Source organism: Nymphaea colorata, chromosome 3 (genome assembly GCF_008831285.2).
Source record: "Nymphaea colorata isolate Beijing-Zhang1983 chromosome 3, ASM883128v2, whole genome shotgun sequence".
Classification (NCBI taxonomy): domain Eukaryota; kingdom Viridiplantae; phylum Streptophyta; class Magnoliopsida; order Nymphaeales; family Nymphaeaceae; genus Nymphaea; species Nymphaea colorata.
The window spans coordinates 22,882,525-23,448,685 of record NC_045140.1 but is presented as its reverse complement, the minus strand read 5'-3'; the positions used below and the strand labels follow the sequence as shown (position 1 = coordinate 23,448,685).

The following is a 566,161-nucleotide window of genomic DNA, read 5'->3' as shown; positions in this document are numbered from 1 at the left end:
TATGTTAAAGAGTACAACGTAATCTAATCAATCCACAAAAGTCATGTTATACTGTGAAATTATGTAGTTCTTAATATCCTGGAACATCCAGCGTGACATACATGATAATAATACGAGTTAATATAATTCCAATTGCCATTACAAAAGTGATTAGTATATCCAAAACAAAAGACTTATGAATCTCTGAAACAAGAACAACTGATGCTCCAGCCAAGAACCCACCACAATGATTAGCTTACAGGGCTCCTGGTTCAGTGACTCATCTAGGTATCTGGTGGTTCAAACACCTTGACCATAACCCCATGAAAGAAAAGAACTCCAAACTTAATTTCTTCCAACCAACTCAAGTGCCTTTTCATCAAGATTATTGGAGAAGCCACTCTCCCCACACAAGATTTCCTAAACCAAATTGAACATTAAGCTTGAAAGAGGAAACATGACCATTACAAGTATTAGAATTCACATCAAGGAATATTTGTTGCAAAGTAATATGCTTCATTATTATGTTCATGGATGAAAATTGTTGCATGGGTGCCAGTGTGGCCCTGACATGTTTTTAGAGAATTTGAGAACAGGAGTCAACACACACACACACACACATATATATATACATGCATATATGTATATTTGTATACATATATATGTATATATGGTTTACATGCATATGTGTACTTTTGTATACATTAAATTGCAAAAGAAGTTTTCATAAATTGTAAACAGCCTTTTTTGTAAATTATCAAAAAGGAGAAGGGTTAAAATCAAAGGAAGAAAAGAAACTCTGGTATAAAGATTTCTTGTTCTTTTTTCTTCCTCTCAAATTTCTTCCAATTGATGATAAATAACTAATGACAAATAATATAAGTGGAATTACCAAGACTATAAATACTGACATGAAAACTCATCCATGACTTATGGATACGAAGATTCAAGCTAAATTATTATTTTTCACACTTTCATTTTCAGGAAAGAAGACTGTATAAGACTAAAAAGGGAAAAAAAAGTGTTTGCTTCCAATTCACCATTTTTCCATATCTATTAAAAGATAAGGCAGTGGGCAACACTGCCAAAGAAATATAAAAGTCGCTGCCATGGGTAAAGAAGGCAAGATGCTCCAAAACAAATAAACTGCATGCATGCCTCTCTAGAAGGAATAGAAGACACAGCTGCTAAACATATGTCACAGGCACATCTGCAAGGTAGAAGCAATGTTGTAAAAAAGCATATCCTAATGCATATCAGTCAGGTGAGCCAATAGATATGCCACATCGTAATGTATCATAAAATAAACATATCCTAAAACATTATTTAATTATAAAAAGCACAAAATTACAAAAAATAAAGAAAACTTCAGCAAAAAATAAGGAACAAAACAAGAAAAATATGTTCTCTATAAAGAAAACACAACACACATATAACGAACATTCATGATTCATAACTGATACGCCATAATAAGTTCATAACACATCGAGAAACAATAGTTTAAAGCAATGTTATCCGTATTGTACGATACGCATGTATAGGATTAGAAATCTATACAATACACTTACAATACACATACACTTGTGTACACTCGTATCGTACGATACATGGAAAAAAGCAAAAAAAGGGGCCGTATGTTTTAAATGCTCCTATCTCTCTCTCTCTCTTCTTGTTTCTAAAGACTCCAAGAGATGTGGGAGGGAGAAATTTTGCTCATTTTCATAAAAAATCACTAAGGAATCATCGATTTGGGAGAACCTACTAGCCGGTGAAGAAGCTTTCACGTAGTGGAAACGGTGGGAAGCTTGGAGAAAGAAGGTTTTTTGGTTTCTAACACCAAGAACTTAAAAAATTACTCATTTTCACCATTGAATTATTCATTTCTCTTATTTCCTACAATTAATCATAGTCTCATAGGTTTTCACTTGTTTTGTGAAGATATAATGTCAGACCCTACATGGCAGTGGTGTATAAGGAGGGATCCCAAAGATAGGTTAAAAGTTGCGTTAATTTTTGTAAGCAAATCATAACAAGAGGGATCTCTCGCTTTAAACACCATATGCTGGTACACACAACGATGTGGCTCAATGCACTGGCTCTCAAGAGAACCCATTGCCACCCTATGTCAAGCACCAATGTTTGGAGCTTATAAAGGTCGTGAAAGCAAATAGGATTGAAAAGAAAATGCATGAGACAGATGTAGGATATGGAGACCCATATGAAGAGGAAGGAAGTGAAGGTGAAGATGTTGAGCTCGAAGAAAAAGATGTTGGTGTCAGTTTGGGAAAAGATAAAGGGAAAAACATCATGCATAGAGGTGGTTCTTCAACTGCAACCAAAAAAGAAGAAGTGCAAGTACAATTTCACAATGACGTGGCAACTTCCTTGTATATTGCCCCTTAGGTACAATGTTCTTAAAAATCTATCAATTTGTCTGATACTCCTAAGACTTCTGATGTTGTGCGTGAGATTTTTTATAAAGTTATACAAGAAGTTGGGCCTGAGAATGTCATGCAATTTATCACAAATAATGCGGGCAAATTATAAAGTTGTAGGTGAAATGTCAGCAACACGATATAGGACATTTTGTTGGAGCCCATGTGAATGCTATTATGTTATTTTGAATCTCTAATTTCAAATTTTTTAATGTGTTGTTGATATACATGAATGTTCCTTATGTATGATGATTTTTTCATAATGAATACATTTTTCTTGATTTTTTGTTTATTTTTTCGGATTTATAATGATTTTTTCTCTATTTTTTCAGATTTTTAAATTCAAAATTAATTTTACGATGCGTTATGGTACGTTTGCGATATGTTACGATACGGCGTATAGATCAGCCCGACCGATACGCGTTACGCTAAGCCTTTTACAACATCAGTTTAAAGTTTGAAGTGTTCTGCATTGCAATAAGAAATTCTTCAATGGTAAATGACAATTGAAAATATGTCTAGAGTTAATATCGTAAGTCAATATGATACTCTTCATCACCTTCACTTCATCTTCATCTTTATTCTCATTGTCATTCCTTTCATTTTCTTAAAATTGGAGCCCTCCCCCACATATATAGACAAAACAACTGGGCTATGCCAACCAAATCGACGATTCCTCTCAAAAACCAGCAAAAACTCCCCCTCTCAAAGCTCTTATAAGCAATGTTGTAAAAAACGTATCGTAAGCCGTATCGGTCTGGTTTTAAGATACGTTGTATCGTAAAATATTGTAACGTATCGTAACCGTATCGTTTTTTTAATAAATCAGAAAAAATAGGAAAAAAATTCATAAATAATCAGTAAAAAATAAAATAATATGTTTTTCATAAAAAACACATAGATTTATAAGTCATAAGGTCCATAAGTCTATGAGATACCACATCAAAAAACAAGTTTTAGATGTTATGTATTACATCACAAGATGATAATAAAATTGTGAAAATGTTCAATGTCAATACATATAAAATGAAAGTACTATCGACTCTCATTCATAATCATAATCATATTCATTCTCATCCTCATCTCCATCTTCTTCTTCATTTTCATCTTCACGATTTTAAAAAAACCTCTTTCCTCCCAACGAGAATCAGCCACCCACGCACAAATCCATGGTTTAATCGATGAGATTTCATTTTGAAAATCGATGATTTAACGATGAAAATCGATAATTTCCCTCCACAGCGGCACAATCTCTAGGTTCAAAATGAAGAAGGGCCGGGTTTATATAAAAAAAAAAAACTCAAAAAGAGGGGTTCCTACCCCCATTTTTTGAAATCAGCCCGTATCGTACGATACAGGGCGTGTATCGTATCGTATTTTGTAAAAAATATGTATCGTATTGACCCCGTATCGTACGTATAGTACAATACTGCTTATAAGTGTTCAAAGTCTTCAGACTAAAGGGGGAGAAGCAGTCTTAAAAAGAAAATTGAAAAAAAGGGGCATCAAGCCTTTTTTTACAACTTAGCCCCATATCATATGATACATAAGGACAGCATCAGCTGTATCATATAATATGGCAAATACACCTACGACACAAATGAAAAATGTGAATCATAGGTGTATCATATAGGTCATGCCGACCTATACAATACTTACTGTAAGATAAATAACATTGACTAGAAATATAGTCACAAGTATCGTTTTCATGTTTTAAACAGCAGTGAGGTTTTTCTCGGGTATAATACAGCGAGTCTGAAAAATATGCAGAAAATACAATAATTTTTAAAAAATTTAAAAATTAAAATAAATGAGAAACTAAAACAACATCAAAAAAATAGATAAGCAACAAATAAAAATTAGAAAATGGAAACAAGCAGTTTGGCATTAGAAAAACATGAAGAAAATGTGTAAAATGAAGAAAATCGAAAAAAAAGTGTTTCCTCGTTATGGCGTCTCTTTTTGTTATTTTCTTCGGCTGACTTATTTTCCACATTTTTAACGTGTTTTTTATAACCATGGGTAGAAGTACCTGTGCAGATCTCTCTCTCTCTCTCTCTCTCTCTCTCTCTCTATATATATATATATATATATATATATATATTACTGCACCCAGGTTTTTTGAACATGTTTTGCATCGGTGTGCACCCAAATCGGCACCCATATCCTTTCTTCACATCTTGAACTTATTCAACTTTAAGTTCATTACACATTGTCACTTGAATGATGAAGATAGAAGATGCAAACAAAATCTGGTCACCAAGGCCCCATATCATCCTTAGAATCCTTAAATACAAAGATGAAAACCTTGTTGAAAATGATGTGCATCATGATACAAAGTGAAGACAACAACCTGTTCTCATAAGGAGGAATTTTCCATCTCCTAGATGGATGAGATACAGGAAATGGCCGCCCAAGGAGCATTATTATTACAGCAGTCACATAGGCTAGATCAACTTTAAAGCACCTATACTAGAACTTCATAAGCAATCTGACCAAACAAGAAACGGTTGAAAAGCAATAGACTTTACCTGATATAGCCCTTTTTTTTCTAGTTCTAGTTAATATCTGTGGGCAAGTCCATGTGCATTTTGTTATATTTGAATTTCTTAAAGAAAATTTATATCTGCCAATACATAAACCACAAGCAATGAAACAGTAGAAAACGAGTGTTTTCCCCATCAAGGGGAGCGGGAAGAGATGAGCTGATAAGTGACAAAGCAGTTTAAGTAGGTGTATGCATGCAAAACTTACATCCCATCCACATACCTCCATCACTATTTTTTAAAATGATTGTACAGAACCAGCTGTAAAAATATTATATTGGAAAACAATCCCCTGCTTACAACTGAAGCTTATAACCAAGTTTGACCAAAAAAACCTAGCCAAAATGATGTGTAGGGGCATGGAAAAGTAATAGTATTACCACTATTGCAAAAAGCAACTACTGCTAGGTAGTCAGGTATGAAGACATACTGCTCAAATTGAGAAAGAAAAAGAATGATGACAAGGTTCAACCATATGGAAGTCAAATACCAGAATGACATTTCCTCACTGATACCAGACAATGCCTAGTCCTTTGATAATGAAGAAGAACTTCACAGTAAGAATTTCAATGTGGAACAAACTTATGAAAAAATATCTAGTAGCATCTAAAAGTAGACAAAAGAAAACTTACGGCAGCTTTTGATGCATCATGACAAGCCAAGGCAATGTCTAGTATGAGAAGGCAAATGTGGAGAGCTGTTGTCTGCACAAACAATATCCAATCGGTTGGGGACGAGAATAAAATAAATATCATGTGCATTATAAAGATAAGGTTAGAACATAAGTTAGACACAAGAAGACATGCACACCTCTTCTATAGGTTCTATATTTTGATATAATGGTTCCAGGACAGATAAAGCCTGTGCATATTCTTGCAAGTTGTACAATACAACTCCCTGTGAATTTCCAAAGCAAGAGATTAATCAAACCCAGCAGCTTATACCTTAAAAAAAACGTGTAAAAATATTTCAAATATTTTGCTACCATAAAAACATAGACAACATACAATATTAAGTGTCGCTATTGAAGTGTCAAAGTCATCTGCATACAAAAAATCGATGGAATTGGAATTTGTAGATTGGTGCGACGCATTGTTCATACTTCCTTTAGATCCAGAATTGCTAACTGCTTCTGTTTGTTCTCCAGATGCACGAGCAAGATCTTCACTTCTTTTCTGCACAATTAATTAACAATGAAAGAAAAGGGTAACTATAGCTTGAAAATTAAGTGAATCAAAAAATGGAGTTATAAACATGTAACTTCTTGGGAATGGGAAGAAGAAAAAGAGTGAGAAACATGGGATAAGTACAGCTGAGCGCTAAAAAATTTAACATATAACAGTACACATCTCATTCTATATGCACATAATGTAATGCAACTGTTTTCTATGCAATAGCAAGAATCCAGAAAAAGAAACAACGAAATTGCAAGCCATCTGGAAAAAGAAGACAAGAAATTGCAAACCACATTTGACATGCAATAGTAACGTCTGAAAGACTACTGAATAACAAAGGAGGCACTATCATTGCAATGTGTGTGCTTGTGCGCATGCACACTTGAAATATATCATATGAACCAAATCAAATATTTAAAAATGAAAAATAAAAAAATTTGAAATCAGCAAACAGACCACCCAGATAATATAATGAACATGGAGAGGAGAAGGAAGAAGATGAACAACAATGACATGAATGTAGCACAAGAACTGACATTTCTCTACAGGGATATGCAGTCGAAAGATACTGAAGGTTTCCCAATAATATCTTTCATACTTATCTTTATCCATGTTAGAAGATCATCTATCCTTTCTGAAACTATTGTTAAAATTCTCTTCCGTTTTCTGTCTTGCCTTTTCAAAAGTGTTAGTGTTGCTGACATTTTGGAAAGACATTTTCTTTCACAAGCATTCAAATAACAACCTGATATACAAAAAAAATTAAAAGCCAACAGGTTCCAAATTTTAGTTTCTTATTCGAGCTATAGGAGATACTGTAATCAAACCAAAATATACTCATAGTTTTCTACAGAAATAATGAACTAGCCATAGAAGCATGTTTTACTCCAAAAAGCGACAAAACAATTTTGAAAGAAGTGCTCCATATGCCTATAAATATTGGAAATTTAAAGCATCTAAAGGTAATAAAATTAGAAACCCAAGGATAAAAGACTGGAGTTACACGCTTAAGTATCCACGAAATTATGAATATGTCAATGTCCAGGCATACGCAGCTCACTGGTACACATAATCTAGGTAATATAGTCACTAGTGGAATAAAAAGTTAGTGGCAAATGAAAAATACTAACTGGAGATATTTTCCTTCCACCAAGGAGACTTTCATCCCCATTGATTAAACATTCTGTTGGCATTGAAGAATATAATAAAAACTGTATAAGATGAAAACACAGAAATGTGCTCTGAAACTGCTACGCAGACTAAGAGCACATATTGGTTCTTGAAGAGGACCCACACAAAGAAAAAGAATTGCATTCCCGAAATGGGCTTGATGGCAATTAGGTCAATATTAACTCTCTTCATGCAATCTTCCTGGAGGAACTGTTTCTCTTCAAAGAGTTTCACGTCTTGACTTTGCCCTTCATTCAGAAATCAACATAGACGCACAAGTTACCCAGTCACGTTATGTTGGATACAAGTTGGCCTGCACCCACATGTAATGTAGCAGGCCAATTTTTTGGTAAGCACTCAGCATATTTCAATGTGGCTTAAGTTATCTCGTTCTTGCCTTAGGTGATGAACTACAGTAAATTGATTCACCCATTAAACTTAATATCACAAAAGAAGCATGAAAGAACCCATTAAATACAATTTATGAGAAGCCCAATGCCACCTGTTCAAAAATTACTCCCAAACAACTGCAAGAAACCACTAATCAAATGCAAAGTTCCACACCGAGCTACAGAACAGAGTGAAATCATGAACCAAAGCAAAGTCCGCGCTGATACTCACTCCAAAAACATTTTCCACTTACTTTGACTTTATTAAGCACTTCAACAAGCTTCTTGGGATCAGAACAGCCATCCCTGTAGTATTCTGCGACCGCAATATTGTGAACAACCTGCAAAGCCAGCTATCAGACGAACTCCCACATAATAGGCTCCAAACAATCATAAAGATGTAGAGAACGTATGAACCCCAACTCCTCAACAAAGATCAATCTGAGCATAAATTAACCTTTTCGAAATGTTGCCATCCGCTAATACGAATCTGATCCGTAATAGCAAAGAAGGTCAACACAAAACATGAAAAATACGACCTTGGTCCCTCCACAAGCACCCAATGATACATCATCCATTACGCACATAACTGTTCCAACCAAAAAACCCCCGAAATCAAACAGAACCACCGAACCAACAGAGGAATCAACGAACTCATCCCTTCCATGATAAACCCTAATCCTCACGCGAATAAAGAACGAAAAGCAGGTTCAAGCTTCAGACTAGTAAACCAAGTAGAACAGGACGAGAGATAAATCGATGAAATGGGAAGGCAAAGGAAGGAGTGGCGTTCACCTTGGGATCGTCTTCCTTCTTCTGGAAGATTTGGTTCAAGACGTCAACACATTCCTGGTAACGATGAGACTGGAAGAGGAGGGCAGCTTCCTTGGCCATGCCGGACGCGGTGGATAGGATGCCATCTTCCTCCGGCGGAGACTGAGAGGGCGTTACCGGTGAGGACGACGATGGCTCTCTGGTAGAGTCCATCAGCAGATCGACGGCACAATAGATGGGAGGGAACGAAGGATGCCCGTAAATCGCCTGCTTCGATTGTCAGCAACTGGCCCCAAAATGGGTATCTAATGAAAGCGGATTTTGGGGGAAAAAAGGGAGCTGGAAGAAGAGGAAGAAAACCCTAAACCCTAACTTAAGACGAAGAAGAGGGAGCGGTCGGAGAGAGCCATTGACTGATCCTTTCGGACAAGGAGAGCCGGAGAGGAAGAAGCCCCGCAGAGAGAGAGAGAGAGAGAGCAAAACCTCGAATGAGATATGACTCGGGAGGGGAAACGAGTCTCTCTTTTTCCTTCCCTTTTCTTTTTCTTTGTTATCGTTTTCGCCTTTCATCCTCTTCCTTCCCTGCTTTATGTAATTTTCTTCATCCTCTCTGAGTTATTGACCTTTTTCGTTCTTAATTGCAATCTTCGTACTCTCCCTCAAGTCTCTGCGTTACGTCGTGTTGTGAAAATTTTACTGCCAACCTTTTGATACCAATGTGTTCAAAAGAAGTACCTAAACTTCTGAACAAGTTTTTAAACTTACATAATCGAATTAAGCGGAGTCACACCAGGTTAACCTACGTATTTGCACTTTATGTTAGTTAATTAACTTAATTTAATATTTGAAATTTTTATTTTCTCATATTATAAATATGTTAGTACCATTTTGAAAAGGCCTTTTAATCTGATAAAAATATTCGAGTTGCAAGTCTTTCCCGTCAGTCGTTTTAGTATGTCATCGATTCATGTATGCTAAACTAAGTCGGGTACTCGGTGTCCGACTTAGTTTAGCAAAAAAAATTAATATTATTTTATTAATTTTATATGTAATTATTATATTTTATTACAATTAATTATATTTATATATTGGTTTATATTAAAAATATTTTTTAATTTTAACTGAACTAATGAGCTTGGGTTTTAGGTGTCAGGCGAACAGAGTCCACTCCTCATCGAACCAAGTGGAGTCTATATAGTGAGTACCACAATTATTATTAGCTAAGCGAACCAAGCGATGTGGATACTGAAACGGCGAGATCCAATTAAAGGCGATTAACTAACCTTCCTTGTCTCGTTTTCAGATCCATGACGAGCAAAGTCACGGGTCACGGCTTTAATCTGGATCGGCAGCTAAGCTCACACACGAGTTAAATATTGCATGACCTCGCCGTTTTTTACTGTACCACTTACAATTTCAATCAAACGTTTGAATGTAACCTTCTGACGCGACCCATTCGCATTCTTGTTGCTTAATCGCATCTCCCCAATAGAAAACAGCTTTCCCAAGGAAATTAGCATTTTCAAAAGCAGCACTAGGAAATGCCCGAATTTTAAGTTGCTAACCGACTACTTACGCTAAGTTAGAACGTATACGCTGAACATTAATGGGCAAAATGTTAGGCTCAACAACCGACCAAGCCCCTATAAAAGAAATTTCCATCGGGCATTGCCTAAATAGTAATTTCATATTTTATTACATAAAAATATATACAGACCTCTACACGACAAGAATTTTTCCGTTCCTATCCCAGGAGGTACTTTGCGCGTAAGAGCCAGTGACCAGATTCTCAAATGAAATTGGATGGCAGAAAAGGTTCGCCACCCAACCAGCGATGAGTAGTCACCTGGGGCTTCGGAGTATGGCAACTCGAGCGAATCCCAACTAGAAGACTCCATGGCTCAAATCTTAATCTACACGCTAGTCTCCCACTCCAAGTCCATGGAAGGCAACTTTCTAACTGATGGTGTAACTAAAGCGAATCCGAAGATGGAGGCTCCACGAGTCAAATTTTAACCTGCATGCTAACTTCCCATTCTGAGTTTCTTTAAGATCGCATCTGCATCTAGAGGTTCCTCTGTGTCTTGTGAGTGCTCGTTCCCTTGGCTGAAGTCCATGCTTGTGTAAGTTTTTAACCCAGGACCATGACCCATGCAATCCCTACCTCTTCCTTGCTGCAGCCTCTTCACCTCCCTCTGGTGTTCAGTCAGTTCCATCTTCTTTCTCTTCAAGCCCAAAGCAGGGACCTTGACGAACTCCACGTTCTTATCATCTTTCATGAATGACACTCTCTTAGAATTCTTCTTCTGTGTCGCAGTCACTGTCAACCACTTAGGTCCACTCGAGGTTTCAGCAGCTTCAAACTCATCAGGGATCTTTCGGAGATGCAGCTTTCCACCACGAGAAAGCTTATCTAGTACCGGAAGCAAACAGCTAGGATAAGAAAGTGAAATTCCTTTAGCATACGTTCTGTTCCAAAATGAAATGGTGGCATTGGCAATGGTAGCATGAGAATGATCAAGGCCAGCGAACAGCAGAGGTGCTTGCAAGTGCAGAAGGGAAGAGTCGTAAATAAGAGGGGGGTGACTCCTCTCCATGCAATCTAGCAGCTGGATCCACATGTTCTCTATCTGTGATGCAAGGCTTTGAACCTGAGCGTTTGTTGACAGCATACTGAAAGAAGATAGTGATTGAACTAATGCCTCAGAAAAGACCTGTTCAAAAAGATGTATTACTAATTAAAGCACCCACTATCCGTTGAAAAAAAACCAAGTCCAGAAATGGAAATATAGTTAGATATGAACATTAGCAATTACCTCCATGAACAAAAGAATATCATCTTTTGTCTCAAGATGGATCAGAAGATTACATACAGCAGTACAAACCCTGTTAAGCATGAACAATCATAGTCTAGTCAGAAAAAATACTATTCCTAATCAAGGGATGACCCAAAGATGAGAACTTATGTTGTATTGAGCATAACAAAATAGAGAAAGGAACAGCAAAATTTGAATTGCAGGCCGTGGTTTTTAACAACAACCATAAGGGGCCATTTGGAGACAGGAACAACTTGTTACTATTCCACAAATCTGCCACAAAGATTGGGCAGGTTCATGGAACACCCTGTTACAGTGTACAATGAATCTGCTCAAATTTTTGGAGAAGATTTGTGGAGCAGTAGTAAAATGTTACTATTGCCAAACAGCCCCTAAAGGTGTACATTGGCCTTTGTCAAGTACAGCCACATGTATTGTTTTTTCTTTAGAAAATGGCGATATGAACAGTAAAAATGAAAAAATAAAGAAAAACATGCACTTTTTGGAAAAAAAATGTGAGCATAAATTTACCACATTTTTTCATGTTTTTTTTTTTTTAACATTAAGATCATCACAAAACAACCTTTAACTTACATTAATATTTTTTCCCTATTTTTATATTATCTCATTATTTTATCTAGTTGTTGCTTATTAGCAATCTGCCGCTTTAGTCCTCTCAGCCATTTATTGACAAAACACATACCATGACAAGAGCATGCCATTAGAAGTCCCACATGCTTTAGTGCCGTAAACTCAAAGATCATCAAAAATAGATAGCAATCGGGATAGGGAAGGCTGTTTTGCTGCTATGGCTGTGCTTTTGTGGTTCAGCCTTAGAACTAAAGACTGCACATGCTCACCAGAATAAGGCCTGTTTGATGCACAGGAGAAATCCTGTGCACCGGTTGAAAACAGTATGGCTGGGTGAAGTTTCACCCGCTGAGTTCACGACGATTCAAACGTCGTGAAATTTCACCCGAAAAAATCGTACAAACGGGTGAAATTTCATGCGGAAAAAAGTCCGACCTGTGCAGGTCGGACTTTTTTGCGCATACAATTTTGAGAGCCGTTAGGGCTCTCATTTTTTCCCCTCTTTTCCACGTTGATGCCCTTCTTCCCCTCTCTCGCTGCGTCTCCTCCTCTCTCGCTGCACAGGTCTCTCCTCTATCGCTGTGTCTCCTCCTCTCTCGCTGCGTCTCCCCTCTCTCGCTCTCTCGTTCCTCCCCTCTTTTCCCAACGTCCCTGCTTGCAGCCCTCTGTCGCTCTCTCGTTCCTCCCATCTTTTCCCAACGTTGCCCGCTTGCAGCCCTTTCTCAATCTCTCGTTCCTCCCCACGGTAAACCCAAGATCGCCCGCTTGCAACCCCAAGTGAGCCCCATGCGTCTCTTTGTCACTCTCTCACACGCTTGTTTGGTGAAAACCCATTTCTCTTTACTATTTTATCCTGCAAAAAATTACCTTGTACATCAAACAGAATTAATTTTACCCTGCAAAAAACTACCATGTGCATCAAAGATGATTAATTTTACCATGCAAAAAACTACCCAGTCATAAAAAAGGGCCTCAAATTAGAAGAAGGAAAATTTTCATCTTGTATTTTTTTCATCATTTTTTTCTATGGTAAATTTACCACGTTAAATTCTTCCTTGCCATCAAACGGGGCCTAAATGTTAAACAAATATATTCTGTCATGAACACCAACCAACCCTCTAGACAAAGGACTTAGAATAAGATAGTTATGAGTTTGTAAGCTTAAATCGTACTGTTTGACAGATCTAGCAACAATCCTTATGATGAAAAAGAAAAAGCTATGCTTATCAAAGTAGAATTGATACCAAGGCACTCAAATTATCAACTACCAAAGTACGTTTTGTTAGTCTTTTATGAAGACCAAAGCACATCCATGACCACGACTGTAAAAAACAGTAAAGCACTTTTAGTGGATGCATTATCAGAAAGCTGCAACAGCTCAACATCCATAGGTTAGCAAAGGGCTCCACAAGTATTTAAATGAAATTCTGCATGTTCTTTGACATTATTTGAAACTGCTTGTTTTTATGAAATTAAGCCAACTAGATCAAATAAATCAGTGTAGCAAGCTGCAAGCATATTTGATGAATTGTCCTTTGAAAGATTTTAATGAGTGCTAACAAGATAACCAGACCTTTTCATCTTTAGGGTGATTTTGCATACCTATGTATAATTTTGCAGTGAATAAAGGCAGGGCACCTTTGTCCCAGCAGCTATTTTATCATAAGATCACCGTCCTTTTAAACTTAATAGATCTTGAATATCATCCTTGTGTGTGAGTGTGTGAGTGTGTGTGTGTTTGTGTGCAAGAAAGAGAGAGTTACCTGGAAACTGTGGAACAATCAACCCTTTGAATTGTCTCGACAAATGTCAGAGAAAACTGAAGAAATCTACACGAACATAATGAATGACATGATTGGATGAGATAAGAAAACCAAATGCAGCTGAAATGAAAAATTTGAGTGTCATTACCTTGCAACAAATTCTAAAGAATTCCGTTTATCCCCCTTTTGCTGTCTGCGCTGTTGGCTCAGAGCCCCAGGCATCCGGACCTGGTTCAGCACATGAATAGCCATCTCGCCATAGAACCAAAGGAAAGTGAAACTCTGAAGTACAGCATTCATTTTATCTCTTCCATTAACAATGGCAAGCAATCTCTGACACAAACCTTCAGAAAAGTGAATCTTGGTGCACCTGTCCTTTATGACATGATTCACAGAATCGTAAAGGGATTTCCATGTGTCCATAATAAGCTCAAGTTCATGCTTGTTTTCACTCGTGAACACATGTTTGCCAGTGCTTTCATCATCATCTGCCGTCATCAATAAACATGTTGAAGAAGACATCTCCAAAGGGAAGCATAAGTAATACACCAGTAGATGCAAATGAGTTTCTGTTATCACAAAGGGGGAGGAGATTACTTTATCAAACCGTTCCTTCAGAGACTTTGCAAATACCTTCCAGACCTTTAGCCAGTATAATCCATTAGTTACGGATTTGAACATGTAAATATATTGCATTTCAACAACAGCATGCAAATTTTGTATAGGATCGACTACAGAGAATGCAATCTGTGAAAACTTTTCCATCTTAGTAAACAGTATCTCGCCTGTAATGCTTGAACTATAGGTAGCACCAACAATGAGATAAAGCAGGACACAAAATGAAATCGGAGAAACAGCATCCATGCATAGCATCATGCTGATACCACTTAAATGGCCTCTCACATTTTGAATTACATCAGCAGACCACAAGTTGTTAATCATCTTGATGTCTAAACGAAATTCATATAGAGGAGAGGACAATATTGAATCTGGCAATTCCTCTATTGCAGTTTGCAACAACTGGAGTGTAGCATAATGCAATTCCTGGTGGAAACAATTTGCAAATTTCCCTGTGACATCCTCGTACCAATCCTTTATGAACGTTAAAATCATATTCAGTGACAGAAGGATGGAGCTGAATGGCTGTGAGAGCTGCTGGAACTCAATCTTTACTCCCTTAAGTACAGAACAGAAAAGCTGTAGAACAGCTGCTGAAGCCATTTTTGCAACTTCAGATGATGTATTCTGTTTCAAAACACTTGGTACAATGGACTGAATCATTCTCAGGTTGAAATTTAACATCTTCAGATCCCAAGACATCCATTTGATTGAATAATTCTTCCACATGTTTGCATCACCAGAGGTGATGTTAACCGGGGTTAAATCAACTCCAACATTTTCATCATTATGGACCTTTACCTTGGACGAGATAAAGTCATCAAACAGATCTATGCATGACTTCCATATGCAATAGCTTTTGTTATCGGGTCCCTTCTGGAAGACTACAAGAAGCATCGGCTCCAGCACTAGCGGGATAAGGGAGGCACAGTTCACTAAAAGAACAAGTTTATGTAACAAGTAGCACCATGTTTTTAGACATGATAAATGAACAGTTATGCTGCACCTACTTGACATAATTCCAACTAAGGGTTTCATTAGGAGCTTTATGATCTTCTGAAACCTTGAAAATTGACTTTGACAATCGCTAGTTGACCCTTCAGTTGATGAATGTTTCCCTCCCCGAGGATCAGTAAGTTGATGAGAAAGTTTGAGTGATACCCCTTTCTCTTGTAGATCATCATCAAATTTACCAGTTTGCTCTTGTATCATTGGCAAATGAAATTGCACAAATACATCAATCAAAGCTTCCCAAGCAACCTGTTTGCATTAAGGTAAGTAAATTAAATGTCCACTCAATACTTTGCCGTTGACTCATGCAGCCAACTTATAGCATAGATAGTAACCCCTGTAGTTTGAAATCAGTTCTTTACGACTTCAATCAAGTAACAGCAAAATAGCCACGGCAGTATACCTGTGAAGCAATTTGAACCTGTGGATCATTATCAGAAAATGTTTTCTCAGGAACCTTGAGTAGCTGGTTAAGTAGACGCCTGTGTTTTATCGTATAAAATCCCAGGAGTCTGATTAGCCATCCCCAAGCTTGGATTGCATGGACCTTGCATCCTGACTGCTGCAACAATGCATCCAACTGATAAAGCAATTTTTGTTGGATATCTGCACTAACGACCTGTTCAATCAAATGTTGGGAGAAGTGAGGATCAAAACTGAAATGAAAAATAATGCAATGACCAATCTAACATGGGACATATAAGCCTGTGCTCATGACAGATTGCCAAAGTGAAAAAAATGTCAAAGTTCTTGTAGATAATAAGGTTGCCACTTGTCACGTAATCATTTAAATCACTTGTTACTTGTAAAGTCAGATTCAGTAATTTATAAACAGGGGTGTAAAATTTTTGTGCACAGACAGCCAGTCAGCGTCAGCATCTTTGTTGCTTTAGATTTTTGAACTCAATTGCACTAACATGCTTAACAAAAAGGCAACCCTTCCTGACTTTATGCTTTTGGGTCAGTCAGACGTCAGAAAATCCGTTGCTAGAAAACCATCTACTGAAATGTCCTTCATGCATTATGGGAGGGAAGCAATGTTATCAATATTGCTTTGTGCCAGAGGCGCATTGGCTGATAAAAACAACCCCATCAAAATACTTTTTTTCTTCATACATGAAAATAGGGCAATGAGGGCCTATACATAAATATGTATCAGCCAATACGTTACAAAGTACCACTTTTTACAACATGGAATGGAAAAAAATTATAAAGAGTAACGATGATTCAATCTACACGCCTTGGTTAAGGCTATGCATTGCCTGACTAGGGCCAGAACTTGGGTTTGGTCCAACCCATCATGGCTGGACCTAAGCTTGGTATCTCAATTTTAAAGGCCAAATCTACCCATATGTCCAAAAAGACATGGGCTACCAGGTCAGACACTTTGACCTCAACCCCAACTGCACAATTAAAATATATTTATTAAAATTATATATATATATATATATATATATATGGCATTACCATAACAAACTTAATTTGTTACATGTTTCCATACTCTTCCATAATATGACTCACTGGAAACATATTCAAATTTTAAGTACAATTTTTCTCTACATGATTAAGTTCTAAAAGAAGTTTTAAAAAAAAAAATCAAATTCAACCTGGCCGGGTTGGGTAACCAGCATATTCCTTCACAATCCAGATTAGGCTTGGTGCTGTAGGACCCACTCAAGTACACTTCAGCTCTATCAAGGTCGTTCTGGCTCCGGATAGGCCAGGCCCATGTGCAGATCTAGTCTTGGTGTCACATCTATACAGGAAATGAACCCAAGTGCTCTTGTCCTTGCCAAATATCCAGAAAAATGTAGAAACATTTTATAGCCCTCCCTGCTTCCATTAAGATTTTATTTAAACCTATACTTACTCCAAATCAGACAAACTATTCATCCTATGATCTTGCAAATCCAATTTCGCCTTGTTCCATCAAATGTTTTATACTTTTATATTCATGTTTCCACCAAACCAAATGATCGTAAGAAATTACTTAGTGGAAGTCAATAAATAAATTCAAGTATGCAGAAACTAAGTAGCAAGGCAGCATCTGTAGAATTAAAGAAGGTGAAGGTGCAGAAATAAAGTAGGGAACAACCATGGATTATCAATGGCAGGCTACATGGCATTAATATATATGACCATAGCAGACAAAACATGATAAGCTTGCCACAGTGACCCAGCACCTCCAGAAAAGAAGTTGATACTTCCATTTCACATATCACATGCAACATAAGGGACATCTCTATTTTCTCATAGAGCCTTTTCTCTTGCAGATAACACAACCTATCATTAAATTTGCCTCTAGTTATCAAATGGAACATGAACAATTTCATCCTCCTCTTTTTTGAAACTAAGATGCCCCTGGTTTTACTCATGCATCAATTTTCTGTCAACACTTACAAGGGAATTGGTCAAGCCCAGCTCTTATTTTCTGTTACTTTTAGTGTTTTAGAAAACAAAAAATAGATGTAGACAGTTTTGGTTGTCTTTAATCACGTTGTTTTTTGAAGTCCTTGCTAAGGTCTTCTAGAGTCTCAACTAGGTGTCAGCTAGACCTTTTTGAATCCTGGCACTGATGCATTGGCCAGTACTACTGAAAAGGACTCAACAAGAAGAACCCCTATTCCAACATACATATTGTTTGTCTGCTTTGGGTCAATTTAAATTTCTTCTGGTTAAGCTTAGCTGGCGCCCTGACTATTATAAGGCTCACCTGTAAATTACAGCCCACATGCAGGCCAATTACCCAATATCTGGTTGAGTTCCAGACCTGATGATCACCCTTGAATGGATAGTGTTGGCTCCAAGCTGAGTAAATTGGCTTATCTCCAAGACTATATTCTTAAAGGAGGATCTTAACCATGGAGTCATGCTTAGGAGAGTTATGGTGATGAAGGCTTTGTGAAAACAGTAAGAAAGTTGCTGATATGAATTGAAATACTGCTGATATTCTTTCCCTCATTTATAGCCCAAAAAATACAGACGATATGTAAGAGATTTGAGGTAAAAAACAGGAAACCAACTTGGATGACCATTTATAGAACCACTAACATAGAAACAGAACTTTCAGCAGGAAATCCTAGCTTCCCTTGTCCATAAAATACTAAACATTACTTGTACGGCTCCAAAATTGAAGCCAAAACAGTTGACAATGAATAAAATAGATAACAAGTGATTAGCAGATATAGAACAGATTTATGTAATGGCAAGTCACATCTTATTGGAAAATGAGACTTGGTTATATAAAAATTGTAGAATGGTTAGAACCCATTGCAACTTGGAGATCACACCAAGAATCTTTACCTTTGAAAGAGTAGGAAGAGGGGGCAATATGCATGACTTGACCTTTTGAAGACATCTGATTGACATATCTCTCTCCTTTTTGTCCAAGCTCAAAAGTCTCCTATATATTGGTGGAGCCCACATGCTGGACAGAGTTCTCATATTGTCACTCATTTGAGATACCAACTTTACCAAGGCCTACAAAAAGTTCAAACTTCAAACACCGTGTGTTATCCTGCCTTACTACTAATGCCATAACATGTACCATCAATCGTAAAATAATTTCAGTGAAATGCTAATCAAAATTAATCTTAAGTACAAGCATAGTAGCATAAATAAGAGATGTCACATTGAATTTCCAGAGTTCCACCTTCAGTCATGCCGAATAGCAAATTTTTGTAACAATAAATTGGAAAAAATCCATTTTAGGTATTTCCAAAATGATTGCCATGGTTACATTATTTCCTCACTTGATTACCTTTGGTTTTTATGTCAGGTTTTTAGTGACTGAAATATCAGTTCATCAGCTATATGACAGTTTACGATATTACCAGCCACAATTCTTCCTAAAAGTTCCACAATAATGCCACACTCTGAAATCTTAACTGCAAGAGATATAAGCATCAAAAGATTCTTCCTAAAAATTCCATGACAATGCAAAACACTGAAATCTTAACTGCAAGACATATGAGCATCAGTTGGTGCTTTCTTTTCCCCCTTTTTATTTTAATAAAGCAAAAGGTCAACATTTCTCCTTATCTTTACATGCCTGTGTTCATAGCTATTGTGCAACAAGGACATTTGGTCCACTATAAACTATGAATGCCATGTGTGAGTGCATCTTAACAGTGAAACAGATAATCAGCAAGCTGGATTTTTTTAAAATTACAGCCAACAAACAAAATCCACTCACTGACAAGGCATTATAATAGCCAAAGTCACAAATAACATTTTTGGGCTCTTATCGGTGAGGTTTCTCTCTGATATTTTTAGGCATAGTCGTTTCTCTTGGGAAAATCTCAGGAAATAAAAAATAATAATTAAAATAATTCCATATGAAATTAACAGTTATCTACTGATTTTCTTACAAACACTTTGATAAAGATTAGAAATGCTTCAAAATAATTGAAGTTCAAAAAAGCATAACCTAAAAATTCATTTAAAAGCAATTATAGAAAAGGATAATACTGTGAACTTATTGCAGAAATTCTTTTGCCATTGTTTTTAAAATATTGCAATATTTCTGATAAAATAGTTTTGCCACGTTTTGGCAACAAAGCACGACATTTCATATATTTGTGATTATGCTAACAACTACTGGGACAACTGAAACTAGCATGATCAACAAGAAAAGGCAGTATAACAATTAGAACCTGGGTTGCTTCAAACGTCGTTGATAGAGACCCCATTGGATTGTCGAGGGCATAAATTACAGCCCCTAACAAAGGGTTTGACTGTGCTATCACAAAAGAAGAGTGGAATTGTTGCATTGATATACACCAGACTCCCAGGTTACAAATGGCCTGCAAGCCTAAACACATCAGTAGGCAACTTGACTAAAAGAGAGAAAACACGTAAACTGGAAAGTTCTGTAGACTTCAGCAACCTTCATCTTAGTGTTTGTTATGAGTTTGACTATGGATTCCACAATAGCACAGGTATCACCATCTACAACAACCAATAAGCATCGCATCAGAAGACTTCTTACCAGTGAACATGTAACACAATTAAACAACAATAAATACTAACATAAACCGATACTGTACGAAACTTCTGTTTGGGATTAATGGCGTTAGATAACTGTTCTCAATTTCTTCATAGAAGGATAAAAAAACAATAATATTTTGGAATAACAAGTACAAGAGAAACAGTGAGAAGCTTATGTTAAATACAAAGAGGTGCCCTGAAATGTTCAACAAGTCCGCTCAAGAAACTAAAAGAAAAAAAAAATGCAGAAAAGAACGCCTACCGGTGAAAAGAAAAAAGGAAGTTCGAAGTGAGGTTCATACTTCATATCTTGTAATTAGCAAACGTTCATGTTTCCTACTAGAATACAACGATTGTGCAATCAACGCAAGTAACATGAAAGATATCAGACAGACAAACGTCCAAATCATTATCTCAGGTCCCAAACCAGTCTCCTATTGCAATATGCAAAGCCATGCTAAGAGCCACGAGCCCGTTCGATCAACAGAAAAAACAGATTCTACCGAAGAACAGAGGTTCCTTCCTCAACGATGCGAGCCAGGCTCGAGCGACAGCAATGACTTTATCCACTTTAACTGTGATATGAATCACACGGTCAACAAGCCATCACAAAATGTAGTTTCGAATAAACAATGGCATCATAAAACTGGCAGTACATCACACACCTGACAAAAGGATCTCTATAGTCCTAGCGAACTCAGCGCATACGCCTAACAGCGAAGAAAGCAACAAAAAAGAAAACTGAATACGAACACCACGCATGCACACACGCGGATACATGCGCAAGGACAAAGGAATTTTTATAAACAAGGGAATTCTTCGAAATAAGCAGCTTCTCACCGGGTATCGCGATAACCAGATCCGGGTGATAAATTACAAACCCCAAGCACTTCAGCGCCTGCGAGGCACTATGAACAGAAGTCCAAAACATCAGCCTAAATAGGAAACGGTCATGGACAGCGAGAAAAAGAGAGATGCGTGTGAAAACCCGATTGACGAGGAGACGAAACTCACACTTCTTCGTCTTCGACGAATATATCAGCTCGGATCGGACGAAGGAGACGCGGCAGCCGCTCACGGAGCGCGCCGATCATAGACGAGCCGCCGCATAAGCGCTCTTGGAAGAGCAAAAGGTTTCCGTAACCAAGGGCTTTCTCCTGGTTCGATCTCGAATGAAGAAGGAGACTCTCGATTTCTTCCAATTCGGTAACAGTTTCCGCCATCTTTCGGGAAATTCTTGGGTGAGATGAAACCCTCGCTTTTTCAAATTTCTCCTTCTTGAGAGGGAAGGGAGGGGAAACTGGAAAGGAGAGGGAAGGGAGGTCGGCGGTGGCGAATAAAGGCGCCAATTTCATTCCCGCGATTTCTGGCGCACGCCAAACGGGAAAGGGTCTGCGTTAGAATGATCACTTCTCATAATACAGCCCTCTCGATTTAACTGCCACGTAAAACGTAAGTCGAGATTTCTTCCTCTTCCTTCTAATCGGATGGCAAACAAACGTGGCTTGTTTTATATAAAGTTACAGGAATCGACCTACCTATTAGTTTCCGCAAGAACTTAATAAAAGAACCTGGTAGCGGGTCGAGCATGGATCGACCTGAACCGGATTTTACCCGATAAAGTCCCGTTTTGACAGGTGAGGTTCCCCAATCGGATCCCAATCACAATAACCCTTTATTTTTATAAGCTTCGTTGTTGCCCCAATCTGATCTACCTTATCGATAGCATAATCGGATTGATTCTTGTGAGTGTTATTTTTTCATAACTATAAATGATAGATGTGTGATGCTTATACGACAGGTGTTCTGCTTTCTACTCAGGTGTCAAAGCTCCCAAGACAAAGAAATGACTAAGGGCTTCAACCAAGTACTGTTTTATATTATATATTGAAAATAATAATGGGTGTTTGGTGGCATCCTCAAAAGGCTTGATTAAAAAAAAAACAATTTCCCAGTAGCTTTATTAAAACCATATTTTTTTTTAAATGTGGATGCTTAGAATACAATGCATATAAAACACAAGGGACAAGGATCATTTTTGCCTGAAAACCTATGAGCGATGCAGTTTTCTTTAGGTATTTCATGAAAACCAATGTTTTAGCAAAACTTATCCTTGATTGGAGACCAAGGTGGAATTGGTTCTTATTATTGGATCTTATGTGTGTCACGCATTCCTCTATGACATAAATTCGTATAGATTCCAATTTTGGTGCATGTATATTGTTGACTATATCGATAATGCATGTGGAACTTTTCATACGCTTAATGTGGCCATGATGCATGTAACACGTTGTATTAGCATGCCACGTGATATTAACACCATATGAGATGCACGATTAAATGCAGAGGTGATATGAACGAGAAAGTTGACATAAAACTTGTGTTTGTGAAAAATTATGTGAGATGTGAGGTGACATTACAAAAAATCCAACACTTACTGCGTCAGTAAAACACTGCTATTATCGACATGGTAACGAAAATGCTGTAAAAAACATTGTAGTTATTAACGGAATCGGTAAACCGTCGTTAAAGCGTGATTGGCATTATTGTCGATGTGTAGTGAATCCGTTGAACATTTACCTACGGTAAAGAGGCATCAGTAAAACAGGTTTTACCGTCGGCAGTAATACTTTCCATATTACTAACGGTATTTGTCATTAATATCGATGAAAGTAGGTTGTCAGCAAAATTTCAAAATTTTATTGACGTGCTTTTGCCGTCACTAAAACTATAAAAATACACCGACGAATAAATCCGTCCATATAACTACACATATCCGCCAAATACAACTCAACAGTCCGAGGAATAATGTATGTATAAATGTAAAGCTGGTCAAGAGGGTACTATCGACCAACAAGAAAAATAAAATATAGACATTCTAATTGTTAGAAGATATTATGGTATTTTGTCCATATATGCTAAGTCTTAAAACAGTCACGTCTGTCGAAAACATACAAGTGTTAATTACTATTGCCGCATATATGCGGCTGAAAACGAAGCAGCACCATCCGAATATATACGCACGTATGCTCATCATAGAAATCCATAAGATTACATATCAAAAAGCGTAAGCCGTCATATTCAAGCAACATAAGAAAGGATATCAATCAAATCTCAATATATTATATGAGTTTGGCATTTATTAGTGCATAATGCATTGCTGAAGTTAGGGTTCACTGTTTATGTAGGTATCATATTATATCTCATATTACATTCTTTAAAAAAAAAAACATTTAATGTATTGTTCCCTTATGATTCCTGATACGAATTTTGTGGTTAAATTTAATAAAAACAAAGTCGATAGTTAAAGTATCGTGTAAACAAGATCCGAGTGTTCTCCGTAATATGGACGGAATCGGTGGGGATTCGACAAGTGTGTGGCAGAAACAGAAGCGATTCTCCTTATAATCTGTTTAAATTCACGCGTTTCCTGCTTTCATTGGTTAACTCTGGTTGCCTAGGTGACCACTTTGGTCAGAGATTTTTTTTCAATGGTGAAATGACAAAATTACCATGCATGTTGTGAACAATTAAATCGGATATAAGTGCTCGACCCAATTTCCGATTGTTCAGATTATTATATCGGATTTCTTTGGTCTCCTTATCATCTTTAATAGTGTGGGGAAAATGAGTCGGATCTTTCATTGTGCCGAAAACTCCGGATCTAATCCCCAATGTTGGATCCACGGCAGATTGAAGCCCTGAGTTAAAAGCCGTAGATCCATCACTAAAGTGTCATGCAAGTATCCGATCCACCGGAAAAGGGCAATGGTATTTGAGTCATTTGACAAGACGACAGATTGCGTTGGAGTGACGTGGAGCTAACTCCGAAGAATATGACTCGACACTATGAAATGACGTGGCGCCGGCGTGGCACACTCATCTGTCTGTCTAGAGGTTAGAGAGAGAAAGAAACAGACAGAAGATACAGAAGAAGCAGAGGTAGAAGAAGAGGGGAAGGGGAGAGGGCGATGAGGACGGTGATGGGTTGCAGGCAGTATTGGCTCTCCTCCTCTTTAAATTCATCCTCTCCTCCATCTCTTCTCCTGCCATCGAGTTCCGCTTTTCCGCTTTTCACTCGTTCATCTGTCCACGCGACGGTCTCTCCTTCTGGTACTCCGTTTTCTCCTTCGCCAATTTTTCTTCTCTGATTGGCTTGCAGGATTTTAGGCTTGTATCTGCCAATAAAAGCATGGCATGCCCTTTTCTCTGATTGGCGATAAGGGTTTAAGCTTATATCTGCCAATGAGAGAATGAATGCTCGAATCTTCTAGTTAAAACGAGGGGATCGAGCTATTACGATGCTCGGAGTAATTTCTAGCAGCACGATCTGTTATTGAAGAATGATGCATCTTATACTTTTTTGGTCGATTTTCCAACGGTTTTTATTGTTTTGTTTTCTTCATGTTTCAAGCAACGGGTTTTACTGCGTGTCCGGGCGTTATCTACGCGACAGGCTTCTGCGTTTGTGGGGAAGGGCAAGAAGGAAAGCAAGGAAGGTGATCGGAAGGAGATGACTATCACGCCGACGGTTCGTGTTTCGGAGCGGAAACTATTTGTTGGGGATCGTGCGATACTCTCCGACGTGCAGGAGAATGTGATATCGTCTTCGGCTTCCGATTCCGGCCCGGTCGATGGCATCTTCGTTGGCGCCAACTTAAAGGAGAGCAATAGTCGCCATGTCGTCCCCCTTGGGACTCTTAGGTAGTAGGATTAGATATTGTGTTTTTGTTGAGCGACCGAGGCGTGATGATAATGGCGATTTTGGGTTGTGGGTATTTTTGCAGAAACGTACGATTCATGGCGAGTTTCAGGTTCAAGCTATGGTGGATGGCCCAGAAGATGGGTGACCGCGGGCAAGACGTCCCAACGGAGACCCAGTTCCTCCTCGTTGAGTCCAGGGATGACTCTTCAGCCGACGAGTTCCCCGGCCTCGCTGGACACAGTCAGACGTTCTACACCGTCTTCCTGCCCCTTTTGGAGGGCCCTTTCCGTGCCTCCTTGCAGGGCAACCCCCTCGACCAGCTTGAGATCTGCATAGAGTCCGGCGATCCCGCCGTCCGCGAGTCTGCATTCTCCCACTCTCTCTACGTCGCCGCCGGCTCCGATCCCTTTTCGACGATTTCCGACGCGGTCCGCGCCGTTAAAAACCACCTCAAGTCATTCCGGCTGCGGTCGGAGAAGCGGCTGCCAGGCATTGTCGACTGGTTTGGCTGGTGCACCTGGGACGCCTTCTACCAGGAGGTCACCGCCGAGGGGGTCGAGGCCGGGCTCGCCAGTCTTGCCGCCGGCGGTGCTCCGGCTAAATTCGTCATCATCGACGACGGATGGCAGTCTGTTGGGTCCGACCCAGGCGCCGCCAAGGAGAGCGAGCTCTTCCGGCTAACCGGGATCAAGGAGAACCACAAGTTCCAGAGAAAGTCGGGCGCCGGCGATGGATCCATCGAGGGAATCAACCACATTGTTGACATCGCGAAGGCGAAGCACGGCCTGAAATACGTCTACGTATGGCACGCCATTACCGGATACTGGGGCGGAGTTCAGCCCGGTGTCGCCGGAATGGAGCAGTACAACTCTGCAATGAAGTACCCGTCGCACTCGCCGGGGGTGGTGAGCAACGATCCGGCAATGAAGACAGACATATTGACGAAGCAGGGGCTCGGGGTAGTTCATCCCCAGAGCGTCTACCGGTTCTACGACGAGCTCCATAGCTACCTCGCCTCTGCCGGTGTAGACGGCGTCAAAGTCGACGTCCAGTGCATCCTGGAGACCCTGGGCGCGGCCTCGGAGGCCGGGTGGATCTCACGAGCAAGTATCACCGTGCTCTGGATGCCAGCATCGCCCGAAACTTTCCAGACAATGGCTGCATCGCGTGCATGAGCCACAACACTGACGCCCTTTATTGGTATGTTCTGTTCCTCTCTGTTATCGATCCTGTCTTCGTTTTGCTCTGACTCTGTCCTTTCATGAGGATGAATCTGAATTGGTCACGATGGCGATACAGCTCCAAACAGACGGCTGTAGTGAGGGCGTCTGACGATTTCTACCCAGGGATCCCGTTTCGCATACGATCCATATAGCGTCTGTGGCCTACAACAGCATCTTCTTAGGAGAGTTCATGCAGCCGGACTGGGACATGTTCCACTCTCTGCACCCTGCAGCGGAGTACCATGCAGCGGCTAGAGCCATCAGCGGTGGCCCCATCTATGTCAGGTGAGCGATTAGCTCAAAGAGCTCGACGATAGAAAGATAGAGAAGACGGCGTTCTTTTTCCTGTTCTCACCTTTTCCATTTCGCTTTATTTTTGAACTTTGTGAACTTATGCACTTGTGGTCTCATTTCTTTAATTTGCGGCTTGCAAGTTAGTTTTCAGGTGAACGACAATGCTAATGTTTCATTATGTGAACAGAAATATTAGTGCTTATTTCCCTTATCCTGGCTTGTCTTTTAGTAAATGAGATGCCTTCTGTGCTAGTTTTTAAAATCAAAGATGAGATTGAGTTGCCTGTTTTTAAAGCCCTTGAAATAATAGTGCAACATGAGCATGGTAATTTGTTCGCTTGAGTGCTTTACATTTGTCTAGTTTTCCATTCTCAATTGTACGGGTACTGGTGAATTTATTGTTTCTCTAGCGGATAAATTTTAGTAGAAATATGATGCTAATCCTTCTTGCTTCCATGTAACAGTGATGCTCCGGGGAAGCACAATTTTGAGCTGTTGAGGAAGCTGGTCTTGCCTGATGGCTCCATACTCCGGGCTCGCCTTCCTGGCCGTCCCACTTGTGATTGCTTGTTTGCCGACCCTGCTCGAGATGGCATCAGCTTGCTCAAGATCTGGAACATGAACAAGTTCACTGGTGTCTTGGGGGCGTTCAACTGCCAAGGTGCAGCTTGGAGCAGCACAAAGAAAAAGAACGTCTTCCATGAAAACAGTACCAAGACACTGACCGGAAGCCTGAGAGGGCGTGATGTGCACTTGATTCGTGAGGCTGCTATAGATGCCGACTGGAATGGTGATTGTGTTGTTTACAGTCACAAAGGTACAAGCCCAATTTAATGCAGTTTCCCTTGTGCACTTAGAGTTGAGCTTGACTAAATGGCCCTTGTAGACAAAACATTATAAATAGCCCTGAAAGGAGGTGCTTTGAAAGGAGGTGTTTGATGGCCTGGATAAAATCACCCTGGTGTACTATTTGTACAAGGGTCTACAGAGCAAATGAGGACAAGTCTGCGTTTTTATGGCCTGTTGTACTTTAAAGATAACTTCTCTGGAGAAGAGAAGTTGTCTAGGCCGTTAAGCCCATCAGAACTTTGATTGCCCAAGGCAAATCGAGTCCACTTGGCTAGTAGTCTGTCCAAGCAGGATAAGCATGCATGTGCTTGCAGCTCTGTCAGTCTCTGTTTCACAGAGAATTGTTCTTATTTCAGATGGAAAAAAGAAGATAAGAAAGTTTCCATCCGAATGTCATAAAACTATACAATTATTCCTTTCATATCTAACACTGCCATAATCTGAATATGATGGTTTTAGAACTTTCTCTTTTTGCAGTGCACAAATTCTTTCTATATTCAGATCACAAGCACATTTGTCCGTGAATCTGAGAGATTTGATGCACTGCTAGACTTCACTAGGACTTACAAATTGTTGGTTTATTTTCTCTGCAATAGGTGAACTGGTCCGTCTTCCCAACAATGCATCCTTGCCCCTAACTCTCGGTGTCCTAGAGCATGAGATCTTCACCATTACACCCGTCAAGGTTCTCCTCCTTCCCTCCCTACCTCTCTCTTCCTCCCTCCCCCTCTCTGTTTCTTTCTCTCAGTATATAAAGCATTTCTTGGTTCTCCTTTGCAGGTTCTGGGACCTGGGTTTGGGTTTGCGCCACTTGGCCTTATCGACATGATCAATGCAGGAGGTGCAATCGAATCATATGAAGTTCAAAGCACGAGGAAGGAAATTCCAGATGCTGTCGACGAGATGGATTCACTGCTGTCCAGAGCGACTCTGGAAAACTGCAGTCGAGAGGCAATTGCCTGCGTGAAAATGGAGGTGAAGGGCTGTGGGAGATTTGGTGCTTACTCTTCTTCAAAGCCCCGGAGATGTTTAGTAAATAATACTGAAGTGGAGTTCTCTTATGACTCAGCAACAGGGTTGGTCACCCTGCAGTTGCGGATGGCACATTCTTCTCCCCTGCGGCTGTAACCATTGAGGTATAGAAGAATTCTTTTTACGTGTAGCCCATTATGGAAGAGAGATGTAATTTCAAGTTATTCAAATAAAGTGATGTTATCAAGATGAACTTTATCAGCCACAATGACTTCGATTTTGAGACCAAATACACAAGCACAGATGACTGCTCGCCAGGGCAATCTGTTCTTCATTCTCCTTAACGCCTTGGTCTCCCAAAGTGCTTGTGGCGACTGGTGTACACACGGACCAATCCTGAACAAATTGATGCACGATATTCTGCTACGTTATGAAAGACATGAGCAAGCCACTTCAAATTAGCTGCTGGAAACGATGTTCGGTCTTGAGAGCGAATGAAAGAAAAAAATGGCTTAGGAATTCTGTTAATATTTGGTGCTTTCTCTTTTACAGGTTGAATGGTGTAATGGAGCTCATTTTCCTGCCTTTCATCAGGCCTTAAAACTTATGTCGTCTCTATGAGTGGATCATGGCAGGAAATGTAAAGTTGTAAACTAAATAAATTGCCTTGGCTTCTGCTAGCTGTAAGCATGCACAACACTGGCACGCAGGAGCCGATGGCTGGAACAAGATTTCAGAGTGTATACCTGAAAACCTTCATATTAATGAGATGTTCATTACGAAATGCATTCAGCATTTCACATTCCAGGATTGTATCCGAGCAATCTTGATCTTTTCTCTATGAGTTTGAAGAGAAGCCCAAACACTTGAATGCTCTTCTAGTGCATAAGAAAAAGCCGTTGGATTTCTATCCACAGCACGGACTTTTACAAGGAATGAAACTCATGAGATTTGAACGATGACGCCACCTGCACCACACCTAAGGCTCCCCAAGCTGATCGATTTTAAGAAATCAATCGTACAGTTTCGGGTTACTAATCTGCCTTCCCGAAACACCTTTCTCATGGAAAAATGAGAAGAAACGATACCTGGGGCTTCTTTCTCAATGCTCCCTACTGGTGGTTATGCCGCCTACTTTTATTCAATCAAGAACCAAGAACACAGCAAATATGTATAAAAAGAATACAAGAAAATGAGATCAATAACAAGACAAAGTACAAAGAAGTTATAGCGGGACGGACCTCTGTGGCCACTGTAACGTCCTCAACATCAATGTTGGGACCCAAAACAATCAGCGGGTTGCATCCTGCAGACCATTCATGTCTGCTTCTAGGCAAAGCACATGCCCATTTCAGACCGGAGCAGGTTATATATGCTGTGTCGTGTATGAAATTTTTGTGCTTAATTTTAATCATGACAAAAAATGCCCATGATCAATAAAAAAAAAAAACTTTTGTACTGACAAGGAAAAAAAACCTAAAAGGAAAGAATTTGGGATTCGATAAAGGTCAAACATGTAAGTCCATATGTGTATATTGTTATAACCAATATACCCCTTTTGAACGGTCACTCATGTGAACCCTTGTCATTGTCTCATATTCCTATTGTTATCTCAGCCCCATCATTATATCATACCCTAATCGTTATCTCCTACTATTATTTCTCATTATCTCAAATACTATGAGTGTGAGATAATGATATACGCTCGAGAATGAGATAACAACACAAATATGATAATGACAGAGATATGAGATAGTGTGTATGAGGAACTATAGGTTTATGAAATTGACAGAAGGCAAGAGATAACGACACAACTACGATAATGACAGAAATATGAGATAATGACGAAGGTAAGAGATAATAATAGAAGTACTTGTTCAACAAACAATCCATTTCCTTTTTTTTATCCCATTCTTAGGAATGAGGAGTAGATATGAACTCCCCCCATCAGCTACCATAAGTTACTTTCCTTCATCCCACTTGTTTTGCACACACCAATACGAGGGGCTTCTTTCATATATGTCACTTTTAGTACGTTTTAAGGTAGAAGATGTCCATTTGATGCATGTAGGGGAAATTTACTAAGAAACTTATTTTAAGTTTGAGGCGTGATTTTGTTGTCTTCTCAGATATATAAAGACATACTTATCTTATATGTATGCCTAATATCATAGTACATTTATGGTGATGGTGGTATGCGAGAGGCAAAGCCACCCTCCACCCCTAATCCAAGGTCCAGTGGTTGCTTCAGGACCTAAGTGTTTCTACTGTACACCATTCAACTCAAGTGTCACAAATGCACTTGTAGTCTAGAGGAGTAGCATAAAGAAGCATCAAACTAAGGACATGTAGCCTCTACAACTCTCAATCAACCATCTATGCTATGCTACCCCTAAAGACATACCATAGTATATAACGATTATTATTATTATTTTTATGTCAGAAAATGAGAAAAAAGATAATAAGGCGGCAACAGTAAAAGCAAAACCAAAGGGTGTAGTGTACTACCAAAATATAGTTTTGCAAACTACATTGTACATTTGTTGTAGTGTATAGAAGTTGGCTCCACGGGAAACTTAAAAGGTGCATTTTGGTAACAAGAAACACCCCCTAAATTTCAAGGGTTTTACCCGGTAGGAGTTGGTACAACGGACAAGATGGGGGATCAAATTTTTGTGCTACAAAGAAGGGACCATCAATGTGCAAGTTGAAGCACAACATGTGCAACACTCCGAGACATCAAAAGTAAGCCCTGTACTTTAAAAGATGAGAGGTTGGGTGGAGGAGGCTTCAGCCTTCGGCTTGGTGGTGGATCACCCCTGCTCACTCAAAAATTCCGATTGTTCTTGAGAATTATAGACCACATAAAAAAAAAAAAACAGGTCTAACACCAGTGGTAACAAAAGAGGGTGGAATTTGGAGATTTGATCCACGTATCACCTGCCATAATTTCGGATGTGCATCCGGTTTGTTGGCTTGAGCGGTGACTCCGTAATCTTTGTGTCTTATTATTCTTTCTGTTATTTGGTTTTCTCTTCTCTTGGTGTGTTAAAGAGAGTGTGAAAGAGCTCCAAGATGTGAGAAGCGAAAGAAGAAGTTTAAGTCTTGCCAGGAGCTTTTGCAGGGCGTCGTCCTTTTGAAGGTTGACACGAATCCCCGAGACATCCCTGAGGAGTCGAATGACAATAGCATCATACACAACTGATTCTCGAAGCCAAGGGATCAGATTTCATTTCAAAATCCTCACCACATCCAATTTTCGAAACCGAACTCCTTATCAGATTACACATAATTGGCCGAGTCTTTATTAAATTTGAAAATTGATCAGTAATGAGATCCAAATTTCTTCACCAGATTCAAACTAAAAGGGACCCAAAACCAAATGAGTTAACAAGAATGCCTGATGATCTATAATGAAACTCCCCCTCACAAAAGGACAATTAGGTGGGTTGGCTGTATACCAACAGCATCGGCCTCAACTTGCAGAAGGAATGATGGCCATGGGCCGTGAGAATGAAACTACGACTGTCCTGTCTGGAACCTCCATTGTTTCACCGACCCGACGGCTGCCAATGTGCTCCAGATGATTGGAGGAATTGAAATTTGCCTTTGTTTACCCTCCAGAAAATGCACACGCATATCACTTCTTTGTAATTGGCTAAAAGGAAACAGCAAATGCCTGCACTTTCATGTTCATAAACCATTTGCTTCATAGAAAACAGTGATACAAAGAAAAAAGATAAAACGGAAACTATTTTGTTACTTTTAGCTTAAGAAATTCTTTCTGCTGAATCCCAAAGCTCCTTTAATGGAGTCTTAGTTAGCTCTGACAAGAGAGCTCCATCCACTTGTTATGTCTTTAAGTTGTAGACGAGTGAGAAGTTCATTTCTTTTGCTTTAAATGAGACTTGAAGGCAGGCTCGGTCGTCATCAGCTGCGTTGGTGTCAGCAATGGTGCACCTTTTAACTTAGATGTATTACCCCTACCACCTTTAAGACATAAGAACATAGCACTTACAAGAATCTAAATTGAGACCTGCCTTCCTACAAACTCCTAACCAGACCCGCAATGCTATGTCTTTTGAGGCGGCTATATATTATGTTAAAAAAAAACATCACCCATGCACTTGTATTATCAAGCTTATCTATCAGGGAGAGAAAAGTATGTATAATTTCATGTGGGCAGTCTTATTAAAGTCAGAAATCGAATCAAACCGGTCATGCTGCCGATTCAGTGCATTGGCTCATTCAATCATATATGAATTGGCAGACACATTATTTCCTATATATAACTTTAAATGTAAAAAAGAAAAACAATAAAAAAAATTAAAATATTAACACAATGCACCCTTGGACCAGCAATTGTTTTGCCACAGATTTGATTCAAATTAGCCTATATCAACAAATTTTGATGCTGACAAACACACAGTGGAGATTTACATAGCAAACATTTATTCTCCTCAATGAAGTAGCTTGAAAAGCGGAAGGCCTGTCAACAATTTCAGGCTACAAACACAGAGGGATAAATGGGCAGGTCAGACGTGCAACTCTTTTGCAGGCATGAGTTCATCAGCATACCTGTAAAATTTTCATGGCTGCTTTTGATCAGATTTGCCTTTTCAGCCTGCAACAGTCTTTCAATATTGAAAGCGATGAACGCTTCAGAATCTTTTATTTTTGATCAGAAACCCATCTGAGGTTGATCTGTGGAATTGAGTGCCGATACTCATTTTTACATTGGAAGCACCAGCAGTGCACAGTGCGGAGGCCATTTTACCAGGACCGGGAAGAAGATTGGCACGAACAAAAGGCTGCACTCACATGGGCTTTCTTTGCTGCTCTATTTTAAAATTCCAACAGGAGAAAACAGAAACTAGAAAACAAATTACAACTAAGAAACATGACATGGTGATGGAAGGTGAACACCAAACAACTGGTTGTATTTTTCCTTTTTTACTGTAGAAAAGGATGAAACGAAAACAGACTGCGATATGAAGAAACTATTAAATAATACTCTGGGAGAAGTGTTGGAGTGTGGAGCTCTAATCCCCATGTTGAAGAAGGGGGCGGTTTCTTGTATTCTTTGATTCTTCTGTGACGGTGAAAAACTCTGTGCAGTTGTGGACATAGGATAACCTTATCTTTAAACCACATAAAATCCTTGTATTTTCTTCTTTCTCTTCTTCTTTTTTCTTCTCTTGGTGTTGTAAGAGAGAGAGAGAGAGAGAGAGAGAGAGAGAGAGGAGAGAGAGAGGGGTCTCATTCCTAACAGGCAGGTAATCTACCAACATGGCAAAATCTGCTTGACGTTTAATTATTGTGAAATTTAAAAAAGAAAAAGAAAAGTAAAGGCACTGGAGTGGAAGCTTAAGATAAACAAAGCAATGCCCACTAATACTTGTGATGAATTGTTTTTTTTTTTTTTTCTCAAACTTTTATTGGCACCGGCAAGAACCTAAGTGTTAGGATATCAGAATGAAACATTGGCATACATGTTGGTGTGTTACAGCATCATGTTCCAGAGATCTTCTTTTATTCATGGAGGCATTAATGGTATATATATTCACTTGCTTTTTAACCTCACATGGAGTTGGTGTGGTCCATTAGGTATACAGATGGTTAGGAGTATCAACTGGGTTGGGCCCAGATCCAGGGCATAAATCTGGATCCACCTTGTACAGTACAAGGTGCCTTATGTGAGGGGCCACATGACAAGGGAAAGCAACAGAGAAAGTTAACACTCATAAGCATCATCTTTCCAGACTGACTTTCAATTCAAGAGTCCAATTGGTTCAACTAAAAATAGGCAGGCTTGGAATTCAGACCCAAAATGGGCTTGGTTCTGCCCTGATCCAACTGCAATGTGTTGGTCCCAGCTTAGATGGGACAAAAATTGATGACCATGATGTGTTGGATCCAGCTCAGGCTTCGTCGGATCCGGCCAGAACTGGGCCCAGGTCCAGGCAGGAAAGAGTGAGCCTAACATGGGCCCAGCCTGGGTCCATCAACTTTTTTGCACACAAAAGGTTGCTTAAAGCAAGGGCTTCTTCTGGTTCATCACTTTGTGTGGGCCGGGCTGGGCCTGAGCCAGGACAAGGTCCAGTTAGGTATGATTGGACACGAACTGAGCTTGGCATATAAATAACTCAGCAAGAGTTCTAAGTGGCCCATGTTAATGCTTTCCATACATGTAAATTTCAGTCATCAAGTTTTCAATCTTATGGACCATTTAAATTACTAATTAAAACTATTCAAGTTATAAACAAATCATACTGATTACAGAGAGAAAGAGGCTGAGAGTGGGTGCTTTCCCCTAAGGTGAAAAAAACTCTTTTGCTCCATTGATTGTGAAAAACAATGTAAACTGAACATATTTTCCATAACATAATTACTTGTTTCTAACTTATGAAAATATTTTCATGCACTGAGAGCTATTTAATCTCTGTCTTAACGTAACACTGATGCAAATCCAATATTATTTTTCTTAAACAAAAAATATGTGAGAACTGTGAGTTTTTTTTCACAATCTGATTAAATGTACCACACACCATGCATTCAATTCCTCCCCCTTTCCTATATATATATATATATATATATATATATATATATATATATATATATCAGGCTAAAATATTCATATAGGAACTTTAGAAAGGACTTTCTTTCATTTCATAAGAAAAGAAGTCTTACTAAATGACAATGTATGATCTTGGTAGTCTGGTGGACCATTCTCATCATGTTCAGGCTTCTTCAACCACCCTCCCATTGATATCCTCCGATTATGATGAGGATAGCTCAAAAATTTATTACGCCGACTTGTGAGCTCTAATGCACCTCTTACTGCTTCTCTTTTTCCAATGAACCTCTTACTACTTTCACTTTCTCTCTGCACCTGCTCGTAAGTTATACTCAAAATATAAATGTGCTCAATTCGCTAGAGCACATAAACCCTTTGTTCTTTTATACGTCCTTCACCACAAAACAACTGGTTTAACAAAAACTAATGCAATTGCTATCTTCACATCTAAATATGTGAGAAAGTAGAACTTTGTTGATTGAAGATATATATATATATATATATATATATATATATATGGAATTGATAAAATAACTTAGTTCATATAGTTTGATATTTGCATAAAGCCTCTCTTTATGCACCATATATGAGGCAAACGATAAAAGACATAGATGCCTTAGCTTTCGACAGAACAAAGGCAGCATATTTGCTGTACCTGCGCCCAGACCAAGGTGGCCCTTCCTATTCACTTAGATGGACGCTCACAGGGTGCCCACTAGCCAGCTCACTGGCCAATAAGGAGCGACGCACATGATCTCCTTTCTAGCTTTAAATTCCAAGCATAGTTTTTATTTCCTTTGTTCAGAAAATCAATGTAGGACAGTATGACAAGTTAGACTTCTCTTGGAAATAAACAGTGTTTTTAAAAGGCCACAAGCAACGCTGTTCACCTTATAATATGATCTCAATAATATTTTCTACGCTACTTATATGACTTTAGTCATTCTTTATTATTTCAACTTCAACAAGTATTTGGTGTCCATTGTTTACAATACATAGAGATCACAATTCATTTTTTGGCCCATTTTCTATTTTTTTTTTTAATTTTTCAATATTAAGGTCGGATTCGGGTGGGCAGAACTCTTGTTGGCTTCTCCAAAGATAAATGTTGTGGACGTATATCAAGAAACTAAATTGCTTAGTTCATGCCATAAAGCGTTCTACTTAGACTCCGACACAAGCAAAACTGTAAAAATTGACCTACACAGGTTGGCGTGCTTTCTTCACATGGGGGTGTTTGTGAAGTCCCACAAATAAATTTGGTTAATTAAAAGCTAATTGTCAGATGAATTTAATTATCAAGGGTGAGTAGGGAGATCCACCACCCGACAGGGAGCCGAAGCTTTCACCTAACTCCTTGTCCCCTTCAGGGTTGTTGTTAATATGTTCAATGATTTTATTTCAAAATTTAGGTAGATTCATGAAACAATATCTTACAAGGTTTCATGAATCTGCTTGAGATAGTTTCACTAGATAATAACAATTTGTTAATCATGCTAAACAGTCTTTAGGGACCTTTTGGCAACAGTGACAAGGTGTTACTATTCTATGTATTTGTGCAAAAAATTGGGGCATGTTCATAGTACATTTAAAAAGGTGGTCCATAAACAATTTGAGATAGTTTCACTAGATAATAACAATTTGTTAATCATGCTAAACAGTCTTTAGGGACCTTTTGGCAACAGTGACAAGGTGTTACTATTCTATGTATTTGCGCAAAAAATTGGGGCATGTTCATAGTACATTTAAAAAGGTGGTCCATAAACAACAATATTCTGCTACTGTTGTCAAAGAGTCTCTAGCGCATAAGGTCTGCTTTCGGTGCTTATAATTATTGTTCCCTACTACGCTTCAACTTGCACATCAGTGATCTTCCTTTTGCAGTACATGAGTTTGATGTCCATGGCACAGTCGAAATGAAAACTGACCGCCTACAAACTCCCAACCCCCTTAGAGACAAATAAGTTTAGTAATCAGTTTAATTATCATTTAGTTTCGATTCAATTAATATTCTTGAAAATATTTTTTCGTCTACTTGATGCTCTAGATAATCTGTGTAAACTGCACTGCTGCTCTGATGCTGAGATGGTCTGAGAGAGCAGTGGAAAAATAAAGCCTAAAGACTTGAGGGTTTTTAAATTTTTGTTATATTATTCGTATCCGTTGAATACTTAGTAGTAAATGACAACAAATTGCATCATTTGGATCAATTAGCAATTCAAAAGCATTTGCTAACATTAGGGCGTTTATACTGCTAACTCTACAATCTGTCAAAAGTTTAATAAGTAGTAAATTAAATTTACTTTTGCTTTTGAAGAGAAAATGTAGAAAACCTTGTTTTCACTTCTTTAGCTAGTAGATGCTCGAGAGGAGATTAATTTTACTGTGCCGCTGCATAATCTCAACAAGGAAGTTTTCACTTCTCCAAAAGAGATTTTCAATCCTAAGATTTGTTCAAAACTTTAAAGCAGGAAAATTACCATGAAGTCTCATGATAGATATTCTGTTTCAAGAGATACAACTGCTTATCACGTACAAGCCTCATGACTCAATCCAGCTAGCCCTATATGGTATTAACATGACTAAAATTTTCTTTTGTTACGATTAGGCAGAACCCTAGCTACCACATTATCCTAATTGAAATGCACGAAAGATATTAAACTCTTGACCTTCATTTAACTTGAACATTTTAAATCCACCATCTTAATGCCCAAGCGCAACGGATGTGTTGGGGGTTGGTAGGAAGTCAATGTCTTTTACAAGCTAGCTCCCATGTCATCAAGTCATTATGCTACAAAAGAGAGACATTAATATGAAAGTTGAAGCATAGAAGGGGCGTCACCTTGAAGTTCAACAAATAGGCCTGACAGTATGGGAGATGGGAGGAACAGTGGAGCCTCAAACTCTTAGCTGGACAGTAATATGAAATACTTCTCTTGCTCACCCAAAGATCCACCTCTTATATTAACCTTGTAGTTGGGCCGACTAAACTCTTAGAGTTTGTTTGATAGAGAGAAGCACATGAATGACACAATAAGAGCATTTGACATGTACAAATAGATGCCTTTGCCGAGAGAAACATTTTGTTCCTTTGTAGAGGGTGTTAGGGACATTCTATTTCTTTTATGCAGGGGTCGAGCAAGGAATTTTTCATGAGCGCGGGCCAAATTATAATTTCAAAATTTTGATAAGGATCAAAATATAATTTTTTAAAATCCGTATATAAGATATACATATATATATATATATATTAAAATTTACATGTAAATTTAAACAAAAAAAAAAGATTTTTAGCGGGGGACTCCTGCCAGCCTCCCCTGGGCTCATCCCTTGTTTTTATGAACGGTGTCTGATAAGATAAGATAAGAAGAATATTGTATTCTCGAACACATATCTTATCATGTTCTTACTCTAGAAAATATGGAGTGATGACGTCCTGCGTTTGCTTGCCAGATTAAAAAGCAGTACCTATAATCGCAGAATACTTCCTGCAAAAAACATTATAATTTAAAAAATCATGCACTTTAAGAACGTACATTCCAACAATACAAAACTTCGCAGTTTTCTTTTCATCGCACGTACGAGAACACCGAAAGTGCAATAAATTGATAGCAGAACCGACGATGTTCTCCCTTCATCGTTTGGGTGCACCTGAGAACACCGCGTTCCGTTCTATCCACTCTGCTAGAGTTAAGCAAAAAGAAAACCAAGTTCGATCCATGATATGAAGAGAAGATTCACTAATTTTTTTCACCTACTGCAGATGCAAGCATCCTTATCCAACCCTACCCTCCCATCTTGCTCGACACTCGGAGTCCCACCAGTGGCCACATAAAACAAAACAGGGCAGATTACGTCGTTGTCAAGACAAAACGGGCTGTTTCACCACGGAGTTGTGATTATTTCCAATTTGATCTCCCAACTTCGATTCCTTGAATGCTTTTGATTCCAACTATTAATGAATAATGATAATGCCGAGCGTTAATGGCAGAAAACTTTAAGCTGCTTTACTGTTCTCTTTGGGGAGTTCTTCATAGTGAAGTAAAATGAACAATCTGTTTCTTTTGGGTTTTCTCTTCCAGGACAAAGTTCTTGAGAGCATTCAAATTTGGACTGTCAACAGAAACTTCCGCTCGAGGTTTATCTGCTGATCAGACTCGTGTTTTGGCTTTGGATTGAAACTAGCTAACAAATAATCGACGATTTATATAACGTGCATGAACCTTACAAAGCTTTTTTTTTTCTACTAAAATAGTTTAGCTGCTAAACAAAGTACAGTCGGTGTATTTTTTCAAAGCAGGACTTGGAAGTTTTCTCGTGCAAAGGACAGAAAAAGGGTTTCATTACTGTCCGTTAAATCCGCACCCGGGGGGAGAGAGAGAGAGAGAGAGAGAGAGAGAGAGAGAGTTTTGCCGGTTATGCTTAGGAAGATCTATATTTCCAACGAGTGAACAGTGAATTTTGGCATTGACTCCCATGAAATTCATTTAACTGCGAGTGGGGAGGAGGTGAAGACAAGGTACACAGACAAGTTCATTGCAGTATCATGCCATGCACGAACTCATCCTCGCACCTCTCATTGTCCCTCACATTTTATGACACCACCATTAATTCCAACATAAATGAGGGTCCTTTTTGTCACAACCAAACATGCTAGAATCTGTATTCATCTTGGTCCCAGTAACCAGTCAGACCACCATAGTAATTCCAATCACTGTTCTCTCTCTCTCTCTCTCTCTAGCAGTCTGTCTCTAACTCTCTGTAAAACTAAGAATGATGCTTAAGAGATCAGATCATGGTTAATTAATGGCGGTGGTGGCCCCCCTCCACCGCCCATTACAGATGTGAAGATGTACCAGAGAGCAAGAATTGGGGACCATCAATATCTCGGCTCTCTCACTCACACCTTTAGTTTTAATAAACAAAAGGTTTGCTTCTGGACAGATTTCAGCTAGGTGACTTCCCATCAGATAGCTTTTGGCAGCTGTTTTGCTTCTTACTGCTATGATTAGGTTTTGCTTCTGGACTTTTATGGTAAAGAAAAAGAGTGAAATTTGCATCTGTCCAAGCTCCCCTAAAAAAAAAAAAAAAGGGAAAGAAAGAACAAGAAGTTGGGTTCACATGGGTGGCATGTCATGAAGGCAGAGATATAGAGTTTTGAATTTCCTCTCCTTCCCCTTTTAACCTTTTCTTCTACCATTCTGCTTAGAGTCTTCTGCCCCACCCCCACTACAAAAGTGGCACCAGAACCATACTACCAAAAAGTATTGTGCAGTATTATACTGGCCACAGAGAGAGAGAGAGAGAGAGAGAGAGAGAGAGAGAGAGAGAAAGAGAGAGAGAGTCCGGGATTGGGCTTTTCTAGGGTTTCTCATCTTTATTCACAACTAGATTATTATCAACTCCAGTTTGTCCCCACCAAATAGCAAGGATGAAGTCGGGGGTTTGGGTAGCTTGGACGGCCAACTGCTATATGTTTACACAACAGTCCCAAAGGCCAAAGGGGGCAAAGCCTCGAGGAAGAAGGCTGGGAGGAAGAGGATGAAGGAAAAAACGAGTCCTGCCATGGCTTTCCACAGCTTTCTTGAACTTCTCTTTTTGTTATTTAAGATCAAGAAGTTCAAAAAAGCTGTGGGAATCGATGGCGATTTAGGACTTTCTCACTTTTTTGGCTGATCGATGGTGCAATTCTCCTATCTTCACTGGTGTAGTTTCCTGCCCTTTTTCCTTCCTTCTCCTGTGTTTACAATTAGCGAAGGCCTTCTGAGCCTCTAATCTCTGACTGTAATTGCAGATCTGCTTATGCATATGCAGTGCTGACTCTTGTGAGCATGAAAGATGTGCATGCAAGACAGAGATCCTTAACTTTTATGCAGTGCATTGGCGAAGACTCTAAACTTCTGTGCAGTGCAGTATGTTATTTGGCTTCAACATTGAAAAATTGCTCCAATCCATCCATGGGGCTCAGCTTACATGTTATGGGGGAAATAAAGAAAATGGTGTTAATTCTTCCTGTTTTTCTGTTGTTCATCTTGAAGACGGACCATGAGCATCAGAGGAAGGGTGAAGGATAGAGGTGCTTTTGTTTGAAGAACATCTCTCCCATCTTCAATATATGGATATCAGGGCGTTAATTAAGGGGTAAATGCTTTTATTTCCCCTTTTTTTTCTAATTACAGCGAACACTGTTGGATTTGTGTTGTGAAATGCAATTCAAGTAGGGGCTTCTCCATCTTTAGGGGGATATTGGATGAGAGGGTGCAACCTGATGTTCTCTAGGGTTGTCCGCAATCTTGGTTTCACACGATAATTAGCTCTATTTCTGCAACCAACTTCATATGAAAAAAAATTTATAGGTGCCATTTCCAGAACAAGCTTACCTGTTTGCAAACTGTCCCTGCAGAAGCCGTTTGTTCTTGCAGACTTACGATATTCTTTCTGAGGAACGAAGTTGAGCGATTATCTACTTGTGTGTGTGAGAGAGAGAGGTGTATAGGAGAAAAAGGGGAAGAGGGGATGCTTCTGCAATTGATAATAGTAATTTAATTCTCTCTACCTGGGCTAGGTGGGCTAGTATAGAGATATAACTGGGCTGGGATGAGAGGACCACAGGTTTAATCTCTCTCTCTCTCTCTCTCTTAAAGTGTACAAAAACTGCTGTTAATTTTCCAAAGGTAAATTGTACTGGCTGTTGGGCAGCTCAAATTTGAACACCATTCTCCTCTCTACACCTCCATCTCTCTACATTTTAGGCTATACTCTCCATTGCATAGAAAGATTGGTCTACATACAGCAGTTTCAATGCATGTAGAGATCTCTGTAACAACTTGGCAGGGCTAATTACCTCAGTACATGCTTCAGTATTCGCTCTCGAGTGCTGCATGTTTACTCCAGGAGATCTCTTGCTCGAAAAATAATCTTCAAAATCTAAATACTTATCATCTCATCAGTGGGCGCAACCTTTTGTCACTTCAATGTCGATCATAACCTCCTCCCTTTTGCTTTTTCTGCTTTCTTTTCAAGGATTATGACAGCAAAAACTCGATACCCTACCTTTCAGTGGGCACTTTACCAAAATAAGCTACACTGGCTATTTCAAAGTGACAATTTTTTTTTATGAAAATTCACAAGATCTTGGCCTCTGCCGCTTAATTTCCATCCATGGCCTCGACCATGTCATGTGATTGTGGCCCTCCGCCTGTTAAGTCAATTCGGACGCTACCTTTTACACATCATTAATCATGAATGCTGGTGAAACCTCATCGGCTGTAGTTGTTTTTACGTCACAGTCGAAAATGATGACATTCTCTTGAAAATGTCGTGGTTTTGCTGCAGGGCTTTCAAAAGGCCAGCACAGGCTTCTGGATACATGTATGTATGTCTGTATTCTTAAAGAGTGCTTGTTCCAGAACTACTATGTTACCATGACAGTAATACCTTACTGAAATTTTATGAATCCCAATAAAAGTGAGTGTAAATCTCTTCTACTTATGCTGCAGTATCATATATACCTCATTAACTTGCTAATATATACATATTTTCTTTGTTATATTATAAAATCTTCATAGATCTCCAGATCTTCCAAGAACTATCTAGGTTTATCTAAGACTTCAGAGAGAGAGAGAGAGAGAGAGAGAGGAGTCTCTCTCAATTGCTTACCAATTAATAATGCATCAGAGGGGCCATGCTCTTACATGAAGAGGAGGTCTGTAGGTCCACTTTCTCCGCAGCCTTGCATGCGCCAACATGGGACGTTATGCATAGGGACAAGAAGTAGCAGTGATTTTTTCTTTTTTTCTGTAAGAGAGAGAGAGAGAGACAAGTGGGGAGGAACACAAGGAGGAGATGGGTGTTCATTTCCTTTCACCGTTTCAGAGAAGACGGCATCTCCGCCATTTATTTTGTCTTCGCAGTCGATTGATGTGAAATCTCTGGCTTCACCAAATACCCGTTTGCCGTCCCAACGTGGAAGTCATTTTCTCAACCCTAGTGAGAGAGAGAGAGAGAGCTCTGGTAACTTTTCTTTTATGTCAACTCCAGCGGATCTCTTTTGTTTTTACTCCTCTGTGTCCAAAAGAGAACAAGATAGTGGTGAAAGTGCAACTATGCAGTTCCGTGGGAAAGAAGAAGAAGAAGAAAACATGATTTCATCACGAAATTATGTTCATATTTTTCTAAAAAATTTATATTCATCACATCACTTTCAATTTCCTGTTTTCTTGCTTGTAAAAAAATCTCTCTAATCTTTTGCATCACTCATGCTATATCCTGGCCTACCCATATTCTACAGTCTACGTATGCTGACATTTTCATATTGTAAATTACCATGACTAGTTCATATTGTAAACAGAAAAAAAGAAAGCAAAAGAAAACGAAAAGAAAAGGACGTTGGAAGACACCAGTAAAAGTGAACAGTGTCCTTTTACTCATGAAATGTAAGGCACTCAACGCAGGTGGTGAAAATGTATTTAATGCAGCCGTAGAATCAAGATGCAGCAAAAAAAGAAAAAAAATTCAAGCCTCATAGTTTTTTATTTCAAATGTAAATTCGAAATTTAAAATTCCACAAGCTGCTCTTTCACTTGGGTAGATTCTGAAACTTCTGATGTGGAGGCATTTTGGCAGGTGAAAAAAAAAATCCAGAAATGGAAGCTATTCGAAATTCGATATCTTACGGGGACTGGCTTGTTATTATTATATATGACCATATATGGACATATGGTTACACGAATCATGCTTATACTTTTGAGAATGCCGTAAACTGAAGAGGTGGGTCCCACTTCGGCTACAAAAGAATCTTATGATGCTCTGCAACCGAATCACTCTTTTTATTTTTACTTTTTCTGAGAACTTCAATTAATTTTTTTTTGGTCTAAAAATAAAGGGATGGCGTGATAAATTCCCTGTACTTTCTCCTTAACCCTTCGCACACGTGCGTCTTAAGCGTTACTTTTGTTTCATCTAGAAATCAAGTCCCCACTTTGCTATTGCCAGGTGTTTAGAAAAAATACAATTCTCAAAAAGGATACGGCTGCCCCAGTAAGAAATTTCTGGGAATACCACTAAAATGAAAATCTAATTAAATGAGGGGTTTGGCCAGAAACATATTTAATATTATAGAATTAATGTAAAAATAAAAAATTTTATAAGCTTCCGAACGAGCGATTTACTTTAGAACGAAATGGTCGAGAACCAAAAAAATTATAAAACACGGGTTTGAGCGCAGTTGTCCCTCCAATTCCATGGCTCTCTGTCTTTCGCTCTCTCCCTCTGTCTCTCTCGGATGAATGTTCCGCGGTTCCATGTTTTTGAAGAAGACCAACATAAGGAAGAAGGTGCAAGAGGAAGAGGTTGAGGCTTGAGTGGATCGACTTCCGAAATCCTGGCTCGCTCGACCCGTCTTCTTTGAACCAACCCTTCTGGTCAGAAGCTTTTTTGTGATATGAATCGCTTGTAGTTTAGATGACGAGTATTGCTTTAGAAAATTAGAAGCTCAGTGGAGTTCGGTCTTCTGCATTTTCTGTTTTGGTTATTGTTGTTCGTGTATTGCTCGTGAGAGGTTTTCAACTTTCTTCGTTATTATATGTGCGTCGTCTTCTCCGATTTTTGATTCCCAGTCCGATGTTCGTGGTATCCTTTTTATTCGGTTTGGTCAAGTGTAATCTATTTGCACTGACCCTTGTGTTGATAAAGGAGATTGAGTGTCAGCTGAAAATGTTTTTCCATGTTCATTTGTTAAATTGAGAACTGTGGGAATAGCTCTAATGCACATTCAGGTCCTTAAAATGTGCTCCATCGGTAACTGAACCTGGTTCGTGGTGTAAGAATTTATAAATGTACGTGATGTTTTGGCAGATTGAACTTCAGGTGTGTGATCTCTAAAATGTGTTTAGGAGGATAACTTGCAGCATACTAAAGGTGTTTTATGTTTTTATTTGTTTTTCTTTTGGAGAAAAGGCATCTATAAGTTATGTGGATTCATTGCACTGCGAATATGTGATAAGAGGTTATGATTTATTTAAGATGATTTTATGTGAAGCGTGTTTTCAACAGACAAACATGGTTAACGTTTCCATAGCTTGAAAGTTAGCAGAGAAAATGGGCAGTTAGATTGGAGTCGGATACATATTGGACCAGTTTGATCTGCTTGAGTTTTTTTGTTCTCCTCTCCCTCTCTTCAGTTTATTGTTTAATAGGCTTTTGGGCAATCCAATTATAACTTCCTTTTTTTTTTAAAAAAAAAAAGGGTGAGTGGTTCATCTCCACCCTCCCCCGAAGAGACCAACTGCCTCCCCCCTGTGCCCATCACCCCCAGGGTTCAATTATAACTTAGTCACTTGTTTGAGTCTGCCTGGGACATTGCCAAGAAAGGATTCTTGAGGAACTTTTGAAATATGTCCTTTGAGTTTTCAGTATATTCTGCATATTGGTGTAGTACAAAATAGATCACGTGGATCACAGCATAGGTCTGGACCTGCATGTAGTATTCGCGTCATAGATAAGCCAATTAACTCAGTGTTTCGTGTCAAGCTAGTTCCCTGCTTAAAGCTGGTTCCCTGAAGGCATACTCATTGAAACTGTCCTTTTTCTACCGAGCAATGTTCTACATAGCTACTGGTGGAGAATACTGCATGAGTCGATAATCTTCTTGGAGATGCCTTCCTGTCAATAGGCATTAAAAATAAGCAGAACATCCTTTTAAAGCCCTGCTTAAGTGCTCAGACAAGGTGGTTTGTCGGGGGTCAACAGAGGTCATAGGTTGGCAGCTTTCAGTTCATTGATTTAACATGGTAATTAGGTACATGTTGACTTCGAGTGTCAAACTAGGTTTTGCTAGATAAATGCTGTTCAGCTATTGCAATGAAGAAAAAGAAGAGCCAATATGGTAGCTTTTTGGAGGAGAGACTAATCTAGTATTGGGATAACTGGCTGTCAGTCACAGATGTCTTGAATGCATTGCTGGGATAGAGCTTGGGAACAAATGAGTCGTTTAATTTTCGACCGTGTTTAATCTGTTCATGACACTCAGCAAATTTGTTTCTGGTCATACGGTTGTTGCCTAAGTGACTTAGACCAATTTCATAATCTTATTTTTGCAAGAACTTTGAGGGTGTGTTTGGGTGATACCTTAAACGGCACTCTCTCTCTGGATGACACCCTTAAATTTTGGAGGCAAAATGCTGTTTAAGGTGTGTTTGGGTGATGACTGAAACTGGGTTTGTGAAAAACCCAGTTTTGACAAAAGAACATTGTTAACCTGGCCCTTCTAGCCAGGTTTTTCAAAACAAACATTGTTTTGGGTGTGTTGCCCAAACACATAAATCTGGTTTTAGAAACTGATTAAAAAACCAAGTTTTAGCAAAACATCATTTTTACAAAATGATGTTTGAGGATGTAATCTAAATGCTGCCTAAGAATTCAATGATTTGCGTGAACTGTTGAACTTTCTGCCAATGAAGCCTGATGAGAAGAACATCCAATGAACATAGTCATGCAGTTGTTGTAACAGTTGCTAGGTATCATGCGAACTGAAACCTGAACCAGCATGATTCTAAACATGTATTTTGGAGTTGTGGCCCTGCATTATTTATATGAACCTTCACCGACCATCTAATTGGACAAGATATTGTTCACTTAATAGCCTTGTCTTTGGGTAGCAAGTAGCAACCGCATTTTGTCTGGAAAAGAGAAATCCACAACCTATATTTTCTGGATCCACCCATTGTTCCAAGGGCTAATTGCTCTATGTTGGCCAGACCTTAAATCCCTAACCAGTTCATGCATAGGAAGCTAAAGTCATATTTTGGTGAACTCTGATCATGCATGAGGAAAGTTTGGTACCGAATTGAAGGCACAAAGTACTACAGTAATTCAAACATCACAGTAACCTTTAGAAATTTAGACTGAAATTAGTATGAAAAGGTTCACGTACATGTTCTGTCTCCACTAGCCCATATGCTATATGTGTTCTGTTCAAGTCTGTAGCCTAAGGTAGACATTTATTGAGGGGTTCCCAGCTGAATTAGGCTTTATTGTTTCTGGGTGCATGACTGCAGGAATTACATTGTATATTAAAGGGTTGCGTGAAGATTGTAAGCTAGTTGACTACTTTTCCATTCAAGCTTCACTAATCCTGGTAGTTTCAGCTTTTATTGTTGTGAAGTTGACCCCACCTTACATTTGCAGGCTTACCAAAAACTACCTGATGATACGACTTTAAATTTCATGTAAAACATATCTGCATTGTGGATGTTGAATTTAATACGGTTGCAGAAACTGGTTACTTTAGCACACCGTCTATCTGATCCCTAAATTTTGTTTCAGAATGAAAATGTGAAATTTCCAATTTTTTTTGAAGCGAGAGAAAGATGCGGCTTTCAACTTTAATCCATACTTTGGTTACTTTTTGCCTGGCATTCCTTGCAGACCTTGCTTTCACTTTTCCCTTGAGATACTATTGTGATCCAGAGCAAATTGACAAAGGAGCTACTTCCTGTTGCACTGGAACTGCAGGACTGATGTCATGAATATTCCTTTAAAGTTTGGAAAAATGCGTAAATAGTAACTACAAATTGGGTTATATTACATGTCTAACTTGAATATGACCTTAAAAGCTTCAATTTCTATTGCATTAACTTTTCTTTTTCTGGGTTTCTCATATTTCATATGTGGTTCATTGATATTGTCCTGCTTATTTCAGGTTTGGCCAAGCTATCTGCTTCATGAGATAACCTAAATTCTTAGAATTGATATATTTGTAACCATGGAACTTGTCCTAAAAATGATGTCATGCATGAAATGGCTATGACAATGGAGCACCAGACCTTCATCCAGGATTATGCTTTACATCGCACAGTCGTGCTCTAATTCAGTATATTTTTCAGTGAGAAGAAATCATCAATATCTGAATGGGGTCCATTCATGCATTGCGAAAACCATGCATACTAAAAAAGTAGAAACTTATTCTCTAGTACTGTATAGGTAGTGGATCCACTATTTGCACATATTTGGTTGTTTGTCTTTGCTAATAGAAATAGATATGCCTTTCTGGTACCATATAGAAGTTCGTTTTCAATCTTTTAGAAGGTTGATTTTGTTTCCAATATCAAGATTGCCATTGGTTGTGCAGTTTTTATAATTGCACTGGCTATTTATATTTCATATTCAGTTTGTAGTTTTGTTTGTTAATCTATTGTCTATATGAAATATTGCACGGAATTTAATATGAGTAGTGGATGAGACGTATGCATGACAGTACCTATTCTTAGTGTCACCCATGACAGTGATCAGTAACTTTTCTTACCATTACTTAGACAGCTTTATGTACAAAAAATGCTCTGCATGTTTGTCAGGCCTATGAAACAGTACCTATAGACCTATAATTTTGAGTAATTTTGATTCAGATTTGTAGCTTTTGGACTATGAGATTTGACACTTACATGATGCCTGCCTGCCACAATAACCCAATAATTCTTCTGATAGCATTGGACCAACTCCACAAGTGTACAATTTTCTTCTGAGAAACTTTTCTTTCACTTCACGTCCAAAGTGAAATCTGGATGAGGTTTTGATTTTGGTTGGTTCGTGAGTCTCAGTCATGTTGTCCGATCTTCAGTAGAAATGGACCAGATAGCCCTTGAGATTTTCCGAAAGGCAGAAATCTTGCTTACAGCATTATGCTGCATTTCACACTCATTCTGAAGATGTTCATCATTCTCACTGCCCCTGCTTTGGATTCTAACTTGAGTCTTACTGCTGTCCACCTGGAGCAGCGATTTCCACTACTTTATGGTTCAGCAACCATTTCCTAGAGGAGACTTGACGTAATCAGGCAAGCATCTTGCAGAATTCTATGACAGGTCATTTGTTTGTTTCCTGGAATTTACATTCTCCTCAAGCTGGACAAATAGTTGATATTCCTTTGATTTGCCAACCATATAGAGAGAGGCTAATAAACAGCTGGATGAAACAATTAGTGAAAATAAAATTTGATACCTACGCTGTTATGTCAACCAAGTTCCGTGCAGGCACAGTGTCTATTGATCATGAAATTGCATGATAAAGAAATTGTGGATCCACTGATACAAAAAATACAGAGATAAGCATGCCTCGCTGTGCCGTTGTGATCCTCATATCATGTTCAAGATCCTCTCCCTCTCCATCAAGAACAAAACCAATTCAGATGAGTGTAGTCATATCCAACGTGTCATTTTTTCTTCTGTTTGCTACCTTTTTGATAATTTCATCATTTTTCTCATGACCGGCCTAGGAGCACATTAACCATGCCAGTTGGTTAAAATATTCGAGTTCATGATCACTGTCCTTACAACTCACAATGTCTCCCACAGTGAACAAATCTGAAAAGACCTCTGAGTAGCTGCCATGGTCCCTCCCCTTTTCGCTGTTTACTGCCCCATCTATTCTTTTGGATGGTCGGTCGAACTAGTTGACACATTAATTTTTGTATGTTTCTAAAGCACGGCCGCTGTCACTGAAGGCACGCTGCTTGAAGACAGCAATCGTGCCTTTTGTTTTTTGTTGCACTATGAATTACAAATTAGACGCAGTTTGGTCATAATTGAACTGAACCTGATGGTTAGGACCTTCTGCTGGATCCACGATATAGTGCTTTATCTTCTTGCATGATTTCCTCTGACCACTTATTCTTTTGCTTTTGTTTTCTTCAACCCTTTCAGCCATTTCTTTTAAGACACGTTAAGTTCTGATGGTAACAAAAACTGCAACTGGTTAATCATTTTCTTTTCTTTTCATTGAAATCAGCAACTGGATGTGCAGAAGTTGCTGATTTGCTCTAGAAACATCTGAAAAACCATACTTTTTAATATCCATAAATATGTACTTTCAAATCACATCTTGCTTTTGGTGCCACTTTTATAAAGAGCCTCTTCACTATTGACAAAAAACTGTAACGTCTTTTTTCTACCATTACTAGCTAAACTAACCAGTTTAGATACAGTTAAATCTGCACTAAAAGTTGTTGGCCGCAATTAAAGAGATTTAGAGAAAAATAGCGGGGCATAAAAAGCTGATCGAGGGTGTTCTTTGCCTTTTTGGTCATCTTAACTCATGAAATCAACTTGGGCTGGTCTGGCAGGATTAGTTGAAAGAAATCTGTTTCTTTATTGATGGTGCAAAAAAGTTTGGTGCGTTCTTTATTTTATTTTATTTTGTGTTTGCTTTGGTGCCTTTTTTCTTCAAATCATTTACCTTTGTCCGATTTCATTCTTTGATATTATCATATTGTGCCCTCTCCTTTGATTACCCTGGATCGCAGATCTGTCTGTTCTTATGTGGGACCCTAACTTAAACCTACGGGTCCAGCAAACCTTCGATTTGGAAATCATGAAATAAAAATTAGCATTGTCTCTCAGCTCTATGTATGTGACACTGTTCGACAAAAAATTGGGCTGCACCAGATGAAAAGATGCACAGGAATACAAAGAATTAAAGAAAAAACTCAATCAACAGCCTTCGGCTACAGGCACCTCCTGCGCTAGCAGAAGGGAGACTACCTGAACAGGCTTCACCTTTCTACAAACCCCAATTATTTGGAAGTCTGTCCACTCCCAGTTGGGTACAATCCTTCCTCAACCCAGCCACATTCCAACCCTGGCGACTCCACTTGTTTTTTTAAGTGAGATCATGTCTTAATTCTTACTCGACTCATTTAATAAACGAGTTGAGCTAGAGTCGAACTTAGCAGAGAGAGAGTTCAAGTTGAGTCTGAGTTGGCTTGACTCATTTAACATCCTTAGCTTCAGAAATTTTCTCTAATGAACACAAAGTTAGTCCTTACTATTACCTGCTCACCGTCCGGTAATCTGGTGAGCATATACTCCAACATATGAATCTCCATTTTCCAAGCTATCAAATGAGAGACCTTGAGAGAGAGACAAAGAGGGTTAAGATGCAGGGGTTACAAATTCATAACAACGTAATCGGCACATACTCCAAACAACAGATTTGAAATCCTTGTTAGAAATCAAGAATTTAAAATCTTGAAATAAAAAATAGACAGACCTGATCACAGCTCTCTCTCTCTCTCTCTATATATATATATATATATATATATATATATATAAAATAACAGAATAAGACATTTCTCTTTTCTCAAAGTGGGATAAAAATATGGAATAACCACGTGATGTCCTCCACCGTATTGGAGTGGGGGGAACGTTGGTCACATTTGTTCTCCTTCGTTATTCAAGCATCCCCCCATCTACTAAAACCCTGTCTACGAACAACTAGTCACTATATTAGATATCCTTCCTCCCCTTCTTCAATCTATCAATCGAACTAAGAAGAAAAGAAAAGTAAAGGAACAAACATGATCCACACAATCTCTCTCTCTCTCTCTCTCTGGGCACTTTGCACCCCGTGAAGGGCATTATGCTGCTGTGGCTTTTGGAGAGGTGACCCCATCCCCTTGCTAAAAGCTGCCTTTCTCTTTGTTCCACTTATTTTTATTTTTTAATATACTTATTTATAGGTTCACAGACCTGGGTTATATATATAAAGGCAGTTGTCATTATATAGTATGATGAAATATGTCTTCCAAAAGGGCTACCAACTTGAAGTGGCTGCAGAAAAACTTGAAGACTTTTTAAAAAGGAGACTGACGGCTACTAGACGCTCAAATACTGGGTATAATGGAAATCATCTGAGGCCATCGACTCTAACATATCAAATAATGGCTGAAAATGTAAATAAAAAAATTGTTTTTTCAAGTGACCAATGTACCTCTCAATGAAAGCGACAGACAGAAAGCAGATAAAATGGGATTGTATACCAAAATTTGGGGACAAAAAGTCCCCTAATTACAAAAATTGAGAACAAGAATCAAAGAGAAAAAGGAAAACAAATGAGTTTTTCCTTAATGAGACCCCTTTGCTTACTTTGAGGGTATTTCAGTTTTTAAAAAGGACAGGTTTAGTTTTTATATTTTCAACTTAAGCTCCACTGTTTTATCTAATTAAAATCGATATATGTCTTATATGATTCTCTTTATGTTTGGTATATAAGGGTTTGATGGCTACCAGTTCCTCTTTTAACACATACACACATGCATGCACAAAGTGGACAGAACTTGGTCTCCGATTTCATCCAAACACCTCTTCATTGCGTAGATAAACAACTATGAAATTGTTAATTCAAGGTATCAATTTTTTCGGTTTTCAAAACCCATTTTACACGTGGATTAGTGTTATTGTTATGCCGGATGGTATGTTTTCAAACTTGCAAATTAATAACACTACGTACACACACGCACTTTTGCCCACGCGGCAGATACTTTCAGATCAGATCAGATTTCATGCACGAACTCGAACGTCAAAGTCTGTATATCTGACACATAAAAAAAAAAGGTTCAGAGCTGGATATCTGAATTTAATGGTTTTAGATTGTTTTGAATTTAGTTATCAAAAATTGGAAGATGGGGGGGGCCTTATAAAATTCAATCAGCTCATCGGAGTTCGATGATTTTTCTGGTTCAAACTTACTGATTTTATCTGCGTGAAGCAGTCGGATTTTAAAAATCTGCCAAGTGATCCCGAACCGTCGTATGATACCAACTGATTAGAAATACTTTACTTTTGAATTCATTTCTCTTGATTGGTATAGGTGTAGACGGCAAAGTGTTTGGATTTGATTGGTATGACTGTCACTCGAGAAACAAGAGAAGTGAAAGACCTTCAAAGCAGTTTCAAATGGTAGATCGTTAACCGCTCACCCAAAAGCCACTTCTTTGGATATGTTATAAACGATTAATGTGGCAACTCAGCTGATTACTGGGGAATCAACAAATTATTATTATATTATTTTCTAAAAAAATAATAAAGAAAATAATTTAAAAATACAGAAATGTAAAAACAGAAAGAAGGTGACGGATTTCTGCCGATATCGGAGAATATATTGCTGAGCGAGTCAGGCAGCCTTGGCCATTTCATCCATTCAGAAACAGTTCTTTATTCTTTCATTTTAATATTTAAATGGTGAAAGGTATGCTGGTAGATGCCATGCCTTCATCCACGGTTTCCATCTGTTTGAGTTTCTGCTTCTTCTTCTCCTGTTTCTCTGGCTCATTCAGTCCGTTCTCTCTTTCTCTCTAATGAAAATGAACGAAGAAATAGGTTTTATCCATCGTAGTTAAAAGAAATTTCCTTTCTCAGACTTGTGACTGAAAAAGAGGCAGATGTGCCAGAAGAGAGAGAAAGAGAGAGAGAGTTATGCGGCTCACTCACGGAAGGAGCCGAAGTGACAGAAGTCATGGCAGCAGAAGGAGAAAAATAGAGAAATTTGAAACGAAAAAGAAAGAAGAGGAAGACAAAGGAGCTCTATGATGCGGTCATGATTAGTGATAAGAAAAGACCACTCACTATGCAACGACGTGATGCACATCCTCTGAAACGCTCAGCGCTCTTAATCAGAAGAACACGTACTCACCGTTTTACGTCATGAAGCGACCACCAAAAGCCCCTTTCATTTTATATGATCAGCATAACAAGGGTTAATGCGGATTCCCTCGGAAGAAAACAACTTTATTTTTTGCACCACTTTGTTGATGGCTCCTGCTGATATTTGAGATCGAGTTGAAGATACAAATTAAAGCTTCTTCAAAGGAAAGAAGAAGAAGAAGAAGAAGAAGAAGATGATGATGATGAAGATGAAGAAGAAGAAAACTGCCATCAGCTAGATGGTGTTTCACACTAATCAATCCCATATATGTGGTATCGTTTTCACATGTTGGGGATGGAAAATTTCAGGCTTTTAAAGCTTAACTCAAACATGCATAAGATTTGCACATGTGGGGAGCGCACGAATGATTCAGAAATCAAGAAAGGAACATCAATGGTTTCAAAAATACATAAAATTTACATCTTTTCAGAGTTGCAGGACATTAAAAAAGACGTCCGCCTTTACCTCTCTTTGAAAAAAAAAGGCTGAAATAATAGTGTTAAATAGGCGGTTTCTACTGCTGCCAACCTCTGATCAAATTGCCAAAAAGAAAAAAAAGCATGATTGTGGTCTAGAAATGGGATGAAAATGTTCACTTTAATCTGCCCAAAATTTTTTACCACTCCAAAAACGGAGGTAAAAAACCAAGACCCAGGGGTTTTTAGTACAGACAGTTTACTTGTAGGGTTGCAGGGCTTGCATGCATGAGCACTAGAAATTGTGGGGTACGGCCATTTTTTGAAAACTTGAGTAGGAAATGGACATATCATGCCTTGAAAAGGTCCCATATACGGAAAGCCACTATCAGGCAACTCCAAATATTTCACACGAGACAAGGAGAAAGGGGAATGTGAATGTACAAACAGATGGCAGAGACCTAACAGTACGAAAAACTAGCAGAGAGAAGAGGGGGAAAAATTTTTATAAACAGAAACGGGAGAAAGCTCCCCAACCATAAGAACATTATCATAAGGGAAAAAGAAAAGTTGCAGTCTGGAAAAATGTATGAGGAAAAAGAGAAACAGTGATTTGCTTTGAGTGATTATGCTCCCATCTGGTCCCTCTCCACATGGTTCTTTTGCTTTCTCATGTCATGATCAGTATAAGCAGGAAAACCCATTTTTCCCCATCAACTTTGGCTTTCTCTGCTTCGCTTTACTTTCCCGCTCCTTCACTGATGATTCATACCAGTCGAGACCCAAAACCTTCAGTTATTCTTCCCTGCTTTAGGTTCTACTACACTTATATATATCTTTTTCATTTACTGATGATAACCATTTTCTGTGCTGTGCTTTTTCTTTTCGGTGCTTCTGCGGAAGCACATATTAATGAATTCATCATGCGTATATATTCATTGTTTTCTACTTAACTATTAGAGTTAGAGTGATAAATTTAAAGTACGCCTGCTTTTTCATTTTTTTCTTCCATAAAAGGTATATGCTCTTCCTAAAAAGCCTGATTTTTTTGCTTAAGAAGACAACAGTAAATCCAACGGGAGGCTTTGCATGTTAGGCCGTCCTTGAAACCCAAGAACGCGTAGTACTTTTTTTCTCTTTCAATTGCTTCGATCTATCATGTCTTAAAGATTAATATCTAGGAAAAGGTTAACGTTAACGTTTAAAATTTCTCAAAGCATCTATCTCTTCAGTCAAATCATTCTACACGGCACCTTGCCCACCATTTTCTCTCCCATGGCTATCTGCTGCATCAATCTTAGGTAGTGGGGGGTAGGGGCCTTTCATCAGCTAGAGAAAATGGATGTCGTTGGCATCGCAAATTCCTTCACATTTTTTGCAAAAGCCAAACAGGCAAAACATAATACAGGGCTAGAGAGAGAGAGAGAGAGAGAGTAAAAGTACTACCCTCCCCAACAAGGCGTTAGGAAGGAAGAGAGAGAGAGAGAGGGAGCACCAGTCTTACATGGTAGTCTGGCATTTTACCCACAAGTGCAGGAACAAGGTATCCACTGTCAAAATAGAGGAATACGAAGAAAATCTCAAACGTATATAACCCTCAGAAAGAATAACAAGAATGCTTCGAAATTTCTCAGTTCCACAAAGAGTGAAGGCCCTTTCTTTGGAAGCAAGAAAACCCTAGTGACGTTGTCTCCTCTTGAGGTTTCTTCAGATTTAGAATTACTGGAACAGGCCCGGCGGTGGATTGAGACATAAAAGCATGTTTTACCATTGGAGAATAAAAGGGCGATATTATTATACGAAGAAAAGTTAGGCATTTAAATGTCGGAGCCCAACAAATCCATTAGTTAGTGAACGCAATTCCATCAGAAGCATGGCATGGGCAGTTTCGTAATTACATTCTAGCTTACTCCATGAATATTTGGACATAAATATTTGTACATTGGTACATATTCCAAGCCTAATATAGGTATATATTCCTCAAAAGTTATGCTAGTAATCTATATTTCATGACTAAAAAAAAAATGCTAGCCTTCGCCTTCAAATGGAAACAAATTGAGGGCTGTAACTTGGTAGGCTGCTACTGCTCATGGATTAGAAGTAAGAATGCTTTGGGACAAACATACTGATTGATGCTGTGTATTCACTTTACTTTGTCACGGGTCCTATGGCTGTAGGGACTTACAGTAAATGAGAGCTCACTTTTTCCTTGTAGTTGCAAAACTTTGCAGTTCTGAGCTGATTTCCCATCACAACTGTCTTCAAGTTCTGCCTTCTCTCCTTTATTCTTACCAATCTTTCATTGCCTAAAAAGTCATTAACATGACATTTTTGCTTTCAATATCATGCAGAAGAAGGGTGTAGGAGAAACCTTTGTTACAGGAAGGGAAGCGAGAAAGAATTAAAGGAGCCGCCGTAAGGTACCGATTTTGAATGTTCTCCAGCTATTATCACTTAAAGAATGGTACCTGCTATTTCTTATTTTCTCTTGTGGTTGTGATACATCACCATCTGTAGATATTTGCTGATTTTTTTCTATTGAAGCACACAACATATAATCTCAACTAGCAGCACCGAAAGTAAGAAATTTTTACGTCTATATATTATATATGGAAGATCTATGTATATATATATATATATATATATAGAGAGAGAGAGAGAGAGAGAGAGATTCCACAATCTTGAGTTCAGGTAATGCACGTGTGGCAAGAAATACTTTGGATTGCTGGAGATGCTGGAGATAAGGAACTGGAATAAAGATTTTGATGTCCTCTTAAAGTAACACCTTCGGATCGGAGAAGAGGTGGGCGATCTGCCCAATGCTCCTCTGAATATCTGAGGACTCTGGCAGCCAATCCCACGAATCCTTTATCTAGATCTCCCCCATGTTGACCTTCACCACTGTGAAATTTTATATCCTTCCAACAAGTTAATGTTTCTTTATCGCTTTTCTTTTTCCTAGGGTCGGTGTACAATGATTTCGTTCATAAAAGAAGTTTTTGATATGCCACCGATCGTAGACGAGTTAGGATTTGCTGACAATTGTAAGGGCCAGAAGAGTTTGCATCTTGATCAACCCATTAACAGTTTCCCTTCCTTTCTCCCTTTCACCTTCTTCTTCCCCAAATAGGTTGTTGCAGAACCCATCATTTTTCTGTTCCTTGGCCTTCAGATGCAGCTCTAAATGAGACGCTCTTACCTGTAAAGTATGATAGTCGCTTCACATAAAATATAAACAACTAGAAAGAAAAGACAGACGACAACAAAGCTTTCTCTTTTGGCCGAACAAGGGGAAAGGGAAAACGATTTCCTCTTTCCCTTCCAATACCAGTACACACAGTAGAGAGATAAAGAGATAGAAAGCACCAAAAAAAAGCCTCTCGACCTGCAAGTGGACGCAACCCACAGCCTTTTTTCTCTACTGTTTCCTGTTGTTGCCTTTTCTAGATCTCATACAACCCACGATCCCAAACTGAAAAAGGAACTCAACCAAAGAAAATCTCACCAATTTTAATGATTAATGCATCGAAGTTGGCGGAAATAGCTGCAGATCAAAAAAACTGAAGATTTTGGAGCCTACCCATGTTTTCCCACAGCATTCTTGAGCTTGCACGTATGAGAAGATCAACGTATAAAGAAGAATCTCTACCTCAAGACACTGAAGTTCAAGAAAGCTGTGGAAAAGCATGAATTGGTCCTCTTCCAAAAAGAGAAGCACCACCAACTTGGACACTGCAATAAACAAGTGAGAAAAAGGGAAAACCAGAGGGAGGAAAGAACGAAAACTGTGCACTCGATCTCCTCCCCTTCCAAACCCTCTTATTTATTTAGAAAATGGAGCCCCACCTCGTTTTTTTCATACAGCCTTTTCAGGACCAAAGAGAGAATATCAATTATTTATCACCGTGTGGTGCTGGTGATATCGGAGAGAAAAAGTAAAAGAAATGCAGGGAAATTGTTAAAAAAAGATAAGCCAACATGTCATTTCATCAGAAGTTGAGGTAAATATGCATCGCTTGCATCCACGCCTTCTCATTTCGAGAATAATTGAGAAAAAATTACGTTGCCATTTCATCTCTTCGAATTGCCCAATGTCATGCGCTTCTTGAAAAGTAATGACATCACCGGAGATTCTTCTGGCGTTATACGGTGCAATTTACAGATTGATGCACAGGATTTGGCCAATTTACTCTTCATCCCCTTGATTTTATCGATAATTGCTCAACGGCTCGCTGAGTCACTGTTTAGCTATTCACTTTCTTGACTGAAAACAACAGCCATTTTAAGAAACAATCGAAATAAAAGTTGAAAAAGTTAAAAAATGGAGCACCAAAAACTGAAAAACCCTCCAAAATTTATGGGCACCTCCTAAAACTATTGTGCATGATCTCCTTTAATCAAACATTCTCAAAACTTGAAATCCATGTCTGTAAGGTCTGACATTTTCTCTTAACATAAAAAATGGTGATACAATGACAAGGAAAAGGGTGACAAGCTGTCACATTAAAAAAAAAAAAGGAAGAATCTCAAGTGTGAATTTTAAGTCTGACCTAAATCCTTACAGAAAAACCTTCCATGTGTTTTTTCCTGATGACTAATTAATATGGAAGGAAATGAATGAAGGACTGTGTTTGGATGAAAGGGAAACGAAAGGAAATTGAGGGAAAAAAATTGAGTTTTTAATGTAATTCCAATCCTTCCGAAAATGGAGAGATTGAAAGAGAAATGAATGAATGATCATTTCCTTTTCTTTTTTCTCCTTTTCATCTTCATTCTCTTCCCTTTCCTTGCTCTTCCATTCATTCCTTTCCCTCTCTTTCCCTCCATCCAAACATAGCATTAGTTTGATCAACTATAAATTTTAGTTTGATGTTTTGCATTATAAGCAAAAAACATGCCATACGTTTAGATCCATAGATCCAAAATCTGAAGTGATCAAACACCTTTTAAAGTAAAAGTTATTTAAACCTGAAGGACCTATGCCCTAGCAAACATGATGAAGTTAGATTGACCGATGAGATTTGAAGTCCTGACCAGCCTCGCACTTCTAACTTTTCCTTTGAAGGCTGGTGATTAGGAGTGCCAACTAAATCGACTATGCCTTTCCTTGCATTTATTTGTTCCAAATTTAATCCATTTCACATTCGTTATGGTGAACATTACTCGGAAGACTCATCCAGCAGGCTCGAAATGCTTTCTTTGTGAATGATGTGAACCTAAGGGGTTTTTGAAGTTCTCTATCAGCCAAACACTGTTTTTACACAGGACTAAACATAATGTCTGGTTCGAGCTAACCCAACTTAATTTGAATCTGGTACAAGGGCTTACCTAAAGTATCGCACACATCTCTGGGCCTCGGGGGGAGGGGAGGGTATTGTGTGTTGTGTTCGGAGGGCTTTGGCTCTCACTCAGGTGATGGGCTTAATCCTTCTGCGCACTCAAAAGAGCTTAACTAAAGTGGTTTCAAAGTTTTTGCTTTCCTTGCACATACCACTTCTACAATTCCAATCCAGTTTCTCATGTATGTAGTTGATGGAATGCTGAACTCCATAATTCCTAAGTAAGATACTTAATTTCCTTTCAATAAAGACAACACGTTTTGGGTGTCTCTATTTACAATATCTAATGTCCACAAGTATATTTTCTCACAAGCCAGTCAAACTTTTTTTTTTTTTTTTTTTTGGGTTTCCATAGACATCAAAGTCTTTGGTCTGCTTCTCACGTTTTAGGTGCTTGGCATTTCTAAAAAGAAAATATGTTCGGCCAGAAACATGAAGAGAGCCAGCACATCCATTTAAATTAAAAATATCGTTACCTCCGGTTAATAACTTCATTATTGAACCAAAAAGGCTCCACCAGATTGATTAGGGAGTGTGTCTTGTCATGACCTAACTACTAAGTTTCTGCCTAACTCCAGCTTGCCTATGAAAGAAAAGGTAAGTTACCTATGAAAGAAAAGATAACGTCACAATGAAATTATGACATGTTTGGAGATTCATGAAAGTATTATCACCTTCCTAAGATTGTTTCGCAAGTTATAATGTTCTCAGAAGAAGAATGTCAATTTATGCCATTATATTGTTGGGTACAAAGACAAACAAGTTTGAAGAATGTTTTATATGAAAAATGAGTAGATACTAGACCCTTAGGTGGTGTTTGCGACAGTCTTTGCAGAAAAGGCAGGGCAACACCAGAGGTATTTTAAAGCCGAAACTTTTCTTTCATTGCTTTCCGAAGTGAAAAATGGAAATATTGTCGCAAGTGATCCTGCAACAACCTGTTTCCGAAGCTTCATTGCCTAAGAGGTCAGAAGGCTGCTAAGGTTGTGAACCTTAGGCTGCATTCAGATCTACGAAGGAAAAAAAAAAAAAAAAAAGCCGCCGTGTGACCGTTGGATCAACCTTAGGCAGTAGGTCGGTAATGAATAATCTTGGTCATTCATCTTGTTGAGAAAAAAGTATAGGGAAATAGTCAGTAATTGACGCTAAATGACTAAAATATTTTAGTTTCTTTTTCTCATTCATTTCTTTCAACCATACGTCTTGTATATATGAAGGACCAAGATTATTATTCATTATGGTATAAGCCGAAATCCTCTAACCTTCTAAACTTCCTTTAAGCATAGCCACTCGATGCAATGCATCAAGTACGCCACCCAATGCAATGCAATGCATCAGTGTACTGTGAGAAGCCGAAAGATTTCTCTGTCACTTGAATTATAGTCATAAGGTGTCCTAAATATTCATCGGTGCAGATGAATGATACTCAAACAGTGACTGCAATAGTCTTCAGTCTCGGCTACCTGTCCTTGATGTTCTAGTTACCGCTCATCAAAGGTGTTCTCAAAATTATTGTCCTGACTTTTACATACAGAATCCGGTATTTGCCACACTCTAAAAGCCAGACCGCATGCACACAGTGGATGCCAAAAATTCGACTTCTTACACCATATATATATATATATGAATTATCTGATCGAACATTTGATGTCTTACTCAGACATGCACTGTCGTGCGAGTTATCTCTAGCTACTCGCGTTAGTTATTCTAACAAAAACCTTTCACTCTCTTTCTCTTCGTCTTCTTTCTCTCTCTCTCTCTTTCTCTATACACATACACAATGGGAAGGAGGAGTGTAAGTTATAAAAGAGAAACATTATAGACAGAGTATGCATGTTCACCAAAGATTCAGATCCATTTTCTTTTGACTAAATGAATGTTGGTAGTGGGATCTTACTAAAAGGAAAAAGTAAAAGTGTAGAGAGAGAGGAGGGAACATCTGCGACCGTTGGATCTAGGGGGACTGGCAGTTGTTGATCGCTCTCCCTCTCTCTCTCTCTCATAATGTGCCCGTAGACATGAACAGGCTGTTAACGGACCCATGACAGAGACTTTAGGCGGGGAGAGACGATATCCGACAAAAACGGCCTCTGCAAGAGAAGAGAAGAGAAGAGAAAGAAAGAGAAGAGGCGTCCCGCTCCTCCCACTGCTCCCAAACAGTCCCAGACGCACACGCACGCACCTCTCCCTCTCTATACAAACGGCGTCTCAGTAATCCTCCACGCCTTCGTACTCGCACCCCCCGTGATGCCTCTTGTCACGTCCCCTTCACACACCAGTCATACGGGTCCCATCCTTTTCTTATATATATATATATATAAAAAGATAATTTATATATATATATATATATATACATGTATACAAAAAAAGATAATTTGAAGTTTGATGAGTATATATTCCAATTCAAATGCATCCAATGTTAAGAAAAAAAGGGAAATGATTAAATACACAAAACATAAAGATTTATATGGCTTATAAAAAAACAAAAGGAGCCTTCCTACGGCCATGGTTGCTTATACTTTTTGGGAGAACTAAAAAACAACATGAAAATAAAAAATTATCCTGAAATATCGATATGAAAACAAGGGAATCCCCAGGTACTGCCCACACCAGCCTTTGAAAATTAGAAGACAAATACAAAAGATGTTGTTGATCTTCTTTTAAGTAATAGTAGTTTGCTAGCTTTACACAACTAAATCACTTGAACATGCTTTGGCTTATGAAGGGGACGGGGGTTGAGACTTGGATCGCCGGCCTAAGTGGTCGTAGCCGGCCGGCCTCAGCCTCTCCGGCTCAACCTTTTGCTCTGAAGTCGTTGGGACGAACAAATTTCAGGTGATTTTACGGCCAGCAGTTCTTCCTCTTTCTTCTCTTCTTCCCAAATTTTACCTGAAGGAGGTGCAAAACTAAAGGCAGCTGTCGCCAGATCAGCTGAGTCTTCATTCTTTGGGGTGAGGCCACAACACTTTCGAATGCCATTATTCAATTGGTAGCTGCGCATCTTCTTGCTTCTACCTTTCCCAACACTAGCCTACACTAGGCTACCCTCTTTCTCTCTCTAGATATATCTCTCTCTTTCCCATATGGTGATTGGGTTTGAGTGCAGATCCATTTGAATTACCTGGCTTCAGTTTGATCATGCTGTATCTGAAACTATCGAGCTTTATCTGTCAGTTAAAGGAAAAAAGAATAAAGAAAACTTGATGTCAGTTTTTTTTTTTTTTTTTTGTTCTAATATTGAATGCAAAAGAAGGTGGTTTCGGATATTCTTGAATTTGCTTTTTCTCCAGTAATAACTATTATGGTACATCCATGCCACTTAGGTCAGAGATAAAAAAAAATCAGACAGCTTAAATTATTGTTAAAATATATATTAAAATAAAATATGAATACTGTAAAATGCTTATAAGCACTAATTTAACATAAAACAAGTCTCAATTTAAGTTCTTCTTATAAAAAATATTGATTTTCAACTAGTAATGTATTGATGTTATATTAGCCGTTCATTTTTCTATTAGTGTAGAAAAAATTATTTGAGTAAAAAAAGGATCAACATTTACGTGTGTTTCATAAAAACATTGTCAAGTTCTTGGAATGTGTCACACAGTTGTTGTTTTACTGAAGTCGTCAAAATTTGGACAATTCGACAATTTTTTGGTTCATAATAATAATATCTTTTTAACATAAAAAATTGGTTAACATATGATTTTTAAGGTCAATTTATAATTTTGTCACTTCGATTAATTTTCGTATATCCCTAATTACTTTATGAGCAATTGGTCATACATGCATTCATATTAGCAGAAAATGTGAATTAAGGAAATGAAGTCAAAGACCACTTCTGCCACTTTATAACTGGTTTGAAGGAAACTTTTGTCATTTGACTGAAATTAAGAAAAACAATTTAATTTATAATTTAACTTATTTTGATTATTAAGGGTGTGTTTGATATATAGTCTCCCATCTCAGATCCGAGGCCAATTTAAGATCTGTTTTATGTGGAACACATGACATAAGCAAACACCGGATTTTACCATTATGTGAAAAAGAGGATTTGAGGTCCAAAGTTTGGCTGAAACCTCAGGTTAGATGTGAGGGGAGTCTGACCTTGAATCCGTGGATTTGTAATTTTCAATGATCCCAAATCACCTCGGATCTTAAATCTGAGTATATCAAATGCACCTACAGAAAGAAGATAAAGAGAGATGTATCAATAACAATGCAGAGAAATGGATTTGTCAATTGCCTATAAGCAAGAAACTAATTCTAAAAGAAAAACAAGATATAGTTCTATAATGAACAAACCAAATTGAAGAATTCATGTACGTGATCCGTATTAAAGAAATCATTTCCCGTGTTCACCTGTTTGTACATCCTAAAACCAAACAGCCCGAAGATCTCTTGGAAAAACAAATCCCCAGTTTGATGTTATAAATTGAGGCAAGAAAAGGGGAAGAAGAACTTGGCATTAGTGGGGTCGAATACTTTTTTCTCGTCAAATATTCTTACTGCACCCTGAAACCAAAAAATACTCGATCAAGTTCACCAATTCGTGTTATTTAAGGCAGTAATAATTTCCAACATTAAAGCACAAACGTGGATTTTCGATCGTATAGCTATTCATCTACTTGGTTGAGAGACTATCTGGGATATTTTTGATTGGTCATACTGTCTAGGTGTATTCAATTATCATGATTCCGAATACATAATATTTTTAGCATCAAAATTCAGGCTTGAAGTGATTCTAACAGTCTATTTTAGTTATTAATTTTGCCAATGGGATTTGAAAGGATAATATAGGCTGGATTTGATTGCGATGGCTGGACCAGTTGCATTCGGACCAGGTGCAGCATGCCACCGGCTGGGACCAACCGAAATGAAATTTGACAACGATCGAGAGCCAATACAATTTATCAGTCCCATATATATTGGAAGTTGTCGATAAGCAGACATGTTAGAATTTTTTCTTGATCGAACTCGAGCAATGGTCCCTCCAAGCTCACTTGACCTAGTTAGTCCTGAGTCTAGTCCTTAGAAGTTGGCCTAGTAAGCTGGCTCGCGATGGCTGCATGCTCCTGCAATTGGACCAATCCAAAGCACAGCATATCGATAGGCTCAACAGGTTGAGCCAATTAAGGATTGACAGATAACAAATAGGGACTATGTCTCTTACTGTGTAGTAATGATCTTATCCAATGGTATTCCGGCCCAAGGTGTAGCTCTCCATTCAATTCAATAGCTCTCTCTCTCTCTCTCTCCAACCTCTTTGGGTATAAGTTTGACGTATACTTTACTTGAGTACTTCTTTTCTTCTTCTTCTTCTTTCCTTCATTTTTTCTTTTGCTTCAAGGTTGTGTTTGTTTCACAATGGATCCGAAATCTGTAGTGATCTGAGATCCTCGATCTCATATCCATGAATTATCTGTGGTGATCTGAGATCCTACGATCTCATATCCATGGATTTAAGGTCGGACCTCCTTCCCCTAATCCGACTTTAAATCTATGGTTTTTAACATGTTTCATAGATTTAAAATCCATGCTATTGAGATCCTCATTTTGTTTAAACTAAGGATCTCCCAAAACACACTTTCTTATGCAGGCTCGGATCTATAAGACCTGAGGCTATCAATCGCAACCCACCAAGAACGAGTAACTAACTAGCAATAAGCCTTATGAAGGTAAACATCATGTGGCAAACAAAATGACAAAGTTAGGACATAATGCGGGGTCCCCAATTTGGTACCTTTGGCTTTCTTCTCCAAAAACAAGTTTACAGTCTTTGAAAATGTCTTGGGGATTTACATTTGGAACCAATTCAGAGCAAAATTATCATCATTTGACTAATTAAGCTGGATGGTCTGTAAAGCCCAGATCAGAGCTAAGAGGGAGAGAAAGAGAGAGAGAGAGAGAGAGAAGGAGAGAAAAATTTTCACCTCGCCAAGCCTAGTGAGCTAGAGGGAACACTATAAACAAACAAAACGTTAGTGAACAACTTTCATCGTTGGAAACTTTTGTAGGTTTGTTCCAGAGGCCCCTTTCCGACCCCGGTAGTACCCCTACCCCTTTTATTCTGTCTATTCCATGTGCACAGTCACCTACCCTACACTACCTTTGTTTCTTCCTCTGTATCATAGCGCTTCATTTGCAGAACTTATGTTCCCCCCACCTACTTTCTCCTCCACGAAAAAAAAGCCGCAAATTCACTTCCCCCCGCCCTTCTGGATAGGTTAAATTTTTTACGTTCTAGTTGTTTCTGTCATGTACATATTCTAAACCTTGGAGAACACTTCTGATACGGATGCGATATAAAAAGGGACACTGTGTTCTTTACTGCACCATAAGTAAGGTTATTTTGAGATGGCGAAGCTCGCTCTAAGCTGCCATCTAGTTCATTTGCTTAGTTTTTGGACTGCAAATGGTAGTCGATGTTATATTGAAGTTGAAGGGAGTTCCGCTTTATATACTGCTTTTAAGTTATAATTCTCAGGAACTCACCTCTGTGATTAACTGAACATATGATATGTTTGGCCAAAAATGAGAAGGGAATCATGCAATTTCTTGTGGCTTTCGGGTAGCCTCCCACATTTGTTGCTCTTAATGTGCAAATTGGATGCCAGTTAGAGATGGTGCATTTAGTGCCATGTGAACCAAGACATCGATATAACATGGCGACTGCTCGTTGGATTAACCAACAATGCGGCCCATATTTATGCCCCAGCTGCTAGAGGCCTTAACGCCCTGTCCTTTTGTTTTCTGCTCGAATCAAACTTTAAAAACCCGCTTGGTAGCAGCAGTAAAACCTCCAAATCTACCTCAGCTTGTACACTTACAGCATCAGCCTACTAAAGGAATGATGCCCACAAAAATCAAACTGTGATGTCTGAACTATTGCACGGCCAAGCCGCTAGAGTTTTTTTTACAAGTACCTTGCTTAGTCATTTTCTGCATTTACATTATATATATATATATATATATATATATATATATATATATATATATATTGTCGTCATGTTAACGTGATAAATTCACCAAGAGGGGGGGACCAGCCACTTCGTATCTGCGATAGATTTGATGTAAAAGGCATCAAACTCATTTTTAAAGTGCTCGGGGCCACCGGCATCAAGATGCCGGCCCTAGCCAAATGGAGGAATAGATGGCATGCAGTTGCTTGCTTGCTTGTCGATCTTTGATCATCTTCGTCTACAATCTCATTGTTATTTAGAGGATCGACTGTAAGTAACCGTGTTCAAGTGGCTGTGCGTTTTCTCCGGTTACCGATCAGCATTTCACAATCTTCATCTTTATATGTTTGTCATTTAATGGCGGCGTATACACGCAAGTGGCAAACTCATGAGTCAGCTGCTGCTGTGTTACATGACCTCAGACTCAGGGGAGTTAGCCGAGTGGTTGTGATGGGTCGCTCGTGGTGACGTTTTCATGGAGGTCAGAACCCTTTTCACGGGCTGAAGCCAAGGATTCACAGAGTACAGATGTCTGTCACCCTTCAACAACATTCTCGGATCTCAAAGAAGAAGGAACAGAAGGAGATAGTTATCGAAGGCTATAAATGAGGACGAATGAGCAGGCGTTTTCAAGACTTTTCGTGGCCTCTTTGACAGTTAGCAAATGGTAGAAACACGCACACACGCACGCACGCATGCATGCACACGCACTTCCCTTTGATTCCACTAATTAGTGGGTCAGAAACGGCTAAAATTGCATCAAGATAAGGTTTTGCTCATGGTAATGTATCATATCGAACAATAATAATGCAGTTCAACTAGTCAGACGCACTGTCTATCATATCTTAATCAGTTTGGTGCACTTTTTTCTAACAATGTTAGAAAATTAGGTGTGGATTTGGGATTACTGCCGAAAGTTTAGGTATACTTTATTTCAGAACTTAGACGAGAATTATTCAAAAAAGTTAGGTGTGCTTCTTACGTGCTTTTCGGAGTGCAACTTAGTAACAATATAGAAACTTCGTCACTTTCTCTTAATACTTTTTAAAGGGCGCTTTATTAATTCTTTATTTCTCAACAAGAGTGCTGCGTTCGGTGGAGCTTTCCACTTGTTACATGTGATCTTGGGTTTGCAAAAATAAATTCCTCCCTCGGCTTAAATTAAGTAAAATCTTGATTGTATATCAAATGTGAACTCATATTAAGATTTATAATACCAGGTAGCAATATCCTTCTTCCTTCCCCACTTCTCCATCTAAACATGGATGCAGTTTAGCTGTATATTTCGTCTGAATTTGAACCAAATTTGTCAGATGCATCCAATTAATTTAACGAAGTACTACCCACATCTGATCCTAATCTGCCCAGCTAAGAATTCACATTTCCCCGGGCTATTGTGACCAGAAATTGTTCCCCAAGATAGATGAAATCCATCTGTTGAAGTTGCCAGGAACCATCCTTGTAAAGTGATACCACATTGAAAACTAGATGATTATCTTAACCAACGGATCCATGGCAGGTCGTCTAAAGCAGGCGGTATGATTGTTTTAAAATTATCACTTGCTTTTCACTGTACAGATTTGAAATCTAGATCTACAAATTTTTTACATTCGCCATTCATCATCCTACCTCCCTCTAGATTATTTTAAATGGAATAAACGCGGTTGCATAAAGCGTCGATGGAGATCAAAGCATGGACGACACATTCATGTCAATTACGTAACATTGAAAATGAAGCAAAAAATTTCATCACAACCCGATCTATGGGTGCATTCCAATACTGCTTTGTGAAAGAATTGAATGAAAACTTCTCAAAAGATAATAAACAAGAAGTGTGACGCTTCAATGTCAATTATTCTCGCTTCTTTGCCCTAGCATAAATGGCGAACATCAAGGGAGAGCCCAAGTCTTTTCTTCAGTCGGTGCTTCTCGGCAGGGTACTGCTCTCTGAAAAAGGTTGGGTTACTTTTGAGGCAAGCTCGATCATTTTTTCAGACTTTTGAGGCAAGCTCGATCATTTTTTCAGGCCGCCGCACAGTTTTCTTCATCTGGAAACAAAAGATTCAAATTTATGTTTGTTTCCTCTCAGAGAAGATCTAATTCCCACTGGCCACAAGACTTTTCTCAGAAGAAAAAGAGCATAAAATAAACGGAAAGAACAAAGATCTGCATACCCAAAGGAGACAACAATAGAACTCTCTGAACAGAAATACTGGGGAGAGAGAGAGAGAGAGAGAGTCAAACCAACTTCAGGTTTCGTGCCTCGAAAAAACTGTTGGCCGCTCAACCCATGAAACATGTAGAAATTTCTTTCTGAGAAGACAGCAGTCGTTGCCTTCTCTTCTGACTGTGCATCATCTTCCCAAGAGAAGACTACCCAACAAAACATGCTGGAATTCACATAAAGCCAACCAACTATCTGTGCGCCTGCGTCTGCGTGTGTGTGCGTGTTTGTGAAAAAGAGAAAAAAAGAGAGAGAGATGGACTTCTTGTTTCCTCTTCTGTCACCCGAGGATTTTGTACAGAATACAATCGAAGCACCACCAGGTTGGGAGAGAAACAGGCGCCGATGTCGCCTTCTGACTCTCTCTGCATCTTCCCACAGCTTTATTGAACCGCAATCGACCAAACAACTCGTGCTTCGCCACAACAGCACGCAATCCGCCGTCCCTTTGCAGTTCAAGAAAGCTGTGGAAAAGCACAAAGAGAGTCACATGTTCTCCGCTACTTAGCACCCACTTCCCCCCTTCCCTTTCCCCAAAAGGCCCAACCAAGGAAAAGGAAAGCAAGAACACGAAAAGAAACCATCCACCATGAACAGCAGAGAAGCAAAAGAAAGAAAGGACAGAGAAAGGAAGGAGAGCAATGGTGGTGGTGGTGGAGATGATGGTCGGTATTTATAGGGAAGGAAGGCAAGATTGGTGCCAATCCCGAGAAGAATATTAAAGAGCCAAGAAGCAAGAAAGGGGGGAAAAATACGTAACCCCCTCCTGCCTCCTCCCCTCTTCCTTCCTCCTCTCTCGCCAGTTAAGCGTGGAAAGTGGTAACAAACTAGAGAGAGAAAGATCCCACACAGTGGTGGTAGTTCTTTTCTGAGGAAGCCGAAGATGGTGGTGGAGTAGTTTTAGGGAGAGAGAGAGCGAGTAGAGAGGACGTGGGGGTGGCGGTGAGAGCACGGGGAGAGGAAAAAGGCAGTAAATTAAAAGGGGGCGGTTACCGAGCACCACCCTCATCCCCTCAACCGCATCCGACGGTGACCGTTAACGGAGACCGCCGGATGGCCCCACTCCTCGATCTCGACCGTTTTGGTTTAATGCCGGCCCTGTTTGGGTCACCCATCCCCCCGTGATTTTTCTAGTTCTGGAATTTACTTCCTTGTACCTCTGGACTTGACTTGGACAAACTTTTTGTTTCACCTTCTCTTCTGCCCAGTACTTGCAAAAGATACTGGATATGGATCGGGTCCGTGATTTTTCCGCTCAAATTTCGACTATCATATCAAGAGATTTCATATCTGGATCCATATTCGGTTGGATCCGAAACCATTTTCAGCCACCATCTGATGCCCTTTTCATAATTTCACAACACATTGTTAATTTCCCTCAACCATTCATATAAACTTAAGACTGCCATGTTCAAGGAATCCAAAGGATAACGTATACAAATTTTTTCAAACAAAAGCCTTAGTTGGTCAGGATAATCTTTTTCATCTCCTCTAACTTATATTTTTTTATGTTGGTTATGCATGTATATATATATATACATATACATAGTTTGTTAGATTTTCCAGGAAATTTTTCTAAAGAAGCCAAAATCTGATTGGCGAAAGTATTGAAGTATGATTGAGGATGGTTTTTTTATTTATACGGTGACTTGAGAAAACACAAAGGGAGATCGGAAGGCCCAAAAGAAAGAAGAGTCACACATGGGGGGCATGTGCAGGGTAGGGTGGGTCCCTTCGTCCACTTGGATCGAATCGGGGGCAGCAAACATTTTACCCGGTTTAACGGGACGAGGCCTTCCCACTGTCGGTGAAACGCGGGAGACATCTTCCCTTGTACGATGCGCCCCTCTCTCCCTCTCTCTACATGAGTCTTGATTGTGGTCATTAATAATGCGATGATGAACGGTTCAAAATGCGTCATGCTAAACTTGTGATATTGTTAACATTTCTCATGAATAGGTTTGTCAGTAACAAAATTACATACTTGTTGATCTAGTTAATGCTTCCTAGAATGTCACGTATAAAATAATTACAACACTAACTCTACCTGCAGCAATTTTATGAACTACCATATAGTTGTTAAAACGGCTTTTATTTAAATCACACTGATTTGGATTAAAATAATTGAATTACCTTGCAAATCGAATTTGGTAATTGTGTTCGTTGAAATCTTAAAAATTCAATATCTCAACACCATGTCCATAACTATTTACATGTTTTGGACATGGCCGAAGTGTCCCATATACAATAATTCATGATTGCCCTAACTTAATCAATATTTGATGGACTAGATTTGCTGAATTGTTTTCTTGACTTGTATTTATGAAAGAACATTGTGTTTGCCTTAAGGGCGGCAGCATAATTGGTTAGGCAGACAGCGCATAGATAGCGCATAGATAGCAATGTTGTTGGTTCGATTCTAGTGGGTGCTACTCCCTTGGGACCGGAAACCAAATCATGTTACTCATTGAAGGATGTAGGTACTCCACTCAGGGAGACAAGAGGAGACCTTCAGGCTTCTAGTTGGGCCGTGAGTTGTTAACTTCCTATTCATTGAAAAGGAACATTCACAACATGCTTCAATAAGACCTTCACATAGGAAATATGACAAGTTTGTAGCTACTGCTTTATATTTAATAATAATCAAATGCTCGATGTATCATACCAGATTTTTTGAAACAGGAAGATGGTGTTTATAGAACAAACTTTTGCATTTTGAGTATAAAATGTTCTGATTACCAGATGCGCCTCACTAAAGGATTCGAACTTGATTACACCTATTATTGTTCTTCCAGATCCAGAAAAAGTTGGATCAAGTATCTTCCCTAATGATACAACTCTCGCTAGCTAGTACACAACTCAGCATAATTCTCATAAGTGTAATTCGTGCCAAGACGTGCTAACTAGGTAGGGCAAGCCCGAATGCGAATTATATATATATAATACATATTGAATGCATCCCCTACATAATATGACATACCGATGGTATGTACAATACACACTCTCATTTGTATGCATGCTCTATAGCATGACCTAACACATAATATCTTTAAATTCGATTGAGAAAAAAAAAATCGATCTCCATAAAAAGCATGCAGGATGTTTTTAAAAATGATCTACACTATATATATATATATATATATATAATCTGAAATCCTTATTGAGTTTTATGTGTGAAAAGATGTTTGGTTTGGACAGCGACAGAAATTCACATACACAGACACACACATAGAGGAATTGAAATCAATTGACTGCCAATTGACGTTGCCAGATGACAAAATATTCGAAATCATCGGTGTGATTAGAAGCACTAAAATGATTTATGATATAGCGACGGTTTATGGTACATTTAGGTAAGGTTTTAAATATTTAACCATCCAACAACATCTGACAGCCAGCAGAATTCAATTTTTTTGCATATATGTATGTGTGTATGTGCGTGTGCGGGGTAGAGAAACATGGAAGCTGGCAGAGCCAAAGGAGAAAACATTTTTGTGAGATTCATCTGTTATTTTAGAGAAACATGCCCAACATAATGAAGGTTGGTAGATAAGTTTAACTCACGACTTTGTCGTCTTCGCTTTCTCCCATCTTTCTTTTTCTGCATTTCATATTCTCCCTGCGTGCAATGATGAATCACTCTAATGCCCATGGAAATAATATATATGGTGCACTTGGGCCAGTTGATTTGTCATTAACACAACCACCAAGATAATTATAATTATGTGAAGCTAAACAAGTCCTGCATGTGAAAATAATATATGGTACCCCCCCTCTCTCTCTCTCTACAGCTCTCTATCTCTCTCTCTAGATATGTACATATATATAATTATTTTTTTTCAAAGAAGCGTTCATATGTTTGGCATGTAGGCGGAGATTGAGACCAGTGGCTCTTCCTTCGATAAGATTGCTCATGTTCATACCTTAAATTGGATTTTGAAATAGTTTCTCTGTTCTGTATGAGAGAAAAAGAAGGGGAGGACTTGATCTTCTTCTGTTTGTCCTTACTGTAGTTGCTAAGCAAATTACTGTGTACATATTGAAAGTTGTATATAGAAAAGGGTTCGAGTGGTACGACATCCTTCTAGCTTCATTCCAGGAAGCCTTTCCCATCTTTCTATGTAACTCGTGTTCTGCAATTTCCTTGGTAAAGACGCATGGTTAGGTCTTCCAGCCACCACCATCTGCTGTATAATATGACAGAAGTCTCTATAGTATTGCACAGAGCCTTAGGATTAATTTATTAAAAAAGAAAGTATTTTCCTCGACAAGAAATGAATGAGATCAAGAGATCCGTGTTCCACTGAGTTTCTTGGCTTACCAATGGTTTTATAAATCTTCTGTTTCTGAATTTAAATTTTCCATTTGTTTCTTGCAAAACAGTAAAAGTTTTGTTTAGCCCTTCTTGTTCTTTTGTGGGTAATGCATGAGGAGAAGGTTGAAACCAAAATTTTAGTTTATGATGTATCAATTAACAAACCAAAATTTAAAGGAAATTTTCAAAAACTGGTCCATAGAATTGGCAATAATAAAAAAAAATATTGCAATGTTTTTTTATATTAATTATCAGAAGCGCAACTGAATTTTTTGGCTATCAGCTTTGAGTTGAAGTTAATAAAAAAAAAATCCACAATTAGTTTTTCATTAATGTAGGAAACAGCTGTATGAATCTTCCCTTTACTAATGCTATAAAAGGTTATTCAAGATCTTAATCGAATTACGACCTTATGCATATTTTGCATGATATATTTGGGAAAATAGTCCTAGACATAAGATATCTTTTATTAGGTAGCCGTGAAAAAAATTTTGTGATTCCAAAAGTAATCAGAAATTAAATGTCTTTCCTATTACTGCCAAACTGTTAACTGCATTTTTTAAAATTTCCCAAAAAAATTGTAAACTTCTCTCTCCATTTGTCTTACCCATATGGCATCCATTGACGCAAAATAGAAATTGACAACCAGCACCCTTCTCTCTCTCTCTCTCTCTCTCTCTCTCTCTCTCTATATATATATATATATATATATATATATATATATATATATATATAGCCCCTCCCTCTCTCCCCCCTTGTACAGTGATATAATCAAAAAATTTTGAACAAGTTAACATGATATACAAGACAGTGAGTTGTGATTTTATGCTTTATGAGACATGACAGCATGGTGAGACATGTGTTGGCTTGTATTTGGTCATGGACAAAGTGCCTTTCTTTTTTTATATATTAAGCATGGGAATATGAACACATGATACGCTGTGTTCAAACAGATTATTTTTGTAAAATTATGGGTACTGGTTGGTGCCAGTTTGAAGTGTACACATGAGCCCTAATTTATGTGGGCATGCTTTTGAGTATACAATAATATCAAGATCAGGACCCCATATAATTAACTTCATATTCTCTGCCTTTATGTAGGTGGTAAGGCTCACTTAAGCCTCATTTTATAAGTTTAGTTAGCATCATGTCATGTGAGATGATCGCCAGCGAATCTGATGATGTAATCTCAATCCCTGGTATATATATATATATATATGTGTGTGTATAAAGACGAAGCCACCCTCGCTCCTTTTTACCCTGTTCCGAGGGCTCAAAGCTGCGACCGCAGTACTTCAACTTGCACATAGGACCTACCTTCCCTATGGTCCAAGGAGCACAGCCGGGATTTGAACTGGAGATGCACCTTCAGCGTGGCCCCAAACCTGCCCATTTGCACTATCTGTCTCGGGGCAGAAGTGCTGGACTCACGAAACAACAGTAGGAAAGGGAGACATTGTCTTCTGTTGATCAAACTGGATGTGGTCCCTTTCAATATAAAGATTAAGAATATCATTGACAGAAGGAATCAGTAACAGTGGGTGCCTGTCAAGAGGGGTTCTTGTCCTTCCATTACAATTTATGCTACCAGGCCAATGACAAAGTGGTTTCGTAGAAGCAGCGGCGGTGTGAAGGTGGGGGCGGCAGGGGCCTTGGCCTTCCTTTAGATTTTCAAAACTTTAAAAATTTATATGTAAATTGAAAAAATTTAGATTCATATATATGAAAATTTTGAAAATTTCTATTTCGGCCTCTTTTAAAATTTTGAAACTATAGTTTAGCACCTGCGACTAAAAATTCCTAGCTCCTCTCCTACGTAGAAGGTCCGGTCGAGTAGCCGATTAATCAGACGACATGGCCTTGGAGTATGTGGTTCGTCCCCATGAAATGAAGCTGATGTCAATGGGTGCGATACGGATGAGTTCATATCAAATCTGTTCAACTCGATGGTTGCTAATAAGACTTACAAGTGGGTTGGAATCAGTAGGTCAAAATTGCAAAACGGATTCAAATTTTTACCTACATGCAATTGCATTAAAATCTCCATATATATATATATATATAAGCTTCAAGCTTTGGCAGTGGAGAAAGCAATATGTTTCATGAAAATAACTTGAACTGAAACCTATTTTGTAGCAATTAAGCAATTATAAGCATGTTGGCCTGTGCAGCTTTTGTTTGCAGAAGACACCCCAGGTTGATTGCTAAATAAAGCAAGATTGAACAAAATCATATATCTTTATAGATTGACAACATGTACCCAGCTAGTGCCACAGATGGTTTTTTTTTCTTGGTTGATGAAGGTAACCATTTTCACGAGTGGAAGGACTTTTCAATGAATTGAGATGTTGTTGCTGATGCAAATGTTTAATGATCTTCATCCTTTTCTTGAGATCCTATAATTTTTTTACGTAAATATTTCATTTCTTATCAATAAAGGTTGAGGGCCTAACCCTCCGCAGGGGTTTTCCGAAAGGTGGATGTGGTAAAAAACGTCTATTGTACAGAAATAATGAGGGGGCCGGAGTAAAGAAATTGGGGTGCGGTCCATAATGCAAACACCAACTTTGTGGAATGGGGAACAGCTTCCTCTAATTATTGGTCAAATATCTAGGTTTTATCAAAAGCTTGTCAGATGATTCAAATATGATGTCCACCGACTCTTTTTTCTTGCATAATAGATCAGTCTTCTAAAATAGTTAAAGGAGAGTGGGTGCAGCCAATGGCGGAGATAGGATATATTGGTCGTTGGGCACTCGAGTCACTAGCTATGATTTTTCGGCAGTCAGGAGGATAAAGTGTTTTATGAATCGGCCGAAAGATTAAGATAGATTCATAGAATAGTAAAACTAATATTTGCTCAATCTTTGAGGTGGTGTTTCATAGAAAATATGGTTTTGAGTTTGTCATCCAAACATATAAACCAAGTTTTAAAACCTATCATCCATAGTTAGTTCAAGCTCTCTAGATACAAAACATGGTGCTTTTGAATCATGTGTTTTAAAAACGTGTTGTCCAAGAACACAATATTCTCATTGTCAAACGCTCTCTGACTCATCACAATCAATGCATGAATAGCAATGCTTCACATTTATATATGCATTCGCGTTTTCTTTAATTATATTTTGTCTATGAAATTGTGAGTTTACTTTAGCAAGTGGATATTCCGTTGCAAGATAGAAACCTTTCATTTATTTATTTATTTATTTGTCTATCTATCCCCATCAAGTCTACAAAGAAAGAAATGATGCTAAGTAAAATAACTAATGTGAATGAATCCTGGGGTAGAGCTACGATTTTTTTCAGGAGCGGGCCAAACAGTTCGCAGGTCGGGCCAAACTAAAAAAAATTGAGATTTTTTCAATATAATTTTTTTTTCTTAGATTCACATAGGTCAATGCATTGGATCCAGTACCTAGGTAGAGACTTGACCTGCTCGGACTTACACAAAGTTCAGATATTCCACACATCTAAAGCACAGAAAGTTTTCTTTTCTATTTTACTTGGGGAAAGATTTAAACGAAAAACAAAACTTTCTGATTTGGTTGGGATCCAAATTTGTTAGTCTACAGATACCCAAAGAGAATAAAGTTCATCTTCCTTTCCCTTAGAAGCTGTTTGATGCATTAGAAATATGAAATTGAAAAGAAGTTTCCAAAAGCTTATTTCAGGAATTCAATAAATAAAAACAAATTTCAGATTTTCAAAACCCCTTTTGTGTTTGCTGGACATAGGTTTATGTTGCAGGAAATAAATTTCTCGGTTTGACAAGAACGTAAGATGAAAAAATAGAATTGTTAGATTAGAAATGTTTTGAGAGTCCAGTGGTTACTTTTTTCATCTTAGAATAGAATGAAATTTCTGAAAACGAATCCAATGGTTACTTTTTTCATCCCAACTTTGATGGGCAAAATTTTTATTTTCAGTGCGATAGGAAATATTATGTCCATCAAATGGGACCTTAATCTTTAGGGTCGATGTCTGGAGCTGCTTAGAGACTTAGTGGAGTCGTATGTCTGTCGATTAGAGTGTGACATATCCACCATTTATAGTTTGAAAGAGTAACGCCTACAGAAATCGAACTGGCAACTAGTCTTTTACCAACCCATCAGTTCGATCAACGGCTTTACACCTCCCTCGCGGCGGGCAGGTTTGGCTTAGTAGAATCAGGCTTATGCAGTTACATGATGAACCAGTTCCTTAGCAAGTTGGCCATCACCAGGAGAGATCCAAACAAAAGATTTATGCTTGTGAAAACCGTATCTGGAGTTACCATGCTTCCTTCAAATCTAAAATTTCCTTGAAATTGGGAAAGGGAGCATCGCTTAGAGCACCGGTTACTTGCTTCTAACTCTATATCAACACATGCATGATGACAATAGCTCCTTACCATCTGAAATTGGACCGCAAATTCAGGAAAAAAAAATCATTAAAATCCAAATTCACCGAAACTATGAGCGTTTTCAAATGGGTTACGAGAAGAGAAGAGGGGTAGGCGAATGAGGGAGAGTAATTTCCCAGGGAAATACTATAACATATTATATATGTCAAATTCCATTTGTTTATAAACCAAACTGACGATGGATGATATCATTAGCTAAAGCCTAGAACAGTTTACCACAGAAATCCAAAGCTCTAAATAGATTATTAGAACCATACGTTCGCCAGTAGAATTGCACATAAAAGATAATATAAACTCTCCGGCAACTCCTACTCATTTATGTCCCTTTTAATGCCGCTGTATCGTTCCAGTCGAATGTCATTGTAAACAAGGCTCTTTCCTTTGGGACGAAGATCAAATCTAGCCACACAATGAATTCACCCCAAAAGAAAAGAAAAAAAAAAAAAACAATTATGTTTGAGATCGCGTTTGAGATCCTCGTATGGGGGTGTCGCAGACACTCTGTCTCTAATGTCCTCAGCCAAAGAATTTTTAGCTCCGCCATTTGTCATGTCCATCCATCATCGAAGAACCCGAACAAAGATCGAAAATTTAGTTTACCAGTTTGATCAAATAACCATGCACAGTTTCCATGCTGCCAGCGTTTGGATGTCAACTTTACAAAAACTTTTAGGCTGTTGTTTTCTAATTTTTGGATTCTTTTCGCGTGTTGTTCATGATATTCAAATCCAATCTTCTGATTGTTCCTGCAATCATATAAACATGTAAACATACATATAAAAGATCACCCGAGAGGCTACCAACCACCCTTTGATTGGCAGTAATATGTGCCGTAATGCACGCATCTTGAGTGAGAAGCTCTGCTAGGGCTTCGAGGGTTAGGAGGTCTCTTCGGTCCGCTTTCCGTGGGACCGCCGGAGCTCCGGCGGTCCACTAGAGGCACAGAGGGTCTGAAGGCTGAAACTGACGGAGGGGTCGGTCGATCGGATGGAGGAGGAGTTGGGTGCTCTGCAGCATGGCGATAGTGATTTGGGGCATTGCGGCACCTCGGAGAACTCTCGAGTGATGAAGTCTTGGGCGTCTGTTGTGGATAGAAGGTCCGAGCACTGGGATGGTCGACATCCTCCTTCTGGAATGCAAGTGCAAGATGGTTTGGGAAGGCCGGAGGAGCCGTCGTGCCGGCTGGACCCCTCTACGTAGGCATTAGAGGACGTCTTCGTCTTCCCTTGGATAAGTCGGCGCAAAACAGAAGTGTTTAGCAGATGGCCTCCAGGTGCTGTATCTGTCACGCTGCTCCTGAAAATGAAAAGCATCCCTTCTTCGCTTGTTCGGCCGCCCAGGAGAGGAAGTGTGGCGCTCTATTCTGTGACGTTCTGGTAGATTCAAGAACCTTGTTCTTGGCCTCAAGTGGTGACCAAACAGAAGGAAATTTAAGGACAAAGATCTTGTTCAATCTTGGAAGGACTGCTTTCACTTAGCAATTTGGTTTCTGTGGAAGCTCCGCAACAGCAGCAAACATCAAGGGAGAAGCAAGCCACCTAACATCATCTCTTGTGATCTTTGAGTTAGAAATTGGCTAACTACAGGCATCCTGTGGGGAGACAGGCGTTAGGAGTTCTTGCTAGTGAAATCCGTGTCATGGAGCATGGTCGCCTTCGATCCGACTCATTCCCCATTAATCAGGGTAGTGCAAGAGGTGATGGACTATATCTATATCCAAGCACATGTATATGTGCCTTTGGCTTGGGAATCTGCTTTCTGCATATGGCTACTGATAGGAACAGAAGGAATCCAAATTTGGGTTTGGATCATGGATATATTATTGAATCCAAAGAAAAGCAGATCCAGGCTGGATCCATTTAGGAGCTATATTTGGAGGTTTGTTATACTTGTGGGTTCTTTGCCTCATAAATAGAAGGACATTCCCTTGAAACTTATCTAATAAACTTCAAAGAATACATACAATATCTTAAATTTGATTTTGCGTGACAAAAAAAATGTATAGATTGTTGTTATCGTAGTAGCAGTAATGCTGGATCCTCCAACTGGTTGAATCCAGTATTCGGTTTTGTTGTTGGTGGTGCCCAGACTTCCAGTCCAAGTCTGATTACGTTGGACTTCACTAATCCGTTCAGATCCATTTAAGTCTGGGTTAGGCTTCGGATTACGAGCCGGAGATGTCATGATCCGGACCATATAAAGAAGGGAGTTGAGGATGCCCACGACGGCAACAAGAAGACGGTTAGGTGGAGGGGGAGACCGGGTGAGGGTTCGCCTCTGAAACTTCCGGGATCAAGGACCGGCGCCAGCAGCAGAAGAGAGAGAAGAAGAGAGAGAACTGGAGAAATTCTTCTTCCTACTTCGTAGTACGATTCCGATCGATCCGTCTCCCTGTGGATCGATCGGCGGAAGACCCAATTCGCCCCTGTGACGCTCCCATTCTCCCAATAACCCGATGCTCGATTCCCGACCAAGATCAGGCACCCATCGTCGTTTCTCATGAGCATTGTTGGTCGAGTCTTAGGGTTATTGGCAGCTTCGTGGACGCTTGCCGATAGATTTCTCTAGGGCAAGTGTGAGAGAGTTCCCCTCTAAAGTCAAAGATGCTCAGGAAGAGCCCTCCGAAGCATCGGCACGATGGTACGTCGCCTTTGCCCCTCGGCATGGATTGGAGCCCGGCCCCTAAGAAGTGGGTATGATTCGAAAATTCTCTTCTTCCGATTCACGTTTCGATTTTCTTAATCTGGAAGTTGGCTTCTGCTGAGATTCGATCATTCAATTTAACTATGCACTTTCATGGCGTGAAATCATTGATGTCGATCAACAGTCGTCTGGTTTCCTTTCTTAGTTATGATTTTCAAGGAACTGATCTGATTGGTGGAATTTGATTACGCCTTTGATGAATGAAACTGGCCGGTTTGATTCGCATTGTTCTGCTATTTGTTCATCACATTCTTTAATGTCTTTGTGCGTAGGATGGACGAGACACTGTTTGGCCGCATGACCATCGAACGGGCTGGAGTTATTGTGTAACCATCCCTTCTTGGATGGCGTCACCTGATTCAAAAGCTTTTGATGGAAACTTGGTTAATCCCATCGTGGTGAGCATTCAATTTTTCTTTTGCAAATTCTTCTGTTAAATTGAAGTGCTTGTGAGTATATTCACATTTGTTTAGTCTTAAATTTGTATTATATTGCAACTGCCTACCATGCAGTCTTGCCCACTCCTTCGAGCAGTTGCTAGTGTCTGTAGAAACCGTTTCTAATTTTTTATTGCAACTTGATATGGTGCTTAGTTTGTCCAAATGGTTATTTTTAAGTTACCATTTCTGCAACAAATATTAGTTCTAGTGTATCTTGATGATAGTTGGACTATGAATCTTTGTTTCAAATTAAACTAAAGCTAAAAGTGCACCCTTAGTTTTTGTAGCAACTACCAAGCTCTATATATGAGTATGACGTACCAATCCATTCTGTTGATGTTTCAAATGCTGCATGTCTTGGGCGTTAAACTGATTACGTTGTATTTGCATTACACCCAAACCTGAAGATGGACCAGCTCATTTCTACTTGCCAGAATTTTTATATATGGACCTTCCATTCAGAAGTGTGAACTCATGCAGAAGTTTATGCATATTCAATCATTTATTAAGTTGGTGTTACTTTCTTTGGCCAAAATTTATTTCTTTAACAATGATATCCAAATTCAGTTTATGCCTTTTCTAGTTGATATGATGTTTACAGGAGGACTGGTTGTTAATGAATATGCAACTTTATAAATTTATTCTTTTTTTTTTTTTTGGTTAAGTGTTATGTTGGTGTTCTTTCTTTTATGCTGGAAGAAACGTGGACAAAACAAAATCTTTTCCCGCTCTTTCGATCTTTAATTTTGTTAACCGGCTTTCTCCTGCACATGTGTATAAGTTGATTCATAGTTGTTGCTTTGGTGGAAGCTTCATCGCTGTTGTTTTGACAACCTAAAAATTACAGTTCTACAGGGTTCAGATCGGTATTCAATCACCTGAGGGAGTTACATCTGTTCGAACAATACTTAGAAGGTTCAGTGACTTCTTAAAGTTATTCACTACGGTAAGTGGCCTGGTCATGTTTTTTATGTCAAATCTAGTTTCTACTGTCAAAAATTGTACAAATCAGTAGTAAAATGACTGTACATGGATTTATTTTTGGACATTACAAATCAAGCAAATTCACTCACCCAAGCAGAACTGCAAATAGCTGGAAGGTTTATGCTGCTTTAGGTCGATATCAGTGTAATACAGAAACATTTTGCAGCTGTTTTTTATTTGCACCATTCTTTCATGTCTTGCAAAATGACTCATGATTTTACAGAAAATTTTCCAGTATGATGAGGAAGGCTTGCATTTACATGAGGAAGGCTTGTTTTAGGACTTAAAGGACTTAAAGGATGATATAATCATGTACACGAGTACAATATACCAACTCATCATTCACTATCCAGAAATTTCTAATGGGAAAGATAATTGAATAAAGCCTAATGGAAAAGATGACTGAATAAAGTCGTAATTATCTGTTAGTTGGACCAGAGCAGACTATATTCTTGTAAACCATGTGAATGAAAAATCTATTTTATGTATACAAGTATGGAAACACTCATTATCATGTGCTCTGATGAAATCATTTAAAATTGATGCAAAGAGTTAATTTGGTGATCATACTTTGTGAATGGAAAGTTACTTAAACATCAAAAGTACCATTGCTAAAATAACACCTGAGTTAATTAATCAAAATTATGTGTATCAAGTTTAATCCATGAGCTAAATATTGGTGAAGATTTTCATGCTAGTTACATTTTGGATGCCGAATTTTCGGCCATGCCCAAACTTGTCATGGCATTTCATGACCGGGCTTCATATAATAGTTCTTTTCTCTTACAATGCTTTGAGAGTGGCAAACTTTTATTTCACATTATACAAAAAAAAAAAAAGTTTAGTGAGAACATGTGCCACAAAAGTTCCTCCACATTGTTAGATTAAGCCTTTCTTATTTGTTTATTTACAGTATTTTAGTTTGTAAATGTAATGCCATTTTCATTCTTAAAAGGGAAGTGGTAATGCCAGCCAACTGGAGGCCTTAAGTTGCAGTATTGCCTTCTTGCTGTCTGAAAAGTGATCGTTGAACGTTTTCATGTTGATGTAGCATTTGGTTGTCTTTTGCAGCTTAAGCGGGTTTTCCCTAGGAAGAATCTCCCATCACCTCCACCAAAGCATGCTTTCCTGCGGGTCAATTCTAGTAGAGTGCAGCTGGAAGAGGCAAAGTCTTTGCTATCTTAACTTCATAAGTTGAAAATATTTTCTGTCGTGATAATGGACTTTATTTACTTTGGTTATGCATTTTGCTATTAAGCTAACCTAGAATGGCGAAGAATGTCCTATAGCATGTTTATTGTTTGCTCATGAAGACACTGGAAAATTTTAGCAGAGGGTTGCTGTCCTAAGTTGATCCTTCACTATTTCTTTATTTTTTGTTTATTGTGTTCCTTTCACCTTTCCTTTCAGAGAAGATCTGCTTTGGAGGAATGGATGGGAAAGCTACTTTCTGACATCGATTTGTCTAGAAGCGTGCCAGTGGCTTCTTTTCTTGATCTGGAAGCTGCAGCTAGGTCATGTAGGTAGCCTTTGCTATTGGTCTATTTCCATCTAAATGGGCTTTGCAGTTCATTTTTCATTAGGAACTTAAGCCAGTAACTATGGCAGGTACTTGATCATTGACAATGGTCATGTTTATATGCATATGCCTCATAGTTCTTATTACCTTTTATATGACTTCTTTAATCAGGCTGTGTCTATAATTGGTGTTATATGTATTGCTCGGCCATTTCCTCAGGAATTGTTTTATCATTCTTATCAGTCAAAATTAAGGTCTCAAAATGTTGCCTCTTTCTTCAAGTCTGAATATATTCAGGTGTTTCAGTTTTTTCAGGAAGCTCATTGGTTAAACCTCAGACTTCATCAGCGATGCTGGATTATGGGAGTGACAATACTTATGAGGCTTCTGATTTGGGAACACCAAGACAAATTGCTCATAATGGATCTGAAGCTGGAGCAGAAGATCCTTTATCTGATCAAGACTTGACTGTCCCTGCTGGAGCTCTAGCAAAACTTGGAATTCTTAACCATGAAAATGGCCTTCTTTTAGGAGATTCTACTGCAGATCAGCAAGAAGAAATGCAGAATCAATTGGGGAAGGAACTTAATGCCACAAACAGGAGTAGTTCATATGTAGATTCTCAAAATAACGTGCCTTATTTTAGTGATAGAATGGATCTATTACTAGAAAGGGAGGAGCGTACTGGGCATACTCGAAAACTTTCTTCTGAAAGTATTACAAGTGATGTGAGTTCAGTAAGAGGCAGTGAAATTTCAAATATTGGGTCATCCTATTTAGCTGGTGATGGTGCTCTTGAACTTGGTGGAGGTGCAGGAGGTCCATCTACCTCTGGTTCTTCTTTTACCAATGAGTTTCAGTTAGGTGATGTACAGATAGTCCTTCCCCTTGATCAGCGTCAGAAATTGAATAGGGTTTTAATAACCTTACAGAGGAGGCTAACATCAGCAAAAACAGACATGGAAGATATGATTGCTAGGTTAAATCAAGAAGCGGCTGTAAAAGAGTACCTTACAACTAAGGTGTATATCTGTGGTGTTGTTATGTATTTCCTCTCTTTTGTTTTGATGGTTCATGAATGTTATTATTTGTCTTTAAAATTTAAAACCATACTTATGTGCCTTCTCCAAGTATGTGATTCATGATTATCATGTAACTGAAATTTCAAGGTGAATATATTACAGATTCTGATCTTGTTTCATGGTCAGAAAACGAACTTAATGTCCATGATGATAAACAAGGATCATGTGTATTAAAGGATGTGGCTTTTGGAATTTTCCGTCTCATGTCTAGATATGATATCTGATGATGCCATGATGGTACAATATTGATTAGCATGATAAACCCTTTTCTAGTAAGAAAAGGACTGACGAGTATTGGTTGGCTCCTGCTGAATGCTTGATGGTGGATCTTGCTGAAGTAGCCTTTTTATGCAAACCTCCAAGAAGAGGGAAGCTTATCACAATTACATTTATCTTGCTATTCAATTGCTCATCATAGAGTATTTTGCTTGCAGCTTAAATGTCTGTGGCATTTCTGGGCTAGGTTTCATTGTTAGAAGGAGAAAACATTTGACTATAGAAAAAAATTATCAAGTATGCTGACCATGTATTTTATGTAGTCTGAGTATCTGTAAGTCCTTTTGGGCAGTCAAATCATGTACACTTGATTTATCCCTTTTGAGGGACATAAAGCATTAGAATTTATAGGTTTTTGTTGTTTCTTATTGAAAGGGTCGACACAGATGTTTATATTCCCTATGTTGTTCTTGAGAAGTGCTAAAACAGTGTTGCTGCTGTGTCATGATTTTGATGCTAGACTACCACAAGCTTCACTAAATTTTCTTCTGATTTCTATGGGCTATAACATTGAACGGTGGTATTTTTAGAGGTTCTTTGGTAGGAAGAACACTCAGAAAGTGTCCAATGAATCTGCCCTATTAATTGGGGTGATTCATGGAACACTAGAACTATTGTTTCATTAACCTGCCCCAATATGTGGGTCAGATTCATTGGACACTATGTGAGTGTCCTTGCTGCCAAACGAGCCCTTAAGGAACTTGTGTAGCATAAAACTAGTCACATTTACCATTAGATGAACTCTTAACTTGAAATGATCACCTTAAAAATTAATGATGTTTATGCATATGCTATCTTTTGGCCTAAAATTGTTACTTTTTCTTATCAAATTTAAATATGTAAATTAGATTATTTTATTTTTCAGAAAACTGTGATTGATATCTTATAAAACTCAGCTGTCTAAAAGATAATTATGTACCTCAGTTGCATTGTTTTTAAAACTGTTTATGGTCAATTTCGTCAGCCAGAGAATTTCAAATGCCATTGACTTAATGTAGATCACCTAAAAAAAAAGAGGCTTTGCAACGCATGGACAGTCTTTTGCATCTTATAATTTTTGCATAGCCATTCACCTACCCTTAAGAGTGGAATATGTTGGCGTTGCATTTTTTGTATCATTTCATGACAACCCTAAGACTAACTATTTTGCCCCGTCTCTGGTACAAAGTTTCTGGTCTTCATTTTTGTTGTATCTGTATGTCCTCAACATTCTTCACATTTTCTGCTCAATCTTGCATTGCAGGTCAAAGATTTGAACGTAGAACTTGAGACCACTAGGCAGAAGAGCAAGGAAAATTTACAACAGGCAATTTTAGTTGAAAGAGAGAGAATTACTCAACTACAGTGGGACATGGAGGAACTTCGCAGGCAGTCCTTGGAGATGGAAGCCAAGCTCAGATCCGAGCAGGTCTTGCAGCAGTTGTTGTTTTTCCTTTTCCTCTGTTCTTTTTTTCTGCATATCCATACATGTAAGTATTATTTCAGGCTGAAAAGAATCGAGCAGAAGCTACTAAAAAGGCTGCAACATCTGAGAGGGAACTTTTGCAACATGAATTGGATTCAACGAGAGAACAGCTTCAAAACTTGCAAAAAGCTCATGAAGAACAGGAGATGAAAATGAAGGCAGATGTAAAAGTTCTTGTAAAAGAAGTCAAATCTCTGAGAAAGTCTCAAACTGAACTTAAGCAAGAGTTACAACAGTCTCTAAAGGCAAAATCTGAACTAGAGGTATATGATCTACTGACCAAACTGCACTTTTAAAAGAGAAGGAAATTCCAACTTCTTGAATGAATTTTAAACTGAACCTTCATGCCTGGAGTTACAAGTAACGGAAACAGATAGGATATTATTATTATTTCCGCTATGTGGTTGTAGTTTGGTTGTAGTATTTAATACTTTGAGTACTGACGTAAATGTTTCTTCTTTTATTGGTTCTTTTGAACTCCAGTACTTTCAGCATGGCAAAAGGTCAACAGGCTGGGATCCTGTAGTTATACCTTAAACTTTATCTTCTTATTAACATTCATGCAGTTTGACTCTGGCAGTTCCATGATGTATGTATGTAACTAATGCCCTCAGTCCTCTCTACATAAAAACCCCATAGCTGTCCTTGCTTTATGTCCGTTTGCTTGCCCTTTGCCTACTTTTATTGCTTGCATGTCTTTGGTTTTTTCATGTGCACAGTTGCTTGGTAGTACAATTCATTTGCATTTTGCAATGTCCCTCTCAAATTGATTGTGCTCGACTACTTGGTATGGTGGATACCTTTTATTTTTTATATTTTATTAGTTTGTCTTGATTCTCTTTTAATAGTCATAGAAACTATGAAATCAGTTGACTGGAACTAGCTTGGTTCAATCTTCCAGAGGATACTTTACAAGGAGCAGCAACGGCGTGAGCATTCAAGTACTTCAAGAGTTAAGCTATTACATGAATGTGAAGTTCTTTGCAACAGACTTCAAGAATGTAGTGTCAATTTTCTTGCTGAAGAGGAAGATAAGTTCACCGTTGATTCATCTTCACTCTCAGATGCATTAGATCTTTTGGCAACATCAGATAATCGAATTGGACTCTTGCTTGCAGAAGTATGTTTCCTTATCTTTTTTAGCTTCTGTTGGCTATATAAGCATTTTGTTTGTGCATATTATAGATGCCAGCGTGTTGCAGTTGTCCCTCTGAACATCCGTAACTAGTAAGTTTTTCTTTATGGCGACATCATCACATCCATCCTTTTCATAAACGGTGCTTAACAGTTTACCAAATTAGGCTGCAGTGAGATGGGTTTATGTTATTTAAAATTACTTGTACGTCAAAACAGTTCTTATCGGCAAGTTTAACCTCACATACAAATTTGGAGTGGTTTAACTGAAGGGTTATAGATTGATTTAATCAGTTATGGATTTAACAGTGACCACCATCTAGAGACGACATGGTTCATGTGGTAGGGATGAATTTTCAAAATTAAAAAGATATACGAAATCAACCTTGTGGCTGTTTGCTGCTTCTTGAATGGCGAACATATGTTGCACTTTTTTAGTTTGTTGCACTATTGTTAATCATCCAGATTTCTATATTAAATTCATGGAAGCAAATGATCAGTATCCACCTGCATAAAAGTATCCTTATTTCAGCTTTCTCATTTAAAGGTCTGTTCATTTCCGATTCTGTCATATGATTTTATCACTATACTTCATTTCCAGGCACAGCTGTTAGCCCAGGAAAATGATGGTTCTGTTGGCGCTGCAAATGAGAGGCAGGGCAGTGAATCTCAAAGCAGCTTCCAAGTTGATGGTGATGATACAGCTGCCGATGAGGCTGCATTGCGCAAAGTACTGGCTGATATTCTCATCGACAATGCTAGACTACGGAAGCTTGTGAATTCTGTAATTCGTTGTGCACTTAAAACAGCACCACAATTTGAGGATGTGGATGGTGATGAAGCACCAACAAGGAAGACCGTGCTCTACAAGTTTCTTGAAAGATGATTGTGAGCCTTCAGAACTACAGATTCTTAACGTCCATCAGTGTTCTTCCATTCTGTGCATAAAAGAAGCCCCCGTACACCAACCTCTTCTTTATCTATACGGAAATATATAATATTATATTATAGGAAAAGAATCCGGAAATCTTTTCTCAGATAGCCTAGTGCTTCTGCCTTCCTGCGAAAAAAAAAAAGAAAAAGAAAAGGTAGAAACTCTGTTTTTTTTTCCTGGACCGTCCTTGTACAGTCTGGGACTTTGGACTCTGGTGTCGAGGCAAAAATGAGATTCAGAATTTGCTGTACTACGTGTATCTTGGAAATTCTTCCCTTATTGGACGTCCGTTTTGTTATTGCCCGTCCAATTGAGTTGAGATATTCACCATTTAGTTAGAATTTTGTTTGAGCTTTTGGCCACCGTCGACCTCGTGGTTCCAGTAAATGATTCGTTGCAAGCATTTATCTTTTTTTTTCACGGATGAATATGTTGTCTTGAAAGATTCCGTGTTCTGATGGTTCAGTCATAAAAGTGAACGGAGAAATTAAGTCGGTCCTACTTCTCCCCCCCTAAAAAGGTCAAGAAGATCCCGGGTTTCTTCTTCTTGCTTTATTAGCATTTGTAAGATGTGGGTAACCTCTGGTAAATCAAGGGTCGGCCACCTCCAGTTCTATGATCGAGTTACCGCAATATGAATTTTAAGTATCGTATCATTTTTCATTTTTGTAAACCGTACATACCCACGAATACAAGCTGAGCATTTTTGGCTCATATAAAAAAAATCTTAAATGCTATTTTATTTTGTATATGGGCAGATTTAGGGCCATGTCAGCTAGTTATTTATTGCTTCTAAGCATATATTTGAAGCTTCAAAGTCTGGTCATTAGTTTGATTTTAACGTATATTTGAAGCGGGAAAGTTTGGTGATTTTAACGGGTATTGCTTCTGCGAACGATGGCAGATGCTATTTTTTAGTTAAAGGAAATGACTGTAAATTAAGGAGCTCTTAGGATGGGGAAAGGCAAAAAGGGTTCGGCATCTTGGAGGTATCTCCCCACATTAACCTAACGAATCAATGTGTAAGGGACGATTTGGACCGATATGCATTTAATAATGCTCAACCACATTGACAGCGTTGGTACCGATTGAGAAGAAAATAGTGCCTCTCAATGGCCGTAGAGCCCTACTACTGCCGCTGACAAACTGCTGTTTGAGCGTTGTCTATAGAGGGGGAGTACTCTGACTGGAGACATGGAATTCATCATCCCCAATATCATCTTCCCTTGACTTCTTTTTTGACTTTGGTGATTGACCAAGTGATAGCCAACTCCAGCCGATTTCCACAACTTACACCTTACTTCCACAAAAAGGAAGTCTCAATCATTTGACTGCAGGCTTAAGAGAAAGCAACCCATTGGCATCTTCACTCACCATGAACAACTTGGGTGCTTTTCTCATAAAATTTTGACCTTCCTTGTGTTATCTTGTCATTGTTTTTAGATATATATTATAATGAGGGCCAAAATGAGGCTGACCCATGAACAATCAGCACTAGATCTACAACATAAGAAGAGCACCACTTAATGGACTAAGTCAACCATGGTCCTCGAACTCGACTCAAGCTGGGACCAAGTTCGTCGTGGGATCTCCCTCCATGGCCTTTCCTTTCGATGATATATTATTTCACCAAGCCTAGTAGAAGAGATGAGATTTGATAACCATTTGGATCTTGATTCAGGGTGGCGCAGGTAGTTTTGAATCTTAGAATGTTGTGCTTCTGGACTTAAATGCATTTAAGCAGTAGATTCTTTAACTACATCGATCCAGAATCAATTTTAGATTTTCCCGTGTCTATTCCGCGTATGCATTATGCAACATGTCATTGTCAACTGCCTCTTGGGATGTGAGTGGCTTTCGATCTAAGAACTACCAAAATCCAACTTTATTGAATGCGACATGGTTTTTATTTGGATCAGGCTTAAGATTGAACCCGCTAAACCAGCAATCTCAATGAACTAACTGGCATATAAAACCCAAATTTTACATTCAGTTACATTTGGATTTTGAACTTGTTCTCCTTCAGTTCGGCGACTAATATGTTAATAGCCAGATTTGCTTTTAGACACCAAATTCAGCTAAATCTTTCGAGATCCAACCACAACCAGTTTGATCCTCATCTGATCAATATCAAGATGTGTTTTTAGTAAACGAATTCTGATCCTCATCTGATGAATATCAAGATGTGTTTTTAGTAAACGAATTCTGATCCTCATCTGATCAATATCAAGATGTGTTTTTAGTAAACGAATTCTGATCCTCATCTGATCAATATCAAGATGTGTTCTAAGTAAACGAATTCTGTTCCTCATCTGATCAATATGAAGACGTGTTTTTAGTAAACGAATTCTACCAAATGTGTCAGGTCCCATATCAAATCCAATTCCATTCGAAACATTTATGTTTAAGAGGTGGGGGCCCCACTGCCGAGCAATTACGCTCAACGCGGCAATGGTTGTAGGGCAAGAGGATTCGTTTTCCAGCACAGCAAGAAAGGAATATTCACAATCGGCTGCCATTTATTTTTGTAATTTCGAAAGACTGCCCATTGTTCTTGTTTAATTGTTACAGGCTCCTTGTTAGCTGAAAACTGTGAGAGTAAAGTTTCTCCTCACCGTTATGAATGAGTTCAAAAACCCAATCAAGTGAAATGAGACTTTTTTTTTAATTATTATTATTAAGGTTGAAAGAATGATGATAAGAGTTATTAAATTTGTGCATCTTCCAAGATGGGCACTAAGAAAACCATCTGACCGGGAGGATCCCTAACGGCAAAAAGGTGAATTAATGGATCTTAAAGGAGGAGAAACGGTTGTCTTCCGCGTGAGTCTCTTTTAAATCTCCCCTCGGGGCCATCGAGAAGACAATCTCTCTCTCTCTCTCTCTCTCTCTCTCTCTCAGGGGGTCTTCGAGGAAGGGAGGAGGAAGATGGTGATGGCCTTTGTGTTGGCGGCCATTATAATTGCCTGCAGCCTCCTCAACTTCGTCCTTCACTTCTCCGCAACGAAGCCCTCCATCGCTTGGCTCTCCTCCCTCTTCACCATTCAATCCCTCCCTTCCCCGCCCCCAACCAAGGTTCCGCATCGCCAGTGCCACAGTCTCCGGAAGGTTACCGAAGGGACGCGGACCTCCGGCGGGTGTTCGCGATTTTCGACCACAACAATGACGGGTTCATCACCCGAGAAGAGCTGAAGGAGTCGATGGAGAATGTCGGCCTCTTTTTATCCGACGAGGAACTGGAGTCCATGGTCCGGAATTTGGACGCCGATGGAGACGGCTGCCTCGACCTCGAAGAGTTCTGCGTGCTCTACGAGTCGATGACCGGCGGCGGCAAGGGAGGAACCGGGGATGAGGAGAGCAAGGGAGTTGGAGAGGCGACGATGGTGGTGGGAGATGACGAGTTGAAGGAGGCATTTGATGTTTTTGATGTGAATGGAGATGGGTTTATCTCTGTGGAGGAGTTGTCTTTGGTGTTGGGGTCCCTGAGGCTGAAAAATGGGTGGAGAGAATGCAAGGAGATGATCCAGAAGGTGGATTTGGACGGAGATGGGAGGGTCAATTTCCAGGAGTTTCAGAAGATGATGAAGGCAGGCGGCTTCACGTCTCTCTGTTAATCATAGTTGAACCATGGTGCTCTGTTTTTCCCTTTCCCAATCTTCTCCTGTAAATATAGGTGCATGACAGGCTCTTCGACTGAAAGAAAAGTTTACATTTGAGAGATAGACATACTCTTTTGGAACTCGAGAGATTCTTCTATTACTTTTTTTCTTTGGGTTTTTTAATGCTTTGTCACAAATCTGAACGTGGTATGATTCTCATTGTTTTCTTTCTTCTTCTTCTTCTTCTTTGACGTTTGCCATAACCAATTTCTTCTAACCTTATTTCATGAATCTTCCCTTCTAAACTCATCCATTTCCTGGTAGTAGTGAACCATTTTCACAAGAAATCGAAGCGTTATGACCATGATGTGCAAGCTTGTCATGGGAGATCATTGGTGTTCGTTCAAATGTCCTCCTGTGAATGGAATCCCAGGAGAAAAAAAGAAACCCTTCTTGATGCGTATCAGTAATATAATACTGACACCAAAGCATTGAATAGAGAAGATTATTCAACAGCTTCTTTGGGCTGTCAGAGGCATTGAAGGGAGGCCCATGAGTAAAGGAGTCGTTGTGTTGGAGAAGTTAAGTGCCACAATCTCATTCGGAGTTGGCAAACGCGGGACCCACCGGGGTAACGACATTAGGTGCTTGAGAAAACCAACTAACCGTGTGAGGCCCACTTCCCTCCCCACGTTGGAATCTTACGTGGTTTCTACTCTCACTCAAACCGGTCCACCCTCCCTCTCTCTCTTTTGCTTTCTTTTATTAGGTGTGCAGATTTCCGGCGGATTGAGTGCAAAAACTACGCGGTTACAGCTTGCACTTTCCCGACAGCAAAAATGCCTGTATGTGTCTTTATTTTAGTTCGTATTGTATTCGTTTGAAGGGAAAACACTTTCCCAGGTCTATATCTTGGAGAAGCGGTGGCCCCCCATTTGCCATGTATGGATGGAGGAAAAGTTTTCCAACTCGTATAGCACTGTTATCTGGCCTTGCGTTTGAAAAGAATTTTATTTCTTCGATGAAACATCATGATGCCTATGATGGCACTTCCGATATGGAGCTGTTTACTTTCTTGAACTTGCCTTGAACTGCCATTGTAAGTATGGAGATCTAAAAGGTTGTGGGCAAACGTGTTTAGACCTGCTTTGAAGGGGTTAACTTTGTTCAAGTTAGAAACCAGATTTGACCGAACTGCGTTATTCATCGATCACCACTATCTAAGCTGTCGGTTTCCTGAGCTTTTTCATGGTGTTTTTCTGGTTGTTGGGGCTTGCCCTCGTCATGGAAGAACATTATATGTGAATTCCGGAAGATTGGCAGTTTGAGCGAACAAGCATTTATGATTTCGCGAGACTGAGAAGTTGCAATCTCCAAATAACAAAATTTTTGCGACACCTCTTGAAATTGAAGGAGTTCACCATCCTCCTCATCTGTTTGAATAGCCTCATGATCTAAAGAACAAATTTGTACGTTGGTAGTCTCGTTGTGGAACCAATTTTTCTTCGTTATGTGAGTGCGAGGCCAATCATATTAAATGGGCACTGGGTTTTATGTCCCAGTAGGTCATTCTGTCAGAAACCTTCTGCAACTCAGACTGAAATTTTTAATTTTTTTTTTTATCTTCTTAGACTCCAGACAAAATTCTTCACAAAGAACAATATAAATTATTCAACTTTCTTCGAAATGTAAAAACATTTTGAGAAGTTCATGGAAGTGACTCACATTTTTAGTCACGAACCTTACACCAACATTTGCCAAAGCAGAATGAGTTTAATTATCGGTATTACCAGTGAATCATTCTGCAGATCATTAAAAACTTGGCGAATTAGTTGGTTTGGAATTCCTAATTATCTAGAATAGATACATTTTTTACCATATTTTTACAACAATAAGGTTGTGGAGTGAAGCTGAAGTTAAGGCTTCAGGGCATTGCTTTTCAACGAGAATGTATAAATGGCCTTTGAGGTCTCTTTTTACATGAGCAGAACCATTTAATAATTAGGAAGAGATTTCAAACAACTTGTGCAGTCTGCAACTCTAAGTGTGATAGTCATGTTTTGCTACTACAAAAAGGTCCAAATTTATATGGGAATGTTTTTTCCCTGCAGCCCGGTTTTTCCTTTCTGAACAAATTACAGAAACAGAGACCTGAATCTTATTCAAAGCGGCCGTCCTTTCATGAACTGCCTCAGCCTTTCTAGACCTGAAAAAGTGCATCAACTTCGGCCCACGCGAGAGGTAAATCAGGCCCTGCGCGCCATAGCACTCATGACCCTCACTGAGATAGAGTGCAAGAGCAGAAAACTATTGTTCAACGTGTAAGAACAGAAACCCCACAGCAACAATCATAACCCACACTACGTACCTTTAAAGATCAGAAACTCTGGTTCAGACTATAATTTCATATTTGATTTGAATCCGTCCGAGCTTAACTAGTCAAATACGATAAGAAAATCCATACCTAATTAGTAGTAAAATACAGGTTTCGATGTAAGACTTTTCTTACCAAATGGCGTGGATATCCAGTTCTATAACAATCTGAGCCCTCAGCCCATCATACCCAGAACAAACTTCCGACTTTTCTCTTTATTATAGAAAGAGGATTTCGGAATACAATCTTTTGAAGCAATTTAATATAGCAAATGTAGCATTTCACAGATGGCCAACTAGATGGAGGCGAGCCTCACACATGCCAGCTCACGTCACATGTTAGTTTGCCTTCAGAGGTGATACGTGAGCCGAAGCCACCCAGTTCCCCCATCCTTTCACATTCTTAGGTGAATGATCTTCAACTCAAGTATGTGCATGTCAAGAGAGAGCCTAGATTGGGAAACTCTCTCCGGTTTGCCTCAATGCTGATTTGCAGAATTTCTCTACTTTGTTCTTCTTGATCTGCAATTCCTTTTGTACACTTGTTTGTAGTCTTTTTTTTTTTTTTTTTGCATGAGGCATGTCAATAAAATTTAGAAGGATCCTCCAGTAGGCTTGATGCTACAGTATCATGCATGTGACCATCTACACCCACAGGAATCAAGCCGATAACATATCATCTGCACCGACCCTCACGCTAACCAGCCATACTACACCTCTTCATGAGGATTTGTGTTCAGAGGATAGTTTGAAGTGCTGTGCATTGGTGTGGACATTAGTTTGCACATGAAGTCGGCAAGACTGATTGGCAGTGTCGGATAAAGTGAGCCGCGCTAGTACCCTCTCTGCATGTTCACGATTTTGCTCACGTAACCTCTTCTACAACAGAAGTTAACAAGGTAAAGTAAACAAATTAAACATCCCGCTCTGATCACTGCAGGAAAAAAATTGTGGTCAACTAAGAAAAACGATGCTGCGATAACATGAATTCGAACCAACGGAACCCCAACAACAGAAACCAAAAACAAGGATAGGAAAGCCCATGTTCCTACCAAGGCCTAACCTAAAATATTTTAATATTGAACTTTAGATTTAAAATTTCTAGAAATTCCTTTCACCGTTTGACTTGCCAAATTAGGTTAAACTACAAAATATAGTCCAGAGAAAGCTCTGTTTCTACCGTACAACCCTCGACTCCCACGCCGTCAGCAGCAGCGACGGACACAACGCCCTTGCTTAGAGGTGAGTAGAAATTGCTGCATTTTAAGTTTTTGATTTCTCACTGCTCTTATTTAACGTGTTAAAAAAAACGTCTGTGACTGGAGGTACAAGCTGTACCCCTGACAGGGCAATAAAATCCACAACAGATTCTTTGTTCGGTTCCGAACAAAACGCTCAAAATGTCTTGAAAGACTCCCATAAAACAATATGAAAAGGAAGCAGGAACCGAAAACTCGCTCCCCGAGGAGAAAAATTAAAAGAAAAAAGACCAAGAAATGAGCATGTACAACCCGATCCATAAAATTAAAGAGAGAGAATGGGAGCGAGAGACATGCATATGAGGAAAAGGCTCCGCATGCATCTAAATGCTGGAGCATTGTAACCCGGGGATCGTTTTTTGCTGCTGCCGAGCCCCCAACCAAATATATGGAATAGTTATTCTAGGAATTATGAGTTACAATCGGTTTTTTTTTTATGAGATTACAAAACAGGAACCTCTGTCATGCCCATCATGTATCTCCTTTTTATGCAACCAAGAATGGACGCAGTTATCAATGAAATCATAGAGAAACCATTCGCCAAATTACTCCCTTCCTCCTCCTTTATGGGCAGAGACGTCCGTTACGAAATCTAGAACACATCTGGGTGAAAGCGCCCGGGAATGGAGCTACTCTGCTGTGCTTGCTGTAGATAAACTGTCAGTGCATAATTGTTTACCTGCAAAACCAACCAAGCAACAAACTTCTGTAAGCATACAAATCCATACAACTCTTTCTCTCACTCTCTTTCCACGAGATAAGAGTACGAACCTCAAGCGTCCTAACTTGCTCCTGGTACTGCGCTACAAGCTGTTTTAGGTGCTCCAGCTCACGGCCTCTCTCATCATACTCCTTTTGCCGCTCATGCTGGATGGCCACCGCTCGCTTAAGGATTTGGTTTTCTCGGACAAGCACTTCCACCTGTTCCTTGAGCGCCAAATTCTCCTGACCAAACATAACCAGAGTACCGTTTTCAGAAAAACAAGATCTATAGCTCATATCTTGAGCACGGTTAAAGTTATCTGGTGTGAGGACGTCACCAGAAAACTTGCGCCCCAAAAAAATATAGCTGCAAGTTTGCAGGTCAAGTTGACGACCACAAATGTCAAAAGTAAGAGACAGAGGCTGGCTTCCAAAAAATCACAGGATAAATAGAGAGACAACCACCAAGTTAAAAAAAAGGATGTGGGGTGATTCGGCAGGTAGAAGCATGGACGTCCTTGAAAATTTTACCTGACTGGCTGAATAATGCCTGTGGATGGTCTCAACAAATATTGAGTAATTCATATCATGCAGGGTCCAAGGACAGTTGAGTTTGATAAATAATAGGCAAGGAGGTGGAGAAATACCTTGTGAAGGTCTTTTGATACAACTTCCCCAGCTCTCGACATGATCGATTTTTCCAACACCTCTAAAATTTTTGAAGCACGCAATCTAGCATCATTTACATCCGTGGCATTCATCATCTCTCTCACAAACAACTCCACCCACTCTGAACCATCTGATGGAAGATCGGTAGGAGGAGCCGGGCAATTGGAGGACTCGTCGATATTGGTTGCCAGAACTGCAAAGTTAAATAGTGATTTCCATGATAAAAAGACAGGCAATAGCATTCCTTCATAATATAAGCTTAACAATAATATAAGCTTAACAAAAGCAAAAGCTTCTTGGCTGACAAAGCATGCTGTAGACAGACATGCTAATGCATAACTAGAAGATCTTAAATATTGGTTTCACGTCTGCCATAACATGTCTAGTCTGCTATGAGTACCACAGTCTTGTACTTACATTAAAGAGCAAAAAGTGAAGTCATGAACAATAACGACCTTGAACAGGATCTATTATATTGGCTCTACAACTGGAACCTCAAGTCTTAAGGAAGTCATGAAAAATACATTCGACTGTACAAAGAGAACAACAACATCTGGCCACGAGAATCACGAACGCAAGGTATCACCTTGAAAGCCAAGATGTATTTGCATATATCATGATTAGTGAAAGTCACATACATGTGCCGTGTTTGCACTTGACACGCACATTTCAGATCAAACATATAAGGTCAGACGTCAAAAGAGAAGAAAACATGAAAAGAAAAAAAAAGCTGTGACATATAAAAATCAAACCTTTTTCACTAATTAAGGCATAACTTCTAATAAACAAATCACAAGCACGTCTCTTAGTTCAGCTTAGAGGAAAAAAAGTGCATCTAAAGAATCAAATTAGGTAAGCAGCACAGACAACATGCCTCTCAAGTCTCAAGGTGTTAAAGTCTTTGTGATTTATCAAGTCTTTCAAAAGATACATATTATTTAATAGAATGGTCTCCATTTATAAATTGTAACCACATGCCTATCCAAAGTATAGACATCTTTGGTGAACCAATTTTGACTCTCTCCTTATCTATAACCACAAGAACGTTAGGTCTTGACAATCTACTAGAACGCAATCTAATAAAAAATAATTCAACCTTTAACATTAACAACCCGGGTCCAATAACAAAAATAGCTATTGAGGAGATATTATCCAAATCCACTTAATATGCTAACTTACAAAATACACAATGAAATGAGGAACTGCACCCCGTTTTCTTACTTTTAGTAAACCAAGTACCTAAACTTGATTGCATTTTGCTACTCACGAAAATCAGATTCAAACTTGCATCTCCTTTACAAGGTCCGTTGATTAGACAACCTTGACTAATGCTCCAAAAAAGACAACAAAGCAAAGAAAAGGAAAGAATTTATTCTTGCCAAGAAAATGCTTTTTCCACACGACTTTAAATAGAATTAGTGTAAGTAGTACAACAGCAATTAAAACATATATTACCATTACCTAAATAATAACCATCTTCACTCTCAAATTATGCACTCATAAAACGTTCCTGAACATATAAGGAAGAAATTAATAGTTTAAATTTTCAAAATAACTCCAGGGAGATGCCCTTCTTCGCCAGGCTTTTAAATTTTGAAAACATGGCTACAGATTGCAAAACGAATGAAAAGAACCACGAAACAAGAATTAACTTGACACCAAAAAGTTATAGAAACAAATCATAAGAAGAATGAGGATGAGTACCTTCCGAAGATTGCTGAGCAATTTCCCCTAATTTATTTTCAGATTTGCTCCCAATAGAGGCCATACTACGTTCCCCTAAGCGGAGCTCATTCAAACTCTTGATTGCAGAATCCAGATCATTTCCACAAGCTTCAAGTGCTCGCTCAAGAAGCTGAAGCAGAAGATAAGCCCAAACCGGTTAACAAACTCTATTTTCTAGATGCGAAATCTCATAAGAGAAGATCAACTACATAAACTTTCAAGAACTTGCGTAGTACCACTTCCTAGGCTGAAGTAGCAACAGAGTTTATCAAAATGCATATCGCAAATGTCTCATATTGACGCTTAAAAGTAGCTTGAATAAGAATATTTTAGCGTTTTCTATTTTTTAGAAGACCAATGGAACAATCGTGTGGGCCATAACGTAAGTTCTGTAACTCAAAAAGCCAGTCAATCCACTAACCCTTATAAACATACATCGATGTTGAACGTTCTAAAATGTAAAATAATCCATCCAGATCCAACGACAGCTTTCATGTCTTGCCGCATCATATTTTAAGACCGAGATGCCGTCCAGATGCTGAACAAACAGCTGCATGAAAATTTCTATCTATATAGATTCATCATCAATCCAGCAAAAGAAATTGTCCTTATTTTTTGCAAAAGAATTTTTCTAATTAGCACAGGATATGTTCGCAAATCATTTCTGACCAGACTCAGACGATCATCAGATTCTGAATCCGACATCTTCCAATTAAGCTCGTCAAAACCATTCATATCAAAGAACCTGGAATCAGATCAGATAAAAGTGCAGAAAGCCACAGAACAAATCAAGGTGAAAATGAACCTGCTCATCCATGTCAGGAAAAATCTGCCGGAGTTGCGACAGTGGCGAGTCAACGGCGCTCGGTACAACCCTAGTCGGCGAGAACCGGATCGGTGAGGTGCTGCCGGAGCAGCGCAATCTCTTCGAAACTGGCGGAGGCGTATGGAGCTCTTCGAAGATTGATCTCTTTCCGCAGACTATCGCAGACATGGTTTCCGGCACGGATCGACGGAATCTCGACACCGCCCGTTCCTACTCCACGCCCATGCAACTCCCCAGAACCCCACAATCCCGAAACCCTGGCCGGGATAGGGACCGAACCCGGCCCTAAATCTTGTCGAACACGAAGCCACTCGATCCCTCTCTTCAGAAGCAGGGTATCAGAAAGCGTCCGGCGACGGAGAAACCGTCGATCCTCCCATATGGGTGCGACGGCAACAGATTCTGCGTCGAAAATTGCAAGGGTGGTAATCGTCAGATTTATCTATTCGTTTAGGGTTTCGGCGATTGAAGGGATTTCCAGGTGGGCGGGGGTAGGAATCCGGCCCGCGACGGTGTTTGGAGAACGAGAAGAAGGGGTTTCATATTATATAAAAAGCTTTTGAGGGGCTGCGTGGATGCATGAAAGCCGTCCATCTTGCTTGATGAATGATGAGATTAATTATTATTTAAAAATATCGATGACGAATTCTTCTTCTTCTTTTCCCTTTTACCTTTTGTTGCCACGTATTTGACGAAACTATTCTGTGCAATATTGAGAGAGTATCCCAGGCTTTTTAGGAGATTTTAGAGGGCTTAGAAGTTCCGTTACATTGCATAATTGATTCAAGGTCGTCAAAAAATTTCCGGATCAATTTTCTGTGGAGATAAATCCTTTTCTCGGTTCAATTTTGTTCTTATGATAAATTTTAGCTCTACGGTAGATGTTAAGATTCTTAGGTGACGTGAAGGGTATTTTGTTTAGTAAGAGAACCGAAGTCTTCATTCTTTCTTTTATATATACCAAGGTACAGTACCAGGCTTCTTTTTAGTACTTCCATAGAAGCTTTTTCTCACTATTTTCAAAGATATCAGTCTTTTTTTGGTGTTTTGAGAAAATGAACTATTTTTAACTTGTATATTTTGATGTTTCTATTCTACCAACCCCTACTCGATTCATTGATAAATTTCAAGATTCGCTTCATTATTTTTACTAAGAATTGCAATAATTGAAGGCCACAAGTCTCCTTTCCGTCTCTTTCATAAATGTGGTACGTGTGGGAGCTGGATCACATATTACATACATTCCATTGGATAAGTATGCAACATATGCCGCCCGTCTTGGTTTAGTCCTGCGCCATAAAGAGACTATCGTTCTTCCTTTACAATTTTGGAGTTTTTCGACACCAAACAGTTGAACTCTTGGCCACATTCAATTTAAAGATCGATTTTGTTTGGTTGAGGAAATTTGGGGCACCGACGCGTGGTAGATATTTTTAATATACAGTGAATCGTCGCAACGATGCATCTCTTGGAGTTTTTACGTGGCCAACGCAGGCACAAGGATCTGCTACAAGAATGACCCACATCTCTTATCGGCTGCATGGGGTCGAGCTTGATTATTTTTCCTTTTTAAGGCATGAGAAAGCCTGCTAATATTCGAATGATTTTTCACTTCAAATCATAACAAAAGATAAGGTAAATGAAAAAAATTAACAGGCGCCGTTTACAAAATTTTCTACTCAAGATGGAAGTTTAAAGATTAAAACCCAAATTTATGAGAATAGCTTGGCTTATGTTTGGTAACTAGGAGACTTTATGTCAAATATTTCGAGCTTCAATTTATCTGCCATTGACATTGGTATCCGAAACATGTTCAAATTACATTTATTCGCAGTTAACTAGATTTTACGGGTGTACTTGGACACTGTCGTCTACAATTTGTGTTTTGACAGCATTATAAATTGATCAAATCTAGCAGGAGAGTTCTTTCATGTGCATAGCTCTATGTAGTATTCATTTTTTTCCATTTACTTTGATTGTGAAAGCTCTCCCTCTCTCTCAAAAGCAGGCGACTTCGTGCCAAAGCAACGAACAAAGTTGAGACTGCGGGCTCGTGTTACTTTGCGTATGTTTGTGACCGAAGCTTGGTCGGACCCAAATGGAAGTAAATTCAAATCTTGATTTATAATCCATTTTCACATTCACATTTCTCTTTCCTCTTGAAGGTGAGCCTATGAACCTTACCACAAAGCATTACAAGAGTGACATTAGAGAGCTCTACCAACAAAAAGACAAGGCGGAAACTTGATCCAACGCCAGCAAGTTAATGCCATTCACGTTACCTTTTAAAAACTTATTGACTAATTTATTTAGTCATATATGAAAACCCCTCCTACGTCTGCCTTCTCTTTTCATATGAGCGTTTCGTATGTTTCTGTAAAGACAACAAAAGCGAAAACCAGAGAGAGAGATGTCGTGTAACTTTTGTCATCATTCTTCACCACATCAGATCCAACTCTGTCCTGTCTCCATCGTATTTTATCCATTTGACGTCGCAAATACAATGTTCTTCACAAAATGAAGAAGCGGGAGAGATAGCTCAAAGAGGTCACAAGAAAAGCTCAAAGCGGTCACAAGAAAACATGGTGTGAATACTATCACCTATTTTTGAGTCCCTCAATTCCCATGCGATTTTGTCACTGCGAGAAAAAAATAATAATAAAGGAAACCAAGAAAGCGAAAACTTCATCATAATTCAGCAACTTCCGTCCAGCTATAAATCCAAAACCCTGGAAGCGGTTCCGGAAAAAGGCAAGACAGAAGACCAAAGACGATATATCTCCACAGGTTTATTACGAGTATCGAAATGGTTACGTTTGCTAGCTTCATAAAGCGTTCAACAACAGGTTATCCTGCCGCATCGAATGGTGCAGGAGTACAGGATGGTTCGTGATAAAGCAGTAATTGGTAACTCAGAGAACATTAAGATACATAAAGTATAGTCCTTAAGAACTCAACTGAAACAGTCTATACCTATGGAAATAGGAAAAATAGGCGTGCCATCCTAAACCGACGGCTGAAATCCCCATCCTCATCAACTAATTTTATAGTTCTCGTTGCCTGTAGGAGTACATAAATTAATATTTCACAAAAGCATAGTTGATAGAACCACAACAAATCAGACAATTGTGAACACTGCACCGCCAGACAGATTCACCTGCCCTTCTGAGATCTCTCATGGCACAAACCTTTAGGAAGCTGCTCTCGCTCTTCAGTCCTCTCTTTTCAGTCGTAAGCCACAGAACAAGCTCAAGAAGAATCACAGACAACCTGAAACAGGTACAACCTGTTCATGAAACTACATTTGTGTAAAAAGGCACCAAATGAGCTTTCTTCATTAGAAGGATCCACATACAAAACAAATAAAAATAACAACCAATCAGCTGAAGATAACTTGTAAGTTGCTGACAACAAATGAAGAGTTTACAGCGAAAGGGCACCAAACTTGTAGGCGCCGACAACAAATGAAGATTACCCTTCAACAAATCAACTGGTGTGCTAAAAGTCATTCAGCCATCACAGACCAACGAATAGCCTGATAGAGTGCTACTACCATCACACCAAACAACTTTTAGAACACCATCTTTTATGTGTCGTAGGCTAAATGAGAGTATACATTTCCACACAGGGCAGTGCATAGAACCTTTCCATAGTTCTTAAAAGGCATCTGATTTCATAATCTGCTTGCAGCATATGAAAACAGAATCAGTTCCCTTTATAATACAAGTAAAAATTCTCCTGTATGGTCCTTCTGTGGCTACTCTAATTCCAACCAAGTTTTTTTTACTACAGATCCTAATATCTTCAAGAACATCAGCTTAAATTCAGTTCTGATTATGCTATGAGAAAGTAGACTCACTGCCCTTTTCAACAAGTACTCATTCGCATGATATTGATCATGAATGACCGAGACATGTCAAGGTTCTTGGTTCAGTTTGAACCTAGCAGTCATGATCCAACACCCAAGTAGATTTGTTTTGATTATTTTTACGATCCTTTGCAACAATTTTTATCAACTTGGATCAGGACTAAGCTACTTCTCAGTCAACTGTCATACCACTCAAGCCCCTATATGATGACAAAAGAACTCGTAAGCAAGCATACTACAAGGATCAAGGCATACTACACCTAACGAACTGTATCACTAGTGACCTGATGTTCATGGTTTTTGAACCGTTCAGACTTTAAATATACACACTCATCCATTGACATATGAGATTGATCAGCAAGAATTTTATCAAGTATTATTATTACAGGTAAACCAGCAAGACCGCAATCAGCAAGTACATATACACATGGTATACCACCACCTGTAGAGCATCTAGCATTGTTGAGAATTGGGTTCATGATCTTCATAAGCCAAAATTTCCAGCATGTTAACTCAATTGCAGAGCTAACTCAGAGTCAGTCGGCTCTTCATTGATTTCATAGTCAAGAAGCAGAATAATCAAACATCCATAAATATATATAGTCACTTGCTACCCACAGAATATGGTTTAACATATCTGCATTTTGCTCCTCAGACATGCAGATCAGCTGCTTCATTGACTATGTTTCTACCCTGGAAAATATCGATACGCAATGTACGAAACATGATCACGTGAAGAGGAGGGTGGTGTTTGTATCCATATTGTCAAAGGCTAGCCTAGGCTTGCACCTAGATCCCTAAGCATCGCTGATCACCAGGCACCTAGGCAATCTGTTCCTAGGTGACCTGCAATTTGAAAAGACCTTTTTCTTTACAGCCTAAATAGTAATTTTTTTCCTTATCCTTTTCTTCTTTAGACACGGATTCATTCTTTTCATTGATCGCTCACAAATATGTTACCTACAAGATACAGCGTTAATCAACATCAACCACTCAAATTACTCCCAAAATCGAAACTAATATCAAACTAAATAAGTTTTCATTATCCATGACTTTACTACTTGAAGAATTTAAGCAACTTGTCATGAAATTTAAATCTTTAACTTTAATTTTCAAGAATAAACATACGCACTTGTAAATGAAAAAAAACCATGAAAGTTTTTTGCATCGCATCCAATCAACCCTAAATGTTATATTCTTCACTTTGAATGTGTAAGAATGCCTTTCAGATCGAACATCATATTCAATCTTAAGAAATTTATGTAACTGTAAACCCCAAAAGGAAAATCTTTTTTCTGACACTTTCTTATGTTCTCAAGGTGTAATGTAAGTTAGACCTCATATGTCATACAATAACATACAAAACAGGGTTACAGGAGCATATCACAAGTTAAACCCTATAATGTACAGTTACACTGCTGAAATTAGTTCCAGGGATGTGTCATATCATTTTTCTCTACGTTTACGTCACCAATCCATTGTCTCAGACTCAACCTAGATCAATTATTTTGATTAACACTTACCTAGCCATCTAATTTTGCATGTCTCATATCATTGCATTGTCCATCAGCTTGGTGCACCTGGCATATATAAATTCTTTTGTGAAAGCCAAGAAAATGCAATAACAAATATTGCTGAAGTCTTTACTCTTTAATGCATGGTCAAGGCCAAGCCCCTTCCCAGGATGATAAAGATGCATAGAGATGCAAGCCCACAAATTAGGGTATGCCAGATCTTGCAAACAAGTGCCTAAAGAAGGATGTCAACTATTACAGGACCATAAAAAATGTTCACCAAGGTATATTTGAGAGGGCCAACCCATCCAGGCATACTTTGAACCTTCACATATAACTTTTGAACCTTCGCCACGCCAAGTGCAACATTCCCATGTTAGTTTGCCTTTTGTAAGAAAAAAAAAATTAAAAAAAAAATCCTGCTAATAGCTTGTTATTGACTGAAGATATGCCATAACAGCACCCTATATCTGTGGTTGTTCAAACAACAAAATTCTACATGGTTGTCAACATTCCACTGTGAAGATGCAGTTGTTTACAATAAAACAGAGTTCTGAACCAAAGTACCAAACTAATGTGCTGGAGATTCAAATACATGCAGCAAGATGTGACAAAGTAAATGTAATAAGCAACCTCAATTTTCAAGTAACAAACTAAGAAGTGAAAGCTTGTTTCAGCAAAAAATATGACAGCTCTCCAAAAGAGGAATGAACATAAAAATTCTTGTAACCTGGCCTTATAGGTGAGGCTCCACAAGAATATACAACGGCTTTCCATTTAGACTGCCCTGCCCCTGTGTCAACAACATCATAATAAAATTGTTGGAACATTGGCAAAAAAATTGCTGAGATCATTATAAACATATAACCTTATGAATGAAGAATATCAAGGAATCAAAGTTCCAAGACTACACAAGTTATGATATCCAACTAGACAATGGTAAAAAATTTTTAATTGTGTTCAATGGAGAGGAAGGGAGCAAAGCAAGTAAAATGGCTACAAGTCAAAGACAAAAGAGAAGAAAGAATGTGCTACCAGAGAAGTTAGTATTGCTTGAACTGCACAGTATCAGTTCACCTGATATGCCTACAGGTAGGGAACTGGGGATATTTTAGGGATTAAGAGATATAAGGTATTTAGTAATATCTTGCTAAGTAGCTTTGCACAGAAAGACAGGTTTCCAGATTATCAAAACCAAAACAACGTCCTAAAGACCCGAAGAGTTTAAGGCTATTGAAGCTTTTATTCAATTGTAAACTGATTAATAATATGAACCGAAGCATAAACAACTGTATAGAGAAGAGTTCAGATCTTGAATTCAAAAATAAAAAATAAAATAGAGACAGGAAAATAATGAAAAAAATCGCATTGCAAACAAATGACAATTTTAAAGACCAATCACAGTGAATCCTAGACAAGGAAACTTGTCACAAAAACAAGACTCTAACTCGTCTTTGTAAAATATTGAAAAAAAAAAAGACAGGTTACATTCAACAACAGATTAATCAACCTCCCTAAGCAAAACATCATAAACAATGACACAGAATTCTCGCATAGTCAGGATTACATATTGTCAGGATCTAAATAGCTGACATTTTTGTCCCAAGACTCCTCGCCCATGATGTAGAAAGAACAGAAAGACTAACAGTTGCCTTTATTGAAATCTTTTGGGACATAACCATGGAAAATCTTTAGCTTTTACATGTTTTGCACCTGATGCATCTAACATTGCCTCAAGCAAGTCCTACACCTCAATAAGAACACGGTTTTGTCCCTCACCAAATTTTAAACTGAAAACTTGGTCAGAGTAAACTATCACAAATCTGAACCTATATTTTTTATATATTGGCTCCACTTTATCATGGGGCCACAGAAGCAGACAGGCACTGCGTCAACTTGATGGATACAATCTAAAAGAAATTCCCCACAAACAGCTAAGTAGATAATAAAATGTTAATACAAAGGAAGTGGATTATTGGGCATACCTTTGGCTCAGGTAACCCAATGACACATGCACATTCAACAACTTCAGCCCCTACACGCTCTGCACAAGTGGAAGCGGTAAAGAAAAGATTGATAAGCCAACAAAAGACTGATATCTAATGCACAAAGTCCTAGAACAGAACTAACATAGTCACATGGCCAACTTAAATACAGTACATATGCACTTAGATAGATTTCTTCGCTAAGAAGACAACCACACATAAACATTAAAAGCTTTAAAGACATGGAAAAGTTTGTAGCAAATTGTTGCCTAGAAAATGATAGCAGCAATAAATATAAAATGAAAAATCTACAAAATTCTCAGAAGAACATATGTTGTAATTTGCAAAAAAGAAAGGGAAAGATTAGTTTCTATCACCTCTACAAGATATATAACTTCAAGACAAAAGAACAATCGTATCCCAAATTTTTAAGCAAAAAACCAGAATAAGCATTTGCTAATATAAGATAAAACTAGGAATGAGGAGAAGAAGAGCCAGAAAAGAAGAAAGTTTAGAAGTCTTTAACTGAATCACATAACGAAAACCAACATATTTGACAAACATGTAAGAACCGCAAGGTTTGAAAAGGAGGACAAACCAAAAGTTGACAAACGTATGCATAGAATTAGGTCAACAGAACCAAATATAATAGCTTAGTGCAAGTAAATTGCAGATATACTTGATGATTGAATCATTGAGTAATTCCACTCCGTAGCTTAGTCATAGATTCCAGGCATAGTTTACCAGTTATACTAATATATGTCTACTTGCATGGTTACAAGTCAAGAGATGCCTGCCTAGTAGTCTTATAGCTGCACCAAGTGTCCCACCAGTTGCCACCAAATCATCAATCACCAATACACGTTCACCTGGCTGAACAGCGCCAACATGCATCTCAAGACAATCATTTCCGTATTCAAGAACATATTCCTCTGAAATGACTTCACCTAATCATTTGGTTTCAAGTAAGTTAGAAAACAATCTGCATGCAGAGATAAGCAATTCAATCAGCAATTTAATGGGATCAAATGAAAACAAGTGCAAAAATATTCCCATGAAGAAAAGTATATTCTCAGAGCTCAATCTTTGTTAGGAAATTTCAAGAAGCCATATAAAGGTACATGTTGAACTTGTAAGAAACAACTTCCACCGACTAACGACTCTTTGTTCATATTTTCAGCAAAGAGAAGTTGACCCAAATAACTTGCCGAATGACAAGGTACCAATAATATATGGGAAGAGGCAAAGCAGCACTTTTCTAGCAGCAGTAATGGGAAACTAAGCGAAAGGATAAATCCATTTAATAAATGTCTAATATGCTTTTCAGGTTTATAAATAATACTTCATTACAGGCAACACAAAGCAGGAAATGAATGTAAATTTAGTTAAAAGGTAAAAATAATCTGTAGACTACCATGTCAATCACAATACTGTTTAAGTTGCGACTGTGACTTGATTTATAACACTAGTCCAATTGCAACTATCATGGATTTGCCTTCAAACATACATAGTCCAGATCTAAAACTAGTGCACCAAATTATGCATCGCATCAGAAGATAGTTACCTGGCAATTTCTTCGGTTTTCGCAATGGTACAAACTTAGCACCCAGAGCTAAAGCAATTGAAGGGCCAAAGATAAACCCCCTAGCTTCAATGCCTGCAAGTAAAAAATGTCAATAATCAACTAGCATCATTTTTGTACAATAATTATTTCACTCCAAAGTCCAAACAAAACAAAGAGCACAATCACCATGAATGGATGGGCTCACGGCAAAATACCACTACACATTAATAACATGCTTACAGAAAAACCCTATAATGTAATTCAAATTTTTAACTAAATTAAGAGCAGAAGTTGCTATCAACACAGTAAAATACGTGTTTTCCTATTAGAATGTCATTTGGTAATTGGTATATCACTCAAGAAACTTCTCAAGGCAAATGATGGGATTCGTACGATGCATAAGTTCCAACAAGGTCACTAAATTGCTTAAGAAAAAAGTGTATCCTCAGGCATGCAGATGCATGCAAATAGGCAACACATACTAGATGCAGCTATTATAGCCACTCTTCCATTTATACATGTATGTGCATGTGACCAATTGGAGCTATTTATAGCGCAATATTTTCAGCTTCCCTATGGATTTTTCCAGCAGTTGGACTGGATAATTTGTGAATATGTCTACAAAGATATAGAGGCTGTCTTGTGGACTGGATAATTTGTGAATATGTCTATAAAGATATAGAGGCAGTCTTTGGCCTTTTGCGCCCATCCTCTTCAAACCTTTTTCATGAGTCTGGCATTTGATGTCATTCATCATACTCTAAGGCAAGCCTGAACGATGTTCAAAGCAAATGTTTCCAATTCCATCGGAGGTTGCATAGCACCTATTGCTTGCCCTTCTCTTCTTGTAGTCAGAGGCATTACTGCTTCAATGTTCATACTACAAGCTTACTTCTCACTGTCAAGTGGAAGTTAAAAGGTGGGATCTAAGGATCAGAATGTCCCTGTTCTGGCCCCTTTGACACACTTTTCCTGACATAAACCAGACCCGGAGACTTGTTTGTCTTAATTTACAAATTAATATAACTCCGCATGAGGAACTTTTTTTCGAGTTTAATCCACTCTCAGTATTCGGAACGACTATAGCGCACTCGCAAATGGTTCAATGCAAAAGTCGGCCCGTTTAGCCAACGCATGCAAACACACCGTCCCACAAACAACGCAGATTACTGAATGTTAAACTTATCAGTCTCCGACTGCTCAAAGATGAAAGCCAGGATGCATTTCATGCATCCATGCAAGTCCGTTTTATTTGAAAATAATTATCAAAGACAGTGAGATCATTCGAGTGCCGTCTAGTAACGAACTTCTCGGCAACAAAACTAAGCATGCAAATTGATCCACCATTCATTCTTCCAGTTAAGATATATACAGGCACATATTCGAGCTGCCATTCTGAAAACCCGATGACTTTCACTGTTTCGCACTTTATCGGAAGGTAAGGACGTCGACGACACACAGTCATCTTTGACGGGAAAGGAAAAGCTAAGCCAGGAAGCGGGAGAAAGAACAGCATTTTCAGCAAGGAACTTCAGAGAAAAGGAAAGCGAGATACCAGCAACGACAGAGATGTTCATGTCTTTATACCGGTCGACAAAGAGATCGACAGCGTTCCTGAAAGCTTTCGGCCGGAGGAGCAGCGTAGTGATATCCTGAAACATGATTCCTGTCAAAGAGACACCAAAAAAACGCACAAGATCCATGAGAGAGCAAAAATGAAGCACGGTGAACTGGCCGCAAGCAGAAGGAGACAAGCGGAAAGAAAGAACCGAAGAAGACTAATCGAAGAGAAGCAGAGGACCTGGCTTGGGGAAGTGAGGAATGACTCTGATCGCATCGGAGATGGTCTGAAGACGAGGATCGCCATCGGCCAACATTTAGGAGCTCGGGTAGCAACCTGGAAGAAGGAAAGCCTCGATCTCGCGCTCTCTGTCTATTCCTCTCCGGAGAGGCCGATGGAGGGAAGGGGTTCCTGAAAAAGGAATTCCCTCGCAAAAATAGAACGAAATGAATCCCCTGGAAATTCTCTCCGACTGGCGGGTTCCGTGCAGGGGTTTCTTTATGTATATATTCAGATAATTATTTCTCTGACACCCCCAATGTGTCCCCATATTTTTTATTAAGGGTTACAATATTACTAATTTCCCGTAAATGGTCAAGGTCTTTCAAACTTTGCTCCTAGCCTCCTAGGACGCAGACGGGTCGGATTTGGTTCTGGTTTCGCGCATCGATTCAATCCTAATTGATCGGCTCTGGATTAAGAAAACCAAACGAATCCTTTTGCCTTCCGAATGTGTGTTTTATCTGGATCCAAACCTCGGGTTTGGATGTTTGCTCTCGGGCAAATTCCCAATTGGGTATGTGATAATACTAAATGAAATCGGATTTAAGATGGATCCAGATTTGATGCACATTTTTCTGAATCCAGACTTGTTGGGATCGTTTTATCAATCGACTTCATCGTTTGAGAAAAAAATATATGGATAGAGGCTTATAAGACTCGGTTCAGACGCAGCGGATTCCAAAATAATGAATATTGTGGGGTAGGGTTCCTATTTGGATCTGGACTTTTTGACATTGGATTCAGATTTTGAATTCGGGTCTTTGAGGTAATTCTACTGGATTTGCAGTCAAATGCAGTCGTATATTTTATCCGTTTTTATTAAAGCGTTTACGTTGGATTTATTGGAACTTGTAGTCTCTCCTGACCCGGATCTCTCGGAACTTGTGGTGTTTTCCTTGGCATGATCTCTCGGTACTTGTGGTGTTCCTTTCTGGGATTGCTCGTTGAACTCAAACAGACATTCGAAAGTGAATTTGAACGTTGAAACTCATTGAAGCTCGCAGACAAAACCGAGAGAACAGAATCATAAATTGATGAACAGTTTAGATCTAGAGACGAATCTTCAGCGCCACTTCTTTTCCTTTTGTTTCTGCATTAAATAAATACAATGGCGTAGCAGTCACACGTTGAAAGTGTGAAAGCTTATTGTCAGTTCCATTCTTGTGGATGTTATTTTTTTGAAACAATGTTATTTTTATATAAATATATCATACTCACTCGAAATATATAGTTCATCACAAATTTGAATTAGATGACAAAATCTCAGCAAATGCTGCAATATTTAGAAAAGTAGTACTATTAATATAATTTGAAAGGAAAGAAAAAACACTGTTCAATTTATTTATATAATTTGAAGTCGGAGATTATAAAAATAACTTGACTTGACTTGGGAACTGAGAATCATCAGTTTGGTGCAAATGACCAAGTAGCGAATATGTCTATTTTATTCGACTTTAAGCAGTTTTCAACATAAAAAATCATGAGAAAGGAAGGAATCAATGTGAGTTATCCAAATCGACTAGCAGAGTCACGAATCAAAGACTCAACGATTTTTTTATGTAGAGTCTTAGATGGGCCAACTGTGCCTAGAACTTGCCAAACTGACCAAAAACATCATAAACAAAAATCTTTGAACTGCCTGAACCTCAATGTAGCACGCCTTTTCAAGAAAGAGCTTAGAATTTAGTTAATTTTCTACCCGTCATATCCATACATCTTTTTCTTTTTTCAACAGCTTCAATTAAAAGATGAGCTTTGACAGAATCAGATTTCTTTCCCCTTCTTCTTTTTTCCCCCTCTTCTTTCTTTATTTCTTTCTTTTTCGCCATGCACAAGGTGTTCTTTGTTTGGATCTTAATGGTGGTCCAGATCCAGTTTGGAGAAGCAGGAATGAAGGTTTGGCTTCTAATTTGGTGACCAATTATCGATTGAGAATTATGTGCATGTTTGGATAATGAAGGTGCCTCTACAACTAGTCATAGTCTAAAAAGATGGGGCATACACATTTACCTCATTACTGCATTCCACTCATTTGGATCCAATAGTATCTAGTGGGAGTCAAACAGATAGTTGTGTTCTTACCATCTTGTTTGCCCGACTACCTACATTATGTCCCTTGAAACAAGCTATGTGTATGTTTGATATTCCTTCTATAATTTCATAAATAAAACGTGTCATTTTTTACAATATGCGAACCGTATTTCATTCTCCTTTGCATATAACGAAAACAAACATCTATATTTAGCCAAACTATGCATCTTTCAATAACATAGAAGCGGCTAATGAACCTTTAAGGATGATATGTTGTGCCTCCCTATTGTTAGGCATTGTATTGGAGAAAACGTTGTGTGCATTGTGCGCACAGTACGTAGTAAAAGAGGGAAGAACATTTTGGTAATTTGTTAAAAATGAATGCCCTTTGTAGTCTTTTTATTGTCTTTTCATTTTCATTTTTTTCTATACAACAAATTTTTTAGTGTAAATTAAGAGTATTTTAGTCATTAATCATATCAGAACACGAAAATTCATGCACTAGCATGGTGCATAGGAGCTAGGTTACCTAAAATAGAGTGTTTACACACAATCAAACGTGCTTTTAGGTATTTTTGTTTTTGTGCATGATAATTGTGGTTTTGATTAAGCATGTAGTGTAAATGTTGCATTTCCTTAACGGTTAAATGATATCCAGAACTCTAGTGTGAATGTTTTCCTTTTAAATGTTGTTGAGTATAGTGTAGTTGGTTAGGCTAGGAGCTTGTAAAGAGGCAGGTCCCTAGTTCGATTACTGTAAGTAATATACCTCAACATTTTAAGTGGTGGAGTGCAATACCTAAGTTAAAAATGCATTGTTGGCAGCAACGTATTTCAGAATTATGAAGGCAAGATAGCTTGATCGTTTTTTAATTTAAAACAAAAAACAAAAAACTAAACCAATGCATAAGGGTGGGCGAAGGCCCCCATGTGTACTTGGGGGCTTAATTTAACTTGGGCTGGTGTGGCTCGGCTCAATCAAAGGCCAATAGGGCTTGCAAGGCCTCTACAAGTTGGTTGGTGGCCCAGCTCGGCCTAGCCCAATGCCATCCCTAGCAATACAAACCAATAAGCGACAATATAAGGCTAAGTAGGAATAGTCCTTACCCCACACACACAAAGTGGCCAAACTAGATATTTCTTACCATTATGATGCATTAACACCACTTCATTCCAAACTTTCCTGCTATGCGAAAGTGACTGTTTGAGATTGGTTGAGCAACTACAGTCGATCATGGTGGCAACACTTCCCTCTATAGTTGGAGAAGCGCCCAAAGATTTGCTATTGAAGGGCACTTGAAATCAATTAATGGAAGGTGGAAAACGTTTTGTAGCCTCTTTAGGGAAAAATATGTCTTTTAGAGCACAACCCCTGTCATTGAAGCTTGTACCATCGCTATGGAGGTGCAAGGGCAGAGCTAGAAATGTTGCATGAGGGTGGGCTAAAATTATAGTTTCAAAATTTTAACAAGGGTTAAAATATAATTATTCAAAAAAATTATGTAAGATAAATATTTTTTTTTAATTTACATGTAAGAAAAATGTTTTTCAGGGAGGAGGGCAAGGCCCTTGGCTCCGCCCTGTGCTGCCTGCTTGCACAGTGGTCGTATTGTGTGAATGATCTTGTAGTACATAGATCTAGTTTTTCGGTCTTATATAGTTATTGTTATGTATACTTGGCATTTTTAAGAGAGGCGCTTCGGGTGTGCACCATAAAACATGGAAAGAGTCGCCCTCCATCCATGTATCTCACGCAGTGCTGCGCGTGGATTGGGGGCGCTCTTTTTTTCATGCTCTTTTATTGAAGAACATAACAAACAACCTGCTCTCATTTTAAGCCTAGAAAAAGAACATCGATATGCAAACAATGCATAGCGGTGGTACCTACCTGAGACTCAAAGCAGCCAGACCTTAGGGGGATGAGCCGAGAGGGGGGAGGCTTCAACCTTCACTCAAGCGATAGGATTAACCTCTTTCTCTCTCGAAAAGGTAGGAACCAGACTTTCTTCCCCGCTGCCGAATTGGACTAATGACTTTCTTTGGATTTTATGTCGAGTGTTGGACACAACCATTATTTTTATTGGACCGAACACCAATCCACTTCTTGATGTCAAATCATGAAATTCATTACATTCTAACTTGAAAGGCATCCAAACTTGGCCGAATGAATACAACTAGGGATGTCAATTTCCAAAGGGGTATGAATAGGAAGTACCTAAAACTTACTATTCGAATATTGCCCAATTCGATCCATTGCCAGATCCATATGCCAACAGAAGGATCCAAAACCACATTGGAAAGTTTGCACACCCCGTTCTGGTAAGAAAAATCTTATGCTGTAATTGATTTGTGTGTTTTGTTTTTTAAAAATGGAATTTAACTGCTTCAATTCATTCAAGTTGGAATCGAATATCCAATTACAAGAACCATTGTAGTATTTCAGCTTTAGAATTATTTTGCATATCAATTCAACCTGAGTTCCAAATGTTTCAATTTTTTTTTATATTTTAAGAAACCGTTGTATAAGAATAATAAATTTTTATTTATTTAATTTATGGAGTAAAAATACCGTTAAGTAAATTATGCTTTTCTAAAAATATGTTGTTTAGGTTTCTTATCAAAGGCCTTCATGTCCACCACCATGTCGCCGTGGGACGCAACACGTGGGAGAAATGAGCGGTTCGGACAAACGGAAGAACCCAAAAATAAAAGAAAAGAAATCTACGAGAAAAAAGGACGAGAAGGGGAAACCATCCCCAACTCGCTCACTCTCACATCACTTTCCCTCTTCCTTCCAGAAGACGGATCCCGTCCCCTCTTCTCTCTCTCTATATCATGTGATTTCTTTAGTTGCAGACGCGATTGATCTGCTCCAATTCGTCGACCTTTCGAACTTGCGAGATCGTCCGTTGTTTGGTCGCTGTAGCTGCGGCAGGTAAGCTTCTTGAAGAGTCGTTTAGTTTCTACTTTTCATTAAGTTATCGTCTGTTTCTTTTTCTGAGATTGCTGCTACTCCCCGTGGTGGTACTTGAGAGCGATGAGAGCTTAGCAAAAAAGATGATAGAGAATCAAAATGGGGAACCATCGGGGTACTGTCGCGGGAATATGGATTTCGATATTCTCTCTTAGTGGAAGAAGTTGGTGTTTGACGCAGTGGAGGATGTGGTGTTCTGTAAGAGCACGAATGGGCTATTTTACTGCGTGAAAAATATGATTTTTGGTTGCTTCTGATAGATTTACTGTCATGTTTATGATATTGGGACTTGGATTTGTCCAGGAGCGCTAATCTTAGGATTCAGTAAGTTGTGAGAATTTATAATAATTTTCCCTCCAACTTTTCTTCCTCACCTTGTTCATCTTTTATCAATGGCCTTCTCTCTCTCTCTCGCACACACACACACACACACACACTAAGGAGAACTAAGTCCTTTAAAGGATATAAATTAATGGGAGAGCACCGCCTCTGTGTTTTTCTTAATTTTACTGCTAAACGGTCTCATATTTCAGGGAGGTTTCTTAGCTAAAGTTTCACATCTTTCCTGCCCTTCTTGTGGAGGTTGTAGGTTTGGGAAAAGCTTTCTGATAATTTCAATCAGCAGCTGTCGAATTCTCTAACCTCTTTACTTATACCCGGGTTTATCTTTCGAGTACATAACTGATGATGTAACTGTTCTCTCTCTCTCTCTCTCTCTTTTCTCTCCCTCATTCTCTTCGTTTCCCTCTTTAGCATGCTTTACGGGTGGTAGCTGCAACATGCAATCTTTCTTGGTGGAATATTTGGCGTCCATTTTGTTCATTCATTCTATTATTGCTGTCTTATGTTTGAAACATGTTAGTTTTCAGTATTGTTTAACTTTGGTAGAAATGATGTTGAAATCCGTTACCCAATTCCCTCAGGTGCAAAGGATGGCTGAACAAGTTGGTTCATCTCCATCCACGGACTCCTTTGAGTATGTTCTTTTTGAAGGAGATCCTGACAACATGAGAACTGTTGTGTCCACGTCCAATGAAACTGGCCCTTGGGTTGATCCTGGTGTACTTAAGCTCACCCACAGGATTGGGCGAGGACCTCTTGGTGATGTCTGGATAGCTACACTTCATCAATCTACCGATGATTATGATAATTATCATGAGGTAGCTGTGAAAATGTTGAATTCCATCAAAGAAGATCAAATGCAGGCTTTCATGATTAAATTTGAAGATATTTTCTCCAAACTTCAAGGACTGAGCGATGTCTGTTTTCTGCATGGCGTCTCTATCAAAAGTGGAAAGGTGATAGCTTGTTTGACACATTTGTGGTTCAGAGTGGTCGATTTTTCACACTTCATAATTGGAAAACATTTGCTTTTTCCACTGCAAGTTTGATATGTTGATGTTGGATTTCAATACCTTTATTGACAGATTTGCATCATCATGAAGTTCTATGAAGGTTCACTAGCAGACAAAATGGCTCAACTCGAAGGAGACAAGCTTTCTCTTGCAGATGTGTTGAGGTGATGTGGTTTCTGGGTGCCTGTAATGAACATTAATTCCGCAGGACTAAAATAGAAGTCGTACTTGACATATAGACCCTAAATTAGGAACAGATGCTTTTGATTACTGCTCTTTCACCTTTTCTGTCTCTATAATACATGGTTGCACTTTAATACCTGTCCATTTTAAGTAAGTATTGTTAGAGTCTAAGCAAGAATCTCAGATGCATATTTTTGTCAAGGAATTACTTGAACTTTCCTGATGGTTATAGTTGACAAGGACCTTATAGGCTTATACAAACCCTTCTCATCATGCACTAGGGAATTTTAACAGTTGTCATTGGAGCAAACAGGATTCTTTTGTATAGATTGAGCAGCATCTAAATCAGGAATTCAAACGTATCTAGTTTAGGAAACCAAGCATCTCACATGCTGTAGTGTATTCTGAAAAAAACTGATCTTTGTGTTGCAGTTTACTGTTCATCTGCAGTTTCCCATATATTTTACTGGAGAATGACATTCCTTATTTATCCCTATCTTGTAAACTGATGAATCTGCACCTCTCTTAAGGAGATCTCTGAAATCATACTTTGGTTAGGACTGTCATGGCTGCAAGAGGGTCTCAAGTAACAAATATACATGTAGTGGTGAAAAGTACTTATGCTGCTTACATCTAATTTCTTGAAGTAATATTGTTGCATTTTCATCTGAGATGCCCTTTCATTCTCAGACATTGGGCTCCCAGATCATACTTCAATACCTTTTCTCCATAAGCATTTCCTACTTACACAAAGCGGGGGCCTCACTCACTATAGTGCTTGGTCACCTGGCAGCAGCTATGGTTAGCACCTTCTTGTGAGGGAGCTGCATTGTAGCCAACGGCTCACTGGGAGGGGTAAAATGCCTCCTCAAAAAGCAAATTCTCAATCATTCAAAAGAAAAAAAAGAAGTGTAAAATTTTGGTTTTTTCGTAATAACTGACAATATACTGGTTGTGCATCCTTGTTTTTACCTTTTAATCTTGATATCTTTTACCTACTTCTAGTGTGAGCTGTTCCCGCTTCCCCTTCTAATATACAGACAATTGCCTCAGGTATGGGATTGATTTAGCTCAGGGAGTTCTAGAGATGCATTCAAGAGGTATCTTGATACTTAATCTCAAGCCTTCCAATTTTCTTCTCAATGGAAACGACCAAGCAATTATTGGGGATATTGGGCTTCCTCTGCTACTTTATGGAATTCCACGTCCTAGCTCAGACATGACTGTAAGGCTTGGAACAGCAAACTACATGGCTCCTGAACAATGGGAGCCTGGTGTAGGGGGTCCCATATCCTTTGAGACCGATTCATGGGGATTTGGTTGCAGTGTTGTAGAGATGCTGACTGGAGTGAGACCTTGGTCAGGGAAATCTTCTGAAGAGATCCATGATCTGGTTGTGAATACTCAAGAAAAACCAAGCATCCCTAGTGGCTTGCCTGCTGCAATTGAAAATGTCATCATTGGATGCTTTAACTATGACCTGCGTAAAAGGCCACTAATCCGGGATATTTTGCATGCCTTCAAAAAGTAAGTGACATTGCTTTTTCTTCTTTTCTTTTAATAGTTTTATCTGTGAGTTCTGTTCTCTGTGGAAAGTTCACTTTACTAGGGAATCTTTTTTCCACTGAAAATGTTCTAGCATGTCTAATGATGAGTGTTCAAGGTATCTACGTACCTCATTCAAGAAACACCCTGCTGTTTCTGTTTCTGTTACCAACTTAACTAAGTGCACATTCCCTAAAACCATTTCATCTTAGGGAAACAATACATGACCTGACATAAAGGAATGATGAGAAGGAACACGTGTCTATTATTCTAATACTATAAAATGCAATAGATCAAGTCATCTGCTATTCCTTAAGAAATTGAGTATTGCTGGTCAGTAGGTTATGATTTTATATTGTCTTTCATCCGGTCAGTGAAGCATTAACAATTGCGATTTACGTTTCCATCTGTTTATATTATCAAACTCATCAGATAAAATGAAATAGTTTGCGGCAATCCTGGTCAAGTGATTTTCATGTCAAAAGCTGGAGAGTAATTAGAGAACTCACTGATGGAGATATTTATAATTATAATTCCCTAGCACGCCACTTTCCCCAGTGTGTATGTTGATCAAGTTTTAGTTCAATCGTGTATGCGCACTACTGTCTCTCACCACCTGTTTTCCTTGCACTGAAATCTGGACCAGCCCAAATGCAGTATATGGTGACTGTGGGTGGATTAGCCCTGGACATAGACCACCATCATGGGCAGACCAGCTACTGCATATTCCACTAATTGGTTACTAGGAAAAGATAAACTTCAAGTTGGTGATATTGTCCGCTCCAGAAAGTCAAGTTCATTTAAACAGGAAAGCATGGATATTCCAGAGGGAATGGTAGTTGGAATGGAAACAGATGGTGATGCTGACCGTTTCATACTTGTAAGAGTTCATGGGCTTCATGATCCGTTGAAGTTGCATCCCTCAACATTGGAGAGGGTGACCTTTGGTTTTGCAGCTGGGGATTGGGTGCGGATTCGTGAAGAAGACAGGAAGAAACACTCTCCTGTAGGTATACTTCATTCAATTGAACGAGATGGCAGAGTGACTGTCGGTTTTATTGGCATGGAGACACTTTGGCATGGAAATTCTGCAGACCTTCAGATGTCCGAGACATTTTATGTGGGGCAGTTTGTGAGAGTGAAAGCAAACGTGTCTTCTCCAAGGTTTGAATGGCCACAGAAAAAGGGTGGTAAATGGGAAGCAGGAAGAATATTGCGCATACTACCCAATGGCTGTCTTGTTGTTGGGTTTCCTGGTCGCCCGTTCTTTAGGAAAATGCCAAGCTTCTTAGCAGATCCAGCTGAGGTTGAAGTTGTGTCATTTGACAAGTGTGTGGGAATGGTGAAGAAATACCAGCATCTCGAGGACTATCACTGGGTAATAAGACCTGTGCTGATAGCTTTGGGCTTGCTTACAGCTCTTAAGCTTGGATTCACTATAGGAAAGAGTATCAAGGGTTCAAGGAAGAAAGGTGCAAAAGTTTCAGCCCAGGGTGAAGGCTTCCAGGATGGCCAGAGTGGTGCAAATCCTGCTTGGCTTCCATCGCCGGTGGCTAACATTCTTTTCAGAGATGGTGTGGCCATCGCAAGATAGCTTTTCTGATCGCACTCTGTCATACATGTTGGTTTCAAAACTTTTTATAGCTTTCCCTGTACATGCATAGCTGTGGTGTCAATCGTGCGTACTTCATTTGCTGCTTCTGTAAATATGTTGAACCTATGTAATAGATGCTCACGTTTCAACCTCCGAGCGATTCAAGTTTCATTACTGAATATTAATGTACATCAACATGTTTTTATTTTTCTTTCTTTACTCAGCATATTAACTCAGGTCAAACTTGGAATGGCTAAGAATGCAGTTAGCCTGTAGCTTGGCCACATTGGACAAGGTGGTCCGACTCTGGTTGGCCAAACTTTCCAAATGTTTGAAAAGCTACAGGCGATCTGCTTGTAGTTCTTCTTTGACCCTTGCTTCGAAAACTTTGTGAATCTGTGAGGTTTCTGTTGTTGTCCTTCTTCTTGTTAGTCCATATTTTCATTTGTCATGGCTGGATCTTGTGTCTCGTGACTCGCTGTTGCAAATTCTTAATATATGCATGTTTTATTTTGATGTAGAATTATTTCTTGGTCAGCTGTCATCCCCTCTCAAGTGAGCCGACTTAGATGCCTAAGTTATGCAATAAATAATCGATAATGAACATGATGGAATTCTTTTTTTTAGCAGGAGTTTGAGCAATGTTGAACTTAGTTGTTTTTTTGTCCCAGCTCCTCACCAGGGGTTTGTCTTTTTCCTTTCAGCAAGAAATTGGCCAGCCTAAGGTCCCGAACTAAAATTTTTATTGGTTGACTATTTTGTGATGCCACCAAAATGGCAGCCCTAGAAAGTGATCAGGAACTTATTCTACAAACTGTCTTTATTCCGGGTCCTAGGATGATAAAAAAATTATATTTTAAAACACCAAAGTTTGGTTTGCAGCTTATTATTACTCTCCAAAATGTCCCCTAGTGTAGAGCTTTGCAATTGTTTTGGAAACACTGAAATTGATCATCTTATGTTCTTGCTTCACGAAACATGAGTTCCGGCGATCCAACGGCCTTCACATTAAGGGCTTTTTCAATTAAGTTGGCTTCGCTGCATTCAATACATATCAAAAGCATGTTAAATAAAGGCAATATTCCCACAATATCAATCAATCAATCAAATCAAAAGCACAAAAAAAAAAAAAATCACGAATAAAGGCAATGGTGCCACAACATCAATCAACGAGAGCGAAAGCCATCGGTTAATCGTGAACGATGGATGAACAAACTCGTGCTAGTAAAATGTTTGCCTCGCTAATTTGGTCCAGTGGAACACCCAAGGAAATTTCCATTCAAAAGGCTACCTTTTATCTGGAATCTCAAGATATGAGCCTCATATTTCTTGTCTTTGTGATATCTATACCATTTTCCGACAACTCTCGTTGAAGTCTGTCGGAATAGAAAATTTCACGTCAATTTTTAAAATAAAAACAATTTACAAACTAAACAGACAACGTTAGGAAACCCATTTTTGCCAGTTCCAACATGAAACTTAAGGTCCCTTTTCAATAATTGCCAGCAAAAGTAAAACCGGAATGAGAAGAACTACCGGCTTAAGTGAGAACTTGCGCAAAGGAAATCCAAGCGATCGGCATCTATGCAGATAAGTGGAAGACAATTCACATAAACACACGAGCATCGTCTGGGCTTTGAAGGAGTGGAAGGAAAAAATGGGTTTGGCGGTTCGGGCGGATTCATGACGTCAGGAGTCAACAAAGCTGCCATCTCAATAACAACCCGACCGGTGCTTTCATCTTGCTCTTGGGCCACCTTCTTAGTTCTTCCCTTTCTCCTGGTTTTGTTTGCTCGAGGAGCTGACCGCTCTCACTTTGCCTTCGGTCTCCGTCTCTCCCTGGGCTGCCAACTCCAAACTACCATGTGTTGGAACCATGAAGAATTAATGCATTTGTTTTGTCCTGGCGCCGTTTTTCGTCAAGAGGGTGACCTATCAGGTGAACTGATCTGCTCTCATGATTGGTCGTGTTTTACATGAACAGAGTTCCCAGCAGGTGGTCTGACCCCACTCCAGGAGCGGACCGGTATGCAGCAAGAACGTAAACAGTCGAGTTGCTTTCGTAATGAATGCCAACACCCTCCTCCATTGCCAGATCAGTGCCAAACCCACCTTGCTTTTCTGTTTTACGAATTTCTTATTTGAAAAGAGAGAACCTCGCTCTTTGAAACTAGGTTATCTTTTTCTCGGTCTCGAGTGCTGATGGATTCTTGTCTTACTTGCCTTTATAATGGGGGACGCGACTGAACAATACCGCTTCATAAAGTGAGTTCTTCAGTGAGCGAGATCTTGTCATGGTCGATGTATCAAGGGCAGCCATGACTAAATCAAAGAAGAACATATGACGAACAAACTGAAGGGATGATCGAATTAGTTCATAGATGATCGAATTAGTTCATAAGAAAACTGCCCACATAGCTAAAATGGAGGTGGAAGCATTTGCTTGAGCTCCCATGAACATTTGATTCCCCGTCCTTTCTGAGCCAGGGTCCTCCTCCGTGTTTTTGTCTTCAAAAAGACACCCCGCTTGAAGGGCTTGACAACCTGGGAACAATGATCAATTCGAGAAACGCAAAATATTTTATCTATTGGTATTGGAAAGACTGAGTAAATATAAAACTTCAGCAATCAAGCTTCCTTCAACAGCACCAGCATCTTAACTGTGACATCAGTTGGAACGTGAAAGAGTTCTAAAACTCAAGATATACAATTTGATTTCAAACATGGGAAAGGGAAACAACATCTGAGGTACCTCAAACCAGTCAATATTTCTTGACAGGCTTTAGGGGTAACTAAATTTTACAGTTTTATCAAATTTTATGTTTCAGTTGCTACTTGGTTGCCCACGAATGTGGATGAGCTCCTGGTTGTTCAGTCCAAAATCATAACCAAGAACTTGAACACTGCGTCACACCACACAAGCAGCTTCGGACTCATCTCGTCTGTGACAAATATACAGTTATCTAACTCCCTTTGTGCTTGCCAGTGTGGACAACAGGACTTCTCATATCTCTTGCTTGCATGTAAGAGGCCTGTTGGCTGCCATTTGATTTCTGCTTGCAATAATTCTGTTGAGATGGCTGGGTGCGGAATGACAAGCATGCCAGATCATTGAGATCTTGCAATGGGATTAAGAACTTTACAACCTCATCCATTGACGGTCTGGACTTTGGATCCCTGTTCAGGCAATGGCAAGCTAGCTGAGCGACTTTTTGCACACCTTTTACAGAATAGTTAAGCTCCAAACGTGGGTCGACTAACAGGTGCAGCTTCCTTTTATCACTCAAATATGGACGAGCCCATGCGACTAAATTCTGCTCCCTACTTGGCCGTTTCTTGTCCACCGACCTTCGACCAGTGAGGATCTCCAGCAACACAACACCAAAACTATAAACATCACTCTTTGATGTCAAATGCCCTGAACAAGGAAAATATTTTCCACAGTTTGCATTAGCTTGACCATTATACAGATTCAACTTGGACCAGGAGAATTCTCACAAACATGATTGACAATAGATCACTGACAAATGAAATTTGAGCATCAAATGAGAAAAGCAACAAGCATTTTAGATGTTTTGTGAAACATACAAGTCATTACTAGAAGAGTAAAAATTTTATTTGATTCAAAATTCCTTTCTAAAAATTTTATTTGATTCAAAATTCCTTTCTCCAGGGCTTGCATAGATCAGGGTATTAGCTCAGTCTGAACCTAATAGAGCACATGTAACAGTTACTTGGTGTAATGTTTCTGAAAGGGGCTTGCTTAAGAATAAGAAAGAGGAATCTCTTTTCAATTTCTTACGAAACATAAAGCTACTGCAATAAAGTAGAGGCCATCTACATCAACTATGCCCTTGATCTCATGTCATATGACAGGCGCTATTGATCCTTTAATAAGGCTCAGGCCTTTGCAAGGATAAGGCATAGGACACCATGCCAGTCAACACTTTCAGAAGCCCAAGAGACCTCCAGTTGAAACCATGACAAAATGTATGTTTTGCTTCTATATAAAATTACAAACCAACCGTTAGAATTCATGCAGCTACACTTCAAAATCATACTACTAAAAGAGGTTCAATATATTAATCTAAATGACCAGTTTATCCAATTTTTGCCTTCTATTCTTAGAAATTGGAGCTTACCTGTCATCACATATTCAGGTGCAGCATAACCATATGTACCAACAACTCTGGTAGAAACATGTGTTTTGTCACCCTGGGGCCCAGCTTTTGCCAGTCCAAAGTCTGATAGCTTTGCATTATACTCCTGAGCAGAATTGTTCCCACGTGTTAGTTAACAGAACCATGTCTAATAGTGTGTTTTTCATTTTCATGTTTTAAGATGAAGAGACATACCGAATCTAGCAGAATGTTGGATGTCTTGAAATCCCTGTATATGACAGGCTCTGCGCCCCCATGGAGGAAGGCAAGGCCTTTAGCTGCACCAATGGACACTTTTAACCTGCTGGACCATGAAAGAGGCAGAGATCCTGCAAAAGTTTCATGAATATTAAAAGACCTATCATCAGGCATGGGAAATCCATGTCATTTTCAGAGTATCTCAATAACACCTCGTGTACAACACATCTACAATGTCTCAGTATCTGCTGCATTGAAAAATGGTCTTCTAAAATGAATCATAAAACATATAACATCGATTTCATAATATTACTGCTAAGATATCGCTGTACTGTACATTAATTTTTATATGTCAATTTTTTGGTTATTCTTGATCTATTTTTATTTTAATATTTAAACAAAAGATCAAGTTCTGTCTCTGAAAACATGAAGAGCTGGAAGTGTGGTGATTTACTCAATGCGTGATTTACTCAATGCGTATTCCAGATGACAAGTCCTCGGTTGCTCTTCAAATAAACTGTAGATGAACCAGTAGATTCTCTTAGAACCTACAGCTACAGGAGAGAAGCAATTCCGTAAATGCAATCAAAGTGAGAAAAACTGATATTTCTGTAAAATGCATGGAGCAGTTGCACACACTGAAAAGACAAACTAGGATCCAAGGGCCTGAGAAGCCAATAATATAACAACAGAGGACATGGGAATTAAGTTTAGTCCGGTGAAGGGTGATATATATTGAAAAAATGTCGGACAGCAGGTGCAAGAAACAAGGGGGAGATGCCTGCTGTGATTAAAGAATGCAAATAGCAGTCCTGGAAACCAGAACTTCTTAAATGCACTAAATTGAGTTCAGAGATGCCATCTTCACAAAATTATATATGAATCCATAGTTGTTCTCTACAGTGCCTATCATACCTCAGCCTTGCCTTCTTCCATAACCTTCAATTGCGCATGTTACATGGATTTAACCTTCAACTGTTTGTGTGAAGGATACATGTACAAGTCCATTTGTTTTATTTTGCTTTCCTCAAAAGGCTATGCTATCCAGTATCTGGAGGTTGAAAAAGTTTTCCATATGCTTATCCAACATCCACAAATTTGGACTCTCTTGATCTCTTCCTTTACACCCAAAGATTACAATACCAGCTAGAAGCTGATAGCTTCAGAGGATGTTGTGAGGCAGGGTTATAGAGAGCAAACTCATGCTACCACGATACATATGGATGACTTAAATTGCAACTGTGAGCTCAAAATAAAATGTCCTGCACAATCACTCTTCCTATTTGTGAACCTCTTGGCTTCATATGTCTGTCATTCCATGGACGCTCTCAAACGATTGCAAAAATCCTTAAAAAAATGGAGCACGTCTGTTTCATTAAGTTGACTTAGATCCGTTAGTAGACTTCATTCATGAAGATAAAACCACCTTTTCTCCATCATCAAGATGATCCAATATTCAAACAGAAATATTAAAACCTAAATGCACATAGAAGGCATGATTTATCAGCATCAGTGGCTCATGTAGCACCGTTCAGTAAAATAGTTTAGGGAATCCAATATAGATCTGTTTATTTGAGAAAAGCAGAAAGAATTGTCAAAAAGCAAACAGTTCTTTAAGTAATGTACTTGAGCAGCTACTAAGATCACGTACAATAAATGGGAATCATCTTCTTACTTCGAAATAGATGGTTTTCAAGGCTTCCACGCGCCATAAATTCATAGACAAGCAGCCGTTGATCATCTTCGATACAGTACCCGATAAGTTTAACAAGATTTGTGTGGTGCAACTGTCCCAGGAAGTTGACTTCAGCCTGCATTATGAACAGGAAACACCGGTGTCGCTCAATAAAAGAGCAGAAAATGGTCACAAAACAATATCATTCATAGCATGAGCTTGATCAAAAGAAGGAAAAGTGTGACCCACCACCCATTCTCTGTGTCCTTGTAATCCATCTGGTTTCAGGCTTTTGACTGCTACTGCAATACCTGAACCTGGTTTTGCAGGGCCTGTACCATTTTCTTCAATCCATCCTTTAAAGACAAACCCAAACCCTCCCTCCCCAAGAATGCTATCAGGCCTGAAGTTGCCAGTAGCAGATTTGAGTTCTTGAAACGTAAACTGAAGCAGCCGACCTGAAGCTCGCTTTTCCTGACATATGTCGGCGGCATCTGCTAGAGCTTCAGGAGGTACAGAGAGCTCTCTATTGCTGGCATTCAGGTATCTGGTCTCAGTAGCTGCATAAGAGGTCCAAAAAGAGACTCATGAATCAACATATATAAGAATTCAACTTGTTTAACGAGAAGCGTAAACAATAAAAATTGATCGTTCGTTCTCCTTAAACTTGCTCTTCTTCATCTTAGAAGCACAAGTTAGCAGGTAGGCAAACACTGCACAACGCCATACTATTTCGAACGATGTAAATCATTCGCACCAAAAAAGAAAAGAAAAGAAAAAAAGAGATCTTTAATACAAAAATAACTAAAACTAAGGAACCAAAATCTTTCAAGTTAGAAAACATGTAACACTAAACATAACATCCATAACAAAACTACAGAAAATTCCATAGGTCTTTTTCAGAACGGCCAATTATAGCTGTTATATATCCCGGTTGTTCAAACAAGAAACATATCTCCATTCTGAGAGAGAGATGGGGGGAGAGAGAGAGAGAAAGAGAGAAACAGAGCTCTACCTGCATCATAAACCAGGCTTGTTCTAGGAAGAGTGTGCGGAGAATCTTTGGAAGTAGTAGGTTTGCAAGCTTCTTTTATGTGATGCTTCAGCCCAGCCCAACAGCCACACCCCTCCATCTTCTCCCACCACCTCTTCCTTTCAAATTCATTCACAACCTACTTTGACTACCTCAAAGAAGAAGCCCCCAATTAAAAGTAAATTAACCAGAAAAGGCAGAGCTAAAGATTGAGAGAGTCTTCCTGGAAGGGAGAGAAAGCATTCTGAAAGATTTCCTTCCTTCCTTTCTTTCCTCTTTCTTCCTTTTTCTTTCTTTTTGCCCTTCTTTTGTCTTTCCTTTTCCTTTATTCCTTAGTGAGATAACAGGCACCATCATCACCTTCATTGATTATCATCATCAGTGACATGATCACCACAGATTATACACATAAAGGAATAAGGCCGGAGAATCCCTCCCATCATTTTACCTCATGTGGACCTATCTCCACTAACGGTCACTTTTCCTCTCTCTCTCTCTCTCTCTCTCTGCTTTTATCAAAGATGGTTTTGGCTTATGTTGCCCATGCTTTTCATTGCTTTCACCGAGAGACAACGTTGAAAGCGAGTCGTCAATGAAGTTTCTACCCACTTAAATGGATAGTTACAGTTTCCCAAACATGGAAAAAGGAATTGAATGACAGCAGAAGATGGGTATATCCTATTTATATGCTTTTCGTTTTCCTTTTTCACAACCTTCGAAGATGCTTGATAAATGATGGCACACAGAAAATTTTCCTTGGAATTGAATACTTAAAGTCTTGAAGGATTTTGATTTCCTTTTAATTCTGTTTTGTGAATATTACTTTTTGGTATTTAAGTTGAATTTTGTGCCGACAAACAAACAAGTGAAAAATCAATTTTCATGAAATGGATGCAGGAAAAGTTTGTTTTAGTCAGTAAAAATTAAGTCAACAGATAAAATGTGTGAAAAAATAAACTTTAGCTGTTAATTTTCCTAATTTAATTCAGAGTCTGAATTGGAGCCCCTTCCAGTTACTGATTTACTGATCCTTCACCGAGTCGAATTTTACCAATTCAGTAACTTCAATATCTGACCAAACGCACATAATTCTCTCTCTCTCTCTAAATAGAAATCACATCAGTAGGCTATTAGAATATATATATATATATATATATTCTAATAGCCTACTGATTTGATTTCTATTTTCTATTTGGTGAAGGATATATTTGTATTACTCCGGTTAGCTGCTTAGGTTATCATAAACAAGTCTTTTGGACAGGCCAAGTTATAATAAACAATTAAAGACGTGCCATGCACTAATATATATACATTTTTCTCGATTCCTGATTTCAATCTCCATGTCAAGACAGTTTGAGCAAGCGGATGTTTTGCCAACAGAGAGAACCGTGATAAATATTTAGTAGAGCTGCAGGGTCTGATTCAAGTAAAAATTACAGGTAGTAAAATTTTCTGAGTAGCACAATAGTGTCATAAGTAGTAGATATTCTTCTTCACACAGGCGCGCGACCGAGTTTTTGTATTTCCTACTGTCTTTAGTACCGTACTGTCTAGTAAAAGATTTGAAGTTACTACACTGCGTCCATATGAGAAAGAGATGCCCATGTAAATTAGTATGTCACAGTGTTGCATGAGATGCATGTGCATGTATGACAAAACATGTCAATATCTGTACTACTGCAAAGACTATCGGCACATTGGCATCGCGTGTGTGGTGCGTGCACGTGTGTAGGAGAAGAAATGTTAACTGGGGATACAAATAAATTTAGATACATCCAATTCTTGAATCAATATTGAATTGGTTTCGCCAGATCTGCTCAAGAATTCAGTTTGATTAAAATTTCACTGTGCAGAATAACCAAATCTAACATCGAGCTTGATATCAGACTTAGATCTGACATGGATCCGGTTAATATTTTTTTGAATATTTAAGAGGGTTTTTTAATATATTGTGCAGCTTCTAAATCTTGGATCATATACCAGTCGGATCCGAGTTCAGTCTTTCATGCACACTAAATCACATGAACCGTATTGCATTTGATTCGGATCAGGATCTGATAATACCCGATCCACTCCACCTCCCAGATGCGAGACGGATGAAGGCTCTGCATGGGGAGGCAGGGTTCTTGCTTTGTCACATAAAGCAAGTCATTTAAAAAAATCGCATTCTACCTTTTCAAATTTTTAATAATTAAATTTGCCATGATTGTTATTCTGAACATGCCAAAAAAGGTCTTGTCCAAAGCATGCCTTTGTTCCCGTAAAATCACGTCAAAAGTAACGTCTTGTTTTTTGTATTTGACTAAGTTGATTAGAATTTAGGGTTGTTCAAAAGTGGATCGGGTTCGGGCAGGATTTTCCTGATCCAAATTCGACTTGTGTAGAACGAGACTCTTGGCAAAATCAATTATCTGAAATTTGGTAGTTTTATTACCTATGTGTTTGGTATGAGAAATTAAACTGGCATGTGTGCCCCAAAAGAATTGTTTATTTATTTTTTACCAAAAACTGCAAATAAATCAAATAATTGAACAAACAACTGAATTTGAGATAAGTATCAACTTTGTTTTTTCCATTTCTTTTGTTTGTGACACGTTAAAATTGCGCTTAACAGCATAAAATCTCGAAACTTTTACCCTTCAACTTACCAGTTATGTTCATTGAAATGTATTAACTCTCTTGTTTTTAAGAACCATGGAACGTTCTACCTTCTTTTAGCTATTGCAAGTAATGCACAACTGGAAACATATTTATTGATCTACTTATCAATTTCATATTTTATGGCGTACAGTGTTATTATATCATTATTTATGATAGGATGCCTTTGTTTATATTAATAAGATTATTTGAGGAGTCATTTTCAGCCATAATTAATATGATTCGTTTACTGTTTTCTTATAGCTAGGGAAGTTGAATCCGACGTCTCTGGCCCTGTTTGATACTGTTGCCACTTGTAGACTTCGGTTTTTTCATTATTGCCAGAGTTAACTCAAATGATTAACCAAATCAAATAAACTGCAAATTAGTTAAGTTGTTCTTCATTTATTTAATCAGGTTTCTGGTGCAACTGCAGCTGTCAGTCTTTTTCTTTTTTGCTGCCCTTGAGAAGCCGTCCATGTTAGCGTCAGCCATTAATGCTTCTTCACTACGAAACACGCATTGAGTCGATCAGATTTTTTACGGATCTCTCTCTCTTTTTCTCTCTAATATGTAATCAGTCAGTGAGACCTTATATCTGATGCATCGTGGACTGCTTTTTCCTGCAAAAATGTATCTGAAGACTGAAGCAGAAGAGAATTCTGTTTCACAAGGAGAGAAAGAAAGAGAAAGAGGTTGGCTCATGAAAGTGGAAAGTCAGGCAGCCTTGGCCAGAAATGACCAAACACCAGGGACAGTAGGACTCCATCATCTATTGTAAGGAGGAAGAAGAAGAAGAAGAAAGAAAGGGAGAAAAAGCAAAGAGAGGAAGAAGACTGCGGCTACCACCACCACCCATTGTGGCACAGCAAGAGAGAGAGAGAGAGAATGGCACCATTGAGAAAGTGGGAGACCTGATCTCCAATCTGCTGCTTTGGTTCCCTCTGTGAAAGATAAGGCCAAGAACCAAAGTGAACATCACCATCCAACTCACAAAGCAATATTTCTAATGCCATTCACAGTGGGGGGCCCTTCTACCCATGATGGAGACAACCAGGGACCAACTCATTACATTGTTTAGCCAGACAAGATCTAGGGAATAATATCCTTTGTTAAGTTAGGTTAAAATTTGATCATCTCCCATATGGTTTGACAACCACATTTTCCTCAAAATTCCCTTTCAATAGTCACCTTTTCACCTAGCAAGTAACAATGCAAACAGGGTGAAAGTTTTTCTCAACAAAAACTTTTCCCAAAGTTTTTCTCATCAAAAACTTTTCCCCTTCCCAAAGTTTGCCCATGAGAAAATTTGGCTTGCTTTTCTAAAATGGACCCAAATGTCTTTGCTTGACTGAGATTACCTTCTACCCCTAGGGTTCAAGGCCTACTTCCAAACATAAGTAGCAGTAACACCACCATTTGCAATTCAAAGAAGTAACACCTACAAAAATCAAAGTGACATCATGTCGATCGCTCGATCAGCTACACTATGCCCCTTCAAACATTTCAATCGAGCATTGGATGACAGCTATTTTCAAGGTGCTCTTTTGGAATCTCCCCTCAAAACATTGAAAGTTGAAAAACTTGGAAGTGAATCAAGCTTTTCCTTGTCATTCAGATGCAGCTGGAGTTGAGAATATGTCAAGCTTTGGAAGCATTCGTTTGTCAATGGAGTAAAAATATGAAAAATACAATTTGAAGTCCAATCCTTCACACTTCTCCAAGTTGAACAAAAGTCCACGAGTCCTCTGCTCTAACATATATATATATATATATATTCCGTTGTTTGGCTTGTGATTCAAAGAACGGCAAACTAGGGTCAGGCAGGCGCCCACCTGCAGATGGTTATAATTGAATAAATTGGACTTAAAGGTAAGTCAATATGGTGGCTTATCCTTTTCATATACTATATGTTTTCCTGTGTGTAAGTTAAATAGAAGATGCGATTTGCATTCAGCGTAAAAGCAAGTTCGGCGCACAAAAGATTGACCAATAAAATCCAACTTGTGGCCGAAAGTGGCTAGATTCCAGACCTAATTCAGTGTGCGAGCCGGCGATCGGATCTAATCGAATCGGCTTGCGACCGATTCATGCCGATTCTGATAACATTGCATGAGCATTTGAGCCGGATCTGTTCTAATCATTTTGGGTCACTGACTTGGATTTAGCCAATGGGAATTTTGTTAGCATCATTTATATATTTAGTTATGTGATGAAATTGCACAAATCCTTGCTTATTAAAGATGTTTTTTGTTTTTTAATTGGTAAGTTGAGATTAGGCAGATTGCTAGATTTTATCAACAAAGAGGTACCTTAGGTATTTAATGCGTGATTTTCTTCAACTTGGTCTTAAGTCAAGAGCAAAAAAAAAAAAAAAAACTCTTGGAGCCACCAGAGTTTTTGCATATAATAAAGCAGGAGTTACCAATTTTTTATATTTGATAACTACCACTTGCAAATTATGAAATAAATTTTTAAGTGCAAATATTAAGTAGGACGTCCATGTCACCCTTTTCTCATTTTTATAAGCAAGTCTTCCGTTGGTTTACTTCTCCCCAACAAACACCAACTATCAGCAAAACTATTAATGCAGCACAAAGATATTAATAAAATGTGAAAACATGAAGGGGTTGACTTAATTAATCTATTGAGGGGCATATCTTCTTCCAGCATTGAGTTCTTTTTCCTTGGGATGTTATCCGGCCATTTAATGCAAAATAAATGATGAATGGGATGTGAAAAGGTTGGGCATCATTTTCATAAAGAAATTTATACAAAAGACAACTTTTAAATTGAAATAACAAAGAAGGAAGTCAAATTTCAACATTTCTATTTAACTGACTATGTGGTATACAACTTATTTCAAATCTTAAAAAAATTAAATGTCAATTATTCAGAAAGGGATATGCTTTTGTTATTCCCTCAAAAAGTGAAGTGGGAACTTTTGTGAAATGTTCCTCTCATAAATATTTCTAACTAGTTGATTGAACTATAATACCCAAATTTATCAAGTGAGAAATATGCCACAACCACACCTTCACAACCATTACCAATAACATTTTTTTCCTAGGGCTATGTTTTCGAGTGAGTATAGGGCACTATGTTTTTGAGTGAGTATAAGGCTAATCCCACTCTGAGTGAAGGCAGAAGTATGATTCCCTTCCGGTATCCTTTAGGTTGCTTCAAGTGTCTTCGGGTGATGTCCTTACTATATTTCAACTTGCATATTGGTACCTTCCTCTTTTGCAGCAATGAGAGTTTGATGTCATGGGAGTTCAAAACGAATATTGCCCATCTACGAGTTCCCACCCCATCTATTATGTCAGCCCTTAAAGATTCTTGGACCGGCAAAATCTATTGCGAAAGCAACCGGTGGATTTCATAATTGCAGATTTTGAGATCCGGCTTACATTATAAAAAAACCAGGGATCTGTAATTCGAAAAAAAGGAAAAGGAAGGGGATGGATGAGCAGGGGTTCGGCTACATTTCAATGGTTTATGATCTTATAAATCCGTGATAGCCTCATATCTCAGATCAGAAATTATCCAAAAGGTTCAGCTTCAAAATTTCACTTGGAGAGTCATAGTTACTGTGCTTCTTCCTTGGCCTTGATTTTTGCCTAATTTTCTTTTAAGGTCTCACCTTCTAGCTCTGTCCGAAAAGCAGGCCTCACATCTTATGAATTTCCTGATACTGTGCGTACTTTTGCTAACAGTTCACGAAATCGAGACCCAGATTAAGCCTGCCCGTTTTGATAAAAGAACTGAAATTTTGCTCTTTGCCGTATTGTTCTTTTCAGTCACAATTGGTTAGTTTTTTTATTATATAAAAGGAGTAAAGGTAAGCTTTTATCGAATGGTTGTCAGCAGCAGTGTAAAGCTTACCAAAAATTTAAAATTGCAGGAAACATTTTCTAGATTACAACCATTACCAACATGTGTATTTCGGAAGTCTTCCGTTCTTTTTCCCATTCTTGCAGTTACAGAATATTGATTTTTGCTAGTTTTGTAGGCGCTTCTTCATTCGTGCTGCTAGGCTAATTGATGTTGCCATATATGCTGGAAGGTGCAGGATAGTTTTCAGATTAACAAGATTAACATTCTGTTTCTGAAATAAGCATTTAGGCAAGCGGGGCTCGAGAATAATTTTTCCTTATTCTTCCACTGATGATGATGTACAGTGGAAAAATTCTAAACAGATTTGTTCATATTTATTTACAAGGTAAATGACATGGATCAAATTAAGTAGTTTCATCTATTAGGTATGTTTCTGTGAAGTAATAAAGAAACCATCAATGGCATTATGGCACCTCACTGAATGAAAAAATTTGCTTTAAAAAACCAACGATTGTTATTGACCCAAAACAGGAGAAGTCCATGTTTGCATTGAGTAGGAAAAAGAACAAATCCAAGCATGTTTCTTAGGCGAGCATTGAGTGGGCTGGATACATCATCTATCTGGCAGTCACCAGTAACTCCAACTTGACATTTTTCATCAACTGTATTTCATTAACTCATTGATCAGCTTTTCCAATGTAACAACTAGGAGAAATGGAACAATCACTTAGAGAATGGCTCCTTGTAGATAACATTGATGTTTGGAAATATCAAAATCGCTCAACCGTTCAGATGATTTCGTGGAGAGCAACTTTTTTCGTGCTGCAAACTAACATCTCTAGAAGCTAGGCTAATATCTACTTAGTGTTAATTCAGATAGAAAAAACCAAGAACCTGCACTAGCAACTGCTGTGGGATCTTGTCAGTCTACATTTTGGCTTTTCATCAGTTGAATAATCGTCGCTGGCCAACCTTTGAAAGCTTTCTGCTCGCCCCACAAAACACAATCTTGAACATTGAAGCCATCCTCTCAAAAAATGAGCTAGCTTAAATTCTTTTTGATTGATCATTTCTTTATGTTTATCTTCATCATCATCAATGTCATCATCTTCTTGTTTTGGTTGTCGTGGTGACCTGATAGCAAAAACATGGATTTACCAAATCAATAGCATGTTGGTCACAATCACTTATTCAAATACAAGTCAGTAAATATACGTACGTGCATTGCCCATGAGCTGCAGTGTGATTTTTAAGCCGCGCTGCTGGAAGATAATGAATAGATAAATACCTTATGAAACGAAGCTGCATATATATGAGAAGAAAATCTAGGGTCAGTTATAAATCCTGAAAATATTCAAAGATCATAAGCTAGCAGAGGTAACAGAGGTGTAACATTTTATTTCCATCTTGTAAGGCCTAATATCTTTAAGCGATGGTATGACCAATTGTGACAGCTATATTTCCAACTTACGAGACTGTCCACAACTTGTCCTCAAATAGCTTGTTTGTGAAGAGAGAGCTTGCCCCTTCTTAGAAGCTAGCTCCAACAGATTGTCCGATTTTTCACCCACACTGATAAGGTGCTAAAAGATCCACCACTTTAATGGCCATTTTATAATTTGGTATCCAAGTCTATAAAAGCAGGTAGTAGTCTGAATAGCAAATTTTGTGAATAACTACAGGACCTAATTTGTCAATAGGTTCTCCAAGAACAGTGAAATTCTTCATAGAGTGCCTCCAACTACTGGAAACTTAGATGGTTAGATGAGCTAAAACTGCAAACTGCTACTCTAAAGTGTGGAATACTTCATCTCTTTGGGTCATTCAACTCTCCTTGAAAATCCTTCTGAGGTTATTTTTAAAGTGAAACCTACCAAACATCTGTCTCAATTCAACATCGCAAATTTCTTACAGATTTTTTACAAAATAACTGCCAGTGCATAATCAGGAAACAGACTAGGCCTTGACTGAAATGAAAAGCAACTACTTTTCTAGTTAAACAGGTGAACTTCACCAAACGATTCCACCCTTCCAATGCATGATCTTGTTTATACTTAAACAGGTGATACGTACTCGTCTTGATTGATTGCTGACCTAGAGCTTCTAAAACATAGACCACTTAATTGGAACACAAAGCAGCCAAGCAAAAGATATCACCTAAATCAACTGCATAAAACCAAATGGAGACATGTTTCTTTCCATAAGCAGGTAGAGGGACATCAGCTTATGCTACATCCATAATCACAAATGGAAGCAAATCCTACCACAAAACATTTGCTCGTCAAAATTTCCCTGAGAATGCCATGAAAAGAGAAAGTATCTTCCAAAGGATGCTTGCTTAAACAAACAGCGCCTCTAAATAAAAAAATTACTGCAATGTTTATACAAGAAAAAAATACAGACAGCTAAATCCTCAATTTCTCTTGGATGATGACACCAAGAAGGGAAAATGTAGACAACCAATTGTTTTCTCCATTGAATCCTTGGTCTCTGTCTTGAGAAGAGACATCATTTTACAAGATATTTGCGCTCATCACCAGGTAGATATACGAGAAGAAGAAAAGAATGTCAGAAATGAAGTAAGAATGGGAACTCAAAAGCCAGGAAATCGAAGTTCTATTCCTTTGAGTAAGTAACTCTACGAAATCCAACCTGACGGAGGGACGTGGAAGTTACGGTCCGTTTGAAATGAAATACTTTTAGCGGTAGTTTTTTCTAGCTATGACTTCACATAAATGTAAGAGAAAATTTAAGTGTTCAGAGCCTTAAATTGGCTGGCATAGTCATGTTCTCAGATAACATAGCTGCCCACTTCCCTGAATTTTATCTTCTTCTATGAAGACAAAGATAACTAAGGGAAGCAACCATAGTTGGTATGAAAACATGCTCCAGCCTATGTTGTTCCTTTACTGTAAGAATTATGATCAATGATATTACTAATAAAGAAAAATGATTTGGCAGAAGTAATTACTGGAAGTGGACACTATAACATATCTAGGAGTTTCCTGCCTTAAATGCGTGCAAGGATGAATGCTAGTTATTAGCAACCTACAAAAATCTCCAAATCGCATTTCCTCTTAGATTAAAAAGGGACAAAGTAAATTATGTTCTCAGTCTAATAAAAACATTAAATATACGATCAGCCAAACCAAGATTTTCCACAACCCCTTGTGCATAAAAACCGTCAACTAGCACAACAAAAGCTCCAAGATGACTGAGGCATACCTGAGCTCCATCGTTGATTCCAAAGTTACGGAGAAGCTCTTTATCATTGATTAGCTTGAAACCCTCATAGCATAGGCAGAAATATCCCCACACGTGAGACCTATAACCATCAACAGGAATTCAAGAGGAAACAATACAAAGCAAAGAATCTACTTTTTCCTCGTCTCATCTTCAACTTTAAAGAAATGCGAACGCCAAAAAGCAAAGAATCTTCTTTCATTGGCACTTCTTTCTGCCACGGGCATTGTTTTATTTGGACAATAATTTTTCATCACCTAATATCGGAGGACACACCGACGGTTCATCAAGTTACTATTTAAATACACAGACCTAGCAGGAAAACTATCTTCGGAGCTCGTTATGCCATAAAGTTTGCCGATGCCAACGCAAAACAAAGGATCTAGTTTTCTGGACGTAACTGTGCCGCTTTTTTTTTGTTTTTCTGGTGTTATTTCAGAATATATATTTCACAAACCTATGAGGGAAATTCCTCTGCCACAACCCATTATGCCACAAATTTTATATAGTAAAGCAGGAACCAAAAGCAATGGGGTGTCTTTATTAGAGAACTTATAGCTATTGAAGAAGCTACAAGAAAAAACAACAACAGTCAGATTATTTTCCGTTAGGTTTTGCCTCTTTCGTAGATGTTTCTCCAGAAATGTCAACTACAAGTTCCAGACTACAATATCAACATTAGAATCTAAATTTCACAAACCTATGAGGGATAAACTCCTTTTTCCGCAAATTCGTTATGCCATAAGCTTTTATTTTGGCAATGCAGGAACTCACGTAAATAGGGTATCTTACGCAAAATTTATTGCTCTATAATCGAAGAAAGTACTGGAAAATTAGCCATAATTGGGCTTGTTTTCTTTATTTTTTTATTTTTTTTTTTGGTAAAGTTTTCGCATAAATGTGAATTAAGAGTTCGGACGATAACAAAAACCGGTTCCGCTTGAAAAGAAATTATTAATCAGAATAAAATATCAGTAAATTCACCGCCACCAAGACCACAATCCACAAGAAAAAAATGTCCATACCACGAAATCTTTCCTCTGCCTTCTTCAGGCGCTTGATCGAACACATCTTCCACACGTCGCTTGAGTTCCGCAACCGAAGCCGTCCTAGCAACTTGCACATCTGAAAAGATCCCACAAGACTTTCAAAGACTACAGAAAACAGAAAGCCCAACCAGAATCATACACAAGGAAAACCGAGAAGTCCGTGGCACTTGGCAGGCTCTTACCGAAGCGGCTTCCGTCCAATTTCACCACCGATAGTTTCAGGAGCTTCTGCGGAAGCCTGTAATACGAAAAACTCTTGTGCCGGACGACACCAACGACGTCCTGCGCAGGCGGGCACTCCTTGTCGAAGATTTCCCCGTTGAATGAAGAATGCTGCAAGATGCAAGGCATAATCCCTGAACTCCAAGACTCCAAATCTCCCTTGGGTGTCCTCAGAAACCGATAGAGAAGAAATGGGTCGCCATCCTTCCCCACCTCCTACAAACTTTACATAAAAAAGGCATGCCCATGAAGAAAGGAATCATATCACCGGTAAGGCATGGGAAGGACTGGGAGAATCTCAGCAGATCCCCCTCAAGAAGGGGCGGAATCCTTCTTCTCCAAATGCTATATATGAGGAGGAAAAAGCTTCGGTGAGATTGATTCTTACTAGGTCAGAGGCTTGACGGGCAGCATTGTGTTGGGTGTGGGGAAGAAGGAGAGGTTGGGTTTGTTGGGGGGAGAAGGAGATATGGGAGGTCGTGAGGCCTTCCTTCGGAATCGGTTGTCGGTGGCGTAGACTTCAAATTTCTAACGGCTACGTGTACGGTCAAGTTGTCGCTATTCTCCTGGAGCCTTTGTTGGTATCCTGCTTGTGAACTCTCTCTCTCTCTCTCTCTCTTCGGTCCTGAATGCTCGGCTGAAAGCACCAAGATGGCAAAGTTATCACACAGAGAACAGTAGACATGAAATCGGTCCAAAGGACCCAGATGCAAGAATGAACAACGTTAAGGTTGAGATGATGAGAGACGGCTGCACCAACTGCCGTAACCATCAAGAGCAATAAATGACTTAGAATTTCAGGAAGTCGTTTGGTGTACAGATCGCTTCGAGATACTGATGAATGACATGAAGCGTGGGGGATGTTTAAGCACTATTTCTGCCAAACTTTATGGAGAGCACTTTCGTTTTCACTTGGATGATGATGAGGTTGGCAGCAACGGAATCAATCGTTTGTTGTACCTACCAATAAATAATTCACCCCCGTGACCTCCTCAACAAGTGTAAAACTTTGAAAAGGAACTGTTCATCTGATAGGAGACTTAGCCGCACTGAACTAAATTCTCCCTGTGCTTACCTCCACAAGAGTACGTAAAACTTAAAAAAAGCCTCGGGCCCGCAAAGGCCAGAACGATGTTCTCTGCCTTTCTGCCTTTTTTAGAACATTGGTCTTCAATACGGATATTCTGTCTACCAAGAATTATATTTATTTGGATACTACAATAAGAAAAACAGCCACATGAAGCGATGCACTGGTTGTGTTAAGGATCTCTGCTTTATTTGCTTAGGGGTACATGGAGTTGGTGATGAGGGATGTAGCATGCTATTGCTCACGAAGGCTGCCAGCCAAATGAAGCGGGATCCACTGGTTGTGGAAAAGGATTTTCTCAAGGCAAAGAACAATGGCATCGATTTTTAGATTTCCAATAAACCAAAAAGTTAGATCTTTAACACAAAAAATTATTTATTGCGGTTATTATTAAGAAAACATAAATTTAGTGATCTCCCACCTCTTTTCCTGGATCGAGTTCTGCCATGTCTATCAGCTATGGCCCAATTTATTGTTCGGAAGAAATGTTGTCCATTTTACCGTTCATATTTAGATTTTGATCGAAGGAATCTTTAATGTTTTTTTACTTCAAATATTGCATAAGGTATGTTTACTAAAACTATTACCATGCATTTGTATTCACAAATTGTATGATACACAATATATAACTCTTTGGCACAATCAATTAGCAAAGCAGGTCCAGGTAGAGGATATTGAGATCTCCAACTTAAGCACGCTGGCTTACTGGGAAGCTTCTTTAATTATTATGGGTTATAGATGAACACTTAAGTCAAAAGTCAATTACAATAATATCTTCCACGATGAGCGGAATTTTTGAGGTTATATTATGACCCTAAACTAAAGAAGGTTTAGAATTCAACAACCGGCTCTTCTGTTCTGCCATTATATGAGGCACAAATTTAGCGCTGGATATACTTTGTACTCTCTCTCGCTCTCTATTGTGTGTTCGCACGTAGATATAGGTACATGCACTCTCTTACAGCTGATTGACATGAGAACAAAAATATTATTAAAAATGTGAGAACTAAAATTTGTACAATTTTAATATGTTTACAAACTTACTACAGACATAAGCTTGATGACAATATCCCCGTACACCCAGCTGGTCGTTGGAGTTGAAGACCTTCAAGATGAAAAGCATACAAGGGATGCATCTCCATGGCCGGTGTCTATTAAAGCTCTTTCCACCAACAGTTTTTATTTGGATCAAAGCCTCAAATTCTGCAAGCTAGTTACATACGAGAGAAAATTTCGTTACATGTGAAAAGCAATCACAATCTATGGTAAAAAATCTCAATAACAAAAATAAACAACAGTAAAAGCTACAACATAATAAATGGACCAAACCTTTTAGTTGTTTAATTTGATTTCAACATCGTCGAACGAACAGAAGTCAAGTTTGAGAAACTGAAGCAGCAAACTTTATTAATTACCAAAAGTACTTCCAAAATTTGGATACAAAGTTTTTTCAGACGATGACATGGAGCCTGCTCATACGAAATTATCAAAATTGGGTTCCAGCATTTTCCAAGTGGAAAGAGTCTAGCATTTCAGTTACAGCAAGCACCTCTCTGTCAACTGAGGATCGAGAGTCCCTCAGAGAAGGTAAAAATGAAGATCGAGTTCGATTTAAAATGATCAACGCATGAAGTAATCCTGCTAGAAGTACTTGTGAGTCTGTGACAACGTCTAACTTTCTTGCGCCATCTGCTATGAAGTTCATTGCTTTATATTTTATGTATTTCTAAGAATTCTAAGTCATGAATATAGATCCAATCAAGGTATTTATTTCCTGTATGTGAATCTTAGTCAGAGGTTCTAAGTACTAGTATTGGAAGATGACACAAAAGCGCAGTAGTAGGCCAACGATCGTCTAAAACATATGCCGAAATGAAAACAAGTAATTGTCTGAGAATATTACGTACACAAAATATCATGAACATCGTAAATTGTTCTCGAAGTAAAATGCCTCAAAATCAAGAGGAAGCAAAAATGTATTCTCCCTCCCTTTCTCTCTCTGCTCGCTCTATCTCTTTCTCTATCGACCTGAAAATTAATACGGAAGAAGTTCGTATACTTAAATCTTGAAGCATGTGTCAGGTGCAACTTTTATTTGAAACGGTTCCACAGCAACAAGAACCAAAGGTACCAACAATTGCTTTAGTGATTGAGCATCGTTTCTACCAAAGGTCACCACCATTTGCTTCAAATGTGATGCACCATTGGCATACTTGTTTCTCATACCATTAATTGCGGTGCCCGTAACGGGAGGAACAGAAAAGAATCATTTGGAATGCCTCCGACGATGTACATGCACTATCATAAGAACTTTGCTATATCCAATGGTAGTAGTAGTAGTAATAGTATTAGTATTAGCATTAGTATTTCTTCATCTTGTTCTTATATCATCATCTCGATCATTATCATCAGCATCTTCATCATCCCCAATCCAATGCATCATATGTATATAAAGATTTTTGACTGACATGCCGCATAGAAGTAAAGCATTTGAATTTGCGCGTGCATCAGAAATCCTGTTTATAAATGTGTGCATCTGCAAATCCGTTCTACAAAGTATCTGCATGTCTGCACTCACCTTTGCACGTATGTGTACCGTGCCTATTTTCATGCTCGATTGTTTGGTAACCACAGTGTGTCATTCTCGCAGAACGCTAGTAGAGCGATCTGCAAGAACTGCCACCGTTCTAATGGTTCAAGTTTTCTTCTTCTTTCTTATGCCTTTGCTGACAAGATTTCTCTTCATCTATCACGTGAAGTAAATTATGCCGTTGCCATGTCTGCAGCCAAAGAAAACTGTCAACGATGAAATCTGGAAGGATTGTCTACGCCCATAATAATGAGAATATTAAACAATATATGACTAGATCTAAAATAATATCTCATACCTCGTCCTATTAGCTGGATTGAACTCCTTCTTGTAGCGCAATGCTCCCATTTCGCCTGATACTTTTTCAAGGGGAGGGGACAATTTAACCTGGGAGAGAAGAAGACGCTGGATGGCAGGAAGTAGTGATATTGGCGCGGCTCAATCTGAGATCGTTTCTACGAGCCACAGTAACGTAAAATCCGTCTTCGGATTGAACCGAACCAATATCGCTCTCTTTACTTCCGAGAGTTTCTTTCCTGTTAACCAGATTAAAAATATATATATATAGAGAGAGAGAGAGAGAGGAAGGCCGGCCGGTAGAGGGTGATAAATTGCTATTTATACGAGGATATATTGCCTACCAAAGAACCAACCGACGGAGATTTTGTGATCAGAAGACAAATTAGAGAAAGGAGGAGGAAATGAGAGAGAGAGATGGAAAGAGAGAGAATGAGGGAGAGATATATATTGATCCTGCCGATCGACGGAGGTCTGATCAAAATCGAACAAATTGGTGAGAGACCTCCGGGAAGAAAAATAGAAGTGCAGCGGTTGCGGAAGATGGCCAATCGAGACGATGGATAAGATTGCGAATACAGTAAGCAGACAATGAACTTGATGAAAATATACTGGAAAAGATTTGGCAAATCGTCATAGAATAACCATGAGATATGCCATTTGTATGCCATATACGATAATAATTTATGATTTGGTAAAGAGTAGGCATCAATTATATCAACATGCGTACAGAATTGTACAAAAAAAACTTTATTTCCCAGTTAAGGACAACCTACCAACTACCTTCCAGCTTGGAGTTCAAGAACAACTGAGAAAATAACTTGGCTAATGAGGTTGGTAGTTGTTCAACATACAAGAGAAACAAAATATAGCATCTACCCCGTACAAATATGGTGGAATATAGATAACTTCTTAATTTTGGGAACAAGAAATTGGTCACCTACTCGCCTGAATAATCAAACTGACACTATTTTTTCACAAAAGAAGCAAAATGGGCTTCTGCCAAGGGATTGACATGCACCTGGCTTGCTTTTAGGGACGGCTGTGAGGAGTTTGACTGTGTTGATTCACCACAACCCGCAAGGACTCCGAAGTAGATCAGTAGGGAGCCTGCAAGAAGACGAACTGCATCTTGCAGGGGTTAGAGAGATTTAAAGGGAAGGAGAGAGAGGTTTGCGTGAAGGAAGGGGAGATGGTCAGCGGAGGAGGTGAGTAGAATGATGGCTAGTTGCCAACTTTTTTTCATGCTTGGGCATGCACACACAAACATACATATACACACGTACACATTATTATTTCTCTAAATTAAAGCGCACATGCATCATATATGCATGTTGCAGGTACACATGTTCATAAACTTACATGTATACATATGTATGAGAATGTTTGCTTCTGCTCTTCATATACACATGTGTGTTGTGCGCGCGCGTGCGCACATGCATTTACATGCATATATGTGCATGTATGCATTCTTCAGTAGTGTAAGAGTACTAATGACCACGGACCGCGTCTAAGTGTAAATGGCATTCTGCAAACTCTATTTCGTATAAATATACTGTTGGATCATCCAATATTTCTATGAATAAGCAAAATTTGTAAAGTATATGGAAAGCAAGATAGAAAAATTTTGAAAGTTTCGGACAGTAAAAACTAGGTGGTTTTCTCTTCCCATTTGATTGATCAACCAACGACAAGTTCCTTTATGTGCCAGAACTTGGTTAAAAGTCATTGTTACATATCTATACACCGATGCATACATACATAAGTATACATAAATGCCCAACAAAGGCTATAATTATCTCCTTCATGCAACCCCACATTCCTATGAGCTTAGCCCGTTTATCTCGCCTTACTTGGAGAAAGAGACGGTTATAGGGGACACCGCCGCAGAATGTCAGCAAGTTAACCAAATAAAGAAGGAAAATGCGAACAAATATCTATACCAAAGAAGGTGGCATACATCAAGAATAACTAAAAAATCGGTAAGTTTCCAAAACGGAGTACGTGCACATACAAGTAATGGCAATGGCAATAATAAAGTAATGGAAGGGTTGAGGAGACACCGGCGATGGCGGTCCATGGGAGGGCGTGTGAGAGGGGACAACATTGGGGGCCTCCCCTCTTCCCCTCCCCAACTCTCACATGTTGTTTCCTTACTTTTCTTAATGCCTTTTCTCCGACGTCTCATGATTTTAGTGGCTCATTCGCGTGCCGTTTTCCCCCATTCACACAGATTCTCTTCCCCTCTCTCTCTCTCTCTCTCAATGGTGCAGTTGATCCCACCTTTATTTTTCTTTTTGTTTTTGATCTCTAAACCCACTTAGAATTGGCAGCAATATCTTGGCATCTTCAGAGAGAGATGCCTCCTTCCAAAAGGGCCTCTCTCTCTCCACCACCAGCACCACCATCAGATCCTAGGCCAGCACCCATTATACAAAGTCAATAGGAGGCAACGAATTTATGGGTCCTGAGGGTCGACAGTGGGACATGCATGTTCTCATTCCCACCTACATTTCCTTCTTGTTATCTGGGTGTGTGTGCATGCATGTGTGCTTGCCTATCCGTTCATGTGTGTATGCGTGTGCGCGTGAGAGAGGGAGAGTGAAAGGATATCCTTCATTTCCGGTGAGGAAAGCATTCTTCAACTGCTTGAATCTTACCTTGGTCTGAAAAATGAACTTTAGTTATCAAGACCAATCAATGAACAGAACAATCATAGAAGCAGTATGTGGTTACGTTTAATAAACGAAGGTACATCTGAACTTCGTGGACTTACAGTATGTTTGTGCTCGTAGTCCTTTCGTAATCTCTTTCTCTCTCTCTCTCTCTCTCTCTCTCTCTCTCTTGCACACGGAGACACGCACATACACAGATCGAACACTTGTCACAAGAACTATCATCATGTGGCAAGTTTTTCGATTTGGAAACAGGTAAAGCAGAGACTGACAAACCAGCCCGGGAATTAGTTCTAAGCAAGCCAAAAAGAGAATGGTCAAAAGCCAACATAGTCATCCCGCTGTTCTCCAATTCAGTGACATCAAAAAAGAACAAACAAGATGCAAGTCTGAACTTTAGAAAAAGAATCATGTTGGTGTTTCTCGCTTTTGCTCAGTGAAACTAACGCTTGAAGTGGATTTAGAGCCTGACAAAAGGAAAAAGTCAGTTCAGACAAGTCGTTTTTGCTCCAACCCACTTCATAAATTTCCTTTTTCTCACAGCCAAAAAACTTTTTCCAACAATATGCTGCAAAAAAATAAAGTAAATGCAAAAGCAAAACGTTCATGACTTAACAACCCCTGGCATCCTGCTTACAAAGGGGAGTGCTCAACATGCTTTTGATGATCTTTTTTGAGTAGTTTTTAGGGCAAGGGTACTACTTATTAGCATATGCACTTTTCGCTTTAAATGAGAGATATGAAGGCAACCAGAATGCCTTCCTTTTAGGAATTGAATAGTGGTGAGTGTTCCTTTCCTCCCAAGAACCAGTGGCAGCATGCTGTGTGCTCAAGAAAAGTGTCCCAAATTCCAAAAGGAAAGCATTAAAATACTGCCCATTCAATCATGCATGCTAATTTCACTAAAGTAGTTTTTGTCCGCGTGTGTTGACAACAGAGAAGGACATACAAATGAATAAATTTATTAAGATTTGGGAGTAAGGAAAGGGGAACCTCGCCTGCATTAATATCCTAGTGGCAACGAATTTGTGTTTTGTTGGCCACAATGTATAAGCCATCTCCATCCCACTCTCAAAGAGAAACCTCACTATCTGCTCGCCTTGCAGAATCTCAAAGCTTTGAAACTAGATGGCTCGGGACTTGGTGTATGGCTCAAAGGCCGAGTTACTTTTCTGAAGTTGGTCCAAACCAACTTCCACTGTTCATGCCAAAACACGTCGTCGAGCTCGTATTCAAACTCCATTTCCTATGCAGTCCGTCTTTTTTACAGCACCCAAATGACCTCCTCCGACGCTTAAACCTCTTCCTATGCACTTCATTGGCATGATTTTTTGTTTAAAGACTCGAACCTAAATCTGAATAGTTAGATCCGGCTAAAAATTTGATCAGATTAATAGGTGGACTTGAATTTGGTTCTTAACTTGCCATGTCCCATGAATATCCAGCTCTAAAACATCCAAGTCCACCTGCGCTCATGCACTTGAACCAACCTAAAATCAGACTACGGAATGCCGGGGTGGATGGATATGCTAATATCCAGACCATTGACTGACAAGCGCACTGCTCTTCATGGGTGGCGGATTAGCATGGGGAAATTCCAGGATCACTATCCTGAACTAAATTAGTCAATGTCGAAAAATACATGGCAAAAGCCGTCACACTTAAAAATACAATCCTTGAAAATGCTCTCGTTGTTCTCTTTCTACCTCTCCAAGCAAACACATAATAAACTTGGGGGTTCTTGACCACAGCATTGGACTTAATAAAGAGGTTGGATTCCGACTTCATAAAGGCGTTCGAACAATCCAAGTTCAAAATGTTTGGCTTAGTCTAATAGATGCAATAGGCGCTTACGCCTACACTCAACTTGAAGAGATCACCTAGTCCCCAAGCAGTGCTGAACTTGAAGGACAAGGGAAAGAAAAAGAGATTTGCGGACAGTACACGTCCACCACAAGGGCAGCTTAGCCTCGACGGGTCGGAATTAAAAGCCAAACGCTTGACCGGCTTGATTTGGTCCCCGTTTTGTTTTCCCCGTCGCAATAGGTACCGGAGTCAAGGAGTTTCAATAAAAGCCGCATCTCGAAAAGTTGATCCGTGCGCTACCAACATGAAGTGCAGGCAGCTCTGACCTGGTATGAGGAACAGCGTTTCCATTGTCCAACGGCAAATTCTTTGACTAATTTGAAATTTCGGAGGGTACAAAATAATTAACCTCGCCTGTACGACTAAATTTTACAATAGCTCAACATCTTAAAAATATGTACATGCTGGGAAATTCCTCTTTGTGAAGCTGCAATCTTGCGCAGCAGAATTACAAAAATACGTGTCATTAGAACTACAATACACGCAATTGTTAAAAACTCCTCAATTTCTAGCCGAACGTGTCTTCCCTTTCTCCCTCAGCTGGTTCACCCTCTTCCAGATTGCTGAACTCAAGGTAATGAGTTGGCCTGTGATCTTCATGGTAGAACTCTCTAGGCGTTCCTAGTTTGATGCCGTACTTCATGCTCACAGTATGTTTTACACCCATGAAATTGTAATTCCATGGGCCATTATCAGGTACCTGTAAAACCATCAAAAGTTTGATCAGTTACTGAAAAATCAGGGTACACAAAAAATAACAGCAAACGTCCCAAACAAGTGTTTACCATGTAGAATCCGAGGAACCGATCACTGAGAAGTAGCTGGACTTTTTCATAATGGGTTGGCAAATAACCGTGTGGATTGCTGCCTGTATCCTTGTTGAGCCTTCCCCACTCATAACCAGTTGGCGTAAGCTTGTAGGCAGTCAAGGAACAAGAGCCTGGCGTAAAACTGCAAGTCAGAATGATGCTTTTTTCACCATCCCACTGCTTGTTGTTCTCTAAAATCCGAGCATGAGACGTGAGATCCTGTACAAAACGACCAAGGATCAATAATCCTGAAAAACTCTGGAGTTGAAGCCCAATGAGTATGGGCAGAGACCAAGGAGACAAACCTGAGGTGACAGCTGCGGCAGCTCATTTGGTTGGGTATGCATCCAACCTAGAGGTTCAAGATCATTCAAGAAGTCATGCTCAGGAAGTGCAGATGGCAGATGCACTTGTTGATGAGTCCCCCACTGAGGCGGCATTGCTATGCATCGAATTTCTTTAACCTGAGGATTATCTGGAGGACTCACACCATATAGATAACCAGCAATTTGAGTGCGGAGATCTGCAATGCATATGAATTTCTTCAAAATATTCTTTGGCATGATGTATGTGTAGCCCGTCTCCTGCAAGGCACAGTACATCCAACGTTCAGAAAACATAATATGCTGGAAATGCCCAAACCAACTTTTTTAGTTGAAATAATTTCTTTCAGCGTCTTTAACGTCACCTTAATATCATCTGAATTGACATAAATATGATTGACTCGAAGATAAAGATTGGTTGCAGAAATTGCCCTAACACGCCAATCAGTTTTTGATCCAAAGGCTGCTTGCTCATACGGACTTGTAGTGGTAACAATGAGCTCATCACCATGCACATTTGTAGTCCTTGTTGTCACTGCAGTAAGTTGGCTAGCTTCCTTTGCCTGTAGAAATCACATGTAAGAATTCATCCAAAATACTGCCACGAAGAAAGTAAATTCTGGAACCATAATATTACTATTAAGAAAAGAAAATTAACCTGTTTCTCAATTTCAGCGATTTGTTGCCTCTGTTGTGAGGGTGGAGTAATTTCTGCACCAAGAATTATGTCTCTAATTTCAGATTGAGTGAGTGCCGAGGTGTTCACGTTATTCTTCTTTGCATAGTCAGATAGAATGAGATCCCTCAAAGCAACCTCAACCTGCAACAAATGAAATTTTAGCGAACGACCAGCATAAATTACACAAGGCCAGCAAGAAAAGAGCCACAATTTACCTTCATCCACTGATCGTCTGTTAGGGATGGCCAGATGTGATGAGGTTTTGTGACAATGGTTTTATCAGGTTTTAGCAGCATTTTTGCCTTCTCATTGTTCACATGCAGAGCTCGCAATATCAAGATAAGACGAGAGAATGCGGTATATGATGAAATTGTCTTCAGCCAATCATCATATATATTGAAAAGAACCATCTGCGGCTCTGTAGCCTTCAGAATTAAATCACCAAATTTCTCAATCTTCAAGCAAGCCTGGAAAGGCAACTGCAACTCACTACCCTTGATCACAATATTTGGAAAATCAAGCAAATGAACCTCCAATGGATCAAGCATGCCCTTGCGAGTAACAATAATTTGTTTTGGCTGCTCTTCCACAGGCAAGGACCGTACTAATGCAGCAACTTCTTCAGCAGTTTTCCATTTTGCCAACTGTCCAAGACGTTTTTGACCTGCCCATACACTTGTATGGATTACCTGGAACAGGAAAAAGACTCATTTATGCTACCGTGCTTTCTCAAGACAAAGAAACAAACCAAAAAAAAAACCTCAAAATTAACAACCTACCTTCAGAAACAGATGCCCAGTCCTCGGGTTGAATATGAAAATGGCACCGTTGATAGGCTTAGTGGTCAGATTTCCTTCAAATGTTTTATGGATGGTAACACGGTACACATTTGTATCATCCACAAACCATATAATTTGATTGCTGAAGATCTCTCCATAGTTTTGAGATGACAAGTAGGGTTCTGTAGGCTCAGAAGAATAAAGCTGGAGACCTTTCCTTATTCTTTCACGCAGGACATACAAAGCAGGATTAGACTGCAATATCAGTAAAGAGGTCATTAGTTACTTTGCATCCATGTAAACAAGAGAAATAAGAATTCACAAATGCTCATGTATGTGCAATGTCAAAAACGAAAGAGTCGGACAGATGAATGAGAGGCACAATAGCATAGGCTCATGAAAGCAATATCAGCACCCTCGTGACCCACATAAATCAAGACACTAAGCTCTCTACCCTCCTTCCTACATCAATGTGAGAGAATGGAAAACCATAGAGTATCACGATATTTAAAAACATGCACACAGCACAAGCTTACTTCATATTCTGTTTATTCAAGGATAAAATCTCCCCAAATTTCCAACATTGCCCCAACAAAGACATTCAAAAAGGAACAGTAAAACATTCGGGAAAGATGCCTCATTTATGTTCATTTATGTCTGTTTTCCGTTCATGGTGTACTGTACATTTTTTTTCCCTTTAATCACCTAAAAGGATTTTTTCCTGAAAGGCATAATTTTGACTCCATGTCAATCATAAAGAATCAAAAATACCATTTTGTCGCCGACTCATGTGCAACAAAGTTAAAGACTGTATGCAAAACCCTGCACCCACAGAGAGAGAGAGAGAGAGAGAGAGAGAGAGAGACCTTCATGATCTTATTCATGGCTTGAGCAAGCAGCGGCTTTGATCCAGGAAACCAATTACCAAATGCCGAGTGCAAATTATAAGCAAGATCAATGCCAATCATTACCCCTGAGCATATAAAAAAAGAAAGCATCAACACATATATTTAATATGATAGGAACAATTAAAAAATGGATTTAAGAAAAACAAATGCTTACCAGTTGGAGATGGGTAAATGGACATGTTATCAGTTGTGTAGTCCATAAACTTTGCTCTAGTGTACCGCTCAATGTCATGCGAATCATAATCTCCCCAACGAAGCTGTACATCTATCCAATACTTATTGCTAGCTTTCTGATCAAAGACATCTTTTGACTCAGCCACGAGACTAGGTTTAGACATCGGCCATCTGTAAGCAGCAAAAAGAAGGACGTCTGCACAAGAGCTGTTCATTTTATAACTCTTTCTGGGATGTATTGTCTCCTTTTGCACAGTTTCGATTTCCAGCGCATCTAACTCCTGATCTAACACCTGACAAAGATCCATCACAACACTCTCGTGTATCTTCTGCCAAAGATGGGCACGGAATATTTGAATCAAAGATATCTTCAAGGTTGGGATTTTTCCATGCATAAATATCCCTGTCAGATCCAGTTGGACTTGAAAACCAACATATACATTGGCACGATTAATAGTTGGAGACCACCAAAGCGTAAAGCGACGATTAGGAATTTGGTTAAGACCAGATCGTTGTGCATTTGTCAACTTTTTATATTTCATTGATTCTTCAAAACCAGAAGCCTTCTCCCAGAAAAGACCTTCCCAAGTTGGGAAACTGTGAATCACAAAAGATTGAGTCAATTATCTGTAGAAAAATATGAGATAAGATACTAAGATAAAGCAAAATATATCTGCTAGACTGCTACTCAATTTAGCAGAAAGGTTCAACAGTGCTGGACAGTGCAAGAGCCAACAAGATGGCTGTTTATATGTACAACAGTTACAAAGTGAATAGAAAAGCATAACAGATATCACACAATCCACAAATCAGAGTTCTATTCAATGGACTATAAGAACAATAAGTTACTGTGAGATATCACACCATAATACTTGACAGTACAAGAGTGCTGGGCAGTACCAGAATCAACAACATGGCTGTTTATATGTAAAATAGTTACAAAGTGAATAGAAAAGCATAAACAGATATCAAGCAATACACCAATCAGAGCTCTATGCAATGCGCCGTAAGAACAAGAAGAAAGTTACTGTGACTGTAAGAACAACAAGAAAGTTACTGTGAATATCACACTATAATACTTGATGCCAAAGGTTCCTAAGAACATGATCTGATTAAATAAAAAAAAGCAAAGTACATAAGCCAATGGCACACTCAATACTGTGGAGCAAAGGATCGAGCCTGACTTCGCAATGCACATTTTAATTTTAAGAGGGACATAAGGGTGTAAATCTCACCCTCATGATATTATCTGATTTAAGTGGAAAAACCACATAAGATGATGCACACAATTGATAACGATGGAGCAAAGGCTGTGGCCTGACTTTGTAATGCACATTTCTAGAGATATAAGGGTTTAAATCTCACACACACATGAAGCATGTCTCTAAATTTTTTATGAGAAAGTGAAAAAGCACTAAATAATCCACTCCTTATGACTATTAAAGGCATTTAGTGGTGTCAAATACAGGATTACTATTGCTGAAATTGTGGCAGCATTTTCTTTTCAATACCAACAATCAGAGAAGACAACAAAGACTGGAAGCTTACTATGTTCCTTTAAATAGTGTATGCTCCAGAATTCCTTCTACACCACCAAGTGCCTGAATGACATCCGTTCTATAGTTGTTCAAGTTCCATAACTTCCCATCATGGCGCTGATGGGTCCACCAAAAGGGATTTTGCTTTAGAACCTGATACTGTTTAAAATCAGTTCGCACTCTCCAACCTTTGTCATAAGCTAGTGTATGCCGATCCTTTTGGAAAAGGGTATTAATTCGTGGTATACCTCTATCCCAAGAGTCCTGCACAATTGTACACAGAAAGGTAAGTCCAAATTAGACTCGCTAAGTTGGCAAACTTCGCAACAGCCAAGAGATGCATTTCTAAGGATTTTAAAAGCATATTCTGCTCCATCACAAACATGGCATTTATTCCAATAAGCCAGAGACCTGTAATAAAATAATAACTCCAAAAACATGGAAAGGACAAAGTATGACAATCCTTTGACCTATGAATATCTAGGTTCCAGTTATTTAGCACTTGATGTTTTATTACCTGCCTAAGATTTGTAAATGCTACATACAAGATGATGCTATTTAGATATTAACATCAGGGACAATAGCATTAACATAAACAAGAAAATAAGGGCTGGGCGCCTACCTCAAGATCTTCTAGTGTCAAGCGCCTATTTTGAGACTGTGCCTCCTGTCTTTTCAGAGCATATTCAGCCCACACACGCTGGGAATCTTTGAACTCACTTTCCCATGGCTGTCAGAGAGACTAGAGTCAGAAAATAGAATTCAACAAAATGGAAAAGAATCATCATATAGGAAAAAGAAAAGTGCACTCTTTTGACCTGAATATAACGGTACAGATTTGGAATGAGCTGATCCTCTTCATGGCTCATACCACTTCGAAAATGAGTAACACCAACATCTGTTTGTTGACTATACCGGACATCACTTTGTGGAATTAGAATGTGACCCATCGACAACATACCAAGTCCACCAATTTCTTTTGGAGTATAAAATATGACAGGAGGAAATCTGCCAAACAGAAGAAGAATTAAAACCTATATAATAGCATATTCTGAGAATCCATAACATACTAGATAATTACCTGCTTGGCATTTTTGAATTCAATCCAATCTTGATACGTGTTTGAATCTTATTTTCACATTTAACAAGCAAATCAAGCAACTCCTGAGTATGCACAGTTGCTTCTCGGAAGTACGTCATCAAACCTGAGAAAGCCTATATTAGCAGGAAAGTTTTTATGCAACAGCAGGTATTTTAGGACCATGGTGCAACAAAAAAGATTACCTATAAGTGCTGTATTCCATTTGTTCACAATTTTTGTGAATGTTGTTGAACCTGATGACATAAGAATCTGCCTGACACGATTTTCAAACACCTTCATGTGCTCATCATCAACACGTAAGAAGGCAATTGCTGTTTCCTCCTTGGTTTGCTCATTCTGTAACTTCCACACCCCATCTTTTGTGTTGCTAAAAGCTTCTTGTGTAATTCGAATTTTTGGCAAAATCCGTACTTCAAAGCCACACCTGGAGATGAAAAACCAGTTCAAATTGATAAGGACAACTACAAATGCAATTGTCTGCCCTATATATAAGCTCATGCAGATGTACTTAATTTCAGAAGCATAAACCTACATGCTGAACAGCAGGTTGGGGTTGTCCTTGCTATATACAGAAACAAAGCTGTTTTCCCACTCAAATGTTGTAATGCTCCGAGGAAGTCTGTTCTTCATATCCCAGAAGACACTTCTCCCAAGATTAACTATAAAACAACAGACACATTTTCAGATATTTTCAAGTAACCCTGCTGAAGAAAAAAGCACACGCCCCCTCCAAACAACAACATATGACAATTTAAGCAACTCTAACATAAACAACTAACCATCATGTTTCATGAGCCTCATACGTGCATCTCTTGGCCAACATTTCTTATTGTTATAACCAACCATGTTTTCATTGTTTGGATCTGGATGCTCTGTCAGGAACCGCTGAATCAAGTCCCTTGCTTCTTCATGAGTGAAGCGGAAAAGAATGTGAACTTTGTCAATGTACCTTGAATACAACCTTATGGGATGACGTGTTTCAACCTTCGTATCCCAGTATGTTATAAATTCGTTAGGCATCTGAGGAGGACCAGCAATCTCACTTGCACGGGTCAAACCAAGAAGCAAGAGATCGACGACCAAACCATAATACTGCACTACAAAAGATGCAAACTGAAGACCACGGATAAGACCATACGAGTTTGTATGGCTCATGTCTTTGTAGGACAGGACAACATTGTTTTTCGCAGTTACATAATCAGCAATATTGTGGTCAAGAATCAAGCGCAGAAGCCTGAAAACAACCAAAACCAAGAAAAATCAGAAATCAGTGCAAAGCAAGAAAAAGAAACTGTACTGAAGAAATTTTGAGAATTTTGAATACATATATGCTTACCTGTTCAGCAGAGTTAAATCTATTTTCTCAAAAAACTTCTCAAACTTCGTCTGAAGCATCACAACACATTGTCCCTCACTAGTGTCCCATACATCCTGCAGATTGTTTATACCTTGACACCATTTATAGACCAAAAGAGGAGGTGGCTCTGAATCTGCAGGCTTAATCCAATTGGGAAAGAGATGACGCTTGTCACCTTCATACCATAAATACTGATCAAGGTATGCATCTGTGATCTTCTCAAGAGGTTCAATCTCATATACAGGAATTAGGTAACTGTACAAATCCATGAACTCAATTCCAACCTGGAACAATTATTTTGCAAATTCAATGCTTAGATTGGAACAGGTGACTTCAAATCCACATGTAATAGAAATAAAAGGTTGTAAAGAAATTAAACCAAATATGAGATAACCTCTTTGAAAGCACGCTGTGTAAGCAGATGACGCTTTATACGTGACAATGCCTCATGTGGGTTGTCGTATGCCTGCTCAATAAGACCAAGCTCTTCCCTCTGCTGTTGATTCAATCTCACTGCCACACTGTAAGACTCCTTCAACCTCTCTAGAGCAAGAATAAGAAGCTTTGTATCATGCTTGTATGACAATGGAGGGAAAGGAATGGGGGAGAACTTCCTCGACTCTAACCAGTGAACGGTAGTTGTATAGATAGCAACAGCTTCTTCAGGAGTAACATAAGGGCCATCTTTCAAGTAATTATGTTGTCTCTCCTACATATAGAAAAAGAAAATCATTTTCATCCCAAAACCAAACGCCACAAATCTAAGAACAAGCAACACCTATATCTTATTTAGCCCACAGCAAAAGTAAATAAATATCTGCTGTAACCAAATGAAGAGAGAGAGAAAGAAAAAAAGGGAAATTTCTAATTGTAGGCAATCCTAGCATTTCCAGTTGAATACTGTTAGTCGTGTAGTTAGTGGGTTTCAGAAAGTTTGCATGGATACCGAGCTCTCAATGTGATAACGATTAAAAGTCGCTATCCCATTCCTATCATTGGGGACCTGCTAGATGAATTGCATGGTGTTGTCTACTTTTCAAGATTGGATTTGAGAGCAAGGTACCACCAAATCCGAGTGATGACTACCGACGTGCCCAAAACAATATTCCGAACTCAAGGGGCTATATGAGTTCAAAGTCATGTTGTTTGCCTTGACAAACGCACCAACCACCTTCCAACCATTGATGCACAATGTATTTAGACCATTTCCTCGTCGGTTCGTTTTTAGACTTTTAGTTTTTTTATGACATGCTTGTCTATAGTGTAATAGTCACAGAAATCCCGTTCTTTTTCAAAAAAAACTTGAAAAAAAAACGCGATAAATTAAACGGCCATTTAAAACTTAAAAAAACGAGTTTTTTTTTAAAGGTTTAAAATGCTTCACTTTTTTCTTTTTTTTCAGTTTTTTTAATGCCAAACATTTTTTTTTCATTTTCTATTTTTTATTTGTTGCAAATCTACTTATCATTTGATGTTTGTATTATTAGTTTCTCACTTATTTTATTTTCTCCTCATTTTTAGTTTTTTAAAATTTTTAAAAATTTACCATATTTTTTCTTTTTTTTCCTGTTTTTTTCAAGCTCGCCGTATTATACTCAAGAGAAACCTTGCCGTTTAAAATTCTATTCTGAGACGTTATTTGTGACTAATGACAAAGAGGAGCACCTACAACACTTGAGGCTTGTTCTATCCACCCTGCAGCAGCGCCAACTGCACGCGAGGTTATCTAAATGTGTCTTTGAAACAAAACAGCTCTCATACCAGGGCACGCGATCAGCCAGAGTGTGTTCAAAATGAGGGCAGACAAAGTGAAGGCTGTGAGAGGATGGCGACCTCCAAGGATGATCAAGCAGTTACATTCCTTTTAGGGACTGGCGGGATATTACTGCAAGTTCGTGCAGGGTTACGCGCTGATTGCAGCACCATTGGTGGAGCTAACGAAGAAAGACATATTCAGCTGGGGTGAATCACAGGAGCAAGCCTTTGAAAAACTAAAACATGTGATTACATTGGCTCTAGTTCCAAGGATGTCGAACTTCCAAACTCTTATTGTAGTAGAGGCTAACGCTTCAAACCATGGCGTGGGTGCAGTCCTGAGTCAAGAGGGCCTCCCTATTGCATTTTTCAGCAAGACATTAGGACCCACATTCAAGACCAAGTCCGCCTACGAACGGGAACTAATAGCTATTGTGCTGGCAGTAGTGAAATGGAAGCAATATCTGATGGGGCAGAGTTTAAGGTGATGACTGATCAAAATCTCCATCTCCTTCCTTACAGTGCTGGATTATGAAACCCATGGCCTTCGATTTCGAAATACAGTTCATGAAAGGGAAGGAAAACCCAGTGGCCAACGGGCTGCCTCGAGCAGGGAATTAGCTAACTGAATCTTTAATGGCCTTATCTCAGGTGCAGGTTGAACTCTGGGACAGAATTCGACAACTGCATCAGAACTCAGCCTCAATACAAACTATGAAGGAGCAGCTTGACAGCAGCCCAACAAGGAGGTATGGTTATTCATGGCGTGAGCCATACTTGTATTACCAGGGTAGAGTATTTATACCCCCCAAATCCGACCTGATTCCAATATTACTAGAGCACTTCCATAACTCTTCCACAGCTAGCCATAAGGGCATCGAGAGGACGGACAGAAGGGTGAGGTCTTCTTTTTATTGGTTGGGCAAGAAGAGGACGATCACACATATCAAGAGCTGTGAAACATGCCAACGGAACAAATCCGAAACTAGAAAGCCAGCAGGCCTCTAACAGCCATCACCCATTCCGAACTGAATTTGGGAAGGTATTTCGATAGAAAGCTTACCTAAGTCCCATGGAAAATCAGCCATACTAATGGAGGTGGATCATTTTTTCGGAACATGCTCACTTTATAGCTTTGGCTCATCCCTTCACCGCCAAAGTGGTTGCTAAAGCATTCCATGACTGCATGGGAAAACTTCATGGAATGCCTCGGTCGATAGTCAATGATAGACTCTTTATTTCTCAGCTCATTTTGGAAGGAATACTTCCAAACACAGGGCACCAACCTTCAGATGTCCACAGCCTGTCACCCTCAGTTGGATAGCCAGACTGAGATAGTGAACAAGAGTCTTAAAATGTACCTCCACTGCTTCACGGGACAGCGCCCCAAATTATAGGAAGAATACTTGAGTTGCACTGAATATGCATACAATATGGGTTGTCACTCTTCAATGGGGTTCACACCCTTCGAAGCTGTGTCCTTCGAAGCTGTGTATGGACGCCCCCCACCTGACCTAAGGAGATATAAGCCAGCCACAGTGAGAGATGAACAAGTTGATGTGCAACTCAGATGCAGGGATGCAGTCCTCAAAGATTTGAAACAGCATCTAGCAGCAGCCAGAAATAGGATGGTGATCCAATACAATGGGAAGCACAGGGATTTATAGCTGCAAATAGGGGACTGGGTCTTCCTTTGATGCCCTTACCATGGATTGGGTCCACCACTTTAAAAGGAAACTGCTAAACTAGCACCAAGGTTCATTGGCCCCTACCAAATTAAGAGGCGAATAGGGACATTGGCTCCGGAAGGAAGTTTGATTGACATTGTATTCCACGCTTCGAAGTTAAACCTTGCTTCAATCATCCCACTATAGAAGAAAGGAATGTAGCCCCATATTAGCTGAGCCAGCAAAGATGTATCCTTACCAAAGGCTGGGCACGCGCAAGGTGCGACAGGAAAAAAATCTTCAAACGAAATGGCTCATTGAATGGAAAACTTATGAAGATCCACCAGCTACTTCAGAGCCCGCAGAGAAGATACAAACTTGATTCCCTGATTTCACACCTTGAGGACAAGGTGTAAACTGTAATTGTAAGGGGGGAGTGTTGTTAGGCGTGGAGAAAGTGGGGGTCCATAGCATCGGGTCAGAAGAGACAGGATTGGCCCTGCGTGGAGTCAGTTTAGGAACTTGGGTCAGGTGGATGGTATGTCTCAATCTATGTCACACGGACGCTGCATCTTCAGCAGCACACCTGAGTCGTGTTCGGGTGCGGTTCCGACACGCACCCAAAGCCGGTCAATGAGAATCGAACCCAAGATTGTCCGACTTTGGTGTGCACCTGACTCAGGTCAAACGAGAGTCAAATGCAGTCAACCATGTCGAGTCCACATTTGTCTGTTTTTTTAATTTTTTTATCATTTGCTAAAACGCAAAACAAAAGGGAATTAGCGCTTTGACTTGGTCCAAAGCCCTTCGTTCGCCCTTGACGTGTCTTGCCCTTGTGTGTGTGTCCTGACAATCCTCATAGTTTTACCATCTATTGATTTAGATTTTAGTATTTTACTTGGCACCGAATGTAGATGGTGTAAATTTGTAATTTTTTTTTGTTTATAGACAATTTTGTTATATGTGTGTGTGTATATATGTATAATATATATATATATTGTAGTAATAATAAAATAATAATAATAATAATAATAATAAATTACCCTCACCGAAATTTTTGGGAATGTGCTGCTCCAGCACCGCACCTATGCGACATAGATCTCAATAACCCATCCCATGTTATGGGATCGTAGTATATAAATTATAAGGTGTTAAGGGGAGTTGGCCCTAATCATCAATAGAATTACCAATCTTAAGGTGTGAAGGCTGGGCTTTCGCAAGAGTAGTGTGTGTGAGTAATTACCCTTTGTTAGCTTAAGGCTAACAAATACAGCATGACATGTAAATTCCAAAAATAATCGATCAGCTGCCAAATCGCTTGAGAAGGATGTAAATTTATCAACTACAAAAGACAAAACATTTTCAAAAATTTAATAAATTAAACAAAAAATTTGTATCAACAGACAAAATTTGACTTGAACTGTATTGGATACCAAGTAATTTGCAGCAGTACCAAGCCCCAAATATGAATAAAAAGGAACAGACTTTACATAATTCAACTATCCAAGCAAGTGACTATATCCAATTCTTCGTGAATAAGCTAATTGACAATGGCCCTCTAACCAAAGAAAACCAGTAACCTTTTCTCTAATTTTAAGCAGAAGGAAATCAGCAAAAAACCAGCTCAGATGCAAGTCCTTGATAATATAATAGTTACACAAGGAAAAGGGAGTAATACCTGTTCAGCTTTAAGCCATAAGCGAGTTAATCGACCTAAATTTTTTCTGCAAACTGTTTTATCAACTGTTGCACCTCTTCTGATACGTTCACGGTTATAATGAGCAACATTTGTCCACCAATCAGCCTTCGACTTCACAAACCGAAGAATCATGTTCTCAACAGGCACTGGAAGTCCAGGGACCTGAAATGTAGGGGGACGTGAATTGTGAGGAAACCGAGAAAAAATGCACTCTCATCAGCTACAAAATACCAGGTAAATCTCACTGACCTTCCAAGGAATGTTTGCCTTCCAACAGCGCCAAGCTTCACTAAGATGTTGTAATATAGTTCTCACCTTGTTCTGCTTGATCCCCTCTGAACACAATATGTTTAGTGAGTATCATAATACCATAATTGGAAAGCAGAACAGAACTTCAAGAAAGTAGCAAAGATCCCCATACTGGCAGTTTGAAAAAAAAAAATGATCCTATTTTTGGAAAATGAATGCAAAAATAAACAAAAAATTATTAACATTTGCATAAAACAAATTATAACCTGGCATTGCATCAATAAGATCGTGCATAACAGCAGCTCGAAGCTCCAAGTCAAAATGGCTTTCAACTCGTTGCTTTGTGACTGTCTTTGCTACTCCCTTTGAATGCCGGCCCTCAAACTGACGTGCAAGTAGATTGCCAAGCCATCTTTCCAGCAAAGGAACAATTCCCCGAAGGAAGAAGAGCCAAACTCTCCACATTGGCGCCCAGAAACCACATCCAGGCCCCTTTCCAACAGGCCCAGTGTTAAAACGGTAGTAAATCAAGTGCTTCAGGTCCTTACACATCCTGATTTGCCTCATGAGTCTGTATTTGTAACGATACATACCAGTTAGCTGCCCAACATGTGAGAAAATATACTGCAAACCATCAGCCAATTGAAATGCATCTACATTCCCCAAACGGAACTGTATGTTGGCATCAACCACAAGTTTTGTTAACCGCAGAATTTCACGGCACAAGTGAAAAGCATTTCCAAAACGTGACTTCTTACGCTCCTTGGTGGTAAGTGTCTTCACAGGCTTCAAATTAAAATTGTAATCAAGATGAAGATAGTTAAGATTCTTCCGATGTATCAAAAGATTCAACATGTTGTAGCCTTGTTTGCAAACTTGGAGACCTGCCTCAGCCCAATCTAGCTCTGTCGACTGGAAGAATTTAGTAGCTGCAAGGGACCGGAACAGGTGCTTCTTTTTCTGAGCCTTCGGAGGCCTATGATGCAGCTCATTTAACACAAAGCACTTCAACAGCTTTTGGTAGCTCACCCTTACCTTGACAGGATATGACGGAGGGCTGTAAAAATAGAACAATTCATGTAAGAAGTTCAAAATTTTAAAACAAAAAAAAAAAACTAACTAAGAACACATTTATGCTGCATAAGCAAACCAGAAACAATCATACCAGTGTTCCTTGTACCACTCTGACACAAGAGGAATATCTTCCGCTCTCCGCATTCGACCAGACCTCATATTAAAGGGACGTGGAGCAAACAAAAGGGATATGCCAGCAGCTGTAGTATCGGTATACAGCTGAGTGCTTTGCAGTAAAGGTTCCACTCCCTCAGGGATCTCAAAATCATCATCTTCACCTTCTTCATAGACTTTCTTATCTCGACGGTCTTTATTTATTGAAGTAATGGGGTGAATCAAAGGATCATAATAGAATGCTGGCAAATCAGGATCTTCTGTTTTGATATACATTACCATTGGAGTATGATATACTCCAAGCTTCACTTTCCTAGGCCGATTGTTATAAAGATGCGGAAATGCTATTCTGTACTCAGTCCTCAATGGAGAGCGGATTATTAGCTTATTAATGTCATTGAATTCATTCCAATCCTCATCCCCTTTCTCCATGTCACGATATAAAGGTTCAAACTTGGGACCACCTGCAGGAAATTTATAAGTTAAGAGAAGTGATGAAAAGAAACAGAGGATACAATCTGGGGGGAGGGAGGGATGGGGCGAGAGAGGATGTCCAAGCCTTAAAATTCAAAAATTACCTGGTATGCACATGTTCAAAGCTTTAGCAGTAAAAAAAGACTCCATATCAAATAGATAAAAGTAGTTCCTGTCTATCAAGTCAGAAAGAAGCTGTCCTGCAAGCCGATGAAGAGTTGCCATTATTGGCAGAGATAGATGCCACTTTCTATAACTAGGACCATTTATAAGCTTTGTCTTCACCAGCGGCTTGTGATCATAAAACCAATTATATACTGCAGAATCTTCTTCTTTATCAAGCTCAAGCTGTATGGGCTCCAGGGGATCCACATCTAACAAGTTGTCAGCATAATCTAGGGGCGGCTCCTCATCATCAAATGGAGGAAAGCGCATCCTCTTGAAATGACGTCGATCCCTCTTCTCTCTTCTCATCATGATCCACATTGTGCCCCACTATAAAGAATTACATGTAAATTTCAACTGGACCATATCAATGAAATTTTTTATGTAGAAAAAAACAACTGATAAAAGAGAAAGTCACCTGTGCAAGGTAGATTGGTTCAACTACCCATGGAATTTCATTGACAAAGGTGATCGCTCCGGTTATGTGGTACAAAACTTTCACATCTCGAACCTGCAATCAAATGAGACAAAGGTTCAGTATCTCAGAGATTCTACCAACAGAATTGAATAGAAATATAAGCACACATATACAGTTGACAGATAAAAACAATTCCAAACTAAAAACAAACCTGCTCCCAGGGCATTGGCATGTTCTCAAGAAGCTTGTAGACAGCATGTGGAACAAATTTTAGTGCCCCTAGATAAACACGTTTATCATGGCGATATTTTTTGGAAGACATATCCCCATGATCTCTGCAAAAACACAGAGAAAAAAAAAACCATCATAAGCAAACAAAGATCGCATGTGTGCATACACAGCAGCAGTAGATCCAACCATTTGGGAATTAATGGAATCGATATAACTGAACCTTTACCATTGCATAATCCTATAGGCAGTTGTCCAGAAAACTGATCCTTAAAATCATAGTTATCAAAAGATTCAAAGGATTGAATGACAACTTTTGGTCGTCAGCATGCAATCCCTACATCTAAACATTAAATCCATTTTTTCTTATTATTTTATCCACAAATTACTTGCAGGCACAGTCATAACTCATGACGTTGATCCAACCTGAAAATCTCAAACACGGACAGATAAATAAAGCACAATAGTTTGCTTTGGCATGTCATCAAGACGTTTACATTTAAGAGACAAGATAATCTGTTTACATGACACGTCATACATATCAGATATAGACTTCATACTAAGTCACATAAGTTCAGGCACGGTACAACGCAGTTCACTTAGCCTTCATATTCACTCAGTCCACACTCAATGTAGAGTTTAACGAACAACAATTTTGTAAATCTGTGTCATTATAGTTCATTCTACTCACTTACAACTTACAAGATCTAAACCTAAAATTAGATTTGACTGCATCAACTAAACCAGCAACGGACTAACCAATAGTAAATTAAACAAATGATAATTTTTTTATTTATAGTTGAATAATATTTTCTAGCTTTTTCAGAATGTAAGACTTTCATAGTCAATAAGCTTCCTTGAGCTGCACCTGCTAACCACCTATTATTTCATTTCTATGATCTCGAGAATAAAACACCACTGGTGTGGTAAATTCACTACAAGCAAACCCTTTCTCCAGTAGCACAACTGGGCCACTGGCAGTTTCCGAGACAAAAAAATGTTCTCTAAACTAAATATCTGGCACCCAATTTGTTGTCCATTCTAAATTATGTAGAGTTTTTCCCCAGTTCAGAACAACAGAAGGAAAGAAATGATAGCATGTCTCCAGAGAAATATACTGCATGGTAATCAATACAAAAAATATTTGTCTCATCCAACCATAATACAACGTTAACATACCTACTAAAGCATAAAACTAATGGTTCTCACCAAGGTTCCAAAGGAAAGAAATGAGACATCCCTTTCAGAATCTACCTACTAAATTTAGAGAAGCATGCACCAACCTTATCAATCACAGATTAACTCTTGTATAATTTATTCTAACATTTAAAAGTAAGAATCACAAACCTTATCAACTCATAAAAAATGTTCACTCACTTCTGAAACAGATGGACTCGTGGTTAAAACCTAAGCATCTTCAGAAATACATAGAAAGTGATCTTGACGCAGAAGTTTTCATAGACACCAAAAAATAGTGTGAACAAAATCAATAAGAAAGTATAACCATCCTACTTTGCAGTTATACCCAAACCATCAAGCTGTGATGTAAACAGGATTCAGAAGGTTTGCTAAGGAACAATAGAAGTACTATCTATCGGTATCGGAGCATAATTAATATTAACAAAATTCATGGTACGAACTAGTTCATAGTCCAGAGGAGTTGCCAACTTTCACATCACATATCAAACCATGCCATATGTACAGACGCCAGGGAAACCGAAAACAATGGCAAAAAACAGCAAATTTTGTCAGTGGTAAATGGGAATGGACCAAAAATTACCACCTCCCACATAAGGCAGTAAGACGGAATTCTGTCGATCGCTAAATAATCAGAAAACCAAGATAGTTTCATACTACCAGACTAAGGGCGACGGAAAGAAATAAAACGGAAACAAACCCTAATGGAAAATCAAAAACAAAAATTGACGAATCCTCCAAAAAACGAAAAACCTTGATAATACTTACTCCTCGAGACACCCGAATAAAAGAACAACCCTATCCTAGTGTGAAGAACGATTACTAACCTGATGATCTTCCGGACGTGCTCGGGGGGCATGTCCTCCTTCTGAGTCTCGACGAACCCAAACTTCCTTTTGTCCCCATATCTCTTCGAGTTCAGCTGCATCCACTTCCGCGCCTTCTCCTCGAGCGCGGCCTCCGTCTCCGCAGCCGATGGCGGGACACTGTAGGAAGGTTGCATTGCAGGCGGTGGAACCACCGGTCCAGTTCCCGGAGGGGCCATCTGAGACCCCATCCCGCCGTTCCACATCTTTGCAAGGAAAAAAAAAAAAAAAAAAGAAGGCCCCCTACTACGAGCTCAAGAACCGCCTCCGCCTCCCGAAATTCACAGAGGAGGTTTAACACGACGACTGAAACTAAGAGAAAAGAGAGTGATCCGGAGACACACCCGGTGCAGGAAGCTCTATGGTTCGGATCTCTAAGTGCCCCTAGGGTTTTAGTTTCAGGAGTGACAGTGGAGACGATGAGGGTTTCTTTCGTCCACGGAGGGACGGAAGCCAAACAGGCCCGATCAAAAATGGTAAAAGCATTATATAGGAGGAAAGAGGCGGCAACGGAAGCACATATAGTCGGCACGTGAAACAACTTAGGCCTTGTCGTCCCGAATTATCAGACTAAGATTATACAAAAAACGCGTGAAAATGGCCGCTAAAATCACGATATTTTACATTTTTTTTTCTCTCGTCTTCTTCTACCATGAACAAACTATAGCATAAAACGGTCAAAAAAGTGAATAAGAATATAGAAAACTGCATCACATATACACATGATAACTTTTATGAACTTGTAGAAGATTACCATGGCCCCCTCAGATATTCAGGACAAAAAAAAAAAAAAAAAAACAAAGATTTATTTGACATGGATTCATTCAATCAACTTCGATGCAACATTACTACTGTCATTGTCATTGTCAAGTAATATGAAATGCCTCCATTTTTCCACAGTGCCTCTACTCCGCTAATATTCAAAGGCTTCTCCCATGTATAATTCTTGACATCTAGCTTGCCTAAGTTAAAGGACCAAATAAGAGTGTTGGTGAATCGCTAGCAAGCTGAGGAATAGATAAACCATGTCCCACTTTAGAGAGGCGATCGAGAACTGTTGGAAATTGGATTTGGATTCGATGAGGATGAACATATTCAAACTTGTTTTTTTCCTAAATTTAATGTTTTGGACGGTTAAAATGTCTGAGTTGAGAGACACTGAAACAGTGAGGGTTGATTGATCTCTATCTTCGGCAAAGCAATATGAGAAAGAGTGTGCATTGCCTTCCTTTTTACAAATAAAACCATGAAAGTATATATTTCTCTATTATGTGATAATTGTTACCCCGTCGCATTCATCCTAGCATCACAATTTTCGGAGGACATTGAGGGTTAGCAAAAGTAACATGCATGACCAAAACGAGTCCAAGAGAGAACCTTATGCTTTCAAGAAGCGGGTTTGTTCCTTCATGAATACTTACGAGAAGAATGCTCCTTAGATGCTATGAAGGGGCACATGCTGTTCCAGGGACGGTGTCGCGGGCAGCAAACATGCATCTTTTCTCTTGAATCCATGCGTTTTGGGATGCAGTCTTCCTTGTGGCGGAACACAGTGTTCTATGTTATTTGTTTGCACGGACCATCCACACATTCGTCACAGGAGGTTCATCACATAATGCAACATTGTGCGACCAAACAACCTTTAGGAGCGCGTTTGGTTCACCGTCAGCAAACAACTCAAATGTGGGATTCATCAAACATCATTCGACGGTGTCTTCTCTTTTAGTTTTTCGTATGCTTAGAACGCGACATCTCGTTCTTCGCGTCCTTAAAAGCGAAACTGAATGTTCATATATATATATATATATATATATATTTGAAAGCAGTTGTCCATGGTTAGGTAGTTATTTTTTTATTTTGTGTTGCTAAAAACATCACAAAAGGTACATTCTGCTGCTTAAAATCATGGTTAAACAACGAGTCACAAATACACCGTTCACGACAGTTTTTAGCAATGTAAAATAAAAAAAACATCTACCCACAAAGATAGCCGGCTAATTTTAATTCACATACACACACATTTATAGATACATATATGTACACTATTTTGTACTCTTACTTTTGGAGAGAGCTATGAAATTTCAACCAACCATTCACACCCTAGACTAAAGGCTCCTATGGAGATGAAAGACGAAGACACTAACACAGACACAAAGTGTTCTATGTCCGCAGGTGTGCACTAACATCAGTTGTCCTCCAAGCCCACGCCGGAATTGTACTGTATTGCTATGGCCGTACAGGTTTTTGTTTAATAAAGATGGGAGGCTGTTTTTGATTTCTTTCCGAGAAAGTGCTTTTAACAAGACATGTTTTTCGTTAATTGCTGGCACAACCGAATCAGAAAGATTTTGACGACTCAAAGGTCAATCCACTTTAGATTTCCAGATACAGAAAAGGGAAAGTTCTCATCGCAACGGCACTAGAAAAGAAAAAAAATCTCTCTCAAAGGCACATGTACGCCCAGTAAAAATAAAAAATAAGCAGAATTGACATAATGTAATGTATAGAGATGGACACACCAAGAATCTGGTTAGAAAAGCCAAATATAGATCAAAACATGAAGAGGCTTGGACTTGGTGAGATGAGAGCTTATCTTCAAATGAGCAGATAAGTATGAAACTTTTCTAAACAAATTAAAATACATTTAGCCAATAAAGGACAGAGATCATATCATTACTTTGGACATTGTTTCTAAAATGCTGTATATAATTCCTCTTTGCCTCAGAGACATTTTATTATTGCAAATCATGTTCCGACCTTACAAAGATACGATAGTCAACTTCCCCGATAGCAATCCACACAATTTACTACACCACAAAATAGACAATAAATGTATTCACACCAATTTAAGTTGATTCATTTCTTCTTTGCTCACAACCTTCCTCAAAAGAACAAGCATCTGGTAAATGGCATACCCGGCTCCTCGAACAAAGCCTCTTAAATATTTCAATGGGCCCTCAACAGCAAGGGAAACAAGAAGCAACCAAGCCTGGTCACAACAGATACTTTAAGTAAAACGGATAGATTTACCGCTCATATCAAGATTGCTCTCTAAGCATAGTGCCTCCTTTCACCAGATCTGTAGATCTGGTTTCATCTGATATAGAATCTGTGCTCATATCCATATCTGGTATTCCTGATTTGTCTGGATTAAACAGGTCGTTTTTTTCCAGTTTTGAAACCTTTTCTTTATGGTCACCTTTCAGCAACTCTACAACCTCAGGCATCGTAGGTCTCTTCTCTGGTTTTTCCTGTGCACATAGTAATCCAACAAGCACAACCCTTTTGAGTTCTTCAACATTGTATTTTCCGCCCAACTTTGGGTCAGCCACTTCCTTATACCTCCTTTCGCAAACCAAAGGTAATGCCCACTGTACAATTGAGCGTTTCACTGTGATGGTGATCTTCTCTATGGGCTTCTTACCGCTAACAATTTCAACCAGGAGAATGCCAAAGCTATATACATCACAGCTCTCAGATGCCTTGCCAAACATGGCATACTCTGGAGCAAGGTAGCCAAGCGTGCCTTTCACCCGGGTTGTAACATGAGATGCACCATCTGGAATAAGTTTTGCAAACCCAAAATCAGCTACCCGAGAATGGAAATCTGAATCCAAAAGTACGTTGCTCGCTTTGATATCTCTGTGAATGATATGAGGCGTAAAATGGTGAAGATATCTGCTCAACAGGAAGTTTCCATACTCATTCAGCAATTGCTCTTATTAATCTCATGCATGAGAGAAAGGTGAGAGGGAGAGGGAGAGAGGCATAGAAAATTGAAACTTACGCAATTCCTTCAGCTGATCCAATTGCAATCTTCATCCGCTTATCCCAATCGAGGAGGCATTCCGCTGAGTTTTGCCCATGAAGGTGGGACATCAAACTCAAATTTGGCATGAAATCATAGACGATTAAACGCTCCTGTCCTTCAGCACAGTAGCCCCGTAAACTCAGCAAATTTGTATGCTTCACCCTACCAAGAACCTCAACCTCAACAGCGAATTCCAATTCTGCCTTGGCACTCCAAATCTTCAGTCTTTTAACTGCAATCTGCAAACAAAAAATTTGGTTAAAAGTCACCATTTAGTAACAAAATAGCAATGAAGACCTGTAATCCAACATAAATTCCTAACGAGAAAAGGGAGATAAATAACAAAAGCCAAGCCTCTGCAGAGTTGCGCAACTTCCATCACTGCATGAACTGGAAGGCAATTCCAACTCAAATCCATCACGGACAAAAAATTATTTTTCGGAATATGTGAAATAAAAGTAGCAATGGGACAATAATTTGTGGAACATTCAGTTCATGGCACTGCCAGATCAATATCGCCTCTGAAAGAAACAAAAAATTGGCTTTCAAAAGACAGTTTTGAGATCAAACAACCAGATCAAAAGTAAAGTTCGTCATAGGACTATGTATCTCACTGTGACATCATACATTGCCCTTAATTTACTCATGTGTGAACCATCTGCTCCTAGTCTTCATGAACCTCATCTTGTACATTGGCTGCCTAATTATGTCACTTTGGTTAGCACAGCGTCAAATACACTAGACAAAAGTCCCAATTGCACGATAATCGTAACACAGACTCAAACCAATAAACAATCATATGCATATCAGAACGACAGTACATCAGGTAAATTAAAAAGGGATAGCAGATAATAAGGTGGTTATACATGCCAAGGCCCTCGTCCCATAAAGGAGGCATGCTGATGAAATATTTTTTTCATCTCAAGAAATGATGACCATAGAAGCACCAGGAGGAGTCCATGCCTCATCTCCTAAAGGAATGTCTGATAAATAGTCCAACTATCTCTCTCTTTCTCTCTCTCTGCATATATATATATATATATATATATATATATATATATATATATATATATATATATATATATATACACACACACACACACACACTTGTTGCAAACCACATCAAGTTTTGATCTAGGATAGGTAACAAACATTTGACATATTCTTCAAACATGCAAAATGACATCCTTCAAGAATATCATGCTGCGGATACACCAAGTAATCCTCTTAATGCAAGAATTAATTGATTCTTTTTTCAGTAAGTATACACGGATCATACCCTTATCCTAATGTATCCAGACTGTTGTATGGCTAGACATAGGATGTTGAGTGTTGACACCACAAACCAACGATGGAAAAAAATTGATAATCAATTCCACATGAGCAAGTTAAACGCAGGAAGGATGGATACTAGTAGGAAAAGTTTGAAGCAAGAACAGGGAAAAGGATGCAATCCAGAACTTCGTGATCCCAAGACGAGAAGTCTGCTCTTACCATGGCAGAACTGGGGAAGCAGTTTCATGATTCACCCGAAAAAAAAGGCCCCACACAGTTAATAACTTGAAACATAAAAGCTAAAGATTCAAGGGCTTAAGCCTTAAATGAGTGTCAAAACACTACTCACTGTGATATGATGTAACGGGTGTTACATAGGAACCTGTAAAAAGTAAAAACTAATGATACATGTAATCAACAATGCATCCAAAGAATGACATTGTAATATGTCTCTACGACTAACATCAATATATGACTTGCTTCTCCTCATCTGGAGTCCAGCTTCTGTGGAGAGCGTCAACATCACTAAGAGAAACGAGAAAGAGTAATTTCAGACAAGAAAGTCAGAAACGCATGGAGATCATGTCATCGTGAACAAGCTGTATTTAACACACATAAAATTAGCAATAAGATAACATAAGGTTCCCGACGCAGGCCAATATCATCAGTTTAACTGCGGTAGCAATTTAAGAGCAACAATGTACCGTATAATAACCTACAGAAATGTGATTTCTTTATAATAATTAAAAAATGGAATGAGCACTCGACTCAAGGTACAAAAGCACTACATTCAAGTGCTTGGCTTTCAATAGGTGCAGCATTCCGTTGCCTTTGTCAATATGATAGACTTCCATATATGCCTTTCAACCAGCCGGAAGCAACGGTTCCCCAAATTGCACAGTTCTATGGAACTAATTCGAGATCAAACGTTGAAGAAAGACACCAAATACTGGGACCAAATTCTTCTAATAATCACAATAATCACTGTAAAATTTTATCTTCAACTGATTCATTCGAGCATAATTTCATTCTAACGCTACTACTACCAAGATGAAACGGCTGAGACACCACATTACCTGACTTAGTATATGAAATTAAGCAAACAATTTTCTGCTTACAAAAGACAAATATTAAAATTACTCAGTTCCGTTTTATTACAATACATTGTTTAATTTCGTTCATTTCCTTCCATGAACAATATCATTGGAGTAACAACTATTTTGGCTCCACAGATAATACCAGTTTCACTTGAATTTCGATTCTTTCCTGTCCCAGTTCCCCACCTCATTTTCCACTTTTGCTATGTTGCCCAACGTGCATTGCAGCTCCAAGTCCAAAACAAACAGTCTAAACCAAGTTCCCATGGCCATCACCATAACAAACTGCAAGTCAGACATGTCAGCTTTCTTCCACAAATATCACAACCCTGAGTCCTCCCCAAATCGGCGAAACGTGAAGAAGAAAAATAGAAGATGAATACATATCAAGGAAGAACTATCGAGTATACCGTTCCCAATAAAGATCAGAGACTTGATAGCAAGAATCGGCACAATAATTAATCTGGTACAAATCAGAAAGGTGAAAAAATCAGATTCCCCAAGGAGGTTCCTATATGACAGGTGATACTTGTGCACGGACAATTAACTTATTGAAAAAAAAAAAAGAGGAACTGATAACTATGACGTCCAGTCAACAAATCACTAAACTCCGTATCAAACACCAGAGCGAGCGCGACACAGAGAGAGAGGGAGAGAGATCACCTGCGATCCATCCCACAGCTGTCCCCAATAGACGCTCCCGAACCCGCCCTCACCAAGCTTGTTGTCGTAATTGAAGTTGTTTGTCGCAGCGTGCAACTCCTCCAAAGAGAAGACCCTCCACGCCGTATTCTTCTTTTTCTTCTTATCCCCACCTTCTCTGCAGCCTTCCAAATTCAATACCCAAAACAAGAAAACCCCCTCCCGACACGCACCCACCAGCCAAAGATCCCCAAAGAAAGAACACACACCAAAATATACAAAAACCAAACTCCCCGACACCAAAAAGAAGATTACCTCGAAGAAGACTTCCCTCCACAAAATTTGAGGCAAAACGCCATTTCCTTCACCTGAAAACACCGGTTCCCGGACGATCAAGCATCTGGAGGACGGTTTCCCAACGACATAGCAGAACTGAGCGACTCCCTCTCCCTCTCTCTCTCTCTCTTCTGTGCAGAGGGGATCGACGACGGCGGTGGTTGGGCTGCTCCCTCTTTCTTCTATCGTTTCACTGATCGCTGTCTTGGGCACAGCAAGAGTCAAAGCAAACAGCAACTGCGGTGAATTTCTCGGCAATCGCCAGGTAGACGTAGTCAATTTGTCAGCTGGTCTCTTTTTTAACTGCCTCTTTCTCACGATTCCCTTAAAAATGTTTCCGGACATATTTTCGCCTTCGCCGGCTTTTCACGTTTGGCACTTTTTCTAATAAAAACCTCAGTTCTTCTCTACAAACTTTTAAATAATGATCTAAAGTAATAAGTAAAAGAAAAAAAAAATAAGCTGCCTTTTTTTTTCAACAATTACAAATAATTCTTTCTCTTCAAATTATCAGCAAAAGGCAAATCACAAAAAATGAAATTTTAACTTTTCCCAACTTGTCCTAAAAGTTGCATTTAAACTAGGAAATTACCATTATAAACGTGGATCCAGAAGGGGTCCAGAACCGGGTCCGACCTGTTTGGCTCCTAATGCTGTTATGGGCCCTAAGCCATGTGATGAAGAGAAACAGCAAATCAGACTTGAGTTCCTATTTCCGAGCTTGCAGTTCTTCTGGAGATCCTGGAATTGTATTGAAACACAAGTTTAAATATACCAGAACTAGAGGTCCAGATCCAAATTCACTCTGTTATGAACTTAGAGAACGTTAGAATCATATGAACGGATTGGACCTTACCGAGTGGGTTCTTGTGGGTCAGACATCGAATCCAGATCCATATCACTGGCGACCAATAATGACACATACGCAACTGGCTTTGGATGCGCATCGGCTTTTTCTATGCCTCTATTCAACTAACATCATTCTTTTCTCTGTATGATTAATTAAAAAATGATAAAAGAATGCCAATAAGTATTAAAAATAAACCTGTGTTGTCGGCAAAATATTAATCTATTAAGTTTGGGGATAACAAGAAATTTGCCTCTTGACTAGGAGTCTGAGAATGAAGACCTTTAAATTAGCAGATGATAACACTTTCAAAAAAGTTTCATTTTTTGGGCTTTTTATCTATTGCTCACAACTAAAAAATAAATAATAACTTCTTTCATTTTCGTCCAAAATATCACATTCTTCAGAAGAAAAAAAAATATATATATATATATATATAACAAGGAATGGTCTATTAACGTGAAGAGAAAAAAAACAACGTGGACTGTATTATTTCTCCTAATATTTCTCTTTGTTAATATCTTAACGTTTTGATTAATGTTTTTTTGTTTCTCAGGTTAACAGAAGTCTATTTCCCGCCGTGACTCTTTTGGGAAAAATTGTAAAAGATGTTCTTTTAATTATTAGTAAAAATGGGCCTGAAAATGAAATTTGTCACGGAATTGACAGACTATTTTTTTTGGCGGTTTTCGTTGTTAGGTGGCTAACGCGGGAACCTTGTTCTACATTTTTACAATAGGGCATTTCTGTCATTTTACATAGTGTATTTTTTCCAAAATTCCACTTTTGCCCTTGTAAGGGGTCTTCGTCATTCCTCCAACAAGAGTAATTTCATCATTTTCGCGTCCTATCTCATGCTAAGGCCAAACCTGTAACTTGCTCTTAGTTTCTTTACTATCTTGCCCGTAAAACATCTTTCTTGACGCACGCTAGACGGCTTGTCTTTTATTTATATATATATATTATATATATATATATATATATATATATATATATATTATGACTTCCAAACTAGCAGTAGCTGATGTAATATGAGAAGCAAATCACATTTTCAACTCAACACTTATTCTGAAATTATTACATTTCTCCGTGATATTAGCCCAATAAAATAAAGTTTTTTAGGATTTTATGTTATTCGTGCTTTTATTTGTATTTTTATGTATTTGGGTTTTTTCAAAATTCATCCATTTATGTAGCCAATTGACAGTCGCCTAATTGAGTTTGAAAAACCCATTTTCAACGATCCCAACTTTCCATATTTATTTTGCCAGTTAACTTCATTTATTTGTTTTCATACAAATACATAGATATCTTGTTCCACGGGATGGGAAAAAAGTTGTAGATAGTTAAACTTTAGCGTCCAATTTGAGATGAAAAGTTGGGTTTATTTTTTATTCCTTTTTTAAAAAAAGAAAAAGGCAGCAAAAGAGTCAATTTCTTTGTCACTGTACTTATATTCTTAAAAAATATATTTAAAGGGGCCACTAAAAAATTATTTTAAATTATCGATATGTGAATAATAATGCTTGTCCTAAACACCTTCATGTTGAAGAAAATTAACGGTTCAAAAGCTGCATTCTTTGCCTCAACATATTGTAGTAACGATCTACTTAATCTGCGACTTACACTATATAAAGGCCTCTATCAAATTACTGATATGAAAGTTTCATTGGGAACTTTGTGTGTAGCTGATGCGCACGAAATATGGTATGGTTACATCATTTGCTTGTCAAATTGAAGTCACGTTATATTTGTTGAAAAAAAAAAAGCTTTTGGGACATATATTCAAAAAGCATTTTTTTTTTTCGATCAAACACATATATGATATTCTTAACCTTATGCACAACAAGTCGTGCACAGAGATGTACAATGACCAAAATACTCACAAAAAGTGGTTCAAAAAAAAATAAAAAGTTTATAACGTATAATATTTCATAAAAAAGTTCGAAAATACCTTAATCTCCCTTCATTTTTTTTTTGTGCATATTTGTGCACACAACTCAATTTCATTAAATTGAAACAAATCACTTTTTCAGGTGAGTTAATGGTTCATCCATACAATTTGGAGCAAGGCTCGAAAGAGCTTTTTTCTTCTATTCGTTTGCTTAGGGTCTTGAGCTGTATCGGCATCAGCGACAACAGTGGTGTATCATTTAGAACCCTACCATAATGGCTACAACAATCGAACTAGATACCTGTTTTTTTATATGCTTTTAACACAACCAACTATGTTAAACCTGTTTTTTTATATGCTTTTAACACAACCAACTATGTTAAAGCGCATGAGCAAGTGACAATGAATGTTTCGTTAGCTGGACCTGTCTGAACATGACCGACTTGACCTCGTCCGGGTCTCAGGTCGGCCCATTGACACAAGGCATTTAAATTTTAACAACTAATTCTGGAGTCGGTCCGGTCCAATACCCGGGCTTGGCATTTAATTGGATCGCGATCATCTCCCTCCAAATTTTTAACAATTTCGTCTTCATGCACAAAATTTTTGGAAAAAGGTCGTGTGGCCCCATCACGGAGTGAGTTATGCAAAGAAACCCCCACGAAGCAGCTCATGACAAGCAGCGGTTAATGTTTTCCACCGACGTCCATGAACCACGCTTGATTACCGAGAGAAGTTACTGACGGGAAAACTTTCAGCTGGTTTGCGTCGTTTGGCACCCAATCAAACACCGGAGCAGTTCACGGAAGATAACTTCTCCTGATTCACGTGCAAGAGGTTTTTGAAATTATCCGTGAGGATAAAAGGGCCCCGACCTTTCCATTCTGAAAAAACCTTTTCCAAGATTAAGAATCCGCCGTCAAAAAGATTTCCAGTGCAATCGTGTACGCGTTCGAGACGGTGGAGACGTTCACGCTTTACCAGCAAGGGGCATGGCCCGCAGAGGAGAAAAGTGGTACAGACCGTCATTATGTTGATGATGGCGACTGTGGATCTTCATGATGAAGGTACTATAACTACTCAACATCAATAAAGAGAGAGAAAAAGAGGGAGAATTTTACGTTTTTTTTTTTACCTGAGATCAACATCCCTTCCATCTTTCGCCGAGAACAGCATCGACAATGCCTTCCTCATCACCTCTCTCTCTTTGCCGATGAAGGGTTCCAACCAGGAAACCATCTGTCATGGCAAGAGTTCTCCGTGCAGATTTGAGATCCGCAAAAGAAATCCAACCCCTCCTCCCCACTCCAAGTTGAAATCTCAGGCATTTTACAGATCTTGAATCTGTAAATCTCATATTTGTTGTTTGACGGAACCTTAGATTCCAAGAGAGATCCATGGCAGGATTGAGATGTGGGGCTATCAAAGGCCCCTTAAAGCCTTTTCAAATTATTCCAATTTCCCTCGACCATGATCTCTTATCAATTTTCTTGAAGGCGAAAATTGTTCCTTAAAATTTTTTTAGTTCGACAAAGTAAACACAAATACCCAAGAAATTAGTAAGGAGTGAGTTGACAGACTTTCACATATTATTACAATAACAAATAATATAAAACAGCCTAGAAGGAGAAGGAAACACTTACAATAAACTGAAAAAAGTAGCAAGTGATTGCTAGCATTTCTTGTACCAAAACTTCGCCAACCTCGCTGGAGTGTCAACGTCTCACAGCTACCAACGTGAACAGCTAACACCCATGCTTCACAACTAAGAAACCTTTTTGGTGTACTCAATTTGGGCAACCACCTGCTACAAGCAAGAACCAAAGGGAAAAAGAAGAAGATAAAAGCTGATTTTTCATTGAAAAGATTATTTCTATATTTTTGAAATTCGTCCTCTAAAGTCTGTAAAGCAGTCTTAATTATGAAAGATGAAAAGAGACATTCTCCACTTTGATTATGGGTCACATACTTGTTTCGAGAGCTGAAGACAGGAGTTAAAGAGTGAGTGAGACCCTGAAATCAAGAGAAGCAGTAAGAGGGAAATAAAAAATTTGGCATATCCAGAAGGATGATGCATGTCGGCCTCCAAGCAGCTCAGATATCAGGACAGGCAATGGTGCTCCGTCTTCCCGCTACAGCACGTTGGGGGAGCAAAGGAAGGAGCAACTATGAACTTAAAGAGCCAGTTCGACATTGGAGCTGGCTGAGTTTCGTTGCTTGGATCGAGTGCATGGCATCCGCCATGCACCTTAAATGCAGAAGGCGCATGACCTCCCCGGCCACCATGGTGACGTTACTTTCCTCTTCTCCGCCTTTAAAATCCAACAAACCCAAAGACGCAGGGAGAGAGAGAATGGGTTCGACTGGCCCGACCAAAGTAACCATGATTGTCGTAATCCTGGCCGTCGCAGGGCTGGTAAGTCCCATCACCGGCCAGAAGGAGCCTGTCCAGGAGGAGGAGGCCGGGTTTTTGGAGTGCATGGAAGCGCTGGGCGAGCTGCAGATTGCACGTCGGAGGTCATCCTCATTCCTCTCCTTTCTTAACGGCAAGTCCCACACAACCTGGGTTCGAGTGCTGCCGAGCGGTCTGGGTCATGACCCACCATTGTTGGGCTTCCCAGCTGCTCGTAACGCTGGGCTTCACTTCCCAGTTCCCAGGAGAGCGGCACTCTCAGTGGATACTGCGACGCCATCGTCGCCTCTCCGCCGCTCTCTGGCGGTGCCTCGCCGGCCCTAGCCACTCCCCTGGAGGCCGTCGAGCCCTAGCTTCCCCTGCTCCTCTTCCTTTCGTGCGTGGCGATGTTTTTCTTTCTCCTTTATGGTCCTTGTCATGCATCTTCCTAGGTACGATCGTTTTATTTTGGCTCACGCAACTGGAAGTCCGTATCTAGGATGCGATATCAAGTGTTAAAGCGAAAGAAGCTCGAACCGTGCTACAATTTGGATCAACTTTGTCCCAGAGAGAAAGTCATTTTTTTTGAAAAGCTTGCGGGGGAACCTTCAAATCTTCGAGAAGCGAATATTCAAGAAAGCCTTGCTACACAAAACGAGACGAAGAACTGAAGTAGACAAAAATGGACGTCTAATTTGTTAAGTAGCTAAGCCTAAAATATTCAATCATGCGAGCGTTTTTATTGTTCTTTTCAAAAACTCAAATGTGCTTGTGTAGATAATGAAGAATAAACCACATAGATGGGACTACAACCAGTATAGATGTATAGTAGATGCAGATCCATACTCCTTGGAGACTGATTTCCATGGCACCAAAAAGGAGAACAAAAGAACAGTTGCCACCCAACAACATATATTAGATCGGATCAATGTTACAATGGAAGAATAAAAAGCTCATAAGCACAGTCCAATTGCATTTTTCCCAACCCTCTTTCACGTTAGTTCTCATCCACACGAGATCCTGAGCTAAATTAAGTCCCTCGAGGGAATAGCAGGAAACACAAGTCATCGTAATGAAAAACAGCTCACCACCTAAAAGCTGCTAGTAAGGGTTCAGATATTTACAATTGCACTCCTCCTCAGCATAAGCAGCGACCAGAAGGTTGCGTAATGGTTCCGCAACAATGGGTCCATTACCGAAACCATGGGACCCTCGAAACGGGCAGCAAAAACCAGTCCCAGGCTCCATATCTGACCATCGCGTGAATTGAAAATACACAAAGGGACATCAGTGAAAACAAAGAAGTAATACTTGTGCACAACATCAACAAACTTTTCCTTTCGGTGTGCGACTTACAATAATGATGACGGCAAATAAACAAAAAATGCACAAGGTTTCACTTGATATTGAGTGTGTCCGAAGTCACTAGTTCAAGCATTATCATAAGACATATGCTGAGTACAAAATTTTAGCCCATAGGAAAATGTTCTTTTCGACAAGTTAAAATCCAATGAGACAGAAAGTAATCAGCAGTGCCTATCCGTTTGTTGACAAATACAACATTCGATCTGCCTCACCCTATTCTCCATTTCCATATAAATCTGATTAAACGATACTTTAAAATTTAAAATATTCACAAAACCAAAAAATGCTTAAACATTCAGATCATATCGGCCAATATCCTTCAAGTTTGTGTGCCAATGTAAACATACCAGCCGATACAGCTGTACAAGACCAATACTGAAAACAAGCGGTTACCGGGGTGCCCTTGATCCAAGGAAAAGAAAGGGGACCAATCCACCATGTCCTACTTTTCACATGGCCAACACTCTTCATGGAGATGCAGGCATGCTTGGTAACTGGAGGAAACCTTGGAAGAGGCTGAAATTTTATAGCCTCCCTTTTGCCAGTATTAAAGTTTTTTTGATGCTAGAACTAGAGAACTGAGCTTATAAGGTTAGGCGAAAAAAATCCAAGGGAGGTAATTGTTTTCCTTGTAAAGATGTAGATTAAAAAGATCTAATTATCTAACTGCATACAGGGCAACTGATTTGAAGCCATATCTTTTCCCAGAAAAGTTTGCAACTTCAAAACTGTTTCCTGGAGTAAAAAATCCTCTGGAATGGATGAAAGAGAACATTTTTATCAAAGGCCTCACCAAACTTGTTCCACATGCTCAATTCTCATAGTAAAGCTTGATGCAAGAGATAACATACCACTGTTGGACTTTTCTGAACTCTGTCAGCACTGGGTAGATATTCTCAAAGGCCATATATGTTTCATCTCTCACCTGTTCAAACAAATTGACAGGACTATATCAATACGCAAAATCCCATAAAACAAACAAAATGCATGAAGCATCCACCACTCAGGATCACCTTAGCACCAGTTAGAACAATTTTGCCGGAAACAAATATGAGCAGGACAATCTTAGGCTGTTTCATCCGATAAATCAACCCAGGGAATAACTCTGGCTCATACTGTTAGATCAACAAAGATTGATATAAGCAGCGGCAGATGAAAGAAAGAGAGAGAGAGAGCGAGAGAGAGAGAGAGCATAGGGCATACACTGGAGAAGGCACCATGAGAATACGCAAGACCTTCCAATCTGATAGGGAATTTGACATCACAAGAACCTACAATGTTCTGGATCTTGAAATCCTATGAAACAGAAGATTTTTTTTTTCAGTTCTTGGTGACACAATGTGATTGAGACTAGTTATCATGATAGATAAAAGGGTAGATCCATACCTTGAATCTGGCAGGAAACCCAAGTTTCTGGATGATGCGAGCATACTAAATGCAAGATGAGATGTCAGCAAATTAAGACAGATAAATAACATCAGGAAAAGGGCCTTTATCTTATAGAATTACTAGAACTAAGCACACTTAACAGACAATGCAGTATCTACCTTTCTTGCTGCCAGTTTAGATTGTTGCTCACTTTTTGCTCCAGTGCATACCTACAAACATATCAGAGACCAAAAAATGAACAAGCAAAAAGAATTCAGAAATAAAATACTTAAATAGATAAATAAATTAAAGGATCAATGGGAACTTGTGCAACACAAAACAGTAATAGAAACTTCTGTCTTCCCAGCAACATTTGGTTCAGCATACAGCTGTTGAAGAGGGAGTATGATGGAATCTGATAAGTGAGCTTCTGAGAACCCTAAACCGCCAGAAGCTCAATTATGCATCTACCGATCTAAAATATTCTTTCATGCCATTTAATTTATACATTGACAATTTCCAACAGGGAACGAGTTGTACACCATAAGAAAAAAAAAACCTTGAACATATGTGAAGAACTCTAATCTTAGTGATGGAGGAACTGAGGTCTCAGCTCCCATGGATATTCAAGTTCAAGAACTAAATATGCCAACCACAAAAATTTTGTTCACAAAACAAGCAAATGAACCTCTTTGTTATAGACCAGGTAGTCTGATGAGATGTACCTATCCACCAAGAATAAACTAGCATGGCCTTTCTGGCCAAATTTTTCCTTTTCTTCTTTTTAATCTTTAAGAAGTGTCCTTGACATTGCAGACATCTTCGAAATCCAAGTACATCTTTTCTGTTTTCCCGTTTTCCTTCTTAAAGTAACTTCAACATTATGGAAGAAATAAACAGAACACAGCTGACTTTGTAGCATGAGGATCCGTTTGGATAGCAACGAGGATCTCAGTTTTTAAGATAGTTATTTCTCCTTTTTCTAACAAAATTTTCCATTTCAGAAGCATATCCACATACACACTATACATTATACAGTGCATTGATATTTGCAGTCAAACTCCATACTTGTTAGTGGTCAAGTGACCTGCATTACCAGCCTAGTGACTAGTTGGTCAGACTAGTCAGCTGACTAATCATGGACGTATACATACACTATATAGCCAAGTTGCTAACCGGCTTGGACAGACTTAGACCAACAAGTCCTGACTAGTCCTCGTAGGGCCATGAATAGTCCGTGCCAGACTACCAATATTGACAAGATATTGATCAAGATTCAAAATCCTCGAGAGTGTTTGGTCAAAAAGCCTTAAGAAACTTGCAGATAGAATAATTTCTCTCCACTAGAATAATTTCTCTCCACTTGAACGAAGGTGCTAACACCAGAAATTCTTTCTCCAAATGAAACAAAAGTGCAAAAAAGTCCCTATTTTCTTTCTCTAAGAAAAACAAAAAAAATCAGATCCCATATGGAACTAGCATAGGAAGCTCTTTTTTCTGAGTATTTTTTTTAGCAAAACAGGTAGCAACTTGGATTATAAACAAGACTGTCTAGCCTAGAAAATCATATAAAGTTACTGGTCTGGCTTGTTCCTAAAGACAGTTGGAAAGCATCACAATTTTCTTTACATGCTACAGGGCCACAAGCTCAGTTTTCAGCCAATAATTTCGTAGAGCCACTACTAGGATAGAACAAAATCGCTGGCAACATGCAATATACGCAACAATGAAGCACAATCATCAACATAACGACCTACCAAAAGGTAAAACATTGTTCACAAGATCAAAGATAATGGAGGTCATCTGCAAATAAGTTCTATATCAGATCCAAGCACATGACAAATTTACTAAATGACTGAAAACGTTCAACACTAGCCAATAAAAAGGAGAATTTTTATAAGCAAATCTCACCATCTTCCCGGAAGCAAATATCAAGGCAGTTGTCTTAGGTTCTCTTATTCTCATTATAACAGCAGCAAAACGCTGTCCACACAATTTACAAAATGAAATTAAAACTCGATAGCATAAGTTTTAGAAAGTTATGTGCACATACAGAATAACTCTAGAATCAAGAATGTCAAATGTTTACCTTTGGATTATATTCAGCATTTCGAGCTTGCAAAGCTATTGCCTTAAGATCCAGCTTGCAGTCCAAATTGACGGTTGAAACAATATTTCTGCATATTCATCCAATAATCAGCCACTGAAAAATGTATGCACAACCTTACATTAAAAATTAACACTATTGTAATCATTCAAAAACAATGATCGTGACAGCAAGTGCAACCACAACAAAAGAAGAGACAATTTCTAAAGCAAAAGTAAAACTTCATGAAAGGTATACATAGATCTGAAAGATAAGATGTATAGCCACCTGCCTGCCTTATATCAAATTCACACCATGTAGATATTTTTAGTTATCAATATTCATACAAGAAGCCCAAAAGCTTTTCTCATCTGAGAACCTAGACAACTTAGTGATATTGATACCACGGTTCCTCAATGGCCCTCTACCATTGGATAAGAAGCAGAAGGCATCAAAATATGAAATTTACCATCATGACAAGTAGATGTTCATGATTTCATGTGGAAGCATTAGCATGAAAGTGGTCTAGAAACAGTAAATATTTAGAAGTGCATGCAAATACATACACAATGACCAGAGAGGAGTACAAGTTCCTGACTGAAAAGGACTGACAGTCTGCCACAAGCAGGAAGTGTGGTGTATGTTTCAATTACACATCAGGAATCAATTCAGTTACAGACCATTTGCAAATATTCTTAACAACAGAAAAAGCAATATAACCAAACAACAAGGAGTTACACCAAATTTAACAGGCAATCACACTAATGATTAGAAAGATATTACAATGTCAACACTACATTCACCTTAAGAGTTTAATTACAAGGAAAAGAATCCTCCAAGCACTATAGCTAAAGCTCTACCTCCCATGTGAATGACAGAGATACAGAAGAAACTCAATAGTTCAGACTGGTTATGTCCTTTTTTTCAATTGTTGACACATATTGTCATGCAACCTAAAAGAATTACATTTTACATTACACGCCTTTCAGCACATCCTGCACAATTTTTATTAAAATCAATTCGTTGACAGTTGGATTCAATGCCTTCCCAAGTAGTATCTGACCAGTATTCTGTTTTTTCTGGTCTTCCACCCTTACTGTTTTGGTATATCACATTAGATACCTCACTGACAGTTAAAGTACCAGGTTACCATTTACTCATTTTATGCGCACCATTCGTATAAATATTAGTGTTTTGATTGCCCACTTTATTTCCACAAAATCTATAGAAAAAGGTTTTCAATGTTCACTTCCCGGAAAATGTGTCACTAACCAATAGGTAAGTGAAGGGCACATGAAACGATAACAAAATGGGGAAATATCACTACCACACCAGTTAAGCTTGATTAAGTTCAACTGTAGAAGGCATAAGACATTAGAATTTTGCAACTTTAACTAGACAATACCAACTAGTATTTCCTCCTCTTTTCCCGAACTCCATCCAACTCAGCCTTTTTTAGAACAAAATTGAACTCTCCCCGGCTGAACCGGTCAAAATGAAGATAAGCGAATGCATGGATACAAAATGTCCCAAGTTCTGGCATACCGTCCTCAAACCACATACCCAATAGTAGAGTTTGCTGCAACCTACAACTTACAAGACCTGGCATCTGTAAACAAAAAAGACTTGGCCCACACGAACTATCCTTTTAATGATAACTAGGACAAATGACAAGGTAACTGAATACACATTTCAGAAATTTCACATTTTTCACATAAGCATTTCTCCTCCACATCAAGGGAAGAACCATGCGGTTTCCAAAATTTTTTTAAATGTGCACCAATTAAACGCCAGCTCATCCTATCTGTACAAATCAATCACATGCAACAAAATGCGGCTGATTCTAGCATAGATGATTCATGGAATTACTTATTACACCAAATTTGTACTCGTTGGAAGCCATAAACTTTAATATTCCTGCCCCAATTACCCGTCAATATCTGCAGTTTATATTTTAGCAAACTTTTTCCCCTCTAACTTATTACTACCGTCATGCACACGAACAGGGGAAAATCTACCTACAGACAATGGGAAAGAATCGCCAAAATTGTAAGCCTGTACTCCAGCAAGCACCAAGGAGAAGTTTAACTTGAAACACCGAAAGAGGAGTTTAACTTGCTAACAATTAGAAATACAAAATAAAGAAAACCACGAAGTTTCCAGCACACTCACGTCGGATTATTGGGTAACACTAAGAAAATTCAACCTTACGAACGCCAAATATTTACGTACCCTGAAATTGCTAAACGGATGCCAATGTTACTTTAAAAAATGAACAATCATAGAATCAACAAATTCACCAGCTTTAAAAAACGACCGATTCTCCAACCACACATGTCTTCAGAAAAAGAACAAGATGAGGAGCAGAACGTAGTCCAAATTTCTAGTAGCACCAGCTTAAAGGGAAGGGGGTAAGCGAATTTCTTCCCTTACTACAACCCACGAGCAGAAGCAAAGGCAACAGAAAGGAACCCCGCCCCAAAACGTTGGTAGAGTACACTAGGTGAGGAGACCCGCTTCCAACACCCAAACTCAGGCAAACAGAACCTCACGAGATCGCAAAGAGACTCACTGTAAGGTAGGCACTATGCCAGAGGGATGCTTAGATAGATCAACGGGCTGACTTCCTTCTAAACCTTGATCCGTCATCTTCCCCGACGTCAGATCGCTCTCTCTACGCTCATCAACCAAAGATCTGCCACAACGGCAACCGCCACAATAGAACCCCCAACCTTCCTTTGATTCCCAACAATAAAAAACACCTCGACTTGAAATCAACGTCCACAATTCAGGAGGGAAAAAATTGAATTCGATGGCTTTTATACAGGAACGACGAGAGAAGTCTATGGATGGTATATATACAGACAGGGCGTCCAGTCGGCTCAATATAAGGAGGGAGATGAGAGGGAATATAAGAGAGAGAGAGAGATGGGGAGAAGACGATGAGAGAGGGGAGAAAAGAGAAGGCTGGGGGCACAGGGCGATCCCCTTTTCTATCCCATCCCTCTCTATTTGTACTAGCTAACCGGCTCGACCCGTAACCCTAACCGGATGGCCACTGGCTGTGGCCGGTTGTCGGTCAACAGCGCCAACATGGGATCACGGCCTCCTATATATACATGTCTAGAACGTTCCACTTCCACCGAGTAAGCGGCCATTGCGTCTTCGCGGGAGAATCCGGTGCCCTTTGGGCCTTGGCTGCTTAGGAGTAGGCGTATCTGGATCTCGTCTCGTTTGCACGCTGTCTATAACCTTTTGTCCCGAACCAGAGTGTTCCTTTGGACAGGGTCGAACGGAAAACCGGCATTTTAGCACCCTTTTGCAGATAATGCGCTTGATGTGTTCCCATTAATCCGAGTCGATCAATTTGCCAGACTCAGAGCCAACGAAACGGAACTCTCCCGATTGCGTCGTCGAGCTCCCGCCAGCACCGGCTTCCCGCCCCAGCGGTGGGTTGCAGAGAGCCCTCACGATGTTCGCCCTCCGCGTCCACTCCATCGACCTACCGAGAGATGGAGGCGAGGGACGAAACCCTAGGGCCGAAGGTAGAAGCTCGGCCAGCCAGAGCTTCATCGGCGGCTGCTCGCCTTCTACTGCCGCTTCCGCCTTCCCTTTCTCCTCCGGTAGCCCCAAGATCGAGGAGACAAGAGGCATTCTCCACATTTTTCGCAACGTCTCGGAGCCACCGGCCTCCGTCCGATCGCTTCCTGTAAGTGTCGGATCCTCCCGTCTTCCTGCCTCTTCTGTTCTTATCGAGGATTGTTTCGGGAAGGAACTTGCGATTTTTTTTTTGGAAAGGATGGAACTAGAGAGTTCCAGCAATCGTGATATCTGGGACTCTTGAGATAACAAGATGCGCTAGCCTTCTTTCGAAGGGAGGTTTCGGCTTCTTGCCTCTACTCATGGTTTTCTCTTTTCAGGTTGGGCGCGGCACGGTCATATGCGTCCTGGCGGTCCCGAATTATATGAGCTATGCGGATTTCTGCGATTTCTGTGGTTCTCACGTCGAGCACATGGTAGAGATGCGTGTCATTAGGTATATTTTTTTGGTGCCGATGTTGATTCTAATTTATCTCGTTATCCTCTTATCTGGATTGAGTAATTTTATCGGTGTCGGTTTGGACGCAAGGTTCCGAATCAAAATCGGAGCATGCCTAAAGGCATTGAAATGGATGTATTTGCGTTGTGAATTGGGTTTTTGGTTGAATTTGGACACAGGGACGATGGAATGGAAGATCGATATAGCATTTTGGTTACTTTTGATGATCAGAACAACACGGACAATTTTTATCGCCGGTTCAACGGCAAGAAATTCCCATCAGCTGAGGTTTGTGTTCGTGTCTCTGTGTTTTTTTTTTTTTTGGGAAGGGGGGGGGGTGGGATGTTTATGGAGGAGTTGGTTTCGAGGTGTCAGACTTTCCTGGTGAGTTACAGGCATAATTTTTTGCAGGCCGAAGTGTGTCACATTCTTTTTTCGGTTGATGTGCAATATACTGATTCAACCGAGCTTGCGGGAACTCCTCCACGGGGATTAACAGAATTACCTTCATGTCCGGCTTGCCTTGGTGAGTGACAAATTCGTGTCCATGTTATTTCCTCTTTTCGGTTCGGAAAGTGCATGTACCGACACGTTTATATTAAATGAATCATACATGCATGTTATTCATTTTGATGCTCTGATGATGCAATCATGCAAGAATCGTCTGTACAATAAAAAAGTATTCTAAATTCGGAAGAGGTTTCTGTCTTAGCTTGAGGCATCTCGCCTTGCAGCTACACCTGCAGGATACTGCTTTCAAAACCACTATCATCGTATGTTTCCTATCAGTGTCCAGGGAGTCAGCGACACCTTCCCTGCTATGTTCTCACTTCATTCTTGTTTGCCACTGGGTGTTTGTTACTTTTTGCAAGTATCTAGATGGTTGTTTATGCTGTTGGATATGGTGGTGGTTTTATTCCGATCTTATAGCTCTTTACCACTTGCTTAAGTCACATAGTATCTAATAAACTGCTCCTGCTAAGTTTTTGTTGGGTGTAATCAATAAACATTTTCTTTTCTATCTGCATAGAAGAAGCCTGAAGTGAAAAAAGAGAGAAAAAAAAGGAGCTAGTAGTGAGTGTCTGAGGAAGCTTCTTGCATTATGTTTTTATTTTATGGTTTTGCATTTGCCATTTGTTTATACATTTAAACTATTACATGATTTCCTGGGGAACACTTTTAAGCAGAAGCAAACATGGATATGTCACTTTTACTGGACATGCAGATACTTGACCATTACTGTATCATGGACTGATCGTAGCTAGAGCACGTGAAAGTTTCTATATGCTGTTAGATGTGCTTGTAAGAGCTCTATAAATATCAGTTGCAGCTTTTTATGCGGATGAGGCTACTTTATTTCCTTATTTGCTTTCAAAAGTTGAATTTATGGCTCACTAAGTTGCTATAGTAGATACGCATCCGTTTACTGAGCTTGTTTCTTATTTTGGCAACCTGAATATTGCTTGAATTAATGCAATTGGCTTCCTCTTCCATGAGTACTTGGAAGAGATAACTAGAATCTGATTAGCCTGCCTTCTCTTGTTGAGCTGTGGATTGAAATATTACAGTTGCCCTGGGGATACACTTTTCTAAAGTAACTTACACGAAGAGATTGCCTGTGTGTCTACGTGTTATTCAACCAACTGAATATGTGGATAAAATCAACAAGCAGTTTCAGAAGAAACTAGAAAAATTGATTATTCTGGAGAAAAAACTGGGATGCTTATACATGAAGACATTTGCAAGTTACAACTGCTGTGCTATATGGCATTTAATATAATGTAGGAGAATATCATGGTATACAGTGACATTTTCAGGACATTGGAAAAATTTATGATAGTATGAACCTTGTTTCCTGATTAAAATTAAATTGAAGTTGAAGGCCATCTTAATTCTCAATCTGAGACACCTGAAATTAGCTGCCATATCATGGCAATTTGTTAGTCTTGGCTACTTATTCGTCTATGTGCCTTATTTGGACTTCAAATTCCTGATTTGGTAGTTGCTACTTGTTTGTCTATAGGTCCTTTTTGGACTTCAAGTTATTGATGTATAACGAGCTGCTTAATTCTATGGGAGACTAGATTGTCTATTGCTTTCTTCCAAGGATGTGCTACTATTAACTTTTTTTGTATTTTTCACCTGAAAGTAAATGCTTAACTAAAGAATATTTCAATGTTTCAGCCTTTCAGGAATTCTTTTGTACCAACTCTATCTTGCTGCCCTCCAAATCATGCTGAAAATAACTTTATCTGTTTATGTTCTTTCATGTGTTTGGTTTCTTGCAATGTCCTGACTTATTCTGGATCAACCATATCACATGAAAAGGAACCAGTTGAATATATGCTTGTTCTAAAGCTTCTAGGGAAAAACAAAAAAAAGAGTTTCATCATCACTAGATAGATGGGAACATCTCTCTTTTACTGCTGAAACCAGATCAGTTGTATCTATATTGGCTTCTTCTTGACACTGCTCTATGCTGATTCTTATGAGTTTCTTATCTCATGAACCTTCACAAAATTATGCTGTTTGTGACTTTGTTTGCTGGTTGTGATTTTTCCTATTTTCTCTTTTGTTTTGCCCATGGCTGGTGATAAATCTTTTAGAGAGACTGGATCAAGACATAAGTGGGATTCCTTCTACTCTCTGTAATCATTCATTTCATTGCTCATGCGTTTCCAAGTGGCTGAATTCTTCTTGCATGGTAAGCATATTCTTGTATCTAGGCAGACATTCTTCTTAATTATGTTTATTCTAATGATGTATAATTTTGGTTTTAGGAACATGCCCTTCATCCATTAACTGATGTTAGTGTGTTAAAAATCATATACTCTTGATTTTTGGGTAGTCTTATGTAGTTAAGAAAAATTACGTATACCTTACTGTTATTTTTGTTTTAACCCTAATCTCTATTTGAGACAGGATTAGGAGTCTCATGAGAACAGGATTCTCCGTCCAACTTTTTCTCTTTCTCTCCTCTGTCTCTCTCAGCCACTCTCTCATGTCCTTTCTCTCATATCTCTTCTTTCTTTTCTCTTCCTCTCTTTCTTATCTTCTGTCTTAATGTAAACCACAGCGTAGACAATATAGAACTATTTTCCCTTTTCAACTGATAGAAGAATTCATGAGGATACCCTCCATAGCTTTGAAGGCTCATGACAACGAATGAACTTTTTAAGCATCTATGCAACCATTTTCTTTCTTGGCTTGACCTGTATCAGCTTTCTGTTTGTGTGAGAACAAAGCAGCCTGATCACAATTTGTAGCTATGGAGTAAGCTGTTCCCCTTGTAGTCTATGCTAATTGGATCATTTAGTTTTTTTCAGGCCTATGCTAATTGGATCATTTAGTTTTTTTCAGGCTGTACTCATGGTAGAATAACATTCATTTTTTGCTTTACTTGGATTTTTGATCAGCTCATTCACTTAGTTTTCCTGAATTAAGAGGGTCTTCCTGTAATTGTTTTCTCCTGCAATGCTTTGTATTGAAAATTGAAGAAGGACATGACTTCTTGGTCAACTTGTAGTTGATAGGTTCCAGAAACAGTCGGATGGTTGTGGCGATTCTTGCTCTTGACTGTACCCTTAGGCTCTTATTAGTGATCATTGATAAGCAGAATGCCAGAATCTATTTTTTGTGAAATTTCAAGTTGTATATTTCTGAAGTTTATGCTTCTCATTTGAGAAGATGAATATTGTCATGTCCATTGGCAGTACACCTTTGTGGAGGTACTGTATTTGATGAATATTGTCATGTCCATTGGCAGTACACCTTTGTGGAGGTACTGTATTTGATGAATATTGGCAGTACAACTTTGTCATTTAGTGTACTTAAAATCCTTTGAGGCACTTAAAATTCTATCTTAAGTTGTTTTTATCATTTTTTGCTTCTCATTTGGGAAGATGAATACAGCAGTACAATTTTGTCATGATAGTGTATTAAATTACCCTGCATCACTCCAGTTCTTGTCTAAATTGGATTTGTAACTTGTGGTTTGTTCATCTTATTTTTACAAGGTTGGTTTGGTTGTGGTGTTCTCTAGCTTACTCTGTCTGGAATAATTGGTATTTCCTGTTCCTGTGTGAAACCATTTGTAGATAATGAAGATCTTGCAACCATTTACAGATAGTGGAGGCTTTCAATCATTTTTCTTCTGATTTTTGTTAGCTTTAGTTTGTATCTTTTTTTTTTTATTTTTAAATGCTCTCTCTCTCTCACACACACACACACACAGACACTCTCTCTCCCTCCCTCCCTCCCTTCCTCCCTCTTTTCCCACTTCACTCCCAATTGTACAGTTGGATGCTATCATACTTGGCTTATTTTTTTCCAAGTTTTTGTTATGTCTATGACTCCTAGTTGCTTCATGCTTGTTCATTATTTTCATAGTGTTTTCTCAATTGCAGTGACATGTCTTTGTTTGCCTATTTCTTGACAATGAAGCAGCTGGTGAAATTGGAATATGTTGACCTTCTGAGAAATGTCTGGAGGACACTAATGTGTTATTGAGAAACGTCTGGAGGACACTAATGTGTTCTTTTTAGTCTTTGTTAAAGCATTGCCTGTTTAGTGATTCAGACTGACAGCAACGTCAACTTGCAAAGCAAATATTCACAGCATAAATAGTTAAATAAGTCACTTGGTTGTCTTTTCAGGTCTGCCATTTTTGTCAAGTAGAGAATGAAAGGTCCACATGTTCTGTCTGTGAAACGTCAGAGAACTTATGGATTTGTGTTATATGTGGCTTTGTTGGCTGTGGAAGGTAGGTGAAAATTTCATACTACTTCTTAAAGTGTTAATGTGATGCAGTGATTGGAGGTCCTCACTCTAATTCCAGCAGAAGAACAATAAAACAAAAAATAAAACACAACTTGCACAAAAGAAAAATAAGATCTGTAACAGGAAGAAATTAACCAAAAGGAAATTAGGGTTTTCTTAATCAACTTCACTCATCTCAAAATAAACAAACTTGCCCTTTAAATAGGGCTGCTGCCACAAAAAAAAGGATCTCGGATTCATAATTAAAAAACAATATTCAAAGCTGATAACAAAAAAGTCCATATCTAATAGGTAAATGGAAATAACTAAATGGATCCAATCTATTTGTTTTGAATATCTCTGCTTGAAAATGTAGTGGTTTTTTAGGTTCTGGCTTCCCCATTCAGATAGTGGTCTTTTTACCAATGTTGCAATTTTCTTTCAGGTATAAAGAAGGTCATGCCATTAGGCATTGGAAGGATACACACCACAGCTACTCACTTGATTTGGAGAATCAACGTGTTTGGGATTATGTTGGCGACAGCTATGTTCACCGACTCATTCAGTCAAAAAGTGATGGCAAATTGGTTGAGCTTAATTCCTCTTGTGGAGCTGTTAATGATGATTGGGGAGATTGTGCTTGCACTGAAGATTCTGGAATTAGCAGAGCACTTTTTATCAGTAAAGTTGAAGCAGTAATGATTTTTTTTGTTTTTCAGGCTCTAATTGCTATACTATTAAGTGGTGTACTTTCGTTTTGACCAAGTCTCTTTAATTAACTGTTTGATGGATGATGGCCTCTATGTTTCACAACTGCAGATTGTCGATGAGTACAACCGCTTATTGGCAAGCCAACTTGAGAATCAAAGACAAGTATAATTCTTTATTCGATACCAACCTAATGAACATGTGATGTGGTCTTATTATTCTTTTATTAAACTGCTGCAGCCATATATGTTTGAAATATTATTTTTTGTAATTTGAATTTGTTTCAAGGAATAAGGGATGTCAATCATGTCATATTTTTGAGGCAGCATACTACTTTGGTATAACCAATCACATGTTATATTTTTAATGAAAAGCGCTTTCTGACTGAATCATGAAGCTTATCATGGAGGGACCACTAATCCATCGTTGTTTTCGATGAGTCATTTTCTGTTTAATCGGCAATGGATTTACTGGTTACTTTTGTATGTGCACATGTGTCTGTTGCTGGAAGCTCTGGTTTGGTTGGAAAATTCAGGACGCTTTTTCTGGACTGAGTATCAAATCTTTCTGTTTCTTCGCTTAGAAACAAAGGGAACTTATTAGAGTAGGGAATAACCAGCCCTATATCATCCTATTCTAAGGTTGATAGTCATATAAAACACTGTGTTTGTACTTTGTACACAGGGAGAACAAGTATACTTTCTGTCAACTGTGAAACCTCATTAGATCAGGACTTTTAGCTTCTCATGTAGTTCTTTTATGTACCATGAGAAAGATCTGTTTGGTATTTATTCATGTGGGTTATTCTGTTTCTGGATTAGTAGTACTATGAGTCACTAGTTGCGGAGGCTAAGGAGCACAGAGAGAAGACCATTTCTGAAGCAGTAGAGAAAGCTGTGAGTTTGGAATTGCAAAGAGTACAACTTGAATATGAAAAATGTCTTGAGGATAAAAAGGCTGTTTCAGATGTAAGTGTTGTCATGGTGACAGGCTCAGATTAAGTTCTCTACTTGTGTTTTGTGAATGTACACTCGTCTCTTCTAGATGCTTTAGCCATTCGTTCACATCCTGTATGCGTTTTCTGCCCTCAGGTTAATGAGAACCTTATGAAAAATCAAGAGCTTTGGAAAAAGAAAATTCAGGAAGCTGAAGAAAGGTAATGTGCTGCTGAATTCGTTGTTCTGTTTCTACGTTTCTGCTAGATAAGTGGAACTGTATCCGAGTAATTAGTTCCAACTAGTTCCTGATAAATGTCGGTCTTTATCAGATTGAGATTAGTAATTAATCCCAACATATTGGTATTTAAAGGACAAACTCTTATAGGCAAAAATCTCAAATATCCTGTGTCAGGAGATATAATTGTTACTATAGATAAAAGCCATGATTCCGAGGGTAGTGATTAATATTGGCATAATTGAATCAGGTGGCTCAATCAATACCTCATCCCTTAATGAAAATCACAAATGATGCTCCATAACTGCCTAACAACTCCAAACTCCTTTAGTTCTGAAGTTTCTTTGGTGTCGTAATTTTCTTGTTTGAACTTTTTTTTTTGCCTTTTCGGTAGCTTTTTTGGTTAAGTAGCCTATAGTTAATCAAGTTTAGTTCAGTTGATGAACTGCTTTCAGCTGCACAACCATCCTCATCCATAGCGACTTGATGAGTATTCTTGAATAATTATGCAGAGAGAAATTGTCAATAAGGTCAAGAGATGAGAAGATAATGGATTTGGAAGAACAGGCAAGTCCCTAGTCTATACAATTGTGTCTAAATGCTCCAGGTGCTGTATCTTAAGGAGGAATTATCTCTAATGTTTTTACTGGTGTGGTGGCAGGTCCGCGATATCGTGGTTTATATTGAGGCTCAAAAAACACTGGAGAAGATGCCCAACTCAGATGACATAAAAGGTGGCACGGTTCTAGCAGTTCAACGACATTCATCATCAGCTACTACTAAGCGCTCAACCAAGATGAACAAAAGGCGGTCTTAATTACTGCTTCATACTAAAATTGCGCTTTTGTATATAAACATCTCTGTAGATGTTGGGACTGAAGCTGGCTGTTACGTAACCATCCCTGTAAAATGATATGGCTCCCAAACATGAATGCTGGGTGATATGAATTGAGACAGCAGATGTATCATCAAACACTTGCTTACGAAGAAAGCCACAGAAATTTCAGGGAATTAAGGAGAGTCTGAATCACCGGTTGGCTATGAAGACATTGCAGCCGAATTCCAGGAGGCTAAATCCATGATTGAGAGTTTGACCGTGAATAGGGATGAAGAGAGTGCTGGTTTGAGGGACCTTGTTTCGGCTAAGGAAACTCTTAAATGGAGGTGGAACATAAATTAGTTCATTTTGAACAAAGAAAACGAGGAATTTCAGGGGATGGTAAATGAACTCCAAAAGTCCCAAATAGCCTAAGCTACGATGTCTGGTTCAGTATCAAAACTGCAACAGAAATTTAAAGCATTGGAGTAGGTACACAAGGACTGTCAAAAAATGATGGGCAAAAAGAATCTGAATGGTTTTCGAAGGTAGATAAACTGATAACAAATTTGAAGGAATGTCAAGCTTAATTTAAATGGTGGGGGGTCGATCAGGTATTTGATTTGCCTACGAGAGATGAAAAAACGAGATAGGGGCTGTAGGCAGCCCGTGTGCATCGGCCTGCAGTTGCCGGCCGATGTGAGAAATGAAATCCCCCAAAAGAGGAGGGAAACAGAAACCTCCTTCACGGAGCTACCCGATATAAAGGTAACCGAGTTCCAACCTTCAATGGTCACCGCGTCTCAGAGAGAGAGAGAAGGGGAGAGTCGGAGAGAGAGAGAGAGAGAGAAGGGGAGAGTCGGAGAGAGAGAGAGAGAGAGAGAAGGGGAGAGTCGGGGAGAGAGAGAGAGAGAGAGAGAGAGAGAGAGAGAGAGATTAGAAAGAAGGCGTTCTGAATTGCTGCATAGTTTATGGCAGGCATACATCGGGAAATTGTGGAGTTCATGGCATTTGCACAATATTTTAAGTATCATTTCTCATTCCGTGTCAAAAAGTTTAACTTCCAATATACATACTGCCGGTGTGCATTTGGACTGTATTGGGTCGTATTAGTAATAAGATTAAAATTTAATTTTGAAAAGTTAAAATATTTTCTAATAATCAGGCTGAATCGATTAGTACAAATGCCTAAATCGACCCCATATTAAGCGACATTAGGACTGTTAGTTTTTGCATTTTTCGTTGAAGGGCTGATGTACCCTCGTATTGGTAGCATGGACACTGGCAATTCACATGTATTATTGACGTTCCAATGGGTGTTAGTTGCTCCAAAATCAATTGCTGCGACTGCAATTATTTTTGGACGTTTGATTTTGGTTACGAACGAACTTGTTATTGCCATGGTTGTCAGCAGATGAAAAGGATGGGAGAAGTGCTAACAGAAGCCGGAAACAAACGATTTCTAGCGATCACTTTAGAGAGAGAGAGGAATCGGCCGCTTCCCGCGCTCTCCACCGTTTCAGCGAAGGAATATGCCAACCCCCTGCGTGGCCGTTGTGGGACCAACACAAGTATATGTGACGGGCGTCAAGGCCCAGAGTCACAGGAGAGTGTGGAGGAGAGAGAGGGACGGGAGGAAGATGCAGAAGGCAACGAAGGAGGTGAGGAGCGCGACGGTGAGGGACCTCGTGGCGGTGAAGCGGCGGCTGGTGGAGGTCCCCTACACGGCGTCGCTCACGGACACTGTTAACGCCATGGTGGCCAACGGCGTCGTGGCCGTCCCCGTCGCGGCGCCGCCTGGGCAGTGGATCGGCGCCGGGGGGTCGATGATTATCGAGCACGACCGAGCCACCGGGGAGGCGCGTAAGCAATACATCGGGATGGTGAGCATGCTGGACGTCCTCGCCTATGTCGCTGACCAGCACGACGGGGAGCATCTCGCCGATCTGATGTCCGTCCCGGTGTCGACCGTCATCGGCCACTGCCTGGAGGGACTCAGCCTCTGGACATTCAACCCCAATACCAGGTTAGGGTTTTGATTCGTTTTTTCGAATGCTGGCAGTTTTGCTGGATTACGGGAGCGGGAGTTCTGTGGGATTACATTTGGATGCAAGAAATTTATGACAATTTTGCATCCAGTGAGAACAGAGTTGTTTAGTCATTTACTTTCATGTGTTGGACGTCTACCTTTCATGCTGTTCGCCTCCGTTAGATATAAACCGTGATTATGGGAGTCTGTCCTCGATGAGGTAGTCATCTACCTTCACCCTTCTGTGTTTATATTCTTCGCGAACATAATGTCAATAAATTTAAGTTTCTGTTTCAGTTTTTCCCACCCTTATGAAATTACTTGTCAAAGATGAAGGGCAGCGCGGAGGCGATTTTCTTGCCATTCGCTTTTCTTTGTGGTAGTGGGACTGCGGAAATCAAGTTCTTTGTTCTTGTCTACTTCTTTTCGGTTCACTATAAGAATTGGAGGCCTTTGTGGTTTTTTTAAGAAGTGCTAATCGTCGAGTTGTTAAAGGAGGTGATTTCTGATTCACATCCAAATTTCGGCCTGTGAGCAACTATTTTGATGTTTATACTCCGGAAGTTTTTAGCATATTACGTATATTAGGGGCTAATGGACAACCTTATGATGCATTTTCCTTGTTCAGCGTTATGGACTGCATGGAAGCGTTCAGTAAAGGCATTCATAGGGCATTGGTTCCACTAACTAGTTGCACAGACGAAGTAATTGGAGTAGAACTGTCAGAGTCATCAGCTGGTTATCAGATGCTAACTCAAATGGACGTGCTTAGTTTCTTGGACAATCATAGAACTGAAATTGATGGTATCATGTCACTTAGCATCACGGAATTGGGGGCCATCCAGGAAAGTGTGTTTGCTGTACCAGGTCATATGAAGGTCATGGAAGCTGTTAAGTGCATGAGGAGTGCTTCTTTAAACGCCGTTCCTATCATTGAAGCTCCAAAGACTACTTATACTGCACCCGATCTAATAAATGTATGTTTTCTGCTTTCGCATCCTACCATTTTTCTCATCTTGGAAGAAGTTGGATCCGAGTCCTGAGCTATTATTGTTAAGTTGTTTACTGATACTTTCATTGTTCACTTAGTTGATTCCGTCGTCCAATTATTGCCTGTTTGGGTGACTTTTTGCCTTTACATGGAATAGAGAGCCATTCATCCCAAAAACCTGGGATTATCCCGTGGTCAATTGACAATCTCTAAATAATTTAACGTCTCTTAATTTGCTAATGTCCGTTTTTCTGAATATTTTGTTCCTATCTAGAAATAAGAAACTTAACAACCGTAGCAAGTTTACTAGTCTAAATTAATCCTGTCTTTTCTCTTGATAGTACCAATTGCTGCATAGTTTTTTTTAGGATGGGATAGATTATTTTTGCTCGCTAGGTCATAAATTCAAGTCGTCAGTTTCCAATATTTGAACGAGTAAGAGATTAAAGCCTTTGTTCGAAATATAAGGGAATAAATCTTTGTTCTGAACTTCTAATCTAATTTTTGCAACTCTGGTTCCAAACTTGTTTAAGATAGACATATACATTTGTTGTTTGTAATCTGATCCTAGTAGCTATGCTTCGAACTTTTGTTCAGGGTAAAGGGATGAAACTCATTGGAACATTCTCTGCAACTGATCTCCGGGGATGCCCTGTCTCACTGCTCCAGTCATGGTTATCTTTATCAGTGATTGAATTTACTGCAAAGGTACCAATGGGTACGAGAGTTGGGTGCGGTGCTGAAACTGTTTCAAGCCCAAAATGGAGGCCGCTTGTGACCTGCTATGCTGAGTCTAGCCTCAAGGAAGTTATAAGCTTGGCAGTTGACCACCATGTTCATAGAGTTTGGGTTGTGGATAAGCTGGGGTTGCTGGTTGGGCTGGTGGCACTCACTGACATGCTGAGAGTGATTCGTTCCTTTCTTCTGTCTGCTGATTCTTAACCAATCCGAGCTGTTAAGGGAAGCTATTCAAGGTGAAAGCCCACTCATTCTGTTCTCAAATAGACTACGCTAGGTTGACTTAGATGAATGGTTTCGTCTTGTGGACTGGCCACCATTTTTGTTTGTTTTTAACAAGAACCACATCACTATATGAATTCTGCGTAGGCACTTGCACACTTCTTTTCTTGTAAATTTCCTCAAGTCACTAGTGGTGCTTCTCAAGCCATGCGGTATGTGTCTGTCGGGTGACTTGGGTCTCATGGTCATCTGTCAAATACTTTTGGTTCTCTACTGCACAGGTGTGGCCTCCTTTGTACTCTGCTGGATCCAAGGGTAGTCTTGAATGTCTGTTTTTAACGAGAAACCCATCTTTTAATGAGTTCTGCGTGGGCACTGGGCACTTGCACACTTCTTTTCTTGTAAGTTTCCTGAAGGCAGTAGCGGTGCTTCTCAAACACATGCGGTATGTGTCTGTCGGGTGACTTGGGTCTCGTGGTCATCTGTCAAATACTATTGGATTTCTGCTGCACAGGTATGCCTCGTTAGTACTCTGCTGGATCCCAAGGTAATCTTCAAGATTTGTACCGTAATATTTCACTTGCTTCTAATGTTCAATGAATCTAGCTCAATCTTTTGGGATAGACTGACAGTGTCCTTACTGCCAAATGACCTCGAAAGGATCGCTTGACACAAGAATATTTCATGAGTGTTTCATAAAACTGTAGAACACTATTCTAGTATTCAGAACGATTTTATGATGTCTTTACTGCCAAATAACCCATAAAATACTCCTGCTCATCTGAAACTGATAAGTTTCAGAACGGCTGCTACTTTTCCTGGTGTCTAGGCAGATCCATCCAGATTGATCTATTCTTTTATGCATATGTGATTTGTCACAAGTAGGTCATTAGTGTAAAAGATATATGAAAAATCTCGCGCACAAGTAGCTTCTGTGAAGAGGAGCGATTTTAAAAATGTGGGAGTCTATTGGATTTCTACTCAGTGTAAATCCATTTTTACCCCTCACGTAAACAATCCGGTTGGACGCCTTGCCAGCCATGCTTGAGCTTCAGCATGTGAAAGTTCTACGTCTTATTAGTTTCGCTTGATACTGGAAATTATTATGGGTCACTAAGAGTGCGTGTTGCTAGTACAGTATTATTTTTATTGCTACAAATGGTCCAGATGTAAATAGCAAGTTTCGTCCATAATTGTAGGAACAACCATGTATGGCGAGATGTGAAAAGTAGTCAACTTCATAATCACATGCTTTAACTCAAAAAGGAAACAGGGAAAAAGATCTGTTCCGAGGATTCCTAGGCAACAGGTCGATCCACTGACTCTTGTGTTTGCAGTTAATGTTTGAACATAAAACTAAGAACGCCCTTTCAAACTTGAAGGCACACACTCTCTGTCTCACCAAAAGAGGAGTAACATAGCTGATTGGTCGGTAGGCGTGTATCAGATGCATTGCGATTCTTGTAGTTGCTATTCTTTTAGTGATGTTGAGAGTTGATCCGAAAGGTGTTTTTCAATGGTTTTAGGACGCGGTTGTCAGTTGCCCTCCTCTTTCCCCCTTCGCTCTCTCTCACTCAGGTCAAATACACGAATTGAAACTGTACATTCATCACATACAAAGTTGGTGGAAGATATCATGTTTCTACATTGACAATCACAAATGTGAAACAATTTATTCAAATTAATTGCAACCAAAAGAACAATGATGTATGATATGATACAAATGGTTCGAGAAAGAGGCGACTCTCTCAAGCAGCTGGAACAAGAGGAAGCGTAGCGGTGTTGAGGCGTAACCTCCCAGCTTTTATTTGCAGAGTAGGGCTGATGGAGAGTAAACTGAGGTAGCAGTCCACTGAAACACTTACTCCCCAAATGTTTATAGATTCGAGTTCATGACATTTGTTTACAAGCGCAATGAGGCCATTTTCGGTAACATGTCGACAACCCCAAAGAATGATAACCTGAAAAATGCATGCGGTTTACCTTAAAATACTCATTTTCATCGATCAAATTCTCGGAAAAAAGAGAAACTAAATATCAATCAGAGACTTCATGAGGAGTGTGGCAGATCAGTATTATATATGCACAGTACATATGTGGCGCAAAATTGTTTATTACACTAAATCCTGTGTGACGCGACCTGAATTTTGTACCTGCTAGAAGTATTCATTCCATGACACCAGCAATTTTTTAGAGTTTATATGATATAACAATTGGGCTATAGGTCCCTTCCCTGCAACAGTGATCTGCAGTGACATAGAAATGGTGGTTAAACTACCAACGGTCTTTGAACTCTTAAGGTGAACAACCCCGACCTCCAGAACCCTTAAACAAAATGCCACAAAGAGGTTTGAAATTGTGCTAACCCGGGTTCCTCTCATGCAGAATACATGTAGCTTACGATTACAAAAATGATTTGCGTGTACTAAAACTATAAAACTGTATGGCGTGCAATACATTGCAATCTGGCCGTCTTCTCTTTTCCCCTTATTCACATGAAACTAATGAATATCAGATGTTATACACAATCTTAGTTGAACTAACAAATTCCCTACTGATTTACCTTCAAATGTGGGCAACTAGCTGCAATTGCAAACAAAGATTCATCTGTGATAAATGTGCCACCGATATTAAGGTGGCGCAAAGCAACAGCCCTCAACACCTGCAACCCCATGATAGAACAACCGCTAAGAATCAAAGATACCAGAAAGAATTCAAAACTATTGGAGAAAGAGAAGTATTAGAACTTGATAAAGAGACAACAGATTTAACAGAAGATGATTAGGACAAGAGGATAAATCTAAGGTGAGGCCTCCGCCAAAAAGAATTTCTAGCAACACAGAACGAGGCCAAGCAAGTGGCACAAGGACACACGAGAAATTAATGAAGTTGAAAAAAAAAAAAAACTTTTCTCTAAGAATTGAAGTATACCAATATATAAATCATATCATCCATAGCTCTTAGTCTGGACTTGCTTTGGTATGCACGTTTAGTATGTGCCAATTAATAGCTCTTTCACTTGTAGAACGTACACGTAAGCTCATATAAATCTCTATTTTGTTAACATGGGAGACAAAACAGCTCACTAGTTTTCCGCTGGAAATGGTTGAAGATTATATTGAAAAGCATATTCTTTTGGGTTACGGGCATACTGTATATAGGAAGCCTGTCCAAGTCAGAAACTGATATGCAGAATCCTGAATTTAAAAGCAGGATCATAAAACAGATAAGACGTGGAAAATCTGAACGATCCTATCTGCAAGTCGTTTGCTTGCAAGATAACTGGTTTAAATGGTCATTGAATAACGGGCCAGTTTCCTCTCACTAAATACTGATAAAAACAAGAAATCATGATGGGGACTTCTTACCAGCTGAACCACACCTCTGTCTGTGATTGCCACCATGCCCCACAAGGAAATTGACGTCAGGCTGCTACAACATTTTGCCAACGATATTTTGTACAGACCATTATCCGTTATTTGACTACCCCAACAGCTTCGTGAACTACAAAATGAAGTAGAGTTAACACGGCTAAAGCATTGCAATCTATACATGTCAGACAGGTTTACTTAATAATGAAGTACATGAGATTGCACTAAATTATTGATGAAAACAAAAAGCACCCTCAAGAAAAGTCAGCAAACTATTGTTACTGAAGAAAAGGAATTACGATTAGGCTAGGCGGTTATTCCAGTGATGCCATATGAGTTTTGGCAGTCCTCAACCACGAACATCCACTCTTTTATGCAGTTCTGAGTACAAGATGGGGCTACAGTTTGACCAAATACAGTTCTCCTATCTCGATACCTCTCGGTAAGTGTTTAATTATTGTACATATGGATAATAAGTAGTAGATATACATCTAAACTCTGATATCGATATCATAAGCATGATACATATGAATAAAATGAGACTAGCAAGCTATCAAGGGTTAACTTCCTTTGGCCCAAATTTTAAGCCCTAGCAGCAAGTTTCTGCTTGTAAAATTCACACACTTCCCTGAAGTTGCATGAGCGGTGAATCTGACATCTAATGTTTACAAAGGATATAACATACGACAGCATGAGCGATTAAGTTGACATCTAGTTTTTCATAAGAAAAGTCAGCCCACTTATCTGTGGTGTCCATGTCTATGACAGGCATCATAACACTTGTGGGGAACATTTTAGTGAGGTCATGATGAAGCAATGACATGTATTTGAAGAGTAAAACAGAACGCAAATGGAAGGTGACGGCGTCCCCTGAAATTTTAGCTCCAGGCAGAAGCGTCGAATTTTTTAACCCAGCATTTTGGAGGAAGAGAGTACACGGTTCCACGATTCACTTTCCAAATTCCCCGTCCTCTTATAGTTTCAGCTAATGCCAATTTCAGTTCCATGAAACAGCGCAGAAAAAGTTGTCGTTCTTCTGCACACACACACAGATATATATATATATATATATATATATATATATATATATTATATATATATATATACCGATGCTTTTTGTCAAGTTCTCCTGTCGAAAAGTTGCAGGTTGATAGAGGGACACGGAGATTAGTGGGCAGAGCTTCTTCCACAGAATTTGTGGGACTGGACAGAGCTTCTTGATTAGGTGAATGCTTTTTCGCTTACAAAATTTTTCTATTCAGACCAGCAGATTGGCTCCTACAGGAACCGAGAGTCGGATAAAACGTTTGGTCATTAAGATTTCTGAGAAATTTGCCTAGTTGACCAAGATTTATGCTCCAAATTATGCATTGCTGTGATTTAAATGAGGTATGAACGATTCAAACTCTGAAAGGGAACCATCATAGCAACTTAACATCGGTTTAATTGTTTCTCTTGTTTTGATGGAACTCTGAATTTGACGAAGTAGTTGAAAAGGAAACAACGGAGAGAGAGAGGGAGATAGTCCTCACATGTCGAGCTCCTTGAGATTGATGGCAGACTGGACCATCCTGGCGGTGGACTCGTCATCCATCTTCCAACCAGCAAGGCTCAGCTTTTCCTTCCTCGCCAGGCTCCTCTTCACTCCCTCCCTCCATTTCCTACAAACCCCGCTAACCCTAGACCAACAAGATGGACAAGAATCCCAACAAAGGAAGAAGAATAAGAAGAAGAAACATATACAAACTAAAATAAGCTCAGAACTCAGTACCGAACGTCAAAGCTCAATTGCAGGAAACACCAACTAAGAAATTGGAGAGAATTCACCTACCGAATAAACAAATCAACAGAAAAGAAAGAACAAACAAACAAAACAAACGACGCCAACCAAGAAAAGAACAAAAGGCAAGAAACACGTTTCACCAAAAGAAGCGATGGAGCAGAAGGAAGATTACAAGGCCAAGTCCTTGAAGGACTGAATGAAGCCGAAGCAGTGGGAAAGAATGTCGACCGGAAGACGATCAATTTCCGAAACGTCCGCCATTGCCGATTTGCGCCACCGATTCCTTAGGCCTCAATCATTTTCCAAGAACAGGACCAAGTCAAGAGGGAAGAAGGAGGAGGAGAGAAAGCAAAGCTTCACGCTTTCTCTCTGTTGCTCGGCGTCATCCGCATCGTCATCCATAGTCTGATGACGACGATGAGTTTAAATCGGCGTGGGCTGGAGGGACGAGAAGAAGGAGAAGAAAGAGAGAGGATCTTTTGCCCCGCAAGCAAAATCCTCAGGATGTGGTCATCCTCTCGTCACCTGTTGCTTTCTTTCGAACTCTTCCCTCTCTTTCCTCTGCGCTAAAAGAGACAACCAAAGCAAAACGTTTATTTGTGTTAAGAAACCTATTACATTTTGACACGTATAAAATCAGGAAACGTGTCAAGATGCTAGAGGAGCCTGTTTTTTCAGAAAGAACATTATAATCCAAACACGTTTCCGGCGAGCGTATCTTGGACCATCACAACCTCGTCAATCTGGAAACGTGGAGATATCGAACGGATCCGAATCCGAATCTAAGATGAATCCTAATATAAAGAAACTGAATATTTAACACGTCGTAAGATTGGAATGTCCGTATATATCGGATTGCGCAAGGAAAAACATTATCCAAATGCCTCTTGCCATCCTAATCCAAAGGGTTAGGGTTTGACCCCTCACTAGCAGACTAGTCATTTAATACCTTTAATTTTTTTAACACTTATATATATAAAATAAATATATAAAACATTAACATATATATTAAACTAATTTTGTAAAGTTCTGTAAGCAACTGACAACTGCTACACCAGTCACCATGTGGCTACCCATTGGTGGACCTTCCACTTTTGTCTTGGGTGGTTTTTTCTCCATGATTAATCAATTTCATTATGTATATTTGTATTTTAACTTGTCTTAGTTTATATATATATATATTATATATATTATATATAAGATTTTAATTTATCTTTCTACATATATATTACATATATATATTAGATGCTTAATTGACGATGACTAAGTGGTTGGTAATGAAGCAAGCCATCAAAGTGACGATAAAAGGATGAAGCATACCAAAATTGAACATGAACGGTGTTTCTTTCTTTCTTTTCTTTTGGGCCGTGGCTTCCTTGTAGCTCTAACGATGCCATGCTGATACGAGTCTGGTTGGGATACCAAAACATCTTAAGTTGGAGTTTGATCCGTGAGATTTGATAAAGGAGACGGTCTTTAGAATATCCGGGTTCGGGTACCTACTAATCGGGTCCAGTTCGTGAAGCCCAAATCGGGGGTGTGCATCGACTGTCGACAGTCACCTGCAGATATGTCGACATTACGCTCATAATTTCCACCATTAAATTGGTTCTAGTTTCCAACTCTGTCCACATTGAAAAGAAGCGGATTTGGAAACTGCAGATTTTAGATCTCGGATCCAGTCCCCCTTTGATCAATTTCCAGATCCAAACTAGTAATGTAAAATAGATTTGAGAACCGCGAGCATCTCTACTGTTTGGGACCCATGTTAGCCTAGAAGAATAGATCCGGTGCTATCAAAGGCTCGGCTTGCATGAGACGTGACACCCATGGAATTCGAACTATTGATGCGATGCTTAGCAGTCAGATCCTGACACTCTTTTCTTCTCCCTTTTATTTAATGGTGAATGGTGAGCATTTGAATGCTAGAGAAATAGCAAAAGATGAGTTATTTTCATATTGGAGTGATTTATGTGGTAGGTGGTCACAGTAGGCCTCACTCAGTTGACAGGCCTGCAGGCTTGAACTTGAGTCCGGCTTGAGTTCATTGACTCATCTTGCCTAAGCACGAGTGAGCTTCGAAAACTTTTGTTTGGAAGTGACTAATAAAAGGTTTGAAGTTGAGACCTACTTTTAAACAAAAATTAAAGAGAAAAACCAGTCATGTTTTCATTGAGTTTACCTGAACCTAAACTAGATTTGAAGTTGAGACCTGCTTTTAAAAAATTTAAAGGAAAACAACCAGTCATGTTTTCATTTAGTGTCAAGAGATACACTAAAAGTATTAAACTTTTGACCTCCTTGAAATTATGGGGAGCCCAAGATCTTTTGAATCTTTGATAACTAGGGATGGGTGTAAGCCTGCAACCATGCTTTAACAGCCAGTAAAAAAGTTACCAAACTAAATTGGTTTTCAAGTCTTGGACAGAGTAAAAAAGCCCTTGAACATGATAAGCTCCCGCTGCTTTCATATAAATTTGAGCCAGAAGACAAGGGCATAGAAGTTTTCGAAAAGAAAATTAAATGCGTAGAGGTTTGTTTTTGGGCATTTGAAGCTCTTAATCTATTACTTCACTGCTGTTGGCACTAGTGCCACGCACCGCATTTTAATTTTAATTGAGTTGTCTTGATGTTCAAAAAAATGAAGAGCTTATAAGAAAAGCAGCACATTGTTCATAATCTTGCTCTCATTATGTTTTTAACTCATTAACAGTAAACTGTTTGCTTAGCAAATTTACAGTTTCAGAAGTGGACCACTGTTCTCAATAATAGCCACATACGCCAATATCCGCTTATACGAGACATGTCACCAAGAAAGTGATCTAAGAATGGGCACAGAATGGCCTGTCCCAAGTATCAGCAGATATGGGACCTATGCAGCCCCTCAGGGGCCATATATTGGTGAAATAATAGTAAGAAATTAATTTTTTTTGATGGCCAAATAAGCGTATCGGCACTACTAATAAAGTATCGGCCAATTTACTTTCATTCAATATGGATCAAGAGGTGTCCGCTCATGATCTTGGCAATCTGGTTGTTAAACCAGTTATTGAATCAAGAACTTGAACAGAACCTCTTACTCCACCCACTGATCCACAATATGTAAGGGGAAAAAAACTCAAATATATCACCCTGGCTTTCATATGAATCTTCCTGCATTAAGTTTAAGAATTCTTATGGAATAAGATAGACCACCAACTCAAAGTAGTTATTTGCAGCCATTGCCGCAAAAACCATATACTAGGAGCAAGGGAACAAGGATACGATAATAATACAACAACGATAGAGAAGGGTTTCAATTGATGGAGGTCGCCTGTCGCTTAGTAGACGCGACGGCAGAGGGTGATGCCATCTCCCACAGGAAGTTGGCAGATCTCAATGCGAGGGTCGGCAGCCAATGCCTTGTTGAGCTCCAACACAAAGTCTCTGTAATATCTCACGTACTTCCTCATCGGCGCATCTGGAGGAGCCACCACTGATCCGTTCCACAGAGTGTTGTCGTAGCCAATTACTCCTCCCACCTTCACCAAATCAATCAACCTCTTGTGGTAATTGAGGTAATTGTCCTTGTCCGCGTCCACGAAGATGAAATCATATGTTCCATGGTTGCTCTTCTGCAGTAGCCACAGTAACATGCTCGATGAGATGAGGCTAATTAAGAAGCGGGGAACACCGTTGCTTAGATTGCAGTTGATGATTTAAAATCGGAAAGAAGGCCTAAGTTTGTGTTAGTCATAGATGGTAATCTCAGTTTTGGAAGCATTTTGATGTTATGAGACCGACAAAATAAGTTTCTATCGTTAAGCGGAAAACGATGAATGCCACTGATACCTATATTGTCATGCTTTGGTGTTAATTTTTAGGCGTGCAGCTTTTTCGAGAGATGTGAACCGGAAGATATATCTGGCTCTTACTTGGCTTACACTACAGTCTTATCTGGTCATTTTTTAATGCCAAAACAGCCTAAATTAAATTTTGGTATCATCATCAATGTAAACATTAAAACTTGCTTTTTAGGTGAACTTATTTCTTATCGAATCTTTGACTGTGTCGCTCCACTACAAGATATTCATTTAATATTCAAAGTTAGTTAACATTTATGTTGTTATTAAATAGATTACAAGATATATGTTTGTTAAATATATATACCGTCATAAGACGTATTTATTGTTACAGGAAACATATGTTTCTACGAAAACTATTTGTTGTTACAAGAAATATATATTGTTACGCAAAAGTTTTCCAAACAATTCATTTTAGTATTTATTAGTGCCTGGAACCTAAATTTGACCAGGCGGGGAATGTTTGAAGATTAACCAAAAAATGACATCTCAAATCCAGAACCCAATTGTAGTTCAGTAAGTGGAAATAGAAGGCTGTTAAGAGCTCGTCGACAGTGAACATACATCTTCGATCAATTGATCGAGAAGCGGCAGCGCAGGGCCTTCGCGGAAATCGATCTTGTGTGCAACGCCGGCCTTTTGAATGACTGGCAAACCAAGCTCGTAATTCTCACGGTTGATGTCCATGGCCAAAATCTGTAGCAACGTTCTTCACAATTTAGCACAGGGTAGAAAAGCATGAACTAAAGCCAAGGAGCGCACGGAAAATTGTTTAGGAAATAGAAATCGACTCTTTCTACAAATTGAACCAGATTAGAAAATCCAAGGCAGGAAAAGGAAGAGGAAAATAAGTACATCATTGACCACATGTGGACTAGTGAACATCCAAAGGAAAGAGAAGAGAGGTATCTGGTTCAGAGATTTCAAAAGACAGACGAACAAAAAATCCAAAACATAGGAAGAGAAGGAAACAGAAGAGCGACCTTGCCGTCATCCGGGAGAGCGAGTGCGGTTGCGAGAAGAGAGTAGCCGGTGTAAACACCGATCTCCATGGTGTTCTTGGCGTTCATAAGCTTCAACAGCATGCTTAGGAATTGCCCCTCATCCGCCGACGTCGTCATAATGTTCCTAGAGTAATGAAACAACCAAATAAGATTTCCTCTACCCCGCAAAAAGGAAAACCACGTCTTCAATGAAAGTATAAGTCTCAGAACGAAAGGAGATTCGGGAGGAAATTGACCATGGGTGATTGGCGGTAATCTCACGGAGCTCTTTCATGGCTTCATGCTCTCCTGGGTACACGCTTGTCTCCAAGATGTACTGCAAAAGAAAACACATAACCATTTACAAAAAGAAAGGAAAAGATCGAACCCAAGAAAGAACGGGAGCTCATGAACGACAGGGTGGAGATGGGGATGGGAAAGGATCTTCACCTGGTAGAGCGCATCACTCTGCAAGAGACTCTTGTGGCCAACCTCCTGGTGGCGCCCCGCCTGTGTTTGCTGCTCCTCTTGCTTGGTTGCCATTTCCTCCTCCTTTTTCTTCTTCTCTTCTTTCTGCGCACTGGCTCCTGGTTCCATGCCGGTAGAGAGCTCCATATTTATGGAAGTGGAAGTCCAGAGGGAGAGAAGGAGACCTGCCCCCACCGAACGGAGAGGGGACTGTGGGCCCCGCCACCAGATGCATCGTTCCTACGCCGTCCACCAACCGCGACCCGCTGGTGAAGCAGCGTTCCATTCCATTCCATTTGCACCGTGGTGGTGGTGGGCCCACCGGCGCACCTAAACCATTCAGCTTTGGCGGGGGCATCTTCATGTGGGGCCCGCCCCCACCAACCTTCCCCCCAAGGGCTCCATCGACATTTCGTCCACCATGTGACGCTTCCCAATGAAGCGTTGCCACGTTGGAACGTAGACGCAGACTTTGACCATTGACCCTTCGCCACGTAGACAGAGGAACTTTTCCTTGTTTGATAGAAGACGGAGCATACGAACAAGAGATGGGTTTTCAATGATTCTGTGAAGAGAGAAATGTGGAGACTGTCGGAAGAAAAATTTATCTTGAATGTGGTTCATTTTTTTTTTTTTTTTTTTACCTTCTACAATTTATGAAGCAATACCATATGCTTTTCGTCAAGATTTTTTTTTTTTTTTTTTATAACTCAAAATAAGTTCAATGGCACATATTGAAAACTTGTAACTTCTAAACTTATATATTTATCTGTTTGATTCTGTATACTTCGCTTAACAAGAAATGAAATATAAAAAAATGATGCCTCCTTCTCTACAACGTGAGCTAATAGCCTTCTCATTTCATCTATCCACTGACATAAATAAGAATAAATATGTAAAATCATTTTTCTAAGCAACACTTCTCATATGGCCAAATATCAGAACAAAAACAAAACTTTTCAATGGCCTGGGGTTATCCAAGGCGCTTTCCAGTTTAAAAACCAAGCTATGCTCTTTGCACTATAGTAGAGTGGGTTTTATATATAAGTCGAAGTTGGTACTGTCGTAACTCTGGACCCTGAAGGCAAAGAAAAGGAAGGAAACTTTGATTCCGACTCGGGCAATTGGATGATTCTTTCTTTCACCGGAAATTCCCGACTTTTACCGAAAACTTAAACTTAAAGGACTGTTACACCTATCCTTTCAGGTATGCGGGGACTAGGCAGCAACTAAATTACAACCACCACCGCCACCAGTAATGGTGAGTCTTAAAGATATATTCATAAGCTTAACTGGTCCAGAGTATTTATCTTAGGTTCAAAATCAGTGAAATCTAAACATGCTATGTTATCACTGCCACTACCGCCACCATAAACAACGGTAACCACACATTAGACTCGTCAAATGTTACATGCATATATTATAGATTAACATACCAACCTTCAATGTGGGTCGACGTCCATTTTTTTGCATACTTTCAAAGTTTGTAGAATAAGATATTAGTGCAAGAGTTCTTCTGACCAAACGCCATGACCCTCTAGTCTTCATTCCTAAACTCCTGATTCTTAGGCCTCATTTCCATTATTTTTTCCTTTCTTTCTTAGCATAGTTTTGTTGACCTGCTCCATGGTGATAAAAAAATGCATAAACAAATCATGAATGAAAAATATGAAAGTATTGTTTGGTAAGAAAGTCCAAGATAGTTAGGTTAATGGTGCCAACGAGAGTCTCCCCCTCACTACCAATTATTGTGGCAGCTCAAACTTCATGTCATTGGTTTAAATTCGTTAAAAGACATTGTCATGAATAAGCTACGATGGGACAGAAAAGAAACTGTTTATAGGTAACGAATTATGGGTTAAAAACTTGTTCGTTCATTATGATAACACGATGTCTGGCATTATGAAGTGAGATTATATTTTCGCTACTCTCGTTGCAATTAAGATCAAATTGAGCCGAAGAATAAAAGGTGTTGAAAAAAAAAAAACAAAATTAAAGTGGGCGTGACCATTGAATCATAACGATATCGGCTATCTGAGACTAATTGAGACAGCTGGTAGCAAGTTTAGACTTTAGATATAAATAAAACTGCAAAAGCAAATTTTATATTTTTCTTGAACAGTTCATTTCCGTCCTTTGGATGTAATTTAATAGGTTGGGTAGGTAGATATGGAAGGATTGGGAGTTGTTCAGGATTAATTTTCTTGAATATATGTTATCAGTACCACCAAGTGATGGGTAAAAAAAACTGAACGGAACAGGAAACAAGATGAGTTCCTTTTTGTGATCGTTTATCGCACTACAGGACAGCCGTGCCCCGCGTTTTACATGTTATTGGTAGCCAACATCTCTTCCACGAATTAAGTCAAGCATACGGAGATGTCACCTACGAAGTTTGGTCTTACATCTAAAATTGTAAAATTTTTTTGTGAGACTTATAAAGGAAGTTGTTAAGTGATTAGCGTTCTAGTTTTTAATCCTTTTGAGGCTTAAACTGGTGGTAGATGGTGAGTTGGAATCCGGACCAAGTTGTTACAGTAGTATCATATCCTAGTTTAACATTTAGAAACTCTTAGATGGCGAGTTGGAATCCATTATATCAAGAGTTTGATGTCAATGTAAGAATGGGCCAAGTTGGTATGAGATCACAGTTTAACATTTAGATTTAAGGTCTCACACATGCAGATGAGTGTGCCTTAACGAAGCTAGATTGTAACTCTAAAAGCTTAGTCCAGTCTGTAGCATTGTAAAGAATTTGAGAACTTATAAAATGAAGTTTTTAAGTGATTGACAATCTTAATTCTTAGCATTCTTGGGGTTTGAACAGAAACTATTAGGAAGCCAATGGAGGTTGTCAAATCAAAAGCCTGACCTCAGCATAGGAGTTGGTTCTATCGTCACACTATTCACGACAATTATCATCTGCTGCAAGCAGAAAGTCATTTTTCCTTGACAAATTCGTTTTGCCTTTGCATTTGTTTGGTGCAGTTGACGTGACTCTCTCTCTTGGCCGGCAGACGAGTGGAGCATAATTGTGTGCAGCAATTTTGACTAATACCCCACAATGCTAGAGCCTTTGTCCTCTTCCTCACCAGACAGAGACCTTATCCCTTAAGGTCTTCTATGTTGTTGTTTTATTTACGCTCAAAGATATAAGTGGATCTTGGCAATTGTGGAAGTTCTGCCTGTAGTCAAAGATAGCTTTTAGATGTACCAGGTACTTATTATAATGCTCCGTCCCTACGTCTGTTTCTACCTACAATTATGCATTTCTTGTTTCACCAACTCTTGTGGGGTCTGAGATGACGTCCTTCCTCGGTCACCTCTGACGACTTCCTTGCAGCTCCATTCAGAAAACTCTGGATCGATTTCTCTGCTTTAATATAACTAAAGGTGGAAGCCAAAGATCATGCATAACTGACAGCATCATATGCACTTTCTTCAAATGAACAGAGAATGATTTGCTGCTACTGTTGGCAATGGCCGACATAATCAAGTTATGAAGATCTGCAGAGACTGCATTGCTTGGGTTGCAACCTTCAGGATGTTATGCACGGCCCGGATCGGATGGAATTTCGTTTCAAAGCTCCAACATTGTCTGCAGGACGGCAAAAGTAGAGACAAAATGGCCAATCCTCCTTCAGTCTATGTGACCGATATGCAGATAAAGATGGGGATGGCAAAAGACATAGCCGAAGCCAATGATCAGTTAGGGAAATGCTTCCAAACTTGAAACGAGAAAAGTGGATCATGTTTGGTGACTTTGGCTCATTCTTTGTAGTCAAGAGTGGAGGAAAAACATGTGCATAAGTATATCTTTGGCCAACAATGACCAGAAGAAAAGTTATTTGATTCTTTTACTAAAAGGCAGCTGGTTCGAAGCCATGTGAGTTAGGATCATTCTCTTAATTCCAATGGTCCCAAGTGAAACTCATGTTCAAAATTTTATCCAACAAAACAAGAACATCTAAGTTCATCGGTTGGATTATGGTGAACTAGATGCGACTCATGGTGTAATTTCTCTTGCATTATGCTTTTTTACTTGCTGGATGTATTAGAGAATTCTGTCCTATGGTATGAAATAATCTTTTCCATGCAGTTGGAGGAAGAAGCCATATGTCATGTTTGTTTTTTGACTTCCCCAAAGCCCCGGTATCGTTTCTGCCAACGAAATGGAGAATGAACACGGAACCCGTTCCGAACGCCTGGACATATCCATGAAAGAAGTGTTATGCAGCTTGAGCAAGAAGATGCACAATCTTGTTCCTAGCTCACAACTGAAGCGAATGATATTTCCATGTAGATGCCCAATGTTGGAAACTGAGATCATGAGGAAATTAATTTTGATAGGAGGTAAAGAACAATGTGGTTTCTCCTTTCCTTTCAATCAATTCATCGTTGGCTCTATTCAAATCCAAAGCTTAAAGTCCCCGCTAACATTGAGAGAAGAATGGAATGGAACTCTGACTAAAGCTAGACTCACATATTTAAGTCTTGTTCTAGCATCTAGGTGTTCAATTGTCTTGTAGTCTCAGAAGATGGACACCTTTTTATTGCCTATAAAGTGGCTACTAATATTTATAGGTTTGTGGTCAGGAAGTTCGGAATAAGAAGAAAGTAGCATCAAAGTGTAATCTCTGTGCTCAATTAATTGTTGTTTTTTACCAATCAGCACAAGCCAAGCCCGGGTCTGGCGGGGCCTGACTATAAAGGAGAGAGAAAGAGACCTAAGGCTCAGTTGGAATATGGACTGCGGACTTCGCATGCCGTCAAGCAGTCCTGCATCGGTGGAAGAGTCAGACATGGCCCATGTAGAGAGAGAGAGAGAGGAGAGAGAGAGAGAGAGAGAGCCGATAAAATGAGAATATATATCAAAATTTGGAAACAAGAAGTCCCCTACATACAATAATTAGGGACAGAGGTCCCCTAGATACAATAACAAACCGCAAGACAAAAGCAAAAGAGAAAATATACAAAACAACGTACAGAAAAAACAAAATAAGGGGGGGTGAAAGAGAGTGGAAAGACAGAACGGCAACATCACCCAGCCGTAGAAAGAGGACGAGGCCAAAGAGAGAGAGAGAGGGAGAGAGAGAGAGAGAGAGAGAGCCTACAAAATGGAAATTCGTTCAAGACAAAATACAATGACAAGGCGTCACCAAACAACAATATTAAAAGAAAAAGGTAAAAGTGGCATAAGAGAGAAAAATTAGCAAAGAAAGCAAGAACAAATAACATAAAGAAACAAAAATCAGAGCAGGAACAAAATGCAAGAGGTGGAGGGAGAGAAAAGGGCGAGCTAGACGAGTTAGCATGTAGGTAACAAGTTTAAATATCATCAAGTAGGAAAATGAATGTTTTCTTACTTCATAATCAGGATGATAAGGCCTGGGAGCACTTTACCACACAAGATCTAGTGATGCGCCATATGTCAATGCAAAGGAACGCTAAATTGGACGTAACTATCCTAGATGCATCAACTTGACATAGAATTGAACCTTAAAAAGTTCTTGAGTTTGCATATATGAGACTCATCAATTATGAGAACCAAGCTCAAAATTTACTCAAACGTTTGATCTTGGGGATTGCCTGAAGCCAACGTGAATTCGTACCTTAGAAAGGCTATAAATCAATCAAACTGGCAATATGGCGTGCAAGTATAAAAACTCCCCAACAATTCTCAAAACATTTAATACAGTTCCTCACCTTGAGATGGTACACTACGTGTCTGTTAAGCTTACTCGATGAACTATGATCAAATGTAAAATCCCATACTTTAATATAACGAATACTAACCGAGCAGGTTAGATCTGCTAAGCAAATATTTGAATCAATTTTGAGCTGGGTCACTACAAAAATTTAAACCACATCAAAGCAAAATTGGGTTAATTTGTTGGGTATGAATCAACTATCTTAACCGATATTAAGAACACTGCCGTATGTCTAGTGATGCAGGGTCAAGACTTGCGTTTGGATCGGGGTGGAACAATCTCTTGGTATTGAATTGATTATTTGACCAACTTCATGTCTCCCATAAACACACTTAATTTGTTGACCTCTACGTATCTGCGCATGTAAATTCTATTAGCTGTTTATGGTGACACTGAAATAAAATTTGCAGCTGGTCTTGTGGCAGAAATTACAAACACCACATCGATATTATCTTTGGCTGAACTCGTATTGCACTTCTACTTTGATGCCCATACAGTTTGAGTTTACCTCATTTTTGAAGAGAAAGACAAATACCTTGGTGGATGAAGTGCGCCAAGGAAACTTTTCTTGAATGGTCTTCTCAGGATTTCATTTTATGAATTAATGAGAACAGCAATATAATGTCTAACCAAAACCCACACGCACATTGGAAGAGCTTCATCTATTCAGATATACAGCCCATTTATAGAAATGTTCGAGCTTTTACAATGAATTCACAGTGCAGAGATCCAATAGATGCTACCCGTCATTGATCCTATTGACAGATAGACCTGGTCTCTTGTGTCAGTTGCAGACACCCTTTCATGCATTTCCAGGCAACATGACTCCTGCCACAACATCTTTTCAGAACGAGAGACAGAAGAAACAAATTAAAGTCTTCCCAAAGCATTAATGTGAAGATTGGATAAATGTGGACAATGATGTTGATATAAATGCTAAATAAAACAATGCAACAATTCATCCTTCAATTTTGTGCAGTGATGTGCAGCAACAATTACAGAATGTTGGTATCCAAAGTCCAGACTTTGGATGACGACATTTGTTACTTAAGAAGGAATTCTTAAGTTCTTTATGTGATTTAATAAGCCCATTGTGCAGATGTGCTTTTGGCGAAGTCATTTCTTCCAGGTAACAGAAGTAATATTTACGAAGGCTGAACATTGTTTACCCTGAGAGAAACAAGCGTGTAAGAACAAGTAACACAAGGTAAATTGACAGATCTACTGCGATCCTGTATCAACTTGATGCTTACCCACACCAACAGAGCCTTCTACATACAAATTCTCAGAGCTCAAGATACGGTTCGACTGAGACTTTCAACTTGATTGAAGTCTATATATTTTTTTTATTCCAACAACTGTGGAAGTTTATGTTCAAAATGAGATGTCTCTGCTATTTACTGAATATTTGCTCTTCCAAGTTCCAATTCTTATTGTCAGTAAACTACATATCGTTTTTTTTTTTTACCTTCTTTTTCTCTCGATAGCAGATAAACCACTCTTGAATCGGGAGACCTGGCCACGTTGGTTTCATTTGTTATACCTGCAGTCGCCTCCCTAACAATGTAACTTTTGAGGTGAAGGCCTTTGAATCCCAGAGCCTTACCGAGGCAAAAGCATGACACAGATCGGTCCTACAAGAAACCAGAATTAGGCTTGAATCCATGACCAACGTCGTAAAGCTAAGGTGATCCTCTTTAGTTGTGCTTACATTCACCTTCAGCATATGTATTTGAGAATATGTAGGTTAATTATGCATTCCCGCATTTGCCTTAAGACATACATGTGTCCATCTTCTATGGGGATGTCTGGATGACACTCCAAAACAAGGTTTTGGAGGTAAAACCTGGTTTTGCCTTCAAACCCAAGTTTTTGGAGTGATTGGATGTCATCAATTTTGATAAAACATGGTTTTGTAAAAAGGAATGACAAACCTAACTCTCAAGACCAGGTTTTGGGTGTGTCACCCAAACAGAAAAACAAGATTTTTAAAACTCACTAAAAAACTTGGTTTTCACAAAATAAAGTTTCCATAAAACTGGGTTAAGTGAGATTGTCATCCAAACGCCACCGTAGATTTTTCCGCACTGCATCCTTATTCCATCTTTAGCCGCAGCATCTCTCATGGGTGCAGCTGCAAGAATCCAAGGGTAGCACAGCATATCTGATGCAAATAGCCCAAGCAATAACCGTACATGCTCGTGTCAACACAAGTACACAGTATGCAGAAGATACACCGATAGAGAACCACCTTTTCTGTCAACTGACAGGAATCATTGATATCCCTTAAAAACGAAGCAGAAACAAGTTTCTTCTTTCTTTTCTCGGGTAGGCAACAGGCAGACGGCAGAAAATAGAAAAAAGAACTATGTCCTGGTCACATCTCATATTCGCAGAAAGTCATCAATTTTCTAGTGGTACAATAAAGAACAACGGAAAATGGGGATTCTGTGACAGATAAGAGATCAGTTAGTCAAGTGTGTGCAAGAAAAATTAAAGACTTGCTTTACACAAAACACATGATTGGTGCCTTCCCTTTACTCAGCAATCATGGAAAGATCCTAACCTGGGAACAGTCCACGAGTCCGCATTGTTTTTGCCAGGACATGCTAGAAAATAGAAAAATTCAACACCTTCAGCATCTTTTCCCCAACCGTCCTGTTTGATTCCGAGTCCCTAACTAGTAGTTCGAAAATTCTCATCGTATCTTATATGAAATGTTTGAAAGAGCCTACGTATAACTTCGGATCATTTTGAAATTCATCCTTATCCGAAAAATGAATCTCTAAAGAGAAACTATGGCAAAAGAAAAAAATCATACTGAATTTATCCTTCTACTAAAGCTCCTCGGAAGTTCAGATTCCTCCGGTAAAATGGTAAAGTCATTTGACGCATCATAGATCTGAAAAATTCTAATGACAACAAAGCATGTGTTTTTTTCTTAGCTGGGAAAACAGCTCTATTTGAAAAAGAAAAAAATGTTCTGCTTCCACTTGTGCCAAATCTGGCCAAGTTAACAACAGATCAACTTGATACGACTTAAATTTTTCTTTTATTCTCAAAGATACAAAAATTCCAGTGTTTAATCGGTAAAAATGAGCTTTGGTTCCTGCACCAAATGAAGAGCAGCAAATTTCAGTGTTTTTCTCATCTCAGAATAGCAAAAGGGACAGACATGCAGGAGCTTTAACTAGCCACAGCATATGAGAAGCCAAAGGAAATGGAATAGTCACATTGCAGTGATGATTAAATTGGAATTGGTTGATCCATTGTGAAGCATATCTAATACAAAAACTGCAAACACATCATTATATCTAATTCTGCTTTAGTCTGAGGGAACAACGAAACAACACCATCGGGCATCGACAAACACTGATTACAAGATATTATACCTGTATACTATAGCACCGTCAAACTTTAAAAAGGTGCAGTATCCGACGATTCACTAAAAATCTTTTCCTATTGCTGCCTCACGCAATCACGTGCACAGCATCTACAAGCTCCAGTTGCAACATAATGCAGCAGTTCATAGTAATGCAAGGAAGCCCGTCCTGCTTCATTTTCCAATAAGAAATAGTAAATCTTCTACGTAAACATTTACAAAGAATGGCAGCAGGAAGATAACTCTGCCGAGAGTAATTGTATTTGCGAAGTTTATAAGATCTTGGATCGCTCATCCCCCTTGCTAACCACCAATCAGCAAGACTTGTATTAGATCATCTACATACAGGGTAGAGATCGGCCACTTTGGCTCTTCCACTCCAACTTGCTCGAAAATTTTCATGGCAGGATCAGAAACTCAGCTAACATGTTCCTCATTATGCAAATAGTCCTGTCATTCTTCGTGCACATTTTGCATCTCATGTGTACCATCCAAGACATAATGCCATGACGATGTTTATTTATTTACAGTTTAATGGCCAGCGTTCGCTTCTCTGGCCTTTGCAGCTAGTGCATTCCTCACAATTGAGGCTTTCTTCTCAATCAAACACTCCTCCAAACTAGCGTCCCTATAGTACTGAGAACTCTGGTCATGAATCGCGTAGTCCTCAACGCCATCCGACAATGCAGAGTAATCCTCTCTCATCAACAACACATTGTGAAGGATGGCGCATGCGCCAATACAGGCCACGCTCATTCTCATCTCCTCGTCTATCGGCCGGCTCAGAATGCCCCAATTCCGGAGGCTCGCGATCGTCCGGAGCGCCGGCAAGCGCATCCGGTAATGCAATTCGTTGAAGTGCTCCTCACAAGAGGCCGGAGCAGGGTCGATATACGGCACCATCAGCCAGGGCAAAAGCGGGTACCCGCCGTCCCCGACAATGTATGGCCTGACGGTGACGCTTTTAAGGAAGATTGTAGGTGAATTCAGGAGGACGCCCTCCTCAACATCCTTATAGAGAGTGGATGATCTCAAAACCCTAGCATCCCCTTTGTCGCCGCTGAAACCGGTAGCGATGCTGAGGATCCTGGATGAAGAGTCAACAACGATCTGTGCTACCACGCTGTCAGCCTCCTCCGAAGAGTCGCAGGGGGGGCGAAGGACGGAGAATCGTGTACAATCCACGGCACCCGAGCAATTAGGAAGGCCCGAGCGCGCGTGGAAACCGGCAATGACGGACTCGAGCTGTGCCGACGGAGGAAACGCAGCCCAGAAGCGGAAATTAGTGCAGAGGACCCGGCAGAGTTGCTTCGTGCAGAACCTCGCGGCGGTCTCCGCGACACCGAAGCGGCGAGAGACGTCGGCGTAAGTTGAACCAGTGGCGAGGCGGAATAGGGCGACTCCAAGGCGGGTGCCAGGAGAGAGGTTGAGGCCGGCGCCAACGGGATCGCGGCAGTCGAGAAGGGGCTCTAGGGTGCCGGAAAGCCACTCGAAGGTGGACGGCCTCATACGGAAGCACGCCTTGTAGGTGGAAGATTCCGGCAAGCCAGATGACGGAATGGTGGTGGAGATTCTCTCCCCGTGGTCTTGGTCATCATCGCCGCCGTCGTCGAAATCGAGCCGTCGGCGTTTCCGAGGAGGAGGGGAATCAGAGAGGAGGGAGACGGAGGCGGCGACCTCAGAGGAGGTGAGGAGGTGGAGGAAGAGAGAGAATATGGAGGAGGAGCGGTGGTGGTGGCGATGGGAGAAGGAGAAGGGGAGGTCGTCGGAGGAGAGGAGGAGAACGACGACGAGGGCGATTTGGGAAACAATTGTTGACAGCAGCCCTGCTCTCACCTGCCCCTCCATTCTTTCTCCCACGCTCTCTCTCTCTCCCCCTCTGCGCGCAAATGGTGGTCGTCTCGCCACTTGGGCCGGCGGAGAAAACCGCAAAGGACGTTGACGTCCCTATAATTTGTGCCAAAGCACCCTAAGGTGCCTCGAGTCAGGAAAAATAACTCTTCAGTCTCTGGTTGTTCTCGGTTACAATATGGTTACGCAAAAAACAAGTCCTTCCTTTAGGTTTCAATTACAAAGAATTGGCAAGCCGATTTAAGGTAAGCACATATCTCAATGCAAATGAAATTCAGCAATATAGGATCCGATAAGGCTAACTTTGAATACTAAACTCTTCTTCGATCAGCAAGCACTCAACTCTTGGATCTTTAATACTAAAATGTCTTACGCATAGGCCCGAATTCGATCGGCAGCTTGAGTGCTACGGGTCATCTAATGAATCGATTTGATGTGACGTTAGTGTGTGGCAGAGAATCTTATACCAAAACCCACGGCTTACTGAAAACCTCATTCTTTAAGATCCACAAGTTACAACTTTCCATCACAAAAAGGGTTTGATCAGAGGAATCTGATTTCAGGAATGTAGACTGCTGAGTATCCAGAGATCACAATCTCAAGCAAATCAAAAGCTGCCTGTGAAATTCCATCAACTCGGACGCCAATGGGAAGGTGCCTGAATCAAGTCGGCAAAATTGCGACTCCCATTTACCAAGTTTTAAGATTCCCCTACCTGAAAAATTTAACATTAAGAAGGATCTCATGGTGAATTAAAGATGAAGCCCAAGACACATTCCTCGGAGAATTGTTTCCTGCAATGCTTTTTACAGGAGAGTTTTCTTCGATTTAAATTGTGGGAAGGGATTACCGGGAATCGCGTTGTTGACCTCTCAATCATTTCTATGCTGACCCGTCGGACTCGAGGTTACCAAGAAAAATGAAGAATTGAAAATGATGCGGAAATTTATAAAATAAATGAAATGGAGAAGATCTTGAAAAGATCTGCCTAAAGAAGAAAGGAGGAGGAGGGGAGCAGGCAGTTCCTTCGCCTGCCTCCGTTTTCCGATGCGGAGTCGTCATGGCGGAGATCTACGCCTCCCCGCCTACCCATTCTCCTCCGCCGTCCGCCGACGACGTCGGCTCTCTCTTCCACCGCCACCACCAACAGACGCTGGGTTCCGGTTTCGCGGCTTCTCCACCGCCAAAGCTGGAGGAGCTCTCCGGAACCACCAGTGCGGGAATCGTCCCTCAAGCAGCGTGGGACTCCTTTTGGATCAGAAATGCTCTACCGGGGTCCAGTCACCGGAGGGAAATCCGACAACACGACGGCGATAGCGTCGGAGAGGGAACTGGCGTGGCGGGGGATGTGGGGTCATCTAGGACGGGTTGTAGGGTTTTCGCGGGAGGAGCAGTGGCGGAGGGCGGTGATGCGATCGGTCTTGGGGAGCTAGGGTGGGAAGGGACGGCGATGGAGAGGAGGAAGGAGTCGGAGGTGGACGAGTTGGAGTTCGGGAGTGAGGTAAAAGGATCTCGGTTGTTCCTGAATTCCTTTTTTGAGGAAATTTTTGGTTTGAGATTTATGGGTGGATTTTATGGGGAGTAGGAAGCGCAGGAAGCCCCGGAAGAGTTGGCGAAGCCGCCGCCTTCTCGAACATCTTCGAAAAGGAGTAGAGCTGCCGAAGTTCACAATTTATCTGAGAAGGTCGAAATCTGTCTGTATTTTCTTGTGTTTCTCCTATATGTTCGAGTCGTTTTCCTCTTTTCTCTTTTCGAATGTTAGTTTTTGTCTCCCAGAGGAGGAGACGCAGGATCAATGAGAAGATGAAAGCCCTGCAAAAGCTTATTCCTAACGCTAACAAGGTATGCTCAAATGATCAGTTACCATTTATTTTCTTCTATGTGGTTGTTTTTCTGCTTGAACGTCTAGATGGGGATCTTGTTTGTGGGTATTGCAGACTGACAAGGCATCGATGTTAGATGAAGCCATCGAGTATCTCAAGCAGCTTCAGCTTCAAGTACAAGTGAGTTCATTTCTGTTTTTCATGCTAACAAGCGAGTGTCTAGCGAATAGCCAGTATCATCTGTACCAATGAATTCGATCGTCTTCGTAGACATGGGCGTCTTGTTGATGACAGATGGGGTTCAAGTTACATGAAGTTGTTGGACTTCTCATGCAAAGACCATAAAATTGTTCTTTTCTTGGTTCCACTCTCAATGCTACTTGAGGAGTATTTACCGCTTATATTCCAACATTATTTTAGCATTATAAACAGGATTTATGGAAATTATGGTCCGTTATGAGTTCTATTTGTTTATGCCGTGTCTGACTTGCTGCATTACGTTTATCACTATGCAACAATGCTTTTCTGTTGTTCATTATCTCTCTGAAAATTAGTGATGCTTGATCATCTATTAGTTTTTCATGCATGCTGTTGTCAGGCGCATTCTGCCGTCACTTGACTGCCTGACAACAGATCATAAGATGTCCGAAGAACGCAGAAACACTTGATTCAACTCCGCTGATCCTTGGGTCATACAGCTTGGAGCTGCTATCAGTTCAAGTGTCTGTACTACCATGTTTGGCTTAATTTGTACAATGTCGGATCCCTAACTGTGGATATGGTTTTATCTTTTCAATGAAAATGACATTCGAAGAATGATCACTTGTTCTGCAATTTGCATGAAAGTTTCTGTCCTTGTCTTGGAATGTGGTTCGATATTTTCTTTCAATGGTAGCCTGTGAGGTGAAGCTACCGCAGATTGTAATATAAAAATACTTAAACATGGAGTACCTGTAGGGATTTTGAGGTTCATATATGTCATCCATGCTTTCCCATCTGAAACTGCAAATTGACCACCAATGTCAAGTGTGTGTGCGGTATTTCAGTTAAAGCTTTTCCAAGTATGCATAAACATATTCAGCCGGAAGCATTAATTCCTTTCTTGTGTTCCTGAGCTAATAGATTTCCTTTTTTCCCATTGGGATTTTATTTGCATTTCCTGGCTTCGAAGTTCTATTTTGGAGTTGCTTACATGTAGGGAGGCATTTTGCCTCTTGCATGCTTATCGTCAATGCTTGTACCAATGCAATCCTTTCGTGATTGGTTGTTTATTATTCCTTTTGTATACCTGAATAATAATAGACATTTTCTTATGTATTTTCTATCTGATTGTCTGCTTTCACCACTTCTTAGGTGACGTGTGGTCTTTCTTCTGACTTCTGATACCATGTTTCTCATCGTACTACATTCACAGGGGCCTATCCGTGATGCAGTCATTAAGTCATTATACTTTATATGCAAACCTTTGTATTTTGACCTGTGTTAGGACATTTGTTTGGAGGATGATATTGGGAGACTTCAGAGAGGAGATTGACATTGAGGTTTTATTCAGCATTGTGAATAAATAAACTTTATTTGCTCTTTCTGCATCTAAAGTCAGTTTGGAATTTAATTTAATTTGGAACTTAGCCATCTGAAGCTAATGTATGCAAAAAAAGCAATTATCTACATTTTTAAACCGGTTTACTAGCAGACTGATCCTCCATCGCTGCTCCAGTGTGTTGACTGTACAGTTACATTTGATATTGCTAAATCCTGAATCTGCTGCCATATATTCGTACATACTTTGCAAAATTAAATATTAGAATGTTTTCTTGGTAGGATGTGCAATACAAAAGTCAAGAAGGCTGAGTTGGTGCTTACTTTTAATAATTCGCCTAGTTATTTTCCTCTGCTGTGCATGTGTCCGTCTCTCTGCTTGCTTGCATGCACTACATGATCCATTTTTCTCTTAACTTTGACTTCCTATCTCCTTCCCTTTTTACCCCTGCACAGATGCTGTCCATGAGAAATGGACTATCTCTACCTTCCATGTATATGCCTCAAGAAGTGCAGCTAATGCAGATGCCACAAGTGGCCATTAACCTTGGGGCAACGGAGAGCTCATTGCCCATGAATATGGGCATCAGATTGCCCCCTGAGGGTGAAGCCAATGTGCACAAATCAATCAATCTTTCACCTCAGTGTGCACCTTCTATTCAACCAACAGGGATGCCTAATGTAGCTAACGCTGTTTCCAATTCAGAGACTGCATTTGGCCTGGACGCATCACAGGGTCATCTCAAACAATATCAATTCCCTACAGCTACTTCAGATGTGAGTAGTGTTTGCTGCATACCTCTATTTCCTTAAAGCTTAATGAGGAAGGACCATTTACTTGTGTTCCTTGGTGAAGGAAATGTACAGGGCTAACATTTTACCACAACAACTAGATATTATTCAGTGTACAAGAACAGCAGGTGGGGAGAACTATCATCCTAATTTTTTTACTTTGCCACAACTTGAATTTCTCATCTAAGCTCATTCCTGGTGAAATGACTAGTAAAGCATAAAAATTGTCGGTGCAGCTGCGATACCTGTAGACAGACAACCCATGTTGGATGGAACAAATTCTCTAGAAGCGTGCTTGTTGAATAGACACGAATCTCTGCAACCAAAGGATGTAAATAGCCAACTTGCCTTCCAACGGCCTCATGAGTAAGTGACTGCACTTTAACCCTTTTCTGTCCCTGTTGAGGACTCTCTATCTAATCTCCTCGTTGGGTCTTGCAATTAGTGCAGGCTAAAGACAAGGAGCGCAACCGCCGAAGAGAAAAAGAAGGAAATGCGAGAACTTTGAGTGCTGAAGAGCAAATCTCAGGAACCTTTGGCTGTCGCAACTTGCCGTTAGGACGGTTAGCCGACCAACGTGTAAGCAATTGTTGTATTTTTCTTGCCTGGACTGGCCGACGATATCCACCAAAATGCTTCTCTTCTCTTGTTAGATAACTCCGCGCTGTGCAATTTCCTTACCCCCGACAGAAGCCTTTTACAATACTATGCCTTAGCTGAGTGGAGTGTTTCTGTTTGGTTTTTTCTTGTTTTCTGATGCCGATTACCTCTGTGTATACCTAGTGAAACGGTTTTGGTGCTGGAAAACGTGAAGGTGTCGTTTGTGTTGCCTGTGATTTTTAGACGCAAAGCTGCAAATATCGGCTTCAATCTCAGCTTTAAAAAACCCCCTCGAGGATATATGGCGTTTGGGCTGACGCGTTTTGGTTCCGTTCTGATTGTTAAAAAACTTTCGATTTTTAATATATCAGCTGATACGGGTCGATACAATATCTTTAAGCCAATAGATACAAATTTTTCAGCATAACTTGAAGCTGTCAACAGGAGGACAAGCTATGCGAACAAGACTCTAGTTAGGTGTTGATCTAGAAGGTTCTGCAGCATGGACAGAGTTTTATGATCCATATCCGAGGCTAAGGCGTATAACAACAATCTACGACCACAGCAAGCTAGCCAAAATAATTCGGTTTTCACAAACTTTTCCATTACAGAGATGAAACCAATATCCATGCTAACGACGACCGGCTGAGGTAAAAAATTCATGCATCCAGTATCCGTCCCGTGGGCTAGTTGGACTACAGTAGAAGCACTACACTGTGGACAGGAGTATCGTTCCCCACTCCAACCAAGTCTCTTCAAGATGTCCCCCGTTATCCAAATCTTATTTCGAGTCAAATTAAGTAGGTATCCAGAGAGCTGAATCCATTTCAAACCTCCCCGCCCAGACCCATCTGGCTTTGTGAGAATCATACATATAAACCTGTCATCCACTTGTATCCAAGATGAAGAGAAAACTAGACAGTCGTAAATTGAGAAGCAAAACAACCAATTCATTATTTTGCCAGCCAAACCCAATCTCGTTGAGCATCATCCACAAATGGAAGAGTTAATCTTGACACACGTAATAAAGGCCCTTTATTTTCCCAGGAATTTCATGATCTTGGTGTTCCAGAACCAAAAGTTCATCTCTTCTTGCATACATTACACAAGGGCAGTAAAAATATATATATATGTAGCAGTTTACCAGTAGCAGGAAAAAGGAAACAACAAGCCAAATTCGTCAAGCACCCAAGAAATCGACTTCAGACCTAAGAAAGCAAGCAACTACTAAATACAGAGCAAGCGATATGAATCTGGGACTGCCTTGCCACTAATTTTCCTGAAACCAGCCTTGATCTCCGTAGCTGAAAAGCTCGAGAGCCTGTTGGAATAAAAGAACAAAAACCTTGCTTCAATACATGCTTGGACAGTGGAAGTCGCGAATACAATTGGAAACAAGAGCATGATCAGCAGTGACCTGTAAGTTTTACCTCTCCAGAGCTAAAGCGGCATCGGTTGACGATGTCAATACATCTGCAAAAATGATCATATAATGGATTTATTTTCTAATTTTCTCTCCCGAGTTCTACCTTTGAGTTTCTTCTATCTTAACCATAAGGTTGCCATCAAATCTCGTCCATGTGCATCAAAACTGTCAACTGCATCGGTTGACAACGTCAATATTCTGAAACACCGGGATTGAGAAAAAGATAATTAGCAGCTTCACTGCTTGCTTTTTTTGGGGTTTGATTGATGTCCATACAAACTTTTCGTTCGAAAGAACTTTCTCTTGAGGTGCCATTGAATCTCAATTTCACATACGCCAAGCAATGCCAGGTAGCATTAACCAGCTTTTCATGCACCTTAGATAACTTCACTAAGGAGCGGTAGGCTCTGAAAGAGGTGGAACTTCACTAAGGAGCGGTAGGCTCTGAAAGAGGCGGGACCAAATCATTTAATTCGATGAAGTCCCCTTCTAAAATTGCACGCAGCAAGTCTTCATCACTTAAACAATCATTATCACTTGAACAGTGAAGTGCACTAAAGCCTTCATCCGACTGCACAAGGGAAACAGTGACTGTAAGTAAAAGATTATGGCAGTCAACAAATTCAAATAAATCAGCCAGGAATATACTTGTATGCTCAGAGTAATTTCTTCTATTTTTTATTTACAAAACTTAGGTTTAACATTTCAGATAATTCAGGAAGCTATTTGATCTTGTGAACACCACCAACTTCAAGGACGAAGAAAAGCTTGTCTCAAATCCAAGGAATGAAGTTTTCAACCTTTCATTCAAGAAAACTATGTGGACGAAGGCCTAACGGATAGCACATCACCAGACCAAGTTAAAATGAACGTAAGGGCAAGAACCACTCTTGAATAGACAGACGACCAAGACTTAACAGGGAAGGGAAAATATGAAACAACAGTATAAGATTCACCGTAAACCATCTAGAATTCTGTTTTATGAGTTTACCATTTCATGATGCAAAGATACATCTGGTGGCTGCAGAACAAGACCTTCCAACTCTTCTTCCTCATCTAACATTTCCATCAGAATCTTTTGAAGCTCATCACCCTCTGAAACTGTGTCTTCTTGAACATTAATTTCTGCAATGGAAGATATTGCTGTTCCATCATCCTGTTCAGCAACCTCATATTTGTCACAGGGCTGCCCATCACTTTCTGGTCTTTGTCTTCCAAAATGTGGATCTAAAAACATTCGGTAAATGGCAAAAGAATCCTGAAATTTCACAGAGAAAAATGAATTTGTGAACAAAGTATAACCTCAAGAAACAATATAAAAATTAGAAACATTAACAAAAATCACATAGAAGCAACAAGCTGGAAAACTTCACTTGGTCAATGAATCAAGAAAAAGGTATCGTGTCCATATTCACCACAGTTTTCCTGGGGGAATGAAAACAGTAGGCATAGCAGCAAGTGAAGACAGTTGCCACATACTTGAAAACCACAAGGAACTTGGTTTCTCAGATACATAACGTTGTGCACAGGTGAATACATTACTTGTGCTCAATACATGAATCTTTCCTACCTGTGTTGTTAAATTTTGATTGATTTGCCAGTTCTGCACATAAAAATGCAAGCAAAATTCAAAGGAAAGCATTTCACAAGACTCAAACAACAAAATCTTATCAGCAACAGGAATTCAAAGGAAAGTATTTTAGAAGATCCAACAAGAAAATTTTATCAATAACAGGAAGTATTGACATATAACTTTAAGAGGAAGTGCAGACAATAGCAGAAGATTGTTTCTCTAGCTTTCAGGAAAAGATTGAATGTTGAGTATGCACCAACTTCTGCATGTCTTCCATGCCAATATTAATGGTTTCTTCAGTCAAGTCATTAATCTCCAATTTTAGGCATTTCAAAGAACCAGAGACCAAAATATGCAGGCAGCCAAATCATTTTACAATGAACTTGCAAGACCTATGAGCATTAAATTGTTCAAAGAAAAAGTGTGGCATGTTAGAACGGAAGAACTTGAAAGGTCAATAACAAGGGAATAGAAAAACCCAATACCAGGAAGTAAGTAGTATATAATAACTTTGAAAGCATAGTTGGAAATTCCTTCACCTATTTGGTCGCAAAAGCCTGAGCACACAAAGTTTCTTCGCTAGTTAGCTGCCAAAAGCCCAAGCCTATTACGCACTAACTTCTATTCTTCTTGCGTGGGCAATATTACGTTCCATTAATCTTCACATTCATTCTTGCACCAGTTAAATCAAGCATCTAAAAGGCACATATTCAGTTAATAACCCAAAGTACATACACCACCAAATCATTTCACAAAGCACTTGCAAGGCAATGAGTTCATGGACGCTATCAACCTTGTGCAGAAAAGCTTCCAAAGACAAAAGAACAGATGAAAAGTTAACGTAATTTAAGCAAACATTCCATTCAAATATAGGTGATAATTGGCGATATTTGCTGAAGCATAACTACGTTCGTCTAACTTCCAAGGAAATATGTCAACCCAATCAAGGCTGTGATCTAGCATATTTTGGTGCTTCTTCATCATTTCATCAGCACATAAAATGCACCGATTTTCTATTGAGCTAATCCCAACTAAGACCAAGGCCAATCTCTACATCATAATATCCCATATATAAGATATTTGTTACCCATGACATGATAGGTCTAGCCAAATCATCCCAGATGCCTGAATTGAAATCTATCGCTACCCTAAAAAGGAAAGTTGCTTATAAGACCATAAAAGATCATGCAATAACATATCAATTAAACAGATGACCACAACGACTGCCGATGCACTTAGCACCGTGATCAACCCACCTCTCATAGGTCACATAACCTGATCGCACTGAAGAAGAGAGAAACGGGAACCAACTACTGGCTTAGTTTCCCAGTTTAGCATTTTTCACGTAAATCGAAAAGGCTTCAAAATTACAAGAAATTTAGCCTATATTTAGCTCAGTACAGATAGTTAACCAGTGGTGTTGACGCCCTGTGAACAATTAATGTGAGAAATAATGAGAAAACTTGCTTCACAGTAATAGATGCAAACCTAAGAAACAATACCATTTTCCTTGTAAATTTTCTATTTCCAATTACGAACCGTAAAGCAACCTACAGAACCTCAACCCAATATCTGCTTTTGACTTTTAATATTACAGATAGGTTAACAGACCGTAAGATAAGAAACGAGAAGCAAGCGAAAGTAATCACCACGGCCCCGATAAACCATGTAGCATAAACCAAAAGCAATCGATCAAAGATAAGATTCACCACGACGAGTACTACAGACACCAGAACAACAAAAGTTCCAACCGTGAATCAACAGCTTCAGCACAAATGCTCCAGGAATCCCTTACCTTGTTCGTCGCAGAGTGATCACCACCGCCAACGAGCACGTACTCGTTCATCATCCATTCAGTCTTCTCGGAGAAAAGTGGCTTCCCACGGTAAAAAGCCAGCGTCCTCTTCATTCCCACGACCCCCTCCTTCGCCGAGACAACAGGCTCATCCCTCCCTACGGTCTTCCAGACTCCGCTGTCCGTCGCCCGGCTCCTCCGACCGTCCCTCCTTCCCCTGGCCGAGAAAAAGAACCACTGGTCTTTTCCGGTCGCGAGCCCGGCTTCAGCCGGCAGGTCCGCGGGATCGAAGCGGAAGACATCGACCTCCCTAATCAATTCCACAGCCGATCGCGAGCAAGATGACTTGGAGGAGGATACCTTGTTTCTGAGGTAGTGACAGACGAGCTCTTCCTCCGTGGGATGGAACCGGAAGCCGGTAGGGAGGAACTTCACTTCCTCCATGGATTGGGGGATCGAGATTCGGACCCCAGGACGATGCAGATCAGGAATTTCATGCCGTCGCATCCAAAACCTCAGCCCTAAATTTTCCACTTCTTCCCTTTCTCTAACCCTAATTTCCTCCCGTCTCAATCTCTCTCTCTCTCTCTCTCTTCGATCCCCTCCCGACTGCAAAGCAAGACGAACCACTTCAATCGGTCAGTCGCCTTTTTAAAAGAGCAGTCGGCAGTCGTCGCTTATTTAACTAATCATTTTAATTAAGAGATTAACGCTAATCAATTAAGATTAGGAGAGTGGCTTGGGGTGGTCATGGAGCTGTCCAGCGTCTTCCACAAGCCTCAAGTGCAATTACGCTTTTACCCTCTTTTGAGTGCTCATTGCCACTCGGTTTTAATACGTGGTATCCGGATCTAGATTTGGATAAATGGTCTAGGATGGACCAATTTTTTGAGTAAGCAGCAAAAACAGATATTCAAACACTCCTGCCACCAAAGTTTTTATACAACAACGGTGTACCTTTCAACTTAAATATCAACTTAAATATGATGCAAAGATATAATGTTCGTTCATGATAATCAAACTAGAGATATGTTTTTTCACGTGCTTCCAATCCGACCAACTACACTATTTGATAGTTCTATACGATCCCTTTGTGAATGTAATGGCACTGATTTGGACGTAGTTGTGGACCCGATCCAAATGGTTGAAGGGTTGGTGAAGAAGCTTGTTGGGGAAGGAGAGGAAAATGAGGATGACTTAGCTGTGAAGATTGTAGTTGTCGCAGTCTTGCCTTGTTTTGTTGACGAGATTTTTGGATTTATCACTTAAAAGTGAATACTTTCTAGCAAAGGGTCAGTCAAAGTATGCATGCAGTCTCTCTCTCTGTCTCTTCTCTCTCTCTCTCTCTTCCTGATGCAGTCTCTCTCTCTCTCTCTCTCTCTTCCTGAGATGTGGATTTTTTTTTCTACCATTTCTTTTCAACCATATATTCTGTCTTTTTTTTTCCTGTGGAACCCAACGCCTAAATTCTTATATATGTAACTGAACTTTTATCTGGCCGACTATCTCAGTGATGATGAAAGGCGAGATCACACCTACGTCCTAAACAATAATCCTTTTAAATGAAACTGAAGAACCGCCCAACTTTAATGGGCTTCTCACACTCTCTCATTTTCTCTCTTTAAATACACCACCTCTTCCTGTTTGAAATGCCGACCAAATGGGAACTGCATGCACTTCTTCATGTAACTATTAATTTCTTAAAGTTAACTTCCCACCTTACTCCATTAATATATTTAGAAACGACTACAAGTGGGTATAATTAAGCAATTTCAAATTTTAGAACAATGAAAAGTGGTTCTTCTACATGGAAAAAATCGTTTTTTGCTATAATTTTCTTATAATTATATGCTGTTTTCGATGGCTCATGCTCTTAATTGCATCTTTGCAAATAGAACAGAGATCCAGTCAGCGCACACTCACCATTGGTAGGCCTGCAACTCCAACTGTGTGGCATATTCTACAACTCGACTTTTTTTTTTCCCCCTAGTGTTGTTAAAATCAATTCCAAACGGCATAGACCAATTTCAATTGAAAACGTTGAAAGAACAATACAATTTTCCTGAACATTTATTCCCATTGATTATACGTTTCATAATGATCGAACATATAAAGTGTTACTTACATTACCTTTTGAATTACACAGTGGTCCAACTTGAATCTTTTACAGAATATATATACATAGTTTCAATTAACGTTTTTAAAATCAATTCGAGCCAGCAGTCGCAGAACAATTTGAATTGAACCGTCGACAAAACGATACAGTTGAACATTTCCCAGCCTTCTTATTATAAGACATCTCACGGAAGGCAGAAGGCAACTGGTCATAAGATAAGCAGAGCGGGTGCAGCAAGAGAATCAAGCTGGGCTTAGGTTATACCGCAACCAAGAGCGACTCTTACAAAATCGCTAGGTAAGGAAAAAACACCAAAACCAACAAGAGAACCATTTACCTTTCCAAGGGACAACATTCGAGCTGGGTGGTCAAGAGTTCGACACCCAGGATTGATAAAAGGGTCATTCACCAATCCCTCTATGGCCGCCTAGGATTTCCACCTGAGGAATTAAACAAAACAAGTTCAATCCTGTGGCCGTATGGTAGCATGGAGCAGAAAAATCAGGAATTTTCCAAGGGCCAAACAGGATACTTTGGACAACCCTGCAAAATCTATTTGTGTGCAGAACTAGGCTCCCAACAGTGTCCTTGACAGTTGACACTACCAAGTACACCCCACAATTGCAAAGAAGGTGACTTCATTAAATCAATACCACTGGAGCAGTAACAAGCAATTGATGTGAGCCTACTTGTTAACTTATGGTGCCACCGAACTCGAAGTAAAAGTTGCTATACCTCATATGACAGTATCTTTCACCTAAAATACACCATAAATGAGCAGAAGAATTGTCCTTCTTGCTTGTGCACCATGGCTTTGCAAAGTGATATTGCAGAAAGCACGCACGACAATGTTTCAATACTCAGAGGGGCTATCCGAATAATCAACACAAATAAAGAAACTCCAAAATATTAGGGAAGAAGAAGCGATAAACTATAATTTCAATATTATCTATTATCAAGATGTTGAATTGGATGAAATTGAGGGTTGGCACCAGTGCCTAAGCGCTTCCGCTCTTCTTATGATGCCATCAGCCAGGTCTACCACGAACATCATGGGGTAACCAAGGCTGTAGTTTTACAAATTGGACACAAGTTCTTGTGCATGAGCCACTGCTTGATGCAGCCCGCATGGAAGTTATGCCCACAATCCAGTGTGCCAAGATCCTCCTCATCCACATATTCCTCCTGTCATAGAAACTCAACGTGAATACTGTGCAGAGAAGTGACATCAAATCGAGCATACAAATATAACACAACTTACCTGACAAATACAGCATGGTTCAGCATCCACTGATGGATGATTTGCTGAAGAATTATATTTGGACTGCTTCAGACACTTCAATATAGTTTCTTCACTCAATCCTGTACTAACATTTCCTATACGCTCTTCTAATGCTAATAATTCCTGGAATTTCAAATTTATAATATTAGACAGCTAAATATTTAATGGCAGGAATGAACAACAAAAGCTATACCATAGGGCTTACCTCATATGACATATTATCTACATCTAACCGCATGTCTCTATGCCGATCATGCAAGTCTGCTCCACCATAAAACACTGGGTGGTCCAGAATCAAAACATCCTACAAATAGATCCCACATTCAATGTGACTGAGTCTGAGGGTTACTCAAAGAGCATAGAGAAACAAAATTTCACCTAGCAGTACAGAAATAATAGCAGTTCCATATTTCACTCATCTTGGCTTCTAAGTCAATTGTCATAGAAAATCAATTTAATAAAATATGGGGAAAATCTTACCTCAAATCTCAATCGTTCACCTCGACGGATGAGGTCCAAGGCACTCTGGATCTGTTTCAATGAATAGACATAAGGACAAAATATCAGCCACCAGCAGTTCAGAAAAGAACTAGAACCACCTCCTTCACCCCCTCCACACAAAGATCCCTACACACTACTAAAATGAGTAGAGAGAAAGAGAGAGAGAGAGAGAGCCATGTGTGGGATCCCAAACATATAGACACCCTTGGCCCTAACATTGTCTCTTGAAATTACTATGAAGCGCCAGTGTATCTGTGCATATTCTACATTTATGCAGCATGGAGTCAAATTGAAAATGTGGTGGACACAACTACTAAGATGCCTTTCAGCAATGAAACAGACATGGACCGATTCCATAATTCTACTTCTACAGAAGCACATGCACTGACGTTGCAATTTATGTAGTTCAGTCATCCAAGCAGACATGTAAACTGGCTATCAAATCCACAACTATCAACAAAAACGGATTGCATGGGCTAATCAGAGGTCAGGGACTTCAGTTAAATAGGTATAAAGGCAGAGAAATTGATGCCAACCTTTTGGAACTAAATGTCAGAAAATGCCACAACATAGAGTTCTATTTTCCAAAAGGCCAACCCAAAAAAAAAAAGAATAATCTTGTTAGATTTCGGTAAGTCTATTGTTTCAAGAGCAAACCTCAGAGACTAGCCTAAGTCGTCCCTCGCTTATAGCTTGGAGATTTGTCAATGACAAAGGCACCCCGAGAATTCCATCACCTGGTCTATCCATCAAAAATGCAGATCGCAGATAACGATGTGAATGCCTCTGAGTACCAGCATTTGGTGGAAGGACCACCTCTGCTGAGGAAGTGGCAGGCACTGAGCGGGATGGTTGTAAAGCACTGGGTTGGCTGCCAGATTCGGAGACTGAAGATGGAAAGAAAGACCTACGACCCTCTGACAACCTGCGATGAAGATGTGCAAAAGCAACTGGGCCAGGCGTCCAACTAGCACCTGAACTAGAAGGGCCAGAGCTTGACCCAGCAATAGAGGCTGAACTTGTATCTGTAGGTAAATTCCTGCTGGACTGGCTCCAGTTAGCTGGATCTTGAGCATGATGCCTTGTCTCAAGGGGTGGTGGAAGCATTAAATGATCTGGTACGCTTCTAGGCAAAGTCCTTGGTCTTGCATCTTCACGTAAATCAGTTGACCTCTCCCCAGAGGCAACGTGAGAACTTGACGAACTGCCAATTCTTGGAATCGACACTCCATTCCATCTCGAAGACTGTAAATATTGATGAAAACCAGGGAGATGCGAGGCATTAGATTGATTATGAGAAGAACCAGTACTAGAAATCAGTGATCTCGAATCCAAGAACCGGTTTGGTGAGAAAATTCTGTCAGTAGATGGGTGAGGTTGCCAGCCATTTCTCCTCACAGAATTAGCAGCAGGCCAAATGTGACTCGAGGTTGATTCTTGAGGATAGGTTGGATTCACTCTCATACGGAAATTTCTCTGAGAGCTCTCGGCATCACTTCCCACGGGCAAAGAAGAATGACAGTCTAAAGCCAATCTACTACTGCTGCCACTGACTAGTGGATGCAACTGTTCTCCAAGAGATTGGGCACTTGAAGGATTCTGTGGAGGAACAGCAATACTCAACGCACTATTATGCCTGGAAGGAAGAATTTGTCGAATGTTGTCCTCAACTCTCTGAAAGGAACTGCTGCCACCTAGTGATGATTGACCAGACACTGTCTCAAAGTTCTTCCTTTTGCAGGAAAATCGCCTTCCATCCATAGAACAACCAGATCTGGAGCCATTGTCATCTAAAAAATCACTCATCATTGCTGATGAGCTTCCACCAGGATCAGAAGAACTGCCGGCAGATAGCATCTGCCCTGTCACAGATGCCAACGGTTTATATTGGTTAGAACCAGAAGTACCATCTATTAGTGGCTGAATATCAGTCCCAACATATTCAGTAAGACTCTCAGAACTTTGGAGAGCACTGCTGGGACAGGAATTCTGGTGATGCAACGGCATATTTGGGAGACCATTGTGTAGGTTGATATTTATACTTCCCAAAGGAGGAATCTCTGACTGTTCCAACCGTCTTGGCTCCAATGATGAACTAGCTCCAGGATGTATTGACAACGATGAGGTCCAATCCTCATCCATCTTGACATCATCATGGTTGGGATGATTAACCGACTGTTGGCCCAAATTAATGCCCAAAGACCTGCTGTTTAAGCTGCTTCCACCGTGAGCAGTGGGATCTACAAATGGCAAGTTCACAGGATCACTAGAAGACAATAGATAATCACGCAAGTTTCGAGAGTCCCCTGGGTTTGTCAAGTTATTCCAATAAATTTGTTGGTCGCTGCCCGAGCTAGTTCCATTGTCAAACTCAAATGCTTCAAGAAAGGAATGAACAGTACTCCTTTGTCCTTGCATTTGAGATTTCTGTCTTTCAAACTGGAGCTAATGTAGATGCAATTAGTTTCTGAAAGCATGCACCATCAACTGACGCCAATGCATACAGTTGGTCTGCGAAATGTACATTATAATGTGTGAACAAACTAATAACCAGAAAGCACATGCTGTCCTCGCATAGAAAATACGTACTAAGAGGATGCAATCACGAAGCAGCATATGGAATAAATTATACACAAAATATATGTAGAAGGTCATTCACAAAGGAGACAACCAACCCAAACATAGAAAAGCATTCACAACCAAATATCAGGCAAGATAAAAACTAATAAAAGAAAAGCAAATTGTTGAATATGATACAATGAAATGAATCCACAAAGGAAGCAACAGACTAATTCAAAAAAATAATCACAGGGTAATAGAATCCTGATTCCTGAGCTATTGAATAAGCAAAACATACAGGAATGAAGAAATTGAGACAACCTTTTGAGATTCTCTAATCATGTGCCAACAAGGTATAATGTAGAATAATTGAATGGGACACCATAAACATATCATGCATTTTGCAAGCTCTGTCCTCTCAAACCCTATGGTGATGAATCAGATGGAAAAGGCCCTGACTAAAAGGAGAGGTGCCCGATGAGTCAGTTCCACTTGTATCTTCTTTGTAGATACTCATTTGATTCCTTGAGATCAAGGGAATAAACAACTCAGGCAACCGCACAACACAGTTTTCATGCATATCTGAACTCAACCATGAAGTGGAGTTATTAGCAGACATTCTCTAAATTGCAATATTTAATATCATAAAATTTATTCAAATGCTCAAGTATATTTTACTAACAAGGCATGATATCGTCATATGCTAGCACAAAATCAGGTCAAATGGGACCACTGCCTAAGATAAAGCAAGAATTGAAGGATTGACCATCTCTCTCTCCCCCCCCCTCTTCTCTCTCTCTCTCTGAGATATCAGTTGTTTATCTTTTTAGTAAATAAAAAAGCTATTAATGAACTAATTGATCTCAATCTCACGAGGACAAAGAAATGGGAACAACCAGATAAAAAAATATATATAATAATGTAGAAGGTTGCAGTTATGTCAAACAACTTCAGAACAAGTTTCGATGTCAGTAACAGTTGTTAAAAAGAGTATTAAGCATTAACACCACACACCGCATAATGCAAAAAAAAGAAAGAAAGAAAGAAAGAAAGAAAAGAAAAAAGCTTCTGTTGCCAAGAAGCACAAAACCATATCGATCAAACAGCAAAAAAAAGGTGTTGCTGGGGCTTATTGGAGATTGGGGACAATTAGTAATGTTGTCCACTGCATGTGCAGTCATACGCTATTTTACGCAATGGAACACAGATAATCTGTTGTTAGTCATATAGCCTATGTTTCCTGTATCCTATGTAGTATACTACTCTAGTCACAGCAGAAAGTTAATAAGAATATTCAGCAGAAGATGCCCAACCTAACAATGGACATTTAACTATTTCTAAGCTGTACGAATAGATTCTAATCACACTTGGACTTCCAGATCCAAAAAAAATTATAGTGACAGTAGGAATCAAACAACACAATCATATGAAAAACACAATTTCACAAAACCGAATGACAGAAGTATGCTCACGTAAACACAATTTCAGAAATCCCAATTAACGGAATATGGTTGTTAGACACACATGGAGAAGCAAGCATCCTCATCTGAAGTCTTTGACATTGGATATAATCACAAGATATTGACCAGCAACACTATCAACACAAGGACTAGAAACGGTTTTGTACTAGTTGTATCTTCATAGATCAGGCTCTATAGTGGCATGATATTAAACATGAGTCCCATTTCTAGCGCAAGATACCCTCCCAAGGCTCAACATTTTCACTCGCAACATTTCGGAGACCAGGCAAGCCCAGCAGTAGGAAAGCCAAGTTCCTTAAAACGAGCAGCCATGCAGCTGCATAGACACGTTTATCCTGAAAACATAAAAATGAAAAATAACCCAGCCAAAAACGCGTGACAAGAGAATCCAATATCGACACAAAAACAAAAATCCACTCATCAGGTTCCACGGGAACATCAAACATGAAGGCTAAAATCAACCTTTCTGGCAAAGAAGAAAAGGAAGTGGAGTTCGATCAGAGCACCAAACATCCTCAAAGCGCGTCATTTCTTGTTTGATTTCAGAACCAACACCGATCGGCAGCACAAATACTGCAGCTTGATCTAAACATCCTAAATTGCTACAAGGATCGATAGACAACTCCATTTTCACTAATAAAGGACCATTACTACAATAGTCGCAAACCCATCAGAAACGCACTCCTCATGCAAAGAAGAAAAATGGGCTTTTTAATCTTGGTGCATAAGCGAAACTTTTTAACTTCCGAAAAATGCATGGCTAGCAGAAAATCAAACCGAACAGTAGAACACAAGACGGGGAAAAATATATAAAAATTTGAGATTTGGAGTTACTTGATGGCCGGAAACCTTAAAGGCCTAAAAGAACCTCATGCACCCAAAGAAAACACAAATAATGGACAACTAATCAAATATACAACTAAAACCACACAAACCAAAACAAAATGGACAGGCACAGAGATGGTTCCAAGAGCGAAATGCCCATCAAAACCAATTGGTAAGAGAACAAAACCCCAATTTTTTTCCGATCACTATCTCCGAAAATCAACAAAAACAGAAGACTTGAAAAGACGCCAAGACAACAAGAAAAACTCAAACTTACACCATCTTTTCCCAGTCCCTCACCCCACAGATAACAGAAACAAGGATAACAAAGAAAACCCAAACCGCAAATCCTGAAAAGGTGAAAAATAAAACTCAAGAGAAAAGATTCACAGGCATACCGGAGAGACGAACCCAAAAAAGGAAGACCAAAAAGAGACACCGAAGCGAATCGATCGACAACAAAATCTCCAGGTGGACCGACTCTCCTGAATCCCCCGTTCTTCCTCACCTACCGGAAGACCAAGGATCTTTCCGTCCGATAGAGGACTTTCCGGCAAGAATGGGACCGGGTTTCCTCTCCCAACGCAGAGAGAGAGAGAGAGAGAGAGACAGGGAGAGAGAGGAACAGAGAAGGAGAGTTAAAAAAACGGATGATGGTTATTATTATTTATTGCTATCCTTATTTGCATATTAATTAGTAAAAGAAAGAAAAATCATTTCAAAAAGAAAAAGAAGAAAAGAGAAATGACACATTGTGTCAACTAGTCCTATTAGGAACAGGGGCTGCAGCACCATTGACCAATCAGGGGCCCTTCTGGAGAGCCCTCTCAACGTAGGGCTACCCTACACCTGCCGTCAACTCTGACCATCGATCTTGTCTCTCTATGGCAAGCTTCAGGGCGCTCCCCTGTTTTTTCAATGGCACACTCTTTTCCTCATCTGGTCGGTGATCCATCCACGATGCCGGATTCTTCACCTGTTCCACGGCCAACGTACACTAGACAATTTTTTTGGGCAAATGGGTGTTCATCTTTCTGGTTTTTTTTTTATTGGGCAATCCATTTTCTTGGTTAACTTCAGATCTTTTTGGTTCTGGGTATGCATGCGATTGTTGTTTGTGGAGTAAGACTCTAATTTACCTCTCAGCTGATGATAAGGTACCGCTGCACTAAATGTTTCTTCATTTTTCTATCGTCTTCTTTTCTTTTTGGTAGGGTTACCTATGACGCCTGACCTGCTGCTCGTTGGGACCCTACTCATTTCTTGACTTTGTTTCTTGTGGTTCTCGTCTGGCTGCTTGAAAGAGGGTGACTGCTTTTTTGGCTTTCTAATTGTTTTTTTAATCTTTCTCAAGCTACACGATGCCTCCTCTCTCTTTTGATGGGATCATGAATTGGGTGCTTAGCTTTTTGGTTTTGGTTTATGAAGGAAGCGAGAGCGAGGGAAAGGGTTCATCCCCACCCACTTCATGATGAGAGACCCACCAACTTCATCGCTCGTGTACAACAAGAAAGAAAAAAAGAAAGAAAGAAAGAGAGAGAGACCCAACTCATGTCTTTGTTTAATGAGCTCATTCTTTGTCTACCATGCCACACCTTCCACTCACTTGGTCCTATTACTTTATGCTCCCAACCCCACTCCTTCTCTCTTTATATATATATATATATATATATATATATATATATATATATATATATATATATATATATATATATATATATATAGAGAGAGAGAGAGAGAGAGAGAGAGAGAGTAGCTAGCTACCAATGTAATGTATGTGTTCATTTTCTGCTTTAATTGCCATTGGAAAGATGATTGTTGTTTTAGAATGACCCAAATTCTGTAAGCTTTTGAGAAGATGATTGATTAGGTGAGAGCAGGAAACGAACTGGACACTTCTGCGGTCTAAATCCAGATTGGCCGACATAGACCACCGATGCCCGGACCCAATCTGATTTGATCCAGATCACCATAGCATAAACCGGGTCCATTATGTATTCTTCTCCCTTTTTTTTTTCACCCTGCCCCTTTTTGTCAAAATCAGAAAGCAAAAACTCGAGCAGTTTGGTCCCACTCTGACCCAACTGGTCCGATCATGACTGAGATACTAAATACATGGAGTCAAAGTGCACCAAGTCTGACCTTTCCCAACCAAGCTCGGGTTGGCGCCCAACCCGTTGACCCTGCTAAGTAAAAGCTTCACTTTGTTACAGGATTTAGTGACATCGTAACCACCGTCACCATTTACAAACGCGTGATATGTATTACTAACCTATGGTATTGAACTCGTTGAAGCCATGAATCTAAGCCTCTACACAGGTGGGCATCATGGCTTTTATTGATGCAATTGTCCTTTTGTTCAATGTTTCTTATGGTTTTGCTTGGTTAAATAAAGTTTTTTTTTTTTTTGAAGAATATTTTTCCATAAAAAAGGAAAACCAAATTGATCAAAGTGTCATGAGGTTTGCAATTGCTGCAGACATCATGTGAAGGGAAGGGCAGAGGTGTGTGTTGGGAGCGTGCATGGTCACATGCAGAAGCAGCAGGCAGTGTCTGTAATGCATTCCCCATGTGCAGTTTGGAGAGAAGAGTTTGTCCCACCTTCAAACTTTTTAACGGTTAGAGACAAAGGAAGGGAGGAGTCATTAATAGAGCCGCTCCACTTTTCTTCTTCTTCTGCCCATTCAAGAAATCGAAGGGTCGGTTCAGTTGCCCAACTCCTAGAACAACTCTATACTGTTGGCTGCCTTCGGGTGGGTTTCGGCATTCCCATGTGTGGGGGCAATTTGCCCACACAGACCTCAAAAAAGCCTTCCCCAATAAATGAATGAAGCATGAACTCTCTCTAACATGTGAGGTCCTCCCACACTATTGAGATCCACAAAAAAGAAGCGAAGACACAAGAAATGCAAATATTTAAGTGGTTTCGGAGAGACCAAAAAAAAAAATGTTGCTACATACATACGCGTACTAGAACGTCACTATTTAAAAGGATAAATACAAGAGAGATTGGTCCTCCTTTAAATACAACATCGTAGAAAAATTAACACAATGCTCTAAATACCGACAAATAAGGGCAGCTTATCGTATTGGGAAGTCTCCACACCTCAATAACAAGTTGAAGGTGATCCAACCCACTAGAAATATGAAAAACAAATTCCAACAGAAGACCTTTTTTCTCTCTCTCTATATATATATATATGTGTGTGTGAAAATAGACACATGCACACACATGATACAGACACACAACGGCAGAGACAGATTTTTTTTTTCTGTGGAGGATCGAATAGTATTTCTAAAATTTGTATAGGGGCCGGACAAATATATTTCAAAACTTTTACATACACCAAGTTAAAAATTTAAAAAAATACAAGCATATTTCTTTTTTTTTTGCCAAGATGCGAGGCGGAGCCATGGCCCTGCCTGCGCCCCTTCCCGCTGTCTCTGTAAACACATGCCATAGTTGAAAGAATAGTTGAATATGTGTGTAGTCTTACAAATGAGTTTTTAAGTCTCCTCTTATTCTTACGACACGATGATGTATTTAAAGAGGAAATAATGTCATTTGTATTTGTGTCCCGAGGAGTATAAGATAGTTGATCAGACTATTAAATTAGTGGAAGTCTGGTTGTTAGTTTAATTCTTATAAGTATTACTCTTCTGAACTGCATGGACACTCTAGTTGATGGGTGTCTTGAAGCAACCTTCTTGAACTTCGGGGATGAGGAGAAGGGAGAAGAGGCTTCCGTCTCTTCAAGATACCTTCATACATCCAATCCTATGGTGGAAATTAATACTCTTACAGAAACACAAGAAAAATTGAAAAGAAAGAAAGAGAGATATGTACCCAGATCTTGAGCTACCAACTTTTTATAAACTAAAGTCCAACCCTGGAGCCTGGTAGAGGGAGCTGTTGTTGGAAAAACAAGTAAAAGTTGTAGGCCCAATCTTTACTTTCTATTCTCATATATCTACAAGGTCAAACCAAAATATGACCAGCAAACGCATCAACCTATCGATGCCCTAATAAATGACTTTGAAGTTATAAAGTTCAAGCGCATAATGGGAACATGTCAGCCTGAAAAAAGATCCAGATGCCCACAGCGAAACAAATTCCCCTCCCACATTTCTCCAAAAAACTAAGACTGTTTTGGCATGTACATTTACACAAGACTTTCCATGCCAAATATATATGTTATTTTTTTCGCTGCACAATGTAAGAGCATCTTCAGAACATATTCTTCAAGTGGGACAGTAAGGATATGAACTAAGGACCACAGACTCTCCTCCTCCCCAAATATATCTATCTATCTTTATGATGTCACATATTGGGTTTTCATGGTCACATAGAGTTTTGTCTTAAGGTGACATCATGGCCACATGCCATGACATTCTTTGTTTGGTTGTCAGATTAGATCTTTTGCCACATTTGGGTATGTGAAGGGAAGGTTCCCTGGACTTGCTTTAATAGCATGGATCTGGATCCGGATCTGATTGGATCCACTCATAGCATTTAACGCTAAAAAGACAGGTGGGTCTGATTCAACTTCAAGGCAGGCATTATTCACTGTAGGTGACAACTACAACTCTGCTTTATGGAGCAGAAAGTAAAATTTGCCGCAATTTTTTCAAGGCAGGCCAAAGTGGCAGCATGGCATTAAGAAGCTTATACGGTCTCATCTTGGCCGTCCATCTGATAGGTGGATCACGCTTTCTGCGGTGATGTGTGGTGGTGGTGATCCGTTTGAAGTCGTCTGTGGATCGGAAATCCAGTTCCTGGAGTGAAGAAGACGGAACCCTTTTCTTTTCACTATTTTAAATGCAAATGTGAGTAAAAAAAGAGAAAAGCGAAGGGAAAAATGTGTTTGAGGCCGGGACTCGCTATTCTTTGTTTGGTTTATACTTGTGTCGGTGGAGAGTGACGTTCGGGACAGGATCCAGATTGAGAGATCCAAGATTACTCCCATTCTCTGCTTTATGGATCCGAGTGGCCTACTTTCTTTTGGCAGAATCGGCCGAGTCAAACTGGCAAACCGATTCGAGTTACTGGCCAGTCTAATGATGCCATGTGTCAGTTTTAAAATATTTTAACATTATATAATTCTTATATATTTTACTTTTTCGTTTAAACATATTTTTATTTTTTTTTCGTAACCATAAATCGGTAGTAGGCATCGTTGTTTAAATTAATGGTTTGGCTCTTGCTTTCTTCTATTTATCAACAACCAAACTAGACGCTAGAAGTCAGCCAAAACACGTTTCCGAACCATTGAGATCAGAGATAAAATAGTTTTTTTTTTGGGATATTATGAAAAAAAATAGGAAATATGTTTTATGAATGCAATTAAAGTAAGGAAAGAGAAATGAAATATGCATTTTTACCTATAACATTGTGATATTTTCTGTTTTAAGTTATAAGATCAATTCAGGCAAGGGAGGAGTTTTGAAACCCAAATGTAAAATCAGATTAGATTCAGTTTTGAACATCTAATCAAACTTTAATGCTTATTTGGTTTTACACAATTATCCAAACTTGGGATCCTATTCCGGTGTATCAAAGCTACCATCAAAGTAATTAGATTTTGGAGACTGACTTCTTCTTTAGACAGATTCAAATTCGAATTGAATATGCAACTATTCAAACAATCGGATTTGGCAGAGACAACCCGAATTCCAACCAGCATTGACATCCGGACCATGACTGTATGAAACTAATTGTCTTGATACGAGCAGATGTATGAAACTCATGAGGCTAAAATCATAGCTGCGAGTTTTCTGCTGATCAGTATATTTATGTTTCTAGTATGAGTTGTTTAATAAAAAGGATAGATATGATTACAATGGGAAAAAAAAAGTTTTCTGCTCAATATATCTTGCTAAAAGCAATCAATATATAACGTTTAGTTCTTCTGATCAACTTCCTCCGAATCCGAAAATGTTCTGTCTCCGAGTAATCAAATCACTTTGAATCCTGAAACGTCAAATCTCTCTGATTAAGATGTCAGAGTTGGATTGGTTTGAACCGTATCAAATCCTTCCTGAATGCGCCGTCCTCCTGTAAGAAATCAATGAATTCTCGTGGGCAGATACTGCATAAAATAACCAATTCAAGTATGTCTTCTCCTCAACGGATATTGGCATTGCCGGGAATTCTGGCTATTAATAACGCTACCGCTCTTTTCTTAGTTATAACATCATCGTAAACAAAAGCTCAGAGCTCACTCTCTTATAAATATACAGACATGAACAGAACTCATGATGTTATTCCATGCAGAGCTAAAACTTTTCACACATAGCACCTGAAATTTACAGAAGATACAACTTAGCTGGTGGGGAAACAGTTAGTTGTGAATGGGAGGTTTCTTGGCTGCAGGTGAATAGTCCATGCCCATGAAGTCGGCCATCTCCAAGTCATGTGGAGCGGCATCGGTTGCCTTCGTGACCTTCCTTTCTCTCCAATGGCCAACAGCACTAATGTCTTTATCCAGTGGTACCCTTATCCCTTCATAAGCACAAACAGGTGGTTTTACCCTTTTGCAATCGTGGTACCGAAATAATAATGGATTCAGGTTTAAAAAATTTCGGAACTGATCAAGGGTTATTCTCTGCTCACCTTGGACAGATATTGATGCATGAATGATCAACAGAAGCACGAGTAGGATGAATTCCAACTTGAATTGCAACTTCGCCATTGAGAAGAAAGGTAAGAGCTAGCAAGGAAGAAGAAATAGATGAAGAAGATGGCCTAAGAAGAACGAAGAGGAATTAAGGAGAAGAAAAGTTTCTGATAATGCATTCGATTTTCTTCTGTACCACGTACTACATATATAATATATATGCTTACAAATTGCATACAAGAACCGAAAGCAACTTTACCACCGAATAGCCGCATAAGAACGTGCATACATGGTTTTCAATGAAGTCCACTGCAGGAAAAGTATATGGATGCTAATCATCATCATCGTCGCTTGCTCGGATTTTCTCAAAAGAAAAAAAAGAGAGAGCCAAGCTGAAGGTTGCGATAAATGATCTCATTCAAATCCGACGATGGTAAAGATTTAATGTAAAATCTGATCAATGAATGCGTGTCAGACATGTATGTGGCAGTTGTTGGTTTCTTGCCCCCCGTAAAATATGAGACACAAGGCCGTGGAATCATGTGCATTTTCTTGTTTTCAGAGGCATATAAATTTATACATGGTTGCACATGCTGGTACTACCAGAGTAACGAGGACCATGCTTGCTTCAAATTTGTTCATAGGGTACTGACAATGGGCGCATCCAAAAGTGACGTGTTGCAGTCTTAATCCATGAAGAATCTTCACATGGACATCTTACACATTCTGCCAGAAGCTTCCTAAATAACACTGGATCCTTTTGAAAAAAGAGGAGACCATAAGGTTGTATGATCATTGTTAGTTTGTTTTGTTGGTGATTTTATATGGTTTGCATAACTTTCTGATAAAATTTATGAATAACTGAAAGAATGATTTCATGGTTATCCGTGAACATTTTTTTTGCTCTTACATGCACTGCTGGTCGAGAGCGAAGCCTTTTATAACCCCAACTGGTGCAGGAAATGAGAGAAAGAGAGAGAGAGATCTCATTACTAGAAAGTGCTGAAATTATGAGATTGCACCTTACGGTTCATCACATCTGCTTTTACTAAAATCAGATTACTAGAGAGATGCTGAAGGGCCAATTCAGCACTTTACTTTCATAACCAGGTCCATGGAAGTGACCAAGATTTCGGACGTCACAAAGTTTGAGCCATGGTAAACATCTCTTGCTGCGCTGTTAAATCCAAGCATATTCAAAGTTAGTAAGGAGGAACTGAGTTTTTTACAATCCAGAAACATGGAAATGTGCATTCAGAGATCCATTTTCTCCTTTATCTTGTCAAAAAAGCAAAAAGTTTCAAGCTTTATTTAACTAGAGTTCAGTGCGGTTGAGTTCGTTTGTAATCTGCATTCTCTTCAAGGGGACTTAAAAGCATTTCACAAACGACTTGACGAAAGTGCAAGTATCGAGTCAATGCAATCTGTATTCAACTGATGTACATGGTTGGTCCCTCCATGAAAGCTTAAATGATATGAACTGTGGATATTCTGAAGAAAGAGGAAGCTGAGTTTACATATCTTTTGAACATAATCGTATGAAACAGGTGTGCCTCAGAATCTCTGTATTCTATGTCTTAAACAAATTTCAATTATGCAGATGTGGGTGCACCAACACTGTTGGTTTGATAAGAATCGACCCATATAAGCACCAATATTTCTGATGAACAATATGGCCCCCGCATCATAGAAGTGTTGCATTTTCATGTTTATTGAATCTTTGAAGGTTGATAAAATCTGCATACATGCAAGTTCTACATATTTCATTGCTGATTTACACCAAACTAACTGGGCAATTAGCATCTATGCCACAAACATTTTAAATAAGGCTTTTCAATGACACGGATCTCTAGGTTCCATGGATATGTTAATGAAGAAAGTGCTTGAATCGCTTGATGCTGATAGAAGGTTGGTGCATTCAGTAGAGGAGCAGGGCACTTTCTTAGATGGCATTATCAATAGTTGCTTTGATATATATATATATAACAGTTTTGTTAAAGGCAAATATTTGTAGCGCCACGGAACTACAAGGCATTTGTAGAAGAGCAATTTCAATCATGCCACTGTGAATGATGCATGATCGTTCTGTTTCATGGGTAAAGATTGTAGCACAAACATTGGCAATTTGGCGCTTTGTAGTTATGGTTTTTCAAGTATGATAAGAACCGACGCAGATTGTGTGTGTGTGTGCGCGCTTAAATATGGCATTGGATGTTTATCGGCAAGATTTTTTGAGTTTTTTCTGGGAAATCATGGGAGTTTATTTAGAAAAGCTAAAAAATGTATGAAATAATAAAGATATGAAATTAAGAATGGTTTTCAATTTTAAAAATAATGAAAAAATGAAAAATAATACAAAGAGTAGTTTTCATGAAAAAGAGAAATACATGATGACAATGTTTTGAAAGTATCGACATTTCCATTTAGGAAGGCTTCCGCTGCTTTGCTTTTCAAAATGCCGACTGTGGTCGACTATGGTGAGCACGATCAGAAGCTGAGAGTGGAGACCAAAATCTTAATCTGATCATTGATTTTATTTGTCACATGCTTCGATTAAACAGATTTTTTGGTTGAGTTGGGCCTCTGGCTTGACTGATTTGAAGCATTTATATCCCTGGTTTGAACGCTTGACGACAAGGTGCGGAATTGCTCGTTCTTTTACTCTGTTCTTCCTTTTGAGGAACTTTTTATGTTACAAACGTGACGGCCTGAAGCTGCTTGTTCAGTAAGTTTGTCTAGCGTCGAAATTTCCTCCGAGCCCGGACGACTCCTCCAGGGGCAGCCATTGATTGTGGCAAGCGGCACCAAGCCAAGAATCCCACCAAAATTTTGAAAATTTGAACTCTGGCACACTCTCCGCACAATGCCACCATCACGGGCAAGAAGCAATGGGTCATCTCCATGCTCCTTCGGTGCTCCTCCTTAGTCCATCTCCAGCAGCTTCACGCCCATCTCCTCACAAACCACACACTCTCCAACCCCACCACCACCAACTTTATCGCCGTCAAGCTTATCGGCCTCTATGCCGCTTTCTCCAGGCTCCCGCACGCCGCCTTCGTCTTCGGTGGTCTTCCTGCTCCTAACATCTTCGCCTGGAACACCATCCTCAAGTCCTGCGCACAGAATCATTGCTGGGGAGATGTGGTCCGCTACTTTAACGAGCTGGGTGCGGCCGAAGCCGATGAGTACACCTTCACTTCCGTTCTCAAGGCGTGCGCGGGGCTCGTCGCAGTCGTGGAGGGCAAAGAGTTCATGGGTTCGTTCTCAAGAAAGGGTTCAAGTCTAATCTTTTTGTTCGCAATTCTCTGGTCGACATGTACTTCAAGTTTGGTGATCCGAAGACCGCAGGGCAATTGTTCGATGAAATGACGGTAGGGATGTCGTTTCTTGGAATACCACGGTTGCTGGGTTTTCGCTGTGTGGGGATGTCGATAGGGCGAGGGAAATGTTCGATCGGATGCCGGAGAAGAATATGGTCTCTTGGTCGGCCATGATTGCTGGTTACACTAGGGTAGGTGATACTGTGACTGCACGGAGGTTCTTTGATGACATGCCGGAGAGGAATGTTGTTGCTTGGAATACGATCATTGCAGGGTATGCCAAAATGAGAAGTTTGTGGATGCCATTGCGCTGTTTCGCCAAATGCAGGTGGAGAGAGTGAAGCCTGATGAAGTTACTTTTGTAAGTGTTTTATCAGCGTGTGCTCATCTTGGAGCTCTGGACTTGGGGAAGTGGATTGATCGCTACATCAACAAAGTTCGAATGCAACTGAGCTTGTTTCTTGGTAATGCACTTGCAGACATGTATGCCAAATGTGGATGCATTAAAGTTCATGCAGAGTGTTCAGTGAGATGGTAGAGAGAGATGTAATCTCATGGAGCATTATAATTGCTGGGCTGGCAATGCACGGTCATGCTGATGAAGCTTTCAAGTATTTCTGGGAAATGAGCAGGTGTGGCATGAGGCCCAATGACATAACTTTCATGGGCGTACTGTCGCATGCACCCATGCTGGATTGGTTGATGAAGGAATGCACTTCTTTAACCTTATGAGCAGGGAGTACCAGATTACGCCCAAGATAGAACATTATGGTTGCGTAGTTGATCTTCTAAGCAGAGCAGGGCGTCTAGATGAGGCTGTAGACTTGATCGATTCTATGCCAATAGCACCAAATGTTATCATATGGGGTGCAGTTTTAGGGGGCTGCCGCATTCATAAGGATATCCATCGGGGACAGTGGGTTGTGCAGAAAATACTTGAGTTGGACTCGGAACACTCAGGTAGCTATGTTTACCTTGCAAATGTGTATGCTTCTGTGGGTAGACTCGATGATGCTGCTAGATGTAGGTTGATGATGAAGGAGAAAAGAGTAGTGAAAACCCCAGGATGCAGTTGGATTGAAATAGATAATACTGTCTATGAATTCTTAATGGGGGACAAGTCCCATCCTGAGTCTGAGAAGATATACTCTATGGTTGCCGAGTTACGTGTGAAGCTGAAACTTGCTGGTTATACTCCCAACACAGATTTAGTGACACATAGCATAGACGAAGAAGAAAAAGAAACGCTCTTTCCACACATAGTGAGAAGTTGGCAATTGCTTTTGCGCTCATTAGTACCAGTGAAGGCACTCCTATTCGAATTGTTAAGAATCTTCGTGTCTGTAATGACTGCCATGTTGCTACAAAGTTGATCTCAAAAATTGTAAAGCGTGATATCATAGTGCGGGACCGCAGTCGATTCCATTTGTTCAGAGAAGGCACTTGTTCTTGTAACGATTACTGGTGAGGTACCAGTGTCCATTTAAGTTTGGTAGCAGCTTATGAAAATTGTTTCAGCATTAAACATCTCTATGAGTTGGATCATCAGGCATGTGAAAGCAAATAATTGGAAGAGGTTTGTTCTTTATTTAAATTAGCCAAAGTATCTCCCAAATATGGAGGAGTTGCTAGAAGAATACGATCTAGGTATTTATATATGATCATCACCTGTAAGTTCCAATGAAATCTTCAACTAATACTCAATTTCAAATCTGGCAACTAGATATGCACAGAAGCACATCTCTGCGTGTTATCTATCAGCACACGCTTTTTTAAAATCCAAGGCTGATCTCACAAGAGTATGTGCAGTTTCTCCTTATTACAAAGCACACACGGACACCCATAGAAGGTCTACCATCAGGTCTATGCTTATGTGGCTAAGGATGGAGAGGAACTTTTGACCTACTTTACGTGTCGTTTGCTTCATTTATCAGATTCGCTTCCATGTCATCACAAATGGCTCACTAATTGTGGCACAAAAATGTAATATACTTTGCATGAAATGTCCGCTGTTTCTCCTTATTAGAGAACATGTACATATATAACCTTCTTTATTCACATGGTCCATGTTCCATCTGGACAATGTAAGGCCTTCGCCAGAGCACTCAAAACTACTTCAAGAGATTACCACAATTTTCTGTATATTATCCTCAAGAAAGTTGTGTCGAAAGCCGTAGTGAATGGACCAAGCAGAGAGAGTAGTTTCTATGCCAATTGGTCGTATATTTTCTGTATATCATATTACCAAGAAAGTTGTGTCAAGAGCCCTAGAAAAGGGACCAAGCAGAGTGAGTAGTATCTACGCCAATTGGGCATGTATTTGCTGTATATCATATCCTCAAAAAAGTTGTGTCGAAAGCCCTAGTGAAGGGACCAAGCAGAGTGCGTGTACCTATGCCAATTGGGCATATATTGTATAATTTGTTTTATTCTTTATAAAAAGCTTCTAACCACTTTCAAGGAAATTGTGGTGCAGGTTGGTGTTCGAACAAATTGAAACACTTGGGAGTATCACTGCACTAGGACCAGGGGGCGTAAATAGGCCTCCTCTTGGCTTTGTATTGTATGCACCGTGAATCTGACCTTGGCAAGGACCAGATCTGGCGAACCATGTGGTGTAGTCGCATAATTTCAGTACTTTCACATGTTGATCCTTGTTGGGTATATGTCTAGGACATACTTGCCTTAATTATCTGCAATTTCTGCGGACTCGGGTTGAGGTGTGATTGGACTGAGGCTAAGGTGGTTTTTAGTCTTCGTCAAGGGAACCGCATGACTAAATATAAGAGAAAGGTTAGACCAAGGTCACAACCAAAGCATGATTTTTGTGTCGAGGCCCATTTGAATGTTCTTGCTTAGGCTCTTGACCTCTTCTCAACAAGAGCTTTTCAGGCACACTCCCTTATACTGGAAAACTGATAGAAGTTTAATCTTACAGCGTACTCGAACATTCTTTTTTCTTTTTTCTCTGCTTTCCTAGGTAATCCAAAGCTAAATGTATAATTGTCAATCATCTTTCAAACATTTTATTATGTTTCGCAGAAACCCTTGGTTGTTTGACAGGGGTTCATGTTGGCTGTAGAAGTTGGCTCGTAACCAAATTTCTACTAGAATCATAATGCAACGATGTTATTATTGATAGCTTACATTTACACAAGCATGGCCCCCATTTCTCTGGTAGTACCAGCATGTGCAGGCAAATGTGTCTCTGAAAGCAAAAAGAAGCACATGGTTCCATGACCTTGTGTCTCATTTTACGGTGAAAGGAAACCAATAACTGCCACGTAAATGTCTCGAACTAAAAACGACCGAAACCATTCGCCTGCTTTTACATAAATTCACTTGCAATGCAAAAGAAATCGTTTCTGCATTGTGTTAACTTGATCAAGTAGCAAAGTTGATCCATTTTGATGCTGTCAGGTGAATGAAAATGAAGTGTTGGTGCTGATTATCAAAGTCTCCTTGGAACAGTAATGGGCACTTTCAGTGGGTACAGTTGCTCCCTGCTCTTGTATATAAGTGGGTTGCTGGGGCAAGGAAACATATCATCCCAACTTTTCTTCTCCTTTCTCCTCCCTCTTCCTCTTACTGTTTGGCTCTTCCTTACTCTTACTCTTCTTTGAAATGGCAGACAGGAAGTTGAAGATGGACATTTTCTTACTTGCACTTCTGCTGATGTATGCAACATCAATCCAAGGTGAGCAAGCAACTGTTATTCAGTACTGAAATTCACTTCGTTTCATGGTGCGAAAAGTAAAACATTTTTGTTTACTGTAGGGATAAGGGTACCCGTGCATGAAGTTAAGGCCGACCTGTGTTGGAAGCAAATGAACTGTCGGAAAGCAGCTCGAGAAAATCGCCTTTCACACTCAGAGTTACCTTACCTCACAGACATGGACTATTCACCTGAAGCAAAGAAATCTCCCATTCACAACTAATGTTCTTCACTACTTTGCAACCACTGTGGTTTAGCTTCGAGTGCTCCTAATACTTTGTAATCACTGTAGTTGGCCTTGAGTGCTATCTTGAATAAAGGAAATGCTGTGCATATTACACCCTCAGGCCTTGGGTTGTATAGATGTTTATGCCTTTCGACTTTATCAGCCATCCTCTGGCTTTCTACCGGTTTGGCGATCTTTCCGCCAGCTTTTTGAAATCATGAATGGAAAATCTCCAAATCTGTCTGCATAAAAAGGTAGTAAAAGACAGATGGTAGGTAGATCAAATTTTGTAAGGAACAAAAGACAACAGCGTTATATTCTTCAAAAACAGGGGTTTATAAAACCATATAAGCACATCGGATTTGGTTGATTTTGTTTCAGACATGTAAATCTACACATTCTGATCTCATTCATAAAGTTGAATTTCCGAAAGACATCCAAGGATGGCTGGACGGGCCCTTCAGCTGTCCATATTAATCAGGTTCATGAACCCTAACTGAATCCAAGAATGGTTTTTGCCTCTGAAAAAAAACTTGTATTAATCAGGTTCATGAACCCTAACTGAATCCAAGAATGGTTTGACTCTAGAGTTTCAGATTCAGTCAGCCATCTAATCGTCTGTTCCAATATTATGGACGGTAAATAGTGACTTAGGCTATTTAGAGTCATGCCCCTCACTTATAAGGGCCATTTGATCTATTGTGATAGACGGTTGAAAGAAAAACAATGAGGAAAATGTGTGAGCTAATATTAGATGATGAAAAGGTTAGTCACTGTTCTCCTTTTTTTTTTTTTTTTTCTCAACCATCAGACAACCCTCATAAGTGAGCCGAGTGTCTCTAGCTAATCCAGCTCTTGTGGAATTTGGCCTGCTTAGAATCTATGCAATAGTATTCAGATCCATACTCAAATTTAAACACAATTTTTGAAACAGAATTCAGATCAAACTAACATAAGTTTGACGTTTATAGGTAACAAGGTTGGATTTTTATTGGATCCCAGTCAGATATGATGTCCAGTTATGAAGTTGCATGCAAATTCGAGATCGAACTAATAATCCAATTCAAATCTCTTTACCAGATCCGACTTAACGAATAGATATCGAATGAGTAGTTGGATAAATCCGACGCAATTACATTCCTATATAGAAATACATCTTTTAAGGTTATATGGTAGACGTGCTTAACCCTAGCTTGCGAATTAAAAAAAAAAAAAAAAAAAAAACAAAAAGCTGCTTGTACTTAAGGTAAAAAAGCAAAAGCGCCTCTATGTCATCAAAAGGATATTTGGGTTGGATCACATTCTAAAGTCTGCCAGATCTGGATCTAAACGTCCTGACTAATTATTTGAGAGAAGGCAAGTTTAAGCCCCATATTATTATTTTTAACCATCCACCACTAAACGTTACCACATAGACATATCGAATCCAAGCCCGTTGATCCAATTAATTAAATGTTTAGATTGGCCCTTTATTCTCATGTAATTTTTATTTTTTCATACTTAAAGGGATTTGAGGTTCGAATCCCATAATAATTGTTATGCTTGCTGCTGCAAATGGTAGCAAGTGAGACCCGGTTGAAGCGAAACAAACCAAGATATAAGGGTTTTATGTTATAGGCGGTTTTCTGATTTTTTTTTTTTATTTTCGGTTTTATTTTACTTTCTTAGGTGAAGAGGGGAGAGAAGGTGATGAAAGGTTAGATGCACATTTATTTTTTTGTTTGGGATGCACAATCGTGGGATTTGAACTCGTGATGTGCCATCAACTTCGTGCATAGCAAAACCCTTCAATTAGGCATCTGATACAGAATCCGAGTTCAAATTTCAATAAGAATCCGACCCGATTGCACGTAAAAGTGGATCTCACATAACCTTTCAGATACAAAAATCCAAATCCAAACCCGATTCCGACTCCTTGGATCCAAACCGAGCTCGAACTGTTGCTTACAATATCCCGGTTCAAATGCTGCTAATGATGGCATCACTATTGCAGCAGCATGAAGCCCCACTTCATGTGCATGTATCCCAGGGTAGTCACATGCTTGAGATTCCACCTCCCTGAACAAGAAGTTAAATTTTTTAAAATAAAACTTACATCGATTTCTTTCTAATCACTTTCTCATTCCACCTCCCTGAATTCCCTATTCCTTGTTTGTTCAGAGACGTATGTGGGAATTATTTTCTCACCTGGTAGAATAACCTTTTCATCATTAATGCACTTTATTTGATATTTTATCAAAAATGCAGTTGAGCCATCTTAAACAATACCATGGATCAAAAAGGATCACAATGTCCCAAGTTTGTACTTTTTAGCTCTTGGGATCTTTGACTTGGAAAAGAATCACATCAACAAATCCGAGGATGTATATATGCGACTTTACTTGATGGCGATGATATATGTATTTTACGGGGAATGAGATTGGGTCAAACATGTATGTGTTTGACTGGATCTTTGGGGACTGGGCCAGAACCTGATTAATGCAGCCAAGGCAATTCTGGGTGGTTCAGAGACTGCCTCGCTAGATCCAAGAGAAGCGTCCACAAGTCAAGGTGGGACATAAAATACCGATTCTGCATCCACTCAGGTCTCAGCCCACTTGGAACGGTCAAGGTGGGGACATACAATACTGACTCTGCATCCATCCCGTCAGATCTCAGCCCAGTTGAAACGGACTCCTTTACTTACAATTTGGAATAAATCAATAGCTTTACCTTTAAGGATAGTTTGATAGTTGAATGTAAGTGTTTTATTAAAGTTAAAAGATATAGAAACTATAATTGTCTACGAATCTGTTCAATCTTTAGACAGATTCATGAAATACTTTGATAAACGACCCCTAAAGAATGGTCACTCCATCTATGATAGGCTGAAAAATGCACCTAAAAGAATTTAATTAGATTAAGGTCCAAAAAAATGGTATGGTTATTAGATGTTTAAGTATTTGTTGATTGTACATGTTATAAATTTGAAAGCCTCTCTCTCTCTCTCTCTCTCTCTCTCTCTCTATATATATATATATATATATATTTTTTTTTATATATATATATATATATATATATTTGTGAGGTGGGGGTTTGCCTATTCTAGTGGCCCCCGTTGCTGAGGAAGTAGCAGCAAGGCAAACTTGTATGTCCTCTTAAAGACAAGAATGAGCACATGAATCCATGATCTTGTGTCTCATTTTACTTAGGGAAGGGGACAAGTAACTACCCATACATGTCCCAAACCGTCAGGCAACTGACACTACCCACTGAGATCTTGCGCCAATTTCTCACTTGAAAGAATCTTATTATAACCTCATTGCATGAGTTACTACTGTATACGACTTCTGTTTATCATTTATCAGGTTGACTGGATTATGAATTAACGCCATTATTTTTGTTTCATCCATGAATCATTTGGAACCAATGGTTGTTTTGATGTGATTGTTCGGTGCTACGTACAGTTGCTTTTGGTTTTGATGTAAGATTTCTGCGTATATATAGAGGTCGGGAAGTAGAGGAAACTGATATAGTAGTACCATATTGAGTTTTTCATTTTCTTCTTTTTTGCTCGAATTTCTCTTGATCAGCAATGGCTAAGTTGAAGTTGGAAATCTTTTTACTTGCATTTCTGTTGATCAGTAACGCAGCACCAATCCAAGGTGATTGCCCAGTATTAACTAGGGAGCTCACAACTGAAACATCTGAGGAATGCTGCTTCTTTTTATGAAGCAAAGGAGTGAAACCATATCTTTCTGTGTTTTTGTGTTGCAGGGATAAGGGTTCTGTTGGAGGAAAGGACTGAGTCTGGTGAACATTGGAAAGAAGAGAAGGTTCTGCATGCAACCGGTCTAGCTCAAAATGGCTCCGTCATGGCTGACTTCACATACATGGACTACTCGTCTGCAAACAAAAAATCTCCCATCCACAACTAATTGTCCATTTACAGCTGGTACCAACCTGAATGCGTATGTTTTGTAAACCTTGAGTTCCATGTGAATAAGAAATATTTACAACCACAATAACCTCTTCCCCCCCGACCCCTGTCACTCTCTCTCTTTCTCTCTCTCTCTCTCGTTTATATTCAATCATCTCCCGCGGCTGTCATACCCTGAGATACTATCTTCATGAATCATGGCTAGCTGTAAGCGGTTTCTGTCAAAAAGCGATCGCATGAATGTGATCAGCAGGAGGAGCAGCTTTCATATCAACTTTAGCAATTTGTGTGATTGAAAATTGATATTACGGTCTTTAAGGGGGCATTTGAATAGCAATGCAAATCAGGTTAAAACCTGTTTTGTTTTTTTGCAGTAACAGAAAGTAAAAAACCGGGCGGACCCCTATAGTAAAAAAGAAAAGGGCATTGGATGTACTACCAAAACAAACAGTCAAAACTTTTTTCGTAAAACCACAATTTCTTAAAAGTGGGTTAAATGAGATGTCATCTAGATGCCCCCCGAATTAATAAACAGCTGCTAGCATCCATTATTTCAACAAAAGAGAGAGAGAGAGAGAGAGAGAGAGAGAGAGAGAGAGAGAGAGAGAAGGAGGAGGAGGAGGAGCTTCTCTTCATCCCGACAATCCCGGGAAAAGCGCTCTGGTCTATGAATAAGACAAGGATTCTATATGCATCTCATACATGAGCTCTAGTTCATGTGATCCTGAACCGCCTTGAGATTCAATCATCCAAAGCAGACTCTCGGTTCATACTTCCATCCACTGACGTCCCTTCTGCCCTTTCACCTGTTACGTCGGGCAGCAGGAGACAAATGACAAGTGACAAACACGTGACATGTTTCTCTCTCTTTCTCTCACGCACATATATTCTACCGGCCATCCGTCCTGACCTTATGGTTGGTTATCTTGAGGAATCCATGTTTATATATATATATATTTTTGAGCAGTTGAGCTCCATCCAATCATTTCCACTGTGGATGTGATGAAACATACCACCTCATACAATGCATTAGGTAAAATATTTCTCTATGTGAATGTGGTCAAACGGTTGGAATTCATCCTCATTTTTTATCTCTCTCTCTTGCCGACGGCAGGTAGTAGGATGGCCGTTGCCACCCACCATCGGATGGGTCCTGAACAACCCTACAATGGGTGGAATGCCCACTTAGAGGCGGAACCAGGATGTTTTTTTGGGACAGGCTAAACAATTCAACCTTTAAATTTGAATGAAACCAAACTGACCCTCCAATCGCTGGAACTCTATGGTCACCATCGGCGGTGGTGGGCAGAGTTGCCACCCGTAGTGGAGGCAGATGAAAAGAAAAATTATCCAGAGCCATCCAATATTTGCTTTCAACTAGCTAATTTGATGTATGATTACAATCATCATTCAGTCTATTTTATATATGTATATATGCGCAACCTCCTTATCGGTGTATATGAAACCAAAGGTAGCTTTCAGTTAAGACAAAATGATGTTGAAGTTGCATATCTCGGAAGCTAGAGGTTCCATGGTAAAGTTGGGTTCCTTGTACCGGAAACATCTTCCGATGACGGGAACAACATATACCTTTAATTCACGTGAACCCACACGCCTAAGTGATGATAGAAAAAAAAAACATTAAGGGGGCGTTTCCCTCCTCTACCCCAGTTTTGTAGAAACTAGGTTTTATAAAAAACAATTGTTTTTAATGATTTATAAACTTTTGTTTTTTCGTTTAGGTGGCACATCCAAAACCTGGTTTTTAAATAGCCTAAAAGAAATCATACTTTTCACTCCATTTTACAAAGCCAGGTTTTGTCAAAACTGAGGTCTTCTTCAAACCCAGTTTTGGTGGCACCCAAATGCTCCAAAAACCTGGTTTTGCCTCCAACACTTGGTTTTGGAGTGTCACCCAAACACCCTCAAAAGAGAAACATTTGAAGAGTGTCGTTCTTAGCAGCAAAATTTTCTCAGACCTTGAGGAAGCATTGAAACATTTTGAAGCTACTTTTTTTTTCTCCCTCTTCCACTTTCCAAGCATTAGAGACGTTAGTGTCTTGGATTCGGATCAGTTATATATTTGACTAAAATATTTTAAAAAGATCAGATGTAGAAAAAAAATTTAATTAAGAAATCAGATTAGTTTTTTATCTAAAAATGACATCCCTTGGGATTATTCAGATTCCGTTTTAAATAAACATCATATTTGATGAAGATTTAGTTTCAAATAAGTAACCCATGTCCAATACCCATACGTTTTGATAGTCGGTCGATCTTTAACATATCATAATATGGTTCAAGTTCAGTCGTCTATCTAAAATATTCGGGTTTGGATGTGGATGCAAATGTAAATGTCCTACTTGAATCAAATTTGGACTATGAATTGGAGATGGCAATTAAGGTTTGAATCTGATCTATTGAAACCCCTACCAAGTATAGAGACACTGTCATTTCTATACTTATTTACAGCCTGCCGTGCATATAATTAAGCACAAGGCTTTGACATACTTTAGCTAAGCAGACGCCTTGAAATAATACGATGCATCACCCTAACTGTGGTATTATACATTGACTAAGAAGACAAATTTCATGTCATCCTTAGTTTGCTGGGAAGAATTTCACATGGTTTCATACGATGATTAAATTCATGTCGCCACAATGGCTTACCAAGTGATTCTCAGATGTTAACGGTGCTACCATATGAAAAGACTCTATGTTTGTCTGTCGAATGCAAAAACCAAGACTGTATCAGCACAAAACCCCACATTCATGTGCGTGGTCCTTCATGGGAACGCCTTGTATCTGATGCTGGACCAATTCTGGAAACAGGGCATCTAATAAAACTCATGATTCCCATGTTCTTATTCAACATTAAGTAACTTGGGCCGATCTAAGCCGCTGAGTTTCTTAATTGGTTGCCATCTGGGTCCCCAAGCAGTCGTCAACCTACCGTAGAAGCAGGGAGAAAGAGGAAAGTGCTTCGGCCTCTTCGGGGTATTTCCCTCTAATTGGTTGCCATCTGGATTAGTGTTCTGGATATATTTTATCTTGTGTTAACTTGGATATCAGCATTGCTTCTTATCTTTCAGGAAAGAACAATGAAATTCCATGGTTGATACTGGTTAACTTTTCGGTAGTATGGCTTCATGCAAGAGCTCTATAAATAGGAGGAAGGCAGAGAAAAGTAAACACATCATCGCCTATAGTATACCTTCTTCCTTCGTCATCCTTTTTCAGTCTTTTCTGCTTTCTCTGATTGGACTTATCGTTCGAATTATATAATTTTTCATGGCGATCTTACAGCTCAAAAGGAAGGTTTTCTTGGTTGCAGTACTTGTGCTAATCTTTGGCGTGCCATCTGTTCACGGTGAGCAAAGTCATTGGTCTTAAGTTAAATTTGACAGCTAAAACATTTTATTAAGCTCAGTTTCATACTTTTAAGCGTAGGCATAAGGGTGGCAGCGATGGATGAAGGCAGTAAGGCTGGTGGATACAGAAAGGAACAGAACAGTATGAAGGCAACTGGTTCAGATCCTCATGACTCCGTGATGGCTGACTTTACAGAGATGGACTACGCACCAGCAGCCAAGAAACCTCCCATTCACAACTAGAAAGTTTTTGCTCACAGGATCGTAACGATAATAGTCAATATGGTTTTGTAAATTCCAGGTTTTACATGAATTGAAAAGAGAGAGATGTATATGTAAATCAACAAACACGACTTTTTTTTTTTTCTAGTTATCAATATGGGCTTGTTCCCACCTCTTAAATTTCAACGAAATATTGCAGCTCTGTCTTTCGATATCATCGACTCGTCTTAATTAATTGACAAGAAAGCATGCTCCTGGTTTGTCGTATTCGTATAGACAGGACAGGGTTACAAGAGCTTCTCCCGTGCCTGCACCAACTCATGCTTTACGAAGTTTCACAATCATAGCAGGCTAGGACGAGCTCAACCATATGGTTAACCGAGATCATGCAATATTTGTCATAGGTCGATCAGGGTTTAGAGCTAGATATTTTTTTTCTTCATAGAACACTTAATATATGGTTAACAAATTTTCAATTGACCATAAAACAGTAACTAAGATCCAGTGAAACTATCAACCATATGTTTAACTGAGTTCATACAATATTTGTCATATCAAACTAGGTCCATGACGGTTTAGAGCTTTTCTTTTGGTTAACAAATTTTCAATTGACCATAAGACAATAACTCAGATCTAGTAAAACTATCCCACATAACTAGACTCAAGTTTGACCAAATTTTAGCACTAAATTAAATAAATGTATGTTGGTGAGCTCCTTGATTGGTGAATCATTTAATCTTTCTGATTCTCAATCAAACAATTAAAAATTTTGAAAAGCTATATTTAGACATGTTCGTGTGTGAGCCCTGCAGTGCACAGTTAATATATAAGTTAATCAAGTTAATTTCCCGAAACTTGTTCCAGCCAACCTTGTATAAGTTAAACGAGTATTAGACTATTATAGGACAGAGAGCATGCCCTAAACCCGCAAATGTATTTTAAGCCGCTTCTGCATTAATTTGAATACAACTGAAACTCACTTTGAATGGGATTCATATTTGATATTGGAAATTTAGTTTTGTAGTAGCTTATGTTCCCCCATTATTTATTTATTTTTTTTGAATTCAAAATAATGTAAAATATTTTAAATTGAATTAAAAAGTAAAAAGGAATATAAACCCGCAGCGCCTCTGCATAATATGGACTATTGGCTGTTGTTTCGTTAATGGTAAAAGTACGTTTATAATTGAATATGGTTATATGCAAAATTATTTATATATCAAATAAAATTTCTTAAATAGCCCCCGACCTTAACGGAGGAAGGAGAGGCTTGGCCCTCTTATGAGATTAGCCTTTCGCTCACCCGAAAAGCTAATGTCAAAACAATAACAATGGTCCACACCGTCCTCTAGTTCCTTTCAAGAAGTGGATCTACGTAACGTAAACATAGAGGTAGGCCCTGGCCCATGTAGGCTCGGACCTGCCACGCCCATTTATGGCGACCGAGCCTAGTGACGGCCAGTTTCATTTAATAACGTGGCCGGGTTTGGCCCTGGTTCTGATGATCTCCCTTTCTTTCAACTGGAAAATATTTTGGTCCGGTGATTTCATGCCATAAATGTTGAGCTTATAAAGATTTTAAAAATGCTGATGCAATAAAATTGGCGATACCTCTGAAAGGTAGGACCGACCTATTCATCATTCCTGTCGGCCTAGACAGGCGCAGGTCCACAAGCAGATCAGGTGATCCGGTCTATTATTGTCGCATCTGAGCCACCCATCCTTTTCTAGAGTGCAATACCCAGATCCAAACCTACTCGTTAACATTTTGTACATTGATTAGAAATGAAACAAAATCTCATGTGTCACTCTTCTATTCATACATGGGACGGGAGTTCAAGTGCTATTTCGATGTTGTTGGATGACTAAAATTTAAAATTTAATAAATTTATGACCTTTTTGACGATTAAACATGAGCAACTATTTGATACAAAGACGCGCATTGAGTTCGGAACCATGTTACTCTTAGTGGGGTGAGCATCTCTTGTATTTGTCTGGTTCGAACTAATGGAAACTCAGTGTTGGCCGTGGATATATAGGAAAACTTAGTCTCTTCAACCGCTAAACCTTGGTGTTCTTGCCCCTCTCAATTTGCTTTCTTCCTTGATTTCAGATTTCCAGAGTCTGCTTACTAAAAGAGAAAGAACATGGCTCTGTAAAGGCGCAGTTGATGGTGGACCAGGCCTGAGCAGAACTAGTTAAGACAGTTTCTTGAATTGGTTCAGTGTTTTGTCTCATGAGATCTAACAAGTGGGTCATGTGATCACCCGAGGGTTGTTTGGAAGCACACCCGCTCGAGAAGGCAAGAGTGTCCCACCTTGTTCCACCTTTCGGGATAAGTAGGACCCGTCCATACCAACTTACCTGCGCCTCTGAATTGATGGGATTCATTAGGCAGCGGCGCCGCTGCAACGATTTTCCTCTGTTTCGACGTCTAATATCTCATTTCTCACCTGTTGCCCGATAAAGAACGCTTAACCATCGAGTTACATGAGGCGTAAATACATGGTTGTGTTTGATCTAAGGTCATGTGGCCTATTCCCCATCAAAGAAGACTAGAAACCAGCATGTGCATTCATATGTCTCTGCAGATGGATGGGGAGCACAGGAGCACATGAATCCACGAGCTTCTGTCCCACACCAACAAATGAATGTCTTAAATTGTCAGACCACTGAGGCCATTGATCGTGGCTTCTTTAACGGTTGATTCAATGTGAGATTCAGCATCGGTTTTAAGTTCCTGTAGCAGATTCACTGCAAAAAGGTCGACAATCTTTTCGATTGTAACCGAGGGCCGTCTCGAACCTTGTTTTTGTTTGATAGAGCGGTGGTGAATTGGCTTTTGCTCCTCTTTGGAAGCTATATATAGGAGAAAGGCCGAGGGCAAAAGAATCATCAACCATCAGCATCTTCATTCTTCTCCATCTTCTTAACCATAGCTTCTTATTCCTTTCCTGCTATTGTCCATCATCATCGTCTTCTTCTGCGCCATGACGACCATGCAATTTAAGTTTCAAGTTATCCTAGTCGCGGTTCTGCTCATAAGTGCAACGACTATCCAAGGTGAGCCAGCAGTTCTATATTTCTCAGTGTCTCGGCCTTTATGTTTGAATTCCAGTAGTTCCGTTTCTTTCCGTATTGAAACCGAAGTATACTGAAATTGTTGTTGGTTATCTTGAGGTTAGGTATAAGATTAACGCCAAACGATTCGAAGAATGGTGGCAGCAGTTCAGAGAAGAAGGTGGTGAAGGAGTCGCCGGGAAAAGAAAGCCAAAAGGAAAATGGTGACTCGGACCTGGTTCACTTCACATCTATGGATTACTCAGCTGCGGCCAAGAATTCTCCCGTTCACAACTAATTGTCTTCCTTAGAATAGTTGCAACAATGTAATCAAAACGACCACCTGATGTAAATTGAGTTATACAGGAAATCGAAACTTATACGATCTTCCACAGGTTGTTGCTGTTGTTTGTGGCTTTGTGCGTGTGTGTGTATGTCTTCCATGAGTATCATCAAAACTCAAGATGGAAGATGTTCTGTTAATGTGCATCGTTTCTCCATCTCAAGTCGAGCTTCCAACTGTGAAAGAGAAGTCAAGAAAGAGTTTCAAGAAGTAAGGAAAATAATTCCATAATTTGCACGGCTTTGATTCTGAGTGGTGAGATTAATATTGCGACTCTCAAGCGAAAAAGAGAAAAACGGAAAGCAAGGTCATTAAGTTCGTCCAAAGAAAACCGAAAAACTGAAGATTCCCTGGTAAGAAAATTCATTGACAGCCAAACCACACAATACTGGCTTCTCTTCCAATAAGAGATTTCAGGATTTAGTAGGTACGTCAAGAACTTGATGAATTCTGCAACAAGTCAACAACGTGAGAATGAAATATAAAGCATTTTGCTAAAAGGTGTAAAAGTGTACATTTTTCTTGCCAATTTAAAGGGATGCAATTGGACGTGCGATACTGCGCATAGGCATGCATGCATGCATTGATCTGACCTTCTAATAAATAGCGGGAGTCTCTAAGTTTTGATACTTTCACTTTGGTGTTGCACTATCAATAAAAAATGACCTTATTTTCAATTATTTTAATTAGCCGGCCTCCTTAATCACTAAGTCTATAAGTTTCAGTTAATATAATAAAAAAATTAAATACATTGTTGCCGATGGTAGCAATGTATTTTTCAACGTTGGTATCATATACTATCACTTTGTATAAAGAAGTATAGAGCCTATAAAAATTGAACTAGAGACATATTTTTCCATGCAACTCCTAACTTGACCAGCTATGTTATAATAACCCATGAGCCGATTTTAACTTCAATAATTTGCCTAGCATTGCGAACTATCATACATACTAATAAATGGTTAGCCAGCTTCGAATTAGTTAACATTTTGTCAATATCTAAATTAGTTGGAAAAATATTTCTTTCTTCACTAATGGAGAAAGTCATCCGATGAAAATCTCCATATATTCACATAATTGAACACGCGTATCGAATCTGTATATAAGCCGGATAACATGATGTCTACATCCGGTGGTCAGGGGACTGGGTAGTAATGAAGGTCCCCAATCGCCTGCTGCCACGATTAATAAGGATCCAAAACTTACATAATTAAGGACATCCCCAAACATGGCTGCCCACACTGCTGGCCGGATTTGCATGAGAGGTCACTCTAATCGCACAGCTGCTGCTTTTTGACTACTCTTCAGGTCTTGCAAGCGAGGAAGAAGACGATGAATAAGATCAAGAGAAACTGGTACTTCTCAAATAACTTAATTCTTTTCAAGCTATGCTTTCATTTGATCGTTTTTACGAGTTCCCAACCGAGTCAGCCGAAAATCTGTGCCGGCAGCTACACCGATTCGGCTCCAATCGATAAGCTGGCAGTGTCCTGGCAGGAACTGACCCGGTTTTTTTAGAAAATTTTCACAACTGGTCACGGGAACAGACCCGAATACTACTTGGATAGAAGTAATTAATGTGGCCTCGGCTCCGTTAGGACAGTTACTACTGTTCAAATCTGACTTAGTACCGGATCTGTTGACAAGACAAAGGTGTGGTCCCATACATTCTCAAGTTTTACATGCACATCCCTGTCCGGTTGTGAATATGGATCCAAGTTGGTGGTCCAGGTCTGCCTAGACGCGGCTAAGACAGTTTCCAGAAACGGACCAGAGTTTGCCTCACTGGATCCAAGGACTCCGACCCCGAACCGACTCTCACCTGGGACTGTCTCCCTGCATCCATTTTCCCAGACAAACTTGGCAAGATGAGATATCCATATCCGTTGGATGACAAGATTTCTAACACTAAAAAATCTGCCTCAAGGTTCTGTTTTAAGGGTGTGGATTAAGTTCTACTTTGGTTGTCATTCAATCCGACTTTAACAAGTTCTTAACGTCAATACAATGCAGGAGAAAAGTAAATCGAAACTGGATACACAATCGATCGAAACTGGTTATACACACAGGCCTGTATACGATACACAATCGATGTAGAGAACACATATTCCTTAAAAGTGGATCAAGAAAACACATGTAATGCATCGGGGCTATTAGTGGTGCACATAACTGCCTCTCAAAGTAAGTAAGTAAGTAAATAAGTAGTGCAAATGACTAGTACTGCCTGTCCCCTGCTTGATGTGTTCGGACTTCCTCTTGCAAACACGACCACTTGGGCTTTTTTACTTTGTAAAGTGGGGCGGGGTTTTATAGGGGGGAGAGAAATAAGTTGAGTACTGGAGCCGAGCAGCAAAATCAAAACCTCTTGCGCATGTGGGCTCCGCCCATGTTCCCTTCTCCTGGGCCCCACATCGTCTTTGTCATGTGGCTCAACCGTCCAAAAACCTGTAGGCACATTTCTGCACCTTATCAACAGGGGATGTTGGCGAGTTTTTATTCAAAGCTGAAGGTCTCTGCTCTTCTGGTTCATTCGAACGTGTAGAGAGAAGCATGGAGACCAGCATGGGCATTCATGTGTCTCTGCGAAAGAATGGAAGCACATGAGCCCACGATTTCCTGTCTCATCTGTATTTGTTCAAGAAAAGAACCAATAATCAACAAAATGACTAGTGCTCCAAGTTCCCGGACCGATCGATACATTCAGTCAGAATTTCAACGTCCAATAAATATTTTTTGGAGAAGCTCCTGTAAGAGTGGTCCTAATGGGACTATAGAGTGTCGAATTCGCTTTGTTTTTGAGCGACAGATTCATGACCGAATGCCAAAGGTCGATATCAATTCCCACTTTCTTTTCGGTTTCCAAAACGAGGGGCCATGCGAAAACACGTTTTTCGTTTGATTAGTCGGTGTTACTGTTGCTTTCGGCTATATATACGTGGGAGATGGGGAGAAGGAAAAGCATCGATCGTCAGTCGACACCATAGTCTTCTTCTTCTTTCTTCTTTCTTTGTTGTCTGCCTGATCTACTTATCTCTTTGCTTCCCCTGTCTAATGGCGAATACACACTTCAAGCTTCAAGTTTTCCTGCTTGCACTTCTGATACTGAGTGCAACAGCAGTTCATGGTGAGAAAGCAGTTGTACAACTGTTCTTCAATTCTGCTGATTCTTGTGCTGCTGATGATACTCTTACTTTAAGTGCTTCTTTGAAAAGACCAAAATTATTTCATTTGTCGCAGGTATAAGATTGACCCCCAACGAGCTCAAGGGCGAGGACGTGGTGCGAGAGTTATCTGCAATAGACAAAGAAAAAGAAAAAGAAAAGAGTGCCTCGGATCTGATGGGCTTCACGTCTATGGATTACTCGGCTGCATCTAAGAATGATCCAATTCATAACTAAATACTGTTCAATAGAAGTGATCAGAAAGACCACACCATGTAAATCGTCCTTCATGTGAAATACGAAAGCAATACTGATCTTTAAGAAGTTCTCTTCTTGTTGTTGTGTTGTCTGTGTGTGCGTGCTCACGCATGAGAGGGAGGAAAGCGTAACGTACCTTAGAATTCGAGGGCGAGCAGCAAGCCAATCCGAAAATTAATTACTCGTATGTGAAGTTGAGAAATAACCAGACAAAATAGTGGGGGAGAGAGATCGAACTTCTCCCAGAAAGCTTCTCCATGGTGTAACTTCATCTAAAGATATTGACCAGTATAGCTTAATGATAAATTCGAATGAATAGTCGGAGGCTGGTAACAATTTCCCTCACAAGTTTAAGGCATCCGAGCGCCATGCATCGATCTTCACCTTGTTATCTTTGCTTAATTCCACCTCCCTGTATCAGAGGAAGCTTGTTCATTTGAATCTTTCAGAACATGCGAAGCTCAACTTTCAGAACCTTCAATCAACCGGCGGCAATTGAGATATCAAGGTTTTTCAGAACCTTCAATCAAGCAGTCTTTTCAGCAGCAAATAAAGTTGGAAAACAATCTAACTCGTCCCCACCTTAATTAACGGCTAAGCATTTTCTAATTTAAGGGGACAACCTCACGCTTAGCATAAGAACATCTTCTTATGAAGATTTTGTCATGAGCATTGAGAAGTAAAAGATTCAAAATTTTCCGACTGATCTTTATATCAAACTATTGGGTCTTTTAGCATAAGCATTACATTTATTTGTAAGTAATTCACATTTTATTTATCAAAGCATCATACTTAATGAGGGTGAAAATAAGGGACTTCTTTAACACCAAAGACCTAGATTGGAGTCTAACTTTGAAAGGATATTTGCCGAGGATAAAAGAAAAATTGTTGGAAGAAAAGCGAAATTTTATCTAAGTAGTGGGTACATAAACTTGACGAGAAAAACAAAAATTCAGGAGAGGAAATTAATTGAACTGTTGCTTTAATACTATTCGAGAAGCTAAACAAGCAAAACTGAGCTGAAAAGTGAAGTCTGAAAAGTGAAACTATTGGTGTGGATATTTATTACTCAGAAGACGTTCATAAGAATTAACAGCATGAAATTTTGGAATTACAAAGATCAGAATGAAATCTACAAAATTGAGAAAAAAAACTATAGAAAATTTTGACAAATTAGATCAGATGCACCGTGTAGGTCACTGAGATATGCGATTTTGGAAGCGTCCTAACGATCGGTGCTCTGATTTTCAGGCATCTTAATAGACGGTGATGGAAAGCTTACAAATATTTTTAGAATTAAATAATCTTTTTTTGTTAGGAAACAAAATTCCGTGTGACATGTCGCCTCGCCTTATCCGCGTATGTCAGCAGGCCGTTGGGAACTTTTTTGGACGATATTATTTTTTAATGTTGCCGAGAGAAATAAAAGGTCCCACAACTTCCTTCTACCGTGCTAATTAAACGCGGCAGCCTTTTATCCGATTGCCCTCCAACTTCCCATTATTTTCTCGAATGGACCCTTTCGTCTACCGCACATGGCTGGCCCTCAGGGTGGGCCGTCACGGCAGAGTACAACCCGATATTATTTTCTCAACTTGTTTGTTTCTCTTGATCCTTAAAAGTAGCTTTGCACAACGCTTCGGTTCAACTTGAGCTCATTTAACTTGAAGTCGCTCGTAAAAATTTGACTTGGAGCATAACTCGATTATAAATGAATGAGTTTAGATTTATACTCGGAATGTTAAATAAGTCAAGTTCGAGTTGAAAGAACTTAACTCGGCCTTGACTACATAAATATGTCGTGAAGGAGAGACTTTTGTTGTTAAATTTTTCTTAATTGAACTCAAACTTGTTCGGACTTGAGTTCATGCAGGACTCAAGCTCAAGACTCGGCTCATAAGTAGTCCTGAGCACAAGGGATGAGACTTGGGAGTCATGCCCTTATTCACTAATTCCAATAAAAGTTTGTTCTTTAGCCGTGGCGTTCACTTGGGTGTATTTTCTATTTCAGTGGGTCGCTTACACCCATCAACACTTTTTCTTTTTCAACGGAGTAAGGGTTCCTGATTTTCTTCTGTATATAAGATTCTAAAGCTTGGTTTGATCCACTATGGAAAACGAGTAGTGTAGAAAATATGCATGTTAATCTTTTTGAGAAAAGTGAAACCACATGAGGGTTGGTGACTGGAAATAAATGTCATTCGTAATGAACCCAGGAAATCGAGTGAATCTTGCCTTGTTTGTTTTAATCAAGCACCGAAAAAGTATTGAGAGAATTAGAAAATGCTTCGAGTAGTTACCACTCAACTTTTAGAAGTTAGCGAATAAATCGCTTAATGTTTCAGAGAAATTCTCAGATGAACCCACAGAAAAACTGCTTTCTGTAAAGAACTGGCCAATGTAAAGAAGAAGAAGAAGAAGAAGAAGAAGAAGAAGAGTTGAGGAGTCGGTGGCAACAGACCACATGGGAGTGGCGGTGGGGCGGCCAATGGGGGTCCGCTTTGTCCTGGGGCCTTACCAATTGCAATGGGGTTCCTTCATTTTCTTTCAGAGCAAGAGAGAAATCTACAGCTCGAGCTACTTCAGTACTTCTTACGTACAGTAGAAGTTACTCACGCATGGCATGCATGCAGAGCCATTCAAAGATTGCTCTCAAGTATGTGGAAGGAATTCAACAATGTACCGCAAAATTAGCTTCATGTCAGCCGTACTGAAGGAAGCTCAATTAGTGTACGCGCCACCTGAATTATCTGCCCCATTAGACGTCCCAGAATGCACCTACCCTCTTACCGTGTGAATAATAACCCCACATTCATCCGTTTCTTCCGCTTGTGAGGTCAAAATCAGAAAATAAATGGATTCGCAAGGATTCATTCGGCCGTTATGAACATGTTTCATATATTTTCTAAAAAATAGAGACAAAATACTGCCCAGATATGTATGAAGGTTGTGTAAGGAGCCATTAATGGTCTGCAGTTGCAGCAACCGAAACAAGAAGATGTAGCGACGAGATCAGTACGTTTGGATGAATAATTCGGAGTACATATGACCGAGATAGTTCAAATCATTTTCCATGGCTTTGTCGAGCTTCTATGAAGAGACTTAACAGTACTTAAATCCATGTCGCCAATCGTTTAGTGACATATGGATCATGAGACAGTGTTACTGCAGAAGGCCAACTTCATTTGTTTTCCATGGAGCCGAAAGAATGGCAGCCGCTGGCCAAGCAGTATCAGCGTGTGTCCCCCGGAAAGGAGAGGAAGCACATGGATTCCACGATCTTCTGTCCCGTTTGCGGTGGGAAGGCGACCGGAAAGAGCCTGATGAATGTCTCAAACCGTAGGTACGGCTTCTGATTCTGATTAGTAACAAGATTTTTGCTACGGAATGAGATGGTTGGTTTATTCATGAGGTTGACTTACGAATCGATTCCCTTTTTTCCCATTCTTAGTCTCTACATTGTGATCAGTTCTTTGTTTGAAGCTAACATTATACGAACTTGGGTTGGTCCCTCACTCGTGCTATACATTGTACATGGAAACAAAGAGTTCTAGCTTTCAACCGGGCAGTAGGATGAAATATTAGCTCTACGGATGTAATTTTTTAGCACATGACTATATATGATGGAAATTCAATCTACGTATCAAATTATTCTTTTTAGTGTGTAAAGGAGAATTATTGTAAGCTAAATAAGTTGTACTTATGTCCATTAACCAGTGTTATTAACATGCGTGGGATGCTATCGGCGGATATGATATTGATAGGTATCGGTGGATTTTATGTACAATTTCTAAGTAACTTTGAAATAATTTCAGTTATTTTTTAAATTCAAAAATAAAAAAATAGGATGATATAGATGATATAGATCACATTCTTTTTTATAATTTGACTATTAAGTTTTCCAATACAGATGCAAAGCTTTTCAGTTAGTTTTATGAAAACCGTTCATGACATTGTATTGGTTTAGCTTCCCAACGTTCAAACGATCCTTCATCTTCCCTTCAACTACCTCTGACCTCAAGAATAGATTTGTCCTATATATATATATATATATATATGACGGCATGAGACAATTACGTTTTTCTTTTATGTTTTTTATATTATATAGAATGTGAGTTTTCGGTGGTACAGTTGCTTTTCGCTGCCCAAAGAAACCTATATATACATGGGTGGGTGCCAAAGTGCAAAAACACCAACCTCCACTGCTTCCTTGAAGTTCAACTGTCTTCTTCTTCTTCTTCTTCTTTGCTTTACTAGTTGTTGTACTGAGCAATGGCGAAGCTGCAAATAAAATTGGAAGTTTTCTTCTTTGCTCTTCTGCTGATAACTGCTACTTCGATCCAAGGTGAACAAACGCTTCTTTCAGTTGTCAAATTCGAGGCCGAAACTGCTCAAGGTCTACACATAGTTAGTTTGTACTCACTACTCTTTTTTGGTTTGTTGCAGGGATAAGGGTGCTTCCCGTGGAGGACGGCAATAAGGCTGGTCATGGATACATGAAAGGAAAGAAGGGTATGAAGGAGGAAGGTGCTTCAGCTCCTGACGACTCAGTCATGGCTGATTTCACCGACATGGACTACTCTGCTGCATCCAACAAAGCTCCCATTCACAACTAGAGCTCTTCTGTACACGAAATCATCCTAATGGGAGCCGTTAGAGATGTGTAAATGCCTGGTTACGTGTAACTTACATGTGAATAGTGTGAAAGCTACATACTGTTACCTTTCCTTCTGTATGAACTCAACACACTTGTATGCAAAAATCACGCCTTATGTCATGCGTGTTTCTGCAAAATAAAAATCATGATCTTCTGATCATGAGCTTATATTGAATACTTAAACCTTGTGTTGGTCTTAGTTTAATTTATGCATGGCGTTCATGTTCCTTCTAACTGGTAATGGCCGATCGATGCTGTTTACTGTTTGTCTTTTGTGAATCAAACCATGCAGATGATATACCGGACAGTCCTTGTGAGCTCAAAGTACCACGCAGCGCGGCATATTATTATTACGTCGTGAATTTCCATCGTCGTAGAGATGCATGTTCCATCATGTGGATACATTTGCGGTGGAAATAATGCATTGATTCAATATTATGCTAGGCCCCAGTGATATGACAAAACAACGCGTTATTCCCCGTCCTTATTATTTTCACATTTAATATTGTTGAACTTATACATATTTTATGTGCTAAAATGTCAAGATATAATGATTTTTCAGATTATGAGAACATTATCGTCTTAAAATTTATCGTTATCATATATGTAGTGGGACGCTAGACGGAGCTATAAATGGTACGTGGGAATTAATGATGGTTTTTGCTTTCCTTGGGCTGACCATCTCTTTCTTCGTTTTAACACTAACCTGGCGTTTGATAGGATGAAAAAAAAAAAAATTCCCGTACATCTACAGCTTATTAAAGATTTCGGAAGACAAACCTGCAGAGGTTTCTAGCTCATGAGACGTTTTCTTCCGGAAGAAGAGTGTCCCATGATTGAAAACATTTGGTGAAACGTTTCAGTACTGTGTTTGATTTAGGAGTGTGCAGCCCACATGAATCTTCCGGCGCCGAATACATTTCTGAAAATATTTCAGGCGTATCGAATGCTCTTTGACAGTTGCGTACGTAGCTGGCAAGTGAATTTCTCCGTGAATTTTACCAGTGTTTGATGGAGTCTTGCACTGCACTTCAGGAACGACTTTTGCTGAAGTGAAAATTGTCCCACCCTTGCATGAATGCCGTTTTAGCTGACCTCAAAATTCTCAAATTTCGACGTTATTTTCAGGGGTTTTTATCGGCCTCACTCACATATAAATGATCATCTGCTTCCTATTTCCAACGTGTACTCAACGTTTGAATCACCGAACTTCCATGTGTATAGGACTTTGTCATCTTTAGTATTTATATATATATATATAACACACACTAAGACTAGCTAGTCATTAATTAATTTGCTTTCATTTATTTATTTTTCAATATATTTTTGAAATAAAAAGATGTAAAAAATGATTTTTATTATTTAGCAGACAAAATAAGTTGGAAAAGACCCGGCCCCGCGAGTCATCAGTATTCCTTTTGTTCGTGCATGTTCCATTACTCATGCTAAGTGGAAATGTAAAAATTAAAATTGAGAAATATGAAAGAATTAAATAGAAAGCAATTTCATTTTATATCAATACGTTCATAAAAAACGAGCCGATATAAAAATATGAAATCTTTTTCGAATATAGTATATTGCTCTTGGCATTCTATGATCAAATTTAGAAAGCATCTGGTGACGATGGTGTATAATTTTCGAAAGATCTAACAATTTTTTTTTCAATTGCATGTATATGGTCCATACACGGGAAAAGAAAAGAACGTCCAACGTTTACACATGGCATCATATAACTAGATGGGCTTGTTTGCAAAAACTCATACCTGGGTCGCATGGTCTTTTCCCCCAAATCACCTTCTCGGACATCAAACTCGAATCCATGTTGAATTATAAAACGGAGCCAACTAGTTATGAGTTCCAGGTTTCTTTACGATTAAAATTAAACGGACTCGTGATTGGATCCAGAATTCAAATACATCCGATCCATTTAGAGCAGGTAGGTCCGGAATGGACAGAAGGTTGACCTATTTATGAGTAGGGCAGGTCCAAGCCGACCGCTGGACCCGTGGACCAGGCCCCTGTTCCTGACCGCCGCCCTCCCGAACCGGACTGGGGGCCGAAATGTTATGTCACCTCACTCGGTGGGTCCGGAATTGATGGGCATTTGCCGCCCACCCACGAAAGAGCCATACCAGAACCTAGCCCATTAATAAATGAGTCTGGTTGCCCTGGTCCCGGCCGGACGGCCAAGAACGGCTCGGAGAGGATGAACCCACATGGGGTGGCCGGGGCCGGTGGGCCGCCCAGTTGCTGCGGTTACAACCGGTGGACGTTGGTTCTTCTTCTTCTTTTCTTCATATAAGAGACGGCTTCAAACAGCTGAACGCGAAGACGTAAACCGTAGGCGAAGGTTTAGAAGCAAACAAGTAAATCGGAATAAAACAAAGCAATTTCTTTACAAAACAATGTGATGTGAAAACGGATCGCTTTGATCTGAATGCATTCTTTATCGGCAATGAAACCCCACAATCATGTGCGTGTTTCCCAATTAATAGACTTCAGCGATTGAGCGGGAACATATTTCCAAAGGATTACTTAAGATTAGACCAAGGAACGAACGGTCTACGTAAACAGATACATGCCCCTTGTCATTTACCACATTTTGCTTCATGAAAACATGTTTTAGTACTTCTTTACAACACCCAGAGTGATTAATTTGGTGGTAAATCTATATCTGGGTGTCGTAATTGTTTAATTTGAAGTATTCGAATTGATTTCATACGCAGGCGACTGTTCAATTCTACTTTCTCATGAAAATTTAGAGAGAGAATCAAGTCCTAACAGGGGAATTATAAGTTAGGTCGCCCTGAAGCGGCTGCCAAGATGCGACACGTACATGCCGTGGCTTGCCTTCTCCGGCGGGCTCCGCCGGCTGAAAGCAAGTCCTGTACAACGCGTTTCGCGTCCTGTCAGGCCTTCCACAAGAGGCTCACCCACCCACCCACCGTGTGACCTAATGATGTGTTTTCCATAATTTAGGCAGCATAATGACAACACGAAGCCATGGTTTTGTCCCTATTATGGACACTGGTAATTCTACTGTTGTCTCCAAAAGTTCACAAGTATCCAGAGTTTGGCCTAAGATCAAATTCGAGAAAGCAACTTGCAGCTTCGTGTTTGATGGAATGCAGAACGACTTGATGCAATAGTGAGCGGATGAATCCAGCAACCTATATGTCCCATTAATTAACTAAAATTTGATTATCTTGGACATACCCGCATCACTGCTTACAGTCGATTGGGTTGAGCACATCGAGAAACATACATTCCTTGAACATGACATTAATTTCTGGAAGAAGCACGGGAACCATCATGTTACATGTATGTGTCCCTCGAAACACCAGAGTCGGCACATGACTGCACGATCTTTGTTTCTCATTTACTTGCAGGAGGGAAACCAACATGCACAACCAACAAACAAATGTCTCGAAAGCATCAGACCAGGTTGTCCAATCCTTTCTGATTCACTTAAATTCTTCCGGGACACACTAGATGATGACTTCTGCGAGAGTTGTTCCGATCTGATTCCTGGATGAATTCACTTAACGGGATTCGCAGATGAACTCAAACAGTAATAATAACAATATCAGGATACAATGTGTTTTCCTTTTTTTTAAAAAAAAAAATTTTGAAACCAAGGTAATCTCGAACCAGGTTTTATATGATAGTATAGTGGTATAAAGCTATATATATATGTACGTATTGAGAGGACGAGAAAGAGATAAATCGAGCTGATCTTCCACTTCTTCCTCATCTTCTTCCTTGGGCTGCTCCTAAAGTCGACTTCTTTTGGTTGTTACTGCTCTCCTTTCCATTCGTTTCGTCTTTTTCTACCTCATGGCGAGTGCACAGTTCAAGTTTCAAGTGTTGCTAGTCGCGCTTTTGCTGATCATGAGTGCGAGAACAATTCAAGGTGAGATAGCGCAGCGGGTGTTCTTCAACCATATACATACTGAAACTATCGAATTCTTTCCTTGTTCCCAAGAAGTGCAAACTCATGACCTGGTTTACTAAAACTGTTTGGTTTGTTGTAGGAATAAGATTAACCCCGAATGAGTTCGGGAATGGTGCTGGACGCCGGAGTCTGAAGAAGGTGGCGAAGGAGTTGCCGAGTCCACCGATCAGAGAAAAGGAAAAAGAGAAGGGTTACTCGGAATTGGCTGACTTCAATTCTATGGACTACTCGGCTGCTGCGAAAAGCACTCCCATCCATAACTGATCATTGTGTAATAGTTGTGAATACAGTGACGATCTGATGTAAATTGGGGAAGCTTTACAGGAATTATAGACTCAAACATTATACTTTGTTTCATGACTTTTTTTTCTTCTTTCAATTGAGACAACGTAACAATAAAACAACAACAAAAAAAAAAGAGTGGGGAGAGGGAGAGAGAGAGGAAAAAGCCGTTCAATCCCATCAATCAAAACTCTATGAAAGTAGCATACCAATTCGAGACAAAACACTTGGGATTAAATTGCTCGGTATTTTTTTTTTGTGGAATTTTTGTTTTTATCTTTCATTTACCTAATTTGTTTGATTTCATGAAATTTTTTGTCCTATCATAAGCTCCAGCTTCATGGGCACAACCCTGATCTCTTTAATGCACAAACAGCGTAAGAGCTAGAGTACACTTAATATCATTTACATGCGTTATAATGAAAAAGACAAAAAGAAGAATAAAAGAGCCACATATATCATATGGACATACATTGGGACCTTAAGGTGTGTTCAGGCCTCTTCGTGTTCTACGAGTAGGGATATTAAGTGATCAAGTTTGAATTAGATGTACTCTTATCTGTATCTACTTGATGGGATATTTATATATTCAAATTTGAATTTGGGCTGAAATACAAACAAAAAGATCCAAATCTGACTTCCAAATCGTCGTTTAGAACCGACTTTATATAGACATTAGATATAATGACATATATTTAAAACTAGATCCGATCTAAATCTAAATGTGATCAGATATTCATTCAAAGTCAAATGCAATCCGATGCATTTTTTAAATGCAAATCCAATTCAATTTTTTAATAAAATAAAATCTGATTTTTTTGAAAGCAGTTGGTTAAATACATATATGACCCAAATCAAATTTATTGTCATTCCTATCTACAAGCCTTCCCAAAGATGATTTAATTCCATTACTGTTTTTTGATGGGACATGTTTTTTTTTTTTTCTTTGTCATCTTATAAGAGTATCTGTTTGATCAGTGGGATGTGTTTGCGCCAAGTCCCTCTCTCTACCCAACATTCTCCAAAAAAGTAAGAAAAACAAAAATGAAAACCCTGTCGCACCCATAACTTTGTTAGTTTGTTTTGTTAAACATTTTAAGACGGTTATTAGCTAATTTAATGAAAAAATAGCCGATACGTATCGACCGAGACACCATGAACATGCAATTAAGGCAACACTCCGATACTGACAATGCTGGTCCTACCAGTGCCCAAGTGCCTCCCTTTGGCCCTTATCCAACTTTTAATCTCCGGCTTCTCCATTGCCGTCCCGCTCAATAGCTCACATGGGCAAGGGATGGAGAGAAACTTCTCCATATTGCATGCAGAAATTAAGTTCACATGATTCCTGCACAAATTTTGCTCGCCCCATGTCACTTACAAGTGGCTTCCCAAACCATTAGGCAAGAGCAATTAATGGCGCTGCCGAGTTAAACGGTCACAGAGACGCCCCTGTCGAATGCACCAACCTTGTATCAGCATCAAAACCTTACATTTATGTGCTTGCTTTTCCGCAGACATACCTTGTCTTTGATGTTGCTCCAACTTTACGAAAAGAAGAAAGGAAGTCGATTAAGACTCCTAAAGAGCTCAAAGTTTGATGCTATAGGGATCGATCTTAATTTGAACATCTGACTAATTAGCGGGGGAATGGAGATGAAGCATGCTCTTATCTGCAAAGAGACAGGATTGGTTCGGACTTCTACTTTTGCAGAAGCAGCATGGTCTGAAATATTGACAGATATCTCGTTTTTTCTGGACAATTGGTGCTGTGATTTACTCAATCTATAAACGGTTACCTGTTTATTTCTGCCGACATTATAGCAGAATGGCGCGACATTGTCACTGTTGAAGGCCTTCATTTGTCTTTCGTATCAGTACTTTTGGAGAACAGTGTCACCATGTGCAAGCATATGAGCACAAGAGACCACAACCTTGTACGTGCCTCATTTAATGTAGGGAAAGAGACCAGAAACTGCCCCATTAATGGTTCAAACTGTCAGCCAACTGCCACCGTTAGTTTTTTTTTTTTTTTTTTCTGTTCGCAACTTGAGATTTTTTCTGCAAGACTACTTACAGTAGGACTCTGTTATCGATCTAATTCCAAGTCGCGTACGATTAATTTTTGTAAGTTACAGTTGAAAATAGAAAGACGATGAACATCAACATGAAAGTGAAATGTGAATATCTATTATTACTGTTTTCTTGAGTACTCCATGTATCATCTCGGGAGGCACCTGCTTGAAGCCTATAAATAGATGGAAGGAAGAGGTAACTCACCAGTTAATATCCTCGTTCTTTTCTGGCATATAAATCCCTTGTGTCACTTGTTCTTTCTTGCCATATATACATGGCCGAGTTGCAATTAAGCTTAGAAGCTATCATACTCACGGTTCTACTTATCAGCGGAGCAACGTCGGTTGAAGGTGAGCATAAATTGATTAATTCTTCAGTGTTGCATATCTCACAGCTGAAAGTGTTCAGCCAGTTTCTTTTAGTGGCAAGAAAGAATTTAAAGGATTCTACTTTTCTTGTTGTAGGGCTAAGGGTACCATTGAACAAATTTGGGAGAGATGCCGGTGGAGATTGGGAAGACGAGAAGGGTATGAAGCCAACGGAAACAGCTCCACATGGTTCTGGGATGGCTCATTTCACAGAAATGGATTATTCACCTGTGGCCAAGAAACCTCCTATTCACAACTAGAAATTTCTATGAACACTTATAGTAAAACAATATGGTCCTGTATAATTTAAGAGCTATATGAATAAAGGCCACATGTACATAAACCACCAACTCTTTTAATTACTAGAAGTGGGCATCGCTGATGTGTGTGTGTGTGTGTGTGTGTGTGTGTGTGAGAGAGAGAGAGAGAGAGAGAGAGAGAGAGAGAGAGAGAGAGAGAGAGGGAGGGAGCTTCGATGTTGCAAACTCGTTTCAAGTTTTGTTGTTTCAATGTCGTAAAAGAGAAGCTATACCTGGAGATTCTCATCTGGTCGCACCAAGAATGAGTAAAACAAGCCTCATTTCCTTCTTAAGATTCACCAATCCTAGAGTGGGGAAGATGGTCGTGAAACAGAAAAGCAAAAGGAAAATTAAGGAAGAAAGGCAAGTCAAAGAAGGAGAGATAAAAAAAATGTTGGAAAAGACCAGTATCAGTATGAGCATACATCTAAGACTAGACTAGATACCTTCCTAAAAGCTCACAGGTTACCATGTGCAGAAGTCACTTTCCAAGAAATCTTAATCAAATATTTAACTTGTAAAGCTAAAGTTAGCTTGTCAACTGTACAATTAAGTTAGATCAAATGTCTAAGACTTATGCGCGCCTGTGGGAGAGAGAGTAAAAGATGCATGTCTTATATATACCAAGCGGTGAAGAGCCAAGTGATCCATAAAACTGCTTTAATTGCTCGTTGCCTCTACTCTAGCAATTTAACAAGGCTAGCTTGGTTGAATGCTCCGATTCTTTTGATATGGAATCATAGCCATACTGTTACTTCCATTTAAAAGAAGGCAATTACAGTTTCGCCTGCCATGAACCATGAACACATGCCATGTATCCAGATATATAGTAATGCACAAATAGTTGAGCTTGACACGAGCTACACTCATTTATTAAGTCGTGACTTGATTTTGGGCTAAAATCCAAACATAGTTTCATAAATGAGTCAAAGTCGACCACATGTATGATGTATGATATCTTACAAGCACTGTTGGTGGTTTACTGGCTGCCCTCTCTTAAGAGCGCTTTCAGCGGAACACTCAGTGGCGCATGGTTTACATTCGATGTATAAAAGTTTTTTGGCAAAATTTTAATCAAAAGCTAGTGGTCTAATTGGCTTTCCTGGTTCATAAAATTCAATCTGAACATTAAAATTTTCACATTTTCATGCCCACATTTTTATACGCTTTAATTTGCTTAAAACCCGTAAATCTATGAAAACGACTTACAATCTTGGGTCAGGCATGTAGGAGGCATATTTTTATATGTAACCTCTCTCTCTCTCTCTCTCTCTATCTTTACCTGTGATTTTATTAGTCTGTGTTGATTAGCTGTTTTTTTCCAGGGATTTGTTAATGGCTCAATCCTCCAAATTCGGAACTAATTTTTCACATAAAATAGGTGGTAAATGGGTTAAATCGGGTAAAAGAAATTGTTGGTACTGAGAATTGGTCAGGGTTCGAACTTTTAATGGTAAATGCTGATGTTTTCTCATGTATAAGGTTGATTTCTTCTTCATTTTATTATAGAGCTCTGCTACTCTCTTATGCCTATTTGTTGGTTCATGTCATCTAATTCGTATGTGTAAATTTTCTTTATCAACCCGTCGCTGAAACGTCAATAAATAAATTTTCATATCTCGATAGTACTTAGTAGGGAGACGTTATAAATAAATTTGGACACAAGATCGGAATGGGCGCTCCGCAAGTATTCACTAATCACTCCGTGGCGCCCTTCCGTGGGTGACCTCGGAACCCCACAAAATGCTTGCCGGCGTTCAAATGTTTGTGGATCTCTAAAGAGTCACATATATTTGGCGGACAGCTAAACAAACATGAAGGAACATTAGGAGGATGTTTATTTGTTCCGCATGAATCAATCAGTGTTCATCGTCTACCGTATGAGATCTATATAATGAATGCGATTTTAGGAGTAGAACTAGAAAAAATGTATAGATATTCGAATCAATTTGTAACATGTTCCAACTATCTATTCTTCTAAAAAGATGTCATTAGTACTCACTATACAACAAATTGTATGTTATTAGTACTGCTATTAAAAAAAAAAAAACAATTCCATTTTCCTTCTAATGAAGGATCATAAGCAACTAACATAGAGTTATACCACTGAAGGTTCTTCAACCAAGACTCCATCCAGTTCCTAAATTCGGTCCAAATCCGAATCAGAATCCAAACAGATGTCATTTCATAAATCTGACTCAGATATTAATCTTTTTTTTTTCATATCTGAGTTATTGTCAGAACAAATCGATTGGATATCCAATTCAAATCAGATATGTCCACATCCGACTTAAACACATATAAACACATGGTTGCAGTAGAAAATGACAAAAAAAAAAAACCAGATCCGGTCCATTTACAAACCCGAAAAGATGACCCACCCAAGCTTGGTATCACTTTCCAGAGCACAAATAGAACGGGTGTGGGCCGTGGTGCCGGGTAACTGTGCACCCCTTGATGCCAATATGTGGAACACATCACATTGTTCTGCAGCACTAACTCCATGCCGGCCGGTTCACCACAATTACTGCTACTGACACACAAATAAGATCCCCAGATGCTCTGAACTGCTTCTTTTCGTTACTACTTAATGCACAAGCTTTCAGTGCATCAGACCCCACATTCATGTGCACCGCTCCTTCACTGACTCAGATTCTCGAAGTCCGGCATCCAAGTTAAATTAACTCTTCCCAAACTAAAGAAGAAATAGAGCCAAAATATTGTAATTTCCGGTGATTGGTATCAATTAATATTAATGAAAATGCGGTCACTCTATTTGTTTAACATGCTGCTTCCAGTAAATTATACCGGAGAATTACATGCTAAGATGGACGGTTCTACACTAAATAAGCTCAAGAATAATGATGATGAAGGCATTATTATTATTACTATTGCTATTAACATTTGTAACCAAAGAAAACCTCGAACAAACTAAAGATCTAATACACCCACCAGAAAAGATGCGAACCGTGAGTAAGCCGAGACCGCCATTGCTTCCCTGACAAGAAATGTGACTCAGTAATTAAGGATCACAGAACAATACTGCAGGAAATTAAAGCTATCAGTTAGTACAGTTTCTGAAGTTTTACCAGCGGAAACATGCATGTTTTGCATCCGGACTCAGATGATTGTCTGGGCAAGACCAGACCTACCTGTGACAATTTCAAGAGTTGGGTCATTTGGCTCATAAGATCCAAGAAAACCCAGAAGATTGTCTGGGCAAGACAGACCTTCCTGTGACAATTTCAAGATTTGGGCCACTGGGCTCATAAGATCCCAGAAAAGTATCATGTGTAACACCCAACTGCTTGTCACCTACAAGGGTGGTGGATGAGCCCATTCATCAGGACAAGAGGGAAGGTAGGGATCTCAACTTGTTCCACGTTCTCAGTAAGTGGGACCATCCGTGTTACTTTTCATTAAGTTATTCATTTATCATTTACTTATTTTATTCATTCATTTCTAGATATGCGGCCGACATTTCGTGGTAAACCATGCATGGAAAAGCTGCACATGCAATTGTAGATATGGAGAATTACTTTTCAATATGAACTATAAATGTTGAATATTTATTTTGATTTGATTCCTGGGAGCAATGGCATAGGAAGAAGTATGGAAATTAAGCAAAGCGTATATGCATGTCCCTTTGCAGATGAGGGCCGGCCATCACATGAATCCACGAGTTTGTGTCTCCTGAACATGGGGAAGGAAATGAAAACCGATCAACAACAAAAGAATCTCATCGAATCGTCGGACCAGTGAGATCATGCTGCACTCAGCTTTTTACATAAATTCTTACGAGAACAGTACATGAATGCTTTTGCAGTAGTCGGTTTCTAATCAATATCTGGAATTCTCCCTCTCTTTCTCTCTTCCCTCCGAACAAGGGGCTCATCCGAATTATGTTTTCATTTGATTGAGAGGTGGTACAGTTGCTGTCTGCTCTTGCTTGAATGCTATATATAAGCGAGAGGCAGAGGCAAAGAATGCATGCATCGATCATCACTTTCCCCTTCTTCTCCTTTCGCCTCTTCCTCCTTTCTGCTCGTTTCTTCTTGTCCCGCACCTCTAATGGCGAGTGTACAATTCAAGTTTCAAGTTCTCCTGGTCATAGTTTTGTTAATAAGCACGACAACAATTCAAGGCGAGCAAGGAGTAGTTATAGTTTTGTTGAGTGTTTGATCTTATGTGTTGAAACTTAGGAGGTTCGGTTTCCTTCAATGAAGCAAATTACTAAAACTTTGTGGTTTCTTGTAGGTATAAGATTGACCCCGAAGGAAGTGGAGGATGGCGGACGTGGGAGTGGGAAGAAGGTGGTGAAGAAGTTGTCTCCAGTAGAAGAGGAAAGGGAAAAGGGTAACTTGGAACTCGTTCACTTCACATCTATGGACTATTCAGCTGCAGCAAACAATTCTCCAATTCATAACTAATTTTGGTCTTATCGCTGTAATCAAATGGATTTCCTTATGTGAAGTCTCTTTTATAGAAATGAAAATACCATACTCTTCCTGAAGTGGTAGTTTTTTTGTGTGTGTGTGTGTGTGTATATATATAATATATATATATATATATATCGAGAGAGAGAGAGAGAGAGAGAAAGAGATTAATTAGTTTCAGCCCACTTTAACCTGGAGCCTTACACATCCCATTCTTTGTCTTCATGAGTTCATTGGGGCATGTTGTTCCCGTAAATTTGGACAGAAGAGCTCGATCAATATGTACAAACGTCCTCCTTGGTTTTGAAATAAAAATCGATCTCCTTAATTCATTTTCACTACAATTGATGCATCAATCCATTCAATTTGGACATTTTGTTAAGACATTTGGAGCTCAGAGGTTAGTAATCTATTCTAAAAGATTAGAGCAAATTCATCAAACATTGTGTTATATTGTTTTACTAACATTTACAGATTTATAAAATAGTAAGAAACTTTGTCTATCATCAAGCAGTCTTTAGATGCACCATGACAAATGGACATACATGAACCATGCAAAAATATGAGTTTTGATGTGCAGTGAATTTTGTTGTTCATGATAGAGTGGGGGCACATTGGAGTGCTTCATGAATGTTTGAGACTTCCTAGTCATAAAAAAACCTTTTGGTATAGTGCGGCAATCTTAATAAAAAAACAGAGAAAAGTACAATAATTTTTTTAAAATTTAAAAATAAAAAATAATATAATAAATGAGAAACTAATAATACAAACGTAAAAAAGTGAGTAGATTTGCAACAAATAAAAGTTAAAAAGTGAAAAAAATAGTTTGACATTAAAAAAACACGTTTTTTTAGTTTTTCATTTTTAACAATTTTTTTTTGAAGAACAGCGCTTTTTTAAAGTTTTAAGTTTCAGACTGCGCCTGAATCTCATTTGCCAAATTGGCAGGCCTCACTCCATTATGGGAAATGATGTAGCTCATTATGAATCATGATCAGGAACATAATCGAAACATATAGAATAATATAATATTTTAAAAAATAATAAAGAGAAGTGGATTGGTTTGCAACTTAGGGGGAAGCACGGCACTGTACAAAGGGAACCAGAGTAACTGCCTAAATTTGTCAAACCGTCTAGCAATCGATACATTTTTTGGTCGAACGTATTTTGGCAATTCTATTCCTTTAATTTTTCCTTTTATGGGGTTCACATACGTTTCGCTCACTGTTTCGCGGAGAAGACAACGGGATACTGGGAAATTAATGGCCATCGCCGATGACCGTCCCTTATTTCAGATCCTCCACAACAAAAGTGCCCAACGATGGTGACATCAGCGGCAGCCCATTACGCAGGGGGCCCCCGCCGTCTGCACGATCGACGGCAGCTCCGATGGTGACGCCGGCGGACGCCCACTTCTGTGTCTTGTATAAGCTGGTCGTCATCTTCCAGAAGCCTGTGTGCCTCTCCCAAGATTAATTAACTTGGATCTGCACCTCACTTCAGATTGACATGAACCCCATTGCTCCTGTTTATCCGCTTCTTCTAGAGCCCACTGCGATCATTAGAACAAACGGGTTATGGTGTTGAACTTGAGGGATGTCATTTGTACACCCCCGATTTTGAGTCTGAAATCTCTTCCATCTAACTCGAGCCATTTACACAACGGACAGCAGGGGTGTTTGCCCAGTGATTCAGGCAAAGAAATACAATTTTCCATGAATCTACTTCATTTTTTCAGACAAATTCATGAAACACTGTCTTAACCAATTTGAACTAACTCTCGAATTCTCATATTTCTCTATCTCCTTTCCTCTCCCCTTTCATATTGTCATATTAAATGAAGCGGGGAGAACAGGGGAGACGTTAAGTTGGATTGGAAACAAAGCGACGTTTTTTGAGTAATTAAGCAGCATATATGTCACCCTTTAATGCCCAGATGAAAGTGGCAACAAATTGCAGTTTGTGTTTAACGATGAGCTAGAATCCTCCAGCCATCTTCAGCTCCCTCCAATCACCACCACCCGATGTATTGATTGAACATGCTGCCGGATTCAATGCATTGAGAAGTTTGCCGTGAGAGGCCAGAGAATTTTTAAGTCCAAATAAGGATAGAGAAATTGACAACAAATCCATGTCTTTGCTTTCAAAAATAACTCGAGTTTTACTAAATCTGCAGTCAAAACTTAACACACACAATGGAAGAAAAAAAGGTGGTAGCGAGTCAGACGTAATTGCGATGAAATTATTAAATAATTTGCAGGTCGAACTCGAGCCCTAATGGATCGCCTTTAAGTCACCTCCTCTCCCAGCTTGTGTAATTCACTCAATCATATGTTCGGTGTCTCACCCAGGAACAAAACGGCAAATACTCCAATACAAACAGTTTTTGGAGGTCGAATTTTGCTGTCTGGTTTCCATCAGTTCGGCTATACTTGAATATTGGATTCTTTATCTGAACTATAATATATTTAATAGTACGGGATCTAACCTGTTTGCATCCTTACAAACTGCTTCTTGGTGTTCAACACCTCAGCCTTTCAAGTTTCAGTTTGCAACTATTAGATTTCCTTGTTTATGTTTTTGGGCTTGACAGGGAGAAAGATCACTCTAATAAGATTAATAGCCACCTATAAACAACAATTACAATTTACAAGTCATAGTGGCAATGTCTGTCCCGAAGGACGATGCAAATTCACGAAGGAAATACATCACAAAGCACCTGCATAAATATGATTATGATGTCAATGTTGAGCCCTTTACAAATGGCATCATTCCTTGCTGCCATAAATACGCCATGTTGTAAAAAGCCGAATTTTCCACATCAATCGGCGATCTTTGGTGGAAGAGAAATAAGCTGAAGTCTCCCTTTCAACGTCTGTAACAAGTGAATCTCTCCTACCAACACCTCCTGTGAGAAGCAAATTCTAGTATAGAATTGTTGCATAAATGGGCAAATACCAATACGAGAGGGAATCCGATATTCATGATATTGGTACAATCACTATCACAAGTTGACATGAAGCAGAGATGGGGGGTGGGAACTGGGAAGTTGCAAAGCTTGATGTCAATACTATGTGCAAACACATCACATTGCTCTGTTTTGCTTTGCAGCACTAGTGCCACGCCCCTACGATGGCTTCTCAAACTGGTGCGCTGCAATTAATGGTACTGACCTACATGGCCTATGAGATCAGAGGTACCCTGATGCCATGAACTGCAACTTTCACCACTATTTATTGCGCAAACTCTGCGTGGGCATGAAGCCCCACATTCATGTGCATGTTCCTACTTTGCTAGAGGCCTTAGGTCTCTTGGAGGGGACAGGTTTTAAATGGTTATATTAAAAGAAGTCAGAACAGATTTCCATCAGTTTACCTCTCTACCAAGTTTTTTGGCTATTCTAGTTAACATCTTGTTTTTTCATCTTTGCAGTAGGCAAAGTTTTGCGAGATAAGGACTGGAATTGCATGTCTTTTCAGTATTCATTTTGTCCCCATGAGAAAAAGAAACTGGTGAAACATTTAACTCTTATCTTTGGTAAGATGCGAAGCATAAAGATCACATTTTCTTCGAACATACTCAGAGCAATTAATCATCCTTTTTATGTAGGGAGTGTTTGCAATGCCCAAATGGGGTATCAAGGACCTTTGGTTTAAGTCGTTCTCTTGGGATAAGTTGTCAACATATCACTTTTTTGCTTTTTTGAGGTGGATAAGAACAGTAAGAGATAAATAAAGAAATTAACGCTTAGTCTGATGTTAATTTGTTTACATCATTGTACTATGATGTCTCAACCATATACAATTTGCTCACCGCCAAAATAAAACAAACTATAAAGCTACCAGTAAAATGAATTGGTCTCAAAATGATGGTGCATTGTCCAGTAAGTGATTGGTGCGTGGGGCTTACATGGGATTTGCTTCTTAGATCCTTATGGTTGACCATGGTTCCTTCTCAGATAGCAATCGAAGAGTTGATTTCGAGTCTTCTTGATGAGAATATTGCAGCTTAAAACGATGTAAGGGTACTGTTACCAACCATTGTTTTCGCAAAATAATGGCATTTCACCCAATGGTGCTTCCAACAAATGGACAATCTTCAAGGACAACATTCTCTGCGATATCTACAGATATCCTGATGCCTTTACCGATCCCGTTCTTATGCCCATTAGCCAAGTAGAAATATCATTGCCCAGACCATTTAAGTAAGCATCGATTCAAATCAAGTAGGAGATATACTGCTAGGTGAAACTGCTGCTTTCAGGGATTTAAATTGGGCAGATGCTGTCAGGGGACCAGATCCAGAAACCCATTCATTGAGATTTGGTGATTAAGAAATAGCTGGGTTGGTGTCTAGATCGGGGGATAGGGACCAACTTCTCTAGCAATTCAAGTTCAGTGAACATCATAAAGAATAGATGACAGCAAACGGGCCTATTATCACTAGGACTTTTATTTGCCCCTTGGATTATATTACATGTTTACTTGGGGTCAGGCACAGTGAAATCAAAGTTAGAATGTCCCATGAAATTTTACATGGAGAAGATTGTTGGATCTGTGGACATGTCTTTGCAAGGACCCAAACGGTGGACCAGGGATGACCAGACCCATCTAAGACAATTCTGGAACTGGGTCAGACTCTGCCTCACAAGGTCCAAGAAGAGGGTCATGTATGTGATCCCCCAACTTCTTCCTTCCATCTGAGTGTCTGTTGCCTGCACCCACTTATTCAGACAAGATTGAAAACCAGAGGTATCCCAAGTCCCTACTCCTTCCTTTCTTCTTCTTAATTTCTTTTATTTCTTTCGTCTCTCTTTTTGCTATTTCGTAAGTATGACACCTCGCAAGGATTGAATCAATTAATGGACCCAAGTTTTGGAAGGTAAACCCCAAGTAGGGTCCATGTCTCCACCTTGCCTCATATGTACTAACCAAAGAAAAGCATGGGTGTTAGGTGAGCCTTTTGGTGGATTATAGAGATGGATGAAATATCTTTCTTCATTTGCTTAATATGAACATTTCAGGAAGAAGCATGAAGGGCAGCATGTGCATGCATATGTCTCTGAAAATCTTGAGGGAGCACATGAATCCACGATTTCGTGTCCCATTTATCCGGAGAAAGAAAACGATAACAACATATGCATGTCCTCAAATCTTCAGACCAGTGAGACCATTCACTCAATTCTAGATAACTCTGGTTTCTGCAGGAACCTGCTTCTGCTTTCAATCTGAAATTTACAGTTCTCTTTACACGCAATTTTAGATAGAATCACAACTGAAGGTCAAAATATTGAAATCAAATCCAATTTCTTCTGTTTTTTTTCATTCGCTTTTCCTGGGTTTGGAACCGAGGGCCACCTCGAACCATGCTTTCATTTGGTTGCGTGGTGGTACAGTTGCTTTCTTCTCGTAGCTACTATATATAGGTAAGATGTATAGTGAAAGAAAATGCACAAATCCCATCATCTTCCTCTCCTCTGCTTCCTGCCTTCCTCTGCTGCTTTCTCTTTTCACGTTTCTGCTGCTCATTTCTTTCTTCTAATTGTCTTCTCCAATGGCGGTTGTACAATTCAAGTTTCAAGTTCTCCTAGTCGCTGTTTTGCTGTTAAGTGCCACAACAACTCAAGGTGTGCGGCTGTTAAGCAATTTTCGGCATTGAATCCTATACATGTTGGGCAGCTCGTTGGTTTCCTTTGGTGAAACGAATGACTAAATTAAACCTTTTGTTTTGCTGACAGGTATAAGATTAACCCCGGACCACATCAAAAATGGTGGTCGTATCACTGCAGAGAAGGTGGTGAAGACGTTGTCGACTGCAGAAAAGGAGAAAGAAAAGGGTTACTCGGAGGTCGTTGACTTCACATCTATGGACTATTCAGCTGCAGCAAAAAATTCTCCTATTCATAATTAATGGGTTTATTCAATAGTTGCAAATACAAATCACAGCTACCAACCTTCTGTAAATTGAGTTTTATAGGAAATAATATCTTATGCTCCACAAGTTATTGCCTATTGCTGTTCCCATGTCGGGGGGAGAGAGAGAGAGAGAGAGAGAGAGCTCTACAGTACCACAAGTAAAATAATGGCAGCATCAAGATTGTTGGTGAGGATGACGATGACGATGAAACCTGGGAGAAAGCACAGGGTCGATTAGTTGTTCAGAATCCTTCAGGTTTGGGGAACAAATATGTGGTGATGATAGCGTTACTATTGTCGCATGTTGATGGGGTTAATTTCCACCCCTGTCCCCTGACATGCTCTTAACATGGGCTCCTTATGCTCCCAATTCTCCAAAACGATCTTTGATTCACTTATTCTTCATGCGACATGGATGAAGGATTTGCAACCATCAGATTAAAGAATACATAACTACGACAGAAGGAAAAAAAAAAGCGTTTGATCTGCAATGTGTCTCATATGCTCATGAATGAACAGTTTATTATCAACTGTCAGCGTTATACATCTAAGGTGGCTAGCACACACACACACACACACACACACACACACACACAGAGAGAGAGAGACGTCGGATGCAGAAGAGAAATATGAACCGATTGTCTAAAGCAGGTCAGGTGACCGAGCTTTGCCGCCTCAGATGGACCTGCCTGTAGATGCTTGGTTTCAGAACTCCGAATCCTGTACAAACATCCACGGGGTTTTCTTTTTTTTTCAGGCCATTTGAGGGTTGATCTCGTTTAGCTTCATTACCCCATTGCTCGCACATAAACTTTTCACGCATATCACCTTTTCCGCTGCAGCTTATGCTCTGCAACCGTTATCTATGAGCCCAATACGATCCAGTGAACGAGTCCTTTCTTTCTGCAATTTGAAATGTAAACATCTCAGCATGCAGCTTCCAAAATGGAGGCCTCCAAAATCCAAAGTGATGAATCACTAATTCTAACTTTGAATTTCATTTCAGAAATTTAAAAGTAATTAAAAAAGTTGACGCCATCAACTTTGCATTTTGACAACATTTTCTAATATCGATCCACATCAACATCATTTTATTTCTTTTTCTTTGTTTACAATGCATGTGAATTAATTCCAAAATATTGAACAGGCAAGTGGAACCCACATCACATGCCTCGATTCTACGTGTCATTGTAACGCAGCTATTTGCATTGCCATTTTGTCATATATGAAACTGGAAGTCCCACTGCTTGCAGATGTCACTTTTAAATGTGAAGTACTTTTCCAAGAAGGGCCGTCACCTTTGTTTTTTGATGACCTGAACAGAGCCAAGCCAGCGCTTAAAGGCTTAACATGGCAGGCCATAATGTTTGGCTGAATAACTTGTTTGTGTATGTGAGGTCGCTGTATGACAATGCTGCTCTTCTTGGCGCCCCTCTCTTTCTCTCTCTATACTGTGCCTGATATTGTATTTGATGCTCCTGAATTCTATGTAAACGAGCAAAGACATTGTTCGCTCTTTCCCGTCTGTTTCCTTCCAACATCATGTAGGGGGTTTTCCCAGCAATGTTAAGACATTGTTTGCTCTCTCTCTCTCTCTCTCTCTCTGCGGTACAAGATCAAACTGGTTATGCGAAGAAGACAAAAAGTAGTATGGTGACAATGGCGACAGATCTCTTCATGAAACAAAGGAACTTCACTTTTTCATGGTGTAAGGCTGCTCTATTACCAATTGAATTGATGCCAAAGTTACTCTTTACAATTAGCAAACAAGAGCCTGGATGGTCTACGGGCGCTTTAATTTCAGATATCTTACTTCATTTACGTTGAGAAAGAGATTGAGGCCCTTAACCTAAGCAGGATCTTATGTTGGCATGATTAACTTGGCATCCCCATCTTGAATTAATAAGTACTATTTATTGCTATTTGCTTTCATGTGAACTCTAACCGTACATATGGATTCAGCTGTGATTGTTTTGGTAGCAATCTGAGTTGGTTTCAATTTTGAACTTATAAAAGAGTCACACCATTTGTTTCTCTTGACAAAATCCTGAGCGGCAGGCAGGCGAGGTTCAGTCCACCAGCAACGCGGCCATGCCTGGAGAAGATCCGAGTTTATGTCGGAATCCGGCTTCCTCCGGGCCGCCTGGAGATGTGCTTGGCTGTCTTTTGTTTGAACCGAACTCGCCTCAAACCACTCTAGCAGTTTCTGCAACACAACATCTGACCCCATATATGTCAGGCGTGATTGAACCGAGTGGGTCAAGTGTTGTCCAATGGCGGACATGCTAAGGTGCAGCCTGCCTTTGTTTGGCCATCATCCTAAACAACCTGTCTCAGTTCTTAATTACAAACCATGAATGCACCATTAGTTTTGAGATTACAGGAACACCATGGCACCAACCAAGAGCGGGATCGTGTTGAGCTGCTCGTCAATTTGAGCAGAACGCATTGAAAACAGGGGAGGCATAGTCATGTGAAAATTGGACCACCATGCTGCTCGCAGTGAGCAACCAGAAAGGGATGGTGTTGCCTCACAGATGACCAATCGTACTTGACTTTATATAACATGTTTGAACTCAATAAATGTTCGGCAAAGAACAAAGCCGGTGAGCGGGGGGCTTCCTTTTACATGGTTGCCCTGATGTGTGCATAGAGATGCCAACCCAAGAAAAACAAGAAAAAAAAAAATGAAATAATACAAATGATCAAAATATCCATCATCTTTTTTTTCTTCTGGTTCACCATGATAGATCAAACTGCCACTGCGTTATGAAATGGTAAGGTAACTCTGAAAAGCCAGAGTTTTATATGTATATATATATATATATATATATATATATATATATATATATATATATATATATATCATAAGGTCATGTTGTCTAACTTGGACTGAAGTAAAATCCATGGTTTGTAGGCGTGACCTGAACTGTGGCAGAATCTTCATTTGGAAAACAAGGAGACCTCTCTGCCCAAAAGATATCCGATTATGTTGGATTGGAACACACCAAAACCTTCGAGTCTGACTTGTTGACATTCCAAGTAAACTTAAACCTTACAACTGAAATTCATTTCTTGGGTTCAAACTCACAAGATCTTGTCAACTCGGTGCGTGACTTTGATCAATGGCCACCGAGGTGAAGCAACTCGGTAAAAGCAAATGTCAGGTACTCGACTCAATGTGGAAGCTGGTTAATTCGATTCGTTTAAAGCAAATTAAATGTATGCCAACAAATTAGCCCATGTAAGCACTAGAAGATGTGACTGATTTGGATTTGGATCGATGGTAAGCTGGGTTTGGAGTTGCCTAAATTGGCAAAGACTCAACTATGGATCCGGTCCATTTGCAGCTACAAAATTTTATTCTCATTTCATTTTCTTTTTCCCCATGAACGCCCATATACCACTTCTCTTTCAAAACTACAGGGTGGTGGCCTTCATGATTCCTTACGTGCTTTACGTGTTCCCTTCCCTGTTATAAAACTAAACAGCAGAAATGCTTATTCAGCAAAATTTAATAGCACTGCGAGCATTTGGCTCCTCATGGTAGGCTACCTGTTACGTTGATCACATGACTCGTGCTCATAACTCTATGTATTTTCTCGTTTTGCGTTCTTCTGCGTGAAACTATTTTTTTAAAGTCAAATGACTCCTAATCTGTCAATTAAGACGACCACACTCATAATTTGTCTACTTAATCTCTATATCTGTTCACTCTACAGTGTATATATGAGAAATTAAGCATGGATATATATGTGATCTTGTCAGGAACACAGAAAGATGCAGACAATTAACAATAGTTCATCACCACTTTCATCTTCCTGTTTTGAAGCCAAAAAAGTTAAATTTCGGTGCATGAAGCACATTAAATTCACATCTGGGATTGAAACAGGGCCTTTAATTTTTGTTCCCTTCTGAGAATGTGATTCGTATTCGCCTCCTTACATTGGAACCATATTCAACGTTCCTATAGATTTCCATCTTTCTGCTTTGTCATGATCTCTAGATTCTCTACCGAGATACATGCCTTGTTCGGATTGATTATAAGAGACTCCGGTCGAATGCATCTTATGTATGAGCAGAACTTGTGGTGAGCACAGATTTTCTTGATGATCGTGTCTTACCAGGACAGTCACAATTCTATAGGCAGCCTTTTTTGTTTGATTTGGAACCACCAAACAGCTTCCTTGGCTTCTTTGTATTAATGTATTTTCCGTTTGGATTACAAATAAAATTTTATGTATCCGTTAGATACACATTTTGAAAGTTGGTTCAAAAGTGGTGGATCAGATTTGGATTTGAATTTAAAAGTTTGTTTTGGATATGGTATAGCTTTTTTCATTTGCATTTGAATCTGAATGCAAATCTGAACATGTGAACATTAATGGATTGTATATTGTAAAGATACAACTCATTTGAATCCAATCCGTTGACAATCCACCTTATCGAATGCATGTCCAAGCTTTTGAATCATTTTGAACTATCTTTAGGGTTTTAATGGCTGATACAATCTGATTCTTCTGATTAATGTTTACAATTAATTTGATTCTTTTGAAAATGTCATGTGATTTGATAGCGACACTGTTTTGCCATGACTGCCGACGTGAAAACTCGAGCTTATAAACTAGTTGAGTTTGAGTTACATGAACTTGATCTGATTAAACTCGAGTATTCTCTTTTAATCAGTTTTTTTTTTTTCTTTTTTCTAAACTTAAAACAAAGGAAATAGAAGAGACAAGGTCAAATGGGGAGTTGGTAGATGAGCTTAAACAAGTAACACTTGACCTGATTAAACTCAAGTAAGCTCGTTTGATCAGTTTTTTTTTTTTGAATTTCTAAACTTAAAACAAAGGAAATAGAAGAGGTAAGATCAAAAGGGGAGTTGGTAAATGAGCTTAAATGAGTAACTGCAACTCGATCTGAGCAAGATATGAAGTTGAATGGAGCTCTCAACTCGGCTCATGTACAGCCCTATTCATTTTAGCGATAAAGCCAAATATTTGCCTAATATACTTAAGTATTGAGCTTAATTTATGATAATGCGTCGTCTCTTTGTAGATTTTATTGTATAAAGCATCTTACTTCCCTTCTACACTACTCATCACATCGTTTAAACGGTGGATATATTCTTCGCACAGTGTCTACATCAAAAGCCGGATCACGTAGCTTTTCAAGAATTTATTCCAAGTGCTATTCCTGTGAATAATTACCTGTAAAGTCTGTAACTATGCGAGGGTGAGACCCTAGAAGTCCATTTCTACATTCATTCTCCGATTCGGTGTCGTTCTTATAGGAACATGGTAGTCATCAAGGAGCCCACCCATATGCTTGCTGCCTCTTGAGATCAAAGTGTTTTTGGAGTCGAAGAGATGAGCATTTTGTTGCGACAATTGCGTTGCTCGGGGAAGAATAGAAGATCATGGCATTGAACGGATACAGTAACGAGTCAAAGCTGACCCGTCTAGGATCCGATCCTTCAAAAGCACTTCCTGACCAAAACGGGGCCTGCTAGGGCTCGAGCAACTCGGACCAGTTGCAGTCGAACCACCAACCAACTTGAACGCACCACGATGCCTTGCAATTCGGATCGAAGCGAAATATTTTACTCATAATGTTTTTGACTCAAAAGTACTCTCGTGGACGGAGTTATTAGAGCCTTTCAAGAAGAGTTCTTCTTCACGAAGCGTAGTCTTATTTTTATTCATCATTTTCTTGTTTGAGCCATAAATAGGGCATCCGAATCTCCCCATCCTTTCACCTTGATGGCTACTACTTCCCCTGATGGCTACTACTTCCCCTGGTTCTTTTGGCTTTCACGGTTCATGGTAACCATGCAACTCTGTGTCACTCGTTTTCGTGTTCGATCTCGTTTTCTTTTCCTAGGAAAAGGTTTTCCCAGTTCTCATTCATTCCATTCAATTTGCATGTGAAAAAGTGACGTTTTATATTTCTCTTTGCATGCAGGAAGAAGTGACGTTCAGCAATGCAAACGTTGGTTGGGCTCCGAAGATGGTGATCACAAAGAATTATGGCTCCAAGCTGAATAGAGAAGAAGAGGAGGAGGAGGATTCGAGTTTGTGGAGATGGATTATATACCTCCAACGCGACAATCACCGATACATAACTGAATTCCTCGTGCCTTTAATTTCGGTTTCGAGATTTTCTTGAGATCTGGTTTGAGTTTGAACAGGCATATTTCACTTTGGTTCCAAACCCTTCTTTTCGCCTGGTAAAAAGAAGGAAAAAGGTTGCGGTCCTTGCATGGAAGGTCAGGCTCGGCAAGCGAGGGAGGGAAGCAACGGCTCGTTATCCTTCCACCGCCGAGAGCGGGAGGTGCTCGCTGCTCTGTGAAGCCAGCCTCACGCGGTTTCCTCCACCCTAGAGCACAGCCCGCCCAGCCCTTCGGCCGGACGCGCAGCGCCAAACTCCAGGCTTGGATCAGGGCGAGCCGATCGATGCTCCATTCCCTCACCGATCCATGTCCAGCATGCGGTCCCGCAACCTTTTGTGCCCTCGCTCGAGTTACAAGCTTCCGCTACGAAGCTCGGCGATCGAGATATCTTAAGCCAGACTTTTATGTGATAAAAAATTTCTTCAAACTTTCGATACAGGACTAAATGTGTCAAAAACTATTGCCATCTAGAAAAGCTTGAAACTGCTGTTGACTCTGTTTCTCCCTCGTCTTGCCGGACGGCGGAGTATCACCGGCTTATCTAGGCTTAGTCTGTGACTCAATGACGGAGAAGTTCTTCACGACGGTAACGAACGACGGGGAAGGAAGGTATGAACAAAGATCCATGAAAATGTGAACTGGCAGCCATGGAGCACTCCAAGGTTTGTGCATTTTATTCCTCCACTAGTACAGGAGGAAGTCGACATCACCTAGATGAAACTTCCAACCTCCCCAAGAAACAAACAGTATTGGTTCCTCGCCGGAACGCAAAATCCTTGTTATCAAAATTTATTCAAATCCGCCAGGTCGAATCTATTGGTAGAAAACTAAACAGCGTTCCACTCAATTGGTTCAGTTGCTACAATTTGATCTTTTTTTTAATCGTTTTACTGTTTTGTTATTATTGAGGAGTTACCAATTTATTCTTTATCTTAGTGACTCTTATAAATCATAATTTCCATTCGATATTGCCTATGACAATTGGATACAATGCAACCAAAATCGCGTTCCTAGAAAGTTTTGCCTCTCCCATCTCTACCTAACCAAATCACTGAAAAAAAAATCTGGAGAGAAAGCGATTAAATTTGAATGGTGATCAAACACAAAAGAAAAGAAGTAATTAAATTCCTTGATTATATATGAGGATCATATATTCATTTAATACCAGAAACGAAAACATATTTTAGTTCTTTCCTATAGTTAATATGCAGTTGGTAGAAATATCATATCACTATACAGAAGCGATGCTGTATTTGTTTACCTCAGATTTGGGCTGATTTCATATCCTTAGGATTTGAGATCTTGGTTTTAGAATTCGACCCTCTCGTCTCTCATTATACAGTTCTTTCCATTGTACAAGAGTAAAAATGAGGACCTCATAGCAGAAGAGGACATGCGCTCCTTCAATGCAAATTGTCAAAGCGACTCCATATCGGGCAGAGGCACTTTCTCTGGTGGATTTCACCTTCTGTACATGCATTATTTACAATTTCATAAGCTATATATTCCACCATTAAATCATAATTAAACTGATATTTGCCTCTATTAAGATAACTTTAGGATATATACCCGTTCCTTGAAAATTTAATCTAAAGATTTGTTATATACGAAGCTCAAAGGCCACATATTATTGGTGGAGCCACAAATTTTGGTGAGGGTGAACAGCAGTGATATGGAAATACACATAATTACTTAGGATACGCCCTAAAGCTTATATGTGGTCATGCCACTAGCTACCACTAATTTTAACAAGTTTGTTAGACTCAACAATGCAATCCTGTTGGGGGAAGACCCCCGACCTTTTTATTGAAGAACTATGAAGAAAATATACAAAAGAGTGGAAGAAATGCACACAAAAAGAACACAAAAGTGTCACTTATAGAAAAGGGCTAAGTGACGAGTTCAATTTCATCCACTAGAGGAGGGGTCCAAATGAAGGAGAACATTAGATTGCAAGGAGTTAGACAAAATGATACCCAACTCCTTAGATGGGTTACGACAGCAAAACTTGAGGCGTGACTTCAGCCTGCGTATGTTTTGGAAACCCAGTTGTAGTTGGGTTTGATCGTGAATCACCTGTCAAATGACTTTAATCCACTGCATGTTCTTAGAAAGAACCTGCAAACTCTGCCCCTCCATCAGCAACATGGGCAGTACATGTTCCAAGCAACAAGTTTCATGGAATAGAGGTTGGGAGTAGAACGTGAACATGAAACTTGGAAGTGCTTCCTTGTGTTGAATCTGCCTTTTGATAGATATCAACGCCCCCAACCTTAACGGAGTCATCCACTTTTAAAGTAGCTATTTGGATTAGAATCTCATAATCTACTTTGAGGAGATTTAAACCGAAAAGGAAATTTGTTTTCACTTAAAGAGATATATCACTTCTCTGATCTGGTGGCCAATTGAAGGATTGGTAAATCAAGCAGCATTCTTTCCAGATTTTGTCAATATTCTGTTGTGGACAAATAGGGCGGTCTTCAAAGACTATTAAGTTTCTCTATGCCCAAACTTTCCAGATCGTTAGTTGCCAGCACCGGCTCAGCCATCCCCTCTTGAAAGATGAGGCTATCCACAACTGGATACCTTGTGGGAATGACCTGAAAGCCCGATATGATTTGGGAAATTTAGTGAGGATGAGCTGCCAAAGGCCATTAGTGACCGGACAAACAAAGAACAGGTGATTGATAGACTTTTCATGAGACAAGCAGAGAGTGCCTCTATTCGGCAAATGAAACCCTCATGGAGGTTGTCCATAGTGCTCAACTTTTCTTTGCTGGTGATGTAGGAGTACCACTGGGCCCTTGGGGGAAGAACAACATTCCAAATAGCCTTTTTCCAATAAGATAGTTTCCTTTCTTTCTGACGTCCTCCCAAACAAGCTGCCAAGGTAAGTTTTTTTAATCTAAGTCCTTTCATTACCAGGAGTCTTGAGAGATTGAGAAAGGAGGATAAGGTTGAGATGGGGTAGAATACCATAGCCAAGCGGTTAGCATCAAAGTCATGTTGAATGGCAGTCTTTAAATTTGTACATGGCCTCTAAGATATAGAACTTAGAAAAAGGGACTTTGAACAACAAGATGCCCTTCCCCCGGTCATCCAACCAAGCTTGAGCCGTAAAGCCATTTTCCGTAGACCATCTAACTTTTTTTTTTAATGGTGTCCTTTTTGGTCTTGCCCTTGCGTGTCCAGATACTATGGTTCATGACAAAGGATGACAAAGGATGCCCAAGAATCGTATGAATTAATTAATTAGAAAGCGAATGACCAAAGTATATTGCTTTCTGTGTAAGGAGACGCTATATGTTAAATGCCTGAAGTGACACCTGCTATTTGAAATATTCATTTTAATGTGCATAATGTGGAAAGTAAGCGGTTAAGCGTCATGAGGGTCTCTGTGGGCGCTCCACTTTGCGGAGCGTCTTGCTTTTTCAAATCTATCCTTTTTCTTTTTCGATCGGTCCTTTCATGGAGTACACTGAGGCAGCTTTACAACACATCTAGTGATAAGTCTTGTCTTCCTTTTTGTTTTTTTTTATTAATTTAAAAATTTTCCCTTAGATATGCACTTGATTACCACATCTTGGTAGCGAATTATGAAGCTGACTGCATGGATTTGTAAATTTTTGGTTAACTTTTAGCTTTCAAATCAGTACTCAATCCTCATATGCCCTACCATTCTGGACAAATTTCTTTTTAGATTGTCATACTTGGAAGGTATGGTGCAGGGAGCTCACCAATCCGAAAGGAAACCCCATGAGCGGTGCTTCTGCTAAAGATTCCTTTTCATAGCAAAACAAGAGCAGTGGCTGTAGATCCTGTTAATGAACAAGAAGGGCTCCTGACATTGCTGAATTTCTGTCGTCTTCAAAAGTAGCCGATCGACCTTACTGCTAGTTTTGAAGAGAAAGAGAGAGAGAAGCCATGGGTGGCATGTGTCCCTACCAAATATTACTAATTTAATGATGATACTTATGGTAGTGTAGATATATGTCTCCTAAATCATTACCACAATCACATATCAATTCATCATGGCTAAAGATGGCTTGATCCTTTAGGCCTCACTTATATTTGAAGGGAAGAAGTTTTTCTAGAAATTAGGCTGAGAAAGAAACTACCAAACTTTGACTGGAGTAGCAAACTTTATGGGCCATTTCCATTTTGAAGGGAAAAAGCTCAACTTTGTCATCCAAAAAAAGTAGTTCTGATGATGAAAATCGAACGATGACCCATCAAGGCAGCCATGGCTCCTTTCCAATGCGTTCTTTACGGAGTTATATTCCTTGTTATGCTTGGCGAAAACGCAAAGATCTCATAATATGTTCATATTTTTCCAGTGTTTTGAGAGAAATTAGCGATCAGGAAGCTAGTTCTCCTCCCTGTTTTAATCTCGATCGAGAGCGTTAATGGAAACCCATGTGCCTTGATATATGTGCTGCTTTCCTTTGTCCACCTTTCATTCTCCCCTTGATTGATGCCGGTTACATGTGCATGTCATGCCTCTTTCCGGCCACCATCAAGAGGAGCACGCCATGCCTTTCATTTGCCAACTGCCGTAAATTGTCTGGTTGAGAGCAGACATTCAGGGTGTTAATATTCTCTCTCTCTCCCTCTCACACACACATCGGGATAGATAAATTCTTGCTCAATCACTTGGCATCAGCCTTCCTTCCACCATTAAGCAGAATAAAAAACCTATCAGTGATCAATGAGCTCCATGTCCAATGATGAAAGGCCGACGACATTCGCTTTGGCTCCATGCTTTTTCCACATGGTGTTGGGGCTTCTCTGCACAGAAAGCAAGCTGCTGACTCGTTAATCCAAATTTTCAGCATCACCAACCACGCGGTTACTGCGGAAAATTTGGCAGTCGAGTCATGTGAAGAGACAAAAGCCAATTTCACGGCCCCCACCTAATGCATTCACGCTTTTAATCTTGAAATCTTGTGCAGAAACGCATGATCATCTGCTGAAAGTGGGATTCCCATCATCTCAACTAGTAGGGTCTAGCAATGGATGGTGCCCATTAGCCTGTTCAGAGCATCATGAAAAGGGGGGATATGTCGGCTCCTAACCTTGGTGGCCTACCCACTGGTGACGCAAATTATTTACTCCAACAGTAGGCATTAATGTCTAGATGCCAAGTATTATACTCAATCTTTCCGGACTCCGGCCCCAGCTTGTTCCAAGTGAGCTCTCTAGATAAACCCGGTTTCAGTCCTCATTGATCGTAAGAAGACCTGCATGGATTATAAGAACTCCCCCGACTAATGGAGAAGACTTGTTAGCAGGATATGACATGTTCACAAGTACCACTAGCATAAACGGCTAAATAATGTCAATTTATGATCATAAAGAGTGTCTCGACTGTGTTTATTGTTTGATAGTCACTTGTTGTCTGGAAACATCGAATTTCTTCGTTGATTTGTAGTAAAAATACACCATACTTGGAGATGGGTAGTTAGGTGCGGATCAGCAAGTCGCCTACAGCTTCTTGTCATAGGCCCATCACGAGCCAAACCATAGGCAGTGTGGGTTTCACAATATTATAATGAAACGGGGGCCCATATTCACGTGGCTGTGACATTTTTTCCACTAGACATGGGCCCAGATTACAGTATCAGTGGAGATGTCCCCAACATCGCATGTGGGTCTTCAGTGGTGCTGTCTGTGAGTGGTAGTCATTTTCCAAAGCCATGAATGCTTCATTTAAAAGCATGCTGTGATAACAAGTTTCTTCATCTCTACACGAGGGGTTTGCTTTGGGCTTGAAGTTGGCAGATTACAGTGATGGAGAAGTGCAGTCATTCCCTGAGTACTCTTCCTTCTCGGGGAGTTTTGGCTACGAAAACAGATCAAACTCTTACAGCTTCAACGGGCCCGACAACAAGGACCAGTTCTCGGCGGCCGGCGACCCCGAGATGAAGAGGAAGAGGAGGGTTGCTTCCTATAAGGCTTATGCAGTGGAAGGTAAGATCAAGTCTTCTGTGAAGAGCAGTTTGAGGTGGATCAAGGGCAAGTACTCGGAGATCAGATACGGATTTTGAGTTTCTTCTTTCTTTTCTTTCCTTTTTTTCTTTTCTGGGTCCTATCTTAGCTACAAGGGTTGCCAAAGCTAGAGGTCCTTCTTTCTTATATGGCTTGCCAAGAAAGCTGTTAATCCAATATGTATTCAGTACAGACATTAACATCTATGTAAATACTCTCTCTCTCTCGCTCTCCTCTCTCTAGATCTCTCTCCCTCTCTCTGTCTCTATGATAATTGCAGGATCCGATTTCTAGAAATCATTTTAGTTGATGGATTCCTCAGGCAGCAGCGAGCAGTATAATGATCACCAATATAATTGATCAGGAGCTACCAAAGTCTGTAGGGATATCACTCTCTTAGTTTTAGTGATCACGTGAAACATCACCAAGCATTCATACTGATTGAGTTTCAAGCCTGATCAGAATTGCACCATATAAACCGGCAGGAAGATTTTCTTTCCCCTCGGGTTCTCTCAGTAGTCATACCAGAAATCTGCTTACTATGTGCAACCTGCAGCTTGGGTCCCAAAACCTGCCTCAATTCAGTGCGCCGAACATGGCCAACTACAGGCCTAAGCCTCAACTAGCTAGAGACCCACTGAAATCTCAGAAGAGAGAGAGAGAGAAAAAAAAAATACTTTGCCAGCTTATCGTTAGTGGCTGACATCACTTCACAATTCAAGTGGAAGAGAATGGCATCAAATTTTAGTTGTGGAAGCGCAGAAGTGTTGAGAATCCGGGATAAGATGGCACTTATATTGCATCAAGTGTCGGTGTAGTTGTGCCAGCGCAGAAGTGTTGAGAATCCGGGATAAGATGGCACTTATACTGCATCAAGTGTCGGTGTAGCTGTGGCAGCGCAGAAGTGTTGTGCAAGTTTTGCAGTGTGGTCTAGATGTGGGACGTTTGATCATTCACGATATGATCTCATGCATCTAGTGGGCGGTGACAATGCAATTCATAAGCTCGTCTCCTTAATTAAAGCAGACAAACTAAGAAAATTATCGCCATTAGATTATGTTGTCTTCCAAATCACATAGCTATAACCCTTTGGTATGATCTCCGTCCACATTTCTAGATATCAATATGAATGATGTATTAACTACTCACTGGAGCCTAATTTGGATTCAGCTACTTGCTTTGAGAACGGTTTTGAGATGAACCACCTGATTTAGCGATAGGAAATACAGCATTAGTAATGTTTGCTAAAGTTACATATTGAAAAGTTTGTTTGTGTAACGCCAACCAGATAACATCGGTGGCTGCTTACCACTGTGAGCATATATATTAATCTTGGCCTGATAACTAGCAAGCTCCACTATGTACACATAAATGTCCTAACTTGGTTATATACGTTGTTCTGGTGCACCAAAATTTTATGCGCTATTACGGTTAAGGACAAAAATGCTTTCATTTGGATAGGAAAAAGAATTTTTTTTGTATAGACAAAAAAAAAAAAAAGTGAAAAGACTCCAAACAAGATGGATAAACAGTTTTTTTTTTTTCTTTTGAGAAGATAATCTTGTAGTCCTGCAACCAAGTTCTCATTCAAAAATGCTCAGTAGCTTGACGACTCAACTTCTTGAAGCAACACAAGAGCATGCAAATGATCAAGTAAAGAATTGCCGGGGTGATTCAGCCTATCAAGTCATTGATGCATCCGGGACCCTTTTGTCTTGGACATGCACCTGATGAAATCTCAATCGAAAAGACAAATATACATGAGAAAGGTACTACTTGGGCATCCAGACACCAAAAATATGAGATTTTTTCCATAAAATTTTGGGGTCTCCGGAGTCGTTCAGGCAGCTAATAATTGATCCACGGCTATTGCTATTGAATATTCAGCCTTCATGTATATAGTTTTTACTCGAAAAGTTTTCTTTTTTTGGGATAATGTGAGCATGAGATTTCTTCTTCGTTTTGCCTCACAACTAGTGAAGATCTACAGGGATTGAATCGCTTTAATAATATTCTTTTGGAGAATTGCAATTTTCATGCCTTTCTGAAAGGTGAAAGGTTACGTTTTCCTAGTGGCGTTTGGAATCGCATAGGTTTGGCACTTGGTGTGCGCGAGTTTTCCTATCATATTTTCCCACTTAACCGAACGTGGGAAAGGGTGGTCACTCGTCCATAAGGTTGTGCGTGTTTGGCAAACCAATTTTCCGAGCATGAGAGCCACATGCACTCTCCGCGAACCAGCACTTACCAACGGATATTCTCCTCTCTGCAACAATTGCGTCGCTGCACCACACCAACGACCCCTCCATCCACAGGCCTCTTCGCCCTCTTGAACACCGTCCACGACCTTCCTTCTCTCCTTCGGGCTCACTGCAGAATCGTCGCCACCGGCCATTCGAGCAATGCCTTCTTGACGGCCAAGCTCATCGCTGTCTACTCCGACTTCAATGGCACAGATGTTGCTACCAAACTGTTCGACGGAATACCTGAACGAGATACCTTCTTATGGAACTCCATCATTAAGGCCTATTTCTCTAGTGGCCTGTTTGAGAAAGCCCTCCAATACTATTACGAGATGCGCCTTTCTGGTGTCTCTTTGGACCATTTCACTTTCCCCATGGTCGTTACCTCCTGTGCAGAGCTATGTGCTTTGCAGGAGGCCAAAATTTTGCATGGTATTGCCTTCAGATTGGGAGTTATGGGTAATAATCTTGCAATTTGCTCTTCTTTCATGTACTCGTATGCGAAATGCGGAACAACGTACTGTACCCGACATTTGTTCGACGAAATGTCTGCTAGAGATGTTGTTGCTTGGACCGTGTTGATTGTGGGTTATGTTGAGAATGGAGATGATATAATGGGTTTGGACTGTTTCAGACTGATGCTATCTGACGGAGCGAAGCCTAATGTCAGAACCGTCGAGGGAGGTCTCCTGGCATGCACGAATTTGGAGGCAGTTCCCAGTGGGAAGTGCTTGCATGGTTTTCTGGTGAAGAGTGGAATTGGTTGTCTCTCTTCTGTTCAGTCTTCTCTTTTGTCAATGTACTCTAAGTGTGGAACTATGGAGGAGGCAAAGTATGCCTTTGATGAGTTGGCCGAAAAGGATCTCTTTTCTTGGACTGCAATTGTTGGAAGTTATTCAAGGAACGAGTATGAGGCCGGATGCATGCAGCTTTTCCAGGAAATGCAGATTTCAGGTATCAGGCCAGATGGAATTGTCATCAGTTGTTTGATAGTCCGTTGTCAAAGCATATGCCAGGGCATGGCCTTGCATGGACTGATTATCAGACTAGGCGTCGAAGGTGAAACTTTGCTTTGTAATTCCTTGGTGTCCATGTATTGTGAGTTTGATAATTTGGAAGCTGCATATCAAATTTTCAGAAAAGCACCTCAGCAAAATCATGAATCTTGGAAATGTATGATTCGTGGGTATGTCTCAAAAGGCTTGCATTTGGAGTCGATGGAGTTGTTTAGAGAAATGCAGTATGTAGGACTGAAACCTGACTCAGATTGTTTAGTTGTTCTGCTTTCTGCATGTTCACAAATAGAAGCTTTGAGTGAAGGCAGGTGCATTCATTGCTATGCAATCAAAAGATATATGGTTGAAGCAACTAGGCTGGGGAACATGCTTGTTGACATGTATTCGAAGTGTGGTGATCTAAACACTGCTTATCAGTTTTTCCAGATGATGGATAAGGACATAGTCTCGTGGAATATCATGATTTCTGCTTACTCTGGCCTTGGAGACAGTATGTATGCAATCAATATGTTTGCATTGATGCAATTTGAAAATCTGAAGCCAAATTTGATAACCTTCATGAGCGTGTTTCCAGCTTGTTCGGAGATTGCAGCGCTAGATCTTGGAGAATGGATACATGGTCTACTAAAGAAAATGGGATTTGAATTTCATGAACCTCTGCAGACTGCTCTGATCGATATGTATGCAAAGTGTGGCAAGCTCAAGACTGCCAGGGAGCTGTTTGATCTGACGCCTTGTAAAGATGTTATCTCCTGGAATGTCATGATTTCTGGGTATGGAATGCATGGGTATGCTGAAAGTGCATTTCTATTATTATCTGAAATGTGGGATCTTGGCATTAAGCCAAACAGTGTCACTTTCCTTGCAATTTTATCTGCATGCGGTCATGCTGGCATGATCTCGGAAGGGAAGTACTATTTTAGATTGATGGAAAGTTTATCTGTTTTGCCAACTGTTAAACACTATGCTTGTATGGTCGACTTACTTGGTCGTGCTGGGAACCTTTGTGAAGCTTTTGATCTTATCCAGTCCATGAAGTGTGCTCCTGATGGTGCTGTATGGGGATCTTTACTGGGTGCATGTAAACTTCACAACAACATTGATTTAGCAGAGCGAGTGGCGGAGGAAATTCTAAAGTTAGACCCCGAGAATGATGGCTATTACGTTTTGATGTCAAACTTGTATGGTTCCGCTGGAAGAATTGAAGAAGAACTGCAAGTTAGGGAGATGATGAAGAACAGAAGACTGAGAAAGAGACCCGGATGGAGCTCAGTGGAGGTTTTTGGTGAAACCACTGTCTTCTTTGTGGGAGATGCGTCTCATTTGCAGTATGTGTCAATATCTGCTGTCCTTAAAACTTTATCAGAGCATATGGAAGACTTAGATATGCTATCTAGAGGAAGCTTATCTGCATCATAGCTCATTCTATCATGTTTCCCGCAATTTCATCTATGCATGTACTTTCGGGAAGATGGTGCCGGGCTGTGTTACCAATTCAAGGGAGGGTGCCTGGAAGTCCAATATGCCTGTTTAGGCTCCACTTCAAACGGCTGACGAGGCATGAGGAGTTCAAGTGGTTCTACAGGATAGCACATGCATTATCTTTAGCTCTGAAGTTGTAAATGTTAAGGTAGATCACAGGTCCGCAGGTCTGTTCGCTTCAAGTTTCTTTGAAATTTCTAATTGAGAGTTACGATTAGCAAAGAAATGCTGTTCCAGACATCCGGCCGGCTTCATGTAGAATCTGTGATGTACCAAGTTTGACGTAGTTGTGTTCTGACCTGACTAGTTCCAAAATTGGAACTCAACACAACTTGTTTAGTGTTTAACTTGCATGCGCCGGGATTCTGATTCTTACCAGATTCCTGATTTCGTTTGGGGCTCAGATCCAGATCTGATGCAGGATTGCAGGCAGCAATCTGAATGCCAGTATCAGTCAGATTCTCAACTTTAATGTTGTTTCACACCGTTTTTCCATAGACGTTGTAACGTGACAAAGGCCCTGGAATTTTCGTATGACGTTGTCAGCCACCGAGTTGGAGAGGGTGTTGGACGAAGACGGACTTGGCCTGGACAAAGTCGATCCGGACAAAGCATCCATTTGTGGACCATAAACACCTGAGGTTCAGCGCTCAAGGCTCATCCTCGTCCTCATCACCTGCCTTGTCCCGCTGATGCGCCCTAGCGGGCTCTCCACCTGTTTGCTACTCAACCATTGCAGGAAGTCCTTCTTCTCGTCAGCCCTTCTTCTGCCCGCTGTTGCTCGCCTCTGCTCCTCCTCCACCTCCTCCTCTGCCACCATGGCCGAGCCGACCCCAATCAACCCGTCGACCACCAAGATCGGTTGGATAGGCACGGGTGTCATGGGCCGCTCCATGTGCGGCCACCTTTTGTCCGCTGGCTTCTCCGTCACCGTCTTCAACCGCACCCCCTCAAAGGCCCAGTCCCTCGTCGACGCCGGGGCCTCCCTTGCCGACTCCCCGCTAGCCGTCGCCGCCCGCTCCGACGTCGTCTTCACCATCGTCGGCTATCCCGCCGACGTCCGCGAGGTCATTCTTGGCGCCTCTGGCGTCCTCCGCTCCCTCCGCCCCGGGGGCGTTGTCGTCGACATGACCACCAGCGACCCATCCCTGGCCCGTGAAGTGGCCTCCGCAGCCTCCGCCATCGGCTGCTCTTCGGTTGACGCTCCGGTGTCCGGCGGCGACCGGGGAGCGAGATCGGGGACGCTGGCCATATTCGCCGGCGGGGATGAGGCGGTGGTGCGACGAATGACGCCGCTCTGGAGCTGCATGGGGAAGGTGAACTACATGGGTGGGCCGGGATTGGGGCAGTTCGCCAAATTGGGGAATCAGATTACCATTGCAACGACGATGGTGGGGCTGGTGGAGGGGATGCTGTACGCCCACAAGGCTGGGTTAGACGTTGCCCTCTACCTTGATGCGATTGCTGGCGGGGCAGCGGGCTCGAAGAGCCTGGATCTCTATGCGAAGAGGATCCTGAAGAGGGATTTCGAGGCGGGGTTCTTCGTGAACCATTTCGTGAAGGACTTGGGAATCTGTCTGAGAGAATGTGAGAGGATGGGACTTTCTCTGCCTGGCCTGGCTCTCGCTCACCAGCTCTACTTGTCGTTAAAGGCCCATGGAGAAGGGGATTTGGGTACCCAGTCTCTGATTTTGGTGCTTGAGAGGCTCAACAACATGAAATTAGGAGAAGATGCGAAATAGTTCTCTTCTGTTTTCGGTATGCTCCTTGGCATTGATGAGTTTGGTTGTGATCATGTAGTATGATTTTATGAATAAGAAGCGAACCGGACTTGCCTTTCTTCTTGCTCGTGACATCTATTTGGTATGTTGCGCGTGACTAATTGGTTTGTGTTGATCCATACATGGGAAAGGTAGGATTATTCTGATTCTGGAATAGTGATTATGATGCACCAGTAAACGTTATACTGGTCAGTTTTCGAATTGGTTCATATTGGTACTCTCTGTGGTGCAGTGGTCATTCTTGCAGGCCTGTTTCTTTCTTCATTCTAAATTTATTTTGTGAAAAGAATATGCTATATGAAAGTGAGCGAATAGATACCACTGAAATCGATTTAGATGACTATGTTGCAGTTTCTATTGTGAAGATGTAACGCCTGAACTGCATTTCGTGGCGGAGTTGAAGAGGAACAGTTTTGTGTCTCTCTGCTTCGCATGGATGATAAGCTGCCTAGGCTCTTGCGTCTCTTTTGCAAGATTTTGAATTACCATCGCTTTCAAATGCACCTGTAATGAGCTTGATAGACTTAAGTTTCTGCTTCTTGCCGTCATTCTTACCAGCCATCAAAGGAGGGGTTTGAGATAATCGGATGCAAGTCTGCGGGAGAATGGGTTCCCTAACATTTATTCAAATAAGGAATGAGCTGTACAAAGAAGGAAAAAAAACTACTTACAGACTAGGATAGGAGATTAGCACTGTTGAGACAAAAGAACACTGCTCAAGGCTATTCATTCCAGTCAAAAAACTAGACCAGGTAGAAACAACCTGGACTGAAAAACGAAAAGTAGTATAGAACAGCTCTGAGCATCGGAAAAAGCCAAATCACATTAGAACCCCTTGTAGTAGGAATTTCTCCACGTTCTTTCCATGAGCAAAGTATGAATTGCAGTCCAACAAAGTAAAAACCTTCCACCTATTTTTTTGGAGGGCATAGTCGCAGTTGAGCAGAACCAGAACCAAGGGCCAGAGAAGAAGTGGGACTTACCACAACGCACACTTCCAAAAATACACGGCACCCAACAATTCATACCAGATCAAGATCAGAACAAACTGAGTTATGCATTAAGGGAACCAGTCTGTCAAGAATGCTAGCCGGAATATCGTCCAATGGGATAACCATCTTAGCAGCCACATTATCAATGTTAGGAAAGCTTCATAATACCTGTTCTGCCCTCTAAACCTATTTTAAGCATCCCACACCATTCATTGTTGTTAGAGCAGTTTCCTAAGGTGCCCACTATCGCAGGGAGACGGAGCAGGATATTGTTAGGGTGCACCACTCCGGGTATGAGGAGTCTCCTGCTTCACAAGAAATATCCTGCAGCAAAGAGTCATTTTCAGACTTGTTAACAGACACACCTATGACTTTGGTCCAATCTTTAGGCTTATCAAAAATATGGTAAAATCATGAGTGTTATGCGTTGGCCAAAAACCAGCAGACAAATTATGTCTAAGCCAGAGATGTATGTCTTTGTGTTGATCTTTCCAATCCTGGTAAAATCATGAGTGTTACGCGTTGGCCAAGAACCAGCAAACAAATTATGTCTAAGCCAGAGATGTATGTCTTTCTGTTGATCTTTCCAATCCTGGGCTAGGATGACGTCTACGCATGACTGTGGCTAGGAATGGAGAAAGAAGAGCCGCCATGGACTGCTTCATTTCTCAAAATTCAAAGCTTCCAAATGACTGTGGATTGTTGGTGCCTGCTGAAGGGGTTTGAGGTATCAACAGCAGTAATTATGACGGGCTGCTTGTCATTCTTCGTCCGGGCCCTTCCTGATAATCGGTGCCATGGCGTATCTTATTTATTTGTAATCCTGGAAGACCCAACTCTAGTTTTAGGATAATGGTTTGTCATGTCTCGTGGCAACTGTCACTTGTATATTCAACTGAACTTCGGACATTTTCTCTGACTTTCTCCACGAAACCAAAGACCTTAATAGCAAACCATGGCAGTGCAGTTCATTTGGGACCCAATACCAGAATATGTTGTTTTTTGGACCCATGTCCTCTGAAATTTTGGAAGAGAAGGGAAGCTTTGGATTTTTGTAAACCATATTTACTAACCTGGTTTAGACACGTTTGCCATTCTGTCAATTTACTCTTAGTTGATTAAGTTAGAATTATAATTTTTCAGATGAGTAGGAGCAGTATTTCATCTTACCATCTAATTAAAAATAAAGTGTTCACCCTTCCTCCTATTCCCTCACTGAACAAGGTATGTTTGGAGTGTCTCTAATAAATGAGGGCGAATCTAATTTCCTTTTGGCTTAACTCCCTAAGATCGATTATCTGTATGAGGAAAATCAAGACTCAGTTTCCAGATCCTCGATAGCCAAAATTTTCAATACTATAAGATTAGGAGTGCACGAACAACTCATGAAAACTCGAGGCGAGCTGGACTCTTAATTAAACGATTTTTAAATCGCTTAAATTAGCTTAAAGCTTACTTATATTAAACAATTTTTAATGGGAATAGCACTTTTGGAAGTCATCTCCTCAAATACCTTTTCCCTTCACTAAAAAACAAAAATTAAGTCTAGGCATCCAAGGAACCTGGATACCCGACGGGTATCCAATGCCCAGCCGGATTCGGCCTGCGCCAGGGCTTGAGGAAATCGGCCCCGGGCCTCCGGCCAGCCTGATTAATTTTTTATATTTATTTTTTATTTAATAAATGATTTATATTAAAATTCTATTTTATATAAAAAAATATTTTAATCAAACAAAGCCTGAACTTGAGTTTCGAAAATCAAACTGTCTCTTATTGAGCCAGGTTGACCCGACACTAAAAACTAGGAGTGAGCATCTCGAGCCACATTAAATAAATTATAAAATAGTTTTTTTGAATATAAATTGTATTTTAAATTATAAAATAATAGAAAATATTTTTTAATATTACTGGACCCAGGTCAGGCCTACCGAGCCGACCCATCGAACCCGGGCCCAGTTAAGGGCAGGGTAACGGGCCCCCGCCGGCGGGCAGGCCCACCTCTACTAAAAACTTATTCAAAATGAAACCCTCCGACGAGGACACCGTCTGGCTTCGGCGCTTCCGAGTCGGTCCTTGTTACCGTGTGAAATATATTGTCATTCATTCAAGCGGGTCGTGCTGGACAAGATTCAGATTACGTGCTTGAATCCGTGATTCACGTTCATCAAGGGACACATTATATTCCAAGTCCACAGAATTTTATTTAGGCTCGCATTTTTTTTTTTTTCGTTATTCTTTGGTATGCGAAATTGGTCTAGCCCAAAATTGAGAAGGATGAAACTAGCTTTCCGCATTTTTAGACAAACCACAATCCACAAAATGAAACTTTCCTTTTCTTGGGCTTTGTCGTATGAAGAAATTCCAAAATATGTTGATGGATCAACTTGTTCCAAGATGGAGAAAAAAGTATTGGAATATAGTAACGGTAGAGGTAGAGGAGCCATTCATTCAGGCAACTACTTCAATAACGACCACCGGTTTCTCCCTTAACTATGGTCCATAACTGGGACGTGCCAAATTGGAGCCAACTTCACCAACATATTAAAGTTTAAATTTTCTGGCCATACGCTCCATGGTTTCACCAAACCAGCCGTGGGAGCACAAAATTTCCTTAACAAATAAATCTATACGTATATTTATTTTGTGTGACTGATAAAAAAAAGTCATTGGAAGAGCACATTAGCACAAGAAGATAATTATCAACTAGAATCCGCAGAGTTTTTTTTTTTTTTTTTGGTAGTCCTTATCCTAAAGGACAATCAAACACCCCACAAACGCGATCTATCTATAGCGGATTTTTTGCAAATTCCTGGAGCAGTCGTCGCCATGACTCTACCTCGCTCCAATCATGAATCTCAAGATAGAAAAGAAGATAAAAGAAACCAAAGATGGCGACGTGGTGCATAATTGAGTGAAGAATTTGACCTTTCTTTTGCCGAAACCACATGCATTCTCCAGCCCCACTCTATTTTTTACTTTGCCTTTCTGACCCTGTGGGAGAGAAAATGGTACCAAGGCGTAAAAGAGCCTTTGCTTGGAAGTGAATTTGTTATTTTCCTTGTTCCTTTTTTCGATTATCAGATCGGAATCCACGATTTAGTCTATGTGGATCTTATCAAGGACCTTGGTTCGTTATATATGGAAGGCCCTGCCTCTCTTATTATTATTATTTCAGGACAGGGAAAGGTTGAGGCCTAGAGCAGAGGATGGCTTCTCCCTCTTCTTCATCATCCTCTTCTTCAGGCTCTTCCGTTGGACCAAAGACGATGAAGGTAGGAGGAGGATCTTCTTCGTCTGGTTCTGTGTCCCCAAAGGAAGGCGGTGGTGGGGCAGGGAGCGGGATGTGCCTTTGCTCGCCGACGACGCACCAGGGATCGTTTAGGTGCAGGTACCACAGGGCTCCCCCCTCTCCCACTTGGATGAAGCGTTCCAACTCCATGCCCGCCAACAAATCTGTATTATCCCCCAAGTCTGTTGAGTCCGTGTGAAACCATGAGAAAGAGAGAGAGAGAGGGTTTGTCTGTCTTCTGTTTCCTGGCTTTTTTTGTCTTCTTGGTTTTGGGAGATTATGAAGCACAGATAATATAGGTAGACACTCCGATCTTGTTTTGTTCTTTGCAGAAATTTGATTGCTGTATTGTGTATAGAAGTTTTATTTTTCTTTCTTTCTCTTTAACTCCGTTGATCCGTTGTCTTAGTCCAGCTCTCCTCTCTATCTCAACTTTTATCACATATGTTCTCGTTGGTCCTTTGCATATATGAAGCTATATATTTTTTGCTTTAATTTTCAGCCATGAATGTTTGGTGTCATGACAGGATCTGATCATCTCCTGTTTCTGGATATTAACAGCGACCATATTAGGAAAAAAAAAAACTCAAGACTAACGGGTTTAAACCATTTTTTTGTATTACTGCCATCGCGCTACCAGATTTACAATAAATTGGATAAATGGCAGCAGCGCACCGCAGCATCTTCTGGTTTACTATGAGCGGAAGTAATATCTGAGAACGCATCCCGCATGTTCATCAGAGTGAGAGAGAGAGAGATCTTCTGAGACTGGGTATTTTTCATTACCATTCAGAAACAACGTGTTGTGTTGCTTCGTCTCCATCAGTTATCTATTAGAGAGAGAAAGAGAGGGAGCCATCGATTTGTTGTTTCTGAGGAAAATGGCTTCCGACTTCGTCGTCATTAACTATTATTATGATTATTGTTCTTTTCTTGGAGAGAGAGAGCGGGAGGAGGAGGAGAGAGTTTTGAGGAACCGGTTTTTGTTTTTCCCTTTTTATAAGGTTTATCTGATTGGGATCCCTCATATGAATCTGTGGGTTGGCTCTTGGTTCTCGTCCATGGTTTCTCCCAACTTGCCCTTTTCAGGAAAAAAGAAACGAAAAAAAAATTAAGAGGCTAGCTTTGTCTTATCTGTTCAGTTACTAATTATCTGTCCAAACCGTTGTTGTGTTAGAGATATTTATTTGTTCCTATTTTTAAGCCCCAAAATTCTTTCAACTCCAATCATTGTGATCATACTCGTGTATGATATTTATTGTAATTCTACGTTGATATGGTAGTAGCCAAGCCGTCTTTCTTGTTGCCCACCATCCTCATTATCTCCTTTGGACATTATTTCAAGTTTTTTTTTTTTTGCCAATTCCAAGAAATGTCTTTCTTTACAAAAATCTGCTATAATAAAAAATCCCCTGCATCCTTTTTTGTTTTTTTGTTAGAAATTAAATCTTTTGGATAGTAAAATTGATAAAGCTGACTGTTGAGTGTTGTCATATGATAAAATATTTAAAAGTCATCACTAAACAGACAGTATATTATACTGATGTTTTTCAGGGGTAAAACCAAAAAAAAAATTATGAGGTATTAAATATATAATTAATAAATTTTCAATTGATCAAGAAGCACTGAAGTGGATTTCATGGGGTTATTCCGTATAACTAGATCCAAGTTTACTTAAGTTTCAATACTAAATTAAAGAGCCCCTGGTGTTATTTTATGACAGTTTATGTTGCATTTAACTACGGCTTTTAAATATTTAGCTATCTGGAAATACTCGACAGTTGGCAGCTTTGAACTTTTTTTTTTTGAAAAATATGTTGAATTTTATTTATTTATTTTTTTTTTTTACCAATACTGCTTGTTTGAGCTTGCCTTATCATTTGTTAGATTAATTTAACAACAAGGTGAAGTTAAAACTCGAAAAGTCAGTTAGTTTGAACTTAAGCTCGCCAATGCAATTTAATGATCGTATATCGTATAAACATAAATCGATTTTAAAATTCAAGGTTAATTTCTATAATTTTTGGATATGCTCTTTGAACAGGTCGAATCAAAATGTGTCTGGATCAGATCCGTAAAGGGGCATAGGCTCAACATTTTTTCAGATAAAACCTTAGACTGGCGGCCAGTAGATTTGTTAGATCACTAAGTAATCGATTTTAAGAATTTTCAGGAGTCAAAACAATCAACAATTTAAGTTTCGCAATTTGAAGTCATAACATCTTATTTACACTTCCAAATAAACTATTGATCCTTTTGAAAAAGTACTGTTGACTACGCATTATTTAGAGGAAGAGGTGAAGAACAAGTTGGAAGAGATATTTTCAGCTGACCACACCGTGATGTAACAACTTAATTAAAGTCTTCTAGGCAGACCAAAATAAAAAAAAAAATATTATTATTATTATTATTGATAATCGAGAGACCCAGTTGTTAAATATTACACCCAGCCTCCATCTAATTCTTTCGCTTTCAAACAAGTTGCGGGGAGGATTCTTTGATCTACACTTTGATACACAAATGGGCGCCTCCTCTTTAGGAGCTTATTGAGTTGCACTCTTGGTATAATTTGTTTGACATTGACCACCTTTCCTTAACATAAGTCGGTTACATCATGTGTATATTTTATCGACCCTACTTAAGTTTATGCTCGAGTTTTCAAGAAGGCGAGCTTGAACTTTTGAATGTAGACCAACTTATTTGATAAATAAGTCGAGTTTGAAGACAATGTTCATTTAATAAACAAACTAATTAAAAACTTGGGTTTCAAGACATATGGTAGTGTTCATTTGACATTCTCGAGTTTCAAGGCAAATGGTTGAACCTCTGGGTGCAGATCAAACTGAAAGAGTTGATGTCGAAACCTGCACCGAAACTCTTTACAGCCTTTGACCACTTCACCACTTGCTCTCTATCTGCGAAGTGCCAGAAATTTGGCCCGTGTAGGCAACTGCCCACACATGTAGCTTCGTCCCTGCTTGGGAACTGAGCCAGCTCGTTACTTCACTCATTCTGCAGGCTAGGTGAGGCAGAGGCATAGTAAGGGCCTGAATAAAGCTTGCCCCTTTAGATTATACGTTGTCATTAGCCGGATAGTCTGCCTAGCATCCAACTCAACTCCTTTTTCGTGTGAAACATTTTTTACCATAACCCTGGTTTGGGTCATTACCTGAAGAAACTCTTGTTGACGATTGCCAAATTAAGTTAAAATTATATTATTTTTGGAAACTGTGAAATTTATACTCTCCTCTCTTTCAAGTTCGAAAGCTTATATTTCCATCTGTATGGATTGCTCTGAGTGTGCACTCTTTTAGCAAGCATCATCGTTCAAATGTGTAAAGAACTTGCGTGCAAAGAAGAAGAAGAAGAGTAAAACGTGTCTATTTACATATACAGGAAGCCCCAGCATGAGCAAAAGTTGTAGCGTGTTCACTACTTTCGCTAAGATCAGCAAGCGGGTGCCCTCTTCGAGCCGAGCCGAGTCTCTCACGGCGCTTCCCTGCATATTATCCTCTTGGCTAGCTTAGGCGGCGTCGGGTTTGGAGCCCATCGGTAAAGAGAACGGTGCCTTCTGCAGCGGAAGGAACCAGGATGATTAGTGGGAGAACATATACACTCATACGAATCACCAGCCCCACGACCACGAGCCTCTGCCTCCTCTCTCCCTCCAAGAACCACCGCAGACCTCCCGCTTTCGCTTCTCCTTTTCGAGGGAAGCAGCAGAGGACCGGGGTGACACATTATACTGCCAGGATGCAAATGACGAGAGAGAGAGAGAGAGAGAGGCAAAGCACAGAAGGCGGTTCCCACTTTGGACTTTATAGCAGGGCTTTTGGAATATATGTTTCTTGGAAGGGTGGATGGCCCAACAAATTGGCTTTTCTCGATACCACGAAAGCTCTCGGGAAGGCGGTTCACGAAAAGGAGTGGCCAGCAGAGGGTCCAGAAAGATTCGAAGATGCACCCATTCCTCTTCAAAGCCCATGCATAGCGACCTATGGAGTCGTTTGATTGGCGATCTTCAACTTTTTGTGTTCCTCATTTTTTCTGCAATTACATCACGTTCCCACCCCACACCCAGCAAATCTTTTCCTGCGGCCATCTTTGTAATGGGACAAAAAAGATCCAGGATGTGAACGCTCCTGTGGCGAGAACAAGCAAGAGGCGTAGCCGGTAAAGCGATAAGCTTTTTCCAAGGAGGTGGCCCTGCCGCAGGAGCCCGTCGCTTGGTCTTAACTGGCCAAAGCGGTCCACGTCGCAAACATAAATCTTTTTCGTTCGCAACCAAATTGAGCCACTAAATCGCTTTTCAAGTGGGAGGACCTCGAGAGTTCAGGACTCCAACCACATCACTCACATAATTTGCTCGCGATCCACTTGCTTGTCCTCACTTACAGCATGTTCCATAATAAAGGAATATTCTCGCCAGATCAAACACAGGGAACCTTATATCTGCAGATGAATTTCACCTGAAAAAGTTCTCCAAGAAGTCTTGTTCAGGAAAAGGAAAAAACTGATAGGATGAAAGTTGCTTAGTGCCATGATATCAGCCTCTAACTAATCCCGGTAATGCATATAACCAACTTTCTACGCATCAACTACCGTTTGATGGGTGCAAAGAATTGACTACAAGAGAATAGATTCTTATTAGCACCAAAAGAAAGAGAGCATTGAAAGAATGGGGCCAGAAGCAAGGGCATAAAGTGCCCCAAGGATCACGCCAGTACCTTAATCAAATACCCAAAAAAAAAAAAGATTGACCAAACACAGTTTCAATATTTGTAAGGGTTTCCAACAGCAGAAACAAAAAAAAAGGCATCTTTGGGGTTTATAACATAATTAATACCCAGCAATGTTATCATCAACCCCACAAGCTGAACGCCACCATTCTTCTGAAATTTGTGCATAGGAGACGATCCACTCTTACTTGCCTGGAACTATCCACAGAACTCGATATCTCCCGAAATCTTAAGGTAAGCTTACATCAAACATATGGACAGAACAAGCTTTTAGTGCTTGTTTAATTTCATGAAAAAAGCATCACTAAAAATACTGTACTACCAGGAAACTTATTTGCTGGTCTTTGAAGAAACAAGTTGGGATATACAGGTACCACCTACATAACAAAGCAACAGGAGAATCCTCTTGCTGAATTAACTTCGGCTTTATATTTCAAATACCATTTACCACATACTCATTCCAGTTTATCAAAAGTAGGTAAACATTACGAGAGTGTATGCCCAGCAGACCAAATCTTTGCTCCTCCATCACTGGAACAAAAAGGAATCAGTTCTTTCATCATAAGAAGTAAGAACACAAAATTCTGAATCACCTGTTTACCAAGAAGACCGTAATTGCACCTAACTAACCACCGGATAGCAGTTTTGATGGCTGATATTTTGGGTGCTTGTGTCCACATACATCTCGCAAGAAATTCGTGCCTAGCAGGACAAGAGGTCAGCCTTCCAGAAAAATGCAAATGAAAGGCATATTACAGTAAACAGAAGTAAAACAAAACGATAAGAGATTTGACACAAGGAACATTATTTGACACAAAAAACAAAAACAAGAGATTAAAATGAAAAATTGACAAGTTAATCACTAAATGCAGTAAATGTGCAGACAAACAAACACAATGACCTAGAACCTACCAAAAAATGCTTCGGCGCAGCAGAAGAGAAATACAAACTAATGACATCCATAGACAAGCGGGTTCAAACACTAATTTATATCAGCAATATTTTTTAAATATGATTTTAGATACTCCGATAACAAGTTTTTAGCACCTAAGATCTGACCTAATTTCCATAGCCTACAGAAGAAAATATTAATGACCAAAAGCACAACTATGAAGACATGATTAGCACTGATGTGAACCCAAAATTAAAGGGTCAGATGTAAATGAAATCAAAAGACCATACCCAAGAAGGTATTACAAGTTATTTCATCCAAAACAAAGGATTCAAACATCTCTTTCTAAAAAGAAAAAGATGTGGCCCTTATGAGGTACCAACACACATCAAACAACCAAGATAAGCCAGAGCAATTTTAAATGATAGGGTATATCGAGACTAGTCAAAATAAGTTGTGATTATCTGGAAGTTCGAAGTGGAACGTGCACCAAAGGTGAGAAACATCTTGAAATTTCAGGACTTTAACCGATTGAGTGACGCTATCTCGATGAAATTTAACAAAATAAAACTGATGATGCAATAAATTTTGCAGTTTCTCGACTTCCCCAGACGGTTGCTCATTGTGCCCAAAGGCTCTGCATATGGAATCCATGAATTGTTGGCAAGAAAGAGATAGTTGGGTAATAAGAATAACTGGAGTAGGTGGATTTTGGTCATATGCTGCACGCACCCACTCCCGCCACTAGCAAAGTGCAAACATTCAAATGTAAAATGTAAAACAAGTTCCTCTATGTGGCAGAAAGCCCTTCTGGAGAAAGAAAATCAAATTTGCGATAATGCAACTCTTCACAAATATTGTATACTTGCCCAAGCCATGTTGTAGTGACTAGTAAGAACTGAGAACTGAGAAGTCAAATAAGGAGAGATATTTTTAAACATGAACTAGAAGAATCACTGTGGGGACAACGGGACACCACTTATGACCGATTTTTTAGGTACTTGAGTAATTTCACATCCTGTGGAATTTCAGATCCAAGCCATGTTGCAGTGACTAGTAAGAACTGAGAACTGAGAAGTCAAATGAGGAGAGAGATTTTTAAACATGAAGTAGAAGAATCACTGCGGCGACACGGGACACCACTTATGACCGATTTTTTACTTGAGTAATTTCACATACAGTGGAATTTCAGATCCCTAAAGCAGTACCAAGCTGAGATTTGTAGCTAATGACTTCATTTTAACTATAATGTAGAATACGAATCATTTGCACCTGTGACACGTATGGCCATCATGGAGATACCAATTATTGAATTCCCCAGAAATCCCAAGAGTATGAAGGTTCAACTATGGTTTCCTCACAAGCTGTCGTTGCTCCTGAAAGACGTAACAGCTTCATAAAACTCAATATGAACCTAAAAAGCTAAGCCAGTTACTGTGTTTGAGGAATAAAAAAGGATGATTATTTTCATTTTTCGTGCACCGACTCCGAGCACCAATTAAGTTTTCTACTCCACCAGACTTCCTAGCACATGCAGCTTTGCAACAAGTACTTAGATAACGCGACTATCATGGAGGATGATCCGTTTGTTGCGTATCAATCGAAGACCAGATATATGCATTTGAAAAATTCATGAATTACATTATAGAACAAATTTTCATTCCCGATGAAATTTCTCGAGAAGAAAAAAAGGAAAAATAGGAAAATACAAGGAAGGAATCAGGTTACAGATACTGCATCTGGAGTAAAATTTGTAAACAACCAACACTTCTAATAAATTTAAGTACAGAAAAACTGAATTCAGTAAATTAAGAAAGGATAAGCTACTCACCCTGAGCGGAACCTGAAAGAAGGAGAGATTGAGTTCTCCTTCGAGGTTCGTCAAGGACTCGAAGGGGATCGATCCTCGCGCCAGGTCTTCGAGCAGATATATCGCGTCATGGAGCACTTGGATCCCATCGAGATCCAGCGCAGCGTCAATATACGAGACTCCCCTGGCTCGGATGCCCCCGCCCTCGGACGTCACGAACCCCAGGTCCTTCCCTCGATATCCAATCGAGACGGCGACCGACCGGTAATTGACGCCGAAGAAATCCGGATTTGAAACCCTAATTGTGACGTTCATTAAGATGTCAAGGTAGACGGAAGGCATGCCGGAGAGGGACGGGGGAGCGGGATTCTTGGTGGAGACCCGGACGTGGTCCAGCTCGAGGCGGACGACATCGAGCCTCGGATCGGAGGGCCAGAGGACGAAAACGGTGACCGAGAGGAGGCAGAGGATAAAAAATAGGGTCAGGGAACTAAACAAGATCGAACACCGGGTAGCGGGTCTCCGGTAGAGGACAGGAGGAGGCGGAGGAAGGAGGAGGTAGTAGACAGGTTGATCTGGCGCCGACGGCGCGGAACGACCGTCTTTTGTTTGCTGCGGAAACCACCGCGTCTCCGCCTCCGCCCCAACCCCGCCGCCTCCAGGGCGCTTCTCGGACATTTTCCGGGCGGTGAAATGATTTTGGCAAATGTAGATGTTCACTATCTCACAACCCCGACGGACACGCGCTCCGGAGCAACCCCGCAAACAGAGGGATGCCGGAGAAGAAACGTCAAGCAGAGTCACAGACGGCAAGGGGGAAAAATTATTAGGTCACCAGAGAGAACCCCCCCCAAAAAAAAAAAAAGAGGAAAAGCATGATGTTCAAGACGATGCACGAAATGACTTGTAATTTTTTTCAATAATTTTTTTTTCAAATACTGAGTCAACGAAGTACAAACTAAATCATCAATAGAACAAGATTTAGAAACGATAAAAATTGCGGGTGAGTGGATTTTTGAGACATTTTTTATTGTTTGAAAATATTTTGTATAATCTTTTTCAAGTATGATCTCGTGACCTCTTTCAATTCCTATGTCTTTCGTCGTCCTTTATATAATAGGTGGCGTTTGTTATTTCTGATCGTTGAGGATTTTTCAATCCGTGAACTTGGAACCGTCGGTCCATAGATCCGCACTTAGTTCCCAGGGCTAGTCGCTTGAGTATGATCGTCCATCTTTACTGGGCCAAGGTCCACCGAGTCCGTTAGAATTGTCAACTAATTACTTGCCTCAATCCCCCCTTTTTCTTTCTTTCCTTTGTGTATATTTTGTACTCTCTTACGAGAAATTAGTTCAACGTCCAAGAATATTCAATGCTGGTAGTTTTTTAAGAAAAATTTCCTTTGTGAGCCAAAGTTGGGGAGCGCAAATAATATGTAATTTAGATAAGCTGACCGATCTATTTCGTTTCTCATCTAAAACAGACCCTTTATTAAATCACATGAACTTGTTTGAAGGAACAAATTAGTAACAAAGAAAATAAACCATCGGATACTATTTTGTATATGTAATAACTGCAAGGAGAGACATGCTTGTTATATCAGAAGGTCTCGGGAATTTCAGGAAGAAGGAGAATCCATGCATGTAATCTTGCAGAAAAGAACCACTCGTTTATATATATTTTCCCAGTATGACATGATGATTAACAAGCAAAAACAACAAAACAGCACACAATGGAACGAAAACCTGCTTAATAAAAAGTATGAAGGTTACATCATTTGCATCTTTTCCCCAAGTCTTTAAATCTTAATCGCTATTCTGAAGCAGATAAATCTATGCTGCTTTTAAAGAAAATGTGTATGTAGCTATAAAGAAAAGCGCAGTGACCAACTAGAGTGGTGCTTTCAGCCCTCATTCTTAACAAGTCATGACTAAATACCCAACATCATAGACCACAAGAAGAAGAAGAAGAAGAAGAGAGGAGAACTGAGAAATCAAAAGTGAGACAGAGTGGTGTTGGATTTCTCCTCTCGGTTTTTTCAAGTCGTGGGCTTCTCGAGCAGAGCGGACAGATACCATTCGTTGCGCTGCTTGTCCACCTTCCTCCCCGCCGTCCACCTCAACTTGTTGAACCCGATTCTGTCGAACATGGGCGCGTACGTGACGTTGAGTTGATCGCCGGAGCAGAAGAAGTGGTCGAGCCAGAACAAGCCGCCGGGCCTCAGCACCCTGTAGATATCAAAGAGCGTGAACTCCAGCATCATGTCCGGAATCCAGTTGCTCAGCACGTGCATGGAGTGAACGATGTCGAGGGTGTTGTCGAAGAAAGGAAGCCGGTGGGAGACGGTGACGTAGATGGGGACGAGCCCCCTCGACGCTATGAAGTTGTTGAACGGCCCGTCGAAGTTCATGGAGGTCGTCACGATCGTCACGTTCCGCTCCCTCATCCTGGCGGCGAAGGTCCCGGAGCCACCGCCGATGTCCAGCCCGATCCTGATGGATCCTCCTTTGATGGCCAGCACCTCGTCGATGCCGTAGTCGAGACCGCGATCGCTGCCACGGAGCCACCGGCTCTTCTCCCTTCCCTGCAGATCGAAGCAGTCCTTGCAGTCGGGGGACAGCTGGGTGTTCTTCGGGCGGTCGATCAGGCACTGGTAGTTCTTGCAGTTGTAAGAGTCCCAGGCGATGCTGGTGTCCGGCGGGGTCTCCCACAAGCTCCGGGGAAACGGCAGGGGCTCCACGTACCCCACTGGCGATTTCGGGTGGCACCGGCGGCGGGGTAAGGGCTCGCACCCCTTCAGCATCAGCCTTTGGGCGAACATATCGTCCACCGGACACGTGCCTCCAACTTCATACGACATGTACTCCTTTATCTCTTTCTTGAATCGCCGGCAGGCATGGCCGACGGGCGGGTAAATCTCGTCGGTCCCGTAAACCGCCGAGAAGCCGAGCGGCAGCTTGTGCACCGCCACAATGTGTTTCACCTCGTCGGGGACGTCGGAACCCCACTCATCAACGGCGTCGTCGTCCACGGCAGAGTTTGAGGGTTCGTTCCGCTGGTTGAGCGACTCCCTCAGCCTGTTCAACTCGGCGAGAAGGGTCTCCAGGTGGTTGTTGCTGGAGTGCAGCTTGTTCTGCACCTCGGAGACATGGACCTCCATCGACATTAGGCGGCGCTGCGTGGCGTTGAGCTCTTGAAGAAGGAGGCTGCGCGCATCGTCGAAAAATCCGATGCTCAGGCCTTGGGAATGCTGGGACAAGCGGAATGGTCCCGTGAAGATGTATATGGTAAGTAAGTTGGAGAAGATGACCAGTAACAAGATCTTGAGTTTCCACTTGGCCTGTCGCCGGGATTCTAGAGACGACGGTTTCCGGTAGTCATCGTTTCCTCCCATCTCTCTCTCTCTCTCTCTCTCTCTCTCTTCGTGCAAAGAAGGAAAGGAGAAGAAGAGAGGGGGTAAAAGCAAGAGCAGACGCGTTTTCTTGCGAGGAATTCGAGAAATAATGGCGACGGAGATGACTTGCGTGTCGACGTCGTTCTTTTCTGTTTATTGCAGCAGATCAAATGCGGCACAAATCCTACGCGATTCTCCCCGTACCCTTTCCTTCTTCTACATTCGATCTTCTGTAATAGTTTTTTGTCACGAAAGGCCTAAAGAGTAAAAATAAATCACATGAAAGTTGACTTGGTTTTCAATCGTGAGATGGTCGGCGCCATTATGGAAGGAAGAAGCTTCAAAGTTCAAACGTATAACGGATGATTGATCATCTGTCACTGATACTCTTCCATACATCCCAGCTTTGCTAAAATCGCAAAATTTTTGGGTCCCATTAAGAGCTAAACTGCCATCACACGATTTAATTAAAATAACGTTTCATGTTTAGAAAGGAGAATTAGTGTTTTGGAAGGAAAGAGTGAGATCTGATTGTTAAGATAATCTTTCCCTTCTGACTTTCTTGAATGGAATTTTTATTGTTAAGCTAAAGGGATCCAATCTTTGAGAAGAAGGAACAAAGAAAGGAAACAAATGCGCGATCACATGGCAAGGAGAAATTAAAATGTGGATAAACATTTAAAATCGTACCTAAAAGAAAAGGGTACTTGGGAGATTGGACTTGTGGATTACAAGTTAAGAAACTGTAGACTTCACTAATACTATTCCAGGTGGATCTGCCTAAGTTTAGTTTGATCTGATCTACCTCTCTCTTTCTCTCTGTTTTTCAAAAATGTACAAGCAAAATATTTAGGGTCTTATTAGTCAATGGCAGAAACACACTTTTCAAGTAAAGCCATTTATTTTAGCTTTCATGAGTAGATGGCCCTTAAGGTTGAACTTGGTAGCCTCCTAAAAAAGGTGTGTTTTGGTAGCATGGGTTTTAAATCCATGTTACGTGTTAAAAAACATGAGTTTAACGTCAGATGGAGGGTGGTCAGTTGAAAACAAACACAACCTTAGTTCTCTCTTCTTCTTCTATAATTGAAGAACGGATCAAGCAATGCAACAAAACGAGGAAATCTTTCGTGTTCAATCATAGTGAAATTTCCTGCCGTAGCTATATTATTCGAGTTGTATGCCAGCACTGTAATCCAATTGCGGTATAATTTTCATCCAAAAGTAGAATTGTTCAAATGGGTACCTGGTGCAAATTAAATGAAATATAATATATCGTGCAGGTACGCGCTTAATGGACATGGGAATCAATTGTTTGAATTGCTAATGGGACCTTCTTATAATTTCTTGAACTCATAAAATATTGGTTTCGTAAAACCTTCTTTTTTTTCTTTTCTTTTTTTGGTTTTATAAATTTATACACATGAAGAAAATTAGTTTTTCTGAACACAACATTTGTTTTTCCAGTTTTTAGCTTTGCTCATGTTCAATGCGATTTGGTTATTGTCTGTATAAACAAATTGATTCAAAACAAACCCGAGTTTTTTAAACCGGAGTTTTTTGGGTGGAGGATCTCTCCACGCGTCTCATATTAATATGGCATCAACAAACAAGTCAATATATACATTCCCCAATTTATGAAACGATCAACTTTTCTGAATATGTCCAATATAAGGTTAACAGCAGTCATCTTGACCTCTTAAAGTGTTTAAATACGAAGCGTTTGCTTTTAAGCACAAGCTTTAAGTGTTGAACTTAGCTCTAATACCATCCATAGTGAAATAACCTATAATTGTTTTTAGTTGCTAATATCATGCGTGGATTGTGCATTAAGAATTGCTCTCTTCAATCGGTGAATCTGCTGATCTCTTACTCAAAATGGTAGATGGCGACAGCAAGTTGAAGATGGTTAGCAATTCTGAACATAATTTACAACATACACGAGTTCTTCCCTTTTTTCCCGTTTGTTAAGCCATGGACGGATGAAAGAGTGTTAAGCTTCACAACATGTTGCAGTAGAGGGAAGGGATTTGAGAAACTATGTGTGAAGCCGAAGCAAAGTATCGCACTCCCACTCTTTGTCTGCTTTCCACCCACATCATTCGGCGTGGAGTACAGCCATGATTGTACTGTTTCAGTAACATGCCTATGCACACACATACAGGCACCGAATTCTGCTAGTTTCATGGTCAAGTTATGAATATGGGCCAAGGAAAAAACTACCAGAAGACGGCAAAGGGTGCACTTAAAAGTTGAACTCTTATAGACTTCTTTTCACTGAAACGACGACTGAGCTGCATCTCTACAGCTCTGTTTCTACGATGCAATTCAATCGTCAGTTTTCTTGTGTCTTCCACACAAGATAAACAAGGGACACTTGACTACTCAACCCAAGCAGTCAATGCATGGCGATCAATAGGAGGAGTCAAATCGAGCATTCCAAACGGCGGACAAGTGTTGTACAGAGTACCGTCAGAGAGACGCAGAGGAGAGGAGGATGACCTTTCCTTTTCGGGGGCGACCATCGCACCGCTTCCCGTCGGTAACGTTGGCTTCAGCTTCTCTGTTCTCAAAATAAGAAGAAGACGAAGAAGATGATTGAGAAGGAGAAGAGTCAGAACAAGGAATAGGAAATGAAAAAGGACCCATTTTTCCGAAACGCCTCACGCGATCGGGCGGTTGGTTGAGCATTTCGCACCCCCTCGTTTTCCATCCATCCCTTTTGCGCACACCAACTCCCCCGTCCTTTCTCCTCCTCCTCCGTTTCGCTTCCTCCTTTTATCATGAAAAACGAGTTTATCTGGCCCTCTTCTACGTCCTATTCTCCCCTGAACGAGGAGGAGGAGGATGGAGAAGGAGGAGGAAAGGAGAAAGACGGAACAGGGCAACCTTGAGAGTGTTGGAGATGAAACTCCGAGGCTCTCCTACCGTTGCTCCTTCTCCGGTGCCGGTGGTAGGGTACCGTCTGAACCGGCGGAGCCAGCGGGCATGAAGACGCCACCGCTTCACGTGCCCGTCTCCGTCCCCTACGCGTGGGAAGAAGTGCCCGGCAAGCCTCGCCCTTTCTTCTCCTTCGCCACCGTTCTTCCCCTCCACCTCCCGCCCTCTGATGACCATCCTCTGAACCCACCATCCATGACTTTGCCTCCCTCCTCCTCTCATCCTGTCGCCCAACGCCTTTTTCTCCGCGAATCCGTCGAGGAAGCGCTGGTGAGCGCAGGCAACAAGAAGACGGCGGAGAGGATGATGAATGGAAAGAAGCGGCCGAGGGACGCGCTCCTGCACCTACAAATTTCCGGCATCACCCGATTACTGGTGCTTCCCTCTCTCCCCCTCTCATTTGTTTAGCTTTTATTCGAAAAATGTTGACAGCCGCAATGTGAGCAAGCACTTTGCAACGCCGTTCGTTTGGCAAAATCCTAAAGACTTTATCTCATATGAAACTGTAAAAAAGCAATTTTAGCTGTTCATGTACAATTTTTTCTTGTCATGTGAGCGGAAGACCCGCCGAAGTTCAACGCATTCATTCCATCCCTCATACAACTCCTATTCTTTTTTGTCTTCTCCCATCTTATTTTAACTTGAATGTCGTTGCAGCACAGACAAACACTTTAAATTTCGCCGACGTTATGTAAATCCAGTGACATGCACCCTTGTGCGTCTTATCAACTAAATAAGAGAGAGAAAGATATTAATTGATCGTCCCACATGGTGCAGGAAAAGATGTGCATGGCGCCTAAGAGGAGACGGACAGTGTGAAGGGGAAGGAGCAAAATATATCGCCTGTGTAGGCTTTGGATTGTCAATTACTCAATTGTGTTCAAACGTCCTAGTGGAACTCATTTCTGATCCTTTATCGGTTTTAGAGACTAAACAGATTCAAAATATGAATCTTCAAACTCGAATTTGTTCTTGTGCTGTATATGAGTCCGGATATAATGGAGTTATGACTCTCGTTTTTCAACATTCATCCAATTACCTCCTCAGTCTAAAGGCATCTGGATTTGGTATTGGCCACTATTGTAAGACTGTTCCCTTGTGATGGCTACCCGCTCAACCTGAGGACATGACTGCCCATTTGCTACGGTAAACGATGACTTGGCCTTGCCCCACGAGTGCCCAAAGTTTTCTGGTATGAGAAAATAAGCACCCATAGTTCAAGTTATGTTTTCAGAAAAACATTGATTTTTCTACTCTTAAAAAGCAACTTAGTATATGATTCTCATCAAAACATCCTAAAGATCGTATCTATAGGTTAGACTATATAAAAAAATGTTTTAGCAATAGATTTTGAGTGGTCTGGTTTTTGTCCTGACCTAGTGGTCTGGATCTATCGATTACTCTTTCTCTAAAACCCTCCAACCATCTTGAACTCTATCCAAGAACGGTGCCCAGTACAATGCATCAGGCAGTGTGTTGTGAAAGGTCGAACGATTTTTCCATCCAAACCCAAACGAAAAATTCACAAAACAACCTAAAATATTTGTTTCCAAAATTTTGAAATACCCTTCAAATGAGGAGAGAGTGAAAGATGGAGGGAAACAGATGAGTTTCATTAAACAAAACCCCTTGTCTCCTATGAGAGGCATTCCGGGGGTTGAAAAAACAGTTTGATTTATATATTTGCAACTCAATCTCCACCATCTAATCACCTTCGAATCATAGCCCAAACGATTCTCACCATTATATATGTGCGTGTGTGTGTGTTTGGATTGTAACCATATGAAATCTTCCTCATATAGAGAAGCTGTAAACTAATTATAAAGAAATTACTGTTTTGGAGAATAACAATTCCAAATAAAGGCAATACCACAATTGCAAAATTTATAAAATTGCATACACGATATACCTCCTATTCTATCATAAATTAAAGCTATGACTATGGAAGTGGAAAACCGGGTGATTCCAAAGGCCCCTGAAACTCCAAAACCTACACTCTGCAGCAACACTTGACTGTAGGCCTCCTGGTCCACATACAAGAACACCCACATCCACGCCACCCCATCTGTCTGATACTGAACTGAAAATTGCTGTCAAGCCAGGAAATTCAAGAAATCAATTATACGTTATCAGAACATGCTAGCTTAGAGGTTCTGTTGTTCTGATTTGGTGCATTTATTGCATGAAAACATGAAAGATGCAAACGTTATCAAGTCTGATGGAAAAACACTCACCTAAATAGTCAAATGTCACAACATATAAAAACTAACACTATATCAACATGGCTCAAAATAAAAGCATTATAATGGACCCAACTCCCAAGGCACTAAGCTCGCTGTGTGCTTGCATGGATGCATGAACTCAATGTTCCTGTATGTGGAGGATGCACAACCAAGGCCTAATCAAATACTCTAAATAAGAAATCAAAAATACTAAGCAGTCAAGGGAAGAGAATTCCTACATCTGAAGTTAGGCCGCTGTCCATAACAAGTAGGTCCTGAAGCAACAAGGTTTGTATGAGAAGCTCGGCTAACTGATACTGCCTGCTCATTTAACTGTGATGAATTGTTGACCTTCTCCTGTTCTAAAATGTGCATTTCCCACCAACTCCACAACATTATCACAGCACCACCAAACGTGATGGTGCCCAGAATCATGCAAACAATGTACAGAAGTCCTTTGAGCCACCACGTAGATATATCTAAACGTCTTAGATAAAATATTTCTATAAGACTAACAAATATTATAAACCCAACTATTGATGAGAACATATAGATCCCAAACCATATCACATTGCCAGAACCAACCAACACAGACATACTGCTGCCACTTGTCTCTGGTGAGTACAATATCATCTCACTTCCAGAAAGGTTGTCTTCTTCCTGCAATTAGAATATAGGAATCCAAATTCTTGTTGGTGAGATCCATTGTAGATCAATCCTGCAAGAAGAGGAAAAAGAGAACATACCATTGGAGGTTCTGATTCTTGAGTGACATAAGTTTGAACCTCCAAATTTAAAGTGATTGGAAAGGATGAGCATATACATGTCACATCAACTGTGGAGAGAAGAGAAAGTTCCTTTGATTTTTTGACGGACCAAACTAGTAGAATGTTTTTCGGCAAACAAGTCCTTTTCTCTGTAGCCCTATGTAAGATATCTCTCAGAATAGCAATGAAAGGTGAAATTCCTATGCCCCCAGCAACCAATATGAGATTTTCATACCTATAGTGAAGGTCCATCATTATAAGTTCAAAGCCCCAGAGTGATGCATCTTAAAATCAGTGAAAATGAAAAATAGATATAAAACTTCAAACGATCATTTAGTAAGAGAAGCACGAGACATCATCATCAAACAGTTACTAAGTGCATCACACAGAATATTCATAAAACTAGGAGTAACTTACACATTTCTGGAGTAACTTGGAAGAAGGTCACGATTCTACATGTAAATGACTCTCATCTCATTATTTTTCTTGCATAGAAATGTCAGTTCTCTTATTCATACCAAGGAAGCACCTAAAAGTTGTCTACCTGTGAATTCACATTCTACAATCGCAATTGACCTGGTGTCAACCATAGACATAAATGGTCACCTATAGTTAATAAGCGTCTTAAAAATGCCCACAGCATTTTTAATTTTTAACTTTGTTCGACTTTTTTCTTTTCTTTATCCAAGCCATTCCAAACGAATGTGTGGTGAAGTGGTTGTGTTTAGCTGTCAGGAAAGCAATCAGAGTTCAGATTCCATTGACACAACCTTTAGGACAAACCTGAGTAGGCAGAGCCTTGGATGCGAGAATACTAGCCACAGGGTTTTGTGCTCGTCGGAGTGCAACTAAGTCTCATGTCCTGGATGCAGCTTCTCATGTCAGAAATCGGGAAAAGGAAAAGCTAAAATATGTGGACTATTGGGAAGGAAATGAATCATTAATAACTTGGTATTTGGCGTGTTTACCACATTTTAGTTTTTCCTCGGCAGATCAAATTGCAACTGTTGTTGCTTTAAACTAAATGGAAAAACTTGTATAAGTTCCATTTCATATATATGACCAGAAACAATATAAGGAATCATGCTATACCAAGCAACACCAAGCATCTGATGAACAGTTCACTACAAAAGCATGAAAGGGACAAAGTTTGATAGTACTCATGAGTTATGACTTCTTCGTTCATGAAAGTCAACTAAAACAGTGGAGGATGACAAAGGGTATGCTGACCTTGTATAGTGTCAGAAGGAAAAAAACACAAGCAGAACTTACTGTAGATAGTATGGAGACTCATGACCATAGGGCCCTTCAACTGCAGCTGTTATTTTGGAAGAGTGTAGATATGGGATGCACATCTGAGGATGTTTCTGAACATTTAAAATACTTTCTCTCAACTCCTGTGTCCACTGTCCAAGACCTTTAATAAGAACAGTTAAGTGAAGCCGACCATCCAATGGGCTAGAAGACACACTAAAAGGATGCCACTGTGACCAGGATAACTCCCTCACTTGCAGGAAGATAAAACTGAGAGGGCTGTATGTCATATCTAGAAACAGTTTAATCCAGTTAGAACAAATTGATCTGCAAAATCACATTAGAAAATTCAAGTTTTAACCTATTCAAGAGATTTAACTTGAAGATAACTTTATAGTTTTTTTTCCCTTGCCCATCCGATCAGAAAGAGTAGGAGGAACATGGCCAAATAATGGCATGCCATTACAAATCTAGACATGCAGATGTTACTACAACTCTGGCTAACCAGGAACATGACCCACTCTTATGCATGATTTACAAGGGCGTGCATCAGAGTCAGACATTAGCATTTGCACGGGGATTAACAAAATACATGGAAATGCATACTACCTTAATAAAGAAACATACTGTATATGCATGCATGCGCAACCCCAATCTCCACACTTGTGTCACACAAAGTCTTTAAACAGGTTGCCCCACCCATGTCGGCTCTGGTGCTTCTCTCAATTATCAGATATGACAAGTGCTAACAACTGCTTATATGCACATTAGACTTGACAATGACCCCAAATTTGGTGTTATTAAATGAGTCATCAATTTGCAGATTCATTAATGTAGTCTCATAAAAAGTGTATTTTTCTGTTTCCATTGTGTTTTGCTTTTGATGTTATATGATATTATATTATGTGTGTGTGTGTGTGTGCCCGTACCCATGTGACATATCCTGATTCCCTTACACCAGTTTGCAACCCCCACCCCCCTTCCTCCTCCCCCCACACTGAAGGGGAAAAAAACTCCCAGAACGAAAAAAGGTAAACACACTCATGCACACCAGCATACATAACGTCAATTGATTTGACAAGGAAAAATATACAAGGTAGAAGTAATACTCTGCGGCTTTGATAGAGTCAGTTCTATTGCTTCACATGCAAGGCATTTTGCTGAAAGCACATCAACTGCTGTCCTTGACTGGCAGAACCTCAGAAAACGGTCCAAAACAAACAAGAAAATTGCACCAGCAGCCGCACAAAATATAAAATAGCCAACATGTAATGCAAAGAAGATCACAAACACTATATACAACTGATGGGTGTAGAAAAACAACTCAAAGTAATTTTTTCTCACGGGAGAGAGTGATGTAGCCCACATTAACAGTCCAGCTGAAAGACTTATAACACCTGGAAACACTGAGATGTCTGTGTCCTGCCAATTGATTATCTGCAAAAATATTTTGGTTACATTAGAGAACAATTAAACAGAGCTATTTCAAGGAGCCAAAGAGGGTATCAAGTAACACTAAAACAATTTTAGTTCCTTGAGAGTTTCAATTAAAGACTAATTTTAGATGAAAATAAGGTGAAAGAAATAACAAAAGGTTATTATTTGCTTTCACAACATAAACGGTGGAAGTGGAACACTTGATAAATCAGAAATTGACAAAGTAACATGTGGTAACTAAACAATATCTCTTAAAGTTCCCTTGGGACAAGTAATATCATTCTTAAAAATAATGGCGTGACAGAATCTTGTTCATATTAGAAAGAGTATCCCTGTCTAAAAGATATTGGGGACTCAACTTCCACGCTATAGTCAATTTCATTCCTATACCATGTCTATTGTTAGTAGCCCAGTATTATACTGTAATTTTGTCAGAAGAGCAAGAGTAGACAAAAGGGGCACTTCAACTTCAAGATGACATGATGCCCCTCTTTGCTCATTTAAAATAAGGAACGGGCCTGAGTGCAAAAATGTTCTAAACAGTCCATCATAAGGTTTTCAACTGGAGTATCACAAAGATCATCAGTTAGTATTCCAATTTCCAACTGCAGATCAGCGATTAGGGCATTCTGTTAATGAGAGCTGAAACCTGAAAGAAAAGAGATTTAGCGTCAAATGGAAAATTACCAAAAGATATAGGACATCCTCACTAAATGTCCTAAGGAAGCCTGTTCATTGCAAACAATGTCATTATGCAATCTTACACAGTAACACAAGCAAAGCGGCAGGGTATTCCCAAAAATGATCTGCAATATGCAAACACGATATTTGCACACACTAAGGATCTTTGATAGATTGCAGCAGAAAATAAATAATTCAGTAGACACAAATAGACCAAGGAAAACGATTATCCTTGTCGAAGGTGATCAGTTATATTATATGATAAGTAGAGGAAAATTGAATATAATGTCATTGTTAGGGAAGGCCAGCCATCTTCTGTAAAAAGTTTGAGTGATGGAGGCCATGGAACATTTTTCAAAATCATTATAGTTTTTTTCTGAATCTCCAGAGCCCTGGCTCCCCTGGTTCGGCCCCTGTTTCTAAGATGATGGAAAGAAGAAAAGAGTAAAAGACATGTTAAGCTGTAGTTCTCTGACACCACATCAGGGTCTGAAGAAAAAGAACTGGAGGGCTTGCAAATCCATCCAATAACAAGTCTTCATGGCACCTATGTTTGCTCGGGTCAAAAGAACTATTCTGGAAAGTAAAAGAAAAGATATTTCACTGTTGCTGCCTCTTAGATTACTCTATTATGCAATAAGACTGCTTATCAAAGTAATTCTAAAAAAGGAAACTTCTCAAGATCCATAAAAATAAAATTGGAACGTCAAAAAGAAAAGTTCAAAAGCCCCATAACAAAGATTCAAATGTCTGATTTGTACTCACCTCATTTTGCAGGGCACCTTGTAGTGCAAAGGATACAATGAAACAAAGACCATGCAAGGTGAAGAGCAACATCGTAACATGTCCCAGCCAGATATGATATCTTATTGCATGTTCAAATGGAATATCTATAAGGCGGAGAAGACTAGAACCTCTAGATATTGGTAAAAACAAAAATATAATGCAAAACATTCCAACCGATGCGAATGCAAAGCCCAGCATTTCCAGCATTAAACAACTGCAGGGTGATAAAGGGAGATGGTTAAATAACTATTTCATGAACATCTTTCAAATGAAAGAACAATGATTTCGACAAAGTAAACAACCGTAAACAACCATCAGCTCCAGCAATAACATATACCAATGTTCTCATAAATGATAAAGTACAAAAAACACCTGTGGAAAGCAAGCAAACCTCAATATATTGCAACAGGACAACAGCTGTAGAACTTGACTCTAAAAATATTGTGCAAACTGCAAATATCCAATATACCCATGGAAGGATAGCCATATTTAGTTCTCATTTGTCATAAAGACTTTATTTCAAATATGTGATTGATACAGAACAGAAGCCTTCTTTTTGCTCTTTTTCTTTTTTTCTTTCAGTATTTGTCCTAGAAAAACTTTACATGGTAAAAGACATCTGTATCTGAATGTGATTCATACTCATCTAAATTATATATTAACCCATACTAGTCAGAAAGACCCTAGTTTATTGTCAATCGATTCTATAGTATCTTTTGAAGTACTTGTGGCTTTTTCCTCTTAGTTGATTTTATTTTTTCCCAACGATATATTTTAGCAGTTGTGGCATAACCAAAAACTTAATTCATCAAGTTACACATTAAAAGCTTTGCGTGAATAGAGCTCTGTTGCTTTCTCTGTATCGGATACCAACTTACCCAGAAGATATATTAAATGATCGAGAAAATAGGACAAAGGCTATGTCGACTTAATTGGAACCAATAGCATGTAATGACAATTTTTCTTCTGGAGAAGTCCATACTTGAGAAACCAAACACCAACCAGTCAATCACCAGTTCACCACAACATGCAGGGACACCACAGAAAGCAAAAAAATACATATGCAGGTTTTGTTTTCACAGAACACTGAAAAGAAAGAAAGAACTTTCTTGAACAGCAAAGACAATAAAAAAAATATTTATGTTTCAAAATGCACAGAATCCATGAAAATATTATTCGCTCTGAAAAGATCTCCTATCAGTATTAGATTCTTCCTCTGCTCACGAGTCATAAGAAAGGGTCTGGAATCTGAGCTTCACAAGAATGAGAAGAATCTCGTAGTCCATACTCAAGCAACCATCACATGGTGCAGAAACGCATTAGTTTACTGGTATTTTAAAAATTAATAATCCTGATCATACATAATCAAAGAAGAAAAAACCCTCGAGGCCTAAGGATATGAAAAGTCCACATAAATTTTTCAAGAGATGCACGTAATATCAGCATCTAAACATTTGTTTCAGAAACGCTTAATGCTTATGCATTAAGAAATTTTGCAGAAATGGTGAAACTAAGAAGAGCTTTGAATTACGCTTTCTCTTTTGGAGAAGAAACTGTTTCAGATATAATGCTTGCATCGCTTATGATATATGCACATAATGCCCAGATAATGAAGGAAGCGAACACAACAATGCCGATAAGTTCTGCAGCAGAAACCACTCCAAGAGGCCCGTCAACAATGACTGGGAAGGTCCATAGGCGAAAAGAAGAGAACCTGCTCTTCCCTTTCCTGTAAAAGATTAGATATTAAAATATGACCAAGTTCAATATTGATCGATTAGAGGATCTCAATTATCAAGTTTGAAAGCAGGGAACAAAAACTTCACATCGGTCATGGAGAAGGAGCATACTCGTTATAGTCTCCGGGAAACAAGGCAACATATACGCACCCCAGAAGCGCAATTACTAGAACAGGAGCACTGAACGCCAGGAAAAAGGTTCCTAGAAAAAGAAAAGATTTTCATTATCATTGTATTGTGCTTTCTCCATTTCCACAAACGAGAGAAAAGGAGATGGAAGAAGAATTCTCTTTTTAGTACTTACCAGCTACACCGAATATCGTCCCTTCGGTAAGATCAGTCCATTCGTCAAAAATTTTACCCATAAACGAGCTAGGATTCAGGTATATGACAGCCACCCAAGTGAGGAAGATTACCCACATGACAAGCTTTAAGCCATATTTTACACAAGGCTTGAAAAGGTTGGTGGCTTTGGAATGAAGCTCAGCACCTTCCTCCCCACTGGTGGGAAGAAGTGGCAGCCTAGCAGAAGTTTCATCCATAGGAAATGCGCATGACTTGGAAATATGCCGTTAAACCAGCTCCAGGCATTCGTTATATACTCAACAGTCCACATGAGTATCATGAAACCAAGACATCCATCAGGATTCCATAAACCCATTTTCTACATCAGATCGAAATTTAAGAGAAAACTAACACGAAAAGGATCAGGAGAGCGACTGCTCCAGGCACAATTAACCATTGAGATTGGGATTTGCCAGCAAGGCTGAAAAAGAGAGAGAGAGAAGAGGGGGGGGGGGGGGGGGGGGAGACATGGGGATAAACCTCAAGCATCGGCGTCCAAAGAGACAATGCCAACAAGCCACACAAGCTTTTCTGCTATGATGGCACCAGGACTGATCAGGTCGTGTATCGAGAGGGACGTTGATGGAGAGATGGACGAACACTTTAGTTTTCCCTGAGCCATAACGAGCTGTACACGAAGCTCAGAATCGATAAAAGGGACCTCCAACGCTCTCTCTCTCTCTCTCTGGGCGAGGACAAGAACACCCACATGCATACCCTAACGAAGATGACATTCTAACGCAGTTATTTGCTCATTCCTTCCGAATTCATGTCATCGTACGAACAACGGAACCTGTCCAGTGGCTTAAGACATTTTTTCATACTTTGTAAGAAAAAATGCATTTGTAACCTCAAATTTCAGCAGTAGTTGGGCGATATGAATCTTTTCGGTAACATGTTCAAAACTCGACAGGAATTAAACCACTCTGTCCATTTGAACAACCAACAAGCAACGATAACTATTTTAAAATTAGGGAAATTCAAGCCAATCATGAGACGCTGCATTTATTAATTTATAAGTTAACTGAGATTTCTGTAACTCAAGAATATATGCATTTAGCAAACAGAAATCATCAACTGCTGTAGTTGGCAACTATCAAATATTTCTGTGTCTCTGTTTGAGCTGGTGATCACCAGGACTTTTGTTACAACACAGAAGATAGGATTCCTTTCGGCAGTATTATAGCATCGATATCATTGCAGCGATTGACAGCACTGCTTTTCACCACACGAAACGAAAGTAAGATCAGAAAATCTACGTGGTACAGGCGAGAACGAAGCCCCAGTCGCCATATGGTGGACCTCAATGTAGTCCAGGTGCTCAAAAGCTGCAGATACACATGGCTATCCGCTGTGTGTGACTTTTTCTCACAATATAACTAAATATCGTAAGTCGCATTCATAAAATTTTCTTTTTATCACATTATGGAAATAGGATAAGTTATCCAGATCATGGAAACCACATTCTCATGTTTTTTTTTAAAGTTTCGATAACAAATAAAGATTTAATATAAATGCAACTATCTTTAAAGATAGCCAAGTCATGCGTTAGGCTATGGTGGCATGCTCTTGATTAAGGTAGATAATAGCATTTTGGATTGAAAGTTTGATCTTTATTATGGTTTTCTTAGTTTAAAACTACTCATCTCCCGAAGTAACAAGTTTTAGGAAAACATCAACAAGGGAAATCTCAAGAGTCCCAGACTACAACAATGGCAGAGCCCTTGAGCACGATACCCTGCTGGCGATGGTTATGACAGATTAAGATCTTTCATGACTTCCATATTTAGTTGTCGATTTTATGGAAATCTTTTCAAAGCCTAACCTTCGGCGATGGTCCCGATTGCAGGCCTCACATTTGCCAAACACGTCTTTTTGGGTCAATTTCAGCTTCTGTCACCCTTAAGACTCACACGAAAATGAAAAGAAGCCCTTACCATCGATCAAAAAAGAAATTCCAAATCACTGTCTGTTCCTAACCCTTGCAGATATTGCTGCCATGATGAAATAATTGGTCCAAGTTTTCTAAATTTGTGCTCCTTCTAGGCTCCGATTGATATCGTTTTTAATTTGTTATGTATAAGGAATTAAAGTTGGAAAAATAACATTATCTCCAGGTTGGAAACAGCCACATGCAAGTGATTCTACTTGAGTCAATTGTTAGATCCTGGTTCCTTTCATATGAAAGGGAGAGGAAAGCAGAAGGAGGGATTGTTTTAATTGGATTTGAAGTTAGATAGATGCTCCACCGGCATTTTGCAATCAACTTTGGATCGGATTTGGTCTGTGGTCCAAGAAAGCGAAATTGCTAAAGTTGCATCTTTCCTAAGGATGAGATTTTAAAAAATTATACAAGTAAAGATTCAACGAGTGTTAATTTGAGACCAGAGCCTTATTTTTTTTCACTCTCCCACTTTTTTTTGATTTTTTTTGCTTTTTCACAATTTTTTTTTTTGCTATTTCATTTTCCATGTATGTCATATACATGTGTTCAACTGAATTTATTCTTTTTGCTAATCTAGTCAGCTCCTTCATCCTTAATAATTTTTTACGTATTTTTCTATAACCACTTTTTCTAATGTGATCTTTGTATTCAAAACGTCAAGCATTTGTAAAAAAGAATACCACAAAAAAGTGAATGCAAGAATTCATGAACTACCACAAAGGCACTGCTCATTCCATCATCCTCTTACTTAAATATACAGCAGCTAAAAATACCTCGAGAAACTCACGATACTTTGAAAAACATCGCCCATATTGATATATATGAAGTTGCAAAGAAAACAAGGCCGCCCTTCATTCGCGGGCGGACAGGTTGAAACCGGTAAGGCCCCAAAAACGGAAACCACCAGAAGGAGATCCATAATGTCTCCTCCCAACTCGCAGCTGCCCACACCCCACGCCATTTTCCGTTCGTCAATTACACCAGCCATCCCACCCCCCTCCGGCCACCCATTCCGTTTCCCTCTCGGCCTTCAATGGCGTTCAGCAGGGTGTCCCTGACCCTGCTCCTTCTAGCCATGGCCGTGGCGGCCATGGCCCACACTGAGCCCACCGGCGTAGGCCTGGCCCTCTCGGACCTTGGTTTAGAGGAGCCTGCCTGCAGCGGCTCGGCCGGCGAATGCCTGGACGAAGACGAAGAAGAAGACCAGATGACATCGGCACTGGAGTCTAACGGGCGCATGCTGTATGATCCCCAGAACGGCTACATGAACTTCATTAGCTACGCCGCGCTGCGACGGAACATGGTTCCCTGCTCCATTCGCGGCCGCTCTTACTACGGCTGCCGGAGGAGCGGGCGGAGCAACCCCTACCGGCGGGGGTGCAGCATGATTACCCACTGTGCCAGGATCCTCAACTAATTCATAAATGCCAAAAGTTTGTGGGAGTTCGTTGAATAAAAGAAGAGTTCAGAGGACACGCTCATGTGGGTGGGTGGTTGGCTCTCTTTTTCCGTTATTGCTGTAATCTTTCTACCGTAATTATCTCTCCTTAGAAAGACTTTGGTTTTCCGCTGAATAAAGGGAGGTGGGTGTTGCCACGGTGTCTTAAAAGGGGGGGTCCGTTTCTCTCGTTCGTCCTGTTAAGTTCCTTCTTGTTTGTTGATTGTGATCTGATTAATGTGGACAAAAATTATTTTAAGCAATGTTTTGTACAAATGAAAATGTTGGTTTTGGTGGTTGCTTCATGTGTCCACGAAAGAAGATGTAAGTGGTTGTTCATTTAGCGTCCTTTCAATTATTGTTTTTTGGGTTTCATCCGGTTATTGCTATTTTCGAATGATTTTGGATCAAACATTTAAAATATCTTACAATGAAAGATAAGTAAATAGATCAACCATTTTAGATTTTGAGTTTGCCATGATGAGAGCGACTTGGGTATTAATGTCACGATAAACAACTTACTCTGAAACATGATCTAGTTTTGCAAGTCGTCTCCTTAAATTATGATGATATTTAAAGAGGTATTTAGCTTAGATCTAATTCATAGATTTAATTAAGAGAGGGAATGTTTTTCCCTTCTGAGAATTGATTTCTTTACCAATATTGAAAATGTAGCATCTCAAAAGCTGGACATTCGTGTAGAACATAAAAATTTATTGCGTTTTTTTTTATTTTTTTTTTAAATCAAAAATCAAAATTCAATTTATGAAGCAGAGTTTGGACCCCTAAATTGCACATCAGCCATGTGCTCCTCTATTATAGTATCTTACGACTCAAGGCAATCTGTACATGCACAAAAGACCTTTTTTCGTTTTTTTTTTCTGAGAGTCAACACACATACGCCAAAGAAAAACGGGTAGAGAGGTGGGATATGTTGAAAATTATTGACAAAGATATATCTTTTCAGTCTTTTAATTTTTTTTTATTTCTCTTGTTATTTTTACAAACAGTTTTTTTTTTTTTTTCTATTAACCATAAACATTTTTCTCATTAACCATATTATGCATGCATCAATATGGCATACATAATAGGCTTCATTTTTTCCTTTTTTTAACTGATAGTGAGCCCCAAAAAAGCGCAGACGATTGAGAGAGAGACTTGATCGATATCTTCAACTTGACACCAATTGGTAAAATAAAATTTTTTATCGTATGTCATGTCTAAATAATTTCCAAAAAAGTTGCTAAATTTTAGTTCAATTACAAACGGCATGCTCGTGTTCCAAAAGTTTTTGATCTAACACCGGTTTCGCTTGAGATGTACTTTAAATTGAACAACCGAAAATAGTCAAAGGTACGTATGACAAGGTTCGGGGTAAAATTTTCATTTTTTAATAGTCTTCTTATTTTCCATCGAAATTCCTTTTGTCGACCGATACGGCAACCTGTTTTGCAAAAACAGGCGTGAACACAGTTTTTAATGAATTAATAGTGAATAGATTTGAACTAATGACGATGCCGTTTGCCATACATTTTTATTTACTTCTTAATTTTTCAAAATAGTTTATTTATATTTAATTATTTTTGCAAGATTTAGTTTCATCTTTTAAAATTATAGCATCATTTTTTTACGGCAATAAATCTGAACACCACAACTTCGTTTGACAAGCCGAAACTTATTGGCCCAAACGGATCGCCCCACGCGGTCCCCTTTCGTATATAACTTTTTTAAAAGATAAACCAAACAGCATTTGGAATTAATAAAAATTAAAATGCCTTATACTGAAAAAGGAAAATATTGACTAGCAAAAAAAAAAGAAAGAAAAGGATTGATTCTAATATGCTTTGGAAAAACCAGCGTCTTGTTACCGCCACATCATTCTCACAACAACAGGCGACCGGCTTCCACTAACTTTATCAACAGCATTTTCACTCAACGGCTAAGAAAAACGTCGGTTGTGTCAAACGGTACTGTATTTTTTTTTTAATGGTTTCTCAAACTATGCTTGTTATAAGCCCGATTGTCCGTCCGATGCTTCATATTTAAAAAAAAAAAGTATAGCATATGAGTCACATGAAAACAAGGTATTACTAGTTAGTATTTTCAATCATGAAATCAATACACTTTAGTTGATGGTGTACCATACGTCATTTTGATTAAATGATGAAATTAAGACACGATAGATATAACAAAGTAAATGGAAGTATTTAAGCTTCTCTTCCGTGGTGGGTTGCTTCTTTCATAATCTTCAAAGTTTTGCTTTTGTCATGTAAAAGAGACCAAAATTCTGAAGGAGGACTTTGGCGCTCAGCATCTGTAAGTTAACGCCAGAGGCGACCTCAAAAAGCAACTTTCGGCATTGCTTTTCAGGTGTCAGCTTTGGCGAATACTCGCCTTTTGGCGGCATCGCTTTTCAACATTCATCCTCCTCCTTTTCAAAATTACTCAACGTTGAAATCGATCCAACTCAATGGTCCCGTAGCCGTTCCACTTTTCCTTTTCCCTTGTCAACTCAATATACAAAAAAAAAAAAAAAAAAAAAAAAGAAGCTTATTTTGGGATTTTTAAAATGAAGAAAGCAATGTGCTATCTTAATTACTACTGCATCGGGACCCGAGATGCGCTACACTGGACCACGCATTAGTGTATGGATCCAAATTAAGTTTCGTATCCAAATAGGAAAGGCACAATTGACGGATATGATTACAAGGTGCATTGGAGTTGAATCGATCCGATCCATTGGAGTGAGCCTCATCGTTTGACTATACTATACTATAGTAACAAGTTCGGTTCAACCAACCCACCTGCCACCAAACAGTGGGGCCCTGTATTCTAGGGTCCTACTGTAATATATCTCGTTCACGAGGAACCTTCGAGATATCTCAAAATATTTTATTTTTTCCCACCAAAAAATATGACACGAGTACATAAATATATATTTTAACAGAAATGTGTTTATGACACCAATATCATAGTAAATGATAATATTTTCACGGAAAAGATCGTTTTGCATCTTAACGTACTGTCTGTCTCTCTCGTATATTAGTTCAAAAAGAAGTTCACGTCTGGGATGTCCTCGGGTTTGGAGCTGGGCTTGACATGAACTGGGTTCGTTAACACGGATCCAATTCCTAATTCGATCCATTTACGTCGGGCCCGAAATTCAGGTCAAAACCGATCCACAGGACCACAAAGACTGGCGCTCGACCGTTATATGGCGGCGTTTCCACATCTGGGTCCTTCATTATAGGACGCGGACAAGTTGGATAGGCGCTAAAAGCCCGTCATTTGAAGTTGGGAGAAGGCTAAATTGGTCATTTGGGGATGGCACACTCCCGAATGGCACACGAGTCCGCGTGCTTCTCCCCTCCCTGAGTCTCCTCTTCTCTACCACTTCGTCGGTAGTCGGTGCCCTTCCCTGGAAGAGTACCGCTTGCTGACGTACCTTCCTTTCCACTGGAGAGAGAGAGAGAGAGAGAGATTCCGGTTCGGGATCGAGCAGGAGGAGAAGGAGAGACCGGGGAGGAGGAGGACGGGAAGGAGAGGAGCGTGAAGAGAGAGGGAGGTTGAATTTTGATGGTAGTGGTCGCGGCCAGAGAAGGCGCAGCAGTGGATCATGGGTTTTGCGCAGTCGAAGATCGATCAGGAGGAGGCGGTGGTGAGGTGCAAGAACAGGAAGCAACACATGAAGGACGCGGTATGCTATCGCAACGCCTTCGCCGCCGCCCATTCCCACTACATCATGACCCTCAAGAACACCGGCCTCGCCCTTAACGACTACGGCCTGGGCGAGGTCATCGATGTCCCGTCTCTGACGACCTCCGCCCCAGTCGACCGCCTTCCGCCTCCGCCTCCCCTGCCCCCCGTGCACGACACCCAGCCAACCCCTCCCCTTCAGAAGGCCCTCAGCATGCCCGACCTCAGCATCCCCAAGCCCCCCGTCCACCGCGACGGCCCGATCCAGGAGGAAGAGGAGGACGAGGATGTCGAGGAGGCAGAGGACGCCTCTAGCAGCCGCACCCCGGCGACGCCGCCGCCGCCCCGCCCTCCTCCTCCGTCAGTCGACGCCACTCCGCCGCCTACATCCGAGCGAGGAACTCAGTGGCAGGAATACTTCTTTCCTGACGCGGATTCTATACCAGGAATGTCCATGGGCGATCCCCCTCCGCCGCCCCCGCCAGAGGCCAGCCCCTCGCCTACTCCGCCTCCCGCTGTGAGGGAGAAGGAAAGCAGCAGCTACGGGAAGGCGTCACGCGATTCAGAGGATCGGAGGACTAGGGTTGAGGAGCCGCCGTCACAGACGACGCCGGTGAGTACGGTGCTTCCACCCAAGGCTCCGAAGAAGGCGAAGCAGAGCACGCAGCTGGTAGCCACGACCGGAGGGGCTAGGAGGGGGAAGGCCGGCAGCGCCAGCCTGGTCCTGATCTTGAAGGAGTTGGATGATCAGTTTCTCTTGGCCTATGAGAGCGGGGATGTGGTCAGGAAGATGCTTGAGGCTAATCGACTGCACTACCACTCCAACTTCGCGGATAATCGAGGTGGTTTTCTTTCTCCCCCATGATTTACTTCCTTCTGTTTCATACCAAATCAGGAGTTTTCCCGTTGATTTTGTGAATATGGAATTGTTTAGATACCATGACCATTCCGTAACCATTCTTGGGCTAGAGCTCGTGATTTCCCCACCTTCATAATCTTTTCTAAATGAAGGAAGAGTTTACGTGCTTTTTCAGGAAAATAAAGTTTCTCTTGAGCTAAGATTCGGCTGATATTAAGAATCATGGCAAAGTTGACTACTAGAAAGTTAGAAACAGGAAGTTCAAATTTCTTCACGACCCTTTGGACTATGTATGTTGCAGGGTGCCCGAGCCTTTGAAGCCACCGATTCACAGTTGCATTGCACATTTTCATGTTCACCAACCGTAGCCGATTTATTCTTGTTCCTCAAATCCTTATTTTGTATCCTCTCCGGTTTGTAGACAACGTTTTCAGTGGTTCCCTGCACTAACCCCTTCCCTGTGCACTTGTCCTTATTACATTACAGTTTGAGTGATATTCAAAGAAAACGTTATTGTCACTATGAACTGAAAACAACTTATGTATCATGTGTGGCAAACATAGGACATTGGAGAGCTTGAAACGAGAATCTAAAATTTCAAGAAGAGAAAAACCAACATTATTGATTAGATGAGATCATTGGTGATGCAATGAGTCATCTGGAATCAAGAAACCAGTTTGAATCTTCAATTGAATGTGCTGGTGCATGAAAGTCTTGTGGCATATTAGAACTTTCTCTAGATGAGTGAGTCAGTGAGGTGTCTATTGATTAATTGCTCCTTTGAGTTATTCAAAAGCAGTTTTTCACAACATGGCCATGTTTGTTGTAGTACTGAGAAATAATTCTGCCACCTACTCTATGTCCAGCACCTCTATCACGATAATCTCCACTTCCACTTCCACCTCGACTTTGATTGTGATTCAAATTGCTGGCTTTGTTATCAACCTATCATAAGACTGTGCTTGAGTAAAAAGAAAAGCATGGGATAAGGTCTTAGACTCTTTATTGGTTTCTCAGTTGAGAGACTTGAGACTCTTAAATCAAAAGTAAGCTATGCAACTTAGTCAAGGTGATTGCTGATATTTGAGTTGCAATTGAAGTTTTAAAAGGTCAGTATGAGGTAGGCCTCTTAGGATAGCATAATCATGTCATCATCATTTAAAAGGTCAGTATTCAGGAGGTAGGCCTCTTAAGATAGCATAATCATGTTATCATCATGTGTTAGCTTAGATAGTTACATGCTACAGAGATCTGATCAACCAAGCATTCGGGCTTTCTGGAAATACTCATCGACCAACTGAGCCCCTTTCTTGAGACTTTGGAACTAGAGCTAGCAGTATAAGAATTTCCAAACCACGAAATAGCCCGACTCAATAAGAGCTGATCTTGCCTAATCTAAGAGATATATTTCTGGTTCACAGATGGTGATTCTCCATCAGCTGAAGATAAAAACTGGGGTGGACACAGTTGGGTTCATCATTAACACTGGTACCATATTTCAAGTGGGCAACGGCATTGCTGCTATATTGCTCTGAATTACCATAGAGATCATAAGAGAGAAGCAAGGGAGTAAATTGTGTGTCCCTCAGCAGATAATTATCTGCCTTTAATTTCACATTCGAAAAGTATTATAAGCTTTTGAGTGGGGTTGAAGGAGAGAAATTCGCCGTTTAGTTGTGCCAGTGGAGGAACTCGATCCTGTCATGCTTGACAACTTGGAGCTTGGGTCAGCCATGAACATCTTGCAAGGTTCCTTGAGCAAATAGCAGCAAGATCCACAGGGAACTCATATTACTGATTGTCAAACAGAATCAAAGCGTTGTGATACCTTATGAAGAAGTTTAAGGAAAACAAACTTAGACATTTAATGTGGTTCAGGAATTACTGTACATCGCAAATCTCTCCCACACCTTGCAATCTGCATTTGGAAGTTTTATTTAGAATGCTCAAGTTAAATTAGAAAGGGAAAGTAATCTGTTTATCTTGCTTTAGGGGAACTATAGTTAGACAAATCTGAAATCGGGTGTCTTTCCTTCACTTGTGTTGATGATGGATTGTTGCTTCCTTTTGTCATCTTCTCCTTCCTTATCTTGATCTTTGCTTGGTCTTCCTTTTCTATTAGATAAGGATGATCTTAACAACTCATCATGTTTCTTATGGATGGTACTGTGTTGGCTTCCTTAGATAGCATGAACTGATTTTATCTAGCAATGAATCATGTTTTCATTTTCCATGGATCTAGTACATGACCACAACGTGCAAGTTGCTCCACATATTGTTAAGCAACTGAGCTATGTTGATACTGTCATTCAGTCCAGGTGGATCTAGTTCAACGTAGCTATGTTGATACTGTCATTCAGTCTGTGTGATACTGAGCTATGTTGAACTAGAACCACAAGAAGGGGCTTGTAATTAGTGGAAATTTCGAATTACAAGTAGGTTCCTATCAATGCTTAATTTTACAATTAAACTTGAGTCTTGATCTTGGATTAGTGATCTTGTGGCTGCAATGTGGGGCCTATACAACTAGAGGGGCTATTGAACTTTTCTGCTTGTAGAATATGACTCATACTACTTAATGCTGCATTATGCTGAAAAATTAGAATATCTATACCTATGAACGATATTTTGTTATGTTCATGCTTGAATGAGAACAGTGTAACTAAAAATTTAGCAAAGTAAATATTAGCTGTTTTGTGCTCTGGAAGTCATTTTTATGACCTATCAAGAGATGGCTGAACTTGTGATGGGAGGTGAATAAAATAAGCATTTTCATGAATGCAGCTAAGTTGTTGCGCTTATAGCTTGATCTAGATCTATGATAAGAGTCCCTTATGGAGAAATATGGTGTCAGAATGGGCATCATCTTCTGGTTAAATGAACGAGGAGTTTGTAAGGGTATTAATGATATTAACTAGAAGTCTAGAACTCAAAATGATTAATATGTAAGAGTTGGAGTAAGTTATTTAGTCGGCAATGTTGTCTTTGGCAATTTCTTAACTAGGTTCTCATAATTTTTTCGAACATATGGATTTTGATGGGAAAATTTTACAAGTGTTAGAAGATTGAAAATGTATAGTGATTACAAAGTGTTATGAGTTATGACCTAATTGGTTTCACTTTCACACCTCAATTCCTCAAATCATTTTTGCCAAAGAAATAGACATGCATAGATTTAAGTATTTTAAGTGTCACCATAATTCTTGTGACATGTCATCTTTGTGCACATATTTGGAACATGTGAAATATCTGGTAAGGTTATTGTTGTCCGTAGAATGGTGTTCATTTTCGAAATATAGATGTTTCCTAACATTGGCTAGATGAGTTACAAAAGCAATATTATTCTCATTATTCTTGCAACTCATAAATAAAAATACTTATGAACTGTGCTGGTGTGAACATTAGAAGTGTGACTGATAACTTGGTGAATGGTTTGGTTATATACAGGCTAGCACCTAGAATGTACATTGTATGCTGTACACTACACTGTAGTTGAGCACCTTTGAGTCCAAGTCACCATCAACTGGCAACTAGCATTATCTATTGACTACTCTTTAAGGGCATAAATCTTGCCATACTCCCATAAAGATCCTTTACATATTTGTTGTACATGATGTTCAATTTCATATTGACTACTCATTGTTTTAGTGATATTGTCATATGTTTATCTTATTTCTCCTAAAATACTTTGGGTCTTGTTCAGTGGCTACTTGGCTAGAAATACACCAGCATTTTTATTATCAGGTCTCTTTGCAGAGTCCAGCACTTGACTACACAAAGTGGGAAACTTAATATTCTTTAGGGCATACATTTAACTTACGAGCTCCTCAATGTGGATTGTAAATATTAGTTCCTACATGGATGGCTTATGGCTGTCATCTGAAGCTGATATTTTGTCATGCAGATTATTTCCCTCACTGTTATATTTGGTTCACTAATTAATCATCTTTTTGCCTAAGGATGTTTTTCGTATTTTGCAGTTTCTATTGTGCAAGAAAATAGCAATAAAAGAAGAGATAGCAGTAAAAGAATATTTTTGCAATTTCCTGAAGTGTTAAATGTGCTAGACGTCTATAGATAGTGTTGTTATTTCTCAGTGATAAAGTCAAAACCTTGTTTTCCTTTCCTGCACATTCTTGACACGTAGGGAAACCTTATCTTCTTGAAATGTGTTTTTTCAATGTAATGACATGCATCATGTCTGATTCAGGACATATTGATCATTCTGCAAGAGTTATGCGTGTTATCACATGGAATCGATCAATTAAAGGGATACAGAACCCTGATGATGGAAAGGATGACTTTAATGCAGAAGAGGCTGAAACTCATGCAACTGTACTTGATAAGTTACTTGCATGGGAAAAGAAACTTTATGATGAAGTGAAGGTAAAATACGGACTTGTTTATGAGCTGTTTTCTTTCTACCTGTCCTTGTGATTTTGTTGCACCTATTCCCTGAGATAGTTTTTAAGCTGCTGGTATTGCACTATTTTTGGGGTTAATTTTAAGAAAAACAGACCGCCATTTCTGGTTTTACTTTCTAAGGCAGGATAATTGATTGCATCAATTAGAACCCAAGTAGCAAACTTATTGAAGGATGTTGAATGATCCTCCTCCTGCCTTATTTGTAAGCCTGTAACTTCCAGAAAAGGAAGGAGGAAAGTCAAAGTATGACCCTTGCCTTGTTTATTTACTATGCTATATTGAGACTTGAAAGATTGGCATATTTTCTAGATGGAGAAAAACTTCTGAAGTCTCTTTTTTAAATCTTGTCTTGAGATTCACCTGTTCTTGCAACAACATTTTCTCTGACCAGCTTAGAGATTTCCACCAACAAAATTAATGTGGTTTGCCTCTACTTGGTGTTCATGGCTGATCATCTCTCCAAAACTTACATTTAAACTGAGTAACAAAAAGTGCTCTTGTTGCCAAAGCTCTAGTCCCTGAAAATTTGGCGCTTAGATATTAGGCCTAGGTGGGAACTTCAAAAAGGTAAAAGACTTGCATAGTACATGTTGATTTAGAAAATAAGAATGAGGGTGAAGAATTCATCCAATAAAAAAACAGAAACATCAACATAACAAGAAAAGGTGTGTCCATAGGTAATAGGTTTGTGGTGAGGGTGGAGCGTAGGAGGGTTGATAATTTTGGACATCTTTCCTTTGCTGTATAGAAAGAATCCACTGATTTTGTCAATCCTATAATCCAGTGAGCTTTTGGTCATTGTGAAGGAATAGAAGTATCATTTCTAAACCCACCCATTGTTAGTTTCTAGTTTAATACGTACTTTTTTTTTAGTAGGTTTATATCATGTTTGATCATCGGTAACATTATAGAGATGCACATGCACACATTCTCACACACACATACATGTGTGTGTGTGTATATCTATATATATATATATATATAAAGTCACAGAAAGTGCATTTTTTTCGAAAAAATGCGAAAAAAACGGTAAATTAAATGACCATTTAAAACTTAAAAAAATGTTTTTTTTAAATGTTAAAAACGAAGAAAATACTTTTTTTTTTACTTTTTTTTCAGTTTTTTAGTGCCAAACATTTTTTTTTTCATTTTTAATTTTTTATTTGTTGCAAATCTGCTTATTTTTTTTAAGTTTGTGTTATTATTTTCTAACTTATTTTATTTTCCCCTTATTTTTAGTTTTTTAAGATTTTTAAAATTTTACTGTATTTTTCCTGTTTTTTTCAAGCTTGCCGAGAAAAACCTCGCCGTATTATACCCGAGATAAACCTCGCCGTTTAAAACTCCAAGACATTATTTGTGACTATGATATATATATATATATATATATATATATATATATATATATATATAGAGAGAGAGAGAGAGAGAGAGAGAGAGAGAGAGAGAGTGGATGGTGTGCATCAAGTTTTATGTATTCCAGACCCCACAGTGTTCCTTGCTTTAAAACCATTTGATCAAGTGATCAAATGGCCAAGAAGTTGGATAAATGTGGTCTAAAAGCTTACTTAGCAAAACTAAATCCTCTGATAGATGTGATTTAAATAATTTATTTTAAGGTGTAAAAGGAAAATGAAGGGCATAAAAAAAATCAGCGCCTCATAATGCATCAAAAATTGATGGGTGAAAGAAGCATGATGTTTTCCAAACAACATGATCCAAAGCATGATTTACAATGAAGATTATGTTGACCCTGTCCGTATCATGAGATTAAGTACAAAAATTGTTATGTAGCCTAAGGCACACAAGAGTGCATCACAACTTGGGGAAATATATATAATGTGTGTGTGCACATAAATCTTCAGTTTGGTGTCAAATGTAGACTATCCAGCAGGTTGTTCAGCTCTTTTAAGTGTTCTTATAAAAATCTAACCGCATAGGAGGGATCCAGAATGTCAAAAAAGATGGTGGATTAGAAAATCATGTTTTCCATTGACTAGATTTGATCTTATGATCTGATGAACCTAAGACCGTTAATATTTTGGTTCATGTTGGGCGGCAGGAGGGAAAGAAAAAGGGGCGGAGGGTTTTGGGTTGGGGGCGCATCCTTCCGTACTGCTGGATTTGCAAACTGAAAATGGGTAGAATGGTTACAGCCAAATAGTGGAAGCACTCTTTCTATACGTGTGTGTGCCCATTGAAAATAAATGGCAAGTAGAAAAGAACTCAAAATAAGGGCATACAACCAGTTTTATGCATGCATATATACATATATACATAGCACTCTACATATGTAATGGTGCATAAGTTGCCTTTTGCTCTTGCTGTTCATTATATACTATAAAGTATAAACAGCGTATAGATAACACCTTTGCTTTCTTTCTCTCTCTCTCTCTCTCTCTCTCTCTCTCTCTCTCTCTCTCTTTAAGCATCTCCTTTATTTATCCTTCCAAAAAGGCTTCTTGAATCTCATTAGGTTAGTGATTCTTCTAAATCCTTTACAATCGATGGTCTTCAGGCTGGTGAGAGCATGAAAATTGAGTATCAAAAGAAGGTGGCGATGCTAAATAAGCAAAAGAAACGTGGTGTTGGTCCTGAAACACTTGAAAGAGCTAAGGCTGCAGTAAGTCATCTGCACACCAGATATATTGTTGATATGCAGTCCATGGATTCCACTGTCTCAGAGATTTGTCGATTGCGTGATGAACAACTATACCAGAAACTTGTGGAGCTTGTTAGTGGGTAAGAATCAAATCATTAGTGGAATCCCAGAAAGGAAATTTTCTGTTTTGCAATTAACCATGCTTCTCCTGTGAAATTATGATAATTATCTTTATGAACTGTAAATATACTTGCACTCTTCCTGTCTATCCATTTCTCTGTGGATGTCCTTTCCTTTTGCCTTCTTCAATTCTCTTGTACAATTTACTTCTTCGTTAAGCTTGATTTGCTCAAACAGGTAGTAGGAATTTAGGAGTGGGCCACGTCTGTGAACTGTGGTTCTTGGGCCCATGAAGTAATGATCTAGTGATTGAAGGTTGATTTGCACTAAACTCTTCCTGCAGTCATATGGATTTGCTTTTGCTGGTACATTGTATGATTGGTTAGGGTTTTTAAGTTTTAAGATATTATTTTTATCATGTTGGAGTCCCTCTGAGAAACTAAGCTTGCTTTACAGCACGTGGGAGTCTTTTGAGGAACTGTGTTATCTCCCAATTTTTGCTGGGCAATCGTTGCATGATTGCATCAGTTTCTTTTTCAGGCTGTAGGAACATACAAACATAATGCTCCAAGTAACTAAGTTGTTTCTATCAGTAAAAGAAAAGCTACGTGCTGTGTTGCTGTCAGTGTAAGAATGGACAACTTCCTGTTTTAGCTAGTCGCATATTAAAATCAGGGTTGTGATCCACCAATCCACTAATTGTCTTAGTTTGCTGTTCCTCTTATCCTTGTTCCATAGACGAAATGATGAGTTACTGAGTAAAACTTTTGAACCAATTTTGGTAAGGAACCATATTCTCAAGTTCTAAGTTATGTCCACCTGCTTGTTTCGTATCAGGATGGCTGAAATGTGGGAGAATATGCGTGTCAGTCATAATAATCAACTTAGGATTTCTGGCGATCTCAAGCACCTGGATATCTCAAATTCCTGCAAAGAAACAAGTGAATCTCACCACAAGCGCACGGAACAGTTGTGCAGGGTGGCAAGTGAGTGGGGAAAGGAATTTGAGGAACTGGTGAAAAATCAGAAGGAGTATGTACGTGCACTGAATCATTGGATACGACTTAGCTTAGTTCCCACAGAAAGCAGCCTAAAGGAGAAAGTTTCCTCACCACCAAGAGTTGTTGATCCGCCCATTAAGATCCTATTAATAGCTTGGAATGAGGAACTTGAGCAGCTGTCAGAGGAGGTAGCCAAGAATGCCATAACAGGCTTTGCCGCTGTTGTAGATGCTATTTTTATGCAGCAAAAAGGGGAGCTCTCTCAGAAGCAGAGGCTGGAGGATGCCAAGAAAGATCATGAGAGAAAGGTTCAGAATTTTCAAGATTGGCTGCAGAAATATAAACAGAAGAAGGGGCCAGAGGACATCGACCCTGACAGAGCTGAGGGAGGTGATGAGAATGATGTTGTTATAACAGAGAAGAAAAGCGTCGTCGAAGCCAGCAAGATGAGGTGGGACGAAGAGGCCGAAAAGTATGAGAAGCTCTGCAAGCAAACGAGGGAGAAGTCATTAGGCAGTCTGAAGACTGGTTTGCCTGGTCTCTTAACTGCCATGGTTGAATACGCCCGCTCTTGTGCTGTCGCATATGCTAAGATCCGTCAAAGGGCCCAGCATACACAGAAACTGACCTGAAGATCTTGTACAATTTGTTCTATAGAAGAGGGCGTTCTTCCTTCAAGTCCTCTATGCAGATGAGCATCGCTGATCATGTTTATATGTTCATAAAACGGTCTTATTATTTGTCCTGTTGGCAGAGTGGCAGTCCGGATCCTTCCTTTTGTTAGAATTATTATCAGCAAAAAATTCCGAGGAATGGGTATATTTTTTTTTCTTTGTTTTTATTCCTGTTTCCTGTCACCTGCTGTAATTTGTTTCAACTAGTCATATATTCTATTTATCGGAAAATATTTGTATAAATGCTTGCTAGAAAAAATGATTTTTCATGGTAAGTTTGAGGTTCATTAGGTTCTAAATGTACAGTGGTGTGAGTAGTGAAGGAACGGTAGAGTCGTTGCGGCTTTATGGGAAGCACGTGGTTTCAGGGCGCAGAGAACGGGCCACAGATGGTAAAAATAAAACGGTCATGGTGATCCTAAAACAGGAAGGAATGTCAGGTTGAAGCAATGAGGCAAGGTATACCTGGACGCCACCCTTACATGCTGGTGCTTTCACTTTTGCCGTTGCAGTCGTGACTGCAGGTAAAGTGAAGCCCACGTTTGATGAAGAGATCTTCGTAGGGTGTGCCAAGTGAGTGCTTACGAATTCTTGCTTCCGAGGAACGTGTTATTAAGGAGAAATAAATTCTCAGGAATGTGTGCCCTAGCTAAAAGGTTGGATTGCGCATGTGGGCAGTTTCGATGTCCCCAAAAGTAGTTTTGTTGAAGGAGTGTTTTATAAATAGTCCCCAAAATCAGTTTTGTGTTGAAGGGGTGTTTATAAATAACCTGTAAGTGGGCTCAATAGGCTTTCCAAATACTTATATCTGAGGACAAAAATATGGAAGTATTAAATACCTGGGGTGATTTTTTCGAAACAAGTTATTGGATAGCTTTTCTGGGTGATTTTTTTTTTTCAAAACAAGTGATTGGATAACTTTTCTTTATTTCCATGAGGAAGAATTCATTCCTTCTTCTTGAGAAGACCTTTTCCCCACATTTTGCCGTAATTTAGAAGAAACAAAACATGTTACAGTGTCTGATTTAGAAATTCCTTAATCAATGCTTCTTAGAAGTACAATTAACGTTCGGCCGATCCCACCAATTTCCAATAAATGTACTAATAATTATTAAGCTTTAACCGTTTTTATTTAAGACTTCTTAAGTCCGATCCGTCAGGCAGGTGGATGGAGCTCTTGTTGGCATATTAAAAAAATATATATCATAAAAAAGATAAAACGCGTCTGTGTAGAGAAAATTCCCTACCCTTTCTAGTCTGTTTATCACAAGTATCAATTTCACCTTTTTTTGCGGCTAATTTTTGTTCCTCCGGAACCGATGATGATGATTCCCATCCTTTTGATGGTTTTCAGGCCTCAGTTAAGCCTCGAAGGACACCATCATTCCTTCTGTCTAACCCATGATCTTAAAAGGTGAGAAGAAAAAAGAAAAAAAGGTGAGAAGAAAAAAGAAATGAAAATCTCACCTCCCTTCCTTTTGGGCAATCTCTAAAGCCTGAAGACGACGGAGGGCAGTAGCCACATCCGCCGGTAGGCCACCTGAGTACGCCAAAGCTCAAGAGCCAGAGTCCCAGACCCTCGAGGACACCGTTCCTAGCGTCACGTCCCAACAGTACGACCGAAGGATCCTTTTATCGGCAGGTCAAAACCATAGGCCCAACTCCAAAACTCGGATTATCGACTCGGTTCCGAAATCCGAACTCGAGCAGATGATATAACCCAGCTCCTGCCTTGTCCTTTTCTCTCCATCGTCCTCTACTATATATAATTTGTCTACTTTTGAAGAAGGAAACAAGTCCTAATCTTTGTAGTAGCATTATGATCCAAAAAATGGGACTTCTCTGAACTTCTTCGCGTGTTTAGAAGCTTCTGAATGGTGGACGGAACACCGGAGACGGCGGAAGTAAGCTCACCAACTTCTGTTTGAGATTCGCAATCCCAACTGCACCCATCCCCATCCCCATCCCCATCCCCGCCCACCAGCCTTTACGTGACGTACTGAAACCGTCTCGCATCCGTCGCCCACTCTCCACGCCCAAAGCAAACAACGAACGGAACGGCCCTCTTTCCCGCCAATGAGGGCTAGCGGTGCGAACTGGAGAACTACAGTAACTGACTGAATTACCAAAATCTCCTTACCTCATAGAGAGAGATCGACGAGCGCGAGGGGTAGTTTAATGATTGACTAGAAGATGCTCCTGCGGTCCTGCTTCATCAATACCGCCATTCTGCCCTGCCCGCCCACCGCCGCTGCCATGCCCCGCCGGTTGTCGTAGCTTGCTTAGCGTCAGGCGGAAGAAAAAATGGGCGAAGCGGTCGTGATCGTCTTGAGCTTCGTCTTGCTCTTGGCCTTACTCCTTCTTTTCATCCTTGCAGAGCTCTACTACACGCTCGTCCTCAAGTCCCGCCTCCGCCTCCCTACAGCAGCTCCGACAGCCGTCCCGCTGGTCCCGGCCGCGGACTCGCCTCCTCGCGCAGAGATTCCGTTGTCCAGTTCGCCGACGGCTTTGGAAGATGTCCCGAAGCTCTTCCCGAACGGTCTCTATGCGCCGGGAGTCTTCACGAACCCCGGATTCCTCTTCTCCATCAAGGAAGAAACGCTTATGGAGGAAGATCCCGAGTCTCCCTGTTCCTTTCCGACGAACCTCCATTTCATCGGCCTCCTCCATCCGTCGAAGGCCGCCACGACCGTCACTGCTGCTGCCGATCGCACTTCGCCGTCTCTTCCAGTTCCCGCCCGAGCGAACTCGTCCGGAGACGGCGGCTTCGTGTGCATTTCGAACCCGATCTACGAGGTGTCCGTGACTATCAGTAACGACACGACTCCTTTCGAGACTCCGGTTTCCTCTCCGTCCAAGCTGGACGGAGTCGAATCTCCTCCGTATTCACTTCCTCTGCTTGCTGCAGAAGCAGGAGAGGACGTGATTACCCCGCCGCTTACACCGATGAAGCTTCCGTTAATGGCTTCCTCCGTCCACCTGGCCGACAAATCTCTGGTCTCGTCGTCGTGCTCCGACTGCTCGTCCTCCGAGTCCGTCTGCACCTCGCCGTCGTGGTAATCTCGTAATTTCTTTTCGTCTCCCTCGGAGAATGAGTCGACCGCGAAGACCGATTCCATCTTCCCTAGACGACGCAGAGGCAGCCTTCCGCCTTCAGGCGTTGGTGGACTGGCGACGAGAACCAGTAAGGTAAGGGGTACGTTCGGAATTTCACTCTGCAATTCGTGCTGGTCCTTTATCCTGCATGCCCGACTCGTGCTCTGCTCCTATTTCGGTTGCGGTGCGGTGCGCACCCTCCTTGGAATTTGCGACGACCAGGGGTTGTTGACTTTTTCGATGTGACGGTCCTAGCCTTGTGGGGAATCTGCACTCCGTCCGTTCCTGGAGTCTTTGTAGTCTCAACCTCCTCAATGATCAAATATTCACCGAAAGAAGCTCAACTTTTCGTTTATTTACATATAGCTTCCATATATTCTATGTTTCCATGCAATTTTATGATCTCCTAAAAATGGCACGGTATCGTGTATGAGTCACTCTGAACCTTGCAGGCATTGCTAGGCAGGCAACGAAATTACGGGTCGACTCTGGCTTTGACCCGATTTATGGGATTGGACCCGTGTTTGGGCTGTTGCTTTCAACCTCCCAATTCAATGGGAGCACGGAAATTATTGGGGCTTGGAATCACGGAATCTATGTGAAGGGTTAAAAATGTGGGGAATAGAGACAAAAAGGATACTCTCGCGCATTTACTTCTCTTCATTTTGCATGCTTTGGGGACACACTCATTAACGTCTGGCATTGTTCGTGTCGTACAAAATTGCTGAGTCGAGTGAAAAATAACTGAAAGCGAGTCACTCGCACGCGACAATACAAGCGAGTCGGATTTTCTTTCTCAGTCTCTTCATTAGATGCAAGGCAGAGTCCCCGTATAATTTGAGTCCTAAGTGAACGTGTACCGTGAAATCCACATTGTGAGGATCCGTATCCGGGAAGCATGCGAAATGAGATTGCATATCCAACGAAAACCCCACTCGCACCCTTCAAGCAGAGTCCAAATTAGTCTGACATCATGCTGCTGGATAAACAAAGTAAGGACTAGGGAGCCATGAAATCATGAATGATGTTATCTTTTATATGAATATACTAACATGTTGGAAATAATGACCAATATAGTTGGGAAAATGAACACTAACACTTGCACATGAAAATATTAAAGTTTTCCGTACTGTCCAGACATACGAAAATATGGAAACTTGTGAATGGCGGGCCATGTTTTAAAACTATAGACGAAAAGCAGGCCCGAGTAAAAGATACTTCCTAAAGAAAAGTTCCACAGTAGTATGTACATTGAGTGTTGGCAATCCATGCACGCAATTGAACAAGTATGTGAAGGCAATGTTGATGCGCTACGTATTGAACCGTAGTAATTATGCATGAGAAGCGGATCCGAATATCCGACATCAGTCATGAAATCCATGGCCTGAGTTTTGCGAACAAGAAGGAAGTGGAACAATACCATAAGCAGTAAGATGAGAAATAATTTAACACGTGCCACCACCCAAGAAGTAGGGGAAAAGGATTTCGCAATTAACTATTCTTACAGAGGAATCCAAAGCAACGATTAACAGGGAACAGGGTTACATATGTTCGTCTTTTTTCTGATTCGAGGTCCCTGCAATTCCTCCTCCGTTAAACGACAAATTCGCCGCAAAAATGGAAAACCCAGTTCCCCAAAGAACCGGTCCGATTCTTCGCGACTCCGGAAAACCAAACGGCAATTTTGTTTTGTTTTGTTTTGTACAGCTAAAACTATTACTTGACACGGTTGGGACAGTATCGGAAGCAAATCAACCGCGCACCGGAACATGAAAAACTTCGCCGGAAAATACCCGGCAGAGTTTCCCACTCCCAGCTTTCTACAGTTACCGTCCCGCCGCTACCATTACCGACAACCTGCTCGGCCGGGGCTGGAAGGCGCACTTCCGCCGCAGCTGATGCGACGACGGGCGGATCGTGGCAGAGAGCGCCCTGCGCACCAATTCCCGGCTCTGCGACCCGTCGACCCGAACGGCTGAGTTCCCCATCCTCCACGCCGTGTGTCTGAGCCCCTGCTTGTGGAAGCTGCAGCGGAAGGACCCAGGATGCGTCGTCGGGGAGCACAAGCACGTCCGCTTCGTCCTCGGATTCAGCTTTCTGAAGGCCGTCTCCCCGTTGAAAGCCGCGGGTCGGGTTCCTGAGCGGCCAAGCGCGAAGACGCCAGACGTAGATCTCCTGGCGTTCATGCGATTATGTGACTAGCAGGGCCGGAATCTCCCCTTATCGTTGCCCGGCGTCCGTAGAACTGGGCCGTTAGGGTGGTGCCGCGAACCTGTCGGCAGTGCAAACCGAACCAGCCCACTGCGCCTCCGCCTCCGGCTCTGCCTCCGCTACCGCCTCTTCCGCGTATTTGTAGGCTGCCGGGCGGTTTAGGGGGGCGAGAGCGAGAGAGAGAAGGGGAGAAAGAACCGGAAACCGCTAACGGTTGGGCCGAACTTAAAGGTGGGCCACATGTTTCCCCAAGTGGGGCCCACTTTGGCTTGGAACGAAACGTGGCTATTTGCTGGTGGACTCTTTTCGTGGGTCCCACCGTAAGATGGCCTTGGCTGAGAAGAACAGCCTTCGGAAACTGTTTGCGGTCTCAATGGCGGACGACTCGCCCGCTTAAGCACGATTTTGTTAAAGCGATTCGGAGGTGAGTCGGCTCGCTTTTCCGAGTCTTACGCTTCTACAGCGGTAACTAAGATCCATTGGATTGTCTTGTTTCAACGACTTATCCAGAAATGTTTGGATATTGAAACTGTGTCAAAAGATTTCTCCCCGGAAAAGGAGTCCTAGTTCAAAGATTGTTCCGTATAACCAGCAAGACAACCCGGCAAAGCTGGTAAAGGAATGTAAACAGTTCCGATGCGGAATCGAATTTGACCGAGTTTGGTACAGCCAGAAGAATCAAAATGTCGAAACGATATCCTAACCATTTAGATAGATCGCCAGCCGGGAACAAGTTTTCCCGGGAGTATCGGCTGCCCCCACACAGAAGGTTTACTTCAACAATCAACTTCGGCTCGGCTCATAGAGTTCAATCTGGGTTTCCAAGATCAACCAAGCTTGAAATCAACTGGTTCGAACAAGCCATCAATGCATTCCCAAAATGGCGTTTAGCAAATTATACATGTTTTTATGAAATATTGCTTTCTTTATTTGTAGAGTTTTCGAAAAAGAGTATATATTATAATATAATCTATGAGATTGCTTGGTAACAGGATTATTTTATAAATCTTACATAAATCTATCTCAATAATAACCTATGAATGTGTTTGATAACAAGAACACTGTGTTAGGGTTTCATAAATCTGTGCTAAAATTTAAATCATATTCATGAAACACCACACCAAAAGGGTCTTTGTATCACCAAATAGCCGCCCCCTAAGTATAATGCCTACATACATCACATCATTTTATGATAACTATCTCCTCGTTGATTATTATGTGAAATTATAGGAACGTGATGTAGGTTGTGGTTCCGGAAACAGGTGAAACTGCAGATGGGATTATTCTCGGCCAAGACTCGGTGCCTGGGTGGTTGCCGTTTCAAATAAAAATATGTATATTAAGAATATAAATCGGCTCTAAGTACGTAGGGAGTTGCACAAACTTGCATAATTGTTTCTAAATTGGTGACATGCAGCTGCGGAAAGGACCATGTGCATCTTCCGTTGTTTGGGGTATAAACGCGCGTCATCGTGGTCGTCCTCCGCTTATGAAGCAACTCTTTCAAGTCGAACAAAAAGTTGAGCAAAGGAGCTTGATTTCTCATGTTTTTTCCGTCATGTTGGAGCCGCTTTCGATAGAAAACATCCATCGTCTAAAATTTAGCTCTTTTCTCTTTCGTTTTCCTGTTTCATCTCCGCGAGCTCGACGGAGGATTCTTTTCGCAAAATGGGCATGTGTTCCCCTTTTCTTCCTTCGCCTTTTTTTTGTGAAAGATTCCAGGAAAGTGTGTTTGGGCAAGGTTTTTCTTTGATTTTGATTTCTGTTGGTCCTTTTGTTCTCATAGAAATGAGAAGGAGAGACTCCAGATGATGAAGAAACCGGCAAAGCAAAGCGATGGCGGTGAGGGAAGGCTACAAACCCGTCCTTGAGAAGGGGAGGCTCGAGGAATTCTTTGCTTGATGCATCTTCCTCCGTAAGGAATCGTCTTAAGAGCACTAATCGCATGGCTGTTTCATGTAGTTTTGTTTTTCTGACAGCTCGCTAGAAGTTCGTCTGCTTGTGTTTGCTCATGAAATTCTCTTGTTCTCCGGCCATGCAAAAGTGGGACGTCTTATAACAACGGATCCATTGAGGTGCTCCGCGAAGGTGGAGCTGCGCAGAGGAATGGTGAGGCGCCAATTATTGAAGCGATTTTTGTTATCAAAAAGGTTAGTACAACCAGGAAAGGGCCTGACCAGCGGACGCCTTCCTACGTTTTTTAGGCAATTTACTATAAGAACCATAGATATGCTCTAGTATCAACAAGTAGAAGCAGTGGAATGTGGATTTTCAGGTTTCATCAACATTGTGGACTCAAATGCAACAGTGTTGGTGCATTACGATAAAGTTACGAAAGGATGTTCATCTAAGAGCTTTCTGCTGTCGTGAGTACAATCAGACTAGTAGAATCGGGTATCTTGCACCAGAAAATGATTAAATTTGTTTAAACAACATAAAACAAGAATGTTTAAGGGCAGTTATAGGTAGACTTTTGGATTCGCTTTTCTAAAACCCCTAACATAAAATTTTGAATGCAAACTCAAAACCTTTTAGTCGTGCATTGTTGTCTACTGCAAAACTTAGGCATGGTTCTTTTTTTTTTCTTTATTGCTGATTCTACGACCACAATTAAATGTATGAAAGAGTGTATAAAATTCAGTTTCATTTTTCCTATAAAGGATCTAATCAAGTATATACGCTCGTTCCTCTGGAAGACAAGAGAGAGAGAGAGCACATGCTTCTGTCTAGATAGTAAAAGAAAGAACAAAGTATAGAGTTTCGTATAGCTCATTTCAATGAAATGAATTATGAAATTTGAAAAACTACACAGCTCAGGTCAGTAAAAGATACGACTCAGACGAGTACTTCCTAGCAACAAAGCAACGAACTGTACAATGTGTAACTTTCTTGGTAAGCAGAAGCTATTTCTGCTCAGGGGCAAACCGTGGAAAGAAATTTGTTTGCACATATAGCAGACTAGCCATTACTTTGCCTCCTCAGTGCTGCAAAACGAACAGCCAAATCATCATAGTCTGGAAGCTTCGGATGAACATGACCATTATACATGTCTGGCTGCATTGAGGTCGCACGGACATGTAACGTGACCTTCTCTTCAGACTGCGACTGCTCAGGAGCGAGTGATACTGCCCTGTTAGGAGCACGACTAAATTCTAAACGAGGATCGCTTCCAGCTCTCGTTGCTGATCGTCTTCTGGCTGATGTATGACCACTAACACCAGCAATAGGTGGGCTAGGAGGCTTGCTTCCCACTTGAATGTCGTTTGCCACTTGAGGTGTCCCCTTCTGACTGTAATGTAGCAAGAGCTCATCCATGATTTTATCCTCGTCTTCTTCGTTCAGATGATGCTGAACTGGCCTTCCATGGTGGCGTCTTGGTTTGTCATCAACTAGGTCAACTCCATGTGATGTTTCCTCCCTGTACTTATGCCTGCTCCGAGAATACCCAGCCTCATGAACACCATCTTCACTCTGATCCAGTACCCTCCTTGTAGGCTTATGCTTATCATGTTTCATGTGATGAGGAGGATAATCATCATCCTCATCAGTATTCACATAAGCTTGGGGATGCCTCTGTCGGACAGATGCTGGTTTTAGAAATTTGTCACGGTGAGCAGTGTCATGTTCAGCAATCGCCTCTCTATGCCGGTCAAACCTGTTTACTCGGCCTCCCTCCCTATCACGATTGCAAGGACGGTCAATTGGTGCCCTCACCCTGTAAGCAGAGTCATCATCGGCAGCTAAGATTTCATCATCTTGTTCACAATTGACGTCTGCACGTCTGCCCTCTGCACCATTTTTAGATTTTCCACCTTTGGTTGATACTACATATGGAGGAGGCCTTATAATTCTGTTGTGATTAGGCTTCATTTCTTTTTCTGCATCTCCTTTTGTGTTCGAAGCAGGTCGATAATCAGCATTTTGATGATCGTTACGGCCATCCGCATCTTCAGAATATGATGAAACTTTTTGGTCCGTTAATATGACATAAGGAGGCTTCACATTCTTGATGCGGGCCTTCAAGTTGTCTAATTCTTCTCTTCCTTCTGTCCTCAGATGGACATCAAAACCAGTGGGAACATGTGCATTGTCCACCTCATCCAGTTCAGCAAGATGATCCACAGAGGCTTCACTTTTGCGGGCTGATGTGTTACGCTTGCCCTTTCTCAGGATTGTGCCGTCTCCAATTTTCTCCTGGGTTCTTCTGCATTCTGCAGATCGACTTTCATCTAACAATGTTTCGTAATCAGTCTCTCTGCACAAAACATCATTACTGATATTATCTGTTGCTCTAGTATAAGGACGAGGAGATTTGCTTCTACGAGATAGCTTCTCCTTCTTGTCACCCAATGGAGATTGAGTTCTATCCGATAGTGTCTCATGATTGTTCTGATCATAGGGTTTATCATCATGCAATCTTAATTTGCCCTTGTGACACACCTTTTGATCATCATAGAGTGGTGATTGATTTCGCTGCGGCAAAATCTCCCACTCATTCTCATCATAGTACGCATCCACATGTATCTTTGCTGTCCTGTTACCATGAGGAGGCTTGCTTCTGTGATGCCGCTTCTCTTCATCATTATCGAACTGCCGCGGTCTTCTATGATGGGAAGTACTTTCATGATCGTACCCTTCATGGAATGTGTCTTGATGCACCATCTCAGGTGTTCTTTTGTAAGCATAGGAGGGCTTGCTGTTGTGAAGCATCTGCTGATCACCACCCAGTGGTGATCGAGGAGAAAATGTGCTAGGATCATTCCCTCTATAATTTGCATCTTCATGCATTCCTGCTTCAGGCTTGCTTCTCTGAAGATAATTATCTTTATCATAAGATTCATGACCATTCCCTTTATAAGGCATTTTCTTTGTTGTAGTTTTGTAACTATATGGGGGCCTGTGAACCAGCTCTTCTTGCCTATCACCCGGTCCATGGTCACTTCTATGCGGAAAACTTTCAGCATTTGCATAGTCTTTTGTTTCATTCATATCGGCTGCTGTTTTGTCATTGGTAAAAGGAGGCTTCCTCCTCTGAGTTAGATTCTCTTGGTGTTCAACCATTGGCCTATGAGGCAAGCTTTCATGAGCATTCCCCTTGTAGGAGCCTTCATGCATCTTCTCGGTTGTTTTAGTGAAAAGATAAGGAGATTTGCTTCTGTGAGACAACCTTTCTAGCTCATCCCTTTCATAGGCCTCATCCGGTGTCTTTTTTGGTTCACTTGAAATGTCGAGAGTAGCTTCTCTGTTATTGGACCAAGTCTTCTTCACTCGCTTATCCGCTGCATCATTCCACATCTCTTGTATTTCATAGTCTGAACGTTCTTTGCACCTTCCATGAGATAAGACATCTGGATCAAATCTTTCATCAAGCATATCACCCCCTCGCCTATCCGATTTTACAGCATATCCCTGAGAAAGTTCATTTTTTCTTCTAGATTGCTCCTTGCGTCCATAGTTACCATTTAGTGTGTCATCCAACTCACAGTCAGGCTCCTTCAGATGATGCAGAGAGGGTTCAGATTTCCTGCTATTTCTTCTCTGGTGTAATCTTTTATCCTTTTCATTGATTGTATCATTGTACAACAGTGTAGTCTTCCTAGAATGCTCCATAGGTTGCTCACTCTTTCTGTGGGACAAAATCTCCTGGTGGACATCTGCAGCGATCGGATCATGCCTTACATTTTTTTCCCTTGCATATTCTGGAGGAGTTTCAGTGTTTCTGTAAGGAAATTGGTCTTGACTGCCATTATCATGAGCAACGTCATCCCCATGCTTTTGTCCCTCATTCAGTTGAGGCAATTGTTTACCTGCAGCAACCTGCGACATACATGAAAAACAAGGAAATAATGAAGAGAGGTCATGGCGATCGACTAAAGAGCACATGTAATAGTGACACAACAGCATTCTGTTTGTTCTGGGCCAACAAGAACTTGGCCACTTCAAATGCCAAGTTCAATGTTTTTTTTTTCCTCATCTTGAAAGATGAAATTGCACATGTTGGTGCATCAGAAGTCTTCCCCACACTACATGGTGTTGGCTTCCAAGACCTAGCAATCAATTCAGTTGCCTGGTGTACTACAGAGTACAGAGAACACTCACATTAGTTGATGCATGAGGATTTTTAACCCTTTCCTCAAAGGCCTTCGAATCCCACTCGATAGATGAGTCTTTTGATATTTCTCGCATTAGTTTCAACTTCTTGTCTGTTGAAGGAGGTTTTGATGAGAATATCTCTGCAAACTACATAGTGAAATAATTATGTTATTGACATCAATGACTAAAAAGACATAAAGAAGGATAAAGTTAGGTGAACGCTTGATCTTTGAATGATTGAATACCTCTTGATTAACAGCACAACCAGGAAAAGTGTGCAAGTCTGCAGCATTATATGTCGCAGCAATACCATATCTCTCTGAGAATATACCCCTAAGGTTGCGTAGTTCTGGCAAATCAGCAAATCTAGCTGCAGCAAACATGAGACTTGCCACGGCCTCCATACTTTCTGGAGGGCATTCCCTATACATAATGGAACAAATTCATTCAGTGTTACTGTATTGAAGATATTATGTTTAATCGTGTGGAAGTAGAAATGTTTGAATGAATACCAGTTGCGGTGCTCACAAAAATATGAACAAGCACTACATGAATTAAAACTGAAGACAGATCCTACATACTGGGCAAATTATTGGAGTGATTGGTTTTATAATATGGTAATTGAGCGGAATCAGGTAAGGACAAAAATATACAACAATTCAAAATGTTCTTCCAAGGCAAGAACAGGGAAACAGGCTGACCAGGTTATTTGTGGTTCGGTCAGTCACTACAGGAACCTATCATACTATGCACAAAATCATTTCCCTGTAAGAGGCTATGTATACACATGCTTGTATGTCTATCTGCTTATGCAAACACGCATAGTGGTGCCCTTAGCTCCTCAATTCCACTGCACACTATCCATGCACGTAAATACTGAGTGTGAGCAAATAGACAAACACAACATCTGGGCCAAAAGAAAGTATGGATCGTCATGCAACTTCAGAAAATCAGAGAAAATCCACAGATCAAGTCAACTGATGAAGAAATATGTTTCACAACTTCCAGAAAAATAAATTTCTTTATTGTCTCAAAATTACTCGGCATTCACCCATGTACCTTTGCTTCTGAATGGCAGGTAGATTGCTTAAGATGGAAGCACAAAACTGTTCAACCATATCATATGCAGTGGAGCGACTTTGCTCAGTTATGAAGACCTCAGCCTGCTCATACAAGTGATATTTGTGAGAGGAAATCTATAGTTCATTGGTATCAGATCAACATTAGGCACCAGAAAAGGAATCGCTTTCAAATGTAAAACAAATAAAGGAGCACGTTATTGATTCGGAATTAAAGATGGATCCATGCACAGTTATGCTATAGCTTACACAAACACTACTTATTGTGTTTTAGCTGTCCACAAGCTAGAAGCTTGAAGCATGGAAGAGTAAATAGTTAAGGAACAAATGAACATCAACAAACAGTCAAACATTTGAGTACTGCACATACTTCTGATTCAATCATGATCTACAATCAATTGAAAGATAAGATGGCCAAACAATTAATTTAAGTTTAAAATCCAGTTTGCCTTTACCTAAGTACCAAACACAAGTATGGAGACAATAATACACCAAATGCCCAAACAAACATAGCCACATATGGGCCTAACAGAAATACCCCTTAAAGGAGAAGGTCTAATACATGTGTTACATCCTAAGATCTTCCTCCAGATTCCTAAATGATAGCCAGATGAATGAATTCTTTTGGAAGACACAAAGACCCAGTCACACTCAATGTCACCCAGAACTGATGAACCTGCATATGAACCACATACCTATGCCTAACAGCATGGCGGACTTTTAAAACGGGGTTCACTTACTGCAAGATGGGACCAGAAAAATGGATTGAGAATTAAAATTTTAAAAGTACCAGCTACCACAGATATAATAAATCTAGTGATTGAAAAGGATCAGAAAATTTCTGCTGAGAAATTGACAAGTCTACAGGACAACAAAATGTTCAGGTTCAACATGGCAGAGAGATTTTAAGACCTGATTAGTCCACTAGACCAACCAGCGGTCATGGCCACAACTCCTACCTCGGACTTGTTAATTGAAGAGTAAGGACAACTTTGCCGCACGAAGATCAAATGTATTGTCGTTCCAGACACATCACGAACAGGCATATGAAACAGAAACAATAGGACAATATTCATGCTGTTCTTCTAAACATGGCTTAAAACAGAAAAGTATTCCATGTGACCAAAATCCCAGGCACGCGTAGCCAGGTCCCGTCCAACAGATAGCGACAGCGAGTAGAACACATATGGAAAAGGCCATTAAACATTTGCAACAAGTTGCTCAGTTCCAAACGTCAGCGGGTAAGGAAAAGAATATGTGCTAAAACTTCCTAAAGTGGTCGCTTCTTTTCTTCAGTTTCACTCTGATCCCTCCTTCCGTCAGCGTTTCTCAATTGAATCAGCAAATTCGTCATCCGTTCTCCAAACTAGAGTAGAATCGAGCTTCAACAGTGGAAGGATGTGTACCATCAAACATGCAAATCCAACAAAAACTTTACAAAACCGATAAATAGAAAAAGAGAAGACACATCCCCGAATTCCTCATAAATCATGAAAAACGATGGCAGCAACGGCCACAACCTTGAGGTCATTCGCGAACAAAAAAAATGTAAAAGAAAGTCAAAAGGAAAAAAAATCCGATTATCTTACTCGATCGAAGGCTTTCATTTCCTGTCCGCGGGTCAGCAGATCCGCTACATCCGTCCTCAGGATCTTGAGCGTGCAGTTCCTCTTCCGCCTTATCGTGTCTAGTCTCGACTGAATTAACTTGATCAACGATTTACTGCAGAAAAGTTTCAATGTAAAATCAACATCTATTTTTTCGCAAGGAAAAAAAAAAGAAAAGAAGGAAGCAACAAACAATCTTGATGAAAAATGAACATCTACGTCTCAGTAAGGGGAAAGTGAGAGCAAGAATCCAACCATTTGGAAGAAAGCCCCCGGCCGAGCAATTCGTCCAGCATCCTGGCTCCGATTGCGCTTCAAAATATCTCCCTCCTTCTCTTTTCTTCCTCCAAACAAACAATGCAAATCCAGAAAGCAAAAAACAACTCACTCAGGACTTAAAAAAGCACACTGAAAAGCCGCATTCCGCATTCCGATCAGAAAAGCATCCGACGATCCAAAGAGGACGAATCTCCAGCCGAAAAATTAAACGACCGGAATTCCTTCGACAACGATGGGGACGGTCATCAAGAAAACCACGACGATGCTCAAGATGACGACGTTACAGCTGGACGTCACACGAGAAAAAAAGAGCAGCTAGCACGTGAATGCACAGCTGCGACTCGTCGGAAACCGGGAGAGTTCTCTCGTCCGCCGGAGCTGGCCGGCCTAAGATTGCGGACGTGGCCCGCAAGGCTTTCCGGATAAGCCGGAAACCACCAGCACGGAGGAGCACGCCGACCGGCACTCCCTCAATCTTCCCCCTCTCCTCTATGAGAATGCTTGAAAGGGGTCTCGAGAATTAAGGGAGGCGTTCAATTTCTTCCCCTCCGCCTGATAACCGAACATCCCTCGTCCTTCCTCCTTCCCACCTCCCCCTCTTTTTTATCCCCCCAACGAACGAATCGGTGAAAACCTCTCTTCCTTTTCACCCCGCGGTGAAACTTCCTCCAAAATTAGAGAAAAAGTTGGCCGCCCCCCGGAAGAACTGCGGGTTTCGAAATCGAAACCGCTCTTTTTACCAGGTTACCCTTTTAACGTTATCAATTAAGCGGGCGAGGGTCAAAACTGGGTCGCGTTTGACCCGACTTCGCCGGGGTTTCTATGTACCTTAGCTGGAAGTGGAAGCGGAAGTCTCCCGCAGTTCAATTGATAATGGAACTTAAGAGACGTGTTTGATTGGGACCGCTGAATTAAATGGAACTTTAAACAGCGGATTATCCCCATACGATTACGAATCCAGTCCGAAACTAGAGAATTCACGACTGTCACGTTTCTAAGTGGAGGAGAATAGAGAATTACGACTCTGGCACTTAAAAGTTGCATCCAACATGTGGAAAGTAGGGAATGGAAAGCAAAAATGCAGCTCGACCGGCCTGCCCGTTATGGAAACCAAGCCTAGCCATTAATTAATGCCAGCCAACCGGCCTAAGTCTACACGGCAGACAGACGCGTTTGAAAGGGTCCTAAGACATCAGATTTCGAAGGGTGCAAATGGATGGGTGGGTTGGATGTAATCTGGATCTGATGAGGGAAGAGTTGAAGGGGGCATCTTTTTTCTATTAATATCAGATATTTCCAAGAGTTCTGCATGGAAACGGTGGATTTAAACTAGTAAATGCCTTGAAAATAATTCTACGGGGCACAAGAGCAAGACGCAATCTCTCATGAAAATAAAATAGAAGATCTCAAACGCCTTGCCGTACTAGAAATATCATCCTTTAAATTTCTTGAATGCATTTGCCATTTTTGGTGGTCGATAAAACGAGAAGAAAATGCATTTTGTTTAATATAAACATTAATCCGTTTCCATGCTAGTTAGAATTTTTACATTTTTTTCCCAAAAGGGGCAGACTTAAATCTTGCAATATTTTTCCTTCGCCAGTAATTGTATTAAAGAAACTTTAAGTACGTGGCTGGGGTCACAAACTGGATCAGATCAGGGGAACAAAGTACATTAAAGAGTCAAACAAACTTATGGTACACTCAAAAGTAGCAAAGTCACCAGTGGTCACCATCAATTTGAACCCTAAAAATAAATTTTACCAACCAATATGATGCGGTTGGTAGTAGCAGAAGCTTTTCCCCTTGACCCAACAAAAAAAAAAATATTATATAAGGAGAAGAGATAAAAAACAAACAAAAGAACTCATAATGTTTCTCTCAGGTTTCAGGGAATTTTGACCCCAAAAAGCATGAAAAATAAAGAAAAGAAAACCATATAGCGAAAATTTAGTTGGCTTTTGGTGGGTTCAGGTAGTCTGTCGTTTTTTCTTCAAGCTGCTTGACCTTAACGGTTCACCTACCGCCCGCCTGGTTCACTTCACCTCCTTAGCGCCTCAACCTGGTCCCCGTCCGGCGTCCGGAGTGCTTCCAAGGGCATTTCCGTCCTTTCCTAGCTGCAGAGGCAAATAGAAAAGATGAATTCTTTAGGGCGGGCCCCAGCTGCATGAAGCGACGCCGTCGAGGTTGGGGCCTACGTGTCGCCGGCGCCGGCGAGGGCAACGGCAACCGCCGGACGCCGACGACAACGATAGAAACGGTTCGTGTGCTTTCCGGTCACGGAATGCAGACCGACCGTTGGGTTCCTGCATGCGAAAGGAGAGCGGGTCGGGTCGGAGAATAGGCTCGTTCTTCTGTGGTCCCTGCCTTTTGTTTCCTTCCTTTCCAATTTGTTTTTGTTCCTTTGCAAAGATGCTGATCCGAGACTCCGCTTCCTTATGCAAAATGACTCGGGTTTTCAAAATTCAATGGAATGTCAAACTCGAACTCAAATTTGATTACGATTCTCCACATCAGATCTGAATTCGATTAGTAATTAATCCCGTACTTTTTTTTTAAGGGATCCGATTAAATGAATTTCAGATCAGATTAATCATCCTACATATTCGATCCATTTGGATCACCAGCCTTGGGCAGCTGGACCTGACTTGGAAGGAGAACCTTTACGTACGTAAGAAAGATTTCTTTCGGCCCCGAAAAATTTTATTATGTGCAAGCCACTAAAAACTTGTCAGCCTTTACAATTGAGTCTCTTAGACGAACATGTAAGCTAACTGGCCCTAGGCTGTCACCAGGTCAGTTTTTTACTTTAACTTCAAAAGGCCGTGTAAATATTTAATTTTCTAATAGAAGCTATATTTTTCATGACAACCGCATAACAAGAGTCTATTTTAGCTAATTTTACATTTGTCCTTCTTGTTGCCTTCTGACGTTGGATTTGAATTTGACGTTGCTTTTTGAAAAAGATCAACCATTTTCATCTGTCTTTCTCTTTTGACAGGCAAGCTGGATCAAAGCGTATACGCGGATGAAGAAAGGATAATTTCAATTAAATGGTCGGATGCCAATTTGCGTATTAGTTATTATTTTTTTGAAGTGAACACCCAAGAGAAAACTTTACTTACAAGGATCAAATAAAATATAAAAACTGGGGCAACTTTTTTCCACTCAAGGCCCTGACTCCAGACTGTTTTTTCCTCCGGAAGAAAGCGGTTTTGTGTCCACAAACGAGAATCTGCGAAGATTGAGCAATGAAAGTGGGGAAGGAATAAAGGTCAGAAGGATAAAGATGAGCACGAGACAGCTTTCCCCCATGAAGAAAAGAATTCAATAACTACGTGGCAGATGTGGGCGGCGGACCGGGCTCTACTTTACAAGCCGCCCTTTTTGTGCCCTAGCCCGTCACGGGAGGCAACCGGCGGACTGGAAAGCATGCGTCCGGCAGAGTGGAAAGCGTGCGTCCGGCTACGTACCTACCGGTCCGGCGGGTGCCAGGCAGGCGCCGCCACTCCTGTCACAAGAGCTACGCTGTTTAAAGCTATAGTGGCCTGTAGGTGGGGACTCTTGCGTCAGCGACGTTGCCTAGCACGGCAAGGTCCTTCAAGTCACTGGTACACGCAGCCGGTGGATGAGTGACGGGGGGGAAGGTTAGCTGCCCCTACCAACTTGGTTAGCCATGGTCGTGAACTTAGCTAGTTTATAAAGTTAGCCAATCGTCGTAAAATTGCACCGTTAGTGTGTTTAATCATATTTATTATAGTCAACATTATAATTATGTGACGAAAAAGGTTAATAATATACAGCAACTTATGAGTATCAGATTTGTTTAACGTAATGTTCTATCTAAGAGTTTAAAAAGGATATTTGGTTACTAAAAAATTAAAAAAAAATATCTTGAAGAAAAAATTAAATAAAGTTCCTTCTTTGTCTTGTTTATGTAATTGGCATGATGAAAAAGTCACAAGATTAAAACGCTTGAATGTCAAAACTGTCTAGAGAGATGGATCCAATGGTGCTGCGGACGGCTTGCTACGTGCTTTACTTACAGAAGGTCATATCTAATACGTGAGTTCCCTTTCGCATGCAAGGAAGGAATGTCCTTGCTTTTTACCGTGGAAGAAGATGCCGCCGGCAGCTGGCAGGAACCAGGAAGCCGCCGTGGTGCCGAAGATCAATAACTATTGAAATGATTGGATGAGACAGAGCAGCGGCGGCGTCTTCAGAATCAAATTCCGCTACTCAATTTGCTGCGGGGGCAGGGCACCCGCAGTCCCGCACGAATCTCCTCTTCTCTAAAATTCTGTTCTGTTGCACCAAATCAACCATCAGTTTCATGACAGACAAAAGAATACAAAAGATCATCATTCTTTTCCAGCTATGTCTTTTTTCTGGCAGTACGTTTCCTTGTTAGACGCATACCCAATACACATATGAATATAAATGTCTCTGAAGTAAGTAAACCAGCGAATGTGAGGCCTAGCTGCAACCACCGGTGTAGGTTTCAGGTTCATCGCACCTTCAACTTGATGCCGTGTTTTATTTCTGTGAGACAAAAAAAAAAGAAAAAAGAAAAAGCAGGGTCATTTTTGAAGAACAACGGCTAATGGGGGGTAAAACCCAGCAGAGGTACTGGATAGTTTTGAAATTCAAAAATTAGGTAAAGTGAGCAGAGGCAAAAAGATCAGAAAATATCTGAAAGCGAGGGGTTTCTAATGTGAACATAAATCAGCAAGTTAAATAATAATAAGATCAAATTCCATGCTTATTAAAGTGGCAGAATGTGAACGGGGGGAGAAGAAAGAATGCACGCCCATGTGCAACACGGGCAAAAAGGTCCACTAATCTAATACGGTGGCCGAACTCCACCAGTTCTTAGTCATAAATGCTTCCATTGGCTGCTCACAATGTGCAGTTGAACACAAGAAGCATCAAACCCATAAGGAGCAAACAAAGCCCTTTTGGTGGGAGGTATTCACAAAATTTAGGTATTCGTAAGGAACAAAACGAGAAAGTGACTGAAGATTTCAACACGCTAGATGCGTCTCATGGTGTAATCTGACAAGGGTAGAATGCAAATAGCTTGAATCAGGTCTGAAGATGCCAGATTCAGTGAAATTTGCTATGATACAAAAACCATAAACCATAATTAAGCCATGCCTGAACTTTGAATCAGGTCAACCACACATGGATCAGATTCAGTAAAATTTTCCATGATACAAAAAAAAAAAAAACCCTAATTATTAAGTGATGCCTGAACTATTTTCAATTTTACAAGAAGAAGCTAAAACTCAAGGTGAGAGACCTCGCCATTCGCCTAGGGGTATAAAATCATGTAGCCCCTCCTCCGGGTCCGGGACCCCAACCAAGAGCTCATGTTGGGCTTTAAATGCCCATGAGCAGCTGGTAGCCCATCTCACCGTGCTTCCGCATAGAGTTGTCTTTACATCCATAATGGCAGCTACTATTGGCACCAATGCAACAAGAAAAAAATGGGCACCTAATAAAACGCTTTGATGTTCTTCCATTTTGAACCAACCTAATATGAAGTTAAAACGCTTTCATTTGGTTGGTAGTTGTTCCGATCAACCACCACAAAGACTGGCAGTTATAACCTAATCCAATATAGTATGCAGGCCTGAGTTTAACTTCCAATCTTCATTATGCTAATTTGATATTAATCTAAAGCAGCATACTTATCTGCATGGATTCAATTCTTGTGGGAATGTACATGTTGGGTTTTTAATGATATTGTCAACTACGCGACCTTGATAAGTCACTTTTAGTAAAGAAGTTGAGTTTAATTAATTAGTTTTGTCAGTATTGGTATTGAGTGCCTTGTAAGTAAGGGCGGAGGGAAGGGGTGGGCGCAATGGCCCTGCTCTCACCTCAAAACAACTTTTTTTTTTTTAATTTTTATGTAAATTTAAAAAAATTATTTGTTCTATATAAAATTTTTGAAAAAATAATATTTTTTAGAAACTTTAATTTGACTGTCTTCATGAAATTTTTTTGGCTCCACCCCTACTTATAAGTCTCATACGGTGTTGCAGTAAGTAAGCAGCCGATTAGTCCAATTGTGAGTTAAAGACTTGTAGATTGAATTTTTGGAAACCGAGGGTTCCAAATGTTTGTGATATGGCTCCTTTTGATTGCAAGGTCAAACAAAATAAGCATCTAATTAGCTCCGACCTAAAGTCTGTCCCAAGATCTGCTCGTCCACAAGGCGATTTTAAATTTTAACACGGTTTTGAGAGTAGCAGAAAACCCCTTCAAATCTTTATCAACCAAGGGCAGGCGAGGGGGCAGGATTTTTTCCATGGGCGGGCCAAACAGTCTAATCTCGGATCCGGGTAGGGCCAAACTGAACCCCAATTTAAAATTTACATTGCATAACTAAAATTTTTTAATTGTTAAATTTTTTTCAAATAATTGGGGTGGGGCCATGACCTAGGTGGCCCACAACAACAACAGCAAAGAGAGACCTGAGTGCTTCCTCTTGTTCTTCTTCTTCCTCTTCTTAATCGTGAGTTCATAATACAGTCTCACAGACAAGTTCACAAGGGCCAAAGTATGGCTCTCTCCCTCAGTCTCTTGTCTTTCTTCGTCTTCATATGATAATTTTGATTTGGGGGTTTCTATTTAAACTTTCTGCTTATTGTTTTGGGAGTTTAATTTGCCCATTTTGATTACTGATTTTGGGGTTTGTGGGCACTTGGCAGACTGGAGGACGACTGATCATTGATGAGGCCACGAGGGCCAGTAAGTTTCTCTTCTTCTTCTTCTTATTTGTATGATAAGTTTGAATAGATATTGTTCCTTTGATTTCAATGAAAGGTAATTTACAAAACTGCTTATAATTAGATGAGGTTCTCTGTTGCTTCTATAAGGCTAGTGACCTACTTCTTGCTTGACCCAAATTATAACTAATTTTAATCACTAATTCTTGCAAACGGAGATTTGAATCTTGCTAACTTCATAGGTTTGTTGCTTTCTTTTGATATAACTAGGTAGCAGAGCATGTCCTCTTGCTGATTTGTAGTTTGCTGCTTGCTAAAATCTTTTCCGCAAGGAAATGTGCAGGGTAGTTACTGCAGTTGATAAGATGAGATGACATAAATGATCGTTGGTGCTTGATAGTTACTACTCTTCATATAAGAAGTTTTATACTGTATCGATGAACAGAATTGATGTTTGTCTTATTGTTCATCTGCGAAAATACAATGCGGTGTTGTAAAAAATGCTCCTCATCAGAGCGTATCAGCAGAAATATAGTTGATTTTGAAATCTCTAAATTATCCATTTTTTCTTGAAATTGACTGAACTGTGCCTTACATTAGGTTGGTATATATATGTGGGTGCAGTTGAAGATTTTGCACTGCTCTATCCCACAGTAATGGACATGATCTATTTTTAGTATCTATGCAAAAGTTTTTCACCCACTACATACTAGTGCCCCACAGCCAAAATTTTCTGGCTCCACCACTGGACCCTAGTCCTCTCTCTCTCTCTCTTCTATTTTGCTCTGTGTCGAAACTCAAGGGAATGGCTAGTGCAAATGGTTTTTTTTCTTCCATTTTTAGTTCTTATCTGCCGCCAGCCATCAACCAAGGCCACGGTCTGTCACTCGCTCTGCAACATTTTGGTAAGATTCATCTTAAACCTCTAAAAGGAACATGTTGAATGTTATAATATTGGCCTTAAATCTGATTTAGCACTCTTTGATGATAAAACTGCATAGTCCCTCCCACTACCCTGCCCCACTCGAGCCTGGTTGATAACTTATCAGGCAAAATAAAAAAGAAGACCACCAAACCTGCCCTTATGGTGAGATTTAGTTAAATGAGAATCATGAGAATGATTTTAGATGGCATGTTAGAATGGACAGATAAAGCATAAAAATGCAAATCCTCTCCGTTATTTCATGCAAGATAATTCATTGTAGACATATTTCAGTACCTAGTAGGCGTTTAACTATCCTGGACAAATGGTTGATCTTTTCCAAAAGCAACGTCAAATTTAAATCCAACGTCAGAAGGAAACAAGGACAAATGTAAAATTAGAAAACTTTAGCTTAAATAGAGACTTGTTATGCAGTTGTGATGAAAAATATAGCTTCTATTAGAAAATTAAATATTTACAGTTGAAATTAAAGTTAAAAAAAAGTTCCAAAATAAATGTTTTGGTCCAGCTTGCCTATCAAAAGAGAAAGACAGATGAAAATGGTTGATCTTTTTCAAAAAGCAACGTCAAATTCAAATCCAACGTCAGAAGGCAACAAGGGCAAATGTAAAATTAGCAAACTTTAGCTAAAATAGACTCTTGTTATGCAGTTGTCATGAAAAATATAGCTTCTATTAGAAAATTAAATATTTACAGCACCGCTTTTTGAAATTAAAGTTAAAAAAAAGTTCCAAAATAAATGTCTATCTGACCTGGTGACAGCCTCGGACCAGTTGGCTTGCATGTTCGTCTAAGAGTCTCAAAGCCACTAAGAACTTGTCGGCCTTTACATTGAGACTCTTAGACGAACATGCAAGCCTAGGCTGTCACCAGGTCAGATATACATTTATTTTGGAACTTTTTTTTAACTTTAATTTCAACTGTAAGTATTTAATTTTCTAATAGAAGCTATATTTTTCATGACAACTGCATAACAAGAGTCTATTTTAGCTAAAGTTTTGCTAATTTTACATTTCTCCTCGTTGCTTTCTGACGTTGGATTTAAATTTGAAGTTGCTTTTGAAAAAGATCAACCATTTTCATCTGTCTTTCTCTTTTGATAGGCAAGCTGGACCAAAACATTTATTTTGGAACTTTTTTTTAACTTTAATTTCAACTGTAAATATTTAATTTTCTAATAGAAGCTATATTTTTCATGACAACTGCATAACAAGAGTCTATTTTAGCTAAAGTTTGCTAATTTTACATTTGCCCTTGTTTCCTTCTGACGTTGGATTTAAATTTGACGTTGCTTTTGGAAAAGATCAACCATTTTCATCTGTCTTTCTCTTTAGATAGGATCAAACATGAGCTCCTTTCTGCATGCAGGGAAGGAAGGTCCTTACTTTTTACCATGGAAGAAGATGCTGCCGTCAGTTGCATACGTTCAAGTTGGCAGGAGCCGGGAAGCCGCCGTGGTGCCGAAGATCAATAACTATTGAAATGATTGGATGAGACAGAGCAGCGGCGGCATCTTCAGAATCAAATTCCGCTACTCAATATGCTGCAGGTGACTCTCTCTCTGGCACCGAACCTGAAACCTACTCCTGCTGATTACCAATGTTCGTACCTATAATTGGACCATCGAAGGTTGCAGCTACGCCTCCCATGGCGCCAAAGGAATGTCAAACCAGAAACGTATTAGACTTTATTTAGAATACATGAACCTTTTTGGGATTGTGTTTAACATTTTCCCTCAAACTAGACGATGGATCTAAAAATCCAAGTTTGATGCAGAATTCCTCTACAGCAAAATTAAGATACACAGAGGCTGGCCATCCACAGAGATGAGGCATTTGCTTACTATTACTGCGGACACTGTTTATTGTAGGAAATAGGTAGACATGGGGCCTGTTTGGAATCCGTTTTGTGAATCTACCTCTGATGTGTAAATCCTCTGGATTCCCATTGTTTGTTCTTGTACATATTGGCCTGATTTTTTGTTAATAAAATAGTAAATCAAATATTGGACCAAGAAAAATTCTAGTAGGTATGTGAGTTTGATTATCCTATTTTCTTTAGAAAACCAAATGAGGTTTAAGAATTTTGTGATTCAATCGTTCAAGTGCAGGATTCCGACGTAATTCATCTATATATCTGGAAAATAGTTAATCCACATCTTCAACGTACAAGTTCTCGGCTAGTATTGAAGATGTGAAGTAGCAAAAAGCAAAATTTGTTTCAAGTACACCCTTTTTCTTCCAAATAAGATGGGGTAGATTAGGGCAACAGTGGCCAACGGAGGATGTCGGCTTACGTATGTCAATGGATTGGATTCAGATTAAATTTAACAAGTGTTGTTTCTAGATGTGACTTATTTCAATTTAGAATGGACACTCAAATATTGAAGACAAAAAATAATATCCAAATTTTTAAAAGATAACGGGTTCAGACATATTTATTGAACTCGATCTTCTTATAGTATCCATGTTCGTTTACTAATTTAATCTGAATTTTCTTTGTGCATCTAATCTTTTGAAGTTGGATTCAGATCAATTATCAGATAACTGGTGCGGAGTGGGCAGAGAATTGATGCGTCTTACCGAACAACTGAATAAGCAATTAAACCTAGTCGATTCGTGCTCCATTTAGAAATCAGAATTACAGTTTCCCTCATTTACAGCGCCACGCTGAATTAGATTCAAATTTTTTGTGACGTATGTTTATAAATTTTGACGAGTTGATGAATTCACTAACAAAGTCAGTACCACTCCCCACTTATCAATTTTATCACCGGTAGAGTCCAAGGGAGAGCATGTTCCTCAATAACAAATGAGAGAAGAAAAAAAAAGGAAATTCTGCGAGTGAGATTTTTTTTAAAACGTCCAATTACTTGAAGATGATGATGAGATCCGAAGCTTATCGCTTGGTTACTTACTTGGCGTGCCTTTCTTCGAAGCGTGGAGGTTTCCATAATGGGCAAGAAGAGAATGCGTGGAGGTCCTACACAAACGTCAAACCAGGGCGAGACATAGCAGCCTGAATATGGTTTGAAGATGTCTGTCAAATTTCACATATGAAGGGAAGGAGAACTTAGCTGATGACATTGCTGAGGAGGATGCCCTTGAAGTAGCAGAAAAGAAATCAGCAAAAAAGGTCCTGAAAGAGCTTTAACCTTAACCTGGCTGTGATACCATGAAAAATGCTCAAGAAGAGAAATATTATTGTGGTTCAGATATTGGTCTACATCCACATTCCACACTACTCAGTCATCAAAATGATGATGAGTCTTCTTTCATTGCCTTAGATTTTATACAAGAGGTGGGTCGATTACAATAAATTTTTGAGTTTCCTTCAGCCTTATTTAAAGGATTTTGTTTCCATAAAAATTTCAGCATGCATTCGTTGCCACAACCATGTACCTAATTTGTTGCTGCTTGTGGTGTCAGAATCTTCTTTCCATAATTCATACATGGGGAGTTGTGATCATGCGTTGTCTTCTTTTTTAAGTTTATCATGCAATATTTTCTTTCCAACCTGAGTTGCTATGATTATTGGCATGTGTCATTTCTTTCCAAAGTTCTGCATGGTGCCATGGAGCTCACCATGTGTCAACTTTGGAAAGAAATAACACCTGCCCACAATCATAGCAACTCACAATGCTTAAAGGTTGGAAAGAAAATATTGCATGACAAGTATGGAAAGAAGACAACGCATAATCACAACTCCCCATGTATGAATTATAAAAAGAAGGATCTCACACTACACACAGCTATAAATCAAGTACAAGATTGTGACAATAAATACATGCAGAAATGCAGAAATTATTATCATGGAAATAAAATCCTTCAAATAAGACTGACATTAAGCTTGGGCATCGGGCCTAAACCTGAAAAATCTGGTTCGGGCCGGCTCGATCTGAAGAAGTGTGTGAGTATAATGTCTTTCTATTAAAAAAAAACAGAGGCGTCAGATCTCCCATCCAAGGAAGGGCGGAGCTACCTTATACCGTGTGACTGCATGATGCGCAGGGTAGTTCAAGGTTGTTCGGCTGTCCTTATATATTCTTATTTCATCACGCACATAACATGTAAAGTGATAATATGAATTTATATTAATTGGCAAAAGTATATCTACTTGGCTTCTTCTCCATTAATGCAAGTAACGTATATGGGGGTCTCATCAATTATTGTAGGGGCTAATGAACTCACCGTATATTATTAGTTTTGTCACTCAAATCATGCGATATTTTCAAAATGTTTGAAGAAGTATTCAAATAATTTAAAGGACAAAAACTGTTTTTTACCTTCGTGCATTGGAGGAAGGGTTGTAATCCAATGGAGATATGGATTCCCGACTTTGTCTATTTTCAATGTCATTAGTTGATTTCTTTTTTTTTTTTTGAGTGAGCGAGAGTTTATGAAGTCCGCCATCCGGGCCGTAGCCCACCCTCTGTTTCTATTCTTTCGGCATCATTGCCTCCTTGAAGAGGTCCCATCCCAAGTAGCATTCGGATAATCTTCTTCCCAAAAGCAATACCATGCTTCGTGACCGACATGATGCAGAAGCGTAGTATCCTGAACAAAGCTGCGGGAATGCAGTTAGACTAGAAATATTATTTGACCAGCATAGGCATTCCAATATTTTTTAGTCTTTCTTCTTCATTTGTATCGATGTGACAGATTGGAGATTCACCAATTAACCAAGAGATGGCGTCATATTTTACACTTTTAAGAACCGAGTACGCCACTATTTTAAATTCACATTTTTCTGTTAGTCGCGAGAGATTCACGATCGGCCAACCAAGATGTGGCATCGACGTGGCTCATAGAAAAAAATGTGGTCGAGTGAGGAGGTGTCTCGTCGTCGACTTTTACGAAGGTCAAGCCAAATGTATTTAAGAAGCCACATGTAATTAAGGACTTATTTAGGGATTGACTGCCCTTGCCATTGTGCTTTCATTAAATTGAGCATGTGTGGCGTTCTTCAATGGCATACTTGGGAGGGTTGGTTTGAATGGAATCAGAACCTAACAAATTAATTGGAGATCGAGGGAATCCTTCTATTGACTATTTAACTATATGTGGAATTCAACAATTAATGACATGTAGGGGGTGTTTGGTTGACACTTCAAAACCAATCAGATTTTTGGATTATTTGGGTGCCATCAAATCAAACTCAGTTTTGACAAAGCCTGATTTTGTAAAAAAAAAAAATCAGTAACAAATTTGGTTCCCTTTAGGTTATTCAAAAACGTATCACAAAAAAAAAACTTCTAAAACTCATCAAAGAACTTGGTTTTCATAAATTCTAGTTTTAATGCAGCCGGTTTGGAAGAGGATGATCCAAACACCCACGCCCCCTTAGTTTCTAAGGCCTACAGAATCAAGAAGAATCCACTCGGAGAATTCTTCTTGACGTTTTACTTGTATAGCACAACACGACAATCTTTTATTCTAATTTACACTCCATTGACAAACACTGGGCAAGAGTCTAAGAGTCCATTGACTGCTTTTTATGGACTGGGTAGAGTGTACATCATTATCTTTGATCATTGAAACCCTTTAAGGTGCATTTGATAACTTTGGATATGAGATCGGAGGTGATGTTAAATCATTAGAAGTCTCAGATCCATGATTTAAAGCCAGACTTTTGTGTCATTCAACTTCAAATATAAAAACCAGATTCTTGTCCCATTCAAATATAAGGTACTTTTCCTAAAAAATGAGGATCCCAAGTCTCCATTTTCACATAGTGATCAAATCCAGTGTTTGTTTATATTATGGCAGCGTTTGGTAGCCCCAGGGCTAATTTAAGATTCGAGGATTTGAGGTCCTTGAATCATAAAACCGAAATTTTGCAAAACTATGCTTGCTTCATCATCAAAACGTCCTCTCTCTCTCTCTCTCTCTGATCTCAACGGAGCTAAGTTTTGCCTCCAATATAGTGTTTTTAAAGTATTTGGGTGATATCAAAATTAGGCTTTAGAAAAACCTTATTTGACAATCTAGCTTTACAAAAAGTGAGTGCAAAATCAGACTTTTCCCTAGTTATTTACAAAAAAATGGGTTTTGGGTGTGTCAATAAAATACACAAACCAGATTTTCAAAACTTATTAAAGAAAAAATGATTTTCAAAAAATCAAGTTTTTACAAAAACTGAGTTAAAAAAAAACTATCGTCCAAGTGCTCCCCATAAAGGATTTCATAAGCAAATTGACCACTATATATAGTTGTATGCAGGCAGAGAGTGATGGATCTATGTTAGTGAAGCCCAACGTGATTAAGAAGAATTAATGTGTCAAAAAATTTGGGGCATGTCAATCAAACACAAAAACCAGGCTTCATAAAATTATTAACGAAACAAAATTTTCTCAAAACCAAGTTTTTAAAATTATTAACTAAACAAAATTTTCTCAAAACCAAGTTTTTAAAATTATTAACTAAACAAAATTTTCTCAAAACCAAGTTTTTATAAAACAGATTTTCTCAAAACGAAATTTGGAATCATGATTAGAATTCAAATCAGTTTTCCACCTCATAGGCCCACCAATTACTCTCACTATCCCATGGCTCTGAGATAAATTTCTCAAGTATCGCCTCCATAGGCTCATGTGCTTTCCATTTGAATCCCCTCTGAGCATGGTACGCTTCTGCAAATATACAGTCTTCAGGCCTTACTTCGAACAGTTGCTACCAAATTTTGCATGTCTCTCCTCACCAGACAGGTCGTAGCAATGCACTAGTCATGCCGCTTAAATGATGGCCACGAGTCAGGCCTAATAGAGAAACCTATCCATGCCTTCAGCTCTTTCTGCCATTTACCAGACCAAAGGGTGTTACAGAGTAAATCCTTCAATTCATTCCATAGACCAAACCGATCGAAGAAAGTCTTCTCCATTTCAAAGTTGAGTATAAAGAACAAGATCTTTAATCCAAAAGGACTTTAGATTCCTTAACATAGGGCGTCCATGCTGAATTTCCGTGTGCACCACCACGCACATGATTGTCCTCCTAACTAAATGTGAAACTTTTTGGATCGACCATGAATTTTACAATCCTTTTACCCAAATCCTCAGTCCAAAATGTTGCAGATTCCTCCACCTCCCAGCGCAGCAGTGTACCACATCTTTCTAGCCCCTCCAAGCCCATGAACTACTATTAGGTACTTCACCATTCCACAAAGGAACACACTATCTCCAAGCCACCCAAGCAAAATAATGACAATCATGTTGAATTTTTTCAAATCTTCAAATGAATCAAGTATTGGCATTGTGAAACGATGTCTTTGATAAACCAAATTTTGAAAACGCTGACACAGAGGGGGAGAAAATTATGTAGGATAATTTAGGAGGCCTTTGTTTACCTCGGATATGAGAGCCGAGATGATTTGAGATCACTAGAGATCTCAAATCCAAGGATTTATGGTCAGATCGCCTCTCATCCTATCTCAAATATGATGTTTTGGAAATATACCGGTATCTTAAATCATTTTCTTTTTTCAACATAATGGTGGAATCGAGTGTTTGTTTTCTTTGTGGGTCCCATATAAATGGAATTTTTGATCAGCTTCATATCTCAAATATGAGTCGATCAAACACTTCTTGAGAGAAACAAAACAAGGCATCATGTGTAAAGTTGTTAACCCAGTACAATTGGGCATCTCCATTTCATATGTGGTTTTGGCAATATATTGGTATCTTAAACCCTTTTCTTTACATAAAGAAATCCAATGTTTGTTTACTTTTTGGGCCCCACATAAAAGTAATTTCATATCAGCATCAGATCTCAAATATGAGGCTACTCTCTTAGACAAACAAAAACCAGGCATCTTATGTAATGGTTGTTAACCCAGTGTGTAAAAAGTCTCCATTTCAGCACGTGAAGTAGACTTAGCAGACAATTTGAAATCTCCATATGTCCAAGTAAAGTACATCTAATAAGAAACAAAGCAAACTATCATTTCCATGAAAAGGAAAGGCGTTATTTTGACAATTTGAAATCACCATATGTCCAATCAAAGGACATCAAATAAGAAACAAAGCAAACCACCCTTTCCTTGAGAAGGAATGATGTTATTTTTCGTCGCATTATTCATTGATGAACAGTATGTCATGGGCCTCTTTCCCATGACAAGGAAAGCTTTTGATCACTCTAGTAACTATCAACATCATCATCAAGCATCGGCGATGTTGCTGCTATGTCGAGGTGCATCAATGATCTTTACTTGCTTGGCTGGTGTCTGGTTCAGTGCCTTCACTCCAAATAGACTATTCGTGCTCTGCGGCAAATGCATTGTAAAAATGATAAGTTTGAACTTAGAATCATGAACATAACAAACAATCAATGTAAGTTAAATAATAAGGAGAACTAGAAACAACACCATCGGTTTGTTGCCTTTTGACAGATGCCCACATCAACATTGCAAATGGGATGGGATGGTCGTAAGGGCAGCAAGTGCAATCATTCTCGCAACATGTGGCAGACTATGAGGAGCAGCAACCCCATTGAAAGCAATTGTCTTCTTCTTCATAGACACAGCAACAGCTGGAGCTCATAGGACATGAATTATATTCATCACAGAAAATTATTGGCATAGGCTTCGGGGGTTGGGTCCTATTTTGATGGGGTATGAAGGCCAAATAGCAATACCACACATTCCATCTAAAGTTCCAACGATATTCCTCTTATGTAACCACCTTCACCTCAGTTATCTCCCCATGAGTTTTTTACAATCCAATAATTCATGTCATTCTCGATTCCATACCCAACAATTGCAATCGCATGATCAAGACCAGTTCCACATTTTTCGGTGAAAATGCCCTACCAAAGAAAAATTATTGAAATCAATGGCCATATGACCTTCGAAGAAATGTCCAGAAAGTTGAACAATAATGGAAACAAACTCAAAAGTTGATAGAGTTGGAAATCTCTGCCTGATCCTTCAATCGAAGCACTCAAAGGTTGTGGGCAACAACCTTATTCATCGCTTTCTCATCATATCGTGGTGCATATTCATAACCGTCAATTGTAACGAACCGAATATTTTTCTAGATTGAAACAAGTTGTCCGCTCGTACTCTGAACCATGAATCAAAGAAGAAGAAGAATGAAGGTATGATAAACATAAATTATTACCTTTCGAATGTTGCAGACGCTATCAACAACCATGTAAGGTAATCTTGTTCAGTGTCTATACCTCCGTTATCGATAAAGAATTAGAAGGGATAATCTTTGTAGCCGCCATTTCAGCCCCTGATTGAAGGTGGTATCACAATCTACCAGTTCTTGCTCTGCAACGAGGAAAGTTCACCAGTCACGATCGTGTTTATGCTTTCGACTGTTGCAATAGCTGAGAATGTCCAACAACCTCCTAAAAGTACCAAACACTAAGAGCAATGAAGATCAAATTCTATTTCAACCACTGTACCATGCATTATTGTAGTTCGTTCATAAGAAAATATTGAAAAAAAGAATGAAGGAAAAAACATAGATTTACCACATTGTCTTTAGTCCTTAACAGACACAACTGCACCAAGGGCGCTCCTAGACTTCATGGCGTTGGCTTGGTGAAGGCACCGACTCTCTGTTCTTGTCCATTCTGGTGCGTAGGTAAGTTGAGCGATACTCTTCGCTAGTGAGATTAGAGAACCAGTGTAGGATGGATTCCAGCATTATGCTGGTCGATGTAGAGCAGGTTGTCTTTGAATATCCCGAATCTCTTATCCCTCTCCATCAAACCATTGTAGGATTTGCCGTGCATTGCCATGTACTTCTCGAATAGTTTTTCCACCTCTTGAACACTCTAACCACCGAAGTTCTAGACGTTGTGACTATTTATTGGCATGTGGAGAGCAGCAATGCCTGTCGAGGAAACCAAACATACCAGCAGCAAAGCCATTGCACTGGACGCCATGGCTGAAAGAATCTCAACACCCTACAAGGAAAATCCAGAAAAATTTCCAGGAATATATAAGAATAAAATATGTCCCTACAAAAAGAAGAACTACTGTATGAAAGAATAAGAAGAAGACCCGCCTAAAACTCCCTCTGCTTGTCACCACCTGAAATCTAAAACTTGACCAAGAGTTGTTTGAGAGCTAGAGAGGGATAGAGAACTCAATACATTGCCCATGTCGATAGGCTTACCAAGGAGAGCTCTCGCCCTCATCCCTTTATAGGATGAGATTGAGTTGAGTGCATGGAAGTATGCAGGCAACAAATATAGTTTGGATGGGGGCATTTTCTAAAGTTTTTTCTATAAGAGAGTAGACATTGTCACTTTTTTACAATCCTTTTTTATCCTTTTTAAAAATTTCTTTTTATAGATTGCAAGATAATTTTTAGGAGGGTGCTCCATTACAAGATAATTTTTATTTTATCCTTTCAAAAGTCTTCCATTTTCACATTAATAAAGACATTTTAGTTATTGCATACCCATATGCATACACAGGAATGAGTGTAACTGGTGAGAGGAGACCTTATAAAACAGAATTCAAATACATAAGTTCTGGCTGCAATTAAGAGACAATTTTTGTAGATGTGATAAGGATTCAGAATTAATCGAGTCCTATTGTAATTAGATCCAAATTTGAACTTGGATTCCGACTTTGGTTTCAAAACTAGGTTGGATCTTAATTGATATCACTAGTGCAAAGTCTTACATTTACACGCAATGTTGGGTTGGGTGAGCAAATAAAGTATTTCATCTTACAGCCAAACAAGAGTGCTGAAGTCCCACCCTCCCTCTATCCCTTGGGATGCCAAATCTGCATTCATTGCCTTGGGGTGACATCCCATTATACTTTGACTTATATATTGATGTTCTCTCTTTTACAATGCAGCAAATTGACACCTCATGAATTCGAAACAGATATTAACCGTCTACCAACCTTTACTCTACCTATTGCATCAACCCCAACCCCAAGGGATAAGCATTAGTGATCAGATGCAATTTTCATTGGATTTCACTTGAACATCATGCTTCAAGGAATTTAGTTATGAAATTGCATACTGTTTTCAGATTTGATTAGGTTTTGGATCTGAGTTTGTTTATCAGATCTAACTAAATATATTGGCAATCAAATAAAAAATATCAGATATCTTCAACTCCGCACCTTATTAGTTATGGATATCCAATCAATGTTCGGTTCAAGTATACGTGTTCATGTGACATAGCCCTCACTACATCACCCATGCATGAACTATGGGGAGAGAGAATGGATATTTATATTCATTGGACCCATTACATTTAGCTTCTTCTCCAATAATAGCAACAGTAATTTGCACATGTGAGTCTCATCTAGTAGGGGCTTAGTGACCGCAGAGCGCATCTACACAAAATGATGAGAAAGTAGTCGATATGTGCAGTTTGATTATTAGTGTTGGTTTTCAAAATAATGGAAATATTTGAACAAAATATTCAAGCTGAAAATATGAGGACTATTTTTATCGTACGTTCATGAAGGAAAATCTTATGCATTGCCAATCTGGACACTATTGTATGTTCAATGTGGTATGATTGAGTACGCCACTTTTTTTTAACTGGTTTGCATTTTCACTTAGTTGCCTGTCATTCAACATCTGTGACACCCACTGCTGAGTGCAGATTCACAATTAATTAGCCAACTAGGATGCGGCATCCATTACATTAAGAAAAATGAGTAACTAAAAAAATAGGGCAAGAGCTTGGAACCCACATGGATGTTTATAGCAAAAATTCTAAAAATATATATCTTTAAAAAAATAAATTAAATTATCCTACATAATTGGCCAAGCTGCCGATTCAGCAATTTTGGTTGAACCAGCTGTGAATCAGCGCAAACTTTATATTAAGAAATTTATTTTTTGAAAAGTATAAACATTAAACTTGTAAGTCTTGTAAGTCTCATACGGCTTCCCAAAAGTGCGAAACAACAAAAACAATGGAGATCAAATTTTATTTCAACCATTGTACCATGTATTATTGTAGCTCGTTGATCGAAAATTTTGAAAGAACAACAATGAAGGAAAAGGAAGAGATTTATCACATTGCCTTTGGTCCTTCACTGACACAACAGCACTGAGGGCCCTCCAATCTATCAAGCTAGGATTTTATTCTCGCTCCTGGACTTCTAGCACGGCTTGGCGAAATCGGAAAACCGATTGAGAGCCAACTTGTAGGAGTGACTTCTAGCATTATGTTGGTCAATGTAGAGCAGGTTGTCTTTCAATATCTTGAATTTCTTCTCCCTCTTCATCAACCGCATTGATAGCAATTGTCTTCTTCTTCATAGACGCGGCAGCAGGTGAAGCTTATAGGACATGAATTATATTCATCATAGAAAATCATTGGCCTAGGCTACGGCGGGTTGGGTCCAATTTTGATGGGGTAAGAAGGTCAAATGGTAATACCACACATTCCAGCTCAAGTTCCTTCGATATTCCTTATTCTTATGTATTCACCCTCACCCCAGTTATCTCTCCATGAGTTTTTTAAAATCCACTAGTCCATATCATTCTTGATTCCATACCCAACAATTGCGACCACATGATCAACATCAGTTCGACATTTTTCGATGATAATACCCTATCAAAGGAAATTATTGAAATCAATGGCCATATGACTTTCAAAGAAATGTGTAGAAAATCAAAGAGTAACAGAAAGGAACTCACGGATTGATAGAGTTGGAAATCCCAGCCTGATCCTTCAATCGAAACAATCAAATTCTAGTGGGCAACAACCTTCTTCATCACTTTTTCATCATATCGTAGTGCATATTCATAACATCAATTGCAACGACCCGAGTACTTTTCTATATTGAATTAAGTTGTTGTCTCGTAAGTCTTAACCATGCATCAAAGAAGAAGAAGGACGCAAGTATAACAAACAGAAATTGTTACCTCTGTAGTGTTGCAGATGCCATCAATAGCCGTGTAAGGGTAATCTTGTTCAGTGTCTATACCTCCATTGTCGATAATGAATTGGAAGACATAATTCTTGTAGCCGCCATTGCAGCCTTTGTTGTAGGTGTTATCACATTCTATCAGTTCTTTTTATGACAACGAGAAAAGTTCACCAGTCACGATCTTGTTTATGCTTTCGACTGCTGCAATTGCTAAGAATGGCCAACAACTTCCTAAAAGTGCCAAACACAAAGAGAAATGAAGATCGAATTCTATTTTAACCATTGTATCATGCATTATTGTAGCTCATTCATCAAAAAATATGAAAGAACAATGATGAAGGAAAAGACATATTTACCACATTGTCTTTGGTCCTTCACTATTGCAACTGGACCCAGGGCCCTCTAGTCTATCTACCTAGAAAGTTGTTCTCCCTCCTGGACTTCGTAACGTCGGCTTGGTGAAGGCATCAACTAATGTTCTCGTCCATTCTAGTGCGTAAGTAAGTCGAGGGATATTCTTTGTTAGTGAGATCAAGGAACCGGTTAAGCCCCAACTTGTAGGAGTAGCTTCCAGTATTATGTTGATCGATGTAGAGCAGGTTATCTTTGAATATCCAGAATCTCTTTTCCCTTTTCTTCGTAGATGCAGCAGCAGGTGGATCTCATAGGACATGCATTATATTCTTCACAGAAAATTGTTGGTGGGTTGGGTTCAATTTTGATGGGGTAAGAAGGCCAAGTGGCAATATCACACAATCCAGTTGAAGTTTCAGCATTATTCCTTTGCATTCTTATGTATCCACCCTCACTCCAGTTATCTCTCCATGAACTTTAACTTGGTTGGTAGTTGTTCCTATCAACCCCAAAGAGGATGGCAGTTATAACTTAATCCAATATAGTATGCAGGCTTGAGTTTAACTTCCAATATTCATGATGTTAATTTGACATTAATCTAAAACAACATACTTATCAGCATGAATTCAATTCTTGTGGGAATGTGCATGTTGGGTTTTTAATGATATTGTCACAAACGCGACCTTGATAAGTCACTTTTAATAAAGAAGTTGACTCTAATTAATTAGTCTTGTCAATATTGGTATTGAGTGCCTTGTAAGTCTCATACGGCGTTTCAGCCTGCAGCCGATTAATCCAATTGTGAGTTAATGTCTTGTAGGGTGTATTTGGAAGCCAAGGGTTTTAAATGTTTGTGATATGCCTCCCTTTGATTGCAAGATCGAACAAAATAAGCATCTAATTAGCTCCGACCTAAAGGCCGTCTCAAGATCTACTCATTCACAAGGTGATTTTAAATTTTAATACCCTTGTGAGGGTAGCAGAAAACCCCTTCAGATCCTTAGCAACCAATGGGTAAACCCAGCTGCAGCTTAAACAAGGAATGGCATCCACTGTCCCTTAGCGCAGCACACCTGACTCCTGAGAAGGGAGAAGGGCACTGATCCTGCACCTAAACAGAGGAGGATCAGATCCCAAGTAAATGTGCAAAGACAGATCAATTGAATTCTACAAACCATTTGCTAGAGTCCCTTCTCACAATCCATCTTCATGGTAGACAGGGTCTCCATTTCTAAAACTTTCAAAATTAATGGTTTTCTTTTTGACAACTTATGGTCAGGCCCCGCCATCAGGTCCAAGGGGAGGACAACACCAGGGTGAAGCAATCTGATCAGAACGCGAAATAGTTACACCAGCTAACCTAACGTCTTCAATAATGATTCTATAGAGACCAAAGATTCAGCACCAAACTTTTCTGAAAATTTTGCAAGATCTTAGTTAATCGAGAAAACCGAACCAAGCATGCTTGGAGTTTAGATTTTTATATTGTGGCAACGAAATTGAATCCGATCCTTGGTGTCGACCCAGGACACGTCGTTAGTGGACTGCATCCTCGCTACATTTGGGCATATAAGAGACAACATCTTGATCTCCTACCCGGGTGAAAGGCTGTAAACGGATCAGACTTATCCTAACCTGAAGCTCTCTAATTTGTTGAGGAAAGCAGGACCCGATTCATAATAAAGGACTTGTCTACAATGTAAAATTTCAAACATGAGTCCAACCCAATTTATATTGGGCACTGATTAAACTTCAAATCCAGTTATGGACATATAACAGCCACCTGATGCTAGACGGATCTTGTTCTCTTCTTGTTTCAACCAACTCTGAACCAGAGTCTGAAATCGGTAGTATAAAATCTAATAACTTGGTCTTTACAGCCCCGAAGGAACCCTCTACGTATCTTTCTATATGTGACGGCAGTCTAGCATCCAATTCATTATTTAACTCTTACAGTTTCATTCTTGATGGATAATGTTTGACGAAAAGTATCTGTCTAGCAGCAAAACTGGACTTTCATTTATGAAGAGTGACAAAGCCACATATCTTTGTATGGCTTTACTGAGATTTCTTCTTCGGGCTAGAGGTTCTATCTTTGCCTTCATTTCTTTGATTCTCTTTCTTTTTACTTCTGATTGCTGGCAAAGTTCTATGTAGTGGTCTAAACCTAGGCATCTTCTCATCATGCATGCATACCTTCTACCACATGGCCAACCAAACAACACTCCATCAGGTTGCAAGTTTCAACTCGAAGGCACTAAGGCAGATCATTCACGATCTTCAATGAGTGCAAGCCAGGGAGGCCCAATTCACTCCTTCCGGCATGTCGCGCACTTAAAAAAGCATGACCAACTGATCTTCCACTCCAACCCAAGAGTGGTTTCTCAGGAAAAAAAGGAAAATGTGCATTTAGCGAAAGTCCAATTGATGTATTTAAGAAAATTTCCCTTTTTGTAAGCATTTAAAATGATTCTTTTCTAGGGTTTCATGATCCACGAACAGCTGCATGTGGAAGGTTATAACGTCCAGAGTTACTGGAAGTGTGGTTTAAGGCTCTTTTTAATTAGTGAACTCGGTATTAGTCCAGGAGGCAATCACTTAATAGACCAGCTGAGTTGCATGGAACACATGAATACCATTTGCAGGGTCACCTATCGGCTGACTTCAATGAAATGAGACATGCCAATCTACATCCGGACAAATTTATTATGTTTTATTTAATTTTCAAATTAGTTTAAACTAAATTCAGTTGCTTTTAAATATAAAAAAGGAGAGATGGATTCATGTTTGGTGGGGCCATTAAAACGTTGTTCCTTCCTTGAGCCCTTTTCATTTGTTCTTAAGGATGGCCATTTTTTTCTTCATCTTTCGTCGCTTTCTTTCGTCTTTTTTAGGAAAAGTTCACCGAAGGCCCCTTTTAATATTTTCAGGCACCAGAATGTGTCGATTGTAATCTGGCTGAAGACAACGTTTACTAATCCTACCAAAATTTTGTAAGGGCTTTCTAAACTGGTAAGATTATCTTCCAATGTAATTGAATCTACCACTGTCAAACTTGGCAACAATGAATTGTCATAGGAGTACCTAACACTGCAGTACACTGTCTAGTACTGGCAGTCATGTAAACATGAAAAGGCCACTCATGAATACACTGGAAACTAGTTCTTGAGTTAGGGAAGGAAGCAGCTCTATCTCCTAGACAAATCCCCAATTATAGACTTGCACCTCACAGTCTCATAGCACATGATAACATGACTGTAATTCTTACACACATTGTGAGAATGATATAAACGATCTATAAACGAAAATTACACGACCATTTAAGAGAACTCTGTTTCTTCCTCTCTATCTATCCATTTATGTTGGCTAAGAAGGACTAGGTGATTCCCTATGGAATAGGAAAAAGAATGAGCGACGAAAGTTGCGTCCCCGGGAGTTCTGTTCTAATGCCTTTCTAAATATCAGTTTGACTAATAAAGGTGGACAGCCTGTGTATCCTTCAACAGTTCTGAACCCATGGCATCTCTTTTACACACGTCAAAAGATGAGGTGAGCCGCCGCACTAGGCGGCTCTGGGATCCCCTGCTGCCGATCATGGCAGCTATTTCTTATGGGCGTTCAGGACAGATAGCTTTCCCAGGCCGGCAACAGTCTGAAGGAAGAGAAAAGGAGTGCTCAAAATATGTTCCTTGTTTGAAAGCAAATTGTGATACCAAATTGAAAGAAATCACTTAGGTTCACACGAGCTTTTACACTCGGTCCAATTACATAGACATTCCTCAAGGCTCAAACTTCACTGTTTCTCTTTTTACTGCAAGTTGGAGTTAAAAACAGACTTCTAACTGCAGGTACTGTTCGCGTGAGAGTCTAGGAGACGGTGCCTGCTGACCTTCTTATACTTGAAAGGGTCGTTGCGAATCCGAACATCTAATAAGGTAGGTGGAAGAAGGGGCTTTTGTTTTCTAAAACTCTCAAAGTTCTCCTACCTGATCTTTGCATCTCATAATGTTGGTGGGCAATGTTCTGCCTAACAAAGAAGATTGTTTGGAGAAGTTCAACTCCATAGTTGTCCTTCCTGACCTTTGTGATATTTCATTTGATAGCAATTAGAAAAATCCCAGTTTGGAGAACTTGAAAAACTAACGAAATGGAAAATGTATACGCATCAAAAAATATATAGCGATCTGTACTTATGTCTGATTCCAAATCATACAGAAGAAGGAAAGATTTAAATATCTTTTCCTCTTTATTTCCTTAGAAAAGAAGAGACCAAACTCGCACGGGAAGAAAAGCGGAGGGTGCTTACCACCATTTCGTCTAATCAAAAGCGATGAGTCTGCAGAAGTAAGAAGCAGCCGTACTTGCATTGCATTGCTCTCTGAAAACTGTTCGCCATTGCAACATTGTATGGAGGGAAAAAAGGGAAAAAGGAAAAGAAACCCCGGAAATAAGAATATCAAATCCTCAACAGTGAGTCGAATTTTGGGGTTTTGTCACCAAAAACACCTCAAAATGTTAATAATACAATGGAACAGATAGTTCTCCCTCTCCAGAAGATCGTTCTCAACCAGGCGCTCTAAGTTCACATTCCGTGGCAACAGATCGCTGTAATACAAGATTGTGGTGAAGGAAGCCACGGGCCGGCCGATAAGCGACACCATGAGCCTACACAGAGACCGAACCATCAACGACAGTAACGCCTGCAGTATCAAAAACACAAACACTTAACTCGTTACCAACTTCTAAAGAAGATACCATTCTCAAATTTGCTTTAGAAACAGGAATGAGGAGAGATTACCATGAGTTGCAGAACAGAACAGGGAAGAAGAGGAAGAGGAAGTGGTAAACAACAACAGCGAAGAGAGAACCATGGCAATGACGAGTTTGTTATGCAGATAGAGAAACATGGCCAGGAGGAGGAGAGAGGGGTGTGTGGTTGTGTGCAATGGCCGGTCGCAGGCACAGAGACCAACTACCAATCCTTCATCGGCCCTTCAGACCAGTTGGTCTTGAGTGGAATTTTTTAGGTGGGCCGTGGGGGGTCCCTCTCCCTCGGGCTCTTTTATGGGTCGAGGTGCTGGCATGTGGTTTCTCAGTAGCAAGTATCCTCTCGTCCCTCTCCTTGTATTTATTTATAAAGGGGAGGAGCTTCAATGGCCGGGAAGAACCATTGACGCAACAGAAGAGTTCTCATTCAAACATGGTCGCGTCTTTTCGTTAAACAAATTAAAAAGACCCCTTCTCTGAAAATTTCTATCCCACCATTAAAATGCGGCAGAAATGATCTTGAGATGTTCTCTTTTTCGTGTACCCTAGATTCTCCTCGCCATCTGCATTAAAAGAACTCAAATGAAAGAAGATGGCTCAACCTCAGACTGAGCTTTACCCCTGAAATTCAAGCCTTTCATTGCAGCATAAAAGAACATTGAGGCATTTTACTCAGAATACGCTTGCCTAAAAAAAAAATGAACGCCGATAAGCCCCTGCAATTTTTTCGTGTAAGATATTTTTTTGTAAACATGATCGATTTCATAAGTAGGTCCAGTCACGGCATTGTTGGAGTCGTTGCTTGTTCATCTGGGCATGTGAACTCTACAAGTTGGAAGGATTAAGTAAGCCACTTGATTGCAATCCTTCCTCCAACTAACTTATACATGTTCCTTATTTATACAGTAGTATACCAGTAGCTTTCTGCCAAATTATGAAGAAGGATCAATCCCTCTTCATGAGGATCGGTCCAAATAGATAACCTAGGGCCGTGCTTGTCCTTCCCATGCTTGAGACGCCAGGAATAAGATGTCCCTTCCGAGCATTCCAAAAACGCAAAGCAAACGCCGTCATGGTATTGCATGGGCACATCAACAAAGTTACACATGTATAATTGGTTGACTTACTGATAGAAGACCAAACAAAAAACTGGATTTTAGTGGCATTTAAAAGGTGAGCTACTAGCCTACTAGGTGATCACTTCTTCATGGTGCCCTAAGTACCACATGGTTATAAAGATGGATGGGCACACATACTCTAGCAATCTGACCTCTTTCATTTAGATATGACCCACAAAAGTTTTGTTTTGTGTAATTTGACTTCTTGACCAGGACTGAACCGCCACGTGGGTATGTATGGGCAATTGCCCATACAGCCTAATGACAATCTCTCTTTTACATATATATTGGCTAACTCAACATTTTTGCATGTTTACATATAAAATGCCCCTCAAAGATAAGGTGAATGCCCCTCAACCAAATATGTCCGACTCCGCCACTACTTCTACTTGTCGATGTGATGACTGTCATAGGCATCCATGGTCTGAAGGGATGGATGAATGATATTCATATGCTATGACGTCATCACATCGACAGGTCTGAAGACCTATTGTGAACCCTAGTGGGCGCAGAACCAGAAATTTCTCACTTCAGGCTGTGGTACCTAAGCTTTAGGTTTTTAAGGGGTAGAAATATGTAACCAGTTTTTGTGGGACTGTGTGGGCAACTGCCCACACCCACCTCGTCTCCTGCTTTGAGAGTAGCAGTAAATCCTTTGCGTGTATAAAGTACTGTATATGTTCTTGTATAGGTCTCCATTGTTCTACGCTTTTATATGGTACTGTTAACTTCTAGATGAAGTAAATGTTTAAATCAGTGATGTAATTATTTTAAAAAAAAAAAAAAAAAAAGCTGAATCAGATCTGCAGCGTTTGCGTCAGCTGAATCAGGTTACAAATCAACAAAACATATTATTACATACTTTTTCTTTGAAAAGGGAATATACATAGGTTAATTCAATAAATAATAAATAAGTGGGCTATGACATGTGACACCATTGTACTGGCTAATGAATCAAATCAATCTGCCACACATTTGCTTCATTTGGCCTGTTAAGCCGAATTTTAGAACATTAGATTAGATTGTCATGTGTAGATGATCAACATATTAGCAATCCAAGAGACCATGAACTTTTGGCTGCATCTCAAATATGAATCTAGACTTTCTGATTTTCTTAATACAGACAGTTTTATTGACAAATCTCGAATAGGAGTTTACGTTTATCATTGTGTTTAGCTTTCTTGAAAGCGAAAATACTTTTTGAACTCTTTTTTGAGATAATATTCAACACTTACATGATTTCACTTGTAGCCTTTCTGGCAGTTCTTAGCAGAGCAAGTTTCATATTAAGAAAATCAGGAATCTGGCAAAATTTTGGGTTGTACACGAAGGCTAGCTTCTTGATGTATTGATTCACTTAGCACCGTTCTTGGTTGACAATGGCCGATTTGCTCTCAGAACGCTGTGTTCGGATGGTTCGTCTTCGTCCTCCGGACTTGCCCTGGCCGGTTCGATTTGAAGCATCCAGATTCGGGTCCGGATTCGGGACTGCGTCTACCGACTCTATCTCATCTGCGAAGTGGATGGCCGCTGTGGGGCTGGAGGGTGAGGTCATATATAAACGAGCGGAGCATCTCTCACCATCTTCTCTTCGGAAGAAAGAGTGTGTGTGTGTGTGTGAGAGAGAGAGAGAGAGATGGCTGCTTGGTGTCTCTCCTGTGCGGCCGCAATCCCTTCCACCGCTCCTTCAACGTCTACATCTCCTCTCTCTTCCGTCTCTGTTGGCGCTCATCCTGGTGGAGTCGCCCCTTTCAACTCCGCCTTTCTCCCCCCTTTCTTCCGCGGGCTTCGTTACCGAGTCGCTGTTTCCTTCGCACACCGCAGTGGCCCCGCCATCTGTATGGCTCCCGAGGAAGAGAAGATGACGCGCCGGTCTCCGCTCGATTTCCCCATCGTGAGTGCGCTTCCGTCCCCTGGAATTTAGGGATTTGTTCGTTTCCTTCCTTTTAATACCATATACTAATTTAAGTTCTAACTGAAGAAGCCATTTGTGTGCCTTGTTGTTTCAGTTCATGTTTTTTGATGTTATTTCAATGGCGAGTTGGATTTCTTGCGAGAACCGAGCAGGATTCTTTTTTTTGGGTTTCCTTTTCCTGTGTTTTATGCGTAGTTGTTAGTTTCTGTTCATTTTTTAGCTACTAGGAACCTTTTCTTAGTTGTTTCCCGGCAATTCAACGTCTTAGGAACTCTTTCCTCAACTAATTCAGCATATAATGAGGTTGTCGTGCTGTAAAAGTTAGGTGTCGTCTTCAATACTCCGTCCATCCTCATTCTTCTTCTAAGGAGCGATTTCCGACTATTGTTTCAGCATGAGTTTGGGCAGTTTAAAGCAAAAGCCACATTTCATTTTCAAATAATGTCATTTTTTAGAATTTTTTGTCTTATTTTGTTAGTAGAGAGAAGAGAGTTTCTTATACTTACAGCTTTCAGAAAGTTACATAATTTTTTTATTTGCAACTCATTTTAGAATATTAACTCTTTTTAATATGTATTGCTGGTCCGAGTATGGTCGCATTATGTCACTGTAGTTACTCTGGTTCGAACATATTTCTATAGGTTGGCAATTCGGTATTGTCGTTATGAGAGCAAAATGACATGCACAGAAGTCAATGTCGATAGAAAAATAGGTATTAAGTGGGTAATGATGAACCTAAATGACCTGTACATAAGAAACAGCTCTTAGAGTTTCTTGGAAGCAACATATCCTGTAAATCTAGCTGTTTAGCACTTTTAAGGGTTTCTGTGTAAGCCTGTCATTTGGAACCCTTCAGGCACAGCCTTAAGAGTCGAGTTAGTTGACAATGTGAGGAAAAAGAAAATGAATGATATGTGTCTGTGACTCTGTAGGATACCAAAAGTAAAAAGAGAGAATGAAAAACTGGAGTTCTGCTTGTGTATTGAAGCTGTTGAATGTGTGGACTAAATCTGAAAAATAATGTGTGCATCACTATGTATTGTTATTGTCTGCTTTGTGAAATGAGAGGATGGCAAGCATTAGAGGTTCCTTTCCTAATTAGTTCTCTATATGGAAAATATCATGAGGGAAGCATCGTTGTCAATTGTGAATTTCTATTCAATGTCATGTTATTTCATCTGTATGTGCAGAAGTGATAATCTTGTTGAGAAACATTATCCATGTAAATTGGCAGTCCCTTAATGGTTACATTCCTAGGCTTGTGGTGTGTCATGCATGCCACGATAGATAATCAAGTTTTCATATCTCTAGGAATCGAAAGGTTATCATCACTATCAAGTTTCTTCTCTCTGCTTATGAGAAATCATTATCAGCCATTTGACAAAGGAAACAGATATATTGAACATCTTCATGCTTGTCGTGAGAAAATCTCTTTCAGATTTGCTGATCACTAGTAACCAGTATCTTTGCAGTTTGCACATTCTGTTTTGTCTACTTCTCTTATTCCATTTCTGTTGCTGGAGAGCTATGGTTTGCCGTTGGGTGCTCCCCCAACTTATTTACAAAAACAGGATATGTTGTGATGTTGCATATGCAGCAAAGTATAAACTTCTTGAACAAGTAGGTTATGTGAAGCTGTTTTTGTTTGTCTATTTCTTTGACGAGAAATGGAGATTGGTTTCATATTTAATTGCATCACAGTATCATGGAGAGTACTGTCATATTGAATGGTTAGATGCCGTTACTAGGTCAAGAACTCAACAATAGTCAGCTTGAGGGGACTTTTCGCAGAAATTTTCAGTGTAATAGTCTTCATAGCACAATCTGCCAATTCTTCAATTCTACATGAAAACATTGTTTGTTCTAATCGTAGCTGCAAATATCCTTCTCGGGTTTTGTGGGCGAGATTTTTCTTGGGTATTCTTTCGCAGAGTAGTTTTTTTTAGGGGAAAATCTCAGAGTTTTAAAAAAAAAAAAAAAAATCAAAATATTTGGTAAAAGAGGCAAAAATAAATGAGAAACTAATAAAAAGACATAAAAAATATCTTGTTAAAATGATAAAGTAAAAAAAAAATGAAACAAAAGGTGTTTTTCTAAGCTTGCCATATGTTATTGATTTTACTCAGCATCCTCTTTCAAATCAAGCCACAAGCCGTAGACATTTTTTGTTTCTCATAAGCAGCTCTTAGCTGATTTACTTTACCAATTCATTCCAATGAAGATGCATTTGTGTTAAGCAATTCAGTTTCTTGCCTAACCTCCCTTAAATGAATGAGGCATTTCTATGAAGCTGTTTATTTAAGTTCTGCCAATCGTTGGAGTGCTGCATATGAAAGCCTGACCAACCTGGCTAGGTTGTTTATACGTAAGACCTTTCGTGGGATGTCATGGAACGAAAAAAAAAAAAGAAAATAAGTATACAGTGTTCCTATTTCTTATCAGTTTTTTTTTTTTTTTTGGTTGGCCGCAGGAGTGGGAGAGGCCAAAGCCGGGTAGAAGACCTGATATCTTCCCGCAGTTTAGTCCTATGAGAACACCATTGCCCACACCCATGCCAGCTGATCCTCCTGAAGAAGATGAGGAAGAAGAAGAAAAGAAAGAGGAAGAAGAGGAGGATCCAGAAAAGGAAGAACCCGAGAAACCAGAAAACGAGTGATCGCAAAGGGCGAAAAGTTGAAGTATGCACGGTTGTAGAAACATGATTGAAGCTGTTGGTAGTAGACCTTTGCTCTTCCTGCTTGAGGCCCTGTCTTGCCTTGGTCGGAAGTTGCGACTTCCTCGACTACCTTTGGTTGTTGGCGAGTGTAACTATGCATTTGTCATGTTATTCCTAGCAGCTTGATCATTTTTTGTAGTGTGTAGAATTATCGGGATAGGATATATCATCAAATAATGTGAGGACAAGTTCTCCGCTTTGGGCATGCTCAGTGAAAGACAAATTTTCTTATTTTCCGTTTCAATGAGATATCATATTTTTCTTTACTTTTAGCATGCTTTTGTTCAGTTTACCTTTTTTTCTTTTTTCTTTTTTATTAAATTACTCTAAGTTCCAAGACCGATCGTTTCGTGCGTGCAACAGGCATCGATTATAAAACTGGAAACCAGTTGGTCAGAAGTAATGGGACCTCCTGTCAACGATGTCCTGGAAGCAATCAATGCCTAAAGCTCTCGCTGCTGTTGTTGTAATTGTCCCTTTCAGCGTCCTCGGATCATTTTCGCTTTGTCCCAGATGCGTTCCTGTATATGCCAATCCACAAAGTGCAAATGATGCTCCACCTTTTCCAACCGTGGGCTGACCTAACTTTGATTTAGTTGTTGGAATCCTAACCATACGCCTTTGTGACCAGGCCATCTATGGAGGCTTGTTTGGTTGTGCGGGGAACACCGAAGTTCGCCAAACATTAGGGTTGCCTGGTGAGGTTTGGATCACCACCCCATACAAAGAACACAGAATGTGGCTTTTCGCGGCAGAAGAATGGACAACCGCCTTCGTAAAAAGAAGCGGTCTGATCTACACGCGAATTTCACACGCCGTGTTGTGCAATTGCTGTTCCTGGAAGCCCAGGACCAATATACCCGCCCAAGGAACGCCGGGAACAGCACGAGAATCTCGGTCATCGCATTCCGGTACTGAGAACCAAACAAGATCTAAAAGAGGATGAAACTTTCGCGTGCTCCATCAATCGTAAAAGGCCCTTATAACTTAAAAGGAGACGAAGGCATCACCAACAGGAAGAAGGGGAGCACTTGAATGAGGAAGATATCTTCCCTCTACCCAAAGATGTCCTAGACCCATTGTCACATGAACAAATTTCGCCTAAATTTTACTCCAGAAAAAATAAATAAGGGCAAAATATTTATCGACACTAAAGACGCTAAAACAAAAAATACCGTAACACACGGAAGCGTAAGCACTAGGAAGTGCTTGAATTAGGAAGATACCTTCCTTAATTTCTTCCTAAAGGTGAACGTGACGCATTGCCATTAGAAACATTTCTTGTAAAGTTGTAACTGAAGCAGTCCAAAAACAATAAATGAGATCAATGCATTCACGCCTTATATAGATGGAGCGCTTCAGTCCAAAAACAATAAATGAGCTCAATGCATTCACACCTTATATAGATGGAACCTTTTTTTATTCGATATATTCACCACAAGGAATTTTCTCTTACTTCAGGCACGCTCTGGAGATAAAATTCGTATATAAAGGAAGCAAATGTTACAAGATGACGAAGAAAGCGCATAAAATTTTCACAAATTCAATGTCCAAATATGAGTAATGATTCACACCAAACTTCACAAAAACAATATTGCACACAAAGGTTTTCATCTACACAAAGACTAGAGGGCTTACAACCCACAAAGAATAGAGGCAACAACGTCTGAGGTGTAATGCGCAGATTTAACATTTTCTTTACTAAAGCTGCACGAAATGATGTTGGTACTGGGAGCGAAGATACGAGCAGAATCTCCAACTGCCGCCTGGTCACATGATGTGCCATTGGGTACCTTTTGAATAATGGACCAAAAATAACTGAGCCCATTGCCTTAATGACTGCATTCTCCTCCATTCTCGTCGAAGACTTCAAAACCAAGTCAGGAGGATGCCTCAGAACCGCCTTCAAACACTCTAGGACAATATTTCGGGAGTGCTTAAAAGCTACATGTTGGGATATTTTTCAAGAATTATCTCCTGACATGGGTCTTAGAAACACTGCATTGAGGAGAACAATGTACTGTCGATCAGAAAGCATTAGGATCTGATCAAGCCACCAAAAAAGTGCTCCAGAGAGTGAAGTCGCAAAAGAGTCAAGAGTGTAAGGCTTGACCTTTTACATTCAAAAAGTTGCTTCTAGGGAACTAGATAATCCTGTATTTAAGAGTTGAATATTGTTAAGAAAATAACTGCCAAACTGGTTTGCCTTGACATGTCCTCGTTGATATAAGTTTCACCATCCTCTCTATCATTTACATAAATGTTATACCTAGCAATAAGTAGCTGCAATCCATGTTCACTCCAGCAAACAAGCCAAAAGTTTAATTCTTAACAACTATTGTTCTATCCAACAGTATGGAATAGTTCAAAATTGCATCATCAAAGAAATAATAAGTTGCACAAAGTTCTTAAAATGCACCTACTTTCTCACCATATGTGGCTTGATCAACCAACACTTAGTTACAAGATTATACTTGTTGGTAAGACTATAATATATGTGTTCCCCAGCAATTATGAATATCATTTTACTAACAGACAGAGACTGGTATCCTTGATGCTTCCTCCCCTTCAGCAGTCTATAATTTACAACTTTCACAGCAATATGGAAGGAAACTATCACAATCGTACCTTTGAACAAAATACTATAATCATCTTACCTTCAGGAGGAACTTGTAACAGCAACATTAGATGACATACAAGCTGTCCAATCCAAAGAAACCACTTTCAAATCAATCTGCTCGGCACAGTACATGAGACCTGCCAATCTGCAGTAAATCCTTAACTTGGTTTAAAAGTGGACATTGGGCCAAGAAAAGATGATGACGTCCCTTCTACCTTGCACCCTTACACAGAATATTGAAAAGCACTCATCATTCAGCTCTGCCTTGACGATGCATCTCGAGACTGTGCTTCTGCTTTTTGTCTTTCAGCAGCCTGTGAAACAAACAGAAAGAAAGAACTTACAGTAAATGCAAACCTCACAATGTGATAAAACTCAAATTTATGGTCTATAGAATGACAAAAAGGTTTACATCATGGCATGTTTATTGGTAAATGCACACAGAAATACCAACTTCAAACCAATACAACTAAGCCACTGTAGTTCTGTGGTAAACTACACACGCACCTCACACATTCACACAGCCAGAGCACATGCACATTCTTTTAGAAAGTTAGAACCTTGAAAAAAAGAGAAGGTGGCGCCAAAGTCAGTCACCTGATCTAGCAAGTATAATGGTAGGCATATTTGCTTTGCATATTAGAAATTTAGAACCAACGTACTTGGTCTAAAAAAAATGCCTGGCAGCGACACCAAGGCAGTTTAGATGACCAACTATTGAAGGAACAAGCATGTTCTACATCTTCCTTTCCTATTAATCGTGCTGCTATGGCCTGAATGTGAGAATAGATTCAATTATTCAAAATCTTCTGCATCAAAGGCATCAGTAAATGAAAGGACAGCTCACCAGTAAGCATGACAAATCACTTAAAGGAAATATTGACTGTTTATCCAAGATGCAACACGTTTAATCAAGATAATACATATATAATGGATGATCATATATTAGTTTCATAATAAGCATTTAGTGCCAAGTCAACTGTGAAGATAAGGTTCCAAAAGGATAAAAACAAACAGGAGAAAGATCCAAACCTGCTTAAGTTTCTGAAGAATGGATTCTTCATGGGCATGGAATGCAGAACCAACGAGATTTGAATATTCTGGAACATCATCTAACTTCTCTTCAAAAGGGCTTGATGAAACAGTGGTTACAGGGCAAAGAGGGCGGATACGTAAGGCATTTAAATCATCAACAAAGAAGCTTTTTGTTGCGGAAACCTGAAAAGAAACAGCAAAATAAACAGCTAGTTATGGTTATTTATATCTCAAAAACATAAGAAGCTCAACCATCAAAAGCTTTTAATAGGAAATAGTGAAATACTAAAAAAAGGAAAATGAGAGATAAAACAAGATGATAATAACAAACTAACCACACTGTCTCTAGAGGCCATGACAACTAATGCCTTCTTTGATCTGATAACGACATCCTCGACCACACCAAATTTCCCAAATAACTCATACAATCGTTGTACATCAGACACATCCTTGGAGTGGCACCATGTGACTTCGATAATCTTGCTTTTGTCCAATGACACTGGTTGTGGAGCATTGTTGCCAACATGCTCTTTCTTCGAAAAGGTGGAAGAAGCTTGCTTTGCCTTCATGGACAAGATTCTTGCAATCTCTTCTTCAATTTTCTTCTTAGCCCTCTCTATTTCCTCTATATCCATCTCAGCTTGGCTCTTAGCATTTGAAGCAAAAGCTCTCTCTTCCTCTTCAAGTTTATCCATCATTTTCCTGCGTTTAGCAGAAACCTGGTTCTGCCTCTGCTGCTGCTCATGCTTGAGTTTCAAGAGATCATCATATGCTTTACGAGCAGAAACATCGACCAGGATTTCATAAGAGGTCTGTATTGTCATGAACCTTGCTGCTGCTGTAGGGTCATCAGGTCTCTTGTCTGGGTGGTATCTTAATGCTTTTGCCTTATATGCTTTGCGAATTTCGGACTCTGAGATCTTTGTTCCTTCAATGCCAGAAGGGAGACCGAGGACAGCATAGTGATCTTCCTCAGACATCTCTGCGGATTTAATTCTTACTGAAAAGCAAAACAGTGATTGATCATAAAACTACAATTAGAACAACTTTGAATCCATCTTACTAGCAAAAAGCACAAAATCATGCCCTCAAAAGAATACCATTAACAGTATCACCGTGTACCAGAGAAAGAACACAACATACTGACTGAACAGTATCAACTAATGTCAGTTCCGAGAGGTTCAGAAAAGAAAATAAAAAAAAAACAAGGAGGTAAAAAGCGAGGGAAGCAGCAAGCAACGAGAGTGTGAGGGGCTGAAGCTGCCCGAAGGGAGAAGATGAAGGAAACAGGCAATATATTTTTTTCAAAAATAATAGTCAAACAGGAACATCCGACTTTTGGCATTTGATGACCCTGAAAAATTCGTGAAGACAAAACATGCAGCTGCTAAAGCAATATAACAAATTTCATAATTCATACACATGTCAAGAATCATACAAACACCTCACAGAAGGGCAAGGGCACTTCTCCAAACACATATACACACACACAATCACTTGGCGCAAAGCAGCCTAATTTTCTAAAAGCACGAGTAGGCTGTGCTCTAGAATAACAACATGCAGTCAAAATTGATTCATAACTACAATGGACTACCACCAACTTGGGAACTGCTTGAAGGCTGGAGGACTCTTCTATGTGAACATACATAATACAAGAGAAATAAACAGGACTGTGGGCATCTTAACTGAATGACTATAGTTAATGATTCTTTAGCTTAAGCAGGGGCAACAGCAAAGGGACATTGTGCCTTTGAGTTTGAGATTTTAAAAAACAAAAAGATTGTTATAGTCTTGAAAAAAATGTTAATTTAGCTCTTGTAAAGATGTTTAAAAATACACATAGTTCATGTCACGACTCAATTTTTGACACCCAAAAAATTTTTTTATAATAATAACGGAAGCAACATTGAGTCATGGCTAAAACAAAAATGTAACATATTGTATTAAAAGACGGTATGATTTATTTCAACCATCAAACACTTGGATCCAAACAACTAAATTAACCACAAATCCCAAAAACGACGCAGTGTCCAAATTGTCAATGCCCATCCATCACAAAGATTGAGGTCGTTACTCCGCCTTGTATGCCCTCAGGATATGAGAAATCGAGAAACAACCATGTGTTACATGACCGAACAAAGCATGTCGAGATTGATGTCAGAAAGTTTATTCTACCATATATGAAGTTTGAAGACTAAACAAGTGATGTTCTGACTAAATCTTTACCTGTGACTCCATTTGAGAGAAATGTATCCAAGTTGGGCATGTTTGATATGTATGCCCAACTTGAGGGGGAGTGTTGACATACGTGGTGTTTGGGTCTCTTATATGGGTCTGGATCTAGACCCGATCCAGTGTGTGGTTATGACCCTACTTAACCTATGTAAACCCTAATTTCAGTGTGTGTGAATGATAATTAAAGAGAGAGAGCGTCTGGCGGCTAGTGGGCACCAGTCCTCCTCCCCTGTGGTTTTTTTCCTCTAGTTGAGGGGTTTTCCACGTTATATCTGTGTGTTCATCATTCTATTTGCTTTTACCATTTCGACAACTTCCTTTAATTGATCGAATAAATCTTCAATTCTAGGCAATGGATATTTGTTCTTGATTGTAACCTGGTTCAACATTCGATAGTCAATACATAACCGCATCCACCCATCCTTCTTCACAAACAGGACCGGTGTTCCCCAAGGTGACACACTTGGACGAATGAATCCTTGGTTGGCTAAATCTTGGATCTGTTTCTTTAATTCTTCGAGTTCTGCTGGTATCATTCTATATGGAGCCTTAGAAATAGGTGCAGTTCCTAGTATCAATTTGATGTCAAACTCCACTTTTCGTACAGGAGGCAATCCAGGTAAATCTTCAGGGAACACGTCTTTGAAGTCCTTCACCGTACGCACCTCACTGATGGGTATCAATTTCTGGTCGATTGCATCCATGCTAACCTAATATGCAATGCACCCATTTTCCATGTATTTCCTTAACTTAACTGCTGAGACAACCAACTTTCTTTGATCTTGGGGCATTTTTACCCAAATTCAATCTTTTAAGCATTCTCCAACTGAATCTTCAACTCTTTCATTTTGCAATCTATCGTCGCATAGTGATGGTATAACCAATCCATTCCTAGAATTACGTCATACCCTAAGTAACATAGGAAAGCCTCCAAAGGAGGCGTACCCGGCCGATACCGGTACGACACGGGTACCGGTACCAGTATGGGCCTGAGTACGGCTCAGGTGCGGCGTTGACCGTACCGAGTACGATCAACGCACCGGAGACCGTATCCGTCCAAAATTGGACACGATCAAATTTGACCGAGACCAATTTTGTCTGTTTTTTTTAATATTTATTTCATTTAAACTTTTAAAAACATTTTAATGTTAAAAAAAACTTAAAACGAATGTTACGAAACCCTTTCTCGATTGTCTTACCTCTCGTCTCTCACGAGTCCGGCGACGAAGGCAGCGGCGAATGCAGCGGCAACAGGCGAAGGCAGGAGGTGAATGTTATGTTGCTTTTTTCATTTTTGTTTTCATTTTCATCGGCTCCACCCCTGCCTTCGCCACCAACGACGACCGGTAGAAAACCCATCGCCTGAAACCCTCTGCAATGGGTTTTCTGCTTACCCCTTCTCTACCCGAGAGGGTTTCACATCTCTCTCTCTCTCTCTGTTTTCCGTGTGATGGGTTTTCTGCTTTGACCCCTGTTCTTGTTTTAATGATTCATTGATTTATAAATTGCAGACATATCATTTCTTATTTTGATGTGATATATCGTCTCTGTTATTGATAGATTCCTCATATTGCTGTGATATATCATTTCTTATTTTGATGTTGAAAAGGTTTTAACTTTTAACATTGAATATATCAGAAACTATTGGCACGAGAAACAGTTTTTTTCAATCTGTTAGCAAAATTTTCGTTCATTAGAGTATATGAGGTGCTTCGCTGTGTACGCTTGCTCCAATGGTGATTATCGCTTCAGTGGTTTCTTGTGCGCAGAGACGATACTTCTTGATTCTTGTTGTTTCTGCTATCTTTTTCATGTATGCTCTTGAAGGCATAATCTTCAAAGTATGGCAATTGGCAGCATAAGCTCATTCTTTATGTTTGGTTGTTTCTATTGGTTATGTTATTCTGTTTGAAATTTTTTTATATATATATCTGCATGTGTACGGCCGTACCCCCGTACCCAAAATGAAAATGGTCCGTACCTGTACCCATACTTGTACCCGTACCCGTACCTATGTGACATAGGTCATACCCCATCATATTTATTACCATCAGCTGTGCTAATAACAAATGTCTGTGTATTTTTATTTTCACATTTTTTAAATGCGTTTTGCATGTGTCTTTGTTTCCCATGGGCATAGCAACTAACAATTCATAAGGCATATTCTTTCTTTCTAACTTTAAAAGTTCAGCAAATCTCTTAGAAACAAAGGAATGTGATGCACCAGAGTCAAACAGAATATGTGCCCAATGAGAATGTACAAGAAATGTACCTTCAATCAAGTCGATGGATTTCAAATCCTCTACCGTTGTTGCATAAACTCTCCCAAGTACCTTCTTCTCTACTGGTTGGTTGGCTACACCACGCATCTGCTCAGCCTCTTTCTTCTTTGGGCACTCACAAATAAAATGTCCTTGCGTTCCGCAGTAGAGACATGCCCCGACATCTCTGTAACATGTTTTACTGGGATGCTGGCGATGACATTTGGGACATTCCTCGTCCTGCCTGGATGATGATGGCCTCTGTCTCTTGAATTTGTCCCCCTGGTTCACCCTGTCACTGCGCCTCCTCTTGAACATGTTTGGCCTCGACTTGGACCGCAGAAATTCATTCCTCTTGTCTATCCCATGAGTCCTATTCCAATCTTCATCAAAGCGTGTGGCCATGTCAATTGCATCGTCCAAGTCTTGTGGGCGACTACACATTACTTTGCTTCGCAACCCGTCTTTAAGTCCTCTGATAAACTTATTTGCTCTGTCCGTATCGGAAGTATACACATGGGGGCAGTATTTTTCCAAGTGTCTGAATTTGACAACGTATTCGTGCAGGCTCATACTCATTTGTTGAAGCTCAAAAAATTCTTGCATGCGTTTCTCCCGTGTGAAGGCTGGGATGTAAGCATGTGTGAAGGCTTCTTTGAATTCTTCCCAAGACGCTTCGTGATTTGCAAACTTCACTTCACGTTGGGTCTGCCACCATTCATTAGCATATCCTTTTAACATAAAGGTTCCATACCGAACCTTCTTGTTGTCAGGCACTTCCAGGGTGGTAAAAATTTCCTCGATTTCTTGTATCCACTCTTCTGCATCGTCAGCAGTGCCTTTCCCATGAAACTTTGGAGGATGCAAGCTCATAAACTGTTGGTGAGTTGCGCCCCTTGCCTCACCATTCGTTGTCGCGTTTGTATCTGTACTGGTTCCCCCTGAAGAAACGTTCTGCGCCAGTCTATGTATCAACCCTGTAATCATGTGCAAGGCATTCATAATGAACGCTTGCTGTTGTTGGATGTTTCCAGTAGGCGTCCTGGGTCCAGTTTGATGAGTCTCGACATTTCGGCTCCTGGTGCTGCGAGGAGTTCTTCCTCTTCCACTAACACTCCCTCCTCTAGTGCGTGCCATTGAACTACACCGCATAGAGGAAAACAAAATATAACAATTGTATGCATTAGTAAAACAATCCGTTAAAAATATTATAAAACTTTAAAACTCAAAATTCACAATAAATCAAAAACACCCTTTTCTAACAGGCTTGGATGACCTTTCCTCTGCTTGTGATCGACATTGGCATTGGACATAAACTCTGAACACTGTGCTCTGATGCCAAAGTTGTCACGACCAATTTTTGACACCAAAAAGTTTTTTCTTATAATAATAACGGAAGCAACATTGGGTCATGACCAAAACAAAAATGTAACATATTGTATGAAAAGACAGTCTGATTTATTTCAACCATAAAACACTTAGACCCAAACAAGTAAATTAACCATAAATCTCAAAACCGACGCAGTGTCCAGATTACCAATGCTCGTCCATCACAAAGACTGAGGTCGTCATTCCAAGAGCCAAAATCTATCAAGAACTACCTGTAAAGATAGAAAGAAGGTCAGAATTCCTCTGAGTATGGAAAAATCTAGCCATGAATGGAACATGACCCATCAAAATAATATTTGATTTTGTAAAACAAATCCACGTAAGGGCCTTATGAACCACAACTATAAGTCTCCAAATCTTAACACATATTACAGTTACGATTCATTACCAGAAACGAAGTGTACAAAACCTCCAAAATTTCGTAGACTTCCGACCGTGGCCTATCATTACAATGGATATGGTCATGGTATCGAGCAACAGAAATCCATGTGGGCACTCACGGGCAGAACAAAACATATCTTCACCAGACGATCCAACAAATCGAGGGTAACCTGCAGTGAAGTCTCTTGAGATATCTCAGATCGCCGCTGCAGTAGCATGGCCCTCTAGGCACCCGGGGTGACAGACCAGGAGAGGAGACGCCTTGCTCTCTAACAGAAACAAAACAAAATCCTGGGCCCTTGTGCCGCCCAATACCCTATGGACCCTCCAGTGCAGACAGAGGAGTGACAAAACCAAACACTGGGCAAAACACAAGTTTGCATTCGCATATACCAATGCATACACAGTCCACGTTTCACCTACGAAATTTAAATGTGAGGGTTTATCATCACTAGACATTGTCTAGTACCTCTCACGAAAATTACCCTCAGGCTCGGTTTCCCAGACAAAATCAATAAGCCATCTTCTATTTATCTTAATGGCAAACAAAGCAAATTAAAACAACCCGGAAAGCGGAAACCACACAAGGAATATCACATCCAGAAATCTCAAATAATAATATAATAATTATCATTTGGAAACAAGGAATTTATATTTAAATTCTCAGAACGTGGCTTCCCTCCTCTAGTTATTCTGAATTTAATTTCAAAACCCTTTTTTCTGAAATTTTGAAGCAAACTCAGGGTACCAAAGAGCAATAATACATAACATATCAGTTTTCTACTGAAATTACAAACAAATCTTATAAAAACCCTCTCTTTGAAATTTTTTAAGAACTTGGGGGTACTAATTCGTAATTTCAATTGAAATCTCCAGCTTTTACTGAAATTAATTTTCGCAAGCCACTTTATGAAAAAGTTTTCAGCAAAAACGTTGTGGCATAAATTTCTAAAAATTATAACAACTTTCTCGAGAAATTCACTAAAAAGGTGGACTATTTTTGTAATTTCCCAAATTTGATATAAAGTCTGTCGCCCTAATCATTTTCTCATTTCCTCGCCCGATTTTCTCTCTCTTCTCAGCGCTCCTCCCTCGTCTTCTGGTTTTGCCCGACGGTGGAGCTTCCACCGGCGCGCCACCACCTCCCATCGTCTTCAAAGGGGGAACAAAGTACAAACCCGGGAGAGAGAGCGGTCTTCCTCCCAAGCCTTCCCCAGCGTGCAGCAGGAAAGGGGAGAGGGACCTCGACAGATCCCTGCACCTCCAAGCAACCGAGAGAGAGAAGGGTCGTCGGGCCTTTCCTCTATCCGGTGGCAACGGCAGTAGAGAGCAAAATGGGGAGGGCGGAATCCCTCTACTTGTCCTTAGTTTCTGTCAACGAGGATGAGTTGCAGGTAGGTTCCACCGGGAGCAAGAGTGGACCAGTCGAGAGCGACTGGTCTCTCACCCCCTTTTTTTTTCTTTCGAAGTTCTCTGGCAACGGAGGGGCTACAGATAGAAAAAAAAAACAGAAAACGGCAACCTGGGGTGAACAACAACAATAAAATCCATCTAGCGAGCGTAGGCAAGAACGGACCCTGATGTCGACGTTTGTGACAGAAACAGAGAAGTCGAGGGCTTCATTCTTCCTTGGAAAGGATGACATGACTGGGGTTTATGTCTATCTCTGGAGATTCGGGAACACAGCCGAATCTCGTGGGATTATCCTAATCATCCCCCCTTATTCATCCATGCTTGTATGATGTTCATTTTCAGGAAATCCATGATAGTTAGAAACGAATAACTCTGGTATATTATGCATAGATCAACTAGTATAATATGCATATAAATATCCATCCACTAGCAACCAATCAGAAAAATACAAAGGCAAAATGGTCGTACAAATACATAGTTCCATATGCATATTTATCTATGAGAAGTCAAAAATACAGGGCTTCATGATACATCCATAGTCAAATATTCTCATACCTTTGAAAATCTGAGATGAATTTCCAGCAGCAAACTCTATGCTTCTGGTTCTTTTCCAACAGCCACCAATGGAGGGTCTCTTCCTCACTCTCTCCTTCTTTCTCTCAAACTCTCTATTGTTGACTCTTCTCCTCTAAGAAAGCAGTAAAGGAATAGTTAATTGTTGTAAAATGTGGTTAAATATGTCCTTATCTCTATCTTTTCCACAAAAATTTCCTTTAAGATAAACTTGACAGTTTGAAATATTCATTAGAAATCATTTGATCTTCTATTTGTGATTCTTCCGCAATTTACGTTCCAAATGTTTAAGGAAACTTAAGAAAAACAAGACTGTGGGCATCTTAACTGAATGACTATAGTGAATGATTCTTTAGCTTAAGCAGGGGCAACAGCAAAGGGACATTGTGCCTTTGAGTTTGAGATTTTCAAAAACAAAAAGATTGTTATAGTCTTGAAAAAAATGTTAATTTAGCTCTTGTAAAGATGTTTAAAAATAGATATAGTTCAGGCACTGTAAGATTTTATATTTTTATTTTCTTTTTAACTGTAAAGAAGACATTCTGAAAAAGTGGCAGCTAGAAATGCTCATAAATGCCTAATCAAATAACTCGTCAGTCCCATATGTCAGCAGGTTTCTTCAATTTAGATATGTTCACTGACCAGCATCCTTGTTATCTAACATAACTAATTAAATGAGTAATCGTGTCCTCTATCCTCCCAACCATCTTTCAAGTAAAAAGAAGTAAAATCAAAACGAAGAACATAGTGAAGTGATGCAGTGCCAAAAACAGAATCAACATAGATAGGAAAAACATATCTGTTCCGCTCTTAACAGTTTAAATCACAACAGATTAACAACAGGCAAGTAAGATGGCAGATATATCTCATATCTTTTTTTTTTTTCCTCCTCTATGAACATCTCACAGAAGACGTAAGGAAAAGCCGACCACACTGGTTTGCTTCAAATCAGGAACTTGTGAAACCGATTCTATATAACATTGATAAGGGGTCGTAAAAAGACTGCAGAACACTAATAGGTGTGGCCACTTCAAATCAGGACCGTTTTGCACCAGTATGATCTCGGGTAATTGCCGCCGTTCCTATTCGTGTTCGCCGGCGAAGTGGAGCCCCTCGACAACCGGTGGAATTAGCACGGTCTGGGCGACGACAACGTAGTGGGGAGTTGTAGAGGGTTGCATCCAGGGCCCGTCAGCCTTCCGCATTGAAGCGGGAAGGAGAAGCCTTGGACAAGGCTCGACGCCGCGGCGCCGTGCCTGTTAGAAACCTTGTGAAGCCCGTATGATCTCTATCTGGGTGGTTGGATCGAATGGCAGAGCGGGGGGATTTCGGCGGTATGACAGGATGTAAATGGTTCGGGGAAGGCGATGAGATATGTTGATGAGGTAGATTAACACAGGAGAAGGAAACACAACCCACAGAACGACAATCAAGAGGGTCTCGGATCCATACCTTACGACTTGGGGTTGAAGGAAAAACTTGTGGGTGGGAAAAAAACGAAGGGAAAGAGAGAGATCTTACCTCCCACCGCCGCTGCGAAGAACGAAGCCGCTGCCTTTGTGAGGAAGGAAGAAGGAAACCGCTGCTTCTGCCAGAGAGGGAGGGAGCGGGCGAGAGACTCAGGGAGGGCGCCAGAGAGAGGGCGGCTGGGCGGGGCTACAGAGAGAGGGAGGCTGAGCGGGGCCACAGAGAGAGAGGGTAGGGCCAAAGAGTGAGGAAGCGAGCGAGCGAGAGAGATGGCGGTGCCGGCGACGGTGGGTAGGGTCAGACGAGAGAGGGCGCTAGAGAGACAGGGAGAGGGTAGGGCGAGAGGCGAGAGGAGAGGGAGAGGGTAGAGGAGAGGGAGAGGGTAGGAACCATAAGAAACAAGAAGTTTGGCTTCCACAGTATTTTTCCACCTTATCAAACGGCCTATGCAGGAAAACAAAATCCCGGAATCTCACCTCGTTTGCTAAAGTTTCCCGTCTTCCCAAACAACAATATAAACTTCTTGTTCTGCTCGTTCACCCGCAGGTGGATTTATACTGTTATTTCCGATTCATGATTCTTAAGATTTTCTTTTATCTGTCAGGAGGCTCCAAGCTGTACAAAGGTCACACCAGGAGAAGCTTGGAAACATAAAATAGCATGGTTAAAACTTATGACAATTTTTAAAGATTTTTATCACATATTCACTGTGATGGTCAGTTTACATTTTTATTTGGACGAGCAGATAGTGTGGTCAAATCTACTTCATTTACGATTGCCAGTGCAATTTTACACGTTAAGTTTGTTTTGCCCTTACCGTTCCACAGTTTCACTTATAACAGAATGCGCTTATACTTGGACGCAGATTCAACCCCGCTCCGTTAATTCTTTCTCGAATTCGAATTTGGGTTGGAATTCAATGTCAGTATTTCAAATTGAGAGTTAGTTTTAATAAGACCCGACCCCTGTTCTAACATTTATTTTTTTTATTTTAGATGTCATAAAAAGCTTAAACATTAACCTCAGAGTAGTCAGTTTTCGCGTTTAAACATGATTTTGTGACGAGCGAAGTGTCCACGATTCAAAATTTCTGAATTTTTCCAAGACAGAAAAAACCTGATTCAATAAGTTTTGAGGGATTTCTCAACATGGAGATCTTGTGCCTCTAGCTAAAATCTTGAAAGGCAATCTAAGAAAAGAAATTGATTCCTAACAAGTAATTGGACAAAACACTCTGCAATCAGGACACTACATTGCATTCCTATTTCGTTTACAATGTTTAATTATGTACCGCACTTTCCCTAAAACCTGGTTCATCTCCTGCTGTTTTCCGATCAAGAGCACCCCCACCTGTTTTTTCTGATCAAGAGCACCCCACTTCATGCCTGGCTCAACGAGAACAATGAACCACCGGAAAATGATCTGCCGTTTGTTGCATGATGAAATATAGATTAGGTCGCCGCCAGATTAGGTCGCCGGGTGTCAGTGAGGCCCAGCAGGTTAGACATAGACGCGGTATCAATGACGTAAGTGCGGTAATGAGAAAACCTGATGAAGGGTTCATGACGAGAGTACACCCCAAGCTTAATGAAGGTCTTTTTTGGGTGGCATTCTGATCTCCATTTAAAATAGCATGGCGGAGGAGCATCTCCCGACTTTTTGGCAGATCAGGATAGACGGGCGGTTTTGTCCCGCGACCAATCCCGATCAGAAACGACACCTTTAATGTAAATGGGCGTAAAAAAAGAGCTTCCCAGTAACAGTAAGCTAGAAGCCTTTGCACCTTGGGTAGGAAATCAGTTACCTAATGTTCTGCGATTTTAAAAACCGGAAAACTGGGTTCATCTTTCGATCTAATCAAGATATGACAACCATGTTTAGCAAACCATAATCATACAAATATCATCTGATAGCAGTCTAAGTTCCCTCTGGCTTGCGTCACTTCATGTCTGGACACAACGGGGGAGGTTTTCAATTCAGAAATGTACTACATATAACCCATGTCCTTTTTGGGGTTTAAGCAAGACATCAATTTCAATTTCGCTAACTGATGGACACACGGGACCACGGACACTCCAGCGAGCAGTCTCACTTTTTCCCACTTTTCTTCAGACCAGCACCACCGAACGAACCTTTCTGCGAGGCCTTGGCCTTCAACTCTTTAAGAGCCTGCAAGAGAATGAAATTCAGAACAAACGCCTCCAAAAGTTTCTTAAAAGCACAACAGATAGAATTCAAGCAGCATTTACCTTTTCTTCGTCCTTTTTCTTCTGTATGTTCGCCATATCAGTCTGCGATAAGCAACAGCATAAAAACATTAATCGTGGATGAAGTTCAGGGAAATCATAATCTTGTGAGTGCTCCGCTGAGCAAGATTTATGTCTTTCCAAGAGCTCATATGCAATAGATACACTGGTATAGATAAGAAAGGCCCCATATATAAGCTGGTCTCCCAATAAAATTTTCCCTCCATTAATTAAGAATTAAGAGTGCTGAACTTTGTTCTTTAAAAAAACATGATGAAGAAACAGGGTAGTATACCTCTTCAACTATGTCAATATTGTCCTGATACATTAATCTGTACACCAGAGCCTAGAAAAAAACTTTAACATAGACCAACAGAAAACCATCGTAACAACCAGAGAAAGAAATTGATTGCAACGTGAAAAGTAAGATTAAGAACTTGAACTTAAAACTAAAATCAAACTAATGCAAAATCCTTTCTTCAAATACTTTGTGCATGAGATCATTGATCTGGTCTAAACTTGAAATACTACCATTTCCAGACGCAGCAAGTTCTCATTACTTTTATGTCATGATTAGACTTCAACCAAATTGAGGCCAGATAAATCGTAGCTCCATACAGACATCAAGGAACATGTATGTGTGTGTGTGTGTGTGTCAATGAATTGATCAAATTGATATAATATAAATGACCACCAGAAAACCATTACGAGACTAAAACTGTCACACCAAAAAAAAAACTGAATGTTCAAAAGAAGCCAGTTATGTACATTCCGTTATATCATATTTGTTGCTTGCCTTAGGCCCTTAACAATCAGATTTGAACACTCAAAGGTAGGAAGAAAACATGAATGGACCATAAGAGCACACATTAAACTAGTATAACAGTTAATTTCACACACATTTATGCATTGCAGCAGGTACTCAGACTTATTCCATATAGTATCAGACATGCCTGATTCTCGTTCAATCAATAACCAGTCACATATGCTAGACTAAAATCACAATCAAACAAAAAAATACAAAAATAGTCAAACAAGGAATGTCGATCATGCAAATTGTTGAAAAGCTCTAGCTGTTGCATTTCACTAGTAGCTAAAACTGAAAGAAGGTCATGCTTTCTCATTGGGTTAAGCTTTATCTTCATAAAGTTGAATTTTTTGGCATGGGAGATGGTTCAATTTCATTATTCAAAGTTGAAACATATATTATTTTATCATAGGTTCCCCTCAGCAGCACAAAATGCATCTTTTTCTGAAATTTCAAAATTTAAATGGAAGATTTCACAAATCAGAAGAGACAGAGAATACAAGCTTGCAAATTTTCATGTCCTCTTATTTTGCCCAAGATTGATCACAAGTCAGAAATTCATAAGGTAAATTACTGGTAGACTTTAAACCAAACTTCAGCATCCAACCACACTCCAACGTTTTGGCATTCACCCAGAAGAAAGCGATTCAAAGAGCAACCAAGCAAGGCCAGAATCCTGACCTCAAAATACTATTTTAAAACTTTCTGATAGTAAGTCTCAACAATGCAAATGACCAGCCATAAACACTTCCAAATGGTCGGGGCAGTGACTATATTGAATTGCTTAAGTCCTGTAATATCATGAGATCTGGTTTAAGGTGTCTTATGTATTACAACCAAGTTCATAAGAGAAATTATCTGAATGGTCAAAAAGGAATGCCAACAAATTGAAATAACCAACCAAATAATATAGAAAAATTGGAACCTGGATGGTTTTTAAGATATTGAAGAAAAGAAAAACTGACTTTCCAACACTAGCAAAACTGAGCTTTTGAAGAACTCCGTAAATAAAATTTCGGATGCAACCAAACAGGACCTTGAATAAAAGCGAAGATCTGACATATAACAAGGATGCTTAGAATGCTTCTCGGTGTGTATGTATATCTGTGGTAGCCCAATGGAACATATGGATATAACCCTTCAAGACAAAAGAGCGTTCTAGATACTATAGCAACCAAGAAAGGGTTCACGCTGTTCCGCTGCATGATGATGGAGAAAAGGAAAGAGAGCGACCACTTGGGGACGCCTAATAGATCTCAAAGACAAACTGGGTGAGCTGAATTTCATCATATCATGGCAACGCTGCTCAAAATTATCATAAACAAAGTAAACATAAAATCGTCCAGCAACATAACCTCCTCGCGGAAAAAGAGAAATAAAAAGAAGACAATATCGTACGCCACCGAACATCACCACGTAATTCGTACAGCACAGAGAAAATGCTGAACGGTGTAAGAACAGATCAAGCAAACAGATCAACAGACGAAAACGATGCAAGCGTTCTTCCAACATCCAAAACGGAAGCCTCTCAAATAGCAAATTGAGAAGGGAAACCAGAAGTTAGAAAGAAAAAGACAACAACGGAAGGAAGCAAACCAAACCTCATCGTACTCCTTTTTATCTGCCTTGGGTTTCTTGAGCGGCTTCGCCTTTCCTCCTATAACATTAATCGCCAAGAGATTCAGAAAAGAAAAATACAGAAATAAAGAGACAACGAATTGAAAAGGAAAGTACGCCTTCAAATTTTCAGAATTTCCTTCAATTCCACAAATCCACGCAGAAGATGAGGAACAGGGAAGAAGAAAAATCGGAAGAAAAGGGAAGACGCGATATACCTTGCTTGGTCGACATAGTTGACGGCGACGGCGAAGACGAAGGCTCAGAGATCACCGACCGGCCTACCTCGCCCGAACCGGAAGCCCCAAACCTTTTATTATTCCTCGCCCTCGCTGGAGAACGCGGAACTCGAAAAGGGTATATTTATAGCCGCGGCCTGCTTACAATGATTCCGACGCTGGGAAGGTAGGCCGTGCTATCGAACGTCACGTACATGGATCTGGATAGTTATTAATTTCCGACCCGACCATTCATCGTGAGAGCAGAGAACTGGAAAAGATTGGACATATTCGTGGATCCAGTCGAACAACATCCGTGGTTCTCCGATTCGGAATTGTCTACGGGTTAGGAGCATATTAATGCTAGAAGTTGAAGTTCGGGTCTGCTGTAGATCCAGAACCAATCTGATGAGATGGTACAATTTTTACACGTAGGTAATATGTTTAATATTTAGCCTTCTGCCAATATATGGTAGGATCTTGATTCGATGCTGCCTCGTTAGATCTTGTTTGGAACTGGATCTAAACTTGAACCAAATGTTAGCATTTTGAAATCCGAATTCTAATAGAGGCCAATCTGTATTTGATTCTGCCCCTTGTTGGTATGCTTCTAATCACTTTCACATGTTCTTGAGAAATGCCGGTTTTTATTCTGCAGCATTTAGAGTCGTTTTTCTTTATCTTTTTTTTAAAAAAAAAAAAAAAAACTTATAAGGTAAATTTGATCTTCACACTTGCCACTTTAGGTCCGGTCTAAGTTTTCGATCTCCTAATGTTTAGTTGGGCATCATCTATTTTTAATCGTCTTCGTCGCAGTATAGTTTGATAAATAACCATCATAAATTGACGAATTTTAATTGCGACACTTAAACTGTGCAATCAGTGACGCTTCATTGTCAACTAAAGAGTAATCTATTGTATTGTACTGGCCACTCTTGAATCAGGCAACGCATTAGCCATAAATAAGCTTTCTGCACTTCCTCAAATATTCTAATATGCCAACGTCATTAGCAGTAGTAGAGATATCAACAGATTTGGTTTCAATCGGATATACTCTTACCGTATCTACTTTTTCATATATGCATATATTCGGCTTGGAATCTAGATACAAAAAAAAATCATATCTAAATCTCAATATAAAATCCAATTTCACAATCTAAATCTGATCTGAATCCAATTTTTATAATTATATTGGAGCACAAATCCAAATTTTGAACCAAATATAGCTGATTTTCAAAATGTAAGAGTATTGGATATAAGATACTGCAAACGAAATTTGATCGGAATCCGATCAGATGTCATTTCTTAAATTTGAATTTGTTCTGATTTGTTAAGCGAACATTAAAATTTTCATATATGATCAGAATAATTCGCTCAGATATCCGATGTAAATTGAATATATTGACATGTCTATTTAGCAATGATTTACTCAAAGTACATCTGATATCTGTCTTTGTTTGTTTATCAAAGCATCTAGGTGTTTTTATAGCACTTTTTTGCGCTATTGAAGTTGAATTTCTACGGCATGCACTTGCGTTACTCATTTAGTTTCAGTGACAGCACAAAAGTTTTCAATGGCGAAAACTGAGGCAATGTCACTAAATATATGAGGCGACAATTTTCTAAGGTACGTGACTACTGTAAAATAAAAAGATACATAAAAAGTGTCACGGCCTGACTCCTTCAGTCCATGCGGCACAGACTCTAGACGCAAGGAAACAAAAAGAATGAGGTAGAAAAATTTTTAGGCCACCATCTTTCTCTTATCCATCCCTTTACTATCGTTCATTGTCTCCAACATTTCCTTGCTTACCAAATGCATAAACCAGGAAGGATAGAGAAAGAATGGTTACTACCCTTATCAACAGGCAGATCCAGATTTAGAATCCAACAACCGATCTAGAAACATTACATGGGGAAGTTGGCCACTGAACAATGTGTTCTGTGCAGTATTCTGGCAATCCCAAGCACAAAAATGTGATATTGTGAATTGAAGGACACTTTCCACTGCATCTGGAAAACGCAAAACCGAAAGGAAATTGTCTCAGAGAAAATGTCTTCAACAAATTTTTTGTTCCTCATCATATATCATACGGAATAAAACCACTTATAACTTGGTTTGGTCTTGGAGAACATCAAGATACATTTATCCTGGTGTTTGAGTGGGGGTACCAGTTCTGACTGCTTAGGAAAAACATTTGTCTCCGATGCTCTTCACCGCTCAAACACCACCTAAGTGATCAGGGTAGGAAGACATTTCATGTTCATAAGATGATCGATCGGTTCCCAAATGCATCTGTAAGATGGTATATTTGCTCTCCGCACAGGCACCAGTAGCGTAGTCACATGTGGGTTAGTGTGGGCAGTCGCCCACACCAGCTCTTTAAACTTCCTTTATTTTTACATTGGCAAATTTAATATTTATTTTTATACACATATAAGTGTTCATTCAAATATAAATGTTTCTAAACAGGTGCCCCTTCAACTAAGTTTTCAGGCTTCGCCACTGACACACACACAAACACACACCATCTTCTTAATTAGCGAAAAGGCCGAGTTTGTAACCAAGATATCTTCTTCCGTTAGATTACAGTTTAAACTTTTTTCTTTTCCTTAATAAAGTCAGGAAGTAAACTCAGAGGTTTGCTAAATCATGGTGGCACAGGCATGATAATACTGATAGATCCAACATTTCTACCATCTAAAGTCTGGTGGTGGTGATTGATAGCGATCCATGCATATCAATGTTGCAAAGGAAAGCGATTTGAATCCAAGCATACGGCCAGATGCAGTAACAAATTAAATTCTTTGGATCCAGATATGTCGTACAAGTTTGTTTTCATTTTTTACTGAATTAGGTGGATACCCAATTCCATGGAGCATATGAATCAGGTTACAGATAAAAAATTGGACATGGTTTTATATTTTGTACATTCAACCTCAAAATTTACAACAAGTTCTGGCAATATCCGACAGGTCACATCCAGTAATTGCTAACTTACTACATTTGAGCCGAGTACGATCCATTAACATCTCTGCCGGGTCCATTTTCTGCTTGATGAGGGACCACAACGTCGGGTTAATGGACTCCATAGATTTCAGAGCACACTCTCACCGTGATCCCGTTGATAGAGGCTGGGCTGGGAGTTTCCAGCAGATGGGCATAATACCCAAATTAACACCTCCTTGTAGCGTTTGATTGTTTCCATTAATTTAGAGAAAAAGTCACAAGGGAAAAGTTCCCTTGATAAATGGTAGGAGAGGAGAAATTTCACATCATCCTAAAATGAGCGGGGGTTTGATGAACTAGAGAAAGGTTTTTATGAGGGAACTTTTTTGATGTTTGATGGCTAAGTGAGGGAAGGGAAGAAAAACAATTGCAAATAAACTCCAAATTATTAAGGGAGCCAGAAATTATTTCCCAAGGGGAAGGAGGGGGGCACTCATTCAATACCTTTAATTTTTTTGGAGCACTTACCTGTATGACAATCAAATATATCAAAAAATTAATACATATATTAAACTAATTTTGGGATGCTGCGGATTACCTGCACCTAGACAAAAAGACCCTATGAAGCTTTACTGTTCCCTGGGATTGGCCTTGGGCAAAGAAGGCCTCCTTCCAGGGAGCCCGAGCCATGAGTGAGATACCACTATGGAAGAGCTAGAGTTTTAACTTTGTGCAAAGACCTACAGGCCAAGGGACAGTCTTAAGCAGACTTGGATCAGATTTAATCTTAAGAAATAACATTGGATAATATTCAGATTCAGATTTAAATAAATATTCGATCACACATTGATTTGATTCAAATAAGCATATTATACATACATATATTTTGTAACACAGCTACGCCACTGCTCCAAACCCCTGTCCAGCTCAGGCAATATTGAAATCACATGCAATGTAAACCAACATCGAAACGAGACAAAAAAAAAAGTGTCTTGCTTTTTGGCAATCGTAAAATTTGTTCATTCGTTCTCCATTCGAAAATGGCCAAATTCCTATAATCAGATCATTCATTATCTAAAGACATGGGCTGGGACCTAGGTGTGGTGGGCAAAGGTTCCTCTTCTTCTAAGAACAAGCTATTGCATGTTTATTCACATTCCCATTGGCATTGGAACGACAAAAAATCTCCATATTGTCACATGATTTTGATGTCAACATCTTGGAGGAGGAATTGTTGGAATCCACCTTCAACTTTCTCCATTTTAGGAAGATAAAGCATCTCCAAAGTTAACCGGATATATGATTTGTATTTGGTGCTTAGAAAATACAACATTTATAATCATGGTTTAAACTATAGAAAATAATAAGCATGGACCAACTTATGATTAATTGATCTACTCAACAATAACATCATCGAGTGCAACTTAAGCCCCATGTTGACTCCAATGGCTCGTAACCTTTCAATAAAGGTAAAGGGCCGCCTATCCCCATCGTCTCTTCATCCAAAAAAGAGCTTTACCTACAAGCGGGCAAGATAATCATCTTGGGCATTGGAGTTTGCACTAGAAAGCTTGCATGAACAGTGGTTTCAGGCATCTTTTATTCCATTTTCTTGCAAAAGAGATAAAATAAAAAGCTTATTTCCTTGAACGTCAATTTAGGCAGAGTTGCTCACAATTTCTTACTGTTCACATGGCTTCTTCTTCTCTTGGTCATGAATTGGCTTTAAAAGACTATTTGTTCATAAAAGGACCTCTGGGGCCACAGATCACTTTGAAGGGTGGATTTTCTCTTGGTCAGTTGGGTGAGATGTGACCTCTTCTCAAGTAGGGGCATTGACTCTTTTACTTTTTACATGCCTTCTATGCTCTATTTTTTCCAAGCTATGACTAGGTCCGGTACATAACCAGCTTTTCTTTTGTTTTTTTTTTTTTTTTGGGTACAATAAATGGACATAACATCTCTTTTGAGTTAAGTGGCAGCCTTTCTTTCCCCCCAAATATAAACAGATGCTTAATTGCTTTGGCCTAGGAAGGCAACGCAAAGAGCAAAACCTGACCCATCTCAAGAGTACTCATAAAATGTTATGAGAGCCATTATTAAAGAAAATTACCAATTGTTCTCTTCTGATTTGGTAAATTTTTTTTACGAAGCATCCATATTTCGCCAAAGTTCGTTTCATTATGTAATTTCACAACCAAAATTGATCTCAACTTAGTAACCTCTCCCTTAGTAGTTTTGGTAAATTTATTCGTGAATAATTGAATATCTTTCATAGTCTTCGATACAAGACAAAATGTTCAAATAAATGTAAATGTAAAATGTTTTAGCTTGGTGATTCTTCTCCTCATTCAACTGCACAACAGCTGTTAATTTGAGTTGTCAAAACACTTTTTACGGCACTGGCAACTGGGCGGGACCAAATGTATTATAGTTTAAGTTACCTGTTTTAGACGTTCCTCTTCACCGCATTCCCTGTGATTTCTCCAAGAAAGGATGAAACTTTTCTACAGCAATGAAGAAAAGAAACCAACATTTTTTAGACATTTACTTGGTAGACAGGAGAATGCGTTTTGGGTTTGCATCTTATTGTTATATACGCGGAGGTCAATAGGGCGGGGTCTTTGGGAGTTGGTGCGTGCGAAAAGCAAAAGGACAAAGTGCAGGGTTTCTAGTAGCCATTAATGTGGGAAGGTGGTGAAATGGACAACTCGAGAAGGGCCATGCCCCACTTTAGCCTGCCCTTCATTTTATTTCAGGAAAACAGCCGCATGGGGGTTAGCTCCCGAACCTTTTTTTCCTGATATTAATATTATACCCCTTTATTTTATCTCAATTTGATGCAAAAGGCCGAGAAGACCTCAGTGGGCGACGAGTATAAGAAAGTTTTGATAAATACATCAAGCGAGATTTACAGTTCATAGCCGAGAAACTGCAAAGTGGTTAATTTCTATGCTTTCAAGTTTCCACGAGAAAAGGGAAAAGGATTATGATTGTGGGCAGTCGGATCGAGTAATCTAAATACATAAAAGAACAATTTCAATCAAATTTTCGATACATGTTGAATTAGAAAAACCAGAAGAACCTGAATCGTGATACACCATTCATGCAATTCCCTCGGTATGACCAATTAGTGAAGAATGAAGCAAAAATGGAAAAAAAGTACACATGAACGAGAACGAGGTAGGTGGTCCAGAAGAAGGGGGAAAGGAAAGGTCATCGTTCAGCGGACCAGCCATTAATCTGTTAGAGGAAGAAGAAGAAGAAGAAGAAGATGATGAAGAAGAAGATTACTAGGGTTGAATTAATTTGGAGCCACCAGTTTCATGGGGGCAGAGGCGCAATGGTGAAGAGGATAGGTGAAAAAGGGGAGGAAGGAAGGGGAGTACGGGCGCATGTTGCAGGGGAGTAAGACAGGAGGAGGACAAGACACAGCGCCATTATGTTCAACATGGCCACACTTTAAAAATCGAGAGTGACAAACAACTCCGAAAACGACCCCTCACCCTCTCTCTTTCCTTCTCTCCCACACACTCTCTCTCTGCCACCCACGGCCCAACCAAACGAAGGTGCTGCTCTTGCTCTACCCCGCCAAGAAACCAAAGCGCAGCTACGTCTCATCTTGACCGTGGCGGGAGACGGAAGCTATTACAGAAGCCATCGATGGGCAGCTTTGTTTAGACGAAAATTTATACAGTAATCCAACCAGATTCTAGTATAAAACCTTCTCAAAAAGCATGCAGAATTTCAAAAGATCAGATTAAATACTGCAATGTTCGGTCTCGCTCTCATTAAGAAGCACACATGCAACACTTTTGTTCTATGCGGCACGTCCCAGTCCATATACGAATACACAGCTTGATCAATATAGAGGCATAAATGCATTGAAGATCGTTTATATTTCAGAAACTATACTTCTCATCAGCTTAACTTCAGCTTTCTTTTATCATAAGCAGTTGCTTTTTGAAATGAACTTGGAGAGATTCATGTGGACTGTAGACATCCAACGGATGCACTATATCGGCGGTGGATGACAAAGGAGAATCGGGAAGAAGATCCACCCCCCATCCATCCTCTTTTATCGAGCCCCTTTCTTTCTCTTTCCCCAATTCAGAGTTCTTTTTCGTGGGTCCAGCTTCCTCTGTGTTGCACTCCGCATCGCCGTTGCAGAACAAAAAAGCAGGCTCCACCACAGTGCCACTGCCCCATGTTAATTCACTCCATGATAATTTTTTATCGCATATTTTCACATAGCAAGGACAGCAAAATTCAATTCAATGGACTAGGCAGTAAGCGCGGGGTTTGTGGCAAAGTCAGGCAGGGTTCAACCCCAGCCTGATAAATAGAAAAGCCAGCTACCATTTGTAAAAATGCCCATGTTAAAATTAATCACTCTCTTTGTATATGGCACTATATTTATAAATGATATGTTGATAGTGCTCCTAAGTTCTAACCAAGCACCTTTTCTTCATACTTGACCCGTTTATGGTCAACCAAATGCTCCATTTTTTATGAAAAGCAACACCACGGAGACGATTGTGAGCTAAATGAAGCTCAATAACGACAGCCAACTTTCTTTCACCTTCCCTTTCTGATAAGCGGCCACAAAAGCTTTATTATCATTTGCAGAAAAAAAGAGCCCAAATGCAAATAAAATTTTGCTTTTTCATTTTTGCTGCATGGTTTAGCGTGCTGACTTTTCTTTCGCGCTCTCCCTCCCTGCCTCTTTCCCCCTTTTTTTTTTTCCTTTTTTTTTTCTTCCTGCCTAGTGCTTTTATTTAATTCTTCTATCTGCGGGTGCGTTACATGAAAAAGAGAAGCCGCGGAAGAATGCCTTGAAAACGAGCGCTCTCCTCCTCGAGACAGAGGACGATGGCTCAACTCAATCTATACTGTGCAGAGAATGGTTGGGACGAAGAAGACAACTCCCAAGAGGAGAGCTTCTCTTTGTGCAGCCCTGCTCCGCTTCTTCAAAATCTCTTGAACGAACAGCTCTCGCAGGAGCGCGACGAGTTGGTTTCCTTGGCATCGAAGGAGAAATCCCAGAAACGGCTGCGCCTGGACTACATTGAATCTCTAAGAAACGATAATCTATTCGCGTCTACTCGTAAGGAAGCAGTCGAATGGATCCTCTCTGTGATTGCCCACTACAGTTTCACGACGCACACCGCAGTTCTCTCTGTCAACTTTCTCGATCGGTTTCTCTCTACTCTGCAGTTTCAGGTCCTTCAACGCTCCGAAACCAATCCTTTTTTTTTCATTCGTTTTCTTCTTCTCTTCTTCTGATAGCAATCCTTGGGGATTTTTGTTTGGCAGGGAGAGAAGCCATGGATGACACAGTTGGCTGCTGTGGCTTGCCTCTCTTTGGGTGCCAAGGTGGAAGAAACACAAGTCCCTTTTCTTCTAGACCTGCAGGTGGAAGAAACGAAGTATGTGTTTGAGGCCAAAACCATTCAGAGAATGGAGCTCCTGGTTCTCTCAGCTTTAGAATGGAAGATGCACCCTGTCACCCCTCTTTCATTTATCTATTATGTGGTTAGGAAGTTGGGGTTGAGCAATCATCAGCGTTGGGAGTTCTTTATCAGATGCGAGCAGCTACTGCTCTCCCTAATCAGAGGTACCATCACATACCATTCAACCTTCATTTCATGGTGGTGCTGCCCGAGTTTTGTCATCGTTTACCTTACTTTTTTCTTCTTATCCTGTCACCAACCAGATTACAGATTTGTGCATTACGCGCCAGCAATTATAGCGTCATCTATCATGCTCTCTGTGATCAGTCAACTGGAGTCTTCCAACCCGACAGAATATGAGAACCAACTTCTTGGTGTCATGGAGATTAGCATGGTAATAAGAAATGAAGCATTACCCACATCAATATCATATTAAAAATTATAAGTTTGCTGCTTTTCGTTGTTGGTTCTGCAATTGTAATTTTACTTGACAGTTGACACCTTCGATCTTTAAAATGAAGCAGGAAGAGGTGAGAGAATGCCTTCAACTCATCAAGGATTCGGCGGTATTGGGACATATTAGAGGACAGAAACGGAAGCTCCCTTCTCTACCCGGCAGCCCGAGGGGAGTTTTTGATGCATATTTCAACTCTGATAGCACCAACGATTCGTGGGCATCGTCATCTTCTTCCTCATTGCCGGAGGATCTACCGGAGAAGGCAGCAAAGAAAGGCAGGATGGACGATCCCCAACTTCACACTTCTCCTTTCAGCCAAGTCATTGTCGACGTGTTCGGAGCCCATAACCAATAAAAAGGAAGAAAAATGGCTCCGTGTTCCCCAGCACGCTGCTTCTCCTGTCCATCCCTGTAATTTCAAGTGGAGAAGCAAAAAAATTTGTTTCTTCCCTATATACATAACCTTGACTATAAATGTTTACAATCTTTTTTCCCTCATTTGGTTTGCAAGCCTGTGCATTTTACAAATAAATAAACAAACAGCTATATATGTATATATAGCACATCTGCCTTTAGATTGAATGAAGAAATCTTCTAAATAAAATTTTTAAGTAATTATATGAGACATTAGAAAGATGAGTTCTACAAAGCACATTACTGGTCTCCCCCCCACCTGTAGATTTTGGTCCCATCAATAAACAGAATTTAGCAAAATTCTAGCCTGGAATATGTCAAACCTTTGAGGCTTGGCCCCTATTTACTAGACACCAATATTTGATATTCACCAGAAACATGTCCCTTTATGCTTAGACAATATGAAAATTCTGAATGTAGATTTTCTACTATTTTTCAGAAGGATGTCGAGAGAACCATCTTCGAATTCAAGGCTAATTGCTTGACAAATTTTCATTACATGAACCAAAAGCTTCTCAGTTCTCCTTTAATTTGTGAGAGAGAAAGGGAAAGGGAGAGAAAGCAACGAGCCTAGACGCTCTCCAACTTGGTTTTAACTTTTAAGCCTTACCCATCGACTCATGGCAAAGTGAACGGTGCTCTTGTTGGCTTGCCATCAAAATTCTGAGAAGCCTAAATCTCCTGCAGACTCCCTCTTGGTCTGTTCTACCAAATGCGGTTCTGTCAAACTCCTCTTCCAGACTGGTTTGGTGTGTAATGCAAGTGCACCAGAGTACTGCAACTAACACTAAAAACAGAGTTTTTTCTACTTAGAAACGAACTAAAATTGAAACTTTAGCATTTCCCTTTCAAAATTCTGTTTCAGTTTCAAAACGCAGATATTTGCGCTTGGTTGAGTTCATTTGAGACTCATAAGCTGAATTGAACTAAAATCTTTAAAAAATGACCCATCACACAAACAGTTCTATCTGCCCGACGATGAGGTTGGGAGTACTTGTGAATTCAATAGCCAAGATGAGTGTATTTCTGGTAACAGTAGGGTCTGCGTAGCCCCAGCTTCCCTATGAACTAAAAATTAAGAGCAAAGTTTATATGGTTAAAGTTAAAATCATTCACTTTTAATTGTTATTGGAACCGAACCTCATTTATTATGTTCCCCACGCGCATTAAAGGAGAAAGCGTTGATTGTGCTCTTGATTTTAATTGGAGTGACCGGCGGCCAACAGTTTCTTGGTGCATCTGTCGATTCAAGCCCACCGTCGCTTGAAAAATGAGAAAAGCTCCCTGCAGGATTTCAGGAAGAATTTTGGCACATTCACAGCTTGCTACCAGCTTCCCAACAAAGCTGCTGGATTTTGGTGCCTGTTTCCCCCATTTACTACAAGTTGATTGGACGGTTCGTGGGAAAATTGCGAATTTCATTTTCTTCTTGATAAATTTTTTATTCTGAATTTCATTTAACGTCTTTCTTTTTTAACTAAATTGGCAAACTGAGTTTGTGAAGATTGGATCTCTCTTGAACTCTAACGGGGCATTTGACAGGCGTTTGATAGAACCAAATGTCAAATTATATATTTTTTTTCTGATCATGATCCTTTTCTGATTTGGGTCATGAGGAACCAAACTCTGCACGCTCATGAGAATGAAACTAGCAACACTAACTAACTGCTCTTCCGATCAGCTACGCCAAACTCCTTGAGATTAATCAAAAGTTCTATTGTTGAAACATTTGATGCTACATTGAAAAAAGCCATATCAGTTACCTTATAAACAGAAAACAAATTACTCATTTTTTTTTAAGTCTAACTGTGCTTAAGTCTGTTTATGTAGTGTAAAAGAGACAGCATGTGATGATAAGTAGATGTATATCTGTCCAACAAGTGGCTGGGAAGCCAGCTTGGAGGTTACAGTCTGCAATTGCAAATGGGTCGGACCAGGTATGAGGCTTCTGTCTTTTTCTATTGTGGTGAACCCACTTGGCCTTCACCCGCCTGATCTCCGGTTTAGCTTTTCCGGCCCGCTGCTTCTTCTATTAAAGGCCATTAATTCCGTCAACATCAGTTCAGCAGCCAATACCTTTTTAAAAGAATTTAAATGCGGAAAGGGTGCATCAGATCTCATTCTTCAACTTTCATTTCTCTAACAAAAATTTAATGAAGGAGAACCATCAGAAGGTTTCGGCCTGAAACAAAGGGAGGCCAAGTTGCCAACGACATTCGTGTTTCATCATTAATTTTAGCGTTGTCTCAATGCCATCAGATCTTGGAATTGAACTCACACCCGAATTTAACTACTCCGCATTTTTCTAAAGCTCCATGTCTAACGGAATTATTGACTGCTGATATCCAAGATATCTCTCTGTGTTGGAGTGAAAAACGTTTTCGAGAAGGAATTAAAACAGGTCCGGTAAATGAGATCATGAACCCCACTTGTGAATTGTTTACTGCTCTTAAAAGAGATAGCTGAATCTGATATGGTCCTAAGCTTTTAATTTCTTCTGGCTTTACTGCGTCCAATTGATCATGTAAAGATACTGTGATTTTCGCAGGGGACGGACCCGCCATCGCTGTTTGAGAAAGATAAACCAAAAGTTGGCGCCCGGCGGTGGTCCGGGAGAATGGAATTATTGGTCAGGATGTACTGGCTGCGTGTTTCCAAATATTTCCGGTGGGGTTATTCCCCTTTTTCCCCGAGATTCAAACAGAGGTTGATTTGCAGCTGGGGTCCTTTTTATAATTGCCGAATAATATGATGGCAACTCTCTTTTTTGACCATCTCATTTTTATCTTTTCTCATAATTAAACTGATACAGAATATCGATGAACATATAACGACAGGCCAATGAGAACAGGGAGCGAGATATCCTTGCATGCACGCGTGCATGCGTGCATGCATAGCAAGATATCTTTCTAGAACTGAAAATTGACGATGCCTGTGCTGGCTGCTCGCTTTTTCTGCAGATAGGCAATGATGGGTTCTGGTTTTTCTGCCATTGAAAAGAAAAGAGAGGCAAAGAAAAGAAAATGTTGGGATTGTAGGAACTTGAACTTGTTTTCATGTGGGAAAGAATGGTTTTCTTGCAAAATAAAGATGGGGAGAGTGGCAGAGAATGAGTGTGTTAGTATGTACTGCCCGGTTGGTCCCCTGACCTCCATTGCAGTAATAGCTGTGGGCCTGAACATGAGTGTGGTTTCTTGAGGGGATCTCCGCTTCCTCCTCCCGCTTATTAAAGTCTCATAAAGTGAACAACTCAGATTGCAGGGACTTATTCTTTTCAATCTGATACGGGGTCCACATGACAGTTCCCTCCTTGGATAGAGAAAAATACTCTCCTATCTCTCTCACTCACACACGCACAGAGGGAGAGAGAGAGACAGAAACAGGATTTGGTTCATCTCACTTTTGAATGGTGGGGGTAAGTGTGCAGGCATTTAAGGAGACAGAGATGGGAGACGAAGCGCAGCTGGTCTCTGTGAAGGAAAAGATGGGGACGAACACCCATTTCAGTTCCATGGCCTACTAGCCTACTTTGTCACTGTGGAGAGAGAAAAGGCAAGACAGAGCTATCAGCTATGGTCATGAAGTTGCCTAACACAAGAGAAACACGAGGAGTTTGGCGGGAGGAAGAAGTGGCCTGATACACAGAGTGATGTGACAAAATTAATTTGACACCACTGAAGCTATTTATATTTGGCCTGTCTGTTACCTAATCTGGCTGAATTTCAAAACCGGCTTTTGGACGTGCAATAAAATTTCTACGAAGCCATATCTGCGTGTTAATTAGTTCCAGCAAAGTTCAGAACTATTAGGTTTCTTAGTGTTCCAAACGCCTATTTTTTTATTTAAAATCTGGGTTTCTCAGTCCCCATCTTTTCATCAATCGCGTAATTAAAAAAACTGTCTTACTTGTGTAGTTGTAGAATGACTAGCATTACACAGACGCACACACATATATAGCTTTTCATAAATGCAGGAAATATATAAATATCGAAGTGCATTTCTTGTTTGATCATAGTCACATGGATGACATTACAGTTAAACATGTCTTATCTGTTGATCAAATTGCTAGCACCGTCCACAAAGCCATGTCCTTCACCTGGCTCCAACTTTACAGCGAACTGAAGCCTGTTCACAGTCAGTAGGGCTTGAGGTGGATACTACCATGGTTAAAGATGTTTTTGAAGCAAGAACTTCAGCAGTCCCTTTCCAAATTGCAGAGAGGATGTTGGTGCTTAGATAGTATAAACCAAACGCAAAGCTGGGAATTAAAGCAGATTACAACCAGAGAAGATTGCACTTTTCCACTTCGAAAGTTCTGATAGTGATAAGGTATCAATTTCGAATAACCAGGAAAGGTCCAATCGTAAGCAAGAAATATATTTTCTTATATTTGCAGATGCACGAGACCTCTCATCTCATGAAAACAGGAACAGATCGAGAGAGTCTTGGACCTGAGCACGGATGTAAAAATAGCAGTCAAGACACATAAACCGTGTGTGCATTTTCTTCGTTCTTTACGATAATATACACACATATATGGACATATTATTTATATCATAGACAAGATAGAAGAAAAAAGAAGTATCAGAAAATTAATTTGCGAACAAAAGTCACGAGAACATTCGAATGTCGACCTAAACAGGGGAACGAATGCCTCAACTCTACGTCCATTTAAGAAAAGGGTAAATTTTTGCTGAATAGTGCTCTTCAATTTGCAGAGGGTCGTTGGTAATGTGTATGGACGTCAATAGGCCGAAAATATCCAACTATCGACCCGAAAACCAATCAAAATCTAGTCACATCCAATAAACAAGGGGATCTGAAACTTAACTGGCCTTAGACACAGTGCTGCTAATTTGGGTAACTCAATCTGAAACTTAATTGGTCCCATGCCCTGTCTAATCCAGCTTCAGTTCTACAAATTCAAGTCCTATAAACCTCACCTAATCGAGAGAAATCTGATCAGTTCTGTGGGGGCATAGCATGGTTGGATGGCTTGAATATACTCAATAATTTGGGAGCTATTTGTTAAACTACAAATGATGGTTTATGCAGCACTCGCATTATCACCAAGAACGACAAGAAAGATCTGATAGTCTGATCATATTCCTGTATAAATCATGTGGCTGTTGAAGGGGCATCTATTTAAGGCTAAGCCATGCCAGTCTGCCCTTTTCTGGCCGCTGCCAGTGGTAGCTAGTGTCCGGCAGGGCGACAATCTAGTTGGGCCCCAAACGCCTGGTGCCATTGAGCTGTCAATCAAGCCATCTGGAGTGAGGAGCGCCCCTCTTGAGTTGTGCTGCTTCACCATCAACCGCCTTTATAGAGGCTACATAATAGGGAGGTGAGCTCCTTTTTCATGACTCCATGGAAAGCAAAAGCAGAGCTACCTAATATAATATCCATGGCCTCATTACTTCATCTTTATGAAATAAATATTCACGTAAACGATGGTGATCAAAATTTTTCCTTGTTACTGTCAATGAGGTGACCGAACCAAAGAAATCAAACACAATAAAGAAACCACTCGCTGAGTTAACTCAAAGTTGATGTATTAAAAGCCCCTAAACTTAACATTACTCTCCCTTAATCGGCTTTTATATATGTAATGTATTATCGGTCGTTCAATATATTTGATATATGAAAAATGGTTGTGATAGGTCCTTTCATAAACAGTCTCTTTTTGTGGAAAGAATGCCAATGTTGACTGTCTTGACTGTAAAAGATGACGACGATAACTATTCATATTTTATATGGTCAAAATAAAAACATCGAACTCCTAAAATCTAGGCACTAAGAGTTAGTGATGGCCACATAGCAGCTCCCCACATACCAGCAATCCCTTGCTCGAGAGGACGTTTGATAACTGTTTCGTTAGATAGATAGAACAGATCAAATTCTACCGAACCCAGATTTAAATCGATCAAACTCTAACCTTATTGAGTTCCAAACCCCAACATGCATTTCAACCTGCTCGCGATGTTCCACACACAATAATAAACCAACGGTGGAGTCACGTAAATTTTCTTATTCTGATATTAATACCTCATTAGTAATTTACATAATGGCTGCTTCTTAAAAGTAAGATTTTAATGTATCAGTGTCTGTTAACCAGAATTTTTGTCTGCGCCACTGTAAAAATGAGGTTTTATGAAAACAAGCTTAGTTTTAGAAACTTTGTTTTTTCGTTTGGATGACATATCCAAAAAAATAAATTAAAGAAAACCAAGACTTTTCACTCCTTTTTACAAAACCGAGTTTCTTCCAAGCCAGTTTTAATGGCACTTAAGTACTTCAAAAACCAAGCTTTAAAAGGTTTGGGGTTCACTTCACTCAAACACCCTCTAAACTGCCGGCAAACGGAACACGGCAGAGTGCCCAGGCTTACTTCCATGTTTGAAGGAGAGACGTAACATCACCCCCATCAAACACGACCTGCAGAAAAAGGTCAATTCTAGCAGTGTATTCAGACGGTACTGTCGTATCAGGGGCTCACTGACCCGATTATGACGGGTCGGATTTTGGAACTTTTGTCCTTCTTTACAGTTTTAATTATTTATAAAATTATTTTAAAGCTGGCCATTTCACCTGATTGGCGGAGCCGGATAAGGTTCCCTCTGCCTTTGTGCACAAGATACGGACAATATTGTTGCCCCATAAAATTAGAATGCAATTTTCCACCTTCGCCATAAATTGGATGTGGCATTTATGGCAAGGGAGAGAGGTGCAAAGCAAAGGCCTTAAATGGCTCCCAGAAGTTGGTTTAAGATCACGCCCGCATTCATTTTCAATTTTTGGTGCATGTGGAATCAATGTCTGACCAAAGAATTGGTCAAGGATTTTGTAGATTCTTCCCATTTACTGAAGATCATGCAGATTGGGAAAATTATCATATTGTCATGCATTGTCGATGGTCGGTTGAAATCCAAAAAACTAAAAAAAAAAAAAAGGAAAAAAGTAAGTGAGAAGAAAAACAAGTTACCGGTACAAAGTGTGGATGTCGAAGCAATGGCCTTTTTTCCAGTTTCGCCAATCTCTAAGCAGAAACTTTATCATCCCATTGATGAAAATAGAAACGAGAATTTGGTCATATGGTTTTGCAAGTCTCAGCGGGCGACCGGTGCAGTACAGAATGACAAGATGTGCACAGGCGAGATGATCACTTAATACGAAATTCGTCGTCTTCTATTTAATGCACTGGAAGCGATTAAATATTTGTTCACTCAAAAGTTAGTATATTCACATCATACGAAAAGCAGCGCCGCGGCAGCCATTTTTTCTGAAAACAACTTGAGCTACCTTGTTTCTTTCCTTTAGTAGCGAAGCAAAATGGCAATTATGTTTTCATAAAATTCTTCTTTTCCACCTAAAGGATTAATCTTAACCGGATGGATCTAATATAAGATTTAGGTGACCAACTTAAAAATTGTAGCTAGGCATCGAGCCACGTACCTGTTGGGCTTTCGGGCACTTGGCTGTGGTTGGTCTGGGCCAATGTCGAGCCAGGCTCTCAGGCGATGAAAAATAGCCTCAGCCAGCCTGACAATATTATATAGATATTTTTATTAAGACATATATTTTTATATTAAATTTAGATATTTTAAATATTTTTTATTATAACCAGGTCAGGTTCTACCGAGCTGTGGAATCAGCCCTGAGACCGGCCTGAGTGCAGCTTCGGCCAGCCCTAACCAAACTTCGAGTTCGAGAGAAACTACAATCCGGCCTGATTGTAGGGAAGGGTCCTTTGGAATTCATTCAGATTTGTTTTCCAAAATTCAAGTTTGGACCCAAGTTAGGAATCAAGTCCAGTAAGTTGTGGAACATCCGACCCTATTCCAAACTGTTCACGTCCCTACTTCCAACTGTTTAGATATTTGCAAGTACATGGTAACATCCAAGAAGATAGAGCGGCCGGAAGATCAAATATAAACCTCAAGTCGCCGGGAAACTATTGGCCGTCCTCAAGTCGCCGGGAAACTATTGGCCGTCCTCCGTTACTGGTGGTCATCTTCTTGTTGGGACCATATGCCCTACAATATATATATACTTTTGGGGTTCTCGTGTATACTTTCCGAACTTTGCGCACATGTATATATATATGTATGTGTGCCCATATATATATAAGATCAGATTTAGTATAAGATCTTCAACACCAGCGAGAATTTTCGGAAGGAACTGAAAGCAGGGTCTTGCAAATAGTTTGTCAGTTCCAAATTTCTTTTGCTCCATGAGGAAAAGTTGGCAATATGTTACATATACCCAAACAAGCAAAAAGAAAAACCCCAATTCTTTTAATTAGTGGTAAAAGATATTGTATGTTTTCAAAGTGTTTTGGATAGTTACAAGGGTATCAAGTTGATGGGTTGTTACTTCCGATTCAAATTGTGGCTCAGACTTGGAACCAGTCTTAACATGATCGGCCTTTTAATTGATTGGAAACAAATAGGTGGCAAACCCATTCAATTCCTCACACGCCAATTCAAGAGTGTTAAATTTATATGTATTAATTATTTTCAAAATATTTTAAGAACTTCATTATTTTAACGGCCTTTTACCAGTTTAAAGTTTATACTTTCAACAAATAAATTTCTTAATATAAAGTTGTCGCTTCACAGCTGGTTCAAGCAAAATTGCTGAATCGGCAGCTTGGTCGATTTGATTCCAAATAAAACTTGTCCCTTTTTCAGGTTATTAGTGGATAATTATTTTTGGTTTTGTCACCTAAACACACAAATTAGGATAAACGGTTGCCTTGCCCATTCATACAAGCAAGCAGATTATTCACATAATTAGTCATCATCAAATTAACAAATGGAAAACAAATCTGGGTTTCTGTTATATTTATAGGCAATAAACTATTAAAATATTATTAATTATTGAATTCCGAAAACAATGAGATGATAACAGGAACTAGATCGGAACGAATATTGCAATCAGTTTTGTCGGTTTAAGATTCCATCCATACCAACTTCATAACCTTCGTCAATCAAGCAATAATAATAATAATAATAATAATAATAATAATAGAAACCATGTCAAGGCAATCAAACTCCAAACAAGTTCTCAAATATTAATTACATTTGGCTCGAACATCATAAACATCGGGCGGTTCCAGCTATAGGATACCATCTCATTTAACAAAATCCTTTTACTCCGCTTTAAATGTTTATTCGTTATTTAAGCGTTTTATATGAACATTTAATTTAATTTAATATATTTTTAAATTTTTTGCTGTAAACATCCATGTGGGTTCCAAGCTCTTGCGCTATTTTTTTTCATTACTAATTTTCCTTAACGTAATGGATGCCACATCCTAGTTGGCTAATTAATTGTGAATATGCAGTGGGTGTCACAGATGTTGAATGACAGGCAACTAAGTGAAAATGCGAACCATTTAAAAAAAAAAGTGGCCTACTCAATCATATCACATTCAACATGCAATAATGTCCAGATTATGGCAATGCATATGATTTTCCTTCACGAACGAAATAGTCCTCATCTTTTCAGTTTCAATATTTTGTTCAAAATATTTCCATTATTTTGAATGCCAACACTAATAATCAAACTGCATATATCGAGTACTTTCTGATTGTTTTGTGCGGATGCACTCTGCCCTCACTAAGTCTCTACGATCAGGGGTGAAGCCAGGGACCCTACCCAGCAAATATATATACATATATATATATTAAAAAATTAAACAAAATTTAGTTCGGTTATGTAATATTTGGATTTGGGTTTAATTTGACTCTACCCAAATCCAACCCACAAAATCGGCCTCCCCTTTCGTTTGCGCTATTTGGAAATTTCGAAAGGGGGGAAAACTGTGCCGCTGCAGACTGCAGGAAGAGACTGCGAGGGAGAGAACGAGAGACACAGAGGGGGAGATAGAGAAATAGAATGAAAGGGTGAGAAAGGGAGCACGAGAGACAGAGAGAGCACTCAGCAGGGCTGCAGGAAGGAGGTTGGAAGACAGGAAGAGAAGAGGAAAGAGAAGAACCTGAGGAAAAAGGACACAGGCAAACACAGCAGTCCCCAATCACCAGGGTCCAGAAGCAGAAGAAAATATAATAAGAAGCCCATAATCAAATTCTTCTCCTGTGAATGTGATCCTTTTCACTCTGTTGATCAGTATTTTTTTTGCTCGGTTGTTTCGGGGATGATTCTGTCCGTCGACCTTTTTGCGGACCCAGTGGGTTGTTCCTCTGATTTCCTTAATTGAGTTTGTTTTTTCTCTCTCCGTTGTATCGCTATGGTGATCTGGGTTTCTATTATGCACGTACTTTAACCTTGATCTTTCACTGCTGTATTGTGTTGCTCTACTCTATTTTTGCCGTGCCGTGTTCTGACTATACATGGTTAACTTATGGTTGCTCTGAATTTCTGCCATTTTTTCCGGCCGTGAACCGCTCTATAGAGATTAGCTTTTCAGTAGGGGCAAAATTTTTTACTTTGAGGTGCCATGTTCCTTGAACGAGCAAGAAATTATGAAATGAATGCACATAAACCCTATGATGTTTACTAGCTGGGGAGATAAATACTTCACATTGGAAGTGCATCGAAATCTTGAAACATATCTTAATCATTTATATTCATAAGAGGGCGTAGGATGCGTGCATGTTCTTGAAACACATGTTCTAAGAATACATGTAATTATATCTAGCATTCGATTGGTTGCTGGATTTAGAAACAACATCAATAATCTCATTGCGTACATGTTTCTGAACCCAAAAAAACATCTAGTACTGTTTTCAGAGCATGTGTTTCAAAATTATGTGTTCAAAGAACACAATGTTTTTCTTCCTTAACACCTCGGGCACATCTAAGATCTTTTTCCAACCTTTCTGAGACAGAAAGAAAACTTCATGTTTTGATGAATTATGGCGAACCTGACTGAATTACTTGTGTAAGATTGAGAAAGAAAATATGCCTCACATATGTTCCCTCCACTCCACCATTCAAATAAGCCTAAATCTGAAAAATTTTAGCCCTGACAAACATGCATTCACAAGTCGCTCTTTGCTAATTTTGTTCATAATTACAAATATTGAACTCCGCATGCAAGGAAAAATGTCGTGATGATCTGGGTTTCAGGAAAATTTAGGAGAAAAATAATGAAAATAGAAAAAATTAAAGAAGGATAGAATAATAAAAAGGTAATTAAAAATGTATAGAATATAGAAAAACAATTGCAAATGTTATCTCTCATCCTCTCTCTTGTTAAGTAGTCATACTACAACAACAAGATGGGCAAGATGCGCAGTTGCTGGAGAAGCTTGTAAGCTGTAGATCTGAGGCAAGATGGGCCTGCTGCGCTAGGACATTTAGGAGGAGCTAACTTTTAGAAAAGTGATGACGAGCATTAATGCTTTCAACTGGGATAAGAATCATATCTATTATCGTCTTAAGAAAAGTGATTTTGAAAACTTTGTTTGGTTTGGTCTTGCACAACTAGCCTCCATTTGATTCTTTAGTTGCACCCATTTGTCTTTTCCCTTTCCTTTTCTTCTTATTGCTGTTAGATGATTTGGCATCTTCCTTTTATGAGCACCATGTAGATTACTACTAAGTCTTTATCTCTATTAGATAAACTTCTTGACAAGCCCGATAGAAATATGCAGCCAAGCATGTATAGTGTGAGTAATTATGTAATATACTCTGAACCCATATTTGTAGGGTCTATCCACTGGTTGTAATTTGAAAAGCAAGGCAGCGAGGGGAGTAAACAACTTTTCGCTGTTCTACAAAAGCTGTATGTCCAGCTATACTCTGAACCCATTTGCAGGGCCTATCCACTCTATGCCCACCTTATGCTCACACATATGTCATTGTAATAAAAATAGAGCACCTTATCTGCTCAGGACAGATCGCGCTTTGTGCTAATGACACAAGCAATTATTGAAATGTGCCGTAGAACAGGTCGTGTTTCACGTTGTTGACGTGGGCCATTATATACGACATATGTTCACTTTTACTACATTGTGGTTTGCAAATACTATTTAATGTGTGTGAGTCTCTCTCTCTCTCTCTCTATATATATATATATATATATTACAGTTCGTTGGACTGTTTAGCCTGCCCCTAAAAAAATCTTGGCTCCGCCCATGCCTACGATACGTGATGAGACTCACCTATAGGCTATACATATTACTGCTGCTATTACTGGAGAAGAAACTAAATGTAATGGGTCCAGTAAATATAACTTTCCATTCTCTCTCCCCATAATTCATGCATGGGCGATGCAGTAAAGGGCTGTGTCACATGAACGTGTATGCTTGAATTGAATATTGATTGAATATCCATAATTAATAAAGTGTGGAGTTGGCGATATTTGATATTTTGATTTGATTGCCTATCTATTTGGTTAGATCTGATAAACAAACTTAGATCCAAAATCTAATCAAATCTGAAAATAGTTTGCACTTTCATAACTAAATTCCTTGAAGCATGTGTTCGAAGTGAAATCCAATGAAAATTGCACATGTTCATTAATGCTTATCCCATGGGGTTGGGGTTGGTGCAATTAGTAGGGTAAAGGTTGGTAGGTGGATAATATCCGTTTTGAATTTTAGAGGTGTTGAGTTTTAGAAGTGCAAATTTTTGCACTATAATAGAGAAAACATCAATATATAAGTTAGGGTATAATGGGACGTCACCCCAAGACACCGAATGCAGATCTGACACCCCAACAAATAGAGGAAGGGTGGGGCATCAACTCTCATGTTGGGTAGTAAGATGGCTAGTAAGATGAAATACTTTTACTTCTCACCAAACATTGCATATAAATGTAAGACTTTGCACTAGTTAGATCAATTAAGATCCAACTTTAGTTTTGTAACAAAAGTCTGAATACAAGTTCAAATTTGGATCTATTTACAATAGGACTTGATTAAATCTGAATCTCTATCACATCCACATATATTGTCTCCTAATTGCAGTCAGAGCTTATATCCTATAGTAGTTCTTCTTCTTTTTGTAGGGCTATATTTTATTTTATGATCTTATATGTTCCCAGATATTTTTTTGGATTTTCCTTGTAGGGTGTTGAGATCATTTTAGCCATGGCGTCTAGTGCAATGGCTCTGCTGCTGGTAGGATTGCTTTTTGTTGTGGTAGGCATCGCTGCTCTAGACGTGCCAATAAATAGTCACGACGAGTAGAACTTCGGTGGTCGAAGTGACCAAGAGGTGCAAAAGTTATTCAAGAAGTGGATAGTAGCGCACAACAAATCTTACAATGGTTTGAGGGAGAGGGAGAAGAAATTTGGAATATTCAAAGACAACCTGCTCTACATCGACCAGCATAATGCTGGAAGCCACTCCTACAAGTTGGGGCTCAACCAGTTCTCTGATCTCACTAACGAAGAGTATCGCTCGACTTACGCACACACTAGAATGGACGAGAACAGAGAGCTGGTGCCTCACCAAGTTGACGCTACGAAGTTCAGGAGGGAGAACAACTTCCTAGCTAGATAGATTGGAGAGCTCTCGGTGCAGTTGCGCCAGTGAAGGACCAAAGGCAATGTGATAAATCTCTGCTTCTTCCTTCATTCTTATTTTTTCGTACTTTCTGATGAACGAGCTGCAATAATGTTTGGTACAATGGTTGAAATAGAATTGGATCTTCATTGCTATTGGTGTTTGGCACTTTTAAGAAAAGCACTTGCACAGTTGAAAGCATAAACAAGATCGTAACTGGTGAACTTATCTCGTTGTTGGAGCAAAAATTGGTAGATCATGACACCACCTACATCCAGGGCTGCAATGGTGGTTACAAGGATTATGCATTCCAATTCATTATTGATAATGGAGGTATAGACACTGAACAAAATTACCGTTACACGACTATTGATGACGTCTGTAACATTACAAATGTAAAAATTTCTGAATGAACAGCCGTGTAGGGGTAATCTTGTTCAGTGTTTATACCTCCATTGTCGATAATGAATGGGAGGGCATAATCCTTGCAGCCGCCATTACAGTTCTGGTTGTAGGTGGTATTGCAATCTACCTGTTCTTGCTCTTAAAATGAGATAAGTTTAATTGTCACGATCTTGTTTATGCTTTCGACTGCTGCAATTGCTGAGAATGCCCTAAAAGTGCTAAACACCAAGAGCAAAGAACTTCAAATTCTATTTCAACCATTGTACCATCCATTATTATAGCTCGTTCATCACAAAATATGAAAGAACAAGAATAAAGGAAAAGAGAGAGATTTACCACATTGCCTTTGGTCCTTTATTAGCACAAATGCATCGAGGGCCCTCTAGTCTATCCAGCTGGGAAGCCGTTCTCCCTTTTGTACTTCGTAGCGTCGGCTTGGTGAAGGCGTTGGCTCGATGTTCTTGTCCATTCTGGTGCATAAGTAAGTCACGGAAGACATTTTTTTTGCCCGTTAGGGCTTGCTCTCTTCTTCGACTCTAGCTGCATTCCTCTTCGACCGCTCGCCGTGCTCTCCACCACCGGCGCCGCTCACCCTCCAGCCGTCGCTCTCCCCCACCATCATCGCCTACGCGAAGGTAAATCTCTCTCTCTCTCTCTCTCTCTCTCTCTCTCTCTCCCTCTCGCCTGTCAGTCGACTCTCTCTCCTTCGTTTAGTTTGATTACTTCATTGCTTGTAATTATTGGACTTGAATCGGGTTGAATTAGCAACCGTGCGATTTTTTTTTTTTTTTTGCGACATTACGATCAATTGATGGTTGGTATTATAGAAAAAAGTTTTTTTCCCCATACTGTTTGTTTGGTTTTTCATTATGTGAGTTTTGTGGTTGTTCATTGGGCTCGTAACTCGTAAGGGCCTGTCGATGCTTGTATTAGCATTTGTTAATCCAGAAATGGGTGCTGAATACCGACCTGATTGGCTGATTGGGATTCTACGTGTACACTTCTTGTTTGTGCATTTCCAAATACTCCAAAGTTCAGACAAGTGGCAAATGATTGTGGAACAATTGTCTCAAAGGTTTCCATCTTATAGTTTTCTTCTAATTGTCTTACATGATTAATCCCTTTCGAATAAAAAACTAGTGTTGAGTCATTTCATTTTTATAGCTATACCTTTCTGTTAGGTTATAGATATGGACTACTGATGAGTCATTTCAATTTTTAGAGCTAGAATCTTGCTTTTATCTTGTTGAAATCTGACCAATAATGGCTTGGGCATATACAAGATTGGGAATTTACTCTGTTCTTCTGGTCTACCTGTTCAATAGGAGCTAGTGTAGCCGTGTTAAGTATTGCCTTTGCATCCCAATCGTGCATTGGGCAGTTGAGGGTCGAGTACCTGTAGTTTACTGATGATTGTGATGATATGGCTCAGTGTTTGGTATATAACGTCACCTAATAACTATGTGGTTCATCAACTGACAATCTGGCAGCTTGTGTAGTTTTGTTTTCCATGGGCATGCAAACATCACTTAGCTGTCTGTTCCTGGAGCTCAACTTACAATAGTGCACTTCAAATCCTTTGATGCTGGCTTTTACTTTTCATAGTTGCGTTCCTTGGCAATGCAATACAGCCAAAAATTGCATAATATACCTGGTCAATAATTGAAGAAATTCTGTCGATATTTTCATGAAAGCAATGCTTCTTTTAGCATGCTAATGCAATTGTTTTGTTTGATTTCTTTTATCAGGATTGGGTTGTGGATTGCTACAATCAGAATAAGCTTGTTGAGATTGATAGTTACCTTTTCACAATGCTTATTGTTCACTTATAGAGAAAGCTGAACACTTCATGTACATAGAGGTAACTCTTCAATCGGCTGAAAAAGATGAAATTGTTGAAGTATATGCAACTTTTCACTTGTGGATGTCTGTGTACTTTTATGTACGATCATTTTTTATCATCAATCTATCTATATATTTTTTTTCAGAACCAGTTTTACATATTGGGCCTTTCAGTAGATGATATCATTTGAAACTGTGTTTTGGAGGCATTATATCAACGGATTTCGCGTGCAAACAATGGAAATGTTCGAGAGTGATTATAGTTATTCCTCTCCTGCCTGCGTTCCACGTATCACTAAATTTTTCTGTATTATTTCTCCTACATTTATGAGCAGATTTGTTAATCATCTGATTTTGCAGGGAGGGCTAGATGTTGGAGGTGCTGCATCTGTGAGAGCTATACTGCACTGGCAATATCGCACCATTTGGGGGTGTTCTGCTTTTTCCTTTAATTTGAAGTTGCTGTTCTTACACTTGCCGCAGACAGGAACTTTATTTGAAAGGAACGCACTTTGATTTTTTTGTATCATCTGCTTTCTTTATAGGTCCTTTTTCCTGATGTTATTTTCACTATCTTCCTTTTTGCTGATGTTATTTTCACTCTCTTCTTCCGAACTCTTTGTAGGGTGGGTTTTCTTCTTCTGGATTGTGTTGCAAGCCGTGAAGAAAAGCTTGAACATCACAAAACACTCGCTGAATGCACAGCCGGTTCAGCGATTTCTACTTACTCTGGGGCACGACATTCTCATCATCATGAGTCATGACCACACTAAGTGAATCCTTTAAGAGGCTAAGTGGCTGTTGCCTCTTGTGTGATGACAGGAGCGGTGGCTTTTCTTGTTTTAGTATGTCAATAATAGTGTCAAGGATCTTCTGTCAATGGTGGGACAGTTGTGGGATCTTGTGTCAAATGGTAGAACAGCTGCCGTGTATCTCTCATCGGTGTTCTGTTGGAGTGCGCATGGCAGTTTATCGCCATGGTCACCGTGAAAATTGAGGTGTTGGTGACCTTAATGACATGAAAACTTCCTGCTTTTCTTCCCTTGTTTCCACTGATTCGTGCAGCTTTGAGTATTGAAAGCGGATTTGGTTACTCAAGATTGGGAAGTAATTGTGCTTGATTAAGCTAATAAAAGGAAAGCAATTCGTGCCTTTCTGTAGCATTACTTCTGCAATTTGTTATTCTGAGTCTTGATTACAGCATGGTTTTCCATCTTACATCAATTAGTTCTTGTTGGATATTGATGAGTTCTCGTTGGATATTGATGAGGGTTGGTGAAGTTTAACGGTCATATTAATTTTCCATGAAAAAATTTTCTATCAAACAATGAATTTTTTATCCTGAAAAAAAATTCAAGGCCATCAAGCATGGCCTATATTAGGAAAAAGGAAAATTTGCCTAAGTAGACGGTTTACCGTGGATTTTTTCCCTTGAAAAAACCTTCCCTCAAAAAAATCCAGGCCATCAATCGGGGCCTCAAAAAATGTCCCAAAAAGAAGTGTAATGTTAAAAGGAACTCATTGATTGATAGATTGATAGAGTTAGAAATCCTGCCCTGATCATCCTTCAGTCGAAACACTTAAAGTCATGTGGGCAATTGTCATTTTCATCATTTTTTCATCCTATCGTGGTGCATATTAGTAACCCTCAATTTGAACGTCCCGATTTTTTTTTTTTAATATTGAAATAAGTTGTCATCTCTTAAGTCATGATTGAAGAAGAAGGAATTGTTACCTATCAAATATTGTAGATGCCATCAATTACCATGTAAGGATAATTTTGTTTATACATCCATGGTCGATAATGAGTTGGAAAACATAAGCTTTGTACCCGCCATTGCAGTCCGGCTGTAGGTGGTATCACAATCTACACAACTGCACTAAGAGCCCTTTAGTCTATCTAGCTATGAAGTTGTTCTCCCTCTTGGACTTCGTAGCGTCGGCTTGGTGAAGGCACCGGCTCTCTGTTCTCATCCATTCTGATGCGTAAGTAAGTCGAGCGATATTCTTCGTTAGTGAGATCAAAGAACCGGATGAGCCCCAGCTTGTAGGAGTGGCTTCCAGCATTATGTTGGTCGATGTACAACACGTTGTCTTTGAATATTCCAAATCTCTGCTCCCTCTCTATCAAACCATTGTAGAATTTGTCGTGCATTGCTATCCACTTCTTGGATAGCTTTTTCACCTCTTGATCACTCCTCTGACCACCGAAGTTTTGCTCATCGTGACTATTTACCAGCAGCAAAGTCATTGCACTGGATGCCATGGCTGAAATGATCTCAACAACCTACAAGGAAAATTTAGAAAAATATCCAGGAGCATATAAGATCACAAAATAAAATATAGCCCTACAAAAAGAAGAAGAACTATTGTATGAAAGAATAAGAAAAAGAATAAGAAGGCAACCCGCCTACAACTCCCTCTGCTTGTCACCACTTGAAACTTAAAACTTGACCAAGAGTTGTTTGAGGGCTAGAGAGACATGAGAATACTATTTTCAGATTGAGTACTATTTTGATTGGTGTATATTTTGGTCAAAATTGCATACTATTTTCAGATTTGATTAGATTTTGGATCTGAGTTTGTTTATCAGATCCAACTGAATAGATATGCAATCAAATCAAAAATATCAAATAACGCCAACTCCACACCTTATGAATTATGGATATCCAATCAATATTCGATTCAAGCATACGCGTTCATGTGACACAGCCCTTTACTGCATCACCCATGCATGAATTATGGGGAGAGAGAATGGAAATTTATATTTATATTTAGCTTCAGTGAGTCTCAACACGTATCGTAGGGGCTATACACAAAATGATCAGAAAGTATTAGATATGTGCAGTTTGATTGTTAGTGTTGGTGTTCAAAATAATGGAAATATTTTGAACAAAATATTCAAACTGAAAATTGTAAATAAGGAGGGTTAGAAATGATATCTTTGGTTTGTTACCTTGTGTGCTGAGCAACATTGTAGATAGGATAGTCATGAGGGCAGCAGGTGCGATGATCCTCACAGCATATAGCCGATTTTAATGGGCAGCAACCCCATTGAATGCACATGCCCTCTCCTTCAACCATGCAACAACACGTGGAGTGTTAGGTAGACCTGGGCATTGGGTTGGGTACCAAACGGTCCTGGCTGGCCCAACCGGTCAGATTTGACATGATAAAGAATAAAAATGATTTTTGTTTTATTAAAAATATATATTTTATTATTAAAAATATATTTTATATTCAAAAAATTATTTTGTATTTACAAAAACATTTTTTTATTGTAACCCAGTCGGGCTTGGGTTTTAAGCATCAGGCCAACCCGATGCCCAGGTTTAAGGGTAGGTTGCAACACCATAGATATCTGAAACCCGGGCCCAAGCCCGACCGGACCTGGCCCGGTTATAATAAAATATTTTTCAAATATAAAATATATTTGTTAGTAATAAATATATATTTATTAAAATAAAAAATTTAAAAAAATTAATCTTTAACGAGCCGAATCGGGCCGGGCCGAGACCGAGAACAAACCGGGCTGGGTCCTGGGCCCCCGCTGGCAGCCCGGCCTGGGGCCCAGCCCTAATTTTAATGTAATCCCCCTCACCCCACCATTGTCGCTTCCATATCGGACAGTTACAATCGCATGATCAATCTTGGATGCAGATGATCAAGTGAAAACACATACCAAAAAAAATAAAAATAGAAGAAAAAGTAATCAATATAATGCCTTTATATGACTAAATTCACAATTTTTTTTAAAAAATAGAATATTAATGAACTCACAGATTTATAGTTCTGAAAATCCCTGCATGATCCTTGGATGTAAACACACTCACAGGTTGGTTGGTGAGCGATTGCATTTCTGGGTGCTTCTTCATTATATAAAGGTGCATAATCATAATCAATCAATTGTAACGACCCAAGTATTTTTGTACGTCAAAAATGATTTGTCATTCTCTTAAAAGTAAAAAAAAAAAAAAAAGGATATGGAAGAAGAAGAAGAAGAGAAACAAAAATAAAACGAAGAAAAACTTTTGAGGTGGGGTCAGGCCCATGGGCCCTCCCCGTGCTCCGCCCCTGCAACCACCTAGAGAGAGAAAAAGAGAGAGAAAGCTGAGTTAGCAACCATGTTCATAAACTACAAAGCTGTTCTTCATAAAAACAGTGGGTAGTTGATCGATGGACTCCACGATGCATGTAGGAAAAGAAAGCAAAATTATAACTCCGCATTGCAACTACAAGAAAGAGGCAATAACTATGTATTAAATGGGTCAGATTTAGGCCATCTTTCCTGGTTGAATTTCATTTAATGGAACTCTGCGGAATGAAGCCAAAGAGCCATCCACCTGTTCTAGAAAATATCCCTCCTTTGTTCATTTGTTCACCTCCTTTTATTCTTTGCAGCACACAAAGCTCATAATCGAGCGTGGTTGGCAGCCACCCATGCATGCACTTGTTCGGGAAAGAAATTCAAAAGAACTCATGTCTTCGTCAATGGCCCGCACATATAGTTTAATTGGCATTTTCAAAATTTGAAAATGTTTGTAGATATATAATCTTTTTAGTTTGAATGCATCGTTCTATTTGTCCCTTCTCCTGTATTAATCCTTGCATGACTGTCTTGTTCTCTAAGTTGCACATATTGACTGAACAGGACGGTCGGACAACAGCAAAGTCACTCTTGGAGTAAAAGCAAGAACGAAATATTTCACCAATAAAAAACCCTCAAGGTTTGCGTCTTTCCTTCCTTCCTTCTCATTCATTCTCATGGCTGTTCTTCTTCCTCTAAAATATGTGACGGTACTTCTTTATCCAAATGATTGATGGGAGACGAGAACGGAGTACCATATGCTCGAGCTTTAGGGCCTGGGCCCTCAAAAACTGGCTCCGGTCAGCCCGATCCGAGGAAGTGTGTGTATAATGTCTTTATATTTAAAAAAAAATGGAAGTCGTAATATCCCCCATATGAAGAAAAAGGGAGAAGCCACCTTATGCCGTGTGATTGGATGACACGCAGGGTAGCTGAGGGTTGCTGTGCCCTCTAATTATTATTAGATCCAATTATATATTCTTATTTCATCACGTACAGAACATGGAGAGTGATAATATGATTTTAAATTAATTGGCCAAAAGTATATCTACTTGTATGGGTAAGCTAGATTTTATGCAGTCCGCCATTCGGCCATAGCCAACCCTTGTTTCTTGTCATTCGACATTATTGCTTCGTGGCTGATATTATGCAGAATAGTAGTATACTAAAGAAAGCTGTGGCAATGCAGTTAGACTTAAAGCTGCACTAGAAATATTATTTGATCAGCATAGGCATTCCAATATTTTTTGTTTTTCTTCTTCATTTGTATCGATATGACAGATTGGAGATTCACCAATTAACCAACTAAGAGATGGCGTCATATTTTACATTTGTACAAACTGAGTACGCCACTGTTTTAAATTCACATTTTTCTGTTAGTTGCAAGGGATTCATGATCGGCCAACCAAGATGTGGCGTCCACAAAGTTCACAAAAAAATTTGTGAGAAAATGTGGTCATCGTCGACTTTTATGAAGGTCAGGCCAAATGTAATTAAGAAGCCACATGCAATTAACAACTTATTTAGGGATTGACTGCCGTTGCCATTGCACTTCCTTTAAAAAAGAAAACAGGTTGCTTTTGTTCAATTGAGCATGTGTGGCGAATTTCTTGGAAGGGTTGGTTTGAATGGAATCGAAACCTAACAAATTAATTGGAGATAGAGGGAATCCTTCTTGCCTGTTGACTATTTAACTATACTTGGAATTCAACAATTAATAATATTTAAGGTGTGTTTGGATGAAACTTCAAAACCAATCAGGTTTTTGGATTATTTGGGTGCCATCAAATCAAACTCAGTTTTGACAAAACCTGATTTTGTAAAAATAAAGTAAAAAATTTTCTTCCCTTTAGGTTATTCAAAAACATGTGTCATCTCCCCCCCCCCCCCCCCCAAAAAAAAAAAAAACTCATTAAAAAACTTGGTTTTCATAAAATCTAGTTTTAATACAATTGTATTGGAAAATGATGATCCAAACACCCACGCCCCCTCAGTTTCTAAGGACTATAGAAAAATAATTGACCTCTTGTTTCTGTATTGTCAATTAAGCGATATTAACGTTTTACTTATATAGCATAGCACGACAATCTTTTTTTCCTAATTCACACTCCATTGACAAACACTGGGCAAGAGATTCAGAGCAGGCAAACCAGCAGCAAAGCCATTCCATGGCTAAAATTATTTCAATATCCTATAAGGAAAATCCAGAAAAATATCCCGGGACAAATAAGATCATAAAATAAAATACGGCCCTACAAAAAGAAGAAAAACTACTGTATGAAAGAATAAGAAGAAAACCGGCTTACAACTCCCTCTGCTTGTCACCACCTCAAATCTAAAACTTGACCAAGAGTTGTTTGAGGGTTAGAGAGAGATGGAGAACTGAATACGTTGCCAATGTCGATAGGCTTACCATGGGAGAGCTCTCGGCCTCCTCCCTTTACAGGCAGAGCAGGAGGTGTAAACCCACCGAACATACACCAAAGTGGGGTGGGGCCATTTTTTGAAATTTTTAATAAAAGAGTAGACATTTTCACTATATTGCAATCCTTTTTTGCCCTTTTTAAAAATTTCTTCTTATAATTTTAATGAGGGTATTTGGTCGTTTCCAACCATGTGCACCGATTTTTCGTGCACACCCCATGTGCACGTAACCAGCTCCACAATATTTGTACTAACCAGAAATTTCGTCCATTAATTGAAATTGAGGTACATGCACACCTCTGTGGTATTTTAGACATTTTCTTAAAACCTATGTACCTTTTAGTTTTGTTTAATATTTTTCACTGTATCTTTTCAAAAATCTTCCCTTTTAACTTTAATTAAGACATTTTAATCATTCCTTACCCATGTGCAAACACACAGGTGGACACATAACCAGCTTTGTTTACTGGTGAGAGGAGACCCGTCCTAATCGGTTAAAAGAGTGTGCAGCTGAGCTGAAAGGAATTAGAGGATATAATCTCCGGCTGTAATTAGGAGACAATATATGTGGATGTGATAAGGATTCAGATTTAGTGGAGTCCTGGTGTAAATAGATCCAAATTTGAATTTGAATTCAGTTTAATGGAGTCCTTCTGTTACAAAACTAAAGTTGGATTTTTATTGATCTCACTAGTGCAAAGTCTTACATTTATATGCAATGTTTGGTGAGATGTAAAAGTATTTCAGCTTACTACCCAACAAGAGAGCTGATACCTCATCATTCCTTTATCCGTTGAGATCTGCATCCGGTGTCTTACGGGTGACGTCTCATTATTCGTTAACTTGTATATTGATGTTTTCTTTTTTACAGTGCAAAAAGTTGGTACCTCTAAAACTCAACACTTCTATAATTCAAAACAGATATTAACCATCTACCAACCTTTACACTACCTATTGCACCAACCCCAAGTCCAACCTCATGGGATAAACATTAATGAACATGTGCAATTTTCATTGGATTTCACTTCCAACACATGCTTCAAGGAATTTAGTTATGAAATTGCATACTATTTTCAGATTTGATTAGATTTTGGATCTGAGTTTGTTTATCAGATCTAACTGAATAGATGGGCAATCAAATCAAAAATATTAATTATGGATATCCAATCAATATTCAATTCAACCATACGCGTTCATGTGACACAGCCTTTTACTGCATCACCCATGCATGACTTGTGGGGAGAGAATGGAAATTTAAATTTACTGGACCCATTACTTACATTTAGCTTCTTCTCCAGTAATTGCAGCAGTAATATGTATAGGTGAGTCTCAACACGTATCGTAGGGGCTTAGTGACCGCAGAGCTCATCCACACAAAATGATCATAAAGTACTCGATATGTGCAGTTTGATTATTAATAAATGGAAATATTTTGAACAAAATATTCAAACTGAAAAGATGAGGACTATTTCGTTCGTGAAAGGAAAATCATATGCATTGCCATAATCTAAACATTATTGTATGTTGAATGTGGTATGATTGAGTACGCCACTTTTTTTTTTTTAAATGGTTCTCATTTTCACTTAGTTGCCTGTCATTCAACATGTGTGACACCCACTGCATATTCACAATTAATTAGCCAACTAGGATGTGGCATCCATTACGTTAAGGAAAATTAGTAATGAAAAAAAATAGCGCAAGAGCTTGGAACCCACATGGATGTTTACAGCAAAAATTTTAAAAATATATTAAATTAAATTAAATGTTTACATAAAACACTTAAATAACGAATAAACATTTAAAGCGGAGTAAAAGGATTTTGTTAAATGAGATGGTATCCTATAGCTGGAACCGCCCGATGTTTATGATGTTCGAGCCAAATGTAATTAATATTTGAGAACTTGTTTAGAGTTTGATTGCCTGGACATGGTTTCTATTATTATTATTATTATTATGTAACATGTTGCCAACTTTTACTCATGAAGCAAAAGGAATTTAGAACTGACAAACTATTTGCAAGACCCTGCTTTCAGTTCCGTTCGAAAATTTTCGCTGGTGTTGAAGATGTTATATTAAATATGAACTTGTGTTATCTTTATCATATTGGGTAGTGCTGACTCGCTTTCAAGTTGGAAAAAAGAGATAATCTTATTTATTAATTATCTATCATATTGATAACAAATCAAATAAATCGTTTGTTTTTGTTAACTTTGCAGGTATTTCTCTTTTGAATAAGACCGCTTCAAACTCATTGAACAGTTATTAATTAAGGCAGACCAGTTTTTGGAAACCTAAGTATGCCTGTCCAGCAATCTTTCGGATTCGATGCGTAAAAAAGGATTGATCCTAGAAAGCCACATGTTTATCCTCTTCTCTTACCAGGTGGGCGTCCGCATATGCAACTAGTTCTCCGCGTGTTTAAGGAAGCTAATGCTCCCTCCCAACTTAATTAAAACCCAATCTGCCATGACTTCATCCTCATTAATATCTGGTTTGTGTGGCGCCTTGCAATAAAGAAATCACACGCGCATGCACACACACACATATATATATATACACTATACACGAGAACCCCGAACGTATATATTTTAGTCCCAACAACAAGATAACCACCAATAATGGAGGACGGACAATAGTTTCCCGGAGGTTTAGATTTGAACTTCCGGCCACTCGAGCTTCGGATTGTGCCTTTGTGTAAATTTGTGGAGGTTGCTTTTTGGTGGATCCAGCTTTGGATGTCCACAATTTACTGGATTCGATTCCTAACTTGGGTTTCCAAACTTGAATTTTGGAAAACAAATATGAATGAATTCGAAAGGGCTACAGACCCTTCCCTACAATCAGGTCGGATTCTAGTTTCTCTGGAACTCGAAGCTTGGTTAGGGCTGGCTGTGCTCAAGCCGGTCTCCGAGTATTTTTCTACGTCAAAATAATTTGTCATTCTCTTAAAAGTCAAAGAAGGATATAGAAGAAGAAGAAGAAGAAGAAGAAGAAGAAGAAAGAAGAAAGAAGAAGAGAAACAAAAATATGACAAAAAAAACTTTTGAGGTGGGGTTAGGACCCATGCAAGCCCCCTGGGTTCCACCCCTGCATCCAACTAGAGAGAGAAAGACTGAGAAAGCTGAGTTACCAACCTTGTTCGTAAACTACAAAACTGTTGTTCATAGAAACAGTGGGTAGTTGATCAATGGACTCCACGATGCATGTAGGAAAAAATTTTCAAGTTATTTTACATTTAGGTGAAAAGAAAGCAAAATTATAACTCCTCATTGCAACTACAAGAAAGAGACAATAACTAGGTATTAAATGGGTCAGATTTAGTTCAGCTTTCCTTGTTGAATTTCATTTGATGGAATTCTGCGGAATGAAGCCAAAGAGCCATCCACCGGTTCTAGAAAATATCCCTCCTTTGTTCATTTGTTCACCTTCTTTTCTTCTTCTTTGCAGCACACAAAGGTCATAACCGAGCGTGGTTGGCAGCCACCCATGCGTGCACTTGTTCGGGAAAGCAACTCAAAAGAGCTCATGTCTTCGTCAATGGCCCACATATATAGTTTAATTGGCATCTTCAAAATCTGAAAATATTTGTAGATATATAATCCTTTTAGTTTGAATGCGTTGTTCGATTTGTCCCTTCTCCTGTCCTAATCCTTGCATGTCTGTCTTGATCTCTAAATGACGCGTATTGACTGAACAGGACGGTCGGACAACAGCAAAGTCACTCTTGGAGAAAAAGCAAGAACAGAAGCCAGGGATAGAAATCTTTCACCCATAAAAAACCACAAGGTTTGCGTCTTTCCTTCCTTCCTTCTCATTGTTGTTCTTCTTCCTCTAAAATATGTGACAGTACTTCTTTCTCCAAATGAATGATGGGAGACGAGAACGGAGTACCATATTCTCGAGCTTTAGGGCCTGGACATCGGGCCCAGGCCCTAAAAAGCTGGCTCCGGCCAGCCGGATCTGAGGAAGTGTGTGTGTAATGTCTTTGTATTAAAAAAAATTCAAAGGCGTCACTCGTCAGATCTCCCATATGAGGAAGCTCAGATGCTACCTTATGCCATGTGATTGGATGATGCGCAGGGTAGCTGAGATGCGCAGGGTAGCTGAGGGTTTCTCGGCCATCCAATTATTATTATATCTAATTATATATTCTTATTTCATCACACACACAACATGGAGAGCGATAGTATGAATTTATATTACTTGGCCAAAGTTGGCCAAAGTAATATACTTGGCTTCTTCTCCATTAATGCCAGTAATGTATATGAGAGTCTCACCAATCACCAATTATTGTAGGGTCTAATGAACTCAACGTGTATTTATACATGTGGGAGTACTTGATGCTTGGTTAAGTTATTAGTTCTGTCACTCAAATCATGCGATATTTTCAAAATGTAAAAGAAGTATTCAAATAATTTTAAGGACGAAGACTGTTTTTCACCTTCGTGCATTGGTGGGAGGGTTGTAATCCAATGGGGATACGGATTCCTGAATTTGCCTATTTTCAATGTCGTTAGATGCTTTCATTTTTTTTTTGGTGAGCGAGAGTTTACGAAGGCCGTCGTCCGGCCTTAGCCCACTGTTTGTTTCTAGTCTTTCGACATTATTGCTCCCTGATCGATATCAGGGGCGGAGGGAGAGGAAGGGCCACTTAGGCCATGGCCCCACCCCAGCCAATTGAAAAAAAAAAGGTTGAAAAAATTAAAAAATTTTAGTTGCGCCATGTATTGTTTGGATTCGAATTCAGTTTGGCCTTACCCAGATCCAGAAGTTGGAATGTTCAGCCCGCTCTAAAAAAAATCATGGCTCAACTCTTTGATAGATATAATGCAGAAAAGAGTAGTATCCCTAACAAAGTTGTGGGAATGTAGTTAGACTTAAAGCTGTATTAGAAATATTATTTGACCAGCGTAGGCATTTCAATATTTTTTAGTCCTTCTTTTTCATTTGTTCATTGGTCAACATCGATCAATGTGACAGATTGGAGATTCACCAATTAACCAACTAAGTGATTGCATCATATTTTACACTTGTATGAATCGAGTACGCCACTGTTTTAAATTCACATTTTCCGTTAGACACGAGAGATTCACGATCAGCCAACCAAGATGTGGCGTCTACGGGGTTCCCAGAAAAATTTGTAGGAAAATGTGGTTATCGTCGACTTTTATGATGGTCAGGCCAAATGTATTTAAGTCACATTGACTGCCCTTGTCATGTCATTGTGCTTTCATTAAAAAAGAAATGGTTTGAATGGAATCAAACCTAACAAATTAATTTGAGATCGAGGGAATCCTTCTTGCCTGTTGACTATTTAATTATATGTGGAATTCAACAATTAATAATATTTAGGGGGTGTTTGGATGACACTTCAAAATCAATCAGGTTTTTTGGATTATTCGGGTGCCATCAAATCAAACTCAGTTTTGACAAAACCTGATTTTGTAAAAAAAATAGTAGGTTATTCAAAATCATGTGTCACCCAAAAAAAAAAACTTCTAAAACTCATTAGAAAACTTGGTTTTCATAAAATCTAGTTTAATACAATGGGGTTGAAAGATGATGATCCAAACACCCATGCCCCCTTAGTTTCAAAGGCCTGAAGAAAAATAATGAAACATCTGACCACTTGTTTTTGTATTGTTAATTAAGTGATATTGACGTTTTGCTTGTATAGCGCAACACAACAATCTTTTCTCCTAATTCACACTCCATTGACAAATACTGGGCAAGAGACTCAGAGTACATTGACTGCTTTTTATGGACTGGGTAGAGTGTATATCAATATCTTTCATCATTGGAACCTTTAAGGGGCATTTGATAGCTTTGGATATGAGATCCGAGGTGATATGAGAATCATTAGAAGTATAGATCCATGATTTTAAGCCAGACTCTTGTTCCATTCAACCTCAAATATAAGGCACTTCCCCAAAAAAATGAAAATATGAAGTCTCCATTTTCACATATTGATAAAATCGAGTGTTTGTTTATATTATGGTAGCGTTTGGTTACCCTTGGGCTAATTTAAGATCCGTGAGATCCTTAAATTTCAAAAGCCAGAAGAACCTAGTTTGACAATCTAGCTTTAGAAAAAATATTTTTATGAACAACAGTTTTGTAGTTTATGAACAAGGTTGGCAACTCAGCCCTCTCTCTCTCTCTCTCTCTCTCTCTATATATATATATATATATATATATATACATATATATATATATATATATATATATATATGGCTGGTTGGACGATAACCTATAAAGAGAGACGGCCATATGTTCTCCCTTCACAATCGCCTATCGACACTCACAACATTTCCAGTTCTCCTTCTCTCTCGAGTTCCTTCTCAAACAGTGTCTATGTGGTGACCGCGAGCAGGGCGAGTTTTAGGTGGGTCTCTTTTTGAATCTTCCGTAAAGTAGTTCTTTTTGTAGTGCTTTTTGTAGTGTCAATCTTTCAGTTTACGGTCTTATGCATTGCTAAGTATATTTTCTTAGTTTTCCTTGGTGGGGTGTTACCATGGCGTCGAGAGCAATGGTTCTGCTGCTGGTATGCCTGGTTTCAGCTAGTGCCTGCATTGCTGCCCTTGACATGTCCATAATGAGCTACAATGAAGAGAATCCCAATGGTCGCACTGATCTAGAGGTGACACAAATGTTCGAGGATTGGATGGCAATCCACGGCAAGTCTTACAGTGATGTTACAGAGAAAGAGAAGAGGTTTAAGATATTCAAGGACAACCTCCTGTATATCGATCGGCATAATGTGGGAGACCATTCTTACGAGTTAGGGCTTAACCAGTTCTCTGATCTCACTAATGATGAGTATCGCTCGATTTACTTACACCCCAAAGTGGAGGAGAATAAACTGCGGTCACCTTCACCAAGCCAACGTTATGAGGTCCAGGAGGGAGAAGAGCTTCCTGAATGGATAGATTGGAGAGACCTCGGTGTGGTTGCAGAAGTGAAGGACCAAGGCCAATGTGGCAAGTCTCTGCCTTTTCTTTCTTTCCTGTTGTTTTTACTTTTGCTGATGAACAAGATGGAATATGGTACAATGGTTAAAAAAGAATTTGATCTTCATTGCTCCTCACGTGTGGTATTTTAGGGAGTTGTTGGGCATTTTCGGCAATTGCAGCTGTAGAAGGCGTAAATAAGATCGTGACCGATGAGCTTATCACATTGTCAGAGCAAGAATTGGTGGATTGTGATACCACTTATAGTCAGGGATGTAATGGCGGCTACACGGATTATGCCTTTGAATTCATCATCAACAATGGAGGTATAGACACCGATAATGATTACTGTTACAAAGGTGTAAATGGGGTTTGCGACGTTGCAAAGGTAAAAATTTACGTTTGTCATATTTTTGTTTCCCTTCTTCTTCTTCTTCTTCTTCTTCTTCTTCTATACCCTACTTTGATTTTTAAAAGAATGACACATTATTTTGACATAGAAAAATACTCGGGTCGTTACAATTGATGGTTATGAGTATGCACCTTTATATAATGAAGAAGCACTGAAAAAAGCCGTCGCTCACCAGCCTGTGAGTGTTTACATCGAAGGATCTGGCAGGGATTTCCAAAACTATAAATATGTGAGTTCCTTAATATTCTATTTAAAAAAAAAGTTCGTGAATTTAATCTTATGAAGGCATTATATTGATTGCTTTTTCTTCTAATTTTTTGGTAGGGTGTTTTCACGGGATCATGTGGAACCAATACTGACCATGCAGTTGTAATTGTTGGGTATGGAAGCGAGAACGGTCTAGACTACTGGATTGTAAGAAACTCATGGGGCAAATGTTGGGGTGAGGGGGGATACATTAGAATGCAAAGGAATGTTCCTGGAACTACTGCAGGGATGTGCGGTATTGCAACCTACCCTTGTTACCCGACTAAAGAGCCTATGCCAACGATCTGCGATGACTACAGTAGATGCCCCCCGAGCTCCACTTGTTGTTGCATGGTTGAAGCAGAGGGCAAGTGCACTCAATGGGGTTGCTGCCCATTAGAATCCGCTACATGCTGTGAGGATCATCGCACCTGCTGCCCTCACGACTATCCTGTCTGCAATGTTGCTCAGCACGCCTGTTACAAGGTGACAAATCAAAGATACCATTTCTAATTGTCCTTATATTCCTTTAACTGGCGTTACCATTTTGTCATCCTCATTCTTGAATGATGTGTTTTTTCTAATTTATTTGCTTCATTTAGAACAACAACATTCCCTTTGGAGTGAAAGCACATGAACGCACACCCGCCAAGCCATTGGAGGCATGTGATGTTGCTCAACATGGAAGCAGCAGCATCGCCAGTGCATGACAACGCCGTCGATTGTTGCTGCCGTCGCCCCAAGCTTTCCCTGTCGGAGGCTCACGGCGTACTGTTCATCAATAAAGTAATACGAAAATAAAACCTTTCCTTGTCAGGGAAAGGATGTGTTTGCTTTGTCTTGTCCTTTGTTTGGGAGTGTGGGAATGTCCGATTGTTTGTTGTTTTGCAATCCTGCATTGGAAACGTTCGTGCAAATATGATGGCTTGTTTTGTTTGCCTAAATTAATCCTACGTATTTTTCTTTCCCTCTGTACACAGCTTTTTTACTATTTGGATGACTGAAACGTTGTTTCATACACATCGAGAAAAATTCATTGCCATCGCTTTTATTTGCTTGGGTGGCTTGGAGATGTCGGTTTAATTCCATACCTCATCATAATACATTTAGTGTTAGTATTAGAAGCAACTTCTTTTCGCAAATGGTTAAGCATCAAACCGTATTAGCAGTCGGATCTAATAGTGAGGAATTGGTCTATTTTTGTTTCTTAAGTTCAAAAATAAACAAAAGTAAGTCCAATTAAACATAAAAGTGGACGGACATGAAGATTCTCGTCGTCCTGTCGATGTCGACTATTTTGTCACTGATTGATCTGTTGGTGCATGATCATCAGAAGCTGGAGTTCGCTCCCGCTTTGTGCCTGCATCACGCTCTATTTGGATAATTTTTGTCAAAGTTTACCATCATATTGCTCAAGATGTGCTGCACAGGTAGAGTATTAATTAACATCAGCGATCGCTAAATTAATAGTACGAAAACAACCAGCTCGGGGTTTCATTATTTTTCTGTGTGGGCAATAGAAACTAAATATTAATAATTGTTGAATTCTAAATAATTAGATAGTCAACAAGAGATTGGATTGGCAAAACAAACTGTGATCCAGGCAAAAAGTCGTCCCTCGGATCCCCAAGTAATTCGTTTGAAACGTCACACATGCTCAATTTTAACCAAAAACATTTTCCTTTTTTTTTTCCCTTTCTTTTAATGAAAACAGGTGCCAAGGCAATCAAACCCTAAATAAGTATACTGATTCTTAAATACGTTTGGCCTGACCTTCATAAAAGTCGATGACTCTGATATATATATATATATATATATATATATATATATATATAGAGAGAGAGAGAGAGAGAGAGAGAGAGAGTACCTCAATCTTTGCCGCATCCCACCGATCTTGTGGGACTAGCCACTAAAAGGAAATGTGAAATCAAAACTAAGTGGCGTACTCCTCGGGTCTTAATAGCGTAACGTGCTTGGGTTTCGAGAAAGAAAATGTGGACGCGGTTTCTTAGTTGGTAAATTGGTGAATCTCCATTCTGTCACATCGTTGTTGAGCAATTAACAAATTAAGCAGAAAGACTAAAAAATATTGGAAATTAAGTCTAAGCTCGTCAATTAATATTCCTGTAGCTGTGCTTTTAATGTTTATTTTTCCATAAAAATGTGTTCTCTCAAGAAAGGCTAGAGAATTTATTGACCGTAAATGAGAGGATTGTTTAAAAGGAAAAATTAATGCGGGTTAGCATTCATATACATGAGAATATATATGGCCAATTAATATAAATTTATGTTATCGCCCTCCATGTTCTGTGCGTCATTAAGTAAGAGCTATTGTCTTACGAGTTGCATTAAATGAATATACACTTGGATGTAATATTAATTGAATATACACTGTGGGCATCCAATCAGTCTGCATAAACAAGATTGTAGATTGTGACCAACAAGCTTATCTCATTGTCCCAATTCATTATCAACAATAGAGATATAGACACTGATAATGATTACCCTTACATAGCTGTTGATGGCATCTGCAACATTGCAAAGATAGCAATTCACTGTTGTCATATTTTTGTTCCTTTTTTTCTTCTACTATATCCTTCTAGAGACTGACAAATTATTTAAATGTACTTAAATCATGGGATGGTTACAATTGACGGTTATGACGGTTATGAGTATGCACCAAGCCGTTGCTTACCAGCCTGTGAGTGTTTCCATCGAAGGATCAGGCAGGGATCTCCAAAATTATAAATATGTGAGTTCCTTAATATTCTTTTTTTTTTTCAAAAAGTTTTGTGAATTTAATCTTATGAATTTAATCTTATGAAGGCATTGTGTTATCATGTGGAACAAGACTGACCATGCAGTTGTGATTGTTGGGTATGAAAGGGAGAACGGTCTAGACTATCGGATTGTAAGAAACTCATGGGGCACATCGTGGGGTGCAACAAAGGAGTGTCCCTGGAACTACTGTGAGAATGTGTGGTATTGCGACCTCCCCTTGTTACCCAACTAAAAAGCCTATGCCGACGATAGTTCATGCCCTCCGAGCTCCACTTGTTGTTGCATGGTTGAAGCAGAGGGCAAGTGCAATCAATGGGGTTGCTGCCCATTAGAATCGGCCACATGCTGTGAGGATCATCGCCCCTCAGGACTATCCTATCTGCAATGTTGCTCAGCACGCCTGTTACAAGGTAACAAACCAAAGGTACCATTTCTAATTGCTCCTATATTCCTTTAAGTGAAGTTTAACAATTTGTCCTTCTCATTCTTCAATCCAGTGTTCGTTTGTTCTAATTTATTTGCCTCATTTAGAGCACCAACATTCCGTTTGGAGTGAAAGCACATGAACGCACGCCGGCCAGGCCATTGGAGGCATGTGATGTTGCTCAACATGGAAGCAGCAGCATCGCCAGTGCGTGACAACGCTGTCGATTTTTGCCGCCGTCGCCACAAGCTTTCCTTGTTGGGGTCCCGTGGCGTACCGTTCGTCAATAAAGTGTGATTAGAAAATCTAACCTTTCCCTGTCAGGGAAAGGATGTGTTTGCTTTGTCTTGTACTTCGTTTGGGGATATTGGAATTTCAGATTGTCCGTTGTTTTGGAATCCATGGGCTGAATTGCATATTCTAAACATCCTGTATTGGAAATGTTCGTGCAAATAAGATGCCTTGTTTTGTTTGTCTCAATTATCTTGCATAGTTTTCTTTCCATCTATAATCCGCTTGTTTATTATTTAGTTGACTGAAAATATTGTTTCCTACACATCCACAAAAAATCAATATCATCGCTTTTATTTGCTTGGGTGGCTTTCGGATCCTGTGTTTCCATACCTCATCATAATGTAAGTATTAGAAATAAATTGTTTTGCAAATGGTTATGCATGAAGCCGTATCTGCAGCCAGATCTAATAGGGATAAATTGGTCTATCTTTATTTCTTCAATTCAATTGGTAGATTTAGACAGTGGATCTCAGGTAAAGTGGCAACAAGGTCCATTAATTCAATAAGATTAGAATTGGCACTGGAAGTAAATTGTTTTCACAAAAAGGTTAAGCATCTAGCTCCATCAGTCACATCTAATAAGGATGAATTGGTCTATTTTTATTTCTTAAATTCAAAACTAATTAAAAATGAGTACAACTAAACTTAAAAATGGACGGGACGGGCATGAAAGATTCTCGGCACGCCTAGCTGTTCTTTTGTTGGTGCCATTGATTGATCTGTCATTGCACAGAGGAAAGTAATTAAGTGCTAAATTCTACAGCATCACATCCGCAAGCTGATGTTGTCTCTTCTTCCTGCATCACGCCTAAGACAGCCCTCGAAATCCTAAATCAAGCATCATCTCTTTTTACAGAATTGCAGTCCACTGAATTTGTGCACAGGATATTCGACCCATCCACAAAAAGAACAATACACAGCCTGCAACAATTCAATGGAAAAAGTAGTAGTGAATTGGAAAGTGTAGAATCGACCACTCGTGACCACCTCGGTTTTTCAGCTAAAGAGATATAAATTAATAAAAAATAAAAAATTTTGTACTGCCACTGTGTTGAACACCGCCTAAGTGTAGTAGGCTAGTAGCCCAGTCCGCCTAGCAATTAGAAAATCCTTCTCATACCATATCCAATTTCTATAGGCATGACCAGTTCGTATCTGATTTTAAGACGGCCTGCCGATTCCAGTGGATGTAGTTCAACAGAAAGGAATGTTGAACTCCTGCAATATATCAGCTTCTCAAATATTGGTTTCTGGTTTGATTATGTGAAAAACCAAACAGAATATCGTATGATGCTGCGGGCCTACAGCAAATCTGAATCCTGGGAGATGGAACAGAAGTATCCCATATTGGCAGGATGCTGAATGATGTACGACCGGGTGGCATACCTTGCACAAGCAGCTTACTGGAAGATGCTCCTCCTTGTTCATTGAAGCTGATCTCTACGACCATCGGAACCATGGCTTGAGGGCCCGAGGCTCCCTTTCTACCAAGAACCTTAAAAGCAAGTTAACAAAGATGACCCAGGCTAGAGAGGCGTTTTCTCTTACTCTAAGGAGCAGCGTCGTACCAAACTGGGGGCCCTCAGTTCCGAAGTAGTCCTTTAAGCAGCGTCAAATCTTGGACCATCTCTGGTACCATATCTACCTTGTTTTGTTGAAGATTTCAATCCTTCAAGCAATCTGCAACCACATAAAACATAAATAACACTATTATCATTTATGGAAACACAAGCATCTTATTCATCTTATTCTTTTTTCTATTTCATCAGAGGAATGCAGTTGTTGTAGGGGCTCTCATTAGGATGCTTTTAGTACTATAAAGCAACTAACCAGAAAAAACTATTACCACGGTTTGTCCGAATGGGTGCAAGGTACACCAAAGAACAACGACATTATTTTTTCTTTTCCATTTTTTATTTTAATGTTTATCTATTAAAAGCATCCGAAAATTTCACATCTGTGGTGGATCTCATATCTATCATTTACTGGCTGGTATGCACCATGCAGTCTGTTCTGATAGGGCTATTTCTGAATACCAATAAGTGCTTCTTCCACAGGGTATCCCATCTTTGAAACAAGTGAAGGCCAAAGGGGAGAAAAAGGAGGACTATATTGACTTAAATATGACAAAGGTATGAATGACTTCATCAAAATTTCCACCCTCTAATGCATTGAGAGTATTGTGTGACACGTCTGCATAAGTAGGTTTAGTTCCTCATCAACAAATACTTACCCTTTTCTTCATTCCTCCGCAGGCCTCTTTAGAGAGTAGAGCCACTGTTGTGGGCTTAACGAATTAAAGGGTTATAATCTTATTCCTTCAAATCTCCATGTTAAAGGCCAAATATGAAAAACAGGGAAAGGATAAAGGTGGTGAAATAGAAACAATCTTACTGGCATGTTCTGTTGTAGTCAAAATCTGCTGCAATAATACCCTTTCCAGAATTAACCACCACAGGTGGCAAACTAGTAAGCCGGGAATGTGGAGGGTGTCAAGATGAAGATATTGGATCAAGCTTCTCTAAATTGTAACATATATATACATGTGCTACTTCTTTCCTTTTTCTTTGTATTTTTATTTCTAGTATTTATTTTTATTTGAACTGTTTTGTAAACTGACGGCAGAGTCTCAACTCTGTCATTCTGCTGTCTGAGTTTTTTTCATGTTGACCTCAATAAGGCTTGGTGGCTGGGGCACATTAGCACTTTTCTTCAGAAGGATTCGTCATCATACACCTTCCAGAATAGTCTCAGATCCTTAAAATGCTTGTCAAGAGCGTCTCTTTCTGCTTTGTCGCTTACATGGTCAAGTAAAAGAAATTGCAATGAGAAAGTGCATGTGCGCGCTACTCTCCCTACCTTTGAACAGATCAATTGCTTTATCTTCACCATGAGACGAATCTGCACAAACTCAGCTCTTAAGATACTAATTTTGCAATGCAGGCATGCCACAGCAATCAACCAGAGACTTCGTATGATTTCCAGGTTTAGCAAAATATTTGACATGCACACGTGACACAAGCAAACAATATATTCAGTTCAAATTGTATATTTCAAAAGCTTTTGAATTGTTTTTCTTAATACTATAGGTTCTGCATATCAATATTACTATGGCCGATGAACAACGGGTATTGCTTTTCTTACAAGAACTACCACAGCGTCTCAGAACCAGCACGCATATATACAACTCAAAACAAGAGAAAACACAACGGAAGGAACTAACTTGACACAACAGTGCCTAATGCTCGTTCGGTTATTTAACCAGAAAGAGATATCATAACCAATATATAACGAAGCGCACATTTAAGCAGGACAAACAGCCAATGACAAGCTAATTGAAGCTTTAAGGAAATCATTTGGTCCTAAACCTTAAGCACTGACAAGTTTAATAGCTTCTTTTCTGGACTTTGTTTCAAGAGTAACCCCAGAAGGTGCAGCATGTGATTAGATGGAAACAAACTAAGGCACGTAGAACCAGGACTTCTTTAGGAAGAACTGACCGCCCTCTGGAAAGATGAAAGTACACGAGAAAGGACATGTCACTCCATTAAAATTTATGGGTGGATTTGCTGAGATGCAAATGAAAGGAAGATAAACTAGAACTCACCCTCATGCAGCGCAAGCTCAACCAGTTTACTCCCAGCTGCAAGTTATCTTCACGTAGTGAATTGACTAAACGATATTCAAGGGATGGATAGTGACGTACAGCCCACAAGAGTAACTTTGATGAATGTTGTCAGTATTCTTTTCTCTCCTCCAGCTTAATGACCAATCAGGTCGCCCAATCACTGCCGGAGCATATCGATTTCTGTATAAGCATCTGGATTTGTATAACCAGCTGACTCGCATTTCCAACAGCCCAAACAACTGCTATGGAAAAAACAACACTTGTAGGACTACTTCCTTGACTAGTTGGCAGCATTTTCCTTGGTGAAGCATTTTGCATAGACGCTATAGACATGCATGAGGTCTGAAGAATTTACAGACCACACATGTCCGAGCAATGACCTCGGAAGGTCTTTTCCGTCTCCAATTCTTTCTTCCACTATTGCAGCCTCTCGCAGTTTCCCTTCTTTCCAAAGACTCTTCACTAGAAAAGCTTTAGTGGATGCATCTGGTTCCAATCCTGCGGTTACCATGTCCTCAAAGACTCTCAATGCCAAAGCAGATCTTTCATTCTTGCAGTAAGCATTTATCAGTAGACAACATGTATGTGCATCGGGTTCTATACTACTCTGTCTCATCATCCCGAATAACTGTTGTACTTGCCTCACGTCTCCTTCACGCGCAAAGTGCTGCATCAAACCTGAATAAGTTTGAATGTCTGGATTAATACCCATGAGCATCATCTCTTCAAGAAGATCCACTGCAGCAGTGGCTCTACCACCCTTGGTCAAAGCGCGAACCAGAGAAGAATACAACAAAAGACTGGGCTTGAATCCAAACAACGACGACATTAATTTGCGGAAAACCTTCAAAGCTGCATCTGCATTCTTAGATCTCCCATACGCCTCTATTAGCAATCTAACAGTGCTCGGTGACAATTGAATGCCTTCACTCTTAACTTTCTCAATCAGCCGATCAACTAAATCAAAATTCCCTTGGCGGGCAAGCATGACGATCATTCTAGAGACCGTATAGATATCATGAGTGAAACCAGGCTGCTGGGATACCCAACAGAAGAATTCCCAAGCAGTGTCTGCCTTCCTAAGTCCCCTCAGTACTTTGGAAACCAGCGTAGTCGTCCAAACAAACTTAGCATTCTCCAACGCTGAAACATCATCAGCATTCCAATTCTTCAAGCAGCTTGCAAGAGCATTCGGGTCAATCCATGGCTTCAATTTCAAACCACTAGCTATCCCATTACGATCACAGTCGTCTTCCACCCCATAAATGTCGTCACAATCCTCATCAGGTTGATCGTCATCTTCATCCTCATCATCGAACATGTCATTCGGAACGTTCAATTGCGTGTCTAGGCTTCCAATTCTCGAATCTGGCAAATACTTTCTCACAATCTCATCCGCCTCCTCTGTGAATCCCGATTCCTGCAAGAGCTTTACCGACGACATCAGTCCTCGGGAAGGCAGAACCCCATCTTTCCGCATTTCACCAATCAAAGTCTTAACCATCTGAGCATCACCGACACTCATAAAAGTATCAATGAGCAAAAGATACTGCTTACTCGTCCTCCTCATCCTCATTGCCGGCAACCTCTTGAATATCTCCATTGCCTCCCCCACCTTCCCAATCTTCACCAAATGCTTCATTATGATCGTGTACGTCCGCGGGTTCGGAAGCGCGCCTTGCTTCACCATGTACAGAAACAGCCTCGTCGCCTCGACATGCTTCCCCTTCTCAGCGTACAAATCCAAGAGGATGTTGTAGGACTCCGTGCACGGTCTCTTGGCCGAGAAATTCTTCTCGTAGAAAGATTTCATTTCCATCCACACATTCACAGCCGCTTCTAGATCGCCGGTGCCGGAATGCCATCGCAGCAGATCCATGAAACTCACGGAGACGCCTTCGTACTCTCCGGACTCGATCGCTCGGATGAAAGATCGAAGTTCCGCCGCTCGCCCCGAGTTGCTGAGGCGCTTCGCCAGCGAGTGGCAGGTGTGCTGGTTATGGGCGTACCCTGGAATGGTTCTGAGCAAATCGAAGAATGAGATAGCCGATTCCGGCGACGGAGAGCCGCGGATGACCTGAGAAGCGACGAAGGTGTCGATCTCCGAGGCGAGACCCCGAATCGAGTCCTCGGCGCCACCGGCGGGAGAGCGCAGGAGAAGGCGGAGGGCATCGATGACCTTCGCCCTGCGGAGGTACAGAGAAACGGAGTTGGGTTCCGACACTGCATCGTCCTTCTTCCTCCTACTACGCAGGCGGCGGCGACCGCTCGAGAAGAACCGCAATCCGGCGAAGAGATCGTGGAGTCGATTTACGAAGGAAACGGGGTTTCTGGAAAACGAATTCATGATCGTAGCCACACAAACGCGGGCGTTTTGAAACAGAGCTAGTCAACTAGGGTTCCCTTTGGGTGGATATGGATCGGAACCACGACCACGGTGGAAGGTCCGGCCCGTCAACCAGTCCGGGGAGGCGCACCTCATTCCCGCCTATAAAGGCGCGGCGGATCGCGTGCCAGAGAGTGGGAAGGAGTGTGGGCTGTGGTCCTGTGGAGGGGATGGAGAAGGCGGTGATGGCGTACAGAGGGGTGCTGCGGCTGGTGAGGAAGCTGCCGGAGGACAGCCGCCCCTACTACGCTAAGTTTGCGCGGGAGAACTTCGTCAACTACAGGGACGTCGAAGATCCCGCCACCCTTGACGAGCTCCTCCGCAGGACCTTCTCCCACTCCTGCTGGGTCCTGAAGAAGGTCCTCTCTCTCTCTCTCTCTCTCTCTCTCTCTCTCTTTCTCTCTCTCTCTCTTGCACTTACTTGTGGTACGCTCTTCGTGTTGTTCAAGATCGCGTCTTTTCCAATTGCAACTAAATGTCGCGGCCCCTTGTTCTACTTTTGATCCTTCTAATTGCGTCTGCAGTATGAGATTGACGAGAGCGCTGCTTCTGAATTGAAGAAGATCTGCGGGTGTTGACGATCGCGTCTTTTCAAACTGCAATTGCTTGCGGTACGCTCTTCCTGTTTGGGTCTGTATACTTCTTTCTGTCTGTTTTGATTTGAGACCTGATTCCATTTCTTGAAATTGAATCGAGGTATGTCCTTTCTCGTAAAACGTTGGAAGGTAGGATTCTTACATCGGACTGTGAGAATAAAGTGGTTATTCTAGCGACACAATTTTTTTTTTTTCTTCATGGACGAAGAAATTTTGTGTACTGTCTCTTCATGCACAAAAGGTATGATGTTGGGTGCTTCGCACGTTGACCTGTTACTTTAGATTGATCTATAACATGAAGCACATGACCGCTCATACAGTATAGGTAGTCAGTCAGGGGTGTTTTCATCCCATACCGATCATTGAAAAAGCTCTTTAAAGACAGAGAGCATATCCAATTGATGCGAACTGGTTGTGGCCTCCTCATAGGAGAGAACTGTCATTTTCTGTAGTCACTTTTCCTGGCTTTCTTAGGTGAACCTGTGTTACACCAACGATCTTTCAAAAGAAGCTTTTTTTTCCCAACTAACATCAGGTTTACATATTTCCAGTTCTTTAGTTGTTGTATGAGATAACACTTGCTTGGCATGATTGAGACATTAACCTTATTATGGAAATTTATCGTCTCGAATGCTCAGATCTGTGAAAAAAATATGTTTTGCGCTCTCTCTGTTCTGTTGTCTCTGTTTTCTCTCAAGAAGACAATGGGAGGACTGAGGACAGAGTGTGTACTGCCATTTCTAACTTAACCTATGGAAGTTCTTAACTGAACGAACTGCGACTTCTCTGCAGTTGGATTGCCATTATTTTCCAATTCCCTGTATTTAGTTCACGTTATTTCCTTACAGTTGTGGGGAGTTAAACATTGTATGACCACTAACACCTTTCTGTATCCGGGAGCGTTCTGAGGGGTGGGATTGTTTCCTCAGAAGGGGAAGTAAACCTCAGAATTTTGGAAGAAACATTCTGTCTCCTCTGTAACCAAAGTGACCAGGTCTTCGAAAAGGATCCAATATAATGCAGAAAAGGAAATACTTACATAATTTATGACAGTTGGGAAAACCATCTTTTCAAGTTGTCGAGATTGTTTTAAGGTCAGGCCATCAGGCTGCTTGTATAGTTGTATGTCGCAGCAGGTTACTGTGGCGGACTGCATCCTGCACGTTCAGTCATATCCAAGAGTCCTAGGCTATGGCCTCAGTGCCACTTTATGATTTGTGTGTGTGTGTGTGTGTTGTGGGGGGGGGGGGGGGGGGGGGGTGGTGTGCTTGAGAGCCAGAATAGATTCAGGAAGGAAGCGGAAGCGAGGATCTTACAAATTTTTTGGAAGTGGAAATCGGATGAAATGAAAGGAAACCAGCATGAAGCAAACTGGAAGCGAAACAAAACGATTAAGACGCAAGTAGGAAGCATAATATAGTTTTTCTTGCTAACAAAGGTGAACAACTGAAGTTTCAAACTCCAAATTCCTAGGCCTCGTGATTCTTAGGTAGGAAGCATAATAATTTTTCTTGCTAACAAAGGTAAACAACTGAAGTTTCAAACTCCAAATTCCTAGGCCTCGTGATTCTTAGTTTCTTAAAGTTACATTACCAAAACTAAAATTGCTCACAACAAACATCAGAAATATGCACTAATAATTTTTTTGTTTCTCTTACCCTTGGGATCAGCATTGGTTTGGAGGAGGGTCCAGCCCCTTGACTCCCGCTTGTTCTTTTATGAAGATCATGAAGAAGAAGGCGTGAGGAAGAGGAAGAAGTAGGCATGAGGGAGAAGGGGAAGATGGCATAAGAAAGTGCAGGAAAAAGCTGGGTAAAAGAAATAGAGAAGTAGAAGAAGTAGAAGTTCAAGAAGAAAGAAGGAAAAGCTACCTCAATAAGAAAGTTTAGGAAGAGAAGAGGAGAAGAGAAGAGGAGAAGATGCATATCACGTGGTTACTGTTCGCCAGAGAGCAGGCAGTGGTTTGGGACTTTAGGGAGAAGAGAGGACCCGAGCCTCTTTGATTCAGAATAAAATTAGGCTCTTGTGTTTTTTCTTTAAAAGAGAATAGTTTCTCTTTCAAAAGAAGCTTGCTTTTCACTCAGTTAACATGGTTTCTGAGCCCCATGGGTGCTTCTGGTAACCCCTCTCCGTTTTCCTTCACCAGTGTCTATACTTCTTTTAAATTCTGCAAAATAGGATTTTAGTAGGATGATGGTCAGTGACGAAGTCAAAAATTTCTAAAGTGTAAATTTCAAACTCGAAAAGGCACCCCTATGCAAAAAAATAGAAATTGATGAAGTTTCTATATATAAATAATGTAAATTTAGTGGGCTAATTGCTCACTCCAGCCACAACGTGGCTCCGCCACTGATGATGGTGCTGTCTAAAGAGACAACGTCAAATGAGCTGGGGGTTTTCTTGGCCCTCAGCCTTCCTGATCGACCTTATTCACCGTGCGGGCAGGGCTTATATCCAGCTGAGCTTCTCAGGTTTCTGAGAGAGCTGATTTTCCCGCTTCTACGAGGCCGTTTTTGGCCCTGTCCCAAACAAATGTGGAGCAAACTTTCCCATTTCACAGGCAGGCACAGTTTGCTAGTGCAAGACAACCAAATGAGTAGTAGACAACATTTCTCTTCTTGGTCAGCCAGCATTTACTGTTGCTCTTTTTTTAATTTAATTCAATTGCTCCGTCGAAGAATGATAGCAATCAAGGCCAATATTCAGGTTTTATTACTAAATCATAGCACCTGGTTACCTAATTCAGTTATTTTAATCATGGGGATCCTAACAGGCCTAGCTGCTCTCTGTCAAAGCGTCATCCAGTAACTTAACTGCATTAAAGCATGTCAGGGGGGCATATATCGTCCCGGGCCCTAGATGTTAGCCCTCTGTCCTGGCTTGACCACAACCAGAACAAGAACACATTTGGGCTTTACACACACCTAATATGAGGCCTGCTTTAATGTTGCACTGCCTTTTTCATTGTATATATCCTGTATCATGGCAAGTCAAAGAAGCAACTAAACAGTTGAGCACCATGATCACTCTTTTATTGATCTAAGGGACTAATTTTCTGGATCAGATTTTTGCGGGTAGAGAAGCTAATGATCGTTGTCCAACAACTTCTCTTGTTTTTGTTCTTTCTTGTCTCTCTCCAATTTCACGAAGCAATGTTGCACTGTTTCTAATGTTTCTCCGACACTGAAAATCCAACGGTCCAACCGCTGCATTCCCTGGTATATAATCTTCCAGATTTGTTGCTCTCTATTCGTCATGATTAACCATTCTGCCTCCTTCCCTGCGAAATCTCTTCCTTGATACCACTTGCTTGGAAGGAAAATCTATGCCTTCATCATGGAGCTTAGCTGTTAGCTCCACCTTCCTGGATCCTGTTCGGTCGAATTGTTGCAAGAGCCTGTGGAGCAATAAGGACCACGGTTACTGCTGGAAAGTTTTATGTTTATTGTAGAACTCTCTCTCTCTCTCTCTCTCTCTCTCTCTCTCTCTAGCGCACGCACACACACACACACATAATAATGGGCAGGAATATCTTCAAAGCTCCAAAAAAAATCGCTACAAGCCTACCCGAGACGATTGGGAAATTTGTATGAACACAATTGTCGTGGCACGGTTAAATCATGCATAGTGGCATGGTTATATCATTCATATTGTGCCATTTGCTCGTCACTCTTGGCACCACACCTGCCTCGTCCAAAAGTAGAACGGCAAAAAAAAAATCTTTTAATACAGAATAGAATGAGTTTCAGATTGATGAATTTAGAATCGGTGTGATGCAGAATAAACCAATTTCCACTTGAAAGGTTCTGTAGTTTTTTGTTTCCACATGTGGGTACTTGATAGTTACATACATACCTATAATCTTGGGCAAATAGCTAACCGTGAGATGTTACAGAGAAGTGGCAATTCTTACTATTAAGCTACAGATGAGAGAGCACTTTGACCATTGAGTGGCGTGGTCTGTACAGAACGTGCAGTGGGTTTGCCCTCGTCAGCGTTAGCCCCACACCCTCAGCCATGTCAACCTCTTCTCTCCCAACTCTCTCCCACTCGAAGCATTGGATCAGCCCAGCGAGGGCAAACTGCACAACCTTCATGGCCAACCCTGAGCCCGGGCACTTCCTCCGGCCGAACCCAAAGGGGATCATCTTGAAACCATCGTCTTTCTCTTCCAGCCCGCTGAACCTCTCCGGGATGAACCTTGTCGGCTCCGGCCACAGCTTCGGGTCTCGATGGATGGCCCATGCATTCACGAACAGTATTGTGCCGCGTGGAATGTCGTAACCCCCAATATTACAGTCCTCCCCTAACTCATGAGGAAGCAAGAGCGGGCCTGCAGGGTAGAGCCTGAGAGTTTCCTTCACTATGCAGTGGAGGTAGGTCAAGTTGGTAAGGTCGGACTCTTCCACAAGCCTGTCAGTGCCGACTCGAGCATCAAGCTCGTCTCTGGCCTTCTTCAGCACATCCGGGTTGTTCAGCAACAGAGCTATTGCCCAGTCCAGTGTCGTCGCTGTTGTGTCGGTTCCGGCAGCCAGCATTACCTATAAAACCAGCGCTCAATCTTTAGATGGTCGGCATGCTAAACGGGCGGCGCCTGATAGTATAACAAATTAACTCATTTGCTTCAAAGTCACAAGTCTTGGCGGAGAAACTTCTCTTGATATAATTAATGAAATAATTGTTCCAACTGGGAAAATTTAGGAAGATATTCGGGAGGAACTATAGACCCCAAGAACAAGAATATGTAGAAATATCTCTTAATTCTATCTGCAAACTGGAAGTTATGAATTTAAAGAAAACCGTAATTACAAATATCAGCAATTTTTTGAGAATGCATTGAATTTGTAGTTCGATATTAAAAGCTGAGAAGGTACTGATAAATCAGGACATTTTCAGATCTCTGCTGTTATTGACCAGCAAAAATGTTCGTTTTCTTTGTAGTGTTGATGTCAAAGCAAGTGGAACTATACTTAGCGAGAACCTGAACATGGAAATATCTGTAAATCTACCCGGAAAATGAAAGTAGCCAATTAAGACAAATCCTAGTTACAAATACCAGCAGTAAAACAATTTTTCCATCTGTTGTACGATACAGAAAACTGAGATAATAAGCATACCACCATGACCCCTTTGATAAGCTGATCGGTGTAGTATTCCGGCTCGTTCTCCTGCAGGGAAAGAAGGAAGTCGACAAGGCTGCCCCTTGAATCTCCGGCGTCGCTTCCACCATCTACGCCATCGCCACCACGACGCTTGCTCCTTTCCTCGTCCACCAAACCCTGAAACAGCACCTCCCTCCTATTATAGCAGTCTTTCATCTGCCTCTCCATCCCCTGCAGGTCCAGCCATCTCAACGCTGGTATGTAATCACCGATGCTCACCGCTCCTTGCAAGGCCATCGCCTCCTTGATGACGGCCACGAACCGCTTCGACTCCTCCGATCCCGCCACGCCTTTCCCATACCACCGTCTTCCGGTGACCATCCGGACGATCGTGTCGAATGCCAAGGCGGACACCATCGAGCTCAGATCCACCTGCGTGAACCCAGCAGGGTCGGACTCCTCGAACAGCTGGCGCAGGAGACACTGGACCTCGTCACGGCGGAGGCCGGCGAAGGCCTGGAGTCGGGCGGAGGAAAGCACTTCGAGGGTGGCGATCCGCCGGAGGTTGCGCCAGTGGGGGCCGTAGGAGGACCACCCCATGGTGGTATAATTGTAGCCCATGTATCGGCCGGCGAGGAGACGGGGGCGGTTGGCGAAGGCGATGTCATGAATGGTGAAGCACTCCTCGACGAGGTCGGGGGAGGAGACGATGAGGGCGAGGCGGGATCCGAGGCGGAGGGAGAGAGTCGGCCCGTGTTTGGCGGAGAGGTCGGCGAGGCTGCGATACAGAGGCTTCTTCAGCAGATGGAGGTGGCCGATTATGGGCAGAGCTGGTGGGGAGGGTGGGAGATTCTTAGGTAGCCTGTCTTTGAGCAGGAATTTGAAGCTGATTGCTAGAATTGCTGAGAAGAAGAGGACGAGGATAGGGGGAGTGCACAGGAACTCCATTTCTGGACTCTCTCTCTCTCTCACATTAGAAACGGCGGATGATGAAGTGAGGGGACTTACTGGACTCCCCCACCCATTATTTTCGTATTGACTAAAGCAAATGTAGAAAGAGACTGTGACTTTCCTTTTATTGAAACTTTTACGGGCTGATCAGTGCCCCTCCCAACCCAATTTTTGTCAGCTGCTTGGGGGAGTACGGCCCCTACCCTTGTTCATCCATAAAACTGATGATGCTGGGGTCGCCTCGAAATTTATTGACAAAAAAATAAAAGAGTATTTACAGCAAAAAAATGGGATATAAGAGATCCTATTTATTTACAAAATATCCGTTCTTCAGTACGGCTGATGTCATACCTTGTAAACAGTGGCACTATCACCTCTTTTAAGAAGAGGAAACACATCATAAACATGGTCATCTATAATGAAAACCAGATTGTTGCACAGTTGATTTGCAACGCCCCTCTGTGATAAGTCATCTCTGAAGCACTTGCAGCAACGGTTGATGAAAAACCCATTATTACAAATGACTTTGATGTTACCTGCATTTCTATCAATTACCTGGACAGCTATAAGACTTTGTTGTAGAACCCAAGCTTCATCAGTGGCTCTGACTGCATCACTCCAACAGGCGATACCAAAGATACATTGCCCACTACTCTCCCTTACTAGAGCAGTCACATTCCTGCTATCCTTGTTTTGGTAAACTACAATGTTCCCAAGGGAGCCCAACCTGTAACCACGTTTGGATAGCTTGTTTGTCACCCTGCTTCCAATCTCTTGAGATCATAAAGTCGCTGCAGTAGCTCCATAGCGCCTTACCACTATAGTTCATAGCATCTTTTCCCCATGCTTGCAGTTATTGCGCCATTTCCAAATGTGCCAAAGGATTATGTGCAGCAAATTCTTCCAGCACTTGAAGATGACTTTATCTTTAAATCAGTGAGAGGTCCACCATACGAGAGCGTCTTTAACCGTAAGTGGATGGAAATTACTTTACCTGAACTTCTTGATAGCTAACTCCCACAGGCTTTTAGCTTCTTTGCAATGGAGGAAGACATGGTTGATATCTTCTTGAGCCCTTTTGCAAATATAACATCTGGAGGTAATGTAGAGTCCATGCTCCTAAGCTCTAGCATCAATATGAAGGCGACCTTCAACTGCCAGGTAGGTCGTCCATGCAGCACGGGGAGGGGCTCCAACATTCCACATGGCATTCCTCCACTGCTGAGTGGCGCTATGTCTCGCAGCATGTCCCAAATATGATGTCTTGAAAGCGGTCGAGAACTACAGTCCACCCATTCAAGTGTATCCAATCGACTATCCTCAAGCAACGGGAGGTGAATGGGAATGCTCATAGTGTCTAGGAACATATGGACATAGGTTGCCTGGTCGACAAACAACTCCTTAATAGTGCAGTTCATGGTATCCTGAATTAGCGGCCAACTAGTAGGTGAAATCATATTGGAGATGATGACACCATTCCACCGATCATGCCAAAATTTGACTCTAGAGCCATTGTTGATTTTCCAAATGAACTTGAGATTCAATTAACTGCCAACATTTGATCACCCGCTTCCATAAGCTAGATTCACTCCCACTGAGTTTGTATTGCCACAAACTCTTTTTGGTTAGATACTTGGCCCTGACGAGATCAGCCCAGAGTGAGTCCTGCGTGATAGCTTTGACCCCGAGAAAACAGAAATTAGCCCTATTGATATCCACCATGTGTCGAAGCCATACTCCAACCTTGGTTTACGAAGAGCATTCCAACTGATAAGGTGTGTCCCTTTGACCTCATTATCATCCCCCCAAATGAAACCCGAGCACAACTTTTCGATTTGGTGGCACGTGGACAGAAGAATCCACAAAACCATCATCCAATAGCTAAGGATAATTGTCAAAACATGTTTAACCAAATAGAGTCTTCCAGCATAAGAAAGCAGCTTCCTGCCAATTTCTGATTAACTTTCATCACTATGTGCTAACATTGGCTCTCTGTGATGGCCTGGTATTGAAGAGGCAGACCCAGATGCATCACTGGCCAGAAACTTCTTTTCCAGCCCGTGATAGCACATAGCCTGCTGCACTCGAAATCAGAAAGATTAAAGAAATACACAGAGGTCTTGTTGGGATTAACTTTGACTCCCGGACAAGCCTCAAACTCAAGGAAACAATCTTTAAGACCTAAAAAGAATTTTTTCCTGCCTTCAATGCAAACAAGGACATCATCAGCATAGAAGGAGGAATGAATAGAGCTAAGAGCGCTAACCTTTAGGCCACGGATCTTACCCAATTGCAGGTGAGCCAACATGCTACGATTAAGAATTTCCATCGTAACGATGAACAGATAGGGGGACAGGGGGTCTCCTTGCCGCAACCCCCTAGTGGTGAAGAACCAAGATCCTTCTTTACCGTTAATGAGCAGTGCAGAGGACACAGTAGATACAACTGACGTAATACGCCTACTCCAGTTGGAGCAAAAGCCTAGCAGATTGAGGTTGTTCTCCAGAAACCGCCAATTCACTTTGTCGTATGCCTTGCTAAGGTTGATTTTAACGCACACAACTTTAGACTTACTGTGCGCAAGTGAATGAACCACCTCTTGACTGAGCAAAAAACTGCTCTGGATGCTGCGTCCCATTAAAAATGCCGCCTGATTTCGATGAAGAATGCGACTCAGTATGGGTCTCATGCATAAAACCATAATACGAGTGGGGAATTTAAGAATACTATTGTAAAAAGATATAGGTCGAAACTTGTGTGCAAGCACCATCTTCTTTGGGAAGAAGAACAATGTGTGTTTTGTTGATCCCTTTAACCATACGGCCGGACCGGAAAAACTCCTTCACTGCGGGGCGCACGTCGGGCCCAATGATGGACCAGTTTGATTGATAGAAGCGATTGTTGAAACTGTCTGGTCCAGCAGTTGAATCCTTATTCGCCCTTAATACTGCCCATTGTATTTCTTCATCGCGAATAGGACTCACTAAAAGCTCATTTTCTTCTTCAGTCACCCTGTACAAACATTAGAAGGAAGGAGTCCCGAACCTGCATTGTCAGTCAACAGATCTTTGAAATAAGTAGTGCAGGATGTAAAAATTTCATCCATGTCAGAGATAACCCTCTCTCCATCCATGATGGTACGGATATGGTTTCTCCGTTATCTGCCTTTTGCCATAGCATGGAAAAATTTAGAATTAGAATCGCCCTCCCTCATCCACCTCACACGAGCCTTTTGCCTCAGCCGCTTCTCATCCATCTTGATGAGCTTAAGGAGAGTAAAGCGAAGCTTAATGTCCCAAGAGGAAGCCGACAAATCTCCCCTATCCGTAAGGTTATGAGCCACTCCTACCTGTGCACTCTGAGTCTCTCAATAATTTTGACCAAATCATTGGGGCCTTGCTTAGACCACTCCCGAAACTCATCTCTAACAAGTTGAAGTTTAGAAACAAGCCTAATCATGGGGCAACCAGCGACATGATAGGATTAACAGTCTGCAATGAGTTTGGTGCATTGAGGAAATTGTTCCCAGTAATTGAAGTAACGGAAGACCGATTTGCCACAGGTGAAGATATGGTTTCTCTCAGCTGCCATAACAATAGGACTCTGGTCAGAAGAAGTGCGAGGAAGAATCCGAAGGCTGAAATTCCACTCCCGGCAATCCCACCAGTCATGGGACGCAAAGCAATGATCAATCAAACTTTGCACATTTGCAGGCCCCTCTCTCTTGTTAGACCAAGAGAACTTAGTGTCGGGGTCATGAACTTCCACAAACTGGTTGGAGGCAATAAAATTATTGAAAAGAATGCAAGGCCAAAGAGGTGGGAGTCTTTCAATTTTGTGCGACATGTCCCCCACCGAATTGAAATCGTTCAAGCATACATTGGGCTTACATTACATAGGCTAGAAAGCTCCTCATTGAGCTCATCATATTGGAACGTACGGATGCGGAAATCCAGATTGAGATACACCCCCTAAACAGAGAAAATTCTGCCAGAACTTAGGTGCTTCACCTCGATAGAAATCCAATGAGCATGCACTTTAGATGTCTGAACCTACATCTTATCAACATCCCACAAAAGCCAAATCCGAGCCCATTGGCCATTAACATGTATGTTAGAAACAGAGAGATATCTGCTAAACTTCAAATTGTGTTTTGTCAAAGTAGTCTCATTCAATTTTGTGTCAATGAGGACTGCAATATCTAGGTGAGCAAGCTGAAAAATTAACTAGAGGTCACGCTGGGCAGTGGCACCAGCCAGCCCACGAGCGTTCCAAGCAAGGAACCTCATTGCATCCCAGCAAGCGCTACTCTCCCTACTACACCCCACCAGCTCTCCATTGGTAGGGTTGTTATCCTTAGCATTCAAATGGATTTTCTTCTCTTCTTTGTATAAAAGTAAACTCATATCCTTATCACTCGGATCTTCAGAAGCTGGGGAGGCCCTGGCTTCAGCTGCACCAAAGCTAGAGTGATCTGTGGGCTGAGGAAGGGTCAAGCTAGCGTCAGAGCAAGAGGCATATAGATCAGCGAGGAGCTTCTCTGTCTGTGTATGGCTGTTGGGTCTCTTTTTAAATGAACTGGTAGATTTGCTTTTCAACTGGCGTTTCTTCTCCATTGGAGCTTTTCGATGAGACACCAAAACATTGACTGGGAGATCATGTGTCTCATCTATAGCCATAGAGTCGGCACTCTGCTGGCCATGGAGGATACTTGCACTAGTCGCCCCTTTTGTTATGATAGGATTCGCCTCTTTACTACAAACCTTGTCATGTTCCCCCACTTCCGAACAGGCCTCATTGGCCTGCATTGATTTCCTCCTCGCACTCTCAGGGATAGGAGCAGAGCTAGTCCCTCCCTCCTCAGGATTAACACCCTCCTCCCTCTCAGGCACACTATGGAGTGCTACGAATCTGTTCACCTGATTAGCTGGTCGATTTGTTCAGGGAAAAGGAATGACGTTTGGGGCTTTTAACAGCCATCCAAGCCTTATATATACTGAGGGACTGCTTCACATCATCACAAGCAAGTGAAGTGGGATGTCGCACCACATTTACGACAATATCTCACCTTCGACTTATACTCAATACTTTGCACCAGGGCGACCCCTTCTTCAAATGAGACCCTGACTTTATTCACCGGATGAAAACCCAGCGGAACCTCAAGGAGCACACGCGCAAAACCCAGACTAGCGACCTCCTTTGTGAAAGCATCGGCTTCGACGAACGTTGCTCCCATCATTCTGGCTAGCCTATGAAATATACCATTCCTCCAAAGCTCTGGCGGCAGATCAGGGAGGCGCACCCAAATGCGGACTCTACTGGATGATTCCAATTTCAACGACATGCCAGGTCTCCATCGATTAGCAACCAGAACCCGCCCCCCAACTTTCCAGCGACCAAGAGCAAGAATCATTTGCAAATCAGCCTCATTTGAGGCCATAACCAGGAACAATCCTTTACCTACGGACGAAAACTTGATCAGGCAGAGCCCAACCCAAAGAGCACGAAGGGAAGAAAAGAGAAAACCATAGTCTAACCTGTTGTTGGAGCGACCACCTGAAAGTGTTGCAATAGCTGTAAATCGGAAAGGGGCTTTGAGGTGCTCGTGCGCTGATTTGGGGACGAACAACACCTTAATGCCGTCCACCTCTCGGATTTCAACTTCATTCAGATAGTCTTCATCATGGAGCTTTTCCCCTTCAACGATGGACGCCCAAGAGGGCCCCTTAGGTGCAGACGCCTCTTTGTTCAACGCAGCTGGTTGCACGACACCATCTCCTCCTTCTTCCATAACACTGTAGATCATTTGGGCATCTGCTTCCATTTCCAAACCGTCCCACTACGCCGGCCAGCCGGCCGGCCACCAGAGGAACACCGGCCGGACACCAGGGGAGAATGAACCTCAGAGTCTCTCTCTCCTAGGTTACAAGCTCCGGTGTAGTTATTTTCTAAAAAATAAAAGCAGCCATTGCGATCCTTGTTCATCAAAATTGGATATACAAACAAAAAATGGTCAAAATTGGATATTTACAGAAAAAATGGGATCATACATGATCCTGATCATAATCCTAATCCCAGTCCGTCTTTATCAAAAGAATTAGGTTGAAATAAAAAAAGGCAATAGTTTAAATGGGAAAAGTTCTAATCTGGAAAGGATATTTTGCATCTTCTCCGTCACTTTGTCTCGTCCAGCCATTTCCAAGCGGATGAAGGGAGCCATCAAATGACCAAAGTATAAACCATTAATGCTCACGGTATAAACGGTAAATGGTAAAGATCATATATTTGATCCTGTCGAACGCAGGCTTTGTGACTTTCGGCTTGCATTGAGTATGTACCAATGAAGATTGTGTCCCCGGACTTGCCTGCCCTGGAGTCACTGATCGTTTAATTTCTGCATGTGTGGACGTAATCAACTATAAAATTATTTTTTATATAAATTACACTGAGAGAGGGTGGCAAAAGGTGCTCAGCTGAAAAAGTTGAATCAAGTTCGAACTTGCTATACAGATGATCAACTTGTTCATGCGATTAGCGAGTGACAGTTTAACTTGGCATTACTTAACCGACGGGTGAGATCTGTAAGGTTGGGTTTGATAGCACCAGATTTCAGATTCAATGTTCCATTAATAATGTGCTTCTCAAGATCCTCAGTTTATTTAAACCGAGGATCTTTATAACATAGATTTCATGTTACATGTTAAAAACCAACGAATATGGGGAGAAGAGGGGAGGGGGCCCGCCAATCTTAAATCCACACACTTGAGATCTTAGAGATCTCATATCAGTGGTAAACAAACGCACCGTCAATATATCTCGGTGGATAAGAGGTCCGAATAAAGTATAAACTATCAGTGGATTCTTGTATAATGTATATCTATTGTGGGCTCAATGCTTTATTTTCGATCGACGAAATCCTAACGATGTCCAAAAGTGACTACTACAAAGTTGGTTCTAATAAAAAAAAAACAATTGCAACGACTTTTGTCCACCAGTGTCCTCGAACTATCTTTAGGAATTATGAGATGAATAAATAAGGATTCGCTGGTCGATAGTTAGGCGTGCCGCGTATCTCTACCTTTTTCTAATTTTTGTCTACAAGTGGATGATATCAACCCGTAGAAATGAACAGATCAAAATACTTTGGGAAGTTTTGCAAAGTTCATCGATCCCATACGGGTAAAAACAGCTAAAAGACAACTAAAGAGTTCTGCATTTTGTTCATAAAACCTCATACACAACGCTGTGAGCTATTAAAGTCCTTTGATTCTCAATATTTTGCGTTAAACGAGTCTCATATGGGCATGAAACTTTAGTCATCTGTGTAATCATTCTTATACGAAAACACTTGGAATTGTGTTGTCCGGGTGTAAGATTGAGATCTCAATCACCAAAATGGCGATATTTTCTCGACAACCGTGAATGAATGTCCGTCTCCGGCGATGGAAGAGTTAATTTCTGCAGAACGAAAAGATTGAGAGTTGATCTAGCGTTTTATGGCATCCTTCAGACCTCTGCTTTTCACTTGTGCGCACCACCTGTGGTTCTCCTCCACCACGGTTTCAAAAAGCAGTATGGGAAAGGAAAGAAGACAGAAAGCCACCTGGATGAAAGGGGAAGCTCTTCTCTCCCATGAAACCTTTTGATCCACGCGTTGCTTCTCACAATGGCTTCACTTTCACGGCATTCACTGATGAATAGAAAGTTGTTTATCAGACGCCAAAAAGGAATGGTCGATCATGTTGGGGCAGGAAACGTCAAGTGGATTCGGCTGCCCAATTGACTTCATGATGTGAACGCGTTTCAGGATATGAAACGGTCCAAATGGACATTGAAAACAAAATCCGTTCAAACACGCCACTGCTATAGAAAACAAAATGCCACGAAAATCATATCTTAGCGCTATACATCTCACATTTGAGATTGTGCCATTTCCGCTGATATTATGAATCTCAGCTGCTTTTATCTAGATACAACCCCTAAAATACGTGTAACATTTTCCACGACAGAAACTGTTCTTGTTTCTCTCTCTCTCTCTCTCTCTCTCTCTTTCTCTCCAGTCCTGGGAAAGCAAACTTCATAATTTGAGTCGACTCGGAACGATTCCACCAGCGTTCTTGGATGAAACGCTAATGTGCAGAAAATTGGTTAGACACCCTTTTTGCCGGCGAGCACTATTTTTTTTAGCATGGACAAAGAAGTTGTTCGTCCTGTGGTAAATTCAAATTTTTTAGTTACTTGATCATTTAAATATATGAATATGGGAAATATAAAAAAATGTGAAAGTTGTAACTATTGTATTAAAGTTGTGTTGGTAAGAGAATAATAGCGTAATGTTTCGAAAATATAACACTCTTTGTGGGGTTTTGTTTTTCTTTTTTTAAGTAGGTGTTTGATTATTTGACTCATGGATCTCGGGCAAAGGAGCAAGGGGGGCCCGCAGGGGCCTGGTCTCCCCTCAAAAAAAATAATTTACATGTAAATTTTAAAAAATGTATTTATCTTAATATTTCAGCTCCTATCAAAGTTTTAGAACTATAATTCGAGCCTTGATAAAAAAATTCATAACTCTACCCCTAGATGTGGATCTGATCTAATATGTTTTTGTTGATGGAGCAAAAGATCTGTGGTAAAATTTCTAGTTCATCAACTTAAGGATCTCAAATCCGTACTTGAAATTCTTATTTTACTTTTTTGCACGCCCCCACATGAAAGATGACCACTTGCAAAGACCAGAAAAGGATCAAGCAAATTATGGGAGTAAGGGATATATCGCTTTTGGAAAGTCTACGGGCAAGGTGGTTGGATCTTCAAAAAGAGGATGTTCACATGACTCTTTGATTGGGGACCCTGTGTTAGTTGTATGTTAGAACTTAGAATTAGATGTATGAATTTACCAGCATGAAGCAAACTAGAAGCGAAGCAAAGCGATTAAGACGCAAGTGGGAAGCATAATATAATTTTTCTTGCTAACAAAGGTGAACAACTGAAGTTTCAAACTCCAAATTCCTAGGCCTCGTGATTCTTAGTTTCTGAAAGTTACATTAGCAAAACTAAAATTGCTCATAACAAACATCAGAAATATGCATCAATAATTTTTTTTATTTCTCTTCCCTTTAGGATCAGCATTGGTTTGGAGGAGGGTCCAGCCCCTTGACTCCCGCTTGTTCTTTTATGAAGATCATGAAGAAGAAGGCGCGAGGAAGAGGAAGAAGTAGCCACTAGGGAGAAGTGGAAGATGGCATAAGAAAGTGCAGGAAAAAACCGGGTAAAAGAAATAGAGAAGTAGAAGAAGAAGTAGAAGTTCAAGAAGAAAGAAGGAAAAGCTACCTCAATCAGAAAGTGCGGGAAGAGAAGAGGAAGAAGAAGACGCATATCACCTGGTTACTGTTCGCCAGAGAGGCGGCAGTGGTTTGGGACTTAGGGAGAAGAGAGGACCCTAGCCTTTTTGATTCAGAATAAAATTGGCTCCTGTGTTTTTTCTTTAAAAGAGAATAGTTTCTCTTTCAAAAGAAGCGCTTGCTTTTCACCCAGTTAACAAGGTTTCTGAGCCCCATGGGTGCTTCTGGTAACCCCTCTCCGTTTTCCTTCACGAGTGTCTATACTTCTATTAAATTCTGCAAAATAGGATTTTAGTAGGATGATGGTCAGTGACGAAGTCAAAAATTTCAAAAATTTCCTGTTAAGGGGCACTATAAGTGTAAATTTCATTGATGAAGTTTCTATATATAAATAATATAAATTTAGTGGGCTAATTGCTCACTCCAGCCACAACGTGGCTCCGCCACTGATGATGGTGCTGTCTAAAGAGACAACGTCAAATGAGCTGGGGGGTTTTCTTGGCCCTCAGCCTTCCTGATTGACCTTATTCACCACGTGGGCAGGGCTTATATCCAGCTGAGATTCTCAGGTTTTTGAGAGAGCTGATTTTCCCGCTTCTACGAGGCCGCTTTGTGCCTTGTCCCAAACAAATTTGGAGCAAGCTTTCCCATTTCACAGGCAGGCACAGTTTGCTAGTGCAAGATAACCAAATGAGTAGTAGACAACATTTCTCTTCTTGGTCAGCCAGCATTTACTGTTGCTCTCCCTCTCTCTCTCTCTCTCTCTCACACACACACAAAATAATGGACAGGAATATCTTCAAAGCTCCAAAAAATTCGCTACAAGCCAACCCGAGCTGATGGGGAAATTTGTATGAACACAATTGTCGTGGCACAGTTATATCATGCACAGTGGCATGGTTATATCATGCATAGTGGCACGGTTATATCATGCACAGTGGCATGGTTATATCATTCATATTGTGCCATTTGCTCGTCACTCTTGGCACCACACCTGCCTCGTCCAAAAGTAGAACGGCGAAAAAAAAAAAATCTTTTAATACAGAATAGAATGAGCTTCAGATTGATGAATTTAGAATCGGTGTGATGCAGAAATAAACGAATTTCCACTTGAAAGGTTCTGTAGTTTTTTGTTTCCACATGTGGGTACTTTATAGTTACATACATACCTATAATCTTGGGCAAATAGCTAACCGTGAGATGTTACAGAGAAGTGGCAATTCTTACTATTAAGCTACAGATGAGAGAGCACTTTGACCATTGAGTGGCGTGGTCTGTACAGAACGTGCAGTGGGTTTGCCCTCGTCAGCGTCAGCCCCACACCCTCAGCCATGTCAACCTCTTCTCTCCCAACTCTCTCCCACTCGAAGCATTGGATCAGCCCAGCGAGGGCAAACTGCACAACCTTCATGGCCAACCCTGAGCCCGGGCACTTCCTCCGGCCGAACCCAAAGGGGATCATCTTGAAACCATCGTCTCTCTCTTCCAGCCCGCTGAACCTCTCCGGGATGAACCTTGTCGGCTCCGGCCACAGCTTCGGGTCGCGATGGATGGCCCATGCATTCACGAACAGTATTGTGCCGCGTGGAATGTCGTAACCCCCAATATTACAGTCCTCCCCTAACTCATGAGGAAGCAAGAGCGGGCCAGCAGGGTAGAGCCTGAGAGTTTCCTTCACTATGCAGTGGAGGTAGGTCAAGTTGGCAAGGTCGGATTCTTCCACAAGCCTGTCAGTGCCGACTCGAGCATCAAGCTCGTCTCTGGCCTTCTTCAGCACATCCGGGTTGTTCAGCAACAGAGCTATTGCCCAGTCCAGTGTCGTCGCTGTTGTGTCGGTTCCGGCAGCCAGCATTACCTATAAAACCAGCGCTCAATCTTTAGATGGTCGGCATGCTAAACCGGGCGAGCCTGATGGTATAACAAATTAACTCATTTAGTTCCAAGTCACAAGTCTTGGCGTAGGAACTTCTCTTGATAGAATTAATGAAATAATTGTTTCAACTGGGAAAATTTAGGAAAATATTCGGGAGGAACTACAAACCCCAAGAACAAGAACATGTAGAAATATCTCTTAATTCTATCTGCAAACTGGAAGTTATGAATTTAAAGAAAATCGTAGTTACAAATATCAGCAATTTTTTGAGAATGCATCGAATTTGTAGTTCGATATTAAAAGCTGAGAAAGTACTAATAAATCAGGACATTTTCATATCTCTGCTGTTATTGACCAGCAAAATGTTCTTCCTTTTCTTTATAGTGTTGATGTCAAAGCAAGTGAAACTATACTTAGTGAGAACATGAACATGGAAATATCTGTAAATCTACCCGGACAATGAAAGTCGTCAATTAAGACAAATCCTAGTTATAAATACCAGCAGTTAAACAATTCTTCCATTTGTTGTACTATACAGAAAACTGAGATGATAAGCATACCATCATGACCCCTCTGATCAGCAGATCGGTGTAGTATTCCGGCTCGGTCTCCTGCAGGGAAAGAAGGAAGTCGATAAGGCTGCCCCTTGAATCTCCGGCGTCGCTTCCACCATCTCCGCCATCGCCACCACGACGCTTTCTCCTTTCCTCGTCCACCAAACCCTGAAACAGCACCTCCCTTCTATTATAGCAGCCTTTCATCTGCCTCTCTATCCCCTGCAGGTCCAGCCATCTCAACGCTGGTATGTAATCACCGATGCTCACCGCTCCTTGCAAGGCCATCGCCTCCTTGATGACGGCCAGGAACCGCCTCGACTCCTCCGATCGCGCCACTCCTTTCTCGTACCACCGTCTTCCGGTGACCATCCGGACGATCGTGTCGAATGCCAGGGCGGCCACCATCGAGCTCAGCTCCACCTGCGCGAACCCAGCAGGGTCGGACCCCTCGAACAGCTGGCGCAGGAGAGACTGGACCTCGTCACGGCGAAGGCCGGCGAAGGCCTGGAGTCGGGCAGAGGAAAGCACTTCGAGGGTGGCGATCCGCCGGAGGTTGCGCCAGTGGGGGCCGTAGGAGGTCCACGCGATGGTGGTATAATTGTTGCCCATGTATCGGCCGGCGAGGAGATGGGGGCGGTTGGCGAAGGCGATGTCATGGATGGTGAAGCACTCCTCGACGAGGTCGGGGGAGGAGACGATGAGGGCGAGGCGGGATCCGAGGCGGAGGGAGAGAGTCGGCCCGTGTTTGGCGGAGAGGTCGGCGAGGCTGCGATACAGAGGCTTTTTTAGCAGATGGAGGTGGCCGATTATGGGCAGAGCTGGTGGGGAGGGTGGGAGATTCTTAGGTAGCCTGTCTTTGTGCAGGAATTTGAAGCTGATTCCTAGAATTGCTGAGAAGAAGAGGAAGAGGAGAAGCGGAGTGCACAGGAACTCCATTTTTGGACTCTCTCTCTCTCACATGAGAAACGGCGGATGATGAAGTGAAGGGATTTACTGGACTCCGCAATCCCGACACATTATCTTCGTATTGACTAAAGCAACTGTACAAAGAGACTTTGACTTTCGACGTATATTTCGAATCGTGTTTTTTTTTAGAAAGTTGAATCAAGTTCGAACTTGCTATACAGATGATCGACTTGTTCATGGGATTAGCGAGTTACTGTTTGACTTGGCATTACTTAACCGACGGGTGAGATATGTAAGGTTGGGTTTGATAGCACCAGATTTTAGATTCAATGCTCCATTAATAATGTGCTTCTCAAGATCCTCAGTTTGTTTAGATTGAAGATCTTTGTAACATAGATTTCATGTTACATTTTAAAAAACCATGAATTTAAGAACGAATATGGGGAGAAGAGGGGAGGGGGCGTTCAATCTTAAATCCATAAACTTGAGATGTTAAAAACTTGAGATCTTAAGGATCTCATATCAGTGGTAAAACAAACGCACCGTAAATATCTCGATGGGTAAGAGGTCCCAATAAAGTATATACCATCCGTGGATTCTTGTACAATGTATGTCTATTGTGGGCGCAATGCTTTAATTTTGATCGACGAAATCCCTAACGATGTTCAAAATTGACTACTACAATGCTAGTGCTAATAATAAAAAAATAATTGTGACAACTTTTGTCCACCAGTGTCCTCGAACTATCTTTAGGAATTATGAGATGAATAAATAAGGACTCGCTGGTCGATAGTTGGACGTGCCGCGTATGTCTACCTTTTTTTTATTTTGTCTACAAGTGGATGATATCAACCCATAGAAATGAACAGATCAAAAATATTTTGTGAAGTTTTGCCAAGTTCATCGATCCCATACGGGTAAAAGCAACTAAAAGACAACTAAAGAGTTCTGCATTTTGTTCATAAAACCTCATACACAACGTTGTGATCAGTTAAAGTCCTTTGATTCTTAATATTTTGTGTAAAACGAGTCTCATTTGAGCTTGAAACTTCAGTCATCTGTGCAATCATTCTTATACGAAGACGCTTGCGAATTGTGTTGTCCGGGTGTAAGATTGAGATCTCAATCACCAAAATGGCGATATTTTCTTGACAACCGTGAATGAATGTCCGTCTCCGGCGATGGAAGAGCTACTTCTGCAGAACGAAAAGATTGAGAGTTGATCTAGCGTTTTATGGCATCCTTCAGACCTCTGCTTTTCACTTGTGGGCACCACCTGAGGTTCTCCTCCACCACGATTTCAAAAAGCAGTATGGAAAAGGAAGGAAGATAGAAAGTCACCTGGATGAAAGGGGAAGCTCTTCTCTCCCATGAAACCTTTTGATCCACGCGTTGCTCTTCACAATGGCTTCACTTTCACGGCATTTACTGGTGAATAGAAAGTTGCTTATCAGACGACAAAAAGGAATGGTCAATCATGTTGGGGCAGGAAACGTCAAGTGGATTCGGCTGCCCAATTTGACTTCATGAATCTCAGCTGCTTTTATCTTGATACGACCCCTAAAATACGTGTAACATTTTCCACGACAGAAACTGTTCTTGTTTTTCTCTCTCTCTCTCCAGTCTTTGGAAAGCGAACTTCATAATTTCAGTCGACTCGGAACGATTCCACCAGCGTTCTTGGATGAAACGCTAATGTGCAGAAAATTGGTTAGACACCCTTTTTGCTGGCGAGCACTATTTTTGTTAGCATGGACAAAGAAGTTGTTCGTCCTGTGGTAAATTCAAATTTTATAGTTACTTGATCATTTAAATATATGAATATGGGAAATATAAAAAATGCGAAAAATTAAAGTTGTGTTGGTAAGAGAATAAAAGCGTAATGTTTGGAAAATATGACACTCTTTGTGGGGTTTTGTTTTTCTTTTTTTAAGGGGTGTTTGATTATTTGACTCATGGATCTGATGTGGATAGGGGCAAAGGGGGCCCGCAGGGGCTGGTCTTCCCTAAAAAAAATAATTTACATGTAAATTTAAAAATATATATTTATCTTATATGGAAAATTTTAAAAAATATATTTCAGCTCCTATCAAAGTTTTAGAACTATAATTCGACCCTTATCATGAAAAATTCATGACTCTACCCCTAGATGTAGATCTGATCTAATATGTTTTTGTTGATGTAGCAAAAGATCTGTGGTAAAATTTCTAGCTCATCAACCTAAGGATCTTAAGACAGACCTCCTCAAATCCGTAATTGAAATTTTCATTTTACTTTTTTGCACGCCCCCACATGAAAGATGCATTCTGACCACTTACAAAGACCAGAAAAGGATCAAGCAAATTATGGGAGTAAGGGTTATATCGCTTTTGGAAAGTCTACGGGCAAGGTGGTTGGATCTTCAAAAAGAGGATGTTCACATGACTCTTTGGTTGGAGACTCTGTTAGTTGTATGTTAGAACTTGGAATTAGATGTATGAATTTACCAATATAAATCGCACCCACATAGGTCTAATGGAGTTGCTGCAGTGAATTGTGCTTCGGCCGTCACACAAGCGATCATTATTCAAATCTCAGGAATACCACCAATGCTTAAGTCTAAGCAGGCATAGGCCTCAGGACCTGCCATGAGAGAAGGCATTCGTACTAGGGTTTTACCTATTTGTACAGATTCAGATCAGCAGAACCTCATTACGAAATGACTGCGGATTTACTAGGGTTTTACCTATTTGTACAGCTTCAGATATTTGTACATATATCCAAAGCTTAAGCCCCAAGGGGGTTTTGACATAGCAGACTCAGGCCTCGGCTGTTGGACAAAGTACAGCCATGGTTTGAGTTTCAGAGGCGTCAGATCTTTACACAAGCTAAACATATATATATAAGGACCGAGGCAGGCAAGTCTTGCAACCCCAATGTGGTTTGCTGCATAAAAAGTTTCCAAGGCGCATTGACATGAAGTATCCTCAAAACACACGTATCAACATTTCTCCCCACATGTCCATACTTTTTCTTTCATGATAAAGAGGCGCATTACAATGAATTCAGCTCAATGTTATAGGAACAGATACATTAAACTTTAACAGAAGACAATCCTGGTATACACAGTTCACAGTGTGCTCATTTCACCTAGTTCAAACAAGAAAAAATAACTCAAGAAGATGGAAACTTTCGAGTTGCTGCTTTAGCTTCCAAAAATGTGCAATGCCGCCTGTGACATATATGAAAATCGATTTGCGTCAAGTATTACTTTCGATAAGGTATCTGCCTAGCTTCATTGAATATGTTAATCAAACGAATTCTAGTAAAACAGCTGGCAGCAACCAACTAAGGAACGATATTGCCTGTGAAAGGCCTGTACACCAAACCGCCCTGAACCAGATCAATCAAACTATTATTATTAGGTATCCATTAATCAACTTAATCTTCCTTTTCAACAGCCTGTTTTCCAGGCTCTGCTACCCATGATGACCAATACACAGGTGCTAAGGTACAAGCAGCCTGAACAAGGATCCCAAGAGGCAGGCCTCCAAATTCATCCGCACCTATCCCAATCCAAGAAGCAAGAACAACTCCAAGGAATCCACTTACTATCATTGCCAAAGCTATGGCAGACATCACAAACGCCATTAGAGAACCCTCACAGCCGGGAGGACAGAGCTGTGCAAGCAGCACACACAGAGGAAGCAACTTGAACTGGAAAAGGACTTCTAAGATTCCTGAGAACACAGAAACATAGATAGAATCAGGCAATCCAAGACGCCAGTAGAATCTCTTAACAAACAGCACATCTGATAATATGCAAACTGCCGTCATAAACTGCAGGTGTTTGACCACCTTTCTGATGGAGACTGCCTTCAGCTTGCTATCATAGATCACACTCCATACCAAAAGCGCCACCTGACCAACAACCTTGGAGATCCCAATTACTGAAGAATCGAGATTGAGGTATTCAGTCTGATAAAAGAACATGCTGCCAGTGAGGAGAGGCACAATGGCCAGGGACATGAAGAGCCAGATAATGGTGTAGGCTATATCAGGCCTTCTTAGAGCAGCGATGAGACTGGAGAGCTGGCTGTGAATGCCGGTGCTCATATTATGAGGTAAATTCAGGGAATTTTCATGAATGGTCAGTGTGGCAATCAACTGAAAAGTTACAAGGAGTCCAAAGATGAGAAACATGGTTTTTGGTGAAAGCTGGTTCAAGGCCATACCGCCAAGGAGGTTCCCTAAGATGCCACCAACAGCAGCAGCCATGCAGACAAAAGACTGTAGCTCCCCAGAACGGGACTTTTTGTCTTGAGAAACCTGTTTCCCAGACTCAGCAACAATGGCATCATTGGCAACTTCAACAATGGAGGCACCAAGGTTGCTAAGGAGTAGTAGGAGAGAGATGATAACAATGGAAGAGGAACCAGATTGAGAGAGGAAGGCAATGGACAGCCAAGATATTGCTTGGAGAAATCCTGCAAGGCAAAGCATAACACAAGATCTTCAGATCAGTGATTCAGTGGTTGGCTTAAGATTCATTTTCTAGTAACACTGATAAATAGAATAGTAGTAGCAGTAACAACAGATACAACAAGTATCGCACTTTTTATGTACTGCATATAGAATTAGGAAAGAACAAGCAATTAATTATGGCAATTATACTCTACCTGGAACAGTGGGAAATGAATTGCTGGTGCTCTGGGTCATCATTATTCTGTTTCAAGGTTCCAAAACTTAAAGTGTAGCCACCACATTTCATGCACAGATTTGGCTCATGCAACTGAAACAACAATTTCACATGATCAAGAATGTCCTAGCAGCATCCGTATTCCAGAAAAAGAATGAGTGCATCATTGTCAAATAGCCAAAGAAACTATTTTCTGATATTTCCTGTTGTATGCATTTATATATTTGAGATCACACTCCCCAGTTCCCATGATGTATTCCATATTCCATGGATTTTTGTACCCCATCAACCTGATTACCTGACTAGAGTCAGGCAAGATTACCAGCAGAATCCCCATGTTCATATCTTGGGGTTGACACCTGTATTTGACTGTTCAAGCAAGGTAGATTAACTAAAATGGCTTTTCATTTCCCTAAAATGTCCATCATTTTCTGTTGCAGACGTTTACATAATTCAGTCTCCATTTCGGGTTGAACAGTGGGCACCATCATGTTACAAGAAACCAAATAAAACAGCTTTTCACCATTTGCTTTCCATCGCCAAGTATTATCATCTTCTAATAAACAATGGTTGTAAAGACAACAAACTTCTAAAATTTAAAATGTTCATATGTCTTCCCTATCAACATCAAACGAATCAGCTGGGAAACGAGCAGCAGCTTATGTTTCATCAAAAGCTTGCTCAGCTTGTGCATACAGCTCATGAGAGAAAGGTGCCACAGAGTAGGGGGAATATCCCGAGTCTCATGTAAGACAAGTGAATAAGACAAGTGAATGAACCCTGAGGTGTATGTGTAAGATCCATAAATTGCTTAACATATATAGGCTTCTTTAGACGTTCAAAATTTATCAACATGAGATTTTTTGTAATATCTGAGCCTTTGAAAATGCTATGCTTCACCAAAGAAATGTCCGTATGGCATCTTCTATTAGCAAATGACCCATAGTGATGGCGCTAAATTTGAAAAAACGTTGAAGAAGTTCATAGATTTTGATTGGCATGATACAGATATGTGTGTAACAATATACCAACTCATGCATGTATACCTCATCCATATCGTGAAATTTCCGAAATAAAAGAAAACTCAAGAATCCTATCTGTGATATGTGACAAGAGCAAGCAAACACAAATGAGAGAGCAAAAAGCTCCAGAATCTTGTCTTTCCCAGAGACTACATTAAATCTACTTCACTAATATGACTTGGACGTGACCAAATATGGGCTGGAGCCAAGACCCAGTCCCAAGCCAAGATGCCCCATTCAAGTGTTTTTAGATTCAATTCTTCTACCCCAATTAAAATGAGACCTGCCAAAACCTCTAAAGCTATGCGAGTTTATTTTCATGATGTTAATGAATTCGATCTGAAATCAAGCATCCCCATTTGTTTTGTGAGGATTTTTTGATAAAACCTGGCCATGGTCGGGCAAATCTCTGCAGCTGTAGAGGTTCGACCTAATAAATTATCAACCATGCAACCTTGCTCGTCTATAATTCCGCACTGCCGTGACAGTAGAGAACTAAACTGACAGAAAATCTAATGCAAGCCTTTATTAAAAAAGAGCTGTACAAAATCTTACAGAAAATCAACAATGCTCAGACGGACTTTGCCACACCACAAAAAACAGACGGTGCCAACCTAGAAGCTTAAATACATTACAAGGAAACAGCAAAAAGACTGACCCAAAATTACAGCTCCTTGCATCGGAACAAAATTCTGTCAACTATGTGAAAGGGGGGATCCTCCTCCGACAGGGTAATATCAATAATCCTTGAGGAAAGAATAAAGGAGGAGGAAGGAAAGCAGATTTACCTCCGAGGATGATGTACGGGAGCCGGTGCTGCCCACGAATATAGACAGCGTCAGAGATGACACCATAGAGAGGCTTGCCAACCATGGGGAGGTTAGCAGTGTTCTGGAGGATCTGGAGGGTGGAAGGAGCAATGCCAAGACCATCCTTGAGGAAGTAATTGACAGCCATCCACGGGAAGCATCGGAATCCCTGAATCCAGAACCCAAATCCCAATAACCTCTTCTTCCTCACCTCTGACTCGTCATTGCCTATCGACATCGGCGACGATGCCATTCGCCGTCTCTGTTCCCGTCTCTTCCAGAACACACTATTGCTTTCCCTTCCCTTGCGCTGTGAAATGCAATAGAGAAAAAGCGCGCCGTGGAACCTGTTATGATGGCGTAAGCCTTGAGGTATTGAGGCACAACTTCAGGATCAAAATTATAAAATATAATATTCATAAAAAGAATGAGAATAATAATAGAAAACGACTGAAAATATTAAGAACAATTTAGATCATTCAACTCTTAATCATCTTTCATATACACACGCACACACAAACCACAATCGGGTACTCTCCACAATGCAAGATAAACAAGCTAATTTACAATCATTAAATTGTATTGATTATTGTAAAAAAAATTCAAACAAAATGTGGATCATCCCTAGATCGACGTAGCCTAACAGCATCCGCTATACCCTCTTGTCAAATCGACTTTCCGAACAACACCTTTTACATGTACTTCAATTACACAATCAATATAAAATTAAACCAAATTGTTTATCATTACTAAATACTGAATTGTTGCTCAATTGCATCTCAATTTCCTCTTTTGTCTTATCATCAAGATTTTCTTCAACGCAATGTTTTCTATGCGGATCTAATTCATGGCACATATATTTGAGTAAGATTCTTCAGCTCCATTACGTATATGCAACAACTCAAATTATTAGACATACTCAAGTATAAGAACATATAACAAATATGAAAGCAATAAAAAAGCAAAATTCAACAACACATCAATATACTATCAAACATACATACCACACAATTCAACAACAAAGCGCAAAGATAGAGAAGGATTAGTGATATTTGATTTCCCACATGACCAATGGACATAGCAAACAACCACGATATGTAATTTCACATATAGCATGTGGAAAAGTTCAAATGAATCATGAGAGGAAACTCCTCACATTTCACATAGTGCCGATACGTCACCCAACATCACTTCCATTGCATATACTTGATCTGCTCCACTCTTAAAATCATCATGTTGAATACTGGTTGTTGTTGCAAAGACTTACAGAGTAGTATTACTTAATAATAAACCATTCGTGCTGCCATCTAGCTTTTATTGAATGTGTAATTGAATTTACATTCAAACTCAAATTCAGATTTTTTAGAAATGAATTAAAACCCAACCAACATAGGATTGATTTTATAATTTATGTCCAATTGAGTCGCATCTTTATGAGATCCTAATCAGATATCATAATCAAATTTAGGATCATAGGCATAGGCTTGGCGAATCTGAATTCAATTCGTAACTACATTCAGATTTCTTTACCAGATCCGATTAAATGAATCCTGAATCCGATTGTCATGCCTAACCATTAACATTTTCATTTTTAACTTAGAAATGTTTAACTAAACTAAAACAATTAGAAACCTATTCGAGTTGGTTTACTAAAGAAATGAGGTCATCATTGACCCGAATTTAACTAAACTAAAACAATTAGAAACCTATTCGAGTTGGTTAACTAAAGAAATGAGGCCATCATTGACCCGAATCCGATAGATTTGTTGGTAGTAGGGTTAGATCCAGTATATACGAGGAAAGGAGTTGACCCTAACTAAGGCTTGATCGTCGCTCCTCCCTATCATCTTTCTATTCATGAAGAGGTGACCTCTCCCCCTCCTAGTTCCAGACAAATCTGTGTCTGAATGCTTCCAATCTTCTTCCAAATCCCACTCCTACGATCAGGCTATGAGAGGAAGAAAATGCGACCATTTGACGCAGTTCGGGGGCACCCGGCTGCATTATGCGGTTGTTGGTCGGTATTTTGAAAATTATACTCTAAACAGATTAATGAAAATGCATGAATTGGAGGACTTATCCTTTTGATATTTTTAAGTGATAATGGAATCAATCTATGACCGGAAAAATAATATCATGGTTAAATTGATTTCATAGTACCAGTCAGATTTTTAATTTTTATTAAATGAACCAGCGGTCAACACCTTTAGTGGTTTTGGCTAGGTATCGTCAACCATGTTTTGTTGAAGTGGTTTTGAACGTAGATTCAACTGTTTTAGTAGTTACTTATGTTGATTATGTTCTGTAGAACGTGTTCTTTTTTTTTTTTCTAGTAGATCCCTTTGACAATGATCCTGATGCAGACTATAATCCAATACAGGTGACCTTATGGGTCAAGGCATCATCTTGCAACTTGTAAGCTGTCGAGAAAGAAGTATGGTAGACTAGTAGTGGAAAGAAATAGTAAACTTCAGGATGCCCCCTCTTCTTGTCTTTCCTTTCCCTAATAATGACGTGTTCTGATCACCTTCTTTGAGCCATTTTATATAGGACTTTTGTTGCCAAAACTTCTATGTGCTTGTCTTTGTGACCTCAGAGCTGGATCAGGTGTTTGTTGTTTCCTTGTAAATCATCTTTAGTTAATTGGCATTTCTATTAGTTGGTTAGAAGCATTACTGCTGCTTGTGAAATTTGATCTTCAGTTTGAGTTTTGGTTTACTGTAAAATATAGGTGGAGTTTTATCTCTCCCCTATTGCACAGTCTTCACTGTGTTCACAAAACCCTTTTGAAATTGTTTAAATTTTTAACTGAACAAGAATATCATACATATCAAGAGCGCAAGGGACTGAAGTTGTGCGGTATTTTAGATCCAATGATGATCATCTATCTGCAAATTATTACAAAGAAGACAAGAATATGCGGCTAACAAGAACTACAGATCTTATTTTCACCAAGAGAATGAAGCTTAGATTTAGGGAATGGCGGGATGATTTGCTAGGTTCCCAGGTGCAATTGCACCAGTTTGAAGAAAATTTTGGTGACTGCTCAACCCAACTACGAACTAGTTTTTATAAGCTGAGGTTGGTTCAACAAGTACATTTTCTCAATCAGTAGATCTGACACCCCAACGGATAGAGTAAGGGTAGGGCATAAGCTCTCTTGTTGGGTAGTAAAATGGGTAGTAAGATGAAATAGTTTTACTTTTCACCAAACATTGCATATAAATGTAAGACTTTGCACTAGTCAGATCAATTAAGATCCAACTTTAGTTTTGTAACCGAAATCCAAGTTCAAATTTGGATCTATTTACAATAAGACTTGATTAAATTTGAATGCTTATCACATCCACATATATTGTCTCCTAATTGCAGCTGAAGCTTATATCTTATACTAGTTCTTCTTTTTGTAGGGCTATACTTTATTTTATGATCTTATATGTTCCCAGATATTTTTCTGGATTTTCCTTGTAGTTTCATGCCAGATCAAAAAGATTCATTTCAACCATGGCGCCCAGTGCAATGGCTTTTCTGCTGGTAGGCTTGCTTTTTGCTGCGGCAGGCATTGCTCCTCTAGACGTGCCAATAAATAGTCACGACGAATAGAACTTCGATGGTCGGAGTGATCAAGAGGTGAAAAAACTATTCGAGAAGTGGATAGCAGCGCACGACAAATCCTACAATGGTTTGACAAAGAGGGAGAAGAGATTCTGGATATTCAAAGACAACCTACTCTGCATCGACCAGCATAATGCTGAACCAGTTCTCTGATCTCACTTATGAAGAGTTTCGCTCGACTTACTTAGGCGCCAGAGGCAGCTGGTCCGAGCCAGAGCAGTTCATTTGGAGTAAAGGCATTGAACCGGACACCAACCAAGCAAGTAAAGGTATTTGATGCACCTTGACCCAGCAGCAACATGGCCGATGCTTGATGATGTTGATAGTTACTAGTGTGATCAAAAGCTTTCCTTGTCAAGGGAAAGGGACCCATGACATATTGTTCATCAATGAATAATGGGACGAAAAATAACATCATCCCTTCTCAAGGAAAGGGTAGGTTGCTTTGTTTCTTGTTGAATGTCCTTTGATTGGACATATGGTGATTCCAAATTGTCTAAACATAACGCATTTCCTTTTCATGGGAAAGGTGGTTTGCTTTGTTTCTTATTAGGATGTAGTTTGCTTGGACATATGGAGATTTCAAATTGTCCGCTAAGTCTACTTCATATGCTGAAATAGAAATTCTCAATACATTGGGTTAACAACATTTACACAAGATGTCTGGTTTAAGAGTGTTTAATAGTCTCATATTTGAGATCGAACGCTGATCTGAAATTACTTTTATGTGGGGCCCACAAAAGTAAACAAGCATTGAATTTCACCATTATGTAAAAAAAAAGGTTTAAGGTACCAATATTGCCAAAACCACATATGAAATGGAGATGATCAGTTTTATTGGGTTAACAACTTTACACATGATGCTCTGTTTTGTTTCTCTTAAGGAGTGTTTGATCGCTTTATATTTGAGATATGAAGCTGATCTGAAATTCCTTTTATATGGGACCCACAAAGTAAACAAACACTTGATTCCACCATTATATTTTAAAAAAAAAAACTTAAGATGCCAATATATTGCCAAAACGTCATATTTGAGATAGGATGAGAGGCATTCTAACCTCAAATCCTTGGATTTGAGATATCTAGTGATCTCAAGTCATCTCGGCTCTCATATCCGAGGTAAACAAAGGCCTCCTAAATTACCCTACATAATTTTCTCCCCCTCTATGTCAGCGTTTTCAAATTTTGGTTTATCAAAGATGGTTTTCCAATGCCAATACTTGATTCGTTTGAACATTTGAAAAAATTCAACATGATTGTCTCAAATTTGCTTGGCTGGCTTGGAGATAGTGTGTTCCTTTGTGGATTGGTGAAGCACCTGATACTGATAGTAGTTCATGGACTTGGAGGGGCAAGGAATATGTGGCACACCTGCTGCGCTGGAAGGTGGATGAATCTGCAACATTTTGGGCTGAGGATTGGAGTAAAAGGATTATAAAATTCTTGGCTGATTCAAAAGATTCACATTTAGTTAGGAGAACAATCAGGTGCATGGTGGTGCACACCGCAATTCAGCATGAACGCACTATGTTAAGGAATATGAAGGCCTTTCATAAATTCTCTCGGGGCCATGGGATGGGATGGGATAGTGAGAGTAATTGGTGGACCGATGTGGTGGAGAACTGATTTGAGGCAGGCGGGTTATAATTTGTTGGTTAATGGCAGATGCGTCAGTCCTGTAAAATTTGTGATTTTGAATTTTATTCCCAATGTAAATTTGGTTTTGAGTAAATCTGTTTTATAAAAACTTGGTTTTGAAAAAATTTTGTTCCGTTAATAATTTTAGGAAGCCTGATTTTTGTGTTTGATTGACATGCCCCAAACACAATTTTTGACATTAATTCTTCTTAATCACTTTGGGCTTGACTAACATAAAAACAGAACCATCACTCTCTGCCTGCAGACAGCTATATACAGGTGGTCAATTGGCTTAGGAAATCCTTCCTGGGGGCACTTGGACGACACTCTTATTTTAACTCAGTTTTGTAAAAACTTGATTTTTTAAAAATCACTTTTTCTTTAATGAGTTTCAGAAATCTGGTTTGTGTATTTTATTGGCACACCCAAAACCCAATTTTTTTTGTAAATAACCTGGGAAAAGTCCGATTTTGCACTCACTTTTTGGAAAAAATACACTTACAAACTAATTAGGAAGCAAATACGTGCAACTAGCAAACCAGGAACAGCTTTAAGTTAACAGCGAATGCTAGAACTCGACTCGGCTCAGCTCATGTACGGCCTTAGCCTTAGAAAAGGAGCACGGGAGAGGAATGAACGGAAGGAAGCAAAAGTTGTGGAGTGGACCAATCTAGGATGTTTGGTTGACACCTTCAACAGACATAGTTTTGTAGGAATCTGGCTAAAAACTTACTTTAAACTTGGTTGTAATGTTTGAATGGCAAAACAAAAATCTTATTAAGAGGAGTAAAAATTTGTTTTGCCTGAAAATTTTGAAGGAGGCAGGTTTTTCATGCTCTTTACAAAATCAGATTTTTGTTAAAATTGAGTTTTTAGCAAAAACTCAGTTTTGATGTCATCCAAAGCCGTCTCAAATGGTGCCTTTTTTGTTGGTTTCAGGCTGCCATTAAAATGCTGCCTTAACTCTATTTTACTAAACATTTAAGGTATCAACCCCCCTCCTCCGATTGTGAGTACAAGTGGAGAAAGAGCCCCTTCCCTCCACCATGCCTTAGGCAGGTTTTGCATCTCATATTTCTTTTGAAGTTTTTTCATCTTTAGGCAGGTTTTGCATCTCATATTTCTTTTGAAGTTTACCTATATAAATCACACGAATATTTGGTTAAGGACCCTGTGTTAGTTGTATGTTACAGCTCATAACTAGATTACCAGTTTACCTATATAAATCAGACCCACATAGATATGATGGATTTGGTGCACTGACATCGGGCTTCGGTTTACACAAACAACCATAATTCAAAATTTAATGGGTACCACCCTCGCGTAAGTCTAAGCAGACATAGGCCCTATGCGCTGCCATGAGAGAAGGCGTTCCTATGAAGATCTCATGCACTTGAAACTGTGAGTAAACTTCATAGAGGTTGGCATGGTTATCATGGTTCAAATTCCATTGGGTGGCGCTTAAGATCCAACCTGTTTAAACAACACGTAGATTTACATTGAGAAACCATGAATCTGATATCCAAAAGGGGAAAGGGCCTGAGATCTCAGATCGACCTCAGGGACCCTAGTGTCACACCTTAGATAGAAGAAATACATGGAAAGAGGTCCGCTGCTGCTTTTGGACAGAGTTGGGCCCGGATTTTGCTTCAGATTCTGTTCAAAAGAAAAGGCCCACCTCACCAATAAAATGGCACCAAATCCCAGCTTGGTTGGTCATTGCCAAACGCAGACAGAGACTTTTCAATATTTAAGCAATTTGACACTTACACGATACATGAAGCAAATCTCAAAATTGAATGCAACAAATGTCTGCTTACACTAGCTTTACTTTCATTCTTATACAACAAATGCACAAATTCTCCCCCACCCCCCTACAAACCAGAACCCGAAAGATCCCTTGTATGCAGCAGGAGTCTTCTAAACCCTCTCGTCCATAAAATGATCAAACACCGATATGTGATGCATGGTGAATACAAAGAAGCCATTGTCCTCTAACCTTCTCAAACACATTAGTGGCAACCTGCCTTCCCCAACTGCTACCTTTGGTCTTAACCACTTCCAAGCTAGTCACATAACCAAGATCACCCCTAACATACACCTCTGTGTTTTGCAATTCAATCTTCAGTGGGAACTCAATGTCAGCATTGGAAACCAATTCCCAGCTCTCCATAACAAGATCATATCCACAAATCCTTCCTGCACCAGGGTGTACACATTGGACATGGTCACCTTTCGACCATATCGTACTCATAGCAGCTAGATCACCTTTGCAAAATGCATCATAGAAACGACTGTTTGCAGCAAGGATTGCTGCTCTATTGTCTTCATGCAGGACCCGAAGAGCATCCCGAAGTTTTGCTGCTAATGAGTAATTCTCTTCAGCAATGGCATTCTGTAGTTCCTGCTCCAATGTCTGCTCATCTGAGGTCAAGTTATCTTTGCTGACACCACCATCCAAGTCCCCACTGATTGCCTGAAGTGGTCGGCGAGAACGCTTTCGGGAAGACATTAATAGAGTAACTGCACTGAAGACCACAAGGTCAGATTTGTTTTATTTGCATCAAATATAAATATCTGAGCACCAGAAGCAGCAATATAATTTAGGTTTACTGCATATGCAGCTGAGCAGAGACGCTACTTACTCCACAAATGGCAATGTTTATCTATTTATTTTTTAACATTTTGATGGCTTCTTCATGTATACATGCATGTAATGGGGACTGTATTCTATGGAACTTAACAGCTCCATTAGTCTAGTTGATTGTTTGATATTGACGAATAGGAATAAACCTTAATCTTGCCTAAGATACAAAAAAGGAAACCACTCCAGATGAGAATTAACTATTTTCCGTGCATGAAAAAATAATAACACTTACAGAGGGCAAAAAGATAGACAAACCAACAAACAAGAACCAAGGAGAGGATCTTCGACTAAAGACTTTCAACAAGGAAATAGCAGAAAGAAGGAATTTGTCTAACCATAGTCCTAAAAGGCTAAAACATGTAAAAAACCAAAGTTTTGAAAATTCTTCAGAAGTCGAAAAATGGCAATGCTCCAGCACCTTCAAAACAGAAAATACCCAAGTGCTTGCAATGCATTCTTGAGAAAGATAAAAGATAACTTGATTCCATAAGCTCAAGAGAACCAATGGACGCCACATTGATGCAAAGAGAGATACAAGCACAAAAAAAAAATGTAAGCACACCTACACGCATGCATATGCACCCCCCCCCCCAAAGAAAGAAAAAAAAACACATACACACACACAGATAAACACTAAGGTCCACATTTTTTGCAGTGTGCCACCTTAGCTATTAGAATCAGAAACTAAATCATGAAATTATGTACCATAATATCTTATAAACCATAACCAGATTAAGTAAAAAGACCAAAAGAATGTTGATGTGAAACCTCAAATCACCATAGTTTGCCGAGCATTGAATTCCTTTTCTTCTTCCCAAAATAGATCTTGTAGAATCTAAACCATGAATTCCATTGGTAAATAAAGAATGAGAAATGACCTGACAAAAGATAAAGTTCATACATGAGCATAGTATTCAATGGACATAAAAATTTCCAAAAAAAATCCAGTGGCAAACAAAGAATGAGAAACTTGCAAGTAGAGTGTGTGTACATCTAGCTGTGACACATGGGTTGCCATGGACTTGCCAAAGTCCAATATGGTCCTATACTCCACCTGGGTACAGCATGTGCGCAGCTGTTAATATTTGATGTTACATATATTAGACTCTAACTCATAACTCAGATACAGGACATTTCTTTTGTACATGTACGTATAAGCTTACTTTACACGCAAACACACATATATATACATATATAGACAGGGTGTGCACCAGCATGATTAGCAAATGGTCCTCTACTGGGCCCAGGCCAATTGCATAATTAACATGTCTACACATGTTCAATCCCATGACAACTTGGAAGCTGGAGCCCAATCCAAAGCGAGCTTAGACCCTAAACTCCATGTACCAGTTATACCTAAAAGATAAAACCTCATAAAGAATTCCCAACTCCCTGTATCTTCAAGCATATCCATGGTGCTAATGTCATTCATATAAAAAAATTATTATGTTTTACGGGCGCATATGGATGTCTGAGATGGTATCTGAAATGATGTGCAGCAAAGCTGAGCACTTATAAAATTAAACTCATTCTAAGAATATGACTCACCAAAAGAGAGAGGATAAAAGGAAAGGGGCTAGACCACCATCAGGGGATCTGGTTGACCTATAAGTTAAGCCAGCACTTCTTATTAGAGCATTTGCAGTATATGTTTGTATATACCACATATTCTTACTGTATAGTATTCCATACTGGCTTACATCAGTTAGAGAAAGGAAACCAAATCTCAGCAATTGCATAGGCTTGTTGCTCAAGGCTGATCTGTGGATCATTAATTATTAGCTTCCCTCTTTATAACCTCCATCAGTCTCTTTGAAATCTTCTTGTCTACCCCAATTCCTTTTCACTTGCATTGTCCCAACCATTCTCAAAGGGTGTTGCTCTACATCTGCATGCATCTCTTCATTTTGAAGTTAGGATTGGCATGGTTTGCACGAGCAAGAACAGCTATTTGTTATCTTATATACTTTTGAGTTGCATGCCATTTGCAAAGCCTACTTAAATTCCAGCAATGGAAAACCTCAGTTTTAAGAGGTCCCTTTGACAGATGCACTGCATTGCAAGGCATTACAAGAATACATAAGGAGATAGATAAAAGTCAATACATTCAACTCTGGTTAATAAATAGTAACAGTACCTGCCAGATCCAACAATGGAAGATGAAAACAGATTACTTATTAACTTCTTATTATCATGTAAAGGTTTTACTTCCTAACTTCTTACTGACTGGGAGGAAGGAAGAATCTGTTCCATTTTCATGGATGCATACAAAAGAAAAATAACTGATATACCTTATACTGAGGAAGAAAACTTTTCACGTACTTCCCATGTAAAGACGGACCAATCTCTGTGCCCATGCTACAATGCATGACAGTGGGAGTGGATACGACCCTGCAGACAACAGGCAATAACGGTACTAAAATCATATGTCTTGCAGATTGTTCCGAAAATCCTGCTGGAGGATAAGGCCGCCATCCTTTTTATTAAACAAACATTGCTATAGACATCAAATCAAAAGACTCAAATCAGTGAGAGCCTAGACAATTGTGCAGCAATGCGGTAACATCCCTACTAGGATTGAGACGGAGAACAGAAACTCTATCAATGCACATTGTTGAACAACACGCAAAATAAAAGAATCTTGCCAAAGCTTAGCATGCAATCAACTCCTGATTTTGTACACCATTCGCTTGGAACACCTCTTTAGACACCATTTTCAATAAAAAAAAAAGTTCGGTCTTAGGTCTGCCACATTTCAGACACAGTTCGTGGTTGTTAAATGACACGAGGTCACGTTATCCAGTATAATAAAAAATAAGCCAGTTCTTTCGTTTATATTTCTTTCACAACGTAATGACTCACCGTTTGGTTGACTGAACGAGACGTAATTCCGCCATAAGAAGGCAGAAGCTGCAGAATCTTGTTATATGGTGTATTTCAGCTGTAATGACATCGTAACTGTGAGATGCATCACTGTCTTCAGTGAATCATATGACCATGCATTGGCATCCGGAAGTCAGCACTGAAGTAAATTGCAGATATAACTCAAACGCGTTATGAGACCCGAAGTCTACCCACAATTCGTCTTGGAAGAATGTCCATGTTCATTCGGAAACCCTAACCGTGACAACTCAAAATCACAAAATCTAAGTCTGCAGAAATGACGACCATCACGCAAGGACACACGAAAATCAATCTACCAACAACCACAATAATCATCACAAGCACTCCATTAAGAGCTAACCAGACCGGAACGAAGTGCAGAATGATACCACAAGTATAAGATCGCAGTTATCACGTAAATCTCAAACATACATTTTAGATCAAACATATATCGAACTTGATCAAAGGTCAGAATCAAGGAAAAAAAAACACACAGGAGAAACCAAATGAAAAATTTGTCGCCCATGTATACAGTTTCAGATCAGCGGTCACCTCCTTAGGTGAAAAAACAGTGAGAAGATGACTGCAGAGGATTCACGAGCACGAAAGAAGCAAGACTCAAAGAAGACGAATTAGTTCGAATTACTCACCTCATATTCCGAGCAAAAAACCGCGAACAAAAGAAGTCCAAGAAAACCTCTAGAAATGGCCGCCCCTCTCTCTCTCTCTGTCTTATCCGCCCTTGGATTTCGTCAGGCAAGCTTGGACCAGGATTCTTAAAGGGATCCAAAACCCGTAAGCTTTACCTACTAAACTGAACGATTCCGAAATTCTGACCCGGTCCGATATTCGAAACCGGCGGTGCCTATTGCCATCACCAACCCTCCCAGCTTCTCCCTTTTCTTTTTCTGAGAGAGAGAGCGAGGATGGCGGAAGAGAAGCAGCCGGCGCTATTTCCCTCATGTATGGCATTCTCCGTGTGGCCGCCTAGTCAGAAGATAAGAAACGCAGTGATCCAGCGTATTGTGGAGACGCTTTCCAACCCTTCCGTCCTCTCCAAGCGCTATGGCGTCATGGACGTCGAGGAGGCCTCATCCACCGCCCGGATGATCGAGGATCAGGCATTCCTCGCCGCCTCAAGCTCGCGATCTCTGGAGTCCGGTGCGGGCGACCCCGTGGGCCTTGGGATCGAGACCCTGCAGCTCTACTCCAAGGAGATTAGCCTGCTCATTCTCGACGCCGTCAAGGCCAGGGCATCCCCTGATGAGAAGACCCAATCGCCGCCACCTGCCGATGCCGCTGTCATCACTTCGAGTGAAGATAATTCTCAGCCATCTTCAGCTCTGTATGAATGATCTGATAACGGGGACATTACCAGCAACCTTTAGGGTTTTCTTTCCTTTCATCCCCCTTTTTTGTTACTCTTCAAGGTCTTTCTGCTCAACAATTGCAAACTGTTTTAGCGCATATCTCCGTAGCTTCCTCTGTGGCTTATTTGAGTGAGGATTCTTCTCATCTTTCCGTTTTTTCCTAACCATCCTAAAATTGAACCTTCTCTGCTTATCTAGAGGTTCTTCCTCTATCTTCCCAGGCAGTAATTTCCCGGTTGGTTTTTTGCTGTGAATGCTGTTATTTTTAGAGCTTTTCTTGTTTGTGCATTTTGTACATTGGCATCGGGAAAGAGAACTTCCTGTTTTTTAAGTTATGTTTTTTTATGAGTGAAGGAAGAATCATCCTGGGCATGGACACCTTCTTTCTGGAGTTTTAAACCGACTGTTAAGAACCATTCACTATTGACTACACGTAGCATTGAATTATTTTTTGTTTGGCTTCTTTTATCGGAAGCATGGTATTCGCTGGATTCTGGAATGGAGATCAAGTCCAATTAGGGAGTTGACCTTGCAATTTTGAACACCAAAGCTCCTGGTTCGCGGTCCAACATTACGATGAAAAGCGAGCGAGGTATGCATGTGTATTCTGCACGGTATGACCTGATTTCATTCTCCACGAATTTGACAGGACAAACTCCTGCTCGTAGTGCTCTTTCATGTTAAAGGCAGCCCCTTCCAATCAGATGCTTGGATTACCTGTTTCAGGAGCCAAAAAATGATCCGTGGATTCGCTAACCACCATTTTAATATCTTTGCGCTTATTGAACCTGTTCCCTTGTATTATGAGTTTGTTATGAAGCTTACGGAGTTAAACTGCGAACTACCTTCCGTTACTTTGTCATACACTGTGCTTATTTCATGGTTGATTTTCTTTTCTTTCTGCTATCAGCGTTAGAGACCTTTGAAATGTGTTCAGAAAGACTAGACCTTATGCGAGCCCCAAGAACAAAACTATAGGCTACTCCTTGATGGTTGTCACCTTTCTTTTCATTTACGCGATGCGATAACTGGAATGCCTACAGCTGTAGCCTTCTCCTTTAGTAATGATCACTTGTCTTTACAGGCGGTTGGGCATTTAATAGATTTTTTTTCTCCTCTATTCGGTGTTCCTTTCTTCTTTCCTGCCGTTCTCATATTACTATCCTCTGATCGTAAGTTTGGGGCGAAAAAAGGGTTCAAAAAAGGTTCTTTTCAGATAGCAGGATGCATTTGTTTCACTCTGCCCTCTTAAAGATGCAATTCTGGCTCCGCGGCACCTCACCTCTGCAACACGAAACTTTTCAGTACATAAAAATTGGTCATAAGTTGCAATTTGCAGCACGCTGCGGAACTTCAATTTCCAAAGTTGGGCACATCAATTCCGATGAATAGCAATCACATTTTCCTTACACTGGTCTTGACGGCCGCATCACATGCAGCATGAGCTTGCAGATCCATTTTGTCTGGAAGAAAATTGCCAATGAGGCCGTTCAGTGGTATACGATCTCTTTTTATTTGTGCTTAGGTCTATGCAGTATGCATCAGCCATGCACATGGATTGAAATTTATTTGTTTATCTTGCTTAGTAGGCTTAGCTATCAGAAATGCATCAAAAGATCCAAACTTTGCTGAGTCAAAAACCAATAGCTCACAACTCATAAACAAGAAACTTCTAACAGTGTCAAAAGATTAGATCGGGCTAAACGTTAGCATCTGTAAAGAACCTAATCATGTTAAAGCTTCGTCCGAACTTAGATTTTGCTTTAGATGTCAGACTTGTATAAATAAAGTGTCCAAATAGGTGAGGACTTAAAAGTTTGTTTTCTCCATAAAGTCTACACTGAAACAGTAACTGAACTTTCTTTCTTTTTTTTTTTTTTAAAGTGCTTCATCCTTTACCTTTTTATTGTTTGAAGGGCAATGGTCCCGGTATTCTTTGGATCGTTTGAATAAAGGTGGTAGTCTTTGATTCATTCGGAGCAATGCTCGGGCTAAGCAGGCCACTACTATTCGCAGTAAAAATTGATGTATTTCATGATCAATTTATATGAGCTCGGATAGAGATTTGCAGTCTGGAAGCTGATCTTGCGTGTTGCACTCTTACACTGTCGACGTGCATAATTTTCGACGATTTCATGCGATGTCCAGATATAATGGATGAGACTTATCAGGTGCCTGATTTTGACCTCGTCGCTCAGATTTGGAAATGAAAATGAAAATGAAATGCAATTGATAACTTATCTACGTGACTGACATGCAGTTTACCATCCAAAATTGAGCTTGAATTGGAAGTAAAATTTGCATTTTGCTATATTTTCTCTGGGTTCAGTGTTAGAAATTCTCGTTTAAGGGTTTGTTTGTCAATTAAGTAGGATTTAGTAATACTAAGTCCAACCCCCCACTGAACCATGCTCATAGCTTCAAACAGCTGTGAGACAGTATGGGAGCCTTCATTAGGCACAATCACGCATGGAGAAGTGGATTGACAGAGAGATCACAAATCAAGAACGTAACCCTCACAATCTTAGAAGCTAAAATATGATACATCGATTATCTTAGAAGCGGGATGAAGTTTTGAACACCTGAGTTTTGAGACCTTCTCTCTGCGCATCGAAACCAGAAAGTCGAGACCTTCCATTGATTCAGAGAAGGACAAGCGACGCACGCCACCATCTTTATTGTTTGCAAACCTATGCGGCTACACAACACCAAGGAGTTCCAACTCGCTCTGTTTTCTTTATGACAATGCCACGACAAGGAAAGAGACACAAAGTCCTGGGGCCTTCACATGGCCCCACCACTAGGAGATCTCCGTCCTTTTCACGCCTCGCTTTCGCTCCGATGCGGCTTCGAGGAAACAAACGCCATCTGATCAGAACAAAGAAAAGGAACGGTGATGGTGAAGACAAGAACAACCATCGGAGGAGAACCTAGCAGTAGTACCGCCACCACCACAGTGGATCAAAAACGGGGAAGGACCTAACCTGTTGATCTTCTGATGGGATCCAGTCGTTGGTAGCGGGATTGGTCCTGGTCTTCACCACCACGCTGTTGGCCAACGCCGCCCCTCCTTCCTCAAGTCTCCATCGGACCCCGTCGACTCCCTCCATAACCTTTATGTATCCCGTCCCCGTCTGCACAGATGCATACAAACACACGCACACAGAAGGCAATAAGGAAAGAACTCCACAAAGAAAGAAGAACTTTGGGATGATATGAACCAAAATTTTATTCAGTTTAGTTTCTCTTGCCGTGAAGTGGTTCTTGTCTATCGAGTTGAGCCTCTTGTAGTAATCGGTCTCCACGAACTCCTCCATCGAATATACTCGCCCATCCGCCAATATGGTCTGCAGAAAAAACTCACCGATTTAAGACTTGGGTCGAGCCTGATCACGAAGAACAGGGACGTTTTCCTCTTCGAACAGAGGGGACGAATAGAGAGAGGAGAGAACTCACATGAGATTCCGTTCGCAGTGTCTGGAGCTTCTCGAGTTCCGGTGGATCATGGATGGGATGAATTGCGTCGGGAGGAGAGTCGTCAGCGGTCGTGGAGGCTTCGCTGCGGTTGGGCTTCTGGGGTCGCTTGGGGGCCATGGAGTCGAAGTGCGCCTGAACCTCCTTCGCCGTCCTGAGTTGCTCCTCCGGTGGAATCACCTCGTCGCTCCGGCTGGGCTTGCACACCACCCAATCGGCCGGCCTGCCTCCCATCTTTCCCTCTCTCTCTCTCTCCCTCCCTCTCGGTTTGCCTGTGTCGTGACGATGATTCGTTTTTGTTTGGTGGTATACAACTTTACATTGTTGAGGGCAAGATTAAATTATCCACATACTGGCGTATTAGATGATTTCAGATTAAAAAATGTTTGAATTATTAATCTAGGTCCGCTTTTCCCTTCGGTCTGGTTGATCTAGAAAAATCAAGGACAATGAGATTTATTCACTTTTTTCTCCTAGGGTTCGCTTTCCCATTGAACCAACGTCCTTCTTGACGGAAAGTGGGTTTTGTCACATCTTCTGTATTCAAGCGAACAAAAACCGATTGATCATTTTCAGAATTTCATTTTGCTTCATTGCCATTGAAAGCACTGACGTTTAGGTTATTGATGGTAAACTACGGAGCATCCATGATTTCAGCAACGTTTACCGCTCCATTACGGATCTACTAAAACGGTAGGTCGTCTTCTTTCTCTTCCATTACATAGCGTCGTTTTGACCCATGCGAATCAGCTATTTTGAATTATGAAATTGCTGCCGTCTATTTCTGACTTCATGCTCGGCATTTGTATGACTCGAAGCCAAACTCGCGAACAAGTGGTCTGCGACTAAAATAATGTCAGAAAAGGGGTATCAAAATGGCATCTGACTTCCAAATTAGAACAAAGGCAAACGCTATCCCAATCAAACAAACGATTAGAATTCAGAATGTTCTGACATCTGCCTACTAGTTCGGTAGGAAAACATCAAAAAAAATTAAATAGTCAAGTCAGCATTCACAGCTGGCCTAAGTTCCAGGTTTTAGACTTCATGGTATGAACAATTGCCTATATATGCTTACAAAAAACATTTGTTTTTGTATTAAAGCATCGTAGCAATTTTTTTCATTTATACATGCAGGTGCCTCTTAAAAATTTAAAGTGACTAAAATTTTCTGACCAGATTTGTTACGGTCGCCTCCAAGTTCTAGTGCAGTCAATCCCCTTATGTTCAAGAGGAGTTCAGAAGATAGTATATATTGCAAATATTCAAGGTAGTTTCTTCATAAAAGCAGGTGTTAAGGGTTGCAGAAAACTTTCAATGGGATGCAGATGACTTCAACAATGGAATCCAAGAGCATGCACGGCTTGTTGTTCCATGGGGAGTTGAACCCGGGCGCTGATCGACGTGATGGGACTCTTAAGTTGGAGCCGTCTATCTATAAATTAAGAGTATGCTTGCCTGCATACTCTGGCATCAAAAATTATCAGAAAGAAAGAAAGTTTCGAAAAGCATGTAAGAATGAAAGAAAAAGGTTCCAACTGCTTATTTCCAATACTGTTTTTGTGTTCTTTCGACATTGTTTTGTTCGGTTTCATATAAATCACCTTTTCTACCAACATTAATAGAGACGTGCTTTCATCATCCAGTCCCAATCGGAGCTTCTTTCGTTCAATCAATTCTTTCTTTTGCAATAATTTTCCATCAAATTTTCCTTGGAATACCTTGCTCGTGGAATTTTACGTCCAAAACACTATGGATTTATCTAAAAATTGACGTGTTTAAATGCGGATATAAGATTTAAAAAACTTTAGAATCAACAATATGATTTTTTTTCTCAAAAAGTTGTCTTATTATCCAACAATATGTGGTTTTATTTTGGTTTATTTGCTTTTTAGTATGCAAAGTGCATACACGGTAGCTTTCGCTAATATAAAATCTGATCAGACCAGTCTCGAAGAAGCACTAATTTAAGCCATTTCTCCCATAGACAATGGATGAATCGGTGCAGGCCAATTTGGAAAATAGTATACTAAGCATGCAATGAAGTGGATCAAGGAGGACGTAGATAAGACGGTGACATGAGATAGACCACACCAGCCAAACGTAGGAAACTTAGGAAGACTGTGAACCATTAATCAATGTTGTTCTTGGGCCTAATCCGATTTGTTAATAATGCGGATGCAATTCCCCCAACCCAACCCAGTTGTATTTTAATTCAGCCGGCAATCTTATGCTTGTTTCAAATTCAATTCCACAATTTATGTTATTTGAATTTCTTTTCTATTTTTTGGTTGACTTCTTATTTTTATATGTTATCTGATCGTTTTTTCTTTTTTTCCTGAAGAAAGTGGAAACACATTTTCATAGTATATTTGTTCTCTAGATTGATGGCTTCACCTCAATCAAGCTTGATCGAGAAATTTGGTTCTAGATTTATGAAAAGACACAAACGTCAGTTTGCTTGTTAAAACTTAAAAGAGAGAGAGTATTTTTTCCTAACTTCGTATTTTTATATGTTACCTGAACATTTTTCTTTTTCTCCTGAAGAAAGTGGGAACACATTTTTATGTTATATTTGTTTTCTGGATTGATGACTTCACCTTGATGGAGAAATTTGGTTCAAGATTTATGAAAAGATCCAAATTCTTCGGTCCTTGCAACAAAAAAATTCTAAACTCCATCCCTACTACAATAGCATTAGCTCAAAAAAGAAAAAAGAAAAAAGTAAGGTCGTTGCATGCACGCCAAAGGGCATATGCATTTCCAGTTTGAACCGACCAGCGGAAGCCGATACTTATGCGCATATGCACTCTAGCTGAAATATACTATGTGCATAAAATTTTTGTAATGTTTCTATAACCAATTGTTATAATGCCAAAATCTGGCGTGCTTTTTATTTTGGACATAAGCCGAAGGAAAACAGACAAGAAACGGAGCCTGAATCCTTTGAACTCTGTGGATGCACCTCTTCAGGACCTCTCAACTCCTAGAAGTTTCACTTTTTGAGATCCGTAATTTAAGTTTTGTTCTCTCTAGTCACAACATAGGAATCCATACATTATGTTGGCAAAAACGCTGAACCTCTTTATCTGAGTACCAAATTACATGTTGGAGTTGCATGTAGCTACCACCGATTTCTTTTCAACTTCGAAACGAGTGACTTGCACCATCGACGTCGCGTTCGTATGAGATGAAGAAAATATGGCAATTAACTGTCGGTAAGTAATGCTCCTGTAAACAGATTTCGATGAACTTGAGCATTAGAATGGTCAAAGGAACTCTGTAGTTTGTACATCAATTCTTTAACGCGGATTCCAAGTACATACCTTCTTCAAGCAATTGAAAATATCGAAAAACTTTCTGGGGAAAAGATCTGTGGCCATGAGCAGAATTATATTTAAAAGCATGTGGTGGTTTCCATTTTTCTCTCTCGGGGAGAGAGTGGGGGATGTAGGTTTGTAGTAATAAGAAATGGGGGGCAACATGGGGAAAGATGCAGCTGCAGGGGAAGGGTCGATTTGGAGAGAGATGTCGTCGTGCTTGGCGAACGGCGAACGGCGAACGGCGAACGACGAACGACGACTCCTCGCTTCCCCCGCTGGTCCTTCGATTCTGGTCCTTGTGTTCCCTTCGTGAGTCTATTGACTGATCCGGACCCGGTTTCAACTGGGCGCTCGTGTTGGATCTGACCTTCAACGATTTGATTAAATGAAAATGGATGCTGGAAACTGTGGTGTGAATGAAGATCGGAAGAATCGTCGGTCGCCTCCTTTTAATCAAATTCTTAAGGCGTGTTTGATTGCTCGAATGGCATGTATTTTGAGTTCAAGGATCCATGTTTTGGATTTCCGCATCAATTTAGCCAATGTATTGGTTGATATGTAGCATTTTTTTTAAGAGTGAGTGATTCATTTTACAGCTGATTCATTTTACAGTTGTTAAAAAAGACCGCAATCCTCTTTGTGCTTGCACTTTTAAGTTTTCATAGGGTAGGTTTTGGAATTTTTTCTGTTCAAATGTAAAGTGCACTACCACTCCGACACTCGAATCTAAATTCTTGGACGAGCCAAACCACCTTTCCTGGTTTTTCCTGGTTTGAAATTCAGATTAATTTATCTTAAAAGCATAGTTTAATTACATTGTTGGCTGGGCTACATACATGTGAAAGGACAAGTCCCATTTTCGTAGGTGTTGTGCTTCTCTGTCTTAAGGTAGGTGGGGAAGCGTGGTACATGTAGACTTAAATGGTGTACCATTGTCATCACTAGCAGGAGTCCTTCGATCGTTTTTTTCATTAGCATTGTTAACTTTTTGTTCACCTTAAATTAATTTAAGATTAATTTAAATTGATTTTAAAAAATTATAAAATACATAAAAAGTCCGTATAAAAAGTCCGTATCGGCATTATCTCGTGTAGAAATATCTATTCGATCATTCGATAATAAGACTTGTAAAGTTTCAAATGTTCTTACAAATCCAAAGGCAAAGGCAGGAGAGAAAAAGGACAAAAAATATAAATAAAAGCTTCTCGTTTCCAGCTACCGCTAAACCCCATGGACGGGCGGTTTTGGGGGCGGAGGAGGAAGGGAGAGCGAGAGCATCCGTCCAAAAGAGGCAAACTGGCAGAGGCATCGTAACCAACGACTGGAACCCCCAGAACCTTCCGTAGAGTCGTCTTCCCCTCCCCTTTCTTTTTTTTTTTTTCCTTATTTTCCAGCACCCTTCTTTCAAAACCCCCACCCCCTCTCTCTCTCTCTCCGCCAATAAAGGCTTCCCTTTTCCCCTCAGAGACAGAGAGTCTCAGTCCCTCTCACTGTTTCAACTCCTGAACTTTTTAATTAACGTGGTTCTTTGTTTCCTTTCCTTTCTCCCCTCTCGCCCTCTCTCGAAGTAGGTGTCGCTCTGACACAGGCAGACTCAGGTTTACCGGTGGCCAGGAAACCGCTTTTCTCTCATTTTGTTTTATTATTTTCTTCAATTTGGTATTTCCTCTGGGAGTTGTTCTGCTGAATGGCGAGTTCCGGGGGAGACGGGTTTGGGTTTGACGAGCAGCGGCTGTGCGGCGGGGGTCATGGAGGCCTGGTGATGGAGGAAGAGGGGCTTATTTACGGGAATGCCACGGAGGTGGCGGGCTTCCGCGCTTCGGGAATGTGCGGCAGCGAGTCGTCGTCGACGACGACGACGTCGTCCAGCGGTGGCGGTCCATCGGCTTCGTGGGTAAGTTTGTAATATGCGGAAGAGAGGGGGCGGATTTTTCTTGCTTTTTTTTTTTTTTTTTTGCTAAATGCTGGAGGTCATGCAGAGGGCGGAGAGCTGGGACGCTGGAGAGGCTGCAACCGAGCAGAAGGGGTGGGCATCGAGCTTCATCTCGGGCTGCTTGCCGGAGAACGGCGACGGTGGGAGGCGGCCTGTGGGTTCCAAGAAGGCCAGGACAGAGTCCGGTGGCACTTTGAAGGTGGGGATAAGGGACGAGGGAAACCGTGTTCCGTACTCTGCCTCTGCTCATTTTTGTTTTTTCATAGCCTTAGCTGTTTTCTGTTATGTGGTGATAGGTAAGGAAGGAGAAGCTTAGTGAGAGAATCACCGCTTTGCAGCAGCTTGTTTCTCCGTTTGGGAAGGTGTGACATGGGTTGGATGATTTTCTCCTCCCTGCTGAACTTTTCGTGTGTGGAAGAGACCCGCTTCTTATTTCTTTTGGTGGTTTTGCAGACGGATACGGCCAGTGTTCTTCACGAGGCGATGGGATATATCAAATTTCTTCATGACCAAGTTCAGGTTAGGCCCTTAATCTGCTCGGCCGATATATAACTTTGAGAATTATTATTATGTGGTTTTCTTAATGTGTTCGGTTTGCTCAGGTACTGAGCTCGCCTTATCTGCAACCGATACCTTCCGTTCACCCGGTGAGTACCGTCACACGCACATGCAGGGATGCCGCACAACTTTCGCTCCCTCTCCCTCTCCCTCTCTCATATTATATGCTATTGTGTTGTTTCTCGCATATGAAGAAGGAAGCACTCGACGGTGAAGGGCCTAACTACGATCTGAGGAGCAGGGGCCTGTGCTTGGTGCCGGTCTCGTGCACGGTCCATGTGGCCAGCAGCAACGGCGCAGATTTCTGGGCTCCGGCGATGACGAGGGATAGGACCAACTCATCCAAAGGCTAGCTAGCTCTCTCTCTCTCTCTCTCTCTGTGTGTGCGAGGTTTTATCTGCTTTCCTTAATGAGGAGGAGCGGGGAAGGTGATTGGAACGGAGACGAGAGGTCTCCGTCTGCAACAAACTGTCTTTGTACATACCCTAATTGAAGTCGTTCTCGGTGGTCTTACGGCTTTAAAGAAAGGCAAAAATGAGAAGCAAGAGAAAAGGAATTTCGCTCTCAAGTTTCAACAACTCCGCCCGTTGGCCCGTTCCCTAAAATAAATAATCTTTCCGTAGGGGCCTGGGAGAGATGATTGACGTAGCCGTCGTCGTCGTCGTGTTGGCGAGATGGCGACGGACGTTGTCGTGATAACGAAGCAACCGCACGATTTTGTTTTGATTTCGCGTGGCAGCATGCAGCAGAGTCGTCCGGTCGCGCCATGGACATTTGCACTTGCGCTCCCTCCTTCTCTCCTTTCTGATCTCGCCGGGGAAAATCGGGAACGCAGTACGCTCTCTCTTCGTCGTTTCCTTGGTCGGGACGTCCTGGTTTTGGGATGTTCAAGGCGACAGGCTTCGTTTGCGTGCAGGGACAGTCTGAGCGTATGTCATATTGTTTTTGGCTCGGGGTCCGAAACGGCCCGCGTACGGCGGGGTGGTATTTGAGGGACCGAGGAAGCTTTGTCTGCGACAGACCGTCCCTGCAGCGAATCGTCCCTTCTCTTCTTAGTCTTGTTTCTCTAACGCCCGCTCGACTCCGGAAAGAGGAACCCATTTCCCTCAGAAAATGATTTCACCCCGAGGTCGTAAAGGAAAGGCCCGGGTCTACATCGCCAGGTGGCTCGCCCTATTTTATCTTTATCCTCACCGCCCTTTTTATTCGCGCCTTCTGTCCGTACGCGTGTTCGGGACGAAACCCTGCTTTTGTGTGCGGCTTGCGGAAGAAGCTGCCTTATGAGCCACAGAAGGAGAAAGACCTCTATGAACACGCCTACCAATTTGCCAAAATCAACTTTAATTTGATCTGCCAAGGCCTCGTTGGATCACTTGTCCAAATTCAAATCCGTGTAGTTTCATTAGTCCGAGTCTGAATGCAGATGCAATGTACATGAATTCGAGCCCCTCATCCAAATGGGAGTTGATTAAAAAAAAAAAAAACTTTCAAACATGGCCTGGATTGCTTTTTTCCTCCTTGAACTTTTCCTGAATTTTTTTCCATGAAAAAATTACCACAAAAATTTACCCTGCCATCAAACGCAGGTGAAAGATGGCTTTTCAAAACACATGGAAATTGGCCATTGTGAGAAACACGTCTAGTCCTTTTTATATTTTCGAAAACACGTGAAAGTCAGTTTGCCTAATAATTAAGCTTAGGTTGTTACCCACTTGAGCTTTTGTTAAAATAATAAAGGCCAATATTGAATTAATTTTAAAACAAATAGGGCAAATTATAAGTTTGTTTTAGTTAATTATGCTGAGTAATACTAGTACATGATTAATTATGTGAAAAATATTTATTTTTCAAATATTTTAAAAAATAATGCGATATTAATTAATGCTACAAATGATTGGAGAAAACTTAATCCTATTAACAATGTCTGTATGGAATTCATGTTACTTCTAGTATATGTTAAAATTGTAATTTTGTACGAATTTGGAAATTAAAATTTCGCAATATTATAATTAATTTTGGTCGGCCATGGAACGGCGGGCGTCTGCTTTAGCGTATGAAAAATCAATGTTAGGTGTATTTTAATATTTGCAAAATCATTCGGTGGTTTTTTTTTAATGATTTATTCTTGAAAGTAGTTAAAATTTACGTTTTTACTAATCACGAAATATCATCGAAATAAGCCAAACTTTAATAAAACAGCGAAGTGTTCCTTGAACAATTTTCAAACACTGGTTGTTTGACTTCGTCGTTCAAGTTCCAGCTAAATTATTTAATATATAATTAATGGGGAACTAACATTATCGTGTACAGCCAATAAAGCTAATGCACACTAATGAGCATGCAATGTCTTTTTATTTCATCTATTTTAATCGTTTCACTACATTAATTTATGTTTGACACCATTTATTAATATTCATTTGAATTGATAAATAACCATTCAAAATGTTTATAACAACTACAAGAGGCGTTGATTCATAGGGATTGATGGAATTTTAAAATGAAAATTTGGTTTTTTAAAAAATGAAATAAACAATATATTAAGCACGAAACATTCATAAGGAACAAAAAAAAACACAAAAGATATGTAAAATCACTGTCGTCGATCGAAAATCATTGTCACCGATCGCTGATAGTTGTCGCCGATATAGTTCTAAATAAAAAGGCAAAATGTTTTCCTGCCATATTGTTGCAGAGCTGGTCAATTTTTCGTCTAGGAATTGCACATGGATTTTTTTTCGGGATATTTCAAAAACATCTGTGATGTCTTTTGCACCTGTTTCCCATTATATTATATGATAATATATTCACGTATATATCATCGTGTGGTTTTTGTTGCTTTCTTTATCTTGTTCAATGGAAAATTAATATTTTTACCTTGTTTGCTACGTTTAATGCAGATAATCTTATCCTTTAACTGGGGAAACCTCAGAGTGAACTCCACAAGCTTGCTGAAAAATATGGTGGCTGATATCTTTAGGAAGGTTGAGCATGGCTTATATAAATATGAGAAAATATACTGAGTGCTTTGTTTAATTTGTTGCTGCAGAAGCCTCATCTGTCTCAAGAATTTTCTAGCTGTTTTTCTTTTTGTTGGGTTTGCAAATTGTAATGGAGATGTGTTTCTGACTTGGTGCAGCAGTTTATTAAAATCCAACGGTCTCCCAATTATAACATTTTAATTTGATTTCAATAAAACACATAATTTTTAATTGTGGAATGAAGACTTGAAGTTACCAAAAACAAGTGAAAATTGGAATAACATATAATTTTCATTTTTGCATCAAAATTCCAGATCAATCAAACACCCCTTAATTAATTTGTGAGATAAGTGGTATTGGGGACAGGCCAGCTTGTGAACCGACCAATAAAAGCTTCGCAAGCCTAATTGATCCCAATAAATGGTTTGTTTGGCAAATCAAATAGTGACACAAAAATCTTTTTCAAAAGTCATGACTTTTGAAAGTGTTTTATGAATCTGCCTCAATTTTTAAACTATATACATCAAATAGTTAACGTAATGTTCAATTATCAAAAAGACCCAAAGCATCTCGCAAAGCTTAAGACTGGGTTAGATGCAAGCTTGTTTTAATTTAAATAATCACATATGTAATTCATGAAAATAATTATTTATATCCAATTCAAACAAATAAAACTCCTAAGTAACATGACTTAATTTTATTAATATATTTTATTTTAATGATGCTAACAAAAATGCGGTATATTTAACAGTAACCAGGCTCGAGCCTTGGGGTTGATTTTTGCCCAGTCACAGACTTCCAAAGGTGCACCATGTAGATCTGATCGGGTCTGAGCATCAGCGTTTGGTCCATCTCGAACTGAAATCATCTGGCGGGCTTTCTTCAAGCGCGCATTTTATATACAAGACTTGGCGGTTCAGTTTGCCGCTAAATTTCTCCCCACCGACTCCGATCGAGGGAAGGCCGAGGAACGCCATGAGCTCCGATTCTTCGAAGTCCGGCAAGCGCGGCATTGCCGGCGACTGGCACTCCAGCAAGAAGCAGAAGCAGAAAACCCTAGGAATGGCGTGGGGTGTCAATTCTTCCTCGTCTTCTAAGTCGCTTGCCTTCTCCAAGAGATCTCCCTTTTCCGACTTCAGCAGGTTCTCCGTCTCTCCCCACTTTCTTTTATTTCGTATTTCCCATTTCACCCCGATGATTTTGCTTTGGAAACCGTAAACATGTTACCGGCTTATGTGATCGTTCAGCTACATGGATGAGAAGAATCGGAAACTCAGATTGCAATTCGACGTCAATGCTTCGAGTACTTCCCGAGGGTAATCTCAAAATATGTTTATTTCATTTTTCAATCGGTATTTCGTGCATCATCTTATCTGGTTTGATTTATTCGTGGTCTGCTTCTTGATAATGCGATTATTTGATTAATCGATGATTTATTTCAAGAACACAAAGCGGGCATTTGATTTCTTGGTGACGCATTTTATAATCATGCCCTAGCTATTCATTGACTTCTTGATCGTCGCTTAGCGATGATTCCCCGATCACTTGTTTCTCAATCGTCGCCTAACGATTCTTTTGTTTCTTGACGTGTTGTTTTTCGATCTCCGTGTAGCGATTCTTTGTTTTCTTGATGACTTGATTCTTAGTCGTTGCTTTAGGATTATTTGATTTCTTAATGTCATGCCTCGGAAACCGTCGTGCACTGATTCTTTGGCTTCTTTATTATTTGCTTCTTGGTCGTCGCACAGGGATTCCGCGGCGAAGAAGGGTCTCTTCCACGGAATATCCATATTCGTGGATGGATTCACCATTCCTTCTAGCCAGGAACTTCGGAATTATATGTCGAAGCATGGAGGACGCTTTGAGAATTACTTCTCGAGGCATCGCGTTACTCACATCATCTGTAGTAACTTGCCTGATTGCAAAATCAAGAATCTGAGGTGCGTACGTCTGCCACAATCTCTACCGAATTAGTTGTTTTCCCTTTATAAATGGTTTTTATATGGATCGCCCTCTCTTTGTGTAGGTCGTTTAGTAAGGGGCTTCCAGTCGTGAAGCCGACGTGGTTGTTGGACTCAATTGCAGCTAATCGTGTTCTGAGTTGTGAGTGTTGATCATCACATCTATCTCCTGTATCTGGGCGCGCGTCCTTAATTTAGTAAACTTGATGCATATTTTTAGGATTTCCCGGATGATCCTTTTGCTTTATGAAAATTTTCAGTGAAATAATCAGGGTGAATGTGCTGGTTGGGTGGAGGAGGACGATGTTGGAACTCGACCTACATAAATTAGTGCATTTCATAAATACAACTCCGTGGGATCCTCATCTTCACATGGCCTCTGATCCAAGTTTTGCACCCTATCTCTAGGAATCAATGATGCTGAGTAGAGTGAAAGCAGACAAGGTCCTAAGGATGGCCTGTACACACGTGACATGCAGGGTTTAACTATTAATTATTTTTCTTGAATATGACGAGTAAAAACTATCATCCTAACTTGAGTTGATTGATTTGGCCAATCAGCCAGTGGCTGAGTATGGACCAGATTCATTCCAGCCAGCGCTGTTGTTCAAAGATCTGGTCAAGTGTCTTTTGACTGGGCTGATCTTTACTTGATTAAGACACAGTAAATTCCAGTCAGTTGGAAATTTGAGAGCTTATGCGAAAAAATGCTGGGTATATTTTTGTATGCTGTCAATTTCTTCCAATCCTTGGCCAATGCTATTGCATTTGTTTTTCCTCATGGTTAAAAGTCTATGCATGCAAAAATAACTCAATGAATGCAAATTAGTTGTATATATATGCATTTCTGGAATGTATGAGAGCCGAAACTTCTCAAACTGATTTCTCTTTTTTTCTCTTTCTGGTTCATAATTCAATACTTATGACCACAGTTTTTTCAACTGTCATGGTCAAGTATATCAGTTTCTTTCACTTCGATCAGCTTGGTTCTCAAGTTGAAGGTATATTGGTAAGATGGTTTTAGGATCAATTATATAACTAATGGGATAATATTTTTGACAATTGCATGCCTGTACTTAGTTATATATTCCAGTTTTTAGCAAATTAATATACTTTATAGTTTATACTTTAGTTGCCTAGGCAGTCTAGCAGCTAGGTGCTTGGACACAGTTGTCAAACTCAGTGAGTTAACTCAGGAATAGCTTGAGTCAACCAGGATCAGCATGTTGACTGGCAGTCTGCCCAGTCATAATTGGATCTTGAAAGAACCGGCTCAGAGTCTTTGTACCCGGTCAGCATTTCGGTGGTAACTTGTTTAACCGTGCACACATTAATATTGATATAACTATTTATCCATGAATCATACTCAATTTTTTTTTTTTTAAAAATTTTGTTAAGACCACGATATAAGCAGGCTCTGAAAGAAACTTTTTATGACAGGGTTGCAAGAAATAAAGTTTCTCTCTTCACTGCTTGCAACTCAAGGGCTTAAAGTTCAGGAAACCGCTTTGCAAATTCTCACTTCTTATGCTATTAGTTATGTTGAACTTGTGGTAGGAAAAATGAAAAACTGAAAATTTGTGTCTCGACCTGGATGAGTTGCCGAGCCAAGTTGCTAACTCACAAGCTACAGGTCAGCTAATCTGAGTCTGATGCATGGTTTTGCCAACCATTGTTAGATAAGCACTCAGGCAGAGCACATACATTGGTATCTTTTTGGTGTGGCCATGTGTGTAGGCACTCATGCATATCATGACCTCTTCCCGATGTTATTTTTTGGAGCCAGCTTGGTAATGAAATGTAATATATTTTCAAAATGCTGCCTACATTGTTGTGCATGTTGGCATGAGTGTGCGCATTTAGTGGCGTGCATGCTGGGAGGGAGATTTGCTTTTTGTGACTGTAAAACAACTTTGTGTTAAGATAGTTCTTATGAAACACTAAACATCAAGTACGGTTTGTATGAGCATGTTTGTGTGTGGGTGCGTGTGCTCAAAGAGAGAGAGAGAGAGATGTGGATTTTGTTATTTGAAAACAAGTTTTGTGTGGACGAGCCAATTTTTTAAGCAACTAAATATTTTCACAAGTTCTGTTTTTGTTACTTTTAAGTTATTGAATCTTTTGGTCCAAATGATTTGATACTCAGACACATCTGCGATTCTGCATGTACTTCTTTCATGTGTGACATAAACACACGTCAGGTTGCAGTGGATTATATGTCAAGACATAATCTGTACGCATAGCACATCTATGTATGCATGCATGCTGGTCCTCATCTTTTTCTAAACAGTGTACATACAAGTTATTTACTATGCCTAAGGTTTTTGGCAAGTTTTGATAAGCTAAACCTCTATTGACTTGGTTTTCTTCTTCCTCTGAATCTGCCAGCATGTTTCATGCTCATTAATTTTATGTAGGAAGATAGCAATTTGTGGCTTTATGTCGGTCAAAATTTTCTTTTGAAGGGGTTCCATACCAACTCGATCAACTTCAGAATGGAGCTTCAAAGCAGCATGACATATCATCCTTTTTCTCTTTGAAAAACAAATCACAATCTGAGAAGTCGGCATCAACTGTGAATTCTCAACGGTCTGAAGTTGAACAACATTTGGCAAGTTTCAGAAATGAAGAGAAGTTATCTCTTGATGATTCATTGTTGCTTCCAGCTGAAGAGGGGACATGTTTACATTTGCAAGACAATCAATCTACTCTCTCCGAGCATGCTGACTGCAAGGATGCAGAAGCGAGTTCCACTGGGACAGAGGGTACAGATGGTCCTGGTGTAGTTAGCAAATCACTTACAATTTCATTGGCACCAAAAGTTTCTTCACTTGGAGATCCTAATTTTGTGGAAAACTATTTCAAGGTTAGGATTTGTTATTTTCTGTTATATGTATAGTTTGTAATTGCTTTGTGTGGTTCTCATCTTGGTGGACATTTGGATGAAGACCAGAGAATATGTCATTTGTGTATCTGACCTTCAGATATTGTATTGACTACTTGACCTCGTAGACTTTGCACTTTAAATATTGCAGAAAGAGAAATATAAGCATGATTTTTGTTTCTGAAAATGACTTTCTTTTTTGCACTTTACACAGTGTGTGTGTCAATCCTGTGCACAGAGGAAAAACGGTTGAGTTGAGGGAAATTGTCAGGGTTTTGTGATATATGAAGAAATCTCCTTTTGGTCATCATCTTGAAAAATCTTGTTTGTCAAAAACTTGATATGCCTCTTTACTTTTGTATTAACCATTGAGTTGCCTTTTCTATCCTATAATTGTTCACTACTTGCAGATGATTTTGAAGCATAACCATCCATCTTCTGTTCATCCTGTTTTTCTGCATTGTTGTAGAGCTCAAGATTGCACTTCATAGGAACCTGGAGGAATCGCTACCGCAAGCGTTTTTGTCAGTCATCACTCAGAGCTCATGACAGTTCTAAATCTAGGGAGCAAACTTCCTCAAAGGACAGAACTGTAATTCACATTGACATGGTATCATTCTCTAGTTGGAAGAGTTGAAACTTTCACACTTTTTTTTGTTTTGTTGGCTCAGCTACATGCCAAAATTTGATGTTTCTGGTGATATGTGGCATTATCTTAGACAAGTCTGGAGACTTCACTACAGATGTTTAACTGTTTACTTTTGGATGATTGTACATTTATAGAAATTGTTTGCTTTCCAGGATTGCTTTTTTGTAGCTGTAGTCATCAGAAACCTCCCAGAGTTGTACGAGAAGCCAGTTGCTATATCTCACTCAGACAACCCAAAGGGAACTGCTGAAATTTCTTCTGCAAATTATCCTGCAAGAAATTATGGTCTGGTGTCTTCCTGACTTTATTCTAGTGCCACCTGTCCTTAATGAGAAATTTTATTATTATGTTGGACAATGTTTTTATAGGCATACGGGCTGGAATGTTTGTAAAGGATGCTAAGGCGCTTTGTCCTCATCTTATCATTATGCCTTATCATTTTGAAGCGTATGAAGAGGTAAATCTTGCTTTCTTATTAAATTTATTAATATAGAGCTTTCCTGAGCATGTGTGGTGCTAAGGAATATGAAATCATTTATTGAAGACATGCACATTTTTGAGTATGAAATCATTTATTGTAGATATGCACATTTTTATATCTTCAGTTCACGTACGTATAAGTTCTCTCTCTTTGGCAGGTTGCTGATCAGTTTTACAGTATACTTCACAAGCATTGTAACAAAATCCAGGTTGTCTGATTACATGTAGTTCATCTTTTTTTGAATTTATTCATGAAGAATGACTAATGTTGATAACGGCAGGCGGTGAGCTGTGATGAGGCTTTTTTGGATGTTACGGACTTGGTTGGTCATGACCCTGAGCAGATGGCTTCAATTATCAGGAAAGAAATATTTGAAACTACTGGTTGTACAGCGAGTGTGGGCATATCTCTGAACATGCTTATGGCTCGTCTTGCTACCAGAAGAGCCAAACCAAATGGACAATATTATATACCAGGAGAGAAGGTATGCTTGGTTTGTTCGTTGATTTCTTGTCTTATCAGGACTCAGGAGAACATGTTTATCCGTTTTTTGTAACATAGGCTATGTCACATAGGTACGGGTGCCGGTGCGGGTACGGGTACAAACCATTTTTAAAAAAACTTGGGTACGGGGGTACGGCCGTATACACACATGTATATATGTCAAAAAATTTCGAACAGAATAACATATTTGGACATATATATATCAAAAATTGCAAACATAATAACATATTCATAAATCATAATCCAAAATTGATAATAGACACAAAAACAAAAACTAGAACCGAAAATAGAAAATAGAAACTAAAACCACAATGAGGAACAAAGGGAACAGAAAAAACAGGTCGTCGTCGCCGGCGGTGAAGGCAGGGGCAGAGTCGATGAAAATGAAAAGAAAAATGAGAAAAACAAAAATATACCGTGACTGTTCGCCTCCTGCCGTCGCCGTTCGTCGCCGGTCGCCGCCCTTGGCTTCGCCGCCAGCCGTCGCACGGTGAGAAGAGAACGAAACCCTTAAAACGAAAACATGTTTTAAGGGTTTCGAACTTTCATTTTTTTTAACGTTAAAATGGTTTTAATTTTTTAAACGATAAAATCTAATAATCGTTAAAATTAAAAAAGAACACATTTAGACTCGGTCAAAGTTGACCGTGTCCAAAAAAGGTCAAATATGACCTCCGGTGCGTTGACCGTACCCGGTACAGTCAACGCGCCCCACAGGCATTCCCAACCCTGTACCAGTACCGGTACCGGTGTCATACCGGTACCATATGGGTACTCCTCCTTTGTGACATAGATCATAGATAATTTATAGCAGATTGGAGCTTTTAGCGCTCATCTCGTGGTCTATTTCTTAATGTGTTCGTCAATTAAGTTGTCCGATCCTTGTGGGGTTCCTTGTTATCAAAATTAGTGTCTGCAGTCTGTAATGTCGTCATTATTGAGTGTATTGAGGTGTATTTGGAACATTTGTCACAACTGTTGATGATTTTTCCCCAAAAAGAACAAAAAATGGGGGAACACATGAAAACAAGGAAAAACATTGTGATATTTTGACAAAGATGCTAAAATGAAAATATAGTGTTCCTATTTTGTGTTTTCACGTTCTTTTGCTTTTCTATTTTTTTTTAAATGTTTTTGAATATACTTGAAATTTAAAGTTTAAAATTTCAAACTTTTGAATTTTCTTTTAATATTTTATAGCTGTTTTTTTGGACCAATGCTTCGTAAGGGAAATGGTAGATAGCTCAAACTATCATAATTCCTATTATTGTTATTTTTTTTTTAAGTTTTTAATCTTTTGAGTTTTGGATGTTTTCCTGAGAAAAGCAAACTCTGCTTTTAATACTCAGGCAAAACCTTACAATAAGAACCTGAGCATGATATTTGCGACAATGATTTGGAATCTGGTTATAACTAAACTAATTAAGAGGCACCTGCCACTTAATATCTTTGCCTGCATTCCTGGATCCCGGATCATAGCTTTCTTGTGGTATTTGTTCAAATCGACATGCAAATTGACTGATTTTTCTATTGGAATTGATCTTAGCATATGACAAAATATATATTATTATTAAAATAAAAATAATATAAAAAAATAAATCGGGCTGATCCGGGCTGGATTTTTGGGGCCCAAACCCTGGCCCTAAGGAAGAGTGGCAACATTGATTCAGAGATGTCAAACCAGGACCGTTCCGGCCGGCCACCTGGGCACTGCCGTCGGGCCGCAGCAGGAGGGGGGGGGGGGGAGACGAATCTCGACTTGCTTTGCCTCTGTCAGGTGGTGCACGGGGGACAAATTCCACTCCCATTTCCTTCTCTTCAACACCACCAGCACGAGAGGAGAGGGATTCCTTCCTCGCCGGACAGCGGTGCCTGCCTTTAGCCAGAGACTATCCGGTGGCGGTGCCGACGAAATGTCAGGACCGCCGTCCAGTGGTGGTGGAGAACCTCCTTTCATGAAAAAAATGCATGGGGATTCAGACCATCAAGATCTGACTGTCTTGATTTGGTGTTCTCTGGCGTATAATATTTTTAGGGACTATATATATATATATATATATATATATATATATATATATATATACACACACACACACACATGAAATGTATATACTATGTATATTTATATATAGGAAAAGTCAATGCTGGCATGTGTCGGATAGTTGTCGGAAATGGCTAAAATTTAAAATTTTGTCCCTAAAAAGACCATAAATTGTTGATAAAGTCGTCATAAACTGTTGCCACATCATAAGCTGTGTCTAATGCCAATTTAATGACTATCTTTTAGCAACAAATTTCTACATTTTAACCATCCAACAACATCTGGCACATGACCCTTATATATATATATATATATATATATATATATATATATATATATTTGTGCATATATATCATTGGTAAGGCTGATAAAGCATCAGTGCCATGACAGTTTATAATAACTCACCTGAGCTATGTTCTCATAGCTGATCAGATGGTTTCAGGATTTCAAGCTGACTCATGAATAGTAATTTTATGTAGACAAACTATTGGTCTTCATTCACTTCTGGAAAAGTTACTTGTGAGATGACAACTGGCAAGATGTGAATCATTTGGTCCATTTGATAAAATGGCTTACAGTGGTTCTGATGAGCTCCTACATTTCCTAGTCATGTGTCTATGCAGAAAAGAAAAATGCACATGAATGTTGTATATTAGAGAATTAGGGGAGGCCAAAGAATTAGCTGCCAGTAGTTCAGTATTCTTTCTACTAGCTGTGTGTCCTCACATTTTTCTTATTCTCAGCTGCCTGTTGGACCAACTCTTTATTCCTATATTCTCTTGATTTTCTTTCTCTTGCAATCCTTCAGTTGTCCAATATTTTGTAGGTTGATGATTACCTGGCTGACCTTCCAATCAAGGAGCTTCCAGGTATTGGACATGCCTTGGCAGAGAAGCTGAATGATCAAAATATTCAGAGCTGCGGCCAGCTGCGCATTCTTCCAAAGGTTCACTAAGTTTACATCTATTGAAAATTTTTTTTTGTTTTGTTTTGTAACTTCTCAATTTGTAACTAAAAGACACTGAAGCTATGATAATTCATTATTTGGAGCAGACGTTCTTTACATGACATTTTATTTGATGCTATCAACCTCACGAACACAATTTCCTTGGGTTTCTGATTATTCTTTGTGGAGTTACAAATAATTTGCGTATTGTGTTCTTGTAGATATCACTTTACAGGTTGTATAGTTTTCTTCTTCTTTTGAGTGAAATAATGCTGTATGTGCCAGCAGGTCTGCAGCAGAAATAATGCTGTATGTATATGTATGTTCTTCTTCTATTGCTTGATTAAAGCAAAACTTGTTTAGGCTTTGCAAATCTTGGTTTTATATATACAGATACAAATGTTTGCACACGCAGCATATGCTGAACTTCATACTCCAGAAACCTTGTCTCAAAATACAACTTAAGCTTATGTGTACACTTCACCTATATCATTATTAATTTGCAAATATCATGATACTAATGGTTTTAAATTAGTTGTTGATGAAAGTATAAGTCTTCAAATATTGGGGATCACACATATCTAGATAATTGATATCATTAATCATATTGTGGTAGCATAGCAAATTTGTGTTTTTAATTTTTATGACTATTTGTTTCTTTATTGTAGAAGCTGTTCTAGTTATGTATGTTTTTGTGAAAAGAAACACTGCTGAAATCTGTGTTTTTCTCGTCGTTCTTAAATTTTTAAACATTTAAGAGGATTTTTAATATTCCCTAAAAACCAGTTTTTGGAAAAAAAAAATATAGGCATCGACGTAATCATGTTTAGTACTCTTGCAGAGGACCTGCTGATTGCTGATTTTGTTGGGATACCTTTGCTAAGTGTTTCAATCTTTGTTGTTGGTCAGTATTTCCTCTATTTATTAAAATGTGCTGCGGTAGTTCATGTTGCCATCAAATGAGTTTCTGCTGTTCTTCATGCTAAAGATGATATATGATCTGTCTCCTTTTTCAGGTAAGTTGTCGTGCCAGTTTGTTTATTCAAAAAGTCTCTCCATAAAATTCTTTAGTGAGAGCTTTTTTTACAAGCTTGATCAAATTAATGGGTGCACTTCAAAATTGGAGGTGGCTTGCACTTTGTGCAAATTCACTATTACAGAGCTTGCTATGGATGACCATACTATGCACTTTACTTGGCCTTGTTTTAAGAAGATTTGACTGATGAGTCTAGAAAAGTTACTCTATTTACATGGTTGTGTTCATGTTGCTTCCTTGTTTTCTGTTGATGTGTATGCCGTTCTCAATGTTTTAGGAAACCCTGAGGAGGGAATTTGGAACAAAGACTGGTGAAATGCTTTGGCACTCCAGCAGAGGAATCGATGATCGAGAAGTTCAAATTATTCAGGTTTGTGAAGTTATAAGTTCCTCTGATGGTATGATTGTCAAATCTATTTTAGTTGTGCTGACTGATGACCTGATAACTTGGCCTGAATAGGTCTTTGGGTCAAAATGCATTATGGGCCCTATTGCTAGACTGCTATAAACATTCAGGCTGAGCTTGTTGAGCCTTGTTCAAGTTGGATGTCTTTGTGTTTGACCCTTTGTTCAGAAAGGTTGTGTCTTTCCAAGGATGCATATTTTTCCTGACTTTACACATTGAGACTGATGTGCTTATTTGTACAAGTTGTGTTACTGTGGGGATGTATATTTTCCCGTGAATGGCAGGTTTGGTATTTTTGTGACAATCTGCTAAAACAAGCATGCCGTGTATTTGAATGCTGGACCATTATGCACCTGTTTTTTTGTTCCTTTCCTGGTTTTAGATTTTGTATTTTGTCTATGATATTGTGGCACTGGCACTATATATGGTATCTTCTATAGTTCTATATAATATTTTTAAACTATAAAACAGCATGGAAGTGTTAGTTTACAGTAAAGGTATGCAGGTGTAGGTCTTATCTTTTGCTTCTCTTGGACTTACGAGGTACAACCTTGCAGGAGATTAAATCTGTTGGCGCAGAAGTAAACTGGGGTGTGAGGTTCAACGACTCTAATGATGTGGGTACACTATCGTTGTGCTTAAAAGCCTATGTTTCAAATTCCCTTTTTGCAGTATGTTTTTTTGGGATGACTCACAACCATAGTTTCTTCCACCTCCCTACCATTCCATTCGTTATTCCAGAGTCGGCATTTCCTTCTAAATCTATGCAAAGAGGTCGCATTGCGCTTACAAGGGTGTGGAATGCGAGGCCGAACGATCACCCTCAAGGTATCTGCCAAAATAACCTCTGTATTCCACGTCCTTATTACAAATATGGCCAATATTCTAGTCAGATTAAGTATCTTTTTTTTGTTGGCCCTTTCTTCTTTTCAATGTGAAAAACCTTGTTCGAGTTGTTCCTGAGTCCCTAACTTGTTTTACATTGTGTTGCAAAGGTAAAAAAGCGGAAAAAAGGTGCACAGGAGCCTATAAAGTACATGGGATGTGGAGATTGTGATAATCTTAGCCACTCATTGACAGTATGTTTGGGGAACTGCTTTTTCTGTTAGTTGTGTTGCCAAGTTAGATTCTAACAATAACTTGCTTCTTATTGTGATGATTATTGGTCCTAGATTCCTACTGCAACAGATAATATGGATGTGCTCTCGAGAATATGTGGGCATCTATTTTCCTCATTCTGTTTAGGTATTATTCTTGCCTCTTGGTACCAGTTAACTTTTAAAAACTTTGGTAATTAGAAGTCCGTGATATTGCAACTGATATTGGTACAAGAGATTAATAAAGGTAATATCCTCTTAAGGTTAGTCCTTGGAACCTAATAGGTTTTGAATTTTAAGTTTGCTTTGGGAGTAAGAAGGGTATGCAGATTAAGTAAAGTATGAGGACTATGCAGATTGATTATGGGCCATCTAAACAACTTAGTTGATGGTTGATATTGCGCTATGTGGAAAGTTAATTTTTCTAAGTTAAAGTACTAATTGTCATCGACATTCTTAATAAGTAATGCACCTTGTGAATAATCAGTTAAGTTGATTAGCCGTCTAATAATCAATCTACATAGTCCTCATGCTTGCTTAATCTGCTTTTTCTGTGAACCAATGAAGTTAAAGTACTAGTTGTCATCCATCTTTTTTGAAAAAGAATTTTACATGTGACACCTTTCAAAAAAGTCAATTACATTCATGTGTCACCCCATTGTCATAAAATGAACCAACCAATGAGGATTTTCCATACTTTCTATTTTCAGATTACTTCTACTTGATCAGAAGTTATCTCCTAAACAAGGTAAACTACTAAATTCAATATACGGTGCACTCAATTTGGAAGAAATCTGGAACCACGACAAGGTTTACTATTTAAAGCTTCTACTTTCATGACAAATCCTGGTCTTGGCGATCTCCAATCCTAAACTGCTGAATATGAACATCCAACTCGGTCAACATAGAAAAAAAACTGAGGCTTTTCATGGCATACCTTTCCCAGTTTTTCGCCACAATGATGCACTATCTACATCTTGCCATCTACAAGGGCTCTACTATTGACTGCTTACTCTTGGACTGGCTCATGGCAGATTAGTTCTTGAGTTGGAATCTATATCTCACAGTAAAACTTGACCAATCCATAGTGGGGAAAAGAAGATAAAAGGAAATATTAAATCATTGAAGATTCAGTTTTATAGGAATTGGCTTATGCCCTAGATATATCGGATCAGAAAAACATTGATCTGCCTTTAAGGTGGTGGTTTCATGATATGTTGTCTTTGGAAATGCCTCACCACGATGAACGCATCTGTGATGTCACTGCCATCATCTTGCCTTCATAAAAGGTGTAACATTCCAAAACAAAGGTTTCTTGTTTCCCCATTGACCAGGGAAAAATCTTTATCGAAAATGTAAAGCAGAACCACTATGAAAATGTATTAGATATGAACTGGTTGGAATACTTCTGCCTCAGACAATTAGAACCTATTAGAATAGGTTCAATTTAGATATTCCTGTCCGGACTTGAACATTTGGTATTTCTAGTTTATGTCTTTGGTGTCTGACTAGCTTTGTAAGATGCTGTGTGGTTGAGCATGAAATTCTCTATTGAAAAGAAATGGTTGGTAACCTCTCTTTCTCATATGTGTTCGTGGCGATCTTTCATTTATCATTCCATTATATTTAAATGCCTTGGATTAGCTTAAGGTGCATTCGTCCTTAGTTAGAGATAGCAGGTTCCAGAATCCTATGTCCATTTATGTTGTCTGGTCCTCTCTATTTCTGTTTGAGATGGAACTGCAGTGAAAATAAATAGAGTGCTTGTTGTAGCACATAAGCAAGCAATTGCAGAAAAGGTTTCAAATTACATGCAAGAATGACATGCGAAAAAGAAAACCTTAGAATATGTGCTTCCTATCACTATGCTTCCTATCACCTTGTCTTGGTATCATTCCCATCATTGATTTAATGCAACATTGTAGCAAGTTTTTGCTTCTACCTTTTTGTATGGAAATCAAATCTCTTGCTTTAATTTGGACCGAGTAGACTATTGTCAGTCTAATTTGGTCATTTTTATGATTATTCCATTGTGAACCTATTAATGGGAGTGGAAATGTAGTGTCCAGCCGATCATGCAACATAGGTGAAAAATAAGTGGTTGATTTGGAGATTGTTTATTTTTCGACCTATTTTTGTGCATTCATATTGAACTGGCTTTTCTTTTGCTCCTTATGAGATTAATCTTTATTTCTTTGATTAAAGGTGCAGGTTATGGCTTTCTACAAATGATTAATGTTTTATTGTATTTGAGTTTTATTGTTATATAACTGTTGGTTTAATTTGGATGAAGATGTGAGGGAGGTGAGGGGTGTCGGCTTGCAGGTTTCAAAGCTAGAAGCTGCAGATATTTCTGTAACAGGTGAGTGGAGTTCAGGTTCTTGAATCTGTTGTACTGATATGGTTGTCTGGATCCGTTCCAGGTAGACCATATTAAAAAAAATTACTGTTGGGATTTTGTGGAATCACTATCCACCAACTTTAGTGTCCATCATTCACTATTTTAGTACATGTAACATGCCTGACAGATCTTGACAGTTAGGATATTAATAATTCAATTTCTGTGTCATATGTTTAAGCGCTTTAGAACCTATGAATAATTAAAAATTTTGTGCCTTGTGCTTGAGTATAGCTTCATTTTTTTGACGTGTTACCTAATTATGTGCCCATTTGGTTGTGATGTTTAAAGCACGTATCATAATCTTTGGATTTTCTTTGAGGTCTATTGGTTTTCTTTTAGGACTTTTTAGTCAAACAAGATATTTGATTTATTTATTTGCTTGCTTAGGTCATGAAAAGAATAAACTGGAATCGTGGCTAATTTCTCCTGTTCACGTTGCAAAGCAACCATGTGAGTTGTCCAGTCCAGCAACTGAAAAGGCCATAGCAGGTAATATGAACCTGAAAGTTTTCTCCTTTAAGACTATCAAGCATCAGATAAACATCTGCTGTTTGTATGCAGCTCTACTGTTATTCATTTTACATTTGTTATTGTGAAAGACGGTAAAGTATTTGTGTTTCTTTAATATGTTAACTACCATTTTATATTAATGTTGTAATAGAACATTTGAAAAGCATGTTCTTGTGTGTGTGTGTGTATATATATATATATATATTAAAATCCTCCAGACATCTTAAGCTGTGCCCAATCATGACCACCTGATACAATGCATTGGACAGGTGTGATTAAACACACTGCCTGATGCAATGCATGAGGCATTGTAATGTGAGAGGCCGGGGGAATTCTCCATCCAAACCTGGATGGAGAAATTGAGGAATCCTACACACACACACACACACACACACACACACACACACATATACGCACACACACACACACACACACACATACGCACACACACACACAGACACATATATATAAGATGTTAATGTTGTGACACAGCTACTGAAAAGTTTGTTCATCTTACCCTTATCCCTTGGAAAGAGTCAATCCATAATACTTCTTTGCTAGAGGTAGTTTTCGGGCCTTCATTTCTAGGAACTTCGAGATTTTTCATTTTCGTCATGATTTGTGTTTTGTGGTAACAAGCAGGTTTGAGTGATCAAGACAAGAGCAATGCTGCTGGACGCAGACAGTTGGGTGCGGATGCTGTTGGATCTTCATGTCAGATGGATGAAGCTGATGTTATGAGAACCACACCTGGCTTCAGTTTACCACCATTTTGTCAACTTGATCTCTCTGTTCTGGAGAATCTTCCACATGAGATTGTTGCAGAGATCAATCAACTGTACAATGGGAAGCTTGATTTTATTATTAAAAAGAATAAATTTGTGGACATTAAAGAAAATTCTTTGATACCACTTGAACCTGTAGATGAAGTGTCTGATGATGATCGGCATCATAAGATACTAGGTCAGACTTCAGATAAAGCAGCTTGTACAGGAACTGAGGCAAATTCAGAGGTCTCGTTCAAGGGAAAGGAGCCCTTTTCATCTCCTATTCAGGTTTTCTTTTTGGTACTTTTATGGTGCCTCTGTGCGCTATTGCTTCCATCTATATGGGTTTGGCAGTGTATATAACTATATATATGTGTGCTGTGTGTGTGTGTCCATATCTGTTTATAGATTAGTGATGTTCCTTCCAAATTGAATATCTTAGTCCTTTAGTAACTGCATATTCAGAAGTACTTTCAGAGAGAAATTGGTGTATTGAAGATATATATCTGGATAATAAATCTTTTTCTTTTGTGTGTGTCTGGAAATATGGGACTTTCTTTCCATTTGGAAAAAATTAGGAACTTCACTGAAATTTTTCTAATAACCGATCATTAAGATGCAAACTTGATTTGGGCAGTTGGTGGAAAAATCACAAATATGTGCCTAGATAAATGTGTCTACAAACTGTAAATAGTCTGCAACTTTGTCACCGACATCATTTGATGCTATTTGTCGGGTTATCTGTTTTTTTTTGTGTGAAAATATCAGAATGTAATACAAAAGAATGGAAGGTTGTAGTTATATCTTTCCTATTAATTTTATAAAAAAGGTGGGGAAATGTTTGTAGATTTTATCTTACATCACAAAAGAGAGGGAAAAAAATAGAAGGCATACACTGGAAAGAAACATCAAAATATTACTTTGTATGTTTTTTTTATGTTTTTCTGCTTGAAATTTGCTCTTTTAGTGGACAAGAGAATTTGCTTACTAACTGGAGAAGGTAGGTTCGTAATTTCTTTCAATTCCTTTTTACTTGCACATGTTGAGTCTGATAAACTAATTAAGTTGGTCTTTCATGTGGTTTAGGCAGTACAGACTTCAAAGAAGAGCATCACATCCTTGTCATCTTCAACATCGTCTGATAAAAACATTGTTTCCGAAGATAAAAAACTGGTTGATGTGATGCCAAGCTCCTTGAGTCAAGTCGACTTCTCAGTTCTACAGGAGTTACCTCCCGAACTACGCCATGATATTCTTGACTTCCTTGCTCCACAAAGAATTGTACAGGTTTCTGTTGATGCTGATGTCACCCCTGGAGAACAGCGTTATCCAGTTGGCCCTGAAACCACAAGGCCTGGATATCCTGTCGTGGAAAAAGATGGCGATCATCTAAATCTTTGGAAGGGGAAACCGCCAGAGTGGGTTGAGAAGTTTAAAGAGAGTAATTGCTTGATTTTAAATATTCTGTCAGAACAATATTGCAGGCCTAATTCAGATGGCCTTTTGTCATCCACTTTACATGGCTTCATTTTGTCCATGTCAAATTTGGACATCTGTTGCAGTCAATGGATTGAAGCTCTTCCCAGCTTTTGTGAGCTTCTTAAGCAGTATATCGTGCTAAAAATTCATTCAGATATTGAGGAGATCTATGTCTGCTTTTGTATTTTAAGAAGGTAACTTGGAATGCTACTTTTGCACTTATATGGCAAATGAATTTTTACTATGCTCGTCGGCCTTGTCCAGAATCTGTTTTCACATTGATCAGATGGCAAAATGTTCTATTTTATAATGTTTGTATTTGTTAATGAACTATTTTTGGATTTTTCTGGAGCCTCTGCATGTTCCTTTTTCTGGTGTTTAGACCTCCCCATCGTCTTCTTGATGGAGGGAAAAGCAAACAGGTTACAAGTCATATGCAGCTTTTGTATTTAGCGTTTTTAAAAATGTGACCCCTTCGGTTCTATATTTTTTTTTTTCAAATGGGAAGTCAGGTTTCTTTTTAAGGAGGAATGGTTCTTGGGTACAATCTTTTTTTGAACTTGAGAATGTTCTCTCATTGCCTGAAATAGCTTGCATTTTCAAAGATGTTCTCTCATTCTCTGAAATGACTTGCATTTTCAGGACCATTGATGTAAAGTAGCTGGTTTGGCTGTTTTTATCGGTTTCATTAAATGAAATTAATGAATCAATTATCTAGTTCTTCATTTATTGAAAGTACGTTTGATTCTATTCATATCTGCTATCTGATGTTGTGATGTCATACGTGTCAAAAATCACTATGATACTTATCAGAAAGGAAGAAATTGAGATGGTTATGGCTTTAATTTTCATGGCTTCCGTGCTTTCTGAACATCTTGAGTAGCTCGACACTTGCTGGTGTGTGCAAGTAACCTTCCTTGAGAAAGGAGAATAACTTGTGGGGCTACCTCTCTCAGTAATGGCCTAATGGGACATTGAGAATCTCAGTGAGCTTGTAAATTCCCAGTATGCACTTTTTAGTGTTTGGAGTTACTTAAAAGAGGGGGACTATCAACTTATTTGATACTTGGGAAGTGCCATTTTCTCAGATGATTGCGCGTGTCCTTGATTGTGGAAGTTTCAATTAAATTACCTAGATGCACTCCAAAAGTAGTATAAAATTCAAGATGGGAATACCACCACAGGCGGTAAGAGAAGAATGTAAAGGGTGTAACTTGAAGACCCCGGATCAAGTCCTGATCCTGCTATTCGGTTGCCTGAGCTTTCTCATGGTGCTTTCCCTTGGTGGTTCTGCTTACCCTTGTTACTGAAAAAAGAGCGTTCTGGATGAAAGTGGAATAAGGCATTACTATTTATTGTTTAGAAATGTTATGGTGATTGTTTAAAAGAAAATATGCTTTCATTTCTTTAATAATTCATAGCTTGCCTGACAAAAAAGGGTAAGAAATAGATGTAGCTGGAAATTCGATATGCAGTGAATATCTTAATTTTGTCGGAATAGGTTGGTTGTTGTCATGGAAATTCTGGAAATCTTGCTTATCTTCCTGGTTTTGGATAGTTGATTTTCTCCACTAGTTGCATGGGTTTGACTATTTGTAATGGTTGGAATAGGTCTGTGAAGAAGTCGGAATTTCTTCATCAGGTTTATGACATGGTTGTCCCTTTTCTCCAGGTATGCGTACCTTGATGGTGTCTCATTGTTGCCTAAGATTATCGTTAATGTGACTTATAGTTAATAGGGTGCACTATAAGCAAGAACAGTTCATAGGAGCTACATGTTCGATTAGACTTTCTTTTGTCCTTTTGGTAACTTTGAACTTGAAATGCTATTTTGATACATTTGAAGAAATCTATCATAGTTTATTTTGATTGATTTATTTCTTTAAAATCTTATGTTGTTTGAAGTAATACTGTAGCTATAGTTAAATCAGCCCCACGATGATGACATTAAGTATTCGTGAAAAATTGCACTTGCACTCTTAACCCCAAGCTAAACTGTGTGCTGCAGCACAACCTTGTTGGTTGGCCAGGTAAGAGCCTTGAAGAACTATTCTTGTTTCCTAAAGAATAATTCATAATAAACGTATATGGAAGTAAGAGTCCAACCTGTAGTCCTTTTCTTTTCAAATAACGTTTGCTAGACAAAGGAATACCTCTTGATCACCTGCTACAGAATTGTCATCTGTGGGTTGGTAAAAATCCAAAGTTCCTTCTTGCTACTCCATAACTATTCCTAGCTTGAAACTTGCAGCAGATTCTTACACTTCTGTGAGGGTTGTCATTTCTCTGTGGGTCAAATGCATAACTAAACAACACACAGAAGTGCACCTAAATGCCCATTAATGCTAAAAAGTGATATTTAAGAATCATTCCTCTCTCTCTCTCTCTCCATGCACTCACACACACGGGGTAAAAGGACTGCAATATGATGTTCAGGGAAAATTCAAAACTCAAGTATGTCTGTGCCCTGTTGCGTAGTATTAGCATAGGAGACAGATGTTCCTTAATCTTGGATCTTGCTACCTCACGGATGACAAGAGATGCGAAGCAGCTAAAATATTCATGTTGTGTGGTCTATGTCATCTTAATTTATCCTAAGTTTGCGAAATGCCCGTCTTGTTTTTTTAAGTTCTTGAAGAAATTTACAGGGTTTGCAGTATAAAACATGGAGGATGAACATTTTTTAATGCACAGAACACTCCTTTGTTTATTATTTGCGTCCAATGAAAGTAATTTGAAAATAAAATTTTTCAAAACAAAAGTTATGTTGAATTGGTGCATTATCTATCTTGCCTTTATATTTTTCAACAAGTTTGAATTACTGGTTTGTATTACTGTTTATGTTTTCTGGATTATGATTTGCAGTAACTGTATGTGGTCATCTTTTGACATATATTCATCTTTTGACATATATTGCTGCTGTGAACTGTTGCAGGTTTCGTTCAGTGAAACATACGGGGGAAATATGTTACTTTGATATGTAGAAAGGTCAACTCTGAAGAGCACTAGAGTCTTTATCGGTATTTTGTATTTTCTGCTGGTGCTATATGTCATCTAGAAGAACTAGAGAGATTAATTCTAGAGATATTAATTCTATCTTATTCGTTAAAAAATTAAAGCATGGTTCTATTCATTTATTTTTAGACAGATTGAAAATTGCCAAATTATTTGTATGCGTTGGTGGTCTCCTGTTGCTAGAATCCCTTCTCCTTCCTTTGATTACCAGGGAGTGTGTCCATGGTTAGTGGTACTTGAAAAGTTTTTAAAGCAATTAACCTTTTTTTGCAGTTTCAGAAGTATGTTAACCAAAAGAATCTCTTTGTGACTATTGTCACACGGATGACCTTTTGATTTTATCATGCTTTGACTTAGCAGCAGAAATATAATTAAGAATGACAAAACAAAAGAGCATTAGCACTCTCATGAGAGAAGTGCTTTTAAAATTTAGGTTAGTGGAGCTGAATGAGGTTAGTCCCAGGTTGACATAGGCACTCTGTTTCAAAAATAGTAGTTTTGCAGTTTCTGCGGCTTGTTCTCTGATCATTTTTTAATTGTTCAGCGTGCAGATCAAGACTATAGAATTGAAAATCTGTCAAAGGCAAGTAATGGATTAAGGACGTATATCTCATGTGTTTCAGACGTTATGGTGGTCACACTATAAAAGCGAACAGTCAAAGTGACAAAGTCAATGATGGTGGCTGTTCGAGCTTATGAAGTATAGCGTCCATGAAACTGTTAAAAGCTTACCAGCTTAGCCTGATCATAAAAGGCTCATGTATGGGAGACTAGGCTTGGGCATCACTATAGATTCAGCATAGCAGCTCACATCATGACTGGTTTCCTGATGTGCATTATTGTTGGGTGTTTTGCATGATCAAGAATTTGCTGTTGAGATGAAGCGGTGCCTCTGTGTGCTAGAAGGAGCTCAATTGTTATGGCTGGGAAAGGGTAACTGGTCTCTGGTGTTGGCCTTCTGTATCCATGCAGGGAATGCTGCCCTACCGATGCATTTTTACATCCCACAGCCATTTGATTAACACAGAGGATTTTGCATGGGAGAGTTTGGGTCTGTCAAGACACTCTCCAGAATATAGGTCTGAGTATTTGGTATACCACATGCTAGACTGGCTGACTCTGCATGCGATCGCAGACATCCATCTTATTTTGGGAGGGCTTGAATATTGTGAAGAGATGAAAGCAGGCAGAAACTTCCTGCGAGCCATTTATCAAACATTGCTCTGGAGGTTTGGTTTTGTTTTGTTTTGTTTTGTTTTTTTTGGGTTGTGAAGTGACTGCTTTACGTTTGAAGTCCAGTAACAGGTCAAAAATGAGGTGTTCTTCAATTTGCATGCAGGATGTCGAGTATAAGGGCCATGGCTGGTGCTTGTCATAGGCTCATAGCTCGGTTCTTACTCGAGGCTTTTATTTTTCCGTTAGAAAAATAGCTACGGAAGTACTGGCGAAACCGCCGCACGAAGACTTCAACCTTGCTGGTAAGCTCTCCGTTTTGCAGAGATATTTGTTTGGTGCGCTTTCTCCTGTCTCGGTTTTTGAAAGTGAAACAGATTACTGGTGACAAAGATCATACTTGTTTTGCCTTGGAATTTTTTAGAGTCTTGTCGCTTACAATTGAGGGCAGAGAAAGAACTGTAGGCTGCATAAGTGGCATAAAATGTACTGTTCTTACTCTTTGAAAGGATTGATTGTTGTTGACGTATGGCTGTGACCAGCTATCACAACGAGTGACAGGTGGTACGTAATCACCCTCTTCTCCCGTCCGAGATTTCATTTATGTATGACCTTCCTAAGAGTTGTCAGTTCATAACACAGTCTTGAAAAAAAATGATACTAGTCACAGGATCACGAAAAAAAAAAATTAAAAGAAGGTAAAAAGATCAGTTTCTCGGATCAGTCCTTTCTTAGCTAGAGGTAAAATAAAAGCAAACAGGAAAGTTAGTATATTATTTCGAACCCGCCTGATGATGGGGTAACAATTTGATGTTTAGAAACAATGTTAAGTTGATCAGCTACATTCGACCATTGACATTTGATTTGATGCGTGGTTCTCCTGGTGCTGGCCTTCTATGTATCTGTGCTATTTGGCTGTCAGGGAGAAGGTGACTTTCGTTTAGTGGAGGTGGTTGTGCATTTCATTGCTGGGACTATTCGGTCTCCTTGATGTGAGGCTAAAGATGAATTGGGCTGATTGCCTTGGACGTAAGATCGTCAGGATCTAAGGTCGGACCTTTTTCCGCTGATCTTAAATCTGATTTTTTTTGTCAATGCAAAGAAGTAAAGGATCTGTACATTTTAGGTCTGATCTATGATCTTTAGTTTGATAAATCATGGAACTTACCATGGATATTGATCGCCCCAACAAAAACATCTCATTTCAGATCCATATTAGGTTATAGGTTTCCAATATGGAGTAATCTTTGGTGAAGGGAGAATTAGTTTGTTCAGGAGGATGGAGAGACTAAGGTTATTTACACAGGCGGTTACGTGGCTAGGCTAATACTTGAGTTGGTTTTATAATGTGAGTATCACGATGTTCATTCCCTGGTGTATATACAGTGAACGACTTTCCCCCTTATCCAGATGGGAGTTAATCAAGATCCAAACCCATTACATGCAAATGTTGAATCTTATATCGGTCTCGTCTGAATTTGCTTCTAAAAAATCATTCAAAATTCAGTTCGAGTTTATATTCAGTTTTAATTACATAGCGTCGAATAATTCATTTGTGACTGCATATAAGGCCGCTCAATTCGACCGAATGAGCATGCTTAAGGCGGTTATTTCTATTGTGCGTAAAATTCGTACGGTTTTACGGAAAAGATGGTTTTCGAAAACACATGCAAATTGGTTATAATAAGAAACAGGTCTAGTCCCTTTCATATTATTTAAGAAGGCACTCGAGTTTAGCACTCTTCGTGAAAGACAACTGTTTGCCTATTAAGACTAAGTTGCTGCCGGCCTCGGCTTCTAATATAATAAAGACCAAAATATCATTACTTTTGAAACAAATTGTACAAATTATAAGTTTGTGTTAGAAATTTAAATGATATTCAGTAATACTAATACATGATTGATTATGTCAAAAGAATTATTTTTTAAAATAATTTTTTAAACAATGGGATGTTAATTCCCGCTACAAATTATTGGGTAAACTTAACTCGATTAATAAAGTTCTGCGTAAAATTCATGTTACTTCTATATGTTAAAAGTACATGACTGAACGCGAACCCGAAAGCTTGTGAGCCGGCCGGAGGTCATTGTTACATTACATACACAACGGCGTTTCTGTATGTAATATTTGTACCACTTTGATTTACAGGTCGACATGCTTTGCTGCATGGACCATGGAGGCGGTTCGAGTAGCAGGCCACGTTGGAGCGAGAATCAGGTTTAGGGGCAACTTTAAATTTGGCGTAGCCATTTACTTGAAAAATGTTAGTATAGCAGCAGGTCTGGAATCAAAGTGCAGCTCTTTTTTCTCACATCCTTCCTCACATGCAAACGCCCACATAATACCGTTCGCCTAATGATCTTGACCTTGACACACTTCAATAGACTCATGCCTGGTTGTCAATGCCAATGCAGCTCTTGTCAGTTTTTCACTGCTATGACCAGGCCCTAAAAAATTGGAAGATTTGGCCTGAAAATCTCTTCACTTCCTGTTTCTAGTGGCAGCACATGGAGATTTTGCTTCTCTTCCAACATCCCGGAAGTGGTCGGATGTTGGCAAATTTAAACAAAGTGAAGATAGTTTAGGTTGTGTTTGAAAGCTTTTTAGATTCAGAGCTGCATTAAAAGATGGACTTTGGAAGATCCTTAGTAAGTGGATCTTAAATCTACATTGCATGTTAAAAGCCGTGGATTTAAGGTTGGAAAGAAGGGGGATAGCCATCCTTTCTCGTTTTGGGTGGTGGGCAAGCTTTATGAGAAAACTTTCAAAATGTCACCCTCCCAAACTTAAAGAAATGGTCGGCAAAGATCTAGAAACGTTATCTACACATGATTGCACAAGTTCCTGTCAAGTCATTTCACTTGAAGTGCCTAATCCACATTGTTGGAAGGATTTTCACTTGGAGAGATCGGGAAACGAATAAGTTAGGCAACTGACTCTGCCGCCCAACTGGAAGCACGAAAAGTGCAAAATGCAAACGTAGATATTAGGCAAGTAGCTTGTCTTTACTGCTTAGGTCGCAATTTTAATCCATCTTCACGCATTGATGTAGTGGAGATGACATCTGGTTGAGCTAGTAATAGTTCGGGCTCTTCTCTAGCCCGTAGATTCGAGTATGGGCGTGGCTTTTCATTTTCAGGTCGAAAGATGTTCAAGTTGAAGGTTTAATACCATTCCTGCAAGCAAACAAGTTTAGGGACGCCGCCATTTTGCAACTAACAGTCAATAACCGTGAAACGGCATTGAGGAAGGCAGATCAATAGAAACGAAACCAGAAGTCTATAAATCTTATGGCTAGCTAGCACCCTAAAGGTTTTCTTGCATCTTCCCTTCAATACTGTAGCACAAAAAAGTGTAAAAGTACAAGGATGAAGTTGATTAGGCAAGCATAGAAAAAAAGGGGACCATTGCAATAAAAGAAAATTGAAAATATAATAAACAATATTATATTTAGGAAAAGACACTACGTTGGGATATATATCGAAAGGGGTTCCATTCGATCGAAATCGAGCAATTCAAACCAATTGACGTCTAAAACTATTTTATGAAAATTGTAGCGCCATTATTTTACTAACTTGGTTACATAGGTCATATTGGTGCTTTAAAATCGTGCACCAGTATGGTTAATAACTAAAGTAATGAAACAATTTTTTTTTAAAGACAAATGAAAAAAAGTAAAAATACTATGAAAGACCATTCTTTTATTATCAAAATGTCATTCCCTCCTTTACTGCACCAACGGCGTAACCTTTACTCTAAACCAAAAGTCCCAACTTTGTGTTGGCGCCCCCTGAATGCCCCTATTTGGATGGCCGCGTGTAACGAAAGAAATAAAATTCACTTGTGCTAATCTTTCCACACAAACAAGTAAGCGTCCGCCTAACCTTAACTGACCTATTCAAAATTAAAGAAAAAAGAAGATTCACTTTAACGATGAAGAAGATTCACTTTAACTCAAGAGCTGGGAACATGCATTTGGCTGGAGTCTACGGGTGAATCGGGGAAAGGAGTTAAGTAATTAGACGATTAAAAATGTCTCTAAGAAGAGAATGCATAAAAGGGAGCAGCCAAGAAGGTTGAAAGATTTTATATAAAATCGAGATATATGAGTAACATGCTTCTTTTCTCAATATATATCTAATACCACATCATAAACATTAGAATTGCGAATTTGTGGGACCAATACTTCAAGAGCAATATTCCTTTGGGTCTTTCAGATTCACAAGTTGGAGCTAAAGGTGTATTTCTTTTATCAAAATTGTGGTAGATCCACCGCATTTTTAGTTCTCCAATATCAAACACTAGACAATCTTGACTCACACTTCGGGGCTTTTTGTGTAACTAATTAAACGCATATTTCTTCTTCCCGCTTTGACCGTTCCCCTTCAAATCTTGAATTTAGGACAATCTGAGTTGTGTACAAGTTAACCCTAACCCACATTTCATTTTCCCACTTCTAAAGATTAAGTACCACAATTTATTGACACTAATTTAACAAACAAAAAAAAGTTTTGATCAGCGATCGGCTGTTCTTCTGTATATATGTGCACCAAGAAATTAAGGAAATTCGCTATTTTCTTTCCACTTAGGAATAACAAATGCAAAATAATCTATGCTACATATATGGCAAACAGACCTCAACATCAAAAGCAATTAAACGATGAACGAGGAGATCAAAGTAATGTAAACTCCTTCGGACTCAGTGACCCCGGCCTCTTTTGCTGGGTCCTGAAGCAAGCTTATGCATCAAGCGCCCCACCAAATCCCTCTTGGTGTTAGCAGACACCACAAACCTATCGGTCTCATCGCCACCATGGCTACCGGCCTCTGAAATTACCGATCTTGATCTTCCGATCCTCCCATGCTCCATGAATGGTGAGGCTCTACTGCACCACCCAATCTGCAAAACCGACAGCATCAACATGGCTAGAAGAAGGAAGGTCTTGTGCTTGAGACCCATTTTGTCTTGGACCTTGTTCTGAGAAATCGTTCAGACGGGGGAGAAGAGCCGAGATGATGGTGTGGGAAGGAGGGAATGAAGGTAGGTACGCTTATATCATATGTGCTTGAAGGGAGACAAAAGCAAAAGGAGGGAAAGGCGGGCTTCTTCATTGACTTTTGCATGTCTCGAGGCCTGAAGTCTCACACTATCGGTTTCACATATTGGAAGGAAAGGCGATTGACTTCTTCATGAGTCGGTAAAGCAGCCCTGGCCTTCTCCCTCTTCCGCAAACTCCCTTTTTGTACTAAGAAAAATTTGGCATCTGTCTTTTTATTTTACTTTTTTATTCGATTTTTTTATTGTTTTGATTCAACTGAGTGAGGAAGACGCATCTTTCAGTGAGGACAGAAGTCAGTTGTTTGGGAAATAGTGGTCTAAAAGTTTGTCTACTAAACTCCAACTTTGGAACTTAGACTTGGTAAATTAAGGAGACGATGGACATATTATAAAGTTTGTGAGAGAAATTTGGGCATTTGGTTTCTTCTGTCAAAGATGAGCTAACTGTGATGCTGTAGCAATATTGGCAAAATCGGGTTATTTTTTCTGCACAAGTAAATCGTTATTGCTTTGAGAGCTATTCTGGTAGGTCGACGTTTCTGACGTTCAAAGAAAATTAAGTGAATGAAAGATCGATTGAAGGCTTTCAGTTTTTCAATTTTAAAACTGCAATGAATTTCTCATGATATTATATACCTCCTATACCATGTGTTATTATTAAAAAGAGTTGGTCAATGATGCTTCAATGCATACAGAAGTATAAAAAAGAAGCAGAAGTGATGAGACAGACATTCTTCTTCTGGTATTCCGTCAAGAATACTAAGCAACTAAGCTTATGAATTTCTTTTTGCAGTCATTTGTGCTGAAGCTTTTACATTCGCTCATAATATTGTGATGGTGTGGATATTTATCATCACCATGCAATCGTCATTTTCAGTGTTTTCATTTTCATGTAAAAGTCAGGACTGACGACAGCAACAATGTAAAATAGGGGTATCAACTTTTTGTACTGACTTAGGAATTTTTCTTTTGAGGGCTGAATTATATCTTCCAAAATTATTACAGGAGGGGAAATATGTTTTTTAAAATTTTAAAAAGGGTTAAATAAATTTTTTTGTAAGTTATAACATAAAAAAATCTTTTCTTCCTAAAACCAAAGGAGCCATGGCTCTTACCAGACGCTCTTGCCTCTGTCCCTTGCAAGTTGAAGCACAAAGGGGCAGGCATGACAGAATGAAATACTCTTTCTTACCCAATAATGTTAAATCAAAGGTATCTTTTTGACCCTTTTATATAGATTGATAGCATGACATTTGACAGTTGTTAAACCAAACCCAAGCAAAAAGAGTTTCCGGTTTATGCACAACACCACAAGCTGCCTCATGGTAGGTGAACATTAATTTTTATTCTATGCCCTTCATATTCTTCATAAAAGGAAAAGCATGATAGGACTTCTTCCTTGCAGATAGTTAATAGCCTTCAGAACACGACGTCAATGAAGATGACTGTTCATTGAATGAAGGTGGCTGTTATTAGTCAAAAGACGACATATGCACATTCTTTTAAAGGTGGTGCCAATTGTAAGTAACAAATCCTAATGGTCAAGTTGACGCTCAGAATTTGTCCCATAATCTGTCTCCATGAAACCTATAGAAAAAGGAAACACCATATGCTGTCATAGTGGAGCGTGTGCATCTCGTCTTCCTCCATTCATACGGTCCGTGGCAGAAAGATGAAGTCTGGGGTTGCTGGATAATGTTTTGGACTTAGAATTGTTGGGCATTCAAATTAACTGGTTAGCAAGATGGTTCACATCCACGAGGTTCAAAGTTTGAATTTTGTGACTGTCGTCATGCTTTGGTGACTTATTTTTTTGCATTGCAAACAAGGTCAAGCGCAACACTTGAATTGAAGGGTGTACCATAAGTCCACCTCTAATTTCATTACAAACAAGGTCAAACACAACACTCGAATTGAAGGGTGTACCATAAGTTCACCTCTAGTTTCGATGCAAGCCAGAACCGTAGAGTTATAATGATAATGATACGACTTTAAGGGTTTTCTGTCAAACCGGTTTTCCCAAATTAAACATTAAAACACAACTTGTTCACCAAGGGTTGATCGGAGTTTGAAATTTTTATTAGCTTATCAATGTAAAAAAAGGGGAGGGAAAAAAGATGGTACCAAAACTACACGGTAATAATCAATGGATTCCAATCACTTGGCTAATTTGAAAGGTGTGAATGTGTTGGTCATAAATGGTGCCTCAATTGGCGTATTAATCTAATCGAGATTTGCGCAATTTTAAAGAAGAAAAAACGAAAACGAAAAAGTAATATAGATCCGCTTGAAGTATGAATGAACCTACTAATTTTAGGTAAGGATGAGTTGGGCCTATATTTTCTTAGAGTTCAGTGGTTAAGGGTTCTCGTATATGCTTGCTTGGACCTAATTAGAATCTTCTTCTTTAGTTTGTAACTTCTTAAGTTGCCCAGTAGGTAGTTAAAATTAATAGACAACCACAAATTTAAGAAGCGAATATTTATATGAGTTACAGAGCTAGATCGAGCGCATATCCTTTCATATTTGCCAAATTAACAATTAATTCGGAGCACTGGTTTGACTGCCGCAGTTGGAATCATGAAGATACGAACTGCCATCTTCATCTGATCAGCAGCATGGTCATCGGCTTTTGAAACTTTGGAAAAAACGGAACGGGTGCTACCCACATGAATTTGGACGCCATTATTTAATTGCTGAAACTTGAAGATCCTGTCTGCAGCCAAACCTGCGAGGAGAAATCTTCAAGTCTTCTCCTTCGTACAGACCGCTTGAAACTGCACAATGGATTTCCCTTTTGTTTCTTTCGATCTTTCTTGTTGGTTCTATATGGGCCACATTTAGGCGGTGTACACAGAAGTAAATAGCATACTGGCAGTCGAAACTTTGACAATCGTCGTGCCGTCGTAACTTTTCGTCTTCAAAAAGTTGGTGCCCTAATTAGAACAGAAAGGTTGATTTTCCTTCTTTCCTTTTTTCCGTTGCTTTTTTTTTTCCTTTTTTTTTTTCTACGGGAAAGCAGGAAGCTTGCCGAATTATTCTCGAGAGTGCTTTTGAAGGGATATAATTCCCACGACTGCATCATCTAGATTGCCTTGGCTAGGAAAAAGCTTGTGAATTATATCACACATTGAGTTTGTTTTAGTTAGAAGCCTGAAAGAATCTTGTAACTTGTGAGCAACGATCTCCGTTCCTAGGGTTTAGGGTTAGTTCTAAACCTAACACTTGGTTTGAATGGAGGAAAAAAGAAGGAAAGGGAAGGATAGAAAGGAAAGTAAAAAGAAAGGAAAATGAACTTAAAAAAAAAAGGAAAATGTGATTATAAAGTTTGTTTGGATAAAAAAGAATGACTAAAATCATGTTTGTTTGGACTACGTGTAAAGGAAAAAGAAAATAATAGAATTTATATTATTTTACAATAATACCCATACACCAGATGATGGAAAGGAGAAACGGGGGTAGTGAACGCTGGTAAAAAGATAAATAGAAAAGATAAGAAAGATGAAATTGAAGAAGCTTCTTTGCTGTGATGGTTTACGTGAACGGTGAAAAAAGGGATTATGAATAAAAAAAAAAATGCTTGACGTAAAACCTTGTTCATGCATGTGCAAAGCTTACTCTTTTTCGTTCTCTTCATTTCATTTTCCTTCTTTTGCAACCAAACAAGTTTTTTGCTTTCATTTCATTTCCTTTTTAATTAATCAACCAAACTAATGATTAATTGTTCTTTACTTTCCTTTCCCTTTGTATTAACTAGAGTACAACATTTGCTGTAAAAAAAAAATTAACGCCCATTCACAACCAAATTTTCAACAATCCAATCAAGTCCATAAAAAACAAATTTCTCAGGTTTTACACCATCAAGAAAGGCACACTTCAAAGTTTTTATTAAAATAAAACATATTAAAGACCAAGAACGAAAGGGGGGATCGGTCAAAGGCCACGCGTGCATTGTACTTGGGAGGACCAACCAGTTGGGCGCAGTTGTTGATTGTTTGACAAAAACTCCGACCTCTCCTTCCACACTTACTGGCCTCCTCTACATTCTCTGCCCCCACGAGGTTTGAATTTGATTAGATGGGAGAAAAAAAACCATCACTCGTCGACTAGGATTTAAATGGATTAGGTATACTCGATTACCGATTCAATTTCAAAATGAATTTGGTTTGAACCTTTAATTTGATAACTAATAACATTTTGAAGATCCCCAGCCAAATTCCATCCGAATTAGGCAATGGGTAGGTTAGACTTCAATCCAAACAGTCTTTGCATCAAAAGACTTGAGACAACCCCAAAGACAGAAAGCATACGTTTTTTCTAGTTGAATTTATGCATATGATGTCGACGTTCAAGCCACCAAAGTAAGAAGAGGACGGCGTGTTGACGAGAGCACCCATGTCCCCGTCACTGTTTTCTTTCCTTGGCTCAAAAACTGAGTCAGAAAACGAAAGAGCACGAGGAAGAAGTCGGCCGATGCAAACGGATACGATTTCCATGTTTCTGTAGTCTTGACAGACATTGGGGATTCACAAAATCTATATGTTTTGGATTTTATCCCTTGTTCTGAATCTCTTGATCGAATTTCTGATATCAAAAGAAAGATTCTACGTGGCTCGTTTCACATATGAATCGTCCTCACTTACTCGCCTGAATTATGAAGCCTTTTTATCTTAAGTCCGACCTTTTCTCAAAGCAAAGGAGTAAAATATGGATTTATGCATAGATTTTAGGTTTGACCTAAGATCGAACCACTAATTTTACCATGGATCTTTTGCTACATCAACAAAAGCAAATTCAAACTCCGGATTAATCAAACACCCCAGTCCTAATCAGTCACTCAATGCACTAATCAGGATTGGAATCCTGCATTTTAGTTCTGCTTCAAATGTGGGTTCAGATGCAAATTCCTCACACAATCCAGATTCAAGTTGTCAATCAGGTACCGTTCACTTCACTTCCGGAACCCGAATAACACGATTCAGATTGGGGTTAGTAATCAGATAAATCTATTCATTGGCATCCTAACCCATTACATGCAGAAAGATTAACTTAATGAAAACTATGATGACTGGACCAGCTTTAATCAAATATCGGCCGGCCCCATATTGACTTAAGGAGGAACCTGTGCAATGTTTTTTATCCACCAATATTGGTTACACTCGTGTGCTGTCACAATATTGGCTTCTTATAAGAGGGACAAGTCCGATTTTGCAGGTTTTGAGTCGACGATGTGATGGATCAAGGAGGGGATGACATTCACTCAGAATGTATTCTAAGTCAAATTAATATGATGATGCTGCATGAGAAAATGTCAAAAACAACAACCAACAATGAGGAAAAATGCTCATTAATTTGTGGGAATAAGATTATGTCAGACCAAGTTCCTGGAAATTCCAGACTGTGAGCAGTTGGTAAGTGGATATGAAGGAGTCCTCGGTCTCCAGGAAGCCCAAGTCTTATTGGGAAGTATCGCAGATGCAGCCAAGAGAAAGGTCATACGAGTTAGTCTGGATCACGTGAGGCTACTTCAGCCTAATTTTAGCATATCAAGTTTTGACTTGAAGAAAAATTAGTGCCATTCATTTGTATCTGTAATTGAAGATTAGGAGGGATTCAGCTATCTGACATCTTATTTGATATGAGATCGGTAGTTTTTGTGATTTATGAATAAGTGGGGGAGCCAGAGATTTCTAGCTGAGGGATACTGTTATTTTAAATTTCAATCTTTAAGGGAAAGTCCTATGTAAAAAAGTGAAAATCAATGAAGTTTAAGCATGTAAACAAAGCAAATTATATGAGCTGGTGTGAGCAAGATGAACAATATAAAACTACCCTTAAATCATCTTTGCACACACACACCCAATGAGATATAGTACTTCACCCATTTAATGCAGAGACAGCTCGAATATTTGGTTTGGATGATTCCAGTTTGCCTTGAAGCCAGCTTCTTTTCTTACTTGAAACATTACAACTTGTGACAACTGGTAGCAAAGAACCCGAGTTTAATGTATAAACTTTTCATATTTTTTTTTCTGGACGATCAATTAACATAAGCCTATTCTGAAGGCATCATCACACAACACAGAGCGTTATATATGTATACATTTGGGATATGGTTTTTTGGGATTTGGAAATTTTGGTTCTACCAAAGTCAATTACCGAATCCACTTCTTTTTAAGCGTTCAGATTATCTTATTTTGAAATGTTTACGTTCCTAGATCTAAAATCATAGATGAATCAAGGTCGACCCACGCCCAACTCAATAGGGATGTAAAGGTCTTCGATTACCTGAATCCAAATTCCAAACACCTAGCTAGTCTGCACGAAAGAACAAATCTAAAACTATATACATCCTTGGAACCATCTTTGGCCTGCAGGGTAAGTCACAAAGGTACGTGGGTTATATGCGCACGTACCTGGTGATATGTTTGGATCAATTTCAGGTCAGAACCAATCCAAACCACATTTGTTTTTTCATTGTTTTAAATACTCTTTAACCATATTTTTTTGTTAGTTTATTTATGTTTTATGACATTATATGTAGGAATTGTGAAAGGAACTATTATTGATGATATGTTATATATGGTCCAACCATCTAACCAGGTCCATCTGATGTGTAAGTTCATATTAGATGACAAAAATACATCATTTTTTTTCTTTGTTTTTATCTTAATTGTCTACCATAGTGGATCAAATGATCCTATTAGATGACTGAGTGACTCTAAAACGCTAGTCACAATTTAATTTTCATATATATATATATATATATATATATATATATATATACACACACTTTTTTTACCATAACCATACCAAGATTTTTTAAGTACATACCGCTACCCACTACCCCATACTAATACCATATCCTAACCTATACCTGTATTTAGTGACTTAGCAGGATGTGAACCAACCCATAACTCATTGTTTAAGCTCATCTGCTAAAGGTTGTTCAAGCTTAATTAAGCTCGAGGGAAGCCGCCGGAGCTCGGGTCCATTCCGGCCGATCAGAGACGAGTACCGAAGCTCAATCAATTCAGCTCGAAACGCTTGAAGTTGCAAGAAAGAAACATGTTACCTGTTGCGAGGAATGAAGCAAATTAAGGGCCTTGGTGTAAGGGCGTCTGAAGGGAGGTGTCACATGGTTTTCTGTTTCCTCTCCTTAAATTTTTGATTGGAAGATTTATGGCAAAACGGCACGGATTTTTAGTGTTCTTGGTTGTCGGGAACACTTGCATTAATTTTGAAGGGAGCCGAAGAATCACATGGAGGGGCGGCAGCATATTCATTCTATATACACAACATCGCTAGATTGAGGAGTAGAGAATGCCGGCCGGGCCCTTCGCCACCGATTTATGCCGACCAAATGCATCCTCTTTAAATGCTCTCTGCCCATCAAACCAAAAGAAATTAATGCCGCTAATCACTCTCTTGATTGAATCTATATCAGTGTGCCTTTATGGCTTCCACATTAATATAGTGGCACGTCTACACGCATGGGTATTGGCATGTTGCATGCAGAAGTTTGGTCCAGACATTGGAATGTGTTTATACAACTTCGTTTCCACGTAAACTTCATCAATCACTTTTTCTGTGTGCAATAAGATTCAATTTAACTATAGAGAAAGAGCAGCCCACTGTAATTTATCAACAAGAGTGCTTCCTAAGAAGAGAGGCAGAGCCAGAAGATTTTGGTTAAGGAGCACTAGTCATAAAATTTTGAAAATTTAAGGGACATCATTATGTAAATGAAAAAAAAAACGTTCAGAAATATCAATATAAAAATAACAAGTTTTTTTTGCAGTTGCGTGGGCAATTGTCCACAGTACCTCCAACCTACCTGAGAATAGCTCGAAAGATCATGTTAAGCTCGAGTTCGTAAATGAAAAAATAGTAAAAGGGACCTGATTTATGTGACCATGCACATTAAGTATGCATTCTCTATTGCATATTTTTCTTTCGTGCACTATCTATTGCTTGCACCACCCTGCTGTATGTTAATGTTAATGTTAATGTGAGTATAGTAGGGGGACATTGACTTTGCTGTTGTGAGGAGCCACATATAAGCCAGAGGCAGGTGTCCCTAAGGATGAAAATGGCCGCTTTTGAGATCATTTTTCTTATATAAGGATGGGGTTTAGTCCTTCTCAATATGAGATTTGCATAATTGTGCATCTGAATTTTCCAGCTTCTTCACTGTTTGCGGTTGGGAAGTAGTTCGGGCATCCCGACTTTGTAGACAATGCCGGCGCCTACAAAAGCAACGTGCACCAATCAAGACTTTCTTTCAAGAGAGACCAAAAGAAGTGTAAGTCGGTGGTCGCATAAGATCCAAAGACTTCAACGACATGCCGTTCATTCCCTTTCTTGAAATTCTTCTTCCTTGGAGGCATCCCCATCTTCCTCGCCGAGGAGTATTTTTCTAATTCTTGGTCACAATTACCGGCGACTTTTTGAAAATATGCGAGTGCAGGTAAGGTTTTATAAGACCTAAATATAATAAACAAAAAAATCCTTTAAGTTGTCGCATTTCTATCGATACAATGTTTATATTCTTGTATACTTCTCTCTACTTTTCTTGAGGAAAACTAATGAAGATGTGCCGACATAATGGGACTTCATGAACAAAAATTGGGTGACAGAAAAAAAAAAAAGATGGTCAAGAAACAAAGAAATTATAGAACAAGGAGAATGGAGAACAGAGAAGGAGAACGGAAAACAGAGAGAGAACGAAGAGCTAATCTGCGGAACCTTTTTGTGGCATTTTTAGATATTTCGAGATCTAAATTGCATCTCTGATGATATTCTCAAAGGGATTTTATGAGCAAATAAAATTTGAGAACGGGATTTATGACCGTAAACCAACATACCAACGACATGCCCTCTTGTCCCAACTGCATTTAAGAGAGAGAGAGAGAAGTTGTTAGTTATGAAAGGGAAGGAGTGTTTGCTGGTTACGACAAATTCATGATAAGATCGAGACCAACTAACCCTTTCACTTAATAAAAAAGGGCAAAAAAGTAGACACCCAGATTTTGTTAAGGTGTTGAACACGAGGAAAAGAAAAAAGAAAGCACGATATACATGTATGTGGGGATCATGGAAGAAACGAAATGCAAAGCAAACCTCCACACGTTGATCGAACCTACTCTAGACTAGGCAAGTTAGCAAACACTAACAAATGCTCCTGTCGAAAGACGCGAAATTCGTATAGAATTTAAGACTCTGTCCGCCATTACCAATTACTCGCTTCTTGCGTAATTTTAGTTGGGGAAAATCACATGCTCTTCCGAAATTACTTTTCAAAAGACGGTGTTTGCATTTACCAAGGATATGGACAGTCCTTTTAGACCATTAGTTGTTTCAAAATTTCATGTACAATTTGTTTAGAAGACGAAACTTAATTATGGGAGTGCAAAATTTTACTGGAAAATTTTCACAACACAAGAAATCATTACCCACCTTAAATTCATGATGCTAACAAGCAGCAGATTTGAGAATCATGGATTCAAAATTTTCACGTTCCAAAACATATTCACGAATCTCAAGCCAAAAGGGAAAGCTGTAGCTTGAAATCCATAGAATATATATTTTAAGACGCAATTAGAATGACAAATTCATGAAGATCAGTGAATATTACTGCATCTCTGAAATAGCAGGATTTCAATCACCGTAAACAATTTTTAAATTTGAAACCTTGGAGTCTTATATCTCGAAACCTTAGATCACCTGATCCGATCAAACGGCACATATCGGAAAATTACTTTCAAAATCCCGACGTTCAATCTTTTTATCATTAAAAGAATCCAAAATTCCTGGTTGCATGTGTATTTATAAGAAAGTTACGGATGACAAACTCACCACCCTGAGGGTGGACAGAGCTGCTATTTGCCAAAAACAATTCATGGTCTCCCTCTTTACATCACAGAGAATGGATGATTCAGACATTCAAAGACTAACCCTTGCCCCATCCCTTACACTAACCCCTCGAAGACTTTACTGCAATTACTGTTTGAAGAAAACTGAGAAATCTGAAGTCAAAAGGGAGGGGGGGCCGTGGAGGATGGAGATGCCTCTTCTTCCTCTTTCTCCTGCTTCACGCATCACGCAACGATGATGACAACGACGTCGCTGGCCCGCTAGCTGCCTCCACGGAAAACCAAGTCAAGGTCTCCCCACTCTCTAACACCATTTAATCCCGCTCCTCCCGCCCATTCCCACAAACCTCCTGCTCCTTTTCTCCCTCCGGTCTCAGTATTCAACACCAAACCCACCCTTCCCTCACCATCCCTCCCTGGTAGCTAATTCTGCTGCCGAAAAGGGCCACCAACCAACCATGAAGAGCCGCAGACGTCTCAACACCGGTTCCCTCCTCCTCTTCCTCCTCACCATCATCGTCTTCGTCTTCGTTTTCGCCTCACAGCACGCAGAGGCCGGCAGGCCCGTCGGTCATCTCTCGGCAGGTCGGTTCGCCGGGAGGAGAGCTTACGAGGGTCCTAGTCGTGGAGGAGCAGGGCATTAGACGGCCGAATTCTTGGTGCCTTCCCTTGCTTATTTCTTTTTTTTTTTTTCTTCTTTTTTCTTTTATATGAAATAGCTTTAATGCTCTCCACATCCTTGTAAGTACATTTACGAAAGAAATCAGGAATTTATAATATTGATACTGGATATTGACGATATCCTGAAACATTGCTCTGAGTTCAACATTTTGAATTATATATGGTACCGGTAGTTCAATGATTAACGTACTAATTCTGTTTAGCTTGGAAGACATGAAACAAACGCGATTTCGGCACTACCAGCGGCTTGAGTAAGAAAGACATGTGTTCTTCGTTTGCTTCTGATCGTGAAACATGAATTATCATAGTCACCAACAAGCTTTTTTCATTAGCTGCTGAAAGCGTCGAGCTTTCCTCATGGAAGAATTATGTGATCATATCTAAGCATGTTAGAAAAACATGGTGGGAATGCGCAAGTACCCAAGTAAGGGGTCCATGAATTCGGCCTGTACTTATGATCAGGCACCGGACGACGGCAAGCGATTCTCATTTACCTCACATTTATTGCGAGCACCCCACAAGCGCATGGCTTGGGAATCATGAAAGGCACAGCCCAAGTTCAAGGACCGAACAATTTTCTTGAGCACCACGTATTACTACGTACTTGCACTAAGCTGTCCCTCAGCATTAATTTTATCATCTTTTTGAGCTAAGTAATAACCTGTCTGCTTCCAACCAAAAGGACATGTTTCTTGCTAGTTGGTAGAATACAAGTATGCAAACATCTCTAGAATGAATCACCATAAGAAATACTTGGGCTTTGTACTGCATCAAGCAGTACTGATCAGATCATAAGAGTACTGTTAACTGGTCAATGTGGCATAGTTGAGATGGGTTTTAAGGAGTATGGACCAAAGATTTCGCTGTCGGCAGGGCCAAACACACTTTCTCGTTTCTGATCATAATCAAAAGTTGGGGAAAAAGCAGGAGAAAGTGACAGCAGATGGAAGGTTTTGCTGCCAAACCTGTATGTCTAAAAGGCTGACGGCCGGTTTGAAGATTGATCGGTTCTACTATATCCTTAGGTCTAACAAATGGGCTTACTTTATCCTATATAGCTAAGAGTTCTGTCAGCAACGTGTCTAAAGAGGGAGAGGTCGCAACCTCAAAGTGGTTTACTTTGTGGAATTTGGAGATTCAGCTGTCATAAAAGCAGTGAGAGTTAAAGATCCATGAGAGATTCAACTTCCACAAGCCAAAACATGCAGAAGCAGGGGTTCTAACATGGATGTTTTATTACCACTTTTTGGGTGTGATTTCCTAAGAAATTTAAAAGCTGGGTTGAGTGACAGAATCTAGTTTTCTTCCACCTATTAAACATGTACAGCAGGTAGAAATTCTGTTCATATCACATTCACAGTCGTCCTTTGAGTCACCATAAAATCATTTTGTAAGACGCGATGGAGCTACAAAGCTATAAGATGCAGTTAATATACGTTGGTGTTCAAGATTCTTGGCATGGGAAACTGTGCCGCCATTAATAAACTCAGTGGGAATATTATATTTCAAGTATCTTTACATTTTACTGCGCTGGGCTTGCGGACGTGGACCTTCCATGTTCCGAATACTGCTTCACCAGCCCCTAAAACATCCTATAGTAGGAACTAAACTAGGAAGTCTGAAATGAAAAATGAAGAAGATTAGATTCCAACCTTTTCTTGTTAGACTGAAAAGTAATCCGCTTGACCTCTTCAAAAGCGCCGGCAGAAAAGGCTTTTTCTTCTCATGGAGAAAGTTCAGAAACTGAAAGCCTTTTTTGTCGGGTCCTGCACTCGGATTTTGAATTTAATCTCGTGTATTGTACAGATAGATCACTATCAAAGCAGATCAAACGACATTGTTTAAGTTACACCGTTGTACTCGTGATATCCTCCCCCACAAAGTAGGCTAATTAATTTCTTATGTGCTTCTTATATATATATATATAATATGTATTCATTTTTTTTCTAACACTGGCCAAAGTTTGCCACCATCTTTTAGCGTTGCCTTTTGAGCACTAGGCAGAATGTCAATTAGACTGGAAGAAGTTGGCCACGGGAAGGTTTTCCTATAAAAAATAGTTCAACGCCGTCCAACTTCGAAATAAATAAAATTTTACGCGTTGGAAAGAAGTAATTCGAGCATCCCCGTTGCGAGTTGTATAGCAAAAATCTGCAACTTGGGGTCCATTTTTTTATTATTTCAAGAAGTTGGGCCTTCAATGAAAATCCCCTCCTTCCCTCTGCCCTCCCCTGGTAAAACTAAAATCAAATCAAACCCGTCCTCAGACCGAACCCGGTTTGATCGTGCCCTAGCTCTATGATTAATCAGCGGTGTCGTGTAACCCGATCCGACCCGCTTTCAAAAGCCTAAATCTCTTTAATAATTAAAACTAAGGCTAAAACATTTATATTTTCTTTGGCCACACCGTCGATGCAGGTTCGAATCTCTTTGTACGTACAAAGTTTTTATTTGTGTATATTTCTTATCGTTTCCTTGTACTGCCAACCATGGTTGCGGCCACTAATTGCGGATTTTTTTTCTTGAAATAAGAGACGAGTTTTGAAAATCCAAGCGCTTACAAGACCCTTTTGTTCCATGGTCAAGATTTGTCTTGAATTCAAAGTATGTATTCCATATCGTCATTTGTCTAGAAAATATTTTTTGACTTCAAGAATAAAATTCATGTGCCATTCTCACGTGATGCATGGTCCCGTCCGACCTTAGTGTATAAGAAAGCAACCACTGCATGAGCCTACAACCATTTGTTAACTCCACAAAAATCTCACTTTCTTGGAGTAAGACGCGCCCTTCTTTCTATACCATAAAGAACTATTCATTCGAAAACTTCCTCCTTTTATCTCGGCGAAACTATCTACTTCTTAAAAGATCGTCATTATGACGTACAAAGACAATTATTTTAAAACTATTGTCCAAGCGAATGTGTGACATATTTTAGCATTTCAAAATGGCATAGAAAGCCATGCCATGTACATGGTTCTTCGAGTTCGATAAAAATATGCTATTGACATGTGAGGCACACGGGAGCATATAACAAAAAGATTGATGCTACCATAATGTTAAAATGAGATGCAAATGATTGTTCATATGGAACATTTTCAGAGTAGCACTCAAGTTTCTGCTACAGTTCAAAACCCACTTAACAATAGTAAGGATTTAATTGGATATTGCTTATATAATTGGATTATGAAACAGATATTGAGATTTTAGCAACCAAGAAATAGGACCTACTCCTCTGATATGGCAGACTCTTTAGAACTTTATACGGCTTCATTATTGTCTCTAATTTATGTTCTCTGCAAGGATTAGGCATTAATTGATCAAGCAAGTCTTGGTCCGGCGACCTGCATTAAGGAGGTGGGTTCTCCTCACGTCCTGTCCGAATCCTCGGATTAACAGCTGATTACGTTTGAGCCCGGTCCAGTAGTATAAGGGGTGTTTGGCTACAATAACAATATGTTGCTATCTTACGCATTTGCTCTATCTTAGGTATTTGCTCTAAAGATTGAATGAGATTGTTACAACATTTTGTTAAGTATTCTACGAATGTGCCCCAATCTTTGAGACAAATACACATAACAACAACTTTCAAGGACAAACGACCCACGATTAGCCGGTGATCTCAGCATATACAACCCTAATTGAAATTTTTTGTGCCAATTCAAAAATATCTATGAATAACTATATTTTGTGTATGTATATGAAGTAGTTTGGTAAAAGGAACAATATGTGAGTGTCCCACTTATCGGTCTCAAAGTTTGCGGGTGTTTTTTATCAATCTGATGCAATAATTGAGGTAGATTTTCATATGACCTTCGCATAGTGTCCCTACTACTAAATGATCCCTATAATTAACAAAACACCAATAAAGCAAGTAATCTATGAACTGTTCAACGCCTTTTCCTTCCAAAGTCCAAACAAAGAAGTGCATAAACACGAACATGAGAGAATGTTCCATGTATAGTGTGAGAGCTGAAGAAAATATTGGTACAGAATGTTCCCATGTGTTGAGGCCGGAGAGAGGGCGCAGGTAGCAGAAGGTCGGTCGATCGGCGCATCTGCTCCAGTGGACTCGACAGGTGAGGCTTTTGAAGCAGGGGATGTCTGGGCCTGAGCTTAGGTGTTCACAGTTCACGTGATAGTGTTGGATAATTGGGACGCCTTGTCTCTTACTGTTCTTCGGCACTCCACATTTGTGTATGTGAACACGAACAAATATGTTTGCAGAAAATCTTGCCAACATGCAAATAAGAAACCCACTGCGGTGGTATAGAACCAAAGAAGAAAAAGCAATTACCAAAAGTGTTTTTGAGCCCGATCTTAAAGAGATTTGGTTGTGATTCTGGAGTACTTTTGCTCCAAGACATTAATGAATCCTCTGGAAAGACTTGCAGATTCAGATTTCAAACACCGTATATATCGATCGACCGATTCATGAATTAAACAAAGAGATCCTCGACTTGTTCATGAATACAAATCGCTCCTACGTCCGTTAGTCTTCGGAAGAATCTCCATGCATGTTTCCCCAACTCTGTTTCATAATTCAATAGCAATACTCTTTTAGTTTCATCAAACTCAGTGATACCAAATGAAAGGATCATTTGATCAACAAATGAAAGATTTACTAGAAAGGTCATCAAGGATGCGATTCATTACCTGCCTCTGAACAATGGCAAGCGTTCCTAATAGCAGATGGCATTACTTCCTTGCTTTCTGCTTTTGAGTCGCTTGAATCTTGATTGTCTGTTCTACACGGGTCCTGATCCTCAATAGTTCTCATATTTCGTTTGATGTTTCCAGCCCTACAACTCGAGTAATTCGATCAAGTGAGCGTAGAATTGCTCCAGCATAAGATCGTTAGGCTGACCTCCCACTTGAGTTATGTATTCAGCATTCCTTATTCTTTTAATGGTGTTTTGATCTAACAAGCTTGATAGAAACCAAGTAGCAGATAATGATAGAAATGGGACATAACTGGAAGACACCATCTCACCGTCAATAATTTACATAACTAAGCTAGCAAGTCAGACACAAGGGCTGGCATCTCTGATACCTTGAAACAAAACACAATTATGATTCACACCAGTTACATTGTTCAATTCAAGATTGAACCTGCTCCATTACATTGTTCAATTCAAGGATGAACCTACTACACGACCACAATTCTTCACTTGTCTTTCTCTCAACGGCAGTACACTCCATTACTTCCTGAGTATCTTCCTAGCTTTTACATATCGTATTTTTAACTGGTAAATCCTCCACAGTAGCATCGCAATGCAGTTCAATGTTTAGGAGTTCCAGTATTTCCGACACGCGATTGCAGATGCAGTTGGCAATGCAACCCCTTCCTCAAAAGCATAATTCAACATCATCGTCGGTAGGTAGACAATGAAAATGCGGTGATTTTGATGTGCATCGAGCTGCAATTCTGCGGAAACACCTTCAATTCTTTGAAAGAGAAATGCCAAACAACTTGTCGGGTCTGTAACTTCATAGATTTTAGGCCATGGTTGACCAATATATGGAAATCATGCCCCCATCTGAATCAAATTGACAGCAAAAATCCAGAAAAAAGGGATAGATTCAAATGGATCTAGCCCATCGTTGCAGAACCCCATCAGGTTCTGCGTTACATGACCTCGCCAGAAAATGGCCCTGGGAGCTCCTCCAAAGGCGCCATGCCCTCTGCAAGAGGTAGCAGCCTGCTGCTTGTTGAAATGACCGCAACCTACAATGGCATGGATAACTAGTAACATGGCAAACAGGTAAAGAAAGATAACAAGGGGATGATCCATTACTGGATTTGGTTTGCTGCGTCAGTCTGTCCTTCAATTTGCTCAGATGTCAGAACTATATAAGGGAAATCAAGCCAAGCACTTAGCATCTCCTTGGCAACTTCGCTTGGGGATCTCCTTGGCAACTTCGATGGTAGTTGCAGTTAATGATTCTTGAGGGCCAAGGAAACGCGGAGAGAGAGAGAGAGAGAGAGGAAAATAACATTAACATAAGTCCAACAAAAAGTTGAACTTGAAAAAAGATTACATGTACAAATCAGATCTCAATTCTTGTATGATGTTGAAGGTACCGATAGTTTCCCATAGGTTATAGTTTCCCATAGGTTACGAAAAATTAACCAAACGTGAGTTCAACTGAGACGGCTTCATTTCTATAAATAATATCATTTCTAGAGTTCCAGATGACTCACCTAAAGAGCCAAATTCTCCAAATGGTGAGCCATTTCTTTTTGAGAGAGAGAGAGAGAGAGAGAGAGAGGGAGAGAGATTTTTCAAGAGTGGCAGGGGAAGTCAAGGTCCTCCTAACGACGATAACAATGAAGAAAATTAATTCGTACGTAGTTGGTGAGAGAGTGGCCTCCAAGTTATGGAGTTGCAGTGATCCATCCACCCATTTCTCTCCCTCCCTTCACGGAAGTATTCGATTCCAGTAGCTGTTGGTTTTTGGTGGAACACACTTGATTTTTAGAGGTTCAGTGTTTATAAGTACGGGTTTTCGAATTAATTTGAATTAGGCCTATCTTTGCCGTGAGTTAGAGTTGGATATAACATAATTATTGGATCAATTTTTGAGCATTTCTCCATGTCCATCACACAAGATTCTGAATCCTATGATGCCTTGGAAGTAATTGAAGTTATTGACATGATAAATAAATCTTGATCGATTGATCATAAAGACATATAGCCGAGAAATTGATGTTTAGATAGTTGATAGATTAGAAAAATGATTTTACCTCCGCATATTTTTTTAATTTCTTATGTTTATTGGTTGAACCGCACTGCTAGTTCCAAGACAACTCTATTCCTTTTTTTCTTTTTTCCTTTTTGGCCATGCAAATGCATCGAATCGGTCAAGAAAAAGTAGGTCCAATTGATTCTTTAGTCAGACTCTGACCCAGTACACAATTTAAGGTAAGTACTGAATCTGAAACTGCGTGTGGGAATTCCTAAGATTTACATAGGCACACATTGGTTTGAGGTATAAATTTCAATCGGTTGCATTTTGTTAACATAAGTGGATTTAAATAAATAACTAATAATTTTTTCCCAAAAGTTGACAAAAACAAAGTTTTTATGTGTTAAATCCGATTTGATTCTTTTAATTTGATTCAAGTGGGTACTTTCTCTAACCCAATGCTTCGAATTCTTCATGGTCAGACTATCAATCAATTAAGATATTGTTGAGGAGAAGGGATGTTATGAATATAGTTTAAAAATCAAGGTATGTTCACGAGATACTAGTTCTAGGGTTCAATGAATGTGATTCTTTCATAGTGTCTTGATGACAAATGACGTCTAATAAGCCGCCATGGCCAGTCTCAACCATATGTTATATTATTAAAAATAAATATTCATAAGGGTTTATTTATTTCCTTGGCCTAAGTCACTTCCTAGCTAACAAGTAACAAAGCAGAAAGCTGCAAGAGAGTTACATAGACTGATAGACGGTCACCTTCTTCCATTTTTTATCACTGCACAAACTCCATTATTGATGCTTCTAAACTAACTGATAGCTCGACTGAACTCAACCAGGGCAGGTCCATTCAAGCAAAGCCGAAGAAATCAATTCCTGGGCGCAGCTTTGTAGTCGCTCCACAGCTGGTTCAGAGATTTTCCCAAGATGTCCGCAAAGAACCGACCGTTGTAGCCGTCCTTCATCTTCCCGTTCAGCTCAGCTACGAACCCATCCTTCAATCCATTGCAGTAGTCAAAGAATCGAGCTGTTACGTCAGATCTTTCGTCCCAGTTGTTTCCCTCGCCGGGCTTCACCCACTGAGGAGGCACGAAACCCGCCTTCAGCCGGACGTAGTCGGCCACGCCCTCGATCACCCATCCCGGCGCCTGCCCCTTGCCGTCCCACTGCCAGACGTGCGTGGGCTCGTGGTACAGGACCCCCGTTATCTCCCTCCTCACATCGCCGCTGTAAGCGGCGATGTAGCGAGCGCTCAAGTGGATTTGGTTGCCGGATGTGAAGGCTACGCCGCCGATATCATCGACGAATAGGCCCACCGAGTTCACCGGCTTCCGGTCACCGGTGCCTTGCCTGAAAGTCTGCCAGATGAAGTTGGTGGCATCTGAGAGGACCTTCAGGCTGTACTGTAAGCCGATCTCGCGTTCGAACCGCACGCCACCCGGCGTGCCCGATGCAGTGTTGTTGCCGGTGAATTGGACCTGGGCCTGGGTCAGGGCGAGCCCTGATGACATGAGCAGGAGCGTGGAGACGAGCAACTGCATGATCTCCATCTTTTTCTTTTTCTCCTCTTGTCTGAGTGTTTGCGTTTCATGTGGATTTATAGTCTCTGCTGAGCCTTAAGATATTGGCGTGTAAGGGCACCATGTGTCTCTTTGCATGTAACTTTTCACCAACAAGGAAAATGCATGCTGTCTTTTTTAGGTCGTTTGGTAAACGAACGCGTTGTGAGCCTTTGATGATGAACACTTAGTTCTAGCGTTCTGGGACATATTCATTGAAACACTTGCAAAGTTAAACTGCCCTTTTAAAGCAGGTGGTATGTGTTTGTCAAACATGTCATGGAAAAAATAGGTATTTTTCTTGTTTGTCAAACTTGTTCTGGAAACAAGAGTCTATTGAGAATGACTTTCCATAACGTGTTCTGTTCGTTTATGGGTTGGTCTCAGAAATCTGAACTATTCTTACCGGCCCATGAACCAGGTAGGCGGTAATTTGATATTTCCAATCAATACGTATAATCAGTTTTTTCTTAATTTCTTTATTTTTCATCATGGATTGTGAATGCAAATTTTGCGGTGTTATTTGCTTGTTTTTTTCTATGATCTGATTTTTCATCGATCGGTATGCATGTATTGATTGCTTCTGTGATCGAGTTTGCTTGATTATATTTGAATTGTCCTTTCTATTTGTACTTTTCATTATATATACTCAAATGTATCGTAAATTGGACATGAGAGCCACTAGTTTAATTTTATGGTAAACTGGATCAATATATAATTAGTTCAACTTATATGTAATTTTATAGTGAGAAGTTTAATATAGTAGATGACCACTCCATTATTGAACTAAGAGTGCAATTTTCTAATTCCAATGGTTTAGTTAGATAACTGACAAGAAAATCTTGAAAAACTAGCAAGAAAGCGCTAAGGCAGTAGGAAATGGAAAGTAAGAAGATGACACATCCAATTCGAGTTTTATGAAAAAACCCTACACGTTGAAGCGCGAGGACTTACGCATGGAGAGAGAGACAGGTAGCGAGCAAATTTGAGCGAGAGATGGTTGACTAAGGTGTTTTAAGGACTTTTTCTTTTTGGTGGCCATATTATATATATATAGAGAGAGAAAGAGAGAGAGAGAGGGAAAGAAAGAGAGAGAAGGTAAATGGTGACTCTCGTTTTTAGAATCACCAAGAAAGAGAGAGAAGGTTTTTAGAATCACCAGCGTCTAATTGGGTCATCTAAAGCAGATGAATGGTTGAAAGAAAAAAAAAAAAAAGAAAAATTTGAACTTAACGATGAAAATGCTAATAATTTTTTCTCTTCATTTTTCTCTTAAATATCTATTATATTAGATTAAATAATCTTATTGGAATGGTTGGATAACTCTAAAAATGCCAAGTCGCCATCCAATTTTTCTATATATAGATATAAGTGGATGTTGCAGTCTCAAGTTTTCTTTTCTTTTCTTCTTTTTTTTTTTTAACGTCCAAACTGGATATGCCTGAAAACTCAATCTTCATTTCTCTTTCTCACAACGGTGGTTCAATCCATTACATTCCTGAGTTTCTCTCAAGCTTTCATCTGCGCTACATACCGCACTTTTTAACTGGTAAATCCTCCATCATTGGCATGATGGCATCGCAGATGGAGTTCATTGGCAATGCATGCAGTGATTTTAATGTGCATTGGGCGCTAGTGCAATAGTCCTGTGGAAAACACCATCAATAATCTTTGAAATAACGATCCCAAACAACTCGTAGGGTCTGTAAGTTTCAATGATTTTCGAACCATGATTGCACCAACACACGAGAATCATATTTCCATCTGAATCAAATTTACAGCAAAAATCCAGATAAAGGGGATAAATTCAAACGGATATTGTGGCTCACGATTGTTGCATCCCATCAGGTTCTGCATTACATGACGTTGCCAGAAGAGGAGCCTGCGGATGGACTTAGAAGCTCCTCCAATGGCGTCCTCTCTGCAAGAGAAAGCAGCCTCCTCGTTGAAATGACTGCAACCAAGTATGGTAGGATATTGGCTGTTGCTGGGAGGACATCGTACAATGGCTTGGATCACAAGAAGCACAGCAAGCAGAGAAAGGAGGATAAAATGGAGGTGATCCATTGATGGTTTCTGTATGCTTCCTCAATGGTTGCTTCATTATGCTTACATGCGTTAACTATACAAGGGAAATCAAGCCAGACATTAAGCATCTCCCTAGTCAATGTTGACGGCCATGCTCGACTTCTATTGGCCCTTGGATCCGATAATCGACGGCGACGATGATGTACGAAGTCTCTCTGGGCTATATATATATATATATATATATATATATATATATATATATATATATATATATATATATATATATATATATAGTTTAATGACTTCTGAGTGAGTTTCAATGAAAGAGCGGGGAAGAATATTGCTGAAATGTGACTTCGAGGAAGTCAGGGTCCTCCCACTGGTGACAATGATGAAGACAAGATCCCTGACCAAGAGTTTTCTATTGTGAAAAATGAAACTGGACGGGCATTGATGTCCGATAACCTAGCGCCTCTGATGAACTTTAGATTCTGCCTAACTGCTCTGCACTGGAAACCAGCTGCTAGTATTTTGAGGTTGACCAATACTCAGGGTGAGTGTAGAACAAGCACTCCATTGATGGTGTCCAGAGGAAGATAAGGAAAAAGATCATAAGAAGGATCCAATAAACATGCAAACAGGGTTAATTTAGGGCCAATTTGGTGAAGGGAATTGTCTCTAACCGTTTTATAAATATACCTTAAAGATTAAGCAATTCATGGAATATTTTAGCAAGCGTCACATCTAACCTTGAGAATGTTCATGGAACAGTTACAAATTGTTTTTATTTTCAATGATCTGTTAGTACCTATATATATAATGGATCACGTCTGAAATACAAGACGCATTTCCTTAATTTTCTCTTTGTTCATTCTTATTGATGTTACCGGAATTTCGCACCATTGTCTATACTGACTTCTTTTCTGCAACAGAGTGAAACTGTGTTTTGACAAGCAGGTTGCAGAATTCCACTAAAAACAAGAAGGTTTTGACAAGGGTGCCATAGGAAGCGAGTGATCTAAATCTACTAGATCAGCACCAAAAGAGAAAGACTAACCAAAATCTACGTTTTATTGGATCTCCCTGTAACTAAGGATAATTAAATAAAAGCTACTCTCTCCCTTGTGACGAATGAAAGGAGAGATTTCGGTCGTGAACATAGGCACTTTTCTGCCGAACCACTTTGACTCTTGCTTTTGTTCTCTCTTCTTTCTTGCTATCTTGCTTTTAACTAGGGACCGTCCTTCGATACGTGGCCGCTGTAGCTAATCAACCCCTTCTGCCCAGGAGATTTGGATTTGATCCACATCTAATCTTTTCAAGATGGACAGCAAAGAGAAAATCAAGAAAAAAAGGAGACAATATTTTAGTCATCTAACATTCATTTCTCCCAAACATGCATCTTGAAAAAATCAATGACCAAAGTGATTCCTTACGAAATTTCATACCAATTTTTTATGGATCTCGTTTGTTCTCCTTATTTGAAAATTCTTTATGTACATTTAAGACTGGGCAATAGGACAGGTCTAAGCGGTAGTTCACCTCCCCACTAGAACCCAGACTTAACTAGCCTGGCCCGTCGGCTTAATGGCCCCTCGTTATGCCGGGTCACGCCCTCACGATGGAAGCCCAAATCAGAAATACTTGGGAATTGGTAAGATTGCTGAACTGGTTTTAGATATATACTTGATAACTAACTTTCAGTTTTAAATGAAAAATTAAAAACCAATGACAGCAAGGAGAAAACTATTATATTCAATCCTTAAGAATAAACTACCATTAATAATAAGATTCCAGATTGAGTAGGCACTCAGAGCTGTACTAACCAAGCATAATAATTCATTCGTAAAGGTTTATTTCTTTTACTTTTACAAGTCTCTTTGTTCCTCATAGATGTTGCAACAGAGTCACGTCATCATATCACAAACTCCATTATAGATGACACTAAACTGGTAGCTCGCCTAAACACAACTTGGGCAGGTCCATTCAAGCAAAGCCGAAGAAATCAACTCCTGGGCGCAGCTTTGTAGTCGCTCCACAGCTGGTTCAGAGGCTTTCCCAGGATGTCCGCAAAGAACTGATCGTTGTAGCCGTCCTTCATCTTCCCGTTCAGCTCAGCGACGAACCCATCCTTCAATCCGTTGCAGTAGTCAAAGAAACGAGCTGTAATGTCATAGCTATCCGTCCAGCTGTTCCCCTCGCCGGGCTTCCTACAATGAGCCGGCGCAAGCCCCGCCTTCAGCCGGATGTAGTCAGCGACGCCCTCGATCACCCATCCCGGTGCCTGCCCCTTGCCGTCCCACTGCCAAACGTGCGTTGTCTCGTGGTACAGGATCCCTGTTATCTCCCTCCTCACGTCGCCGCTGTAACCGGCGATGTAGGGAGCACTAACGTGGATTTGGTTGCCAGATGTGTAGGCGACGCCGCCTATATCATCGATGAATAGGCCCACAGAGTTCACCGGCTTCCGGTCGGCGGCGCCTTGCCTGAAAGTCTGCCAGATGAAGTTAGTGGCATCTGAGACGACCTTCAGGCTGTACTGTAAGCCGATCTCGCGGTCAAACCGCATGCCACCCTGCGTGGCGGATGCAGTATTCGTGCCGGTCAATCGGACCTGGGCCTGGGTCAGGATGGCCTCTGATGACATGAGCAGGAGCATGGAGACAAGCAACGGAATGATCTCCATCTTTTTTCTTTTCTTCACTTCCTCTCTCCGTGTTTGCTTTTCATTCATGTGGATTTATAGTCTGTTGTAGTGGCGTGGCGAAGAGGAAAAGTTTGCCCTAGCAGAGACTTCCACCGTTGACTGAATAGGCTTTTGCCCCAAGATAAGATAATAGAAGACGCCATGTGTCCCTGAGGAACCTTCCTAATTAATGGCTGATAGAAAATCTGGTCCTTTTCGGGAGCAGGTGGTACGTGTTTGTCAAACGTGTCTTGGAAAAACAATCTACTGGCTTAAATGAATGTCAATTTATTCCAGCCAGCTAGACATTGTCTCACGAATTTTACATAATCTCTTCTTCAAGACCAGGATGCTGTGGACCATATGGTTCCACTTATACACACGAAAAATCACCAGAGTGGAAACAAAGGCAAGTATACGATTTCTTACAAAAGGTGATGTACGATTATCATTCAATAATGTGAGTGACACAACTTATGATGTGAAGAATTTGATTTTTTCTAGAAGCTGAATCTATGCTCTGAAGCAGTTCCGATGTTAACCTCAACAGTTTAACTTAAAGGCGAAGACATATACAGCAAAGGTTGCTCACTGATCCGTATGGGCTTGGTGTCAGCCAGCATGCAAAGGCAAAGCAACAGACTGCACCAACGTATGCTTAGCTGCTTCACAATGCTCATAGCATATTTCTCGGTTTGAAGCATACTTTGAAAATGCTTTTAAGGAGATGACTCTCCATAATATCTCACCAATATTGCAGTTCTCTTCTGCTTCGTGGCACACTCTAATTTATGAAGAGATCAAGCTGTTCCACATGCTTGATATGCTATTTAGCTGAACTTGAGAATGTTAAACTACTAATTAACATGCCTTATGTTCAGATCCAAAGGTCATTCGCCAAAGCAATGTTTCAATTAATCATCCATAACCAATTACCAGTAGTCACCACATGAACATTTACCATCTTTGAAGCAATGGAAACGACGAGAGTCTCTCATTATGATGAAGCGCTTTTCTATCACTGAGACCAGATTCATCCAGTTATGACAATCTTCACAAGTTCTCAGATTCTTAATCACTCTTATAGGCTTGCTAGGGGGAGTTTGCAAAATCCCAAAGCAAACAGCAAGTTTTTCACTGTGATGACTGATTAGGACTTCTTTTTGTGATTCATCCACGTCATGCAAAACCAGCTCAGTCATGGGCAAATAACCCATCCCCCTAATTTTTTCATCAGTTTCCTCCAGCTTCTCATATATCTCCTTCCTATGTGGGTGCAACACATCCCCTGCTACAAATCCATGCCATTTATTTCCTATTTCAATCCGACTCCACCCCGTTTCCTTCTTCAGTCCTTTATTTTTCATCATTCCTCTCAGTTTTATAGAATCCTCCCACATGCCATAGAATGCATAGATGTTAGAGAGAAGCACATATGTTGTCTCATCACCAGGTTCCAACTGGAGAATTCTACTCGCAGCTTCAATGCCAAGATTGAGTTCCTTGTGTAAATGACAAGAACCTAGAAGAACCTTCCACAATGTGGTGCCATGGTTAACAGGAAGATCCATGATGAATGCTACAGCTTTCTCGAGATGACCTGATCTTCCAAAGAGATCAACCATGCACGCATAATGCTCAACCTCTGGATGTATGCCATAATTTTTAGTCATGATATCAAAATAGTAGATCCCTTCTTTGACTAAACCTGTGTGAGCACAACTAGTAAGTAAACTCAAAAATGTTACAGCATTAGGACTAATCCCCTGAGCAATCATGGTCTCAAAGAGTTCAAGTGCCTTGTGGCCCATTCCATAATGGGCATATGCACTCAGTATTGTTGTCCAAGAGTAAACATCAGTATGAACCATTCTTTCATATACACAAATTGCATCTGCTACGCTACCACATTTGGAATATGTAGATATGAGAGCATTGTAAACTGAAACAGAAGATGGACTATCATCAATCTGAGTATAACTTTTTACAACAAAGGCGTGAAACTGTCGACTGAGCTCAAGAGACAACAACCTACTGCATGTTGCAAGGAGAATGGAGAGTGTCAGATGGTCCCACCTGACGCCAAGCCACTGCATCTTCAGGAAAAGGACAATGGCATCATCACCCTTGCCATTTATGGAGTACCCATCCATCATTGCATTCCAGGAATATAGATCTTTCTTTCTGATTTTCAGAAAAATCTTCTCTGCTGCATTAAGATTGCCAATGTTAGAGTACATGGTTACAAGAGCATTGCTGGTAGACACTGCTAACGCCTTGGAAGCTGTCTTCAAGATGTACGCATGAAATTCTCTACCATCACCCCTCAATTGTTCTTCTAACCAAGAGGAAGAGCCAAGGATAACAGTGAAAGTGTGATCATCTGGCCAAATGCCTGTAAGATTCATCCCTTTAAATAGTTTAAAAGCATCCTTCCAATGGTTGTTTTGAACATAAGCTGAGAGCATTGCATTCCATGAAATTACATCTCGGCTTGGCATTTTGTCAAAGACAACTTTTGCTTTGTCCAGGCAACCACATTTAGCATACATTGTAATCAAGGAATTTGCAAGAGCCACATTTTGCCCAAAAGCATATCTCGTAAATTGAGCATGAATTTCTTTACCTTGCTTCAAAGCTGCGGCAGAAGCTACCATACTTAGAATGCTCAATAAAGTTACATGATTTGGTCTTATCCCAACCGACTGCATCCTTTTAAATAGATCTACTGCATGTGAAAACCTATTTTTGTGTGCACATGCTGCAATAACTGCATTCCAGGTAACTATAGTTTTCTCACCCATGGAAGTGAACAGCTTGAGAGCATCATTGAATCTTCCACATTTATCATAGAGTGTGATAAGTGAATTACCAAGAGTTATACCAAAAAGACCAATCTTTATTATATGGCCATGCAAAGCCCTGCCAAAATAAATATCGCACATGGTCGAACAAGCAGTGAAAACACTAGCATAAGTTGGCTCATTCGGAACAAATCCTAAAGAGATCGCCTGCAAAAACAATTTTATACATTCAACACAATTCCCATTTTGAACATAGGCAGCAAGCATGGAGTTGTAGGAAGTAATATCGTGAGAATCTATATACTGAAAAACATTCAAAGAATCAGATATTAAGTTGCATCTAGAATATATTGTTATAAGCGCTGTCCTCACACAGACATCTGACTGGAAGCCACTCTGTATCGACAAAGCATGAAGCTGTTTGCCAAGAAATGTGTCCAACAGCCCCGAGCTTGCTTTTAGAACACTTCCCAGAGCGAACTCGTTAAGCGCCAAACCTTCTCTCCTCATTTCCCTAAACAGTAGTACTGCTGCTAAAAAGTACCCTGATTGACTGCAAGCAGAAATAACAGCTGACCAAGAAATCAAGCTTTTCTCATTCATTCCGTCAAACAAATGAAGTGCATCGTCCAGATAGCCCAACTTCGCATACATCCCCACCAAATTGTTGCATATAATTGTATCGTTACGAAGATCGGGGTAGACTCTCAAAAGGAAGCCATGCGCCAGCTTTGCAAGTTGGTAGGAAGAACAGCGGACACAAGCCTGCAAGAGTTGAGCAGCCAGGGCCCTGTTTGGATGAAACCCATCTTCATCCATCGACCAAATGAGATTCCCAATAGCAAATTCTGAGCATTCTTGGGTGCTAACCCGTCTGATCTCAGTCGCGTAGTAATGGGCATCTCTACGGCTTCTCAGATGGCAAATCTCATATTTTTCTGATGGTTGGGGAGGATATAGGGAGACGGTTCTGCTTGAAATTCGTTCACGGTGAGCATTAGCAACAGAGGCACCATGTTTTGGAGAAGAAAAGGAGGAAAAGAGACAATTGGAATCCCCATCAGAGTGAAAGGCCGTGCCTATGAAGGCGCGGGAAGACAAAACTGGTAGCGGGCTCGCCATCGTAACGGTCTGACACTCCCGCTTAACGCCCCTATGACGGCGCCATGGAGCTCGCGGGTCGCGGTTAGGAGTTGCTGTCTCGGGTCTCCTCGAAGCAGAATGACAATATCTGCCTTGTTCCTTGCGTGGATATTGGATCGGGTCGATAATGGTCGGGGCCGAATCATAACCCACTCTCGGAGTCGGAGACATTAAATAACAAATTTGTGATACTTTCACTACGAAATTGTTATTAATGCACAAAAAAAAAAAACATACGTCTTTACCAGATTTTGAATGTAACCGTTCACATCCTTATCATCTCTACAAAAGAAATTTTCCGGATAAATTCTTAATTACTACAGTTGAAATTTCACAAAAGTCGCTCAATCTTTTGCAGTATAAAAAAATACATCAAATAATTTTGTTCCACTCGTCATAGCTAATGTTCGAGAGTTTTAAAAAAATACATCAAATAATTTTGTTCCACTCCTATATCATACTCATAACTAATGTTTCAGAGTTTTAAATTGTGAAATTTTTTTCGGGTATAATACGACCAGTTTGAAAAAAATAGAAATAAAAAGAATACAATAAATTCTAAAAAATAAAAAAATTAAAAATAATGAAAGAATAAAATAAATGAAAAACTAATAACAAAAACATTAAAAAATAAGTAGATTTGTAACAAATAAAAAATATAAAATAAAAAAAATTGTTTGACATTAAAAAAATGAAAAAGGAAAAAAAACGAGTTAAAAGCAGGTTAAAAACACGTTTTTTTCGTTTTTAACGTTTCTTTCAGGAAAACGCTTTTTAAAATGTTGTAAATGGTCATTTAATTTATCACTTTTTTTTTAGTTTTTT

General features: G+C 39.8%; 51 protein-coding genes, 8 long non-coding RNA genes and 2 pseudogenes across 91 annotated transcripts in view; 26 read left to right on the top strand and 35 right to left on the bottom strand.

The window, feature by feature from the left end:
• LOC116250140 (uncharacterized) overlaps positions 1 to 9,059 on the bottom strand; it is an 11,925-nt gene extending 2,866 nt beyond the window's left edge. The window contains exons 1-5 of one of the 2 annotated variants that reach the window (XM_031623579.2): positions 8,490 to 9,059; positions 7,949 to 8,035; positions 5,968 to 6,135; positions 5,771 to 5,857; positions 5,593 to 5,664 (exon numbers count right to left, since the gene is read on the bottom strand). In XM_031623579.2, coding sequence (XP_031479439.1) covers positions 5,593 to 5,664; positions 5,771 to 5,857; positions 5,968 to 6,135; positions 7,949 to 8,035; positions 8,490 to 8,681 — 606 coding nt within the window. In that variant the 5' untranslated portion in view covers positions 8,682 to 9,059. The remainder of the gene's footprint in view (positions 1 to 5,592; positions 5,665 to 5,770; positions 5,858 to 5,967; positions 6,136 to 7,948; positions 8,036 to 8,489) is intronic. The other variant, XM_031623580.2, reaches the window with a different exon arrangement.
• Positions 9,060 to 10,136: 1,077 nt separating this feature from the next.
• On the bottom strand, positions 10,137 to 21,643 carry LOC116251483 (uncharacterized). 5 transcript variants are annotated; one of them, XM_031625785.2, is made up of 10 exons: positions 21,271 to 21,643; positions 21,097 to 21,191; positions 20,156 to 20,217; positions 19,923 to 20,072; positions 18,571 to 18,747; positions 15,671 to 15,886; positions 13,787 to 15,516; positions 13,639 to 13,704; positions 11,285 to 11,354; positions 10,137 to 11,182 (listed from the first exon to the last, which is right to left on the bottom strand). In XM_031625785.2, the coding sequence occupies exons 1-10, from the start codon at positions 21,609 to 21,611 to the stop codon at positions 10,493 to 10,495; spliced, it is 3,597 nt and encodes a 1,198-aa protein (XP_031481645.1). In that variant the 5' UTR covers positions 21,612 to 21,643; the 3' UTR covers positions 10,137 to 10,492. The 5 variants fall into 5 exon arrangements, with proteins under 5 accessions (XP_031481645.1, XP_031481646.1, XP_031481650.1 ...); XM_031625786.2 differs by having other exon boundaries at positions 21,097 to 21,164; XM_031625790.2 differs by lacking the exon at positions 21,097 to 21,191 and having other exon boundaries at positions 19,923 to 20,080.
• Positions 21,644 to 24,156: 2,513 nt separating this feature from the next.
• Positions 24,157 to 28,560, top strand: LOC116250770 (probable galactinol--sucrose galactosyltransferase 6). Its single transcript, XM_031624695.2, is given in 9 exon segments — positions 24,157 to 24,371; positions 24,665 to 24,960; positions 25,044 to 26,032; positions 26,035 to 26,161; positions 26,261 to 26,304; positions 26,307 to 26,469; positions 26,943 to 27,295; positions 27,924 to 28,012; positions 28,108 to 28,560. Coding segments are annotated over 9 exon segments (2,553 nt in total). The 5' UTR covers positions 24,157 to 24,227; the 3' UTR covers positions 28,456 to 28,560.
• Positions 28,561 to 39,997: 11,437 nt separating this feature from the next.
• LOC116251191 (uncharacterized) lies at positions 39,998 to 48,891 on the top strand. Of its 2 annotated transcripts, XR_004171616.2 has the most exons (3): positions 40,034 to 40,581; positions 40,671 to 44,298; positions 47,577 to 48,891. It is a non-coding gene; the product is annotated as an uncharacterized LOC116251191 (long non-coding RNA). The 2 variants fall into 2 exon arrangements; XR_007572945.1 differs by lacking the exon at positions 47,577 to 48,891 and having other exon boundaries at positions 39,998 to 40,581; positions 40,671 to 41,604.
• A 7,578-nt stretch (positions 48,892 to 56,469) lies between these two features.
• LOC116249601 (uncharacterized) lies at positions 56,470 to 57,818 on the bottom strand. Its single transcript, XR_004171227.2, has 2 exons — positions 57,152 to 57,818; positions 56,470 to 56,965 (listed from the first exon to the last, which is right to left on the bottom strand). It is a non-coding gene; the product is annotated as an uncharacterized LOC116249601 (long non-coding RNA).
• A 9,943-nt stretch (positions 57,819 to 67,761) lies between these two features.
• Positions 67,762 to 69,256, bottom strand: LOC116249763 (uncharacterized). Its single transcript, XR_004171246.2, has 2 exons — positions 68,312 to 69,256; positions 67,762 to 68,115 (listed from the first exon to the last, which is right to left on the bottom strand). It is a non-coding gene; the product is annotated as an uncharacterized LOC116249763 (long non-coding RNA).
• A 9,962-nt stretch (positions 69,257 to 79,218) lies between these two features.
• LOC116250563 (PX domain-containing protein EREL1) lies at positions 79,219 to 87,843 on the top strand. Of its 2 annotated transcripts, none has more exons than XM_031624275.2 (10): positions 79,219 to 79,701; positions 79,984 to 80,109; positions 81,007 to 81,097; positions 82,207 to 82,299; positions 82,546 to 82,654; positions 82,961 to 83,676; positions 85,256 to 85,420; positions 85,498 to 85,740; positions 86,379 to 86,597; positions 87,213 to 87,843. In XM_031624275.2, exons 2-10 carry the CDS (start codon positions 80,084 to 80,086, stop codon positions 87,495 to 87,497), a joined length of 1,947 nt encoding a protein of 648 aa, XP_031480135.1. In that variant the 5' UTR covers positions 79,219 to 79,701; positions 79,984 to 80,083; the 3' UTR covers positions 87,498 to 87,843. The 2 variants fall into 2 exon arrangements, with proteins under 2 accessions (XP_031480135.1, XP_031480134.1); XM_031624274.2 differs by having other exon boundaries at positions 80,999 to 81,097.
• A 1,349-nt stretch (positions 87,844 to 89,192) lies between these two features.
• On the top strand, positions 89,193 to 91,371 carry LOC126409913 (calmodulin-like protein 7). Its single transcript, XM_050076800.1, has 2 exons — positions 89,193 to 89,236; positions 90,346 to 91,371. The coding sequence occupies exons 1-2, from the start codon at positions 89,193 to 89,195 to the stop codon at positions 91,157 to 91,159; spliced, it is 858 nt and encodes a 285-aa protein (XP_049932757.1). The 3' UTR covers positions 91,160 to 91,371.
• A 3,643-nt stretch (positions 91,372 to 95,014) lies between these two features.
• Positions 95,015 to 99,230, bottom strand: LOC116251438 (uncharacterized). Its single transcript, XM_031625715.2, has 5 exons — positions 98,678 to 99,230; positions 97,852 to 98,002; positions 96,126 to 96,340; positions 95,548 to 95,721; positions 95,015 to 95,455 (listed from the first exon to the last, which is right to left on the bottom strand). Exons 1-5 carry the CDS (start codon positions 98,864 to 98,866, stop codon positions 95,369 to 95,371), a joined length of 816 nt encoding a protein of 271 aa, XP_031481575.1. The 5' UTR covers positions 98,867 to 99,230; the 3' UTR covers positions 95,015 to 95,368.
• Positions 99,231 to 101,588: 2,358 nt separating this feature from the next.
• LOC116251416 (adenine phosphoribosyltransferase 2-like) lies at positions 101,589 to 109,664 on the bottom strand. 3 transcript variants are annotated; one of them, XM_031625673.2, is made up of 7 exons: positions 109,431 to 109,664; positions 109,185 to 109,295; positions 107,630 to 107,722; positions 106,863 to 107,012; positions 106,066 to 106,124; positions 104,811 to 104,873; positions 101,589 to 101,996 (listed from the first exon to the last, which is right to left on the bottom strand). In XM_031625673.2, the coding sequence occupies exons 1-6, from the start codon at positions 109,504 to 109,506 to the stop codon at positions 104,817 to 104,819; spliced, it is 546 nt and encodes a 181-aa protein (XP_031481533.1). In that variant the 5' UTR covers positions 109,507 to 109,664; the 3' UTR covers positions 101,589 to 101,996; positions 104,811 to 104,816. The 3 variants fall into 3 exon arrangements, with proteins under 3 accessions (XP_031481533.1, XP_031481534.1, XP_031481532.1); XM_031625674.2 differs by having other exon boundaries at positions 101,589 to 101,984; XM_031625672.2 differs by having other exon boundaries at positions 101,589 to 101,968.
• A 4,583-nt stretch (positions 109,665 to 114,247) lies between these two features.
• Positions 114,248 to 119,362, top strand: LOC116250464 (E3 ubiquitin-protein ligase KEG). The gene is given in 6 exon segments (XM_031624090.2): positions 114,248 to 114,438; positions 115,401 to 115,775; positions 115,905 to 115,996; positions 117,069 to 117,542; positions 118,207 to 118,255; positions 118,258 to 119,362. Coding segments are annotated over 5 exon segments (1,878 nt in total). The 5' UTR covers positions 114,248 to 114,438; positions 115,401 to 115,409; the 3' UTR covers positions 119,155 to 119,362.
• Positions 119,363 to 121,762: 2,400 nt separating this feature from the next.
• On the bottom strand, positions 121,763 to 126,691 carry LOC116250466 (serine/threonine-protein kinase PBL34-like). Its single transcript, XM_031624091.2, has 6 exons — positions 126,203 to 126,691; positions 125,437 to 125,747; positions 125,188 to 125,323; positions 123,510 to 123,643; positions 123,297 to 123,420; positions 121,763 to 122,572 (listed from the first exon to the last, which is right to left on the bottom strand). The coding sequence occupies exons 1-6, from the start codon at positions 126,318 to 126,320 to the stop codon at positions 122,118 to 122,120; spliced, it is 1,278 nt and encodes a 425-aa protein (XP_031479951.1). The 5' UTR covers positions 126,321 to 126,691; the 3' UTR covers positions 121,763 to 122,117.
• A 6,648-nt stretch (positions 126,692 to 133,339) lies between these two features.
• On the bottom strand, positions 133,340 to 137,974 carry LOC116250467 (uncharacterized). Its single transcript, XM_031624092.2, has 5 exons — positions 137,169 to 137,974; positions 136,963 to 137,062; positions 135,920 to 136,019; positions 133,914 to 133,996; positions 133,340 to 133,828 (listed from the first exon to the last, which is right to left on the bottom strand). Exons 1-5 carry the CDS (start codon positions 137,335 to 137,337, stop codon positions 133,594 to 133,596), a joined length of 687 nt encoding a protein of 228 aa, XP_031479952.1. The 5' UTR covers positions 137,338 to 137,974; the 3' UTR covers positions 133,340 to 133,593.
• A 1,407-nt stretch (positions 137,975 to 139,381) lies between these two features.
• LOC126409958 (uncharacterized) lies at positions 139,382 to 141,827 on the bottom strand. The gene is made up of 3 exons (XR_007572977.1): positions 141,184 to 141,827; positions 140,874 to 141,075; positions 139,382 to 139,505 (listed from the first exon to the last, which is right to left on the bottom strand). It is a non-coding gene; the product is annotated as an uncharacterized LOC126409958 (long non-coding RNA).
• Positions 141,828 to 146,007: 4,180 nt separating this feature from the next.
• Positions 146,008 to 163,767, bottom strand: LOC116251531 (pre-mRNA-processing-splicing factor 8A). The gene is made up of 26 exons (XM_031625858.2): positions 163,260 to 163,767; positions 161,219 to 161,342; positions 161,008 to 161,100; positions 160,529 to 160,919; positions 159,928 to 160,414; positions 159,029 to 159,819; positions 158,763 to 158,848; positions 158,493 to 158,675; positions 153,787 to 154,101; positions 153,372 to 153,676; positions 152,815 to 153,269; positions 152,568 to 152,694; positions 152,218 to 152,459; positions 152,015 to 152,138; positions 151,752 to 151,941; positions 151,556 to 151,663; positions 150,944 to 151,197; positions 149,376 to 149,992; positions 149,180 to 149,286; positions 148,314 to 148,568; positions 147,750 to 148,223; positions 147,514 to 147,675; positions 147,221 to 147,418; positions 146,838 to 147,116; positions 146,509 to 146,751; positions 146,008 to 146,423 (listed from the first exon to the last, which is right to left on the bottom strand). Exons 1-26 carry the CDS (start codon positions 163,502 to 163,504, stop codon positions 146,232 to 146,234), a joined length of 7,047 nt encoding a protein of 2,348 aa, XP_031481718.1. The 5' UTR covers positions 163,505 to 163,767; the 3' UTR covers positions 146,008 to 146,231.
• Positions 163,768 to 165,995: 2,228 nt separating this feature from the next.
• Positions 165,996 to 170,740, bottom strand: LOC116250657 (PTI1-like tyrosine-protein kinase At3g15890). The gene is made up of 4 exons (XM_031624466.2): positions 170,439 to 170,740; positions 170,145 to 170,301; positions 167,086 to 167,348; positions 165,996 to 166,976 (listed from the first exon to the last, which is right to left on the bottom strand). Exons 1-4 carry the CDS (start codon positions 170,480 to 170,482, stop codon positions 166,337 to 166,339), a joined length of 1,104 nt encoding a protein of 367 aa, XP_031480326.1. The 5' UTR covers positions 170,483 to 170,740; the 3' UTR covers positions 165,996 to 166,336.
• A 5,747-nt stretch (positions 170,741 to 176,487) lies between these two features.
• LOC116249910 (TATA-box-binding protein-like) lies at positions 176,488 to 183,411 on the bottom strand. Its single transcript, XM_031623221.2, has 9 exons — positions 182,984 to 183,411; positions 180,415 to 180,502; positions 180,237 to 180,308; positions 178,505 to 178,555; positions 178,344 to 178,388; positions 178,161 to 178,253; positions 177,971 to 178,072; positions 177,809 to 177,882; positions 176,488 to 176,842 (listed from the first exon to the last, which is right to left on the bottom strand). Coding segments are annotated over exons 1-9 (603 nt in total). The 5' UTR covers positions 183,061 to 183,411; the 3' UTR covers positions 176,488 to 176,841.
• Positions 183,412 to 183,541: 130 nt separating this feature from the next.
• LOC116249909 (BRAP2 RING ZnF UBP domain-containing protein 1-like) lies at positions 183,542 to 192,045 on the top strand. The gene is made up of 12 exons (XM_031623220.2): positions 183,542 to 184,120; positions 184,332 to 184,447; positions 184,630 to 184,738; positions 184,862 to 184,976; positions 187,057 to 187,154; positions 189,106 to 189,212; positions 189,654 to 189,903; positions 190,028 to 190,081; positions 190,741 to 190,884; positions 191,008 to 191,072; positions 191,602 to 191,656; positions 191,751 to 192,045. The coding sequence occupies exons 1-12, from the start codon at positions 183,884 to 183,886 to the stop codon at positions 191,904 to 191,906; spliced, it is 1,506 nt and encodes a 501-aa protein (XP_031479080.1). The 5' UTR covers positions 183,542 to 183,883; the 3' UTR covers positions 191,907 to 192,045.
• A 1,194-nt stretch (positions 192,046 to 193,239) lies between these two features.
• On the top strand, positions 193,240 to 196,276 carry LOC116249562 (SNF1-related protein kinase regulatory subunit gamma-like PV42b). Its single transcript, XM_031622688.2, has 4 exons — positions 193,240 to 193,932; positions 194,564 to 194,912; positions 195,524 to 195,900; positions 196,168 to 196,276. Exons 1-3 carry the CDS (start codon positions 193,439 to 193,441, stop codon positions 195,866 to 195,868), a joined length of 1,188 nt encoding a protein of 395 aa, XP_031478548.1. The 5' UTR covers positions 193,240 to 193,438; the 3' UTR covers positions 195,869 to 195,900; positions 196,168 to 196,276.
• Positions 196,277 to 197,478: 1,202 nt separating this feature from the next.
• Positions 197,479 to 201,551, bottom strand: LOC116249668 (F-box protein At5g67140). 2 transcript variants are annotated; one of them, XM_050076533.1, is made up of 6 exons: positions 201,213 to 201,551; positions 200,790 to 200,936; positions 199,255 to 199,390; positions 198,450 to 198,548; positions 198,040 to 198,132; positions 197,718 to 197,847 (listed from the first exon to the last, which is right to left on the bottom strand). In XM_050076533.1, exons 1-5 carry the CDS (start codon positions 201,299 to 201,301, stop codon positions 198,043 to 198,045), a joined length of 561 nt encoding a protein of 186 aa, XP_049932490.1. In that variant the 5' UTR covers positions 201,302 to 201,551; the 3' UTR covers positions 197,718 to 197,847; positions 198,040 to 198,042. The 2 variants fall into 2 exon arrangements, with proteins under 2 accessions (XP_031478716.1, XP_049932490.1); XM_031622856.2 differs by lacking the exon at positions 198,040 to 198,132 and having other exon boundaries at positions 197,479 to 197,847; positions 201,213 to 201,549.
• A 2,626-nt stretch (positions 201,552 to 204,177) lies between these two features.
• LOC116251514 (caffeoyl-CoA O-methyltransferase-like) lies at positions 204,178 to 206,495 on the bottom strand. The gene is made up of 5 exons (XM_031625832.1): positions 206,316 to 206,495; positions 206,123 to 206,202; positions 205,866 to 206,010; positions 205,447 to 205,578; positions 204,178 to 204,654 (listed from the first exon to the last, which is right to left on the bottom strand). Exons 1-5 carry the CDS (start codon positions 206,478 to 206,480, stop codon positions 204,361 to 204,363), a joined length of 816 nt encoding a protein of 271 aa, XP_031481692.1. The 5' UTR covers positions 206,481 to 206,495; the 3' UTR covers positions 204,178 to 204,360.
• Positions 206,496 to 215,290: 8,795 nt separating this feature from the next.
• On the bottom strand, positions 215,291 to 217,372 carry LOC116250515 (protein ALP1-like). Its single transcript, XM_031624186.2, has one exon. It carries the CDS (start codon positions 217,272 to 217,274, stop codon positions 215,958 to 215,960), a length of 1,317 nt encoding a protein of 438 aa, XP_031480046.1. The 5' UTR covers positions 217,275 to 217,372; the 3' UTR covers positions 215,291 to 215,957.
• Positions 217,373 to 218,057: 685 nt separating this feature from the next.
• LOC116250516 (transcription factor SPATULA) lies at positions 218,058 to 222,267 on the top strand. Of its 2 annotated transcripts, none has more exons than XM_031624188.2 (8): positions 218,058 to 218,778; positions 218,863 to 218,961; positions 219,054 to 219,119; positions 219,215 to 219,280; positions 221,096 to 221,416; positions 221,496 to 221,559; positions 221,668 to 221,797; positions 221,877 to 222,267. In XM_031624188.2, the coding sequence occupies exons 1-8, from the start codon at positions 218,338 to 218,340 to the stop codon at positions 221,884 to 221,886; spliced, it is 1,197 nt and encodes a 398-aa protein (XP_031480048.1). In that variant the 5' UTR covers positions 218,058 to 218,337; the 3' UTR covers positions 221,887 to 222,267. The 2 variants fall into 2 exon arrangements, with proteins under 2 accessions (XP_031480048.1, XP_031480047.1); XM_031624187.2 differs by having other exon boundaries at positions 218,061 to 218,778; positions 221,882 to 222,267.
• A 776-nt stretch (positions 222,268 to 223,043) lies between these two features.
• Positions 223,044 to 227,459, bottom strand: LOC116251310 (NAC domain-containing protein 13-like). 2 transcript variants are annotated; one of them, XM_031625497.1, is made up of 4 exons: positions 226,826 to 227,459; positions 224,449 to 224,715; positions 223,449 to 224,028; positions 223,044 to 223,352 (listed from the first exon to the last, which is right to left on the bottom strand). In XM_031625497.1, the coding sequence occupies exons 1-3, from the start codon at positions 227,330 to 227,332 to the stop codon at positions 223,885 to 223,887; spliced, it is 918 nt and encodes a 305-aa protein (XP_031481357.1). In that variant the 5' UTR covers positions 227,333 to 227,459; the 3' UTR covers positions 223,044 to 223,352; positions 223,449 to 223,884. The 2 variants fall into 2 exon arrangements, with proteins under 2 accessions (XP_031481357.1, XP_031481356.1); XM_031625496.1 differs by having other exon boundaries at positions 223,462 to 224,028.
• Positions 227,460 to 229,868: 2,409 nt separating this feature from the next.
• LOC116250502 (probable E3 ubiquitin-protein ligase HIP1) lies at positions 229,869 to 236,242 on the bottom strand. The gene is made up of 6 exons (XM_031624152.1): positions 235,988 to 236,242; positions 231,382 to 233,235; positions 230,704 to 230,754; positions 230,429 to 230,527; positions 230,203 to 230,346; positions 229,869 to 230,126 (listed from the first exon to the last, which is right to left on the bottom strand). Exons 2-6 carry the CDS (start codon positions 233,140 to 233,142, stop codon positions 229,992 to 229,994), a joined length of 2,190 nt encoding a protein of 729 aa, XP_031480012.1. The 5' UTR covers positions 233,143 to 233,235; positions 235,988 to 236,242; the 3' UTR covers positions 229,869 to 229,991.
• An 8,406-nt stretch (positions 236,243 to 244,648) lies between these two features.
• Positions 244,649 to 247,114, top strand: LOC116250096 (pentatricopeptide repeat-containing protein At5g66520-like; annotated as a pseudogene).
• Positions 247,115 to 263,359: 16,245 nt separating this feature from the next.
• On the top strand, positions 263,360 to 263,867 carry LOC126409893 (uncharacterized). The gene is made up of 2 exons (XR_007572773.1): positions 263,360 to 263,506; positions 263,620 to 263,867. It is a non-coding gene; the product is annotated as an uncharacterized LOC126409893 (long non-coding RNA).
• Positions 263,868 to 297,562: 33,695 nt separating this feature from the next.
• On the top strand, positions 297,563 to 298,175 carry LOC116250406 (uncharacterized). The gene is made up of 2 exons (XM_031624031.2): positions 297,563 to 297,638; positions 297,695 to 298,175. Exons 1-2 carry the CDS (start codon positions 297,563 to 297,565, stop codon positions 298,006 to 298,008), a joined length of 390 nt encoding a protein of 129 aa, XP_031479891.1. The 3' UTR covers positions 298,009 to 298,175.
• Positions 298,176 to 299,981: 1,806 nt separating this feature from the next.
• Positions 299,982 to 303,051, top strand: LOC116250095 (pentatricopeptide repeat-containing protein At4g39952, mitochondrial-like). The gene has a single exon (XM_031623486.2). The coding sequence runs from the start codon at positions 300,171 to 300,173 to the stop codon at positions 302,625 to 302,627; it is 2,457 nt and encodes an 818-aa protein (XP_031479346.1). The 5' UTR covers positions 299,982 to 300,170; the 3' UTR covers positions 302,628 to 303,051.
• A 186-nt stretch (positions 303,052 to 303,237) lies between these two features.
• Positions 303,238 to 304,530, top strand: LOC116250097 (probable 3-hydroxyisobutyrate dehydrogenase-like 1, mitochondrial). The gene has a single exon (XM_031623487.2). It carries the CDS (start codon positions 303,383 to 303,385, stop codon positions 304,430 to 304,432), a length of 1,050 nt encoding a protein of 349 aa, XP_031479347.1. The 5' UTR covers positions 303,238 to 303,382; the 3' UTR covers positions 304,433 to 304,530.
• Positions 304,531 to 313,508: 8,978 nt separating this feature from the next.
• On the bottom strand, positions 313,509 to 317,070 carry LOC116250995 (uncharacterized). Of its 3 annotated transcripts, none has more exons than XM_031625041.2 (3): positions 316,215 to 317,070; positions 314,085 to 314,193; positions 313,509 to 314,022 (listed from the first exon to the last, which is right to left on the bottom strand). In XM_031625041.2, exons 1-2 carry the CDS (start codon positions 316,869 to 316,871, stop codon positions 314,113 to 314,115), a joined length of 738 nt encoding a protein of 245 aa, XP_031480901.1. In that variant the 5' UTR covers positions 316,872 to 317,070; the 3' UTR covers positions 313,509 to 314,022; positions 314,085 to 314,112. The 3 variants fall into 3 exon arrangements, with proteins under 3 accessions (XP_031480901.1, XP_031480902.1, XP_031480900.1); XM_031625042.2 differs by having other exon boundaries at positions 314,093 to 314,193; XM_031625040.2 differs by having other exon boundaries at positions 313,509 to 314,193.
• An 812-nt stretch (positions 317,071 to 317,882) lies between these two features.
• LOC116251151 (probable methyltransferase At1g29790) lies at positions 317,883 to 319,709 on the bottom strand. Its single transcript, XM_031625246.2, has one exon. It carries the CDS (start codon positions 319,585 to 319,587, stop codon positions 318,232 to 318,234), a length of 1,356 nt encoding a protein of 451 aa, XP_031481106.1. The 5' UTR covers positions 319,588 to 319,709; the 3' UTR covers positions 317,883 to 318,231.
• Positions 319,710 to 322,153: 2,444 nt separating this feature from the next.
• Positions 322,154 to 323,541, top strand: LOC116251119 (uncharacterized). Its single transcript, XM_031625199.2, has 2 exons — positions 322,154 to 322,899; positions 323,302 to 323,541. The coding sequence occupies exons 1-2, from the start codon at positions 322,432 to 322,434 to the stop codon at positions 323,341 to 323,343; spliced, it is 510 nt and encodes a 169-aa protein (XP_031481059.1). The 5' UTR covers positions 322,154 to 322,431; the 3' UTR covers positions 323,344 to 323,541.
• A 780-nt stretch (positions 323,542 to 324,321) lies between these two features.
• Positions 324,322 to 332,557, bottom strand: LOC116250877 (ferric reduction oxidase 7, chloroplastic-like). The gene is made up of 9 exons (XM_031624848.2): positions 331,715 to 332,557; positions 331,522 to 331,612; positions 331,203 to 331,400; positions 329,651 to 329,885; positions 327,877 to 328,204; positions 326,786 to 327,059; positions 325,493 to 325,748; positions 324,986 to 325,406; positions 324,322 to 324,614 (listed from the first exon to the last, which is right to left on the bottom strand). Exons 1-9 carry the CDS (start codon positions 331,950 to 331,952, stop codon positions 324,445 to 324,447), a joined length of 2,211 nt encoding a protein of 736 aa, XP_031480708.1. The 5' UTR covers positions 331,953 to 332,557; the 3' UTR covers positions 324,322 to 324,444.
• Positions 332,558 to 334,562: 2,005 nt separating this feature from the next.
• On the top strand, positions 334,563 to 335,397 carry LOC116251174 (protein RALF-like 19). The gene has a single exon (XM_031625284.2). It carries the CDS (start codon positions 334,734 to 334,736, stop codon positions 335,115 to 335,117), a length of 384 nt encoding a protein of 127 aa, XP_031481144.1. The 5' UTR covers positions 334,563 to 334,733; the 3' UTR covers positions 335,118 to 335,397.
• A 3,132-nt stretch (positions 335,398 to 338,529) lies between these two features.
• On the top strand, positions 338,530 to 348,758 carry LOC116250181 (protein ALTERED PHOSPHATE STARVATION RESPONSE 1-like). The gene is made up of 4 exons (XM_031623654.2): positions 338,530 to 339,676; positions 343,904 to 344,079; positions 346,637 to 346,860; positions 347,678 to 348,758. Exons 1-4 carry the CDS (start codon positions 338,755 to 338,757, stop codon positions 348,471 to 348,473), a joined length of 2,118 nt encoding a protein of 705 aa, XP_031479514.1. The 5' UTR covers positions 338,530 to 338,754; the 3' UTR covers positions 348,474 to 348,758.
• A 2,061-nt stretch (positions 348,759 to 350,819) lies between these two features.
• On the top strand, positions 350,820 to 351,575 carry LOC116250405 (uncharacterized). The gene has a single exon (XM_031624030.1). The coding sequence runs from the start codon at positions 350,820 to 350,822 to the stop codon at positions 351,573 to 351,575; it is 756 nt and encodes a 251-aa protein (XP_031479890.1).
• A 1,862-nt stretch (positions 351,576 to 353,437) lies between these two features.
• On the bottom strand, positions 353,438 to 353,797 carry LOC116250404 (uncharacterized). Its single transcript, XM_031624029.1, has one exon. The coding sequence runs from the start codon at positions 353,795 to 353,797 to the stop codon at positions 353,438 to 353,440; it is 360 nt and encodes a 119-aa protein (XP_031479889.1).
• A 2,772-nt stretch (positions 353,798 to 356,569) lies between these two features.
• Positions 356,570 to 363,451, bottom strand: LOC116250257 (uncharacterized). Its single transcript, XM_031623854.2, has 6 exons — positions 362,857 to 363,451; positions 362,584 to 362,716; positions 360,975 to 361,078; positions 360,161 to 360,338; positions 359,922 to 360,062; positions 356,570 to 359,639 (listed from the first exon to the last, which is right to left on the bottom strand). The coding sequence occupies exons 1-6, from the start codon at positions 362,895 to 362,897 to the stop codon at positions 356,781 to 356,783; spliced, it is 3,456 nt and encodes a 1,151-aa protein (XP_031479714.1). The 5' UTR covers positions 362,898 to 363,451; the 3' UTR covers positions 356,570 to 356,780.
• A 5,966-nt stretch (positions 363,452 to 369,417) lies between these two features.
• Positions 369,418 to 372,408, top strand: LOC116251591 (uncharacterized). The gene is made up of 3 exons (XR_004171709.1): positions 369,418 to 369,448; positions 369,600 to 369,639; positions 371,929 to 372,408. It is a non-coding gene; the product is annotated as an uncharacterized LOC116251591 (long non-coding RNA).
• Positions 372,409 to 379,202: 6,794 nt separating this feature from the next.
• On the bottom strand, positions 379,203 to 380,708 carry LOC116250403 (oryzain alpha chain-like; annotated as a pseudogene).
• Positions 380,709 to 387,937: 7,229 nt separating this feature from the next.
• On the bottom strand, positions 387,938 to 388,927 carry LOC126409895 (uncharacterized). Its single transcript, XR_007572778.1, has 2 exons — positions 388,577 to 388,927; positions 387,938 to 388,478 (listed from the first exon to the last, which is right to left on the bottom strand). It is a non-coding gene; the product is annotated as an uncharacterized LOC126409895 (long non-coding RNA).
• A 2,312-nt stretch (positions 388,928 to 391,239) lies between these two features.
• LOC116251596 (uncharacterized) lies at positions 391,240 to 394,560 on the top strand. The gene is made up of 2 exons (XM_031625957.2): positions 391,240 to 391,557; positions 394,049 to 394,560. The coding sequence occupies exons 1-2, from the start codon at positions 391,300 to 391,302 to the stop codon at positions 394,232 to 394,234; spliced, it is 444 nt and encodes a 147-aa protein (XP_031481817.1). The 5' UTR covers positions 391,240 to 391,299; the 3' UTR covers positions 394,235 to 394,560.
• A 1,237-nt stretch (positions 394,561 to 395,797) lies between these two features.
• On the bottom strand, positions 395,798 to 406,318 carry LOC116251592 (uncharacterized). Of its 4 annotated transcripts, none has more exons than XR_004171710.2 (7): positions 406,184 to 406,318; positions 403,983 to 404,046; positions 402,457 to 403,586; positions 398,285 to 398,949; positions 397,947 to 398,132; positions 396,952 to 397,228; positions 395,798 to 396,448 (listed from the first exon to the last, which is right to left on the bottom strand). XR_004171710.2 is itself a non-coding variant. In XM_031625951.2 (6 exons), exons 2-6 carry the CDS (start codon positions 404,015 to 404,017, stop codon positions 397,169 to 397,171), a joined length of 2,076 nt encoding a protein of 691 aa, XP_031481811.1. In that variant the 5' UTR covers positions 404,018 to 404,046; positions 406,184 to 406,318; the 3' UTR covers positions 395,798 to 397,168. The 4 variants fall into 4 exon arrangements, 2 of the variants coding, with proteins under 2 accessions (XP_031481811.1, XP_031481812.1); XR_004171711.2 differs by having other exon boundaries at positions 395,798 to 396,292; XM_031625951.2 differs by having other exon boundaries at positions 395,798 to 397,228.
• A 3,204-nt stretch (positions 406,319 to 409,522) lies between these two features.
• LOC116251597 (uncharacterized) lies at positions 409,523 to 412,716 on the bottom strand. The gene is made up of 4 exons (XM_031625958.2): positions 412,558 to 412,716; positions 412,324 to 412,379; positions 409,918 to 409,959; positions 409,523 to 409,837 (listed from the first exon to the last, which is right to left on the bottom strand). Exons 1-4 carry the CDS (start codon positions 412,571 to 412,573, stop codon positions 409,757 to 409,759), a joined length of 195 nt encoding a protein of 64 aa, XP_031481818.1. The 5' UTR covers positions 412,574 to 412,716; the 3' UTR covers positions 409,523 to 409,756.
• A 7,552-nt stretch (positions 412,717 to 420,268) lies between these two features.
• Positions 420,269 to 421,973, top strand: LOC116251595 (cyclin-D3-1-like). 2 transcript variants are annotated; one of them, XM_031625955.2, is made up of 4 exons: positions 420,269 to 420,730; positions 420,824 to 421,124; positions 421,224 to 421,354; positions 421,485 to 421,973. In XM_031625955.2, exons 1-4 carry the CDS (start codon positions 420,380 to 420,382, stop codon positions 421,770 to 421,772), a joined length of 1,071 nt encoding a protein of 356 aa, XP_031481815.1. In that variant the 5' UTR covers positions 420,269 to 420,379; the 3' UTR covers positions 421,773 to 421,973. The 2 variants fall into 2 exon arrangements, with proteins under 2 accessions (XP_031481815.1, XP_031481814.1); XM_031625954.2 differs by having other exon boundaries at positions 421,482 to 421,973.
• A 14,056-nt stretch (positions 421,974 to 436,029) lies between these two features.
• LOC116251598 (uncharacterized) lies at positions 436,030 to 438,608 on the top strand. 2 transcript variants are annotated; one of them, XR_004171712.2, is made up of 4 exons: positions 436,030 to 436,349; positions 437,463 to 437,575; positions 437,703 to 437,818; positions 437,917 to 438,608. It is a non-coding gene; the product is annotated as an uncharacterized LOC116251598 (long non-coding RNA). The 2 variants fall into 2 exon arrangements; XR_004171713.2 differs by lacking the exon at positions 437,703 to 437,818 and having other exon boundaries at positions 436,057 to 436,349.
• Positions 438,609 to 450,332: 11,724 nt separating this feature from the next.
• LOC116251594 (low-temperature-induced cysteine proteinase-like) lies at positions 450,333 to 452,651 on the top strand. Its single transcript, XM_031625953.1, has 6 exons — positions 450,333 to 450,452; positions 450,560 to 451,047; positions 451,170 to 451,405; positions 451,518 to 451,658; positions 451,754 to 452,161; positions 452,278 to 452,651. The coding sequence occupies exons 2-6, from the start codon at positions 450,582 to 450,584 to the stop codon at positions 452,383 to 452,385; spliced, it is 1,359 nt and encodes a 452-aa protein (XP_031481813.1). The 5' UTR covers positions 450,333 to 450,452; positions 450,560 to 450,581; the 3' UTR covers positions 452,386 to 452,651.
• Positions 452,652 to 455,750: 3,099 nt separating this feature from the next.
• LOC116250207 (pentatricopeptide repeat-containing protein At5g66631) lies at positions 455,751 to 461,149 on the bottom strand. Of its 5 annotated transcripts, none has more exons than XM_031623709.2 (3): positions 458,782 to 461,149; positions 458,034 to 458,075; positions 455,751 to 456,854 (listed from the first exon to the last, which is right to left on the bottom strand). In XM_031623709.2, the coding sequence occupies exon 1, from the start codon at positions 461,147 to 461,149 to the stop codon at positions 459,083 to 459,085; it is 2,067 nt and encodes a 688-aa protein (XP_031479569.1). In that variant the 3' UTR covers positions 455,751 to 456,854; positions 458,034 to 458,075; positions 458,782 to 459,082. The 5 variants fall into 5 exon arrangements, with proteins under 5 accessions (XP_031479569.1, XP_031479570.1, XP_031479571.1 ...); XM_031623710.2 differs by lacking the exon at positions 458,034 to 458,075 and having other exon boundaries at positions 455,751 to 456,392; positions 456,561 to 456,854; XM_031623711.2 differs by lacking the exon at positions 458,034 to 458,075 and having other exon boundaries at positions 455,751 to 456,095; positions 456,561 to 456,854.
• A 68-nt stretch (positions 461,150 to 461,217) lies between these two features.
• Positions 461,218 to 477,009, top strand: LOC116250209 (LYR motif-containing protein At3g19508). 5 transcript variants are annotated; one of them, XM_050076854.1, is made up of 3 exons: positions 461,218 to 461,547; positions 461,713 to 461,799; positions 476,964 to 477,009. In XM_050076854.1, exons 1-2 carry the CDS (start codon positions 461,218 to 461,220, stop codon positions 461,764 to 461,766), a joined length of 384 nt encoding a protein of 127 aa, XP_049932811.1. In that variant the 3' UTR covers positions 461,767 to 461,799; positions 476,964 to 477,009. The 5 variants fall into 5 exon arrangements, with proteins under 5 accessions (XP_049932811.1, XP_031479578.1, XP_031479579.1 ...); XM_031623718.2 differs by lacking the exon at positions 476,964 to 477,009 and adding an exon at positions 466,959 to 467,094; XM_031623719.2 differs by lacking the exon at positions 476,964 to 477,009 and adding an exon at positions 463,455 to 463,590.
• LOC116250208 (cytochrome P450 81Q32-like) lies at positions 465,050 to 473,799 on the bottom strand. Of its 2 annotated transcripts, XM_031623715.2 has the most exons (4): positions 473,375 to 473,799; positions 466,902 to 473,297; positions 465,698 to 466,325; positions 465,050 to 465,181 (listed from the first exon to the last, which is right to left on the bottom strand). In XM_031623715.2, exons 2-3 carry the CDS (start codon positions 467,832 to 467,834, stop codon positions 465,705 to 465,707), a joined length of 1,554 nt encoding a protein of 517 aa, XP_031479575.1. In that variant the 5' UTR covers positions 467,835 to 473,297; positions 473,375 to 473,799; the 3' UTR covers positions 465,050 to 465,181; positions 465,698 to 465,704. The 2 variants fall into 2 exon arrangements, with proteins under 2 accessions (XP_031479575.1, XP_031479574.1); XM_031623714.2 differs by lacking the exon at positions 465,050 to 465,181 and having other exon boundaries at positions 465,556 to 466,325.
• A 1,253-nt stretch (positions 477,010 to 478,262) lies between the features above and the next one.
• Positions 478,263 to 480,594, bottom strand: LOC116251673 (cytochrome P450 81Q32-like). The gene is made up of 2 exons (XM_031626065.2): positions 479,612 to 480,594; positions 478,263 to 479,033 (listed from the first exon to the last, which is right to left on the bottom strand). The coding sequence occupies exons 1-2, from the start codon at positions 480,542 to 480,544 to the stop codon at positions 478,413 to 478,415; spliced, it is 1,554 nt and encodes a 517-aa protein (XP_031481925.1). The 5' UTR covers positions 480,545 to 480,594; the 3' UTR covers positions 478,263 to 478,412.
• A 2,963-nt stretch (positions 480,595 to 483,557) lies between these two features.
• LOC116249602 (probable folate-biopterin transporter 7) lies at positions 483,558 to 487,370 on the bottom strand. Of its 2 annotated transcripts, XM_031622750.2 has the most exons (3): positions 487,003 to 487,143; positions 485,173 to 485,285; positions 483,558 to 484,980 (listed from the first exon to the last, which is right to left on the bottom strand). In XM_031622750.2, exons 2-3 carry the CDS (start codon positions 485,213 to 485,215, stop codon positions 483,935 to 483,937), a joined length of 1,089 nt encoding a protein of 362 aa, XP_031478610.1. In that variant the 5' UTR covers positions 485,216 to 485,285; positions 487,003 to 487,143; the 3' UTR covers positions 483,558 to 483,934. The 2 variants fall into 2 exon arrangements, with proteins under 2 accessions (XP_031478610.1, XP_031478609.1); XM_031622749.2 differs by lacking the exon at positions 485,173 to 485,285 and having other exon boundaries at positions 487,003 to 487,370.
• Positions 487,371 to 493,752: 6,382 nt separating this feature from the next.
• Positions 493,753 to 498,594, bottom strand: LOC116250789 (uncharacterized). 2 transcript variants are annotated; one of them, XM_031624721.2, is made up of 5 exons: positions 498,457 to 498,594; positions 497,215 to 497,314; positions 495,915 to 495,977; positions 495,692 to 495,801; positions 493,753 to 494,804 (listed from the first exon to the last, which is right to left on the bottom strand). In XM_031624721.2, the coding sequence occupies exons 1-5, from the start codon at positions 498,459 to 498,461 to the stop codon at positions 494,222 to 494,224; spliced, it is 861 nt and encodes a 286-aa protein (XP_031480581.1). In that variant the 5' UTR covers positions 498,462 to 498,594; the 3' UTR covers positions 493,753 to 494,221. The 2 variants fall into 2 exon arrangements, with proteins under 2 accessions (XP_031480581.1, XP_031480582.1); XM_031624722.2 differs by lacking the exon at positions 495,915 to 495,977 and having other exon boundaries at positions 498,457 to 498,590.
• Positions 498,595 to 498,646: 52 nt separating this feature from the next.
• LOC116250790 (MFP1 attachment factor 1-like) lies at positions 498,647 to 499,507 on the top strand. The gene has a single exon (XM_031624723.2). It carries the CDS (start codon positions 498,733 to 498,735, stop codon positions 499,159 to 499,161), a length of 429 nt encoding a protein of 142 aa, XP_031480583.1. The 5' UTR covers positions 498,647 to 498,732; the 3' UTR covers positions 499,162 to 499,507.
• Positions 499,508 to 501,675: 2,168 nt separating this feature from the next.
• Positions 501,676 to 502,964, bottom strand: LOC116250970 (uncharacterized). The gene is made up of 4 exons (XM_031624995.2): positions 502,633 to 502,964; positions 502,428 to 502,523; positions 502,161 to 502,310; positions 501,676 to 502,044 (listed from the first exon to the last, which is right to left on the bottom strand). The coding sequence occupies exons 1-4, from the start codon at positions 502,882 to 502,884 to the stop codon at positions 501,997 to 501,999; spliced, it is 546 nt and encodes a 181-aa protein (XP_031480855.1). The 5' UTR covers positions 502,885 to 502,964; the 3' UTR covers positions 501,676 to 501,996.
• A 4,212-nt stretch (positions 502,965 to 507,176) lies between these two features.
• Positions 507,177 to 511,642, top strand: LOC116250084 (transcription factor bHLH113). The gene is made up of 7 exons (XM_031623460.2): positions 507,177 to 507,867; positions 507,953 to 508,105; positions 508,203 to 508,268; positions 508,360 to 508,425; positions 508,509 to 508,553; positions 508,659 to 508,812; positions 511,362 to 511,642. The coding sequence occupies exons 1-7, from the start codon at positions 507,661 to 507,663 to the stop codon at positions 511,376 to 511,378; spliced, it is 708 nt and encodes a 235-aa protein (XP_031479320.1). The 5' UTR covers positions 507,177 to 507,660; the 3' UTR covers positions 511,379 to 511,642.
• LOC116250083 (DNA repair protein REV1) lies at positions 511,385 to 533,401 on the top strand. Of its 3 annotated transcripts, none has more exons than XM_050076697.1 (25): positions 511,385 to 511,445; positions 512,194 to 512,584; positions 512,690 to 512,758; positions 513,191 to 513,382; positions 513,469 to 513,545; positions 515,869 to 516,269; positions 516,757 to 516,897; positions 517,089 to 517,221; positions 517,305 to 517,393; positions 517,575 to 517,625; positions 517,698 to 517,901; positions 520,789 to 520,908; positions 522,222 to 522,314; positions 522,908 to 522,967; positions 523,092 to 523,178; positions 523,346 to 523,429; positions 523,523 to 523,595; positions 525,741 to 525,809; positions 526,236 to 526,337; positions 527,001 to 527,413; positions 528,212 to 528,798; positions 530,216 to 530,276; positions 531,540 to 531,592; positions 532,164 to 532,848; positions 532,959 to 533,401. In XM_050076697.1, the coding sequence occupies exons 2-23, from the start codon at positions 512,418 to 512,420 to the stop codon at positions 531,579 to 531,581; spliced, it is 3,315 nt and encodes a 1,104-aa protein (XP_049932654.1). In that variant the 5' UTR covers positions 511,385 to 511,445; positions 512,194 to 512,417; the 3' UTR covers positions 531,582 to 531,592; positions 532,164 to 532,848; positions 532,959 to 533,401. The 3 variants fall into 3 exon arrangements, with proteins under 3 accessions (XP_049932654.1, XP_049932653.1, XP_049932652.1); XM_050076696.1 differs by having other exon boundaries at positions 511,386 to 511,445; positions 532,171 to 532,848; XM_050076695.1 differs by having other exon boundaries at positions 511,386 to 511,445; positions 531,540 to 531,624.
• A 22,385-nt stretch (positions 533,402 to 555,786) lies between these two features.
• On the bottom strand, positions 555,787 to 556,667 carry LOC116251255 (uncharacterized). The gene has a single exon (XM_031625412.2). It carries the CDS (start codon positions 556,664 to 556,666, stop codon positions 555,986 to 555,988), a length of 681 nt encoding a protein of 226 aa, XP_031481272.1. The 5' UTR covers position 556,667; the 3' UTR covers positions 555,787 to 555,985.
• A 3,853-nt stretch (positions 556,668 to 560,520) lies between these two features.
• Positions 560,521 to 561,587, bottom strand: LOC116251504 (uncharacterized). Its single transcript, XM_031625822.2, has one exon. The coding sequence runs from the start codon at positions 561,435 to 561,437 to the stop codon at positions 560,709 to 560,711; it is 729 nt and encodes a 242-aa protein (XP_031481682.1). The 5' UTR covers positions 561,438 to 561,587; the 3' UTR covers positions 560,521 to 560,708.
• Positions 561,588 to 561,972: 385 nt separating this feature from the next.
• On the bottom strand, positions 561,973 to 565,364 carry LOC116251503 (pentatricopeptide repeat-containing protein At2g01510, mitochondrial-like). Its single transcript, XM_031625821.2, has one exon. The coding sequence runs from the start codon at positions 565,313 to 565,315 to the stop codon at positions 562,322 to 562,324; it is 2,994 nt and encodes a 997-aa protein (XP_031481681.1). The 5' UTR covers positions 565,316 to 565,364; the 3' UTR covers positions 561,973 to 562,321.
• Positions 565,365 to 566,161: the final 797 nt, after the last annotated feature.

Coding starts and splice junctions, on each gene's coding strand:
- LOC116251592 (XM_031625951.2), bottom strand. CDS start 404,017: ATGACGACCTCAGTCTTTGTGATGGACGAGCATTG. Junction 403,587..403,982: donor TTTGTGATGGACGAGCATTG/GTAATCTGGACA, acceptor TATGCGGTGTAG/TTCAATGGCACGCACTAGAG. Junction 398,950..402,456: donor ATCCATCGACTTGATTGAAG/GTACATTTCTTG, acceptor TTTGCTTTTCAG/TAAGAATTAAATCCGCAGAG.
- LOC116251503 (XM_031625821.2), bottom strand. CDS start 565,315: ATGGCGAGCCCGCTACCAGTTTTGTCTTCCCGCGCCTTCATAGGCACG.
- LOC116251597 (XM_031625958.2), bottom strand. Junction 409,960..412,323: donor ATAAAAAGGAGTACGATGAG/GTTTGGTTTGCT, acceptor TGCTTATCGCAG/ACTGATATGGCGAACATACA. Junction 409,838..409,917: donor AGAAAAAGGACGAAGAAAAG/GTAAATGCTGCT, acceptor ATTCTCTTGCAG/GCTCTTAAAGAGTTGAAGGC.
- LOC116250657 (XM_031624466.2), bottom strand. CDS start 170,482: ATGGCGTTTTGCCTCAAATTTTGTGGAGGGAAGTCTTCTTCGAG. Junction 170,302..170,438: donor GGAGGGAAGTCTTCTTCGAG/GTAATCTTCTTT, acceptor GGAAGGCTGCAG/AGAAGGTGGGGATAAGAAGA. Junction 166,977..167,085: donor GGATCAGCTGAAGGAATTGC/GTAAGTTTCAAT, acceptor CCTGTTGAGCAG/ATATCTTCACCATTTTACGC.
- LOC116250789 (XM_031624721.2), bottom strand. Junction 495,978..497,214: donor GTTTTCTTCCTCAGTATAAG/GTATATCAGTTA, acceptor TGCTGTACCCAG/GTGGAGTATAGGACCATATT. Junction 494,805..495,691: donor GCAAACTATGGTGATTTGAG/GTTTCACATCAA, acceptor TGTGGTCTTCAG/TGCAGTTACTCTATTAATGT.
- LOC116251531 (XM_031625858.2), bottom strand. CDS start 163,504: ATGTGGAACGGCGGGATGGGGTCTCAGATGGCCCCTCCGGGAACTGGA. Junction 152,139..152,217: donor ATGGAATACAGCACTTATAG/GTAATCTTTTTT, acceptor AGGCTTTCTCAG/GTTTGATGACGTACTTCCGA. Junction 148,569..149,179: donor CCATGAATAAGATCATGAAG/GTCTCTCTCTCT, acceptor CTGATATTGCAG/TCTAATCCTGCTTTGTATGT.
- LOC126409913 (XM_050076800.1), top strand. CDS start 89,193: ATGAGATTTGATAACCATTTGGATCTTGATTCAGGGTGGCGCAG. Junction 89,237..90,345: donor CTTGATTCAGGGTGGCGCAG/GTAGTTTTGAAT, acceptor TGGATCTTAAAG/GAGGAGAAACGGTTGTCTTC.
- LOC116250563 (XM_031624274.2), top strand. CDS start 79,612: ATGCTCAGGAAGAGCCCTCCGAAGCATCGGCACGATGGTACGTCGCCT. Junction 82,655..82,960: donor GGAAGCTGCAGCTAGGTCAT/GTAGGTAGCCTT, acceptor CAGGTGTTTCAG/TTTTTTCAGGAAGCTCATTG. Junction 83,677..85,255: donor AAGAGTACCTTACAACTAAG/GTGTATATCTGT, acceptor CTTGCATTGCAG/GTCAAAGATTTGAACGTAGA.
- LOC116249668 (XM_031622856.2), bottom strand. CDS start 201,301: ATGGCGGACGTTTCGGAAATTGATCGTCTTCCGGTCGACATTCTTTCC. Junction 199,391..200,789: donor AATCTCAAGGAGCTCGACAT/GTGAGGACTATC, acceptor TTCATTTTGTAG/TTCACGAAGCTGTTGGGGTA. Junction 198,549..199,254: donor ACAGAGGTGTGGTTCAGCTG/GTAAGAAGTCCC, acceptor ATGGGGTTGCAG/GTGTTGAGGGCTGTTGCTTT.
- LOC116250208 (XM_031623715.2), bottom strand. CDS start 467,834: ATGGAGTTCCTGTGCACTCCCCCTATCCTCGTCCTCTTCTTCTCAGCA. Junction 466,326..466,901: donor TTATCAAAGGGGTCATGGTG/GTATGCTTATTA, acceptor CTGGTTTTATAG/GTAATGCTGGCTGCCGGAAC.
- LOC116251596 (XM_031625957.2), top strand. CDS start 391,300: ATGGCTGCTTGGTGTCTCTCCTGTGCGGCCGCAATCCCTTCCACCGCT. Junction 391,558..394,048: donor CTCCGCTCGATTTCCCCATC/GTGAGTGCGCTT, acceptor GGTTGGCCGCAG/GAGTGGGAGAGGCCAAAGCC.
- LOC116251174 (XM_031625284.2), top strand. CDS start 334,734: ATGGCGTTCAGCAGGGTGTCCCTGACCCTGCTCCTTCTAGCCATGGCC.
- LOC116250466 (XM_031624091.2), bottom strand. CDS start 126,320: ATGGAGGGGTGTGGCTGTTGGGCTGGGCTGAAGCATCACATAAAAGAA. Junction 125,324..125,436: donor AAGGACACAGAGAATGGGTG/GTGGGTCACACT, acceptor TTCATAATGCAG/GCTGAAGTCAACTTCCTGGG. Junction 123,421..123,509: donor CCAACATTCTGCTAGATTCG/GTATGTCTCTTC, acceptor AATTCTGCTCAG/GAGTATAATGCAAAGCTATC.
- LOC116250515 (XM_031624186.2), bottom strand. CDS start 217,274: ATGGAGGGGCAGGTGAGAGCAGGGCTGCTGTCAACAATTGTTTCCCAA.
- LOC116250877 (XM_031624848.2), bottom strand. CDS start 331,952: ATGGATGAAACTTCTGCTAGGCTGCCACTTCTTCCCACCAGTGGGGAG. Junction 329,886..331,202: donor TCTTCTCCAAAAGAGAAAGC/GTAATTCAAAGC, acceptor ATCACCCTGCAG/TTGTTTAATGCTGGAAATGC. Junction 325,407..325,492: donor AAGAATCAGAACCTCCAATG/GTATGTTCTCTT, acceptor TTCTAATTGCAG/GAAGAAGACAACCTTTCTGG.
- LOC116251483 (XM_031625785.2), bottom strand. CDS start 21,611: ATGAAATTGGCGCCTTTATTCGCCACCGCCGACCTCCCTTCCCTCTCC. Junction 20,218..21,096: donor TCTGGTTATCGCGATACCCG/GTGAGAAGCTGC, acceptor TGGTTGTTGTAG/ATGGTGATACCTGTGCTATT. Junction 13,705..13,786: donor TCTTTAGAATTTGTTGCAAG/GTAATGACACTC, acceptor ATGTTCGTGTAG/ATTTCTTCAGTTTTCTCTGA.
- LOC116251595 (XM_031625954.2), top strand. CDS start 420,380: ATGGCTCAACTCAATCTATACTGTGCAGAGAATGGTTGGGACGAAGAA. Junction 421,125..421,223: donor ACTGCTCTCCCTAATCAGAG/GTACCATCACAT, acceptor GTCACCAACCAG/ATTACAGATTTGTGCATTAC. Junction 421,355..421,481: donor GTGTCATGGAGATTAGCATG/GTAATAAGAAAT, acceptor TTTAAAATGAAG/CAGGAAGAGGTGAGAGAATG.
- LOC116250404 (XM_031624029.1), bottom strand. CDS start 353,797: ATGAACGCCAGGAGATCTACGTCTGGCGTCTTCGCGCTTGGCCGCTCA.
- LOC116250405 (XM_031624030.1), top strand. CDS start 350,820: ATGGGCGAAGCGGTCGTGATCGTCTTGAGCTTCGTCTTGCTCTTGGCC.
- LOC116249910 (XM_031623221.2), bottom strand. CDS start 183,060: ATGACGGATCAAGGTTTAGAAGGAAGTCAGCCCGTTGATCTATCTAAG. Junction 180,309..180,414: donor ATGCTGAATATAATCCAAAG/GTAAACATTTGA, acceptor TTGTGTGGACAG/CGTTTTGCTGCTGTTATAAT. Junction 178,254..178,343: donor GGTTTCCTGCCAGATTCAAG/GTATGGATCTAC, acceptor TCTGTTTCATAG/GATTTCAAGATCCAGAACAT.
- LOC116251438 (XM_031625715.2), bottom strand. CDS start 98,866: ATGTCTGCGATAGTCTGCGGAAAGAGATCAATCTTCGAAGAGCTCCAT. Junction 96,341..97,851: donor TGCTCAGCAATCTTCGGAAG/GTACTCATCCTC, acceptor TTAACTTTGCAG/TTCTGGCAACCAATATCGAC. Junction 95,456..95,547: donor AGCAAGTTAGGACGCTTGAG/GTTCGTACTCTT, acceptor TTGGTTTTGCAG/GTAAACAATTATGCACTGAC.
- LOC116250502 (XM_031624152.1), bottom strand. CDS start 233,142: ATGCAAGGACAAAGGAGTACTGTTCATTCCTTTCTTGAAGCATTTGAG. Junction 230,755..231,381: donor GACTTAGGCTAGTCTCTGAG/GTTTGCTCTTGA, acceptor TCATTGAAACAG/ATCCAGAGTGCCTTGGACCT. Junction 230,127..230,202: donor AACCATGCTGTATTTGTCAG/GTAAGTTGTGTT, acceptor TTTCTATGACAG/GAGGAATATGTGGATGAGGA.
- LOC116251504 (XM_031625822.2), bottom strand. CDS start 561,437: ATGAATGAAAAGCAAACACGGAGAGAGGAAGTGAAGAAAAGAAAAAAG.
- LOC116251119 (XM_031625199.2), top strand. CDS start 322,432: ATGGAGAAGGAGGAGGAAAGGAGAAAGACGGAACAGGGCAACCTTGAG. Junction 322,900..323,301: donor CCGGCATCACCCGATTACTG/GTGCTTCCCTCT, acceptor CACATGGTGCAG/GAAAAGATGTGCATGGCGCC.
- LOC116251255 (XM_031625412.2), bottom strand. CDS start 556,666: ATGGAGATCATGCAGTTGCTCGTCTCCACGCTCCTGCTCATGTCATCA.
- LOC116250467 (XM_031624092.2), bottom strand. CDS start 137,337: ATGCCTTGCATCTTGCAGCATTCTTCATTCAACGGGGAAATCTTCGAC. Junction 133,997..135,919: donor GAATCAACGATGGAGCTCAG/GTATGCCTCAGT, acceptor ATATATATGCAG/CTTCGTTTCATAAGGTATTT. Junction 133,829..133,913: donor GCAGCTCATGGGCAATGCAC/GTACGTATATTT, acceptor TTTTGCTATCAG/GTCACCACGACAACCAAAAC.
- LOC116251673 (XM_031626065.2), bottom strand. CDS start 480,544: ATGGAGTTCCTGTGCACTCCGCTTCTCCTCTTCCTCTTCTTCTCAGCA. Junction 479,034..479,611: donor TGATCAGAGGGGTCATGATG/GTATGCTTATCA, acceptor CTGGTTTTATAG/GTAATGCTGGCTGCCGGAAC.
- LOC116250790 (XM_031624723.2), top strand. CDS start 498,733: ATGGCGGAAGAGAAGCAGCCGGCGCTATTTCCCTCATGTATGGCATTC.
- LOC116250083 (XM_050076697.1), top strand. CDS start 512,418: ATGAGCTCCGATTCTTCGAAGTCCGGCAAGCGCGGCATTGCCGGCGAC. Junction 516,898..517,088: donor CTGTAATTCACATTGACATG/GTATCATTCTCT, acceptor TTTGCTTTCCAG/GATTGCTTTTTTGTAGCTGT. Junction 517,902..520,788: donor ATTATATACCAGGAGAGAAG/GTATGCTTGGTT, acceptor AATATTTTGTAG/GTTGATGATTACCTGGCTGA.
- LOC116251151 (XM_031625246.2), bottom strand. CDS start 319,587: ATGGGAGGAAACGATGACTACCGGAAACCGTCGTCTCTAGAATCCCGG.
- LOC116251310 (XM_031625497.1), bottom strand. CDS start 227,332: ATGCGACGGCATGAAATTCCTGATCTGCATCGTCCTGGGGTCCGAATC. Junction 224,716..226,825: donor ATCACTCTGCGACGAACAAG/GTAAGGGATTCC, acceptor GTGAAATTTCAG/GATTCTTTTGCCATTTACCG. Junction 224,029..224,448: donor TATCTTTGCATCATGAAATG/GTAAACTCATAA, acceptor TCCCTTGTGCAG/TCGGATGAAGGCTTTAGTGC.
- LOC116250095 (XM_031623486.2), top strand. CDS start 300,171: ATGCACTCTCCGCGAACCAGCACTTACCAACGGATATTCTCCTCTCTG.
- LOC116250181 (XM_031623654.2), top strand. CDS start 338,755: ATGGGTTTTGCGCAGTCGAAGATCGATCAGGAGGAGGCGGTGGTGAGG. Junction 339,677..343,903: donor CAACTTCGCGGATAATCGAG/GTGGTTTTCTTT, acceptor TGTCTGATTCAG/GACATATTGATCATTCTGCA. Junction 346,861..347,677: donor CTTGTGGAGCTTGTTAGTGG/GTAAGAATCAAA, acceptor GTTTCGTATCAG/GATGGCTGAAATGTGGGAGA.
- LOC116250207 (XM_031623709.2), bottom strand. CDS start 461,149: ATGAATTCGTTTTCCAGAAACCCCGTTTCCTTCGTAAATCGACTCCAC.
- LOC116249562 (XM_031622688.2), top strand. CDS start 193,439: ATGCCAACCCCCTGCGTGGCCGTTGTGGGACCAACACAAGTATATGTG. Junction 193,933..194,563: donor ACATTCAACCCCAATACCAG/GTTAGGGTTTTG, acceptor TTCCTTGTTCAG/CGTTATGGACTGCATGGAAG. Junction 194,913..195,523: donor CTGCACCCGATCTAATAAAT/GTATGTTTTCTG, acceptor ACTTTTGTTCAG/GGTAAAGGGATGAAACTCAT.
- LOC116251514 (XM_031625832.1), bottom strand. CDS start 206,480: ATGGAGCTCTCTACCGGCATGGAACCAGGAGCCAGTGCGCAGAAAGAA. Junction 206,011..206,122: donor ATTACCGCCAATCACCCATG/GTCAATTTCCTC, acceptor TCATTACTCTAG/GAACATTATGACGACGTCGG. Junction 204,655..205,446: donor TCGATCAATTGATCGAAGAT/GTATGTTCACTG, acceptor TGGCTACTGCAG/AAGAGCAACCATGGAACATA.
- LOC116250209 (XM_050076854.1), top strand. CDS start 461,218: ATGGATCGGAACCACGACCACGGTGGAAGGTCCGGCCCGTCAACCAGT. Junction 461,548..461,712: donor CCTGCTGGGTCCTGAAGAAG/GTCCTCTCTCTC, acceptor TTGCGTCTGCAG/TATGAGATTGACGAGAGCGC.
- LOC116251416 (XM_031625673.2), bottom strand. CDS start 109,506: ATGTTGGCCGATGGCGATCCTCGTCTTCAGACCATCTCCGATGCGATC. Junction 107,723..109,184: donor GAACATCTCTGTCGTTGCTG/GTATCTCGCTTT, acceptor TTTTACTTGCAG/GCATTGAAGCTAGGGGGTTT. Junction 106,125..106,862: donor TGCAGCTATAAGACTACTAG/GCAGGCATCTCT, acceptor CCACTTGTGCAG/AGCGTGTAGGGGCTGAAGTT.
- LOC116250097 (XM_031623487.2), top strand. CDS start 303,383: ATGCGCCCTAGCGGGCTCTCCACCTGTTTGCTACTCAACCATTGCAGG.
- LOC116250970 (XM_031624995.2), bottom strand. CDS start 502,884: ATGGGAGGCAGGCCGGCCGATTGGGTGGTGTGCAAGCCCAGCCGGAGC. Junction 502,524..502,632: donor CACTGCGAACGGAATCTCAT/GTGAGTTCTCTC, acceptor TTTTTTCTGCAG/ACCATATTGGCGGATGGGCG. Junction 502,045..502,160: donor TCCCATCAGAAGATCAACAG/GTTAGGTCCTTC, acceptor TGTTCTGATCAG/ATGGCGTTTGTTTCCTCGAA.
- LOC116250995 (XM_031625040.2), bottom strand. CDS start 316,871: ATGTCCGAGAAGCGCCCTGGAGGCGGCGGGGTTGGGGCGGAGGCGGAG. Junction 314,194..316,214: donor TCTTTCAGGTTCCGCTCAGG/GTGAGTAGCTTA, acceptor TTGTCCTGCTAG/GCACGAATTTCTTGCGAGAT.
- LOC116250084 (XM_031623460.2), top strand. CDS start 507,661: ATGGCGAGTTCCGGGGGAGACGGGTTTGGGTTTGACGAGCAGCGGCTG. Junction 507,868..507,952: donor GCGGTCCATCGGCTTCGTGG/GTAAGTTTGTAA, acceptor GAGGTCATGCAG/AGGGCGGAGAGCTGGGACGC. Junction 508,554..508,658: donor CGATACCTTCCGTTCACCCG/GTGAGTACCGTC, acceptor TCGCATATGAAG/AAGGAAGCACTCGACGGTGA.
- LOC116251594 (XM_031625953.1), top strand. CDS start 450,582: ATGGCGTCGAGAGCAATGGTTCTGCTGCTGGTATGCCTGGTTTCAGCT. Junction 451,048..451,169: donor GAAGGACCAAGGCCAATGTG/GCAAGTCTCTGC, acceptor GTGGTATTTTAG/GGAGTTGTTGGGCATTTTCG. Junction 451,659..451,753: donor ATTTCCAAAACTATAAATAT/GTGAGTTCCTTA, acceptor ATTTTTTGGTAG/GGTGTTTTCACGGGATCATG.
- LOC116250406 (XM_031624031.2), top strand. CDS start 297,563: ATGGGCCCAGATTACAGTATCAGTGGAGATGTCCCCAACATCGCATGT. Junction 297,639..297,694: donor AGTGGTGCTGTCTGTGAGTG/GTAGTCATTTTC, acceptor TGTGATAACAAG/TTTCTTCATCTCTACACGAG.
- LOC116250516 (XM_031624187.2), top strand. CDS start 218,338: ATGGCGGAGATCTACGCCTCCCCGCCTACCCATTCTCCTCCGCCGTCC. Junction 219,281..221,095: donor AGCTTCAGCTTCAAGTACAA/GTGAGTTCATTT, acceptor ACCCCTGCACAG/ATGCTGTCCATGAGAAATGG. Junction 221,798..221,881: donor GCCTTCCAACGGCCTCATGA/GTAAGTGACTGC, acceptor CAATTAGTGCAG/GCTAAAGACAAGGAGCGCAA.
- LOC116249909 (XM_031623220.2), top strand. CDS start 183,884: ATGTTCGCCCTCCGCGTCCACTCCATCGACCTACCGAGAGATGGAGGC. Junction 184,448..184,629: donor GTAGAGATGCGTGTCATTAG/GTATATTTTTTT, acceptor ATTTGGACACAG/GGACGATGGAATGGAAGATC. Junction 191,073..191,601: donor ATTCAGGAAGCTGAAGAAAG/GTAATGTGCTGC, acceptor ATAATTATGCAG/AGAGAAATTGTCAATAAGGT.
- LOC116250257 (XM_031623854.2), bottom strand. CDS start 362,897: ATGCTGGACGAATTGCTCGGCCGGGGGCTTTCTTCCAAATG. Junction 361,079..362,583: donor AAATGAAAGCCTTCGATCGA/GTAAGATAATCG, acceptor TTGTATGAGCAG/GCTGAGGTCTTCATAACTGA. Junction 359,640..359,921: donor ATCCTCATGCATCAACTAAT/GTGAGTGTTCTC, acceptor TGTATGTCGCAG/GTTGCTGCAGGTAAACAATT.
- LOC116249602 (XM_031622749.2), bottom strand. CDS start 487,276: ATGGCATCGTCGCCGATGTCGATAGGCAATGACGAGTCAGAGGTGAGG. Junction 484,981..487,002: donor CCCGTACATCATCCTCGGAG/GTAAATCTGCTT, acceptor TTTGCCTTGCAG/GATTTCTCCAAGCAATATCT.